The sequence below is a fragment of the Phalacrocorax aristotelis genome, chromosome 3 (assembly GCF_949628215.1).
Source record: "Phalacrocorax aristotelis chromosome 3, bGulAri2.1, whole genome shotgun sequence".
Lineage (NCBI taxonomy): Eukaryota > Metazoa > Chordata > Aves > Suliformes > Phalacrocoracidae > Phalacrocorax > Phalacrocorax aristotelis.
In genome coordinates, this window is record NC_134278.1 from 80,009,640 (window position 1) to 80,517,139 (window position 507,500).

The 507,500-nt window shown below is 38.8% G+C and overlaps 2 protein-coding genes and 2 long non-coding RNA genes across 7 annotated transcripts; 3 read left to right on the plus strand and 1 right to left on the minus strand.

The window, feature by feature from the left end:
• Positions 1 to 66,296: 66,296 nt before the first annotated feature.
• On the plus strand, positions 66,297 to 112,636 carry VRK2 (VRK serine/threonine kinase 2). Of its 2 annotated transcripts, XM_075088150.1 has the most exons (15): positions 66,297 to 66,498; positions 66,747 to 66,887; positions 77,511 to 77,566; positions 78,084 to 78,153; positions 78,985 to 79,072; positions 79,208 to 79,316; positions 80,605 to 80,697; positions 89,430 to 89,562; positions 99,559 to 99,679; positions 102,243 to 102,301; positions 104,087 to 104,268; positions 108,323 to 108,496; positions 108,796 to 109,002; positions 109,728 to 109,819; positions 111,973 to 112,636. In XM_075088150.1, exons 2-14 carry the CDS (start codon positions 66,752 to 66,754, stop codon positions 109,797 to 109,799), a joined length of 1,500 nt encoding a protein of 499 aa, XP_074944251.1. In that variant the 5' UTR covers positions 66,297 to 66,498; positions 66,747 to 66,751; the 3' UTR covers positions 109,800 to 109,819; positions 111,973 to 112,636. The 2 variants fall into 2 exon arrangements, with proteins under 2 accessions (XP_074944251.1, XP_074944250.1); XM_075088149.1 differs by lacking the exon at positions 109,728 to 109,819 and having other exon boundaries at positions 66,303 to 66,498.
• Positions 111,644 to 145,569, minus strand: FANCL (FA complementation group L). 2 transcript variants are annotated; one of them, XM_075088151.1, is made up of 14 exons: positions 145,377 to 145,569; positions 142,273 to 142,331; positions 141,247 to 141,307; positions 140,187 to 140,243; positions 138,418 to 138,515; positions 131,179 to 131,275; positions 126,275 to 126,343; positions 116,849 to 116,999; positions 114,952 to 115,035; positions 114,282 to 114,327; positions 114,109 to 114,190; positions 113,179 to 113,295; positions 112,777 to 112,848; positions 111,644 to 112,312 (listed from the first exon to the last, which is right to left on the minus strand). In XM_075088151.1, the coding sequence occupies exons 1-14, from the start codon at positions 145,467 to 145,469 to the stop codon at positions 112,277 to 112,279; spliced, it is 1,122 nt and encodes a 373-aa protein (XP_074944252.1). In that variant the 5' UTR covers positions 145,470 to 145,569; the 3' UTR covers positions 111,644 to 112,276. The 2 variants fall into 2 exon arrangements, with proteins under 2 accessions (XP_074944252.1, XP_074944253.1); XM_075088152.1 differs by lacking the exon at positions 140,187 to 140,243.
• A 56,458-nt stretch (positions 145,570 to 202,027) lies between these two features.
• LOC142054929 (uncharacterized) lies at positions 202,028 to 412,516 on the plus strand. 2 transcript variants are annotated; one of them, XR_012659731.1, is made up of 3 exons: positions 202,028 to 202,558; positions 332,822 to 332,883; positions 404,977 to 412,516. It is a non-coding gene; the product is annotated as an uncharacterized LOC142054929 (long non-coding RNA). The 2 variants fall into 2 exon arrangements; XR_012659732.1 differs by lacking the exon at positions 202,028 to 202,558 and adding an exon at positions 231,953 to 232,020.
• Positions 412,517 to 414,367: 1,851 nt separating this feature from the next.
• On the plus strand, positions 414,368 to 440,588 carry LOC142054930 (uncharacterized). The gene is made up of 3 exons (XR_012659733.1): positions 414,368 to 414,574; positions 418,109 to 418,196; positions 439,276 to 440,588. It is a non-coding gene; the product is annotated as an uncharacterized LOC142054930 (long non-coding RNA).
• Positions 440,589 to 507,500: the final 66,912 nt, after the last annotated feature.

The following is a 507,500-nucleotide window of genomic DNA, read 5'->3' on the forward strand; positions in this document are numbered from 1 at the left end:
AGATGTGCGTTTTTGGGACTCCTCAATGCATTTCACTTGGTCTGCAAAGGGCTGCTTGAGAAGCTGCTGCACAACCTCAGCGTGGTGTGGGTGCCAGAGAGGCAGCTCTACTGGCCCTTGTACAACAACCCAAAACCACGAGGGAACCCCAAATGGGTTATGAATCTTGCCCATCCTCTTCAGTGGACTTCAGAACTTCATGGTTAGCGTTGCACCTTCAATTTGAAATCTGGGGGGAGGACTCAAATGACACAGCAGCTTCTAGGAGATGGTGGAACCTACCCTGTAAATGAAAGAACTGGTCATTCATGAGATTAGCCCTGATTTGAAGCAGCAAGGCTAGGACTTGACTAGCCTCACGTGTTGATGGTGTCATTAGTGTCTCTTGGAGACACAAAGGTGCCTGGAACAGCACACAGGCAGCCACAACTGCTCTGAAAAGCTTAAGGGAGTTTTATTTTTGAAAACCTGTGTCTGATTACTCCACAGGAAAGATGATTCTCTAGAAGCAAGAGGGATAGAGAAAAAGCCCAATTTATATTAAAAAATATTGATGAAATCCAGTGTTATGACCTGTTATGACTGATTTAAGACTTCTATTTTCTTTAACGCTTTTCAATTATTTCCCCCCTCACACACACACTATTCATCAGCTTTGAAAAATCTCTCAGGCCGACATGCAGATTTTCAGGCTCAATCGCTACAGTACATGAGTTCTAGATCTGAGAGGCCAAAAACCATCTATTTGACTAAAGAGCTATAAGGCAGCCATAAAAATTATGGATCACAGAAATAAGCAATTAGTGTTATCTTCAATTGCTTTATTGGCAGTATTCACTCGTTAGAATAGAGGCAGCAGTAAAACAGATTGCAACATACTGTATAACAGCATATGGGATTTTACATTATAATGCTATTCTCTGCCAAGAAGTCATATTTTCATTTGAATGCATGGAACAGATTATCACAGGGTTTCCAGCATTAGAAGTGGATGACCCTCTCTCTCTGCCTCTCCTCCTCCCTTCCCCCCAGCCTCTTGGCTATTAGGCAGTTTTTTAGGTTGACTACATCAAAATAAGCATACCAGCAGAGCGGTAATAAGGGAGCTCTGACTACTGAATATTGACTTGTGCTCTGAGACCCCTAGCTCATGCAGACTGGGCATGTCACAGAGCTATGGAGATAATAAACTCAGCCGCGAAGGCAGTGGGTAGACGAGGAGTTGAGGGTTTGCCAGTCTTTTCACCCAGCTGGCTTCAGCTCTAGAGGAAGCTGCTTGCCCGCCCATCTAATCACAGCTGAAGTGCCACAAAGGCAGCCACTAGCAAGAGGGCTGGAAATAAAACAATAGGAATAATAAAAGGGGGAAAAACAGATTCTTTATACTGTATTTAACATCAGGGATATTTTCTGCAACTGTTTGTCTGTGTCCGTAGCTTGTCTTTACAAAGCAATGCTGGTGTTTTGGTGCAGAGAATCAATTCCCCTCCAGACTGATATGCAAGGTCTGTGGTTCACCTGCACAGTGGCAACCAATGTGCAAATATTAATATCTGGCACATTATGGAAATTAAAGTGAACATCCTATATCATATAACAACTGTTCTATTCACATAAAAACATACCCTCCTTTCACTAGCACGATACAGAAAGTAAAGGACGCTGAAAACATCAAAAAAACCAAAAAGACAACTTGTGCAGGACTTGTACTCAAAGATGATTCAAGAAATACTGGTCTCCAAATGTACTTCTTTTGAAATGTCTATATATTATTGAGGGGATGGAAGAGCGGGGAGAGAGGGGTTAAATGCTTAAACAAAATGCTCTGAGGGGAAAAAGCACTTGCCGCTCTAGGAACACAGGAACTAGAAAAGCTAGAGGCATAGGTAGTAATTTACCAGAACAAAGAAATTGGATAGAATTAGGTTTCATGTGTTCCTATTTATTCAGCTCTAATGAAAGCCAAATAATTTGATAAAGCTTCAATTCCCATCTGTATCTCTGAATTTCTGCACATATCCAAGACAGTTTCTATGGACTGCATTTTAGATTTCAGAATTTTTGTTTCAGTTTTGGAATTCAGAAGTTTAGCTTCATTACCAGAACACCACTATTAAATATTGATAAACAAATTAATATGTTGAACTACCTACAACTTTTCAATATGTGTATGCCCATTTTGAGTATAGCTTTCTTAAAGGGCAAGAGCAAAACTGCAATGTCATATATTACCCTTACACCCTTTCTTAGCAGTGATTTAAGGTGTTTAAGAACAGTCTGTCATTCTGTCAATTTCTGCATTGGAAGCTACAGTCAGAATCTTAATGTTATTTGCCACAAACAACAGCTTGAAATTTTTGCCTCAGAAAGAGCTACAGAAATACTAGCCATAAAAAACTGGGCTTTCAAGAGTTCTGAAGTTTTCTGGGTAACTTGCTGGGCAGATCAGTGTGTGCCATGCATGTATGAGGCAAAAAATTCAGGGAATTTTGTGAACTTTTGAGAGAGAAGACTCTTCCCTGTGTTCTGGTTCAGCATTCCTACCTGTGTGCCATTTTATTTAAAGACTGTGAGAGACACTGAGAAAGCAAAACTTCATTTGGGGGGTGGGGTGGAGAGGGGGGCTGGCAGGCATTTTTAAAAGCTCACAGAAGGAAGGAAACACTAGGATAGCTGCTTCCTCCTCACTTCAAAGTGTTCAGCTCAGGCATTCAGCTTTTCCTGTAGTAAACAACAGTGTAAACTACAAGGAGCCACAGAAGAGAACAGTGGGTCTGGCCTTACACCTATTGCACAGCATGTCACAAGTGGGACAATGCTGTGGTAAGAAACATCCAGTGAACAGGTATATATTGCTGTAGTGACCCTCCCTATTGCTAACATTTCATTGATGTGCCTCATGCATTCAGTTAGTTAAATCTCCTTGCTGTCACCATCCCTGACAGTAAACCTAGGGGAATTTGTTGTTCTCCTCAGTGGTAGCAGCTCCCAGCACTTGTCAAAAAAGCTGGCTGCTCCATTCAGGTGCTACAATGTGAGCGCTTCCACAAATCTGGCGTCATACAAGGCTACACTTTTATAACACAGAGAAGATTTGCTAGTTTTTCCTCCCTTCTTTGCAAAGCTGAGGGCTTCCTGCAAGAAGCTGTCCAATATCAGTGCTCACTGACCCCAGCAGGATCTGATGGCACTAAGTGTTACACAGGATTGAGTTGTTTGGGGAACTGAGAAAAAGGGAGAACAAATAATCTACTGGCTGCTCATCACTATGCAAAATTAGTGAAGGTAGCACGAGCAACAAACCCAGGATGCCTTGGAATGCCGAGCATGTTCACTTATAAAATCCATGTAAAGCATCTGCTTTTTGTACAACTAAACTCTGTATAATAGCAACCTTTTTCCCCTGTCTCTGTATTTAGCAGCTGTTGCAGCCCAGCTCTTGAAAAAGAGGAGTACACATCACAAAGCAGTGTTGGAATCAAGCTGAGCTTTCTTGTCTGTGTTAGGTTCCAGGCTCAGGGGACTGCATGTTTTGAAAATGTCACTGTGCTATTTTTTCACCGAAGGTGGGCTTACCAAGTCAGGTGACAAAAGCTACAAAAGCCAGTAGAAAAAGAAAAGATTCTTCTATCCTACTTTTCGTATCCTAACAATTAGTGCTATTTAATTAAGCATTCTTGGAGATAATGCAAAGATTACTACAATTCTCTCAAAGAATAACACGTTGCAACACAACTGTCAGGTCCCTGACATCCTCTTATGCAAAGGAAAGATGAAGGACAGCTCCCACAAAATAGCAAGTGGTCACTGTTTTCTGAAAGGAAGCACATGTTCATGTCAAATCTTGTAACCAATAATCTGATACAAAACATGCCACCTATCCTCAGCCAAATCTTTGGCAGGATATAATGGTAACAATGCAAGGGCAAGTTCAGGCAAAAATGTATTAATGTATTTTGTACAGTATCCAGTAACTGAAATGCTATTTTAGGACTGCACAGTAGCTTGCTCCAGGGACGAGGGCTGATCTCATGTTAACGTCCATATGTACTCAGATTAAGGGCATTACACTGAGAAAGGCTCATTTTTTAACCCATCCCTTCTTTGCCTCCCAAGCGCTCCTTTCCACCGAAGTCCAAAGAGTTCAACTAACCAGAGGCTGCAGCAGTAAGGGTAGGGGATGGGGGGGTGTCTTCTTTCCAGGAGGAGGGAGGAAGGAGAGAGAAAGTTGTTTTGTTTTGGCTCAGTTCTGTAATGAATTTGCGAGTTGCAGAAATTGATCTGTCATAGTGCAACAGATTGTAGCTTGATCTGCCAACAAATTGTAAGTAACAGTAGGTAATGACTAATTGCGAGTGTCAAGGGTTTTTGTCTGGGTTTTTTTGTTTGTTTGTTTTAAGAAAAGGTAATCTTTTATGAAGGAATATGGGGACTGCAATAAAATTAAAAAGGTAACAATAAAGAAACTTGCTTTTTTTTGTATAAGCGTTTCTGATAAATAGCAGCATTGGTACTGAGGTTACAGTTTATACCCTCTGGGCTGCTCTTAATAGGCTCAGCCCTTCCTTGGTTCAAGACCTTTTTAGGACTTAGGATTGCCCACTCCTACCAGTTAGACCTCCCTAAACTTTAAGCTAGCTGATACCTGTCCACAGAGACCTGTGGACTGCCACGAAGCATGTCGATGTATACCCACTGACAGACTGGCACAGTCCACACAAGGAACTTTACCTGGTTTTTAATCAACTGGATTTCTAGTTACATCTGACAGAACTACAGTCCATGGGCCAAGAGATTTGGTTTCTTCTTTGAATATGGCTAGGGTCTATGTTCCAATTTAGGGTAACAAAAAAGCAGTCGTCTCCTGATGTCAGTTCCCTCTCTGAGGATTGCTGTATGTTGTGCTGTCTCCCTTGCTTCAGTGTAACAGGCAAGAAGTTAAAGCAGTCGTTCATCTTATTTGTGATTTTTTGTTTATTTGTTGTTTCTGGTTAATCAGAAACTCAAGATTATTCTCAGCAAACACTGGATTTTAGGAAGTTCACCCACAGTGCAGTCTGGGGGAAGACCAGGGACATCTATTAGTATTGGACCAAAACAGGAAAAAAATAGGCGGGCACATAACACCAGGGAAAAATCATCAGAAATAAGGCTTTTCTGGAACACAGGAGAAAAAAATATCCAACCACCAGATCTGAAATAAAACTGACAGAAGTGAAAAAGAGCACTGTATTTTATTCATTGTCATCGCTGGAAGTTTAGACTCCTCTGCAGCTCACTGGTCTTGTAGCCTGTGGCAGGGTCACTGAAGACCCTTAGAGTTACAGTGTGTGCAGACAGGAGGAGACAGAAGCAGAGTCATCCCCAGAAAGGGCACGCGGATGAGCAGTACAGTGTCACCTAAATGCCACACTTGTGTTCTTGAAAGGCAGCACATTTCAGAGGGGAAAACATACATCCACGTCTTGATAGCTACAAGCTTGCTTAAACTGCTTACATTTATTGTAAAACTGTCTCAGCTTTTCAACTTCTGCAGTGCAGACAACTTAAAATCCAGATTTTCAGCACAAATCTCCAGCTTCACATCGTCACCTATATCTTTTACATTTAAACACTACATGACAGCAGAGCCATTTGACAACAGTAATATAGTGCAGCTAACACACACATAGCACGGTGTTGACAGGGGTATTGTGATGAGCGAACATTGGTCTAGACAAGAGCCAAACACCAGTACTGCGAACAATGGAGCATCCTTCGCAAGCCACAGGCAAGGAGGAGACAGCTTTCAGGAAAAGGAAGAATTTCACTTTGGGGTGGATTGCGTAGGTCATGTAAGGTGAAATACGTACAGGACAAACCTGCTGTATAATCGCAGGATAGGGCTAGCAAGGGTAACGGGTGATACCAAAACACTGCTAGCCCTCAGCACAATGAAGAATTTCATTCACTGTGAATATTCAGAAATACAAGCATAAAATTCAGTATTTGCAAGTATCTGTGCTAATGTGATTCGGCCTCTCATTGTTCAGGTAAAGCAAACATGACAAGGTCACTACATATTTCAGCTGCAGTTCTTCGTTTTATTTTAATATGGGAAACATTTGTAAGTATTTTTCCCATACTTTGCTCAGACCTCTTCAGCTCAAATTCACTTAGTAGGAAAGTGCTTATGATCCATTTAAGCAGAAGCTAAGTCTGTGTACTCAAATATCCTTAAAGGAAATTGTATTTTAAAAATCAGAGATATATTCCTAACAACAAAGACATTCTGCCTTTCCTCAGGGAAAAAAAAACTAGTCATAAAGCTTACAAGTAACTGTTGACACCCAGCTAAGAGGTTAAGAAAGATTTTCAGTCTGTTCACAATATTATTTTTTTTTAATTCACCTAACAAGGAATTTAAGAGAAAAGCAAGAACTGAGTTCAACTAAAAGACTCTATTTGCAGCAAAGCAGCCTGATAAATTTTTGCATTATTTACAAATGAAAAGTAAGTGGAAAACAGGGACCCCAATGACTAAACATGAAGTTGGGGAGCAATAGAGTGTATCTACTGTCCAGAGTGCCCCAGCTATCCTAAATAAAGTTTTACTGTTACTTACCTAGAATATTTTTATTTATTCAGCATCATAATTGTTCCTAACTTACCTCAAGTGAAATTGTCAGATATACAGGAAGAGATACTTAATAAAGTGCATTAATAAGTGAGGATCACTTAATGATCATGCTCGCCTTATAATGATCAGGCTGTTAAAAGCTCATGTAGTACATTGATTCTTGTTCTACAGTCACCAGGAGACTAGAGGCAACTAAGAAAGGGAAACTATTAGAAGCAGCTCTAGGCTAACTACCCCAACCCAGTTACCAAACTCTGACAAGGCCAAAGACACAAAACAAAGAGCACAAACTGGAAGTAAAACCCAGACCCCAAAGAGAAGTGGCACTTCTTTGCAGAGAGGATTCTTAGCTGATAAATTGCCAGTGGGCAATAACTTCAAAATTGTCACCGCATAATTCCTGTAATACAGCATCCTGTCTCTGATAGCAACCAATACTGAATGCAGCAAGGAAAGGCATTCACCCTCTCCTGCCTCATTCTGTGCCTAAATTGTGCCATACAGTACCATGGGGAAAAATGTATTCCTCCCACCCCAGCTGGTAAATATCCTATGCCTCCATGAGGAGTAACAACGGCTCTTATTCAAACCCTGGCTGGAAGGACTATAAGCTACAATTCAAGTTTTAAAAGTAAATTTGTGTGGTAAATTGTTTGGGCTTCATTTCATCCTGCAGCTCTGAGTTCCACAAGTTAAATGCATACGCTGCACGCTGTACTTTTTCACTCACTCTAATGAATCACTCTTTGGCCCATTGTTGTTCTATTTTGAGTTCTCTCTTTTTCTTCTGTTACAGACGAATGTAATGAGAAGCAGCAGACTGGCTTGATCTATGCCCTTCATTATTTTATATGCCTCTGCCACATTTCCTCCTGCTCTTCTTCTTTCCAAACTAAATAATAATCCTGCCCTTTTTAATGCAGCCTTATGTGAAAGGCTCTCAGATGGCTCCACTCATTTTCTTTGCCCTTCTCTGGACCATTTCTATTTCTGTTATGTCTTTGAGATAAGGTGACCAAAAGTGAACATGATTTTCAAGGTAAGAACATGCCATTGATTTATATGGCAGCAATAAAATATTTTCTTCTTTATGAATTATCCTCTTTGACCACACTACATTGTATTCTATTTCTTTCTGACTGACAACTAGCACTTTCCTACAGAGCAGCCATCTTAATTGAGATGACTCTTACGTTAGCACTAATTCTAAACATAAAAGCGTGCCTGAGAACCTGTATTTCATTGTATACCAGTTCATTATATTTGCCAAGTACACAGTCTGACCAGCACTGGAATTCCTCAAAATGTTATGAAACACCAATTAGCCAAAATTATTTAGTATGGTCAGCATGTCATGTCATCTGTAGAAAGTAAGTAGCGGGCGCTGTAGGGGAGGAGAAGAAGGCAAAGGATGCAAGGAAGGCCAATTTATTCCTATGTTTGGTTTCCTCTTTTTTTTAACAGGTGTTAAACTCAAACCAGGATCTACCCTGAAGTTATTAAGATTTCTTATGAGGTCTTTATGCAGCACCCTGAAAAAAACCTTGAAAGGCTAAATATACTGAATCCACTAATACTCTTTTCTGCCCTACTTTGCTAGCCCTTGAAAATAAATCTCTCAGTCACACTGACCATTAGCATAAATCAACAGAGTTCCTTCCGATCCTGAAAATACCATTATGCTCTACACCGCTGAAACTGTGCTTATTTACGCCTGTGACATACATATATGTGCCAGGTGTCCCAGTCCTTTTCTGACTGCTGTAAGGATGAACTCACCTAAGCATTTAAGCCCAGTGTTTAGCTTTAAGTCAATGTAACACCCGAATTCACTTAAGAATTTCTCCTAGGGTTAATGCTACGATTTAGGGAAACACTTAAGTGTGCACATTTACTTAATTAAACAGATGTGGAAAGCATGACTTCATACACTTAACCACCTTACAGGGCTAAGTCAAGAATGTCTCCAACTCCAACAAAGACAATGGATTACAGTGGGATACAAAAGGGGAGGTTTAAAATTCTATTTTAATGACAAATTTCAAATCAGTCCTTAAGCATTAGCATCTAGGTCAGCAAATCTTCATGTTCAGATCATCAAAAATATCAAGACATCACTGTCTTGCTTTTTGTTCCTTGTTGTTCCTCACAAGTAGCAACTGCAGGAGGAACTAGGATAGAGGTTAACGTTTCTGTATTTTTTTTAACTCTTTTAAAAATCTGTTGATAAATGCATCACTAAGACACTGAATCAGAGCCCAGAAACTGTGAAATTTAAGGATATGTGAAGCATGCACAGAAAGAACATATGTTTCCCCAGTGTCCTCAAATCTGCTTCAGTCCTAATCTTGGAAGGACCATCTCTAAGGGTGAGTCAAACTCCCTCTGTCAAACACAAGAGCATGAGTGCCCATAGAGGCAGGGGTTTTACTGCTACAAAAATTGGGAACTGAACCAAGAACACCAACACATTTCGCAAAGGCCACTGGAAAGCCATTAGTCTTTTGCCCACTGAATTACAACTAAAGATAGGCAAATTAATTTGAATAAACGACAGACCAAACCAAACATTTATCCAAAACCTTATCAGACGTAAACCAGACCTTTTTGAAGCTTTGAAAGTGGCCATATACTTTTTTACAATTTTTCTATTTTGCATATTCCTGGCTTTGGATAAAAGTACCTGAAACATCAAGATACCAACTGCTCTTGCAGTATTTTCAATCTGTTTTATAGATTCAAGAGGCTCAGCTATTTAAAGTGCAGTTAAGTTTGCCCAATGCATAAAAACAGTGACTTAAAAAAAAAAAAAGCCTGTTAAAAGAAGTTGTCATTTCTGCCCTTACACTGCACCAGCATCAAGGGGACAGCCACACAGAAAACTGAATTAATACAGAATGAACAACAGAGTGGAAAATATAGGATCTTCAACAGTAGCCAGTAAACTTTACTTTAATGTAAGATGGAAATAAGCATTTAACTTAGGGGCACTGTGGTAATACCAGTGACAATAGATTTTTTTTCATTTTCTCTTTTGAAATTAATGTTAACCAGTACACTGAAAATGTAAGTATTACATTATTTCCTTGACCTGTCAAGAAGAATGAGGAGGAAGAAATGTGGATTCTTAATTGCAGGATAGAAAGAAGAAAAAAACAACCAGTGCTCCAAAAAGTGAAAAGATCATTTGAATGAAACAGGTATCCACTTCAGGCTTTACTGGAGTACAGAGATCCTGACCAAGAGTGGCTGTTTCAATTCAGGTGTCTTTATTAAGCAAAGATTGACATATATGCCCAACACGAAGGAGCTTTGTGATTGGTAACAAATGTCTGCCAAGGCTATGATGACAACAAAGCAAAAGATATATGTAGCTTTCAGTAAATGTGATTTGAACATAGGTCTTTAGAGATGAATGGCTGGCAAGCTGACTTGCTTGCCAGCTTCACCTCACTCACCTAACTTACAACAATTCCTTAGAGGAAAACACATTATGTAGCACAATGTCTATAGTAAAAAGAATTATAGGTACTAAAACTTCCATGCACTGTATGGTCCCTGTCTTATTCACAGACACCAGACTAGTCTGTTGGTCACCATGGACTGAACTGCTTCTGTTAATTTTTAGGCAAAAATCTTTTTACATAGCCAGCACAAAATTATTACTACAGAGTTATCAGAGTATACAGTAATTACATTCTTACTTTCCATTTTGGTGGTTAAGGCCTTAGGTCAAAAGTCATGTAACACAGACACATAAAACTTTGGGAATTCAAACGTCAAGGAAGGTAACCTCTGGAAGAAATTATTTACACTACATTTTTTTTCGACTCCCTCGCACAGCCTTAGTTTACACTAAAGAGGAGACAGATGAACCGAATTGCCTTGACAGAAGTCCTAGTGAAGTGTGCAACTAGTACCAGGCCCAGGGAAGCTAAGCCCCAAAAGACTGAGTGTATACTGTCTGACCTGATGGTGTGTCATTGCAACAAGTCACCCTGATGCACATCTCCGTGCACTGCTGCCGAATAGTAAACCAGGTATAAACACCAGCAGGGAAATACAGAGCTCTATCAGGTCCCCTGGCCTGAACCGCCAAGGGAGCTGGCCTCCATACCTTGGGGAAGTGGGCATTGACCCCACAGCTGAGAGCCACGCAACACATCTTTCCACTGTATTTCACATTTGGTATATGCTTAAATGCCTGTTGAATGGGAGGCTGCCTGTATGGTGGCTCAAAAATTATTTAAAACCATTGCTTCAAAATTAATATTGGGGAGGGAAAAAAAGAACAAACAACCCAGCAGCAATTATCGCAGCCTAAACCAATTAGCCATGTTGTTTCTTTGTGTGGCTGGTGATGGCTTCTCATCCAAAGAACGATCCATTCCCTTCGCTCTTCTTCAAATGTTCCCTTGCAAAGTGACCAGCCCCCAAACTCATCAGAACCACCGTGACCTGCAGGTAAAGACTTGACTTTCTGCTGATTTATTAAAAAAAAAATACATTTTACTGCTCACATGTACTCTCTAGAGCATGGTCACATGACCGGTATAATGACAATCTGTCTCTCTGCTAACATTTCTCTACTTTGGTTATTTGTTTGATAAAGTGAGGAGCTTCCCTTTTGTTGCCCTTCATCAGAGCTTAATGTCTTTACTTTGGGATCAATATACTTTATGAATAATTTTATTTCCTTCTATTTTTATGGTCTTTTCTCCTCATTATCATACTGAGTTTATTAGCTGGTGCTGTCAGTATCTTTACCCTGTCATATGTTCCTGAGGTACAGTAAATATCACTTGTGTTGTAATTAATATGCACACCCTCTGCAGTAATTAAAGCACAGACCCCTTCAACCAGCTGAGCTTCCTACGCTAATTCCACCTTATCTTCATAATGAACTTATTGTAATCTGAAACTACCACTGAATATTGTTCAGTAAGGATAGAAGAATGAAATCTAACGAGATGCAATAATATTTGTGAACATGTTAATATGAAAAAATGAATTTAATTAGCCTTAAATCTAATTAAATTTCCTGTACAATCAAAATCCCCCCATTTATCCCACAAAAACACTGATGGTGCAACACTAGTGCCCCTTCAGAGATTTACACAAAGATGGAGACTAGATACTTCATCTTCTCCCCACGAAATTCTCAGTTAGCTATCTAGAGGGTTCCCTGCCCATGGATGATTACAGAAAGGGCTTAGAATCTCTGTTCAGGGATGCAATTTGGAAGTAAGATGGGAAGGTGAAGATGGAGAGGCAATTCAAGCCCCCTGATGAAAAGGGACCCAGCAACGAAACGGTTTGGCAAAGGTTTCCGACAAGGGAGGGGAAAGGAATATTGAATATATAAGCACAACAGTGTAACACAGAACGATCAGAGGGAGACTGGATACAAGAAATTCAGTTCTTATTTTCTGAAAACATTTCCATATGGGAAACTAGTGCCTAAGGTGCAGACTCACACAATAGGAAGAAAACTGGCAGGCTACGTAGACTGAAAATTGGCTGAAGGGCAAGAAACAAACAGTGGAAGTAAATGGGATTATTTCAAGGTGGAAAGAGGTTACCAGTAGGGTACAGCCCAGCTTTCTAATTATTCACAGTAATGACTTGGATGATAGTATGGAAAGGATCATTTCCAAGATTCTAGTAACTGGGAAGCACAGCGGTAATAAATACCAATGTAATCCAATAGCCATTTCATTAATAGTTAATTTGAGAACCAAAGAAGTTGCATAGGGAAGTGTTTGCATGTATCATGAGGCAGGACTGAGACACAAAACAGCACAAAAATTGAATGACCTTCCCTTGTAAATGGTCATTCTAGAAGAGGCTTAAGCAACAGCCGTTGAGCAGCTCCTTGTGCTTTATTGATTGATGTCAATCTGTCCAGTTCCAGAGTGTTAACTTCACTTTAAAATGTGCCCTTTTCTGTCATTCTTTTCCTGTAACCCCCTAAACATGCCTCATTTCCTACACCAAAAAATTACGTGGTCAGATATTGATTTGTGACTCCCTGGCTGACATTTGAATAGTGAGAAAATGAATTGACTTAAAGATATATGTGGATAAATAAGTAAAGGAAGGAAAAAACCCCACCCCTACATTTCTGCTAAACTGGTCTGACACAATCTAGTGACCACGAGGGTAGTATGATTATTCTCTTCTATCAGACTATGGAGAACTCTCTTAAAATTAGACGATTGTTCCCAGATTCCCCAGAAGAGGAGGAAGAGTTATATTCTATAAGCCACTGTGGAAAAACCCTTGGTCCCGAAAAAAAATGACAGCATCGCTATTATTTCTTCTGACTCATGAAAGAATTCAATATATAGATGATTCTACTCACCTTCCAGACCCTATAAGGTACACACAGCCAATCAAAGAAGGGAAAAAAATAACCCCCCAAAACCCTGCAGTGCTTCATCTGTTCAGAATTCACTAGGTAACCCTCACAACTCAAACACATCACCGTACCGCACAAAAACTATCTTGTTTGCCAACACTGAGAACATGAAAAAAAGTGATCTATGGTCAAGCACAGAAATTTCACACAAGTCTCCCTGCCCTGTAAATTGAGGGTTACAAATGGGCACTTAAAGCCCCACTCGCTGCCTTCTTTCTGCACTTCACTTCTGAGAGAAGCAGCAAAGACTGACTCTGCATGTTTGCTGAAGTTGGCAGACTAAGAAGTAAGTAAATCTGAGCATTTTTAATTTTCCCTCAAAGGGGTGACCTAGATTTAACCTTTCACTAATACAAAATATTTCAGCTATTACACTCAAAGTCTTCAGAATTTTAAACTTGGCAGTTCAAAAGAGTGCCAAGATTTTAAGCTACAGTGTATCACATCATGGCAGGGAAGGAGCAAGAATAAAGAATGTGCAGAACTAGGAGTGATAAGAGAGCAGAAATAAAGATGTAAGACCAGAAAATACTGTAGTTTTTTCTCCCATATCCTTTTCATGAACCCTGCAGTCCTTATTTTACTTCTGCTTTCTACATTTTTTACATGCTTTCTTTTTTTTCCTCTGGCTGCCTCTTTATTTCTAGGCATGATCACAGCATTCTTCAGTTTAGAAGAGTAGACCCTTATCCTCAAACTGTATACCTGAGGATACCTTCTAGAAGTCTGCATCCCATAGACTTGAGTGGAGGCAGGTTCATGCTTTTCAGTCTGCAACTGAAGTACTGGTACCTCCTGCTCTCACTGCTGCAGACACAGGGTATAGGTGGGCCGCTGTTCTGACTCAGTAAGGCGTTTCTTAAGAACTTATTGGTAATTACATAGCTCTGCCCCTGCAGCAGGCCACAGTAAGAGTGCTGTTACCACAGGCAAGCATTCCTAGCAGCAAAGGATTTGAGTGTCAGGGAGCAGAAAGAGTGGGCTGCTCCTGAAGAGAGATGAGGCAGGAGGTGAGGGTGACAGCAAAGCAGGCAGGGTGTGTCCTCACCATGAAAGGGCGCAGCCTCACACTACCCAAAAAAGGTCCTGTGACAGTAACCGGCATCAGCCAAGAGCTTGCTGACTGCCAGACAAGCTCATCGTGAAAAGGGCAGGTGAATCCAGAAGTCACGTCAGCGGATCAGGGGTCCAGATCAGGATCAGCAAGGTATGTGGCCAAGCACAGGTTCACCTACAGCATAGCTCAGGCTAAGAGCCAGGCAAGTGCCTGAGTTTAAATGCAGTTCCTGAGCAAAGCAGAGGAAGCCCCCAACACCACTTTTCACATAGTTCTTTTCACAGCAGTCTTGTCCAAGGTTACAAAGCTGTGCCATAGCAGAGCCAGTGCTGAGCACAGGCAAATAAATTTTGACAAGGTTCCTGACACTAGGAGGGAAAACTTTAGCTTAATCAAAAGGATTACTACAAATCTCACTTTAATATCATCCTTAAATAAATAACAGAAACATTTTGTTTCTGTCTTCCATTCAAGTATCTCTTATAACCTACAGTCCCAGACCCGTTCTGGCAGTAGCAAAGTGCAAAATGCCTGGCCGTGCGGTTCTCCTGCCCTCCAATTCCTTCACCCTCATTCTCTCTTTGTAATTCAGAAAGTGCTATTTTTTCCTGAGTTATCTTTCAAATTGCGATCAGGTTTTTGAAGCAAAGAATCTATGTTCATGTATATATTTTTGATCATGTGAGTTCATAACTCTTACTAACTTTCAATAAATTCTTTATCATAAACTTATGTTCTGCAAGCAACATTTGCAGACCATATCCCAAAGCATCAAAGTGGATAAAAAGGCAAATTATGACAAAGGATCTCTCTCAAACTTCTTGTGATATTTTGAATAGCGGGGAGATGAGGGAGCAGGGATGGTCTCTTTTGTCACATGCAGCTTTTAGACAGTTCAAGAGAGGTATCTAGGCCGATGCTACCTCCCTGGACTGGCAGCGAGGCTGGGCAGACAGCAGCTAATGAGTATCTCCTGCCACAGCAGACGACCCACTGTGGAGAACCATCATCATGAGCCACCTGAGAGTCTTCCTCTATTTCCAGGGGAAATCTGCAGGGATTTCCATTGCACTAAGGATAAGGAAGGTGTTGCTGCAGCTCCTGGGACCAAACACTGCATTCTGTCACTGAGCAAACCCCTCTTGAAATCAGCAGGAGTTTTGCTTCCTTAGAGACCTGCCAAACTTCTTCCTAGGCAGATATCTAGAAGAAAACCCACTGAATTAAGCACAGCTAAATAGCGTAAACCTTCTTAGCGAGAGAAGAGGCAGCCAGTCCATCCACTACAGGCAAATGCTCTTTCTGTTCAGTGTGCTTTTCCCGTGGATTTGGAGGCATGACAAAGTGAACAGACTGAGAAATGGAAATAAACTGAGGTAGGTGAACTCAAACTGAACTTAAAAAAAAGTTTACAGTCACCTCCCCACCTCACTTACATCTCAGATTACACAACAGGACAGCTATGCCAATATAGTCAGGAAAACATACTGTAAAAAAAATTAAGAGAATATGTTGAACTGCAGAAAACTGAGTGCTCCATGATCAAACAAAAGGGAAGGAACTGCCTCTACTTGCTTCTGTCTCTGTGAGTTTATGTAACTGCTACAACATTAGCTATTTCATTAGCTGAGGGATTTTTTTTTCCCTGCTTACTTAGTCAACAGAAAGTAGCTTTAGATAATTAAGGTAGTTATCATTTACATTCGTATTTTATGAAATCCCTAAAGGACCTGTTTCCACAGTTACAGGTTACTAGGGTCTTTCTGTAGCTTAAGTCTGAGAGGGGTCAGAGCCCGGAAGACAACGCGCTGTAAAGACGTCCTCGTTACAATCTTTCCTCTTGCCACTAGTCTATGCTGTTGTATAAAGTTCGGAACAGGCCTGGGGAAGCTCAGTGCAAACGTTGGGATGATCACTTTTGTCTCACAATCTTCTGAATTCAATTGCAGAACGGTATGCTCTATTGTTCTGTTCCGTAAAGTATATTTAGCTTGCCTAATTAACCTATATTTCAGACAAGTCATGCAGGCGTTCACCTAACTCTGTATATGACTTTGTGATTTAACTTTAATGAAAGGGAGTCCAAAGTAAATTTCTCCATGCCATGGTTCTGAAACAGACAAAATAAAATCAAAAGATAATACTTCTGTCAGACAAATTATTATTATTATGAATTTTCTCTGCAAAAGGGAAAAGAATAGGGATCAGAATGAACACAGGGTTGAGAGGAAAGGGTGTTTCTGATTATGCTTAATAAAAACTACTTCAACGGAAGACACATACAGAGATGTAGTTTGATGTGAAATCTGGATGGGGCGCAGAACACAAGCTAGTACATGGTTGTCAAGAAAGTTACATTTCTTTGTAATCTGTGTAAAAAAACACATTATTTTTCTCCAACAAATATGCAGTACTGCTATTCCTAAATGGGGGGGGAGGGGGGGGAGATAAATGCCAGGCAGACTAGCACTCATAAGCAGCCTTACAATAGTGAACCAGTATGTGTCCATGAACGAAGAAAATGGAATAAGATAATAAAACAGATTTCACTTTCAACCCTTTAGTGGATTCTTAAAAAAAAAAAAAAAAAGAGGGAAAAAATTATTTTATCTACTCTTAGGGCAAAAATGCTTTGTCCAGTGTCCTTTAAATTTTCAATTAAGGCAACTTGAGTCTCACAAAAATATACATTTTTTTGCTCCTCTCTTTCATGTTAAAAGATATTTTTAAAATATATTTATTACTAGAATGAGATGAAGGTTGGTCTGATGAAAGACTGGCATTATTACGATCTTAGTACATATTAATGAACTTTTAAAATGCAAATCATTGACCCACTAGGTGGTCTCATGGTCTCATAAATAGCAATCTTTTGCATTCCAGCATCCAAATACCTAGTTAGGAGCTTTACAGAATGCACATTATAGGTGATACAGACCATAACAACTACTTTGGCAAGGGAAAAAGAAGCCATTCCAGCCTATTGTGTCAATTAAAATGAAGGGATTTTTATGTTACGAACCATATGCTCAAAGAACATTACATGTAAAATTACATACAATCATTCTGACTATGAAGAACACAATAATCCTGGTACATTAGTGTATGGCTTCCAGTAAAATTTGATACTGATGTTTTTTCCACTTAGCTTGTGTCAAATAATAATTTGGATTGCAGCCATTCCTTACTCTGTGCTGTGATCCCACTAAAAGTCAAGAGGAAGAATATTAGGGTGATTAGATGAGAAAGCAAAGCACCAGCCAGATCTTTCAGATGTGATGGTGGTGACAGTGTCACCACTCCCTTTTAGCCAGTAAAAAACAATTACATTGGTGGTTCAGAGATGTGGTTTAACGACAGCAAAGGAACACAGCCTGTTGGCACAGACATCCAGGGCCTCTTTTCACCCCCCTCCTAAACCCTGCAATCTAAACAGACATACAACCATAGTCCTCAGGTCCTAGAGTAACGGGATTCACACCTTAGCACACAATGCCTTTACGTGGTGCTGCATTAATAGCACACACCATCTTTTACGCACCTTGAAACCAGAACAAAAAGCAGAGAGAAACAAATCCTGAGCAACAGTTCTTAAGAAGTGTAGTGGCATGCAAACTAACACAAGTAGCGTCCCAGCTGCTGTAACACACATACAGCCCGGTGTTGCTGCCTCTCTGATTGCAAAGACTTTGGGGATCCCGCCCCATCACTAAGGACCGACGCAGGTGCCTGGCTTTGCAACTAAGCAGGGGTGCTCAGACAACTCATTGGTGTAGCTGCTAGTGTAGGAGCAATCCACAGTTTTAAGGCAACATTTAAACAAAATTAATATTAAACTACAGAAAATGTTTACCAGTTTGTAAAATTATTAATTCTATTTTTTACTGATCTGTCTATTTACCAAATTAAGCCAATATATCAAAACTAATGTCTTTCCTCTCTAATTATTATTAATAAAGACTGCTTATTTCCCTTTAACAAGAATTCATTTTCTGTCTTGAAATTAATAACAGTCTGAAGTAACTCAGGCACCACAGGGCCTGATTCCAGGCTCAGTTAATCTGGAGTACTCCAGAGCTTTCATGTAGCGAGATTTACAACTGTGTATGTGGGAGCAGGATCTATCCCTCCACCTGTAGGCTCTCTCTTGAAACTTTTTCTGACCTAAACTCCAAATCAAACAGTACTGAGCAATTGAAAACCATTAGCAGCGCTATCTTAGTCATTAGAAAAATCATTCCACACACTTAAGCAGATGAAGAAATATGCAGAAAGGGCAGAAGAAATGTTGCTGAAACAAAACAAAGCCACCTTGGGAACCCTGGCTACATTTCTGTGGTTGTTAGGCTGTTTGTCCAGAAGGCTTGTACGTATGTCCTGGACCACCCTTCCCTTCCCATAGAGTGGCCAGGAAACGCCTCAGCCCTGGCTGGGAGCTTTTACAGCACACCCTCTCACGCAGGACACACCTGTGAGAGCACAGCAAGGAGAAATCACAAACCTTAAGGAAGAGGGAGTTGACATCTGCACCTCTGTCTGAAGCCGCAGGGTTTACAGGCAGGGGAGAGGGGAGACTGAAGCCTCCCTGCCTGTGCTCTTCTTTTGCTCCTGTCACCATCAGCTGGGGCACAGACACTGGGTGCATCAGGCACTGCTGGCCTGGGCCCAGAGGAGTCCTGCCTCCCACCAGTCCTTTTGCAACTTTTTGCCCAAGCTTCATGCAGTTGTTTGGCTTCTGTCCATGCCTATCAGTGGAAGAGAGCCTAAGATGAACTGCATAGGAGCGAGTGCTTGCTGGTTTTGGTTGAATTTTTTTTTTGTGGGTTTGGAGTTTTTTTCCCTCCTTTCCAAAGCCCCGGAGGTTGTTTTATAAGTGCCTTTCTGACACATATTTGTGCTTGAGGAGGTTAAGGAACTTCTGCCTCTCAAAAATTATGTCCTCAGTTTATCCACAACCTCTGTACACTGAAAGCAACTGCAATGAAATACCCTCATGTTACCCAGCATTTAGCACAGCCCTGACCTGACAGTGCCATCGTCTCTAGGGAGGAGAGGTTATTTAGACTCCCTGATAGCTTTCTTCCGTCCAACTCTTTAGTACCGAATGTTGTTTAATTATATGTGGGCTGTGCTTTGCTTTGTGCCTTTTTCCAAATTAAGCCTCCCTTTGTCATTTTAGCACAGCTTTTGTGCTCCTGCTTTAGTTTCCGAAAGCTGCATCTGTACAGCATCTTCACCCAAGCATCATAAAAAATGCTAAATGACTTATGTAGGTCTTCTCAGTTAAGGTCATTTCAATTATGGCAACATCAACAGATGTATATGTTCATTAATAAAAGTGTGGTGTGTGTTTGTGTCCCTCTGAAAGTTCAGTCAGAAAATTATAGATTATACTGAGACACTGCAGGAATTGCTACTGTGTAAGTCAAATGCTCTATTATTAAAAATGTCATCCCATATGAATTTCATAAATAGCAAAGCCAAGAACAGAGTAACCATTTTAAAAAGTCTAGAGGGGATTCCATAACAACATTTAAATGCATTACTACTCAAACAATTTGATTGGATTATAAAATATTTAAAACTGCAGCTGTACTTGTGGTGTTTAATGTTGACTATTTTGATTTCTGCAACATCTTATCTAAGAAGTACAAGTTTACAGAGCTAGTTATATAATTAGTATATAAATATATAAGAAAATCTATAACCCATGGAAATACATAGTTTCTAAGGTACTGTGTATAGCTGGCTTATTCTACATACACAAATAAAAGAAAAGTGAAAAAGAACATTAGGCATTCGAGTTCGATTAAGACTTGCCCCTAGAATAAAGCAGGACCTTATTTTGCCAAAGGTATTCTAATGACTAAAAATAAATATCACAAGAGATGCAGGACAGTGTGTACTAAATAGATATTATTGGCCAGATTCTCAGGTGGCGTAAACTGGCATTGATCCGTTGCACTTAATGGTTACACTGACGAGTTTTGGCTTTATTTTCCTTCTGTGTCCTCTAAATTTTTTTTTCCAGAATCTCTCTTACATATGTATTAGGCATGTTTGGGTTTATAATTAAATCTTCATTGACTTTTTAAGCAGAAAGGACAATTTTAAAACCTACTTTTCAGAAGAATAGCTATGTATTAATCCACAAATATATAGTGATGCCCATATGTTATAGATACCCTTTCATATGTTAACCGTACCTCTTCTGCCAAACTATCTGTCATCTCCGCTGCTTTACCTGGATGAGTGTCAAGACATAATTCATCTGACAAACTCATGTTATTGGTCACTGCATTTCCATTAAAAGCAGCCTCGTTTCAGAAGCACAGTGACTATCAGAAGTACCTTTTGTAACAGCTGACATTTTGGCTGAGTCTTCATGGATTAGACTGGGGCTGAAAGCGTAAAGCTTTGCAGCTTTAGCTACAGGATCTGCTCTGTAGGCAAGGATTATAATATATCCACATCCTTTGTGCACATGCAGAAAACAGGGTGGGTTACCTTATTTTTGCCACAGCCATCCCAGGAACGGTCTAAATTCAAAGTTGTCACTGGGACCTTGTCACTGGCGTCCGCTTGTCTCCTGCAGGCAGTCTGACCAGCTAATGAACTCAGGCAGCATATAGCTCCTGTCTGTCCTTGCAGCAGGGGACAACGGACAAGGTCTTCTCTGCTTGACCTTGCTCCTGCAAAAGCATACAGAATAGCTGGAGGTGCCAGCACGCCCTCGGTGCATTTAAGCATGTGCTATGGGGGGTTTTAAAGCTGTGGGTGCATCTCAAGGATTACCCAGCTGGGTCATCACAAAACACACTTCTACAGGTATACGGTTTAAGGAGTAGCCTATTTTTGGCTGTAACGGCACAGCTATGATATTTCACTTCAACTTGAAGAGACACAAGGACATCCTTCTGCACTTTCCATTCTTTTGGATGACTCTCATTTCTCAAGCCATTTTGGCTTACGCTATCTGATCTGCACATATGCAAATTCAAAATGCCCTTCTGAAACTTCTCTAATCCTGCCCACCATTTAGGCTTGGCTTAAAAGCATCATCTATATGTCTCAGCAAGCCAAACAACCTTGAAAACCCTGTTTTTCTAAGAGAGAGTCATCTGTATTTATTTCTGTTAAACAGAAATTACCTTGGACCTCCATACGCAACCTCATTTGGCATAGTTAATTCCAGATTCTGAAGTTATCATTAAAATAAAAAGTACATCTTACACATTGAAATCAGTGGGAATTAGACTTCAGTAACCCACACAGGACTATAACAAAGATAATCAAACAGTATAAGGATAATCCACTAATTGTTGAAATGAGGCGGAACATCTCCATAGCTTGTCTCAACAGCTAGCCCTGGGCTGAGTCATGTTTGAGTTCAGGAAGTTTTTATCATTCTAAAGCCTGTGCACAGCTGGAAGCAGAGGGAGGATTTTGCCTGCCCTGAGGTAAGCAGTTCTTGTTGAGGAAGCGAAGCAGTTGAGCAAGTGAATGCTTCTGGCTCTAGTTGAGGGCATGCATATCCATCAGGCCTTCAAAACCAGGCCATTGCCTAACTGGTATATATTCCACTTCCTCAGATGGTCTTTGAAAAATCATCTAGTCTTTAAAAGGAACACAAACCTGAAGTTTCTGTAATTTCCTGGGTTTCTGTATGACAAAGAGGCCAAAGGCTGCTGAAGCAAATTAGGATCATGCTCTCAGTATATCTTTAGAATTATTTTGTTCTCAGCCTGAAAGCAGAATTTGACATTAAGTAACCTTTGTAAGTCCAAAGAAATACTATTGACTTCACTGCAACTACTGTAAATGCACACTCAATATAAGTGAGAGTGGAGCTGTGCCACAGTTTGGTCATCACTCTATGAATTCATATGATATAGAACAAGACCAGCAATTATTTGTGGTGTTTTTATTTTACATGCCTAGCTTCTTGGTGCATGGTGATTTTCATGAGTGGTCCTTGCCCTTGATCATTTCAAATGGTGTTTGAAGCATTTGGATCTTAAAAATCTCACTGGCTTATAGGAATAGCACCTTTCCTAACACTGACTCTTAAGTTAGAGCTGTGCCATTTACGAGAGAAGTTCAGAAAAAGGTGCACTGGAACCGTGAACCTATGTACGTAGCAGAGAGGTGAAAACATCACAAAAATAATGATGTAATGCCAACAGAGCTCTTAACTTTTGGCTGCCTTTAGTCCTCTCATTCTACCTATGTGTGGTCTCCTTGAAGAAATACCTAGGTTTATGGAAAATATATGATCAAATATTTACATTTAGGAGCAGCATGAAGGAGCCTGCAATACCTTACCCCCTTACTACAACTTGTTAGAATGATTGTACTGGCAAGAAATTCACCAGCTTGTGGTTATAGGGTGAGTAGCTCATACCCTGAACAACGTCAGTGCCCTACTACATTCATATAGTATCTTGGATATAATGGGCATACATTTCATATCATTATGTACTTAAAAGCGTACTATGTTTTTGCAGATGATTCTATAGGTCCAGATAGTCCAAAGTGCCTCTGAAAAGGACCAAATGTGAATAGACACCCAGCTTCATTCTTCACCATTAAAGCAGCATTTAAGATTCAAGTTTTATAGTGGAGGGGCTCTATTTTACCTCAGTGGAGTTATTCTTGATTTACACCAGATTAGAATTAGTCCTCACAACTGAGAAATCTATTCTACCAGGATGGTGATGGAGGCATTGATCCTAAACAAATAAAATGACCTTCTCCTTCCATTACTTTGGGCTTCACTAATTAAAATAATTTTGCTAATGAAAGCTGCAAAAATATTCACACAATTCTCATGCAGTCAGTCTGACCTTCTGCTGATGTTTCTGATTATGGCAAATACTTTGCTCACCAGAAAATGTACAAGCTGTAGAGCCTCCTCTACAATGTAAGAAACCAGAAAACCTGAAAATAATATTTCGTTAGAGACTTCAGTATCAGTGGCAGGCACCGGGTTCTGTGCGTACATGCATGGTGACTTAAAGGTGCTAACACATCTTCTGATCTCATGGCTTCATTATTTCCTACCAACCTATTGACCAAATTCCTTTGTATGATTTACAAACCACACCTGCAGATCCTCTGCAAATAGAGGTATTTTTGTTGAAATAATGTTCCTAGGGACAAAATTACTAACTCAAACAAGCAGTCAAAACTTAGGCAGAGTTTCTTTTGAAATCAGACTATCGAATGAAGACTGTCAGAGCTGGGCCAAATAATGTTTAAGACATGCACTAATATAAGCATCTGTAAAGTATGGCTTAATTCTGGAAAAGGATGCCAGTTATATGCTTATTAGCTTGTATACTGATAAAATGCAGTTTTCACACATTGTTAAGAGTTATGATTGATAAGAGTTATGATTGCTAAGATTTTTTATCATCACTAGCGCAGATTGCAATGATGTTCTAAACAAAAGGATACATTTTGTTTGGGTAGATTTGGATATATAGGTGCCTTGCTAGTGAGATAGAGAAGCATACTGATCATTACTAAATTCTCATGTTGTTCATTTTAACATCTATTTTCTACAGGTATTTCATTCCAAGTCCTAGAAAAAAAAATTAAAATACTGTCATACTAAAGAAATTGTGTTAATTAACCAGCTTCTTCTGATACACGGTTCCCATCTTGACTTTTTCAGTGTTTTGACATGCTGACATATCATTTTTAATTGTGGTACAGTCTGAGGTCCACAGCTTATCCTTAGAGGTCTCCCAAGACAAATGCAACCAAATGCTGGTTTAGCCATGCACATGGTAGCTGTTCCTAGAAGGAAAAATAAGGAAGCAGACAATGGAGGAGAATGGAGGTAAGGAAGCCTTTGCCAAAACAGAAATATGTTAATCCCAATACATTGTATGTGTTGGAAACAACATTTAAAGTGCTGTAAAAATACAGACAGAGTTAAGGAAAGGACCACAGCAGGGATCAGAACTGACTCCAAAATAGTCTATCATCTCCCTACAGTTTTGTTTACATTTCACACTGATCTATAAGTTCCAAACCTTTAAGCAGATTTAGCTATGCGTTTATCAAGAATAAAAAATGTGTGTTAAATACCAGGTTTCATTTTGAAAATGTCAACCTCTTATTCTGTGCAGATTCAGCCATCACAACATAGTATTTTAAGAAACTGCTTCTAGGAAAGTTCAGACTCCGCTCAGACACAGCACCACTTACCTTGCAATCAGGAGTAAGGATCATAGCCCTAAAAAGTCCGAGGATTTATTAAAAAATGAATATAATTTTTCCTTTCCATTTCATCAAAGTGAAGAAAAACAATTGGAAAAAAATATTTATGTACAACCAGACAGACTGCGGGACTGGCGTGCTTAGTGCGTAGTAATCTGTTATAGACAAAGGTTATTACCAATTGCTGCAGGAAGACAAGCAGTCAAACATCTACCATAATGAGCATGCGTAGTTGCTCCCTAGTTCATGTTAGGTAATGTCTGGTATGTGCTCTGAAGCGGGATGGTTTATTTACCTACAAAATTTTTTTCTCCTATCTTTAAATATTTGCCATTAGAAATCTGAATAGTCTTGTTATATTTATACAAATGTCACTCCTTAGGCTTCGCTAATATCTTCTGGCAATTAATTATTTATTCTAAGAGTGCGCTGTATACTCATTTTTAATGTACAACCTTTCTATTTCATTGTAAGTTCCTTTTGCTCATATTATAAACACTGCATGGTTGAAAAATCAGAAGGGAGGAATCCCAGAAACCCAAGTCCTAATAGATGCAACATTAACTAGACATCCCTGAACAAGCATTTGATTCCATACAGCAGTGTGTGTATTTTATCCTTATTTACTATTTGTATGGCTGCAGCATGCAGAGAACCATGCAACAGTGAATTAGGGCTATGTTATTCTAGGTTGTCTGCAAAGAGACTGTCACCTCCCTGAAGGCCTTACGTATAGCAAAGGACAACATAAAACACAGAAGGTTTGCAGAGTGCCCAGGTCTACTGTCATTTTCAGTTCCCAACTTCCAATGGCCTTACACTCCCATTGCTGTGGGAATTTATGTTTTGAGTCTCCTGCTGCAGATGCGGAACTGGCTTGATTCACTGAGGCAACGTGGCAGCGGTAATTCGGCTAATTTCCCTGTAAATTGGCATACTAGGACGCCTGGAGGCAGAGCAATGCAGGATGAGCTACCGACAAGGCTTCTTTTGTCCTTCCCCCTTTCGCAGGAGCCCACGGAAAGCACAAAGGCTGCTCCACCCACTGGGCTGAAATTGCAATGGCAAAACAGCTCTATTGCCTTTTGCAGCTCGGAGGCCCGCATCCCCCATTTTCCACAGGCAAGGCTTTCGCCCATTTACAGTTAAGTGCAGGTGCTGAGGACAAGAAAGAGGGTTGTGTTTGCGATACTTTTTCATGTCTTGTATAGCAAAGCACATGAATTGCTACCTACCTCAAACTAGCTGTGCATAACTTTGCAGTTTTCTGCCTTTCTGGCATTTACAAAGGATTGTGCAAGGCTCCATCCTCCCTAAGCAAAGCCTTAATCTGTTTTCAGCCAGTTACTTTTTTTTTTTTCTGGCAGCAGATATAAGGCCACACAGTCAAATAATGAACTTGTCTTTCATTTGGATATAGTTTATTAATGACAAAAGCGCTAATCCATTAATCAATTTAAAACAAGTTGGTAAATGAAAAAAATTCTCAGTCTCCTTTAGTAACAAGATCACATGCATCTTAAAAGGGGGCCATTATCTCCATGGGTTTCTCAGCTGAAGTTAAAAATCTAAAAATGATTTTCATTCATTTCTCATTAATATGCAAAATTATTCAAATTAGATAGTAATTAACCATCTACTCAGTAGAAAACCTTTTCATGATAATTTATGATAAACTCAGTAGCAGCTTTGATTGAGATTGATTTTTGGTGTTGAGAAGCTATCATGAATACAAAAAAGCACCTGAAAAAATATTTTTAAACACCTAACTTACTGCTCAGCTAATTATATGGTAACCATGTTCACAGATTATTTCAAAGGGAGGCCTATAGGCAAGATACTAATGCTGAATGAAACAGGCAAAACATCCTTTTGAGTTTGTCCTACATTTCATCTTAAAGCTCAGCTTTCTTCACATCTCCCAGCCTAATTCATTTAGAATGTTAAATGTTTAGCGCTGTTTAATTCAGCAAACCAATACATTGGAACTAGGGCTTTGCTTGATAAGGCTTACAGGATTGCTTTCAAGATAAAATTGTTTTGAAAAACCAAAATACATTCAACATAAACTGTTGTTTTACAACGCAGCATTCCTGGGAATATCACTATGATTTGTAAACAGACTCCAGACCTATTTTTGCAGATGGCGATGGGAGCTCAAGCGGGTTATGAGGTTAATATCATGGGCATGTTGCACTATGGAGAATACTGTTTTGTTCTTAGTAGCAAAGATGAGCTTCTGGAGTGGGGGACATGGTAGCTCTAAACACTGGGGACTGCTGTTCAGAAATATTACTCTCTTGAGGTGAGAAAACCAGAGGGAAACAAGCATTGACCTTGTGCTTCTGAAGTAGTGTTAAGGGGAGAAAAAACCCTATTCGATAGCTATTGCTACCAGTGGGAATTGCTGGGAGCACCCATGCCAAAAAGGCAGGACTACGGAGGAAAGAAAAAACTAATATTCTTAATATTCTTAAAGGCTTTTCCTTTGAACCTTATCAGAGAACTAATGCAACCAACAACCGACGAATTCATAATAAATAAGGTATGTACTGCGCATTCTGGGATTTTGTGTTGTTTAAATAATTACCAACAGTAACAGGAGAAATAGGAACCTTGAAGCCAAACTTCGAACTGTTATGAGCTCTGTGACTGTCCCTAAGGTTTAGCTCCAGCCCAGATCCAGAGCTGAAAGGCCTGCTCTCCAGGGTGACATCAAGGTTATGCATAAGCTGCACTTCACCACAGGTAAATCTTTTTCAGTCCTTGAACCAACACTCAGAATCAAGTAAACCTGTATGTGTCTAATAAACACATAACTAGCAGCAAAAGGATAGAGAATGATAGCTTTGAACAAACCTCCATTCCTGTAAGTACAATAGCATCAACGTTCACATACATTAGGTCTTGGCTGAGTTTTATTTACTGCCCCACTGCAACCTGCAAAACCCTTTTGCTCATCAGCATGGTATATAAATGTCCTGGTTAGTAAATAATCCCCAACTGTACTTCTTGGCCTTGTGTTATTTTTTACATAGAAATGTATTTGCCATCTATTGACCTAGTACCTACACAAACTAAAGCCTATTGAATCTGACTGCATTGTTCCTCATTATTTACCCTGCCTCCAATTGCTTCCAGATGGTACCGCGTTACAATGACTCTATTCATTCCTCCCTAGAAAGCCCAGAGGGTGGCAATGGACAACCTTCCCCAAGAGCCTTCCCTTTTGCAGGCATAGAAGGGACCATGTCCATCCTGCCCACATACATTCAGTCACGACACAAGAATGTTTTCAAAGGGTAATAAGAAAAAACACCTCTGTCAAGAAGTTACTGATGATACCCAAGTTAGTATTATTTCTTCCAGGGACACAGTGAGAATCATCTCAGATGTGGTACAATACTTGCAGGATTGAAACTGAAATTCCTGCTCAGGCTACATGTCACACATGGGCCTCAAAAAGAAAGGCCATCTTGGGGAAGAAAACATCATCTCTCAGCTGACATGTATTTAACCACTGGATCAAAGAGAGGGGAATCACACAGGGAAAGATGATAGAGAAGGATTTCAGAGGAAACAATGCAAATTAGCTGTTTTCTGAGACAGCAGAGACTAAACGGGATGAGAAATTTGTTCTGAGCTTCCACATTCATTGTTTTTCAATGATCTATTTTTTCTAATTTTTGAGATTCAAATAAATTGAAGGTAGCCATGTCTTTGACAAAAGCAGAAATAATAACAATCCTCTAGTAGGTATAAACCTTTTCTTTTATTCCTTCCATTGGAATATCTTGGGGGAGTCGGTAAGTATGAACTTCTCAAGCAGGGAAGTAGTACTCTACTTATTTTACCGATGGGGAATTTGCAGAATAGGACAGGCTTCATTATGTGTCCAATAGGTCACACAGGAAGTTTTTGTCAGAAGTAGAAACAGTTCCGTAACATTAACCTGGAGCCCTAAGCATTAGTCACTAGATTTTCTTTGTGGTTTGGGGAGAATAGATGCCTGTGAGAAGTTTGGCTGAGCGAGTCCAGAATTAAACAAGCTCCAATAAGCGCGTGCTGTTCAGGCAGCTGGTAGGTTATGGTGAACCGCAAGAGCAAATAACATCACCCTTTCATATAGTGCACTTTTTAATCTGTCAGACAAAAGTTTAACAATATCCAATGGCTGGCAGTCGACTCCTGAAGAAGTCCAACTGGAAATCAAGTGGCATCTCTCTGACCACTTCGCACCACTTGAATGAGAACAAAGCAGCTGGAAAGCTACCTAAGCCAGCAAGTTAAAGCCATCACAGCTCTTTTGTTGCAAAAAGAATCCAGCTCAGAAAGGTTTTGCCTCCTCAGAAGTGCTGGAACAACCCTTTTCAACAAAATGCTACACAGATTCTGGTGCTAAGTTTGCAACTTCAAAGAGAATTCAAAATGAGGAGGGATAACGTATGGTCCAGCTGCAAAATTGGACAGCAGGGCGACCACAGCAGCTACACTGGGTAAAATTCCCCTGGTGTCAGCCTATTTACTCATCTTCAGTGAGGGGGAAGCTGTAGCTTTGCCCTTCTGGTTTTAGGTTTAATTTCTTTTTGCTGCTTGTGGAAATGGGAAACCGTTAACAACCTTGTTTCCATAATATATAATTCTGAGGGTGGAAAAACTGGGGACCTAAGGAACCTGGCTTTTTTCCCCTCCCTTATTATAAAGTCATTTTTCAAATCACCTTTCTGACACATTTGTCCATATTGATTAGCTGCTTTTAGAATGACATTGTCTGACCTGTCTAAATCCATCAATTGCTCTCCTGCTGATGCTTAATTCCCAGGCTACTTTAGCTTCTAATGGTATGGTATGAATATTATTCATAAAGCCTTTTTGCTGAAGAGATCAATAATCATGTACATCTTCAGTTTGCATTCTGGGTTTTGTTCAAGTAGCCCTTTAACTGGCCACAGACTCTTCTATTTTCCTTTTATCGCTGCAGACTGTAAATGTTTCATTAGTAGCATTTAGAGAGTGCATACTTGATACTATATCCCCAGGAGTTTCAAGTGAGTTATTAGGAACTTGTTCAGCATTAGGATTAATGCATATTCCCAGTAGTTTTCATTGCATTTCCATTCTGTGTGCCACAAATTCTACTGTTAAATATGTTTTGTCCACTTAGAAACTGTTTGGTTGGAAAGGCATGCCTTAATTGTTCCCAAGACATTGGGTAATGCTCTACTGATGGGCCTAAGGTTGAACTAATAGTCAAGTAAGATGCAGTTTAGCTTCAGCAGGTTTTGAAGTACTAATGAGGCACCATATACTGAAGTTAAGAACTTGTCAAGATGGACAGTTCATATAAGAAGTTGAAACAAACTTTACTTTTTTTTTCGGGGGGGGGGGGGAACAACCCACCACCAAAACAAGCAATGGATTACCCCAATGCTGAGATGATATATTCAAGTTAAATATTTTCTAGATTAACACTTACAAAACCTGAAGAATTCAAACATCACCTGCATTTAACCAAAAGTATGTTATTAAAAGAATTTTTAGGAAAGACTTTTCAAAACTAGATCCCTGACTTCAGCAAAGTGCAAAATGTATCTACCTGAACCCTAGCAGGTAAATACGCTTGTAAAATAGTTTTCAGTTTGCAGAATGGGTGGGTTGCATATCCTGTATTCCAAGCTGCTACTTATGCAACTGCTTGTCTATATACAGCAGCCTTTGCAAGCTGGGAAATTTTAGAGCCTTAAAAGTACAAATACTGACTAGTCACCATTTTGACTTTACAACATTTTCCTGGAAGCCGTAGAACAAAAATGCAAGATTCTAGGTATTTTAGTAGGAACAGAATTGATTGGAACTTCATTGGATTTTAACTACTGCATGCCAGCCTGTTGTGTTCAGTGACATAAAATATTTCATTTTCATTTTATGACATAAAAGTCTAAGTGTCCTGCTGCTGAGATATATCAATCAAATCAGAGGTTCAAATGGAATTATTATCTTGATGCTGGTAGGAGAGTGAAAATGATGCTTTAGTTCACAGTCAATCAGTACCGAATGCCTTCGCAGTCAATAACAGACTTCTGCATATACTTTTGCAGAGCCATTACTTCAGGGTTCATAAAATGGAACACAGCACTTCTGACAATGCTGTAGGATATTTTTTTTTAAGAACATAAAAATGTTGCTTACATTGAAAAGGAAAAATCAAACTCATTTTTAGAAGGATAATTTTAAGACAGGCATCTCAAACAATTAAAGCCCAAGTGTTTTGTGGATAGTGATATTTCACAGATGTTTGAAGAATGGTTCTAATCTGCCCAAATCCATTTTTCATGAAGACCACTGGAGAGCTGCAACAGTGGGTAGGGACACTGGAGGCTACACAATGGGATTTTTAAAAAATTATTTTATTTTGACCATCTCTCTGGCTGTGGAGCGCATGATTGTTATGGATAAATGGAATGAAATCTTCTCTGCACTTGAAAAGCTCAAACTGTTTTAATGCTAAGGGATGAACAAAAATGTTTAACTAGGTTAATAAGCACCCTGGCTTGTATTACACTTACACCTTAAGTGTAACAGCTAACTTAGCTCACCACACATGCTGAGCATACACACTTTGAGTTGCATGTTTTACAAATTTAACATGAGCCTGTACCAAGGGGACAGTACGTGCCCCAAGTACCACTTCCAATGGCTCAGTGGAACTGTGGGGCACAGGTCCTTTTTTTCCATGAGAGCTATTCAGCACCATATTAAATATCCTCAGTCAGGCGCTCTGTTGAAATATTCAAAAAGGAAGTTGCTGCTGTAATTATAGAAAAATAGAAGTTTGAGCTGCCTTTTTTTTTTTTTTCTTTCTTGTAGTAAAAGGATGAAAAGATGACTGAATGGCTTAAACATTAAAAAGAGGATGTATGACCCGCAGGTAGAAACCCAGTCTGAAAAGAAAGAGCCCAAAAGAAGTGCTAAGGCTCCAGGCTAGACTGCATGCTGATTTCCAAGCCTTGGCATTGGAATGAGCATATATGAAAAAGCTGGGATCAATCAGGCAACTAAAATTTTACTTTTTGCACCTTTCAGTTCCAGAATCCTTCAATTCCATGCTGTAGCCTGAGTAAATGCTCAATTTCGTAGGAATGCAGGGTCTGCTTCTGTCTGTGACTCTCCCAATACAGGAGAAAAGGACTCAGCCTCAGCAGTCTGTGTTCCTGAATAAAACCAGTCTGCTTTACTCACTGTACCAGAGCACAACAGGGGACAGGTAGCCTTTTGCACCTGGAAGTCACAGAAAGCATTTCTGCACACGCTTTTGATGCTTCTCCTGGCACACTGCCACTCTTCTCCCTCCCTGCATAGAGCTAGGCCATGTAAGAGCGGCTAAGTGTTTGTGAACTGGACACCTGAGACTGCTCTGCGGAAACGCATCAGGGGACAAAACCTAATAAGCCAACATTTGCAAAATTTTGGCAGCGTGATTGCTTCTTATTTTTCCTTAGCAAGTTGCCCTCCTCTAAAAGACACCTGAATCAGAAGCCTAAAGAGGCACAAACGATCTTCCAGGATTGGACACTGAATGTTACCCTGAGAAGATTTCTCTTTGTCTCTTACATGTACCAACACATCAAACATTTTCCTCCTACACACACATATACCTTGTCATTTTGCTTTTGCTGACCCTTCACAAGACGATCTCCTTTGCAGCTTCTCATACTCGTAAGGTAGTTTGAAAGTGCTGCTGTACTGTGCTTAACCCTGACCCAAAGGACAAAAGTCTCTACGCTGCAGCCTTTCTGGTGGTTAACACTTATTCCTTACCGCTAACCTTGTGTTTTCTGCCCACCACACCATGGAGTTTTTCTGGACTCAGTATAAAGTAGCAGGGAAGAAAGGGAGGAATCCAAATAAAGCAATTGTTCCAAAGGCTTGCTTCAATATAGTTTATGATGCTTCCTTAGCAAATGACTAAGTAAGGCTTCATTTAATATTATTGTAGAGATTTTCACAGCAATATCCTTTCTCTTCTAAGGAAGGGAGGTAATATTGACAATGCAGCCAAGTAATTACCCCAGCAAAGCAAATGTATGGCAGTGTGCCCCTACAATTACTCTTCTGGCTGCCCATCAAGCAGCTCAGCAAGCAAGGATACAGGCCACTGACAGCAGAAGAAACTGTTTTATTTATTAATTGCGAAGCTCCAGGTTGCAGAAATGCCACTCAGACTTACTATGCTTCCCATATACATAATTGATCATTTTATAGCTTAGCACAGTTACTACTAGAGCACGTAATGCATGAAGCATCATGCATTTGCTGATACTTAGTGCAGTACATAGGTAATCCACAGGAAGCCAGACAAATTTTGTTCATGCGATTCCTTCCTTTACCTACTGTTTGATAAGACCATAGGCTGAATGCAGTTGTGGGAACTGCTGGTTCAAACAAAATCCACCTATAGAGCATACTGCCTCGCCCTTTGCAGAATCATCTTGCTCCATCATTCCCAGTAGATTTCTTGGAAATCTCTGGCAGTCAGTAAGTGTTCCTTCAAATAGTACGCACCTTATGTCACCATCCTGAAAGTTAATCAGGCACTTTTATAAATCTTAGTCCTCCAGATTTTATGCAATGTCACTTGGTCAATCCAGCCCACAAATTTCCAACAAAATCCATGCTTTTCATCTTCACCAAGACATCTACGAGTCGGAGAACTTGGCAGAGACACAACTAGAGGAGACACTGCAATAATCCTATGAATGGCTCTGCTGCCATAAATATGCCTGACACAGCGTTAGCCTGATTAAGTTTAATGTAAGAATAATGTTCCTCAGCATGAGACACTCCTGGATCTCTTTTTCAAGATGTTCCATCTTAACCAGGAAGATGGCTGTCAAAGGCACCAACAATTCTCCTTGTGTACCTATGAAGTATGGATGCATGCACACAGACGCAATGAAAACGAACAAGCACATGCTGACCTGTGCATGCTAAAGAGAGCTTCAGAGACTACAAGCATCATCAGGGAAATAGCTGTCTGCCCTGACAACAGCAAACTTTACTGTAGCAGCTCCTGCAGTGGATTCCTCTCCTAATATCTCTTTAATATCCTATTGTATCATAGCACATCCAGTCCAAGAAGCAAGATGAGTTAGTTCCTAAAGGTGATGAAAAGGAGCTGATGAAAGCCAAACTTACATTTTCTCTTAAATGGATGCCTGTGATTTAGCAACTAATAGAGTAAAACTAAAAGCAAACTCTTGAAGTGAGTAAACAAAAGCCATTTCCTGCATATGCTCATGCTTTAGGGAGAGGCTTGGAAAATCCAACTTTCACAAAGTCCTTTCCAGTACATGAGCATGAAAGTCCTTTTTGTTAATGCATAAGGACTGGCTCAGGATTTTTTTGTCAGCTGTGAATCAAAGTGCTCCCAATTTCCTAACATAAATTACATGGTCATTTACTCTGGTTAAAAAAAGGTATGAATTTTTTACTATCTACACCAGTTAAAAAAAGTTATCTGCCCTGTGAATCAACTTTTTTTTCTTCTTCTACATGTGAGAATTGCCATATTGATAGCATGGAAATCTGCATCCTCTGCAAGACACACCTGTATAGTAAATGAAACAGCATGCTTCCCCACTGCTGTACTGCAGTGTTTCAAGCCTCCTTTGGAAGGACAACGACAAAGAATTAGAATATAAATCCTTGCTAATGCCCATTCCATCCTTGGTCTATCTGCTATCACCACTAAGCAGAGTGCCAATTAGCGTCAGTTGTAATGGTGGTTTCTGTACTACAAACATTCTTCAGCTGGGAATTGGACTAAAAGACCATCGTCTCATTTCACACTGGAAGCTGAAACAGTCATCATGCAGTAATAACTTTTGGTCACTGCTAACCCAGACCTCATCAAACCAGTGACCTTGAAATGAAAAGGTCTGCATCCCACTCCCTTTCCTTCCATTTCTCAAGCAGAATGGCTATGCCAAGAGTTCTTAGGATTGGAAGGAATCCAAATGTAATGGATATGTCATTGAACCCTGAGCCCTAAACTGGAAGCCAGTGAGATCTATTCACTATCACTCTTCTAAGAGAAGATTAAAAAACCCAAACAACACACACACACACCCCCCCCCACCAAAAAAAAAAAAAATCAAAACCTGCAAGGATTCCATTTTCAGCAACAGGCTATGAGCTGTGCAATACTTACAAAACCCATAATCGCTGACCCCAGGACATCTCTCACCACCAGCTGATAACCATCCAAACTTTTCCTATTGCAACCACATTTGCTATAGTCTGATTTATACACAGAACATTGCATATTTTGGACTCGGTCCGCTCTAACTGACCACTTAAAGTATTGGGGCCTTATTTATTTGAACTATTAGTTTAGATTAAGAGGTTTGTTACCATGCCAATGCTGCTCTGCTGACCCTGTACAACTTGAGCCAAGTAAAAGACTGTTCAGAATAACAGAGATTAAATTTTGGTTCACTGTCTTTTATTTCTACTTTAAGAAGTTATAAATACTGCATTAACTGGGTTATAATAAACATTGTGATCTCTAATTTCTACTCTTTTTATGGGTTGGGGGTTTTTTGTACAACAGTTGCTGTCTTTTCACTTTCAGAAAATCAAGACCCAGAATTTAAAGTGAGATTTTTGTGTGTGTGTATATATGTATACACACATACATGTATATATGTGCTACAAAATTACAGCACAAATGTCTACATATGCTGTCACTTTTAAACAAATTAATCTAAGGCTTTGAAAATATTCAATATGTGAGCATTCCACTTTTAGGTCCCTGATATTTATTACTAAGGCTGGCTCTTGCATCGCACATGAGACTTACTTTTCTTTAAAAAATAACAACTGTAAATCTGTTTTCTCATGCCTAAGTAGTCCTTTATGAGACACATAAGGAAATGCAGTGTGGATTGTCATGAACAGAGCGATAATCATAAATTAGAAACAAAAGAATCAGACAGAACAAAGCTTTTTTTTTTTTAAAAAAAAAAAGATTCTAAATCACACACAAAACATTTGTTCTGCTCCAGCTCTTTGTGAACTAATTGGCTCTCCTGGAGGGACAGGTAATTGTACTTGACTACACAAGCTGTCCTGAAGCTCCCTTGGAAAGCTCCAGTAAGCTTCCAGTGTTAGCAGCCATCAAGGATTTCACAGGTCAGGCATCGGATCGATACAGCTAAAAGCAGCAGGGACTGTAATGTCGACAGCAGGTTTCAGAAAACGCTGCAAGTGCCAGTTTGTTCCCCTTCATGCAGAAGCTCAAGACAGCTTAATTAACCCTTGGAAAATACAATTTATCCACAGGCTCCGCAGGTCTGTACTAGGCCTTATTGGTGAACTGATAGCAGAGATACTGTAGCTGGCAGCTCTGAATTCCCATTTCCCCCTTTAATGCTCTTTCAGTTAGGATGCAAACAAAACATGATTTTAGGTGGATGTGTTCGCCTTGTCCTGAAGAGCATGCTACAGGAGGCGGCAAAGGCAGCTGTTTTGTTAGAACTCGCTTGTGATTTCAGCAGGAGCCTGGCCCAGCAGGTGCACTGATCACTCACATCTTGTGTTGTGTGTGTGTGTGTGCATCTGACTGTGTGCATGTGTGTGAGAGAGAGAGGAAAAGAGAGAGGGGAAAAGAGTCATCTCCCACAGGTCTAAATGCTTCTCTGCCCTCTTGTAAAGATGTTCCCTTGTTAGTTGTCTATTTTTACTGTCTTTTAATACCACATGGCCATGAAAAGTACAGACAAGGTAATTTTCCACATCCCAAAACACTTATATTTTAGAAGACAAAGAACTTGCCAGGGGTGATGGACCAGTAAGAAGTTAGGTTGTCTAATGTGATATTCAAATTTGTGTCTCCAATGTCAGGCCAACAGGCCAAAGGGTTTTTCCTTCCACAGCTCTTTTCAAGCTAAAGAAATCTTCTAAGACAACATACATAGAGCAACTAAGAAAGAAAAAAATATCCAAGTTACTAAGGCTTAGCAATTTTAACATGTAAATCTGCCTGTGAATTCAGCTGAAGAATATTTTTTAAATTAACTGCCTACACTTCCATTAGTTATGTTTTTAATTTGTATAATTTCAACCAAATCATGTAAACATATCTTGTTCAGTTTATATTTACTTTCTTTAGTGAATGAAAACATGACACTTTTGTTCCAGAACAGTAAACTCTCACTGTTGCTGTTCCTGATGGTAAAAGACTATGTAAATGAGTAGGATGAAGCAGATAAATAACGAATTAGAAAGGTTTTTTTACGTGTGCACACATATATCATTGTATACACTCACACATATACATGAAGACTTGTAACAATAACTATGCAACTTTGAATCCACATTTTCATCTTCAATAACCATTAAAGGCATAGGAATTTGTGATGAAATACAAAAATGCTGAACAATTTCCAACCAGAAATCTAAAAAAAGCAAAAGCAGGCCAGACTATATCCATGGCTCTTGTTTTAACACATTCACAAAAACAGTGCAAAACAATCGCTTGATAGAATTATTTAATACATCTATGTCTCAGTCCCCCTATCCAAGCAACTAGATATCAATTTTTCAGGATAGCTTGTAGGAAACAGTCTGCCAGAGGTAGTGAAAGATGCTGCTTGAAGGTCTGCAAGCAAAGGGTAATGATAGCTACTTGACACATTTCAACCTGGTATATTGCTACCTACTGGGGAGCCAGAAGGTTCTGAGGTAGGCCCACACTCATTTGACATTTGTATTAATGACAGGCAAGAAAAAATAAACAGCGCTTGAATGACAAATGCAGAAGCGAGAAAGGGCTGGACTGTGCCCAACACAGGTGTGCAAATACAGAAGACACATTGCAGATGAAGAACTTGGACTTACTCATGTAAAGGCTAGTTTCACATGAGCAAAGCCACCTTAAATACAAGTACACTGCACTCTCCATGACAGGAGGGTTTTGCAGATGAATTGGCAACAAAAAGACATAAGCAGGCGACAGAAAAGAAGTTTTATAGCAGCTTACACCAAGTGTAAGTCTGTCTCCAGAATCTGAGAAAACATCCTACTGTTTTTAAGTCTTTACTTACAGTTTGGCCTACAACCAGAACATGCCTGAAAAGACCACAGAATCCAGCTGGTTATTTTAGAGTTGTGAGATCAAGGATAAAAGTAGCATTGCTAAACACGTTATCCCAGTTCTTAGGAAAGCTTGGAGCTGGACTGAAGAATGCACAAGATATTAGGTGGTACTAAGGGAAAGATTTATGATTATTGCTAGAATATTTATTAAATAAATGAACTTTTACTCCAGAGTATACATGCATGTCCATGGGAAGACAATGATATATGCAGGTTTGAAAATAAAAAAAATAGAGCTGAATTTCTACCTCTGCCACCAAACCCCTTGCTGCTTCTGCTTTTCCTGTCACTGTATCTTTTTATCCTGACCCGCACCTTTAGTTTTGATTTTACTGTTTTGGGAGGGGCAGGGTGGGGTTTGCAATATTTAACACTGTAAGGACCTAACCTCTACTGGAGCCCATTGGTGCTACCATAACACACAGCAACATCTGACGAGCTGGTGTGCGTGTGAGAACAATCACAAAATTTGTAGTTAATGTCACACTATGCTCTTGTTCTTAACAGACTGAGTATTGCAACATGTCATGCTCAAAAGCTGTGAAGAGGCATGCTAGTGTGCATGCTGGCTAGACTGCTTGCTTTCATCTGCCACTGTTTGCAACTGACTTAAAAAAAAAAAAAACCAAAACACGTTGCAAGCATTTTCTTCATGAAATACAACAAATGGTTTCTGAGGATACACAGTGAAGTGCATTTTAGCATTTTATGACAGTTCCAGAATATAGCAGGTAAAGATCTTTAAGGAGAGCTGTGCTCTGACATATTCTAAGCAGTGTTACTCATTAGAATCTGTGAGCAAAATCTAAATCTGTCATAGCTCAAAAATTCCATTTTAATAATATCAACAAAGAGTTTTTACATTCCCACAATACAGTTTAAAAACTAAATCCTTCTGTTAATTATCAGGGAGTGCAGGCTCTCCAAGGTTGAGTACCTATTTCTGTTTAAAGGTCGACACTTTAAGTGCTCTAAAATCCACATACTTGCTCAAATTGGCTTGAAATTTGGTGTGCCTCGTGGGGATCCAAGGTAAGGTTAGAGTCATAAGCTTAGGGTCACATTTGCCTGTGCTTTTCAAGATATGGCCTGACAAAACAGCTTTTCCTAAGTGATAAAATTCTGATAAACTGGTTTTTCTATTCTTGCATATCCTTAGTGGATCAAACCACAGCTTTCCACAATGTTCCAAATGTTCTTAACATTCAACTTCTGGCACCCTGAATAGCTAAGGGTCTAAATTCCTGATCCTAAGAGACAATAGAACATATCAGGATTCTGAAATCAAGAATGGCTTCCACCTTACTGACCAACATTTAAATGACCTGGGTGGTACAAGAGGATGTATGAGATTAACTTATTCTACTTTATACCTAGCGGCAGTTTGCATTTGATCCTCAAAAGGAATTTTGAAAACCAATTGAGTAGATATTATTAGTAGTGCAAAAATGTTTGGCAAACACATATTTTATTATCTGGGCTAAATACAGTAATACATTTTTTAAAAAGAAAGCAAGTTACACATATGAATTCTTATTTTGGAGGACAGGGGAACTAATGAACCATGAGGAATCCAGGGAAGGGAGAGCATTTTAAGGGCAGTGGGGAGCCAGACAGGGAGGTCACAAGACCACAAAGAACTTGAGGACACCAAGGAGGAAGGGGGTGAACAACTCTCATGGATTTTTCTCCCCTTATGTGTGTTTCAGGAATCTGAGAGGCTCCCTCACATTTGCATCAGGTCCTGGGCAAACCCTGTTTCTCTGAGAAGAAAGGATGAGTGTTTAAAAGCACATCATGTCCACAAGCAAGGAATAAAATTTAAATCTGTGAAAACCAGGACATTCAAAATAAGATATCTGCCACCTCTCTGTAGGGGTGGGATGATGGAATGGGCCAGCCCTCACAGATGACTCAGACAAAGGCACAGGGAACAAGGCTGCAGAGGCAGGCTAATAAGTCATCAGGATACAAAAAAAGGAATATTATGACCTTATTTCTAAAGGGATATTGGCTTAATGAGACAAGAGAAAGGGACTGGAAACGGTGCCTAGAGAGGCTCTATGTTTTTAGGAAAATTAGGTAAGACAGAGACTCACGAGTTTTATACTACACATTTAAAATTCCTGTAGCCATCCCATAATTTTTAAAAAAGCCCAAATGTTGGGCAATGTGTCATATTCACGATTTCTCTGTTAGTAAGCAGGAATTTCTGATTACATAAAGCATCTGCTTGCTGATGCTGTTTTAAGGAAAATATGGCATGAGTTGATGACCATACGCTTAGTTATTTCCCTGCAACAATTTGTTGAGGGGGCTGTCTCACCTCAGGGCATGTGGTGTCAGCCGTATCAGGAGAAAGCAAAGTTGAGCTTTAAAGCTGTTTAAGCTCAAAAACTCTTAAGCTCATACATATACTTATGTAATAAAGATGCATGCTTCATTCATGCTCCATGCAATCTGATCTGTTTGTTTTTACTGAGAGTTTTGATGCTGACACTTTGAAAGAGTCATATACAGTCCGGTACCACTGGCCTCTCCTTTTGCACTTTAACATGCCTATAAATTTGGGGGGGGGCAACATTACCACAAAAAAAAAAAAAAAAAGGGTTTGTACAATCTCATATATGTGAAATAGGACATTTATGTATGTGCTACTGTCATGTATGAATCAGTAAAATGTTCTGAATAGTAATTCTCTCAACAATAAATATGGCTTAAAACATCTCCCAACTTTATTGTACTCAGGCTTAATTAACATAGAAGTTCCAGGTGAAAAGAGTACTTGAACAGAAAAATGCCCCAACAGGAAATTCCCAAAAGGAAATTTGGCTAGCACCAAAAATGCGTCACTTGAGGTTGGACTTGTACAAAATTTAGTCTAAGAAACTCTTGACAGCAGTATCACTTATTGTTAAGTAAGTATGACTTTTTCTGTCATTGTTTTAGAAAACAGATTTTGAAAATCAGTATATAACCTTTTAGATTTGATCTAATTAGATTTTTAATATTTCATTCATTTCCTCTGATGTATCTCATAAAAATAATACAAAATACAAGCTTATCAAGCCATAAATTAATTAATTTTAAGTTTTATCTTTAAGTTCAGTGACTTAACTCTTCTAAACTTTCATCATTGTCATCCACATAAGGCCAAATGATTTCAGAAAGCCAAAAGGCACCAGGCAAATCTTATAAAAGCTGCTCCATGAAGGAAGCATAAACTACATCCAGAAGAGGTAGGAAGAGCCTCTTGTAAGGCTGCAATACAAGAAACTTTGTTAAATCTCCTGTAAGAATGCCACAGCAGAGCTGCTTGCTCACCTGTTGCCGAAACACATACACCTCCTGGCACCATATCTAACACTGTCAGATTCACAAAGGGGCTGGATTCGGGTTTCCTGGGGATGCCCAGCCAGGACACGCAACCTTTTCAGCCAAGATCTAAGTCTTGCAAAGTAAAAGAGGAAATGCAGTTATAGCATATCAAAGTTGCCTAAACCCCCGCCAAGCAATTGCCTCCTTTCAGAATGTGCCCAGTATACTCTGAAACATGTATTGTCCCCTTCTGATCACATTACAAGTAAGCTGGTTGCTATTTTTTTAATGAGTCCTCATTGTAGTTGGACATACATATACCTGCTACAGCATTCAGGCATTTGATTCTGCAGGTATGTACAGTTCATTATACACAACAAGAATGCTTATAGAAGCCAGGGAAACAGCACTCCAGAAGCCTGTCTTGCAAACAGGAGCACAAATCATGCCCCTGTAACAGCAAGACAGCTGAAACTGCAGATGTCCAGAGCATATTGCTGAGAGCGTGCTGGAGGTCAGAACTGCTACTCCAGGCTGGTGCAAAGGGAGTGAGAAGGGCAAGCAAATGGCGTAAAGACAGTCAATACAAACCCAAGTAAGTGACAGACAGAAGTGTACCTGACTTTCTTGGGTGAGCAGCATGCTGCCCATCATGAAGAAAGTCTTAGCTTCTTATATTTATACACAATTAATATAGAGCTAATTTACTATGTGAACCAACAGATGTATTTTCTCCAAGCCCAAACAGATCACGATAGAATTAGATTGAGCAAGATGGCCCAACAACTGGGGAAAAACTGGATCATTAGGTGTCATCAGAAAAGATCACCAGAGCCACGGAGACTGACAGCCATTGCGCTACCCCAGAATGGGGTACAGAATTAGGACAGAATCAGGACAGAATCAGGTCAGGAAGATCACCTTATCGCTCCTATTGCTGCCAGAAAGATAGAAGAGAATCTTGCTCCTTTTGAAAGGAACAACTGCCTTTTGCAGCAGTTAAGACACCTGGCCTAAACACCCCAGGAGAATAATTTGCTTTTCAAATCTAGCCAAGATATACCAATGTCCATCCGCATTCCTGAAAAGCATAGTGGTTAGTGATTTTACAGATAGAAGGGGGATAGATGGATGCAGGGACTTTAAAAACTCACACCATTTAAATGAACAGGGTCAGTATGGCGAAACAGATCTTTCCAATTATCCTAGCAACATTGCTCATAAAAGCAAGATGTAAACTGTGAGAATGCAGAAGAGGTATGCTACTGCATAGCCACACAGGTGATACTCCACGCATATCTATCAGCATTGATGTGATACATAAATGTTCCTTGAATATTACAAATACTGAAGACTATTGTATCTCTTATTTTAACATAAACAAGTTCTCATCAGGCAGCACTTCAGCGCAAGTGGGTGGCTCAAGGCAGTCTCTGTCAGAAGGGCAAAGGACGGAAGAATAACAATAATGGGGTGATCGATGGTCAACCCCTAACACCATGGCTAGAGAAGTCACAGGTACCAACACATTATTGTATAGACACAACAGCTCACAAAGCCAGAAGTCTTTGCTAACCATAGAAGTCTGTTGCTGTAGGTAACTACCTAAAGGTGAAGTTAGTCCGTTTTCTCTTTAGAGGTATTATGGCTCCATTCTCCGAGATTTTTAAGGGCCACCCATCTGAAAGCAATCCTGGGAAGCAAGCATGTATATAAAGTTTTTCGCCTTGCTAGAAGAACATAAGGACCATATGGTTAGAAAGGGACAGGCTTCAGTTTCTTTGTCAGCATGAGGACTGTGTGCACTACAGTACAGAATAAAGCTTCTGAAAACTGTGGGAGAAAATGGTTAGTGTAAGCTATTAACTCTGTAATTTTCTACATGTGCTGGGCAAGTATCCTGTGAAATAGCAGGACTCTCTCTGCGGTTACAGGGACTATAAAGCAACCCTCAACAACTGTTTAGATGGAAACCTGTTTTAAATGCGGAAAGCCTGGTATCACTTTATTTAGTCAGCAGTGGAGCAAAAGATGATTTAGAAATAGCTTCCTGGTGTGTCTGGAAATACATCTGTATTTCATCATATAATGGAACAAACATGGCATAGTTCAAATGCAGGAACTGGTTATATAGATGGTGTGTTCATTACAGGTACAAATTAGGAAGCTCCGTTGGGAAGATCAGCCTATTCTGAAGGTCACTGTTAGGTCAGATTTATTCCGAAGCCGCTACTATTTACAGAACCTGGAACTAACACACTTCTCTCATATGCTCAGCTTTCATTCAGCTGAGTTTTTATTTGTGTTTTTCTTTTTAATTTCAGAGAATCCCCAATTTTAGGCGTACTCATTGCTGTCTTTACAACATTTAAAATCTTCATGCTGCAGCATCATACCTTGTGAGAGCTGGCACTTGCCACTGCTGTCACTCCGCTTCTGCTGCCAACGTGAGGCTCCTAAGCCTGAGCTGCATGCACTGAGCTCTGTCTCCCCTGCAGCAACAGGAGACTACACTTTGCATTTCTGAGCAGAGGAAAGGCAGCATAGCTGTCCCTTACCCTTCTCACCCCAGTTGGATCTCACATCACAGTAAAGCAGCATTATGACTGTACAGAAGAACTAACACTCAGCATGAGAAGGCTCTGAAAAGTTTTTCTGTGAAGAAGTGAAAGAGGAAGGAGTGTGGAGTGATCTAGAAAGGAAGGACTGAGAGGTAAGGTGGGGCTTTTCCAAGAACAGGGGAGTGCAATGGGAAGGGAAAAGCAAGGGAAAAAGCAAAGGGATCAATAGGAAGAACAGGGTGAAAATGTTAGCAGAAAGACAGACAAGGAAGGAAAGGTCTTGCAGCTATACATTTATGTATATACATACTCATCTATTTCAGTCTTTGATACCGATTTCCTGTGGGACCTTAGAAGAGGCACAACTTTCATATGTGCATATGTAAATTGAAGATAGAGACACTTCCACTCCACAAGTAGCAGCGGTTTCAGCTACTCGGAGGGAAACACTGCTGCTTATATAGGCTACATCCACACCAGAAAAACTACTAATGTTTTTGTGTGGAAAGCAGATCGTGAAAGTAATCAATGCAAAAACTTAAATAGTGTGTTGTGGCAAGCCAGGCAGAGGAAAAATACCCCAAATCCTATCTTTTCTTCTCTGAGCAGTTAGCCAAAAACTCAAGAGTCTTAGAGTTTATTCTAGTTAGAGGGCAGAACTGACAACAGAGCTGTGTATCCCCTCCAAGCAATTGTTTGTTTGTAAAGAGCACACGAAGCACCATTTCCTTGAAGACAGTAGGACTCAACAAGAAGCACTTCTGTTGCTCAAATTCCAAGACCCCTTTCCCAGTCAGTGCCTAAGCCTGTAGCCCTCGTCCCTGGGACTTTTCTGTGACCCAAACGCTTGGCTTGTTTTTCTTCTCTCTCCTATACTCAGAAAAGCAGAATCACACATTCAGTTAATCCCAGCAGTTAATGTGGCAGATGTATCAGGCCCTGGAAATATATCTGAGCACTATTTATTTGTCCTCACTTCTGTTTACTTTTGACAGACTGAGACATGGTGTGCCAGATTTGGGTCAAAAGTAAAAAAAATTTTCCCCTTCTTAAGCCTAGATGTTAGGAAAATTCCTAGACTCACCACTGTTTGTTCACAGTACTAGCTTCTCTCTCAAAAATGAGCAAATTATGTAATATTAAAGTAGTATCACTTTTTTTTTTATTGCAATGATAATTTTTTCATTCTCTCACTGTTGTCCTCTGATATTTGAAGTATCTCATAAAGGCCTAGTTTTCTTAGGGTATTGAGGGTCAATTAGAATTGCATCTCTTAGTCAAAAAGATTGGAAACCTTGCTGTTAAAAGTAAAAGTTGGAAAACATGAAATAATATAAACCCTGGAGATAAAAAACCTGACAAACATTTACTTAATCACTTCAAGGCAATGCTAAAACTTTGCTGAGGTGGATTTATAGTTTTTGAATGCTTGAGACTGACAATTCCGCAGATATAAAACCTGAATTTTCAAGTTACATAGAATTTACATGACAGATGAGAGACAGCTACTTCCCAGCAAAAGCAAATCCATGTATGTAGAAGCTGTGTCCATGACTGTCAGAAAGCATGAATATTTTTTAAGTGTACCTAGCTGAAATGGAAATTTCACCACTTCACCATAGTCCATAATATAGATAATAAGTCTTCTGACATGGTCCTTACAGAAGATTTTCTTTAGTCTAGAAAATATAACAAGATACTTGAATATAGCAAGAAGCTGCAGATACCTTCAGCCTACACTTCTGTCAGAATTAGGATTAGAATTTAAAAATTCTAATTTTCAAACCTGCAGTTGTGTGTGACTGCCTATCATGCGAAATATTAATGAGTACTACAGGGTAAATTGCTTTCAGAAATCTAATTTTTCTTTAAAGCAAAAAAAAAAACCCCAAACCAACAACACCAAAACCCAAACAAAAATCCCCCAGAGCATAAACTTTAAAACAAAAGAAGATGTTCTAAATACTTCCAGGAATTTTGAAATTCTGTAGATTTCTGAATAGGAAGGTATTTACATTTTTATTAGATCACAAATGTGTGTTCACTTTTTAGATCAAAAAGTTAAATGCTTAAAAAAACCCTCTTACACCTTAGCACTAAGTGAAAGATTCTGCTAAGTAATTTCAGTGAAATCATCCAAATCAATGGATCACTCTGCAGACGCATGACCCTCTGCAGTTTGGGTTTTACAACACTATGCAGGGATGGATAGTGGAAAACTGGCCTGCAATCACCTCCTAAAGCCAGCTGAAAAATACAGAAATTTGGATGCTATCTTTAGCTGCTTTTAGACACAATAGATCTACCATCACCAAAGCTGTTTCCAAGAATGAAAATTCTGTAATCTTGCAGAGCCTCAAAGAAAAACAGAATCATATTGAAAATACACCTATCCCAGTGAAGATAACCCTGTTGACAAAAACATGTGTCCAAAACCCATATTTTGTGATGTTTATGTGTAACAACAAAGGCCTTGTTGACAGAATTGATTGGAAGAATCTCCTGAAAGACTGGGATAAATGTCAAATCAGCAAAAAGTAATTTGGGGGGCCATATTTATAGGAGATGACTGGAGAATAGAGCAGAGACTGGTAAGTACAAAGCAGTCCATTGGGTCTGGCAAAGCAATCTACTAGGAAAACACGCCAGAGACTAAGGAACAAGTATTCCCCATAACGTGCTATAACGCTAAAGACTGCCAAACCTACTTTAAGCAATGTGACTTCCAAGAAGACTTCTGATGTTCTATTTATTACAGGTTTTGCATAAATGCTTAGAGGACCTTTTCAAACATTCACTGTTATAGCTGAAGAACTCTAAACATTTTTTTTTAAAAAAAAAAACAAACCCCAGAGAGATATGAAACACACTGACTGGCTTCTTATCACCTTGACTCAAATAGGTTCACAAAGATTTTGGCCCAAATATCAGCATGATAGAAGAGGTATTTTTGTGAAAGGTATCCTATTCACTCTATTGATGAGTTACCACATATCTGATTTAGTCTCTTCTTCCTGTGCTGACCTCCAAACAATCCTACATGAAAGTCCAGCTGACCTATGTTTAAAATATCACCTTTGAATGCAAGTTCCATTTTGACGTGAGAGAATTACATGATAAACAGAAAGAAGTGAGAAAGCAGATGTGAAAGAAGGGAAAAGCAAGTATTCTGTTCTAAGCCTTGTTTCCACAGAACACAATGAGGAGTTTTCCATTAACTTCATTGAGCTGGGACTTCACTTCAAGTAAGTGGGGAGAAGTAGAAGGAAAAGAAAATCTAAGAGTACTTAGGCTTGTAATATAACTTGTAGTTACAAAATGTAAAAAGATTAAAAGGACCTAAGGTAGGTAATTTAGCTAGTCGATATAATTATAAGGCTTTTCAGATCTTTGAAAACCTTCTGCAAGCAGAAGCTGTGCAGAAGGCAGTTACCTTCCCTTTATTTAATAAACTAAGTTTTCATACCACTAGACCAAGCAGGACTTTTCGATGTTATACAAACCTTGACTAAATTCAAATTATTCTAGGTATTCTGTTCTATATGTTATGATTTACTCAGTGGATTAGTTCAGAATTATAGAAAAATGACAAATTGTTAATAATAACATTCCTTAAGTGACAATTTTAACAAGGGGTAAAAACCAGAAAAGAAAGCAAAATACTTGAAAGAATTTTCACGTGATTTTTTAAAAAATTCAACTGTAACTGTGAAAAGCTATTTTTGTAGTGGATTAGAATATTACATATCTATCACACAAGATACACTTTCATGAATTAAAATATAAAAATATAATATAAAATACGTTTTAAACACACTGTTTGTAATCTGGAAATCATCTGGTATGTCACTACCTTCCCTGGATTACGGAGCACTGTTGTCTACTTCAAAAACACTAAGCAAATGCACTTTAATACAGGCTTCCTAGTTTGCTGCTTTCCTTGAAAGTCAATGGTTTAATTAAAAAAAAGAAAAACACCCACCACAACAAGCAAAACAACAAAACCCCCACACAGATAGAGATGCTTTGTGAAAAGAAATCCAAGTTCTTATGAATGCTTATTATACACCTTGGACAGGCATCAGTACACGTGCAAAAGCTTCCTGCAAAGATGCAAGTTTCATGAAAATCTAAATTCTGATAAAGATGAGTGAATTTGGTTCCATTTGGTTTCTGCCAAATATCCATTAAATATGTCATCAGGCTAATAGTCTGTTGTATCTCACTGAAGTGGAGGCCTGAGATGTGTTTGGATTCCACTTAAACCGCAGGAGCTACTTTAGTGCTGTGATCACACCTGTAAAAGCATGTGCTTGTACTCTACTTTCAACTGTTTCCCCTTTCAAAGCAGTAAAAGTCCTTTAACAGTTGTTCCCCCCCGCCCACTTTTATGATAGTCCATAGTCTTAAGCTTGGTGCAGGCAAAAGACTTGCACTTTAAGTTAGTAGTTTGGTGCATAAACTACAAAGCTTTTGCTTTCTTTGCAAAACTGCAAAATCCTCAAATGACCTCATATCTGAGCATCATATGTCACCTGGGACAGTCTGTCACATAATAGCTCAGAGCACATTATAAGATAAGAGATTTTTTTCTTTTTTCAAAAAAACTTGAAAGCATGTTGCATGCCTTAACAGTAACTAGTAAACCAGAAGAATAATGGACTGAACTCTTGGACTTTTCAACACTTTGCCTGCATTTCTGTTTCATCTGCTTGTGTTTCATGACTCACTCAAATGTCAGCACGAAAATCATACTTATAAACACAGCCCTCTAAGCATTTATGGTTTTTACTGTGCATTTTGAACAAGCTTTTTAATATTTTCATTTTACAACCAATTAATGAAAAACCACTCTAAGCTATAAAGAAGAAATAATGTCAGGTTCTGACAGATGTTTTGCATGCGCGCTGCATTTATTACAATGTTTTCACTGTAAAGCTGCAATGAGAAGCTGCAAATAATATTTTGTTTATACAGTGTACCTTAAAAATAAATCTTGTGAACCCTCAGGAAAAATCAGTGTTTTCAACATCTGGAATGATTTTTCAAAATTCCTTGAAGTTAGAGAAGTCTTCAACATTTTTGCTGAAAAGAATAAAAAGCTAGGTTATTTCCTTATTCTCTTTTACTTCTCTTTTTACAGTCTCTTTAAACCTGCAATGTAAAGTATCTATTACCCATTCTCTGCTTACTGCACTTTGCCTTCTGTCCTCTGGATTTCACTGCATGGATCAGGAGCTGAATGACTCTCACTAGATCCATCCTGCAGAGGCTGAGCCTGTGTCTTTATCATCAGAGTGATTATTGTTTGCAATAGTCTCATCCCAGCTACAGAGTTCAATAGACATGTTTTTTAATGAATTCTTTGTTTAGAAAAGTCCTCTGTCTAATCCGCAAACCACCTCCTTCTCCCCTTAATTTTTTTTTTAAAGCTATATTATGCCAGCAATTTTTCTTTTTCCATCAGGAAAAAACCTCTCCTCCTATAATAACAAAAAATTTCAAAGTCAAGTTACACTTGAACTTTACCAAACGGCTTTGTACAAAACATCTCAGACTAGCTTAGACACTTGCTTAAGTTCTGCCTTTTCTAACTGAAAGTTATAATGACTTTTTCATCAGCCTGCCTCACACAGTTGCATTACAGCAACATTCAGCATCAGGAACACGGTGTCATCTAGGGCAGCGTGGCTCTGAGAAGGATAGAGCTCAACTGAAGGAGTGAATTCCTTCGAGGGCTGCAGTGTAGTCCCTCATGAAGCTCATCAGGAATCACAAGAACAGCCATATTAAGGCTCTCTGCACTAAGCAGCAGGTTGCTCATGACAGCAACTGCTCACTAAAGGAGATGCGCAAAAACAAGAGAGCAGGAGGGTTTCCACAGGGCAAGATAACTTTTCTGCCATGGACTGACACCAAGTTTTCACTCAGTGTTATGAAGACCCTCTAGAGAGGCCATTCTCAAAACAGATCAAAGGTTATCATACACTCTCATTTAATCAGGAAGCCTACCTAAGAACACTGATGAAATTAAAGCCTTGCATTAGACAAATACAATAGCATCACAGCATTGAGGAGTCAGGAAACACAGAGTAGTGCTCAGAGAGTGTGTTTGGAATCACCTTACTCTTCCTTTTGCCAAAAACTAAGCCTGTAATAGTACAGAAGAACAGGGGACAAGAAATATCTCCCAAGAACTAGAAGTGAACCTCACCTCCTTGTGCATTTAGCTATTTAAAAAAGATAGTTAAAAGTCACAGTGAAACCCCAGTATGAAGTGAAGGAACAAAGCACATGAGAGTTCGAGAATGACAAGATCACTGATAGCTTGAGGGAAACTTTGCAAACTTAGAAACAGAAAGAAAGTATTGTAAAAATTAAGCAATTCCAGTTCATCTAATTGTACGGAACAAGTACCTTCGGCAGGGCAGTAAAACACACTGAACCAATTTCTATTTGGATTACAAAATTATGTTAAACCACTGAGCACAATTCCTATGAAACCAAAAACAATGCATATATCTCATTAGCAATATGCTGCAGCTAAAATGTTCAGGGCACTGGATAATGGCATCTACTTTCAGGTTAGGAGCAACTATACAAAGGTGGGGAACCGAGCTTCCTTTTAATGAAACTGGAGTGGCAACCAGGGTTACAAATATCCAGTGGGCACACCTTTGCCTGACAGTGCATACAGTTGAAAGGTCTAGAAATTTCAGAGATGCGAAGGCTGTGACAGCCACTGTGATCATCCGTTCAAATAATCACAAGCTATAAGACTTTGCCTTGTAATTTCCACACCCAACTTAGTTAATGGGGCCAAATCTGTGGCCTGTCATAACTTGGTAAGATGGAAGAGCTGATAGAGATTTCCTCTGAAAGAAAGATTACTTTTACAGCCTGTGGGCAAGAAATTAATCTCACAAGACACCTGCAAATCTTTCCACTCTTTGGTATTTCATATATCACAGAGTCAGTACTCAAGGCAAACCAAAATGGTTTCTAGACATTTTAAAGTAGCCCCAGTTTTGGAAAGGTGAGGCATGGATTTGCTTCCTCTCTCCCAGTCCTGTGACTTGACCATTAATTTCATCTCATAACTGTTGGCCTGGAGCTTTTGGCTTTGCATCATCATGCCTCTTTAAAATAATCTGGCTATTTTCCATTGAGAAAAAGAATCTATTTGTCAATATGCATTGTGTGTACCTATACATCTGAGAACATCTATACTTAGTGACTGGCCATCTTTCCCTCTTGGAAGAGGAAGGAGAGGCTGTGGCCAGGTATGCATTATATGGTTGATGCATTGGGAAGCCATTCCCCACACCATATGCTTTAAAATCTGTGGTTCCAGAGTCTGTGAAGGAGGCTTAGCAGCACTGCAGAGGTTTTGAGGCCCATATCGGTGTTGGATTAGAGCTGAGAGCAAGGATTCCCTGGAAGCCATCACCTTTTAGTTGTGGTGTTCCTTATACGCACGTTCTTACTGTACTGTGCAGTAGGGATAGCCCTTCTGAAATGTTAGTAGAGGGTAGGCACATCTTCTGTATGGGTAACGTTTACCCTGGCTGCATTATTGCTTTTTCACATGCTTTGTGAACAAATTTACAAAGAGCTGCTTTATAGATTTTCTGCCACCTATTAGAATCTGGAATGTAACTCCCTTTTCTTTATGCATATTGTCTCTCTCATTCGGATTCAGGTGCCCTTCACTCCTTGAGGGTAGGGTCAGCTCTTTAACAGACAATAAGTGCAAGATTGTGTTTCTCAATCTGAACAGAATGTTATCTACAGGGTGATACTGCTGCTCGTTTACACATGGCTCTTATAGTGTTTATAATGGTTTCATAGGAATGAAAATACAAACCAGTGTAACTTTATAAAACTATGTTGCATACAATTTTTGTATAGCTAAAGCTACTACTTTCTCCTTACAGTGTTTCATGTCTACCTCTTCCAGAAAATTAGCCGCATGCCTACCAAAACCTCTCACCAAAATTCCTAGGATATCAGCTAGTTTCTAGCACCCTTTCCCCAGCCATTAACTCCATCAGGGGCTGAACTAAGCCACACTGACAGAAAGGATACAACAGAGAAGATTTATTGACTTACTGCATGTGTCCATGGGCAGTGGTGTAATAGGGGAGAACAGAAGGTGTGGGTTTTTTCCCCTGCTCCAGCCCCACAGAGACAGGAAGAGAACTATGTGTATGCAGGTTTCTTTTCCCAGGTAAAAAGTGATGGAACCAGAGGGAACAGCCTCAAGTTGTGCCAGGGGAGGTTTAGGTTGGATATTAGGAAAAATTTATTCACTGAAAGGGTTGTTAAGCACTGGAACAGGCTGCCCAGGAAAGTGGTTGAGTCACCATCCCTGGAGGTATTTAAGAGACATGTAGATGTGGTGCATTTGGCAGTGCTGGGTTAAGGGTTGGACTCAATGATCTTAAAGGTCTTTTCCAACCTAGACAATTCTATCATTCTATCCTGTGTGAACATGGGGATGGACTGGGATAGATTATTAGAGCTAAATGACCCCTTGATTAATTTGTTGTTAAAAGTCAGAGAAGACAGCAGAACAGAGAAGACAGCCATAAGCAAAGGTAAGGATATCTCTGGAGATTGTCTAGGGTTGGTGTGTATGTAAACAAAGTTAGTAGGTGCCTTCAATGGTTATGTTAAACAGCCTTTTCATTATTTATGCAAAAAGTAGTAGCAAATGAAGACTAGGATTCTCAGAAGGAAACCTTTTTTCTTTTCCTAAAGACAGGCCTCTGGATTCCTGCAAGTGTTATTTATATCCTTAAAGGATTTCATCAGATGCTTTCCCATGACAATCTACTTTCCATAAAGCCTCGATCTGATGAACCACTCAGCTATGGTGGGTCACTGTAGTGATATAATGATGATGTCAGGGACAAACACTTATACAAGGCAGTTTTATCTTATACAAGCAGAAAAATTGTAGTCATCTCAGCTGAATTTCTAGTTATTTCAGTTACAGTGCTTTATTTTGGAGTTGCTTTTATCCTCTTGGTGCAATTTTCCAAGTGGGGCTTGACACAGTCTGCAAACAGTACCCTCAGCAAGACAAGTCTGTGTACCGTTGGTAGTGCTGCTGGAAAGTTCCCTGCGTAACTGAAGAATTCAAGTACAGTCTGAACAACAGCTGCTTCCCACACCTGCCTGCCCCAAATTTCAGAGGCAACCTCCTTCCTACCCACAGGCCACTCCAGAACATTGGCTGCAAGGTGGACAACACAAAGCCTTGAAAATCTGCTATCTCATGCTCCCACCAAAGGGAGATTCTTGTAATTTATGTATTAGAGATGATGCTATATGAGTCTCTTGCAATTTATATATAATGCTGTAAAAACTGCAGTGAGCTCTCCTTCGCTGCCTTTCTGCCAGCTTTTTATTCACTCTCATCTAATCTTTGGGAATGTTTCTGCCACCTGGACTCTAACTGAGCAGAATCCTCTCAGAGTACCTGACCGCTCAAGTCCCCTTGGACCTCTGCAGCCTCACCCATGCAACAACTGTCCTCTGTTTCAGCACTGCAGAAGGTTGGGAGACCTCGAAAAATTGTCCAGAGCTTCCAGAATTGTGGCCAGAGAGCACAAGAATGGCCACCACACAACTCCTTACTGCAAAATGAAACTGACCCTGCAAACATGTGACAGTGTCTAAGGAAACATTCAGCTGAGCTTTGTACTACTCATCAATTCCATAACAAGGTGGCTTCAGAGTTAATAACTACTTTGCCTTTCTATGTGAGCAAAATTTATAAGCACACACACAAAAAAGACTGTCAGATGAAGAGACCCTCACGCTTGCTGCCTCTGGCATAAAATCCTAATTCATTCATTACCTACCTCCAGTCATTGTTTCTCCAACAAATTTATAACTTAGTATCATGAGCCCATCTTCCCCAATGATGCTGAAATGCAGACGTTATAGAGGTAGGTTAAACACTATCTGTAGAGGCTATATATGTCTCAATATAAAGAGCTATGGACCACTACTGAAATGTAAATAATATTCACATTAATGAAATCATAAAATACTTCAAACTGATGTATACAAGATGTATAATATATATGCGCTGCTACGTTGCCATGTATAGACTTGAATGAGTCTTTGTGCATATTTTTCTTAAAGGTAGCCAGTAAAAGCCTGTTGCTTTTGGTCGAATGAAACGCTTAATATGTTCCAGTGCAATAGGTTTGTTTGAGAACAGGAAAGTTTACTCCATGTATTCTTACTGTTCACACAGCACACAGACAAGCCTCAGACATGAACCCAGACATTGTCTACAAGGTACCATTCAAACAAACAGAAAGATGGCTTCTACTACCACAAAATATTTTTACCTTGTGATGATAAGCTATATTTCAGAGAGTAGCTACTTCTCCCTCTCTATTTCTGCCATGTTTGCTAGGGGAAAGATCCAGTCCTAACAAAGGCCCGTGGATGCCACTGTACTATACATCTGTTACTGCTGCAGATGAAAGTAATCAGAAAAAATGTAAATCGTCACACAGCTGCCAAACATCCAACAACAAATTATTACAGCTTTCAAATGACAGCAAAGCTCTGGCCCTGAGCAATTTGATTTAACTGTGAAGATTGATATAACTTCAGAATTGGTCCTGCTTTGTACACTGGCATTGGACCAGATGACCTCAAGAGGTCCTTTTTGGCCTAACTTCTATGATTTTGTGAAATTATAGTTACCAAAGTGAAATATAGTCTTGAACTTTTATGCAGTGTTAATTTATGCCTTCAAACTGTAACCTGTATGTACGGTACAATTAATTCCATGAGCAACCTAAAAGCCTTCATTAGATGTGATGCATCACAAGAACTTATGAATCATCTAAGGACTCAAATACCTGATAAAGAAATTAATACAGTACATTATGCCATAATGCATTAAAAGAAATCAGAGATACTTCATACAAAAGCTTTCTATAACCAAAGTCCTTTTATCATCATGTGCGACTTGTGGACTATCCTGTCAAAAGATGGTGATTTAATAGTAATGCTTGAAACCTGGACCTCTTCTTGCTTCACCTTTTCTTCTAAACTATGGATGCATTTCCACCAATGTTTTAGTCCAGATCAGGGTTATACTTTCAAAGAAAAGCTCCTGATTGTCTCCCCTTCTCATGTCTTGATTTTTATTACAGAACAGTTGTGGAATATGAGAACCAACTCCTTTTGGAGAGAACAAAGTTATGTGAATGTGAATTTTGGAGTGATTGTGAATATATACAGAAAGGTATTTCCTGGTGAGTTCTAGGATACTGATGCTGTTAAGCTGAGTCGCCTTTTTCAAGTCTGTACTTCAAGCGTTACTAAAACTAACCCTGTAATATACCTAAAGGGTAAATAAATATGATCTATATAATACTGATGATGGAAAGAGAAGCTGAAGGTAATGGCCTAAACAGCTAACAACACAGCATCGGCAGAGCAACTGATAGAAAGCCAGCAGTGTCCTGGCTTCCTGCTCCCCTCCCTTCTTAGGTGTCAAGATGGAATTGAAACGTCAGTAAATGATTAACTACTGCAAGCTACTGCTTAGTGGGCCAAAAGTCCTTTTAATGCCCCAGCATGAAAGGAACAGTTTATGGCTTTCATACAACCTTTGACACCCTATTTGCAACTTTGAGCGATGATTGCTGTAATTTGTCCTAATGCCCATCCCCTGGCTTGCTCATGAATTCACAGTTTCACTGCTGTGTCTATATAATAACCTAAATATTGGCAATATCCTCTCCATTCAGCAGTTGAAGCAAGTATGGAGTGTACTGTAGTAAAACAAACAGCTGTACCCTACACAGACTAGTTCAAACCTCCAAATGAAATACTGAAATGAATCTCTACAGTGCATGTAGGTTTATTGCACAGAGAGATGAGTCCATGAAGACTATATACACAGAAGCATTATTTTTTTGATGGAAGTATAGTACTTAGCTTTTAGAAAAGCAGTGCTGACTAGTTTTCCCATGCTCCACTTGTAAGTACCATGTACCCAGCTGTCCCTTTTACACAGCTTTATGTATCATTCTATGTATTATTTATACTTGGAAAAGGCAGAGCCACACAGGAGTCAGAACTCGTTTACATATCAGTTATGTATTAAGCTAGCAATGCTGTTGTGTCAAAGGTATTTTTGTTTATTCAGCAGTCTTATGATCCACAGACGACAAAAATAAATTAAAAAATTAAAAATTAAGTACCAATTGAGAGTTGTGATATTTCCCTCAAAATATATTATAGTTCTATATTGATTTAATGGCTTGTTACTTTTAAAGTGACTGCTTTTAAAACAGTTGCAGATAGTTGCCTTTATTATTACAAAAGCACTGTCAAGTGTAGAAGTATGGAACTAGTGTACTTACATTAACGAAAATTAAGTCAGAATGCCCATCATCTTAACTTTATGTTCCTTTAATAGACACTCATTCTTCATCTTTTTCCTTTCAAATGCAGGGAAGCTTGAAAGACTTAAACCAGGTTTAGTTTAATAAGAGAAAATAAGAGGACTGCCACACAGAAAATGACTAAATTATGCTCAGTTTAGGGGTTCCACTTTTCTCTTTTGCCTCAGGCGTTTGGGACATTAAGGCCACGTTATAAATCCTGGTCAGTGCTTTTTTCTAAAGAGCAGAAATGAGAGTTTATTAGCATCACAGTGGTTGCCTCAATAATGACAAAACAGTTGCTCATTACTGCTCATTAGATTCATATTAGATTCATTTGCAATAGCAATACATCTTCTATTCATATTCGATTGCAAAACAACAGATATGATTTGACACCTGCTGTAGTAGAGAATTCATTAGAAAGTAATAATACAAATAGGAACTCAATAGATGGACTTAGTCTTCTGTCTCTGATGGGTCTAAAATTTGTCATTTATTGTAGAATTTATATAGGATAAATACCACAGCAGGCAATCAGCTTCTTCAAATCACATGTGCTCCAATAAAATATCACACACAGAAGCAGAGATGCAAAGAGCAGACACACAAGCAAGGAAATTAACAGTACCATATGCAGTATATTATGCACGCAGTAATAGATGTGAACTATTTCTGCTGATATCCCTAACATATAAATGTAGTTACTGATTTTTAAAATCACAGAAAAATGCAGAAAGTTACATTTGCATAAAAATACTAAGTCAACAAGTAAAGAGGTCCAATTTTCCCTTGAAAAATTCTGGGACAAACTGAGCCCAGGATGTTACCCAAATACTACTTAAATGCTGTTGTCTTAATTTACTCAGATAGTGCATAACTGTTATTGCATCGCTACTTTGGAAGCGCCAGACTAATAATGGTGCTTAAATGGGCTGAAATCTCTCCTTTTCCTAGGAAAATCCCATGGGGAAAAAATGAAATTATCTCAAAACTCAACAGTTCTTGTCTTTCTTCCCATGCAAGGGATGAAAGTATACCCAAGTAACAGTTCTTCACATTATGAAAAAGTAAAGAAATAGAAGGATAGGTTGATTCCAAAATCAAGCCCTGCATATCCCAAAATAATTCACATTATATTACCCTCATCCTCACCATTACCTTTTGTGGTATTTCTGATGTTATTTCTCAAGGTATAAAACAAATATCCCCTTTCTGTCCTCTGCCAAGACTCTAATTCATCTATCAAGTTAATGAATTCTCTACCACTTACTGTTTGTGCAAAGAAGTTTGTGTGTTCCTACCCTTCAACATCTGAAAAAATATATAATTTTGCTTACTCTGCCTCTGGAAAAAAAATTTCTTTTCAGCTTCCTTTCAAATCTCTCTTCTACAAGGACCGGTTTCCAGCAGAAAAGGTCCTCTTCCAACTCAATTCACAGTCATGATCTAGCTCTGCTTTCCACAGCAGAAATAAGTATGATCATTGCCCTCTGCCTCCATCATTTTAGAGATAAAATTAATGATTTAACACTTAAGGAATATATAGGACAGTAAAGATTAATTCTCAGTGAAAGGCTACCAAATACGTATTCTGAATTCCATAATAAAGCTTCTTGATCTGATGCAGCCTAGAATCAGGCCTGACTTTTCTTCAGACATCTTAAGTCACATTACAAGCCAATGGTCATTCTGTGATTCTCCTCTTTCCTCCAAACCAGCAGTCTCAAAAAGTACAGCCTCAAATTTTGTATTATGAAATTCTGTTCTGCTTCTTACGCCAATACTCCAGTGCCTCACAACTTTTATATTCATCAGCCAATTGTATAAGGACATTTCTATTTTGCTGCTTATGAAATTAGTAGCACTGAATCGAACAGGTCCTGAGGTAGATCCTTAGGAAACTAGTAACCTCTGTTATTCACAACTTCCCCTTTCAGTGTATTACTTCTTGCCCATTTCTCCACTGTTTTACACGTTTTGCATTTACACACTTTCCAGCCTAATTAATAATTTCCCATGTGATTCTGTATTAAATGCCTTGCTGAAGTCAAAATGAATTGGTTCTATCACACTTCTCTTGTCTAGCAAATTAGTTACCCTAGCAAATATATATACCAAGTTAGTCTGACAGGATGCAAAGCAATACTGCATTTTATTCCATTTTTCATTTATCACCATGCTCTGTTGTTATACTTTCTTTCAAAATTAGTTCTAAAGCTACAAACTTTTGAAATCAGGCTATCAGTTTCTCAGTTGCAGAAATGACTTTTCTGTCTTAATTGTAAGCATTTCCTGTATGCTAATGTGTCATACTAGACATTTATCTTCCTTACTGTCTGTAAACTGTGGAATGGAAGCTGTCATCTTCCCTTTTGACTTATGTCACCTGACACAAAACACAAACATGTATTAAACAAAGGCCACTCACAAAACAGCATTTATAAAGGCATACAAGTATTCCTCCTAAGTGGGCACTGTTTCCTTAGGACATCTAGAAACTATATAGTATTATTTAAAGGTTATTTCAATGCATGATCTCTTTTCCCTGCTCTTTATAGAGCAGACTTTATGGAAAAGCCATATACAATTACTCTATGAGGAATGTTTAAAAACAACAGATCTGCCTTGGTTCAGCCACTCATTAGAACAGCAGTTCTAAGCCTGGATTTTCAAGAGTCACTATGAATGTAAAAAGGAAGGGAAAAAAGGTCACAGAAGCAGGGCAAGGCCTCACTTGAATAAGCTAACTGCTTTTGAAAATCAGCTGTTAAAAATACTAGCATGATTATTGGAGAAATCAGACCCCCAGATACTGAATCCCATCAAATTATCCCATCAGCATCCTTTCACAACTATGGTTTCGCTCATGGAATTGACTGCACAGCAATGGGTAGTGGAGCACTACCAGGTAAGGACAGCTCCTTGCTTTCTTGGGCATGCTGGAAAAGTGACGCATTGCTATCTTATTAGATGTATTATACAATCTATTTGTCACGTCACCACCGTTTTTAATCAAAAACCCCCCAAAAATATAGCAAAACAACAAGTTGAAAGCACTCTGAACAGTCACTAAAATAAACGGCTTCCTGATTTCTCCTGGGAAATAAGCCATCGGCACCCTGCCTCTTTCCTTCAGGATGGGATCTGAGAAATAACAATGCAAATATATTAATATTGCATGGTCAGGGCTACTTTCTATTAATATGCCATTAATGTAACGAACTTTGCACTACATTTAAAGATCATGAAGATCAATATTTATTCTGAGGTCAGGAAAAAATCAATCTTGCAGTAAAATGAGTCATATTTAATATATCCCATCATCATAATTAAGTTTATATATAAAAAGTAGCATTGATATGTGAATAATGAATGCTATGACAGATGAGTTTCCCTTTTCAAACAACTTTATGTGAATAATCTCAGAAGTGGAAAGACTTAAATGAGTATACACACTTTCTCCCTGAATGCTTTGCCAAATTCCTCGTTGTTTCTCTAAATATTTGCCATGTTCACTGCTGTACAGAAAAATAAAAAGTCACTGCTTTTTGTAGACCAAGAACACTGGTCTGCTACTGTTAAAAATCCTGTAATTCCTTCATTTGCATTCCTAGATAGCCTTTGAAAAGGCGTGGTGTCTAAGTAAAAAGCACTATGGAAGATTAGCTACCTTCCTCCTGCTTTTTGGACCAGTGTGTCTTTTATTTTTATGCCTAGGATAAAATGCCCAAGAATACCAGTGGAGGCAAAGGTACTTATTTTCTTTACAAGGTAGTGACAACTTTAACTTAATGCAAGCTCAAATAAAAAATATGCTTGAAACAATGACAGAAAGCAAAATGTCCATTCAAGCTGCTTATATGGGAAACCAGTTCTAATGCATCACATGTCCCACTATAAGGTAGGGCTAATGTTCACCATCAGATAATAGCCATGGCAATAATACATACACAGTAACTCTCACCTGAGAATCTCAGTGCCTTTAAACAAGCCATCTGGACTGCTTGAGATGGATAAAATGAAATGGATATGAAATTATTTGGATAAGGTCAGTCAGTAGCAGAGCCAGGATTAAGATTCCTGGAATTACTCCCATGAGGAAAATCATTCTTGATCCCCTTCGCTGCTCTGACCACTAGACATTCTGCTCTCCCTGCAAATACAATCCTTTCCCACAACAATACATTTACATTATGTCTTTGCACATTTCTGAAAGTAAATAAATATGGTTAAGAACACACTTTTTCTTCAATGCTAATAAATAATTGCTTTCTAAAGGTATAAGCAGTAAAACCTCTGACATGCGAGAAGAGATAAGGAACACACCCAAGGCCCAACTGCCTTTTCAGTTATAACAATAGGAACTGAGAATAACATCTCATCCCAACAACCATTAAAATGATGCAAGAGCAGGAACAGACCTGGGGAGAGGAATCCTGATCCTGACTGGACAGATAGATTCTGTAGCTCATTCAAAAACCAGACATCATTTCTTCCCTGTTCTAGGGCTTTGGGTATTTTTGTTGCCAGAAGGTTCAACCTTGTTGTATTAATTCCCTATTGTGGTTAGTTCAGGATGTAGAACTGATTACACATTTCTCTTGTATTGGTAGCAAAGCAAGTATTAAAGGGCGACTGGGTAGGCAAGTTACAGAGGCTAAAGCAGCCCCTACAGAAGGGATTTATTTTCTGGTAAAAGGACAGTGTGGGAGTCATTCATTCATTCAAGCTACATGGCATTAAAGCAAATGTCACCTATGGCCATTGTCACCTCCTGTACTTTAATAGAGCTTTTCAAATAACTTTTCTGCAGTATTATATTTAAGATGAAAGTCCTAAGATCTCCAATTTTTTGCATTTTCTTTAAAGAGAGGACTAATTTCTTCCCTGCCTTTTAAAAGTCTCAGCTGTATTCTTCTGCTCCGTTTAACACATAAAAGCCTTTAATACTTTGAACTTGTGAGATGCAAAATACAAGAACTGTCTACATAGAAAACCTTAATCAGTCAGGAAGTTGGTAAATTGCATCTCCATACCATCCATATTGAGTGTCCATTACTCCTGGACATAGCACATTAACTGACTCATTAGCTATTTCAAACCATATGGACTTAGGTTTGGGTGGGTTGCTCTGATAATATCCTGAGGTGAGCTTCCTAATTATTGTAATTATGTGATTTCAATCACAGGGCCAGTCACACAAGATAGAGTCAAGAGTCTTTAAAATGGGTGTCAATGCACCTAGACAATGACTGAGTTGAGCAACATGCCCCCTGGATGTTGGAGATCCCTTGATACTGCAAAAAGTAATTACTTCAAAAGTTCTAAGAAACTGGCAGCAAGCAAGTGACATCTGAATAAGTACATCAAGCGTGAGGGACTCTGCACAGATACACAAACAGGAATAGATTTCTCAGCAGAAATCGGGAAGCAGTCTGAAACTCGATGCCTTTTGTCAATGGTCTTCATACACAGATATTACATCTCTAGTGTAAATTTAGCTATGATATTTTAAGCAACAAGGCGATCTGGAGCAGAGGGGGGCAATTAAATAGGGAAGTGATAAAATATCAGTGTTAAATACTGCAAAAGCATCACAACGCAACAGTGAGAGAAGCTACAAGTTGCTCACCTGCTGCAACAAATTTAAGGGGCTTTCTGCATGTGATACTGCAAGATTACATATAATTGACCAGAGTTGTTTATACTCAAGCTTAGGTTTGAGCAAGGAGAGGGAAAAAAAGGATTAAAATAAATGGAAAACAGACCTAACATTTAGTGCACAGTGTTTTAAAACAAAGACAGAAAAAATATAGCCTCAGGACATAGATAAAAATAATTTGCTCTATTATTAAATACTTAAAGAAAGCACTCACTCCTTACAAATCTCACCACACTTTTTAAATGCAACCCACAATAACACAGTAGCTTTTTGTCACCCTCTAGAACTTGTTCTGGAAAGAATATTAAGAGTAGAACTCTGCTTTTGAGCCACAGATCGGTATAAGACTTCTGAAGTTTGTACCCTGCAGGCTTACTTACAACTTTCAAAGTGCTTCTTGGGCAGCTACAAATCCAAAAAGCCAGATACCATAACTAGATAGGAGATCCATACATTCAAAGGTTACTTGAGTATATAACTTTGATCCAGTATGTAAAATATTTACATTTTCATTCCAAAACTAGTCACTACATTTACCTTGCAGAAGAGCCAGCCCTAGGTATTAACAGTGATTGGAGAATGACCTAAAAATGACCACCATTTTCATTTTCAGCAACACAACAATGAACATACCTCTACCAACTTCATAGAAAAGCTCAAATTTCCTTGGCTACTGTATATTAGTAAGCATATACCAAGGAAAACAAATTAATTAAACCCTGAAAATATCAGAAGCACTAAAATAAACATCCAAACAGAACCTCTTCCACCATTTCTGATATATAATTCTGAGTAACAAGAAAATGCCCACCTGAGCTGCATGAGGGATAGATTCTTCATGAGACAGGCCTCTGGTCCTCAGCTGTTTGCAGCAATGTGCCGTTAGGAAGTAAAATAACAGTAATTTGGTAGCATTTTCAGTTGGTGCTGGCAGGATTTGAATATTTTTACTATTATTAGCATACACACCTTTCTCCTATAAGGATTCTTGAATTTGGTAATAATGGTGTCTATATTGCCTTGAAAGGAAATTACTTCTATCATACTTAGGCTTTCCTGAAAACAACAACAAACCCCAGAAACATAAACAAACAAGAACCCACTCTTGTATCTATAATTATTTTGGCCATTCATCCCCCTTACATCACATCCCCAAACTGCTAATTTGAAGCAACTGTGAAGACGTAATGGAGGCTTTAACCTGACTAAATGAAATTCGTGTTTCTTGGGAGGCTTGCAAATTGTCTGATGATAGGCAGAAGAAGGAAAAACAAAACAAAAAAACAACCCTGTCTCCAGTTCAGCCTAACAGGAAAATAGGTTTTCTTAGTCCCACCCACAAAATGTACAGATATGCTATTTACAGTGCAAAAGGCCCTATTGAGTTCTAATGTGATTAGAGTTTTTCTCAGGTAAAGTCTTTGATCTTTGTTGATTTTTAAAAAGATGTATGTGTTAATTTTTTGTTTGGCCTTTTCCAAAACAGAACTGTATGAAAATTTTTCTAGTGATATTTGCATACCTTTTTGTGGGCCTACTAGTTATGGTGATTTATTAATAAACATCTGGATTTAAGTGATAAACTCATTTTTTGGGAATAGCCTAGTATATGCAGGAAACTCTTCTTTTTAGTAATTTTTTTTTTTGTCTGAACAATGTTGTTAGTCTCTACTCCATTTCTGTGCATCTGCCTTTGAGGGTTTTTAATTCTTGTAACCAATTATACAAGTTTTAAAATCTTTAAATTTATGCCTAGTCTTCCTCTCAAAAAAAAAAAAAAGCAAAAAAAACCCAAACCCAAGCCCACAATTATTTTCTGTGACTTGTAGGGTATATACCTTAAACCTTTTTATATTACATGATAACGTTAAACTCCATGAGCTGTGGAAGAGCTGCATGATGTTAAAGATGGCCAAGACTTAAGGTACTCTTATATTTGGATGGAGCTGAAGCTGTAAACTTGCACTTTCTCTTTTTTCAGTAGTGCAAGGTAACTTTCATTTAAAAAACTGAAGACCCTAAACCTCACCTACCTATGTAGGTATCTATGTTGTATGAGTCAAAAGGATGTTACGTAGCCTGACTTCAGTTGTTGAAAACACTATACCCTTGTGTATCTATTTCCACTTTTAGTTTTGCTACTAGCTTATGACGACTCTGTTAAAAATAGCCTTTTCTGATAACTTCATTATTCCTCAGAACTGCATGACCTTGTTTTCTTTTGGTGATCTTATCCTTGCTCATGAATAAAAAGCACTAAATAAGCTCAAAACAACATACACTTCTGAATTGTGAAGTTTTGCATTGAACTCCAACCTTAAGTCAATGTATTCCACTTACTTTCTGATGTCAGTCTCAATGGTTTTGTGGGAAGAAAAGGGCAATCAACTCCAATTCTTGTGTACTTCAAAATAAAATAAAAATAGGCATATCTAATTGGTTTTGCTTATTTAGGAAGATGCATTTTTCTATTAATTTATAATCTTTTTTCATATAATTTATATAAATTTGGAGCATTTTAATTTGCTATGGGGTTTTCTCCTGATTCTTTTTTTAAAAAATAAAGGTGCCTTAAAGTATATTAAAAATGTAGGTGTCTACTAGCAAGCAAATGCTATCACTGGGATATGCTAAATGTCTAGAAGACAGATTGAAACCTCATCTGATTTGTTTCACTTTCTTATCCTAATGTTTTACTTTTGTGGGCAGGGAAAGATTGCTCAGAAGCAGCAGGCCTTCTAACACATTTTCATCTCAGTTTAATCATATGAATACATCTTTGCAGAAGTTGAACAAAAAAGCTCTCTCCTTAAAGGCTAGTTCTCTGATTCCCAGGCAACTATTGGAAGACAATTTTCCTCTGAAAACATCCTTCACCCATGGTAGAATGGTGGCTCTCATCCCAAGTGACAGATATCCCAAGAGCATCACCCAAACAGCCTCAGTAAATAAAGGAGCTAGCTCTCTACAGCGAATAGTAATGGTGTCTTTCATGCAGCACTGAGCATCTGTGGGTTTGTGTAGGTTTCTCTTTTGTTAAGAAAGCCAGAACCAACCAACCCCAGCACCACCCTCCCATAGCCTGTTTTGACAGCTGTTGCTAAAGGAAGAAACCCCATGAAATGCTTTATGGCAATCCTGAATTTGTTTGCTTTATGGCTGAGCTTTCTACTGGCAATTCTTTAGCTGGTCCTTTCAGTAATGGTAAAGCCACAAAGCCTGCAAGACTGATGGAAGCAGAAGGAGTTGTGTCATTGTTTAGCCAACAACTCTTGGCCACTGCCATTCCCTCACTCCCCCACCAGCAGGATGGAGGAGAGAATCAGAAGGGTAAAAGTGAGGAAACTCATAGGTTGAGATAAGACGAGTTTAATAATTAAAATAAAAAATAACAACAATAATAATGCAATGAAAAGTAAAATAACAAGAGCAAGGCAAAACCCAGGGTGGGGAGAAGGGGGAACACAAAACCCAAAACAAACCACACATGCCAAAACCACCTCTCCCACACACCAACTCCCCCAGTTAATATACTGGTCGTGGTGTCACATGATATGGAATATCCCATTGGCCAGTTTGGGTCAGCTGTCTTGTCTGTGGCCACGCCCCTCCTGGCCTCTTGCCCACTGGCAGAGTACGGGAAGCTGCAAAGAACCCTGACTACTGTAGGTGCTACTTAGCTGCTACTTAATAACTAAAGAATCAATATGCCATTGGCACTTTACCAGCTACAGTGAGGAGAATTAACTCTATCCCAGTCAAAACCAGCACAAGTTGTTAAGGCCTCCTCTACTGAGGGCAATATATCCTTTGCAGTTATAATCTACATTAAATTTTAATTTCAGTTGCAAATTATGTGGTTTCTGGAGATGTTCTGGATCTTGATTATTCCTGAACATTTTTTTTTTTAAAAAGTCCTCGTAGTCTTTGCTTGGACGACATAGTGGTCCTCAATGAGCTTTACTTGGGTGTAGTGTGCTGGCAGGGTGGGGGGACCCTTTTAAGAGAGCAAAGCTTGCACAAGATGGTGGTTCGTGATTAGAAGTATGCCCTGTGAGCTTGGGGAGTAAAAAAAAAACCAAAATCAAACAAACCCAAACCCCAAACCTCATTGTGTCCTTTATTACCAACTCACAAGCTGATGGTTGGGATGGGGCTGATTCACCTCAGGGTCAGCTGCATTTGTCCTCTGTACTGGCCTGGAGCAATGGTTGACAGGGCTGTGAGGTGGCCATTACCTCTTCCTGCTGAGCTGTCGGGCCACTGATGCCTCCCAGTGCTCCAGGCAGTGCAAGTCTCTATGTCGCCTCAATTGAAGCAAGCACGTTGGCTGTGGTGAAGTATCAGTCTTTCTGTGTGTAGAAATGATCCTGGAATACACCAGGGAGACAGTGATGGACCTATCACAGAAAGATGCCGAGGTAAAAATGAAGTGGCCTGGCTGAGGAGTGGCACTCTGACAGCTCTGTGGCTCCACAACAGCTCCTGAAGTCCTTGTTGCAGATGGAAACCCCTCTTTTTACCTCAGGCAGGGAACAGTCTGATCAACTACTTCTATAGGCACTAAAGCACTTGGAGAGGAAAAAACTTCTCACTTTTTGAAGGCCAGCTTAAAAAGAGTCGGGCTTAGGTGCGCCATCGGGCTTCTCCGTTTCCTTCCTAGAAAAGGGGAGCCCCAGGGAGGAGCAGCAAACCGCGCGCGCCTGACGGAGGCGCGCGACGTTTCTTCCCGCCCTGCTGAGGGAAGCCGGGCGGCTGAGAGGGAGTCCTGCGTGGCTCAGGGTGGCCGGGCTGCTGAGGGGAGTCCGGCGGCTGAGGGGAGTCCCGCCCCGCCGGCGGCGACGTAGGGCGGGCAGAGCCCGCGTCCTGGCCGGGGTTGGGCCGCCTCTTCCCCGCCCCGAGGTTTCCCGCGGAAAGACGGCTGCCCTCCACCTCCTCCGGCTGTGGGCGGGCGGTCACTGCCTGGGCCCGGCCTGCGGGAAGTTCCCGGTGGGGAAGTTTGCTGCCGGCTCCGGGGGAAGGCCGCGGAGGACCTGCGGAGGTGGGTGCGGGGGGAACGGGCCGCTTACTGACCCCGTCCCGTCGGCCGTTGCAGGGTAGGCCGCTGCCGCTGAGCCGCCGGCCCGGCCCGCCGCCCGACCGAAAAGGCCCTTTGGCCGCCTTGAGGGGGACTGCCCGGGGAGGCCGCCGGGAGCTGGGCCCCCGCTCGGTGCCTCTTAGGCAAAGGACATTGAGGGATAGCTTCTTCTGACAAAAGTCAACTTTTTCTTTTTTTTTTCCCCCCTCAAGGTGCGATGCCGCCTAAGGGTCGTGGCAGAGGCAAGCTGCCAGTTCCTCTCCCAAGAGACATGATCCTGAAAGACACTGAAGGAAAAGTCTGGAAGCTGGGCAGTCAGATCGGCCAGGGAGGATTTGGCTTGATCTATTTAGGTAAAATACCCGTGGTGATTAGAAGGGTGACTTGCATATTTCTTTGTAACTTTCTGACGTTTAAAAAGTTCTTGTTGTTTACATGCTGGTGGTCATCTGTGTTGAAGTGTGGTTTCTGACCCTTGCAGTGTCCTGTTGGGCAACCTTATTGTTCAAAGTGTTGCTGATGGTGCAGCATGTTCTCTGTCCATCCTCTGTCCAGTTCTCTATCCAGTTCTGTGTCCAGCCCAGTTTGCTGGCTTCTAGCCGACTTTTCTATGGAGCTTTGGTGGTGTAGGCAAGGTTCTACTGCTCTCAGACTACCGAAGAGCGTTGCCAAGTGATGCTCTTCAAAGTAATGGCGATGCCTTTGTGAGCTGCCACTTTGGACTTATGCCAGCTTTGTGCTCTAGAGCGCTCTGGGTTTCCAGTTACTGGAAATGTTATCTTCTGGCCAAAACTAAATCAGTTTTTATCCAAGAAATGTAACAGTAACAATAGTTAGCTGGGTGTTGCCTCTGAATTAGTCTTTCACCAGAGGTGGAAATGCTCTTTATTTGCTGTAGTCTAGATATGTTTCTGTATTTTCTTCAGAAGAAGCTGCTGCATTTCACTCAGTCTGTGTTTTTATAAGGAATGAATGGTTCTGAAAGGCAGTTTGTAAAGCATTCTGGGTTACTGGAGAGGATATAATGAATGTTACTATTGCTGGTCTCGAAGAAAAAGCAAATCCTGTTTTCAAGGCAGTATTATGAATTTGGGCTTTTTTTTGTTTGTTTGGTTGGTTGGTTGGTTGGGGTTTTTGGCACAGCAAATACACAGAGGCAAACCAGTTCACTGTGACTGTTAAGAACTAAATTGAGCTTGTATTAAGACAGCAGTGAAGAATTATCTAGAATCAGTTCAGTACATCATCTCTGGAGCCAAACATGTTCTTTTTTATGTTAGAGATATGTTAAGTCTCTGTTTGGAGTATTAATGTTTAAAACTTGATAAGCAAACCACTTCTATACATAAATTGACTTCCTCTTATGCATAAATCAGCTGTACCTTCTTTTTTTAAGCTTTTTCTTTTGCGTGTTTCTGCCATGGAAAATAGAGTTCTGATTGTTTCCCACTCTTGGATTTTTTCAGTTGATCTCTTAATGATGTTTCCTTCATATTGAGTGATTTGTTGGAAAATAATCTGTTAATACACTGTCATGCAGCATGAGCTTTCTACTTAGAGTGACTTCCAGATTTTTATAATGAGACAAATTTTCATTAGAATAGGCATCATATGTCATGCGCCTTCTCAATTCTTTTGTCTTTAGTAAGTCCTTTCAAATCTGCAGAGCTGTGCTAGATTCAGTGTGGTTTCATGGAGATGGAGGAGTTGTCCACTCTGTCAAATTGTAGCATCAGGCACCTACTGTAGTGTGTGTTTTCTATAGAAGGGTTAGCATGTTTGCTCTTTTCGTACTTGCAGATGTAAATGTAGCACTTGAGTGCCACTGGTGTCTCGGTGACAGATTTACTGTGATCTTTGTTACATCTGTCTGGCTATCTCATGGTGCTTGTCTGCTTTCAGCTGTTCAGGAACATTTTATATTGTGCTGAAGTGTTCATCCTCTCCCTCTTTTTTTTTTTTCCTCCTCATGTCCATTATGGTTAATCACAAAGAACTGAATGGCAACTGAAGACTCGTATTTTATTTCATGGTGTGATAGTCTCATATGTGGTCAGATGTTGCTCCTCTAAAGTGGTTGCCCGGTTGTACTGTTTTTCCAGCTATTACATGTGGCTGTAAACTACAGGAGGGTGGACAAGTTTTCTTGTGCATCTGGACTTAAGTTGAATCCAGACTTCAGGCTTGAGTGTAGAAACTTTCTAAGGGGAAAGAAAGGTGTAAACTGGCTTTCTGAAATAAGAGGAAAACGGACTTTGTTCCACTGAATGCCCGTGTAAATGAAGCAAAAAGATTTCAGGAACAGCCTAAATGCCACTGCTTCTGGTTTTCTGCAAAGTAAACAGTCACTGAAAAACCCGAAGAAAACTAAGACAGTGTATATGTTTGCAAGTAGTTTGGTGTAACAGCAGTGAGTGAGTAAATGGCGGCAATTGGTGGCTGTGGCCCTACATCTGCCCTGTATTTAAGTTGAGAGTTTGTTTTACTTTGGGCAAGATTTGGTTTGAGGATGTCTGAAGGAACTGTTTTGAATTCTTTTGTTGCTGTTAGTTGCAAGTGCATCTGGTAGGCTCCTGTAGTGGAGTTTCTGGTTTGGTTTCCTCTGGAATTTATAGAGTTCACGCATATCTAACGGCTCCGCAGACTGAATCAGCGGGGATGATACAGTTTTCAACTAACTGCAGTTACAGAGGAGTAAAGGCTAGTGAACATAGCATGTTTACATAGTTTTCCCTTTTGATCTATCTGATAGCTTTTTTTATGACCTCTGAAACATCGGTTGGTTGCTTTTGAGAGATGCTGTGCATAGAGCATATATGAGATGTTACCATAAGAAAAGTATTCCTCAGCATGAGCTAAGCAGTGAAGTTAAGGTGTCTCTGGATATTGCCATTCAAGGATAAAGGAAGGAAGATGGAAGCTTGCAGAAGGCTCCACAGCGAGGAGGGACTGGGGGAACTGTGGATGCAGTGCAGAAAGCAAGGTTGTAGTGGGTGCAGTTCTCCACGTGTAAGACAAAAAATACATTCCTGAATCACTCTAAATATAGCTCTGTCATTTTCTGCTGCAGTCAAATCACACTGGACCTTGTGGGTGGTGGATAGCATATGGGATTCAGTCAGCTTCATGCAGATTTGATTAGTTTTCTGCCTGATCACACAGGCTACTAAGGTGATTTCCTATATTGTGGTTTTTGTTGCAGTTTGGCTCCCACTGAACTGAGGTGAAAAGCAGTCAGTGGATTAGCTGAGAACGTGAATACAATCTGGGACCCTTGCTATTACTATTCTGTGGGGTTTTTTGTAAGTGACAGCATAGCTGAGGAAATACAGCTGCCACTTTTATAATAGTATTTGTGTTCATTTAATCTCTTCTTTCAGAAGGGATACTAAATGTTGCATGTAGCACTGAGCTGAAGGCTTAATTCCCCTTATAGCTCATCCTACAATTAAAAGAGGAAACGGGAAGATTTATCCACAAGTGTTGACACTGACTGAAGCTTTCTTGTTTAGTCCACCTCTTTATCCCTAATACGTGTTTATATTACTATGTAAAATATAGCATTCAGTATGGTTTTTTGGACTGGATCCTACAAAAGAGTTTAGCTGTCTTTGAGAGTCAAGGGTAATGAAGTAGATGACACACCTTTGGCAGTAAGATATTGATGCTTGGTGCTGAGAAGCACCTTCTTTCTCTGTGCTGTTCAGACTAGTTTTTAGTGCATACACAGCAAGATGTGAGAGGACCACTAAATTTTCAGTGAGAAGGTAACTCAGGAAGAGCTATAGAGAGGTGGGCAAGACAGGAGAGTGGAGACAGATTCAACTGCCTGCCAGGTATGAACAGCACAGCCCTTTTATAAAAGGAAAGGTTAACTTTGCTGGCTATATCTTTTAAGAAGTATTTTTACAGCAGCAGCGTAAAGATTTTGATGTGCATTGTTATAGCTTAATTTCCCATTAAGAGTACTCCATACTCCATTAATCTATAGCAATGTTCTTGAGAAATTTTACGGTATCTCTGCAAAATGTATTTACAAGGGATGCATTCCATGGAAGGTTCTGTTCACTAAATCAAAACTGCTGAAAGCCATTTACTGACCCTGAGTCCTAGGATGCAAATAGTCTCTTAAGGTGTGGGGCTTCTAAACTTCTAATTATGTCCCTGGAAGTTATCACACTCTGCATGTTCATGCTGCCTCACAAACATTTTTCCCTGGTTTTCTGATCATTCTTTCTCTTTTCTGTCTGTGCCATCTTGTCTGTTTCTTTGTTGACTTCTTCCTTCCCTTCGCTTTTTTATCTTGACCAGAGCAAATCCAGCAGTAGAAGGCTTACAAATACTGATTCCTCCTGACGTTACTGAAAAGGAGAGCTTCCTCTGCTGCCAGGAGCAATAGAAGCCATCTAGAGATGTTCTCCCTAGCATTAGTTTTGCTGTAGAAAGAGCGATATGGATGATATGCTAGAATTAACTATGCTGTTGTATGTTAAGAAGTTTTATTTAATTTTATTTTTTGTTACTGGTGCTGATTTGCTGTCAGGCACCTCAGACAGAACTGTTGTCTCTCTGATAAGGGGGGATCGTAATGAAGAGCAACCTGGGAAGAGCGTGACGTATTGGTGGTCTCATGGCTGCTTTGTAGCCCTGTGGAGAACAGTGGCAGTACATTGGAAGATTAAGCAAGAGCTGAGGAGGGTGCTACTGGGAGCCTTACATTCTCTCATTTATCTTCCTGATCACAGTCAGTAATTAACACCAGTCTTTATATAAATCATTCTCCAGTCCTGCTGCAAGCACTCTATTAATGCACAATTTGGACTGAAAATCTAAATGCAGAAAGGTCACACAATGTTTTGTAAGATTCTGCTGTCACAGTGAAATCTGCTGTACACAGCACGAGCTCCTTGCAGGCTTCTTTCTTGTGGAAACGGATGGTTCTACAAAATATTTATTTTTTAAATATATGTATTTATATACACAATCCTATGCTTTTCTGTCCCTGTGTCGTCCCGTCCCCCCCCGCCCCTTTTTCCAAGAAGAGGCAAAGAATATCTGCTTGAGCTGTGAACAGTGATTAAATGGGTGAATGTTGTCTTTTAATGTTGGTGGCAAAGGGAGCTCTGCTGCTGTTGGAGGTAGGGAAGAGGTGCAGTTCTGGCCTTTTCTGCTTTTAAGCTTGGGCCATGCCAGGACTCTGCCACTGATATTCTTAGGCCTGGTGTTCTGGGAATTAGGCTGAGGTGTGAAAGAAAGTCTGTGTCTATTTCAGAAAGAGTAATTTCCATGGATAATTTGTATAGCTGTGAGCAGGGGTGTACATGTGTCAGGGAAGAGGACCGTAGATGGAAGCACATACTGTCATTGTCATACAGTTTTCTTCCTTGGTTTGGGTTAGGAAGCTGGCTTTAGTAATTGGTTCTAGAGAAATGAAGTGCTTCAACAGTTGCTTAAGTTAACTTCATTGAAACTATTTACTATAGTGCAGACACTGAATAAAAAATGCAGTAAAAATTATGCCGAAAGGTATACATTCAACATGATCTTTATAAATGGAATGGAAAGAAAACTATTAATAGCAAACCCCTGTAATTAATAGCACTAGCAAGTAACTGTCTGGTTAGGGATGGATTTTTTCTTAACCTTCAGATGTTAAAATGCATTTCAGCAAAGGTCTCATTGTACCTGCAGGTGTGAACCTTAGTGTGAAAATAAATTCCTTGGCAGAGAAATACCACTTCAGGAAAGAGTCTTTTTATCTAGTCACTAATATCAAACCATATAAATATAGTAAGTGGATTTCACCCTTTCTATAGTGAAACTAAATCAAAGGTTAGTCTGATTTGGCTACTCGGTGATTACTTAGGGCTGACCATGTGGTACAGGATCAGCCTACTCCATCTGTTAAAAGAAGTAGTACTCCCTGCCTAGATGAGTTCTTGCTGGTGACTGCTTCCTCTTGAATCTTCGCTCTTCTTTTTTTGGTCCTCTGTAGGCTAGAAGTCTTAACTTTGAAAGCATGACTCATTTTTACACGGTAGTCTAAAAGCCTGTTACAAAATCTGCAGAGATCATTGCTATTACACTTTAGTGTTCTGCCACATAATGTGTTGGGTTTAGTTCGTTTTTTTTCCCCCATATGTATGGACCTGTGGTCTGGGAGCTGTTGGCTTGCTCTTCATTAGTCCACCCTGCAAGAGTTCTGGTCAGGGACAGAGACCCTGTCATGCCAAGTAAAACTAGAAAGTCAAGAGAGCAGGTTTGGGGTTTGTTCGGGTTTTTGTCTGTTTGGTGCAGTGGGGTTTTTTTGTTTTGTTTTGTTTTCCTTCTCCAATGGGGGCTGTATTTCTGAGCAGTGCTATATGGTAACAGGAAGAGCTTTGGATAAAAGATAGGGCACTTGTTGCCTTATGGAGGAGGGCACTTCTTTCAGCTGTCTTTGGCACCTGTACCCCACTGAAACTGGCATAGTATCTTCTGAGCAGGCACCATGTCAGACTAGCAGATGGGCTGGAGCAGAATCTTGCCAGAAAACAGTTTGTGCATCAAGTTTTAAATATTAGAGGCCTGGACTCCCATCTGAGAGTGCTGTAAGAGCAGACCATGCATAGCTTTTCTGCCTCGGGTTAAAGGATGTGTCACACCTACTCCAGCTTAGAGTAATTAACTTTGAAAGTCAGTGGCTTCCATTGCTGTAGAATACAAAACTGGCTCTAGTGAATCAAGGTTAAGGTTTCATAGATGAGTAAGATACATAGTGAAATCTGCTACCAGAACTGAATGTTCTTAACTTGGAGGCATTTGCAGTTATCTACAAAACAGTTTAGCAGTTGAGCACTGTTTTCTGCTGAAAACTGTTTAGTTAGGTATTGTGGAATATGATTTCACAAGCACGGTACAGAGGGCTATATATATGTAACTTGTACAATAAAATCTATATTCATAAAGCTACCTAGAAGAAAAACCTAGAAAAAAACCTCTTCATAAACACTGCTCAGAAAAGAGTCTGTCTAGGAAATGTTTAAAGTAATAATATGAGCAGAGAAGCAGGTCTTCCTTAGGCTAAGTTAAAAATGGACTGTAAACACCCTTCAAGCACTAAATGTTTTAGTTCTTGGGAATATAGCATATTGTGAAGGTGGGGAGGGAAGCAATGTGCTTTGTTCACCTATTCATATTTCCCTCAGTACCCTCCATATGTAGGAGATACTTGAAGTTGTGTGTTAAATAGCAGATGCTACTTTTTATTTATTTGTGTACATTTTGGTTTTAGTAACTATATTCCTGCAACTTGTATTGGTTTTTGTTGTTAGATGACCTGAGCAACATTTCCCCCTGTTTGTTAGCCACTGAATTTAACAGCGCTTGGCTTAAACGGGGTCAGAATTTTTCCAGCTATTTTATATAGGTAGCCTGTAACTTCGAAGTGTGGTATTTTTGAGGTTAGTTTTTATTTCTGGAAAAAACTAAGCTGACAATATCACTCTTCAGGATTAGTTAACCAATGAAACAAAGCAAAAATAAAATGCTAGCAACCCAAGAACTTCTGAAAATAATTTTATTCATGTTTCCCAAACAAATATATCCTCAAAATATCCAGTAGTGGCAAAGGCGCCAGCTGTGGACAGGAGCAGGGATGTTTTTTCAAACTGCCAAATCGATGTTATTTTCCACTGTGTAAACTTTGTCAACGAAACTGGTTCTGTGAAAGTCATTGAAAATATTTCACCATATTCCAAATGTGACTGCCACAAATTAACTGCTAAAACTACAACAAGCACGTTTGAACTGGCAGATAGAATTGGCATGTTTCGTTGTCAGACTGCATGTGATTGTGCTGTGTGGTTGTAGGAAATTGCAGTTCATCCAGAAACACTCTTTTGTTACCATGTCGTATTAACATTTAGAAAGCTACATTAATTAAGGTTGTGGGACTCAGCAACAAAAAGGATGAAATGCACGATTAAAGTGGATGATAAGACCGTAACTGCTGTGCCTGGGTGAAACTAGGGAATTCTGGACATGGGTTAATTTGAGGTAAGTTACTTGCTATGGTGTGTGGGCACAACAGTTGAAAATTGGGGAAAATAATGTTAACCTTACTGCACTGCTTTATTTTAGAGTGTATTTTAAATTCATATACTTTTCACTGGCATGGTAGCTGTGATTGTGGGATGAAGGGGAGGAAGGGAAAACAGAGCTGTGCCCTCTCCCCGTTGCAAATGTTTTGTGAGACTTGTCTTGGCATGAGATGGAAACAGCCACAGTGCCCCCCGACCCCCCCGGCTTCATCTTGTGCCAGTGTTCCCAGTTAACAATTATGCAGACAATGGTTTTGATTGTGTGCACACATCAAACCTGTATCCCCCCCCCACACACACAATGTAAGGCGATTGTGTGTCTCTAGTTAGTAAAAGCAACATAAACTGTGAACTGGGAACTCTTACGCTTGTTGTGCTATTTTAAGATATCCTTTGCAAACATAGTATCTCCATATAGTGCTCCTGGTACTCTATGTGTGTACTTATATGCCATCAGAGACCTCCTGCCTATCAGTGTTGCTCTCCTGCAGGGTCTCTGCTTACTGTCCTGCAGTCTAGCGTTTAACTGATTGTAATATTATAAATAGCCATGTGCTACCACACAGAATGAGGCTAGCACATGGCTAATTACGAGTATACAGTAATTAACTATGAGCTAAACTCGCAGGAGAGTATGTGGTGGTGGTCTATGAGGTATGTAATCAGACTGTTTGTTAAACCTTGGGAGCCTTTCCAGTCTGTTAAGTAACTATACATAGTAATTAGACAATTTTTAAAAAACCATTTATGTATATTTATGGACAAAAAATAGTCTGTCTAATTTCTAAGCTGTTGTTAAAATATTGCTGCCTGATATAGGAATGGTTAATTAAAAAGATGTAACAAAAGGTACATAGACAACTTCTGTTTATCTGTATGCATGTGATTATTGTGTAAGCATTATCTGCGTAAGAAGTTTAGAGTGTTATTCATTGTGAATGTTATTTCATATTGTTTCATGTAGGTGCAGTAAAAACAGTAATACCATTTCTCCTTTTGTAGATTTGAGTGTCATGTTACTTATTTTGTGGAACATCTGTTTCTGTATCTTGTTGAGCTTTGTCTGACTTTTCTCCCTTTTCACATTGTAACGATTGTCAGTTCATTTTGGTTTTATTTTTCTTCAGGACGTTCTTCAGTGTGGCTCCAGAAAGCCTCCACACCAACGCAGTGTAGGAACCACGGGGGTTAGGCCCTTTTGCTGGGCTACCTCCCGTTAATTGCTCTTCTTCATTACCCTCACAGCTGTTACTTTCTGTTCCAGATTACCAAGAATGAGGCCTCTCTTTATAAAATGTCAAGATGTCTACAGGGAAGTTAGATCAGACTCTTTCAAATACATTTAAATTTGATACTTCTCTATCCCTATCAAACCTCTGTTAAGTAACCTGGTATTAAAATACGTTTTCTAATACACAGGTTTGTTTCTGATCTGCGTCAGTGAGGGAGAACGTCTAATTCTTTTGGGGGAATGGGATGTTGTTGAATAGAATGAAAACACGTGGGATGTGTTCTTTTAAACTAATGTCTTCAGCTGTTAACACATAGTCTACATGTGGCAGAGAAAGATAAAGACTTAAGCACTTAATTCCCAGTTCAGTTCAAGAATATGGTAAGAACAAAGTTTTTACCAAAATTTCCTTCCTGATTGTGTGATTGTATCTGAGACTGAATCATTCACACCTTCCAGAGCTACTGTTCTAGGATATGTTCATTTTATCTTAATGTGTTGTTAGCACAGAAGCATTCATGTGGGAAAGTGTCAAGTAGAAAGCTGTGGGGACCCCACAGGTGTTTGGGGGGTGTATGCTGCCAGATTCACCCCAGACACTGAATAGAATTGAAAGAAGATAGCAGCTGAAGACGTCTGTTCATTGTAAAAGTATTTTTATGCCCTGACCATCAAAAAACGTAAGCTTGGATGGTTTGATCTGATCCAAGTTTACTTGATTTTTATTATGCGGATAAAAGTAGTCTATTTTTGTGTGTGCTGATAGTCAAAGTGTTTCACACCTGGACTGTTGTTGGTATTTGATCATTATAAAAAGTTTGAAAGGGACACTTATTTCCTAGGAACTGTATTCTTTTTAGTTTTTTTCAGTGATGATTCTAAAAGATGATTTAGTCTCATTAAATTTTAATCCCAGTGCAGCTCCATGTAGCTTCAGTAGTATCAGAGAGAACTGATAGTTCTCTCAGGGTCAAAAGAAAATAGGATTGCATTGTCTGCGCAGAGAGGTTCTGTCCCCTGGGCTGTAATTGGCACATATGGTCAATTATTGTTTTGAAATCTCTACTTGCACTGAGAGGCACAAGCCCTCATCCCCCCTTTAGGCAGGTGGTGGTGTGCTATCTCTGACTTAGGCCAGTGTCTAAATAATGTCAGAATAGAAATCAAGGTTCTAGGGCCAAATTAATTTGTAATAGAGGAAAGCAGACAATCCTGTCTAGAAGCATAATGTAGGTCATAACTTTTTAAGCAGTGTCTTTGTCACGACAGTGGATTGACAGCAAACAAATACAGAGGCTATCCAATTGACTGGAATGACTTAAACATAGTCAATTATAATGGAATACTTCATTGTGGTGTAAAAGTGCAGAGGGGACATCCTGCTTACTCCTTAATTAGTGCTGAGGGAGAGAGTTCTGAAAATGTGGGTTAAAATTGCTTCTGTACTTGTTGATTAAAACTTCTGTGTGTGTGTGTGTTGGTTTTGTTTTGTTTTTCTTTGAACTTGGCAAAACTCTGACCTTCAAAAGCAGAAATTCAGACAAAATGTTGGCTATCTCTGTCATGTCTCTTTTGGGTCACCTGATGCAATGTTAGCTTGGTCTTTGTTTGGAATTATATTTTGTTGCATACAGCTTGATCCCCATCTCTTTCTCATTTTACAGCTACCCCTCAAACCCATGGTCCTGTAGAAGATGATGCAGTGCATGTAATTAAAGTGGTAATGTGTAGATCTCATTTCTAAATTGTTAATTTGTATGTAGTACTTTCTCTTAATTATCCATCCTATTTCAGCATTGGGTCTGTTCTGAATGCTTGTGGCTTTGGTTTTTTCCCTATTTTTTTATATCTTGAAATATTTTTCCTGCTTGGGGATATATTCGGCATTTCCCTGACACATAGTATTTTCTTGACTTGATTCTTTCCTTTCCTTGATTACTGCCCTCAACGGTTTAGTAAGGAAAGACAGACTATGAGCTTAAACACACCTGATCTACAATATTTCTGAAAATAGTATCTTAAATAATTCCTAAAATAATCTGTTGATTATGCAAATGTGTTGCCCAACAACTTTTCTTTAGCTGCTTATTAAAATTTCATTTCAGATGGCATGGTATATGGGAGGTGGGAAAAAAAATGGGGGTTTCACCCTCTTTGAATTTCTCATACCCTTTTCTTTAGAAACTGTTGTCTTTCTAATGCACGTTATGATACTAAGTTTATTTGTTCCTCCATAGGAGTATCTTGAAAATGGTCCCTTGTTTTCTGAACTGAAATTTTACCAGAGGGCTGCAAAACAAGAGCATAGTAAGTAATACATCACTTCTGATTCAGGTAGATTTAAGGCCAAGTTTGAGTTTAACTACTTCTGATAAGAACTATTGCTTTAGAGCCTGATAACCAACTGATTTCATATATACTGAACTAATCCTAGTTGGTGCTATAATAATTTTAGATTGCTGTAGGTTTCTTTACTTGAATGTCATCCTTGTCCCTTCTGATCAGAAGGGAGAACAGAAGCATGCCAATTTTATTATGCACACACTTCAGAGTGCACAACAATGAATGGACTCCAGAGAGAGGCCAGCCTTAGGACAGAGGTACTACATGGACTAATTGGTGACCATATTTCTGCTAGTAACTATTTCCATGTACGGAGCTAAGTGTGTGTAATCATCACAGGATTTAGTAGTAATCAAGACATTGATTCTGCAGACACTTAAGCATGGATGTGATTTATTTATGCGAACTGTCCTAAAGACTTTAGGTGACTTAGATTGCTGATAGACATAAGCACTTTTGATAGCTTGAAACATTCTGTGTTGAATAAGGTAGAGCTTCTGAAGAAATTATTTCTTCAGCTATTAATAATTGCTTATCTGCCTTCTAAGGGAGCAAAGTACCACATTGCTAGAACAAAAACTTGCTTCTTGTTTTGGAGAATATAGAGAGCTTCTTGGTATAGTTATGGTTGAATCATTGGCTACACAAACTGCCCAGTAAGTCCTATTTGTTTCATTGTTTCACTCAAAGTCTTGGCTTAAGATCTAAAACACAAACAAAAAAAAAAAACCCACACCAAACCTGAAATTCTGTAGCTACCTTTAACCCAATCTTATCTTTTTATTATTATTACAGTAAGAAAATGGATGAATCTCAAAAAAATAAGATGTTTAGGAATTCCAGTGTTTTGGGGATCAGGCTTGGCTGAGTACAAGGGAAAAAGGTAATAAGATGAAGATGAAGCCTCAAATTGACTGAAGATCCGTTTTCAACCAAACGGAGGTAAGTCCTTTCAATCTGACAAAAACTTTTGCAGTCTTGTCTTAAAGGATCCCCCCCTTTTATATATTTTATGTAGCTATAGATTCATGGTCATGGAGAGACTGGGGGAAGACCTTCAGAGAATCTTTGAAGATTGTGGAAGCAGATTTAAGAAGGAGACTGTTCTGCAACTTGGGGCACGAATGGTATGTACAGAGAGAGAAAGGAAATTGCTATGTCTCGAACTTGCTGAGTTCAAGTAGAAAATGATCATTCTAATATAGTTCCTTTAGGTAGCTCTTGAGTTTAGAAATAAATGTGTAAATGCTATGTATTTTCTTATTTTTAATCTTTTTTTTTAAAATAGATTAATTATTAACTACAACGTCCAGACCATACAGTTCAAAATGTGTATCTAGACTGAGATGTGTAAGCCTATTCTCACGTGCTTTAACATGTATTGATCCCCCCCCCGTCTGAACAGTATTGTATTAGACATCCATATTTGTCAAAGTTCACAACTGCATGCCTGAAAGCAAAATTTTCAGTGTGCTTGCTGAACACACTGTACAGGCCAGGATTGTACAGGTTTAGGCTAGTCTGCAAATATTAGGGTGGTTTTGGTTTTTTTTTTTTTTTTCCAAATGTGCATAGGCTGGCACATACTAATGGAAGATTGTATACGTGCTCCTTTGTAATATCATTTGTGTTGTGAAAGACTGCTATTACTGAACAGAGTTGCACAGCGAATGGAGTAGAGGCTGTGAAACATCCATCCTTGGAGACTTCTAAAACTTAACTATTCAATCTCTTGTACAACCTAATCTAACTTACATTAGTCCTGCTTGAAGCAGGGGGTTTAGACTGGACACCTCCAAAGGTTCCTTTTAACTTAATAATTGGGAAAAAAAAAAAGGTGGAGGGCTTTTGTAGTCACATAATTTACAAACTTGTAACAGTCTTTGTACTCTCCAAAAGCCAGGATTAGATCGTCCTTTGTATGAGTTGCCAAGTGCAAACGTGTTTTTTAATGGCAGAACTATTGTACCTCAGTAAGGAGCTGAAGGACGATGATGGTGCAAGGGGATGGTGACATGAAATGCAGGTCATGACTGGCAGGATCAAATATATTATAAACCTTCAGGACTGATTGAATATGATCTTTTAAGAGCTTGGTGTTCTCAACATTTCCTCCAGTGTTCATAAAGTTCTAGTTTCATTCTTGCTTTGTGACCTTAAAAGCTGCTACTCATAGGTAGTGACACAGGGATACCTCGTGGCAAAGTACAGCTTGTTTATGGTTTGCCATCAGCTTTGTGCTGGTGGGAACAGATCCTCTGGACGGAGTGGCTAGTCCTTGTGCTCTAACGCAAAACAAATTTGTCAGCTCGGTCTGTATAGCCCTTGATTTCACTTTATAAGTGAGGAATATTTGGTGGTAGGGGCAAAATGGAGAAGATGATGATATTTTGTCTGTTCTAAATCCTTTCCTAGTTGGATACTTTGGAATATATACATGAAAATGAGTATGTTCATGGCGACATTAAAGCAGCAAATCTACTTTTGGGCTACACCAATCCACACGAGGTAAGCGTGTTCACTAATCTACACAGTAATGCGTTTATAACTGTTTAATAGTATCATGTATATTCTGCATTAATAATTCACCTATTAAAAGACATTTATGCATGAACATTCACATCCTCTCACTACAAATCTGAGTGGCTCTGTGGAGCTTGAGGTTTGAGAAGCAAGCAGGACAAAACTCTGCTTTGTTCCCTTTGTGCTCTGCTGACTGGGTAACTGGTGTGGATGGATAAACTGATCAAGAGGGTAATTTAGAGGACCTAATTGCTGTGCTAGCTTATGCCAGTTGAAGTACTTTAGTAGAGTGTAAGGATGTGGCCCATTGTATTTTCATTCCTGGGAAGGTGTAACTGTCAAATACTGTCATGAATTGTGTTTCTGTGCTGCTAACTCTTATGTCCTGCTCGTTGTAGTGGGTATCACAGGTAAGTAGGATTAAGGGTGCTGCTTTCTAACACTCTAAAGCCTAAAGCTAGCCTTGAAATTGAAGTGTTCTGGTGAAACGTTTTGAAACAAATCTTTTGATCCTGTCATACTCCATGTGCTCTTACAGTGTCTTTTTTTTCTTCAGTTAATAAAACCTAAGTATGCTTTTTTCTCGGAAAAAAGTGTCATTTAGGAAAAAGGACATCCCTAATTTACTGAAGTATAATTACCTGTAAGCAATATTTCTCCTTTTCTTCCAATTTTTGTTTTTCTGCTGCAGTGATGAAGAAATAGATCTCGCAAAACAGCTCACTGCCATTGGAGGTTGAACCATTGAACTATATCTGCTTTTTTACAAGTTTCAAATTAAATGGTTGAGTCGAATTTAACTTTTCAGCCTTCTAAAACACATCTTTTTCAAACTATCATGGCTGTTTAAAACAACCATGTTTTAGGCTGTGGTAGCAGCCAGTACATAATCTCAGTTTATGGCATTTACCAGCCTGCTGAATCCAAAGAAGGAGGCTATTTAGAGGCAAAACGATCTGCTACCCAAACCCATTAACATAACTCAAATGACTTTTTTTGTCTTGGCTATTGTGTATTTTTATGACAGCAAGATATGTTGTTGTTTTTCACATTGAAATCATTCTGGAAGTGTCCATTTACAGTAATCATAAAATTTTAAGACGCGTAGCTGACTTTGATCAGCTGCTTTTGAATTAGCCAGATTGTGGGGTGATTTTCTGACCTGTTTCTCACATTGTCTGCATGAAGATTGTCCTGTACTAGTATTTGGTTTTCATGAGTAGTAAATTCATTGACAGATAAAAAATAAGGTACTTGTGAGTTACTAGACAGAGGTTTTAGGTGGAAATATAACTTATATTTATTAAATAAAAGAAATCAATAGATATTCCAGTTTAAGTAGCTCTTAGTTCAGCATGTACAAAGTGTATGTTACTGCTGAGAGGTTTCATGTAGAATTTTGTTTCAGTAAAATTTCATTTCTGCTGAAATTATTCTATAAAACATTTTTAAAAGTTCGCATTCTAATTCAGAAGAGCTAACGAGAGAATATCTAATGCTTGCATTTGTAAGGTATGAAATAAACTTTCATTTCTGTACGCTTAAGAAAACTTAGACCTGTTCAGTTATTGTTCAGACAAACCCTCCCAGTCACAGGCTCCAGAAATTCTGCAAGTGGCCACAGGTCTGCTGATTTCACTGAAGCCATGATAACTATACCATACCAGTCTACACCCATGTAGACAGTGATGATTACTTCTAGATGTGTTTTAAGGTAATATGCACTATATTTAGCTTACTCAGTAGGGCAGATGGCTAATGGAACTGTTTCTGGTCAAATATAAAAAAAATTTTCCAGCCACAGCTTGCACAATATCTTGAAACACATATGCTCTGTGGCTTGTGGGGCATGAAAAGAAGGAATCTTCTCACCAGCACCACAGCTAAAACTTTAAAATTGTAAAATCTGCATATGCCAATAATTGAATATCCTTCCCCTGGAATTGTTGACTCTGTGTTGTCTGCCCCGTACTTCAATAAATATTCTTTACCTTGGTTAGGAGCAGTACTAGACACTTTCTTGCATAGATTCAGGTATTGGGAACTTGCACAGATGATTTTGCATTTGTCATGTCCTGGCTATTTGCATGTGCCATTAATTTGCAAGTAATTTTGCCATGAAAGTTGCGTCTTCCTATTCCCAATGTGTCCAGTTCCTATGTTCCTTCATGATGTCGCAACTTCCTTTTCTACAAAGCAAGCTGTCTTTATAACATGCTGGTGACCTGAATGTGTTACTTATTTACCAGAACAGTATTTTGGGAAGCTCTGTAGCATGTTACTGCTGACTAAATATGGCAATAATATGGAATATCCTCTCCTGTATCCTCTAAACTGTTGTAGGAGATGCTGTATTTTAATTTGGCAATTTGGACTAACCTTAGAAACTTCAGACAGAACCTCAGGCATTGGATGGCAACCAAGTGCCAGTGCAGTATTTTGTCCAAGTGTCTCTCTCGGCTGAAATGGTGGATAGCTAGATCGCCTTGGTCCTTTTTTGTTTCATTTTGTTTTTAAACAGTGGATATGGGAGGTAAATAAATAAATAGGGAGTGAGAGCATCTAGCCAGTGTCAAACTCCAGCTCAGCCTCAGGAATACAAGCTGAGAGACCTGTAGCTCCACTGTGAGTTGGCATAATAAAGCCGTCTGACCTAACAATTTCTGTAGTGAGATTTTGTTAAGAATTTTATGCTAGTGGGTTCTTGCTCTTTAGGGTCTAGGATTTTAAGAGAAAATAAATTGGAAGTGTTCTTTAATTCTATATTTTTTAAAAAAAGAAACCCATAACTACTATCTTATATTTTGAATATATATATTATTTTTCTTTCCATATTTTGCTTTGGTGAAGAGTCATAAATCTCTGTCCAAAAAAGCATGGGTACCTTTATACTCAGCTTTGCATTTTCTTGTCGTTTAGTTGCTGTTCATGTGTACTCTTATGTGTGAATTTGTCACTGTCTTCCGTAGTTCCAAAAAACAATTTTTTTTTATGTTAGACTTTCTGTTGCTACTCTCTCTCTTCTGTAGATTAACCTGGTAAATTTAGACCACAGCCAATAAATATCATAGTCCCATTTTTGAAAGAACGCATGAAATCCATACTGCTTTCCCCTGCCTTCTGTGGCAAGGCAGAGAAACAACTAAAGTAAAGGTCCTGTCACTCTGTGACCTCCAAATGATGTTTAGAAATGGTTAGAAGATCAGAATCAGCTGACCTCAAAGAGCAGCTCGCTGCAGATCTGTTCAATAGAAGGGAGCAAGGCTATTCACTGAGTTACAGGTCAAAAGATCAATTCTCTAGTCAATATGTTTCTGAACATGGACCCAGCACAATGACTGACAGAACAGGAGTGATGTACTGAGGGAAGTACACAGCCCATGAATCTCAGACAGGCCTGAAAGAAAACTTGAGGTAGTCAAACCTATAAATTACGGAACAAGTGAAGCACTCTTCCAGTATTGTGGTGAGTTAAAGATAATTCGGTGTGTAGCAGTAACTGTTTGTATGATAAAGCAGAATAAGCATTATTGATATAGAGTCTATAAAAGAGAAATTCAAATCCATTAAACTCACTTAAATTGGGATACTATTAAAAGGGACAAACAGTCACTACACGAGAGCTTAAAACCAGAGTTTTTAATAAATGAAATAAGGATTGGAAGGATGCCTCTTCAAAACAATTACTTCGTAGTATTTTCTTCCCCGCACCCCCCCCCCCCCCCGAATATATGGGCAGACATGCTGCAGTGTTGCAGGCTCAAGTCTGCACCGGAAGTTGCCTATTTATATTTTTAAGCTGTAAATTTTAATTGCCTTTGCACTTCAGTTCTGATTTTGATTTTAAGCGTTTCTTAGACAAGATAGTTACAAAATAAAACTCTGACTTGATTATCATAGATAGCACTAACTGAAAAGGAAAAATGAAAAATACAAAAATGTCATAAAAGTTAATATTTTGAAACCAGTTTTCAGTGGACTAGCAGAGAAGATACAGAACTCACACATTGATTGTATGGGAAAAACAGGCATGCAAACAATTCCAGCTTCGAGCTATTTTTCATTTGAGATGAATCATTGTGATTCCTGATCTTTAGTCCAGCACGATAGATTTGCTAAAAAGCAGATGAATTGAGAAAAATTAAAGTCTTTTCTGTTCCCCTTTATGTGTTTTTAGGAAGGGTATAGTATGCAGAGATACCATACAGAAACAGTTGAATTTTAACTCATGGATGCTGACTATGCCCCTGAGTTGAGATATAGCTTCACAATCAGATGGCCTAAATTTTCTTTCATTAGTCATACTGCTACAGTTGGATAGAACTGCTTGCACTGGTTTCATTCTTTTTGTAGTTGTGGCCCAAATACATGGGAGTTCAATCGATTCCAGCAGCGGGACTTGCCACTGACATGTCACAGAAAATTTATCCCCCTCTCTCCTTTCTTTAACCTCCTTTCTTCCTTTGGCTTCTGTTTTGTGAAAGATACTATTTCTGTCCCAAACACTATACTTAAGACTTCCTGTCCCAAGATGGACTTCAGTCCATCTTTAGCCTTTTTGTAGCATAGCGTCCAGCAGAATTTGACAGCTCTATGGCCATTAGCAACCAATCTGCCTCTTATTAGTAGGTATCTACTTAATTATTTACAGTGCATTACATAAGCCTGGTAATGGAACCATTGGAAAGAAAATGTACAAAGAAAATCATTGTATTGTTATCCTTTCAGCAATAAATCTCCTCCTATGTGTACTTCAAGATAAAGAGAATACCACGGTAATCCGAAGTGCCAGGCTTATGGCTTCCCAGATCAGTGCAGTTATATATCATAACATATACAAGTTGTAAGAATTTTATATGTTTAGCAGATATTTAACACTTAAGATATAAAGCACCGTGAGGGAGTCATGCACAGAAAGGACAAGAGGACTGCTGAATATATGGCTGGTTGCCTGTGCACATAAATAATTATTTGTGCCTGTGTGGATGTTCGCTTCAGTAAGATGGGCATATTCATGTTTGCGTGAAATTAAGTGTGAAGACTTCAGAAATCTGGCTTCTAATCTATAACAAAATCTATTAATAACAGACCGTGCTAAGCACTGCTGAGCCTAGTGCAGACTGGGATGTGTAAAAGAGAGAAACTTGAACAAAACAAGAGGAGTTAAAGTAAGTAAGTGTGGGGGACAGAGTGTACAATGTAACGCAGCTAAACCCACCTGTTCTAGGCTTATGTCACTGTTGTACCTTCATCATCCATGTTACCATTTCTTGTTACAAATGTCATTTATCTTCTTCTGCATATGTTTTTTTTCTTTTTACTCTTTTTTTTGTTGTTCCTAGAAAAAAAGCATGCACATGAAAAATATTTATGGTATTGAAACACCTACTAACACTGACTTAATTTTTCTCAATGTTCTTTAATACTAATCTTCTTCTCCCCCTCCATATACCCTTAAAAGATCCCCAACAGCCTACAAATTCGTTAACTACCTCTACCCACTGTGTGCTGAGAAAATTTGGAAGGGCACGCTGTTACAGTATCAAAAAGTGACAACTAGCTATAAAGAACTATGTATCTTTTTAATGATGAAAGGGTTATAATGAGAAGTGATGAAATGAAATTAATGGTAATTTAGGATAATGTAGTCATGCTGATAATGGTTGTGGCAAGGTTGTAACAGTGCATCGCTGGTTTGTACAAGCTGCAGGGGGTGACTTTTTGTGGTGGCCAAGAGGCTTTGCCTTGAGAGGCTACCATTGTTTACATGTTTGTGGAAAAAATCGGAGTGAAAGTAGTGGAGGTGACAAAAGGCTCATCTAGAAGTAAGCTGAACAGTGACACTTGTGACCAACTTCTGGTTGTCATGATGTGAACATTGCTGTGGTCATGACCATTGTGACATGGTACAATCATAGATGATGTGGTTGCATGCAAGTGGCCCTAAGAAGTGATTGCTTCTTGGTTTCTAGGTCTTGCCACCATCAGTCAAGGCAGGAGAACCTAAAGCTGCTTCTCCCTTTTAGAGGGGTTTTTCAGTATAAATTGAAAACTGCTCTGCTGGTACTACTGCTGAATGTATTTTAAGCAAACCTGTTGCTTAAATCACACCTATGTGCTCTTAATCCGTTTTTATCTGTAAGACAACTGGTAACTTTTTTACATGGTTTAGGTTTGACTAGCAAATATTCATGGCTACTTTCTAGATGCCCTGTTGTTAAGATAGTTTGAAAGACCACCAAGGCTGGGCTGTCATATGACAGTGTCTGTCACACAAGCTAGCGTTCCCAGCCCAGACAGAACCAAAGAGCTGGTGAAGATGCTTTTCTCGTATTGTTTTTTCTAACAGTTAAAATCTCATTTTAATATAAGGCATAGCCTGAACTTTTAAAGCTTGAAATCTGCTCTGTGTTCATCTTACTGTGTCTGGTCAACTGTACATGTCAGAAATCTATAGTCAAGCAAAATCCAAAATGTACCCCTTAGCCTGGGAAGAATACACCTTCTAGCCTGCCCTCTCCTTCCCAGCCCACAATGGATGCAGAAGGCTAGCAAAACTTGATATTAGGGTAGTTTAAATTAGTTCTCTCACACTGACTGTGGACTCAATTAGGACAGGTATCAGAGCATCAGGAATACGCTGGAGAACGGATGCAGGAGAAAATCAAATCGGTCAACCCAACAAAGTTTATGCCTTGTCCCAGATTTTCTAAATGTGCCTACGGTCTTTAATCTTGTATCACAGTTTGTATAGTCTGTCAGGTGAAAAACATAATCGGTAATCTTAAAAGCCATCACCCTGCAGGAAATGAGTGCTGCATTCCAACTTACACGCTCCAAATAAGCACAGATCCTGCAGCAGAAACAGTAAAACCAAGAGACCAGCCATCCCAGGATTGGAAGCTGCCTGGAGCACAAACAGGAATCAGTAGTTCAACAGAATGTGCTACAAAATAGTGCGTTAAGTTTTCTTGAGGGTTTTTTTTTTATGTTTTTCCTCCGCCAGGAGTGACATAATTAAATTAAAAGTGAGTGCCAGAAGAGTTTAGTTTAGACTTTTATAAACTATTTTTTTAGCTAAAGAGGAGACAAAGCTAAGGTTTGAAAAAGACAAAGGTTTTCTCTATAATATAGTATGATTTAGTAGAAATGATCTCTATATGCCTTGAGATGGTTTAGCTTTTGCCCTAGAGATCAGTTCCATTGGCAATATAATAGCAGTCTGTAGTTTTGTGGTGGTTTTTTTTTTTAAGTGAAAGAACTGTACTTAGATATTTATAAAAAAAGCAATTACCTAATGTGAGAACTGGTCACTGTAAGGGGCAAAGGCCAAGTGGGAGCATGAAGATGACAGAGTGAGAAAATAACCTATGGGATACTGTGGGGTGGACAGATTGTGATTAAATTCCAGCTGCTTTCAACAAGTTAGTGCTTGTCAGACACACTGTGGTAATTGACCATGTGCATGTATTAAGTCCACCCCTGTTGGAGGGTAGAACATGTTAATCTGAACTTCATAGAGTAGACTTGTGCCCTTAATCTAAATTATGTGAGTGGCAGGATTGACATGGATGCAGTACTGCGTGCACTATCTCTATAGAGAAATAGAGGCATAGTAGCCAGACGGCATGTTCGGGTTTGTCTTGACAGGCAGCAGAAGAACAGAAAGTAGAATTCAGCTCTCCTGAGCTGTTCTGTTTTCAGCTTCAGATACCATAAAAGTGAGCAAGACTAAGTTTAAAGTCCGTTAATACCTTCACAGTAAAGTCTCAAGAATATGCAAGTGCATCTCCCAGATCCTCAGACTGTGGGTCTTCCTCCCTCTGGTTATTTATGTAGCTATAGTGAAGCATCTGGGGGGGGGGCAGGGGTGAGGGTGGGAATCCCCTGTGCCAAGATGGGAAGGTAAATGTGGCAGAAAGCATGAGCTTGCTGCAATATATGCAGTGGGGGCCCACATATTTTTCTCTTACACTGATCTAGCTCCATGGGTTTGCTTCAGAGTAACTTAGAGGGAAGTCTGGTTCTGTGCCTTTTTAAAATTCAGCAGTATTTACTAAGAGTGTTTTCTGGGCTTGGGGGGTAGGCTAGTCTGTTTTGCTTTGATTTATCCTCTGCTTTATGTTTAAATAGTTATTGCCAATATGAAGTTACTGACAGTGACATTGAAAAAGATGAGACTATGGTTAGGCTAATGCCCAGCAGCTCTGTGGTCATGGTCCCTGTTAGTGTTGGAGCCCTAACTGCCCAGTCCAGCTGGGGGAAGCTGCTGCCTCTTGCTTCCTCTGGCTTCTAGGTTGCACTGCTGTTATGAAATTGTACAGTCTCACCTGATGGAAAACTTGGAGGCAGTGTGTATGTGCCTGTTTAAGTAAAGAGAAGAAGGGGTCCCATAAGCAATGTGAGGATACATAAAAGGCATATTGCAGTTTATGATGTCTAGATGCCCACCTGGAGAGGAGAGAGCTTAGGAACAAAATAAAAAGACTGAAATTCTGCTCGACTCTGAAATAAGAGTATAGTAGTGGAAGGATTTAAATGGGGAGGGCAGCTGTTATAGCCCCCAGTTGTACATATTTTATCCTGAGGCACCATTTGGTTTAATAAAATTTAGATCTAAGGCTGTCTTTAACCTATCAGTTTCTTAAGACTTAATTATAAAGGTTATACTTTCAAAGGACAAAAGCATTATTCATTTGTCTGTTCATGTCTTCCAGGTTTATCTTGCAGATTATGGACTTTCCTACAGATATTGTCCCAATGGGAACCACAAACAGTATCAGGAAAATCCTAGGAAGGGCCATAATGGGACAATAGAGTTTACCAGCATAGATGCCCACAAGGGAGTAGGTAGGTTTCTCTCTCTTTTTTTTTTTTTTTTTTTTTTTTTTATTTCAGAGGAGTGATTACAGAATGAGTAATCAGTCTGTGTGAGCTGATGTATACAATAGAAGTAGTCTTGGGGAATGCTCCGGGTTGATCAGACCCTTGCACGGTGACCTCTTCTTGTACCTGGGACCACTTCTCCAGGGCTGGTGGGGGAAGGGGAGCAGCACAGTTAAAATTGAAAGGCTGCTGCACGTATGGTACTGGAAGGTGGACCAAGGTCCCTGAAAAAGAGCTTGCCGTTAAACCTAATTGGCTCATGTTGGGAGCACTGGTTTGTGTTCGCTCTCTTTGGCAGAGGCAATATTTGCTAATGTTGCGTTGTCAAGGAAAAATGTTTCGAGCCTGCACTGTCCTTTAGGGAGAGCTGTGCCTGAGTGTCACCATCTGTGTTATGAGAGGATATTTCAAGATGACATTCCTCCTGCAAGGAGAAAAACCTTTTTTTGAAGCCATAAAGTGTTAACTTTTCGAAATCTTTTTCCAGTAGCCTTTCATATATCTTACTTATTTAAACTCACTTTGATGGTATTGGAAACACATTTGCAGGTAAATTACATACATAGTCCTTTTATTGGATATTGATTGTACTGCCTTGCATTCCAAGGCAGACTTAATTCAACAATTCCCTAATTAGTTAAAGTCATAACCTATGTCTTGTATTCATTTACCATTAATTAAACCTTAGCTGTTTATTACACAGCAGTCCAAATCCAATAGCAGACCCATAGAGCCATGGAAAAGGGAATGGGAGGTCAATATTGAAAATATATGGTGCAAAGTCCCACTGATGGCTGCATTGTTCACAATCAATATGGTCAATGCAACACAACTTTCTTAGTTGCTATGTCAGCAAGACAAAAAGTCAATTCTAATGTTATGCTAGTGAAAAAAATGGTGATTATTGAAAAACTTTGACTCTTGCTATGAAACAGTGTTTTTGTTAACTTTTCTTTCCCCTATTCCCCACCCCCCCTCACCCCCAAGATCTTCTAAAACAAAATGAATAGTTTTCTGCTGCCAGCTTTGTTAGGATCATAGTGTCACAAGCGATAACTGTAGAAATTTGTGCTTGTTAATAGCTGCTGAACTGTTACCTTAAACTAATACTTTCTAACGAGTTTTAGTTGGCACAAACAACTGTATATTATTGCTTTTTCTATTAAAAGGACCATTGACCATGTAATGTAGAGGGTCTTGATAATTTGCCGGCGCTGTTAAAACCTGCAATCGTTTAACTCTGGTCATTAGAAAAAATGAAATAAGACTGTCAAGTATTTGCTGCTAAGAGAATTGCACAATTTCACCTGCTAAAAAATACTTTGTGGTGAAGAGGGCATCTGTTTCAGACTCTTCTAGCTCTCCCAGGCACACAGTGCATTTTCTGGAGATCTGACTCTGGCTGGTTTTCCTGGTAGTGTGAGCAATGTGGCTGTGTACTAGTATTTGATATGGATGCTGTCTGAAGGATAGGTGGAAGCTGGAGTGTTTGGGATTTGGCAGCTGGGTAGTTAGAGCAGCCAGTTTGTCCAGTGGACAGGTGTCTGACGGGTATGTGATTTCAGGACAGTTAATTCCTTTTATTTGCAAGAGCAGGGAATTTTTACAGACTTAGATGGCAAAGGGTGTGCACGTGCAAGTGGGTTACCCCCTCAAGTAGCTAAAACCACGATGGAATTGGTGAAAAGGAGAGGACTGCAGAAAACAAAATACTCAGAAAGATAGCTTGAGGGAGCTTAACCCCATCTTACGCTTGAAAGGTTTTTGCTTGTTAATAGCAGCAAACGTAAAATCTACAAGTTTTCTGATGCTCCTGCCACAAAAGCCTGCAGAACATGATGTAATATCCGGTATGTTGCAGAGAATCCAAACTACTCACACCAAATGCTTCAGCTCTGACCTTGTCACAGTCTGAAACCATTAAGGTCAAATCACCAGTTTCCTGTCTGCAGCAGGTCTGTCAACATCCCAGGGAGAATACGCACCTGTAGCAACTTCCGTCGGACATTGCACAGGTCCAGATGGCAGAATGCAGCGTGTGTTTTCCCTCATCTCATCTCTTGTTGTGAGGTTTAGAGTTGCAGAGAGGTTTCAGGATACTAAAAGATTTGCAACAGTTGGGGCACAGGGCTGCTTTGCTCAGCAATCTCCTGTAACCCCGACTCATGACTGACTCTTAGCACAGTCTCATGTACCAAGTGAGGTGGGGTGCTCTTCTGAAAAGTGCTTAAAGACTTTCACTGTTGGCAAATTAAAGCTGCACAGGCAGCCTTTATTCTGGTGTTACCCAGTTTTTGAGGGTGGAATATTTATTTCAATACTTTTGGAATGTAGTTCCAATTTTTTAATGTTATTTTATATAAATGAGATACTTTCCAGAGGGCATTTCCTGAGCATATATAGCAACATAAATATACCTCAAACCTCAAAACCCCTGAATAGTACCAGTTGCTGTATTGAGCTAGACAAATGAGAACATTTTGACTTGCTCTGCTTTTATGCATCAAGTACCTACCCGAAGATACACAGCGATTTGAGGTACATGCTGAAACTTAGATTATGAATTTGTTGCTTTCAGAAGTGCTTCTTGGCAGTGCTTACAGCTGATAACCTCCTGGCATAAAGCCAACCGAATGCAACCACTTTCCACTAATTCTAGTCAATGCTGGTGTTTCCCTAGTTGAGTCCCTTGTGTTTCCAGCTGCATGCCTGTTTATTCCCCAAGCTCTCCATGGAGTTCATCTGATCTGGAGGTTATGCAGTCCACTGAGATCTGGAAAGTTTCCCCACCAGAGGCCACTGCATGGTAACACTTTTGGGTGGTAGAATTAGTCCATTTTCTTCTGACAGCCTGACTGGTAAGGGCTGAGTTGGATATGCCATTCTCGTGGCAGCTGACGGCGAATCGCTGCCTTCAAACAAGTTACTTTATTGTGTGCTGGTGTACACTGATGCTGCTGGTGGCTTTGACTTTGTGCTGGAACTGAAGAGGAGTTAGCTCTGAGCTGGGGAAGGTTGGGAGCAGCTGCCCTGCCTCAGGTCTTGGCTCTTCATGCTGGTTTTGTCTTTAGTTTTGCATGGCTCACCTGTGCTCCACCAAGGCTGTGTGGGCCCTGCAGGCGGGCTCGTCTGTGCTGCAGTGCTGCTTGGGGGCTTCCAGCCTCATAGGGTGTTGCAAGTATTCCCCACAAACACCTCAGTTACATCCCCTATCGATCTCTAGAGTTCACTTAGAACTGAGTCAGGGCCCCAGTTGGGCTTTGTCACAGGAACTGACCCACACCATCAGCACTCCTGTATTTGGTGGCTGGATCTCACTGCAACCAGCATATGAGGTTTTTAAATTTAAAACCTTTTCATGTTTATGCAAATTTCATACAGCACAACCACATTGTTAGTTTTAGCATAGTATTTGAGTATATTCCTTGTATTTGTTTTTAAAGACCATATTGTATAAACAGTATTACCTTTCTGTTTCTTGACTGATAATTAAAGAGAAATATATCTGCACCCAGTGTACCTTTAAAAAATTGTTACATAGTTAGTGTTAAAAAGTAATATTTGGATCCATGCCTCCTATGGATTTTTGTAGATTTTCTACTCACTGAGGCATGCAGTCAATACCTAATTTCTCTGGAGATATACTGCGCTTAACATATTGGAGGTTTTTTTTTAAATACTCCAGTCCTGTGCATTCAGTGTGTAAGACCACTTTTAATTTGCTATCACTGATGAACGTAAGAGTATGAACTGTCGAATACCCTCCAGCATGTATTTCTCTGCCATAGCTTTCAGAATAACCCTTTTAACAACGCTTCACAGTAACTATTAGCAGTTTTGCCCCCTCTCGCATTGGGTAGCGGGCCTGCCAAAATCCTTGCAGAACTTATATCTGCATCTGGAATAGTAAAAGCTGCTTAAGACGGTAGTGGTGACTTTTGACAGCCTTAAGGATAAGTAGGATGTCTGATGATGTTTGCCTCAATTAGGCACGCTGGTTGTGACTTTTGTAGCTAGTGAATCCGTTTTGTCTGAGCTGGTTTCATTGAGCAGAAGTGTGTTTGTCTATTTTCATCTCCTGCGTTGGGGAAGGCAGTTGCTGTTATGTTTGACACTATATTTTAGCCACTTCTTTGTGCCCCTTGCTTTGGGTCACTGCAACATGCGCTCCTTGAGGTCCATCAGAATGCTCGTGCGCCCTGTTTGTACAGGGCAATGCAGGTGTTGGGCTGGTTGTAGGGAAAGTGCTGCAGTTCTTGTTCTTAGTTTCCCCACTGGTCTGACAGAATGGTTGCTGTTTGATATTAAAAACGTAGCTCAATGCTGGTCCATTTTTCCTTTTCTTTTACATGTAGGGGTTGACTGGAATATATGCAGGGTTCGTTCTGTGAGGAAGGATGTGCAAGAATATAAACACCTATGCCTGCAAACATATTGTTTCTGAGCCTGCATGGCTTCCAGAGAACAGAGCTCTAAATGGCTCTGGATCAAGAGGTTTATTTGGCATCTGCCCATGTATAGTTAGGAGTCGGAGGGAGCCTGCTGGATATTTTTGTCGGTCAAATTAATTATTGATTTGCTGCAGTTTGGTATGTGTTTCCCAAAGTCTGTGTACAGGACAAACTGTAAATCCTAAAAATAAAAGGAAAATATAACCGCTCTGGTGAAAAATGGGTGGAATTTTGCAGTGTGAAATAAATAAAAAGGTGTTTTCTGAGTGTTGGATTAGAAATGTGTGCCCGGCAGAAGAGGGAGCAGGAGGTCGCTGTAAGCAAAGAAGAGTTGGACTTTAGCAAGGAGAAGATTGAATAGGTTCCTATAACCACCTCTGCAAGCTTATTCTGTCCTGCCAAGAATGTCCAGAAGCAACAAAAATAAGATGATGAGCATCACAACTTTCTAGCACAACTGGGAATTGGCTGTTTAATTTTGGCTCTCGTTCTCTACACCAGGAATTCAAAAAATTAGTGAATCTCACAGCTGCTTGTCAGCTCTTACCTTTGTGATTTTTTTTTTTTCTGCCACACAGATGTGAAAGAAGAGTAAAACTTCCTGTCCCCACTCTCCTGCCACACATTGTCCTTACTGCAAGCTTGGAACCTTTTATTTCCAATCAGGTACCTGCACCTCTTGCCACCACCATTTTATCACCCACTCAGATCTCGTGGTGAAGTTCCCTTGCATCTTCCAACCTTCCAATATGTAAACTTCTCCCCACCAAATCAGGACCCCAGCCCTCTTCCTTTTGGTGCATCCCATTTAATGAGTCCTGATGATTATTCACACTCTGTCCATGCTTAGAGGAGAATCCTGCTGCTGGCTGTACTCTTCTATTATGGATGCAGCAGAGCAAGTGTGAAAACAAGGAGGCTCTGCAGTTAGATCCTGCTGGTCAGTGGACACGTGTAAGTGCTTGTTTGGAGGTTGCTGTGCATGTGTCTGGGCATTAGGCTGTTGTGATCATCCAGGACAGCTCTGCTATTTTGAAGAGGTTTAAGGATCACAGTTTGGGAACTTCTGGCCTGCAAGACCTGCTGTTTCACAGTGTGCTCGTGAGCTTGGCTGCTGCAGGCCAGCAGCAGTAGTGCTGCTGTTTTTGTGGGTCTTGAAGCGAGTTATTTGACTACTGTGCTGAGACTGCATCCTGTGACTGACAGGACAGCGCTGATGTAGGGGCTGGTCGCCAGCTTTGATGCTGCCTTTGAGAGGACGTGAGCCCTCAGGACTGTCAGGCTGATATTGTCAGCATGGCACCTCTTGTGACTGACCCAGGCAAGGTCAGTGCTGGGGAGCACGGTTGTATCCTCCCTGCGAACGACTGCAGGAACTCCTGCCAGCTCTGCCGGAGGGTTTGTGCTGATCAGGTGTGTGACCGGTTGAGCGTATAACTGTGGGATCCACCCTTAGGAGAGAGACTGTAGCTCACACAGAGAAGTTGCTCATTGCCATATTCCAGACTGAGTTCTCTGGAAGAGTTGTAGTCCTGTTGCAGTGACACCTTGTTTGCACTGGATTTATTTTTCTCTCCAGTGTTCTGTGGTGGTGGTTATTGTCAGTGAGTGCTTGAGCAGGGTGCCAAGCTAACAGTTCAGAACAGTCCGTGAGGGGCGGAGAGGTTGTTCCCGGCCCCTGCTGGCAGTTGCCCTGCCTGAGACTGGGTGACTCTGTACAGAGTTGCCTCCAGGCATTAAAACTGATAGACCTTTTTAAATTTAAATATATTTACCCAACCTTTTCCCTGTAGCCACCCACTTTATTCAGTTAGTGGTTATCCTGCTGCAGTGAACTCCTCAGACTGAGCAGTTCCTTGGGGAAGCGATACTACATTATTAGCTTTTTTTGGTCTTTTCCTTTCTCCTGTCCCTAATATAGGCAGAGATTTTTGACAAGTCGGGTATTTGTCTGTTTTCTTAATCATCTCAACCTTAAGTGAAAAAGTTATATTACTTTTAGTTCATTTATTAAAACACAGTGATGATGCATTTTTAGCATAATTATATTTCTCCATGGTCATGTAAACACTCCTTTCCTTTTTGGGCTTTTGGATTAATGGCTATGGTATGAGTTATATTTGTTTGTGAATTAACATGAATTTGTATGCTGTAATGCCAGTGAGAATTGGAGGTTCCACTGCATGTAGATGCAATATGAGCAACTAAAATGATCCTTTTTATGAAAAGCTTCCCATTGAAAGAAACACTAATGGTGAAATTATAATGTAACAGCGCTAATTAAAAATACTAGAAGAACATTTCATCTGTCACTCGTTAGCCTCCTTGAGAAAGTTAGCTTAATAAGGGCCATAGAGGAAAACTCCCATTTTTACACAGGTTTCAGATGAGTTCTTGGGAGCAGTGTAGCTTTGAGAACATATTTTGGCTGGTGTGATATCATTTATGATCTCTTTTGAAACAGTAATCTGAATATAAATTAGGGCTCAGAGAGCTGCCAAATCCAGTATACAGAGATATATATTTTCTTCTCAGGGTGAATTGCTTCAGTTATGTTATTCTGAGTTATCATTTGAACCCTGTGCCTGCATGTTGAGTATATGTTTGTGGTGTATATAAAACTTCTTATGGCCTCACTCTGATTTCATTGACATGGTTGTTAATTCATTAACTTCAGTGGAGTTGTTCCTGATTATCTTGGCAGGAGTGAGGACAGAATCAGGCCTTAAATCTTCAAATTAAAAAATTAAACTATAAAAATATTGTGAAATAAAACGTCGCCAACATGTTCCCTTTAAATAGTATTTAATACGTGACTAGAATTCCTGGTTAATAGAAGGGCAGAAATCAAGTATCTATTAAAAAAAGAAAGGGGGAAAAAAAAAAATGTTATTCTGCAGAGAAGTAAGAAAATTTAAATAAGTACTATTTTGAATGTATACTCCTGTCACAGTGACAAGTTATCAAGCAGAATCGTTTTGTTTTTGCATGGCTATCACATTTAAAGTGAAGCCAGATTGACTTCTCTCAGCTGATGTTTATCAAGAATTCTTGTAATCCCCAATTATATTAGCAGATTTATTTTTTCATGTAAACATATAGTTTTAATCTATGTAGTGATGCTTTATTTGGGGTGAAAATCTAATTATTCCATTGTTCATAGATAGTATTAATTCATTAAAGATTAGTTGGTTGACTACTTTATTTTATAAGGCTCTAGATGATTTAAAAAGTTGAGGAAGCTAGCATCTCTAATACCGAGCTGACAAAGGAGCAGAGAGAAAAAATGACCTAGTACAGTCAAATAATCAAAGGCTGACATTTTTATGTGGTTCTATGAAAAACACATGTAAATGTCTTTATGTAGTAGCACTTGCAATGACCTGGGAGCTAAAGTGATATGTGAGTTTACCATCTCTTTGTAAAACATTTCCCCTTTTTATTTTTTAGTGATGTATGGCTTAGTTACATGTACCTTTTTTCCCCCTAGCTGACTACTGTGGCTTTGGGAAGGTATTAGTAAAGTCTTGCACACAACTCCCTGTTTGTGGTGGCTTTGCCTTAGAGTTAGTCAGGAAATGGCTGGAAGAGCTCCATGTGAGCGAGAACTGTTAACTGTGAAGTAAACTTCACTCTCTGGGGACTGTTTTGTCAGAAAACAAGGTATCTTAGGTTAGCCTCTGAAATCTAATGACTTAGCATTGTTTACAGATTCATATCAATTAAGTCCCTCAGTGAAAAGAAAAAAAAATGGGTCCACTGTAATTTTGACAATTGTTCTCAAAAGGCCACTTTCTGTAACCCGTCTTATGCAAACAGGTGCCAGAAAAGCATTGTGTGACAATTAGAGGATCTTCAGTCAGAAATGCTGGTTTATATGGGTATAATCTGGAATTGCCATAATGGAAAAAAGGACTTGTGAACACATGTGTATGAATGGAATTGTTCCACAGTTAACAGGAGATTTATGGCTGAAGAAATCACTACAGAACAGCAAGTGGTGGAGATTGTGTTTTTATTTTAATATGAGAGCCAAGTCTTGCATTAGGACGTTGCTGAATCTAGTGCAGAAAATAAACGACACCCAAGGGATAGTGCAGCATTCTGTTAGATTGAAGGGCCTTTAATAATCCCATAGTCTAATAACAGTTAAGATAGAGAATGTATAAGAACTAATCTTCTGCTTTTACAATAATATGTGTTCAGTAACAAGAAACAGCTATGATGTGTTGGCACCGCAGCTTTTAGCAGGTGACTTTTTAAATTAAAAGATAAGTTTGCCAAGTGACTTTCTGGAATTTATTTAATGAAGGCCCATAAAATACGATATCTGTTTACAGCTGGATTAACAGCGCTATGCTCAACTACTAGTCTTTATGCTAAACAAAAAGTACTGAACAAATCCAAAACCCTTTTATTCCTGGAAAGTTCAAATTCATTTTGGAAAAGCATAAATTTAACTTTTACATGTGCCTTTCTTCAATCACAATTAAGAGTTTCTGGTTTGGCAGATTCCATGTGGTCTTGACTTGTAAACCATAGGCTGCAAGTCAGATGTGTACAAAGAAATATTGCAGCAATCCTGCTTGTTCAGTTTTTTTCCAGTTTGATTTCCTCTGAGTAGCAGCAAGCAATAGCAATTCTATTAGTATTGCATTTTTTTTTTCCCTTTTTTCCCTTGGAAAAGTCAGTCGATAGATTAACTTCGGTTAGCTGTTTTTCTGCATAGATGATGTTTGGGGATGGGGTTAATTATTGATCAAACTGTATCTACTGTATTTGTGTTCTGTAGTTAGTGTATGTGTTTGGGGTGTGCAGGGTGGGAGTAAGTTGCTCCTGAAATAACTTGCTTTTTGGAAGCAGTAGTGGTAAGTTTACACAGGACATGTTAAACAACGAGTATATTTTAGCTTGTGCTATGACTCTCTAACCAAACAGTTCATGGTACTTGTAAGCGGACAACTTTGGTGTGTAAATGCACACTAGATGGCAGTTTTGTCATATCTTCCAAGTTCAAATAGCTCTGTAGGAGAACAGGAAAGGCCATCAGTGTTTAGTCTGCACTCACAGGGTCCCCGCATGACCAATGTGGACCCCATGGACTTCCTGGAACATGTGTTAGCAATTTAGCAGCAGACATTTATTTCTTTGTTTTACTGCTTGGCTCTTTGAGAAAGTGTTGGTACTCAGTTATGGGCTGTCTGGATCATGTCAGAGGCCATGGGGATCAAGTCCATGTGACAGGCCAGACTGAGGAAGGATGAAGTTGGAGGAGGTGAGGAAACTGACCCTTACTTCAACAGTAACAAGTCACTGCCTGTCTGTGGACTGTGGCCAAATGCCGGGGCGTTTTAGGTCTGATACAGCTGAATAAACAAAACACTTTGCCCATTTGGCTTCTTCGTATTTCATCAACACTAGTTCAATCAAAGTCTTTTCTATTTCCTAAGAAGAGGTTCTTATTCTTCGTCTCCCCCCACCCCCTTCCCCTTCTCTCCCCACATTTTAGCCCCATCCAGACGAGGTGACCTTGAAATCCTCGGCTACTGCATGCTGCAATGGTTATGTGGGAAGCTACCCTGGGAACAGAACCTGAAGGACCCTGTTGCTGTCCAGACTGCGAAAACAAAGTAAAAATAAACCACCACACGCATGTACCTATGCACACACCCCCACATACCACCCTGGAACCCTGCACCGTCCTCAGCGCACAGTAAAACAGGTCTGAAAAAGACAGCTTTACACCCGGTAGAATAGCACCTTATGAGAAAGCTAAAACAGTTTTCCTTAATTGAGAGATGTTAGAAGCAGTTAAAAATGTGAACTCTGTGTGCACATATTCCCTCTTCCACATGTTTATGTATGTACTGCTGTAGAGATACACTGAATTCCAATGCACAGTACACAGTCATTTTGTCTGCTGTGTATTTTTTAATAGTCTTCTTTTAAAGAAAACATTTGTGAATCAGTGCAGGCCTTATCCCATGTGCTGAAGGTTGTTGTGTGTTTCCATTGAACTTCATGGGCGCTTTGTAGAGACTATAGTACAAAGACCTCTTGGAAGTTTTTCCACGTGTGCATTTGATTTGTTTTACTTCCTATATGATACTATTTTTCAGATATTTTTATGTAGGTTTGTAATGTTATATAAACCTACTGCCGTTACAAACAATTAAATACCAAAATACTAAAGAACTTGATTAAAATCTTTCCTTTTTCCCAGCATGACTCATTTAGAGCTTACTAAAGCAGAGTGTATTAGTGTTTTTCTTCTCTGCTTTCACAGTTGGGACCTGAGAGAGTTAATTGCATGTGGTACAGCATAGCCTGTAGAAGGCTACACAGAAGAGTAGTTACCCATAAATGTAACATCACAATAGGAGAAGGCAGCAAACTTTTAAGTAGGGCAAGTCACAACAGAGGTACACAATAGGGATAGCTGATCCACAGAAATCAATCTGCAAATTCAGTGTGGCATCGGCTCTCAACAGAGAAAGAGGTTAGCCTGCAGACTGTGGATAATACAGATTGCATCTGTAAATGTTGACATCGTACGTTACATTTAATATTTCTCCTTTAGAAGTTCTGATCATTACACAATGCCCTGCAAGGTAACACTTCTCCAATTCAATGTTAAATCGATTTAATCAATCAAGCTGCTTTGCTAATTTTTCCCTTGCGGTTAACCTTTAGATTGCTAGCATTTTCAGGATGCCAAGCAAACAGATGCTTAGAGGAAATGCATGGAAAATGATAGAGATTCCATTTATCAGGAATAACCTATTAGTCTATTGAATTATCTTCTTGGTATTAGGTGGCTTGCCCAGGTCATCCCCATGTATTTATCTTAATTTCCAGTGCCTATACTGTTTTTAAAGGCCAGAAATAGACACCTGGATATATGTGCGTATCCAGTTGCTTATAAGTTAACAAGTACATTAAGCAGCACAGGTGAATCCCTCTGAGCATGCCAGTCCTTTGCTACGGAGTCTGTGTGATGGTGAGGAAGGAGGAGCTGGGCCTGGAAGGTGGGCTGCAGGTGAAAGGCAGGTGCCTGAGCAGGACCTCAAACTCATTTACCAGTTGCCTCATCCTCTCATCCTGGCAATGAGGCAACTGTGGCAAAGCTTTGGGCGTTGGTAAGGGGATATTTAAGGGCTGCTGGTATGCTTAAGGTTAGATATGCTCGTGCCGTGGAGGAAAGACTCGGTTTGAATTAGAATTTAAGGTAGGTTACAGGAAAATGTTTTTGTTTAAATGTTTTATTCCCCCAAAATTGAAACCCCTGTTTCTGACACTAAACAGATTACTGAATTGAAGGTTATTAGCTGATGTACCCCAACTTTAGGCATTTGAGAACACATCCTGTTGCTTATTGGTGGACCTTTATGGTTCCTTTAAACAAAACAAAACAAACCCAAACCCCAGAAAAGGGGTCCTTTAACAGTATTAGCAGCTAGACCGGACTACCAGATTTCACTTACTTGGGGCAAGGGGGCTTGTGCAGCTGGAAGTTCCTACAGATGCTAGGAGATCATCATGCTTCACGCCTGCACAAAGATGATTGCTGGCATTACTTCATCCATTTTTAGGTTATGATCAATTTTGAGCTCCAGTGTCTTTCGCTATTTCTGTTTCTGGATAAATAGAAACTACATCTGTGGCCCTGCCCTTAAGTTTACGAAGTGCATGGGACCCAAGGTCGTTTAACGTCCCTCTCCCCTTTTGCCCCTGCCGTGCCTGCTTGTAATTGTGACAGCCATCACCCAGCTGCCTGCGAGCTACGTGGCAGAAAGAATCTGATGCTAAATGACTAGTAGGCAGACCAGAACTGCTTCTCAAATTCCAAAATACAAATATTAACTATTAACCTGAAATCCGAACAAGCCATTTCAGCTCAAAGGATTTTTCTTTTTCTTTCTAGAAACCTTAAAACATCTGCAAAGAAAAACTTAAAGCGCAGTCTTAGCTGTAAGCCTGGTCTTGCTGAAATCAGCAGTCTCCAAAGAGTTAAAAATATAGCTGGTAAGAGGAGATCTGGTAAGAGGTGTTTTAAAAGCAGTACTGTGAATCATTAGCTATCCCAGAGGTCCACTCCCTTTGGAATTGAGACTTGCTGTCTTCCTAAAACCCAAATGAAGAATCACCTGCTCCAAAACCACATTAAATTTTTGCACTCTTATGTCGTTTCAGACTTATGGATGAGCTCCCAGATTCAGTGATGGAATGGGATTCTTCTGGAAGCAGCTGTAGTAAGTGTGCTTGTAGTATGTACCACATAGCTCTTGAGTCTGTTAGAAAAATACTTAAATGTCTTAGTCTATTTGGGGGAAGCATTATAGGAGTAAAAGTAACACAAATTTGACAAAGCCTTCAATTTAAAATCTTAAATGTAATTGCTAAGTTCAGCACCTTAAGACAGATGCCTTCACCAGGCCTGACTCCATGCAGTATTAGTAGGCTCTGGTCTTAGAGCAAACAGCAGCACGCAACCAGAAGTCATCCTTGAAATCAAGCCTGCATGAGCCACTCTTATACTACCTGTCGATGGAAGAATTCAGCCTGCAAGATCTGTACTGAGCTGATAGCACAGTAGTTATGTACTACTCATTGTTAGATTATATCTCTCACTCATTAATTCCGGGTGCAATTTAATTGAACTTATATTTCTGACTTCAGTAGAACTGGATTGGGCCCTTTTTGTACAAAGTGATTATATTTTAAACATTTTTAGCTCAGAGGCTTGTTTACTGCAAGGGGAGAAGGTAAATTTCTGGGTGCTGTCAAATGCTGGTCACCCTGCAATAAATGATTCTTGATGCTTACTGCTGCAGGATACTTAGTGCTTTTATTGCAGGAACTCTTTTTTTTCTGCTTCTTTCCTGCATGGTCCTGTCCGCGAGGCCTAAGTAGATGAAATAGATGTTGAGGGCTAAATTTTCAACCCTGGTGTGTGGAAGTACAAAAATCTTGATGGGTCTCTTCTGTGATGTATGCCATAGAGTGACGTAAGGGGTCTTAGCCGTACGTCACCCAGGGTGTTAGGAAGCAGTGACCATCTTGAAAACAGAAGTAGCTGTTAGTATGGAAATAGGAAGCAACTGTCTACAAGAGGTTTATTGCTTAGTATGCAGAGTTTGAAAAAGCAAATGAATGGACAGTTTGCCTTGTTATATGTTTCCTCCTTCCCTGAAATACAAAAGTAACCTAGATGAAAACACCAAACTTCCTGCAAAGGTCAGTATCTATTTTTGATTTATTCACTTATCTTCATGACATTTCTTTATTTGAATTCTTGGAATGCACCATATATTACATAAAATATATTCATGGTGTGTATACGTTTTTAGTAAATCTTTACTTCTGCGATTTTACCAGATGCTAATATCTGTTGTAGTACTCCAGTTTTAGGATACACTTGGGTCTTCAACTGAAAGAAAAGTTTGATCGCCCCCATATGTTTTTCCTAATAGCATTACTTCTGTCCATTCAGTGGTTTCCCTGTTTCTAGAACCACTCAATAACGACAGCAAAATAATGCTGCTTTTAGACTGCTTTAGGATGTAATCTCAAAACCAATATTTGTCCAAGCATTAGAAGTAAAAAAAACAAAGAAAAAAAGTTGCTTTCTTCCAAAGTGTAGTATCTATGCAGATTAAAAGTGTTGTTGAGAGTAGTTAATATTTAAAGGAGTGTTATGATCTATTAAATACAAAATGCTTCTATTTTAAACAGACCTATCGATCGTCGATAAAGTATTTTGATTAATTTTTATACTTAGCTTTCGGTTATACGAATTAGGGCATATACATACCAAGACATAGCACCTAAGGGTTAGCTTGTTTATCCAGGTCTACCTTTTCCTTTTCTCGTCTCGAAAGGACAAGATATCGTCAGTTCTGTGTCTCGAGTGTGACTTAGCTGAAATTGTGGTATCTCGTTTGGCAATGTAGGACCAGCATCCATTTTGGTATTAAATTCTTTCTGAAATTCTAGGTCTACATCAAGTGACATTTACATTAAAATATGCTCCACAGGTGAAATATCCCAGTTTTTGTCACGCGTTTATAGCTTAGCTTATGATGAGAAGCCGAAGTATCAAGTGCTGAAGAAAATCCTGCTGGATGGACTAGAGTCAAGTGGAACTTGCTACGATGGCCCTCTGGAATTTTCCACCACAGCATTCATGCGAAATAATTGCGCCGCTAAAGCGTCAAAAGTAAGACAGACAGTTCTGGGATTATTTCTGACATCTCCTGCTTGATTATTGCCTTTTCTTTTGTAGAAGAGGAAATAGTTTAAGATCTCAAAATGAGACTGACACAGCAGTTCTTTTGCCTTAAATACAGTGTTTGTTAATTCCTGTTTCCCCTGGCTTTGCTAAAAAGTGGGATGTCAACCCTTAAGGAGGAAGAACTGTCATGAGTCCTTTTGACCTACAGCCTTTCACTTCAAAGCGGTAGGTCTGTGGAGAATGATTTACTTTCAGGATAATGGGGAAGTCAAGGACTTTGTTCACTAACATCTTGAAGACAAGCCCCAGCACCAGGTTTTTCCTTCGTTCCAGATTAAAAGCGAAGTTACCTTTATTAGTGAAAGCATTTAATTCATTTTCTCGCTTTCAAACTGTTCTTTGTCATTTGCCTTTGCACTCCTGCAGCCGCTAATGTGGAGGAGGTATTATTCTGGTATTTAACTGTGTTATTGGTAGGCAGTGCTGTGTGATGCGCTAATGCAGGGTTTTAAAACTGACAGCTATTGCGTTATATTTTCCTTCCACGCTTTTAAGTCTGAAACTATACAGTTAATAAAACCCTGTTTTTAATAAGTGGAGATTGAGGTAATTAGCAGTCTTACTGGACTCGCAGCAAAATGTCAGTCCCGTCATAGCTCTGCCTCGAAACTCCCCATATGCAAAAGCCCTGTTTCTGTCTCTGATGCCTGCGCAATAAGGCAGGGTCAGGGTACCATTCATTTTTAATATTTCTGGTGAACTTTGGACCATCACAAGTGTACTTGAGCCAAGAATGCAGGATGCAAACTAATGTGACTGATAGGCTGCTAGATGAATGGTGATTCAAGTATCAGTGCACAGATGGTTCTGATTTGCTGAGTTTTGTAGCTGCTGCAACTGAAGACATAAAATATCCTTCTAGTCATAAATTAGCTCTTTGGAAGCAAAACCTTGGCACCAGAGCTTTACAACCTTCAATTAGTAGGGAAAGAAGTATTTGAATGACTGTGGTATTGACATCTGTAGGCCTGCATAGTAATCATTCCTAATAGAAGAGAATATCTGTTTGAGGGGGTTTTGCATGGCTAATTAACCACCAGTGAGAATATGTAATTTTTTCATGATCTCCTGATTGTCACCTTTCTCTCATGATACAATTACATTTTATTGTAGCAAGTGCCTCGCAAACCAATTGTCAGCACTATTTACGTATTATGGAAGGCAGAACAAAAGTTCATGTTTAATAAAAAGGCGCTGGGTTTTGATCTTGGTAATTACAGATACTTATTTTAGCAATTTTTATTGACTTTTCTGGTTTTATAACTTTTTTTTTTCTTTGAACAAAACCAAAAGCTATATTTCAGTGACAGTGTTTCTCTTGCTATGATGGTGACCGCTTCATCCTCACTAATTTGAGAAGCACTTTTTTCTTAAGTTTGTACTGTTTTCTGAACTTCATTGAAATATCAGGTTGCTGTTAGCTGATCTCCAGCTGATCTGGTTGGATCTCAGGTTCACAAGAGTCTTTGGTTTCTTAGAGATCAGGTATTGAATAGTAAATCTATTTTCTTCTTATTGCCTGGCCTAAGACTTGACAGTATGCTGGCATACAAGATGATCCTGAACTTCCAGGCACTAAAAGCTGCTGTAGCACTTGCTATTTGCAAGTTCACAACCCCACTGCAAAATCCATGAATGAGGAGTGTCAGTTATCACCACTCATGCGCTGTAGGACTAAGCAGAACTGGCTGCAATGGCCAAGAACAAGATCAGAGAGGGTGTGTCTGCATGTTACTATGTCTTGGCACCTATCATCACTTTTTCAGAGAAACTTTTCATGTTGAGTGTCTTGCTTCTTGGAACATCAAGAACGCAAGCACTGCTCCATGATCCCCTGGTCCTTACTTCAGCCAGTTCTGCTGCTTACATGCACACGTTTCCTGTAACATTCACTACAAAACAGCTGCAGAAAGGAAATTTCTAGGGTTGTTCAAAGGACCTAAGGAGCACTTAAATACAAGTAGAGAGAGCAGATAACAGAACTTTCTCTGAATCTATTCTTGTTCTCAGAAAATCCAATTTTTCAATCTGTGGTTATTGGCTGTGGAGGATGTTCAAGGCCTGGTGCACTTTGGTGCTACAGTCCTGACAAAGTGTTCGATGACAGGCAGGCACTTCCCACTGCATCTCTTCACGGCGCCGTCTGTAGTTATCCTAGGTCTGACTCTTTTCATCTCGGCCCTCTGCATTCCCTTTCCACCTCTCCTTTTATTCCCCAAACACTTCTCCCATTAAAGAGGCAACCTCAGAATAGTGGGAGCCACTACAAACAAGCCACTGTCTCCTCACTTCTTGCTTATGAGCAGAATCTGACTCCAGATGACCTGTCTGATTCCACCTGTACTGGCTTGGTACACAGGGAAGAGGCAATCTTGGACTAATTCCCTTCTGAAGACCAGTAAACACTGTACGTGCCCGTAAGGGGATCCTGTAACACTGGCTCCTTGAAGATGATGTGAAGAGGAAATGCTACAGAACATGAATTTTAAGATGCAGCTCCCTGTGTAGTACATGAATCTAATCTTGAGGTGACATAAAAAGCAGAACAGTGGCTACATCCTACTTCTTTGTTTCAACTGCACACCAAACATAGGTGATAAAATGATAATTGCGTTAATTCTCAAATTTTTTTTGCCACAGTTTTTGGCACTGGGTAAATATTTTCAGCTTTTTCACCTACAGCGAAAGTGCTAGCATTAGGGCATTGTGAAGTGGGGTAAGGCCAGCTGCCTACTTGCTAGCTTTTGTAGATCTCATATTAAAAAATAATTACACCAATACCAACCTGTAACTTTTATTAGTGTGGAATATGCTAATTTTTAGGCATAAAAATAGATGTTTTCACAAGTGCTCTAGGTCCTGTTTTGGAAGTGACGGAGTCACTTAAGGCATGCATATGTTGTGAAGGTACCAGATTTAGCTGTGAACAAGATTAGCAGTTCTTGCATGACACGGTACGGTGCCACGATATGGAGAAAACAGCTTGGGCCCCCACATTCAGGTAACTGTAAGCGTGGCACCGAGCCTCACCTGCGTAACTCCATTTCTCAGGGCCATTTACAGCATTTGTCCTGGGGTAGGCTGTTGGAACTAGCTTGAGTCGTTATTCTGAGTGGATACACTTTTCTGTTTCTAGACATTAATAATTTTCTTGAACAGAACAATGGATTATCTACCAAAAAGGTGGTTTGGGTTAAACAATCTATTGAGCGCCTACTGGCACTTTCAACAGTATTTAGGTTGTGCAATTTCCATCTCCTGTACTTATTTAATTTGTGGTATAAAAAAGCAGCCCATTATTTCTTTTTTAGCTGCTACATTCAGATACAGCTGCTGCACAGAGGGCCACATGCAAACATGACAGTTACTGAGTTATTAGTGTGCCAAAAGTACCAAAAGCACGTGGCACACAGCCTGTGCTTGGGCTACGTTTGTCTTCCAAGTTACAAAAGCCAACAACAGACATCATTCGATACTTAGCACATAGAGCAGCACTGGAAAAAACTTGCACTAACTCATGCAACTCTTCACCGTGTATCCCTCACTTATATTTTAGAAGACTGTAAAAGAACATAAGACTTAACTCTTAAATAAGCTTACCCGAGCCAGAAGACTTAGTGATTATCTTACTTTGAAGAGTTTTGCATTTGACTCAATCCAGTGATACAAAATGCATTTGGCTCTGCTTGTTAATGAACAAAACAGGGCCTTACTGGCATCGGTCCCAAAAAAGGTTATAGCGAATGTTTCGAAATACACAGCTCAGGTTTATTTTATAGCATCTTTCCCAAATACAGCATAGCTCCAACTTTGTACTGTTTGAAGATGATGTTTGTTGATAATTAAAATGCAGCAAAACAATTCATTTCGAGAAAGATGAAAGCTTGCTCTCATTCTGGGTTCTTGCTACTGAGGACAGAACATTTTTCTCTTTGAAATACTTTTTTTTAACTATACAAAATTGTTCACTGTACAACAGGTTTGCTTACCAAAGCCTGTACCAAAACTAGTCCAGCACAAGCAAAAAAAGATGGAAGGTGAAGAACACACCTATCAAAACAAGGGCTGTGCTGGGGCAACAGGCAAACAACTCCCAGATGAAGAAAAACCAAGTAAATTAAACAGGATGCTTCACCAGGTGGAGCCTCAGCAGGTGAGGATCTGGGCACTACAGTAATGCGTGATATTCGCCCAGGGGTTTGGCTGCTCTGTGAGCTCAATGGCCACCTTTTGGGGTGGGCAAGGGAAAAAAAGTGCTTGAAAAAAGCCAGGAACTGTGTCATAAACTGCAGAAGTTGGCATATGCTTACTGGCTTGTACTATTCCAAATGTAAAACTCAAGAGTTTCTTGGCAGCCCAGGGACTAAGTGCAAACAGGGCACTATCCTTACCCGAACAAAAGTATCGGAGCAGTACCCGTGACAATTTTGACTGTTACTGAATTCTTTTCAGCATACAGAATTACTGCCTGTACATCAACAGGCTCACTTACCAAAGCCTTCACTGAAACCAGTGCAACAGAAGCAAAACAAGGTGAAAGAGGAAGAATGTAACTGCCTAAGCAGGCCCCAGCCTCGGGTGACACGCCGGCAGTTGCAGGCTGAAGAGAAGCCAGTTAAATTTTACACTGCGATTCAGGAGCCTGACCACCCACAAAAGGTGAGGGTTTTGGTGTTACCTTAGAACAGTCACAGCACGCTGCAAAAGAAGGATCAGCATTTCTAAAAATAAGAGTTTAAACCCCCCCCCCAACCACAAACAAAGCCTGGACTAAATGTACACAAACTAGATGCTTGCCACAAACGCCAGAAGTTTGTGTGTAGTTGCTTGGTCACACTATTAGCAAACCACCACTACGGTTTTTCTATAATTGGTGGTAAAGCGGTGCACTGAGTACTGCACCAGCGTGCAGGTAAGAGTGTTGGGAACTGACTGCCTGCCATCACAGACGCTGTTGTCTTCTTGGCAGAAACTTACTGCAGTGGTTTCCTTTTCCATGTAGTGGAAAACCTCATAGTACTCTTAATTAAAAGTTCTTAAATTCTGAGTTTTTTAATCTGAGGATTGTAGTAGTTAAATAACTCACCTCAAATATTAGCAGTAATTACCACATAAAAGGGGTGAATGAATGTGTTCAGTTTTACCCTTCAACTGTACCTGAAAAAATTGACGGAAAAAATTCATCAAGGTTTTAGTAAAAATAATGCAGAACAAAGTACATCTTAGTAATCGCCCTGTGCTCCTTTTCTACAAAGAGATTCTACCCTGTGTTTTTCTTTCGAATAGAAAAATAACTTGTTAAATGAGGACAATTTCTAATAAGCACAAAAATAAAACTTTAAAGATAGCTTTATTATTAATCCAAACTTCTTTGCTTCAAGCAGTCTGCTGATCACTGCCTGGAGACTCCAGTACAAGCTGGGAGAGCCAAGCAGAAAAAGCACAGCTGTACCTGAGAGCATCAGGCAGTAAAGTGGTGAGCAGAACGATTGCTGGAGATGATAGCAATTTTGGCTGATGGCAAGGTAGACAGGTCCTGAAAAGCCTCTGGAGTCCTGACACAACAGCGACTCAAAGTAACAAATACGATTTTGTACTACAAAGATATTTCAGTGCTACTTCCTAGTCCTCAAATGTAAAATTTAATAAGTATTAGCAAAAAAAGGTGGCAAATCTCTCCCCCAAATCTCCCTTCTGTATATTTTGTATAAAAGCTACTGCAGTCCTAAGAAAGCAGTAGATACAGAAAGAGCGCCGCATTAAGTTTCCAACATGACACAGGAAGAAAAGAAAAGAGCTGGTGTAACTTCCCCTGTTCACTCCAATGTCAGTCTTAACACTGGCGAGTTACTAAGGGGTTTGGGTCTCCCTCCTTTTTGTGGGAGGAAGGAAAAGTACATTTTTACCAGCGATGGGACTAATCGCTGGTCTAGTATTTAGAGATATTTGTGCTTTCATTTAGTCTTTCTAAAGGAAAAGTCACTGTTCTGTTATGATTAATAACACTGGCTAGTTCTGTGGTATTCACTGAGTATTACACATAATAGGGGAGAGTTAAAATGGACATCAGATAACATTTGAGATATTCAAATGAGAAACTGGGAAAGAAAAAAACGGCAGGATTGTCTGAGTTGCATTTTGCAGACTTCCTCTTAATTCCTTTCACATAATTTAGGTGACTGGCAAAGGAAAGCAATATGGGAAATTTTAGAGTACTGAGACTATGAAAATTCAGGTGATTTCTTCAGGCACAAAGCGGGGAAGAGAAATGCTGGTTGACACAGGAACTCAAGTGGCGAGAGGCCGTCAAGCGTCCTCCAGAGAGCAATGCCAAACACTTGGGTTAGGCAAGTAGTTAACTGCAGGCACCTCGCCCTAACTTAGACACTTTGGTGGGATGGCTGCCCTCTTGCCATTAACAGACGATGCAGTTCTGGATACAGACCGTGGAGGGGATGTTCTCTTTCTCCCTGCTTTATCTTTTGGGGAAGTACGTTCAGAGGAACATCATGTAGTTGGGACAATGAACGGACATGGGGGTCTGCTGGAAAGCATTTCCAGTTCAGGTATAAATCAACCCGGGGAGTGCTTCTATGCTGGATGGGGAAATGGCCAACTGAGAGAAGCAGGACAAGAAGGGTAGGGCGCTTGTGAGGAACAGGACAGCTGACAGGCTGGGAGAGAGAGAATGATGACACAACATCTAGAAAATAATATGGACAGAAGAAAAAGCAGAGAAGAAAAAAAGCATACGAGCTGCCTTTATGGTGGACATAATAGTATCCTTCTATTAATGGGGGCCCATATTCCACTAAAAGAAACAGACATGTCTGTCACTAATTCCGAAGAGGAATAAAACAGGAAGACAGGAGATTCCTGCTAGAGAAATACAAATTAGGTTATGCATTTTCACCAAGAAAACTAGATTGCTAGGGTTGAAATTAAGTGGGCCGTATTGCTAAGATATAACACATTGTGAAGGGGATCATGGAAAGGAAACTAAAGGTGGAAATTCTTCTAAGGGACAGCAGAAAATACAGTCAAGTCACAGATAACGTGAGAAACAGAATGGTGGTTTCTGGGAATTCCTTTCAGAGATGGAGATCAAAAAGATAAGCCAAGGATGGCGTTGCTTCTGGAGACCTAAAAAGGCCCAAACACTCCGCTGTCCAGCTAGACCAGAACCCACGCTACTGCCATAGTTACGCCAGCTATGATAAATGAGGGGAACTTTAGCTTCACTAGGAAATGCAAAAACTTACACAAATTAAAATGGCAAATCAAACTTCAGGCTAACGTCTAGGGCTTCCAGGCTAAAACTTTATTGGCAAGAATAACGTAAAGACTTAATCTGTTAACATTTATTGGAACCACGTTGAAGATATGGAAGAATTTCAGCCGTTGATTTCAGTAATAGAGTATGTCCTTTAGAAGGTGTTTAATCATACCTAATGTTATATACTTAATATCCAGTATAACTACATCCACACATTCCAGAGTTAAGACTTTCTAGGAATTGTATTGCTTTCTGTAGGATAACTTGAATACCTAGATGGCATCTTTGTTTGTCCCATTCACATCTCACTTCTTCAATATTACATTTACTGTAACTTTTTTTTTCCCCTGCAGAAAGAGACTGCCAGACACTTGCCACCATTCAACCCACAAGTGATATTCTCAGAATCCAAAAAGAAACTTGATCACCTCTTACCTACAGATCATCCAGCACCAGTGCAAGAGCCCGGTTCTGACAGCACTAGGCCGTCTATATCTATTACGTTTATGTTTGCATTCACTGACGAGACCTACCACTACAGTATAGCTATACTTGTTCTTCTCCTACTAATACTACTTTCCTTGTATCTTCTTTGATGTCACTGTTCCGGTGTCTTCAGTGTAAGTGCAGTCCTGTTCCTGTCATGCAGTTTTTTCCTCAAAGTTTCTTCGTTGAAGATTTCAGTGTCAGGGGCTTGGAAAAGATATATTTTTTTTTTTTTAATAATTGCATCAATACGTATCTTTTAAGGGCAAGTTCACTTAAACTGTCCCAGTCTGCACTCGATAGTTACACATAACACTAAACTATTTGAACAAGGCTGGGCTGTGTTACAAGTGCTGGGATTTGGGTTTGTATTTTTTTTTAAACTGGACCTTTGCTTACAGCATCATTTATTCTGACACTGGTATGTTGATAACTGGTGCGTAGCCATCCTTATACTGTGTTTCAGAAAACCTTCACGTTTTGGAAATTTTTTATTTGGAAACTGATGGATTAAATGCATGGCAATTTAAAGCTTTACTCTCCTTATTCCATTGGGTAAAGGGAAGGCAGTAGCCACAAATTCTATTTTACAGCTGACTGGAGTTTTTGACTCTACCTACGCTACCCCACGCTCTTTAGTGCACTCACTCATTTTCATTAGATTTCCTTACCTTGTTACAATACGGACATTCACCAAAGATGACATTAAAACTCTGTCTGCTAGAAGGAAGACCTTGCAGCCACTGCAACACAAATAAGTGGATTCAAATTCACATTTGTTTCATAGCAAATTTAAGAAGGATCTGTTACCAGGGCTTTTTCGCCAACAGGGTTCACTTGATCAACACCTGGCATGGTGAGTGTCAGGTCAGGGTTGGTGTAACCACAAAGTGAGGCAGGTTCCCTCCCACAGGGAGCTTATTTTTGGATTGTGGGTTAGAAGACAAGGGGAAATGCAGTGACCATTGTAGCGTTCCTTAAAGGATTTTGCCTCCTCTGAAATTTAAGCGGGCAAGGCTTATTTTCTAGAATCTCTGAGTTCATGAGCAAGTTTGCCCCATTAATGACTTTACCTCATACAGGCAGGCCTGGTGAAAAGGTTGTCCGCAGCGGGGATCATCGCACACTTGGTCTGGAGTAGCGCCAGCAAGGCGATAGGCATAGCAGATCCCACAGTCCTTAGCAAAGTCCTTAAACCACAACATGCGTTAGCTTATGGTACAACTGGTGAGGAAGAAACTAGGCTGGGAACTCAGAAACCACGTTCATCCACTTGTTTTTGCTTTTGCAGGTTTGTAACTTAAAATTACTGAATATTTTTGCCTTCAGTATATATGTTTACGCTGTTATGGTATAAAGAGTGAGATTAGTTGCCAGCTGGATGACTTTGCTGTGTTATATTTTATCTTCTCTCTGAATTACATCTAGCTTGACAAGCACTTTCATCCTCTTGGGCCCCACTGTTTTGGTTTTTTTTTTTTTAAACACAATGATTTGTCATTACATTTGGACATTAGACACAAGACCTTGCAGTCACATATTAATTTAAAAATTTCACAAGTGAAAGCAAAGCTAGTAATCCAGCGTTAGAGCATTGTCAGAAATTAATTCCAAGTTTGTTTGAAATGCACGAGTATTTGGATGGCCTCTGGTCCCCTCTAAGCAGCTCTACCTAATTAGAACTTAAGTCATCAGCATCCATAACAGAATATTTGGATTTTCCACATCTCATTAGCTACTCTGGAACTTCCTCTTTCCCTTTTAATAGCGAAGCCTGTTATTAATCGCCTTACTGCTGTGAAGGCCACAGGAAAGTGCGCACCTCTAATCAAAGGTTAACAAGCTCTGACAATTGTTGCTTGAAGTTCAGAAGTCCTTATGACAATATATTAATCCAATTACCTCTCTTCCAAGTCTCTTATTTTTGCTGGCGGTTATAAAGTGACCATTTAAATTTTACTTATTGAGAAATAACAACTGATCATTAACACAAAGCAACTTACACTTTTTTCTAAGATGGCACGAGATGGAAAATCAATTTCTAAGAGGTCTTTCAAGTTTTGCAGTAAACTGATTTCTGGATCCCTGCAGGTGGGAGAGAGGGACAAAAGAAAGTCACCATGAGGAAGGGCAAATACCATCTCGGTTTCAAACCTCTATTATTGAAGATGCTTACCATAAGTGCATATTGCTGTTCAGCTTAATTCTCAAAGGGTTAACCACTGCAAACAACATACATAAATAATTACATCATGTGCAGGATCCCCTTGGCTCCCCCACCCAGTGTAACCTCGCACGTTTCAGCACTGAAGGGGAAGGCAGGGGTTTTAATTATTTAAGGTAAGTCAATGGCTGTTTTTAGGTTTGGGAATTACACTAATATTAAACATCTCATACTGTTGGAGATAAGGTAACTACGATCATAAAAAGTTGGCAAAAAGCTGTGGGGCACAGAGTAAAAGGCTTAAACATTTCCAAACACTATGAGGACATACGTAGTAAATTTTATTTTTTTAAAAAAATATGATTTTATTTAAAAAATATGATTTTATTAAAATTCAAACATGATTGGGTGATCATTTATAGGACGCAGGATTCCCTCTAAAGTGTGCTAGGAGAGCACTGGAAAAAAGTCACTGAGAGAACAAACCAGCATGCTATGGGTCTAGGCTGTTAAAAACCCCAGCATCTACTGTGTAAAACTCTCCTACGCACATACTCGGCTTAATTCCTGGCCCTGCTTGAGTAAAGTTTACCCTGGGGGCCTGACATAGCATAAGCTCGTATCTGCTTGCCAGAGATCAGAGCCTAGAAGAGAAACAACCAGTGAGTGGCTGCTGCCTTACCGTGATCCGCTCCCAGAAAATAACACTCGGGGAGCATGTTTGGATGCTGAGGGTCTACCTCTATATTCACCGAGACATTGTTCCCTACGACAGGAAAGCAATTCAGTTATCGGGGAAGCTTTTCTTCACAGCCAAGTATTTGAAAATGGAAACATTAACCTTTTTTTAAAAAGCAGTTTTAAACGGATTAATTCTGGCTGGTTTTCATTCCTACAGATAACAAAAAAGTTGGTAGGTATCCAAACAAATCGTACAAAATACCAGTATATATTCAATATTTAAATTTCAATGGACTGTAATTAAAAATAGCAACTGATTAAATAAAGCTGCCAGTCTTGCATTCCTTACAGACCAGTCGTAACACTTAGGCTTAATTCTGAATAATCAAACTGAAGCCACATGACACAATCCATTTGAAATCTTAGTGAAATCTTAAAGGCAGTAATTGTTATTAATTCCTCATCAGCTTTTACAGTCAAAAAGAGAAGCACAAAGACAATATTGAGCAGTACAAGTTAGTCTCCTCTGCAGCATCCGCCTGCTCTGAGCAAACAACGGTGGATTTTTGACCTAAGAAATATTTTTATTTTTGAGCCCAACATCCTCAGGATGTCTGCTATTCCTAAGGGGTAAGCGGCTCAAAAATATTCTGGATCCAGGTTAAAAACCTCACAGCAAATTCTCTTCCAAATAAAAGCAGGTGAAACCCAACCTTTTTTGTAACTAATGGGTACGGTAGGCTTACCCTCCTTGAAGAAATTGGAATGTCTGAAAAGAAGGTTTAGTCATAACTGAGGGTTGCCTGTGATGGGCACCAGTGGGCTCAAAGGCTTGTGCTGCCCTCCACTGATCAAGCGCCAGCCAGGTGCTTTTTGAGGCTTTTCTTCCCCTTTCATTGGTCTGTGCCAAAGCGCAGCAGAACCAAGATAAAGCCACCCTGACCGCATGCAAGCACGCACACACAAAAGGGCGGTGTTGGCCAACCCATGTCATTTGAGCCAGCTGCGGAACTTCTCCTGATCCCCACCATGAAGGAGGCGCCCCAGTGAAGGAGCGCCCTCAGCGCTCACTCCTTTCCCTCCGCAGGCAAGCAGCCTTTCCGCAGCTCTCGGGGACACTTCAGGCCTGCTCTGGTCCATGGTACATTCTCAGATTTCTACACTATGCTATTGATGTTTTCTCGCATTTAGCTGAAAATCAGAACTCTTCATTCAAAGGTAACATTTCCCCCCATATTTCTAACGTCTGAAAGCGGCAAGTTCCTCCTTTGCAATTACAAGACTCCTTCTCCTATATATTTATATCTATATATAAATATAGATGTATTATCTATATCCTTAAAATGCCAGACGTCAGCATAAAAATTAAGGTGCTTTTTCAGATGGTTAACACTGTTAGCTTCTAATCTCCTCTCTTACTTCTTTGTCCTTTCCACCGTCCTTTCCCTCCCCTTTGACCGCACTCTTAATATTCCTTCCACTCCTCCAGGACAGGATCAACCTAAAGCAAGAGTCTGTTAAAAAAAAATCTGGAATTTGTGAATGAGATAAGGGCTTCACCTAAGCTGGTTTTTTACAAATACTGATTTTTCTAGACTTATCATGCAAGTCCTCTGGTTTTGACAGTTACACGTTCAAAATTTACAAATAGATGGTATTTTCCTGCAGAAACTTTCATTTTATGTAACACCATAACATTATAATTAATTTCCTAAGCAGGCTCAATATTCCGTGGAAGGTTATTTTTTTTAATACATCAAGAAAGAGGGTTATGCCTTGCTGGTTTTGAGTGCTGCTGTTCATTTTCCCAAGTCCAACGAACGCCATCAGATTAGCTAAGCCAAGCAACCCCAAGTTTTACTTCTCAAACCCCTGTATTCCTTCAAATCTTTCCGTACCTATCGCAATTCTTCTTGCTGTGGCACTCCGCGTGGGTTGTTCCGGCTCAAGCACCCAGGTCTTCCCATCGATTTCATCCATGGCATCCCAGAATTCTTTCAGCGATTCTAATGCTGCCAGGAACTGATTATAAATGTCTATTAAGGAGTTCTAAGAAAAGAAGAAATTTAAACAAATTTCATTAGCTTCCACCTGCAGCCATATATATAGAATATTTAAAACCCAAACTGTAGGGTAATTTAAGAAGTGTTAACATTTAGCAGGTGCCCAGTTGTATCGCAGTAGCACAGAACGTTGAACCTCACGGTTTTTTAGTTGAAACACCACAAGTAAAGAAGAGCTGTATCCCGAGTAAAATTAAGTTCTCTAATCCTGGTAGTTCTAACGTGTTGTGACAGACGTGCCTCATACCTGGATTTGAGTGGTTTACACTCCTTTTCAGAAAACTTTCCTGAAAACTGCTAACAACTACGAATTTGCATTGTAACCTGGAATGAACTGCTGTGAAATTAAAGTAAAAATCAACATTATCTACTGTTAAACTTCTAACATCCTGATATTTTGTCTCTGGTTCGGCTGAGTAACGTGGCAGCGGTACCAAATAGAATACACAGAAATATATAACTAAAGGAGCCGATTTATTTTTTGAAGACTCTAAGAAATATAGCATAACAGTGTCATAATTATCTCAGAACTAAGCAGTATAAAAACAGGTCCTTAACATTAGCTTTCGAGCCATGTAAATACGGTAAGAGAAGGAGAAACTGGCTAATAACCAGGGGATTACACTCGAGGGATTTCAATATTTGAGAGTGGATTAGATGGAATCAGAAAAATCTTTCATTATACAGGACAATATACAGAACAGCAATGCAAAAGAAGTCTCTTGAAAATCACCAGCGAGCGCAAAAGAAGTAACCGTTTCTACAGGGAAAGACTTCTTCAAGCAGAGGAAACACTGGGCGGGCAGGCAGCCAAGTTACCACCTTGCCAAACGCAGATGCCCAGAGGGTATGAGACACTAATTCAGGGAACGGAAAGGAGGGAAAGGATGAAGGGGGAGAAAAGAGATGAGCTCTGTTTGGAGGAATACCCCATCCATAGCGGGTTTGAGCCTGGCATCAGACAGAGTCAGTGGAGGGACTGGGAAGTGCCACTAAGAGCAGGAGAGCAAGGAGCCACCAGAACGCAGCTTCCTGGGGAGAGATGAAGGGAGGCCAGGAGAGAAGCGAAGGTGTCAAGGAGCGAGGCAAAGGCAGCGGAGAGTGTCCGGGAGACAGGCTCTTCCCAGATAACTTGTTTTCTCAGGTCAGTTTGTAGTGGGAAACTCGAGAGTAGAAAAAGAGGAATCACTTGGGAGCACCAAAGGATATTTTGAAATCACCTACTCAGAACACAACCAAACAATTAAATGCATGAGTAACAAGCAGGAAGGACAGGAGAGAACTGACGAGACTTCTTCAATTCGGGTAGAGAGATGGTAAAGTACATTTTGAAAAACAAAGAAGATGTAACGAGGGCCAGATCTTGGCTATCTTTTGGCCTGGGAACAAGTTCTTGGGGTCAAAAAGAAAAAGCAAATTAACTGTTCGGTTCTTAAAGAGGTCTTTTTCGATAAATAACACCAAATATATATGGAAAGGTTTCCTTTAAAATCATTAGTAATTATGTTCTTCCTTCCTCACCTGGACAAAAAGAAGCCAATTATATGAACATTCTTAGATGAAGAAATATGATTTTTATATGTAATAAGTTTTTATATTTTGTGCACACGTATTTTAAAAGGAAATGGTGTAGTTTAGAAATAAAATGCTACATTTTGTCCTGCTGTTATTAAATTATATTAAAGTAGGAAAGCACTTAAGCAGAAAAGTGTGAATACTGCCAATCTCAAAATGTAACGCTTATTATCTTTAAAAGCATTTTGTTACTTTTATAATACCTGAAGTGATATAATAGTGTCAGTCACTTAACCACATCTTAGAGTATAATATCTTCATCTTAAGTACTATTATTTCCAGTATTTTAATAATTTTCACACAGTCCTGGAATGTGATCTTTTGTGCTCTGATGACACTTAAATTAATAGCATAATTTTCTGGTACTTGCAACAGTTGCTTTCCATTTTGATTTCTTACATTTCTCTATATCACATACAGATAAATCCTCTAATAATCATTTTTATCTTTATCTTCTGGGAATTCAAAGGGTTTCACCAGAAAAATGAAACATCAAGGGATTATAACCCACAGATAAGTTTTAAAATCCAATTAATTTTAATACTAATTGTAATTTTTCAATGATGTTCCTTAAAAAGGTAGTTAAATCTTTTTTTTTAATGCACTGTTCATTTGATCTTGTTTGCATGCTTCATTGATGTTGCCAGTTCTCTCCTGCTATATACAAAACACATCTATAGCTATTTAAACACATCACATGCTTGTCATGCAAGCCATGAAAACTATAATATTCCTTTATATTTGATTAACCAACTAATTTTTGGCCATTGCCCAATGCTTTTAGGACAGACTGCTACCATGCTTTTTTTTTGTCTACACTATACCATGAGAATCATTATTAACATCAAATGGCACAAACTGCTTGTTTCTTGGTCACCTTTGTAAAAGCACATTAGATTTTGTATGAAATATGTCAAATACTCTTTAGAAAAGACAACATTCATAATTCAGGGTATCATCACTGGCTGCCCTGACTCTAAAAACCACTACCAAAACCGAACCGGTTACTCCATCCTCTGTACCTGTTTGGCTTCCATCCTCGTCAGGCAAAACATCCGTTATGAGAACAAAGAACATTGTGGCAGTTTCCTCTTTCACAATAACTTAAAACAAAATGAAGACATTTTGAATGTAGAATATAAACCTTGCATTTTATTTCCAACTGCTGACATCAGCTGCCCACGTGTGTGGTAACAGCTAGCTAGCAGAGGAAATATGAGCACCGTAATAGTCACAAAATCTTAATGCAGATTTCTGCACAAGTGGATATCACAGTCTTTCCTAGCTTTACTACTTCCTCCTGCACCCCCAGTATCGCTGACATCCACTGCAGTGGTTGGAAAGAGATCCCTCTGCAGCCACGCTCCCTGATCCCTCGGCTGACCGGGCGTTATCAGAGTCAGCGCAGAAGGCACTAGTGCAGGCACGGTCCAAGCTGCAACACTGTGCGTGATTCTGACCAGAGCTTCTCAACTAAACCAACCATCGCTGGGACAAAGAACTCTCCAAGACAAGGAACAAAGAGTCCACCATTAGACAAGGTCAAAAAAGCTTTACTGGTTTAGACCAGCAAAGCAGTGTAAGAGGAGACGTGATAATTAACCACTCTTACCTCCACGGCAGCAGCTGTACAGAAGACCTAGAGCCAGGGCTGGCTGAAGAACCCAGCAAGTATGAATTAAAACAAAATCAGCAGCTGGAGCTTCCTCCCCATTACAGCACTGAGGTCCTGAGGAAGCCTTACAGTCCCAGGACACCTCATTACTTTAAAGTGGAAGATGGGTAAGTTTTTGACAGAGATGTGCTGCATGATTTAATGGCCCCATTCCCTTCAGCTCTCTGTAATGCCCACCACAGCAGCTGAGCAGCTCAAAAACGCTACTGAGTTTACCATCAAAAGGCATTTCCAGATTAGATGGCCTCATTCTGAGTTTTCATATGGAAAAATAAGAGACTGAGAAACCGTTTGGAATACTCAGCCTGAGATCCCTTCATCTGGCTTTAAGAGGCCTGTTTTTATTAGAGCATCACCTCCCATGACCACAGCCATAGCTTTAAACACTCAACGCTTCTCCAGACTTTTCAACTCTCAAGTTATGAGTGTAAAAGACAAATACTACAATTAGTGACAACTCATGAAAAGGCACTACAAGTGACTTGCAGCACAGACAGTTTTTCTACAACAAAAAAACTGTCTCCAAGAAAGGCTCGAGGGAGGATCCATGTAACTATAGGCCCACCAGCCTTACTTCAATCCCTGGGAAAGTTATGGAACGAATCCTCCTGGGGGCCATCACAAGTCAAATAAAGCACGTGATTGGGAAAAGCCAACAGGGCTTCACTAAAGGCAGATCGTGCTTGACAAACCTGGTGGCCTTCTATGACAAAGTGACTTGCCTGGTTGACATGGGGTCGGCAGTGGACATTGCCTACATGGACTTCCCCAAGGCCCTTGATCCGGTCCCCCCCAGTCTCCTCCTGGAGAAATTAATGCGTTATGGCCTAGACAAGTGGTCTGTGCAGTGGGTGGGGAACTGGCTGACAGGCTGCACCCAAAGGGCGGTGGTAAATAGCTCCTTTTCCAAGGGGCAACCTGTCACAAGTGGAGTCCCCCAGGGATCGATATTGGGCCCAGTGTTATTCAACATCTTTATAAGTGATCTGGATAACAGGATCAAGTGTAGCCTGATGAAGTCTGCACATGACACCAAGTTGAGGGGGGAAGTAGACACTCCAGAAGGGAGAGCTGCTCTGCAGGGAGATCTCGATAGGCTGGAAGAGTGGGCCAGCAAGAACCTTATGAAGTTCAACAAGGACAAGTGTAAGGTCATGCACCTGGGAAAACATAATCCGGGAGTGCAACACAGGCTGCGATCCACCTGGCTGGAGAGCATCTCTGTGGAAAGGGACCTGGGGGTCCTGGTGGACAGGAAGCTCAACATGAGCGAACAGTGCGCTGCTGCGGCCAAGAAGGCCAACAGGATGATGGGTTGCATCAAAAAGGGCATCGCCAGCAGAGAGAAAGAAGTCATTATCCCGCTCTACTCAGCGCTTGTCAGGCTCACCTGGAGTACTGCGTACAGTTCTGGTCCCCGCTGTACAAAAAAGGATGTGGACAGGCTGGAAGGGGTCCAGCGAAGGGCCACCAAGATGATCAAAGGACTGGGAAGCCTGCCATATGAGGACAGGCTGGGAGAATGGGTTTGTTCAGCCTTGAGAAAAGGAGGCTCGGAGGGGATCTCATCCCCATGTACCAGTACTTAAGGGGTAGCTACAAAGAAGACGGGAGACTCCCTTTTTACAAGGAGTCACATGGGGAGCACAAGGGGGAATGGACACAAGTTGCTCTTGGGGAGATTCCGATTGGACACCAGAGGGAAATTTTTCACAGTGAGGACAGTCAGCCATTGGAATAATCTCCTCAGGGAAGTGGTTGACGCGGCCACGTTGGACACCTTTAAGAGTCGTTGGGAGAGGGTGCTGGGCCATCTTGTCTAGACTGTGCTCTTCCTAGAAGGGTTGGACTAGATGATCCCTGAGGTCCCTTCTAACCTGTGATTCTGTGATTCTCTCAACAAAGCATACATTCAGCCTCAAAGTCCTTGTTATTCAAGGGTCTATGAGACAAAAATCTGATACATACTGATACAAGGCAGACCAACACAGTCCTTTGGACTGAACAGCAATTTAATGTTAATTTGAAGGGCCATCATTCCGTGCTTTTAACTCTTGAAAACAGGTGTTTTAAGAGACTGGGTTAAGTTGGTCATTTTACAGGAAAACAGACACATTAACTTTAATGATTCCCCAGCAGCTTTAGAAAACTCTGACCCAAACATTACCTCTGTGCTATCACACTATACGTATCCTCTGTTCATTCCAACAACTGGTAGGAGATGAAGCACTTTGGTCACTGAAAATCAGATGTTCTGGCCCAATCTGTTTCCAAGGGGAACATACCTTCTTTTCGACCAGGAAAGAGTCTCATGTAGTTTTGCAACATTTTTGTTTCCATTTCTATCCTCTGCACTCTCATCTCCATCTCACCACCAGTAGCTCCTCGTGCCAATTGTTTCCTTCTCTTTTTACCTTATTCCAATTCAAACGCTTTCCCAAGTTTACTCCCATTGTCTGCTCGCTGTCTCCTTCGATTGAAGGAACAGGAAGGAATGGGAAAAAAGTCACTCTGCCATGGAGGCTGGGAAGAATTAAGAGGAAGTCTTGAATCTGTGCCTGCCATAAAATCCAGGAAGCATTTCAGTAACGTTTAAGAAGTGCTTTATGCCTATATGTCTATTCTTCCAAATTTCAAACACCTGCTCCAAATCCTGGATAAACTAAACATTAATCAAATGGTAGTGAGAATATTCTTGTGAAGGCAAATGCAGCACAACTTATTAAAATTTATTTTTTAAAAAAGATTAAAATATCTTTATTCTGAGATTATTTTTTTGCCAAAATTCTTCCTAACACAAAATTTGCTTATCCAAATTTATGACAACTGCAAAGCCTCCTAATGGAAAAGGTAAAGTAGCCTAAGCTATAGGTGCTGTCATTTGTTTGCCCTTTATGAATTCATAGATAGGATACAATTTAATAAAGCGAATGGTTGTTGGCTGGAAAAGGGATCGTCTGTATCACCTCAATAATTTATGATTCTTTAGATTTGTTCAGAAACCGTTGCTTTCTCACGAACAGTAGTTTAACAATTTTCTCCTTCCTTAGCACAAATCAAACTAAGACCCAACGTTCTGAAATCTTTATAAGTGCCTTGTCAACCATCTCCATTTTTTGTATTTATAGATGCATATAAAGCTGGTATCTGCGAAGCTCCCTTGCTAAGAAAAAGCACAATTATGATGCATTTTACTGTGTTTTCATCAAAATAACTGAAAAATTATCTCATTCATACCACTATACCTTGTGAATCTTGTATTACTGTTTCAATTCTTGGCTGGCTGAATGACCTCATTAGTCATTAATTTCCACTCTCGTGACCTTCATGTAGCCAACCAGGTGGGCAGTGGACAGTATAGAAACAATACCCTGAGGTGAGGGCAGCGGAATATAGATGCACTGAAATTGCAGAACCGCGGTTACAGGGTATGCTAAAACATGGAGACAGCACATTTATTTGGTTATTTAGAAAAAGAATATAACTGAAATAAGGAGATGTTCTTGCACTTGTCATTGAGAAGCACTCTGCATTTATTTGGCACTTATAACAGTAGCAGCAGCAGCAGCATTGCCCTTGGTGCTGATTTCTTACTACTCTAAAATGTCTCCTCTGAGCCAGAATACACTGGCTGTTGCTGATCATGCTGTGAGACACCTGCACTGGCTACTAGGCTTGTCATGACGCACAAAACCCTACCATCTTCAGCTTGACATTGTGCAAGTTATAATTATTCATCCAAATGAATATGTCAGAGCAGCAGCAGCAGACCTCTCATCAGAGCAAAAGAAAAATACATCAAAACATTATCAACCCAGCAGGAAGACAGGGACCATAAGGAAAATTACCCATTTTTAATATGGATGCCATAAAGCCATGTCTATTATTATACAGAGGGGAGTGAAAAAAAAAAAAAAAAAAAGAAAGGAAAAAACCCAGCCACCCAACAACCCCTCAAGTTTAAAGTCCATGAGCAGTGAGAAGAACCTGAAACAGGCAACAGCACACACAGGGGGGTGGGGGGAATTTAAAAAAAAAAAATCTATTACCTGAAATCTATTTATATTTCCTTTCATAGGAATTTATATTCTAATAGGGCAATTGCATGATTTTAGTTAAGCCTAGTCAGTTTTTACATTAAAGATAACTAACAAATATTAAAATTTAAGACCTATCAGTATCAGAACTTCATGTTATTTTACTAGCAAATATGTATAGCGTGTTCTTTTTCCCTTTTAGGAACCAAAATTTTCAACCACTGGAGGACCTTCTAAATTTTGCTACCACTGGTGTTTCAGCATTAGCTAAGCTTAACCCTTATTTTACCACGGCATGAAGCCTGCTCACTGCAATGATTCCATGCATTTTGAAAATAAACATAATCTACACAATTACTCCACACATTTTTCCCCAGCAGTGTTAGGTTCATGTCACCCCCATAGATAAGGGCAATTTTCAGAAAAAGACTGTACAACCAAAACATTTCCATCGGCACAATGCCCAGGTTGCCGGTGTTTGGTTCCGTATTGCAGCAGGCTCTCTGCAGCTAGAATTAGTATCTCATGATTTCAAAACAGGGTCTTCAGTTACATACAAATATCTATCATTCATGTTTTCAAAAAGTCCATAGGTAATTCTAACTGTAAAAAGATTTTTCGATCTCAAGTGTTAGAATGCCATATTTTTAACATTAGATTTTTACTTGGTTGTAGTGCCATTATTAATGTATTCACTCCCATCTTGAACTTGTCAAAGAAGGCTGCTTCATATCATGTTTTTCAAGAACTCTTTATTAAAACGTAAGTCCAGCTAGTAGCTTTAAAATTACTAACAATAAACACAGAGAAGCAATGGCTATCAAGGATATTTGAAATGTTGTTAATTTGAGGCAACAAAATGCAAGGCTGTAAAATTTATAACATACTATTAAAAGTATGTTTAAAGTTCGAGGTTAGAAACAATACTTGAAATCCTGCCTGTAGTAGTTGGAATCCGGTATCATTTAAGGGAAGAACAATCCCTGTTTCAATTCTTCCAAACCATACCAGGGAATCAAAACCTAATATTACATGTGACACTAAGTATCTTTTAAATTTACAAATGGTCCATTCTTGCTTTATTTCCTCAAGCTCTCATATGAGAGAATCTGAGGTGACACAAAGAGCCTTGAGCTTTGCAGTCAAAACTTGCAGCCTGTCTTAAAATCATTCTGCTCCAACCTTTCAGCTGTGTTCCCTATGTAAATTTAGCACCATAAAGACAGGCTTTATTGATGGGGAGAAATCCTCGCGAGAGTTAGTTATGAAGTGCAACCATTTATGTAAAAATCTATTTTCCTGAATTAAATTAAATTAAACATCAACTATTTTCTAGAGATAATTCAAATTAACTTACATCTAAGTGGTCACATTTAAATCCATTTCATCAAGTACACATGCTCTATTAAGGAAAAAAGATACATGAAATAATGCAAGGGAGACTAAAAATAGACAATGGCTCTTGGTTCTTTATATTAACAATATCAGCTAAAATATGAAATCAGAATTCTATTACGTACTTTCCTGTCGTTCTTTTGATTGTAACTGAAAAAGTTTTATTACATTATGAAAACTCGATAGGATAATAAACTGGCAGACTGCCTTTTTTTAATGTTTGTCAGCTTTAGAGGGTGCTTCTTTTCTCTAAGGCAACTGTTTCTTGTGCATGTATTTTCCCAATATCATTCCTAAAGATATTTCAACCATAAGAACAGCTTAAGAAAGCACCAGCCAGTATGAGTGCAAAGTGTACAACATGCAAGGTGTATCTATATGGCAAGGAAAGTATTTAAAAGACTATCATAAGGAATAGGGGTTCAGTATTACTACATTTACATAAGCATGTATAAAAGCAAAATGCACACAGGGAAAAAAAGCTGAGGTTAAAAAATTAAGCCCAACCCCTCATTCCCACCTACATGTTGCAAATGTATCTCAGTTGTTGAAAAAAAGATGCGCAGTACAGAAGTTTACCTGTGGCATCCAAGAAACAGCAAACTGAACAGGAAAATCCACGAAGCATTCTGGTGGTTCTGCTGGATACTGAGGGATGGAAAGAAAATACAGGTTTGGTTTGGTTTGTTTCAAGGATTTAAAGTCAGACTGATACTCTGCTGCCAAACTTGATAATGAAATATAAGCATCTTGAGAACTTGGCTCTTAGAGAAAACAGTGTAAAGCATTTTCAGAAAGAATTATGAATGTTAATTATTATTTAAAGAAATCTATATGTAAACAGTAGATATATATCAGTTCTTAGTAAAGGCAGGAGAATCACAGTTTTCTGTGTTCAGTGATCGCAAAGACACATTAAAAAAGAACTTAAGGCAAAACCATCAAATGTTTTAAATAAACCTCCTCAATTACCTGTACTGGATAGGAGAGTTGAAAAAAAAAACAAAACAACCAACCACCAAACCAAAAACCAAAACCCTCCAACCCTTTCATGAGTCAAGAACTAATTTTCATTTAAACTAGAATATTTGCTCTGATTGGCAATATATTTTGTTTTGAAACTGAAAGTAATCAGAGTAAGTACATAAATATTTAGAAAGAGATGAACATACAACCAAAATCAAAACACCCCCCCGCCCCAAATGAAAACCTATCAATGAGAAAAATTTACAATAGCTCTATTAAGAAAATTGAAGCTATAAAAGGTTTGATAACTCCAAAAATCACCACTGACTATTCATAACACTAGTAAATCTATTGCTGTTCAGCATCTGATAGGAAATCTGTGGAAAAAAACCTGGTATTTTCTGAAAAATAAAGTAGCAAAGGAAATTACAAATAAACTGTGTCCTTTCTAAGAGCACCTATCATAAATGTTATTCACCTGAGAAGTTGCCTCCTTCAGACCTATGCAACCTTTCAAATTCTATCAGTGACATACACAGCAGTTTTATAGAAATTGTGTTAGTATTGCATCAACTGCCAACACAAGAAAATGTTACAGAGAATCTTACTTGGGGAGGCATATATAAAAAAGGTCCCAGCTTCCTCACAGAATTAGAGAGTTAAGACAGAGGCGAAGTGTAGCTGTGCTGCTTCCCAGAACCATTCCCCACCCAAAGTAAATGTCCAGACACAGACACTGGCCTTTTTGATCAGACATCTGGCAATCAGTTCATCAGATTTTTTTTAAAATGTGTCTTTTTTAAATGTAAAATGTAATTCTACAGTAATTAATTCCCAATTGTTCTGTATGGCAAAGAGCAAAAAAGAGACATAGCTTCCCTAGAGCATCCATTCTTCATTGCTTTGATTTTAATAATAATAGTAATCTAGTGGATTTACAGATTTCACAGAAATTTGTTTAAACTTGCTTTTTAATTTGCCTTCATTTGTGGTTTCTGTTAGGCATCCACTTTCTGAAGACAACTCCTACAACTTGAATATCTTGTGCTTTACCATTTTATCAAATCAGACAAGTTAAGTAACAGTGACAGAGCGAGAGAAGCAAAAGAGCTAATTTGGACAGGAGGCGGTTACCGCTTAGAAATGCATAGCCACAAAGCCATTACAAGTTTCTTTTATTGTGGCGCTACCGTTCTTGTAGTGTAGGCATCGCAGTGTTAGTGGTTTTGTATTGTAGGTATTATTTTTCATGAAATACTTTGATGCTTGCATAGAAATAAACTTGTTTTCGATGTATAAAAGCATGCCTAGAACAAGCTAAGTCAGAACAATTTTTCTGTAGGATTGGTTTTAGGATTACCTCGTTTAAATCCCAGCAGCACTAGCCAATTATGTGTTTACTTTCTTGGTAAGTAAATTCATTTTATGCAGTTTTTTGTAGGGTGCCTTTGAATAAGTGCTTGCAAACAGATTCTACTAACTTTATATTACTTTAAAAAAAAAAAAACGAAACACCAACCAAAAAACCTACAGCACTTTCTCCCTGCGTTTTTAGTCAAATGTTCTTTAAGAGCACAATATTGTACTGTGCACCAGATCATTGCCAAGAACTATGCAATAATGATGCTGTACCTGTGTACATGTTTTTAGAACTTGCAGAGTGAAAACCTATACAAAACAAGGTGAGTGATTCCCCAGGAGATTGTATTTAAAAATACTATACCAGAGCATATCAATGACATCATATGTTATTACAGTTACATGCAAATGTATATGTCAGAAATCATCCTATTGATCTTTAGAACAATTTAAGCAAACGTTAAACAAAATATTTATATTGTATTTTTGAACATGCAGCTAACGTTATCTAGAAAAAGCATTTGCATAACCCTTGCCGAACCGTTCATATAATTACCAAAGCATCCTGATCACTACAGGGCATGCAAATTCTTGCAGTGGCCTATTTGAATTCTCAGGATCTGACGTGGCAAGCATCCAACCCACTTCTCATGCAATACAAAATGAAATCTGATAAATAAAACCCAACGTATTTGGGTTTGTCCTTGCAAAGATGCATGCTTTATTTTCAGAAAACTTCTCTAGGCATTCATTTAAATTGTGAATGGATGATGATTTCTGGACCAGGCATTTTCAACCAAATAAATTGGTAAAGTATTTCACAAAACGTAATTTGAGCGTTAAAGAACATATCCTCTTCTGAGGCTTAAGCCTCATCACTTACAGATTGTGTCACATGTGATTTGGCTAACATACCTATGATATGACTGTTCTCAGTTATTCCAGGTTTAAGTTGATCACCCTGAATTTCCTAGACACTTTATAAGTGCTGTTTAGAGAGAACAAGTGTTTTGAAAGAACAGTTCCTAACACAAAGCACATTAAGACAAGGTTAACAGGTGGAAACATCTGACAACCCATTAAGGAAGAGTCCTCAAAATACATCCAAACATGTTAAGAATGACAGCGATATTCCTATATTTAGGGCATCATCTCAATACACATGATAACCTTACGAAAAAGAATTTCCTAAATCAGTTATTGAAGAGTTTCTTCCTGAAAACACTGACGGCAGGTTTATAAACTCATTTCACTGCATGGCATCCATGAAGACAAGGCTGAACAAGCCCATCTGCCAGAATACAGACGAGAGCCAGCAAATACACTGGGGAGGAGAGGTTTAGCTCACATACTAACCTTAATCAAAGAAACAGCTAACAAAAATAAGCATACTTTTATTAAAGCTGGTTATCAAAAGAAATGCCTTCAAAAAATTACTTCAACAAAGTCTTTTCAAATGTATTAGATATGTAGATGAAGAAAAATCAAATCCCCATGTCACCGAAACCACGTTTCACATATAAATTTTCTCTTGCGGCAAGTTTAAATGCCAGCCATGGTTTAAAAAGGACAAGCAATTGATCCTTCATCATAACAATCACTTGGGAAAAAAAAAAAAAAAAAAAAAGATTGATGATTACTTGTTACAAGAGACAAGTTGGATAATCTAGTCTCTTTATTACACCATGTCCTTAGTTGTTAGATGGTGCTTTCTTCTGCTATTAGGAGTCTTAACTTTAGATGTTTTATTACTATAAAGAAAATACACAAGTTTTTACAAGGATAGAAAATGGTAATCTTGATTCCCCATATAGTATGGCAATATGTTAAGGCTAAACAGAACCTGCCAATGCGTGTAATACAGTTTGACCACGGCAGCTGCTGGGTAAAAATGGGTATTGCACTGTATTTTTTTTTCTGCACTTTTACACTTCCAAATATTCCAAATACTTCCAAATTAAAATACTTCACTTCTGTCGCCAAAAAATCAAGAAAAAACTTAGGGGTGACAGGCTGCACTTAATTTCTAGTGTCATACTAAGTATGGGATAGCAGCACCCTTGTAAATTATGACAATACAGTCTGGTTACTCTCCTCACACGTTAAGTAGAGCATAATTGTACCTCCCGATATATTTTTCCATCAATGTACTTAATAATGGACTGACTAGCAAATTAATTATGCATTCATTACTTTGTGCATGTAGGATAGTTTTATTCTTTTTTTAAAATCCACTTCAGCAACATCAATTCCCAAATAGCCCTTTTTCCCCCTCTAAGGTAAAATTAGCTTGTCTCCTATAAAACTAAAACAATCCTGGTATTTAAAGGAACATACGATGTCTGTCGAAGTGAAATATCATCTTACAACACCGTGCCCACTCCTCATCCGTTCAAGATTATTACTGCAGATGATGAACCAAGATAGTCCCAAACAACGTTCAGACACTTTTGACCCCCCTTTTTCCCTAGATTGATTTTTCTGAAGACAACAGCTATTACCATACAATTATCACCTTACAGCCTGGACATTTATAGCTTCTGAGAGATTTCTGCCTTGAAATGAGAAATTCTATGAAGAAACATTGCAATTGGAATTCAGTTCTAAGTACCAGAAGAATCAAAATTTTTCTGCTTCTGCACATGCCAGATTTGCTTTGCAAGCACTGTCAAAATCAGCTCATTAGACTAAAAAGAAGTAATTTTTTTAACATACAGAACTCACTTCTGTAGTCAGTTTTTCATAGATATTTCTGTCTATAGCTTTAACAGTAAGACTTGCTAAAGAAGCAACCCAACATCCTCTAATTCTTGTTACATGCATAGCCTCCGGACGGAGTGATAATGAGTGAAAGTCTCCCAGATGGCTTTGTCTGTAATCCAGTAAAATAGTTTCAATACCATAAAGTGTTTTTCATGTGACACACAGTTTCATATGAAAAGATGCTTAGAGATAATCATAATGCAGTATTTATTTTAAATATAGTTAAAGTCTGAAAACTCTCTATTAAAAAAAAAAAAATCCTCAAGAAACCCCCCCATCATTGTCTTGCAGAACAGACACGCAAACAAACCAACTCTCTAAAATCCTTATGAAATAAGAAAAAATCCATTTATTTTCAAGGAAGCCTTCAAATATTTTCTCCCACATAAATTCACCTTTGCATTTAACTTCAGAGTGATGAGATGCTGTCGACCGCAAGAGTCTTCAGCTTTTAGCTTGATTGTGGTAAAACCAGTATCCACATGCGCAACTCTGAAAGAGAAAAGAAAACTCTAACCGCATGGTAAGAAGTACAGTTTGAAATGCCTGCAATACTCTTATTAGTCTGGTACAAATATTAAGCAGAGGAAGTCCTATATGGCAACCATTTCTGTTCTAGATTTACTGCTGTTAATACACCAGTCTACTGCTTAATGCAGTCATATATCTTTGGGTTATTTACAATGTGTGTCAAGGCTCATGCTGTGGTCAGTGAGCACTGTGTTTCAGTTTTCCATCACTGGAACCTTTGACACACACAGCATGTTCCTGTCAGCCTCTACTTATGTACACATTAAACTTCCTGTCAAATCTTTGATCCATTTCTGCAGTTTCTGTATGAGACTTTTACGCTCTTGATTTGCTTTTCTCTTCAATGAAGTTCTCTTTTATTATCAATACTATTATTGTGGAAAATTCAGTGGGTATTGGTTCATATTCTGAAATTGATTATCTGTAGAAAATAGCACCCAAACAAGTACAAAGTTATTTACGATGATTCGCCTTCGTTTCATGACAGTTTTACACAGTATACATGCACCCAAGCAAGCAGCAAGTACATACTAAATGTAAATAAGTTTTAAAACTTCTGACATAAGCACTGACTCTTTGCTTAAGGTGTTACTGATTTGTGCTTCCCAGAACAGCAAAGATGAATACAATTGTAAAACACAGCATTCTCTAGAAACACGTTCTGCTAAGTAGCTTCAACAACCGCAAAAAAGGTTCAAACTGCTCTGTATATTTACCAGTGAACCAGGTATATGGATATTTTGGCATTTTTACTATGTCATTCTTGTGTAAAGATAAAAAGCAGTCCAAGATTATTGTACAACTTATCACCTAGATGGATGGAAAGGCCTCTCAAAGAAAGCATCTGCTTGCTGGCCTAAGTAACATGTTTTCTTCTTTTAAACCATTACATACTAGTCCAGTCACTCAAGCCAGCACACTGGGAAAATGGTTCTCCTTCAAGTGGAACTGGCAATAGAGTTGCAGAAGCCTGTACAACAAAAAGTAGACACACACCAAAGGCTGTGCACATTCCTAGGAAGGAAGTGAAAAGAAAACAATCTACATAAATGGCATAGCCTCAATATGAGGGCATTGAAAAATACAGAGGGAAACAGCAGTAGTGGTAGTAAGTAGGGAAAAAGATATATTATTTCACATTTAATGCTGATTAACGCAATATTAGATAGTCCTATGGATTCCTCGGAGTATTTTGACACTCCTTTTCTCCACAACAGCTGAAAGAAATATAAGTCTTGATAAAAGCGTAATTCAACTGCAGTCAATTAAATTTTATTTATCTAGAAAGAAGTAGTCTTCCTGTAACTGGAAAAAAAATCATTAGTCCCGCTTTGTTCCAACTTTACCTCAAAATTATACCACAAAGTTTTATAAAGATGAGAAACTACTTATATCCCACCTCTCCATCTACTGTTGCCTGCGGTGGGGAAATCCTAAACCAGTGTACAAACAATTTTTATATTTACATTAATATTTTATATATTTTACTGCAATAAAAAATATAGCAGCGTCCAAAACAAAGCACAACTTGTGCCTGCATCAATGCACTGTGAGGTTAGAAAGCAAAAGAGAATGGAAAAATTAAAGGGATGCTGTCAAGGTGTTTGGACTTAATATTATCTGTTCTGACAGTCATCTTGTCTGGACCACTTCACTCTTGAGGTGCCAGAAAGGTACGGATTATTTTAGTTTGAAATCAAATGCTTTTTGCAGTTCCTTATTCTGTATTGTGTGGGAGGGAAAAAGATTTTTTAAATTATTTTAATTTCTTAGACAGCAATGGACATACATGTCTTAAAATTTATTTCTGAAATCCTGAAGGGTTCAGTACTTTTACAGTTATTTTAACAACCTCACAGCTTCCAAAATAAACATATATACGTGTGTCTGTTTATATATTTAAAATATAAATATAGGCACACCATTAAGATAAAAATATAGTGAAAATATTATGACGTTCAGTCGTATTTGTAAAGAACCTTCACATTCAGTTTTATTGACATTGTAAATTAGACAAACTTAAAAAAAAAAAAGTAAGCATTTTGGAAGAGGTACCACAAGCACCAATAATGGCTACCTGTTTAACGACGTATAGAGGGATATATCATAAAGTGATTTTCAAGTTCTGTCTGTTATTGAATTGTTAACATATTTTTTGGTTTAGAATTAATATTTAAAGTATCTTTTAAAAGCAGCTTAAAATGTGATTTTCACTGAGCTTGGAGGTAACAGAAAAAAAACAAAACAAAAAAAACCACAGATCATCACTACTACGAAGCACCACTACAATCCAGACCAGTCTGGAAGTTCTTACGACTTTTATTTAATTCTGACTTCAACAACTAGCCACTAGTAGAAGACAACTATTCAAGCTAAGCAACACAACACCTTTTAAGTACTATTTATTACAAACCATGTACCTAGAGGTTTATCTAGTAACACTTTCTCCTCCCTTTCAAGCTTTTTCACAAACAGGGTTGAAGAAAAGCCAAAAAGAAAATTCATTGTTAGCCTTCCTTCTTCTTAACATGAAGTAAAAAGAGTAAACTGCCTCCAGGGAATGAAGGAAGATTCAATTTTCCGTTGAAGATAGAAAAAAGGAACTTGGTAGCTTTGTGGCTACCTGTTCTATAACGCCACTCTACCATTCTTTGGATAAGAAAAGGTGAGAGGGTGTCATGGTTTTAGCTGGGATCGAGTTAATTTTCTTCACTGTAGCTGGCATAGTGCTGTGCTTTGGACTTAGTATGAAAATAATGTTGATAACACTCTGATGTTTTGGTTGTTGCTGGGTAATGCTTGTACTAGTCAAGGACTTTTTTAAGCTTCCCATGCTCTGCCAGGTGCACAAGAAGCTGGGAGGGGAGGTGGTACAGTTAAGAGAGCGGATTCAAACCGGCCAAAGGCATATTCCAGATCATGTCACATCATGCCCAGTATGTTAACTGGAAGGAGCTGGCCAGGGGAGGGGGGCAGCAATCACAGCTCGGGGACCAGCAGCATCGGTCAGCCGGGGGCGAGCAGATATATCATTTGTGGTTTTGGTTTTTTTTTCTTTTCCCTTTTTTATTATATTATCATTGTTATTATCATAATAATTATTATTTTATTTTCATTAGTAAACTGCTCTTATCTCAATCCATAAGTTTTTTTTTCTTTTGCTTTTGCTCTTCTGATTCTCTCCCCCATCCCACAGGGGTGGGGGGAGTGAGAGAGCAGCTGCATGGTGTTTAGTTGCTGACTGGGGGTGAACCACGGCAGAGGGACAGTTCTGTAGGACTGGAAGAAGTTGGACAACGCTATAAAAGTCATATAAACTTCCTCACATGGTTGTATAACCAAGTAAGGAATTGTTTACATAGGTGATATTTCAGTTATATAAACCTTTATTCCTCTTAGGCTCCATTGTTTCATCATATAGAAAAAAATGGCATGACCATAAAGATAAAAAGCCTCAGTTAAATCTCCAAAGTACTGTAATTCAGCATAACACACTAATGATTGAAAGCAGGTGACAAGGCAGGATTCCCTTGGAAACGGGAAGGCGAGAGAAGATAGTTTCTATGAAAAAACTTGGCAAGTATCAAGAAGAGCACTGAGACTCGAGAGATATGACCCACACCATGGACTTAAGAGATACTAGCAACCTTTATGAATCCACATGAGGGTGATAAGAGTCCTATAAATGTTTTATAGTCGATAATTTACCTTCCCAAGACACTGTCATTGAATCAACTAGCAAGATTATGAGATAGCATTAGAAGAGCCTTTCCTATAGCTTAATAATACTACACGTGTACTCTCTCCCACCTCAGCTGATTAGGTTTGTGCTGGTATTTTCCCATGTTCTTAAAATGAAGGAGGATCCTCCCTCTTTTGAACTCCTCAGCTGTTAGGACCACACTTAGCGTTGGAAATTTGGTACAATTCTAGAGCCTGTTGAACTGTGACTTTTGTGTACAAGTATCTGAATATGAAAGCATATCCACTCTCCCCCACACCTAAATTAGGTCAAGGAATCAAGCCTTCTGTATTACAGAGAAAGCGATTATATCTAATCACAGCAGCCTGCCCATTCGCAATCCTCATTACTGTTTGTACTTTCAGTGGTTTAGGAGGAGAGAGGTGTAAGATGATTGCAGATAATGTCTTCAATTTGTTTCTGAGAAACTTCACGTATTGTTTTAGCTAAACACCCTTAGAACACACAAAATTTGTGCCATACCTCTGAACTTCTCAGCTTACTTCATAGGCAAAGGAACCATAACCTATTGCTTTGATTCTCTTTCAAAATAGCCTTCAGTTTTTCAGTTGGATTTGGATGCACTCAGCTGCCAGCACGACCCAGAACTCACTAGGAAAAAGTAAATCTAGGGTCCACAACAAGCCAATTCTTTTCTAAGAAAAATCCTGATAAATAAAGCTGGAGGCTTCTCAAGGTGTGAGCAGTGACTGCTCCTTACTGCCAGTACTAAATGCTGGCTTAGTTTTGCGCTGAAAGACCACACCAGGATGTTTTTAACCAACATGCAAATACACATCACCTGCAACTCAAAATTAGTCTAGGTTAAGAGGCCTTCTTAGTAGTTCACTACATTGTTAAAATCACACTAAAACCATTGTGTAACTTACTGATGTAGTTCAAATGGCCTCTCTAGGTTATTCTCCTTCCAGCTCACAGTAAACCAGATATGATCCTCTATGTACAGCTTAGCCCTTTGGTTAACAACTTCCCCAACCAAAAAATCCCAGTCAAATAGAGACCAGTAACATAACTCAATCAAGAGGTGTATGTTTACTGAATTAATTGACTACACTGGACAAAAGCACAACATAAGTTGTGGGTCTACATGAAGACCATCTCTGCCTAGAAACCAGGTCAAATTCTGCCCTAGAAGCATGCTCTTCAATGAAACACTGATATGCTTTTTAATAATAAACCACTGATGTTTTCTACATACAGCATGCCAGAAGAAATATCAGTTTTGAGATGAGCTACTAAATTGTATTTTCAAAGTGTATTTTCAGTATATTTAGCTATATACTATATCGATATATCAAATTATAAATATAGTACATTTCATATATTTATGTCTTTAATGCATATCTGTTGTATGTCTGTGTCTGTTTTGCCGGCATGGGCTTTTTGAAGGTTTGGGGTTTGGTTTTGGGGTTTTTTGGTTTTTGGGGGGGATTTTTGTTCCATTTTGGGAAAGCAGGCATGATTCAGAATTTATTTCCCATGTGTTTTGGAAATTTCAACTAATATTCTCAGACCTGACTCTGAGTCTGAGAAATCTGAATAGAGTATGTCATCACTTGGCACAACTACATACTTAATAGTGGAAATCACTGAAAAAAGCTTCGGCTGATTTAACAAGGATGTTTTAAATCTTTAAATAAAAGTGGGCCTTCAAAGCAAATTCCTACTTAATGTTAATCACATTATTTATTTATATACAATTCAGGTGAGAAAACTCAAAACTGTTCTTAAACCCAAGGCTTCTTTATTTCACTTTGCAAAATAAATACTTAACTTACTGTCCAAGACTAAGGTAAAGGTAGATTTCTCTTGTTGAAAACTGCAAGTGTAGACTTTTTAAACTTTCATTTCACTGAAACTAAAAAGTAGTTTCTCATTCAAAATTTTTCAACATCCTACAAAATCTTTTGCCTTAACCCCTTGAAAGAAGGCTCTGTGAGATTAATCACATATTATTAAAGACACCCTTCAAATATATTTCCTTAATGCCTCCCTACACAGAAACATCTACCTTCTTCAATCCTGTAGAGGTCTCCTGGAGGATCTAAGGGGAAGAACAGAAATCAGACCATTCCAGGTTCTCTGCTGGAGGAGTAAAAGACTCAGTATCAGAGAACTTGCCAGTGGTGGCACACGTGATGGCAGTTAAAGCCTTTCAAGTAAAAGTCTGCAAAAGAGGAAGCTCTGCAGATTTCTGAAAACTTCCCAGGTGGACATTGTGTCCTCCAGGTTTCTATAGAGGTATGAGAAGAACCTTGTTTTCCTCTGTAGGAGGATGAAATTAAATTTGTTCTGTGAGCTCATCTGAGAGTATATGGGACAGTGAATAATATGTTTGCACTCATTCAAGACCCTAATGAGAAGGCAGCCAGAGACACCTATGCATACATTACATACATAAAAGTCAAATACCCTCTCCAATTGTGACATTCTTTCCCATGGCAGGAAACCAAGCATTAGTTCGCTTCTGGTTCTCCTTCCCCTAGAAGACCTGAACCGTCACTTGTTGTTCCACAGGTACTCAACTGTCTCCATCCTCAGGTGACACAGGTTATACTCTCTTTGTGCAGCAACCAATACTTTTCCCACTTGGAAATGCCCCCGCCCCCATCCCCCAAACATGGTCTGCTTGCACAGGTTTTGGAGACTAAGGAATGCTTTTCAAGAGCCCTCATCTCTGTTTGAGCCCATCTGGGTAGCAAAAAATTTATAAGTTTCTCTCTCTAGGTGTTGCAAAGAGCTGGCTGTTTTGAAGTTCTGGATTTACAGCTTTCCAAATTCTCCCCTCCACTCATTTTTTGTAGATGTACCGTTTTGCAGATTAACTATGTTATTCCTTTGTCTAAGGAGATCCTTGTGCTATGGGAGAGCAAGATAGAGCTGTTCTTTAAAAACAATTATCCCAGTTCAAAAAAAAAAAAAAGTATGGACTGTTTTTATGAAAGCATAAAGGTACACAATGATCAACTGCCGCATACAGGAATAGTCAAGAAAAGCTGTACAAAGTAGGGAAAAGAAGGAAAAAAAAAAAGAACTATAACAGTTGTATTAAATACGTCTTCTATGTCAATAGTTTATAGGTCAAAGAAGAATTGATTTTTTAGTAGCAGCATCTCACCTTTCAGCTCAGTTATTTGCGACTGAAAATATACCTTCAGCTGATACAGGTTTGTTGAGGCTTTTTAGATTAAAAACAAAGCAGCAGAGTTTTTAAAGAAAAAACAGTTTCTCAACAGGATAAATTAACAGAACAAGAACATTTGATATGTTCAACTCACAAATACAAAAGAAGAACAGATATTCTGAAGATAATATCTGTTAAGAAATAAACAAAACATACTTATTCCAACCCAGTATTTCTAGATCTCTGACAAGACAGGAGTAGTATTCTGGCGGCCATGGTATATGCAGGTCTCGTGTATTCTTTAAAGCAATTTCCTGTTTAAAAGGACATTAAAAACATCATTAAGAGATATTTCAATATTTTTGCATTTCTTTAGTCATGTGATTTTTGCAATTCATTCAAAAATACTAAGCCTATGTAAAATTAACTGTACACTGCATTTGTTTTGTTATAGCCTCCAGCTAAAGCAGACAAAGAAGCTGTTTGGTAAATTACTTCAGATACTGGTAATGAAAACATCTGCAATTTAAAAAAACCCACAGATGTTGACAACATAGTCTTCAGATGCAAATATCAATTGTGCCTCTTTTTCAGCTAATAAATTTGAAGTCAAGCATCTTGACTGAAAGAACATCTCAAAAGACGGTTCTATTAAGCCCACAGCTGTCTCCTGGGCTCCACAGCTACAAAAGGCGACACATATATGAAATCCCCCCCCATTATTTTTAAGTAGCTATATACAACTTTAAATAGCAATAAAAAAGAACCAAAAAAAAATCAATTTCTTGGTTTTAACATCATAGGATTCCAGAGAGTAAGTTTGGTACGGACACTAATCAAGTGTGTCATAATGCCTAAAAAAAAAAAAATAATTCTATCAAAAAGGTAATGCCACGTTACAGAGAAAAACAAAACCAAACCCTATATTCCACATTTGTGTTGTGCTACTTGTTATTTAAAAGTGTAGTTAAGTTAAAATTATACTTACAGGACAAATAAAAAATGAAATGTATAATAAAATTAATAACACAAAAATCAAAGAAATATAAATTATAAATAGAATTTATAATACACTCAGTATAACAATAATTTCTGCCCAGTTCTCCCACCATGTCTTCTGTTGCTTTTACTATCTGCACTGAGGATCACTATTTTATTATTTCGAATGAATTATACTTTCATTGCATTCCAATTTTGAGTGTTCATGTGTCCAGGCAAATAGACTGGAAAAACTATTGTGAAATATCCCAAAATAGCCACATGTAGATATTCAGTCCTATTCCAATCACCCCTGCCTGGTTTAGTCTAACCCAGTTTGGCAGGGGTTGAACAAATGCTGAGGAAAGACACTCCCAGCAGTAGTGTAATACCGGGAGAGTATTTTTGTTGTTTTGAAGAATACTTGCTGTGTTTTATTTCTAAGTTAAGTAGGTTGTACACAAGTATCCTTTGCCAAGAATGCTCACTGAATAATGTTTTACTAACACACAAGACATTGTTAGTTTCATGTTGTTAACTAAAGGCTTTGCTACTCTTCAATCCCAGATCAGAAAAACTTTTTTTTAAAAAAGAATAAACAAGTCTCTGAACTATGAAAAAAGCTTTCTGCATTTATTGGTCAAGTTGTCACACAGGTGAAAGCACCTTCAGCAATCCACTGACTGTACAGTCCTTTCTATGATTATAAGCCTTCTTTACCACGTGGACAATACCAGGAATTCCAAGAAAATCATTGTGAGGAAGATGACTCTATACTGAGATCTCCTGCTGTGATTCCATTTTTTCTCTAACACTCCTATTTCCAAGGAGTACAGTCACTTAAAATCCTAAAGGATATTTATACAAATATTACATGAACAGCATATGTACAATATAACTTCTTAAAACAAACATAAATCCATCTATCAGTGAACTGTAAAAAACTGATAGTGAAAACCAAAGCTACAAGAACATCCCTCCTCCCACATATATATTCTGCCACTTACCAAAATAGTTTTCAGCTCTACCATAAAACTGACAAGATCTGGACAGCTGTGCAACCTCTGGAGAGAACACAGTATCTGTTCATTTTCTTCAGCTCATAACTTTTAGTAGCAAACAATTTCAGTCTGTTTTTCTAGTATGGTCAAGCCAACTAACAAAAGTCCCCAGCCGCACACCACATGTTGAAATATTTCAGTTACAGAAGAAATCTCCCAGTGTACAGGGACCTTTACTGAAAATTAACTATCACCTTTGTCACATCATGACACATTACACATTTATATAGCTTATGAAGACTTTATATATTTATAAAAGACATTAATGAAGACTTTAGTCTTCACCAATGAGAACAGAAGCTTTAGAATCACTCAAACATGTTTCTTAGTTGGTCACATTTTCTTGAGGAATCCTCCAGACCCATCTGCTTTTAGATGCCGTACATGATTAAGGATCCCTGTCTATATTCAGGTGCAATACACATTTGCATTTCAGTTTCCTAGGCTCTGTATCTTTGGTTACTCCCAGCTCTCAACACTTGCTCTACAAAGGAGGGCACAGTCCATGAGATAGTGTCTCAACTAGCACATGTGGCAAGGATGCCTTCTTGGAAACAAAATATTCTCCATGACTGCAAGGCTGTTGTCTCATTGTTCCAAAGCTTCTTCTGGATAGGAAGATTTAACTTAGATTCCTTGACTGTCTACAACACAGAATGAGCTAGATCTATCAATAATTAATAATTCTCCTCTTCACATTATGAACAGTTTGTGAAAAATAAATATATAAAAAAGGAAAAAACAAATCTGTTTCTAATAAAGAGATTAAGGAAAAATTCCAGTAAAACGTCAGCAGCCATTTATTAAAAATTGTTCTATTTCAATCTTCAAAAAAATAAAGCATGAATAAAAATAAATCTTTACTAATCTCTCTTTAGATTGACCTCCAGATCCTCAAGCATTTCAACATAAGTCTTCAACACTTTTAGAAAAGGTACATAAGTATAAGCTTTTCAGAATTATTATAGGCACACATTTAACAGAAATGGTTTTAAAAGCTGTATACCTGCTTTAAAATATGCTGATATCCATGCAGTATCTTCTTTAGGTACCAGCTACACTCTATCCTGGACAAACAGTATTTTGTATAAATTTTAAATTCACAGTATGTGATTTTTAGAAGAGATCAGAAAGTCTGCTACACAACAACATAAAAGTTTTTCTTAAAAAAAAACAAAGGAAACAAACAATATTTCAAAATCTCTTTGAGCCTTCATATTCAAAGTTACTCAAAACTTTCAAATGTCACCATCACAAGGCCCATTAAAAATTAAGCATTTACCTACAAAAGCCTCTGTTTCTTTGCTGAAAACACCAACATAATTCTTGCAAGCTAATATGACTTCATAAAATATTCCAATATTTAAAAATGATAGTCTGAAACTGACAAAGGATATATAGTGTGTATCTGACCTGGAATGTAACAAAGCTATCGAATACATGTGTTCACAGACCAGAGCAAGCTGGCCTAGGCAAAAGTAGGGAATAAAGACAAATCCATGCCCATGTGCATACACGCAATACACACATGTACCCATGTGTTGCTGTGATAAACACTCACAGTAATGAAAACAGAGCTTTTAAAGAAAAGTTGGGTAATGTAAATTGATATGTATTAACAGGAAAGAGAAAATCATGTTTAGCATTTTTTTTTAATTCAAGTACATAATTGCTTTATTTTAGAACTTTGCACCGAATTTTCTGTTTCCCAAATGGTGACATATAAATAATCCAATTTAAATGAAATTTTTTTTCCAAGTACACTCATTTATACATAAATACAACCAATTAATTACAACAGCTTTCAAAGTTACTTAACAACAAAAATATTTTTTTATAGGTAATGTTTATTGCCAGCATTTATTAACACTGATGCTGCACAATTTTGTTGCAAGGTTAAATTGAAACCAGTAAGAATTAATTACCAATGCTGCTACTGGAAAAAAAAATAATTCATATGCATATCCATCATTGCTTTTATCAAAATAAACTTTTATTACATATATTTACATACTGCTTTCACAAAACTTACCTTGCATTTTGCAGTTGAAAATCCATTGGTAACAGTATCCTGATATGGAAGTCTCTACCCTTGAAAATAAACATTTAGTTAATAGGAAGGTCAGCCAAGAAGAATAGACATTTGTGGGAAGTATTCCTCATAAGATCAGCTACTAAGAAAGTAAGTTTGTCTTATCTGACTTTCAGGAAGATTTTTCAGAATTTCTTTATTTAGGAAAAAAAAAAAAAGAGAAGCATGAATGACAGGTAGAAATAATGCTGATTTTAATTCTGAAGTTGAAATACTCTTGATCTCTAACTTGCAGTATTCAGTAAAAACTCTTTGGTGCATCAGGTTTCATAAAGCAAAAATAACACCTTTTAGAAGAAAAATAAACATTATCCATATCTGGACAAAACCAAGAAATATAATTTAATCCAAGTCGTGCTGAAGTATGTAAAAGTCTGTCTTCAACTCAAGTAAAGTCAAACCGTGCTCTTATCATTAAAGTACTACACTAAAAAGGAACTTGGACATGGATCCACAACATATTTCAGCAAGGTTTTAGAAACTAAACAAAAACAGTCCCAAGTACACGAATGCAATTTTTTTTCCTGTTAGTGCAATCCATATGGGGCAGTTCCTGAACGCCACCTACTTAATTGTATTAAGTAATTGTAATAATAATTGTCCCGCTTTGTGATCCTCCCTCTAATTCCTTATGGGATGATTGAAATAAAACTGAAGGTCTGTGAGTAGCTTTAACTCCTCCCTGAAGCAGAGAGGGTAGTTAACTCATCTCAAAACTTTTATTCCAGACTCTGTTTCAGCTCAGCCTACCTTGAATTACATCCACAAATTAACTTCCTGCTGAAGAAATCTCAGAATGAAACCGGATTTCCTCCTGTGATTAGATGACTGATACAGCCAACACTTATCTCAATTTCAGAAAGGCTTTTAGTACTGTTTCCCATAACATACTCATAGACAAACTGAAGGAGGATGAACTAGACAAGCTGACAGCAAAGTGGGCTGAAAACATACAGAACTGTGGGGCTCAGAGGGTTGTGATCAGCAGGACCAAGTCCAGGCAGAGGCCCCCAGCTAATGGTGCGCACCAGGGGTCAGTCCTGGGGCCGACACCATGTAACCTTCCTTAGTGACCTGGATGATGGGACAGGATGCTCCCTCACTCTGCAAGTTGGCAGAGGATACAAAACCGGGAGGTGTGGTTGATAGAATGTGTGACTGTGCTGCTGGTCAGAGGGACCTCACCAGGCTGAGGAAACGGGCTGCCAGGAACCTCATGAACTTAAGAAAGGAAAAGTGCAAAGTCCTGCACCGGGAGAGGATTCACCCCAGACACCAGCACCTGGGGGTCCTCATGGACATGAAGTTGACCCTGAGCCAGCAATGCACCCTTGGCAACGAAGGCCCACAGCCTCGTGTGCTGGATTAGGCAGAGCACTTCCAACATGTCAAGGAGTGTGATCCTTCCCATCTGGTCAATGCTGGTGAGGCACACCTGGAGTGCCGGGTCCCCAGTTCATGAAAGGCATGGACATACTGGAGTTAGTCCAGTGAAGAGCTGTGAAGGTGATTAAGAGCTTAAAGTATCTCTTATCTGAGGAGAGACTTAGGGAGATGGGATTGGTTAGCCTGGATAAAAAGCAGCCCAGTGGGGATCTTGCCAGCACATACAAATACCTGATGGAGGAGGACTTAAGAAGATGTAGCCAGACTGAGTGACACACACTGACAGGATGAGAGACAACAGGTACAAGTTGAAATACATGAAATTTCACCTAAATACAATGAAAAAAACCTCAGTAACAGTGAGGGTGGTCAAACACCAGAACAGGCTGCCCAAGATGTTGCACAGTCTCCATGCTTGAAAGTACTCAAAACCCAACTCGACACAGTCTTGAGCAACCTGCTCCAGCTGACCCTGCTATAGAACCTCCAGAGGTTCTTTTCAACCTCAGTGTTTCCATGATGGTCGCAAGCAAAAACAAGGTATTTGTTTCAGAGCTGACTATAGCCCATTGGCACATCAGTTACTTCCAGACTCCTCCAAAGCTGGTGTTTACTGTACACTTAAATTCAGCGCATAACCTCAGACTTCGCTGTTATGGCCTTAGCCCTAATCAGAAAAATCACATCTGAGAACAGATGTTCACACTTGCATCTTAACCTTGCCATTAACTCCAGGATGCATTTCAACACACGGAGTAACACCAACACAGGCTTGTAAACATCTTGCAAAAGTTGAATACAAGAGTCACCAAAAACCTTCCTGAATTTTGACTGCAAAACTACACTTTTGAAAATACAGGAGTGATTCAGCCCATATCTTTAGACTTCTACTTATTTTATAGGCAGAAAGTCCCACCCTATTTCTAAATGAAAAGACACCTGTTCAGAGCTGTTTCTGTGGTCCATGCACACACTCCTGTGTGATATTTTAATGAGCCATGACTGTAGCGTCACTGCAGAGTACCTCTGATAGCAAAATTGGCTTAAGAGCATCCACTCTCAATCTGTTCTAGGTGCTGTTCTTCTCCCTGCACTACGGTTTACCAGATCCTCACAGAGATGATGCAAATATTTAAGCTGAAACCTCACAAACACAGTAAATGGAAGGGAAATACCCACAATTTCTCATTTGCTTCAACTTTTACCCTAGGCCATGAGTGCAGACACACTGAATCTGCACTTCTCCTTCTCCCCCCATGCCCGGCCAAAAAACCCCACGTTTGACAGCACAGCAAATCCACGCCAGCAGCAGTGCCAAAGAAGAGCAATTCCGCGTGGACAGACAGTGCAAACCCGCGGGATCGCCATGCAGACGCCTCTCCACATCACCCTTACGGCGCACGGCAGGCAACGGCCGAGAGCTAAGGGGCCCAGTACTCGCCCCCTGCGCCGGGTACTTCCTGCCTCACGAAGCCGGCGGCTCGGCCGGGAAGCTGCCGGCCGCAGCAAGGGACAAGGCGGGAAACCCTCTTGCCTCAGACAGGCGCTCCCGTCTCACACAGAAGCCCGCCCTCACATAGGCCTGACGGGGGGCGGGGAGGGGGGAAGGCTGACGCGGAGTAACGGCCGCCGGCCGAGCGGCCCGCGACTCCCGGTACCTGCGCAGTGATGAAGCCCTGATAGGCCGTCCCCTCCCGGTTCTGAGGCAGCAGCAGCGGGCACTGGTGAAGCAGGGCCCCGGAGCCCGGCATATCGCCTCACTCGCTCCTTTCCGCCCGCCCAGGCCGTTCGAATCGGTCGCGCCGACGGCTGAGGCCCCGCCACCGGCAGCAAACGGCGCACGCGCCGGAGGGGAAGGGCGGGGAGCGCGGCGCAGCCGTTACCTGAGGCGGGTTGAGTTATGAAGACTGTCTGCGGGTGAGGGGCACGGCTTCCCGGGCGCTGAGCTGCGGGCTCAGCCCCGGGGTTTCCTGCCGCTTTAGCACGTCCTGAGGGGACGAGCGTCCTGGACTAAGGAGAACCGTCGAGCGAGGCTCTTGGTAGTCAGCCGGCTGCGCCAAGCAGATTACAGTGACACCTAAGGCAAGGGGTTACTTCTGGCTCAATCCACGTGTTGCTTTTCTAGGAATCATACAGCATTCCCTGCTGCAACACGTTTAGAGTGATAAAACATCTTTTGCCCTCTCACACAGACGCTGGGATAAAAACTTTACTCACTTAGCTCAGAGTGGGCTGCAACTAGGACCTGACAGTCACTGTGTTCGGAAAACCCTGAGGAAAGAGACAAACAAAACGTTGGAACACCGGAAGTCCACGTCAGTATTAGAAAAAACTCCATTCCTGTGAGGGTGACAGAGCGGTGGAACAGGCTGCCCAGGGAGGTTGTGGAGTCTCCTTACCTGGAGACATTCAAAACCCGCCTGGATGCATTCCTGTGCCCCCTGCTGTAGGTGTCTCTGCTCAAGCAGGGGGGGTTGGACAAGGTGATCTCCAGAGGTCCCTTCCAACCCCTACCATTCTGTGATTCTGTGATTATGCATGTTTCAGGAGGCCTTAGACTTTGCATCACACAAAACACAGCAAGAGTCAGTTTCTGTCTAAATAGACACGTTTGAGAATGAAAAAACAGTTTTACAAAGGGGTAGGTGACTTACCAAAGTCACCAAAAAGGTGTGTTGCAGAACTAGCGGCTGAATCTTGAAAATCCCTGAGGCTGCCTCCCTTGGGAACAAATGCAAACGCAATCTGATTAGCCTGCAATATGTTACTGAAGTTTGTAGAAGGTCATCTATTTATAGGCCAGCTCATAAGGCCTCCACTGTTGGATATGGTATGAATTACTAAAGTGGCTAAATCTTGCCAACTTTTCCAATTATTAATCTCTTGTAAGATTAAGAGGTCTTCTTTTGTAATAGAGGAGGTTATTTCACCCAATACTTGTTGAGATGTTTATATCTGTAAACCAGTACTTCTTACAGTGGAAACGAGTACAGAAGGCTCAGCAAAATGCAGAAAGGCAGTATTAACAGGAGCTCAGCTGTTCCAGGCCAAGAAACTGGGAAGCAGCTGCAAGTGTTTTCTGTGAGTTTTTAAGGCAGAGGAGAACCACTGTATCTGATTGCTGGCAGCAGCTCGGTACCCACAGGACAAGAGGAGAGTTGAAAGAGAAGCAAAGATAACATCAAAAATGTTTTACTTTGCAGCAAGATCTTGTTCTCTTAGCTTGGGAGACCTGTACATAAGGACTGCATGGAAACAGAGGAGTTTGAAAACCTTTGCATTTTTTTATTGTTGTAGTGGCCATTAGAAATATAGCTACTATGTGAGGGAATGAAGGTGAAGTCTTGTTTGCTTATCTGAGCTAGATGTTAGTCTCTTGTGTTCTGTGTTCTTTTTGTGTGTTGCTAAAGTTCCTCTGTCCTGTATCCAAATTCTGCCAATGATTTGCACAAGCACCAGATGTACAATGCACTAAGAAGAGTCAACAGAGAGGTGAAGGAGTCCCAAGATTTGCCATTTAAAGTCATCATAGTAAGATATTCAGGAAAACCTTCTTGTAAAAATATATCCTCAGTGCTGGTTAACATGGTTTTTTTACACCTTGCAATTGTCACTGATGATTTCCGCACTTCCAGCAAATTATCAGCGTAGCTGAGAGAGCCACGTTCTAGCAGTTCAGTTCTTCGCAAGAACATTGCTCTAAAAAGTCACCTTTTTTGCTCTAGACAACTTTGGACAATCAAAGACTCAGTTATCAATTCAAGAAGCTAAATATATGCACAAACAGGTTTTAAATACCACTATGGTTGACCTGTATGGCCATAGTTTGCTCCCCTAAAGCTGTTCATGTGCATTTCAATACCCAGCATGGCTCACCTTGAGCAGTTAATCCAATACTTCATAGTAAATTGCATCCTTCATATTATCTGTTAATTCCATTTTGATCAAAACATTTCTTCTCTTGAGCTGTTTTCCCTCAATATGCATTACACTAGAAATTACCTTATTTAGTTGTGAAGTAACTGTACTTTACCAGGTACAGAGATTATATCTTAATTGCATAAAATGCGAAACTGAAGACAGGTTTTTTTCTTCTTCTTTTGGCCACGTGTATCTTAGTCTCTGATGTGAAAGAAATGTCAAGTCACTTTAGCTAAGTGCAGTTATGGAGCAACGTATCTAAATAAAAATACTGGGATATCAGAACCATAAAATATTTTAGTATCAGGGCCCCGAGAACATAAATCATTATCTTACTCCATATATACTGCACACTTTTAAACTTTATATAAAAATACAATTACATGCAACACCATGTTACTTTGATCTGGCACACAGACTTCAGCATTTTTAAAACAGGAAAATAACAAAATAACAGCAAGAAAGAGGTTTGACAGGTGTACTTTTAAGGCAAAGGAGCCCTGAACTAACCTTTCAGCCACAGGCCACCTTTACTAATTTAATTACAATCACTGTTTGCCAGAAGAATCATAATGGAGTTTGTTATTATTTGTCCATTCAAATACCACATTCAGCCAGTTAAGTAATCAAAAAAAATCATGACTTGAGGGACAATACAAACAGTATGCAGACCAAACACTTGAAAACAACAATTTTTAGACTAGATTTTTTTAAGAAAATTAACCCACAAACAGTCAGGCAGCAAGTATATTCACAGAAGACAGAAATCACATGAAACCGCTCAGTAACCTAAAAAAAAATTTCACTGAAATAATGTAGATTTCTTAAGAGCTTGATTTTTTTTTTAATATTTATTTAAGGATATTATGAAAGGCAAGAAAATAACAGTGCATTGTTCTCCAACATCAGTATCTCCAACATAAAGCAGTCAATTTCAAAACATGCAGAATTGCTAATACTGTTATTGCTGTCCTTCATAACTCAGTGTCATTTTATTAATCTCGCCCCTAAGAAATGACCTTTTCTGTGCATATCCCCACCTTTTTCCACAAATCCTCTGAGTGACAGACTCTCATCCTAATCCCATTTCCATTTAGATGTTATAGAAAAGTACTGTAGACCTTAGAGGGAATAAGTAATCATAATGGAAAGATAATAATATGTTTATGAAATCTGGATTTCATAATAGCAAATTGAAAAATTACAATAGTATTTCAAGCCACTGAAGGTCAATGTTACTACGAGTGCAAAGCCATTGATCAAGTGTTTTTAAACTTTCATAGTTTAGATTTTTTTTTAATACAGAACATCTCTTTCTGAGAGCACCTCTCTTCTGTGGCAACTCCTCATGTATCCAGTGATCACAAAATCTGGTGTTAAAAGCAGTAGTTGTTGGTAAGGACAAGCCACACTAGAAGAAGATTTAGTAATATTTTAGCTGCCTTTTAAGCAGACCTAAAAACAGAGAGCAACTTTACAGGTCTCTGTAGAATACACTGTAGACCACAGTTTAAGAATTCCAATCTTAATGAATTCTTAAAGGTAAAAGCATATGAAAGGACTCATAATTAAATATAGCAAAAGAATACTTTGAATACTATGCAGTCGTGCCTTTTTCTGCTAACGGTAAATCAGCCTGCTTATGCCTAAAAGCTACGCCAAAAGTGTACGCGCTGAAAACCAGTGAAACATAACTGAGGTCCTAGACAAAAAATAACACTTAAACCTTGTCCTCAGGTAATGAAGGAGTTTTCCTCTCTTGAGCTTCAGTTTTCCACTGTTTGAAAGCACAGCTCAGACACACTAAGAGCAATTAGGACTCAATGGAGTTTTCTATGACTAAACCAGCAGGCCACGGTTGTCATCTGATAGAGGTTTTATTGTGCTACTGCTCCCGCTGAATGGCTCACTGGTGTGAAGGACAGTCGTGCTCTTCCCTTCACCCTCTTCCTGGCCCTGCAGCCTCCTCTTCTTGCTTATGCCAACTCTGGTTCCTGGCTGGTGCCCTGGTACATGGGGCCAGCTTCTTCACTGACCAAAAACTAATTGCTTTTTTTGTGAATTAGTTTTAGGCTGGCCAGGCTTCCTGAAGCTGTGACACAAGCACTAGAGCTGACATGAGGAAAGCATGAGGAGGGCTCATCCACAGCCCCAACCACCCTTTCTGGAAACAGATGTTAGATCAGACGCTGGAAGAACATGCAGGTGAGAACTACCAGGCTTCCCCTTCTACCACAATCCTCCCTGTCCACAGCCTGTTGCTGGCACAGTTTTCATGTATACTTTGTTTTACCCAGGAAATTTTTGCTACAAAACACTTTAGTGATTTACATGGAGTTGTCTTACACTGTACTTTTATTTCTGGCTATTTTAAAACCATTTTGCATCATTAACAGTTCATAAACTGAGATGGAGACTCTGGCCACCTCTCTTATAATACCTCAGTACAAAGCAGTGCAGCCGTTGGCAAGTGTCTGAAGCAGCAAAAGTGTTCTGATGGTCTGAAATGCAGTTGTTCTTCTGTATTTAAGAACTCTAATATTAGAAAACATATGCTGGTACCAAAACCAAGAACACAGGTTGTTCTATTAACAAGATAAAGTATTAAGTAAGCATTGGATATTTTGAAATGTCTTAGGTCTAGCGGGCTCTCAAAGCTCACGTTCATCTTTGTACATATAGGCAAAATCTTGGCACTCTTTGGCAGATGACCCAGTGAAATGGCTGATGTATTCACATAAATTAACTTCTGCACATAAAAAACACAGAGGCTTTAAGCACAATTACATCTTCCTGAATTTTACAAATACTCCCTTTGCAGTCAGTGGCAACTCAAGAAGACGAGGCCAATGCATATGTTGTATTGATTCTAAAGGCACAAGAGTACACAGTTAATCCCTTTCAACCCTTGCAGAGCACAAACTCTTGGAGATCTTCCAAGCAGCCAGATGAAAGTTTGCCTTTCAGAACCAGGGAATGTATGTTGTTAGAGATTCCAAAAGATGCTGGGCCAAAATCTGGCCTTCCTTCACCAGTGTCAAATGTGAATATTTCAATGGAGATATGTATATGTATGCCAATATAAATATAAAACTGATCTTTAATTTTTAATGTAAAGTATAATGCTAGCATCCTCTTTCCTGTTAATTCCCAAGAAAACTAAAGTGAAGATAACAAATGAAGATATTGTCTTGCTCCAGCTGGAGGTGTTATAACCCCCAAAACATTTGTCACAGAATCACAGAATGGTAGGGGTTGGAAGGGACCTCTGGAGATCATCTTGTCCAAACCCCCTGCTTGAGCAGGGACACCTAGAGCAGGGGGCACAGGAATGCGTCCAGGTGGGTTTTAAATGTCTCCAGGGAAGGAGACTCCACCTCTCTGGACAGCCTGTTCCACTGCTTTGTTATACTCACAGTAAAGAAGTTTTTTCTCATGTTTAGCTGGAACTTCGTATGTTCCAACCTGTGCCCATTGCCCCTTGTCTTGTCATTGAGCACTATTGAAAAGAGCCTAGTCCCATCATCCTGACACCCACCCTTTAGATATTTATAGGTCTTGATGAAATCCCTCCTCAGTCTTCTCTTCTCCAGCTAAACAAATCCAAGTCTCTCAGCCTTTCATCATAAGGGAGATGCTCCAGCCCCCTGATCATGTTTGAAACTCTCCGCTGGACTTGCTCAAGCAGTTCCACATCCTTCTTAAACTGGGGGGCCCAAAACTGGACACAGTAGTCCAAATGTGGTCTCACTAGGGTAGAGTAGAGGGGGAGGATGACCTCTCTAGACCTGCTCGCCACAATCCTTTCAATGCACCCCAGGATACTGTTGGCCTTCTTGGCCACAAGGGCACATTGCTGGCTCATAGTCAGCTGCTTGTCCACCAGCACTCCCAGGTCCTTCTCAAAAGAGCCGCTTTCCAGTAGTTCAGCCCCCAGCCTGCACTGTTGCATGGGATTGTTTCTCCCCAGGTGCAGGACATTGCACTTGCTTTTGTTGAATTCCATGAGGTTCCCCTCGGCCCAGCTCTCCAGCCTGTCCAGGACTCGTTGGATGGCAGCACAGCCTTCTGGTGTTCAAGCCATTCCTCCCAGATTGGTATCATCAGCAAACTTGCTGAGGTTACACTCTATCCCATCATCCAGGTCAGTGATGAATATATTAAACAGGACTGGACCCAGCACAGACCCCTGGGGAGCACCACTAGTGACAGGCCTCCAACCAGACTCTGCCCCATTGATCATGACCCTCTGAGTTCTGCTGTTGAGCCAGTTCTCTGTCCACCTCACTGCCCACTCATCCAACCCACACTTCCTTAGCTTGCCTGTGAGGATATTACGGGAGACAGTGTCAAATGCTTTACTGAAGTCAAGAGAGACAACATCCACTGCTCTCCCATTCATCAACCCAGCCAGTCACATCATCATAGAAGGCTATCACATTGGTCAAGCGTGATCTTCCCTTGGTGAATCCATGTTGACTGTTTCTGACAACCTTCTTGCCTTCTACACACCTGGAGATGACCTCCAGGATGAACTGCTCCATCACCTTTCCAGGGACGGAGGTGAGACTGACTGGCCTATAGTTTCCCAGGTCTTCCTTCTTGCCCTTTTTGAAGATTGGAGTGACATTTGCTTTCCTCCAGTCCTCGGGCACCTCTCCTGTCCTCCATGACCTTTCAAAGATGATGGAGAGTGGCTCGGCAAGAACATCTGCCAGCTCCCTCAGCACTCGTGAGTGCATCCTGTCGGGGCCCATGGATTTGCAAGGGTCCAGTTTGCATAGGTGGTCTCTGACGCAGTCCTTCTCAACCGATGGTAAGTCTTCCTTTCTCCAAATTTTTTCTCTTTATTCTGGGGGATGAGATGCCTGAGGGTCAGCAATCTCATCATAGCTTTGACGGTCTTTTGTGCTGCTAATAGTTTTTACCTGGAAATAATTCAGATACCAGAGTGATGATTGCCAGTATAAGTCTTTGCAGGTAGACTGAAAACTGTTAAAAGTTGCCAATGCACCTATGGTCTGTGTTTGCCTGTGACTGGGATCTCCTGTACTTGTAGCATCCACGACAGTAGTTACAGATGTGAAACTTGAGAATTGTCTTTCTGTGAAGTTAAAGGCTTAGCACCTTTACATGTGCTCACACTGGACTTTTGTCCATCAGGCAGCCACTGAATCTGAGTATTTTTAACCTATGGTATTTCAGTGTTGGCAGTGCCTTTCTATGGCATTTTCTAAATACTGTAGGAATGCAAAACCATCTCTCAAGCATAGCTCAGAATCCACAGTCTGACTCCCAAGATCCAGTTCAGATTCCTCAGACTTCAGTGTGCAGCTGGAACACAGAAGTAACACTGAGGTTGAAATAAACTAGGTTACTAAATAAATATTGTATTTGTATAGTGTTAACGCAGATTGTTATGACTGGCTAAGTTCCAGCCTTAGTGCCCATTGTAAATCAATATTGTCTAGCAAAATAGAATGCCTGTATTATCTAAAATGAGGGAAGTCATTAACACAGAGCCATATCACTGAGCAACATTTTCCCTACATTTTCAATGTTTCCTCACCCTCAGTTTAGAAAACTTACATAACAAAAACAAAGTTTGAAGCAAAACTAAATATGTTCTTTTATAAATTTCACAGCAACATAAACACACAAAACAAAGGCTCTAAGTCTGTGTGCATTTTTAAATGATAAAATTACTCCATATTCCCAAACTGTTGGTAAATGTAAAGTATACTGACAGCAAACACTTAGTTTTTAGAACATTAAGGTCAGAAAGGTGAGTCATTGCTGCCCATTACATTAAGAACATCTTTCATTACTTTTAACTCTTGAACCATTTAAAAGAGGTGCCTCAAAACTCTCAGAAAACCAGCCATTAATCATGGATAGCAGTCTATAAATGGGGGCAAATCCATTCGTTGTCTTAGAAATGAAGAAGATGAACTCTTACTGTTTTGTCTAAATTTAAAGTTGTATGTGATCAGTGGCTTAAAAATCCATTTTATCTGCATATGCACCTGATGAGGAAAGCTAGTGTTTGTCTAGATGAGCTTTTGAGCCAATAGATGCAACTCTAGTGATTTTATGCTAAGCAAAAAGTTTGCATTATAGCACTTTATTACATTTAACTTTATAATAGTTTTAAGCAAATGTGCAAGAGGAACAGAGACTATAAAAGTAGAGAATAATGTGCAGAAATTAGAAAGAAAAAAGAAAAATACATAATGTATGATGTAAAAAGAAACAGATAACGAAAATTAAAAGGATTTTACTAGAGAAAAACAATTTCATTTTATTGTAAAGCTCTAAATGAATAAAATAAAGTCTTTGAATGTGAAGATGATTAAAAAGACAAAATCATTAGCTAAAGATATTTACAAGTTTAGGCTTTCATTTTGATTGTAATTTTAATTAGCTGGACACTGGGGGGGATGAAAATGAAAGCCTACATCATCTACTTACTCTTTAAATTGCATTCCACCTTAATTTTCTGCTCTTCAGTTCTTAATTTTCTCTATTTTTGTTCTAAGTAATCCGGTTATCAGAATAAAGTGATTTTCTCTCAGCCAGGTTTAACATTCAGTATTTGAATCTGTGAACCAAAAGTTCACCCCACTGCTTCAATTTTTATTCTTTCAATAGCAGAAACTCTCCAGGAAACTTTTCCAGTCTTTTGTCCGTACAGCAGGGTGCTTTACGTACACATGACAGTTATGTAGCTAATAACAAAGGATTCTATTTTAAAAATAATTACATTCCATTTACACAGTTTCCCACAGAATTTACTCATAAAATGCAGGATGCACTGAAAGATTAAATGCCATTTTCCTGTTCATTAAAGCCATTTTTCTAAATGTAACTGAGTTATTTGCCTTTTTGTCTTGAAGGAACCACATGCTCAAGAAGTGGTTAGAGTCAGTTTATTCTTAAACAAAAGAACTAATTACATTTAGGCTGTGTCTGCAGCGTACAGTTAACTTGCTGATTTGTGCCCCAACGTCAGGCCATGGACAGATACTCCTTTCATGAATAGCTGTACTGGTTGAAGATGCTGAAGATGCTGTTGACCTGACTGTCCCCCTTTTGTGCCTTCTGAAAAAGTGCTTCTTCAGCTGATCAGTCCAAGTGAGAGAACAGAGTAAATCCTCCTGCTTCTAGCAAAGCCATCCAGGTTGATTTAAATATTTGACCAAGGTGACTGAAGTAGATTACGTTGCCCTTTCAAGAAAAGCTCTAGAAGCAGAAATCTAGAGCTGAGATGGCTGCTGCAGGTGCATAAGCAAGCCAGTGTAGTCACCATGTGAGCATCCTCACTATCAAGCCTTATTTGTATGAAGGATTCCTCACAGTTTCTGCCTTCTCCTGAACACGACCTGCTGTCAAGTAACATGGGATTCTTCTGCAAATTGACTTGTGAGACACCTTGTTGGTCCATGACGGTGAGCTGCAGAAAGGGTGTAAAGGCACTGTCAACACATTAGGGCTTTCTTCTGCCCTGAAAGTGGCCGATGTTGAAGGAAGCAAGCCTGTATTTCAGCCCTTAACCTAGCCAGGTTAGGTGCTTTGGGCTAAAAGTGTCTACATTGCAATGGATGTTTTCTTTTAAAGGTCAGCAGAAGAGTTAATGTTATCTCAGTAAGTCCTTGTTCCTTTCCAAATAGTTTCTTTTGGGAACAATTCACTCCTAAGAGATGTTTTATATACTGTTCTTATATTACTTGATTAGTTTTAGCTGGCTAAAATCCAGCAAGCATAGCTTGATCTTGACAAGTTCATTTTATCTCAATGTTTCAAAAGCAATTGATTCACCGGCCTTCTTGCCCTGTCTTCTCACTTCAGGAAAGAACACAGATAGGATTCACTCAGGGCCTTTTTGTAAGACAGTTTCCACTGAGTGTATAAACAATCTTCAGCAAAGCCTGCAAATACCTTTCCGTACCTGGGAGTTCTCCTCTTTTTAGTGTCATTTTAGTTCAGATCAGCACTGTGCTTTTGAAGTGAATCTCTTGATTGTCCCAGTGTTCTGTGCTTTGGTTCACATCGTGATGCAGTACTGAAGCATGTGAACTGAATTCCTTTTGGATTAAACTGAAGTGGAAAATGCTGGAATGCATCTAATGCATTCCAGCTGCAAATGGGCATTCAGTCAATTGAACCCAACTACAGCTTTTTTTTTTAATTAAAAAAAAAAAGTGTGACTTGGACATAACACCCTCATCACCAGCTATTTTACTGTCAGTTAACACTCCTCCTATATACACTGCTCCTATAAACACTGCTAATGCAGATGCAAGTTTAAGGATAATCTACTTATAATTCAGCACTTCCCTATTTCTAGTTTTACATACTCTTTTTTATAGACTTAGATGTTCATCAACTCTCCCAACTAATTCATTGGAACTCTGTCAAAGTATAGTTGTCTGTTCCTTGGGCAGAACAGCCAATTGCAAGTGTTATATTTAAAACTAAAGGTCCAATTATGGGACCAATTTTATGATCTCAGTAGAGCCAATATAAATCTGATATAGTTCATTGACTTTAACCTGACTGCAGTAGTTTTATTCCAGATTTGCTCACGTATAATGAAATTGAGTTCAGACAATGGCTCCAATTATTACTTTTTAAAGAATTAACTCGTAATGTAAATTGCAATACAGAGTCCTTCCACCTTTGAAACAAGGCTTCGTAATTATCACTTGTGGGTCAAAAGCACATACTCAGTCCAGTGGTGCTTCAAGGACCGAAGTGCTTTAAAGATTTTCCTTAAGAAAGCGGGAAGTGGGTATACTGAGACATGAAGACTTTAGCAACACTGCCTGGAAATAAGGACTGGTCACCTGGTATAATGTATACAGACATAAATAGAAAAAGGCTTTTGTTTATCCAAACTAACTGATAAGGTTAACTTTATTTCTGTGTGCATGCTGTAGAAGTATTAAGAGTTTTTATGGGTTTCAGTTTACAAGGTCTGGTGGAATTCTCCAAAGGGGGAGGTACACTACGCAGAATCTGTGAAGACCATGTTTCTGTAGGCTGATTGTTTTCAGTATCTAGACTTGGAATAGGGGAGTTGGCCTAGAGCTTCAGTGCTTCTATCCTGTGCTTTAGGGGGTGTGCACATATGCGGACTTTAGCACTGTCAAACAATATCGGTATAGCAAGAACACAACCCTTCTAAAAACAATTCAAACCACTTAAAATTACACTTTACTTCTGTTTTACTCCCAGAGGAGCCTGTCTATCTGTAACAACTAATGCAGTTTAGTGAGGCAAATCTCTGCAGACAAAATTAAGATTTCCCCCCCCACCCCGGTACCTTCCCTTATTCCTACAGAAATATGGTAGTTCTCCGGGTGCGTCATTAAATATGTAGTAGAAAGTTGGGGTTTTTTTTAATCAAATACTGTCTCATTTTTGTGTGCTCTACACAATGTGGTTTGAAAAACCTAAGTAGGCACGTATGACTTCCATAGCCCATGCAGCTATTCAAAAAGCAAGCGTCAGGACTGCATAGTCACTTTTCAAACAAGAACTCAAAGTATGTTTTGAAGTTTTAGGTGAGGACTCTCCATCAGATATTTAGCCTTCTTCCCCCTTTTTTCCAAGTTATTTATCTTTCTGGAATTTCTTTAACAGCAGTGCATACCTTAAAGGTTTTTGTTTGGTTGAGGTTTTTTGTTTTGGGATTTTTGGTTTTATTTTTCTTGTTTGGGTTTTGGTGGTTTTGGGTTGTTTTTTTTGTTTGTTTGTTTGTGGTTTGTTTTGTTTTCTTTTTTTTAAACTTTACTTAGTTCAGTTATGTTAGAACTTGCCAATAATTCAATGCCAGTTCTATTTTGTCTTGCCCCTGCCCCCGCCTTATTGGTGTTTTTCTGAGAGTCCAGGGAGTAGTCTGAATTTCCCTGTTTCCCAGTACTTTAAAGACTAGCAGAAATCTGTCAAAGGAAAAATATGGCAGTAGAACTCCCTTTGGGGCTTTCACACTCAGCCTAGTCCCCTGGTTTCTGTGATAACTATTTGTGAGTTGCTAGAGAAGAAAGGCATAGATACTTTTATAGGTAATTTGCTTATGTGAAATAGTCCAGATGAAATAAGTATGACTATTCACCCCCCCATACTCAAGAAAGAAGAATCATTCAGAAAAATATTTAAGTAAACATTTAACATAAACATCTATTTCAGAGCTGTCCAGATCAGGTACGGTTTTAAGTAGGTGCTATGCTCAGGGAAGTTTTGATCCAAAATCCCCTGAAATTCATAGATATCCCACTTTACTGTATGGAGTTTTATTTTTGTCAGGTTAACAAGAAAGAAGTTCAGTAAGTGAATAAACACTTTACCCAGATAGTCTGCTGAGAAATAGCTGCATATAGTTGATTTTCAGAGTCACTGACTAAATTACACTGGAACAGAGAACTAACTGGAGACAGCAAATGCAAGACCCAATAAAGCACATACGGACTAAACACAGGGTTAACACAGAATTCAGGTGTCTAAACTGAAACTACATTGCATACCATACATTAAATATATAGTAAATGAACATGTTTTAATTAAAACTAAAAATGAAATCTTGACACTGACAAAATTCTCTTACCTGGGAATCAGCCTTGCATAACATAATCTAGCAAAGCTCTACAAACTTCCCAGTTTATGCTGGCCTTAGGTTTAAGTCTGTATTTTTGAATGCTTAGAATTAGTTTCAGGTGCAGTAATCACAGAAGGGAAACATGTGTAGAGGCACAACTTTTTAAAGAAATAACAAAACTGAAACAGGTTTAGAGAATTATCCATCAAATTACATTTTTAAGAGTGGCTGTTAACATGTTGATGAAAGAATATAAGATGATGAGTCAGGGACACTAAAAGCCTGAATGCATGGGTTCTACAAGATATTACACTAAGTACCAAGAATTTCACTTTATATCCCCGTGTGATTAAATAGCATACTGCTGAAAATGCAGATGTTATACTACTATAGTTAAAAAAAAAAAAAAGTGCCTTTTAAAGATGTTTCTAATTAAATCATGAAAGATCACAAAGAAAATAGGGAGGGGCTTTGCTATAAGTGCAGTCATATAGCAGGACTAGAATTTGAGGTTGATTGTTGAAGTTTCCTTCTTCCAACTATGTGGACTTGAAACCATTAAAAGGCAGAAAGATTTTTCTGGTGAAACTGAGTAGTGTTATGGTTATGTTGCACTACTCAGTAATATGCATGAGCTGCTTGTAAGGAAGGATTATTTTTAAGGAAAATCTGTTTTTAGTTTGACCTTGGGCTTGTATTTCTAAGGCAGCAAAAGAGAAGGCAAACATTTACAGCAGCGAAGATTCCTGCCAGCTCTGTAATGTTCACGTCTCAGTTAAGTATGTTTTAAAATGGTAGTGGTAGAAGAAAAAGTAAAATAATTCACCCATCTTTCAAAATGGGAGCGTTAGTATAAAATTAGGCTTCAGCAAGGACAGCAGGATTTATGAAAACAATCATATGCATATGGGATCTTTTATTTTTAAATAATCCTGATTTGTTAGGTATTAGACAAGAGACTGTTTCTGAACTAAAAGAAGTATGAGCATTCTGGTGCATTTTATAGGGTTAGAAGTACATGTCAGTAAACATTAAAATAGTCCCTAACACAGCTGAGATTGTGGGTCTTGCTTAATCTCAATCTATTCCAGTACTTGCAGAGTAATGTCTTCTGTATTCCAAAGGCTTTTCTTCTGCCATTCAACCTACTGTCATTATGTATTGTTTGAAAGAAGTCCTTAACCGTAAGAAGTTATGGATGAATATGTTCAAGTATGGGAACAAGCCTATGAATGTATGCCAGACTCCCTTGTTCTGGGATATTCTGTTCATACACTTAAATCCATTTTTACAGGATCCAGTCTTGTGCTTTGTCACTATTTTCTTCTACATAACCAACTTCTTCCAGGCTGAAAGTGTTCTTTCTCCTTTATAGAAATTAAACATTCTTATACGGAGCTGGTCGTCTTCACTTCCCAGCAGGTCTGTAGCAATTACTTGATACCATGCTGTCCACATCCTTCTAAATCTGAGACGAGGTACTCCTAAAAATCAGGTGCTAATGGAATAGTGAAACATACTCATTCTTGCAAACCTCTTTTGAAAAGAGTTGAAGGAACAAATTCTTCATAGGCTTAGACTTGCCAGACTTCTTGGCTGACATTCTAAACTAAAAGCTCTCTTGCATTTTGAAGTCTAGATGTGACCTCTTCACCTACTCTTCTGGGGTTGATTGCTTTATTCATGTCTTTCTTATCTGTAAAGTTCTCATAACTTTTATTTTTTTGTTGTTTTAGTGCAATGGCATACTATTAACCCAGTCAGTAGTGTTTTAATTAACTCCAAATGATTGAGTCATCTGGTGGACTTCAGTTTGTATTCTGTCTCTGAGAGTTAATTGGGTTTTATGTGGCACATCTACTTCAGAAAGCACACTGGAACCTATAGCAGTGTTATATATTATAGATTTGATGCATCCCAATCCATTAGAAACTTCATCAGATTCATTAACTCTAGTCTGTACATCCATTTCAGTAGATAAGTTTGTTTGATCATACGCATTTGCAGTTAGCTATTATATCTAAGCATGTTTCCTCTTCCACTGCTTATAACTTTAGCTAGTGGCATCTCTTTTATAGAAAGAATAGTTTGGCTTTATCTTCTGAACATTTTAATTGCTCATTAATGAATCATATTTAGTACGTTAGTATTTGAGCATTGGGTGGCTGTTAGTTTTTCTGCATATGCTTACCACTATTACATTTTACCCAACTTGCAAAACTACCGCATATTACCTTTATTTCTAGTGTCTCAAACTATTATTGAAAGGAGCTGGTTTTGAATATTTGAACAGAAACAGAATAATTAACTCAGTTTCTTCGTGACCATCTAAACTTTGCTCTCTGACTGTATACCCAGGCATGTAATTTGGTTTTTGGACATAAAACAACTTTGCAGAATGGGTGCTTCCATAGTATACCCAGTATCCAGCCAAATCTGTGAATTTGAGAGATGTGACTCTAGATACCATGACTATTTTTTAAAAGGCCTAACGATTTCAATAATAATGATAAATAATTAAGTTGATGACATTGTGGCTGTCGGCAGAGCCTTGGAAGCACAAATTCTATGTTCTCTATACTATCAGTTAAATAGAAGAAAATGTTTTTTTCCTGAAAGCAATTACTTTAATGATAATCTTATAATTTGTCAGAGGCTGATTCCTTATTTAGGATCATTTAGAGGTTGCAAGTATTATGCAGTCATTCCGCATACCTCTTCATTCTGGTGTGATTACTTTTCTTTCATTTTTTTGAATTGTTTAGCCTTGAAGTTTGTCTTTATTGAAAGAAACAGATTTTTGTACTCAGATATGTTTCAGTTATTTTTCCAAAACTTGCTATTTCATTTAGAAATATTTTTGTTATCAGTGTGAACAGTCACTGGTTTTGTAACATCCAAATTACTTGATACAATAATCCTGTAAAATGATAACTGTTTATAGCAAGATATTGACCCTCCAAACAATTACATGGAAACTGAATTTATCAGATTTTAAAAAATATTTTAGAAGAATATTTTATACTTAGCCTGTATTTATTTAAAATGTTATTGTAATACTTCTTTTTCTAGAGTTACCATTTTTCATTAAAAGAAAAATATCAATGATCATTCTTACAAGCCTTCTCTAGATTTTTTGATAAAGAGGGAATGACATTTTAATAGGAAAATAAACAAATCTGAAAAAGGTATCATCTTCCTCACAATACTTATAAGCTTCAATTTAAAAAAAAACGGAATCAAATTGTTTTAGACCAGTCTTTTGAATGTTCCCTGAGTAGGCAATTCACATCTACAGCATTCTGCACTGTCACATGCATGTTCAAAATATCACTTAGTGCTTTTTCCATACTACTAGTTTAAAAAGGAAATGTTTCTGGACCAGTAACTTTTTGGGGTAGATCAATGTTTATTTGACTTTTTTTCCCTCAATTGTTCAGCAATTTCCAGCTCTTTCTGGTTGCAAAGAAATACACAATAGCTCTTGAAACCCTCTGAGCCTATGACATGCAACAGTACATGATTTCTCTCCCTTCTGTCTCATTTTGTTACAGTTCTTCTTCCAGGAGAATTTGGGAGTGCTTCAACTGCTTCTGGGGTTGCAAAATTCCTTCCAGCATGAGGAACAGTGGTAAGTTCATTTGCTCTACTTTTGTCAAGATCCCATTTATTTCTGACACTATATAATTAGAACAAGCGGTGGCTAAAAATTCTCCCCAAAACTAATTTCCTGCTCCCATTCAAAAGCATAGATCAAGGTCATGACAGGCTATGCTCCTCTCACATCTCAGCGTGTACTGACTTGAATGGATCCTCAACAAAATTTTTGGAGCTGATACATCTAAAGAAGGAATTTCTTCCACATTATGAGTTTTCCACTTTTTAAAGGCAAACCAAAACAGAATTCCCAACTATTTAAACAGAAATTCAGTGGAAAAATTAAATGTGTTCAACATATGGCATCCTAAGACACCTGATATTTTAAATCTATGGTAAATGTCAAGAACATTTTTACTGTCCTCCCTACATTACCTCACTTGGATCATTTGTCTTTCAAAGGACTAGTAAACCTTAATTTGCTTTAGCAGCTTTGAATGGATTTTTATTGTTTCTTACCACAGCCTTTCAACTCCAGTAATTTGGAAACTAAATACGAACTGCAAAACTCAATCAATCCTGTAGTATTCTTTTAATACCAATTTTTATATAATTAGCCCCCAAACTGTGTTCAATTACTGACAATTATTCTCATGCACTTTGAGGGACAACACTAATTTCACACTTAGCAGCAGTTTAAAAGGAAGGTGATTCAAACACTGTATAAAAAAGTTCCTTTCTCAAGAGCTATACAGCATTGTTGCAGAATTTATGAAAAAAATAGGATTCCACTGAGGTACAATACCGGAATTCAGATTTTACAAAACCACACATGTATATGTGATTCTGTTTGGTGGGTAGTTTGTGTTACTCTTCTTATAATGCTAACTAGGCCTATTATAAGATTGGCTCTGTTCTTGTTAAACCAATACAATTATGGAAAAATCCACAGGAATTGATGGGCCAGATTAAGACTAATGACTAAAGTGATATAATTAGGATCTCTTACATCCAGATTCCTTTCTCTTAAGCTGTTTTACAGATATTAGAAGCATCCCTGTCAGAACTGTTACAAGGTGCCTTCCCTCAGTTTATAAAATCATGTTTCCTCATCTTTGGCCCATTCTTTCTTCCTATCCCGTAAGAATACAGGTGGAAAGGATTGGTGATATCATTATGGTACTATGGTAATGACATACTGCTTCTGTTCCAGTGAGGTCATTGGAACTATCAGTCACTTTGTAGGAACAAATTATTTTTGTTATATCTATTTGTTCGCTGGATTCTCTGATGGATCTTGTGACAACTGGAAATTCTGTTTATTTATGTGCATATTTCTAAAAGGTTGGCAGTAGAGCCCAGAACATTGACTGGGTACTCTTATTACAAAGTAGTAAAAATCCAAATAAAGAAATAAATCAAATGACACCTTCCTCAAATGAGAGTTACAAAATGGAGCTAACAGATATTGATAAGTAGCAGTCTTCAGAAGATCTTCTAAATTATCTAGTATGTGGTATGAAGTTTAAGCAGAGGAGACAAGGAAGCAGAAGAGTTATTGTCAAAACAGCATGCAGACACTTAACAAGAAAAATAACAACCTTTTGTTGGCAAATGACAGCCAACCTTAGCTCTAGTGTGTATCTCAATGATATGAAGTAAAGTTATAGGATGAATAAAACTGGATGCACTGCAATTCCCAAACACACTGAATGGCTAAGGAATAAAGACCAATAACTAAATTCCTGCAAAAGATAGATACAAGTTATTTTAGTTTAAATGTAAAAGTTGGGTAGAGTCCTACAAACACCATGAAGTGCAGTGGTTTTCCTGTTAAGATTTCATTCTTTATAGTAGGCTCTAATTTCAAGTGAAATGCTGATTTAAACCACTGTAATCCTGATTTTGAGGTGAATCAAAGCCAGCCCACAGTACTGAGTGTGATAACCAGTTGCAGGTGTTTGCACTATCTTGTATTGGGTTGGTTCATATTTTTTGCAGAAGCGGAGCTATATCTTCTTTCCTCTTTATGGCATGCCAGTGCCCTTATAAGTCACCAGGAAAAAAGTCAGAACTTAATAAAACTGTAAGAGTTAACTACCGATCGTGCCAGTGACTACTTGGGTATCATGAGTGATGAGAATGTAATAATAAAAGGAAGCCCCAAATCACATTTAGACAGCAGCACTGGCAAAAAGAAGACCGAACTTGGGGGAAAAAGGTGACCAAAATGCAATGGAGTCCCTTGAGGACTTAAGTAAATTACAACTGAAAGGCTAAGTGGGATCTGTCTTTGGGGAAAAAGAGGACCCATGCATGTATAAAGCCCATCTTTGAAAGGTATATTAAAATGTAGACTAATCCAAAGCCCACTGAAAGCAATGAATTTTTTCTTCTGCGGAATCAGGAGGCAAGTGACAGAAGCAGCTTCAGAAGCTTTTGCAGACTAAGGAGGTGATTTCTACAATGTTCCATCATTTGCATAGGTACAGTACTGAAAACAATTTCAATGCTGTTAGTAATGCTTAACAATCCACAACTTCACAACAGTAGTTATCCTCTCTAAAGTGAATAATGTCTGTGAGAATTAGGGGCAAAAAGTATTTATCGTAAACACTGTAATGGCTCTGACAAGAGCTTTCACAGTTTATCAGGTAAGTAATACACATTTTAAAATTAGGTTGCTCTAATCCAGCTAATTGCAGTGTTTTTTAGCATTGTAGATGCAAACTATTACGTGAATAATGTCTTTTAAAAGAAGTTAGCTAAACATTTTACGTATTTGTATAAGATATCTCTAAAGATATGTTTTACTGGATCACATATCCTCAACAAAGATTTTAAAGTTGAAAAACTGAAATAGCAAAAGATAAAATTCAGGGAAAATAAAAGGTCTGGTTAAAACAGTCAGGGCACAGAATCTCCTAGTAAAGACTGAGGTTGGATTGTGAGCTCACCTGCTTTTGTGTACCTATCGCAGTGTTCTTGGAATATATCAAAACAAAACAATATGTACAGCAATACCTAGGCACAACATAGCGAGTTAATAATTGAGCTTCAGTCTTAACTGTGGATTCCCTTGCATTAGTTGGTATATTGCCGATACAGATAGGGTTTTGTGGCTTAATACATAGCAGCACATAGAGTGTCAGCTGGAAATCCATTTTGTAGTTGTGGAACAATATACAGAATACAATAAACCCATTCCCACCTTCCCATTCCTGTCTTACAGTAGGAAGCCAACATTTAGAAACCCATAGCAAACAAACACCTGCTAAGCATAAATCACAAGCATGAGCACAGCACCGGACAAGTTCAGAGAGATACGATGGGAGAAAAATCCATGAAAAACCTTAATAGTCATTAGGAAAACCTCACATTTATTTCACAAGCTGACAGGTGGCCAGTGAATCGACTTCAGAACAACCATAAAGAGAGAACTGGTTATTATGCTAGTAAAACTTAAACAGCAGAGCTTTTTAATGAGCTGCACTCTGTTAGGAGTACACTGAGGGAGCCCAAGCAGGAAAAAGCAATAATCACATCTAGCAATAACAAGAGGATCAACTAATATCCATCATAATTTCTCCCTGTTTTGCTTCTCCCTATTAGTATGACATATAGTAGTAGAAGCAGCCTAACAAGATACTGAGCAAAACAGGTGCAGAAACAAAGAGCATCTTCCATTTAGAGAGTCAGCATTTTTCTTTGAAAAAAACTCATTGTACTATGCAGGTTGGAACCTAGGTTGCCCATTGTTTATACTCATTGTGTGATGTGTGCACTATTTTATCTCTTCCTGCAGAGTTTGGTTGTGACATACATAACACATGTGCCCATAAAGTTACCCAGAAATGCCGTGAAAAGGTTCAATATATGTCATGGCAAGTGTATTTCTTTGTTAATTCCATAAAGACAGTCTGGAAAAGCCAAGGCTCCTACAATTTTTGTGTCCTCAGTGGGGAAAAAACAGCACGTTGCATGCTATCATTATCACAGAATTATAGTGTACTATGTAATACTTTTACTCTTGCCAGAGAACGATAGTGGAAATGGCATTGCCCATTACTAATGCTTAATGTATGACCAATCAGAAGCTGAAAATCATATGACCAGTGGCAGCTTATGCCATCCCATCAGTTAGTAAATTGGATGCAGTTTGTCAGATGGACACAATATCCCTCCACTGTAGGTGGTCTCTGTTTCATTAGGTTTCAGATTGATGGTAGTGAACAATAATCCAAAAGTGTGCAATAGGTACATCAACCTCATTTTTCATTAACAGTACTTCCCAAATGTATTGGAAGCAGGTACAAAACATAGATTTTGTTTGGCTTACTTTGATCCATGCAGAGACTATAGGGTATCTGACTTCGCTGCTGGAGGCTTATGGTTTCTGTTAGCAGAACCTGGTACAGCAACTGGATGAGGTGTTTCTGATATAATCTAGTCATTTAGGTATGATGCAGAAATAGTGGGTGGCAAAGCTGCTAATTTTTTTGAATGAAGTAATAAGCAACCAACATTCTATTTACATAGAAGGCATTGGAGTTACTAAAGGATCTTTCTAAATTGCATGGTAGATACAAGAGTGGTAGTGATTTTTTTCTTCTGTATTTCCCAAGAGATTAACAGAAATGTTGGTGTATCTTTGCTGCTTCTAAGAGAAACAAAAAGACTGGAAGTCTTTCCTAGGGTCACTGAAATGACATACAGAACAGCTACTCTTGTATCTTACACATTTTCAGCTTATAGGGCTGTGTTTAACTTCACAGCAAAATAAATTAAGGTAGTATATTACGTTGCTCAAATACTGGCTAATTGCAAAGGTATTTTTAAAGCAGGGAACTTTGGATCCCTTCAGATAGTATAATATTTTATAAAGATGGCAGAAAACTGATATTAGACCCTGCAGCAGATGAGTAAGAACTGCTGTCATCAGAACTGATATGGTACCACATACTTTCACTACCTTTGGTACAGTTTTCTTTCTAATTTTTATATTGAAAGAAGTGTGCACACACATTATTAAGTTAAACATACTTTAAAAAATAAAATCAAAGCTCTAAGTAAAATATTATGAAGCAAATCACCACCAATTTTCTCTTATTTAAGTTAGTTTATAATGTTAGGATGATTGGATCTTATAATGTAGAAGTATATATACTGTTAATTGTGTAACATCAAGCTATAAATGTAGTCAAGGTAGGCAATATGGCTTACTCTTTAGATGCATTTCTTATCTCAATTTTACAAGAATCTTCCATCCACGATAGTTCCTTGTCTCATTCTGAGAAACATATGTCTAGGTCCTGAAGATTTAAAAGAAACCTTTCCATTTGAACAGCATGAACACAAGCACTGTTCTGTACGGGGCTGAAGGAGGGGGATGTCTGTGTGTGCGTGTATTTGGCATGAATGTATATGGAATATATTGACGCAGGGTTTCACATCATGCCATTTTTTCAACAGCACCTCTTATCATTGTTTAAGAATATCTTTCACTTTTATGTTTTTCTGTAGTTACCCAACATAACTGGGCAAGTTTTCTTCTGAAGTTCTAAAACACATGTCCATTGCCCTGGTTTTTCAGCCTTGAGCATATCTCTTTAATAGATCACTTTCAAGAAGATGATACATTGGTATTCTGCTTTAATTAGCGTCATGAAAGAGAAAAGGCCCTTCAAATGTCAATGGCTTGCAAAAGTTGTGGAGCATCTTCTTAAAGCAAAACTGAAGGACTGGCCCTCACTATTCTATTCCTTCATTTCACATGATCGTATTACAGGAGTTTTTTTGTAAACTGGTGTTATAAACGATTATTTTTAGTTAAGAGAAGCACCAGGAAAGATTAAAAAATGGATATAAAGACATTTTGGTTCTTGATCTTCTTTCTTCTCATCTCAACCTTTAGAAAGTCTTGCTGGAAGAACACAAGGAACAGCAGGAAGGTTTCTAACAGATCTTTGAGACCTCCTTGCAGTCAGATCCCAGGGGAGCTAGAACAGTATACCTCTGTGGTTCAAAAACTCTTTGGGCCAGAAAAAGGGGCCTTTATCTGCTGACATTTCAAACATATTCAATCAAATATTGATCTAGAAAATCAGCCACTTTTTCTCTAGCAAAGAAATTAAATTAGTGCTACCTACTGAAGATCTACAAATGGTTCTCCTGAAGATAATGATAGTACCCTAGGCTATTCCTAGGATCAAAAGTTTTTATGGACACCAAACTGATTTAATATTTTATGTAATGCATGGAGAAAAAAGGGTGAAAGATCTGCTTGCCAGTAGTAATGTGCTGGAGATTATCTCATGTGGCGAGTCCTTGTATCAAGGAGCCAGGTAGGTTTTTCAACTCCATCTCATCTTTGGAATAAAAGAAATGGAATGTAGCCATTTCACCTTACACAAAGATTTTCATCACCAGAAACATCTGATACCTCTTATTTAAGTTGGCTCTGGTAGCACATGCTCCTCTACTCATAAGCATTTCTTGTCTGTTGTGTTCTGTTTTCAAGATGTCTTGCATGTCACTATGGAAGAAGCAAGAAGTCTCTTCTTCATACTCTAAACACTGACATAACATAAAACATGTCTAATGTGCAATAATGGGATAAAGATTCCTTAAAAAATATTTTAAGTACCATTGTTTAAACATTTTCATAATTTTTATTATGATAAAAGGTAGTCTTTACAAAAGAGCATAAGGGTTTAATAGTTAAGTAAGAAGTACTCTATACTATGAATTTACTGAAAAAAAAAAAAAAATGAGGCATTAGTTTTATTAAAGTGTTTCTCATGTTTTCACCCATAAAATCATGTCTTGGGGATTTAACTACACTGAGACAAGGAACTGCATTATTACTGGCTGAATCAGTAAAGGGTGGATTTTTCACTTCTCTCACTTCTTCATGAGAGAGAGGTGCATAGATTGGATGATGTTTTGAAATTCTGACAGTTTATATTCATTACTGGACAGGTATAATTGGTCTAAGTTATGCACAAAGAAGAGGCACTGGGTATAAATTTTGTAAATGTATCGCAGCATCTCAGAAGTTTTGAAGGACTGACTGCAAAAGTAGTTAAGAGGTTTGGAAATTCTAAGCTTCAGTAAAGACTGAACTACTCTCATCTGTTGTTTGGTTTGGCTGGTTTTGGATTCTGTTTGGCTTGTTAACTAGTTCCTGTGTTTAGACAGTCTATTAGTAGTTATAGCTAATATTAAATAATTTTAAATAATAATAATCAAATATTCTGTATACATTTACAAAGAATTGTTGAGGTTGGAAGGGACCTCTTGGATTGTCTAGTCCAACCCTCTGGCTCAAACAAAGGCAGCTGGAGCTACTTGCCCAGGACTGTGTCCAGTCAAGTTTTGAATATCGAGTTTTGAGATGGACTCCACAGCCTCTCTAGGTACCGTGTTCTAGTGTTTGACCATCCTCACAGTAAAAACTTCTCTTGTGTTCAGACTGAATTTTACACTTTTTCATTTGTGTCCATCGTCTTTTGTCCTGTCAGTGGGCACTGCCAAGAAGAGCCTGGCACCTTAGTCTTCATTCCCTCCCATCAGGTATTTATACATGTTGATGATAATCCGCCATCAACCTTCTCTTCTCCAGGTGGCAGCCCCAGTTCTCTCAGCCTCTCTTCATATGAAGAGAGAGGATCTTAAGTCATCAGATCACAAAAAAAATTCAGCTTACATATCTTGAAACTGTTTGTACAATGCAATATAAATTGCCAAGTAATTTAGAATTAAAAAATTTGACATGTGCTGCCCTCTCACTAGAATTTTTCTAACAGTGACCTTGTATACAACAGAGAATCCAGCAAAGAGGTAGGGACTCCTTCTTGTAAAGGGGCTCCTTTATGTAAAAATATTTCTATTCTGCATATTGAACTCTCAGGTGTTCAAAAAGCTCCAAAAAATCACTAAGTCATGGGAAAAAATTCTGTAACATGGGTTACGTGCAGATTACACAATTACCAGACAAATCTGTTAATCCTGTGTATAACATACTGTAACCCATGTTCCTGGGAAAAGAACGATAATATAGATTCCTTTTTTAAATGAATTACAGAGCATCAAGATGTGGAATATAAGTTAGAGGATTACTTCCCAATTTTAGGGAAGCATCAGTGAAACTTCTATAGCTTCCAGTCACCTCCCTCTACTAAATCCGTAGCAAACTCAATAAACCTCCCCAGGATATCTCAGGGAGGTCAGCAAGTGGATTAAATAATTCCCTGTATCCTCTGTTATTAATTCCCTTTTCCACCATCCAGAATATCATTGGGCTTCAGAAAAGTCCTCGTTTCAGACAGTATAAGGCTCCGATGTTGCTATTAATTTTACCCTCATCATCAGGCAGAGGACACCAGCAGAGCAGGGTCTCATCTTTCAGGGGGAAGACAGGTAGCCCTGACATACCTGCCTGCAGTCTGGTTACCTTCATAGTAGTCGGATGGCCCATTCTTTGGCCTTCATTGAGCTGATAACTTGCTCTCAAGAGACAGAGAACCGAGGAAATCTGCTACTTAGAAATACAGAGAATTTTTATGTTTGAACTAACAACTGCAAATCCTTCGCTGCAGGAACAAGAAACTTAGCCTCTCAGTACTGGTAATGATTTTGCTTGCCAGACTATCCTAGGGAGCAATTACATGTCAGCTGGGGAAACAGGTTGCTTGTTTGCTTCTGAAAATGAAACCTTGCAGGGCTAAAAGAGGCTCTGAGTGTGCCGAGTGTCCTCTCAAACATAAATGACAAATACGGGGAGCCACACATTCTGAAGGAATTCAATTAACCCCTTCAGACAAACACTCTAAATAAAGATGCATGTTGAAATGTCCAAAGTGCTCACAACAATACAGCCTAGAATTAGTATAATATAAATGCTGCTTTTAAATGAACCTGATCTGGCACACAAAAAATGTTTTATTGTTTTCCTGTCTTTCTGTATATAACAGGGAATTCACATAGCCATTTATCTATTGGAGCTCATTAAATATGTTGTTAAAATGTGGATAAAAGTAAACTGCTTTATCATTTAAGTCTAGCCTTTCAAGCCCTCACAAAATTTAAAGAAATTAAGTAGTCACAAAGCTGGAGACAAAACAGAAATTCCATGCCCAGCAAAGTTCCCATAGCTTTCAATCAAAAAAGATTTCACTTAGTTTTTGTCATGGATCAGTCCAACTAGGAGATATAAAAAGGAGGAAGAAATGAATTCTCAGTTTTCACCATAGTAGAACTTGACATCCAAGCGCATGCTATCCTGCAGCAGGAGTGGCATAGTTTAATATATTTTTTAATGAACTGGAAAAAGGGATGAGCATTGAGGTGATAAAATTTGCAGGTGACACAAAATTATTCAGGTTAATCAAGTCCAGAGAGGGTAATAAGACTCTTCAGAAGAAAATAAACAAGTTAGGTGAATGATCAACCTGATGGCAGATTAAATTCAGTGTTGATATATGCAAATTAATGTACTTTACAAGGTTTTTTTTTTTAATCTATTTTTACACCTTAGTGAGTTCTAAATTAATTGTATCAAAGGAAAAGGACCTAGATGGCATTGTCAAGAGTGCAATAAAGTCCTCCACTTGGCATGCAGCTACAGTAGAAAGTTTTGGTTCAGGAAGGAAGAACAATATGAAAAACTCTTTAATTTCACCAAGTTGGTTGTCCTCTGCATTTCAAACACCAGTACCATCCCGGTCACCCACTGCAAATGGAAGTTTTGCAGAATTAGAAGCAGCTCAGTTCTGTCTGCCAAGAATGACAAGAGGAGAAGGGGAAAAGACTGAAACAATTCGCATTACCAGTTTCGCAGAAGGGCTACATGAAAGGTATGATAAAAAGCTATGAAATCATGTCTTGATCAGGATGGTTAGGATCTTGTCATGTATGGTAAGAACTCAGTGAAGTTTAAAGCAGAATACATACTGCTCACACAATGTGGAGCTTGTTGCTACAGGATGTTTGGCAAAAGTCAACAAGGGATTGGACATTTCTATGAATGGAAAGGACTTAAACTCTGGAGTTATATATTTCAGGTTTGTTTTTGCTTTGCAAAGACAGTTCTGCAGGAATTGCTTCTATCTATTATATATAGACTGTTCAATTATAATTTTCCTCAAAGAATTTCTTCAGGATGATAATTCCCCATTAAGAACATCTGTAGTAAGATAAATGAGAAAAAATGAGAGATAAAGTGATAAAGAGGATAAGAACTGTTGTGTAAATAGAACCTAAATGCAGGTAATGTACTTTTAGTATGGGTCAGCTGCACTTTAATTGTGAGCTAAATTTAGTTGAATTAGTAGACTGCAAACAGGCAACGCAGATTGCTAAAGAGCTGTCCTTGAGTTAATTTGGTAGCATACTAGTACTTTTCAAAAATGCTCATAGTATTTCTTTAAGGAGAGTTTTCACTAGATTATTTAAGGTTGATTGCTATTGAAATGGAATGCACAGAAGGAATTAACAGTAAGCAGCGCTTTACTGTAACCAGTGAAGAAGCCATATACTGTACAGTGTGGTGAACATGAGGTTTAATAAATAGAAATTCCAAGTGATTTTCACAGGTTTAGTAGAGTGGTGACATATGTTATCATCTCGCTCACCATAGACTGGAATATGATTTTACACTGTCACGTCACATCGGCCCATGATAACCAGAAGTCATTTATTTCCTTAGAAAATAGTAACTAGATATGACAACCTGTGTTGCCTCATGGTGAGGTTATGGTAGTATTTACTGATAATGTGAAGTATAACTTGTGTCATCTATTATATTTTTCAGTAGAAATTCAAAGCATTTCTAGGGTAAAAAGAACAGTCCAGCTTTTTTGTGTCTTTTCTTTTTGGTTGGTACTATAATAAGAACTTCCATCATTTGCACAAAGCTTACATGAAAAATTATATATAAATTCTCAAATTAAGAATTAATATATCTTCAAAGTACAATAAATAATTAGACTGCTTTGTAATTATGAAATTCCTTATTGTTTATCTCAATTTTTTTCAGAGGTAGGGAGAGGTATCTCTCTCTCTCTCTCTCTCTCTCTCTCTCTCTCTCTCTCTCTCTCTCTCTCTCTCACTCTCACTCTCTCTCTCCTGGGTCTCTTCTGCTTTTATTTTTCTAGATACAATATATTAGTTGTATCTTAATGCTGCAGAATCTAAAAAGAGACCTCTATTAAACCAAGAATGCATGGTTACCATTTTGTTTTTATTTTCCTCAGAAAACATAAATAATTAAACTTGACTTCAAATAAAAAGATGAAGTTAGCCTTCCCACTGTACTACAATCTTTTTTCCTTTATGGTTTGCCTAGCAGAATGGTAATCCTGTACTCCTGCTAAGATACGATGCTAGAAATGATCACATAAGAGTTCTCTTCATTTTAGTTCTTTTGCAAGATGGATGCAGTGGATGTATACAACACAATTTAAAAGGCTTTTCATCAGGCTTCTTTCCTGATTTCTACTGTAAATTCCACAAGCTACAGTAGTTTAATGCAGAAGCGTAGATGTCCATAAAAAGCTGGAGGGAATGGTGTATGTTATAATGCTGTTATAAAACTGTCTGTGATATTAACACACACTGTATATTAAATACACAAAACTGTTACAATAACTTGAAGGTTGAGACAAACTGATGAAAACAAATAAATTCTTTAGGGTAGTAGGCAAAAGGTTGTTCTTTGCAAAAAGATTTAAATACAGTTGTACAGCAGTCCAAATTAACCCCTCCAATATAAAAAGCATTCTCCCAGTAGCCACTTACTCTGTGCACAAAATAGATCCTCCAGGGAGATTCTTCACCTTCATGTAAGTTTAGGCACCCAATTTATATTGTGGGGAAGGCAATATCCCTAGATTCAGGGTGAAAGGACCCTCATCAGAGCAATTCAGAGCAGAAGACTAATTCGAGTGCTCTCAAACACTCTCTGGAGGAGCCTTTGTCTCTGCATGGATTACACAGGAAGCTTTTGGACACTAACCACCTCACTAGGACAAGGTTCTCAGCTTACTGTCAAATATCAGAAGGAATTACTACTTCCCTGTTGCCTGCTGCATTCATACCACTGGCCCTCCCAGTGTGGCAAATTATGTAAAAACAAAATTGTGAAAACTGCATATAAAAATGAAATAAGACACAAATTCATGCTCACACTCTGCTCATAGTTACATTACTGTAAATCCAGAGTAGCTCCAGTGATACCTGTTAAGATAATTTAGGTTAGCTTATAAAAGAATTCTCATACATTACGTGAAGTGAAAGTAGGATCTTCTGTTATCTTAAGTAAGAACTGCTCTGAGTGTAGTGGCTCAAGAAAAATAGAGTGGTTCTCGCATAAACCTGATGGGGTTTGTAACCCTTGAAAATGTTTTGGGTTTTTTAAACAGAAACAACCTTGTTATTGGGTTTTTGTTAGATACTATAAAGAACCTAAGAAGGAAAGAAATCCAGTTGTTTTTTGGTTGTTTGTTTTTTTTTCCAATTAACTTTGAAATATAAAATCCAGTTTGGTTATTTTTGTGTTTGTTTTTTTTTTTTATTAACTTTGAAATATAAATACATGTTGCTTTTAGTTGTATTAATACAATACATGGAAAACCACACCATCAACTAAATGATGTATTTGGGATCCAGCGTTAATGGGCTTCTAGCAATTTAAGATTTTTTTAAAGTTTTCATGTTTGTCTGAAATATTGGGCGAAAAGTGATGATGAAAGTGAGCACTGGAAATTCTGAAAACTAAACCCAATGAATATATTTGTCTCGCAAACATCTGCAGTGACGTACCCATTGCACACAAAGCTCCTTTTTAAGTCAACAGAGAAAAATAGTCACTGAACTATTTAGTGTCTACTTAAGGTGAAACAAACTGAGCCCTAAGCTCCTTTGACTAGATCTGAACTAACTATATCAAGAGAGTCTAGGCGATGTCAGGGCTGTTCCTAGCCAGATGAAGCCTACCCTTAAGTCTGCAAAACCAGCATCAAAAGAAGTAAGCGAACAGCTAGAAAATGTGGCCCTTCCAAACCTTCTCAATCTCCAGAAGCTACTATAGATTTACAGCAGCATAAGCAATATAAACACTTCTCTCATCTGCATTGTGGTTCTGCTCAGAGCCGTCAGGAAAAAATAAGATTATTAGCTGTGCTGTGCCAGTTAGTAATTTCACTCAGAGTAGACAGGAATGAAATATTAAAGTACGTGCAAAACCTCACTGTTTTAACAGTGATTTTTCAGACACACCATATGGGTCTTTAACGTGTAGCAGGGGACACAGCCTTAGTTCAGGATAGGACAGAGCACTCAGACTTAATTTACTAAATGATATATTTTTTTCCTCAATTTATAGCATTACCACCTGAGTGTAAGATTATTTTACATGGCAAGGTCCCTCATTTCTGGCCTAGCATAGCGCCTGACTTTTAAAATGCCTCCTAAACCCACTCAACATTCTTCTCTTTTTTTTTGTCTCTTGAAACATCAATAGAGTGAAAGTACAGATGTGCTTAGGCACAATTGCATTGAATTAAAGGTGGCTGCCATTTTAGGTAGTCCCAAGGTCATGAATAGCAAAATATGAAAATTTCAGCTCTTTACTGTTGGTCAAAACATTAATATGTTCCATGACCCTATACTAGATTCAACCTATAAAATGAGAGAAGCTTAATAAATCTCTCTGTGATTAGTATTACACATTATGACAAGGAAAACTTAGATCAAGCTTATCCTTTGAAGTTTTAATGGACACTCCAATTTCACGACAGCAACTCACCTATGCTTGTAATAAGTTCGCAAAGCCTGGAGCAGCTCCAGTCATCTTGGACTATAGCTTTGGACGACAATGAACTCAGGCAACTGCAAGCTTCAAAGGGCTTATTCAAATATTCTAGCTCTGGTCTTACCAGGCATTGCAGGCAAACTTTTAAATAAATTTCTGTATCAAAGAGTATGCCTAGCTTGAGCTGTTCGTAATAATTTTATCCTGTAATAAAACTGCAAAGCCTTCCAGTCTGAAAAGGATGAATCAGATATGCCCCTTTGCTCCACCCTTGTGCAAGCCAGAAGAGGAAAAAAAAAAAAGAGAGAGAGAGCGCAGCAGGGCAAAAAGAAAGGAAAACAGGCTCTTGGATCTGTACGTTTCTCACTGCTTTGTGTAACTACATCAGGCCCCAGCTGGGAAGTCCAGCAGACCAAAGGTAACAAGAATATAGCCATGGAGCATGACAGCAACAAATAGGCAAAGAGTTGCTGTAAGCAACACGTTCGCTTCTGTGCACTTACTGTGTCTGTTGGTGGATAATGTTTCAACTCGTTCTGCATGTTCTGTGACAAGGGAGAAAGCATTTGGCTGCCAGATGCTAGCAATGAGACAGGGCTGGCCTTTCAGACTGATGCAGGAGGGCATTAGGATGGTGTGTAGGAGGAGAATGTTCACCTGCTTTTTTTTTTTTTAGGGGGAAAGGCAAAGGGATTTAATGCATCTGCAGCTCTAATGTACACCTAATACAATTCCAAGTCATGCTGAATGAGGGAAGAGGGGTGTAAATGTTCTCAGGCAAAGACTGGATGAAATAGGTGTTTTCTTCTGTGGAGAAAATTCTTCTAATAAAAACAAAAAATTAGATGTGAGCTTCCTCACTGACTTCAGTAAGGCTTTGTATAGGAATAAGACATCTCCTCCATAAGAAGATGCATAGTTGGGACCTTAACTGTCTGCAGCCTTGGTTCAAGGTATCCGAACAGAACTCATCTAGTACCATCTCAGAGGCCCTAGCATATCCTAGGGCCAAAAACATTTATCTTACTACCTGGATTGTACAGGGGACATTATCCACAGTGTTCATGCTTAGGACAGGTTGAACTGGAAAAAATAAAGGAGGTGAGACAAGAAATAATAGTAATTAAAATAATTTGTAGTCTTAACAATTTAAAGTATAATAAATGATACTGGAAAGAGTTTCTAAAAAGCAGCTCTGTATATAAATGAACTGCCACTTTGAGATGAGGGCAAATGAGAAAATACTGCAGTGAATGTGTAGAGACTGAGCCCATTTGTTATTATGACCCAAATCTTGCAAAGCTTCATGCATATATTTAACTTCCTGCACTGCAACTCTCTTGATTTCAGTGGAACTGCCAACCACGTGTACAGACAATCATTTGTATAAATCTGTCTGATGATGAGCATCTAAAGGATCAGAACTGAATTAATTCTCTCTTTGCATAGGAAGGATGAAGCAGAAATAATGCTATGTTTGTCTAGGCATTGTGTGCTATAACCACAGCGTTATGTACCCTGTAGACATGAGTCTCTAGTGATTAAAATTGGCAGGGAAAGTCATTAAACTTCTGTACGACTAAAAGAGGGGAATGTGGCCCTGTACATTTTAAAAAATCAATTACATAATAAAGATGTAGTTTACCAGCAGAAAACATGAGACAATCATTTCTGAAAGGCTGTTCTTCCTGCGAAAATGCAGGAACCTGCCCCTGGCCAGGCACAGGTCTCCTCCTCTTATCCCGTGCGTCAAAGATAACTTTGATTTCCTCTGTGAGCCTCCTTTCTCGGTGAATGTGGCACCACATTATCTTAGCTTATATTTTTCATTCCCAGTTTAACAGTTATAAACACCTTTCAACATCAAATAAGAGCAGCAGGGTAATCCAGATAAAAGAAAATTCTTCAACCCTAACAGCGTGACTCAGATTTATACGCCTGTTTCAAATTTCTGTGCCTCGTTCCAAGACTTGCAACATTTCACAAGTACCATATAATGTGCTACTTGATTGGCCTTTCCAAGGATACAATGTGCTGCAACACAATGTTCGGGAGTTTTATAGGTATGCATCCCTACCACTTCTGGTATTCATTGAAAAAATATATCATGAGCTTCTCTTTCTGTGCTCTACAATCTTGACATTTCTTAATATAAGGTTGTCTTCCAAGATGTCAAACTGGTTTTGAATTATTTTACGGTGTTCTCAGTTAAAACAGTGTCATGTAAATCAATCACATCCTCAGTTCTCTGTCAGGGACCTGCAATTTTACAGTACAGCCTTCAAACAGAATCAGAACTGTTACTGGGTTTCGTTGTAGGAGAGAATAATCAGTCTGGGATTTACTTGTTACTGTCCCAGGTAAAACCTTTGCTAATAAATTCTTACCAAGGGTATGAACATTCAAAATGAGTTTTCGCTTGTTTAACCTTGAGCCAAACTTTGCCAGTTATCACTGTTAACCAAGCAAATATCACTTATTGTTGTCCTGATGCAGCTTTCAAATTGGAGGAGGGCCAAGTGAGATGGTCAAACCTTAAATGCAGCCTACAAGCCAAGGGGCGGAGGTCCCCTGCGAGGCTTCTTGCAGCTTTTTCTGACAACTTAGCTGTTTTCCCAGCAGTCGACGAAAGGTTACACAGCTGCACCGTATCAAAGCTGACTTTGGACATGGGGGAAAGAGGCTGTAGATACCATTGGCACACACAGGGCCTTGACATATCATACAGATAAACAAAAGAGGCAGAAGAGAAAGTAGTATTAATCTCATTTCACAGACTGGACAATGAATCCTAGAGCTGAAGGTCTTGATTTAGAAAAATAGCTCTAGCTCATCTTTTAAGCCTATGCTTAAATCTGTTGGAAGTCAGCACGTAAAACTGCTGTGAATATGGATGGTGTCACACATTTCTGACAATCACAGCGTAGGTAATTCACCTGAAGTCACAGAAGTCTCGTGACAGAGCTGAGCGTTGATCCCACGTCTTCTGGCGTATTGGGCAGTGCTTCACTAAAGAATCATTGATTTTTTTTCTTCCCTCCAGTGAACAAATTTTCATTATTTTCTTTATTTTCTTATCCACTGCAACTGCTGACCTGGAATTTCACCTAAGCATGATATTCCCAGTTAGTAACTGATCCTCAGAGATCTCATTCACAATATGTTCCTTGAGTCCTGCTTTCCCAGGCTTCAGCTCTATGCTTTACATGGGGTAAAGCAGGTGTAAATCACCATCACTGATTATTTTCTTACTGCTGCAAAGTTTCTTTAAAGATTTTAGAGAGACCCATGGTTTATAAATGATTTCATGTGTCCCAGAGTATTAATGTTTATAGCTGGTAGCTAGAACATCATTTATTAAACATCTTTTGAAACATCATCTATATGTGTTCCCACATGTTAAAGCATACCTACAATAATTTAGTTTTAAAGTAATTTCTATTAATCATGGAGCATTAGTAAAATATTTATAAATGTATCTTTATTTAAAATGTCACCATTTTATTTTCATAAGTCAATAACTGGTGACAAATTACTGGTGAAGAGCGATGTTGCATTAGAATAATGCACAATTTTGGAGACTTCAAAGCTTCAACGCATAGTTGTTTCTCCTTATATCGTCAATATATGCAATTTTTCTACTTTTCCCCCTTTCAGATTCATAATGTATTTCCTGTTGTCTCTTTCAACGCCCTCAAATCCTGAGGGGGGCAATCTTGTAATTACATGCATTAACTCTATTATATTGTGGACTTCTATGATTCTGCACCCACAGAATGAGTAGCTGCTGCGTTCTTAAATGCCAGCTACTCTTTAACTGTAAAGGCACCTACTATTTTATTGGAACTATTCTTGCTTTATTGCTGTAAACAACTTTGATCATAATGATGCCATTTGAAAGAGCTGATCAAGCTGAGAAAAATGACACTACAGTCATAAAGTCACACTAAATTTTGCTATTAACATTTTATAGTGCATATAAGGAAAGTGTTCCAAGTTGCAACTACAGACAAAAGAGAAAATTAATTTTACATAGAAGTGTAGATTTAAGCATTAGCAGTATACTGGTGCAATCATTTGCACCATATTCTTAAGCACAACAGATGACCCTCTTTGTAGATAAGCAAGCATGCTGGTTGTCCTATCTTAGATGAATCTGTGCTTGCTCTGTGGCAAACATGAGAATATATTACGGACCTTATCCATGAAACAAAGATAGAATTATTGTGTTAGGAGGAAAATATAGAAATGTCATATAAAACAATTTGAAAAGTTATCAGAAAACACAGTTCACAGTTAGAGCTCTTGATAGAAAAGAAAGCCTTAGCTGAAGGCTAAATTGCTTTTTCCAGCAAAACTAATCATCTGACCCCTAGGATAAGTTTGCTTCCTGAGATATATGCAAAGCACAGAGTTCGGTGACAACTGTGGAATTCGTATCCTCCTTTGGACAGAATTAAAAAATTGAGTAGACTGGTATCTATACTGGGAAATTTTGAAAAAAAAGTGTTTTAATATGGGCTATAAGGTAAAGCAAAGTGATTTTGGTACAATGTATGTTGTAAATTCACCAAGGAAATGCAAGTAACAGCTCCAAACAGTGAAGTAACTACTAGCTTCACTGTAAAACAGAGGAATTCCTCTGTAATACAGAGGAAACTGTAACAGGGTGAAATGAAGATAAATGGTAGTTGGTAAGAAAGATATACAACTGTTCAAATGCGAATTAAAGAAGTTAGACATGCCTTCGTTAGGGTAATTTTCCTTTCCTCTAATAGCACAAACATGTCCTCAAGCAGCAATAAGTGGGAAGTCTTTGGATGAGGGTATCCTGGTATTATTTTGTTAGAAGAAATAGCAGGGGGGAAAGCAACGTTACAGAAGCACTCGTAATTCTTTGTGGTTTCCAGCTGCAGGAACAGCCCTTTTTGATCTTATGTTGCCCAAAGTTATGCCAGTGATTGCAGTTCTCACTTCCATGCAGTGGGAGCTCTTGTCAGCCCTCCTGTCTTACCATCGCAGTCTGAAATGAAATAAGGGGGTACAAGTATCTGGCAGTGGGAAAGTGAAGTAGAGGAGATCCAATTCCAGCAACTGTTGGATCTCCCTTTTTGAAGGGCAGAGAGGGCTGGGAAAGAAGGAGGAACTCCCAGAGATCAGTAGGCAATTTCAAAGGAGTCCAGGTTCACAAAGCAGCTTGGGTGGACATCATGGTCCAGAGGCAAAAAAAAGAATGAAGCTATCTCTAAGCTGCAAACATTTTCTGTTCCTTTCCACATGGGGAAAGGAGGGCTGTTAGGAATGGTGGAGCAGAAGGGCTCTGTTAGTTCAGAGCAACGTCAAATTACTGTATCTAGCCCTCTACTGCCTAAGCAATGCCAGGTATTGGTCACAGTACTGTGACAATACTTAGTAGCTCTTCTGTTTGGTTTTGGTTTTTTTTTTGTGTATGTGGTTGTAGCAAAAGGATTGCACTTGATCTTGTTGAGCAGCATTCAACACTGCTGCCGGAGGGCCATCTTTGCAGGTTACACTGGCAGTAGAATACCTTCACAAAGAAGTGGAATAAAATTACCTCACTAGAACCTCTGACATGGGCTGCTTGCCTTACTGACTTCTGAGTACCATATACCTAGTTATAATTGTAAGCTTTCAAATGAAAGGGCAAGACTTGACTTACCCAAGCCCACGATCTAGGCGAACCTAAGTGCATTTGACAAAGCTCACAATCAGCTTTTGGAAACAATGCACATTTAAGAATATTAGAATGGTTTCACCTGAAGGAAGGTTAAAACAAAGAGCATTCAGGTTCTAATAGCATCATGCTTCTTCACAAGGCTACAGCAGAGGTGTTAGATCCTTCCTGGGAGGTATAGTCCTGTCCTCAGGAACAGCACAAAGCTGCTTTGCCTTGAGGGGTGAAAATGGGAAGCAAGTATCATTATAATGAAAAGCATTGTGCTTGCTAAGCTAATGGGAGTCACACCTTTTTAAGGAGCACAGCAGGCTTGTCTCTAAGGGCAGTGCATGAGATGCAGAGTCCTGCCTCCTTTAGGATGTAACTTCCCTCAACAGCTATTTCAACATCAGCCCTTTACAATTCTTTTTGCATGAGACCAGGAGTGACTTGTTCTAAAAGATTGAGTAGGCAGAGTGCAATGGAACTTTATATTGTGCTTCACCCATGAGATGCTGGCTATGTATTTGCTACTTCTTGCTGTTTTACACAATGTATTAGGTCATCTGGTCTTTTAAAAATTCTGGTCTTTTTTTCACTAGTCTCCCACTCATGTTTCTCTTTTTATCTTTTTCAGAGCAATAGCTTTCTTTTTGCTTTAAGCCTTACTTTTTGGATATATTTATTTTTAGATATTTTGTCTAATTTTATGGACTCTTGCATAATAACATGGGAAGTTCTGTTAAGTTCTGTTTTGATAAGACATTTTTGTTTTATTGCTAAGGCCTGGTAAAGGGAAAAGTGACATTTTAAACAAATACCTGGTAAATTAATAAGCTTCATAAATTACAAAATCTCTGAACACCAGCTGCTGAAATACAATAACTCTCTGACCTGAACCTATTAAGTGAATAAGTCTGCTGTACAGTTTACAACAGTGCCATATATTAAAAATAGCTTACGTAGAAAGAATGCAAAACGTCTTTGGTGGAAGCAGGACTTCCATCCACTAAGATCCATTCCAGCAACACTGGCTCCTCTGCTATTTTGTAACTTCCATTTTTCTTAGTATATAATTTTCTAGAATTGTGCAGTTATCAGCAATTTAGCAATTTGGTTCCTCTTGGTCATGATATAGGTGAATGGCTACTATGGTGTCTGTGATGCTGTACTTCATGCCATACATATGTATATACTGTTACACTGTATGTTCTATCTTTCTGAAGAGTTCCATTTACTTCATATAAATAACTTTGCCTATTTACTAAACCACAGATCAGCAGCTCTGTGTAGATCCCCAGTTGCTTGAATAAGTCTGTTTTCTAGCAATCACAACGTCCTTTTAAACAAATGTGCTATTGTGTTCCTATAAAACCAGAAAATTTTAATCATCAGGAAATCCAGAAACCTCTATAACTGATATCTAGTTCTGTTACCGTAAAATGGTTGTAAGTTAAAGATTGGATACCTGTATCTTTCTACTGCTAAATGCAAATGTTGGTATCTGTAGCTCTGGGATTCTCCTTTTCCTCATAGCGTAAGCTTTCTTTGTGTACTTATGCAAGCAAAATATCTGACAGACAAAACTGTGAAGAATTTACTATTTGCATGGAGGAAGAAGAATTATTTCTTTGAAGGCTGACTAGTGGCACACTGAAGAGAACATAGGTAAGAGAGAAGAGGAAGAGAAACAGCAATTTTTAAAACATCAGATATCTTACATATGGAATAAGGAAAACAAAGCACAGGGGATGAAAGGAAAGGAAAAAATTCTTTTTTTTTTTTCTTAATTGGGATCTAGGGGACCTGAAGTCTTGGAGCAGGGAGCTTTGCAGTGCCCCACTCCTCTGACATTCAAGTTGATAAATGGCAGCTTCATTATTCAACATCCCAAACGTCTCTGTTCTTCACAAAGAGTAAAGATACACATAAGTAGGTATCCTGGTGTAAGAAGCATGTGTGTTTCCAAAACAAGCCAAACCAAACAGATCCCTAAACAGTTCTCTATAAAGCTATGGTAAGAAATGCACTGATGAATGTGGAGGGACCACCTGATTTCTTACTGACACTTTTATTTCTGTAACAGGTTTTTGTTTATTCTTCAGGGCAGAATGGCTGCATTTTCTCTTGCCTTGAGCTAAATTCTCTAAAACTGCTAGGCAGGAAATAAAATATCCAATATCCTACTATTTCTCACTTCATTATACTAATATAGTTTCACATACAATGAGGCAGAAATAATGAAGAAAATATGCTGTAGCATTGAGTCTTTATGTGACTACTTTTTTAATATAGTCTTGTACAGTGCATTTTCAGGTCCCTTATATGCAATTCTCTATCTACTCTAATACATTTAATTGTACGTTTTCATTTGATACAAAAGCTGTTGGAGAAGAATCTAAAAACCACCACCAGACAATTGCTCTGATTCTCATCTGTCATAAGAGAGCTCTTGGGGCTGCATGAGTGGTGATCAGGGAGCGGAGTGTCTTTCAAGAAAAATCTTAGCCAGTGCCAATGCCAACAAAATCAGTAGCTTAGGCTGGGGCAAGTATGCATTAAAGAAGGGCCTGAACTTACATGAGGACTCACCTGAAGGATGAACTCCCAAGTGGAAGTGTTAAAAACACTGTCCTGAATCTACACTGAAATGGCATTTGCTAGTGCATCCTTACTGTAAAAGCAGTCTCAATACCAGCATCATTTGTGCGCCGCAACAGGCAGAGACCTAAGACTTTTGCAGCAGAAACCCCTTTGAGGACCATATTGGCTAATGCTTCAGCGATTTCAAGAAAGGACATTTAACAGTGGTTATGAAGCCTTTTTCAAAGAAACATAGAGGAAATGTCTACTTATTTCCTATTGGCCGTATTTCTGCAATATTTTGCTCATATGAATTCTTCAAGTCATCCAACAGTTTAGAGCTTTTAGGAGCCAGGAAACACCAGCTGTAAATGTGAAATCTACACTCAGAAAAGGTGCTGACTAGCCTCCCTAGAGGCTGATGACCTCCATTTATCTGTAAATTGATAGAGCATAGGCAGCAGCTATGTTCGCTTCTGCAGAGCCTCCAGTATGACCCAGAGGAACCCCACATGGGGCTGACAGCATTGTTCATTCTCTGTGCTGAGTCAATCCGTAGCTATCTGAGACTTGCCAAAAGGGATGCTAACCAGTATCACTCAGACTGGTAATTTCTGTGGTGTGAACACTCAGGTGACAGGAATGAGACCAAACCCAGAAAACTCACTTCATCTAGGCCACTGACAGAGTTGTTATATAGTAACTCCTTTTGGTCACTGCTAACTTGGGCTGAATTCAAACTAAAGACTTAGAAAGTTTCTAGTATTAGTTTTGTAAACTACTTGTTAACTCAGTCCAGCTGGTCTCCCTGAATATAATTTTCTAAAACTATGCTTCCAACTTGGTTGTCATTATTCATGAGGCTTTCTAGAAGTGCTGATCCTTGCATTTAACTTCATAATTCATTTTCTCCATTATATTCCATCTGAAATTGCATCTGCTACTTGTAGATTGATAAACATGATATATCTCCTAAGGGCTCCAAAACTTTCAAAATGGGATCGGTTGCTATTATTATTTAAGGAAAATGTATTATTAAAATACACACACACATACTGCAGACTAAGAAGTTGCACATGAGGAAAACAATTTTTTTTTTGTATGAAAACTTTATTCCAGATTTTCAAAACTCTAAGCAAGTTTGAAGAACTTTTAAACATTCTGTTGATTTTAAAACAGAAGAGCTATTCTGCCATTACAAGTAGTCATTGTGCCTGTTTTCCATAAATGGGATTGAAGTACGTTTACATAGTTCTTGTGTGGAAAACAGTATTATAATTGTGTGGTTTAAGGATTATTTTTATGCAGCATAATGAAACAATTACATGCTTTAAAGTTGGTTTTCCATTGACTTTAAGAATTTACTCCCTCAAATTAATCTACCTTGTTTTATTTTCTGCAATGTTGACTCCTTTCTCCACACAGAGTTTGTCTTTGAAGCACTGTTATCCTTTTGCTTTCAACATTGTCAGGTCACAGTACTGTAAGAACTAATAATGAGGTCATGTGTCCTGACAATTAAATACACTAACCGAAGGCACTTTAGGTTGCATTTGGTGATTATTTGACATTACTGGATCTTGTCAGCACTATCCATGGATAAACAGGGGTGTAGAAGAGTGTTCCAGGCACAGAGGTTGGTTACAAAGTCACAAAGGGATATTCCAGAATACTGTACCAGTTCTCCATTATGTTTATATGCATGCTCTTCCTTTTGGTTTAAAGAAGAAATTATATTTTCATCTGAAGCTCTCTGTTGCAGAATTTTGTAGTAAAATGGTATAGTAAAACTTATAAGTAAATAACAGTAATAGTAAAACTTATTAGTAAATAACAGTAATAGTAAAACTATGTAGTAATAGTAAAATAGTAGATAGTAGTAGTAGAAAAAAAAGTAAGAGTAAAAAAACCTAGATAGTAATGGTAAAATAGTAAAATTGGATAGTGATAGTACAACTTGAACAGTGAATGAATTAAAGACAGGGTAAATGGATGGCAGAGGACAAACTACAAAATGAAAATAAATGCAAAAGCATCTCAATGGCATCTAATTTTTAATATATTACACAGCAGGAAAAATTGGCAGGTTTTACTTGGCTTTCCTATGGTCAAAGCACCCCCAGAAAGTAACTTAGAACATCTCAGTGATTCTCCAGGACAGGTAAATTGACGTACCTTCATTGGAGAATCTAACCTGGATTGCTATAGGACTGGTACAACAGAAGACTGGAATACTGTTTCCTTAAGACTTTGTATAAGGATGTATTTCCCACTTGTGGAGAAAGTGGAAAAAGGAAAAAAGTCTGTCAAGTGAACTATCAAAAGGAACAAAATAAAAACCAAAATAGATTTAATAATACTTCAGTAGAATCACATGCTCTTTTGACTATCGGTGAATCTCACAAAAGGCTTTACAAAACTTTGAAAGATAAAACACTGTCACCTGTTAGCATTAGACAGCTCAGCACAAGCCATGTGTGCATTTAAAATGAAAAATCTGTCCTCTCTGAAAGATGAAACTTCATCTTGTCCTGTCTGTATCACAAATAAATACATAAATAAACATTCAGTAATTGGCATGCAGCAAGGAGGTCACAGAACAGACAGAACTATCCCTTTTGGTACAGAGGCGGCTTTCCTAGGCTGACGGCAAATGCAGATGACAACTTGGGAAATGCAAATAGATACCATGCTGGATTACATTGGTGGTCCAATGCCCTGTCTCTACAGTAAGTGGCCAGGACTAGGTGCTTCACTGGAATTCGCAAGAGAACCCATAATGGACAATTACTGAATAATTTGCTCGTAGGGGAAGTTTCTTCCTAATCCTAGAGAGCTAATGATTGGTTTATGCCCTGAAGCATGAGGGTTCATATATCTCCACCCCCAACCATTTTTATCCTATCCAAGGTATCCCTGGGTGCTCTCATTATCCAAATAAGTGTATAATCCTTTTTGAATCCTGCTAAGCTCTTGGGCATAATGATAGCTTGTTGCAGTGAGTTCAACAGGCTAATTATGCATTGTGTAAAAAAGTATTTCTTTTTATCAGTTTTAAATTTGTTTCGTTTCAATTTAATGGATGTCACTTTGTTCTTACATTATGGGGAACAGTAAATATGAGCACCCAACTGACCTTCTCAATACCATTAATTATTTTATATATATCATGTCCCCACTTATTAATTTCCTCTTTCAACTGAACAGTTCTCATCTTTTAAATCTCTCTTAATACAGAAGTTTCTCCTTGCCTCTGTTCCCGTCTGTTGCCTAACTTTGGGCTTCTTCTATTTCCACTATGTGTTTTCAGGTGGCATGATCAGAAATGAATACTGTATTCAGGGAAAGTGTGCGAACAATGTGTATAATTTCACAGTTACAATATTGTCATTGTTTTCCATTCCATTCTTTATACATGCTTACATTTTGTTTGCTTTTTTAACCTCCACTGCTCACTGATCAGATGTTTAATTGAGCTGCCCACAGTGACCCCCAGGTCTTTTTCCAAAGTTGTTACCATTAATTTAGAACCCAGCAAGGTGCACGAGCAATTCAATCTGTTCCTTCCAATATGTATTTTCAAATCTGTCAGTGCTGAATTTGGCTGTCATTGTGTGGGCTTTTTAGGTCTCATTGAACATCTTTGCAGTGTTCTGTAGTGCTGACTGACCTAAATAATTCTTTGCTATCAGGAAAGTTTACCACCCTCCTGAATGCTCTTTTCCAAATGACTGGATTTATTTGACAATACCAACCATAGGACAGTGCTTCTGGCATGCTACATGTAGTCTGTGGCTGAACATAATATACTTTTAATTAAGTATCTGACTAAGACACAAGGGTTAGAGTCACTATAATTCCCAAGAATAAACCATAAAAGTTAAACCCCAGCTGAAGTTATACATGAGATTAACCCTGGTTGCCTAATGAGTCCCCATTTGGACACACAACACAACCACAGGGAATTTCCACATAACGTGCAATATTTTGTGCAGGCGTAACCATAGGACGGGATCTTAGGAGTGTTACAAAGGGACAGAAGTTTGCTGCAGAGCTGTCTCTGTGTAAGACACTAAATAATATTCTGCATTTCAGACTGCAAAAGCCAAAGTTGTAGGTTGTCTCTTACCAGTCTGTACTTTGCACTAGTTAATACATGCTTGCTCTCTGGTGCTTGATCAAGACAGTCACAACCTGCAGGTTGGCAGGAGAAAGATTCTAGGTCTTAAATTTCTCTTGTGCAAGAGACTCAAATAATTTGTCTTTATATGCACATTTTTCAGTATTAATTAATGTGAATAAATAAGAGCATATTTGATATTTCAGAGTGACCTGAACTTATGTTAAGCACTGGACACATTTAAAACAAAAAGAAGTTTCTAGAAGTAAACCAGAAGCTTAAGTTCTCCATTACAAACTACCCAAAACATTTTCCAAAAGGCAGTTTTCTTTGACCTATCTAAGAAGGTTCTTTGGAGAGCTCAGTTTTTTGCACATGTACTGATTTTCCAGTGGAAATCAAGGTAATTGCAATAGTAAAGCTTGCATTTATTTGTGGCCTCTTGCAATCCACTCACCATCAGGTTTTTTTTTTTTGTTTTGCAGCATTTTCACACATCTCTGGCTTATTAACATTTTTAGAGAAGCCACACATGGCACAAAAATACCTCTTCAGACACGATGTTAATTTGAGTGGTCACCAGGTTGCACTGTCATTTATGTCTCATTTTCATGAGCACCACATTGACATAAAATCTTAGCATGCCTATATACTTCTAGTGGTGCTGATATGAGAGCTGAAGGAGACAGTGGGATTTATCACACAGCTTTTATCCACTTTGGGATATTCTTGCTTCCTACCATCTAATTCCCTCTGGAATTTAAAGCTCTTCTGTACCCTCTGGTATTTTTTTACCTTCTCGAAGAAACACCTTCTGCCCCATTTCCCTGAAACATCTACATGCTGGAAATGCTTTAGGTGAAGAGCACGTAAACAGCAGTCTCTTTTGAGGACGGCACTACTCCCGCTGCATGCATCAGCCTACAGAGTGCAGGGACGCAGTAGGAGCTTTCTATGACTTTCACCAGGCCATGGAACAGGTCACCACAAATCTGATCTCCCCATTCTACAGGAATACATTGTCTCTGCGGCACACCTGAACTCCACTGACCCTGGCACAGACCAGCTCTCAAATGGTGGCCTTCTGTGCAGTTGCCAAACTAATGGCCTGTGTACATATTGCTTCTGACATCCTTAACCGTGTTAGACAAAACCAGCCCAAATAACACGAAACAGAGGAAAAACCTGGAAATCCGGCTCATCCATACAGAACTTGAATCTCAGAAAATTTAAAGCAACAGACATGTAAGGCAAAGGAGAGGCTGGTTTAAAGAAAAGAAGTTCATAATTAATTTGAATTATTCTAATTAGTTAAAGGATCTTGATAATATTATGTAGGTACAATTGAAAAAAAAATCACAGCAGGCTATAAAAACATCTATGTAGAATAAGATATGTAAACTACACTCCACTACTGTTTACATTTAACAGGCCTACAAGGAAATGTATTTGCTCACCATAACAACATGTAACTTCTTGATATGCTCCCAGTTCTAAATTGCAATTTTCATATGCACTAAAAATTAGTCGACCTACTTCTTAGTAGTAAGTCATAGGGATCACTGCTGACAATTAGCAAGAAAGCAGTATATTTTAAAAGTGTCGATTACTCATTACTTCCAAATATTTTATTAAATGCATTATGTAAACTAAACATTGGACATTTCTTACAATTGCAATACACCTGTTATTTTGCAATGCATATTTAAAATTAACTTTAAGACTTAACAAATTTCTTCAGCTGATATGAAATCTTTGACATCCATATCTGCAGAGGTTTCTTGTGGGTAAATATGCAGAATAAAGAGAGACTATTTAACTGTTACAATTAACTGGCATGTGACAACAGCTCCATGCATTGCACTCTAGAGGTAAATTCTACACTAAAATTTCCTTCCAGGTTTTTATATTACGTGCATTCTCAAATCAGTGTTGGGAATCTTCTAGTAAGACAGTTGATCCTAGAAAGTAATGAGCAACACAGAAAATAGCATTCAAAGAAATCAGTCCTCACAAGACTGAATCCTAAAGCAGTTGAGCAGCACTACCAAGCAAATAAATTACTTTGCTTCTGTACTTTAGAAGTGTAAAAAAATATTTAACAGTCTTCTGTATGATCTGGTTTAAACTTCTGTGTTCAAAAATCAGTCAAAAAAACCTCTTAGGGGTCAGAATAAGCCCTCAGAAACACATCCAGAGGGATGCTTTTAATGCATATTACCTATTCATTATAGCGAAGTTAGCTTGAGAACACCGTAAGATTAAACCAAGATTGATTAGAGTCTGTAGCCTCTTTGAATGCATTAGAGTTATACTAGACTAGATTTTCTTGGCCAAGAGATTAGCAGACTACTGCAGGGAAGAACTGAAATCTTATCATAAAAATGTATTTGCTGTCTTTTTACTTTCAGCTAAAACTTCTCTTTTAAAAAATATTTACAGAAGTTATCACAGAATCACAGGTTGGAAGGGACCTCAGGGATCATCTAGTCCAACCCTTCTAGGAAGAGCACAGTCTAGAAAAGATGGCCCAGCACCCTCTCCCAACGACTCTTAAAGGTGTCCAACATGGCCATGTCAACCCCTTCCCTGGGGAGATTATTCCAATGGCTGACTGTCCTCACTGTGAAAAATTTTCCTCTCATGTCCACCCAGAATCTCCCCAAGAGCAACTTGTGTCCATTCCCCCTTGTCCTCTCCATGTGACTCCTTGTAAAAAGGGGGTCTCCGTCTTCTTTGTAGCTACCCCTTAAGTACTGGTACATGGGGATGAGATCCCCTCTGAGCCTCCTTTTCTCAAGGCTGAACAAACCCATTCTCCCAGCCTGTCCTCATATGGCAGGCTTCCCAGTCCTCTGATCATCTTGGTGGCCCTTCGCTGGACCCCTTCCAGCCTGTCCACATCCTTTTTTGTACAGCGGGGACCAGAACTGTATGCAGTACTCCAGGTGTGGCCTGACAAGCGCTGAGTAGAGCGGGATAGACTTCTTTCTCTCTGCTGGCGATGCCCTTTTTGATGCAACCCATCATCCTGTTGGCCTTCTTGTCCGCAGCAGCACACTGTTCGCTCATGTTGAGCTTCCTGTCCACCAGGACCCCCAGGTCCCTTTCCACAGAGATGCTCTCCAGCCAGGTGGATCGCAGCCTGTGTTGCACTCCCGGATTATGTTTTCCCAGGGGCATGACCTTACACTTGTCCTTGTTGAACTTCATAAGGTTCATGCTGGCCCACTCTTCCAGCCTATCCAGATCTCCCTGCAGAGCAGCTCTCCCTTCTGGAGTGTCTACTTCCCCCCTCAACTTGGTGTCATGTGCAGACTTCATCAGGCTACACTTGATCCTGTTATCCAGATCACTTATAAAGATGTTGAATAACACTGGGCCCAATATCGATCCCTGGGGGACTCCACTTGTGACAGGTTGCCCCTTGGAAAAGGAGCTATTTACCACCGCCCTTTGGGTGCAGCCTGTCAGCCAGTTCCCCACCCACTGCACAGACCACTTGTCTAGGCCATAACGCATTAATTTCTCCAGGAGGAGACTGGGGGGGACCGGATCAAGGGCCTTGGGGAAGTCCATGTAGGCAATGTCCACTGCCGACCCCATGTCAACCAGGCAAGTCACTTTGTCATAGAAGGCCACCAGGTTTGTCAAGCACGATCTGCCTTTAGTGAAGCCCTGTTGGCTTTTCCCAATCACGTGCTTTATTTGACTTGTGATGGCCCCCAGGAGGATTCGTTCCATAACTTTCCCAGGGATTGAAGTAAGGCTGGTGGGCCTATAGTTACATGGATCCTCCCTCGAGCCTTTCTTGGAGATAGGGGTAACATTTGCCTTCCTCCAGTCCTCTGGGACATCCCCGGTTCTCCACAACTTCTCGAAGATTATGGAGAGCGGCCTTGCAATGATGTCAGCCAGCTCTCTCAACACCCTCGGGTGGATGGTGGCAGGGCCCATTGATTTGTGGGGGTCAAGTTCCTGTAGTAATTCAGGTGCTAACTCCACTGATGGGTTGTTGTTTGGATCATCCGGCAATTTTGTTTCGAAAGCCTGGGACCCGACAGTGTTGGTAAAGACAGAGGTGAAGAAGGTGTTGAGGACCTCTGCCTTTTCAGCATCATTGGTGATTGGCTCTCCTTTTCCGTTTAACAGTGGGCCTATGTTTTCCTTCTTCTTCTGCTTATGGTTGACGTGTCTGAAGAAACCTTTCTTGTTATTTTTCACGTCTACAGCCTGTTTGAATTTGAGTTGGGCTTTTGCTTTTCTAACTGCATCTCTGCACGCTCTGGCAATGCCCTTGTAACTCTCAACAGATAATCCTCCACTTCTCCATCTCTGGTATGCTTCCCTTTTGGATTTGAGTAGCCTCAGGAGCTCATGGTTGAGCCAAGGGGCCTCTTGCTCTGCTTACTTCCCTTTCCTTTGTAGGGGATAAATTGGATTTGCGCTTCCAATAGAGAGTTCTTGAAGAACTCCCAGCACTCACTAGCTCCTTTGTCTTCTGTGGAAGCCTCCCATCAAATCCCTCCCCACTGCGCCCTGAGTGCACTGAAGTTTGCTCTTCTAAAATCCAGAACCCTTGTCTTAGAGTTGACCTTCAGCACACTCAGCAGGATCCCGAACTCCACAATATTGTGGTCACTGCAGCCAAGGCTATCACTAACTGAGATATTACAAAGCAGGCTTTCTCAGTTTGTGAATAGCAAGTCCAGCAGCGCCTCCTTCCTGGTTGGCACATCTAACATTTGTATCAGGAAACAGTCCCCTATACATTCCAGGAACTTGGTGGATGATGTGCGAGCTGCCGTATTGTTCTTCCAGCAGATGTCTGGGTAGTTGAAGTCACCCATCAGGACCAGGTTCTGTCGGCCAGAAGCTTGCTGTAGTGCCCCAAGTATCACTTCATTGGCATTGTCACCGTGGTTAGGACGTCAATAGCAGATGCCAACTGTGAGGTCCTGCTTGGAGACAACCCCTTTGACTTTAACCCAGAGGCATTTGATAGAGCAGTCGCAATCACTGTAGTTGACTTCAATACATTCAAGGTTTTCCTTAATGTAGAGTGTAACTCCTCCACCTCTTCTACGTTGCCTGTCCCTACGAAAGAGCCTGTAACCATCCATTGTGATCCCCCAGTCATTTGAGTTGTGCCACCATGTTTCAGTTACTCCTATGATGTCATACCCTTCTGAGTGGGCACGGAGCTCCAGTTCCTCCTGTTTGTTACCTACACTTGAGGCGATTACTCTTCTGTTTCACCTCTTGGGAGACAGCTAAGGAACCTTTATCACCACACTGCTTGGCCTGACTTACTCCCCCGCTGGACGTGCTGGTGTGAGCATTTTTGCAACAGATCCCACCCCCCAAGTCCTTCAGTTTAAAGCCTGCATTACCAAGTTAGCCAGCCTACTGCTGAAGATTCCCTTACTCCTTTTAGACAGATGGATTCTGTCCCTCCCTAGCATGTTGTTGTCATTGAAGAACACCCCATTGTCATAAAAGCCTCTCTGCAGAAATTTAAGTCATCTTTATAGTTAGATTTTGTTGCCCCAACTTATTGTTTGCTTGCTCATCTGTTCTAGAACAGTCATGTAAGTGATAGGAAAGGTATTCAGGTTACCATATTCAAGAAATTTTGAAGTTATGGCATAGCTTTCTGTCACCTTCAACAGCAACACTACTGCTATTCATAAAGCACAGATTGTTTTTACTTGCAGAAAAATAGAAAAGACCGGCATTGGTCTGGTAATTACTATCATGAAATTTATATATTAGCAGTGATGACCCTGTAGAAAGCAATGCCTTCCAGCTTGGAATGCAATACTGTCAGCTATCGCCAGGTTTGAACATAAAGCAATGATTCGCCACTCAAAACTCCTTTAGTTTGAAAGAACTATTCCTGTTAATACTAGTGTAAATAAGACCATTAAAAATGCCGATATTCTGATAAACTTCAGGTGTGATGTAAATAATCATAATATATTATGAATTCTCTGCTCAGAAAACGTGCCAGTACACTGCCTGCTGCCCAAGAGCACCCAGGTGCTTTATTACAAAAAACAGTTTAAAGATTGCAAATATACAAGGTTAATGTAATTAAAATTAGTAATGCAACCATAAATAAAACAAAATGGTATGCCAAGGCCTTACCTAAAAATGAATATAACAGTGCTGTAGAAACACAGGATTGATATTCTGTAAAATGAATTCGCTACTTATCCACAGAACAGTTACAGTGACAAAGGCCGTCTGAAATAAAAGGCCTTTTAAATACAAGGTAAGAAATAATTTGTGGGAGCATTAACTTATTGTATATCTCCCTCAACCAGCTTTTCCTCTCTTTTACCCTGGACTACCACCTACCTGGACAATTAAAACTTGTCATGACCTGCTTTTACCATACAACAGCGGTTCTCTTAAGTGGGGAAGTGGGGGAGACACCATGTTTAAAAAAAGAAATTATTTTTTTCTTCGGGAAAGGGCCTTTACATTGTCAGTTCCTAAACCTCCTTTTCTGCCAGGTAGTTTAAGTTTTAACAAATTTACATACCTAAGAAGTATAATCTCATTGGGAAAATCACTTAAACTTTAGAACCAAGAAAGATATTGCTGGGAATTAATGTAAAAAACAAACAAAAAAAATCTTCATTTTCTGCATTGCAGCCTATAGAGAGATGTGGAGTCTGTGAAAGCTGTACTGATGTCATTGGTAGAATAGGTGCCCAGAATAATATCCTGTTATTTATTTAGTTTTTACTTCTTGGATAAGTGTATTTCATAATTTGGCAAGCTAGCAAGTTATTTGTGTGTCCGTACACTTAAGAAAACTCAGTAATATACTTTCCATTCAATATTAATTATTACAAGTACAGTATCACATCATAAAGTAGCCCTTGGAACCTTGTCAGGACAGCAGATGTTCTCACAGTCCTTGGCCGTCTGCTCACACCATCACTAGAAGTAGAGAGCAGGCCCAGGGACTGGAATTTCCAGTAAATATCTTGCCTGGCTCTACCAGAATATGTTCTGGAGATTTCTCTCCTATAAACTCACTCAGCATTCTAGGAAAAGTTAGAGTGAATATTTCTGATCTCCACTACCGACCTATTTCAGTGCCCTGGACCATGGGTAATACTTCCAGTATTACTCCCTTCTGTTCTCTTCCATCTTCTGGGTCTGTATCTGTCCACCCTGAAATAAGCAGGGATAGACATGTCTCTAGCCCCTACGTGCATGGCAGATTTAGCTGGCCATGACCACAGCGCAGAGCACTTGACCCTGGGAATCCTCTGCGCTCTGTGTCATGTCCCCATGTCCATACAACAGAATTCTTCTGTGTGTCTTTGTTCGCAGTAACTGGAACACTGTGAGAGTTTGTTGTCATATCATGGAGTATGGCATCAGAGCATAGAAGATATTAGAGGTTAAAAGGCTGCTGGGATGGTGCTGGAGGACTGTGAAGAATGGTGGGAGGCAAGCTTAATACAGTCCTGTCCACACAGCCTGTGGAAGCGGCTCCTTCCATATGCTATCCCTCAAGCCATGTCCAAGCGTGGCCTCAGCACTGAGCCAGGGAGCAAGTTAAATATTGTGCAAGCAGTTTAATATTATGAAGAGTAGTCAAGCTTCACACTGAAGATGAACCTGTAACCAGTCCTGCAAAAGAGTGCCTACATGTCTCTGGCTGTTGAGTAAAGTATTGTTAAGGAATCAGGGCAAGGAAGTTCGCATGGGCAGGTGCCACAACTCAGACATGAGGAGGTGCAATTTCTGTGATAGATTTATCATGCTGCAGCTCCCACTTGTATTCATATGCATGCTTCCTTTTAGAAATGTGATACCAGATGCTGTTTCCTGGCAACAGGCCCAACACCCCCTTTCTCTTAGGTGTGAATTTTGACAACTCCAATTCACTGGAGCCCTAGTTATGTTATCTTTTCTAAATGCTTAGAGACTAAAAAGACCTCTTGCTCTTTCTGCTGTGGACTTAGGTGCCACTTGGGCCAATTTGCAGTGCTGTATTACTCCAAAAATATCTTCTCATGAGTAGCACAATTACTACCACTAAATAGGGAAGGATTGAAATGTTCTGAATTGAACTTGGATAACACAAGTCCTTTTTCGCTGTGTTGTCAGTCAGAGCTGTTGTTATGCTTGGCATATTTCACATCAATGTAAAATAAATGCCCGTGTCAGTCAAATGCATGTTATGTGTAGATTGGATGTCAATCTAATGTTTTGTATTAAAATCAGTGGCAAAATACATGCACAACTTTGTAAACATTCCCCGGGAGGTTTTCATTTTGAAGTGCTACAGCTGCTTGCAGCCGTCTTTTGCACAACATCTTAAGAGCTAAGAATTATTTGAAAAATTAAATTTCAGAAAAGAGACAGTAAAACCCCAACTTTACTCCTCTGTTGTTGTTTACATACCAGGGGATGTTATCTAAGCCACTTGCTTCTCCCAGTGGCTTGTTTGCTGTTAAGAAAAATACGGAGAAGCAGCTGCGTACCAAAGGAGGGGTCCTGGGGCTGGCACTGGCTGACATTGCAGCCCCGCGTGTGAGCTGCGCCATGACTAGGTGAGTTCTACACACGTGAATGGGAAAGGTGGGGAGAGAGGCCAGCCCCAGCTGAGATTGGGGAGCTCAAGCAGCACCTGCAATCCTGGACAGACTTGTTGCCAAGGGAGATGCTGAGAGGCTTTCAGGGCAGATGGTCAGTGGATATGGAGTTTGGGGTCATTATAAAGCTGGTCCCAACGTCAGTATGGATGTTTCCTGAGGAACTTTTTTCAGCAAGGCACAGCCTAGGTGTCACAGTTGCATGTACTTTTTGCTCACAGAGCCACTGTGGCCTGGCTAATACGACAGCAGTTGAGAGAATAAAAGCTTTTTATAGGCATTAATTAATCTTTGCAATAAGGTCATTGTTATTAACCCTACTGGATGTGTGGGTCACATTTGTGGTTGGTGCAGCCTCGTGCAGCTGTCTGACTACCCTAGGATGGTTCCAGCTTACGGCAGTAGTTGTTTTGTCTAGAGATGGTTTACCTGAAGTCACTAACAGACTGAGGACTGTTAGACAGATATTGGGAATCCTTCTGATTGGGCCCAAAATACTTTCACTGGTGAATCAGATGGTCAGAGGAAGCAATCTTGCACAGAGACAAGCCTTGAATATAAAGGCTACTTTTTGGTCATTCTGAAAACTCAATAAATTTATCATTTCATTTGCATTTGACTGGCTGGGTTCAACTGATTATTGAATAGAATGTATGTCCAATTTGACCTTTGATTTCATTGTGGCCTACTGCTTGGCAGTAAAAACTTCTTTTTCCAATGTGACATTCTGTTGGTAATCAAATGAAAGCTATTAATGTCTTCCGTTAAATTAGCTCATGGAAGCCAAAGAAACCGCTTTGCAAATGATAAAACAGCCAACCCGAAGTACTTGCGTAAGTGAGGGAAATGTTGTGTTTCACTGGCTTTTAAACAGATGAGAGGTTGGACATTTGCCTCCTGGTTTCACAAAGCAGCAGGCAAAAACAGTGACTCCAGTTCCAAACAGGATTCTCACGGTTTGGGCAATGTTTTATCTTTTCTTGATTCTGAGGCACCAGATGTTCATGAGGGAGGGAGCAGGAAATCCCACTCTACAACCCTGTTACCTAATTCAGGTTGTTACTGCTAGAGATCTTAGGGAAATCCATACATCATTGTTCTACATTAGCGAGAGATACCATGCCAGAGAAAAAGATGCTGGAAATATAAAAGCACAGGATGAAGATGTGGGGTGGAGGTGCTCACAGAGGCCTGAAGCTATCTGCTTTCCAAACAAACAAAAAACCCCAAACACAATCATCATGCAAGTGACTGGTTGGAGGCATGTAAGACAAGTTCACAGCTGAGTGCCTCTGTAGGAGACAGTAGCTTAATCCTTTAGAAGGGCAGTTGTATTGTACTCTCGGAGTATGCTGGACAGTACAGATTCACAATCTCCAACAAAAAGGGAGTTAATGGCCTCCAACACCCTCATGCCAGGGGTTGTGAATGACAGCACTCAGGCTTTTAAAAGGCAGAACATACAGTGCTAGAATCATAAAAGAATACACATATTTGGCATTAAAAGGATGTCATAAATATTTCGAAATGGCTCCTGGCTTTTGGACAGAAAACACTGTAAAACAGTCTCTTTATCTTTACAAGAAAATATATGCTCATTGAAAAACTGCTGGATTGGGAAAAAGCGATTTCCTTGCAGTGTTAGAGCCCCAAAGCCTTGGCAGCAATTTTTCATCATTTTCTTAATTTTCACTAATATGACAAGTGTGCCACTAATATGATTGTTCTGTTTAAAAACTAATACCACTATTAATATGTTACAGTGATGAATTACTAACAATAATCTATCGCGAAGGAAAAATAGTGACATAATTAATGCAGTGTTACTGTTGTGCAATAGCAATTTGTTAACTCGGTGCAAAGCACTCAAAGAAAACTTTATTTTTCATATTTTCTTCCATAATTGCTTTTACCCACACTTACAGTGGAAAGATCTGCTCGCAAAAAAGAATCTCAGCACCTGGGTCTTTTCTTTTTGGTCCAGTAGATGCATGCTCTTAGACTGACAGATTTAATCTCAACCTTATTTTTGGATCTGAATGTTATCTTTCTAGGCGACAGACTTTTACTGCTGTTTTTTAAGACCTTTTCTCTACTCTCTTGTACAACAGTGCAGCTTATTACACAGCTCTCACATTGCAACCATTTTATGACTAGGGGACACATTGTCATATTGCATTTGTTAAAATACTCCCAGTCTACACATCACTCTGCTTTTCTACACTCACATTTCAAATGCAATCTCAGAGAAGGTAAACTAAGACAGAAAACAGCTTTGCCAAAGGAACTAGTTACTTTAGCATAGTTAACCCTCACATAAGAATAATGGAGGAAAATGTGCACATTCCCTTTATTTGAGCTTCTTTCTGTAGTTTTAAAAACCTGCAGCATTCTTTCAAATTTTGTCTGTGAAATAGCCCTTTACAGTGCCCATTTCCAGAATGAGATACTAAATACATTAGATTATAAAGATACTCAAGTACCAGCTTATTATTTCAGGTCTTTGCACACTTTCTCCTATGATCTTTATGTCACACCCCCTCCCTCTACTTACATTCTCATTCAGGCCAGTAAGTACTCCCCTCCTTAAGATCTACCACCCTTTCTAAAGCATGCCCTAAGCATACTGCTGGCTGCGCAGGTAAGAGGTGCAGTCAGTATTTGCTCAGTCATGAATCTGGTGCATTTTGGACTCCTTGCTCTCCAGACGAGGACTGCCATTTATTCCATTTTTCAACAGTAGTACGGGGTCCTCTACTCTTGAGCTCGTTGCATGGTAGTGTGATACAATAGCTAATTATAAAATAAATAATTAACAGCTCTTTAAAGGGAGAGGAAATACTCTCATGCTGGTCTGGTGTAATTTTCTATAACTTTCCACAGCTGTGAATTACTGTCTGAGAAGCAAGGGTTTGGAAAATGATGGCCCATCTGACTGGTGACACACTTGCCTCTACCCAGCAGTTACTGAAAGACTATAGGATCTATCACAGGATCCACTTCATCACATACGCATAAGCTGTGATAACATATATTATCATAGTTACATTTATGTAATATTACCAGTAGCTCTGCCATGTTCTACTGTGCTAGGCTGTAGTGAAAAAATTGAATAACGAAAATCCTGAAGCAAACAAAAGTTTGACTTGGTAGAAACATTTCTCTAGCAATTACTCAGCTGGACTTATACAAATGAATTCATGTTTGACAAAGTACTGCATTTGTTTTTTAAATTGATGAATAGAGAAAGGAAATTTAAGCTACCCAATGTAATCTGCTTTACTAAAAACCTGCTTGTCATTCTGTCTTCTTTGTAGCTGTGGAGGCCAACACGGCACTGTCTAAATAGTCACAAAAATTAGTAACACAAAATACGCAAATTTGTGCAAAACTTATTTTTCAAAGCCTAACAAAGACTTTTGCCCGCGATAAGTTCACATGTAAATTGGTTTCACTGTTCAGTGAGCCATAACTAAGAACGCAATAAAAATATCCTTGTGCATTCACAATGCCTAATTTTCACAAAGTTTTATGCTGAAATAATTCATTTTTAAAGAATTCTAAAGCAACACCTTCCTAAAGTCATGTCTCAAATGCTCTGGCAAGTCCCTTTGAAAAGCTAGTGGAATGAAGACAAGATCTGAAATCAGTACAGCATGATGCTACCATTTGGAACCACAATACAATTATTTCTATCTTCACTCTCATTTAAAAAAAAAAACCCTAAGAGCTGAGTATAGATTAAATATAGTAATTCAAGTCTGGCTGAGAAACTGCGAACCTTTATGCCAAGTTCTAGCCTGAAATGAATTTAAATGGCCGCAAGTATAAGTTCCGCAAAGGGGAGATTGCAGTGAAATCCTGGCGGAGAAATAAAAATAGAATCATAAGTAAATAGCATAACCTTTCAGAGGGAAGAAGAGAAGGCAAAAACTAGAAAATATTCTCAAAAGTAGGACAGCAGGGCTATGGTCACTGTGAGGAACTATGGGGTATATGAAATTTTGAGGGATGTCAGACTGTAAGGGGCGGCCTGAGAGTGCCAAGCTCTCCAGAGCAGCTCCAAGGCCTGCATGGCAATTCGTCTGCTCTGACTGACTAATGGCCACGACCCAATCAACTTCCTGGTATCTTATTGTAAAATACTTTACAAATAACTCTGCAGTGCTCAAATGGTACCTTGTAACGCAATCCTTCTGAACAAGTCCCTGCCAGTCTAACATGCATGTGTACTCCTTTCTGGTTGTTTTCCTCTGTGCTCGTTGTATATAACGGGAGATCCTTATCCCAAGAACTAACAATGGCTTTTCAAGGGATTAGTGGGACTTAGTGGAGGTTTGGGGGTCCAAACCGCTGAGCCCTTTGCAGAACAAGGACCTCTGCCAAAGGCAGACGCAATAGTCAAGGTATAATAACGCACAAGTTGTCATTTTATTTTCAAAACAGAGGCAGCTGGCTATAGGAACGGCGATCATTATTGTACTAACAGTCGCAGGGGAAAACGTATTGGGAACTTGTTTGATGATTGGCATGCTGTCACTAAGCATTTTATCTTCACTGTGTAACAGTGTAAGTAAATCACCTTATTTTTCTATATAATGATTTTTTAAATTGTCTTTGTGGTATTGCCTACTACACACCAGCAGCAAAGATAACCCTACAAATGCTGTACATTTCATTGCGTTGAAGACCTCCTAGAAATAAATGATGGTGAAGTAAACACTCAGGAGACAGAGGGAGGCAGTGCTCTTTCTTAATGCAAGAATTAACAAAATACAGCCCAGGGAGAATTTCTAGATTCTTCCACGCAATTCCTGAGTGACGTGGTGCCTAAAACCCCTCAAATGCCCTGTGGAAGATGTGGGGCACCAGATCCTTCCTGGGTGGCTGGTGTGCTCAGCACCGCAACTCAGCCTCCTGTGTCCTCCCAGGGCGCTTCCAGGAGGGTCCTGGGACGTTGTGATCTGCTGGGATCAGGTCTGTGAAAAGGGATTTATGGGCATTGATGACATGCTTTGAAGTCTTTTGCAGGGAGCACTGCCGTAGGAAATATTCTGATATTTCCAAATGGAGAAACTTGCTGCCAAAGTGGGAATGCAAGGGCAATGTTCTTTAGCCATGCTAACACATCCACATTCCTATAACACATCCACATTTCCTATAACAAAACCGTATTTCCTGATGGGGAATTCCCACGTAATACTAATAGATAAAAACAACAAGCTTGCTTTCACGTCCAGCTTGCATTTTCGGGACATGCAGTGAAGAAACTTAAATCTGGAAGTTCCCATCCGTCTCCCCCGCGGCAGGCTGCTACCTTCCCGCTGGAAGAGGTAATGCCTTTGGAAAAACCCTGCCTTTTCCAGGCGAGCGCGGCGCGGTGGCGAGGTGGGCCGCCCTCCTGCGCTGCCCCGGCCGCGGCCTCCCGCCGCCCCGGCAACCGCAGCCTCGCCGCCCGCGGGGCGGGGGGGAACAGGGAGTCCCCGGACGGGGGGAGCGGCGTCCACTCCGCAGTGCCTCCCATCGCCCCCCCGGAGGTATAGATTGCTACCTAAAATATATATATATATGTATGTACACACACACACATATTTGTAAACCCAGTTGTTAAATGCAGCTAGTAAATAACAACCCTTTTTAAAAAAAAAAAAAACACCCCACACAAGCCATAATGATGATGATGATGACGGGAGGGGGGGAAATAAATAAATAAAAGCGAGCGAGAGTCGGCGAGGGAGAGGGAGGCAGGTTCAATTATCTAAACAAAGAAATCATGGCGGAGTGTTTACATTTGGCAGCCCAAAGACTGTTGGATTACGGAACCCCCCCCAAACCCCAGCGGCCCCCCCCGGCCCCCCGCAGTAACGGCTCGCCGGAGCCCGCCCGCCGACACCTCGCCGCGGCCCGGGTAAGTGCGGAGCTTGCTGTGGCCGGACCGGCGCCCTAGCCCTCCCCGGGCGGGCGGCGGGGCGGGGGCCGAGGCGGTTCCCCCCGCCCGGTGCCGTGCCGTGTGTGTGTGTGCGTGTCTCTGTGTGTCGCGGGGGGGGGGGGGAACGGGACGACCACCGGGGGAGGGGGACACACACACACACGCGGGGTGTTCACGCCGCCGCGCTGTCCCCGGGCGCGCCGCGCCGGGCAGAGGCGGCCGCCCCGCGTCCCCACGGCCGCCGTGCCGCCTCCCCGCCCCGGGGTCACGGCGCCCGGCGCTGACTGGCAGCTCCGCCCCCGCGGCCGGCCCCGCCGCGCCCCCCGCCCGCCCGCTGCCGCCCTGCCCCGCCGGGCCCGGCGACTGAGAGGGGGTTCTGGTGCTTGCCGCTGCCCGTTCACGATGCTTGTGTTCCGGGGCGGGGGGTTGGGGGAAGAGGCCCCGAAATGAGCGTCGGGGGGAACGGGAGGGGGAGAGGGGGGGCTGGATGCGGCTCCTGCTCCCGGTGTCCGAGAGCCGCATGGCAGAGCGAGCGCGGGGACCAGAGGAGGCAGTCGGGAGCTGGCAACAGCACCGAGACCCTGGCCCCAAAACGCTCTCGCACCCAAACGCTCTAGCCGCCAAATGCCCTTGGCCCCAGATGCCCTCTCCCCGAAATAACTTTGCCCTGCAAATGCTCTTACGCCTAAATGCTTTCGCCCCCAAGCACCCTCAGCCTCAAACACCCTCATCTTCAAGGGTCCTTGCCTTCAAAAGCCCTTGCTCCCAAACATCCTTGCCCCCAACGCTTTTGTTCCAGTCTTCCTCACTCCCAAACGCCCTTGTTTCAAAACAGCTTCACCCCCAAACAAACAGCATCACCCCCAGTCTTCCTTGCACCAAGACACCCTCACTCCTAAACTTTCTTTTTCCCCTCTCTGAACCCTCTTGCCCCCAGCCTCCCTCAACCAAGTAAGGGGATTAGCTACTCTTGGTGTTTCTCAGAACTGTCCCCCCCCACTTCACAGCGGGCCCTACAAAACAGCCAGAAAGTTGCCTGGGTCCCTCCCCCTGCCAAGAAGCAGCCCCCAGACTGCTGATCTGGCACGGGGCCCCCCATAGGCCACTGCTCTGAAATGTGGAAATGACCCTTTCAAGCAGACTGCAAGTGCTGCTCCCATGCGTCCATCAAAAAGTCCCCTGGCCCCAGACACGTCTCAGTGCTAGAAAGCTGTAAAACTAATCTGGCACCTCTGCCCTCCTGGATCTGGCTAACAGGCAGTGGCCTCCCCCCGGTTTTGTGGTACGAACACATGGGCTGTGTGTCCTGCTGCGCTGTGCTCAGCCCTGTATCAGAGTGTTGGGGAGGTGGCAACATGCGTGTGTTGGTTCCAGGGCTTTGCAGGCTGTTTTGTCAGGGTAGAGGCTGGGAGCAGAAGGACCGGCAAAATTATTACTGTGGTAGTAGGACGTCAGGGCTGGGGAAGACAGTTGGTGTGTTCCAGGCTTTTTCTGACACAGTGCTGAACGTGTATTTCTGGGGCTGTACTCCCACATGTCCTAATTCAGAGTGCATTGATCTATGCAAGAATGGGAGAGGTAGAGAAGCTGCATCTTTCTTTATTTCTCTTTGATCTGCTGGACTTAAAAAGTTTGTGGAGGTCAAATTCATGAATGAAGAGAAAAAGCTTGATATTGTAGAGTTATGAGGCACTGTAAATGAAAAAGGCGTTGGGACCCTGGGAGCTTGAGACATGCACTTTGCATGCTTTTCCATGCCCCTTCCCAAGGCAGCAGATCTTATAATTCTTTATTGTTGTGATGTTGAGAAGCCTGTGTTCATATCAACATGGTGGTGGTGGTGCATTGAGACAGTGAGGAGAACAGAAACGTGGTGATGCATATCGGTGCCGCTCCTGGGTGTGCTTGTGCAAGCACTGCGGGTTTGACTCTGCTGTGATTGTCTCTCTGCTGGGTCTGTGGGAGCACACAGTGCACTATGGCAGTGCCAGAGGGGCCTGCAAACTATAGCTGTTGCACAAGATCCATGTCTGTCTGCAAACCCTCGGTAGCTGTCTTGCATTACCAGGTGGTGCGGTGGCAAGTTGCCTGTCGAAGTTACAAAGCACAGGTTAGCGCTAAGTGTTAAAGCACACAAAATTTTGCCTCTGAAGTTATCAGTAAAGAAAATGATGTTTTAATTTCTCAGAAGGTCATTGGTCAAAACCTCGTTTCCTTTCCTCTCTTTATTCCCTTCTCTCTGCAGCTACGTTCCCCTACATCTACATTTAGGCTAGGCATTTCTGGCTTTGTACATTCTGTGGATAAAAGGCCTGTTGAGGAAATTCCCCTTACGCTTCGATTTTTTGCCACTTACTTCCTGCTTGAACTGTCAGTTCCTAGAGTCTCTGAAGGTCTGAGGCTGTTTTCTCAAGAAAAGCTCTTAATTTAAGTGGCCTGTTAACTGTTAATTGCTGTTCTGTTCTGGCTATTTACCTGAATATCATGTCAAACCTGCTGTTCTGGTCTGGAGGCTACACTGGTTATCTGCTCTGATCTCTAAACTGCTACTGCTTTCTGCTGTTTTATTGAAGACCAAGGTAATATTTCTGGTCTTAATGCAAGGTGACATTTCCTTAGATTTAAGGATTTGGTTGAGCAAGCTGTCCCACGCAAAACTGCTTATACAATAATCTCAGTTTTATGTCTGGTAAAAAAAAAAAAAAAAGGCTTCCCTGAGACTTAATATTCAAAGAGTTTTGTTGTTTCCTGTTCTTCAGTATGGATGTGTTTAGAGGAGAAAAACATTCAAAGCTGGGCAGAACAATGATGAATGGATGGGTAGGCAGTTAACAGAGTTAGGTAGGAGCTGGTGCTTATCAAACTACAAACATTGGTATGTTCGCTTGAACTTATAATGTATGCTTACCAGCTGATGGAGAGTTTGGAGAAGGTCATGTTATCTCCAGGGTTGTCTTGAGATCTGTGCAGTTAATGCAACACTGGCAGTGCCAGTGCAATTACACCCCTAGAAACAATTTGTTTCATTTACTGTATTTAGTAAAGTTAGGTTCTGTTTTTAGATAACTAACTTTATAAAACCAATGCCATATTTTGGGTGTTTGATGGGGATAGTCACACAGAAATGATAAAAAAATACTGTTAGAACAGATATAATTTTGTCTCAGACTGTAGAGGGCATTTATGGGGCTGGTTCCCTTTTGGTGAGTGTAGTTTTTTGATTAATGAGAGTTCATTCGGGTATTGAGAGAAGAAGAGACCTCTCAAATGACGTTGAATCTGGTTCCCCAGTATGTAATAGGATGAAACTCTCAGGCTGTCGCCGGACAGTAAGATATTCTGACATGAATATATATTTTGGAGCTCTGCACAAAATGATGATTTCATGCACAGGCAATACAGTGTGACAAGTCATATCCTGTGTGACCTTGTGCTTACAGTGTAAAGTTGTGTAATAATATATTCTGCTAAATTAATACACAAAATGTGTAGAACATACCTAATTTTTATGCTGGTAATGTGTTTTTTTTTTCCAATTCTAAGCACCTTTTATGCTAAGACCTCAAAGTAAATCACAGGTAGGAGTAAACCAAGCTTCAGAACACCAGTGTGAATTTTTGTATTATCATTCAGAGACTACTTTGAAGGTATCTTTATTAATTACTGTTATTTAATTTTCTGTTAATTATTGTCTGGTTTACTTGCTTTCTGATACTGTTTTCTCTCCTGACATGTTAACAGTAAAATGCAATCTTATGAAACTGAAATATTTTAATTTCAGCCACAAGAATGGACAGATCTCTCAAGGCTAAGAGGAAAAATAATACTGACTTTGATTCCTCAAAGAATTAGCAGAGATTTTGCCAGTAGGATGTGTTTTATGTGGCTGGAACATCAAGTAAATTTGGGATGTGTGGTTCATCCTGTGATGTAACTGTAGGTGAAAGGCTGATAAGACTTTACAAAGAGGTTAGGTGAGGGAACAAAAGAAACCTAAATTATTTGGTTTGATTTGAATCACAGAGGATAGGATTTCCAAAAGTACTGATTACTGGCTTAGTTCTACTGTCATTAATGTCAGTGGTAAAAATGTCATTTACTCCAGTGAGAGCACATTTAGGCTACTGATTAGTGCTTTAGCAGTCTTGTCCTTCATGTTTGTAAAGTGTGAGTTGAATCTTGCATTCCTGATACTCCAACATCTGTTTCTTATAAACTTCAGCACAGGATTTGAGTCTCTGTCAGACCCCTGAATGTGGAGATAGAGTGGCATTTCTGGGGTAAGAATCCAGCTTGTAATGTTCTTCAGTAGCTTTTTCTCCATCTATGTGAGTGAGGTTGTATGGGCAGTCAATTAGTACAGAATTTACTCTAACATATTAATGCATATTTACAACCTTAATTCCAGTTTAACAGAATGTTTTGTGGTGGAACATTTACAGAAAGAGCATGTGGAAAAATTATCACTGCATGTATTAAGCACAAAGAAAGCATCCCTATACCGCTGTGTAGGAGCAACTGACAAAACAGAACATATTACAAGAAACTATCTTTTTCATTAAGTCTGCACAGAATGAGGATTTAACGCATGGGCAGCACAGTCAGTCCCAGAGGTTTAGTGCCCATAATCCCACCTTGAAAATGGCTTCAGAATAATAATTACTGTTACAAAATGGACACTGCTTCCAATTTTGGCACGTCTACTTCACACATAACTAATTGCAGACACAGAAAGCAAGATCTTATTTTACCAGCCACCTAGTTGCAGAAATGCAGCTATGTTAACCTTCCCATAAGATTTCCAGTCTCAAACTGGCAACTTTCAGCTTTGCCTTATTTTGCCACAATAATGCAGAGTGTGTGTGGCAGCCACCCTCACTTTGGCACGCTCAAACTATCCCTGGACATTAAGATACTATGACATGAATATATATTTGTGAGCTTTGCACAAAATGAGGATTTCACGCATAAGCAACATAGTGTGACGAGTAGTATCCGGCATGACCTTGCAAATGCAGCCTGAGCTCCAGAATAAACAGCTCAAAAGAGCAAGGAGTATAGCAGATTCTCAGGTTCTGGAAGGAAATCCCATCATTCGGTTCCAAGCCTGCAGCAAGTCACATACAACTCTTCCTGCAAGTTCCTAAAACTGACCCACTTTACACAGGTGGTGAAGTATCATGGCCCAGAGAACAAATATTTCCAACTACTTTCAGAAAGGCAGGGTTATTATTACAGAAAATCCATAATCGTCAGTGGAACTCATCACAGAGAGCTGAAAATCCTCTTCACGGCTGGAGATCAAAGCTCCTGGGTTCCAGATGTGGAGGATTGTTTCGCATTTTAACAGGGCCTATGTTTGTTGCTTCTTTAGGCTGAAGGTCCTCTCTCCCCTACGTTTTCTCATCAGCTTTTTTCTCTTGCTAAAGGATCGATAGGTTTGGATGAAACAGTTTTTTCTGCCTTTCAAAAGTAAACAGTGTGACCTTTTAAAAGTTGAAAATAACATGTATGTTACTGATACATATAGGGAGGTAAGAAAGTGTCTTCTCACACCTCTCTTACAGTTTAGAACAATCTGGTCCAGTCTGGCCGCTTGTCAGAGCTGGCCTTGAGTATGGGCAGCCAGACCCCTGGGTAGGGGGCAGAAGAGGTTGCAGAGCCTGTTGGTACACTCAGAGCCCTGACAAATAATCGTCCATACTGATGTTGCATATAATAAAAGCATTATTTATGCACACCTAATGACTCATTAGTGTGAAGTTTGCTTTAAAGTTATCTTTGCACAGATAGTATTATTGTACATTCTTGTTCAGGGGAATAAAATGAAATATGGTTTTGAAATATGCATGTTATCCTTATTTAGACTGTGTCAAAGATGCGTATTATTCAGCACATTTTTGAGTTCTTCGCTGTATAAAATTTCAGGGGGTTTCATCAGCCTTTTAGGCATGAAACTGAGTTTAAAGCAGTGGGCTTGTGGTTAGTTCTGGTGCATAAAGCCCTGTAGAAACAAGACAGAAAGGGATCTCAAGAGGCCATCCTCCTTTCTCAAAGGCAGGATAGCTGTGCCATTATTGGTCAAAGTTTGTTCACTCCATTCTTAAAAACTTTCTGCAACAAAGTTTTCGTGGTCTTCCTTGGAAACCCATTGACCCAAATCTCCCTCGCCATATTGAATTCTATTATCACTTGTCCTGTCTAAATTGGACATGAAGAGGAGTCTATGCACTCTTCCCTGTCTTTTCATGTATCCGAAGAACATTACTGCGTCCCTGCCAGTCATCTCCTCTCGGTATTGAGCAATCACAATTTATTTCCCTGTTCCTCAGAGGTCAAGTTCCGGACTCCCTCCAGTTAGTCCAGACCTATCCTGAATGGTTGAGCTGACAGCTAGACTCAGTCTCACTCCAGCCAATGCCCTGCCATCTCTCCTTAGGATGGAGATTATTTTATCAGGACTCTTGTTTAAACATCCCAGTGTAGTGTTTTCTATTTAGGTTCAATTCTTAGGGCTTTATTATTACATGAGGCTTGTAGACAACGAACAAAGCATTAGTAAAAATGAATAATATATATATCTTCATATGGCAATGTACCTTATCTGTAAAATATTTTTTCTTGTATGAGTTTCATCTTTCTTCTTTCTCTTTTTCTCATTGAGGAGATAATTTTAGATAAATGACAATACCACTCCTATTTCCAATGTAAGGGTAGGATTGTTTGACGTGTAACACAGTCCCATACTCTATAACTGTCCTATATATTTACAAGAATAAGTTATTCTGTTTCTGCTTTTTGCTATGGTCTATTAGGAAGATCATGCCTAAATGTTAGAATTATTAGTATATAGATGCAGACACAGCAGATCATAGACTCAGTGCATACATTTTGGCCTAAGAACAGATTCATTTTGCTTCTAAAAACATTCTGTAGAGTATAATATATTTGATAATATTTCTTAAATTGTGAGGTCTTTGAGGTTGGGATATTAATAAATGTTTGCAGAGCACCTAGCATTCATCTCTGATTGGGGCCTATGGGTAGTTTAAAAGCATAAATATTTAATGGTACTGGTAATTACCCTTTTTTTCAGAATAATAGCATCTTTGAAGTTCCATCCTGGATAAGCAAAATCCCCTTAACAGTTTTTTTTTTCCACCACTTTGAAGAATATTCTCTTGTCATTGGAAGCATTCCTGGAATTCATGGTTTTGTACACTGCAAAAAAGCCGTACTTCATAAATTACAGAACTGTCTCCTGCTTAAGACGTACAGAAATCAGAATGCAAGTGGCATGACTGAGTGTATTCTGTGGATGTTTCTACCTTAGTGTTTTAGTTCAGATCAGGAATGATTAGAAGGGATCAGGCTTACTTCCAGCAGTTTGATTCTCATTATGGAGCGGTCTCCCAGAGCAAAAACTGGATTCCTCTTGGATTAACCATACCAGAAAGTATTATCTGCTGCTTGGGAGTATTCCTGCCATGGGACCAGACCAGAACTAGCCTGTAATAAACTGCCTGAAAAGTATGTAATATGGACATTGGCTCCTTAGCGCTGTTTTGCTTTACAGGTCATCGCTCGTTTCCGTGCCTTATCTGCTAATGTAGAGGTGATCTGAGAGGCCATTAGGGAATAAACCCCCCACTGATTGCATTGCACTAAGTTCACTGCTTTACTGAAAACCTCCAGGGAATGTTCTATCCAGCCCCTAACCACAGTGAAATATACTCTACTTCATTAAAATTGTGAAAGAAATGACAGAAGGGTTTTCTTTTGACTGCATTTATGAATTTTTGTGGAAAAGGCCAATTAATGGAACTATTTGTGGAGTCCTCTGCTTGGTTTTCGTTTGACGACCCTGTGGTAAGATACTTAGCAAGGCAAAGGCTTCGCTATATGGCAACGCAACCATGCAGAGAGGTACTTTAGGTGACCTATGAAGACTTGACAGAATATTGACCACATGGTAGCCATCTAAAAATGGCTGTCATGATATATTGACAGCAGCAGTAGCAAATAAATAATACATATTTTTAAAATTTCCGTAATTACATGTTTACCCAATAGGCCATAACAGCTCTGTCCCAAGGAGCTGTTGCAGTCTGAGTAAATAATACATGTTTTAAAGTCCATAATTACATATTTAAACGATAGACTATCAAGGAAATAATGCACATTTTAAAAAGTCCATAATTACATATTTACATGATAGTCTGTAAATTCTGTAATTACTTATTTACACAATAGACCATAGCAGCTGTTACAGTCTATTATGGTAACTCTCAGAATTATATTATGGATTTTTTAATAACTTAAAAAATAAGTATATTTAGCCAGAAAATTCTATTGTTAGTCTTAAAAAAACCCCACAAACCTCTAAGATAGGGTGATACAGCAACTGAGAAGTTCTCATCCTGTTGGTGATAAATGTCTTTTGTTAGCATGAGGAGCTTAGGATTTTTCATTAATTTCAGAATTTCTTTATTTGGGTAACTGAAATATAAATATGCAACATTATATGAATATACTTTCCTTATTGTCATGTAGACATTCAATTTGGATAGGCAGTTGGGATTGTTAAAATTCTTTAGTTCCTGTTCTGCTCTTATTAAAATCAGTGATAAAACTCCATCAACCCCGCTTTCAGAAATCATTTATTTTGAGGACAGCACTTAATCATGTACTTGAAATCAATGGCACTTAAGCATCTTTTAAAAATAAGCACATACTTAAGGACTCTTATGAATTCTGGTGGACTGAAACATATGATTAAATGCTTTCCTGATTTGGGATACTGTCTTCCATGAAGGCAGAATTGGAACCTTCCACATACGTGGCTTTATTGGTTGGCCGTAGGTTTTTTTGTTGTTCGTGACATGGCTTCTCCCTGAGGAAAAGCTTTTTTAGCATGTTTAACTACAGACTTACATGTGGAAGAATCGGCACTATGGCAAACGTGTCGCTGCTTCTTTGTTCTTTGTAGAGATTCATGGGTTGAGAATTCATCCACTGTTTTCCATAGCTCAGCTACTGAATTTATTCCTCATGTTAAAGACTGGATCAATACATCTAAATGAGACTTCTGTCCATAATTACTACTAAATAGCAAGGCTAAATCAAGCAAGTCAGAATCTGACATTTAGCTCAGCCGGACCTTATGCATTTAGTAACGAAACAGAGTATGAGAGAAACCTTTGATCCTCACTGTTAGTTTCATTAAAACATTTGAGCTGAGAGAATTTGAACTGTTGGGAGCCCCATTTATAGACATGCCTTAAATGTAGTGAAATATGCAAGTATGTTTTAAAAATGGTTTGAGGTCGAGGTGTTCAGCTGCGCTATATAGGCTGGTCACATATTTTGACTGAAAGTATCAGGTAAAGGGCTGAATGTTTTGTCTTTCCTTGGCGATGAACAGTATCGCATCAAATTTGGTAAAGGAATTGACTTGAACTGGGAAAGAAAAGCCTCACCAAGATATACTTCTGCTGTTTTTTGCCAGATGTTGTTACTGACACCAGTGCAGATGTTTGGATATTTGGGTAAGTGATCTGGAGATTCAAAGGCCAAAGGGAAAGTCAATATCAATCGTTTGTTAAAAGCACAAAGCTGGTAGAAGAAATTATTAAATAGCAGGAGCCTAATTTTTACCTCTTGCATGGTGCTTCTCACCTGTGTAAAACAGATAAACAGCATTACCTGACTGGTTAGGCTTTGAAACCAGCAAATGAAAACAAGGGATTTAAGGGATTAGAGAACCAAATGTGAGAGCAATAACTTCAGGTTCTGTAGGAAGCATATTTAAATGGTTTAAATTTAAAAGCATCTTCATTTTTGCAGTCTCCACAACAAAACCTTGCATTTGAGAAGCAAAACATAGAAGACAGCTCTCTCTTGTTGGGCAGCCCTGTGGCACTCAGCACAATGAGAATAACCGATCCTCTTCATGTAAGTGCTATCCCTGTGAAACTGTCAAGGTCAGTTTCTGTGTCATTTTTCTACTCTGTTTTCCATTTAAAAATATACACATAAACCTTTGCTGGTTTTGTAACACTTCCAAGCTTTACACTTGAGTTACCATACAGGAATTGTCATCTTGTACATGTACATCCCAGTCCTGTGAGTGGTTCAGATTCTTTGAAGGTTTTGCGGATCTTCGGCTTTTCACCAGGTGAATGTTGAGAGCCTTCACTTCTCCCACCCTTTTTATTTGTATGGCATCCATCCTTACCAGGCAGCATGTTATCTGCCAGAAGTTCTGTTACGTATTACTGTGAAATAAAGATTTTGTACTCATGTAACTGTGGCAGTTCTCTAATACTTCTAACCTGAGTCTGAATACATCCAGAAGTGCACACTCTAAATTTACACAAATAAACAAGATGTGTTGCACAATATAAGCTATATAAAGGAAAAGCTTTATTATCATATGCTTTCTGGGCACAATCCAGCTTATTTTATTGTGAAAAATCCCACTGGGGAGCCAGCACAGGGAATATTACATGAAGAAGGCAGGCAGATTCCAGGACATTATATTTGCCAATAAGCAGTACTTTGCACTTGTAATTTTGTTAATTGTCAGAAGTAATTTAAATTCATCAATTATCAATGAGTAATTCTATCAGAAGTGTTTCCAGGAAAATTTAAAATCCCAGTTGGATTGACACAACACTTTCTCCTTCAGAGATAGATAAATTTGGTAGAGGGTAATGTGTCTCACATGGTATTTTGGAATGTTCCTGAACAATTAGATTTGAGGTAAAGTGAGACTTTATTGCTGTCTTCATGTATGCAACAGGAGAGTATGTATCTTTCTGAGAGGGCAGAGCCAGACTTTTCTCAGAGGTGCACAGTGAAGGGGGAAGAGGCAACAGACACGAGTGGAAACAGGTGAAATTGTGATTCGGGATTAGGAAGAGTTTGTCGCAGGGGGGCTAGTCAAACACTGAAGCAAGTTACCCCGATTGACTGAAATCTCAAACCTTGGCAATTTTTGCACTGGGTTCCCGCCTGTCTTTTGTAGGTTGCTGTAGATGTAGGACAGCTTTTGGCTGTGGTTCCTCACCATCTTGCCCATATTCTGCAGAGAGCTTTCAGATTAAAACATGTTGTGCAACATAAAAATAAACTGTTACTATTACTGGTTTGTGTTGGTCCTCATTTGTGATAGAAGAGCAAGTGATTACACCACTTGGCAACTATGATGACAAATACCTGTTTGTCAGAAATAGTTATTTATATGCACTTGTTTGTTTTCTTTTATATTTTTTTTATTATAATGGAACTTGAGGACAGAGACAGATTTCTTCACTGCAGTGTTAACTATGGAACATCATCTATTGCTTCATATAATGATAAATATTTCTGAGACAAAACATCATGAAAACCTTTACGTATGGATTCCTCTATCCTGGCTATTAGGATGAAGAGTAAAACTACAGCTTCTTTTCCATATCGGCCAATGTTTTGCATTTGATGATGCCAGGTACAGCTGAGGAACACCACAAGAAAGGAATGACCATCCTTTAAATGCTTTTTTTTTCTCAGTCCTTTATACTCTGTGTTAAATTTAAGAATCTGTGAAGATAATAATGAAATGGCTGGGCATCTGGAAGAGGGATTCACGTTCTGCAGCACAGTTGGTCAAGAAGGCCTATCTAATAGGTGGGTAAACTGGGACTCAGAGAAACTAAAGGACCTTCCCAAGGTACCCCTGGGAGGAAGGTAATATAGCCAGCCTAGAACTGAGGAACTTTGCCTCTTTTGTCCCATGCATTAGTCAAGAAAAAATGGTGCGGATCGGTAAAGATAGTTATTTTCCTTCTGTCTTAAACCTATTCTGAGAGCTGAACTTGATGAATTTCAGTGTTCATCAAAGCAAAGGAAGTTTTACTGTAGCTCTAACTAGAGCGAGAGGCAGCGTGGAAAGGTGTTGTGCAAGCAAGCCCTCGCGGCTGTATTAATGGACTTCAAACCTGACCTGCCGCACCCCTTCAGTGAACTGTCAGGCCTCTCTAGTTCAAAGAGTATAAAGGGGAATTGGGCTATAGTTAATGGGTTCATCTGTTTTTCTGTTGCATGAAGTCTTGACTCTTTGTTTTAAAGGATGTTGGAAAAATATCAAGCAGAGGACTAATGTGAGGAGCAGGAAGAATGAGGCAAATATGAAGCAAAATGACCAGAGCTAAGAACTTTCTGTAGCAGCCGATCAGAATAGCTGTGGTTCTGCCCTGTTGAGTCCTGCAGAAATTTAAACAGTCAATTAAAAGGATATGCGTAAGAAAGACCAGAAAAAGAAAGTCAGCAAAGTTCTGGATACAACAGATTCTATTTACATATAATAAATGTCGTCCTTTCTCTTGACTCTTGTTCAGTTTTCTACTGCATTTGTTCAAAGGATGTGCATTTTAAAAATGCAGCTGAATAACTTTCTGAAAGCATAATGCTTAAATAGGCCTGGTTTTGGTCTTGCTAATTTTATGGTTATGCACCTAAAATAATAATATCAATAACAAAAACTAGATGCCTGTGGTGGTGGTGGCAGCAATGCATGTTAAGTACTAGTTGCTCATGTTGGTCAGGAGACATGTTTGAAATTCAGAAAGTCAGACTTTCAGAAATCAGGTCTTCAGGTAACCAAAACAATGATTTTCCCAAATTTTTATATCCTATCTTTTGAACACTTGATGTTTACACACACAAAGAGAAATGCTTCAGCTGTTGTTCCATACAAGCCGTGCTGAATGACTGAAAAGTAAAATAAGTCTTCTCAGCCATGAACAGTGCTTGTAAGTAATTGGTCGCTAATATAATTAAGGGCTAGTGGGTTTGGTACCTAATATATTTTTAATACATTGGGGGATTCTGAGCAAAATATGAGAAAATGAGTAACTTAGTATAAGACCTATTAACATTCACAAACCCATGTTTTCACAATCTCCAGCTCAGGGTTTTTACACAATGGACTTTTAATGAGTGTTAGTACATTTTCTGTACAGCTAAAACAGTTTTGTACGAAAGTAGCCATATATCAAAAGCGTGCAAGTGACTAGTGACTGGTTTGAGGCCGGCTGAAAATTTGGTGTGTCTACATCCTCAGCTATCATATAATTTCACAACTGCATTTATTTCAGGCAATGGTGTTAACACTGTAGCTTTTGTGATAGTTCCTGTAATATTTCTGAATGCTATTATAATAACTTCTTTATCACCTGCACCTTTTAATGATTCATAAATTCCTTGATTTCTATGAACAGCAAACTATAATAGCACTATAATCAGGACTGCATGCTAAGGTATAGCAGAAACTTCTGCTGCCTGACTACCTCCAGCTTTAGTTCATTGCCTGACTAAATTGTTCAAAATGAGGTTTCCACTACAATTTGAAGCAAGGAACTCCTGAGTTCAACACGAACACCAGTGAAGGAGACCATGCTGAAAATTAAAAAGCAAAATAGACAATATCATGTAACAGATTTCAAAAAGAGTAAATGCAAGAACATTCACTGTATAACAGGCATATTTTTAGCTGTACCATAATTTCTCTTTTTCCTCTTTCAGTCATTTGGTCCTTTTAACTAACAATTTCCCATACCCGCTGCCTACGCCCCGCATACACTGCACACATATGTTCTGCCACAATGATACTTTCCAGTAACTTTTTCGGGGATGGTTTAACAGCTTCATTTGAAAACATGATGAGATTCTGTGAATCAGGCTGCGTGATAAATGCTGGTTTTCGGGCACTGCTCTTTGTTTTCCACCTACCAGGATTAAATCAGTCCCTTACAACTGCAGTAAGTGAAACATCAAAAGCATGACAGAAATCACAGCTACTCTAATCAGAGGTCTCTGTGGGTTTTTTTACTGCGGTTTGTTTTTTCTCCCTAAGCTTTTGAGAAACTATCTCACTCTGAGAATTTGGCATCGTGTGCAAAAGCTTTTCCAGAAACTAGTGATATAGTTTCATTTTATTCCATCTTGGTACTGATTAAAAGCTTTTACTTTTGGCTGGCTGTGCCATGCCTTATGTGATCAGTCTGCTTGAAAGGTGTTCATCATAAAACTCACCATTTTTCATATTAATTTTGGTAGTTTTCTCAACTCATCATGTCTGTCCAACCAATATCTTGTTGGATAGGCACGAAGAAAAGTCTCCTATCTTCTAAAGGACAGGTATGAGATATCTTAATTTCATAAATAAACTTGTGCTGCACTAGTTCATGATGAGATGTGCTGTGGGTAGAAACAGAGCGCAGTCAATGTGCTCCTTTCACAAGCTGTTAAGTCATTAAAAAATAAACCTTCATTGATCAGAGTTTGTTCAGCATGGAGCAATTTCTCAGATGTGCTCATTGCTGGCCTAACTCTGCATCTGGTGAAGTCAGTGGGAATTCCACTATTATTGAAAGAATTAGGCCAACTGAGTGCTTTTGAACATCACACACTTAATATTTTTTTTAGTTTTTTTTTTAACTGTGCATTTGTAATTTTTGCTTTGCTAAAGGCATTTATGGCAAACCTCTTTATCTAAGCATTAGCAACCAAACAGGTATGAACTCCATTCCTCTACTGCAGAGTAATACTTCTAATGGCACTGAATGACATCCTGCCTTGAAGCCAATGGCAGCTGTGTCTGATTAGGAAGGAATGTATGAAATAGTAGAAAGAACCAAAATGGAAGTGTCATGGTTTTAGCTGGGATAGAGTTAATTTTCTTCACTGTAGCTGGCATAGTGCTGTGCTTTGGACTTAGTATGAAAATAATGTTGATGACACTCTGATGTTTTGGTTGTTGCTGGGTAGTGCTTGTACTAGTCAAGGACTTTTCTAGCTGCCCATGCTCTGCCGGGTGCACAAGAAGCCGGGAGGGGAGGTGGCACAGCTAAGAGAGCAGATTCAAACTGGCCAAAGGGATATTCCATATCATAATGTCATGCCCAGTATGTTAACTGGGAGAGCAATCGCGGCTCAGAGACCAACAGTGTCAGTCGGCAGGTGGTGAGCGGTTGCATCACTACTTGTTTGGATTTTTGTTTTTTTTCCTCCTCCCGAGGGTTCATCTCTCTCTTTCTCTCTCTCTCGTTATTTTCTTTTTAATTATATTGCTATTATTATTATTGTTATTACTGTTTTATTTTAATTATTAAACTGTTCTTATCTCAACCCACAAGTTTTCTTACTTTGGCCTTTCTGATTCTCTTCCCCCATCCCACAGGGGTGGGGGGAGTGAGCGACTGGCTGTGTGGTATTTAGTTGCTGACTGGGGCTAAACCACAACAGGAGGTAAAGGAGAAAGCACATAATCTCATTGGTATAAGAGAATTTCTATATCAAGTCTTGGAGATAGGTAATCAAATGTTTAGTTTAAGAGGTTCTTTTCTAGATTGGCAGTAACTACATCTAAATTAAACATATAAGCGTTTTTTTCACTCACACCATTTTCTTCTGAAGATGTTACATGCCAGCCTGCTCTGTAAAGGGGACTATCTCCTAAGGCTGGTGAGGTTAAGAAATCATTTCCCTTTTCTTTTGTTCATGATATGTTTCCATTTGAACTGTCAGTTTCCCATTTCTGTAGCAATCACTATACTATTCCACTGCTTGTAACTAATATGTTGAGAATAATTTTTTTAAAAAATCTATTTCCAGATTCTATATTAGTTTTAACTTCTTGTGGGGTTCTCTGTGTCATTGTGGACAGATCAATGAAAAACTCTCCGTGATAACTTGGCCACTGAATCTGATCCAGCTTCCACTCAGATCAGTGGCAATATTGCAACTGATTTCAGTGGGTAGTGATCAGTTTCTTAGTGGGATGGGATGAATAATATGACTAAAATATTATGCCAATAAGTCAATGGGCCTGGTCTATACAGAATATTCTGTTTCCGCTAAGGAGGAAGTGCTCGTGTTGGAATTGCTAGAAATACCAAAGGACTTGATAATGGGGACTAACCAAAGAAACAAAGTAGGTAATTTTAGAGGACAACCAAAGGAAAAGAACACTTAGTGTGGCTCATGAACAGTTGAAAGGTAGAGAGAAATGATTGTGTGACAGCTCTGTTCCATGCTTTTTAGCACATCACCCCAATAGTATTAGTCATACTTAATGTCTTAATTTCCTTTTAAGAGGTATGATTTTTTTCCCCTACTGAAAATTCTGTAGTTTTCTGAAGTAAGCAATAGTCTGACCTAAAGATGCACTGTCATTGGTGAAGAAAACCACCGATTTCTGTAAGGTTTGGGCCAATCCCCAAGATGCTTCAGTGTGCCAGTTTGTTTTCATTGCTTTATATTACAGTGATCGAGAAAAGTGAGGAGGCTTACTTCTGCCATCAATTGCAATTTGCACTGGGTTTTAAAAAAAAGTTTTCCCTTTCTTGATTCTTGTGATGTTCAGAGGGCTTGCTTCTCACCTCTTTCTCTTGTGGAAACCAGAAATTTTAAATTAATGGAGTACATCAATGTGAGAGACTTGAACTTTATGCCTTTCAAGGGTAGAGCCCCTTTGCTTGTTATTTGCTGCTAGTTTTGTTAGCATAAATTTTTCAACACTGAATTAATTTGTCTACACTTCTTCTCTGCCAGGTTTTTAGTCTGTCTCAGTGTACTTCAGTCATTCTGAATTTTAGCCCGTTTCTTTTCATTGACTAGCCTAGCAGTTTTTCTCTGTCAAACATATCCTGTCGTCTTACTGATTGTTCCCACACTTCCTGACCTTGTAGATTAGTCTTCCACATGTCAATCTATCAGAAGCTTTCCTGAAGAGTGTGGAAGATATGCTTGTACCTTCCATTATGATCAATAACTTGTAATTCTTCTTTAAAAAGTGCTGAGGGCATTTTTAGGCATGATATCCCTTTGGTGAGCCGTTCTAGCAGTTTCTTGTGCAGCTATACAAACTTTTAATCATATTTTTTCCTGAAGTAATAACGTTTCAAGAGTATGTCATAGGTGCGAAGTCAGGGGTGTGTATTTGTCTAGATAGCGGCTATCGTTGACCTCTCATCAGTCCAGCTCATATTTCCAAACAGGTTTTAAATATATCTGCTAATGATTCCTCTATCTCTTCTGACATATCTTTCTGAGCACTGAATTAATTCTCTCTATTCCTGGAGTTATGTCAATCTTCAGACTTTCTAATTTCTTGATGAGTTGTTTTGGCATGTTACTGATTTTCTTTGGTGTTTATTCTTCCTCCCCCAGGAAATCTGTGTCTGATCCTGTCATCAGTCCCAACTTTGTTTTGTGGACAATAAAATAGAGTTTAAGTGGTCTCTCCTTCCTGTTAGTAAACTGCCATTTGCCATTTCATAGGTGTGCTTCTGTTTCTTTGGTCACCTTATGCTCTTTACATGCTTGAAAAGAAAAAAATCTTTATTTACAATTTCCTCACCTTATGTGAACTTTTCTTTTCATTTCCCCCCTTTGCTTTCCATATCAGTATGTTATAGTCTTTTAATTCCATGCTATAATCTTTCTAGTTGTTTTCCCTGTCTATATTTTTATAACTTAAATATGCCTTTTTCTTAAATCAATTTTCATACATTTTCCTCTTCATCCACAATATATATTTTAACACACAATGTTCTGATTCTAGACAGCGCATATAACCTTCAGGCATGTAATAATTGACTTTCAGTACTTTCCATTTCCTCCTCTCTCCTTTTCCTCCAGTGCTGTTTTCCATTCAGTCTCACCCACTGTTTCAGTAATTCTCTTTTCTGAATTCAGAGTTTTGATTTTTTTTTGTGTGCATGTATTTTTGTCACATTGTCATCTTAATTAAAACTGTGACTAGATTGTAACCACTGCTGAATTGATTCCAGTTATGTCCTCTTCTGTTTAAATCCTAGGTGAAGCAGTAATTCTTGCTCTCATTCTTTTATATATTGTTTAAAGAGACAATACCATCTAGAAAACATGTTTAAACGCAGTTATAAAAGCTGGTTGATGGGCAGAATTTTAACCTGTGGTGCTGTATTTGTCCAAGGAGAGGGCGCAACACAGAGGCACAGATGCAGGCTACCCAAGGCAACACTGGCGTGCCTCACAGGGGGTGGGGGTTTTCCCCTGGGCCTTGCCCTGGCAATGCTGTGCCGCAGGGTAGGAGCTTGTGGCTTTGGGATGGTAGCTCTCTGGCGATGCAGAGCACCTCTGGTCTTCAGAGAGGACATACTCTGCAAGGAAGCAGTGACAGAGGCAAATGAATGTCAATATGTCCCTTTGACAGTGTAGGGCATCCTTACAGTACCAATAACTGCTTTTAGCCATCTTAGCTATGAAACAGTGCTTTGTAGAGTAGTTCATAGAAATCTGAAGTTGTATTTAAACAATAGGTCTCCAGCCTTGCTGACAGAAAAAGTAATTTATTTTGCAGTCTCTTCACATATAATAACACAATCACATATAGTAGATTCTGTCCTTCTGCACTTTGCTATACAGTGTTAATGACTGGCACTTAAATACTTTACAAATTGAATTGCACTTATATGAGAAACTGGACTGATAAAATAAATTACTATATTTTATAAGTTAAGGTTTTGCTTCTGCAATTGTAGCTGCTACAAATTACCTAAAACCCTTTTTATATCGCTTCTCACATGGCTATATTTTACAACTACTCTAATAAAAAATTCTATACAAAAATTGTTTGATATTAATAGTAATCATTAACAACTTGATAGATTCTTGTTAAGTATATTTGCAATACATTTAATCTTATTAAACTCAGCTCTGAGTTGTTTCTTCCAAATATTATAGGTCTTTATGAAGCTAGCAGTATAAAGAAGAGATTTCAACCATTTTCGGCCAAGAATTAGTTTAGCTTAATGGATCAATTCTTTTCTTATTAAACTGAGTCTGACCAATGCCAAGTAATACATTCAGCATTGATCTTTGTCTCACCCTGCTGTAGCTTGCGTTCTCTTTATGTACATGAAAAATAAGGTGCCAGGAACAAAAACAATGCCTGTATAATACAAATATAGAATTTTTCAGACTTCCCTTCTGCTTATCCTTTCAGTTTGTTATTAATGTCTTGTTCAATGCTTTTCTGAAATGCATTTTTTAAAATAACATTTCTTTCAATAAAGGATATTTCTCCCTTTTGTAATTAACAAAAAGCAAAATGAACGATAATAAAAGAGATCCATATACCACTGACACACGTGAAAGTCCTGATAGGGATATCTCATTCAGTTTTAGAAGGTATCTGTTCAATTTTTCTGTGTATGTGGTTTACACAGTGAAGTTTAATCTGTAAATGAAGGAAGACTTCTTAACAAGTAATCTGAACCAGTGGTCTCTTTGTCTTTATAAAAATAATTTGATTTAACCTGAACATTGAAAATTACATGAAACTGGAGACATGATAGTTCAGATAATGACAAAAATTGATATCATAGTGTTTCCGCTAAAACTCATTTTTGCACACTTTTAAGTTCAGAGATAAATACTTTGTGAAGCCTGAAGTTTCTGGTAGAGATCGGAATTCCATGAGAACTTTGCCTTTTTTTTAAGTGGCACCAAAAATTCTGATTTACTGTACTAAGATTTCATGCAGGGTCAGTACGTACTTATGAACACCCCTTGGGTTTTGCTTACATCATGGACCTTTCCCAGCATCCTAAGTGTGCCCCGTGGCCAGATTTTAAGTGAAAGTATGGGCATATTATGTAAGTAATATCACATAAAAGTAACTGTCTTGTATTTCTGTATCCAGAATTGCTGTTGCAGGTTTGTGAATGCAAATAATGGTGAAATGAAGTGATAGAACTATATGCTCAGAATGCCAGATTAGTATTTGCAAGTTTCTTCTTGTACTTGTATGTTTTAAATGCATTTCATATTTAACATTTTGAAAATGTGACACATTTCCAAAAGAGTCTAGATATGGAAAAGTGCTTATTGGACATGTCCTGTACAAGCTACTGATTATATAAAGACGGACATCTTGGGAGGTAAAGATGCTGGATGCTTTCTGCATCTGTATCTGCATCTGCAATCATATTGGTTCTTTGAAGGAATGATTCTGAATATGTTTTTATAAAGCTGATCTACGTTGTCTACTTGATTGCTTCTTTAATATTACAGAATAAGTTATCAGATAAGGAATCTATAACCTTCTGTGACAAAATTACAGGCTTCCACCTTTGGAAGTAAATATGTACTGCTTTGTGAGCTTGCTACTAGAAAGCAAAATAATCACAATGCTTTCATAAATCCAAAATTCCATCCTGTAGAGGGCAATGGTACACATAAACGTAATATAGTGTGTTATACTCAACACAACAAGCAACTGAGACCTGTAAATCCTTCCAAAGTCTATAATATGATCTAGTCCTAAATATGAACTTGTGTGTTTGCTGTTATACACTGTCCTGTGTGCTCATTTAAAAGTAAGTTTGGGTTGTTTTTTTTTTTGTTGTTGTTTTTATACCTAAGTATTTCTGGGGTTAATAAATTAATAAACAGAAAAATGTTTAAGCTATGACTGGGATCTTGAAAGGAGATTAAAGAGTATCAGTGTCCAAATTCCAGTGAAATTCAATCGATTTGTTTAAAAATCCCAGTGTTTAAATATTTGAAAAAGTATCAGGCATGTCAGTAGAGGGGGCTTAAATGGAAATGAACAGGATGGTATGTTTGAAGTTAATGACTGTTTTGTGGCTTAGAACGGCCACAGAACCCTTTGACTATGTATTTATGGAAGTCAGACATAGACCAGGTTAAAATGAGAGTTAGGGATGGATTCAGAGTTTTATTTTCCTTCCTGTCCAAACTTCACAGTAGTTCTACATCAATAAACTTTTGTGTCTTTTACTTACTATTCATTCTTAACCATACATCTCTGGTTTTAGGGATAGGTACAATACAGAGACAGCATTATTATCCATGGTAGCTGATCTCTGGATCAATACGGGTGAAGTATCCATAAAGGTTTTGTTGATTTGCTTGAGAAAGCTTGCAGGGATGGATAGGAAGGTCCTTCAGTGGGTCAGCTTCTTTCTCTCTGAGTAATAAGCATTACTCTGTCTTCCTAGGAGGGTAAAGTAAGACAGTATGGCCTTTTTTGACTAATATATAGGTGCCGCTCAGATCTGTATATTCCCATTCAACTCAAGTCTCTCTGGTTGCTCAAGCTTAGCAGATACAGGGATGTGAGTGAGAGCAAGTTAGTTAAGGTTTTATCCCAGCTATAATACAATCATCTGTTCTTGTAAACCACTCTCTCGTATATCGAAATGACAGCTTTGCCTTTCATTGCAGGTAAACATCTGCTTGATTTTTGCCAGTGGAGTTCACTTTTTCAGCTGTTCTGAATGAGCTGTTCTTGGTATAGTTGGGCTACCAAAAGATAGCTGTTCCAAGTTCTGGTGAACATTTGTTTTCCTAAGACTTTTCCGATGTCTGCAAAAGTAACTTAATTTCAGAAAGGCTGCGTGCCCTGGGATTTCCCAGTGACTTTGCATTTTTCATATATTTCAGCTCCTCTTTGTTTCAACTTTCTTCCTTTCAATTTAAACTAAGTCCCTGCCTATTGCCATTCCCAGCAATATTTATTTTCACAGAATCACAGAATCCCAGGTTAGAAGGGACCTCAGGGATCATCTAGTCCAACACTTCTAGGAAGAGCACAGTCTAGAAAAGGTGGCCCAGCACCCTCTCCCAACGACTCTTAAAGGTGTCCAACATGGCCATGTCAACCCCTTCCCTGAGGAGATTATTCCAATGGCTGACTGTCCTCACTGTGAAAAATTTTCCTCTCATGTCCACCCAGAATCTCCCCAAGAGCAACTTGTGTCCATTCCCCCTTGTCCTCTCCATGTGACTCCTTGTAAAAAGGGGGTCTCCGTCTTCTTTGTAGCTACCCCTTAAGTACTGGTACATGGGGATGAGATCCCCTCTGAGCCTCCTTTTCTCAAGGCTGAACAAACCCATTCTCCCAGCCTGTCCTCATATGGCAGGCTTCCCAGTCCTCTGATCATCTTGGTGGCCCTTCGCTGGACCCCTTCCAGCCTGTCCACATCCTTTTTTGTACAGCGGGGACCAGAACTGTATGCAGTACTCCAGGTGTGGCCTGACAAGCGCTGAGTAGAGCGGGATAATGACTTCTTTCTCTCTGCTGGCGATGCCCTTTTTGATGCAACCCATCATCCTGTTGGCCTTCTTGTCCGCAGCAGCACACTGTTCGCTCATGTTGAGCTTCCTGTCCACCAGGACCCCCAGGTCCCTTTCCACAGAGCTGCTCTCCAGCCAGGTGGATCGCAGCCTGTGTTGCACTCCCGGATTATGTTTTCCCAGGGGCATGACCTTACGCTTGTCCTTGTTGAACTTCATAAGGTTCTTGCTGGCCCACTCTTCCAGCCTATCCAGATCTCCCTGCAGAGCAGCTCTCCCTTCTGGAGTGTCTACTTCCCCCCTCAGCTTGGTGTCATGTGCAGACTTCATCAGGCTACACTTGATCCTGTTATCCAGATCACTTACAAAGATATTGAATAACATTGGGCCCATTTTGCCCAGAGACAGACACTTGCTGTCTCTCTCTGATACAGACCTTGTCACAAGGGTCCACGTTAGTGTACTCCAAAGGCAGGCTGACTGTGTCACTCCTCATTTTGTGGTCTTGTGGCGTAGTTGTAGAATATTTTGAGAAGTTAAATACACAGCAATAGGAGAAAGAGGAGAATTTCATCATGTTCACCGAGCACAATGTAAGTAAGTAAACGGTGTAAGTAAGAGGACATAAACCCTATTTAGCTACATAGGCTTGACCTGGTTTCTAGAAAATTAGCGTGGTTTTGGCTGTGAGATAGGGGCCAGGGATTTCACGTATGGGCATCGTAAATGTAATTCTACTGCTCTAGCCAGTGAGCACTCCAGGTTTTTTTTGCACGGTTTCCCTTCAACTGGCTGATCTACCTGAAGCAATTAACTCTACTGATATGATATACGATATGATATGATATGATATGAAAAGAAAAGAAGTTTCAGAACATGAAGCTTGGGAATCTTCAGATTAATAAAAGACAGGAGAGAAAGGGACAAGGTTAAATAAGCTAGTCAGGAGACCTCAGCAATGGGTGCTGAAGATCCAAACCTGGCTGCCTCTCTGTTGATTATGTATGTGCTGTCTCCATGATAGAAATTTCAAAGGTCTCCGTAAGCCAAAAGCAAACTGCAGCAACTGTGTTTTGCCGTCCCCACTGTTAGCTCTGGAGTAGACACATATGTAGCTCAAAACTAGGAACAGATGATAAACTATTGTTTTGAATAATTAAATCTTGAGGGTGTCTCTATTGCTATTCTCTTTAACCTCATTTGTTTACGTTAGAACATTTCTTAAAGATTTATGTACATGTGTGTCTGCAGAACAGCATTATTTTCTTCTGTACTATGGAAACTTGTAGGCATTGCAGTAGGAATTTGATGCAAAAATCTGGGACTGCATGGGATTTAAATGGCTTTGCTTCAAAAAAAGACTTGCTGTCTGCCTTCAAACAAATGTCTGAAGTTATATTATGATATAAAATCTACAAAGCTGTTGAAAGAAGATACGTTTCAAGTGTGTAGCTGCAGTGCCTTGAGAACAGGTAAAATCTAACCAAGATATTGCAATTCTCCTATGCATTGTTAAAAATCTTCTGTTGTCTGCAATGCAGAACTTCAATATTTTTCCATTTTGCCTTATGTAAGGCACTTCTAAATACCATCTAGTCTGTCAAGCCCATAGTACATGTGGCTTAAAACTGAAGATCATATTTAGGTACAGATTTTTATATGCAAATGAGTGAACTGCTAGAAATCAATAATGGTTTTTTGTGTAAACAGAAAGCATGCATTGCCTAGACTTTTAACCTGATAAATGGCAGACCCATAATAACCTTTTTTTTTTAACTAAATACTTCATTTCTTTAACAAGCATTTCACTTGCTGTGATAACAACATATTTCTAAAATTTTTCCTGTTTGTATACAAGTCTACTAGGACAACATAGAGGCCTAAAGCAACCAATGCCTAATCCACATGCCACCGCTGTAGGGCTGCTGGCTGCAGAGAATTTTTAGTCATAACAACGAAAGGACCCTTTTCTCCTTTTTAGTGTGCTGTTAATCCTGATGGAAATACACATGCCCCAAACACTTACACTCTACTTCCTGCATATTTTTGTAGATGTATGTACCTACATACACATGCATATGTACACACTCACCATCACAAACTCACTCACCATTCTGACCTGTAGTCATACTGTAGTTCCTGTAAGGAAATCGTGTCTCCCAGGTTGCTTATGGACTCTCAACCAACTTCAAACAAAGCAGTTTACACACTCAAAACAAGATGTAGTATGAATATCTGGGCAATATTGCAACATCTTGTGTAATGAGCTGGGGGGAAAGCCCAGTGGGTTTTGAAAACGTTGCTTTTGAGGCGGCCTCTGCAAATTAACCTGCTCATTATGGAGAGGTACACTGTACCAGCTCCTTAAAGAAAAACAAAAAAATTCGTTGGTTGCCAAATTCTTCTAACATATATATCCTATTCACACTGCAATTCAAGGTAGTTGCTTTTGAGGGAAGGATTTAGGCCAGTCGTAATTTTAAGGTTGGATTTTTTAATATAAATGTTTCAATGAAATTTCCACATTAAATATTTTAAAAGAAAATTTACAATAACTTTTTCTCAAATTTTATTTTAATTTAGAGAGTATAATGAAAAATTCTTATCCCTATATTAATATTTTGCTATTGCTGTTTTCTGGGTTTTGTCTTCCTAGAAGCTCTATCCCTGTGTAAATTCAGAAAAATAGTAGTTTTACCCAAATAGGCACAGACCAAGAAAACAAAAATGTGGTTGTTCACATGGGTCCAGTTCCAGGCAGCTGACTTTTGGACAGGGTCAGGATCATTTCTATGTATTCAGCCAGAAGCTTGCTCCATATTGGCAGTGTGCTGGGAAGGAAGGAGGGGCATGTGTTCCTGGGAGCAGCCAGCTGTTCCAAGGAGATGCCTCCCAGCACTCAGCCTTGAGGAGGAGGGGGCAGGACAGTGTTAACAGCTCTGGAGGATTATACGGGCATGGGCTTTTTCTGCCCCAATGCCTATGCACACATTTGTGAGAGAGCTGTCATAATCTGGCCCCCTATTCCAAACTGTTTCTTTACACAAAGTACGTTAGCTTTAAAAATGAGCTTAAAATCAAGTTACGCTTCAGATGATCATATTCAGTGTCATCTGATCTTGTAAGATTTAGATAAATGTATGCTAACTAAATGTTAAAAGACAATGAGCCATAGATTTTACTCAAAATTAGTCAATAATAGGAACAGCGAGAGTAATGAACATTGCGGCTTGTTGTGTCGTTCTTCTCTTTGTCTGGGTTTTACAGAGTCTGTCAACTGACTTGGAGGCTATACCTTGACCTGTCTAAAATATAATTAATTTTTAAAATATCATAGGTCTGGTTGAGCCCATCCTGAGCTCTGATTGGTAGAAAATCAATTATTAACCACAAGGGGACAGCTTCTCTTCTAACTCTGCTACTTAAGTACATAAAGCAAAAGGAGCAAAAGAAGGATAATTGTTACCTTGAATAGATAGTGTAACTGATTGTGATCAATTCTGAGGTGCTTACTGCTTATGTGAATGCCCTTTGGGGTGGTTTCATTATCCCCACACATACACTAGAATACTGCAAAAGGTTATGTCTGAAACTGGTGTAGGGATCAAGTATATACATGTGAGAAGCTCAATATGTTAAGAAATAGATGTAAATAGTTCCTGGAGATGAAGGAAGGCATAAGATACTGCAAAAATAATAATTGCAGAGCTTTAGGTAGGTGTCAAAGTAACTGTGAAGGGGAAGCTTGAGCAGTGTCCGTCACAATCAGTATGCTATGTGTAAATGTCCAGGCTTAGCCACTGCAGGCATGTGTGCAGCCTCACCCACTTTCTCCGTATATGTCAGGATATTTTTAAACAACTTTTCTTAGAAATTTGGCAGACCAGAGGCCAGCTTCCACTGGTTGCCTGGCTGAGAGCCCCGCAGCCCTTGCTGCAGCAACCAGTACTTGGAGGCTGAGAGAGAGCTTGCTCCTTTAGTCCATTCAGCCCTTCGCTTCTCCCTTGAGAGAGCCATTAAAAGTGTTGTCAGGTATGTTGGTGATGATAAATAATAATGGCAAACATACATTAGGAGTCGGACCTGGAACTACCAAATTCAGTTTGTATAGACTAACAAATGGCCATGAGACAGTCATGACCTATGTTTGATCCCACAAAACCACTTTCATTTTCAAATGCCAAGGATAATAAATAAGACTGCGGAAGGCTTCTGAAAGTCAATAAGCTTGAGCTTCATCGCATCGATAAGCCAGAAAATGTTTAGCCTTCACAAAAAATACCATGCTGTCTGTGTTAGACTGCTAGTTCAAGTGTCTCTTCTGATACCAGCTACATGAGACCACATCTAGTCTTTCAGGTACCTGGACTTCATAAATCCAGAATATCTGTCTTAAAGCCAGTCAGGTGCTGGTGCTGGTGATAAAAACTGGAGCGTACCTCACTCAAGAGGGAACACCAAGGCACTAAGGGCCACCTTTTCAAAGTAGGCTCAGTTGAGCTTCTCTTAGCGCACAGCTAAGCAGTTTAGCATGCAGATTGGCGTTTACCTGTGAATGTGAGTGGTGTGTACTACTTTTTTCTGAGACGAAAGAGAATTTGCCCAAACTCATTCACGCATTTCTGCTTAGTTTTCCCTGTCCAACAAGTTTTGTTAGTAATTTCATTTGTGTATATAAGATACAGCTTGTGAAAACTGCACCTGTAAGTGAATGTATCCTTATATCATGCTTATATCATACTTACAACCTGAAAACCACTGTACCAAATGCTGCTCAGACCACTCATATTTGGCAACACTGTGTCAGCAATTTAAAGCCTAACAGAAGTAGTCTAATGTGTCAGAAACTTTCAGAAAAGGTTAAAACTCACTTTTATGATGTACCTAATGCTGTGGTATGTTTCAGCACTGCACAGATCTAGTGATGAAGACTATGAACCCGCAGTCTGGCAGCTGATGGGGCAAATCAGGGCACAGCTGGCTCCTCTGAGCTGCTGCCTATCAGCAAGGAGCTGAGGGTCTCACCTCTCCAGGCAGTTGGTGGCTCATGGGTACCGGGGTTCCTGTGGGGACCGTATATGTGAATGGGGCCATGTAGATGACTGGGTTGGACCACTGAGCACCTGGCCCCGCTGGAGTGCAGACAGGCTCTCCTGTATCCTGGATCGTTCGCTGCTTGGACACGCTTAGGTAATTCTGAAATGGAATAATTCACAACTTTTATTGCATAGTAAGTTTGTAAATGGCTTTTTAATTTCAGTTTGGATCAAAAATTGTTTCAGCAATGGAAGGGTTGCTCTTGAATGGTATAGTTATGGAGACCTGAGGAACTGGAAATGTTTGTTTGCTGGAGTTCAATATTTGTGTTTAGGATTCCTCTTACTACCAGTTTCACTTTTGCTACAATCTCTCCGGAGCAGGAATACACTGAGTTTGGGTGGCTGAGCCCTGACAAGGGGCTTTTCTAGGCTGTGCTAAGTCTCTGTTCCAGGCTTTCAGGGTGACAGTGAAGTGACACCACCTCCTTGTGTCCTCACTCACCTGTGTACCATCTCTTACTTTGATCTTAAACTCATGTTGGCTTGATTGCCTTTTGCTATATGTGTCAGGTACCTTGTGCAGTGGAGTCTCCCTCTCACTCACTCAGGGTTCCTCGGCATTATGGAAGTGTATTATAACTGTATGAAATCTTGAGGGGTTTATGTAAGACATAGAGAAGTGTGTTCAAGGGTGTTACCACACGGAGCCATGTAATCACATGACTTTTTCCTTATTCTATTATTTAAATACAAGAAAACGTATGCAAAACAGTATAAGCAGAGAAAGTAGACAATGATTTTTTACAAGTGCAAAAACGAGGCACTATGTGCTGTTCTAGCTGTGCTAGACACATGCGACTCATTCGTGAGAGAATTATGCTGCAAACAAAATGTGAGATATTACATCTACAGGCACATGTGCATGACAGAAATCCTATCTAACACTGAGTGTCTTTAAAAGCAGAATACTGATCATGGTTATTAGACAGTGTGTCATAGTCCATGTACATGATATTGCCCATGCTTTTCTTACTTCCCCATTGTCTCATATGACATCATTAACCTTTCTGAACATATGCAAATGTGTGTGTGTATATATATACTCAGTGTCTCATATTTGAAGGAGGGCATTTGAGTGACTTCTGGTGCTGTAAGAGTATCTTCCTTGCTACATACTTTATTTTAAACCTAGCAGCAAAAGGGATATTATTTTATATTGCTAAGACTAGGCACACTGCACTTAGAATAGGCTCCGACAGCACAAACCTTTTTAACAGAGATACCATTGCACAGCTATAACCCTTCTGTGGAATGGGACTGTCATCTGCATTCCTGAGGGTCAGCAGTTCTGGTGAGAATGTTAATTAATATAACATGTACCCATATATAAATTTGTACCAGTTCAGCTAAGCTAATGCATGCTTTTGTTGTGTAGACAGGCTTTCTCATGAAGCTAAACCAAAATAAAGCTAGTTTAAGCAAAATACCTGTGTCTGCTTTGGTACCGAATTATGTTAGATTAAAATTATACGTTCAGGTAAACAAATGTGCCTTTGTATTTAGGGGAACTTCTGAAAACTCAGAAAATTGAACTACATAAAAACCTATGTCTGGAACTGGCCCCAGTGTTGCCTTTCAACACGGAAGTAGTATTGGTCTTCCAAATGGATCATTTTGAATATTTTTCTAGGTGTCTTCAGATTTTTATATTACCAGTTGTTACAGAAGAGATTTTTAATAAGAAAATAATACAATGTGCTCGAATAAAGCACTTCTTTGTCTTTTTCCTATCTACCCTTTTTAAAAACCAAAAGGTGAATGAACAATTTGTTAATCCAAAAAACTGCTTATAACATGAACATTTAAACAACTGTATAACTGCAAATATATATTAAATAATTTCAACAATTTAAAAACAATTACAAATCACTTACAATAGTCATCTAATGCGTACTTAAAGGCAAATACAGATTGTATATTTTTCAAATGGATGGAAAAACTATTCTAGCCACTTGGTGTCTGAGAAGCAAATGACTGATTGCTTTTCTGGTATTAAACTGGGGGACTGCAAACATTAAAAAAATCACTAGACCTTGAATTATATAAAAACATAATTGGAATAAAATAATTCAGAAGATAATTCAGTCTTGCTGCTAATGTCGTTTACATAGATAGCAATGCTAGTATTTTTTCTTTTGTTGTAGACTTAGCCAGCTTAACTCTGTGGGTGCCAACCTGACCCTCTGCACCATGGATGGCTTCTATTCGAAGGTCAGCTTTTTGTTTTAATCTTTTCCCCATAAAGCATACTGTATTCTTGTAAGTCTCTGCTCTGACATTCAGAAGAATAATGCTGATCTTGCAATACTCAGAAAGAGATTTTCTAAGATTCTTAGGATTTTAAAGGTCTAAATAAACACACAGTAAGAGTTCCCAAAGCACCTAAGGAACTGTAGTTGCCAAAATACATTTGAAGACCTAGTCGTTATTCATTGGAGTAATTCTGAATAATTTCTTTAAGGTTGTGGAGGTGTTTTACTGAGAAATTCTGAAGCAAATAAGGATGACAGCCTGCCAGATAAAGTATTGCTTTGGGTATACGCTTTACCTTTCGAGTACCATTTGTTTCTATATCCTGCTTTCTATATCTGTAACAGCGTTGCCATGATCAAATCTGTTTAATATCTGGCCTGATAACAGAAAAAAAATGAAGTAAGCATAGAAAGCAAAAATAACCACCATCCTTTTCAAATTTGACTAATCACTCAATCTCCCAGCTGATGCACCCTGGAAAGGCCTGAGTTTTCAGAATTTGCAAGGCTGCCCTATGAAATTTACATTCCTTCAAGGAGCTCCAAGTCAGAAACATAAAACTCAGACTCCCAAAATGCCTAGTTGCTTTTGAAAACTGTGGCTAACGTTTAAAGAATTTTCAGTCAGCAAATTTCCATGCCTGAAGTATAAACAGGCAAATGGAAGTTGTTGTAAGACTGAAATATTTACTCACTCTGGTCCTCATCTAGGTGACCCACAGATCGATGAAAGCATATTGATGTCATAGGAGGCCAAGGTTCTAAACCAACATGTATACGCTATATGCCAGCATGCGAATAGATCCATACCCTGCAAATACTATGCTATTCCTCACCAATAAAAAGAATATTGTTGGCTAGAAAAGGAAGCAGTGAATGTGACAAGATTTGTTCTTTTGTTACTGATTCAAGACGGTATTTGAGAGGCATGATATTATCCCAGTGAAACTCACAAAATAAAGAACCAGAAGGATCATAGTGGTTTCACCTTTTTTCCACTTTATGGAAAATTCCAAGAAGAGTTCCAAGGTGCAAAGCCATGCATGCAAAAGTATAGGTTACAGATAGGAACTTAGAGCTTTACACCCATACCATCAGTAGCTGAACTGGGCCAATTCATGGCTCTATGATATATAATGTTTTTCCCATTAACTACATTCTGCCACCCAGCATTCTGAGCATCAGAACTGTTGTTTTCTGAGTCTGTCTTGTGACAGCAGACTGTGTGAGACAGAGAAGGGCTTCCCTAGCTATGAGAATTCAGTAGGAAGCAGAAAGTCTTTTTTCTGTGTGGGGGACAGGTATTGTTGATATCCTGATAGATACATGCCTGTCTGCTGCAGTATTTAGTAGCTCCCATGAAGTTTGGGGGTAACGCGCCTCTTTTTTTACCCTTTTCACTTCAACCATGTGTAAAAAGAAACCTAAATTTACTTACGATTGTGGGAATCTCAGGCTCTACAATGAAATCCCCTTTCCTCATTAGAAATACTCCTGTGATGGTGGAGAAAGACTTGATAGTGTAAGCCATTAAGGGTCCCAGATCAGGAGGCAAATAAAAGAACCCAGTATTTATTTGCCATATTGTGTTAATGAGGCCACAGTGTGGAGGTGAAGCTGTAGCAATTTAAACCCTGATTTTTTAATATTTAGCTGAGGCAAAAGAACAGAGTTACTGCAAAGAAGTGAGATAGATGAGAGATTTCTGTTTCCTCTGCAATGTCCCATACAAATAATAAGGTTACACTAACTCTGCTCTGTTGAGAATAGAGGATACAGTCATGAGGTGGAAAGAGACTAAAAGGAATGTCAGCTCCAGAATCCAAGGCTCCACATTATTTAAAAGTATGTACCCAGGTTTAAACAGAACATGGTTTATTTAAAATTAGGATTAAAACCGTTTTTTTTAAATGGTGACAACCCAACTGATATCTGGAAGTAGTTTTTCTTGGCTTGTTTCAACATTGTGTCCTATCCTTGGTAGATTATTGGGTACATAGCATGCTTAAGTTGGCTAATTAATTTCAAAAGCAGTGTAGAATTGACTAGTAGGTAATTTAATATAAAAATAATTAAAACTATTGAAATTATTATATTGTTGTTTAATTAATATTAGCTAATATTGTAATTTTCAGTCTAAATTATGCTGATTAAAGATTCCTCTCATAAATACCAATAAAATTAATTACGAATTAATTAAATTTGCTAAAAGATTCTCATAATGGACTTCCAGCTATTCTCGATTTTTGCAATAAATAAACAGAAGCATTATTAAGTGGTATATCTTCCTGGGGGAGATATTTAAACACGATATGCAGATATTGCAAATGGAAGGATTTCCCATGAAAATAGACATGCTTAATAGCAAAGGCTGGATTTTTCATTCTAGTAAAAGGAAATAAATAAAAGAGCTCAAAAGCAACATTTTTATTTTATTGTTTGGCAAGACAAAATGCTTTCCATGCTGTTCCGTCTGAGATTCTAGGAAGATTTGTTGACACGTGGCAGTTGTGCTTCATTCCAGTTCTAGTGTCTTGCATGGTAAAGACTGTTTGTAGTAAACGAGGGCACTTCTCTCCAGTTTAGCAAAAGAAAGTCCACGCTGTTACCCAGATGTCATAAGATTTGCAGTGCTCATGAGAATAATTTTTCATGTTTAGGGGAGCAGTGTCCACATTCACCAAACCACACCAGCTCTCCGTCCTGCTACAACGGAAACAGTGGACCAGGTGTGAAAACCTGTAAAATTACACCCTACAAGGAAAGCAATGCTAAGCTTGGAGGTCTCTCTCTCTTCTTCCTTGGCTAGTAAGAAAAGACTAGCATTTAATTACAGAAGTGGATAGTCACAAATGGATAGTTTTTACATCTCAAGGACTTTTTAAAAGGATGTAAATATTGTTGTTTCAATGCTATAGGTAGAGAAAAAGAAACAAAAAGACACACACAAAAAAGTGCTCTGATCGCAAACCCAGAAGCCATAACAAGTTGCCTAAGATAACAGTAGGGGGATAATGAATGTAAAGTTGCACTGGTAACTTTATTCAGGTATTTCGCAGTTGTCATAAATTTACAATCCTAATCTATGTATACATTAACTCCTGGCAAATCAAGGGAAAACACTTATGATTCCTATCCAACGGAAATTCTAATTTAATCACTGCTTCTACCTCAAATTACATAAAAGCTGCCAACTATCACAATGTGTAGTAGAGTGAACACCTACAAACAAATTATATAAAAATCTTTTATTACTTAACACAGCAGTTTGTTTTATGAAATAGAAGTGTTTTGTTTGGTTTTCTACAATCAGTTCCACATACAGCTTCCTCCCTTTAGTGGTGCTACACCACAGAACAGGTAATAACAGAGGTGGTAACAGGTGATAAGACCTGTAATTCAGCCGTAATTTGCACCAGGTTTCCATCCCTTCTAAATTAGGCACGGTAATTGCAAACTACACTTCCCATGATTCCCCTACTCTCCTACAGACCTTAAACTCCCTTAGAGTGAGGATTAGGTAAAGATCTGAAGGACAGGTGGTTCAGTTGCTGAGTTCTGTGGGAGGTTTTAAAGGAAGGATTTGAGATGATACAGTTTCCAGGAGGTATGCTAGTACTGTATGTAGGTGTGTGTAGTGTAAGGTTGCATTGTTAAAAAATTATTGTGCTCTAGTTCAGTGTATCAGAATGTTTCAGTTGTTGCTAAGCTTGACTAAAAATGATAGTTTGAACATTGAAAATCCCTTGAATACATTTAATTTTGTGCCAAGTGGGTTTGCCTTTTTTTCTTTTCTTTTTTTTTTTTTTTTAAATGTCTCCAGTAAGGTGGATCCATAGTTGCTTGGCATGCAGTGTCCACTGAAATTAGTGATGGGGTTAGCCACCATATGGGCTAGCTTATGTTTTATTAGGAGGTTTTCCTTAACTGGACTTGATCTTGCAGTCTCAGTGTTCTCAGGAGCACAACTAATGAAATTTAAAATAAAGTATTGTCCACTTAATTTTGATTATATTATCTATTTTGTCTAAATTACAATTTTAATTGCACTATTTCTGGGGAGCTAAGGAGGGGAAAAACTCACTGAAAAATTGAATCACAGCTGTAGTAGCAGATAAGGCTGACATTCAGTTCTTAGAAAGAAGCAATCAATGTTGAATGTATCAGGTGAGTTCATTTCTCTTGCTCTGCTTTAATAGCTTATAAAGAAGATTGATTAAGTTCTTGTCTGATAGATCAATAATGGAATGAAACTGAGCTTTCTGTGCTTCAAGCATGGGTGTGTCATATGCTGGGGAAAGTAGAAACTGAAAAGAAGTAGCGCTAACTCGAAAACAAGATGCCAAACGTGGGGATTCTAATGAGCTCATTCTTATCAAGTTGCTTGCACGGCATATAAAACAATAGTCGTGATTCACATGGTGTCACTGTATGTCTTGGTTTCTTCTTCCGTACTGCTCAGTGATGTTTTTCATATCCATATACTTTCTGGACTGGTGCAAAGTGTGTAAGACTTCATAGACTGAGAAAACAATTTTTGTGTATGTATCCATGATGATGTGACCTTACAAGGAGCTAGCCTCTTAAGTTTCACCCAGGCATGGTAATAGATGCTTTTTCTGGTAGTTGGAAACTTCAGAAGTTATCTTATCCTTCAAAATGTGAATTTTGAGAGAATAAGTTTCAGTGTAGGTTTCTGACACCTCAACTAATTTTGGTTGGGAATGGCAAGAAAGTATCCCATATGTCATTTTCCAGCCAAACCAGTGCATTCATGTTCATGTTTGAGTGAGATTGATGTGACCTTTTTTTTTTAAATGTACCACTTCACTTCCTCTTGCAGTGCTTTCCAGTGTTCCCAAAGAAAAAAAAAATGTGTGGAATATAGAACAATGTGAGAATAAAGGAAAACAGGAGCTATAAACTGTAGCATTTGTGACAGTAGAAATGTCATGGATATGAGATATTACAGAAGTAGCGTAACATCAGTATTTGATTTGCACATATAAACATTTCAGTATCTTATATAGCAGCCCACGTTTTTTATTTACTTTTGCTGTTGTCTTTTATGGCTGTGTCACACACCTAAATGGGGTCTGCGGGTCTTGATGTGAGCTATCTTTACAAAGGGGATATTCTTCTTTAGCACAATATAAGTGTGAGAGACAATTTGAGCTTTTATCTCATTTAAATAACACGAGAGCCTACCTATTGCTTGTATCTGGAAAAAGATGGTCAACATGTGTACTGAGGAGACATCCAGGATGCTAATTATCTATAGATAGTGCTAACTACAACTAGCTACACAGTTCTCATTTTATTTTCATATATACAGACACACACATTTTTTTTTTTCTTTCAAACGTGGTTATTTTAAGAACTCAATACACAATAGAAGATCCAGAGGTGAAAGCTGGCAAAAGCATTGTGTGTTGCCTGTAAATTCCTGATGGATTGTTACTAGAGTATATCTTCAACTCTTATTGATTTGTTATTGACTTTTGTTAATAGTGAAGTTTCTTGATAAAATGTGACAGACTGCTTGTATCAGCAATTTTAATTAGACCTCTAAATAACTGATTGTCTAGACTGTCAACTTCTGTCTTTTCAAATTAACTTTCACATCTGAAGCCTTGAGTGTTGAGGTAACTTTGGCCAGGCTTTTCCCAGCCCTACAGTGACACACAAACACTGAAAGAAGAACATGTGCCAAAGGGAGCCTTTTTTTTTTCTTTTTTCCCCTCCCTTGTGCCCGTTGGCAGAGGTGAGGTGTGGTGAGAATGTCTGCTTGCACAATGCCTAGTTCATGCAGTGTCTGTACCAACACACAGCTCTACTACTCAGGCAGGAAGAAAAGGGCCAGTAGCTGGTACAACATTTACACTTTGCCTTGAGAGTCCCACAAAGGTGTCATGTGCTGTAATGCTCTCTGTTTTGAATCCTTGCTGTTTGCAATTTGTTTATGCTTTATATGCTTGGAAAATTTTATGTAATACTAAAAAAAACCTCTCAGCTACTGGTAAATTACTTTTTTCCTCTAATAGCAGAGTAATTGACGGTCTTTCTTCTGACTTGGTATCCAAAGCTTGCCTTGCAACAGCTGTTTTCCTTCATTCTTTAAAGAGATCTAAAATTTTCAAAGCTATTTGCATTTTCACCAATCAAGCTTGGTTCCAGGGGAAAAAAAAAAAATCACCCTTAAATGTGCGATTAAGTGCATTAGATGCCTACAGGGTTGCATAAAAGCATGAAGGAAAATTCTCTGTAGGGTAGTGTATGGAGTGAGATTCCTAAGGTTGTGGTGTTCTGGTTTGAAGTGAGTGAGGTGTGACAAGGATGCACTGGACCTGACTTAGTCTACTCTGGACAGGAGCTATAAATGGAAAACTATAGCTTGTCAGTTCCTATCTGTCAGATTGCAGGAACAGATGCTTTTAGGTTCCTTATCATGACAAACTAAGTTGAAACACTTCAGTATGTGTTGTGAATTGGATGAGACCTTGTTGGAAGCGCTAGGTGTATTCACGCCTGCTCTTGGCAGCAGTTGTATTTTCAGTGAGGAATAAAGACATGCCTTCCTCCCTGTTTGGCATGAAGTCATCTACATGTGGGAGGAATTGTCTAAAGTCGGTTAAAGGTACATAACTATATTGTCCTCATAAAATCCCAGTAAGGATGATGCTCAGATCTGTGCAGCTCTTGGAAGGTGTAGATGTGAAATCAACACACCTAGTTAATTTCAGGGACCCGAATTTCTAATATTGTTTTTTTGGCTGGCTTGTTTAGATTTTCCATACTGCCTTTTACTTGCAGAAATGATTTTTTTCTGCAGTTATTTCCATCATTGCTTGTCTGAGCCTCTGACTTTTTCTGAGGAACCAGAAGCTCCTTGGGTTTCTCACTGTGGGGAGTGCCCAGAGTGTCCAAGAATTCTTGCCCAAGGAAATGTGGGAGATGCCATAGTCCTGATGACTCATGATGCTGTAGTGCTACAGACTCTCAAAGAGACATAGAGTTTGAAGGGAGAGCTCCCATTTATTTTTTAATAACTGCTGATATTCCAGGCTATTTTTCAGGCACAGGAGCCCTTCTTAAGAGCTGCAGCTGAAGTAGCAACACTAGGAAACATTTTCCAGTTCCCATTGCAAAGGCCACCTTGCTTGGAAGGACACATTGGTCTGTTTGTTGCCCTTTTTTTTTTTTTTTACTAATTTGTTCAAATATTTTTCATCAAAACTGTGTATCTGTCCTGGTGCAGAGCTAACCCGGGGTGTGTGAACATGCATTTCATACAAAATAGAAGAGATGTGTATTTGATACTTTCTGTGTTAGAAAACAATTGCATTTGCTAAAAATAAGTAGAACAACCTTAAACGTAACCTGGTGGTTGAAATTTTGCCTGAATGTTTTCAGCCAGTGTATTGGCAGCGGTGTGACTGCCAATATTCTTTACAAATCGGCAGATGAGAAACAATTACTTTCCAAAAAAATATCTTGAACGCAGTGAGAGATCACATTAAGTGATGCGGTTTAACTTCAGAATAACTCAGAATTCTGTGAAGAACATGTGAACTCTTAATTTATTGTTGCTTATTTTACTATTAGTTAAAAATTGAGAAGACGGATCAAAACTGGTCCTAAAAATTTCAAGCAGTTGCTTTATTTTCAACTATTTGTTCTTTCTTGCAAAATTATTTTATTTCTAAAAACCTTAGTTCTGATTAAGTATAAAGCTTCTTTAAAATCTGTTAGGTATATTTAATTGAGAATAGTTAATTAGGGGCAAAATCTATTCCCCCTCTTTTTTTGTTTGGAGAAACATCTATGATGAAGAGGGGTTTTTGTTTGTTTGTGGGTGTTCTGTTTGTTTTTTGTTGGCTTGGTAAACACTTATAGTCATCTTACAGCTCAGTCTAAGAGAAGCATCTGGCATGCTGATAGTTCACCTGACTCTGTAGCCTGTGGTTTTCTTGCACAACTAAATTTGTAATCACCAAGATGGTATACTAGATGGAAAAGGTCACTGGGTTGCAGGCATCTGGAGAATGGGTCAGGATTTCAGCTTCCAGTAACTTTCCCAAAGTTGTTTGTACCTTGGCATTTCCTCAGGGACCTGTTACCTGTGCACAGACACCTAAACAGCCCGTAAGCCCAGGGCACAAGTGTCTGTAGAACCATGTTCCCACTGGCTGCCCACTTCATGGCTGCAGGAAGCCCCTGTTCTCTGAAGGCGGGCTGCAGGCTTGATGCAAATGCTATGCTATTAATGTCAAATGCCAAAGCATTGGCTGGGTGTGCATGTCAGCTTGGGGAACTACTGCCAGTAGACAAATTCTTGCTGCAGTGCATAACACACTGCTGGGATGCCCAGACCTGGTTCCCTTCTAGGTGCCCCAGACGTGTGGGCTGGTGCCTGTGACGTGCTCTCTGCTGTAACTCCTCCCTTCTGCTTCCAGAGCCATGCATTTTAATTTAACACCAGCCCTATGAACGTATTCAGGAAAGAATAAGAAAGCAATGTTGTAGAAGTGCAACACTGCCCTGTCTTAACTACAATGCATAATAACCATGTATTTAATTTTTGAGTCAATTATTTGTGGAGAACCTGGATTGCTATGTGGAATGTAATTGAGCAATGAGAGGCATACCTCTGGTTTCAGGCAAATAACAGTAAGATGATGATAATCACAATGTTCAGGTAAGCTTTCCAAGTCGGAGAACCCTCTGCAGTCCCAGACACTGTTTTATCTTGTTATTGGGAAGAGAACCCTGTAATAAACACTAATTGTGTACGTGGGGTGGGGTGCAGAACCCAAACAAAACAAACCTTCCTAAACCTGAACTGGAAATGAAAGACTGGTTTGGGAAGGCAAGCACTGGAAACTTGCAGCAAAGTGCTCACCACAGCTGCTTTCAGGCATCTCTGAGCTGGTCTGGGTTCCCTTTTAAAAGCATCCATAGGTTAGGCTAAGCTATACAGCATCAGACTTCAGCCACACTCAGGTTTTAGTGAAAGGACACCTCTGCCAGCTTGGAAATGCTACGAGGATGTTCAGCAATGCACAGTGTTAAGGTGTGTTTGTAGCCTGCATGAGGCTTCCTGAAATATACACACGTGTTTAACTTTATGCACTGTAAGTAATCATATTGACTTCCATGAGTGCTTATTTTTGTAAAATTCAGTTTATGGGTAAGTCTTGACATTCCTGGTGCATCAAATGCTTGCTTTTAAGAGATCCTTTGAAAGCTAATAGAGCTGTACTTCGAACTTCATGGTTATAATTCCCTTTGTTTAGCTTGTACAACCCCACGGATGCGAAAAATGATGGCCAGAGACTTACTGGCATGAAGACAAAATGCTGAGAACAAGGCAAGAAACAAGCCCTTTTTTCCTGGGAAGAGTGGGCTTTCTTTTTTTCCAGTAAATGCTAGAAGAGAAAATTGGTCTCGAATCCTCAAAGACTTGGGCCCAATTCTGCTGCCTTGTACTAGACTCCTTTTGGCTTTAATCAGAACAAGATTAGGCTTACTGTGTGACTTCTAAATGTTCATGACACTATACTGATAAATCACGTCTTTAAAAATTGAATCTTCACTTTAAAGAAGGTATGTATTCCTTTTCCTATCTCAAATGAAGTCTGATTGTGTACTCTTTCCATAAGCAAAATGCCTTCTGACACTACTTGGAGATTTGCTTGTGTGAACGCTGCAGCAGGGCTTGAGCTCTGACACACAGGATGCTTCAGATAAAGTAATAAAACTGACTTGTTACCTGGTATGTGGTCTAACAATATGTTTCTAAATATTGAAATGAAGTACTTACTAGTCCAGCACTGTACTTACCATGTGGGATGTTTCACAACTGTTCCTGAACCTGTGTCTGAAGCTACTTTATGCATTAAACACAACAAGAAAGTCAAAGGTATGCATTAAATTAAGAGAACATTCTTTCAGGGTCACTGAAGGCATCTGGCTGTGCCTTGTATCTCAGACTGCATTTGAGAGGTTTATCTTGTGGTAACGTACTTGTGTGTGGTTTGTTACCTAATCGTAAAGCGGCATTTAAAAATTGTGCTTTTCTATTAGCTGATGAGGTCATCTTGCTGTATATGCAGCTGGCTGAGGTTGAAAAATGCACGGCACCTTTGCTGGGGAAGACTCTTGTAGGGAAATCATTAGGGTACTTGGTGGGTCTGGGATGCAGGAGACGGTGCCTGTTTCCGAAGGGTCTTTCTGTGGGAAATAGTTGAAAGAAACATGTCCTGCACACAGGATTGTCAATTGGCCCAGTGACCTGGGCATTGGTCCTGACATCCCAGTATGTGCTTAGCAGCAGCAGGATAGCTGTGGAGATGCTTTGCTTACTCTCTGTCTTTGCCTGTCACTAATCTATTATTCCCCTGATCAAAGCCTAGTTATTTGGACTTATTCAGAATGTTAATTCTAGGAGAACGTCTTGTCCTGTTAAAGAAGCATTTTTCTGCTACAACCAACCTCAGTTAATAGAAGGGGAATGAATCAAGATTACAAGTGCCTGAAAGAAATGCTATCTCAGGTCCCTGTCATCTACTTCTTAACTCGTTTTTAGGGCCATGGGGAAGATACTCGGGTGAGCGTCACAGTTCTATCTTTTTAATCTACTGAAGATCTTTAGAATACAGACAGGCAAAGTATCAGTATTTTGGTAGTAGTAGTATAGCATATATGCTATATGGCATTGAAGAACATGGTCAGGGTTTGGAAACCAAAAACGACAAAGTCAGAGAGCCTTCCTTGTTTTCTGTGTCAGTTCTGTTCTAATTTGTCAAAACCTGATTTCCTTTTTCTAATACGGTATTAATAGGGGTAGCCTGTGGTCAAAGGCACAGACTTCCATCTTGCAGGTAACAGTCTTGTAAAGAGTCTCAGCCAATGTGCAAATACAGAGAATGGGCAAAGTTCAAAGTGCCTTTTCCTCTCCAGGGATGGTCTCAGCTGTCCCTGGTTGTGGGACACTGCTACGACAGTGTCACTGATAGCGCCTGGCTGTCCCTCTTCTGGCAGGTAATGGCTCTGAATATCTGGACAGCAGGGGAAGGCAACAGTGATGGATAAGAATGTCTATCTGGCAAGAGGGAAGAAAGATTGGAGAGAGGCCAGAGAACTACGTTTATATGGGGCAGTGAGATACGCCTCTGTGTGCGCTGCATGCAGAGTTCCGGAGACTCAGACCTGAACGATACATAGAGGACAAGAGGATGTGAGTGTGAGATGCTCCTTTTAAAAAGACAAGATTCAAAGTGGCCTTGTAAATTCATAGTAATCTGTCACGGAAAGGAGTGGTTTCAATGGAGAATCCTCAGTTTAGCGAAATGGGATAGTTTTTTGGAAAGCTTTAAAATAGGCAACATTAGAGTTTAGAGCCTTTTAAGATCCTCTCATCCCTGTTTTTGAGATTCATACAGTAGTCATTTTATTCCTGAAGCTTGCACATTTTAGCAACACTAGCTTTTAATTCATTATACAGCAGTATGGAGCTGTTGAGAGAGACATAGCAGCTTGATTCATTTGAAATCCTAGGACAAATAGGCTTTAAAAAGCAAATGCATTCATTCTGACACTAATTATGTGTCTTTCCCACATGTCGTAGTATCTTGTGTCACAAATTGCTCTCATTTGCTACTCAGTGCAAAATGTCTGAGACACGATGAGTGTAAGACTATATGATTTAACCAGGTGTAGGACAGGTCTAAGACCTACAGAGAGTCCAGGAGCCAAACAAAATGAGCAACTTCACACCAAAGGGATCAAAAAAATTTTTCGATGGGTATTAATTTTTGCTAGATTTTAGGTACAGTTGCAACTTGGCAGCATGCAAAATATGCTGCAACACACCCAGCAAACAGAAATGAGCCCTGAGGTCTTGTTTTGTTTGAGGTTGTTGGGGCTGTAAACTCCAAACAGTGTGGATTTCTCCAGGCAAGATAGTGGTGGCCTGATGAGCATCTTTCAGGAATATGTAGGTTTTTTTTTCCAAAGAAATTGTAGGAGCTACCCTGAATGAAAATATGCTTTCCCATGTATGTGAATGCAAAGGATTTTATGTATTTAAGTGAATTAGAGAAACCTTGTGTTACTGAGCCATTGCTTGTTGCTAGATAATGGACAAGACTGGTAGTGCTCTTCTGTAACTAATCCTGTAATAGTGTCACAGGTTATTTGGTGCCAACTGATGTTTCTGTTCTCCTCGGAAAGGAGCAGCCTTTCCAGCTCAGAGTAAAACTGTGAGAAATTAGAAGTTGACAAAAAACCAACAACAGCAAAAGGAAATCGTTAAAATTGATGATAGTTTGTTTTTCATTTTAAATAAACTGCATCCATGTTTCTTGACTTAAGCAGAGGAATCCTCATTATGTCAGTTTTAAGCAGCAAATGTCTTTTCACCTGTGCTGCAGTATTCAAACCTGGCATGCTTTACACGTAATGCAGTTTGACAGTTCATTTGAAATAAATGTGCCGATAACCCTTAAAAGTGGTAATAAAATACTCTTTGCTCTACTGTACAGATGATTAATACCACTAAAGTAATTAAATTCCATTAGGCTGGGGTTCACATACCCAAGGAATTGGTGCCAGGATTTAGCAGATCTCTAGTGAGGACAAAAGACTAATGCCTTTTAAAGCCATGTTTCACAAGTAAAATCCCAGGAAAGTCTATATTAACTTAGGACATCTGCTTGTTGTGATTGTTTGAGCTATTGATGCATTGGATCATTAGCAGGGTAGTGTGAACTACTGTTTTCCTGTTGACAAGGATCTCTCACCAGGAGCTGCTAGCTTTCTGCAAAGGGAGAAAAAGCAGAACAGGGCAGCCAAGCTGGGTCTTGTGCATAGGCTTTGACTTACAGAATTATTGCTAACTGTATAGTCTCTGATGGTAGGAAACAGCATTTTGCCCCCAGCCATTTTTCCCAAGATCAGAGCCAAAGTAACTCTGTCTCCTGCTGTTTTGTAGCTGTAGATTCTTAAAGACTGGCATTATTGTAGTCGATGAACAGTTTGCCCCCTTTCAGATGGCTGCAGTAATGACCCACAGGGGAGGCAGTGGTTAGGCAATGCTGACAATGTGACCAGGTGCTGCAACATAAGCATTTCATTAAATATTGAAGCAATGGTTTTCAGTTACAGTGGCAAAAAGGAAATTTGGTCTATGTCCAAATATGTGGCTTTTTTCTTTCAACCTCTCCTAATCACATTATTTTTTGCATGACCTTTCTCCTGCTAATTAGCTGCTGCCTTGAAAAGCATTGTGGGTAATATATCTAAGGTAATTCAACATTCCACTTTACACACTGGTAATCATTCTTAATGTATGAATGATTTATTTACTGCATATTTTTTTGTGATCTCAAAATATGCAAACCACAAAACCCCCCCTATCTCTTTCATTACTGTACTAAAAAAATCTACCAAAAAAACTTTTTGGATTTCTGGTTGAAAACAACAACAAAAAGATTTGCACAACAGCCTGTATCATTTCAATGCAAGGTTCTGTAACCATGTTGGAAGGGGTGAGTGCAGCGAGTGTCAGCAGGTGTAAAACAGGTCTAAAGGCTCATTCCTGTCTTGGATATGTGAGCGTACTGCCTGGTGGGTGTTGTATAATCCTTACTCTGTAGGATGGCAATGGATAGTATTATAAGATGTATGGTGCCTGCTGGTGCTTGTGCCTGTAGATCTGAGCGTAGGATCAAACACCACCTTTGGCTGAAGACCAAGGAAATATTCAACTCTGAAAACATAGCCACCGTTTGAAGGTAGAAGCACGTTTTGATAACATAAATTATCAAAACAGTATCAGAAAGATGTACACATTCTCCTAGGAGTTTGTGTGCACCTCCTGTTTGGTTGGTGCTATTTTAAGGGAGGAAAAGCTTCAGGAAAACTAGTTTTGAGGGGGGGGGGTTGTGCTTCTGCAATAATTTTTATAACTTCATAATGCACTTTAATCTTATGTTTTAATCTAGTTTTATGGTGTGATGCAATATACAACTGAATAGTATAGCTGTGCTATAGCATATTTTCTAAGCAAGTTGGCAGTTTTCATTATGCTACCTTTGTCATTATTAATTATTGTTTATGAAATTATATAACATTAAATCGCTCAAAAGTGCAATCATTTTTAATACAGTACACGTTCTTTTCTATTCTTCACCATGTACCAAATACTTTTCTATTCAGAACAAACTTTTTATAAAATGTGATCCTGCATGTCAAAACTTTTTTTCATAGCTTACAAATTGTTTACAAAGATGCAGGTGCACAAGCAGACAAAAATATTTTTTTTTAAAAAAAATCATATTGCTCTACCAAGACCTGTGTTTTACACACGCACTGTTAGAGAGTTAAGTAAACAGGTCCTGCTCAAAGTTACAACTGTTTGTGGTCTAATTTCAGTACCTCGTATGGTGAGATAATTTTTTCTCAGTAGAAGAGTTTAAATGATTTTTCAGAATAATTTTCTTTTTCCTTTCCTTGAAAGGAGCTTTTTTCTTCTGTTTTTCTCTTAAAGACTTTTTTTTTAAGAAAAGGAAACTACTTAAAGGGCAGGGAAAGGAGAAAGGCTGCAGAGTGTGTGTGTGTATATATATTTTAAAGGGAAATATCAAGATTGTTTTAACCCATCAGTTCTTTCTTCATTATACTTTTCAGCTAGTGTTGCGATGCTGAAATCTGGCTATGGGCAGAAGGAAAGACAGCAATTGGTTAAAGCCTCAGGATTATGAAATGCACAAGGCAGCATTTTCTATAGTATTGGGAAAAGCAGATAAAACTGGTAGTGTATTAAAATGTTTACAGTATAACAATATTATGCTTGTGAAATTGCTATGATTATGTATCTTAAAATATGCCCTTTTGAGAACTGGCCTTGTTCTTCACTTACAAGAGCAAGCTAAAATTGGTGAAGTGTCAACAGTCAAATCAACAGTTATTTCAGTAAGAGATCCTGTTTAACTACAGGGATTTGAGAATTTCAGAGAAAATGGCATTTGCAAAGGCAGATTTAAAAGATGCAATGAGTCCACAGAAGAAGTAGCCTCACAGTGAAAAACTTATGGGATGAAAAATGTAGGGTTCAGTTCTTGCAGCAAACATTGTGATACCTATAGAGGCTTTATATACCTAATGTTGAGACAAATGCAGCTCCTGCCCACCTGTTCTGCAAAGCAGGAATGACTGTTATAGAAAAACTTTCAGATAATACTTATTTTTTTAATATACTTATGTTTTATATTCTATTTAATGTATAGTATTTTAAATTGTGTATTATAATTTTCTTGGGTGATTCAAAGCAAGAGTTTAGTTTCAAAACATGGTTTGTCCCCCAGTCCCCTACATCAAAATCCATTCTGGATTCACCAAGATTAGAGTTTTCCTTGACAATTAAAACTTGACACCCACTAAACTCTGATTCACTGCATCACAGCAATGTAATTCTCTTAAACAGTTACACGACTGAAATGAGTAACACTACCTGTGATTCTTAGCCAAACTTTTAGGGTGCCTGTGATTTTCCTCTAGCTTTTATCCTTTAAACAATTTACAGAATGCAAAGATTCAATATTCTCATTTACTGTTCACTAGCCAGAGGACTTATTTTCTGTCACTCCATTGGGGAAGAAGTGTTATAGTACATATATGTGTATATATAGAAAAACATTTATATTAATATTTTTTTACCTTCCCAGGAAGGTGGCAGGAAATGGAAGATAAAAAGTTGGCTTTTATGCAAAGTAGGTGTTCTTATTAGGGTTATCTTTTGTAAAGATGTTGGCAGGTCAGTAAAGGGACTTAAAATATAGTGTGAATATTATAGAAATGCTTTTGGCTGATCCACTGAAAACTGTAGCCACTTCCTCATCAAAATAAATGATCGTATCTACCCCACAGGCACAAGGCAGGGTGATCTGCCTTACTTTTTACCAATAGCTTTTACTTTTGAGCCCTGCTAACTCAAGCATTATTGTTAGATCAGGAGGAGGATTTGAGTTGGTCTTTTCTGTTAATCTGTATAAAATTTACTAGCCATAAATGGGTGTCTGTCTTAATGGTGGAGCTTTGTTATCTCTTTGTTTTGTGGATCTTAAGTTTTTTACAAGCCATTACCAAGGTTTTTGCACAGTAATGGATCAATCACCACCCTGTCCACCTGCTTAGTATTATCTATCCTTTTAATATATTATTAATGTCTTTGATTTGCAGAGTGGAAGATTGCAGAGGATATTTGTAGCTGTCAGTGTTGTACACTGAGAAAAAAAAAGAAAAATAAATAGCTTTATAGAGAGACATTCTCCATGAACAAATATTTTTCATATTGCTGGATTTAGGAAACAAACAAATTAAATTGAGGACTTTAAGGACCAGAACTATTTGTACAATACTTCAAAAAACCAAAACAAAAAAAAAGAGGAGGGGGGCAGTGAAGACTAACAATACTATAAAATGCTGAATCCTCATCTTGGTTTTAACATCTCACCTTGTGTTCATATGCCTTTTCAGCTCTCCTGTAATAAACTTTCAACATTGGTGAGTTATGAATGCAGAGAAACCAAGGGGCTGTTTTTTGTCTCAGGGTGCACGTTTGCTGCTTTGCCTTTCTTTTACATTTTCATTCTTCATGCTGATGAGTCAGTACAGATTTATATTACCATGTTATTATGGATAGTGTAGACTGAGTCTCCTTGAAAGTAATGGCATGTGATTGCTTACCCCATTACTTTCAATGGGACTAAGTCTATGTCATCCTTAGGGACTCTATCCCATTGAAAGTAATAGTCTGAGACTGCCCACATCGTTACTGTGCTTTAAATTGGATTGAATTTATACTGGTCCGTAGAGGCCTGCCACAGAAAGTCTCATTTTTAAGACATAAAGTTGATAAAAGTTTTTTGCCAGTGGTTGGAAAGTTTAACAGTGTGTTTTAAAGTATGTTTATAATATTAAAAAGCTTGTTTTATGTTATTCCTACTCCTTACCGTTTGACCTTAACACAGTCAAAAGAACCCCTATGGTAACACATTTAATGGAGGATTTTTTTCTTCTACTCTCCTGTAATTATTTCTTGTATATTTTTATTTTTAACCTTTAGGAAGACTTCGGTTATGTTTTAATGACTTCTCTATTATCAGTTATTTTGTATTATTAGTTACCGATTGGACCATGTCAGTGCACTATTACCATCTTACATCTCTGAAATACTGCCATTGAAATGTGTATTAAATTATGGTGTATTGTTTTGAGGGAAATTACTCACTGCTACTTCTAATAATGACAATATATTGTACTTTCTTTAAGTAGGAAGTATGCTTTCCTGAAGAAGCACCCCTTTATCCTATTGGCATAGAACCTCTTTTTAGGAAAAAATGATCAGTTAATCCAAAAATAAAGGCATACTCATGGCCCTCCCTCTGATGCCAGCGTGTCTGTTAAATTTATTTAGACAAGAGCTTTACTTCTACCCTTACTAATGTTAGGTGCTAATGTTTCCTTACAAAATCGAAGTGCATTTTTTATACTCTTACATTGCCATGAAATGCAACCAGATAAAATGAAATCCATTCCAGGAAGATTAATGTTACAATGATAATGCACTGGATGAAACAGGCTAAAACCCTGTTTTTTCTTAAAGCCTTGATCAGTCCTAAGGAAAGGAAATGTTAACTGATGAAATGAGCAAATTTAGCGTAGGAATCAAAGTATGTGTGCCCTTCCCGCAGATGTGCATACAGCACAACAGAAATGACATACATAGATCTCAGCTACGTAGGCTACCCACTTCTACTAAATGCAGGCTGTAGAATAAATACATAGTACGCACCCTATTTAATCTATAATGCATTGTACAACATCATACGAGAAATGCACCTTTCTTCTTAGGTAATCACCATGACATAATTTATTTCAAAAGAGATCATGGTGCCACAGCTGTTACTAGTGATTTAGTAATTGAATCATCAGCAGCATTTTATACATACTCATATTTATTAAAACCCTTCAGAAGCATAGAACACACTTCAGTCCTATGGAATGAATGAAAAACATGTCTTTAAAGGGGCAGTGTAGACTTTGTTTTATGTTTATTGGAGACTGCACTATGGTCAGATGTCATAGCCAGTCACAACTCATTGTAACTCGAGCAAATAAAACACACATATAGCCCTCTACCCACAGCATAATATACCTTCTTTCATCACCATCATTATTGTAATAGTCCCACGTGTCACTTTAGGTAATGATCTGAGCATGTACACATGTACATGGATAATATGCAGGTTTATATTTTTAATATGCTTTCATGTTTGTATCCCTATATTGAATGCTTGTACAGTATCAAGACTGTTGTAATATTTTTTTCCTGTATTACTTCAGCAATATCTAGATTTTTAAACCAAAGTGGAGGCTGATGGTTTTATATGCGCTGGATGTGTGAAGAACCATTTTCTGCTGTGGATTCTTTATGTGGCTGGAGCATAACTGACAGCTAACTGGTTTAAGAGGAGGGTTTCAGTAAAGCATATACATTTTTACAGTAGGACTGTTGCTGTGGTTGCCCTCTGGATGTGAGAGATGGCAAGATTAGGTAATCTCATTTATCAAATGAGTTGATATAGCCAAGAAGTGAACACGTCCACTTCTTCAAACTGTATCGACTGGTTAAATAAAACATTCTTTCTGCTTAGGAACACTCCTTCACTTATATTTTTATGCACGTTGCATTTTCAAGAAATATTTCTATGTGTATGTATGCAGTAAAGGCCAGATTCCTCCCAGCTGGCTGTAAGGAATTAGGTGATTATTTATAAACATTGTGGCAGAGAAGGATCTAAAGGAGGGAGTGGAGAGAGGAGATTGTGGCCTTGCAGTCTGGGAGTTGTCATAGCTATCCAAGCTACATAGGCTGCCAGTGATGCATTAAAATGTGAGTAGATGGTTGGGGAAGAGGCAGAGTTGTGAATTTACATCAAAGAAAGGGCAAAATGCTTTAGTTTCTGGTGATGATGCCAGGGAGGCTGCTAGAGTGATTCAGAGAAAGTCTTAATGAGTTCATAATGATGGATAAGAAACATGATCTCAAATGCCATGCTTGAGATTTGTTTCAGGAGTTTGTAAGTACACTGGGATTGGGTAAGACTGGCCCAGAGACGCTGGAAACTGGTGCAGTAACCTGAGCCCTGTGGAATTGCAGAAACGGCAAATATGTTCAATAACTTCAGGTTTGGGATACCCAATTTGGGTGCTCTTGAAAGGTGCCATTTTCCTGAAAGTGCTGACACCTCCTCAAAAATCAGGAGCAGTTAAAGCATTTTTGATTGTGTGTCTAAAATTTGAGGTATGCAAAGTCAGTAGCCACTTTAAAAAGGTTTAAGCCACTATTCTATGTGTGAAAGAAGACTGAGGGCTACTGAAACTTGGGGTTTCAATCCAGAAGGAAATACTGTTGTTTATTTTAGAGTAACACTCCAGTGCATGCATATGTGTATACTTATGCACAGATGTATCACTTTAGTGTCACCAAAAATTTATTTTCTGCCCTAAATGCACTATAACTTTGCCTACTCTCATAAATGCTTGTCACAGGGACAAATGTTTCTTCCAACCAGCAGTTATGCTCTCTGTAATCTCAGTCATTTCCCCAAACACATGGGCCCCTGCAGGGCCAGATCCCACTGTTCTGGTTCTGGAAAGATAGGGTGTTACTTTGTGTGTAGTCTGTCTTGGAATGAATGCTCAAGATAAAGAAAACATTCTTTAGGGAACCTGTGTCTGCAGTCAGAACATTTATCGTACAAGCCTTTTGCTCTCTCTTTAAAACTAATTAGTAATATTCTAATAGCAGTAGAGATATTTGCTTCACTATCATGCAGATATGAGATCTCATCATGTCTTGTCTTTGGCACAAGCTGGCTAATTCCTCTGTTATTGTCTTTCTCCCTTGTGACCTGGGACCTTGGTTTAAGTCAACATTAAACAGAGAAGGCAGTCCAGTGGGTGATGGCATGCAACTGGGAGAACTGGGTTATCGAGGAATGCTTTTTCTTTATCACTTGATATAAACAGCTTTGGGGTAAATCCATCTACTAGCAGACAACCTGAATTTGTAACTGAAGTATCCAAGCAAGACCGTGTGTAATGTAAAGCACGTTACAGTGCGAAGGAATCCTCCCGCATGCTAGGTGCAGGGGTTGCCTGGGGTGGACAGCAAGACGTTTCATCCACATGGAGTAGGCAGCATCTCTGGTGAGCCTGTTCACAGCATGGTCTGCCACAGCCCCCTCCTCTCAGTGAAGGACCTTTGTATCAGGATGGCCAAGGCTTTTAATGGTTCTTACTAGTGTGTCTGGTATGGTCCCACAGAGCTCTGAGCTTTATTTGTATTACCAAAGATCAGGTGTGACATATTTAATGTTAAGAAAGGGCTGTTTCCTTTCTTGTTTTTAGCTTATGACAAAATCCGATAGCACCATATTATGCTAGTTTACTTTTGTATTCAAGTGATGGCATCATGTCATGATGCCCTTGTCTGGAGGGTATCTGGTCACAAACACTAGCTCTTTCCCAGAGCCAGGTTCTTTCCCTGTAACTGTACACAGTGCACTACAGGAGGTAACCCCTTAGAGCTGTTGAAACAGACTGAGCACAAGGCTCTTCTGCCTAATGTGCTTTTTTCCTTTCCTGGAAAGGTATTGCTATTTCCTGCAGTGTGAGAGAGATGCAATGCTTTCTGATAAGCCCCGTCCCTCTATGAGATGTGAGAGATGTACATCATGTGGGCGCGGTGGCTCTGATGCTGTAGTGTATATAGTAGTTAGCCTTATTGTGGCTATAAGGGCCTCAAGCAGACTCCTAAGCTGCAAGCTGTTCTTTTTGTTGATGGTCCCTCTTTGTAATGATGGATCCCAAGAAGAGGACTGGAAGACTGAGAGGGAGATCGGTATTACAGGGTTCCTGCTGAATGATGCCTCTTTCAGGATATTAGGACTTGTCCTTTAGGACAAATGTGTGCTGTGCCATTGACACATATTATTGTCATAAGCAGCAGGTGAAAGGATTGCCTTCTGGCCTCATGTTTCCGTGGGTGTAAGGATGCGGCCGGTTTCTGGAAGCTGCTGCCTCTGCTGAGCCTGTACACCCAGTTTTGCAGGCAGGGACCAATGAGAGCTGTGCCATGCTCCCCGGAATGTGCTGGGGGCACCTCCTTTTGTTTCCAGCCTGTGTCCTGGGTTGTTGGACCTGTGGTGTCCAGAAACACTTAGTTTCCTGACCTGACTACTTTACGTACACTGTACTCCCAGCCTTTGTCTCCTTCATAAAAGCAGCTGAAAGAACCAAGTGTAATGAGGATCAGTGCCCACAATTAACACTAAAGAGTTTCCTGAAATGCATCCAGCAGTAGCATCACATTCTAAATAATATTAAAATCACAATATCTAGATGTTGTATAGCAAACAAATAATGATGCATGGTCTTTACTGTTAGGATTTTTAACATTTAACACTCTAGTTACCATATGATACAAGCTAGAAATGTGCAACTAGCATTTGGATGATTTGTTGTGGTAAAGCATGCGACAAACATGAGGTAGACATAGTAGAATCAAACAAATTTTGAGAAGCTTTCAACTGTGATTTTTCTTTGCTGTTGTATATGTATATATTTTATATGTATTATATGTATATATATATATAAAAACCTTGGCAATTTTAAATTAAGGCAGGTGTTACCTTTAATTTATTGCTAGATAGAAAGCAGGCTTATTTTTGTACTCAGAGGATTTATTCAACTTAACTCTGTAATTGCTTGCAATATATGAGCTCATTATATCACAATTTAGTACAGTTAGCACCAGCTGTTATGGAGTTAATGGCAGAGCTGGTAGAAAATGGCATATAGCACATAATATACTTAACATGGATTTAATGACAATAACATGAAAAACATTTTTCTGAGTCATTGTCCATATTAAATTTTAAAATACATAGTAATTTTATCAGTATGATACCGAAAGGAGGACTCACTTGCTTTGACAAGGAACACTGTTGGACGTGAAAGACTCTACCTTAAATAACTGCACTCCTTGTGTGTTATACTAACTTTACAACATGTTCTAAACCAGTTTGAAAGTAGCAGTTCTTCTATAATTTTTCAAGGCTTTGTGACTAATGTGGGGGGAAAAAAATCTGTCAAAGTGGGGGTTTTGTTTGCTTTTTATTTCTCTTGGCATATGAAAATGACACTTTCTTAGTGGACTGGGAAAGTGTATCCCAACCTTCATTTACCCTGTGATGGCGTAGTAAGACAACTGGTCTGACAAAGGTTAGCTGGGAAGAGTCTTCTCTCTGTTCTACCTACTCCTGAAAGGTATCAGAAGTAAAGGCCTCTTCCCTCAGCTCTTTATTCTTATAGGAATTCACCCTCAAATGTATATGGAAAAGCCTTTGCAGATTAAACTTGTAAATGCATACATGTTATTGCTATATATCTGGTAAAGTTGAGCTCATGTTTACACTGTGTGCTGTGTTTTCTTTGGGGGGAGGATTAAATTTTTTTTAAAAAAAATCCAATTTAGAAAATCCTAAAAGGAGTACAATTGCCGAAGAAGAATTTTACCAAGCGATACTACTTGTATGAGTGTATTTGCTTTGAGAAGGGGAGACTAGATTTTCTTTTTTTTTCTGAAAATGCTTATAGAGGTCCTGTTGAAGGTCCTGTTGGTTATCAGCCGCCTGTACCAGCAGAAAGTAACTGCTGGAGAAGCTAAGGTCACAGCGCAGGAAGGTATTTAAGAATGCCCAACAGTGTGTTTATTTGGGGTGAGTATCCATGTTTAGCAATGCTTTAGGTATATGCTTAACACTTAGTGACTTTGGTGTATGTATATGCATAAGATAAGTTAAATTTAAACACTTGAAATGCTCTCTAAGGTGGGAAGATATTTGTAAGGAAATGCTGTTTAAAAAAATCAGAAAACAAATGTTTCATGTTCTAGCAATCTCTCTTCTCTCTGTGAGAAGTTGTAAGAGATTGTTTACCTACCTTTCTCTAGAATGGTTACTTAGTCACTCAGTTGAATTATTTTATTTTGTTTCTCTTTTTTTTTTTTTTTAAACCTCTTATCTCTTCTTACCCATATCCTGGAGGTATTTGAACTACTGTGCAATGAGGGGGTCTTATTGTTCTGAATGTGGGAAGATCTGTGACTTTTCTAATAAGTTGCGACAGCACATTCCGCACCTATGGCCTTTTGCCAAAAAGTCTTGGTTTCCTATGCTTTGCAGGGATCACTGTTGCTTTAAAATTTTATTATTACTCATGATAGCATTTGCATTGTTTGAAACCCAAGCACTAAAAAAATCAGAGGTAAGGCTGCAAATCACCTGTTGGTTTTTTTTTCTTTTTTAACTGAATAAATTGGTGGTGTTGGATTTTTTAGTTTGTGTGTTTGGTCTTTTTTTTTTTTTTTAACCTTCTGAAATTTCTACAGGGACATACTTAGTTTTTCTGTGTAACCAGGAGGGCTGAAAACTTTCCACTCCTTTGTTCCATTTTTTTAAGGAAAATTATAATTTCTTGATAAGATTCCAACAAGAAAATATAGGTCAATGTGATGTTTTGCAGAGGGTCACCACTGGGTCCTGCCCATGCTCGAGTTAACCATGTGCAAGTCATGTCTGAGCCAGGTGCTGTGTGCCTGTGCTTGGTGAAGTACTGAGCCAAGGCAAATAAACTGGTCAGTCTGCCCCTAGACACATCCATACCCGAGAGAAAACTGCAAATATTGTGAAGCTCACTGTTTATTCACAAGATGTGTTTCTTAGGAGAGGTCCTGTTTGGAAAAGGCAAGTATTCTTTGCTGCAGCTTCAGGCTCACACATCATGGTAGGCCTTGAAGATGAAGGCTAGGACACTGAATTTGAATCACTCTTCAGAGGAGATCTGGGATGCTACATTCATACCAGCTTGTCCTCTAAGCAGGCAGGCTGCCACATTCAATACAAGCTGGAGCTTTTTCCATATGAAGAAGTTTTCGGTGACATGAAGTCATATCAGCAGAATTAAAAAATGGTCCTTGCCAGAGACTGAGGGGTTCAGTTTGGCTTCTGCTAAGACAGATTTTTAACTATGTTTTAATTAGCTTAGTACATGTTTTCATTTATCATATTGTGCCGAGTACATCTAGTATTAGAGAACTGAAGAACATGATGTGAGATTGCACTTAGGTTAAAACAATGAAAAGCTAATTAGATGAAATAACTATAATGTATTAATATTTATGTGTTATATTACATAGGTTATGGAAGTTGGGTTAATCTAAAATGGTGCTTAATAGAATTGAAAGTGCTGTCTGACTCCTTCATACAGTCTATGGGGAATCGACAAGGGATTTTGCTGGAAATCCAGGAAATCTGCATTAAAGTATTATGTTGCCTGCTGAGAAGGATCCTGTAAAGTGTGTGTGTGTGTGTGTGTGTAAATACCGAATACTTCAGTGCCACTCCCCATTATTTACATAGGAATGCCATTCCCTGCCTGTCCTGGTTCACTTCCAAAAGCCTTTGTCAGCAATGAAGATTAACAGGCATTTTAGTTCTGTCCATGAATTTGATGCTTTTAGAATATTGGGGAGGGATTTTAGAAGATCTTTAGAGAAGGCCATATTCTGTATCACTGAAGACAGTGGGAGTTTAAGTTTTATCCACAGCGAGAGCAGGATGAACGGGGCAGTGAAAAGGGTTCCTGGCTTTGTCTGGGCATGAGCAATTGCATGAATGGCTCTTCCCATCACAGAAAACAAACTGGCAAGGCAGGGTTTTTAAATTTTATTTTAATTTTTTTAAATTTTGCCCCCCTTCCCCATAGCTTGTACAAAAATTCAAGGAATGTGGAGGAGCTAGCATTGATGTGGTTGATGTGTGCTGTGGGCCAGTTTCATCCTTTTAAACAAAAGGTATTCCCAGTCACAGATTACGTTGCTCCCTTGTTTGAATTCTTAGGGTTGTGGGGTTTTGCTTGGTGTGTGGATTGGTGTTGGTTTTTTGGTTTGTAGTCTCTCAGAATGCTAAAAGCGGCAATGGTAAACTTTTCTAAATACCCGTAGCCCGGCAGTTGTTTTATTTGTCTTCAGAAGAAATACTGGAGGCGGCCTCCAGATTTCCTTTATACCCTGTGACCATCTTATTCATGGGAATTTACATTAAAAAAGAATTTTAAAAATATTGCTTTTTCTTGTTTTGATGATGCAGTTCTGACCCTTGAAATAGGGCCATTTCTGCAACTAAATGATATGAGTCCGACTTCAGAATTTTTCACTTGCTTGTAAGAATGAAGCTTTTGATAGCTCTAGTTAGGTGGACACTGAGTATGTTTATATATAAATGGATTCATTGCTATTCATGTTTTCAGATTCTTGAACACTTTTAAAAGATGTTCTGCAATATTGCTTTGAAGAAATAGCACTCTCAATAAAAATGTTGAAGGTATAAATGGAGATAATCTTCCACAATTCCTGTTTGAAAAGCACAGAGAAAAGAACGCTGTGTAAATGCAAGTGTGTCTCAGACCTTTGCATTTCCTCACAGCTCAGAAACCTTTACCGCTGTAACACAGCAGCAGCGATTTGGAAGGGTATTTTAATTTTTGGCATGCACATCATCACACCAAGTGAAGATAAAGAAGATTTAGATCTTGGCTATTATATTCTAAGCAGGCTACCAGTATGTCTGTGTGAATCGGGTGCATTTTGAATTGCCTCCCTGCCAACATATAGTCCAAGCATGTATTATATTTCACTGACATTTGTAAAAAGTAAATATTTTTTGTGCTTTGTTCTAGAAAAATATTCCTTTCTAAATTATTTTTGCATATTTTTCCCATTGAATAAGGATGGAAGCATTGCTTTGCAAACCCATGCTTGTTATTTGGCAATTTTAAATAGCATTTTACAATATTGTTTGGAATAGGCTATAGGATAATTTTCTGCATTTCTCAGAAGATAATTAAAATATTATTATGAATCATAGTAATAGAAACAATGACTAAAAAAAGTTTCTTAAATACAGTACCTAGCCTGCATTTAAAAATGTAAACCACTGATTTAGTTAAAAATACATGTCTTGGGATTCATTTTACTATAAACTTTGGACCACTAAATGATTGTAGACTTGCACGTATACAGTGTAAGGCTTTTTGGGGCAGAGCAGACTCCTACGTAGCCATATTTCAAAAATTATTCTACCAAATTATTTGAAAACAATTAGAGAACTAAGCAAAAGTGTATGCACGTGCATATGTTTGAATAAGCATGCATGTTTGTAAACAAAAATATATGTAAGGTGCAGATATGCAGGTGGAAATTTTGTCAAATATTCAGATTATTATCTGAAATGTGCATAGTATACATGCATTATGCAAATATATGTGTATCCTATATCAGATAGATAGAAGTGTGACCACTATGAAACAGAAAGCATATGGCATCTCAGTTCTGCTTAATGTTGTCAGGCTCAGGAGTTAATTTAGGACACTTGATGTGAATGCTTTTTTTTTCTGGTTTTAACGCGTCACACTTTGGATGATGCATAACTGCATCGGCAGAAAAATGCATTTAAATGTTTTAGATATCTTTGTCAGTGGGAGTTTTGTCAGCTAATAAAGAGTGTGTGTTTTGGCCCTAACTCTGTTAAAAGTAAATTACGTGTTTTTTTTGTCTAATGTAAAATTAAAATGAATAAACATCATAACGCTGAAACCTATCCTAGTGGCTGTTTGAAAATTCCAGAGATGTGGCACTAGGGAGCGACCATCATTCCAGTGCAAAATGTGCCGAGCTATTTTCAATGGAAAATGAAGAGCAGAAATAGAAGACTGAAATAACAATAGGCTGATTGCTTTCATTTTTTTGTGTAGTTTAACATTGCATTAAAGAGAACAACTGAGTTTCTACATTTTTTCCTATTTTCTTGTCATGGATATATTAGCATTACATGATGCATACTAATTATAAAGTTGGCTGTAACAAGAGTTCCTCTTGTGAATCCATTTAAGAACTGATTGTTTACTATCTTTTTCTGTAAGTATAAAATTTTAATTACGCCACTGACAGGAACTGTGCGTGATACAGTGCTCTACATTTATCACTGGGAGAGGGCCAGTTGCAGAGCTGTTTGACTTTGGAGAAATCCTGATGCGCTTGCAATGTTGAGCAGCAGGTGCCACATTATTATGTACAGAAAAGCAATTAGGAAGCATATTGGATGAATGGGGAGTGCATTAATATTAGCAAGTACATTTGTCAGTGGTTTTGATGCGAGTCTTTTTCTTTTCTTTATGCAACATTAAGATTGTGGCTCTCATAAATTCTCCCCTTAAATTGCCATCTGTTCCCTTGTCATGCAGTAGTGAGGTAGAGAAAAGTTTTCTTGACAAAATGAAAAGAATTTCTTTTATTTAAAGTAGAAGCAAAGGAGCCTACACAAAGTGGGAGAATTGTAGGTTATGCATTTGAGCTTTGTATGTGTTAAGTAATTACTGTTGAATGTAACATTAACTATGGAACACTGAGGACATTTTTTCCCCCCTCCCCCTTCTAGATTTCAGTTTTTCAATTATTTCCTGTATTTTTTAAAACATGGTGTGAAACAGTTTTAACTAAATCGTTCAAAAAGGCTGACAGCCCAAACTGGATGTCTCTACTCCAGGGTTTTAGCGGGGATGAGGAGCACACTTTTGAAGCACATTTCCAGTCGGCCCCATATCCCACGCTTTGGTTCATGGTGCAGAGCAGTCTGGTCTGGCCATGAACCACATAACACTAAGCATGGAGGCATACTCAGCATGTGGATGTACCACTGACAGGCATTCAGTTTTGAGACCAAACAGTTCTCAAGTAAATGTACCAAAATGGGGTCCTCGGCATCAGCTGTCGCACCCTAGAGAGCTGCTTCTTGTGGACTGTGATACCTGCTAATGTAGATGTGGCTGCCATGCCTCATCTTGAAGACCTTACATAAAATTCTTCTGATGACCTCAGTGAGTATTTTATGCAAGCAGTTCACAGAGCTGAGAATATAAGTGACAACAATCCAGTGTTGCCATCTTCAAAACCAGGGAGACAGAGTGTGAACCAGTGACAGCTGGGCAAACTGCTCCAGGTCTTATGTTGTTGAACTCCCTATCAAACACTATTTATTTTAGAACAGGCTTTATTTTATGGCGATTTGAAAACTTCTGCTTACTGTTCCGGCAAGGGTATTTGTCTTGAGAGAAGATTGGCATGTGTCTCTGTGAGAAAGTCGCTACCTTAACAGAAAGGTTGGAAAACATCAAAAAAGAAAGGCAGAAAGCAATTTTTGAAAAGGCTGGCACAAAAGAAGTACAGATATCGTGCTTTTATGGAGACATGCAGGAAAGATAATGTATTTCTGGGTCTCTTTTTTTCTGAAAAATAATGTAAGGGGAAATACCACTCTCCTATGTATATTGGTTTTTTGCCCTTTGCTGTAAATATGTTTATTTTGATGATTGCAGATTGATGTAAAACTGAAATGACTCATGGCCTAGACAGGACAAAACAGTACAAAGACTTCTCTCTTGACAACTGCAATTTTCATGTTGCAGTTGTCTTTTGTGTGTGTTTGTATTTATGGTGAAAGGGTGGTTAAGCCTGTTTGGGCTACCTGCTCTATTTCTGTGCCAACCAGCACTTATGGGGAATAAGTCCCCAAAATTAAGAAACGCAATGTCAATTCTAGCAGACAACTTAAGTAAACCGGTCCGACTTCTGAACTGTATCCGGAGCAAAACTTAACATCTCTCCCTTCTTCTTTGCTCGTCTCCCTGTTGAGTAAACTCTTCAAAGCCAAAGACAATCTGTTTTAGAAATACTATGAAGTGAAGAATGAGCAGTGTGAGCTACGAGCAGCGGTGGCAGCAGCAGTTCCAATGATACTTTACAGAGTTGCATTGTGACTGCCAGCATGGCTGGCTACAGGATTAGCTCAACTGGCAGGCTGTCTGAGTAAAAAGTAATGGTTTTCTGTGGGACTGAGCCCCAGCTCTTTGACTGTTCCTTTACTATTTCTGCTCTCTAGCTGGCTAACTGTGGAAAACCCCAGATTCTTCTTTCTGTGTGGCAGATCTGTTTGATTTCTATTCCCCTCATCCAGCTGTGGGCCATTCCCAGAGAAATCCCTGTCCTGGGATGCTAGGCTGGCCCTGTGCTGTTCTCCTTAAAAAAAAAAAAAAAAAAGAGCTTGTGGCTGTTCCTGCCATTTTTTTCCAGGCCCTTTATTGTCTTTGCTCACAATTAGTCTACCTCACAGGTTGTTTTTTCTAACATGTCCTCAATCACTACTTAATCTTTACACACCATAAGGCTGTTCACTTCCCTTCTGTTCCAAATTTTTTTTCCACCAGCATCTTTCTCTCACCCTCTGGTGCATTGTTTCTCTCTCTTCTGTCAATACACAATAACAGTTCTTATTCTTTGTGTATGCATTCCTGTTGTTTTTGATAATCATTGCGAATATCTGATTTTTTGTCATCTTCTGCAGTTGCTTCTTCCCTCCTGTTTCATAGAACATACACATGCTTCTGGATCTTCCTATGCTGCCAGATTAAACCTCTCGCGCTAGTTTCTGTATTTGCCTTGTACCCAGCACACTGCAACCCCTTCAATTCAGCTATAGCTCATCATATATGAACAGATTGCATCTGTTCAAAAAAGAGCCCCAATCCACATAGTATTCATTTAAACAACATTGATAGTAGTGAATTCATTTGAGATTCATATGGATGTCATATACCATGAGTTACAGTGTAAGCATCAGTTAATGGACACTCGCAGTAAAGTGTTCCCTATCAAATAATACATCACTGAGCTACATGAAGTGGTTTATGTATTTTTGTTCTATGATTTCATCATGGCTAAAGAAGGTATCTAACAGTATGATTGCCTGGCCTTGTCGGGTATTTCTTTAGCAACCAGCATTGCTTAATGTTTTATTGATGTATTTTTAAATAATTTATCTTTAAACCTTTGTTTAATGGATGTATTTTTATTCAGAATTTGATACCAGAGAAGGTAGGTCTGACAGTTCATGTTTGCACTCGACAATATTTCTCTTCTGAACTTTTTTTAGCTCTCTTAGAGAAACAATAATTTTACATTTTTTCATCTCTGTTTTTAGTTACACAGTCGATAATTTCAAGCGGCTTCTATTGATATGTAACAAATGTATTGGGCAATGTGAACAGCAGCTTATTTTTCTTCAGATGTATTTCAATTTCCACTAAATGTGATAAATAAAAAAATATAAAACCAAACAGTAGTCGCTCAAGGCACTATCATTAAAATCCTAGGCATCTCCTATAAAAGGTATTAATGCTAATAGTGAAATAGTCTGTTGGTGATTTCCAAAAGCAGTCACTGTTTCCCAAAGCCTGTTCTCGCTGAAACAGAGCCAATGCTAGAAAGCTCTGGTAATGTTTCACACTTGAAATTTGTACATTGAAGCATATTCAAAGTTTTTTTGAGTGCTACCAATTTATTCTGAGTTATATGTGGTAAGCATTTATTCTTCAGTTGGGTGATGTCCTGCTTGCTTTCCAAAGCACCTTCGTTGGCTTTGCGTACTTTTTCCCATGGTTGGTGCAGTGATGGGGGATGAGAGGGGGGGACCGTGGGGTCCTCGTCCCTGGCCATGAGATGCAGTGGGGCTCTGCACTCCCTAGGAGCCAGGCATGGGCTCTGGTGCAGGGTGAAGAGAAGTGTGTTCGTGGTCTGTGCCCACAGGAATTAAAAAAAGCACAGTGAAACTGGTTTGGTAAATGGATACACACAAATAAGATGAAAAATGTACTGAGCATCTTCTAGAGGAAGTCTCTTCCTTAGTGAAACAGATCTGAATTCTCAGAATGCGTTTTCTACCTTGAAAAATGCACAGAGAATAAAAAAGTATTCTGTATATTTTTTTACATTTGTGGGATTCCTGTGCTTTGCTGGTGTTTCTGCTAGGTGTCTGTGTATTTAGCCTTCTGAACTTTTCAGACAATACTTTAAATACAAGTAAAAAGTATAAGGCTGAGCTGATGTTTTGGGCATAGCTTGCTATAAAAATATGAACGCGCACTTACCCTCTCTGTATTTTAAGAACTGAAACAAATTTTAAATGTGCTGTCCAGCCTGTATTTTTGCCATATTTTATTCAGTATAAAAACAGTGTAGACATTCACCACATCATCTATTGTACAACTTGGCTATGTTTGAACTAAAGCTCCACCATCTTAAGACAACACTTTGATGTGGATGTTTCTTTAAGTCTTAAAGGCACACACTGCACCATCAAAGCTACATGTGAACTTTAGGGTATTTACCTTGCTTAATGAGAAATGTTTTCCACGTTTTTTCACCATGACGTTTTTGTACTGCACAATGTTTCTGTGTGGTTTTTTTTCTATTTAAAATTTAAAGAGCTACATTTGGGAGAGGAACAATGTAGGTAAAAGAGACCCCTGGAGTGTGTCTGATGTGATAGTTCTCTTCTGTGGCACCATTTTTCCTCCTGCTGTGGGGAGAGCTAAATGATAGTGCCTTATGCCTTACTGAATAAAGCCTAACACTGTTTCCAGCTGTGAACATGTGATCAGGTTTTGTGTTTGATTTTTGCACGCAAGTACACTACTGCAAGCATACCCACACACTCCTATGCAAACACTCCGTATGGGAATTATTGTTGACTCAGTCATTAATCTACCCTCAATTAATCACATTAAATATTAAGGTGCCTTTCCGTGCAGAGAGGTATGACAGCCTTTTCTGTTTTACCTTAGTGGAGAATTGCTACACGACCAATTTACTTTCTGGCTAAAGATGTTGAAAGATGTGTTGAGATATGTTGTTATATGAAAACTGAGCAGAACACTATTGTCTGATCCTGAAACCCTCCGAGGATTACCGAATAATCCTATTGATATTGTTGGGAATAACGGTTTTAAGACCTAGCTTCTAATTGTTACATATGTACCAAAAGTAACATAACGTTTATTCTGGTCTTTTATGAGTGTTTTTTTTTTAAATGCCGTTTCTTTTCAATGCTGCTCATAAAACATAAGTGTTCGTTCTTTGGACAGAGCATGACTGGTATTTCCATGCTCTTACGGTGACTATAACTACATTTCATAAAATCATACATTTCTTAGTTAACCAAAAGATTTAACAAATTAAAATAATGCCTTTTATTTTTACCCCCAAAATGAGATCCATTGTTGTGAAAGCTGAAGACCTGCACTCATATTCTTCGAGTGTGGCATGTCGTGTTTTTTGTTATATTACGAGTTCTGGGTGTTTACTTCTCTCTGGCTCACTAAACAGCAGAAAAAAAAAATGTGTCCTGAAGGAATACATTCAGAGACAAAGAAGAAAAGTTATTTTTAGTGATCAGATGGCGTAATTGTTGGTTGGTGTTAAGTGGCTCTGAATATGAGGAGAGGGAGGATTAATTTCTGAGTAAATGAGCAACATCTGAAATCGTCAGAGGGGCCTGATCCTTTTAGCACCAGTGATGGCATGGTTGTGCCATTGATTTTTTTTTCTTCTTTTCTTTTCTTTAAGAAAAGAAAAAGCTAGTGGCTGTCATGAAAGACTTCTGCTCCTCAGAGTGAAGCAGCTTGCTCCCTGCAGGCTCACTGGATCTTGGTGAGTGCAACTACTTGTACTTTCAAGACTGTTTGCCAGGCTTTGTATTAAGCACTTGTAGGCAGACACCCCTGAGTTCAAGTAATGCTGAGAACGTGACGGATCCCTGTCAACAGAAGACGAGATCACTCACAGTAAAGGACAAATGAGGATCATGGTTCATAAATTCAGCTTGTTTTTGTGGTTCTGCCCCTTAGCATTGGTTAAGTGTGTTTTTTACTTTTTTAAATTTTTTTTTGCGTCATTTTCACTTGTTACACGATGAGGATGGATGGTTTTAAACTTTGCAGCGATTAGAGATGGCTGTAGGGTTGTATTTTCAAATTGAAGGAGTGTTTGCTTTTATGAGAAAATCCAGATTTGGAAAGCTTGTGAGAGAAGTAGAAAGTGTAAAACCACCCACATATCCACAAAGGTAGCAGTAGCAGCAAGGATGTAAAATAGCAGCCATCCATAGATGCCTATCCCAGCAGAGGTAGCAGTGCTGCAACAGGGTCCAGGTGGACTACTCCATCCCCACATCCACCTTGGAAGACTGCAGGACTAGAATCTGGTCTTGGGGAAGCTGGAGCCAGGCAAACAACACAAAATGTGGCATGAGCCCTGTGAGCCACTGACCAACAATGTGCGTCCTCCGCTAATTAAAATGATTAAATATTCCTTCTGCCACTGCTGAAAGAATGTATTATGCACTTCAGGCATGAGAGGAGATAACAAACTAAAAGCAACAAGCAGCTCTGGCAGGAGTGGAGTGACTGCTCTGGGCAGCAGGTGCATTTGGCAAGAGGGTGGAAAGAAAATGCTGTGGTTTTGGCAGCTGCTATTCAGTATATGCACAATATGTAGTCAGGGTAGAGTGTTACTGGAGCATGGAGCACAGCAGTGTACCAGCATGAGTGCGGAATGGTTCTCCGATTCACCACTGCCTTGTCCCTTTGTATTGTCATTCACACCTGTGCAAATAAGTACACAGCAGGTGCTACACCAAAATACAACAGTAGCATTTTACGCCCACGAATCTTTTATGAATATTTCTGCACAAGATGCTATGCCACACCTACATAAGGAACCTAACAGTCAGATAAGAGTGGGAGAAAGGACAATCAAGGATGCACATGGCAAAAAGGCTTTCTTAATCTTTTCTTTTTTTTCCTTTCATAGGGATTTGCAGGTGTGCTTGGTGTTTTATTGGTTAGTGAAGCCATCTTCATTCTTTTAGCCTGAGCTCAGACACTTGGCAGGTTTTGGAAGGCTTCTAGCAGAAAATTAGACCTTCCGGATCTGGATCCGGTCGCTGTTAATATCAGCATGAACACTCCTACTCACTTTATAGGAACTGAATCACACCTTTGACCTGTTTGTAGCTGTTAGCACTGTCCATGTTTGGCAGATGCAGCCTTTACAGCAGCAGATGATGAGTTCTACCAAGACTGACTCTGAAGAAAGCAGAAGCAATAGAGCCCAAGAAAACAGTGACAATCTTTGTATTTATAGTAATAAACTGGAATGTAGTGGAAGAAACAAGACAGATCTTGCAGGAGGTAGCACCAATCGTTGCGTCGTCAGAATTAAGTGTTTTCTTCCTTACGAAGTAGTAGTTGGCTGCAATTTTATTCTTTTCTCCTGTGTACTTATGAGAGACTCTATTCCAGATTCACAGACACGTAGGACTACCATGGTATTTTTAATAACATCACTAAAAAACATACTTTTTCTCTGTCCTTTGGATAAGTGATTAATTTTCATGCTGTTGTTCAGAGCAGAATTTCCTTGTGCTGAGCAGCTGGGTTAGGTTTTGCACCATGTGGCCAATTTTTGACAAATGGCACCTCATTTTTGGGTTTCCTAGACATCTCCAATTGGGCTGAATAGAGCTGCTGTCTCTTGTCAGGCTGCTTCTGTCCCAAAGCAGGTATCTCAAGGCACCAAGTGTTTAAACAAGCACTTGGTGTGCAGTTGCTTTCTTAGATGCATGTACTTAGTTGTGGTTAGCAGCATCATACGCAGATGATAACATGTTCCTTGCCCTGTTTCATGTGCCACTGTTTCACGGATTTTGTGTGCTTGCCTGGAAAGTGAGAGAGCAGTGCTACTTTGTGGATTTTGGTGGTCTCTGGACTGCAGCAGATGCACATGTGCAATCACAGCTTACTGTGTATGTAAATCCAGTTTATTGCAGAAATAGTGGTACTTAATTACTTCAGAGGCCCTCTTAAAACCCCTCCTGAAGCCTTCATTTAAAGCAAGCACAGTACAAAATAGGTGCTGATTTTCTTGAGAAACTTAACAAAAAAACCCCCATGTCTGTCAAGAACCAAGCATTAATCTATAGCTCAGAAAAATGACTGTCTGGCCTGCACATGTGGAAAAAGGCTTCACTTTGTGTGTGGTCACTACTGTTTGGCACCTGGCGACTGAACTCCTGCCTTCTCAGAGGGCGTGCTTTATATCTGCTTCGACTTAGAAGCAAAGTTGCATGCACTGGTTGACAACTGAAGCATCTCAGTTGTCTTCCATCTTCATAAATAAAGTGTAATTAACAACAATTGTTTTTTCCTAGAAGTTTCAGAACAGCCTGCAACAGCTTGCAATTGACGAAACATATTCATTAGTTCGATATGGTGGATTTTGCTTTAATTTAAATCACTAGTTTGGGAGCATTGCTTCAAAGATTTAGGAAGACTGGGCTAGGTAAAAAAATAAGGGCCAAGTTGCTGAAGATTACTAGAGAAGTGAGGTGTAAGGCTTGTGTTATCTTGGTATTGAATGATATTTCCCAGGCTGGTGACCTAATGGATCCTGATGCCTTTGTATCATTTTGTGGGTTGCCAAACAGGCTTTGAACATGCCAAAAGACCTCTAAATGATTTAATGTATGAGTTTATTTTTTGTTGAAAAATCTGTGTCTCTGACAGCCGACTGACAGCAACAAGTGAAATAAAGTAAAGTACCGGCCTTGTGTCCCGAACAAGCTGGCAGACCTTATTAGTCTGGAATCCATTCTGCTGCACTCCCGTGGAGCTGAAATGTGCAGAGTTTGTTCTGTTCATAGCCAGGGATTTGTCATCAAGTAATTATATGACTATAATAATTAAAGTAGTTCTGGTATGATTTGGTGACTGGAGAGAAAATTGAGGAATTTGTTAGCGTTACATCAATTCCAACATTTCCAAGACTTGATACTTCAGACAACAGGACTTAGAGGCAGAATCAGTAGATGTGAGGTACAATTGACATCAGTCAATACTGAAGTCAATGGAACGATGGCAGCAGCTGAGAATTTGCACTGAGATTTTTCTAAACACTGGGTTGTGGGACCAGCTCTAGCATAGTGCTGTAGTTAATGAAAATGATTACCACCTGTTTTCTCTAGGCTGAGTGAAATAATTTGAAAGAGTCATTCTGTCTTTCAGTAGGTAGATGTCTACCTCATATTGTACATAATTTCCTCCTGAAGGAAGGTCAAGACTTCATATGGAAAGAAACTGAACTCTGTTTTTTACTGGCTAGTCTGTGAATGAGAGAAATTTGCTCCTTAGCAGTATGCATTTTACATAAAAGTCCATTTTTCTCACAAAGGAGAGGATATGCCCTTACAGGGTTTAAGAACAGGGTGTAGAAGGGGCACAGAGCTCTATTTTAGCTGTATAGTACAGATGGTGATTCTGCTGACCTATGCTTATATAAAAATTGGGCAAAAGTTCATGTAACAGATCTGAATAGTTGGAGGGGTAGAATCAGATGGCTTGAAATATTCTTTAGCCTGCTATTATCTTTGTGTTAAAGTAAAGAGGATTGTGAAGGTTATGCAGAATGTAACTTGACCTGATTTTCCCCCAAGCAGCCTACGATGTTATCTTCACTTTACAGGATTTCTTTGAGAGTTTTTCACAATGTGTAGTTATGTACTGTTTGTATAATTATGAAATCAAGAGTGCAGCTATGGGCTCTCAATTGTGTGGCTGGATAAAAATGCAGAGAAATGAATACAAGAAGTAAGAAGAAAGGTGACAACAGGCATTGATGGGTTCAATAGGCAGTTGATGGTACGTTCAGAAACTTTCATCAGTTGTAGTCTTTCTGGAGGGGATGGGTTTGCTAGACAATCTAGCAGAGATTGTGAGGAGGGTTTAATTCCTTTTAAGAGGAGAATGACAAAGTAAGCTTGGAAGGTGTGGCAGCTGGCCAAGAGGAACAGAGTGAATGTGCGACTAAATTGGGAGACGGAGTGGTTTCCAGAAAGAGATGAAAAGTACCAGCTGGTGACTAGAAAAGGTAAGTAGGAGAAAGTGTAGAAAGGAGCCTCTGTATGGGAATTCTAAAAAGAGCATGAAAGAGCCTAAAATAGCAGGAAACGACTGTGCTGTGCCATCAAGATGCATAGGGAAAAATCTCATTTAAAAAGCAGGTGAAACGAGTAAATGTTAACTCTCAGACAGCAGAAACAAAGCTGAGGTGCCAGAGTCCTGTGAAATTACTCTACTGAAACCACACTGTCAGCCCTGGCCAGCTGGCCAGTGGTCTCTGCCATGCAGCGAAGGTTGGACCTAGGGATGCGGATGATCCTGCAGGGTAGGAGGAGAGCTGTCGGAGCTCCCTGTGCCAAAACAGGGTGCTCTGCTGCCCTTTGGGGGATATAGTTGGTTTGTGAAATCTACCCACTTCATGCCTAAAGTGAGAGCTTTTTCTGTAGAAGAGAAAGCTCCTCTCCTTTCAGCTTGCTGAGAGCCTCCCCAGCGTGAATTGAGCGATGCTTCTTCTGAATTTGCAAATGGTTTGAAACAATAGCCCAACAATGCACATGCATTGTCCCCTTTAATCATAATAGGCTGCTAACTATAAAACCTAATTAAGCAGTTCAACAGTTAATAACAACCCATCAGTTAGCAGGAACATCAAGATAATATGTTTGTCCTCCTGTCCCAGATTACCTTCCCAAGTTCTCTCTGGTAGGGAAAGCCCAAACACCATTTGCTGTTGGGATCTGCACTTGTCTTACAGAAGTGGTCAAAAATCAATGCAAGAACTTTCTGGCTTACTGAATATTGAAACTGTGGGGCCAGTAGAAATAAAAATCAATGTGGTTCCAAGATTAAATGTTGTCAGGTTTAGGATGTTAATGTTCGAATTTACCAAGTTAAAAAAACCCTTAAATGTCTTATTTTTAACAGGATCATCCTGGAGTTGAAAGTATTTTGTCTCAAGGAACTGTTCATTTCATAAGACACCCTCCCAACCTGAGAACTTCTGTTTTTTCCTCCGGTGCAATGCAGGCACTCTGTGTGACATGTGCTATGCATTTTCCTTTACTTGAGGCAGGTCTTAAAGTTTTCCATTCTGTTCCAGGAGTTGCAGGCATCCTGAGGTCATCCTTTCTGCACATCTTCTTGGCATCCACCTGAATAGTGGAAAGGTCTGTTTACACTCACCCCTATATGACAGCATCTTGATTTCTCTTCTGACCCTCCTCTTTGTTCTGTGCTGATTTTGTTTTTTTTAAAGGATCTGTTCCATTACCTGACAAGCTCCATAATTTATTTGACTCTAAAGCCTGAATTCACCGCTGTCTCTAGGTGTTCTTATGCATTACATCACCTCATCAGTGCCTTCACAGATGTTACCACCACTCTTAATACAAATATAATTTTGCCAGTTTGAATGTACTTGTCCCAGTGCATCCTGGACAGCTTGTTCCCTTTCCTGATACAAGACATCTTCACATTGGCGTGTATCTGTTAGTGTACATCAACACTGTTGTATTAGCAAAAGCATTATTTTTTAAAATCCCAAATTTGAAAATATTTTGGTAGTAAAAACAAAAAGGAGCTTTGTAAAGGTTAGGTGAGAGCAGCGGTACAAGTCAGTGCCATTTCAGATCCTAAGGCGCTTTTGTCCCTTTCTAATGCAAACCTGAATAACATCCAGCCATAGATCAGTTAATTTCTTCTACACCAACTGCAAAATACTTGGGATATGTCATGATCTTTTCTTCCTCTCCCTGGAAGTACTAGTTTGCTTCTGCTGCTTGAGCATTAGCCAGGTTTACGTCTTTCATAATCCTATTATATTTCAAACTGTCCAAAACAATTTTGTATTTCATATTCTTGTTTAGTTTTCAATTTGATGTAATTAATACCATGCATGCATTGATGCTGTGTTACTGTTACTGACATCAGTGTGCCTGTATGAAGGATGAACCAGGCCAACCATGTGTACATGGGCTGCATTTTGTTACGGAGTTAACTTACAAGTAATAAAGAAATAGTCTTCTTAGACATGCCAAAACATGGTGCTATGCTCTTGAGCTGGATAGGAAAGACAGAAATGCCAGTAGTGCAGTCACCTGCGTTCTTTAAAACTATTCCTCAGCAAAGGACTTTGTTCTACATCCTTAAGTACTGTTTGCTTGTGCATACTTTAAAAAGCTTTGCAAGATTTGGAATGTGAATCTATATGCATTTTCTTAGTCAACAAGAGGTAGATGTAATATGAGAAGGTTTCACTGAAGCATAGCTGTGAAAAATTGCACTCTCATTATAATGATCTAGGAAGTGGAATTCCAGTGACTGACTACAGGCAAGGTGAAGTGCACTGTGTGATAGGCTATTTTGCTGCTTTAAGGATAGAGGGCTTACCTATATCAGCCAGTGTATTCTCTATCTCATCCTGCCTGGAAGAGTTGAAGAGACAACATGTAAAAACATAACTCTAAAAGTGAGAGGAAGAATTTAGTGTGGTAAATGGCATTCTTCTAGTTAGTAACATATTAGAGGCGGTTTTATTTTAATGGTAGTCTGAAATAACTGGTGTGTAGTATAGTTTGGGTTTTTTTTGAACTTGAGAAAACCAAAAACTTTAATTCTGGATTTTGTTTCTTTCATCACAAATAAAGCCCCAAATTTATGGAATCCCTTGGGATTATCTTGGGACGTGCTGAATATACTTGAACTCCAGTGAGGGCACTGAGAGCACCAAACTGAAGTTAATGGGAGCTAAATAATTCCAAACACTGATAACTGAGTCTTTCATGTGCTTCTTGTGTCTTTGAAGCAGTGGTATCTCTGTAGCAGCCATAGTTGGATCTGCAGTCTGCTTTGCAGACCACCACTCCCTGGGCTGTTTGCCCAGGGCTAATACTGGCATGGCAGCACACTGGGTGCATAGGGTCTGTGGTGACCACAGCAGGACAAGGTCTTGATCGTACTACACAGCTTATCTAGTGTATGATAAAGTGATCTCTGTTTTCTAGGCCATTTGTTTGCTACTGAGTCATAATACTATTAAACAGCTGAAACCAGTTTTGCAGTGCCTGAATTTTGTTTTGCTGGTTATTTATTCCTAAGTCTTGGTATCTTTTTTTTGGCATAGAGAAAAGGCTGCAGCCTTTTCTCATCAGGACCATTTTTTGGTGCAAGTGCCATCTGTTTCCAGCATAAAACAATGGTGTCCTATTTCAGGTAGTACTGACATGCTGCTGGGACCAGCTGATGGAGCAGTGTAGCATTAAGTGCCCCAAAGGGAATGTTTTTTCTCTTCCAGCAGTCTCCCAAAGTCTTGGAATCAGCAGAGTGCATTTGTACTTCCTGGACTTTAAGCCAATGAGTGGTCCTATTAACTTCAATGGAGCAGTTCTTGGGTTTAGTGTTAAGCAGGTGCTTATGTGTTTTATTGTGTCAGGATCAACTTGGTAACCCTGTGAGAACTCCTGTTGTAGTGTGCTGACCCTGTTTATTCTTTGTTTGCTGGAGGAGACTTGATGAGATCACAACCAGAGGTGGTAGGGCTTCAGAATTTCCTGTGAAATTATTTATAATTTAATACAAGCAAGCGGCAGCCAATAATTGTAAAGGACAACTCTTGCTGTTCACAGAAAGCCCAGATGTCTTGGGGCAAGAACTTGATGTCTCTACTAATTTCTGAAGAATGATGATTTTTTTTCACATCAGGCAATGTCATTTGTCAGCAACCTGTGTATGTACAGATTGTGCCACTGTAGCTGAGATAATGAAGTGTGATGTTCAAGATTCTGTCCTGAAAACAACAACAAAAAGCCTTCATATTGGGTCACTGCTATCAGCTGAAATTTATTGCAGTTGAAAGAAGCTGGGCAGATGTTAAAACACTCATGCTACCCATGAGACGGGGTTCCTCTGTTTATTTCCCGGCTGCTTGGCACATTCTTGTGACACACAACAAACCCCCATTATGAAGGATTATATGATGAGGCAACAAGCATGTGAAAGATAGCAACCAAATGGTGACTCCCAATTACGTGAAAAATTACTATAATCACCCCTGCTGTAACACCCGTCTGTTGGCAAAGTGGTTGATCCCCTTGAAAAGCTTTAGAAGACCCACTGTATTAAATAAAAATCTCAGTTCTGTGTGTAATCATAAAAATTAACACTGTCACTTTAAAAAAATCAAATTGGTGTCCTAAAGGGAAACCTACTAAGCTGTGTAAAGTAGCTATTATGAAAATGTTTAGCCTTTTGAATGTATTTCAGACAGCATTTGTGTTGCCAGATTTGTCAGCCAAAAAACTCACTAAGCAGATTTGTCAGTAGCTGAGGCCATAATCTGTAAAACAGACATTGGCATAGAGATTAAAGATCAAGAGAATTATATCGTTTTTGTTACCATATGCCAAGATTATTCTTCTTTAGGAAAAAAAAAGTTTATTTTGTGCAGGCTGTATCTTAAGGGCTGCTGCTCTTTCTGTTTTGTTGTCTCAAACAGTGGAATTTCCTGTCAGAAAAGGGAAACTGTTTTTATTCACATACTTCAGGCTCCAGGTAGCTGTCACCCTTATGCATTGCTGAGTTTCATCTAGCGTTTCACAAAATCAAAATTACATATTGCAGTGCTTTTGCTTCATGTATGCAATATTTGCATTTCTTTAGGACTGTTGCCCTTTCCAGTAGAGAAGACTGCTTCCCAAGCGGTAATCACATTGTGGGTCAAACAGGAGCTTCTCTGCTCTGCAGACAGGCTGGGAAATCTGGGCTTCTTAAAAATAGGCCATGAAGAAGAATGACTAGCTCATGATGCTGCCATCCACTGATGGGTTACTGCTTTTGGGATGGAAGACTGCATGTTGGGGCACCGTGTCTTTGTGGGCAGGACTGGAATAAATTTGTGGCCCACTTGGTACTTGGACCTTCACTGCTTTGAGTTTTGTAGCTGCATCACAGGCTGGAAATCGGGTCTTTGGGGTCTTCCTGCTCTAAAATAACAGACCATGACCACTGTGGTCATTGGTATGGTACAGGTGACATGATGCCGTTTGTGTCCCTAGCATGGTGGGTCTCTCAACTTACCCACTGGAGAGAGTTTTATGAAGAAGGGCTTCCAGAACATCAAAGTAAGAATGGGCAGATGACACAAGTTTAGTAACGGTAAGCTTTATTTGAGCTCGTGAATGGATACTCCGTTGTGCATGCAGGTAAGAAGTATTGCTTGTGGGGTAGTTCCAAATTTTTCTTGGAGGAATGACTACATATTTAAGTTCGCATTGGAGAAAGATAAACATAGAGCAACACACTCTTAGAGGTACTGTCTGTAAGGAAACAATCTACTGTGTTGTTTTCTGACAATGGGTTTTGCTGTTGCTTCAAAACCAGTTTTAGTGCCACCGTACTTTCCCTCCCTAGCCTCAAAGGGGCTTATCTGGAAGGAAGTTGCTTGATTCATAAAATCTGTTGTCTGTGTGCTATATGCAGCCTTGACTGTTTTGATTTTCCCACAGACTGGAGTAGCCTTGAACCCAACACCTTTCTATCCCAACTGTTTAAAAACCACTGTTGCTGGATTCTTGCTAGGGGCATGGAAGTGGGCAGTATCCTGCCACCTGGGCTCAACATGCACCAACTGCATCTTCTTGCATGGTCAAAAGATAGGGAGCTGGCTTTATGGTGTTTGTTACCACTTTGTGAATGTTATAAAACATGCTGAGCCCTATCTGATGAAGTTCTTACCTACGTTATATTGCTGCAAAGAAATAGCAAATTAGAACCTATAAAGCATTGGTTCAGTGTTTCAAAGGAATCTAGTGGCTTTTCGTATACCACTTTAAATCAGTCAAGGTAGAAAAACTAAAGAAAAATGTACCTACAGCTTGCCTTGATAAGGCTGAGTCTGCTGGTGCCTCACATTCATGTCATCCAATATGTGGGCTATATAGGAGATGGGAGCAGAGGAATAGTTTGAATACCTGTGTTCTCTCTTTTTGGGCTGTTACAGGCTTTCCCCCATAACAGAGCTCCACTCTGGAGGAGGCCTAATATTGGTCGGTCATCACCAAGTGCAAGTTTTTATGCAGAAAAGCATGTGTGAAGTACAAACTGTTTAAATACAGTTACGTATGGCATAAAATGAAGTGTATAAGATGGGTTATGATTTTCCTTCTGGACATTCTAGAAGCCTGGAGGAGATCTTTGCTTTCTGAGAATTCCTTGGGCATCATCTTTGTGCTGTGTTACGCTGAGGTTGACTGCAGTAAACAGAGGGAAGCTGTTTGCCGTTGCTGACCTTGTTGGTACCATAGGCTTGGTCTTGCTACTACAGGGTTCCAGTTATGGTTGTGGCTGTAAAAAAAGTGTGCATGTCTTTCTGTAGCAGGTTGGCTCAGCCTTCACGAGGTGGCACAGAGTAGCAACCTGTGAGAGGGTTTCTACATAGTGCTGCTGTGGTTGCTTGCTGAGCTTTTTCATCCACTATGAAGGCTGCTATTGAGTATTGCTGTTCGTGATTGCACAGTCACAACATTCATGAATACTTCTGCACTAGTTAGTCTTGAACATACTTACATGCTCCACGTATACTATTATTCTGTGATTATATGATATTACATACTGCAATCCTGTAGGCCACTAGGAAAATCGCTGGCTTGTGCAAAAAACTCCCTTTATGTGGGGCTGTTGTGTGGATGCGAGAGTAAAACGGGTGAGCCCAGCTAGAGGGCTCATGGACTGCTCCAGCAGGTACAACTCAGCCCTCCGTACTGTATGCTGGGCACTTGCTGCAGGATTCCACTGTGGGACTGGGATCTGTGCTTCTACGCAGAGAAGGGGGACAGGCCTTGTGCTGCTGCTGTAGGATCTCTGCATCTTTTGGAAGGTTATCATGTTTTTGGAGGTGGTGGCAAGGCATTGCTTGTGCATGGTGCATTTTTTTTTCCCTAGTGCTGCAGAATGGCTTTCTGTTGTGTGTATTCCACCTGCAAAAAAGGTATTTCTAATGTAAGCACGCCCCTGTAGGCCTTTCAAAGGGCAGACACCACACTGAGCTTGGATCCTTTGAATCCCCACAGAAAAGACTAGGCAGAGTGCATCACAAGTATTAAAATAGTAAGATAGAAGACTTCAAAGTTAGTATAGTGACTTGTTCTGGAGTGTGAAGTGCTGAGTTCTCTTTTAAAAACCTTTAATCAGTATAGTGTTCACCACACAGATGTTAGCAGCAGTGCTAGAGCTCTCTAATTGTAATTTAAGTTATCCCTGCCTAAGGGCTTGCAATTAAATTATTAGACTGTTGCAGTGAGTCCATGGATCCTGGCTGTACCTTGCAAGGGGGTATTTTCTGGTATGATGGGAAACAGTGGTTTCTCCTGGGAAGCAAATGTACCGTTATGCACTTATTAGGTCCTTGATTAGATCCACCACTGATTAGCAAACAGACTTTGCAAGAGAAAATATTACAGTAGTTTCTGTTAGCTTCACAAAACCATTTTGCAAAGAAGATGAAAACAAACCAAGTCTAATAGTAGCCACTAACTTCTGTGTTCAATTTAAAACTTGCTGTTTTCAATCTGATCACATTGTTAACCCTTAACTTACAATGGGGAAAAAAATGTTGAATTCATACAGCTGTGTAGAAATTCATAAATATGTGTGTATTAAATACACATGGCATGCAAACAGTCTACATGGATGTACACGCATGCGCTCACAACCCCACACGTAAATACATATATTGATTCTAAAACCACACATAGACAGTTATTCTGAAAAAAAACCTGTATTAATTTCAGTAAACATCTTATTATATTTGTTTTCTTGAGAGTTTAATTTCTGATTATGGTCGTGGAGAGTCTTGAGGCTCTTTATCTCTCTCTTGTCACTAGGCTCAGAAATATGTAATGATGAAATACAGAACCATATTTTATCTAAATGCAGATAATTATTGAATATGTTACATTATTACTTTGCATTGGTGTGTCATCTTTTAAAGTAAGCACCTGCCTGCATAATTATTTTGTTTTCAAAAGTTTCAAAAACCCAAAGGTGAATTTAAAGACAGCCATAGATTGTTTTACCAGAGTGTAAAATGAGGGTGATTAGTTTTGCAATAAAGCTTCTGATAGGTAAACTCTTCTTGAATTTTGATTTGACTATTACAATTTGAATCAAGTTAATTTCCTGTTCATCTTGCTCTCACTAATAAGTCCAAGTATTCTTGGTACTTAGCCTTTGCTCACTGTGGAAGGTACCAAGAACGTGAGGAGAGACAGTTCATTATAAATTGCCCTGTGATACAATGGCATTCAGCTCTGACTCTGCTCCGAATTCATCCCTTTGGTTCAATTTCCTTGAAATCAGTGGAGTTAAACCAAGGTTAGCTGTTACCCTCAGACATTGGAGAGAAGAGGAACTTCATCAGGAAATGCATCCGTACAAGCTGTGTGTTCTGTGTAACACTTGAGACCCAACGCTTTGCCAAAATCAGGGTCCAATTGGTAGCCTGCCAGGAGTACAAGAACTATTCTTTAAGGACTTCAAAATGGAGCAGATTGTAGTAACTCTCTTCTGTGGCACAGGAAAAAGTCCTGCAAAGATTTCAACAATTATTACTAATTTTTCAAGCATTGACAGTGTGCTCAGTATGTTCAGAACATGTTTTGCTCCAGACTGAGCCAAGCACAAGGCCTCTAAGATCAGAAAGTAATAATTCTTTCTGATCTTAAATAGCCCTATGTCTACAATTTAGAGTGTAGAGTGTCCTGGCCCTTGAGAGCAGAATGTGAAGAATTATGTAAGCTGGGTTTGCTGACATTCAGACCCAGTCTCTTCTGTCATTGAAAGGATGCTTCTTAGCTCGATAATATCTTGTAACAGCTTGTTCAAACTTCTAAAAAGGGGCTTATCCAACTAACCAGCCATACAGTGGTATCCAACGGCTTGTTACCTTTAATTACCTGGATAACACTTTTCTGATGTAAATGGCCATACAGATGTGAATTATTGTTGTTGTCTAAGACATAATTTTTTATTTTCAAGGGAAGTGGAGAAAGCTGGGATGTCTTTATTGCTGTTAATGTTGAGTCACCAAAGGGACAGGAGACTTGTCTAATGCCTTTGGCTTGGACCCACACTTTTAAGATGTGTTGAGGTGTCTAAATCTGTTCTGGCTTAGACATTCCTCCTTAAAAGATTTCCAGTGTGCTCCCAGGAAAAGTAGATATATCATCTGTCAATGTCCTTTACAAGCACATAATTTAAGTCTATTAGAAAATTGTTCACAATTGTTACGTGAGTGGTTTTCACATTGTTATCCTAATTAAACTGGATTATTTCAATAGTTAAACCATAGATCTTTTAGCTTGTAAACTAAATGAATTTTGTTAAGGTAATAATCGTCCTGTAATCATGGCACTAAAATGAATACTTTAAGGACAGTTGAATAGATTTTTATGACTTAGTACAGTAAAGGATTTATTACAGCAGACACAACTACCTCCTGTGATAGTTAAAAGTGGGGAATATGTTTTGTCATAACTCCATTTGCTGTCACACTCACAACTTCCCTAAACATTCATCTCTTGCACTGAAGTTTTCTAAGCTCTTAAAAAAACAACCAAACCCCATAAAACCAGTACGCCTTGAACTCATTACTCCCTGCCAATTATAGCTGGAAGGAACGGTAATTCAGTCTGAAGAAGTTTATAATGCAGTTTTACTGTTGTGAATTTAATCTCAGGAAACTGAGTAAGGCTTCCCTCAATATTTACACCGGACAACACTTAAGTGTCCTGTATTTTGAAGTTGATGGCATGAGCACTCCCTTGGAAAGACAACGGCTTCTGTTTGCACAAAAATGCATGCATGCAAGCAGGTGTAAAGGTGGATGCAAAAGCTGAATCACTGTCTATGGTCTTTTGCTTACTGTGTGCCATTAGCTTCAGCATCTCACTGTGTCATCATTTGTAGCAGTCAAGCAGTATAACTTTTGGGAAGGAAAGTGGGAGAGAATTTCAATTTTTCTGTCTTCTCATTGCTCTGCCTTTGGACTAAACCTGGCTGAGTCCATCGGCAGCCCAGGCTTGCTGATGTGCAAGCACAGCTTTGCCATCCCTGGTGCTGGAGAAGGGAAGGGCAGCTTTGGTTCAGGGTTTTGCACATGATTTATTTGCTGATGTGAATGCGTTGTGTACTTGCTGCACGTTTGCTAGCAGTACTGGTGCCATGCAGTGAAACCCAGGGTTCAGGTATGTGTGCAAGAGGGATCCTGGGACTCCTTCTGATAGCTTAGGTTGGCGCAAAAGTCAGGCTGCAGTTTGTCTTACGATGTATTGCTGCAACAGAGGTTCTCTTAAAAAAAAAAAAAAAAAATCTCTGAAATGCTTTAGTAGAATTAATGTTTATAGGTTATACTAGTAAGGGCTGCTAGGACCTTGTGAGAACAGTGCCCTGAGTGTCTCAAAATGAAAATGCTTTTAGAACTACACAAGTTTTCCCATGGTGGGAGGTGAACTTGAATATTATATCATATTTCAAAGGTTCTGTCTGTACCATTACAGTCTTCTTGGGACGAAGAATGTATTCCATGTTACAAGAGAAAAAGAATTTGGAATAATGTTCATTTCAGATGTTGCCTTCCATATTTTATCAATGATATAAGTTTTCAGGAAATAGTACAAACAATTTAAATTCGTTAACTTCGGGAATGAAAACTACTTTCTGACGTCAGCCATGGACTTCGCAGAAAATAATTATGTATTTTTTGCCATATACAGTACTAGAAAATTGTACTGTTCCCTTACCCAAGAATACTTAGGTAAGGAGAGTCTGAAACAGCTTATTTAAATAGTTGCATGCTGGCTAAAGGAGAAGGTAATTAGGAAAAAAGTCTTGTGGCTTTTTTCCTCCTCTCATTTTAATACTTTAAAATGTTTAACTTTTTTGTACAATCATTTTTACTGTAAAAATCTTAACTTTGGTCCATTCTCTATTTGTATCCTTTTTAACTATGTAAATAATATCTTTTCCAGATGTATCCTCCCTGCTCCATCATCTTCAGGATAATTAATGAGTAGATTTTCTTATGTGGAGCATGTTTTTCCTGACTAAAATAGATAAGCATTGATAAAACGACTCTATCTTTTTTTCTTTTTAATCCTGACATGGCTTAAGGTATTAGTAAGCTCTTATCTGATGTCTAGAGGAATCATACTTTAAAATTAATTTTATAAAGTATGATGGACCAGAAAAAGGAGGAGGAAAACGGGTCAATGAGTTGAACTGGCTTGTTTAGGGGAATCATGTATCTGATATAGAGCGTGGCCTTGAACGCTGTTGTAACTCTGTGAGACGAGGCCAAATGCTTTCAATGGTAGGAAAATAAAATCTCTTGTTGAATGTCCTTGCAAAAGTTAGAGTTAAATTGCAGTGCCTAGCTTTCAGTGCCTGTTCCTTGCAAAAAAAACCTGCTAGCGTTCTGTCCATCATAAATTCATGTTATCCAGGGTATTGGGAAACTCCTGGAAATGTTAGGGAAATCCCCAAATTCTTAGTTACGTTACAATGGTTCTCGGCTTTAATTCTATGCCTGGGATTCTTGTTCCTTTTTAAAACCACTGCTGTGTAGTACTGTCTGTCATACCATGGTTTTGTATATGGTTATGATGAAATGCTAATAAAAGTATTATTTAAATGTGCTTTGTTCTGTTTGGCTAAATTTGAGAGGATGTCTGTATGTCTGTGGATGGTTTAGTATGTTATTGCTGAAGAGAATTGGGCCTTTTAACTCAGAGCCCAAATCATGTGGGCCAAACTGATTTCCATTACTTTGCTCAGACCATGTGATCTCTATGTCAAATTCTGATGTGTCTATGGTCTTTTGTTCAGGTTTTCACCTAAAAGGATAGCTTTTCCAAAATAGTGAAACAATTGCCTGGTCTCTAAGGATATTGTTCTTAAGATACGTTTCCCCCACCTCCTTTTTCCAATCAAGTAAAAAAAAAAAGCCACTCCACAAGCAAAGCAAAACCAATAAGCATTTCAATCAACCTATTAAGTTTGCCAACAACTTTCAGCAAGTGTTTGAAGTACCTTGCATTTTTGCTTAGACTTGCTGTTGAACTCTGAATTCTCAGTAATACTGAGAAGAGGTGATAAATTCATTTATTCTGATAACTCCAAACCCTTGAATTCAGCACTGCCTTAATCTATTGAGACTGGTATATAATGAAGCCTCTTGGGCAAAAGGGCAGGTGAGATGTCCCTTCTGCCCTTCACGTTTAGAAGTGGAAGATTTCATCTATTGTTCCTCAGTATTTGTCTATCTGAGTTAACATTTTTTTCAAAGCACAGTAGCAAAGCGTGTGCCCAGCCCCACGCTGCTCTGATTAGATAGTTTCTATTCATTTGTTAGAGCTCTACACTGCAGTCCAGCCACAGAAGTAGATGTACTGTAAATTTTACACTTCTGTTACAGTGACCCAGCACAGGTTCTTGGATATCTTTTTCTCAAACATGTAAAGAATTTTCCATATGTGCACTAGACACCTGTGACAGGCTGGAGGAGCCTACCTGGGGAAGGAAGGAGAGTGGGGACAGACAGTGCCATGAAGGGAAGGGAGCAGGACCCTTGGCTAGCAGCCTGCTAGTTTATCTCTCTTCTCCCTGTGTCCTCTGGGACTATTTGGAGCCTAGAAGGGTCAAGGACTTGGTGGAAGGGCTGAAGGAACTGATCATGCTTTAGGCTCTGAAGATCATCCAGCTAATCAGCCAGGTCCTGGTACTGTCTAAAGGCGCCTTGTGAAGTCCAAATCCTTGATGATATCCTTAGCACAAATAATGCTTTCAGGCCCCTCAAATGGGAATTAACTTCCCAACCTGGTTTGTGCTTACCAAGGATCTCAGCATGCTTCTTGTCTGTGAGGAATGATGATGTGACCACAGCCTCACTGCAGGCAACCTCCGTTTCGGGTTTTTTGCAGGGGGCATGGGGGGCGGGGGTTGTGTTTTTCTGGAAGTGTATATTTTGTGGGACCTTTTTAAATGGAATTTACACTTGCATGTGATTATTTTTAGACCAGCAAAACATCACTTTCTAAAGTTTCCTAAGGCCCCTTGTCTTCTACTGTGTGACCCAAAATGAAAAGATCTTTCCAGGAGACTGTAACTTCTATTATTCATTAAAAGCATATTTCCTGATAAAATATGGTAGAATGAGAATGTGACTTAAGATGGTGGTCTATGAAGAAAAGTAGCTCTGGAGGGAATACTGAATGTACAGAAACGGATCCATGCTTTTGCTGAGGCCACTACTTAGAAATTTGTCTGGGCAGTTTTTAGTGTAGAAACACACGGTATCAGCCACATCAGCAGTATTCCTCCCCTTGTTGATGGAACAAAGTAACTTTCTTTTTCACTCATGTACACACACTTATGCTAACAAATATTTGAATTTCTTCTGGCGTAGGCAGAAATGAAGAGTTCTGTTTGGTCATGATGGGGTAAAAAGAAGTATATCTCCACTGTTGGTCCTTCTCATCCTTCTGATTTCCAGAGTAATTTGCAGCTTCGGTTGGAGAAGAACAACTTCCCCAGGGGTATAAATTACACTTCAGCAGTATTCATTATTCATATCCTTATCTAAGCTAGTGGTATAGACTTAGTGTCCTAAGCCTATGTTTTGTTCAGTCAAATGGTTGTTTTAAACGCATGTCTATTGAACTAATCCATTGCCTCTAAAGCTTGGGCTTTGTCTCCCTTGTATTAACAGACCACAGGCTGAGCTTTGTGCTCTTCTTGCTTGATTTAGAGTTACTTGGCACTTGCTTTCTTGCTCTCCAAGTATTTTTGAGTCTCAAGCATGTGTGTGTCCAAGGGTGGACCTGTGTCCATGCTCCGTATGTTTGCAGCTTGGATTGGCAACTTGTCTTGCTGGTCAAGCTCTCCCCCATCAGTCACAGGCCTGTCTTTTTCAGCAGCTTTTTGTACCCTTAAACATGAAATGTAGTTTTGATGCATGCCTCTTGGTTGGTTGGTTTTATTTGTTTGGTTTTTTCTGCTGGGAGTGCAGTATTTCTTTAGGTTTGGTAGTGCCATTTCATAGCCTTAGCCTTTCCTATCTTGTTGAAAATGATTTTTAAAATTAGTGCTTCAGAATTTGAATTAAAAAGATGTTTTTTTTTCCTGAATGTCTCCTTTCTTTTTATTAAGAACCACTGCTTGCAGCTACAGAACTAAGATCACTGTTCAGATTTTCTTCAATAACCTTCACCATTTCTTAAGAATTTCTGCTTTTGCAACTATTCCAATCTACTGTGCCTCTGTGTGTGCACATGCACATTTTTAAGGCTTTTTTATTCCTAGTACCAGATGCTCTCCAGAATTCAGACTGAAATAAGCAAACAAAACATATGACGAAGATGCACATCCTGTAGTGGCCCGTTCTGACTGCTTCACCAGTATGTTACACAACATGAGATGCTCGGAGTTCTTAGTTTTAATTTCTTTTACTTTCTTCATACTCTAATATTTTCTGCAGATTCCACTGACCTTTAAATATACGAGTCTAATATTTTCTGTGGTCTTGTGAGTTTTGTTTTTAATACCTGATAATTTTATTCCAACTGTTAATTTTTTTATAAACTCTATTTTTCTTAATGTTGCACAACAGATTAATTTTTCTTTATAACAGCTTCGTTAAAAAGATTATGAACTCAAACAACTGCCTTGCTGCTTTTATGATATTTCCTCAACATTCTCCATGATTACAAAATGCTGAATTTTGTCCGCTGAACTTCAGGAACCACTGCAAAACACTGAAAGAGAAATTCTAACTTTTTTAATTCATTGTTTTAATTGGTGGACTCTATATAATGTGAATGTGGCATTAGCCTGAACAATGATTTATTCTCCAGTTCCATCTGCATATCTGATTTAATTATTCTCCAAAGAAGGGAAGGCAGAGGAGATATTATCTTAACAAGTGAAGTTTTTAACTTGCACAAGAAACATTTTCCCCTCACTGCCCTTTAAATAGCTCTTTCGTATCCCCTGACACATGGTGGGGGAATGGCATTTGCCATCCCGTAGCAAAATGAATCTTCACTCCTGTGTATGTAAAACTGGTTCCGTGAGTGAATTAGCTTTGAGTTGTATTGTGTTTCTTATACTAATATAATATTGTTCTAGTGCTTGCCCCTGATTAAAGAAATACATAAATAAATAATTTATAATATAATTAATAAGGTATAATATGCAAAGCACAGTAATTTCAAACAGCTTGTAATGTCTCTAATGTACTTTCAATTTTTTATTTTACATAAGGGCTATATTCATTATGTGGTTATGATAAACATACTAATGAATTTTATTACAGGAACAAATTTAAACATGTAAATGAGATCAAATAGTATTAAAATGCAAACGATGGTGAAACTTATTACAAACTAACCTTGCCAACATACATGGAGAGATGTTACAAAAAGGACTCTAGGAAGTTGCATACTTGATATAAAGTCAGTGCAGTCATTTTACAAAGTCACTGAACACAAGAATTTGTGAACTCTTTGTTTTTATTGTTGTATAAACTCTCCCGAACAAAAAAAGTTAACTAGAATCCTAGGTTTACATGTAACTTTGGGTGACAATTAAAATCCCTTTTCTTGTTCCAGTGAACAGTAATCTGTGCATAATTACATTCAAATGAGAGATTAGCATTTTTTGTGCTTACTCTTTGTTAATTGCAGAGTTCACTCACCATGGTGATGCTTTTGATAGAATCAAGCAACCTTATTGACCTGATGCTGCAAGGCATGTTTGGAAATTCTGCTGTATTCTTTTTTTAAATTTTTTTGGGCATTTTGAGGAGTCCTGCTGCTTTTATTACATTCCTGACACTTTTGTTAATAAATCATTGCAAAGTTAATGAAAATTGCATTCAGGCATATCCAAAATAATTGTGTCCTTTGTCATGCTAATAAATTGAAAGATGTTGATCCAATGGGTGAATGAATGCCCATTATGGTGAAGTTTGTGATATGTGTGCCTGTTGCGCTTGTACTTTCTGGCTTGGCATATTGTTCTGTGTAGAAATATGTGTGGGGAAAACAAAAGTCAGTATGTTTTATTTCAAAAGTTATGCAACCTGCCTCTTAATTATGTTGGAAAGTGGGGAAGGATTGAAATGTTTATATTAAGATGTACAGTTATGGTATTAGCTGCAGGAATTGGCAATGGCCTTACACCAGAATATGTTCTGTGATGAAAACAATTAACTATCTCTTTCTTCCTGCCTTCTGAACTTTCATGCTTATTAAACCCAGATGATAAAAGATAGAAAAAAGCCCGAAGCCTCACTTTAATACAAAGCTGTGGTGCACATTAAGGGAAATAATCTAACAGATGTGCAGGGCTTTTTGGAAGGGAGGGAGGTGGCAATTTTTATTTTAATTTCTATTCCAGATATAAAGCTGGAATAATAAAATGCAGGTGAGATTAAATTCTACGCTTACTTTCATTGTGTTTTCTAGTAGTGACTTCAGTGACTTAATATCAGTTAGAAATACCACACTGATAAAAATTGGTTTAGGCTTTTGGTGCAGGATGTCTCTTTTATATCTTGTAGTATAACTAAAAAAAATAGAGAGAGAATGTTAGGGAAATGTTTAGCTGGAAAAATAATATTTCATCATGCAGTGTTAGAGTAAAAAAAATGTTAATACTATAAAAATATAGGTAATTTCAGTCAAGAGTACCTAATTTATGCACTGGCCCATCATGCTGGTTTTAGGTGGGTATTTATTCTGCTACTCAATCAAAACGCGTAGTTTCCATAACAACTGCCACATCAGATGTAACATGCAGTATGCTGTTTGAATTAGTGGATGTTTAAAAGATGTGTTTTGTTGTGCTGTCTGAATGTGTATTTTTCCTCTCCTATTTAAAAGAATGGTATATTGCCCTGAGATAGGCAACTATCATTTTTTTTATATAACTAAGATTTAAAGCTCACTGAATCATAATAAGGACATTTAGTGGTTTAAAACAGTATCTGCAAAAATGCAAGATTTAAAATTTTCAACTCTTGACTTTAATTTGATGCTCTTGAAGTACAGCAAAATCCTTTACACAGAAGCCGCCCACTGACTTCAGTGGAGGTGTGCACCCCCAATGGAGGTGGAAAAATGGCTACGAAAAGGTTGTACATTTTGGAGACTTAAAAGACATCTTTGAAAATGAGCTTGGATATGAAGTCAGGGGAAAGGAGGTATGTATAGCAGTATTGGCAATGTACTTGGAGAATTAGCTCTTAATTAAAATCTATGACTTCTAAAAGTTGAAAAGAAACTTTCCTTGAGAGCCATTATTGCCCGCTGTGATTTTTTTTTTTTTTTCCCCTTCTGAAGCGTTTGCTAAGCATTTGGCCAGTGAAGAAGACTGGAGGTGGAATTAAGTGAAGTGGTAGTCTGATCCAGTTTTATAAGTGGGCTACATAGCTCTGTGTTTGTAGCAACGTCACTTACTCCATATGAGGTACACTTATCTTGGAAACGTGGAATTATTTGACAGTCAAAATAGTAAGGTGAAGCAGCATAGATTCAAAGCAGGTTGAAGGAATGTCTCATTGCTCCTTTTTATTTTTGAACATTTTCTCTGTGACAGAAATGGATGGACTCTTTCCCTTCTAAATAGACTCTGCAAAGATGTACCTTTACTAGAAATAGGTATCAAGTACTGTGTGCATGTCAGGGTATTGACCAGGTCAGATCACCTGCCAAATTTAGATGGAGGGGTTTAGATCAGTGAAGGGTGATTTACAAAGTTCAGCTTTGCCACTTGGACTCCTTGCAAGTCACTGGAGTGAAGACTGACTCAATTCAAAGAGTAGAAATATGTTCCCCTGCTTCAGTATTAGCATCTGGGCTAATTCTGGTTTGTTCTCCCAGCCACTGATGAGTTGCCTGATGTATTGCTGCCGAACTCCATCCCTGTTTTGTATGCATCGGCACAGGATGTTGAATTATTATTGCAAGATGCACCACTTTGACCTCCTCACGGCAATTCTATGTGATCCTGACCTAACTGCAGGATCCCAGTGATAGCACAAGGTAAAATGTTTTGCCAGCCCTGCCTGCATTAGCGAGATTCCTAGACAGAGCTTCACCATGGTAATACTTGCTGAAAAACAGCAAATCCCTGCCATTTATTCTCTTAAAGCAATGCTAACACTTCAGCAGATAGCGCTGCAATGTGTATCCTGAGAGCGTTCCCTGAGTCTGAATGAGTGACAGTAAAATCCTCACTGAAGTATAAAAAGGTTACTGCAATCCTGTTATAGTTGGAGTCTGGCGAGTTTTTCTGAGTTTCTTCTGTTGCTCTTTCATATTTAGGCAATTCTCACGATAAAGTTGCTAGAGGCTGTTTTATGGTGACCGAATTGTTAGCTGTATCATTTGTGTTTCACTGTAGGGGTTCCGGGGATGTGTGTGTTTGTTGCCAGTTTGTTGTTTGTTTGTTCGTGTCAGTTGCTTCACTCTTGCTTGCAACTCTGCCCACCAAGGCATTTTAAATTGGTACAGTGGGCTGTAAGACCTGAAGAGGCTGGCTGGTCGATAAGCATATTTAATTATCTGGGGGTGGAATGTGTTTCTGTGGGTCAGGTCATTCTATATACACTGCCCTTATCCCACAAAAGACTTCTTTGAAAAGGGCTTGTTTTTATAATAGTTATTTTACACAAGAAAATGTGGCTTTGTAAAAGTAAGATCATAGTCAAGCTGCCTCCAGTGTGCCCTCTTCCAGGACCTGCAAAAGTTTTTTTTTCTTTGCATGAGTGCATAATGTTTATATCATGTTTATAAAGTTTACAGTTTGTTCTACAAAGTGCTTGCATTATAGCTCCCAGTTTTCTCATGCAGAACTCGGTACAACTTTTATCCTAGAGGCTGAATTCCTGTGTTAAATGTCAAACTGCAATAGAAAAGCAAGCAATGCAGAAACCTTTCTTCTTTTGGGGGAGAGAATTAAAGAGGATGAAGAAAATTTTGATATTTTTTTTAAAATAGTGCAACATGAAAAATAGTTGAATTTGTTATTCAAAGCATAGTATGGGTGTTATTCCCATTAAATACTGTTGCAGAGTATTCCCAGTGCTCAGTTCGCGGAGAAAAAAAATTTCAGGTAATACAATTAGTATCTCTAAGTTTGAAGCAAGTTTACAAGAGGTTTACCCCTCACTCAAGCTAATTTAGAGAGTCAAAAAGCTCTGCTCAGTTTTCCTAGTAGAGAATCTTGTATTAAAGATGGAAATGTGAACAAGAACAATTCAGGAAAAAAATCTGTCCTGAGAACAGTTGCTAATGAGCCTTTTGGGGCTGATAATGACTTACTCTGAACTAGAACTGAAATCCCAGTTTCTCTAATGCATACTCCAACATGTACAGGTATCAGTTTGCTTTGAATTTAAAAACCCAAGGGTTGACTCAGCCAGCCTTGACCAAGTGAACGCCTGTCTGGGCTCAGAGCAAGCCATGTCAGTAGTCTAAAGGCAGTCCTCATGCAGTGCTAGGGGAGGGGCAGGCAAGAAGAGACTCCTTTCCGAAGCATCTGGGGGCACTCTGTGGGAAAGGCACTGAAGCTCTGTCCTCACTAGTCAAGGTTGCTGAGGCTTGTTGATAAGCACAAAGCTTGTCAGATGGCATCAGCACATCCTGCTGAGAACTTCCACAGCAGGGGTGGCTTGGGTCAAGAGGAAAGAGACCTGACAAACAAGGAACTTTTGAGCAAGAGATGGCAGCGTTGTTTTTTTTTTTCTCAATGGATAGAAGAAAACAAGAAGTCAGCATATGCTGAAAGTGGAGAGTCTGAGCCCTCAGAATGATTTTACTGGTGATATTTTCTCAAACAATAAAATTGAAATGGTTGCCACCTTATATGGGGCGAGTCATGTGCTCTCAGTTCTGACTGCAAAGAAAGTTAAAAATAAAACTTTTTTGGCAGTTGTAGAAAAAGCAAGAGACAATTCATCATAACTTATAAGAACCATAGCATACAAGGCACGTTTTTTGTTATTCCTGCCTTAATTCATCAGCTCTACAAGTTGCCCACAAACAAACTGGTTTTAAGAGGTTCCCCCCACCATTTATAAGTACAGGGCCTCCGCCCCTCATTTAAGAGTGTCTTAATTCCCTGCAAATCTTTCTGCTAAAAAAAAAAAAGCCATGTCACACTTGGAGGAAGTCCAAGACTATCATAAAAATAATCAAAATAAACGTCAGTTATTTTAAAAATAAATGGATGGCATTGATAAGTAACCCCACCAGATCTTTCTGGCACTCTATATTTAGAAGAGTAAAGTAGCTGAGTTGTAATATTCCTTCACAGGTAAAGTATTTCTTTTTCTCATGCTGGTGCACATCCTGTGTAGTCAGTGTGTACAAGGCAGTGTCTGCTTAAAATCTGGTGCTGGGGTGCCTCCATAACACCAACTTCAATTGATTTCTTTTTTTTTTTTGTGGATGTTTTGCAAATGGGTATACTCTAAAGAACTGTAACACTTCAGACTTTCTAGGGAGGTGCTTTGTTTTGTATAAGGAATTTTAAAATTTAGGAGAAAAGGAAATCTCTTTTGTCCAAAAAAAAAAATCATATTCTTATGCTATGTAAAATTAACTAGCATTTTGTATGTCTCAAAAAAAGATGTTACCTCACCCTACAAACCACCTTTTCCTAGAAGACTTAGATATGTGACGTATGCATATATTCACGCCAACGTACATCCATCTTTTCTAATCAGCTGCTGTCCTTATTCCAATGTACACACACAGCAGTTTAATATTAATTATAAACTAATTGTGTATTTTCTTGATGTCTTGGTGGAGTATCTTTTTGTGAACCTCTGGAACCTAGCTCATATGACTGTAGTAAAAGTGAATTCTTCCTAAAGACTATGACACCTTATTATCTAGTTCTTATCAGAGGAAGCATCAATGAAAGGCAGAAATAAAATGTAGAGTGGTAGTATTCATTAGAGGCAATACCTTCAAATTAATAGAGATAAGTCTCTAATACAACCTTTGTTAGGTTGGTGTGTTGAAACTGGACACTTATATTTCTACTTTGATCTTTATTTTTTGCAGCCACATGAATATGGGAGGGAAGATGTTTCTTATTATTTTCCTTCAGTCTCTTCCCCACATTCTCAGACTTCTTTGAGCATGGGCAGGGAGTTTGAAGTTTGCCCTTTTAGCCTGAAAGAGCAAAGCTGCTGCAGCCCAAATAAGCATCAGTCCTGCTGTTTACTTGGTGGTATCTGAGATTTCTCTGTGGATCTTGGTATAAATGCAGAGGTGATGGATTGCAGGTCCTGGCTGCTCCGAGTTGGGAAGCAAAGTGACAGTGGAGTGATACCTCAGGGCACTGCCAATTTTTTGTTTTATAATTAGCCACGGCACCAGTTTTTCCCAACGGAGGGCGTAGTACAGGCCTTCTGATCGGTTGCAAACTAGCAATGCTAAACTGTAATTTCTGTGTAATTTCATGCTGTTACATGATAACTTTAAACCCTGCTCGCCGTTGAAAGTTCCTTAATTGTGCAGTTGTTTCAGTGAGGTTCTAAAAATGTTACGGGTGTGCTGCCGTTTTATGGGTTGCCTACAATAATCCTGATGCTGTTCTACGTATCCTGGTACATGCAAATCACAACAGTTCAATGTTATTTTATTCTGATTGTTGCGTAGTTTGCGCTGTGTGCGATAAAGCTTTAGAAGTGCACTTAGGAAGTTACCTAAAAGAGAAAGAAGCCAAACAAACAGTAGTTTTGGTGTAGGCATATCTTCTGGTTTTCTTTCAGACTTTGTCTAAGATAAGCATATTAATATCTGTAATTAAAACATGAAAGTTCATAAACTATATTCCAAAGGTTAGTTACATAAATTTTAACATTTCCGTATATTCTCTTGATATTACTGTAGCTCATGCAGCTATATTATGCACTCTGACATCCATGTCATGTCATGTTTGCTCAACTGTTTTACTACTAGTCAAAACTAAAAATTTGTCCTCCCCCCCCAGTTCTCTCTCTGCAGGGTCAGCCCAGCTTGAAGAAAATGAAGCTGTCTGCTATCGGCTTATACATCATCACCAACAATAAACATGCCAAGTTCAGAACCTGTATTTTGTTATCTGACTATTGTTGATAGCAGAAAAAAAAGACAGCTTGATTTTCATTAGCAGGGTTGACCCTATAGGGCTAGGAGCAAGGGAAAAATGTATTTTGACTTGAAGTAAACTGAGGAAACATGACATGAAAGTCGGAGAGAGATTATATATGCATCCCTAAGGTGTCATTTTTAACAAACTGTCTTCTTTCACTTGAGGAAATTCTGAATAAAACACTGGAGAGATTCCTGTAGCTGTCCAGTTGGCAAGGACTAATACTTCTGACTCTGAATTATGCATTATCCTTTGCTTTTTTTAATCTTCCTTTGGTAACTGTTTCTCTTGCACTTATTGGGCATAGGGATGAAAATGTATAGTGTGTGTGTGTATATATATGTAACTCATTCTAAGAGTATTTTCTAGGCTTGTGTAGACTTGCCTTTTAAAAATTGTTTAGTTTTCTTCATCCAACATAAATTCAAACAAGAAGTCCTTCTTCATGCTTGGGCTTAGGCCAAGCACTAGGCTGAGAGGACTATTTCTTTCTGTCCCAGTTACACTGTGTTCTTTTTTTTTTTTCTTCTTCTATCATTACATATATTGTTATTTCTTGTCCTGACGCCTGTGTGTGCTAAAGCTTGGGGAGATATTATAGGAAGCTTTGATTCGGGCAGAGAGTTGCGATTCAGAGCTGTGGGTAGGAGAATGTATATAATGTTTCTTCCCCACCCTTCTACTCTGTGAAGCCTATTGCTAGGCGAGCCTGGAAGCTGCTGCCATGGTTCTACTTTTGGACCCTGCTGGAGTTCCTTTCTGAGACTGTTTGGGGAAATGATGACTAGTTTTATAAGAACAAAATTTGGCCTTAAATCTAAAGCACTGTAACCCTGTTTGGGAAGTTATACCAACTGTTCTATAAATCAGCCAGCAATGTGCTGTCAGTGCTGAATTTTACTTTTAAAGCACAATTCCAAAATAGAGGCAGAATTCAGAAAAGAATTCAAGGCAGCAGAAGTTTTGCCAGAGCTTTCTGGTGTGATTTAGGAGAATCGTCTGTGCTGCGTGCCACCAGAAGATGCAGCAGTCCTCCCTTCTGTGCTCTACCTTTGCCTTGTAGATATGTCTACCCATCTAATTTGGGGTGCTTTCTGCCATGAGCAGAAAAATGGGTTTTCCTGTGCTTAGAGCATGCTGAGGTGAATCTGTTTGAATTTGCTCAAGAAAAGCCAGTTCAGGCACTTCTCACAGTGGTAACAAGGCAGAGGTCTCGGAACAGCACAGTTTGGTCACAGGCTTTCCATCCCACCCCATTCCCAAGTGAGCTCTGGCAACAGGAAAGAGCTTGCCCATTATTCTGATGCTTGCTGCAGCTGGCACTTGTTTTCAGGAGCCAAACAGAGTGTTGAAATGCTGTCGTTCGTTGCAGTAGGTGGCCTCCTGGTCCTTGGCAGTCCTCAGGCACTGAGTTAGCAGACTTTCTGATCCAGGGGTTTATATCAGGTGAAGCTGAACTCGGTGGAATGCCATTCAGCAAACTTGCTATTAAAATGACACTGCCAGCTGTAATCTTCTCGGGTTTCATTTTAATTTTAGTGCCAAAAAGTTGACAAAGTCCAGATTGTAGCTTTAAAACTGCCAGGCAAGCTAATCCTGTATAATTTTGTGTAAGCATGGGAGTGCTCGGTAGTTAAGATGATACTTGACACCTCTTAGCTTTATTCTGTTTTATTAAAGACAACTCTTTAAATTTACGTGAAGGCAAACAGAGATCTTAATTGTCATGTAGAAGCATTTACATTATAAGATACTGTTAGTTACTGAAGTGATAAGAATTTTAGTGCAATTATGGTTGAGATAGCAGTAGAAAATGGCGATGTATTTCCTTGAACTTTCTTATATATTAAAAACATTGTCCTTGCAGATTTTTGTAGAAATTTTGAAACCTCAGAATCCTAGACCAGAAGTCTTCGTTTGCTGAGCTAGCAATACTATAATCTATGTATCTACACCAATGAATATTAACAAAAAAATTTAGGAAGCCAAAGTGGTGTTTTTACTTCAGTGCCAGTGTTTCTCTGAATGGTGTTGTATTGATTTTTTGAATAGCGGAGGAAAAAATATGAATACTTAATACTGCAAAAAATTATAAACACTTAATTCTCTAAGCATAAGATAGTGGCAGCCTTTTCAGGATGTTGGTGAGAATATTATTTTTTACTTTTTTCTTTCCAACAATCTAGAAACCTTGCAGAAATGCCCCTTTAATGTAATGTGAAATATTTTTGTCTTCAGTTGCTTATTCTGCTAAACTGTAACTGTTTGCTGATATAAACCCAACCAAAATCCTGGAACAGAGTAGCTGCTGCCTTTGGAAATAGTCATCTTCTTGAAATACTTCCCTGTTTTTTGGTGAGAAGAATATTCTCCATCAAAAGCATGAAGGAACCACTAATTATTTTGGGATTAAGTTTATTTTAGTAAAGACACATTTTTACTCAAATCTTATCACTTTAACTTAAGACCACATGAGCTTCTGCACAGATTAATAACAAGAGGCTATTTGTAAGGATACTTGGTAAATTAAGTAATGCCATTTATTCATACTGGCAAAAGCTGGAGACAAAGAATTTTGTTGTTGGAATGTTTCATCTTGAATTTGTGACAGATTGCGGTGGCTTTACAGGCGAAGCTGTTTGAAGGATACAATGACGATTCAGAAGACAATTACTGTGATTTTCCAGAACACATGCCGAAAACACAGTGAGTTGGCTGTGGCTGGGAGAGTAACTGGCAATTAACAGCACCCACGGGGTAGCCTAATTCCACCACTTGTGTTTTTCTTTACCCTGGGAGAAGGAGAGTTGTGCATCAGAAGATGCATAGCACCTTCCTTTTTCACATCTGCACTGTAATCGTAGCCTATGCAAGGCACACTGGAGAGGAAGGTGCATCTTTCAGTGCAGTGAAACCTGCGAACAGATTCATTGTATTCGTAGATTATATAGTGTGATGAGAGTGAGTAGGATTTAAAGCTGTGTGCCAGCTTCTTGGCTGCAGCTCCAGCTGCCATGCGTTGTTTCCACACTGCTCTCAAGGTGGAATTTGGCACTTTTTTCTGACAGAAAAAGAGACCTTGGGAAGTCTAGAGTGAAGACGCTACTCGCTATCTAACAGAAGGTGTGGAAAGATAGAAAATATGACAGAAGCAAGAAGCTGGCATGACCTGAAATGTATTTATGCAGAGAGGTCGCTACATTTCTCCTGAGCAGTGCTACCTGATAGTATTTCTTTCCCCTTAAGCATTTCATGTCTGCTAAAAAGTAAAACTATGTGGCATCTTTTATAATTCACAGGATTCATTTGCCTTGCCCCTTGTTTTTAGGGTGAGGACACACTATTACTGAACACCTGCTAAAATCAGAAACTGGTATTGGTGCCGAGAAAGATGGTCCTTCCCCCCCCCCCCCCCCCCGCCCTTGCAGTTTTAACATCTAGAACAGTTTATGCCTCTTCTAAATGCAGATATCTGAGGCTATTGGTTTCTTTCCAATCTGGTGTGACCTAAAGTATAAAGCATCTGGATATATGCTTACCAGTATCTGTAGAAATCTGGGAAAATTTTAACTTTTGCCCCATCAAACAGGTTCTGTTAGAGTTTGTCCTTTATATGTGACTTGGCTCTGCAATAGGACAAACATAATATTTTTGTTTTCCCGAAATAGCCTCTTTCACCAGCTTCAACTCTTCCCTATGTCATTTTTATAGTCATATTTGTGAAATGTGTGATTATGTATCATATATGGTGATACATGATGACAAAGTATGATGACATATGGTGAAAATATATGATGAGGTAGGTGATTGATATTTCATGTGCAGATCAAGAAGTATATCCAAACTGTTCACTGTGGTCGTGGTGGCATTGCTGTTTTCGATGTGCATACATGGGGAGCAATCACTGTCTGTTTGAGCTTGCATGTTTTCAGCCGTAGAAAATCAGCCAGCCAAATCCCTGGGTGAAGCAAGAAAATGGCAGTTAAAAAAACCAGAGAATTCATCTCAAGCAAAGAATATATGACCACTCCAAAACATGAGCCCTGCTTCAGTGAAGAAGCAAGACTTTCTAGGCATCAGCCATGGCACTGAAGGAATTATTTATTCTAGGGCAGAGTACTTAAAGGCTCCATTCTACTGTGAGACTAGCCAGTCTGTGCTCCATAGTGACAGGAGTCTAACTCTTTATCTTGAAATGTTGCATGTATCACTGGATGTTAGGGGTTGCAAATGCCTTCAAATGTTTGTGATCTTGACAGTGAAATCTGGTAATACGCATATGGTTGATGAAGCTGCCACCTGCATTCTGGCATTAGAATATATATTTTTGATTTTCATGCTACTAAATTTAGAGCAGTTAATGTTACTGTCCCACTGTGTAAAATTTTCTCAAAAATTTAAAAAATACAGTTTGGGGGTGTTTTGGGTTTTTTTTTTTTTTTTTTCTAGTGGTCTTTGGTCTTCTAAATCTTTGCTGTTTACCTGCTGTTAGCTTGCAGGGAATATCAGTGTGAGTTTGTCCACGCTGCTTCACATGACCTTGATGTTCAAAAATTAAAAAGAAATCACATACTCCTGTATTTGTTAAAATCAAATTGTTTTGACTCTAACTTGTCAATCTTGTCTTTTATTTTAATGTTTTTGCACTGTTTCCCACTAAACTCCAGCTACAAAATGGCAAAGGGCCATTGTGAATTAGTGTGATATTTCTACTGTTGGTGCTGCGTCTTGTGTAAATATGTAAATGCTGCTACTAGAGGTTTTCCGTGACCATTAATTATTTATTATGTTGTGATAACAAAGTTGCTTTTTTGAAATCTTAAAAGAAATGTGCATGTTTGGAGAGTTTGGAAATTACCAGGGAAGATTCCCGTACGATACGGCTTGTTCACACAGTCATATTTTAGGCAACTAACCAAAGTGTGTAAAGTCAGGATCTGAGCTGTTCAGAAAAGTCAACAGAGCTTCTACAGGAGTCTTTAGAGTACCCAGCTGGGACCCTACTTATTGATTACATAGGAGACCTACTCCTGCTCAGGTAGATGATGTGAATATATATCTCTGGTATTTCATCAAATTAAAGGAAAATAAAGCTCTTTGGAATTTAGCAAGGGCCACAAGGTTATTAGGGTTAAATTTGATTTCTGTGTCACTGAAGACAGCTGGCCCAAAACTTAAGGTGTGATACTCATTTGACGTATACACACACTAAGTAGCTATAGCTCTATCAAAATCAGCCTTATTCTGTGTGGTAGAAGTTGATGCAAACCAGTTATTGCAGAAGGTAAACACCATACTCATGATGTGTGACAACACAAGGTAAACTTCTTTCTTTTGTGAAGGAAAGTCTTATTTTTAATTTTGTTTTTTTCCATAGTGGTGCTACTTATGTCATATGATTAATGTACATCTGAATTAGCACTGACAAATAATGCAAGTCACTTTAGTTAATTTTTCTTGCTGAGCATATCTTCAGCATGAGCAACTCTTAATCAAAGATGAGCATAACAGAAAAGTCCAAGTTGTGAGTTCATTTCACAATGGAGTTTGAATGGTGATGTGATGACATTTTCATTGCTCAGGTTTTAAAGATACAGTCCACTCAGGAGTACATCTAGGCCATGGAAAGAGCTTAAAGGTGACAAGGTAACATTAGAGTGACTGAACTAAGATGATGGCCTCGCTGTTTTGCCTTTCAGCCAGAAATAGGTATATATAGTCCTGCTTGCTTAGTGTATATAGAGTCCCACTGCACAATCCCACTTGTTTCAGGACAACTGTATGACAGAGCCGGCATCAGACTATCATGTTGGCCTTCCTTTTAAAGATTCAATTCCCCCCCCACCCCGTAAGTATTTCTGTTGTTATTTAGAAATACTGTGGGAAGTGGGTGGAACCTGGTGGTGCGTTCCCAGAGGTCTGCTGGGAAAACTGATGTGGAGTTAATTATCGCACCAGACTAGGACCTAGTATGACATCTTCAGGACTGAGTCTGAAGAGGAGGGGAAAATGGAAGTGAGGGGAAAAGAGGAGTTCACAGTTTAATTCTCTGTAGGAGTAAAAATATTTCATTTTTATTTGTTCTTTAATGCCTATTAAACTTATAACTGTGAATACTTGGATTAAAAATTATAGGTAATGTCTATTTTAGACAATGTCCTTAGGGTGTCTTTATAACTCCTTGATTGCCTGCTCTCTCAAGAGGCACTGGTACATCTTAAAATGGAAGCCAAGGTGCCTGGATAGCAGCTTGATAAATGTTATTAAAAGCATGAATCCCTTAACTGGAGTCTTCATTACTTGATTATATTTCTGTATTAAGTATGGGATTATGGTAAAATGCCCTTTAAAAATACAGGGTAGTCAATAAGACGTAATTGATCCTAAAAAATACATTTGATCTACAGCCTAGTTTAAACATACTTGTTAATGCTCAAAGGTGAAAGACAAGGGCCCAAAGGAAAGTGAGAGTTTTGCTTGACGAGCTGTGGAGGAGGCATGGCATGCTCCCCTAAGCTGGCTTGTCCTAGAACTTGTAGGGAAACTCGTATCCACCTCCACGTTAGGACGTCTTCTGCACTCTGCTTCCCAGCACATAAGCTATAGCTTCCTGAGAAGACATACATTATTCCCACGTCATGCTGCAAAAAGGGGCAACATGGAGCCTAGAGGTAATAATTTGCTGAAAGAATTTCATCCAGCTGGGAAGAGAGTTAAGTCACTGCCTCCTGTTTTTGTCTTCAGCCCTGTTATTAATCAGACACCAAAAGAGCCTTGGAAGAAATTCAAGAGAAAAAGAAGGCAAGCTATAGTGTTGCTGTATCCTTCTTGTGACTCCCAGTAGGCTTTTCACTGCACTTTTCTCTGTCCTAAATGTTCTGTTGAATGTGACCTCCTATTTCTCATAATTTCCTCAAAGTAGGTATTTTTTTCAGAAACTAACTGCAGGCTAACATAACTTACTGCTGTATTATAAATGGTAGGTGCTTTATAAAAACCAAGAGAGTGGACATTGTTTCCTCTGTAGAGTTTAGTACTTGAAAAACAGAATAAAACCTATTTCATATGTTGTACCCTCTGTAGAATTGCTCTTACTCATAGGTTGGCAGAAACACCAGGATGATTTTTTAAAATTTTGTTACCAGTGCAGTCAGTAGGAGTTCTAGTATTGACTTTTTTTTTAAGCCAAATGTAGTCCAGTGCTTCGATTTCAGTACAGCCCTGATTCCAAGCTAAGGAACTCACTGCAATACGCTAATGCATATGTGACTTCTTCAGTTTTCTCAGGTTTTGCTACACCTACTGATAAAGCTTTGTAGCACGCTATGCATGTGAAAGGTCTGACTACAGGAATATACTTTGCTCATGGCATTTAATGTGTTCCATAGTATAACAAGTATTTAATAGTCTACTTTGTTCCCTTTTTGTAAATGATTTTTTTAACCAATATAGAATCTACTTTTAAAATATGTGTATATGCATGCAGGTATAATTCTCTAACAAGACATGCAGACCCTGTGCCTTTTCTATTATCTCTGTGGTTCTCGACATGAGTGTTTTTTCATTGGTGAACGTTGGTTCAGACAAGAGTGGTTGTAGCTGAATTTTTCAAAAAGAAACCTGAATTTAGCTTCCTTATTGATACATACAGAATTACCTGTAACTTCAGTAAGGGTGGTGTGCGTTCAACACCTTGGAAATCAGGTCACTGTTTCAGGGTTTAAATATTAATTAGGTGCCTAAGGTCAAAGATATTGGCTTTAGCGAATTGCCTCAGGTCACAGAGCAAATCAATGACAAAGTCAGCATTAGCAGCCAAGTCTTTTCACAGTCAGGCATGGTTTACTGCACTGTAGCCAGCCCATAAATATGTCTGCGTATGTCTCAATATACATAATTAATTCAGTCCATAGTGTCTTAGCGCTTACCTCTTCCATACTGTGTCATGGCTGAAGGCAACATTGCATTTTCATTAAAACCTCTGCAGCCCTGCTGCTTACTTCAGTCAGACCGCAACATTATAGCCAAGAGTCAAATTTGATCCGAAGGACGTATACAAAAAAAGTCCGCCTTTTTTTGCTGCTCTTTCCTCCATTTGTGAAGTATTCAACTTTATAAGGAAACTAAGGTATTTGTTTAAAAAAAAAAAAAGTTTTGGCAGTGGAGTAAAAGGTACGAGTGAAGTGCATTACACCGTGTGCCTCTTAAAGAACAGAAACCATAGTGTTCATTCTACAGGGGAGTGTTTGTTTAACTACTGGATGTTAGTCCAGTGGCAAGTTCTTCCTTATTTGACAATAATGAAACATAAGTTTGATGTATTTTCTTGAGTAATATTGCCATCTGGTAAATAATATGTTTTGTGAGCGTTTATAACAATCATGGTTTAAGCCAAAATTGACTTATCAAGATTGCTGCAAATAATATTGCAGTGTCCTGACCTAGCTTGATATTTTTTCGTCATTGAGTGGAGAAAATTTATTTTGAGGGCTTCCTGTATTTTTTTAAAACTATTTATGCAGTATAAATCTTGCATTTTCAAAAGCAGTGATTATAGCTGATTATTCTCTGTACTGCAGCTCTAAAGAAGGTTGTTTATATAATTGTTAAGTATTGTTATATCTATTTAGGCTTTTGCTTTTAGGCTGAGTGTAGATAATTCCCTCTGAATTTTGGACTAGAAAGGGTTTGGATTTTCTTTCTAGAACTTTTTATAACCACTTTAGTTCCAGTGAAGCAAGTAAGTTCGGTACTTTTCTGTCTTGGGAAAGAGCAGTTCCATAAGGCATGCAAGATCTGTATCATTCCAAGACTGCCCAGGAATGTCATCTTCATTTCTTAAATGTGATATAATCTGGAAGAAAAAAAAATTAAGAAATTCTGTAACTTCTTACGGTTTCTGTTTCTTTCCTTTTCTTTAACGTGGTACAAATTGAAGGTATCCGATTGACTTGAAAAAAAGACAGGAGTCCTGTCTTTTGCTAGCTCAAGAAAATGTATTTACCAGTAGTACAAACTTTCTCACACCGTCTTAATGGTTGGATTCAGTGCAGAAAATGGTGGTAAAAGATTGGCTCTTTCTGTTCATTCTTTCTTCTCAGACTGTTTTTCAACTACTGCCAACTACAGTGTTGTAAGATTTTGTACAGTTTTTATTTTTGCAATGTGGACATCTGTCCAGTGGGAACAGAAGTGAGAATTTCAGAGTTTAATGGAAACCTGATAACTCAGTTATGAAAATGCTAATTAAGGCATATTTAAATGAGGCCTTTACAAATGATAGTTTTTATGACTAAAATCCCTTCCCACTTATCATCTGCTCAAATGACTGATGTAAAAAATTAACTGTTAAATTTGAAAACATAAAGTCTATAGGACTGAGGAATTGTACACCTATTTCAGTGTCACTGTGATTCTTCTACATTTACATGTGGTGTATTCTATGATTTGAAAAAAAAAGATAAGTAAAATTGTGTTTCAAGGTTCTGTCTTATTTCTGGGTTTGCTAGTATGTGTTATCTCTCAGGCACTTAGGAGTTTCAGATATTCAGACTTCCAGCAGTTTCTTCATATGGAGTATTTATGGTACTGGGAATTGCATCCTTAAATGGTGTGGACCCATGGATCCAGAAGTGTGGGAGAGGGCTACTGTGGGGCGGGGGGGTAAGTGTTCTCTCTTAAGCAGAAGCTGTTGGATCTTTGGAGATGAATAAATACAAGTGCTTCTCTATGTCTTTTCCACAGTGTGGCTAACAACCCACTAATGCAGTGTGAGTTTTCTGAATTAGACACCATTTCACACTCCCCTTTCTGCCTGTCAAAGAGGTGTCAGCTTCCAATAGAGACTGATGCTACAGAAGTCGCTGTGGAGTTTTGAGTCGTCGAACTGGTTCTTACAGAAAGATTTAAAGCATGCTCTCCAATCTAGGGCATTCACTAATACCTTCTGCATGGAGGACACCCTGAAAATATTGAGCCCACCTGCTACATTTCATTCTGGAAAGGGTGACCTGCGTGTGCCAGTTCTACCAAAAGAGGATAAAGCCCTGTCTCTCCTCTTTCATCAAACGCTTATGAAAAAAAGCTCTCTGTTTAGCACAATGGATTTAATAAACATGTTTTCTAACAAATCATGTTTTTAAAGCCCTTAATTGCATATTTCTTACATATAAGGTAGTTCTGCAAACCAGATGGGACACAACCATGCACAGAATATAGATTGCAAGTTTTGGAGCAGCTCTGTTTTGTCTTTCATGTATAAAAAAATATGTATACTGGATATTTGTTGTGTACAGAATACACAAATATGGGGGTGAGTCCCAGGGTATGGGAATCTTTTTCTGATAAAACTTGTTCCCCTTGCAGAATTTTTTTTCTTTCTTAAACTCTTGCTGAGCCCAAGGAACCTCAATGTGTTGCAGCATTATCTGCATGTGATAACGCTTTGATACATCTCTGATGGCATTCCAATACAGAATCATTATGGTGAATTTTAGTGCTTTAATTAACATGGTGAATCCATACTGGCATGACAGATGTCATATAGAACACAAAGGTGTAATGAGAGTCAAAGGAATGGAAGCTGAAACTAGATAAACTCAAGGAAGAAATAAAGTAGTAAGTTTTAAAGAGAATTCCTAGAATGATTTGTAGTTTGAATTAAGAAGAAAGAGCTTTGTAAAATGACTGCTCTGCCTCAAATAAAGGCTAGAGGTGCAAAAGAATGAGGTTTTCTGGCTCATGACATACAGATGTCACAGACAGAAGCTGGTGCTGCTTCTGCTCTTACAAATTTCTGAATGTTCAGCAATGTGCAGTTCATGTATGTGCACAACTTTTGGTATAGAGAAATGCACCCACGAGCAAAACCAGCATGAAAGTCTCTTTAAAGAACGTTGTTGGACCTTTTCACAGAGTTCCCCTTATTGAGAAACAGAAGCGGATGTTGTGTGAATGCACATGGATAGAATAAACAACCTTCAGATTTTTTTGTTTGACACTTCAGTGCAATAGCAGTACTAAACCGTGATCATTGTTAATAATTAGTGGGATTAGATGTCTAAGCCATTGTTGTCACTGGTTTGGAAAACCAACACTTTATATTTTAATCTCTTTTTAATGTCAGAAGTAGGATTTTTGTATTACCCTAAAAGAAAATGTATGACTAGATTAACTAAGCAAAAGGCATTAGCAAACAGCAATTAGTTTCTGCACTATTGTCAATAACAGCGGGAAGGTCTGCAATGTGCACATGTGCATATTCACCCACTAACAGTCAAGGAAAACTAAGTGCATTAAAATTCTTAGACTATTACACAGAACTGTGAATGTTTTCAGACTAGAGTACCTCTTCTGTAAGGGTTTTTACAGCAGCAAGTTTGTTCTATTTTGACCCGAAGTACATCAGTTTTTCAGTCATCCCATGTATTTTTATATCTGGAGTTGAAGCAGAGCCTGGTATGAATCTATATGAAGCCCCTATCGCTGCTGTTCTAACTTGTACCAAGACCAAAAGACTAATGCTCAAAAAGGCTGAAGTTGAAAGTGTAACCACCAAGATCCAGAGAGAAGTGCTCAGAGGGTTGCAAAATTGTGGCTGGTGATCAAAAGGATTTTGATTAGAAAGCACTTTATATAACATCTTCCATATGCTGATAAATGTTCAGCAGTAAAGGCTTTCCAGGAATGAATTTCCTCTAATAATGTTTGTTTGGTTTTGCCTTATTTTAAGAACAAACCTCAGTTATACATCTGCCAAAGGAAGGGAGAGCATTTAGTCCACTTGTTAGTGGCTTTAGGATTTCATGAAGGGCTTTAAAGGGAGCTTGAAAGCTAAGTTGCTCTTGGCATTTTGGTTTTCTCTGAACTTAATACACCTGTATTTTGGAAAGGCTTGATGATGCAAGACACACTCACATCTTCCAATATCTGGCAGGCTTCTTCAGATGTTTTGAAGAACTTTTAATGTGCAACTGAAAGCTGTAGAATGCGAGTATGGTTGTTTAGAGTAGTAAATTAAAGATCGTTTCACCAGACGAAGCCTCTGAAGGCTATAGAATCTTCAGAAAACAACTCATTATCTATGTTTTGCCTTCCATCAACATGCATGAAAGCATCTCACTTCTCATCCACCTAGGTCTCCATGGAACTGGGTGTGTGAAATCACACTGGAAAAGAATGCTTCCTACACGTTCCTATTGCCAACTGGTGTAATGACACTGCTGTTGCGGGTGATAAAAGTAGAGACTTGCAGTTCTGATGGCTTGTGGGAATTTCACAGCTATCTCCCCTTATGTCACTCGTGGTTCTGTCCGGTGCTCAGAAGTAGGTCTGGTAACAGGGGCTTCCTGACTGGATTGACAACACGTTTGCACAAGTGCCCCCTTCTTTCAGCTCACCCTGAGCTTCATATTGAACTTATGATTGCAGGCTCTGTTTTTTCAGCTGGATCCTGAGGTCACACACCTGTAGCTACCCTCAAAAGTCACTTGGCAACTTAAGGTAGGGAAGACAGCATCTCATGGTGTGAGTGTCTGACCAGGTTTCTGTGCACTGGCCTGGGACTGGTCTCTGACTAGCTTCTAGAAAAGGCTAACTGTGCTGGATTTGTGTTTTAAAGACCTTTCTGGATTACGGTATGCCTACCCTGAGACAAAAGCTCTTTGCTAGCTAACACTGTTGCCATTGTGATTTATTGAGTGGTAAAATGGCCAAGCTCAAGGCAGCATTAATGAAAAGTGTAGTGGCATCTCAGGTTTTGAATTCACTTACCCATGAGGTCTAAAGTAGACCTGGTCTATCTAAAGCAGATACCTACTAGCTCTCTGGGATAAAAGCCCATTGTTCAAGGAAAGGGTGAGTTGAGGAAGATTAAGTTGTCTAGAAATCATAGGAGATGAGAATGAGTCAAGTGGTTGCTTCCACCCCCCTCCCCCCTAAGTGAGAATCTGCGATTATTTCTTTTTTTCTTGTTTGCAGTGGGTTTTTGTTCTTAATGGTAGAGCCAGGTGCCAACAGCAAATGATTTGCGTAGCTTGTTATGGCTTGATCAGCATCGCAGCTGTTACTGCAGTTCTGGATCACTCTAGCTTATGCCAAACTTGCTGGTTTGAAATGGGCACAGTGTGCAGATCAGATTAATGGTATCTCTGAGGAAGCTATCCCAACAAATCTTAGGAAATAGCTTCTTCCTTTCTTCTCCTGGTGGTGGCTGTTCTTTGCCCTACACTTGCGTTGTTTCAGGAATCTTCTGTAGTAGAGAATGGGCTGTATTCCAGGCCAAGCAGTGCTGTGAATTTGTCTTAAGTAATACGAACCTTTTCCATCAATATCTGGCTCAACAGCTTGGGTCAGGCTTTGTATAGCATATAGTCGCTACTGCAAGCTTGCTGTAGTCCAGCCTGATTAATCTAGTATAAATCAGGCGGCAAATTCGAATCTGGTGTAATTAAAATACTCAAGTTGGCTTTAGATTAGCAAATTGATCATTCTTGTATGGTCATGACCTATGTGATTTTTTTTTTTTTTGTTCCCTTAAAATGCTGCTTGGTATTTTGTGGTCACCATACACAAACTCCAGTGGGGAAAAAAGGTGCAGTAGCTACTTAGCAATTTCTTGTGTCTCTTAATAAATGTTGCCTCCTTAGTAAACTTGATTGCTTCTCATGCTTTTATATAAGGAACCAGTAAAAACTGTGTCAACACTGTCGTCTTAAAGAGAAATGTTACACTGTAACCTTTTGAATACTAGGAAATTTCATGTAAAGCAAGAACATCTTGACAGGGTATAACTGCACATTTATTCAAAATAAAATGATCATTTATTAAGAAAACAATGTCTGCTGGTGGTAACCCTGTTCTGATTTTCTAAATTAGCTCTTCTCCAAAACAGGCTCATTATCTAGGAAATGACTGCTGCTAGTAGAGTATCTACAGAAAATAAGCACAAGGAGTGGTAAGATTATTATTATTATAGCAGCTTCTCACTGGTGCTGCTACCATTAAGGTTCTGTCAGAATTTTCATGGGAAGGCTCCTCTTTTGCAATCTTTTATTTTTATTTATACATGGCTATAAAAATTGGGGCTATACAGGAAACTTGCATGTTAGGGCTGAGGTTTGTTTGCTTTGAGCAGCTCTTGAAAAATTTGATACCAAAAAAGATCTTTGATTCCTACGATTGTGTTAAGGCGTGGATGGTGAACTATCTATTTTTTTCTTTTATGAAACAGAAGGTGCTTATAATACACTAAATCTGTCCTATTTATAATTTTCATCTGGGTTTGATCTCTGCCTGTCTTTCTCATCTGCTCACAAGCTGGGATTCTTTTAGTGTGTATGTTGAAGGGCAGTGGCATAGGTGGGTTGGTAACATTGTGACCCTGCTGACATCAACTGGAGTTTACTGCTGACATCACTGGACATCAGGATTTGACTCTGCTGAGGAAGGTTAGTGTTGATTAATATGATTTTGATTGACCAAAGTTTTTAAGCTCAAACAGCTCATAAAGCAAACAAAATGCACAGCAAAAGTCTCCTTGCTTATTTATTTATGCAGTTCAGCTGGAATTAGTTAGTGTTCCTTCCTATGCTAATTAAAATATTTACTCTATTTGGTAAAAGTAGTGAAATGTTAGCTGTATTACAAACTGACAAAGACCTCTTGGGAGTCCAGAGTTGCAACACAGGGAGATCAGCAAAACATGCACCTGTGATGATGATGTGCATGCAGAGGCGCTGTTTGTGAGTAGAAAGTGTTTACTGTTTGGCTCCTCATTGGCTGATGTCAAATAATTTGGAGGCCTTGGTGCAGTACCCACTTGTTGCATGTTGGCTTTGTTGGGTGAAAAAAGTCCATGTAACTGATATTCTAAATAATTTTTTTGTAAGAGGAACCAAGGATTGGATGGATCTGAAAACTGGTCTACCCTTGCAGCTATAAAAGTGCCCCCTCCAAGGAAGAGGAGTATTGGCAGGAGAGGAATGGGGATGGGAAGCGCACAGTGCCGGCTTGGCTCGCGTCGTTTCTGCTCTGTGGACAGACAGCAAGCACACGTCTGTCAGTGTGCCTGCTAGCGTGATACCTTTATGAAATCTGAATTTGTGATGGGCTACTTTCTGAGTCTCTTGCTTTACGTGGCTGAAAATCTCTCCTTCTAACCACTAACCAAGTAGGGGAATGCATTTATTGTAAAACAGTCCTGTTCCAAGTATTTCCTGACTGAATTTTTCACAGGGGCTGAGCAGGGAGCTGCAGCACTGCCTGGCGCTGGGTGGGAGCAGTGCTTGGGAACAATGTGCCAAACCACATGCATGTTGCCTGGGCACATGCTCGAGGAGAGGTTTGATGGTGATGGTGACCCCAGGCTTGGCCGCCTTACCTAGAGACATGCCGGATTAAGCCATTCTGGAAGGGCGGCCGAGCTTGCGCACTTTCTCACGGAGAACAGGAATTTCATAGCTGTATTAGTTCAAAGCAGAGGCTCACGTTGTACAGGGCTTCGGTTGTCCGGATGGCGTTTGATTTGTTCATGTGCAATGCTATAAAGTGATGCAAAATGCAAGTTTGTATTTTGCCTAATTGTGACCTCCTTAAGTTAATTTTTATGCATCAAAGCTATTTGACATTTGTCAAAACAAATTCAAGTCCCTAGGAGAGATTTTATGACAAAACCACCATTGATCTGACAGCTTGCTCTCTAGGGAAGAAATAGTGTGGCTGGCATTAAAGACTTAATGCTTCCAAAGTTCTTCTTTACTACTAGTCCCAAAGCAGAGTGTCTGGGCCTGGGCGAAGCGGCTGCCACAGTGGCAGCTGGGAGTTTGACAGTGTTATGAAGAATTGCAACTGTTGATCGGTGGATTGTTACACCAGTGATGACAGCATTGCAAATTAATTCTGAAATTAACTGAGGGGACATGAAGAGGTCCCACTGTTCCTCTGAAAGGAAGAGGGTACTGTCGAAATTACCAGCGAAGCAGAGTAAAAATTGCTCTCTGTGTTCTGCCTGGCAGCTGGATGCGAGCGCCTAAAAGGTGGATGCCCGGCATCTGTGTTCACCTCGAGAAAGCTGAGCCTTGGAGGAGATGACTGATATGAGTTGCAGGGTGGGGGCGGGGATGTATTGGGTTCTCTATTGCTTTTGTAAATGATTTATTGCACCTACTGTATCTTAGAGATGAGAAATTAGTAGGCTGATATTTCACTTCTCTTCTGAAAATAACCTGTTATTTTGCAAAATGAAATAACTTCTCATATAGCAGCCTTCTCCTACCCTTTGTCAGATATTATTCTGCCTAGAGTACCTCCAAATACTCAATATTATTTCACCTACGTGTGCAGAATGCGGTCTGCTTCAAACCTGAGGTATCATTCACTGGTTTGTAGTAGCCATTAACATATGCTTTTCCCATGGTTTGTGTACTTATTCTAAGCATGTGCCTTTTACAATGCAGAACACAAGAGACTTGTTTTGTAAGATTAATGAAGGTCACCAAAATTCTCAAAAGTATTCTGATAATTAAGGCTTTGTTTATCAAAAACAAGTTATATTAAGAGCAAAAAGATTCATGGTAATTATTCATAATCTTAACAATTCAAGTGTAGCCACCTCATTTGTGCATTTAATTCTTCTTGTTAATGTTTTGCATAAATCTGCATAATTACTTGAGTTGCCTGTTGTAATTTTGACAGCTACTCAGTTCATGTGCACTAAAGTATATCAGAAGCTTGATGTGCTGAATATTTATAATTTTACGTATGTTCTTGGGATAATATTTTTTCAACAATATTTTTAGTTTTTGTAAAATTGACACGGTATACTTGGAAAGATTGCCAAACATAGATCTCCGTATTAGCACACGTTGGAACTAGAGCAACGCTTAAAGGTATAGTACCAGGGTTTTGAAGTAATTTACAGAAAATTGCACATGAAATGTTTTGATAATTTTTAGTAGGTGTGTGCTACTTCTTTAATGTGAACACATACTTTTTTTTAAAAAAAGTTTTGCAGGGTGTTCTCTGCATGTGTAAGTACAAGTTGCTGCCCAGATTTTATTCACAGTCACATACAAAAAAATAATAGTGAAAAATAGAACAACAACGTTAGTGTTGAATATCATTAGCATAGGAAGCTAGCCTTACTGTTGAACACGCTGTGGTGCTGCATGGCTCCCAGAGGGCTTGGAGTGCCCCGAGAACTGGCTTCCTACAATTTAGCAAAACAAAACAGCATCCACAGCAACTAAATCAAACTTTTGGCTTCCGGAGTGCTCCTGCACATTAAAATTTTGCGGGTGATGGAATGAGAATCGTGTTCTTTGGAGAAATATAAGATATACAAAAAGAATAATAGTGTGGATCAAACAAGTTGTGTCATCCTTCAACCACAGTTTTGGGAAGGAAAGGAATGTGCAGAGTGAAAAGGTGCTAATGACCTCTTCAGCACACTGAATAAATACACCATTTTGTAAGGACAGCAAATACCAAGGCTATTTATAAATACATTGTGCTTGTGAATTATAAAAGCAGGTTGCTAACTAATTATAGCAGTAAGTTTTCAGTGAATCTGATGACTGTCTGGCACAATGTGGTGTGAATCTTCAGTCAGCTGAAATCACACAAATCATTCAGTCTTTTTACAAATGTTGACAAATGCCGATTCGAAAATCTAGTTTGGATCCTTTAAAAATACTGTCTCGAGTTTATTTTTGAAAGACCGTGGTGGGCATACTGAAGTTATCAAGGAATAATATTCAAGTGTACGTGCTCTGATCTAGAAGTGTGTACTCACTATTCGGTCACATTTTGACCTTACTGAAGTAGTACTGTGTGTTGTAACAATGTATGTGTATGTTTATTAGCTCTCTCACACACAAAAAAATCATATTTTTATATGAAAACAGACAGATAAAAGGAGGGGAAGCCTACTTTAGACATCATAGCATTATTTCCTAGGAAAGAGATTTGGTATGAATGAAATGCTGTTGTCCAACAAGAGAAGAAAATGAGCGTGGTCAAGTGGTATCAAAGAGCAGAAGCAAAATTCTCCGCTGGACGCCGTTGTTCTAGCTGTACAGATTCCTCTGCTGTCACAGAGTTGACGCTACACATTAATTTTGAACACAAGACATTAGAAATACGGTTTATTCTCCAGTCGTAGATCCACTTCAGGGGTGTAACGCCGTGGGAGGAGGGAGGAAGGAAGGTTTAAACTGTTTCTGTTATGCTCAAAATATATTGGGGGTTGATTTAAGAGTAAAAGAAGGAAAAGTGCAGTTGTCATGCACTGCTATCTTTCACTTTAATGAGCACTCAAATGTAAGAGAAAAATTAAAAGGTTGTTATATTTAGAAATAGCTGGAGCCATACACTTGATGTATGTTGCACACAGTGGGGAATGAGCATAAAAAATGAGGGGGGAAAACCCATCTACTTTGCAGCTATATTCATTAATTAAAAGAAGTTTGTTAAACTAAATTTGGAAAAAAAACTGGGGAGAAAAAAAAACTTCTTTAATTGTGTTTACCCAAAAGCCTTTTCTTCCTAATTTAAATAGCATAAACATCTGGACTAAAGCAATATTAGAATCATGGCAGTAGTCAAGCAAATCTTGTGGAAAATAATGAAATTAGATCCCTGGTGTTGTGACAGAGTAAGGGCAGGATACATCAGTTCGATGTTAATAAAATTTCCATGAATGACTGAATACAATTAAGAAATTGTCAGTTGCGGCAATGAACTTTTGTAGCTCATAGATGTTTGCATCATTTGATTATGCTGGCAATTTAAAATTGTTTGTTAGTGTCTGTGTTGGGATATTAATTATGACCTTTATTACAGCCCACAATTAAACTAGTCATATAGCAACAAGCAGCCTGTGTTGTGGTAGTAAAGGATCTGAACTGTTTAGAATAGGGTCTTAGTATGTTGAGACCATTCACTGATCATCCAAATTGGAAATTATTTGAAATGATCCAGTACTTTAAAAGACAATTCAACAGGGTTGAGTAATCCTTTTAATAAAGAAATTTTGGTTTAATAGTGTTTTAACAGTTTAAATTGCTAACAACATCTGTAAAACTGTTTTAAAAATGGGAGACAGAAAGCATTTTTAACTGTGACTCCAAGATAAGCTTTCTCCAGTTTCAGGAAGAGAGAACAATTATTCATTGGTTAATTAGCTGTAAACAACTTTTTAAAGACACATCCATTATATATGTAATTATTTGAAAAAAGCTTCAATGTTATTTGTGCTAATGCATAATTATTAGTGCTTGCTAAAAGGATTAACAGTATTTAGATGACCACTATTGTTGGAAAATATCAGAGTGGAGAGATGAGATTAGCATCAGGAAGGAGTGTGTAGTGATGAATCAAGCGTGTGCCTGCACCCCTTTAGCAGTGACAATGAACAAATCACACGTTCAGAAACAAAGCATCGCAAACTGCAACCACGCACTTTTTCATCTTCAATATTTCCGTGATATGTAAAGAAAATACATCACCGCCAAAGTATTTCTATACCCGGTAGAATACATAGTTCCTGTGATTATATTTTTTTTAAACTCCCATGGCACATTAGTCTTTTTTTTTTTTCTTTTTCTTATTTAGAACCGTGTAGTCCCTTTATTATTGCGTAGCTGAGTGGCAACTTTACAATGCCCTCGGTACATCCATTTACTAACTGTTACACCTAATTTACTGAGAAGATGTAAAGTCATAGTGAAATCTATTTAGGCTTTTGTAATGTGCGGACTGGAGCACTGTTTATAGTAATTAGCATATGAATGAAAGGAATAATATTTTAAACACTTAAATATTTTTAATATCGGTCAAGGGAAACTGTAATGTTTGTCCTAATGCATTGCAAATTCCAAATAAGACATCACAGAAACATGCCTGAAATGTGTGCTGTTTTATGCCTGTGCTTATCAAAACCAGGTTTGACTGTATATACTAGAACTACACTGGAAGAGGCAATTCAGGGCCACGTCAATAAGAACTTAAGCATCTGAATGACCTAATTCTGCCCCAGCCATAGTTGTGTTGTACTTAAATTGTTACGTTGGGCGTATCTAACACAGTAATCTATGTTAAACAGAGACCTGATATTTAACGTGCCAAGTCACCACATTTCTGTGGAGTTATAATTTTTCAGAGCCATTTGTGTAAGTGGCTAGCCACAGAAGCATGATAAATGGTGTAACAGGAGTGCTACAGATTCCCCTGCAAGGTCCACGAATGTGCTTTAGCCCTGACCTGGAAGGATTGACCTGAGCAATGGGAGATTGTTCAGACTCCATGAATTGGCTGCTTTTCAGATGCTGCCAGTAATGATACTAATTGCTGACATTTGTAGCGGTCGGTTCTGTGATACAGGCACCTGTACCATGTCAGGATTTCTGATCTTTTAAACAAGAAAACAGCTCTCAATTTTCTCTTATGAAGCTGGAGGAACAGTGTCTGACAGCTCTGAAGGAATACCATGGGTGATTTTAGCATTTCAGTTCATTGGATATTTTTAATTCTCCGGAGAATGTTAAGGAGAAATTGTGCACTTTCATTTCTATGATTTCTTTAAAGCAATGATTATGTGGAAGCATTTTAGGGGATGGAATTTTTGTAACTGTTTTAGTTGACAAGGAAATTATTCCATTTTAAGGGATTTGTGTATTTAAGCATAGATGATTATTTAGGAGGTTTGGTTGCTGCAAATTGGAAGCCTTGTAGCTCAATTTACTAATTTATTTTGTGATCTGTGACTGAACCGAGTAAAAATGCAAATAGCACAAGCCCTTTACATTTTATCGCCGGATCAGTTTACTGATGGGAGGATCAGAGTCACTAAACAGTTCAACACTCTTGTGATTTCTAAGTGGTCAGATACTAAAAGCACCTATAGTGAAGCCTATAGAAAAGCTTGCACAGACAGAGGTTTTAATGGAATTCAGTATTTATTTGTTTCTGACTTGGAATGCAAGAGCAAGATGTTATTGTCCATTGTAGGGGTGATATTTTTTTCTCCCATCACATGTGGCACTGAGCCATTGTGTCGTGTTGCAGCATGCTCATGTGTTAAGAGGAAACAACTGGTGAAGCCAGAAAGAAAGACTGAAGGCTTAACTGGGTGTTGTAATTTCCTTTTGACTACACCTCTTTTCAGAGAGCATTAAAAAACCCTATCATCTCTTACTTCTGTCACTGTTATTTTTAACTGATGTTCCCCCATGTTTTTTAGGGGGTTTTGTTTGTTTAAAAGTATTACAGCTGTTTATTTGCAAGTCAGTCTTAGCAGTGTTGTCAACACCGTTTTGGAGCCAGTGCTAGGACACAGTCTTTCTCCTGGTGAAACCGGATGAAGTTGGGCTCTTGCCTCCTAAGGAAAGAGATTTGGGTCTGTTAATACCTATTTTTGCAGATCCAGCAGAGGGAGCAGAAGTCCACCGATGGGGTTGCTTTGGACGAAACATTTGGGGTGGCAGATGGGTTGGCAAAAATTGCTTGTGGAGGTGGGGAACTGCATGAATCATTCTCCCCATATTCTCAGAAAACTGCTCAGTTAAAACACTAAAGATTGCTCTGTAATAAAGTAATTTTTCATGTCCTGGAACTTCTTTTTTTTTTTTTTCTTTAAATTCTCCATGAGTTGGTCCCATATTATAGCAGTTCATTAAAACTATTTCCAGCGCTAACAGGAGTGTAGTGATCCCAATTAGCCAGCAGATAATTGTTTTAGTAGGGAATAACACCCAGTCATGTCTTTGCACATCAGCTCCCCTGCCATTTTGCTACATTTGTGAATATACATCAGAAGAATTGACTAAACTGGTTTTGAGTGTGCCATACGTAAAATGAAAACTGATGTTTGTGTCCATACTAGCTGCAATTATGCTGGTTTGTGCAACTAGGATTTGTAGTAATATCGTTAATCTTTACCAGAATGTAATTTAAGGGGGTCAAATTTAGAGCTGGACTATGAGATATGGCCCCCTTTAAAAATAAAAATTAAAAGGAAGCGAGCAAACAAAAAACCCCAAAAGATTAGCCATAGTACTTCAGTGTTATTTTAAGGTACATGCAATTGTTGCACATGTGTTATTAGTGTTGTTACTTCTGCCTGAAATGGGGTAACAGTGCATTATAGCAGAAACAGGTGATGTGGGGCTTGCTGCTAAAGATGGCAGCGGGTGGATTTTGATTTAAGTACAACAGGGCTGGGAGCCATGGCATTTTTGAAGATAGACAAGGGAGAATATTCTGCTGATTTCTGAAATCAATGAGACCAAGCAGCCCACCAGCAATGGTTTTGACTCCTTAAAAGCAGTGTTTCCTGCTGCTTCTAGAACTCTATTGGCAAGTTAAGCCCAGTCTGGTGAAGTTAAAATAAATTTATCTGTATAAGCATATATGAATGCATGGCACATGATCCTTCAGAATTTGCTGATTTTGATATGAGCCAGGCAGAATTGCACATGAATCGTATGGCTGGGCAGAATCACAGCTGCAAAAACTAATCCCAAGATAACCAGTAAAAAAGCAAAAATTATTCTCAACTGATGTGCTGCAGTGTGAGGATTCACCTAACCTCCCAAACCACCCAGAAAGTATTTGCTGGCTTGGGTCCAGTGTTTCCTCATTCTTTGTCTTGAATTTCTTTGAGGTATAGGCTCAATATTCCTCTCATGAATTGAGGTTCAGTTGCAGCTGAGATATCAAAAAAAAAAGCCACTAGTGTTTCCTGAAAAAGGTCTGTCCAAAGTTCCAAGGTGACTAGCAAGAAATACCTATGCAAATGCAATACCATGGATTGAGTTGCTTTAGGGAGCTGAGTGCGTGGACTTACACATGTCTACATTCATGGAATTGAAAATATCAAATGGGAAATCTACATGAATGGCGCTTTCTGATTTGCTTATGAAGGGCACTTTATGCGAGTACTCTTAGGATATCTTTTTTTTTTTTTTTGAGGGAAGCAGAGTGATGACTCCAAACCTCATGAACTAAAACTTATAGGAAACTCACGTGAATCTCATGGGCTAAAACTGTCATGAACACATTAAATAAAACTATATTTTGGGTTCTCATTTTCTTTCTGTTGGCAAACCTGAAGATCATGTAGAGATCACATTTCCAAATCTTTCTCTAGAGCTGTGAAGGCTAGAAACTCACTTTTTATATGAAAATATAGACCTTTTTTTTTTAAGCAAAGATTTTGAAAAACTGGGGCATTAGAAGATATCCAGATATTGTGAGACTGATAATTGTTAAGAGTTTCAACATAGCTGCCACTCAGCATACAAGATAGTCCTATGAAAGGAGAGATGTGTGCAGCCAGGGCTTCCTCTATCAGAGAGCATGGAGCAATGTTGTACAAGCTTAGAAAAAGGAGTCTGTGAGAAAATAAAGGTAGAGTAGCCAGCTCACTGGAAACCAGTTTTCTTTAAATAGTGTTTTTGCACTATAAACAGTGCTTCAGGTTTTTTAGAAATTTAGATTTGATAATTATTTTAGACTCCATCCAACCCATTTGACTTCTTAAAAAAAAATGAAATGAATGCTTGGTTTTATTATTATTTTAACTTCCTTTTTCCCCCGCTTCTCTTTTATGTTAGACAAGTGTGACAATGGAGAAAAAGAAAAGGGCAGTTTGGGGACAGGAGGTTGTAGATCCAATATATCTTAGTTGATGAAGGCAGCTTTCTTTTTTTCAGATGAATTAATTCAAAGTTATCTCCCTCTCCCAAGGAAAAATAAACAAACCCACCCAAAAACATACTCCTGCATGAAAGAAAAAGTTCAAACTTTCCCAAAAGTAACTTTTTTACTTAGAAGACAATCACCCTTCCTTGGCTACCTTGTTGACAAACAGGTGTGGGATTTTGCTTTGCTTAAGCAGTAAACCTTACAGCTGGACATAAACCTGGCTCATTACAAAAGGACATCTCCTAGAGAGATGCTATTTTATTTCCTTTCTCACAACAGGTGTGATTTTTCTGAAGATCGTTGAGTTTCCTGATTCTATGGACTAAAACCTTATGTGGGCCTGATGTGCATCTGCTTCCCCTTCTATCTCACCTCTTCCAATTATCCTAATGAGGAAATCCTGTGCATCATTAGCTCCTGCACACCACCTCCTTGCAGTGCTTCTTGCCTCCTAAACCCTCCCTTGTCTGCTGGGAGGGAGGCAGGCAGGGGTGGAGGTGCAAGGTCCACCCACAAATCTGGCAGAAACTGTGACTGTGTCTTCGGTAGGTACCAAAATCTGAACATTTGCTCTGTGCAAAGCTTGCAAGACGCCTGGGCTGTTGGTAACTCAAATGCAGTTGAGGTGCTGATGAACTGAAGTTTGGTCTGCCATGGGACTATATAGTCATTGTAGAAAGGAAGGAGAGAGGCACAAATGATTGTAGGAAGGTTAGGGAGACCGGAGGCTTTCTATGAGTCTTAATACCTTTGGAGTGGTGTTTCTTTTACTCCCCAGCTAAAGGGGGAGCTTGAGGCAGTGGCCATAGATACTGTTGGAAAGGTGAGTGGATGGCTGTTACAACAGAAGGTTTCATAACATTGTGGTCTTCTGTAACTCAGAGTTGATGGCTTTTTGCTGATTAAAGGAACAAAGGCAATCCTGTCATAACAACAATAAACTAAAATAGAACAAAAACCTCCAAGTCTACACATTAATGGAAAGAATCAGAGAATGGAAAATGAAACAAAAGCTAGGATATTCAGAATGCAATCTTACAACGTTTCTGGCATAAGATGCTGTGGCTTTTTTAACTTTATTCTCTAAGCTAAAGATGGAGTTGTCAGCCTTAACTTTGAATTTTCTTGCTTTTAGCAGTTTGCGTTAAACATTAATGTTATTGAAAATAGCTTTTTATCCCTGTGTATTAAGGGTTTGTTTGCCAAAATCTCTGCTCACAAATGCATGAATTTAGCAGCTAGCAAACATCAAAGCAAGGAGATTTCTCAGCTCAAAAAGTTATCTTTAAAATTGAAGATTAGTCTTTCACTGTATACTTTTTGTGAATAATTATTAGAATCTATAACAAACACTTAGTCTCTGTTGTTCTGTCTATTGTATTGAAAGAGATATGCCTTGATTGTATCTTTTTAATTAACTCTTGCTGTGTTTTACTGAAGTTCAAAGCATTAAGCATTGTTTATGTAAGCACCATGACATTCAGGTTGCCTGAAAGAAGTAAATAAAACTGTAGGTCAAACTGTATTAATGTGTCTTGCCAGCTATTATTATGTCCGCTTTTGAATAACATTTATTCTGTAATTGATGGTTGTCAGCCTGTAATTTCCATAGTTACATTCTGAACACTTCAAGTTTTCCCTAGTTTTTGTAGTGTTTACACCATATATAGTCAAAGATTAAAGAAAAATGGAAAAATTAGTTACCAGTTTTTATTTGACCAGCTCAATCTTTCTCTATTCAGGGGAATCACTCCAGTTATTTGCCAAGTTCATATATCTATAATATTCTTTTAGATTCAATTTTCTGTCCTTTACTTTTCTCCATTTCATATTTACTTTATTCTTTGTGGTCATCCCATCTAATCTGTCTATGTCTACCTAATTGGCCTAATATATCCATGTATCATTTCTTAAATGATTTTATTACTGAAATGACACTTAGCATTTGATACTTAAGCATACATTACAAAAGCTTAATTCTCCCATTAGTGGATCAAACTTCCATACTGCTCCCACATTCGGACTGCTTCGTGAGTTAAAGAAGCCTCGTAATGCAGATCTATTGTTTTAATCTGTACTAGTGAGTGGAAGCCACCGTACAGATGTGGGTCACTTATGCTCCAGCATTGACTAGAGGCTCTGGGTGGTGAAGATGCAAGATTTCCTTTCACTGTGCAACTTAACTTTTATCTTTAAGGCCTTGCTTCTGCAAAGGAAGCTTAAAAATTAAACTTTTCAGCCACTTTTGGCATCCATAATGGACTGCAGATGTTTTAGAAGCTTCTGTGGCTTTTTGCTACCCATTTTATGTCCAACTTTACCAAATTAACTTCTCTTTGTTTCAGCTTCCTTCAACAAAATAATTGACTTCTGAGAAGTGCATAGCTAACAAGAACATCTCTCAAATTACATCCATTCTTACCCTCTCCTTTCCTGAGCTTTTCCAGGTATTTAACGGTTCTTGACTTGGAGCTCTTCTTCCTAAATAGAGCCTCTGCTATTGTCTTCTGTCTAGACACCAGTGGTGGCAGCGTTTTCCAGAACTTGGCTGCTTCATTCCCATTTTTCCAGACTCCCTTGATTCCCTAGGATCTAGGAAAGTTTTCTACCTTTTTTTTTTCTAGAACTGCTATTAAAATTCCTGCAAGATAGCATGGATTTGCTCTATTTCTTTTCCTGTTCCTCCTATTCATCTTCATGTCACCATGTAGTCATGCATCTGACATGGTGTGACTTTTCTTTACTGTAGCGCTTGCAGTTTCTGTCGAGACAAGTCATGGTGTGATGCTATGTCTCTCTATCAGGCTACCTCAACACTTTCTCACAGGATTTCATATTTCTCTATCATACCTCTCTGTCCTTGTTCTGTGTATGTTTTCAAATTATTTGAATTTTTTTTTTTTTTTTTGCTATGAGCTCTTCGAGCCTGGGAAGTGCCTGACAAATCTGTTGTTAAAAATATTTTGGATAAAAAAAGCTATTTTTTTGTTGAATGGTTTGTATGTAGAACTTTTTTTTTAAACTCAAGCCTGTGGTTTGCTTACAAGAGGTTGTTAAAGAGAATTCCATTGTGTTTCTCTAGTGAAGCATAGCTATCCAGTTAAATATGTTGTAGGGGCACTGGATAGTATAGCACTTAAGGGATGTTGAATTTTATTTTGGATATGTTTTTGTATTTCTTTATTGTGGCAGAGACTTTATGGTGATAGGGTGGTAGGGAACTGAAGTGTCCGGTTCCATGTTATGGTTAACAGAGTGGCCTGCAGTTACGTTCCTTGGTATTAGATTCTTCTTTCTTTTTCTTTTCCTTTGTCTTTTTTTTTCTTTTATAAGCTTGATAGGTCGCAGTTGAAGTTCATTGACTTGTCTTTGTCATGGGCAGAATTCAAGTCCTAGGTCAAATTAAAAACTGACGTATTACCGTTATGTCTGTACTTTTATAGCGCATTCCTCTTCTACGGAAAGCCAAATAAATACCTATTTGCATGCTTTGGATTGCTAAAACCAAAGAAACAAAGCAAAAGAGACAATTTTTACTATATCATAAATGAACTGATGCTGAATAGTAAACCTCATCATTCCTGTACAAGTCTGTTAAACAAATGAAAATAGGTAAGCCTTCCTCTCTCTTTTGTCTCTTATTTAAGAAAATGGCGTGATCTCAGGAGAACATCTTTAAGAGAGCCTAAGTGCACAGAATGACAGTTACAAATAATTTTATACAACAGACAGGCAAATTGTGCTGATTGTCTGTATTTAAAAAAAAAAGGGGGGGGGGGGGGGAAGCCAAAAAGCCTGGCCTAAAAGACTACAGTAAATCACAAAAGTGATCTCAAGTGAACAGAGATAGATTTCTGGAATACGGTGTGCAATGAAACCACTGACCTCTTATACAAGGGTTCATGTCTTTTTCTACAGAAACAGATGGGTAATAGCATAATGCTGAAATCATGCTCTACATAATATGGACCTAGTGATTGCAGACCTGATTGCTTGCCATATGGTTGCTGAAGGGTTGAAGAGAAAATGGGATGATATGCAAACCCTTAAAAGCAACATTTTTATTGAATGGCCATTACATTAAAACCCAAACTCTGCAAATGAAGGAAAGAACTGTGGTGAATAATGATGAAATAACAAAACAATAAAAGAAGAAACACAATAGCATGCTTTTGTTTTCAATATGCAAAATAGTACTTTTTTTTGTTGTTATTTTGCATTGTGTTATGAGCATGTGGTGGAAAGTTGGTGGGACATTGCTGCCTGCAGGGCACAAATACAGTATAGTGGAGCATTGCCGTATTCACTAGGTGAGACAGAAAAAGAAAATAACCACTTGTCTCAAAGGAAAAGCTTCTGAGTTAAACACTAACTAAAGTATGTAACTTACATACATGAACCACGTTACTGAGAGGCTGGTGGGAAGCCTTCATGAGACTTGCATTTTTGGGAAACTTCTGTAGATGATTTACACTTTCCTGAAAAAAAGGTTGCTTTTCTCACAAATTTTTTTTACTTATTTTTTTTTCTTGGTACATCCTTTTTACTGGTAAATAGCCTATCTTATGATTTGGTGGGTTTGGTTTTTTTTGTTTGTTTTTTTTTGTGTGTGTGTTTGTAGTTGTTTGTTTATTTGTGGTGGTTGTGGCTTTTTTTTTTTGACACCTGTCAGTAAGTTGCTCAGTGTAGTTAGGAGAAATGTGTAAAGAGCTAGTGTGTAAGTCCTCACCAATGCATACATGTCTAGAAGAGGCTTCTTCCTAGGAAGATTATACATAGTACTCAGCAATGTGACCACAACTTCATGGCCGTTCCTACTTTCATGCTGGGAGTAAGTGTATATGAAAATGTGACGTGGTGAGAATGATGGTAAGACTTTGAAAACGATGAGACAGAAACAGGGTCTGAAATCCTGCTCCCTGGGCTTTTATTGTACAACATTTGAATAGCAGGCCCAGTCTAGTCTCTTTTGAGGGATTAATGGCTCACTCTGTTTGGCATCATGGACTGATGAAAGCTATAAATTTCACTCAGTCTACAGATTATGGAAGTTTGGAGTTAAATAACATGCCCCACTACAATCTGGCTGGACGTTGCCTCCTCTAGAGGCTCAGTTGTGCATGGACATATAGATAGCCAATTGCTTAGTGCGGAGTGCACCTTAATGGCTTTTAGGTCAAAAGATGCCAAAAAGATATTTTTGTTCATAATGTGAGGTTAAAACCTCCCATCATGATGTATCCTTGTTCTGTCGGGAGACACTCCTCATTCTGCAAGGCACATCTAGTCCCTGCTCTCTAGCACACAGACATCACAGAATCCCAGCTTGGAAGGGACCTCAGAGATCATCTAGTCCAACCCTTCTAGGAAGAGCACAGTCTAGACAAGATGGCCCAGCACCCTCTCCCAACGACTCTTAAAGGTGTCCAACGTGGCCGCGTCAACCACTTCCCTGGGGAGATTATTCCAATGGGTGACTGTCCTGACTGTGAAAAATTTCCCTCTGGTGTCCAATCGGAATCTCCCCAAGAGCAACTTGTGTCCATTCCCCCTTGTCCTCTCCATGTGACTCCTTGTAAAAATGGAGTTTGTCTTCTTTGTAGCTACCCCTTAAGTACTGGTACATGGGGATGAGATCCCCTCTGAGCCTCCTTTTCTCAAGGCTGAACAAACCCAGTTCTCCCAGCCTATCCTTGTATGGCAGCTTCCCAGTCCTCTGATCATCTTGGTGGCCCTTCTCTGGACCCCTTCCAGCCTGTCCACATCCTTTTTGTACAGTGGGGACCAGAACTGTACGCAGTACTCCAGGTGTGGCCTGACAAGCGCTGAGTAGAGCGGGATAATGACTTCTTTCTCTCTGCTGGCGATGCCCTTTTTGATGCAACCCAGCATCCTGTTGGCCTTCTTGGCTGCAGCAGCACACTGTTCGCTCATGTTGAGCTTCCTGTCCACCAGGACCCCCAGGTCCCTTTCCACAGAGCTGCTCTCCAGCCAGGTGGATCCCAGCCTGTGTTGCACTCCCGGATTATGTTTTCCCAGGTGCATGACCTTACGCTTGTCCTTGCTGAACTTCATAAGGTTCTTGCTGGCCCACTCTTCCAGCCTATCCAGATCTCCCTGCAGAGCAACTCTCCCTTCTGGAGTGTCTACTTCCCCACTCAACTTGGTGTCATGTGCAGACTTCATCAGGCTATACTTGATGCCGGTATCCAGATCACTTATGAAGATGTTGAATAACATTGGGCCCAATATCGATCCCTGGGGGACTCCACTTGTGACAGGTTGCCACTTGGAAAAGGAGCTATTTACCACCGCCCTTTGGGTGCAGCCTGTCAGCCAGTTCCCCACCCACTGCACAGACCACTTGTCTAGGCCATAACGCATTAATTTCTCCAGGAGGAGACTATGGGGGACCGTATCAAAGGCCTTGGGGAAGTCCATGTAGGCAATGTCCACTGCCAACCCCATGTCAACCAGGCAAGTCACTTTGTCATAGAAGGCCACCAGGTTTGTCAAGCACGATCTGCCTTTAGTGAAGCCCTGTTGGCTTTTCCCAATCACGTGCTTTATTTGACTTGTGATGGCCCCCAGGAGGATTCGTTCCATAACTTTCCCAGGGATTGAAGTAAGGCTGGTGGGCCTATAGTTACATGGATCCTCCCTCGAGCCTTTCTTGGAGATAGGGGTAACATTTGCCTTCCTCCAGTCCTCTGGGACATCCCCGGTTCTCCACAACTTCTCGAAGATTATGGAGAGCGGCCTTGCAATGACGTCAGCCAGCTCTCTCAACACCCTCGGGTGGATGGCGGCAGGGCCCTTTGATTTGTGGGGGTCAAGTTCCTGTAGTAATTCAGGTGCTAACTCCACTGATGGGTTCTCGGTGTTTGGATCATCCGGCAATTTTGTTTCGAAAGCCTGGGACCCAACAGTGTTGGTAAAGACAGAGGAGAAGACATGTTTAGAAAGGGATGGCTAAGCGGTTACCATTTCATTTTAGCAAGTATAATGTTCCCTCTGCCGTGCTGTGTGGATATACTGCCTCACATGTGAGTACCACAACAGGTACAGTTGCCCACTCTACACCATGCTGCTTGAGAGCTTCCAAGATGAAGACAGGGTAATATAGCTATCTCGATTAATCACTACTAAATACAGACTTCCTTAGCTTGACAGGCTTGTCTGATGCATCCCATAAATCACTATTTGTTTGACTGCAAGAATGGAAAATATTTATTTGAACAATCATTTTCAAAGAGAAATCTTCCACAGGTGTGAACCTCAGGATCATCCTTGGGATTGTTAGGCTTTTCATCAGCTGCCCACCTCACTTTTCTTTCATTTGGAGGCCTAAAGACACGTGACAAGCAGCATATTCTGGTATTTAAGAGATTTTAAGTATGGCAAAACAGATTTTCGTATGATGAGAAGAGATTTCCTTCAGCCTATAAAACTGATTCTCGTACTTCTTGACTAGTGACATGCTGGCTGTGTGGCAGCAATAAGTTTTGCATAACTTTTAAGAGCCTGTGCTGACCTACTTAACAGGCAACTACTGCTACATAATGTATTTAGGTCAAGTATTGTGTTTGAGCTTATCATCAATCTTGTAATAGCCCAGCTCACTGTGAAAGCCACAGGTACGTGATTGATGCAAACATTCTATAGGATAGAAAATATTCTTGTCATCTTCTTAAAGGAAGGCCCATCATTGTGGTGGTGGTATTTGTTATTTTTATTGGAGAGTCATCAAGGATTGCCAATCACAGTCCCATCCCCCCCCAACCTGTGCTGTTGCACCACTAGTTTGTCTCCCTATGTTACCTGGTTAAAAGGATGTCCAAAACCACCTGTAAAAAGTTATTTTTATCTTTTTTAATAGGTCCTTTGGGGTAGACAGTACACATGGCAGTTTAAAATCTTAATTTGTACCATAACAGGCTACTGACCAGTTTTTACTTTCAAAATAACAAAATTGGTGGGTTTACAATCCTGTATGCTGTATGCAAATACAGAGGGGGTCCCATGCAAATACAGAGGGGGTCCCTTGCAAATACTAAATAGTTGTGAATCATCCGTTTTTTAACTGATGCTAGTTTTTAGAGAACTGTGTGTTGCAGCAGTTACAGTGCATGCGTTTAGGGAGCGCCTGTACCTTTGGTCTGGCTGTGCAGCACTATGAAGTGGAAACCAGATCACCATATACAGGTGCATGCGCCCTGTCTCCTGTACTCCAGCTCTGGTGGGAGAGACTGATTTTTGCGTATTACTGATAAGACTGGACTAAGGAATCATTTTTCAAAAGCAACATGCTTCCTTTTGCTCCTGCCATAGTTGCAGTTGGTGTTCTAGCCCATGCTTTGGGCAGACTCTTAAAGCATGTATTTTAATAAAGCAACACCAGCATACTTAGTCGTCCATATAATATTAGGGTAGTGCATGTTGGTTTGTGCAGTAAATTGTTGCAAAGTTATATGACATCTTAATGCTCTGACAGGATGTGAAAGACAATAACACCACTGAAAAGACCAGAAAAGGCCCTTTATAGCTACTGAGTAATATATTACATTTTAACACAGTATATACAAGCAAAATGGGATAAAGTATAAAATCAACAAAATAATTATTTATACCAGATGTTATATATTTTATTGGAATCAACTGTACAACCTCACAAAGTGGTGTGAACTGGTTTTGATGTGGTATTCATTACTTCCAAGACCTGCAGACACCTGCAGTCCAAGTTCGAATCCGCCCTTGGGGCTGATGAAATGCTGTCTTTCTTGTGTGTAATTTTGTAAAAACATTACTCTGGGGGAAACTCCTCGATCTATTGTGTGAACGGACTTGCAGGGATCTTTCCTAGTGCCCAAAATGTGCCAATGTGGGGGACCCATGATGGGCTTTTAAAATGTACAGGTTGGTCCCTGCATAAAAATGCTTCTAAAATGGACATATATAGTGCTGTGGATCTGAAAATTAATACTGCACTTTTTAGCAGTATATTATAATGTATGAACTGGGAAGGAAGAGTTACATGGTAATGAAATACACATGATAGAAAGTCCGATTTATACATGGATCCTAAGTGTTTGGCAGCTTGCATCCTTCACATCCTTTTTAAATGCTGTGCAAACATTATCAGTTCATATGACAAATTAATTTGTGCTGTCTGCTTCTGTGTTTTACACAGAACTTCCACAATGTTATATGTTTCTTTAAGTACTTTTGGCGTGCGGAAAAACAAAACAAAACAAAAACCCCAATTAGTTGCAGTATAGTACCTTTTTCACACGGGAAAAGTAGTGAGCCTTCACTCTGAGCTCCCTCACTTTGAGGGTCTTAAATTACACCTTAATGTTATTTTAGTGTGGTTTAATTTATGATACAGCTGGACTTTTCCAACAGACCTTATTTCCAGAGTTTTGGCTTATCATGTTGAAAGATTACTTTAAAATGGTGGGCTTTCATTCTTGCTAAATAGTAATAATAAAAAGTTAAGCATCTTTGATAGTGGATTTTGATGATACTCAGAAATATCTGTTTTGCATTTTTCTGCAATAAATAAGATCGTCAAAACTCAGAAAGAATTTCTCCAATGTAATTTCATTTCAGTAAGGAGTTGTGAGTTGTTTGCCTTGAGTTCGCTGATACCAGAATGGGAATGAGTGGGCAGAGGTGAAATTCCTTCTGTCAAACACAAAGTCGATGGGGGGAAAATAGGGAGGTGGTTGTATGTAAAATAGACACACTTTAGTGTCTGCTTACACACTAATTTATTTATACATATGACAAGAGGAGTACTTCTTAGTCAGGATAACATAAATAACCATAGCACAAAATGTTTTAGGAAGCATACTTGAAATTACAATGTTGTCTGAGGTAAATTCAGGAATTATGCAAGATGACAGTCATTCTTTTCAGTTGTCTAAATGCAAACAATTACACTATTTATTTTAGGGACATAGTTGTATTTCCCAAGCTGTTATTGCAGCTGAACGTTGGGTACGTATATTACCTTGTCTTGCTCTTTTAAAGGTCTCTGTGTGGTTGAAAGGAAGGGAGGGAAGAGGACCGAGATGGGAGGATTTCATTCAGATATTATTCTATAAAGATTGCTGAGTTATCTTTTGAGCAGGTACGCAGAGGCTAAGCACTGTTGGAAAATTTGCAAGAGTTGCTTGTTTCCTTTGTTGTGGAAGTTAATATTTGCTAGGTGTAAGTCCACTGGGCCAGTTGATGTAAAATGAAGCATGTTCTGATGTGAACAGTCAGCCTCAGAATCTGGTCTTGAACGTTCAAATTCCTGTTGCAGATGCCTTTGATTCCAAAATTTGAGGAAAAAACTAGGGAGAACATTCTCTAATGTAGGATGGGGTGGTTCTACATTTTTATGATAGCTTTTCTCTTTAAATTTCTTAGGATGTGCCTTCTAATCTTTTAGCTGTCTTTTTCTTTTATGTTTAGTGATTCAGCAGCATATCGATTGGTCCCTTTCTCCAAACATTTTGAAACACTTGAAACCATTTCTTGCCACATTGTTATTTATAGCGTTTCACTAAATTAAAAAATGCTACTTTCCCTTTGCAGGTATATGCATCATTTATAGTCTGGCTTCATTATATTCTGTACTGTATAAACTCCTGTAGGAGAGTGGTTATGTAATGCTCTTATGTCATTACATTTACACGCATTAAATTCCTGGCAGAATCATATCCACTGTAACAAAAGGTTCATTAGCAGGATAAAAATGATTGGCTTGGGAAACTACTAGAAGTGAGACAAATTTTCAGGCTGATATTGTTGATATGCAATTATATATTGTGTACAGAGTTGATCTGGGATTAGCTAATCCCAAATGACAAGTATAAATGGGATAGAAGTAGTTCATTCAAATCTCTTTCTGTAGTCATAACTTTGAATAGAAGTTATCATCATTAAATCTACAGTGTATATAAGGGCGACTCACTGAAGTTAATAGAGCAATGCCATTTACACCACATGGGAGCTTTACATAATACTAGCACTTACTTTGCAAACTGCAAATATAGAGGAAAAAAAAAAGTTACTCAGTACACCTTATTTACATGTGCAACTAGTGCGAAACGAATTTATAGCCTCAATTCTGTTATGCATTTAAATATGTTCTTTATTCTTCTACCTCCTCTCTCCTGTCGTTGAAGTGTAATGGTGGGTGCTTTCAGAGAGAACACCTGGGCAAATTCTTTTGCAGAATGTCATGGCTCTGCCTGAACCAACTTTGGAAATTGATCATTTTAGTTTTGTTGAAATGGCAGTTAAATAGGAGGAATATATCAAGAGTTAAAACTTCATTACTGGGGAGCAATAAAAATGCATCAAGCCTGGAATATTGTCTAGAAGATCAGATTTCTTGGTTATGCTGACACTTTAAAGAAATATGTTTATTTAAGGAATAGAAATTCTATACAGTGGAATACTACAGTGATAGATTGCATTCTAGTTAGGCTTTCTCTGATGTTCTAATTTTATCACCCAACAACAGACTGTTGCTACCCATATGGAAGTCAACCGAAAAACCGAAAAAAGGGACAAAAATAATACTATGGGAAAAATCTGCCTTAACTTTTCTCTAGTACTTCAGTGGGGCTGATGCTGAACAGTGTTTGAAGCCTGAAAACACTTAATTGTATTTGTAAGCACATTTTCACTGGGTTCTAGCAAGGAATGGCCAGGTATAGATGTGCTAGAGGAAGCTCAGAGAAACTTAACTGCTTGTAGTTTGAGTGGATGAGAAGCAGGGGACACTTTGAGTTTTATGAAAAACTGGAAATAAGAACACTTACAAGTCTCCAGACTTACATGTCTGACAACTTACCTAAATTTAGATGTTATGGCTGTTTTCATAACCTGAAAATTCTTCTTGTACAAGTGTAGATTCTTAAAAAGGGCTACCTGGGAAACACTGTGATAAATATGTCTAGTTACTCCCAAGTTGCGAGGAAGGGATTTTTAACATATTTCACAACAAATTGCTACTTGTTCTCAGTTTTGCAGATGGTTTCCCAGGTTGACTTGTTAGAATGATAAGGAAGGACAAAAGCTCATTTGGCAGAACAGGAACTCTGTCATTACTCATGTTGAGAGTGTCTGTCTTGCTCTTGCTTATCTACTTCTGTGTTTGCGCACTGACTACTCTATGGATAGTTTCTTCTGGTTTCAGTTATGGGGGACATTCTTGTGGGATGATGAGGTGTCTACAGCTTGAATTGTCAGTGCTGAATAATACATACATGCTTGCTGCCATTGCAGTTGCTGCAAGAGAAAGAGAGAAGCCTTGAAGGATGAAGTGTAAAGTCACAAGTTGATTTCCAGCCTGGCCAATGTGACCACAAGTGCCTTCTATGAAGAACAAGAAAGCAGAAAGCCTGCCTTTATAGGAAAAAAAATTATTTATTTATAGAGGTATATTGTAACTCGTGTTTTGAGCCAAAGTTATCTGTCACAATAAATCAGTGTGGAATTCTACAGGAAGGAAAAATATATCTCTGTATTCAAGGCCATGCTGTGCTTTTTAACTGGTCTCAACTAGGTGAAGGCTGTCATGCATTTACTTTCACTCTCAAGCACCTTTGAGAATGCTCTGTGGAAGGAGGGTGCCGAAGTTTGATCTTCAGCTATTGATAACTCTTTGAAATATATGTATCAAGGATGCTGGAGGTTTTGAGACATCTGCTCTCAAGTGTCACTTTTGAAAACAAGGTGAGGGGAGTTAAAACAAATTACTTGGCACACCTTACTGCTTTAGTTCCGCTGAGTTGATTAAAAATGCTGTCTTTGATGTGAATCAAACGAAGCAATATTTGCAGTCTGCATAATGTAACTGAAATAGGTCTGCAAAGCTTAAGCGCCATATAGGCTAACTCTTCCTCCTGTTCTGAAATTCTCTCTTGTTCTAGTGAAACTTCAGTGTTGCTGCCTTAATGATGTATTTCTGTAGAGGAGATGGAAGCAATACAGTGTAGTTTGCAAAAATGTTTAGTTTAAGAAATATGAACCCTTAAAAAAAAAATTGGGTGAAGAGGTTCACAGTTTGGTATTCAAATTCTGCATTTCTGCTCAAGCAGATGCATTTCCATTTCCTGGTTTCAAGCACCTACTTGATTTTCTAGATTCAGTATTTGTTCACCTCACTGAGGTTCAGGCTTGAAAATTATGACTCCTGATCTTTATGACTCCCATTTTGAAGAAAACATGGCCTGTTGCATTGTGGGAAAGCAGAGAGCTCTCTTCAAAGGTATATAAATTAATTCTTTTCATTAAAGGAACAGAGGGAGAAAATGTGAAAATCAAATAAATTCAAATATGTTTAAAAAGACTGATAAAGGGCTATAGGAATTACATGAAAGGGGCAGGAGAAACTTCAGAAGTATGTAAGATACTATTAGCTTTTTACTTTTAGCTTTCAGTCTCTATACTGATGTTGCAGACTATGTTGCAGTACCTGTTCAATTTACAGGAGCCAAAAGGTCGGAAAGAGTAACTGAAGCAACTAACGGTGCTTACACATACTGCAAGACAAACCAGGAGCTTCATCTTCGGGTTTGACAACAGGCACAAAGCATTAAATCTGTGTGGCCATGGTCCGTATTGCCACCACCGTTAAAGAAACTACCCGCACATCTCAGGTGTGATTAGTGACTTGCTGCAGAGGTTGCATAGTGGCAAACGCTTCCTCATGATTCCAGCTGGGCTGTCTGCAGAGGAGTAGGAGCTCTTTTCTCTGCGTAGGGAGGCTTTCAGATCACATATAGACATCTGCTTTCACAGCATCGCTGTCTTCTAGACCGCAAGGGGAGTGTGACGGGCTGAAAGATGAGTGGAGTTGGAGATGTGGTTGTGAAGATCTGTCTGTGCCATCCTTTTTCTTGACAAGTTTATGGATCCTAAAAGATGGTGGAAGCTGTACCCATCAAGGAGGGATTTTATTTTTGCTCACAGCATGGACAGAAAAGGGCTATATTTGTAGATTTCCTCTGCAGATGTAAGGAATAAGTCCTGGGTTTAATTTCATCAATATTCAGCCTTAAACTGAGAAAAGCTTAATGTGCAAGATAGCTGAAATTCAGTATACTAAATGTCTTCAGTTGAAAAATCTCTGTAGTCAAAGTTATTGCTGAGTACTACCTTAAGTAGATTTGTTGTTTCCTTTCACACTTTCTTCTCCTATCAAGAATAGAACCAGAAATCAGGAAAAAGAGATAAAGGTGTTAATAAAAAAGGCAAGAGAAAAACAGAAAAGAGGTGTTGATTTTTAGAAACTTTGATTTACTTGATTTTGTTTTAAAAAATTAAGCTTTCTCACTAAAAGTATCCTTAAGGAAAAAGGATGTTTTTCTTTCAGAATCTTGAATGGGAAAAAATTCAGGTTTGTGTCAGGTATAGCTTTCTGATATTTTTTAGATGTAAGTTTAAAGTACTCTGCTTAAAAACAGACACCTTTTTAAAAAGAGATTTTTGGGGTTTCTTTCTTTGTACCTTGACAAGATGGTTTGTTCATGTCAATAGTCTTTTGCTCACTCAGAAGACATTGGAATCGGAAATGCCAGTACTTCCAGTCTTTTGATCCAGCTCCCTTAAGTGTTGTTACAACAGGAATATATAGGATTATTATAACTTTTCAACTTGCCAGGTTTGTAGGTCTAATCCAGAGCACTTTGGGGACTGGAGCCACTTCTGGCATGGTGCCGGGAGGACCCAGAGGTGCTCTGAAATGCTCCCTCGCTGGGTTGCCCCCAGTCTGCAAGTGCCATTCACTGACCTCCTCTTTCTGACTGGGGGCAAACTCTTTGAATAGGCTTTTTTGGGGTGGTGTGTGTGTGTGTGTTTCATCTTCCTTCAAGGGCTTACCTCAGGAAGCCCCTTCATAGCAGGCTCATGGGATGCTTCCCTGACAGAGGTCCAACCCTTGTGTCTGTGAAGGTTAACAGTGAGACACATTCATACCGCTTCTGTGGATCAGAGACCTCTGCATTTTGCGTTTGGGTTGTTAAGGTGTGTTGCGTCTTTGTAAGGCAAGTTATCACTGTCAGTTATTAACATCCACATTACTCAAGGTGAGAGGGTTTTGTACTAAACCTCCTACTTTCTCGTCATATTGAATTAGTGGGGTTTTTTAATGCATATCTGCACGTTAACAGCGTAATTTTTTTTTCACGGCAGGAGAGTAATTTCCTAATTCATTTGTACTGCTGCACATTCTCCACTCTAGTTATAAAAGAAATACAGTGAGGTTTAGGATTTTGTTTTTAAACGTCCTGTAAACCTTGAATTAGAGGAATAAGTTTTGAATATATAGGGTTGTCTTCTCCTGAATATCTCTGTAAACCCTGACCACAAAAGCTGTAGGAAATACTTTCTGTAGGGTTGAAATTTAGCAGAAAACCAAAGTAAATAATTTAAAACAAATCCTGGTAATTGTACAGAGTCTGGTTGCTTATGTATGTGTGTGTATATATATAAAGACATAGCGATGCAAAATTTGTTTAAATGGATTACTTGTTTCACATGTGTTATAATTACACTTCAGAGCAACCGCTTTCTGTATGATTTGCTTTGTATGTAACGATTACGTTACAGCTTAAGCATGTAATCAGATAGATCAGGTGTAGGACATCAAGATGGAAGATTTCTGTTTTTCCCAGTGCTTGTTTCAGGAGGAAAAGAATGTCTTAAAACTCTAGAAGTAGTAGACTAGGAAAAAGAGAGCCTCTGGAAACACCAGTTGAAATCCCCATTGAAGCTGGTGGCAGTTCTGGTACTGACTTCAGTGGATTTAGAATTTCACTGTAAGGATTTCTTAGATGTTTTTTAAAATAAAAAGGTGACCTGTTTAATACTACCCCAAAACATTCACTACATAGCTTCTGTCCTGCTCAAATTCAGATTGGTAAGTGCGTAAATCGAAAGGAGAACTGTAGGAAAGTAAAACTATGTATTTCAAGTAAGAAAGTAACTGGAGATCTTTACACATCATGCTCTTGCTAGTTATTCTCGGTAGCAGAAGTGACTGAGCGGGAGTTGTTATGATCCGTAGCACTTGGTAAGGAGGGGGGAGTCAAAGAAAGAAACAAGTGCACTTAGAAAAATGCCTTGAGAAGGTATGTGACACAAACGACAAACTCCCCAAATGAATCTGCAACACAGCATACTCATCACTGCTGGTTCTTTTTAAAGGGGAATCTTAAAAAAAATCCACTGTTGAATGTACTTAAGGCACTAATCCTTGCCCGTGTGAAAGTAAACCCAGGATTTAATCAAATTTCTATCTCAGTTGCACCTGAACAGATGACGCTGAATATCTTATTTTTATTTTGTGCTGTTTATTTCTGGAAAACAACAAAACATAAAGAAATACGTTAAGATATAGAATTGCAGAACTGGGAAATGCAATCAGTTTGTCACAGAAGATTTTTTTTTTATTGACATCTTTATTTTGTTTTGATGTCTGTAATTAAATCCCTAATTATGTGTTTCTGTTGCAGTGGTCATGCTTTTATTACATAATTGCTACAAGTTTTTCTCACCACTAACAATATTTGTTTAACCTTAGTGCATGCTAGTTACATATTTCATAGTGTAAAAGCTTAGAAATAGAGTTATTGACTGCTATGATTAACTAAATCAGAGGGGTTCAAAGTTCTTTGCCATAAATTAAATATGTTTTGTGGCAAAGGATCAAAGATAATGAAAGGATGAAGCAATTGCAGTCATTAAACAATGAATATTATTTCAACACCAACTGAAGAAAATAAAACCAAAGCAAGGCAGGAAGACTGGCTTTTTAAAGGAGGGGAAAAAAAGTTTCGCCCTAGGGTAATTAAATAATTTTACAAAATAATTTGTACTCTGATCCTTTAAGCTTGCTTTTGTGTTTTCTCAAAAAACATTTGATTAGGTGAGATGCAATTCAGTCACCTTCTCTTTTTCTTCCCTTTTGAGTTCAGGCATAATTTTTGTCAGTATATTTCAATGTATTCATTAATTTTTCTCATTTGTTTATTTTATGCAAACCATAAGAGACATTTTTTCCTCAGTGAAGATTGCCTCTTTATTTTATTTTGAAATATTTGTATATTTATTTCATTAAATGAGATAATGCTTTTTCTTATTAACATAATTTCCAGTACATTAAACATATTTCTCCACAGACAGAAGAGAGGAATCAGATTAAATGACAGTTAAATCACTTGCAGCAATTTCAACTGTTAAAAGAAATATGCGTCTCTGTTTTTTTTGTGATCATGAGATGTGCTGTAAAGGGAAATGCAATACTAAAGAAAGGAGGGAAAACATAAAGAAATAATGACTGACTTATTGCACTAATACCACTGAGAGAAGAAAAACTCACTACAAATAAAAGGAAAAATAATATAGTGAGTTCGAAAGTTACCAAAATTCATTTCTTATTGATGAGATCAGTGCAAGCCTAATACTAAGTAAACTGCAGGAGAAAAAAAAAAGCACACCAAGAACCAACCAATGCCATAAACCGTGGATGATGAAAGAAGAAATAAATACTATGCCTTTAGAGGCTATCACTCTAAATGCCTTTAATTTTTAAGTAACTCATCTTTTATCATATTTAGGGAAGTGGAGAGAGAAGCAATTATCTTTTGGTAAACTAACCATGCACCTCTGCTAATGGACTTGCTAAACTAGTTAGTGTTCTCCAAATGCCCATGCGTCCTTACTGCAGATCTGTCATGTCTTCTTGAGCAGGCATGGGACTGCACAAGCGGGAAGATTATCTTTTTATTAACTCTTAATACAAGATATTCCAGAATAACTTTAATAAGATGTATTTGTCTTAATTATATTTTTATTATTATTTTAATTTCCAGAGTCTGAACCAGCTGCTTTGAAGAGATCTTCTGAATGAATGACTAGGCTGTGAATTTCTAAGGTAATGGTCATGTTATTGATTTGACCCCAGTCAAGGTTTTCTCTGTTTGTGCTTTTAGCTGCAAACTAGTTATTTTTCACCATGGTTTTGTGTGCTAGATCTCGTTGTCCTGAGTAAGGACTAGTTCAATATTTGCCCTTTTCCTTGTCTTTCTCACTTTCTCGTTAATGTCCTCTACCGCTTGAAGCTCTTTATGCACCCTGTGCAAAATACTGTGATTTTCAGCTTTAAGATGGAGGCAGAGAAGGGGTTCTCAGGTTGGTGGACCTGTTTTTAGCTCCCTGCTCTACTCAGAGTGAAATAAAAATATCCTTTTCAAAGGATTTTAATTGCAGTCTTTTTGCTTTTAAATGCCTAATGCAAAAAAGTGATGTCACTGTGGTACAGCATTCTCCCTTATGTGAAATGGTGCAGGAAAAGTGAGGTGAAAAATGACACGGTTGTAAGGCTTTTATGGAATTGTTTTCTGGGGCTGGAGAACAGCCTCTGCCTTCCTGCTTGGTGCACTCCCTTGTCTGCTGAAGCTGAGCAGGGTATGCTACAGGGTCGTTACAGAAGGCTTTGCACACTGGGGTTGGTGTCCCTTGTGTCCTCTTTTGAAATTATATTTGTCAGGGAATGGAGGTGGAAATGGAATTTAGCAGTGGAGGAGACTCTAAGAAATTACAGTGCATGTGAAACATAATTAAAGAAATAAAACCAGAAGCATCTGTTGTCATCCTCTGCAGATGTCAACCAAGTGGGGATTGCTCCCACCAAGCAGAATCGCTTCTGTGTTACTATGAAGGTGCACCAGCTGAGCCCTTTCTCACAAGTGCTCTAAAGCTTCTGGTGGGCATAGGTTAAGGGTCATTTCAAGTTCTGCCTCAAGATCACTATGTAAGGAAGCTCTGCAAAACAGAGGGAGCTGGTAAGTGAAAATAAATGCATAGAAACATTTCTAATGATGGTCCTTATACTTACAACCTTTATTACCATATTTTCAGAGGGCATAATAATCATTAATGTGTTTATTGTGCCCTTGTGAGTTGGGGCAGTAATGTTATCCTTTTTTCACGCACACAGAATTGAAACAGACAGCCCAAGCACTTTACTCCAGCTCATGTGGGAAGGCTGCCAAAGACCTTTACCTGTTTGCTAGGTTCTCTTGCAGGATCTTGACCCGTCTCCTTGGCTTTAGGTCCTTGTTCAAGGTGCCTGAGATAGGAGACTAGTTGTGCTGGGCTTCCTCTACAGTCAGTAGAGAGAGAGGGATCTCCAGAGGAAAGTTCTGATCTCTGGGCATTTTCAGTCTTTCCCAATGGGTTTTGGAGGGTGTCTACAAAACTATGCTCCTCTCAAAGTACTCAGAGATTTTTGCATCTCTCCACTGTGGACCCTCACTAAGGACACAATGTTATTCAGTACTACCATGAAATAGAACACTTATATTTTTGCCTCTGATGAAGAAGCCCAGTGCAGCTGTGCTTAACTTTTGAAGATGCTCCATCATGCTTGCAAAATGACATGTGTGACCATAACTTAGATCAACAGGCACCTGACTGACATAGCAGAAACAAGCACATAAAAAAGCCTCTTGATGAGGTGTGAGGTTAAGTGAACAGATGTCCTCCACTGGATTTTGTTGTGATCGAGTCACCCTCTAAATAACCATGAAGTTCTCATCACTGTGAACAATTGTCTTTTTTGATCTCAGAGACATACTGGCAGGACAGTCCAAACCTTATCTGTGTCCTTTTCTCTAGGACTTGTTTAACATAGTCTGTAATGCTGCAAAATAATTGGACACACATTTAGCTTTGTGCATGCTGATTGTCCCCCTGAAATAAAAAGAACTAATATGTAACATGTAATGGCTCTAAAAGTGACAGCAGGTTTGAGACTTCAGTTTATAAAAGTGTGTGTAAAAGGCTTAGTTAACTGGTTTTAAATGAAGTAGATGATGAGAAAAACCTGTTTCAGAATTTAACATGTTTATATTTTGCGTAGTCCATGCTGAGGCCAGTTTTCTTGTGATACTGCAAGAAACTAAATCAGTCTTTGACCAAGAGGGTATGATGCTAAAGGTATTCTCAGAATAACATGATTTAGCTTTTGGAAAATAATAAAGCATGACTACATTGGACTTTTTGTTATGTAACAGCAGTTTTTCCATTCTGCACTGAATATTATTTTCAGATTTCTTATCTTGCATGTTATTGCCTATTTCATGCCTCTGACAAACTGGCTGAAACAAGCTTTTTTCCCCAAACTTGAGATATTTGTGGATAAAGGATTATTACTGGTGATATATTTTAAAGGATGAATAAATTACAGCATTGTTTAGGCAGGCTTGCAGATGCCGACAAGGTGCATGGTGTCCTGTCCAATGCTGCAGCAAAGGTCGGTGTCAGAATTCAGAAGGGACTCAAGAGCATTGGGTTCCCACCTTTTGTGCTTGGATCAGTAGGTTTAGGATCTGGAGTGGTCTGGAATACATACTAGAATATTTTCTTGTTCGGTTTTTCAGTTAGTGTTTTGGCTGCGTGACACATTCTGTCTGTCACATGGCAATATTTTAAAAAGAGTCAGCAAACTTGCTTATTGATAGAGGTACTAAAATTCACATATATCTTGATGATGTTACTAAGCTTGGATGTGGGGAGGCATGCGGTGGCAGTGTGTCATTCCACGCTCTTAGATTTTGGCTATAACGTACCTTCCTTTTCTGGAGAAGAGGGTGTGCGCTAAGTTCATGGCAATGCTTGAGTGCAGAAGGGTGGCTTTGGAACTGGTGCTTCTCTTGGCAGTATTTGAGGAAAGCAAGTGAGGGAGACTTCATTCTTGGGTTTGGTGGTTGGCTTTTTGATTTTGTTTGACACAATAGGAATGGCTAAATGACAGAGAAAAAAATAAGCTCGATTCCTGCGTTCTTCACAGAAGATCTCAAACAACGGAATCTCTCCACTCCAGTCACTCTGGTATATGTCTGACTTGATTATTCCTCTCCTGTTGAAATATGTTGCAGCTGGACAATATCTTCACTGAAATACACTGGAGAAGTATGGAAATACAAGTTAATGTTTGTGAAAGTCAGAATCTATATTCACTTTATCTATCTATATCTATATTTGTTGATTGCTGTAACTGCGATGCAATTACTTACGTCTAAAAATGATGCTATACATACATGGTGTGGGGTTGGTACTGTACCTTTCCCTGACTGAACAGCAGACCTGTTGATTCATTTCAGCCTTGAGTCATATCAAGGGTAGGTTTTTTAACTTTTGTTTGTTGGGTATTTTTGTTTTTCCTGTGACTGTCAGTTCACTGTAACTTCCCCTCATTTCTAAAATAAAATTCAAGGTGAATGTTCTAGCCTCCTCTGAAGGCATCCAGTTTACTCCTTTCCTGACTGCACTTCACACCTAGTCTAGCTTTTAAGGCCATGAGGTTCACCCTGTTGGTCTGTTCCTCTTCTCCCTAGAGTGATTTAGCATCTATAAACCTGTTTGCAAAGGAGATTGAAGTTTCAAAGTAATTATGATTTATGAGTTGTGTAATTACTGGTGTCTGGATACGGGACAGATATAAGTACCTCACCGAGGAAAAGATGGACAGGACTAATTTTGTACCTTTTCTCTCCACTGGCAGCACTGCTGCCCTGTCAATATGGGCATACCTCTGGACAAACCACAGCATTCGTTGCTGTCTTTTACATGATAAAGGTAATGAGGTGCTGTGGGAGGACAAAAAGTGATCATAGAAAACCAGACTTTGATAATTCTGTTGCTTTGTGGAACAGATTACTGTGTCTTTATATGGAAATTCAAGTGGAAAAAGTGACATAGATTGTTTGGGGCGGGGGGGAGGGGGCCCTGAAATTCTACTTAATGTTTCTCTTAATATTTCCAGTAAGTCAATGTGAACATAATAAAATGGATGCGTGTGTTTGAAAATATTTGGCTAAATTTAGCTATGTTTTTGGCTTAAAAAGGGAGGACAATGATAATAAATTTAATTTGAAAATAGAAGCGTCCTTGGTTTCCTGTTTTCAGTAGGCTTAAGATAATTCATTTGTTCTACTTGCAGTTTGCCTATTGATGCATCATCCCTTCCAAAACTGTCTGCGGGCCATCTTAGCTAGAGTTTCCTACAGTTATTTTTGCACTATTGTTAAACAGTACCATACAGCATGTTGCTTTTTCTTTTCAGTTTATTGCATGGGATCAGCACATAGTTTTTTACTGTGGCATATTTGTGTGCTTGTCACTTTTATGGTTTATATGCTAGCATACAGCCAAAAAGACAAACTTTTTCCCCTCAATTTTCTTCTTTTGTATTGTTTAGTCCGCAGTGCCTTTACACCAACAACTTGTAGAAATCAAATTCCTGGAATATAATTAGTTTGCTTAAAAAAAGAAGAAAAGTTGGAAGGATACAGTTCTTGTGGATTAGTGAGTGTTCTGTGAATGGCTGCATTTTACTACCCAGGGCTGTACCAAGGATAAAATGCAAATGACTATTTTATTTAAACTTCTTAGTTTAGGCATTTAACCTCTGATACCTTAGCGTGTCACTTGCACAGAGACTCATGCCTGCATGAAGAGCTTTTCTAAAGCAAGCAGAGCTCTTCACATAGGCAAAAATATGCCTGTGTGGATATCATTGCGTGACAAGGACCATATGTTTGCATTTGTTGTATACGTAACCCCAAACCAGGCAGTACCACATGTTGTCCAACTACTACTTTATTGCAGTTGATCTAAAATTAAAAGAGATTTTTTACAGTTGACAGTGTAGTTATTGTTTGTTCAATTTTGAGTTTGTAGAAAACAAAACATTTTTTCTTAATGTCTCTATGGTATCAGTTCTTACATGATACTCCCATAAAGAAATTCCTAGTTTTACCTGTTAACTTTTTCATGGTTGTGGCCTAGTTTGTATTGATTATTTTATCAGCTCTGTCATTCAGTAGTTAGATTATTGCTGCACATTGGAGGATGATTTGGCTGTAGTTCGAGGAAAGTTGTTGTTAGCATGGCTTCTGCAAAACAAGGAGTTAAAGCTTTGAGCATAACAATCAACTACTTGCATAATTCCACTTTCTTATTTATCTGTGTAGTTCCAATGTACCGCATGTATTTAGCTCACCCAGTATGCAGTAACCAAAGACTAGTAACCAGTTTGAAATTCTGTATTGCGATAGATGTATTGTGATAAATCCACTGCGTTGGCGGCTTCTGCGTTTGCCATTTTGTTAAAAGTTGTCACACCACGTGACCCACGACGTAAAGCCTGCTGGAAACAAAATACTAATTTTCTTTAGTTTCTTTGGTTAGTTAAGTACTTTCAGGAATACCAACTGTGATTTGAGGTAAAGAATCCCTGCAGCAATTAGGATTCATTTACTACTGGCACATTTTATTAATTACACATTTGTAACCACATGGATAGTCACCAAACCAATCGCACATGTCTGTATTTAGAGATTTGTAGACAGAAGATTTAACGTAAACATAGAAATGTTAAACTACTCATCTGTAGCCTGCAAAGAAGATAACAAGAAGGATTCTGTTCTCAGTATGATTTGTGAACAATGCTAAGTAAATATTCATCATTAATATATAATAACTGTTGCTTTTGGCAGTTCACTTTTCATTTAATTCGATAATGTGTCCAGTAAATGAAGTGGTACAGGCTGCAGTGTTTTACCATCACAATTGCATATTTTCAATCATTGTTAAATGAAGGCAGCTCAAGGCAAAGCTTTAACCCCCACTAGTTTTGTATGTGATAAAAAGAGAAGGCGCTATCAATCTTTATTGTCTGTCTCGCTTACTGTAATTGCATTCAATAGTCCACTGATTCTGTTGTCTGTGCTAATGTCAGGAACAGTGAAGAGCCAGATGCTCAGACTAGATCATACGCATCCAGTGGCCACTTTGATAAGTTGGCAGCAAGTCTCTGGGTTCGATGATAAATTGTTAACTCTATAGATTACGAGCAGCTGAACACTGGGAGTGTGTGTGGAGAAACTTCTTACCTTGTTTTAAATCTGGCATTATGACGCTAGCTAAAGGGCATACCATGTATTATTCAAATGCATCTTGCGCTGGAAACATGCCAATGAGTCATTGTAGCCCCACGAACAGTGAAACAACAACAACAAAATCCCCAGCCTGAGTGATTCAAACATGACATTAATAGTCCTAAGACTGTAAAAAGTATTTCAGAATAATCTCTAATAGTTATGGTTATCTGATTCAACACGAAAGCTTTTGAATTATGGTATTCCATCCTTGAATCCGTCTTAAAAGTTGTTTTCTCTTGGCAGCTTTTTTTCTTTAATTTCAAGTAGTAGCTGGAATGTTTTACAGAGAAACAATAATGCTTTAGTGAAGTATGAGCAGTGATATACTTTTGTGGGGGGAAAAAAGTGTAAACAGGGGGATGATGGAATAAGTTATTTGCTTTCTACATGTAACTTATACCTTTACAGTATGTCCCGTATCTAAGGTTCGTCACAGGTTAATTGTTTAAGCTGTTTAGTGAGTATTATCCCTTGGACAAGTAGCTGTTAAAGGAGATCTAAAAAGACTTGGAAGCTTCATCTTCACCCAGTTCTTATTATTTAGTCAGATGATAATCCTTTTTTTTTTCCCCAGGATAGATTTAAATGGGATGACCCCAATAGCTGATGGTAGTTATATCAGGATGAGTGTGCCTTGCTCCGTGTCACTTGTGGCTTATGTCTACAGCGCTTCTGACAGTGTGGATGTGAGGTCTAGCTTTTGTGTTGTACAGCATATGAACTCTATTGTGGTAGTTGTCTGAGTGTATTTGGGTGGATTGTTAAGGTAATAGCCATCTTGAATGTAGAAATGTCAGTGAATAAAATTCTGATCAATGAAACCTTTTTCACATGGTGATGGTTCAGAGAGCAGCCGTTGCTAGCTCTACAAATAAGAGAGGTGGGGACTTCCAAAGTGCCGACTCAGACACTGATTCTTAGAAACCACATCTTGAACAAAGGCCATCATCAAGCAGTTAACAGAAAGTGTTGAGCACAGTTATATCTGAAAGGCAGAACAAAAATGCTCGATTCATGGGCATATTTTGCATATCTGCAAGATATACCTGCCTGCTTGCTATCCTGTCCTAGAGTTCCCTTCTAATATAAGGCATCTCCATCAGCAGAGACGCCAGTCTTTTTAGAAGTGCCTATGGGGGGATTGTGTTGCACGCTTTTCGTGTACTGGCCCCATGTTCAAAGCATTCCTCCAGGCAGGATGGACAGGGTGTTTCTCATACCTACTGTAAAAGCTGGTCCAAGGGTGCTCAAGTTGAGAGCCTTCTCACCGAAGGGAATGTCTTTGTGGAAAGTTCTTGGTACTCAAGCTTTTGGGAAAAAGAAACATCACTGTCTTCTCTTAAAATTTAAACAAGTAGTTAATGCTCAACTTTCAAGAGGCTGACTGAGACACTGTGGCTAGGAATTGTGTTCTGAATAACTTCTGGTCCTGGCTGGAGGCTCTCCTGCAGCCTTGAAAGGGGTGCTCCATCTCATGGTGGGCACAGGAGTAAAGGCAATCCTTTCTTCATTGCTTGGATACTTTGGGCAGCTTATTTAACTGCTGCAAGTGTTATTTAGGTACATCAGTCTCCCCCTGTGCAGTGTAGCCATTTGATAAATAACATCTGGTAAATCTGGCCTTGACTGAGGAGAGGAAGAGAACACTGTAGAGTATATGTGCAAATATTGGTTTTCATGCATCGTTTCTATCTTAGGAAATCAAATTGCATCGTATTTGGAAATGCATAGTGGACTTTGTGCTACTTAATGCATCTGTTTGCAATCTGATGTATATGTAGAAGAGTCATTATTTGAGGGAGTTTGGAAAACTAAAATCAGTTTGTTAAATTCATGGTACCTACTGTTGCCTTTTTCCCCCATTTGCATTTTGTTCAAATTAATTACATTGCACAGATGTTCAATTAAAGCTTAAAAAAATCAATGGATACAGCTGTTTTGAAGCAACATTGTTGAGATTTAACATATTTCATAATGCTTCTCTCAGAAGAAATTCGATTAATGACTGCTAAATAATTTTGCAATGATAAGTTAAAGGAAATGTGGAGTAAACTCTAAGATGATGTAGGCTGTCTGCTCCATTTATTAATTAGAATAACAGAGTAGCCCATAAGATACCAAAATAGAAGATCTGCTTTTCACTTTGTTGGACTAAGATGTGGATGAACTCAGGTTCCTAGGCAAAACATATTGATTTAACTGGAAATTATTCATACCTCTCTTGCAATTCATGGAAAGGTAACTTGAAATAGCTGCCATGGAAAAGTCCTCTACTAACAGTAGCCATACTGGGGTTTTTAATTCCTGCGGTACTGCTTTGTAATGTGGAATGATAGCAGTATCTTGCATATGAGCCGTGGGAACTGTAATAGCGTTGGGGCCTTTAGTATAGATTTTTATATTCTAATATAAAGGAAGAGAGCTTAAGATAATATGGAAGAGATGTGATGATAACAGCTATGGCAGAGGTGCTGTTGGACCAGATATCATTTGAGTGGTGGCTGTGCTGCTTAGGGAAAAACCTCGGATGCAGAACAGTAAAGGTAAGTTATAAGTGAGGACCAAACTATATTTTCCGTTGTGTTTACAGTATACGGGTGTTCTGTGGGGTGTTCACAAGTTTCTAAGCAAAATTTATTGAACCACATTGTTATATATAGTGTGAAGAGTAAAATACAGAAGAGGAGTTTAATACTTGAATTATCACATTGCTTCTCTGGTTGGCCAGTTGGTATAGTCCTGTTGGTCTGATTGAGGCCAAGATTTCACCCCCCACAATAAAGCCAGCAGTTATCCTCTTTTTCACTTCAGAGGATTTTGCCCTTAAGTTATGTTATTATTAGTATTGTTATTACTAAGCATTAGTTAATAGCACAGAAGCGATTGAAGCATACCAAGACCCTAGTATTGTCCTCAAGGATGTCACATCCCATGCTTCAAATACCTTGATAGTGTGTTTAGTTTGTATATGCTGTGCACAAATCAAGGCATTTTATGATCAAGGCATTTTACTTCAGTAAAGTGAAATTGGACTTTGTGCCCATGTTTCCTGTGTTAGACCAGAGCTTTGGCTACTAAATTAGAGCATCTCCACTGGAACTAGTGAAGGTGGGTTCCTTCACACCTTTTTCTGTACAAGTTAAACTACTCCTGTCTCCTTGAAGTTTTTTTACTCTAAAGGTCTAGAGAATTGCTTAGTGATATTGCACAGAATGTGAATCTACATTTATCAATTTGTTTGAAGATGAAATATTCTATTTAGTACATGTAGATATGGATATGCACCAGGATACATATACTAAGGACATGGTAGTGCATGTTAAGATTTCATTGGAGCTGTTGCGTATTTGGACTGCATGCTCTGAACACTGATCACATCTGCCTTTGTTTGGAGGCAAGTGTTGGGGGATCTGAAAGTGTTCAGAGGTTTTTAGCTCAATCTCAGTGATCGCTACCCCATGCCTACCTAAATTTTATTTTATTTTATTTTATTTTATTTTATTTTATTTTATTTTATTTTATTTTATTTTATTTTATTTTATTTTATTTTATTTACTTTTGGACTGATGAAGGGGGCACCTTTGCTGAGGACAGAAGCAGTGTGACCTCAGGCCTGTACTGCTGGCTCTAATGCCGTCAGGAGGCCCAAGGAGAGGTTGGAAGCCCTTCATCCTGGAGGATTAGTAGTGGCAGCTGGGATTCTACAGTTCTCACCAGATCTTACAAAACGCTGCACTTGGCCCTAAGGGAATACCTTACTGCTTAAATACAGGTCTTTCTGACAATTAAAAGAAACAGCACACAAAAAAGGAACTACAGCAGAATACTATTTTGGGCCATTGTTTATATTCTTAATTACTTGCCATTAAATCAAAGCTAAGTAATTTTTGCAGGGTAGTTCACTCAAAAGATTTCTACCAGTTTGACATGTTGTTTTGTATTTGTGGTAGAGCTGTGATGTTTGTAGTATATTAGTGTAAGCATCCTGTTACTTGTGCATTTCAGAGTGGTTTTTTTGTTTGCTTTCAGTTCTCAGGTAATGTTAGAAGCAGTAATGGTACCTGTCTCTTTAAAGTGGCGTGGCTTCACTGAATAATTTTTGAAATAATTTTTTTGGCAGATGGTCTGCTAGACACTAATTCAGTTAGAAGATTTCTGCTGTAAGTCATGGTTTATGAAAGCTCTACCAGGACAGTAGATAAGAGACAAGAACTGATTTTTGTCTGGGGCCAAAAATGGAATTTCGTATGTGAAAAATAATGTCTGTATGTTTTTGCAGCTGCAGATAATTGGGAGTAAACGTAATGGCTAGACCTATTGCTTCATTTGTATTTGCAGATGATTGCATTCTTGTCTCACTGCTTTTAAACTGATACGTAGTTCAGCTCTCAAGTGAAGTTGCTAATTTATAGCTGAGCAGATCAGGATCTAGATGTCCATCTCACTGTAATGGTGTCTCAGCTGGGACACTCAGGAGTCTGAGAGTACAAACTGTTTTACCAAGACTACAGCCATGTTTTTGGATTATGTACAATGAACAGTATGACATTTTACTGATTGTTGAAAAGAAATTATATGGCAAGCAAAAATATGTATCCAATATCTTGTTTAGAGGGGGGTGGAAGAATCAGGTTTAGAAGTAGTCTTATGCTCTTCTGCAGTGGTACAATATTCAGAGTTACTGCACCTGGATCTGAAACTATTGACTGTAAAGAAGAAAGTTCTTCACTTTGACTCAAAAACCTTAATTTCAGAATCAAGCATTTAAAATAAAAATTTCTTTGAGGTAAATTCTGAAGTAAATTGTTCCAAATTAAGAAACCAAACCAATTTCCTTTGAAAGTGTAAAGAAAAGCCCCTTGAGTTAGAAATAGATTAGTATGTGGGATAAAATTTCATAGTTAGGACCAGTTTGAGGAAGCTGAGAAGAACTTCTGAAACATTTCAGAAGCATTACATTTGAAAATCTTCCTGAAGAAGTTTTGACATAAAACTTCTCTCAGTTTGTGATGCACCATGCAAGTTAAACTTCTCTGAATTATGGAGCAGGAGCCTGAGTCCGTAGCCTTTTGAAGTCAACAGTAGCTTTGCAGGTGCATCAGTACACCTGGGATCATATCTAATGAAGTTGTAGTATTATTAAACAAAACAAAACAAAAACCCACACAAAAACCCAAAACCCAAACACCTCCTTTTCCTTTTTAAAAGCAAAAGCTTTTAAAGCAACATAATAGCAGGGGGGATCAAGTTCTCTCATGGGAGCTCAGTCCTCTGATTTCTTGCTTAGGTAGTAATTTCTACTTGTGTTAAGTTGAACCTAGTCGGTAGACGTTATGCTTTTCTGATTAGATGAAAATCTTCACCTTTGGAAGGAGACTAATAACTGTGCAAAATGAATGTTATAGGGAGAGGGGCTTTAAACTTTTCCCTTTTTACTTGTTATATGGGTTATATTAGTAGTGATCTGGGCAGGCTTTAAAAAAAAACCTGCTGATGTTTTTTATGTATTTTTCCATGTTTGTAGAATTGGTTTGACTTATGTGTATAGAGTATGGAGTGTAAAGTGCCTTGGCTTTAGTGGATTTCTGTGTTATATTTTTAAAATATCTGCATGTTGAGAAACTGGTCAAGTTACTTGGGGAATGTACTCTTTCAATAGCAGCTTTGGGAGAAAGCTTAGCATTTTTAACACCTGTTGTAAATCCTTAATTTGAGTTGCCCCACAATTTGAAAGGAGTATTTGTGTGTTCTTGTAAGTCTTGTCAGCACGTTGTTTAGTGAAGAGATTCAGTATGTATGGAACGTCTGTAAAAAGGTATGTAAAAAGCAGCAGCAGATACTTCCATGAGCATTTGTGAGGTAAAGTCTAACATTATTGCTAGGTGTCTGCACAGATGTTAAATGGCTGTCATAAAAAAAATTAGAAACGTTCAGGTGTAGAAAATTACTCAAATTATGTAAATATTCAGATGTTTTATATAAAAATAAGAATATGCCACCTTGTGGTAAGAAAGATGTTTTGGTGTATCCAGAAATCCTTTGGGTGAATACAGTACACATCTGAAAGCTTGCAATGATTTTTAATTTTTTTTTTTTAAGCAAGAGTTTAATAAGTAAAATCAAATTTTAGTTAGAGAATTACATGACCGAACTTCCCCTTTCCTCTGTGTGTTCTTCCTCCTTATGAATGTACTCTTGAACTCAGGGTATTTACAGAACTGTTGCAGCAAAAGCTGAATATTCCCGAAGCTTCTTATTCCTGTGTATTTTTTTCCAAGCTACTTGCTGTTATCCCAGAGAACTGGGTCTGGGAGGAGGGACACACCTTTAGCCCGGGTAGCAGCCTTGTAGCTGAGACTTCTTTTTGTAGTTATTGCTTTGTGGTTAATGCTGCATATATAGGCTGAGATAGCGGAGTAAAATGTCTCTATTTTATACTCAGCACTTAGATTGACTATTACTTGATTTGTAGCCAAAACTCAATTATGGAAAAATAAAGGTTTTTAAAAGATTGATAACATCTCTAAATTTATCCAGCAGCCAGGCATATCTAATACCTGTTATATTGTGCCATTCTTCATAATAGATTATAAAAAGTTTGTGTTTGCCTTTGCACCTATTCAAACTTAATTTGCAATTATAAGGTGAATTGTGTAACCTAATGACATCCTCTTTCTCACCAGGATGCTGTTCTTTAAATGTTTGTTTAGATTAAAAAAGAAAACTACCTCCCCCAGTTTCTCTTTTTATTCTGTATTCTATTTTCTGTGATTTAAATAATCTACTGTAGCTGCAATACACTTAGTGGGACCACAGTATAACTGCTGTCACGGACATGATAACAAACTACTGTTGTTTTACTGTTTAGGTCCCTTTATTTTACACGTTGATGGTCAGGAAAAAACTACAGAAAAAATAATAAGTGGAAAATCTTACAGTCCTAAATTTTGCGTGCGCACACACACACACACACACGTTCCTTAACAGCAGGGGATGTCTACCCTGAGCAGGCACTTCTGTGCATATTGATGCTACATTTATATAATAATAAAAAAGGGGTTGGCAATTTTTCCCCAATTTGAAGAAGTATTGTGCTTGTAATTAAAACATACTTTCTCTTAGCATAATTTATTTCCTTGCATAATGTAATTTGACAGAGTGTTATAAATGTATATGTCTATGCTTCATGACCCCATTATGAGGACAATTTTTCCATAGTAATTCATTTGTGTTCTGTTTTCTTCCTGCTTTCTGATTACACAATCAGTATTGAATTGTGCAACCAACATCCTGATTAAAATGAGACAAAAACCTATACAGCTTAGCTCACTGAAAATCTCTTGTTGTTTCCCTAAAGACAATGGCAAAATTCTTATTTGCTGGAGAAGACAAAGTTATTAAAATGGCTTGCAAATGGAAGAGTAGAAGGTGGAGCTCCAGCTCCCCGTGGGACGAAGGCAGGGTAGAAAGTATCAGCTGCAAACACAGTTTGGAGAAGTATTGCAGGAAAAAAGGCGACCCACTAGAAAGTTGGGGCTGATGAGAGGGATTTGGGAGAATGTTTCTTATTTTAGTCCAGATTTTAGGATCACAGTAAGGTTTTTCATAGCAACAATTAATTTCTGTAGTTGCCAGAAAATAACAAAAAAAAAAAGTTTTTTTGATGCAGAAGTCATAATGCTACTGAATGCATAAATAATTTTAGTTTTATCTTGCCACCAGGCCTAAGAATCAGAACAGCCTTTATGGTGGGTGGCTGCTATGGACTTTGCCTACCCCAAACAGTTCACAGCTGCTGTGTTTTTCGACTAGCCCAAAATGTGCTTGACAAATAATACAAGGAAACCTATTCAGTCACTTGAGAAGGGTTCCTCTACCATTAGTCTGGAATAATTTTTGTGGCTAGAATTAAACACACATTCTGGTGAATGGGAGGATTAAATAGTCCAAATTGCGCTTACTTTTGTTTGCGTTTCAATTTCCTTTTTTTCTTTTTTTGCTAATTTTTTTATTTTCTGGTGAATAGTGTAGGATTTGTTTATTGATTGGCTACTAGTTAGAAAAGCAAAATTTTGATTCATTTCTTGAGAATATTAACAAAATGAATGCTGACTATATAAGCATGCCTGTTTAATGCTGAGTTGATCTTGGGAATGATCAGCTAAAGAATTAGATCTTGGTGCTTGAGACTTGAACATATCCAGAAGAACTGAGAACCCGAGTTGCAGCTTTGCCTTTTGCACCCTGGCACCCTTAGTTTATTGATTCATTTTGTCAATCGAGAATGTGTTTAGATGGATCATGGGCTGCTCACAAGCAACAACAGTTAATTAGTCAAGTATATTAGAAAATGGTGTGCCACAAATCTTAGCAGTGGGCCAAGTTCAGTAAAATGCTGATTTGTAACAATTATTAATTTTTTAAAAATTTCTTTAGAGCAGAAGTTTGGCCTTATGGTCCATACTCAGGTTTGGGAGCTGTGAGTTCCTAATGTTAATAACCTGGCTTTTTTACTAGCTTTTTCTCATAGCACATGTAGGTCTATCTTATCCCCTCTTACTTCCTATAGAAATAAGCCTACTTACTACAGTGGTTCTACTTGAGGTGTTATAGCTAGAACGGATTGGAAAATGGGAAACATGTCTTCTGGAACATTTCTGACCAATTCTAATTATTGCCATTAATGTATTGTTGAAAAATTTTAAACGGAATTTATTTGGAAGGTATGACCTGCTCTTTGAAAGTGGTGGAAAATACTTATTTTTAATCACCTTCATCTCAAGAGCTGTAATTGAGGTTATGAAGTTATAGTGGATTAACAGGTTAGTGATTTTTTTTTTTCAATATGGGGAAAAAATTCAGCAAGTTTCTTATAAAAACTTTACTAAGTGCTCAACCTTTGAACACAAATGCAAAATCAAATGTTTTAAGTTAGGGCCATAAGCTTCACATTAGGAATTAATCATGAGATGTTTTGGTGATAAAATCTCTCTCATTTGAAAATGTAATTTATTAACTGTTACAATATCTATTTCAGGGCTTTATTCAAGCTCCAATAAAGATTTTCATAATATTATAATAATGTGCCAATATTAAGCCTTGTGTGAAAGAAAAGTGTGCTTTTCTCTTGGCTTGCAGTTTCTCTCTTTTTTCTTTTTTCTTTTTTCTTTTTTCTTTTTTTTCCTTTGTCCCCTCTGGGATGCAAAACCAGAAAACCCAGGGACATGACCTGATGTTTGGTGGCATAACAGGGAAGTTGCAACTGATCTCAAAGTAGACAGCGTTGTTGGTGGGGCAGCGAGACTCCGGTCCCTTGTAGCTGGCTGTTTGTTGGCCACAGCCACTTCTGCCTGTGTTGTAGGTGTGCAAGAGAGGTGGGATGCTGGTGGCTGAGCAGTCATTCCCCAAAGACTTCTCTGCTCTCCCATGGATGCAACGTAGGTCTGTGCTTCATGTTAGTGACCTGCGTGGATAGTAAAGGGTCTAAGGAAAGCTTCAAGGTAAAGTGCGTCTCATCTCATGCACCTCCATCTTAATGCTGCCTCTCGTACCTCCTGTCCAGCTTAGCATTTGGTCTCGCTCACACATATGGTGGTGGAAAAGAATATACGTAGCATGTTTGATCAAAATGGACTGAAACAGATGGAAAGTCTTGGGATCATACTGTGTTTTCTCTTTCTGTGCTTGATGAAGGAATAGTCAGTAAAATGCTCACAAAGTATTAGTTCTGAGGAAAAAAAAATACTTGTGATTCCCCTTGCATTTGCATCGTTTTCTTCATGTTGTAAAAATAATTTAATATGACTTTAACAAGTTGATTCTGGGAAGCCTCATAGAAAGGCAAGAAGTACATGACAGCACTTGAACTGTGCTATTTTGCCTGTGCTGTAATTATTTTCATTTATGAAATTCTAAATTCTGTTTTAAATATTGAATATTTCTGGTGAAATGACAGCTTGTGCTAGCTTTAGGATATGCCTGCTTGGTAATTATTCATGAGAAGAACAGCTGAAAACAAACTAGTTATACACCTTGGCAAGTCACTGTGATTTTAATTCTGTGAAATTTCCCTATGGCCATGTGACTTTATTCTAAAGTACTCTAACAGTGCAGATGTCCAGAATGCTGTAGCTGTTACAAATGTTATTCCTGTATTCAAAGTTTTCAATCATCAGTGCTTCAGGAAAAGAAAGAAAGGAAAAAAAAAAAAAAAAAAGAGGAAAAAAAGACTGATGATACAGTGTGTTTTGAGTGTTTGTCACATACTTCATTATGTGCAGCTATCAAACATTACTGGAACACAGATATATCATAAGTAATATATCCCAATGCATGTTCAGGGCATATAATGGAATTTACGATGCCTGGAAGAATGCACCACTGAAATGCACTAAGTATTTTAAAATATCTTGTTTAAGCTGTGATACAATAGGCAGCATCAGCACTGACATTTTTGAAAGTTTGAAAGTAAGATAATTTCTATGTAACATTGGATGAAGAATTGAAATGCTTCAGATTTAGCTAAAAATAAAACATTTCTCTCCTTTTGCCTTTTCTTTTTCTTCTCCATATGGCTCCTGAAACATTCCTTCATTTAAATAGGTTTTAGAGCTCTTTCCTTATAGTTCCTAAAGCATTCATTGCTTTTTGAGGAAAAAAAGCATTTTAGCATGTGCTATTTTTGTTATTCTAATTAGAAAAAAACAGCTGGTCCTGCGCAGCTCTGACTGTAGCCTTTTTCAACACATTGTTCAGATTTTTTTCTCTTTTTCTGTCAAGCTACAGGCTACCACCTCTTCCCATCCCACACAAGCCAGCCCCCAAAACACCTGCATGCACAGCCCTAAGTATCACATCTGCCAGGGAACAAAAAGAAAATACTTCATTGGTCACAAGACACATACATCAAATTATTCATATTAGGAATATATATATTCACAAGTAACTGGAAGTGACACAGGGCTAATGGCCAGTAGCTTCGTTTCCCATTCAGGGGTATTTTTTAGTGTCTTTAGCATGCATTCTTTCTCGTACATATAAACCAACTTAACTGCTTTCATTTAAAAAAAAAAAAAAAAAGGTAATCAGCCTTCACTTAGGATTTTGATATCTGTAAACGTGTGTGCCTACAAATAATCATTGAAGCTGATCAAAGTCACACTCTCTGTTGCTATGGTAATGAATCCCCATTTTGTTTACGGATGGTTATGCGCCACATGACAAGAAATGATGTCAGGTGGAAAGCTGAGATAAATTAAATTTGTGGTCTGAAGTTATTAACATATGTTTTGTGTGAGTGTGTGCATGTGTATTAACTAAGAAAGGGAAGATCCAGAAAATTCTGGTATTTTAAAATGACACAGAAACACAGTGCTTACAACATAAATCACGGTGTAGTTTATTCCAGTTAGATGAAAGAGACGTAGGACGGCTGGGGCAATAACGTTTCCGTGGCATGTCCAAATCAGGGAGCTGTTCTTTGATAGTCCTACTTGTTATTTAATTTCTTTGTCCACTGTTTGCAATTCCATTTGTTGGTTAGGTCGCTTTTGCAACTGTCGCTAACTTTACCTACGTGTGTTTTGGCCGAATGGAAAGTCAGAATTTATTTCCAGCTTAAAGTAAAAGAAGTCATTACATTTATTTACAAATAATTACACAAATGTTGTTATTTTGGAAGGCAGAAGAATTCATACAATGAATATTAATTGCATTTCAAAACAAATGCTATAATACACTGATAATTTTGAAACAGGCTTTGAAGTCCTAAAAGCATGCAATTAAGATTAAAATCTGTGTATCTGTCAATTAGAGTTTACTTCTGTTTATGCAGTATTTCCCCTAATGCCGGCATTCTCTGCTGGTGGTTGCGGGAGACTGGCCTTTGTGGGTCAGAATCAAATGCAAGTAGGTGTTGAGGAAAATCAAAAGCCTGTAGTCAAAGTAGTCATTAAACGAAATTTGTTTCTGTACAAATTTTGGATATGACAGCCTTTTCTTTTTAAGTTTTATATGTATGTGTATGCATGGACGTATGCTTTTGGAGAAAGTGATTGAATGTATTTTCCTAAAAGATACTGTACTAGCTATTTCACAAAGTGTGGATGAGAAGCTGTTTTTATCAACAGTAATTTTCTCCTCTTGGTCATGTGTTTACATAAAAAGGGTAACAAATGCCTCCAGCCGGCTGAGATTTCAGTTTTGCTGACTTTCAGTTGCACTTCTCCCCATAGCACCTGTCAGGGTACCCGAATGAAATTCCACAAAGGTCACTGGAGAAACTCAACAAGTTCAGCAAGTTTGGGGTTACAGCATGGTGACCATCTAACAGAAAGCAGAAACCAGCAATTGAAATCCTGTAGTGGTTCTGATTCCTGAGGGTTCAGGGGGCTTCATACCAACTTAAATAGCTTGTGTGTCTGATAAATTTTCCTGAGGAATAAATTACATTAATCCTTTTTTAGAAGGTGCAGGCATTAGTTAGGAGAGGCAACAGAAATTAGCATTTGCAGAAAGTCTTATACTGTGGTAACGTTGGAAGGGCAGGGCTGTTACAGCAGAGATGAGGGAATACTGGCAAATTTATCCAATGCTTCGGTGTTCAGTCAGACTGAAACAATGCCAGTTTTTTCTTTTCCAAAGTTTGGCTTGTGAAGTATATACCTACGCAGAATATTAGACTAGAAACATATTAGAAACACAGAATATTAGACTAGAAACAGAGACTGCAGCAGTTGTATTGCTCCAACTATTTAAAAAAAGGCACTGAAGATGCAGTGTTATGTTCCTATATTTATGTTATTATTTAATACAGGATCAACACTGAATTTGTTACTTTGAAAGCTGCAGACCATTTTTCTGTTTCTTCAGAAATATAAAAATCTCTCTAATTCACGTGCCATGTGGTGGTGTACCACCTAGCAATAGGTGCGTAATTGAGGGCAGAATTTGACCCTTTGATTCTGTAAATCACATATGATCATTACAGAAGAGCTCAGATCTTTAGACGTTGTATGATTGCCAGCTCACCAGCCACCCTTCCTTTGTCACATTATTTTTTTAGAGTCTGACACTCTAATGAAAGCAATACAAAAGGCTGCCAGAGCCCAGCTCAGAATGCCCAATTTGCTTTGACTGCCATTTTAGAGAGCAAAAGTGTGTTCCATTATTTGTATCGATATTAGGATGAACTTAGAACGGCGGATCATCTGGACAGGGGCTTCACCTTTAGTTTCCTTTAAAGGGTTGTGCATGGTTGTGCACATTTGTGGTATCACATAAATAATAATTTGATAGTAGTAAAGTTAATGCATTGCTGAAGGTGGTCTAATAGACTTCTCTTGGCTCTGTGGAGCACTAAGATTTAAGCATTACTCGATTTGCAGCCCATACACCTAAGCAATAAGATTTCAGAAAATTTTGTGTATGTCTTTGTGTATAAAAGCTGAGCAAACCCCATTTTCTTTGGCCCAAGCTTCTAGAATAATCAGCAGCACATCCAATTGTACTCATTACCTGATGTCTGCAGCAACAGCTTTTTGGCACGCTGTTTTGAAAATCTTAAATTTCTTTTCCTCTGCCTTTCTCTGCCACAAACTTTTTCTGTTCTCATCTGAGATACTTGGGGAGAATGAGAGCATTAGAGCAAGCTTGTCAAATGTTAACCTGATAAAGAAAAGACTTGGAAATTCATTTTGTTCCCTGGAGAGAGGCTGTATTATTCAGAGGTGCCCTCTGCTATGTCAAGAACTAAAGATGCTTCATGAACCACACCTAGGCAAAGATGAGTAAGACCCTCCCTTCGAAAGGCTTAGACCTGTTGAGCATCCTTTTCATCGTTACAACATATGGTACATTGGAGCGTCTTGGATTAATAATCTCTTCCCACAAGTAGAATTTCCGTTTGTTAAGACCTTAGGGAAGATAAATTTTTCAGAATACACACTGGATGGGACTGGCAGGTTTTTTTTATTTCCTTTGGAACCGCATTCACAGAAGCAAGCCTCCATGTTTAAACTTAAAAAACAGAGGCAGCAAGGGTTTTAATTCAGAGAAAGACAGATGTATTGGTCCTGAGATTCTGTGAACATCCTGCATTCTCCTGAGTGCTGGAGAAATTTGTGAAACTCATTATCTTTCAGTCCAGCGTTTTAAAGAAATCCCTGACTACATCCTATTTAGCTTTGGCATAAATATGTTTAACTAATATTAGAACTCTAAAAATGATCTTGTTAATCATAGTTTCAAAACAATGCTTAGATTTTCTTAGAGGTTGGGTTTGGTTTTTTTTTATGGAGTCAACTGAGGCTTAATTTTCGATGTGGGTATTACATGTACAGATCTTGAGCCCCGAGGGATTTCTTCTGAGACATGACACTGAAAACATACTGCTGCATGTGAAAAATGCTTCCACCATTGTTGCTCAACACAGAGAGAATTTTCTGTTTTCAGAACATGTTAAAAAAACCAAAACAACAAAAAACTAAAAAAAAAAAAACAAGCAACAAAAAACCCCAATCTCTCCCCCAAAATCCCAAACCATTACTTTTCATTCTGAGAATTACCATGTTACAACAGAATCTGAAATTTATGTTTTGAAAATTGATTCATTTTTAGAAAACCAGGTAGATAGAGCTTATAAAAAAGTTGGATGCACAGATTAAATTCATATATGCTGAACAAAGTTAGGCTTCCGTATGACTTATTGGGTTCATTTGCTTCCCTTTTCTACTTTTATTCTGGATCTTTCTATTGTTATTCTTCCAAAAGGAATACAGTACAGCAGATTCATCAGAGGCCATTATTTACTGATTCTGTGTATTGTTTTCGTAATGGTTGAACTCAGCAATTCATGAACTGATTATTGAGTTTTAGCAAGTGGCTAATGAATCATTGATGCTGGCTCAGGGAGAAACAGATTCCTTATGCTTCTGCAATTCTGCAGGTTTCCTCCAGATTTCACAACTAGTTGCATTCATTTAATTTATTTCTTCCCTATCTTCCTCTCTTGGAATATTATGTTCAAAAAACCCAAAGCCAGTGACCACTTAAACACGTCAGATGTTTTTCACCAGTGGGTTAGTAACCATATATTGACTAAAAGTAGATTTAAGAAAGAATCAACAGGATTTGCAAATTTCATGAGGACTCAGGCAAATGAGAAACTATCAATAAACTACAAGTCATTATAAATCAGCTACAAGATGGCACTAAAATAATATGCAATTTCAAATGAATGATTTTAATAAGTTAGCAAAACAGAATTGTTTAATAGAGTATAACATATTCCTTGCTTATTATGGAATACTAATGAATTATTATTAAAATACTGTATTATAGTTGTAATGTAGCAGTGTGAAAACTTTAATAGAGGCCTTCAAAAAAGGTGCGTCTCATTCTTATTTTTCTTTCAGCTTTTTGAAATGCATGTCCCTACAGAATTGTTACAAGATAATAGAACTCAAAGATTTATTTCTGATAAAAGGTTTAAATGGCAACAGCAAAATATAATAGCCCAATAACAAGACTGAGGAGATATTAAAATAAAGAAAAAAGGAAGAAAAAGGCATAGACTTATAGCTTACCTGTCTGTTCATGAAAATGGATCCATCATGTTGCAACATGATAGTAGCTCCCTATAGCCTGGGTGTTGGAATTCAGAAGGGGGAAAGGCTCATGGCATTTATTCCCTGGTTGCGTTGCAACATGCCTGTTTGAACTCTAGTTACAGAAGATTTTCCTGAAAGTCATTTCTGTGTGGATTAAGCCTTACTTGTCACCTTCACCTTTCCCGTAGAAGAAAATTACTTTTGTCATAATCTGCCAAATTTGGTTTGTTTTCATTTCTACTACACTGTTATTGAGAATAGTAGAAGTCTTTTTTTTGTGCGATGAAGCTGAATAACACTTGCAAAACAAGAAATTCCAGAAGTATACGTTAAAGATCACTCACAAATTTTGAGGGCTTGTTTGTAGTGTAGAGAAATCAGATTTCTGTGGTCATCCGTACCATTCTCACACCAGTGGAACAATTGTTTCGCTATTGGGTTAGGGCAGCATCCTCTATTTTACCTTGTGATAGAAGTAGTCAGAAGATGAGGTTTGGATATTTCTTTTAGCAGATTGTGAGATTATTTTTTTTTTTAAAGAGAACATCTAAGTATTTCACTAAAAAATCAAAATGTTTCAGGTAATGTAAGTCAGTATACTGCCATGAGGGCTACATGGAGTTGCAGATAATGTACTGATGGTCTCATGTAGGCTCCCTTCCCTCACGTGCTGTATTGTATTTGGGGGTGTGCTCTGTCTCTTTTTTCCTTCCCTTCCCTTCCCCCCCCCCCCCCCCCCCCGCCCTGTTCTAAGTAGCGGGACGCAGTCTTATCATGGGAGGTTAAATCTTATTGGAGAACTCAGTCTGTAGAAACAATAAGGGGTGGGGAATGAACCAGAACTACTATTATATAAAACAGAGGAATTGGCAGGCTAGAATATTTCTGGTTTAAAGTACTTTTCTTCTAGTCTTGCTTATAAAACCAGCTCATCATCAAAAGCAACTTGACTGAGTTGAAAAACTCAATTTTCTATAGTTTCTGTTGAAACTTTCCAAGCAGCTTTTCATACAGTTCCTCAGTAAACATGTGGGTTTGTGGTTCTACTCGTGGTTCAACACCAGTCACCATTTTGATCTTTATGAAATGTGAAGAGTGCCAGGGGCTGATGTAAAGATATTTTCTGCCTTTTGCCACCCTCTTCTCTGAGAAGAGATCATTGGCACCATTTTGAATGCCAAATAACAAGACCCCTGATTTTCTGAAGTCTGAAATTATCCTACTTTCACAGTATAGGCAGTAGCAGGGACCCATAGGTAGGCTGAACTGTTTCCTCTCATATTTTTCTTTTTTTTTCCTCTTCATGTTTCTATTCACAGAGACTGTCTGCCATGTATGGAATTTAACTGCACTTAATAAGATCTGATTGGAATTTTCATGAGCAGTACCTTTGTCAGATTTCTTCAAAATAAATGAGAGAAGATATTTAATATATTTTATGTATTCTCTTTCAGTAGGTTAAAAATTAATGATAAATCCTTCTTTAAAAATAGGAAGTAAATAAATATTTTCCAGTGTTAAAGTCATTGTCATTTTCGGTATGATAGATCATTAAAATAAATTACATTTGTGATGCATATACATTTTCCAGGACAAAGACTGTGCAAACTTGTGGGATCTTTATTTCAAGAGCTGATGCAAATAACATACCTGCATGTTTTTTCAGGTGTATTTAATCCTGCTGAGGAGTTAAATTGAAGTGTTTGAACAATTATATTTAGGAGAAGTTTGACTTTTGTGGTTTTTTGTGTGTGTGGTTTTTTTGTTGTTTTTTTGTTTTAATTTTTAGAATAATGGGATGAAAAAAAGAAATCTGTGAAGTAGCATCCCACTTTTTTGTACTGCAGACTTGGAGAGAGTATTGTATTCCAACTTCTCGCAAACCACAGGAGCAGACCGCGTATCAAGCATAGAACAAAACAACAAAAAAGAAATCCCCCAAAGTCTGACCAGAGGCTGTTAGATTTCAGCTGACTAAAGCTAAGGCTAAGAGCCTTGGGGACAGAACCTCAGCTGGTATAAACAGATCAGCTGGGTTTGGTGTTGTAAGTAGGATTGTTTACACCAGCTGAGGATCTGCCCCCAGTGCTGATACTGGTGGAGAGAAGTTTGCTCTGAAGCAAACTTGCTGCAGTTTTAAATAAATGAAAGCCAGTCTTTTCAGGTATTTAATACTCTTCTGTTCCAAGCTCGCTTCTGTTCAAAGCTTGCTCTACGTGTATGTTGAATTTGATAAACAAGGCAGAAAATTTACAGATTCTGTGCTTGTCGACTTTCTCCCCTTTTTAAAAAGAGCTGCTTGTGTGTGAAGCTGCTTGGCTGCATGGAAGTTATGATAATGCAAATAAGCTGCACAGTCTTTCATGCCAATATTCCCTTCTTTCTACTTTTGTCCAGACTGGTCTGTGTACTGAGAGAGGTGAGCTATTAATATTGCCTTTTTACAGCTAAATTCTCTGACTTCAGAATTGTTCACAGATTCTATTAAAGACCCCTATGGAGGATTGCTTCTACAAATAGGCATTTTAATTCATCCGGGTACACTAAGGTGTTACCTTCCTTTCATTAATAAAATGGAAACTCATAAAGAAAACCAGATTATCCTGAATTTATGATCAAGTAATTTTGTTTCTCTTAGCTCTGGTAATAATTGTGGAACATTATTTCCTTGTTTCTCTTCCTTTCTCCTTCATATACCTAGACAATCTTAATTTCTCATGTTTATTTTTTTTTCCTTTTAATTTGACAGGAAAAGCTATCTAGGACCCCAGGAGGCAAACACTGAGTTAGGAATTGGTCCTTCCCATCTCCACTTTAATGAAATAAGTAATTGGTTCATATTTACCAATGCTTTAGACATTCTAGGTTATTCTTTGTGTTCTATCTTAAAAATTCTTAAAATGGTAGTTTCTGGCTTTATTTTTAATACATATTTTGTTGTTTTTTTTTCTGGCATTTTGTCATCCGCACTGTAAAGTGATTAATCTCTCTCATTGTGACTCTGAATATTCTACTCTTAACCTGCATTTTACTATTTTTTCCTCTGAAATGAAGCTATTGGCTCAAGGTGAATGTTTTTAACAGACTGACTGAATGAAATTTCAATACATTTGGGGTCCTCAATAGGGATAAATCACCACAGTTTTACTGACACCGTCCTCTCTCAGCTTCTTTACATCAATGGCAAACCTGTCTCTTTATTGACAGATGCCTTTTGGGGGGGGCAGGGGAGGGGGACCCTGAATCCAGTTCTTCAGAAGGCAGATCGTGCTATGGATCACTTCTCTGCTGCAGAGCACTTCTGAAGCACCTCTGCAGAGACCACTTCAGTTGAATGACTACTTCATGGACTTAAAAGGAAGTGTGCAGAGATAAATTATCTCTGTAGATGCTTTGGTTAAACTTCCGGTAGTGGGCTGTGCTTCTGAGCTGTGTTAAGAAGCAACTACAGAAAACATCCAGTGTGTTTTCTGACCAACCGAAGGGTTGTGATCCAGCTGGCTCCAGTACAGTAACACGACACAAGGGTAATGTCATTACTCACCAGCTAAATTTCAAAGTAACTAAGACACCAGCAAAATTTAAAGCATCTTTGTTTCTTTTGCCTTTTCATTCAGAAGTTGCTGATCTCTCTTAAAATAAAGGAAATGAGATTTCAAAATTAAACCCGCACGTTTAAAGTTAAATCAGATTTTAATCATGTGTCTACAAAAACTGGCAACAAAAGTGGGAGAAACATATCTCCATTCCTGTCACAGGAAAAAAATATTTCTCAAACCACTTTTTTTAAAAAAAAAAAAATTTCTAAACACTTTTGCTATTGTTTCCTTGCTTGCCTACAGTATCATAATTTGCCCCTTAAAACATTTTAGGTGGTTCTTGAGTAGTTGCTTGGGTGCATGATTCATCTCAAATTATGTACAGTTCTCACCATTTCCTGAGAATGGTTGCTGATGTCTACTGAGGTGGCATCCACGCTGTAGTTCAGGGAAAACTCCAAGTATTTTGCCAGCCAAATTTTGAATATCTGTTTAGTGGAGTGTTTTTCCCAAATTCATGACAGTTATACTACAGGCAGAGTGTGACCTAATGGCCATCCACTCTCAAGCAAGTGTAGGTCAATGCCTGTTTTGGTACAACAGTGTAAAAACTGTGTTACTGGTTATCATACAATTTTATATCCATGAGCTATTACTGAGTTAAAAATGAATTTCCTTTATTTCATAAATTGTTTCCTTTAATTAGTGGCACTCATTGTTTTTGATAATCTAGTAGCTGAAGTAGTTTATGAAGATGGCCTAATCTCTCTTAATGTCTGACATCGTGGACGTTTCACTTCTCTTTCTAAATGAAATCTTTCTTGCTTACACATTCTTAACCTGCTCAAGCATTGAAAGCCAATAAACTAGATTCTCTTAATTTAGAGTTGCTGAAGTTGCTGAACAGAAATATTTGCAATTTGATATTACTTTCATGATACAGGAAGCAATAGCATGAAAACCCAGACAAAGGATTCCTGGAACATGGACTGAAGATTTGATTTTTGTTTTTCTTTGTTTAATAAAAGAGTGTGGAAGAGTTAGGGGTGATACTCTAACATGCAAAATCCTGGAGCAAAAAATAAAAGTAATTGGCCTTTTGCATTTCATCTTCATTATCTCAAGAACAGGCATAGACATCCCTTATTTAAAGACCCCGTCTACCTGTGAAAGACCATAAACCTGACTCTTCCAAATGGAGTCAATGAGAAGGTTCTGACTTAATAGGGAATTAGGGTAGGTCGGTGGCACCTAAATATAATTTATCTGTCATGCATCTTCAATCCTATACGTTACAGTGTTTTGCAAAGTAGGTCAATATATTTCCTCTGTCTTATAGCTGGGATAGGTAAAGCATGCAGGTGGTAAATCAAGTGGGACAATATCCTCCATAGTAACACCTGGGATAGCATGAGCTTCTTCAGATCTTATCCATCCTTATGCATTTTCTGACTGTTTGTGCAAGAATGAAGGTGTGTCTCACCCACCCTTGGGCATGAAGTAATCCCACTGCAGATTATTTTTTTTATCAAGGTCAAGTGGGGTAAAAAGGTAACATGCTTTTCAAAAGGGAAATAAAAGTTTAAAGCTTGATGCAAGGTCGCTTACCTGAATGGGCTTGGTTTATCCTAGCTCTGTCTTCTGTTGTTAATCGTTTTGCTTTAGGCAGATGATGTACAGTGATAGCCTGCATAAGGAATTTTAAATAGAGTAAATTTGGCTTGGCATGTTTAATAAAGTATTGTTGGCAATTGAAAATCACGAGACTAGAGAAATTCAGGCAGTTTTGAGAATTTTCTGTTAAGTATTATTGCTTTCAGACTGCATTAAGTTGTGAAACTAGCCCCAAGTAAAATAATTGTACAAAATGCAAGATAAAGATTCCATTAATTTTCCTAACGTGATACAAAATAGAAAGATGCACATAAAGCAGTTGTTCTGCCTCTGTGTGAATTGCATAAAGTGCAACTTCCTGCAAAGTGACTTAACCTGCACAGAGCATAGACTTTTTGCTGCATGTACTGCGAACTTCATGGCAGAGAAGCAAAAATAATTTCCCTAATGACCGGTTCAAAATCCTGAGATCTGCAGAGCATCCACTCTTTATCTCTAGCAAAGCATACACAATCTCTGTCTGCCTATTTATGACACTGCAGTATATGACAAAGACTACTGCATCATGCAGTGTTGAAACAAAAAGCACATGTCAAAACTCAAGTAGGAATCTTTGAAAGGTCTCCTGAGGAAGAATCGCTGTTTTATAACACAGCCTTGCCCTGAAAATGTCTCTGTAAAATGTGTCCAAAGGACTTATAACACTTTGTGTAGTCTAAATGCCTTCACATTTATTCTCAAATGCGTTTAAGTGCATAGAAGCTTTTGAATTACAGGTATGATTATGTGTAGCTGCTAAAATCTTACATTTAAAAATACACTGCAACGCGGTTTGATTACCACAACTACCTCACTGTCATGTCTCCCGTTGGGCTTTCCCTGCCCTCCTTTCGCTTTTCCCTCTGCAGTTTCATTTTGCGCGGGTGAAGAGCTGCTGTGCACGCTGAGGGCTTTGTGATGCCAGAGGGGTTGCAAAGAAGACAGCTGTGTAGTTTGGGGAAAAATAATTTCTGTCCTGTGTTACAGTAGGTGAAAAGGCAGTGGTTTTTCAAGGGGGCAGGAAGAGAGGGTTAGACCCCTTTCTGCCAGCCCTGTTCAGTAACGGGGATCCAGTACAGATTACTATGATGAGTGTTACAGTAAATTGGTGGAGCCTGTTCCAGTTCCTACTGATGTCACTGTAAAGTTTCCTTTCATTTACTTGAGGTAGGAGTAGACTGTTAATGAGTAGGTCCCTGAGTGTGTTTGGAAAGCGTGCAGTAAGCAACCAGCTCTAAAGGAGCATCTATGTTTCTCTACAGTATTCTTTAATACGTATTTGTAATCGTGAGAAGACTAGTGCTTCAAAACTTTCTTGTTTCTTTGTTGTTAGAAGACCAGGTTTGAAAGGTGCATCAAGTGTTACATTTTCTCCACAAGTTATTTATACTCTCTCTCTTTTTATACCTGCATACAGATATAAACCAATAGTTGTTATTTCTAGGGAACGTACAAGACAATAAATAGCTGTGTATACTCCCACTGTACCATCATGTTAATGTGAATCACAGGCTAATTACTTCAAAGTTTAAAATCTGTTTTCCTAGAAACTATTGCTCTTTTATTTCCAGAAATACAATGTATTCATATCAGAGTCTCCTTCCCTGGAGACATTCAAAGTCCACCTGGATGCGTTCCTGTGCCCCCTGCTCTAGGTGTGCCTGCTCAAGCAGGGGGGTTGGACAAGACGATCTCTAGAGGTCCCTTCCAACCCCTGCCATTCTGAGATTCTGTGATAATTTATCAACAGCATTGTCATTGGCGATCTACGCCTTCTAATCTGGATATTGATAGCCTTAAACGTATGTCAGGTTCTGTGCACGTGGAGTCACAGATACCCACACACATAGCTTGTGTGAACGGTAAATGTGAATCAATAGGGAGTACTCTGGGTGATAAAATAGGAAGTTCAAGTTCCTATGACCAGCCAGCGCTAATGCAAATAGTTTTCATGTATTTCACATGAGACATTAGGCTGGTATTTTTGCTGTTTCTCTCTAGTCCTGTCAGCTGGAAAGCTCCAAACTGATGGACTGTTTTTGAAAGAATTTGGATAGCTCTTGTGCTGTGGCCAGTATTTCTCCTGTTCATAATACCGTAACTAATGTCTGTGCCTCTGTCTGTCTAGTGGCTGAGCACATAGCTGCCTTCCGACAAAACTTTACTGGATTATCAGTATCTAACCTCACTAGTTTACAGAACACTACGGAATACCTTGTGTGTGAAAGGAGCAGAGGAGTGCAAATTTAATTCTCTGTACTGCCTATGTACATACACACAAGTCATCAGCCCCATTTGGTACTTCTCTAAAATATTTGTAAATGTTATTTTAAATAAACATTTAGCTGGTTCATTATTAAATCTTTTTATAAATTTCATCTTCTATAAGATGTTAAAAATCTTTAGAATTCATCAGCATCTCTTAATACTTGTGCTTGGCTAATGTTTTACATTTATAGGAGTTTTAAAAGGCAGGTGCAATGTGACATATCACAAGAAGCAAATTAAACTCTTGTAAAGCACAGCTGGAATGCTAAAAATGTGTATTTGTAATTTAAATATGTGACACCATCACACTGTAAAATCAGTTCATAATTAGAAAACATCTGTTTTTTTCCAATATGATGTCTAATAGTATATTTAAATAATTTAGAATGCAGTAAGGGGAGGGGGGAGTCAAGCTACAGCAAGTGATTCAGGACATTTCTTTTCTTTAAATGTCCTCTTCCAGATCCTTAAGTAACCCATCATTTTGAAGCTAATTCTTAGTTCACATTATAATCACCATTGATGAAATACATATGCCAAACATATGTGCTGTTATGACCTTATTGTCAGTCAAGAAACAGGTTTTGTAGACACTATTGTTAAGAAGGATTTACACACTGTCATTTTGCTGGTTTTTTTTTCTTTTTTGATTATTGGGGAGCCGTGAGTCAAATAAAAGTTGATTATTTTAACAGTGAAATTTACATGAGTACATATATATATATAAAATAAACACAATGATGTCTTAAGAGTTTATTATATCTGGAAACATACTTAAACTAGATTAAATAGTGACTTAAAATGTATTGGGATCAATTCAAGTTTAACTAATAAAGTTTGAACAAAACCACAACTTCTCAAATGAAGTTAACATGGTAGATTAGCCACACATCTGTCATCAGTGTTCACATAGGATGGTATTTATATTGGTGTGATGAAAATCCTAATGGATGTTTTTATCCTGCCTGAAGTGTGCAAGCAGAGCATTCCCCTAGTTTATTGGCAGTAAACTATATAACCTTTCTCTTGGCATTGTCTAAGCATCTATTTAAGATAAATAGAGGCCATACATTCCTGAACAGGTTTTGTGTTTTTTTTTCGTGGGCCTACACGTATAAATGCTTGAAAGTCTTCACACATACTTGATAATGCCTAAAAAGCACACGAGGCACAGTAGGACTGTTCAGAGAGATTTTTCAGCTCAGAAGCTGGGCAGTGGTGTTAGTAAATACTGTCAGGTCCTTCTGTCGACTCTTCTTGAGGATGTGAATGTTCTGGAGGAAAAATGTGTTCGGTTTATGCACTTTCCATTTGAAATGAAACTAATTTTTGCCCTGGAAATGTGGAAAAAATCTAAAACTAACTTTCTGAGGGCTCGAGTACATAAAGTTAATGTGCTGCAGTTTACATGCATCTATGTCTCAATCGTCTTTTATCAACCTTTGCCGCTGCAGCCCACCACAAGCTTTTCATCAGTTTATGCATTGTGTGCCAGGGCAAATAATGACAGAATATCTAGCTAAAGAAGGGGTACTTAATCAGCAATCAAGATTCAATTTGTTTTAATTTTAGCAGGTGTTTGTGAGGTACATTGATGGGAGAGATAATATGTACTGCTTTCATTAGCTCTCTTGTTTTTGTGCTTGAACATTTAAGAGCCAGATGTTCGGAGGTGAGCTGATCAGAATATTAAGTCTCCAGAGGTTGGTTTCCATAGTGTTTTACATTCCTTTCTTTATCTCCCTCAGTTCACCCTGAGCTATGAGGTGCAAGTGCTCGCAATGACAGACTACATCTCTGCTTCCTATTCAACTAAAGCTTTAAATTAGTCTAATTCTCTGTTTAAAAAAAACCAACCAAAACAGAACAAAAAATACCAAAACCACAAAACAAACCAAAAAGCAACACAACACAAAACTTACAAAAAATAAACCCCCAGAAAACAACTTTCTTCTAATAATCTGCAATTAATTCTTGGTCCTTGGGTCAGACTCATTTCTCACTTAAAACTAGTTCAGTTGATTAGGGAAATTATTTGTTCAGTAAGTGGTATTCTGCCAGGATGTTTTACCTCAGTAAAAACAAGGAACTACCATCAGACACTAAGCTATTGATTCCATAATATTCTTAAGTTCAATACATAAGCTATCTCATTTCTCTGTTTTGGGGGAAAAAGAAGCAGCTGTAATGTCAGAATGCCTGAACACAAGTGGGGACTGCAAAATGGGCACTGAGAGTAGCTTCAGTCAGTAGGTGTTCTTTAAAAGAAAACATGCAGGCTATATTTGAATATCACAGGTTTTTTTATGACATAAGGTCATTGAAAGAATGCGTTAGAGCCAACAATAGGATCGTGAAAGAAAGGCAACCTAACCTTTTGGTTCACGTTTTTAGCCCGATAGATAACATCCGGCAGCCCTGGCTCGGTAGCTGCTGCAGTAATAAGTCAGCATTCTCCTCTATAATAAACTCTCCCAATGTTGTGATTATGATTTCTTTTAGTAGAGAAAAACAGACCCAGAAATGAAGTGTTAAATAGAACTGCCATTGGCAAATGCTATAATGTTTTCCCTCGCTATTAATTGTTCTCTGTTTACTTTGATGCTCAAAGATTGCCCTGTTTTACAAGCATATTTTCTTAATTGTGTCACCTTGTACTGTAAGAATGTCAGAGGGGAAACATTTGCAAGTGATTAGATATGGACCTTTGTGTCACCAAATGTATGAGGTACATACCCTTATAGGATATAATTGTGATCTTTTAATATGCGGCCATTGACCCGGACTTGTTATTATCTATTATAGTTTATAATAATGTATCTCTTTATGATTAAATGATGATGCCCGGCAGAACACTATGATTAGCATTTCAGTTATTTATAGATTATGTCAGAGCAGTAATAAACATAAAATGCTGTTAATGTGTGGCTAATGAAATCTGGACATGAACAAGTTTATGAATTGATATAATTCATTTGAGTGTTCTAACTGAGCTGCTGGTTCTCGTCATAATTCAAAAGCTTAGCAGGGTTCACCGATTAGGTGGTAGACTAATTTGCTACAAAAAGTCAATGGGTTTTCATCGTCTTGGGCTATCATACACAGCATGGCTGATTGCATAAGGACTATACAAAGTAATTCTCATAAATACATTTATTAAGCTTAATATGTTTTGTGAGGTTAGGATGGAATCAGCTAGTGCACAACATATGTGGAACAAAATCACAGTGTGTTAGATACTAAAAAGATATGTTCAGTAAAATCATTCAGGGCCAGATCGATGAGGGAGTTATTTGAATTTTAAAAAGTGAGCAATTCAATATCAGATATAAATGAGAGCCATAAAGAATGATACAGATGATTGACTGAGTGTGCTCAACGTTTATTTTACTTTGGCATCATAATTTCATTTCATGCTGCAAATACAGTTTTAAACTCAGGTTACTTAGTGCTGAAATAGCTGAGTATATTTGCAGAGCTAATGGCGATGCTGTTTTCCTGTGGTTAGGAAAATCTGAGTCACATCTCACGCTAGAGTGTGTGTTTCTACTTTCTTCAGTATCGTGGTCTATTGGCTGCTACCTGTCCTCTCATAGCACTGTCTTTCGCTACCAACTCTTGCTGAGTCCTGATGACCAAAAAAGATATTCCTAGCCTTCATAGGATATAATTTTGGAGCATTTTAAACAATGAACAAGTAGTGTGTTGGATGTAATTCTTCTTTGGGATCTTTATTTTGCATCAGTCTGTCAGTTCATTGGTTTCTTCCTCCCTTTCCCTGTGACAGCATCCTTTGTGCTCTCCTGTTCTTTACTTCCTTGCATCAAATCCACCATTGGTTCAATCACAGTTGAATTTGTGAGCAGAATCCTTTATGCTACCCAGAAATGCTATTCTTTGGAAGTACTAGACTAACTTATGCTCCCTGTATAATTCTGTTCTCTTCAGTATCTATATCTCCTCCAAAATGCACTGTTTTAGAACCTTTTGTTTCAACATCTATGCATAAACTGACTAGGCTGCTTTACGAAGAAAGGAAATTTCTTATGGGCTAATGTAGAACCTCAAATACATTAGAAGAGCACTTCAATAAGGTAAATAGCTGAGCCTTTTTATTTATTTTAAATACTAACATACACGGTAAAATTTAACAAAAAATATTAATAGATCTTAAAATATTGTAAGGAAGCAAACCCAAACAATGAGAAGTTATTTAGTTGTTGTGACCCTTATTTAAGAAACTAACAGGATTAGTTAGGAGATTATGACCCTGGGACAGTCTTGTTAATAACAACATTAATCAGAAAATTTTCAAGCTTTTCTTCTTCCATTTTAAAAAAAAAGCTATGTAGTTGTTAAAGGGAGAGAGGGAGGCGCTGCTTGAGAACGTGGCTATACAGCTGTATAATAATTTCTTGTTATACCAAGAGTCCAAACAGAACCCTTTTATATTCTCCTCTCACATTTGTATCTTGACCCAACACGTGATCCATGTGAGGCCCTGCACTTTAATCTTCACTATCAGGTTTTCCTCCGTTGCTTCCCAGTATCATTCACATTACATGCATTCCTTCCTTGTGTTACATAAATCTTTGTCTTGTCCCTACAAAAAAAAAAAAAAAAGACTTATGTAATCATAAACCACATACCCCAGTCGCACCTCTCCCTCTTCCCAAGTCGTTGCTGTTAGAGCTCCTTGGGAGATTTAGAAACAGATTCATACATTTTTCTGAAGATGTTTTGCAAGAAAAGATTAAAGATGCAATTTTAACACCCCCATATATGTTATCTCCTCTAGAACGTGGTGTGTGAACTAAGGTGGAATTCAAACATAGTAGCAGCACTAATGGCCCAGAGCTTGCTTTGCTTGTGTCGTCCCCGCTCTAAGCAGGTCGTGGGATGTGAACCCCAGATTCTGCTGGTGTTTGGGAACACCACATTGGTGATGCCAGAGGTGACTTGTCTCCTGCTGAGCTAGGAGGATTCCTAGCTCAATTTATGATGGAAAACAGTGTTATCTTAGGTTATTTGTAGCATTAAGACTGTAAGGACGTCTAATCTTTGAGCATCTGTGGTTGGACCTGGAGTCACATGGGGATTGTGTATGTATGTTTGTGTCTAGTTGTATTGTAGGGACATAATATTTGACTGGCTTTTCTCAGTGGCTTCCTGCAACATCCCTAAGACTTAGGTGAAAGAGAAAAAAAGCTTTGTAGAGATAGTGAGCTGAAAACCACTGGAAAAATTCCTAGGTCACAAAAGTCCTTCCCCTTAGCAAAGCATCCTTCATGTAAGATTTAAAAAGAGAACCTCCATCACATCTGTTAGCTATCTGCAATATCATATTTCCCCCCCCACTGTTTATTTTAAATTTCTTCTTAGTTAATTAAAAATGCAGTTGATATTTTTTTCCTGTGTCACAAATGAGAATGCTAACATTTCATTTATAAAGTGATATGTGGTTCAACTTCTGCTCTTGATATTTTCAAGAGGCCAGTGATTAAAAAAACCTATGTGGAATATGCTCTATTATTGCCCTCTCTAGGCATTGTCGCATAAAACCTTAAAGGTTCTGGTGCTAAATCCCCAAGGCAGCGTTTTGATACATGCCAGATGTTCACTCATGGGAGAGATAAATGTTTAATAATTTTTGCTATTGTTACTGTTTTTACAATGTGTTATACTGCCATAGCTTGCTAAAGCTAAAGCTCTGTTTTGCTGAAGGAACAAGCATATAATAAGTAAGATGTTTACATTTCCGTCATCTTGGGTTTGCTTAACAACATGGGAGATTTCAACCTGAAGCTCAAGTAGCCCAACTCTCTGAGTTGACAAAAGGGCTTAACTGTGCAATCTGAAAGCCTGTTTCAGGGAAGAAAGGCTGCTAAAACCTCCAGTTGGTTTTAAAAGTCTCAAACTTCGTTTGGCTCCAAGTAACGAGTTATAACCTATTTACACAGATTCTAGTGTAAAGTAACGTTAAGAAGAAAAAAAAAACAAAAAAGCTTGACCTGTTACGTTTCTTTATCCAAGATGAGTAGCATTAATCCCATTTGCCTGTGGTATTTCCACCTTGTATCTCCAGTGTAATAGAGCAATATTAAACTTTAAAATTGGACAAGTGCCACAATTTTTAAAAATGATACTACGTTCTTGAAGTGAAATTGATCCCTGTCAAAACACTGATAATGTCAACAAAATTACTCTGGTTTTTGGAGCTAGGGGGAGCTAACAAGAAATGGGCTGCATTTTACCCCAAAAATGGAAATTGTCTGGATACAAACCTCAAAACCTGAGGCAACAGGTTGTGGCAGGTTTGGATAAAGTCTGGATTTTCCGGTATCTTCTGTGCAACTATGAGGAGCTCCATTTGCAAATGCTGCTCCTTCTCTGTTGCTTCAAGAGCCCATGCCATACGTGATAGAGCAATGCTGCAGCATCTCTTTCTGTGAAGAAATTTGAGATCCTCCTGGGTAAATTAGTAGTTGGGGTAGCTGGAGCTTGAAGAATGCTGGTTACTAGTAAGTGACCTTCTTTCCTTCTCCACAAATACCTGCAGTTCCCAGTCAACTTTCCCCTCTCCTAGGTGTGTCCCGTGTGATGGAGGGATATCTGAAATAGTGGTGAGGGTGTTTTTCCTTGCATGTCCCATGTCAAACAGGAGGAGGGGAAGAGCAAAGGAAAATTTGCGAGTCTTAAGTGATGAGACATGAGTGTGTCCTAGTTAGATTGTATATGCTCACTTACTCATCTCAAAGAACACTGTTATTGAGAAATGACCTTTCTTTACTAGCCATGAGCATCCTCAACAACTTTTTAAAAAGAAAAAATTTACCTCCTTTGCCTCTCTGTTTGTCCTGAAGGGCAAGCAAGGTAACACAAAACGGAGGATCCATCTAATTTAAGAAGCATGTTTGCTGAGCTCTTTCTCTCATGCACATGCACTCTTTCACATATTCACCTTTCCCACTGCATTATCTTAATGAAATGAAGTAAGCCCCCCCGCCATGTCTCCAGTTCACCCTTGTCTAGAACTTGTAATTGCTTATTGCAGATTTCCTTTGGCTCTAGATCGTCACTGCTTAGGTGCTGAAGACCTAATTCTGCCGTCCTGTATAAGGACGGCAGAGCTGGATCCACATCAAAATCAGGAAAGAGTGTATGAATATAAATCCATGTTACATTTTTCTCCAGTCAAGCTGATAAAAAGTCATCTTATTCTGTGAAAGGACGTTATCCTCAAGGAATAAAAAAAAATTAGGAATACAGGCCAGACTGCCTTCAGAATTCAAATCTTGTTTTTAAAATGAAGGAAAAGGATGGTAGTCTGTACATTTTTAAGTTTCGCATCCTGTGTCATACGCAAAGTAGTCCTTGACAATACGGAGAAATATATAGGTTCGAAGATTCAATTAAACAGTGGGGCAGTTTTTTAGAAGCAGTGATGGTGCTGTGTAACTATGTCTATTTGTAAAGGTTGTATCTGAGTCCCCAGTCTCGGCTAACTAGTTAAATCTATTTTTCCATTTTGCATATGTGACAACTGAGTGTATCAACCACAAACAAACAAAAAAAAACCCCAAACAAAAACCAATTTGTGCCACTGCTTGCAAACTGGTAAAATTCATCAGAATAGAAGTAGTTTATCAGCATTCATCTGTCTTCAGAATATAAATACCTTTGCTTTGTTTGAATGGCATAAAACATCCATGGGTAAGTTTCTGAGTCATCATTCTAACTAACTTCAAATTCTTTGTATAGGTTCTGTATGAGGGGAGTATTACACTTCAGATATTTCCATTAACAGAGGTTAGCCCAATAATTTTCTGGCTGTATTGTTTCGATGTATTTTCTTATATCTTACTCCATGCTGAGTGTTAGTATTGTTCTTGGCATGATGCTTTACCTTGGAAAACATTTTTAATAGCTTCTAGGATTTGGCTAGCTGTTGTTCCCAAAATGTTCATCTCAACTGTAATGTGACAGGAAACAAAAGTCTTAGACGATGCAGAAGAATTTATAAAAACAAAATAATTTGCTTATTACTCTTAAAGTTTTCTTTCATTTATCTTTCATTTATTTTTATAAAATCCTACAGATCTAAAAAGCATTGAAGAGTGGTTTTTAAACTCTGGATAAAATGAAAACAAAACAAATTTATGAGCTAGATTCACCTTTCGATATAAGTTTCTGTAGATCTTATTAATGTCAATGAACATAAGCACATTTAGATCATCTCATAATGTCCCTACTGATGATATGTTTTATGTTGTGTTACCAGGTGAATTTGGACAAAACAATTTTTGGAGCATTTTTCTCCAAGCACAGGTCAAACCTGAAAAGAAGGTAGTGAAGGAATTCTGAAAATTTTCAGTGTACTTCCTAAATTCACAACGTGTAAGCATGGTCAGATTGCTAAATAGGCTTTCAAAATTATCTTTCTGATTATTGATGCCCGAGTGAGTTAGAAAGTAAAAGTAGTAGTAGTAGTGCTGAAAATAGCAGTAGTAACAATGATGATAAATTATGGCTCTTGTTCTCATGATAGTCAAGTCAGAAGATTTTCCTATTGCATCTGGCAAGTAATGCAAACGAATGGTAGGGACTCTTAAAGCTAGCCCCAGACCAGGCTATTGAGAGGTCTATATTATATATGCTGTGTTATTCTTTTTTAGTGGTCTATGTGCAAAAGATACATCAATATTACCTTCCTTTTCTTAACTTACAAAACTATACAGATGAAACTATAGAAAACAGTGCTTAGCCAAGTAATAATAATGACACAAGTAGAAACAGCTACAGTAAATGGTAGAACTGAGTTCTTAACTTCCAGTTTTGGCTGGAGGGAGCAGAGGAATGTCATGACCTCGACAAAATATAGTAGTGAATTTCTTAACTTTTCTGAGCTAGAAGCTGGTCTTGGGATTGCATCCAGGATCCTCCTGTCCCATCTCATGGAGGGACTTCCTAGGAGGGACTTCAGGAACAGAGGGGGTGCAAGATGACTGCCAAAGAGGAGGGAAAAAGAGGCCAACAAATGGGGAAGCTGCTTGTCTTTGGATGGTTATGTCCAGAGAGTATTTTAAATGTAACACTACCTGAACTTAGCTCTGCCATTTAATTTTATATTTCTTTGTTGGCTGAACTCTGAAGTCATTATGGATTCAAATGCAAACACTACATGGTCATTTAGAACCCCCAAATCATGAGAAATGATGGTGAGTTCAAGCATCTGGTAGCTCCATCTTCAGACTGATTATCATCTCAGAATTATAAATGTGGTACCTCTCCTTCCCATTTATTCCAGTTCTTGAAATCCTTTTTCTTCGCACTTACATAGTGGTCATGATGTTGAGTCCCTTGCAGTAGCAAAGAATGATGTAATAGACATCTTAGAGAGAGGAAGAGGGAGAGAAAGGAATGAAATGTACTGGGAATTAGATGATGGAAAGTAGTAGGAAGGTGAGGCTGGCATGGCTTGAGCTTTATGATAAAGAATACTGTTATAGCAGAAGTAATGTAAATGATTAAAATAAAAGATTAGCACAGGCAAGCCAACAATTACTTTTTAAATTCAGTTTCAGTGTTTTGCATCTAGCGAAAGCTGTAGAAATGAATTTCAAATATTTGGGTTGTAAATAAGTCTGTTACTGTCCTTAGCATTTGCACCTATCATAATGTTATCTTTTGGTTTTGTCAGCCCTAATGTACGAATCACTTTTGTTATCTGCAGTGGATTTTTTTGGGGGGGGGGGGGGGGGGGGGAATCCACTGAAGACAAGGGCCTGTTGAATCTGGTACCTTTGTTGTGCTAGTTATAACCAACAAACTACCAAATATTTAGGAGCTGATATACAACAGGAGGAGTAAATGGCAAGTGGAAATCAGTTCATATTCTTAAAGAATGGTACAGTAATTGCTTCTTCTGTAATTCCTTTCTCCTATCTCTGCTAGTGGTGGGAAGACAGGATTTTATATGTATTAAATATGTTACAGGACAATTACCTCTGTTTCAACCAAGCCTGAGTTGATAATTGTGCTGTAATGTACTGTAGCATACAGAGTCCTGAACTAGCTTTTCCTTCCTATATTGAGATCTTTATAATGATGATAATTAATAAATAATAAGTTTTGATAGAGAGAGAATAACAGCAAGGTTTCAGTTGGTAGGTACCATGGGGCTATTTCAGCTGGGAGATGCCTATATTTGGAACATTAAATTTATTTTAACATAACATTTTTTGTGTTTTTTTGTAACTTACATATTTTTTCCACTTGTATTCAAATAAGCACACAAATAATAAAAGCTCTCCATTTACACACTCATTATACACAGAAGCAGACAGAGAAAGGAGGAGAGCTACATAAATGGGTTGTGGTCTTAACATAGCTTCTCCTGATTACTGGTAAAAAACTAATTAGGTTTTGTCATTTATTCACTTGGAGTTTTGTCTCATTGAAACCTTGCTACTCTATTTAACCTACTTCTAGTCTGCAAATATCTGCTGCCATGTTATGTTATGCTTTTTTGCTTAAATTAACTCCTGAATAATACAGCATAGCACATACCGGAGAATGAAAAGTTTTCACATTTTTAATACAAGACTGATTTTATTATATTACTAGAGAAATAAGTTAGATTGCTCTTGCAGTCTCAATAAATCACACATGAAGTCTTCTTTTTTTCTAAATTAAATTTTTATTTAAATAAAAGTGTTATGTTTGTATTTGAACTGACAGCTAAATCTGATAATTAGAGTGCATGAAGTTGGCTTTGATTGGCATTGTAATTGGATTGTCATTGGGCTGAAAACCTATTATCTTTGGATCATGCCCCATGAAATCTGTTGAAGAAACTTTGCTGCCAGTCATTAAAGCCACCATCTTGGCTTACAAATTAGGTTTGAAAGGCTTTTTACCACTGGGAATGTAATTTAAACCACTGCAATTGCACTCCCATTAATTAAAATTATATTAAAATTATGGTTCATTTTCTAAATATTTTTTTCATATTTTATTAGACATACTTATTACTAAATGCTTAACAAATTACATAGCAGAGCTAGTAAAATCATATTTTAAGATAATCCATCATTTCAGCACATACTACTCAGCATTAGTGGAATTAGTCAGTGTGTTGATCATTAAAGGATACACTATTTATGTTTTTCATTACTAGTTTTCATTAAAAATAAAATATAATTATAAACCACACTTTAAAGAAAAAAAAAGAAGAATTCCACTGAAAATTGTAGTTAATGCTAGCAGAAAATTTAGGTCATATGCTTTAAAGTGAACTTAGTTTATTGGAGTGTTGTTTTCCATAAGTGTATATATATATTTATTTTCTCTATAAGTCACAGCTGAATATATTAAGCTGTATAGAGGCATGAATAGGACAATTTTTTTTTTTTCCATATAATACAAAATGACAGTTACGTTGTGATCAAAGTTGATAATAAAGAATATAGGGTTGTAATCTGTGCAGGTTTTGCCATGAGAATTCAGCAATGATTGCTTTTAAAATTGCTACAACTTTGCACTGCAATATAAACATATAAGCAGAAAAAAAATCACAGGAGGGACTTGAGCAGCCCTTCAGTGGGTTCATGTAGCCACGGTGAAGGCATCGGGTCTCTTCATGGAGATTTTGGTCTGCAGGGGGTGTCCAACATGAGTCAGTTCTTACTCCCGTTCATCCGTCCACCCTCAGCATGCACAGTACCTGAAACTGGTCATTCTAACAGCTCATACAGTATTTGTTGACTCTCTTTTATCTGGTTATAGTTTTTATATAAAGCATTTGATAGTATTTCAAACTGTATTCATTAGGCAGAAAGTTGATTCTTTCTGTAGAGCAACATTTCTAAATAGATTCCATTGAAACAGATCCAGAGGTAAAGTAAGATGAGAGTATGCATTCCTAGAGGAAAGTACTGGAATGCCAAACTAGTGCATGAGGGCTAACAACATTTTATTTTAGAATGAGCAAAACATCTGAAATCCACATTTCCAAAATTTTGTTTCCAACTCCTATGCTGACAATATTATATTACTTCTCATGTAGCAGCATTCTTTGAGTAATAAAGAAGCATACATTTATCACTACTTTTAGGACACTGCATTCTTATTTTCCATGAGGTGCTGTCAGAGAGCATGGATCTCCGATCTAGTTGCAGGCCTGCCTTGGCTTTGCAGTAATCTTGCAGCACTACTTGGAGTTCTCTATGTGAATTTTTTTGGGTTTTTTTGTTCCTATATGAGGTACTTCATCCAAAGAGGTACTGCATTGCTCAGCAAGTCAAGGCCTAGAAATTCACTTCTTTTAAGGTTATGATTCCCCACTTGATAAACCACAGTGGGATTCCATCTGAAATCCCTGGAGTGCTTTAGACTCCCCATGCTACCTCTTTAGTCTGTGAAACCACTGAACTCCTTTAAAAGTACCATTTTCAAATGAAGCGTATATATTTAGACTTGACTTCAGCTGTTCCTATGTGTGAATTTGCTTACTCTGTACTGCTTAAATATTGTTCTCTGTGTTAAGAAATTCTACGTTTTCCTTCCTAAGAGGATCTTGGTTATTTTGATTTATGTGGATCTAAAGTGAACTTGCATCTTACAAAGTAAGCATCAGAGCTGTAAGAAACTTGGAATATATCTAGTTTTAAAAGAAAGTAAATCCCAAACTGGGTTTTGGAATATCTCTGTCTGGCTTTTACATCAGTGAGGATTGGGATGATATTCTGTAAAATGAATAGTTAGTAATTTCATAGTCATTAAATAAATAGTTGTTCACATGACCACCCTGTGCTTTGACTGACCTCTGTCGTTAGGTCTTCCTACTTAACGTGGCTTTGTGTACACTGATAATGCAGCTCTGTTGAATATTCCCTTGCATTCCGCTGATATTTAGAAACCAGGAAGCTGCATTAGTTTGGGGTTTAATGTCAAAACATCAGTGTTTGGCAAGACTACAGTGTACTTTTTTTGGTGCAAATCTGAGGAAAAATGAAGGAACACACTTTCAGAGAAAGAAGAGGATAAAGCGTTAATGCCTTTTTCATCTTAAGAGGCATTGGATAAAATGTGCCTCTCTTGCTGAGGTGAGGCACTAGTCTACAGGTTGTCTTTCTCTTTCAACATCATCCTCATTGCCAGGCTAGAGAAGAAGGTTTCCTTATCGTTCTCTTACTCTGTTTCTGTGAATATTTACTCTTTTCTGAAAGGTGTCACTGCCTCGTTTTCAGTGGCCAAGGCTGCCCTGCTGCTTTGAACCTCCTCAGTTTGAGGAGGGCATTGCAGCTAGATCATTTACTACTCCTTCTTTCTTTCCCCTCACCCCACCATGTGGTAAAGGTTATTACTTAAGAGGTGAGTTACAGCCGTATTTCTGAATGCAAGAAAGGTTGAACTAGATGATCTGTTGAGGTCCCTGAGTCTATGAAGAAGTCACAGTTCTTTGCACAGAACTCATCAGTGTAGGTGAAAACCAGACAAATTCAGCCCTGTACAAGATTTGGGCTCAGGGAGACCGAGCGGGTAGTTAGTTAAAATGGACGTGTGTTGTATATGGCCAGTGAGAGAACTCTTTATAGGGAAGCAGCATTAGAGGAGGAAAGGCATGGGACATGGGGCTTGCAAACATCTGCATAAGATTCTTGTGGTTTTTATTCTTGAACATAGTCATCTAAATTGCACTAAACTCTAACATCAGATTAATTTTTTTCAAGTTCTGTAGCCTTCTTCACCTAACACATTTAATGATATATGATGTGGTCCACAAATTCTGTAATAGAATATGATATAACAACAAAAAAGCGCAAATTCCTGGGAATATTGTGCTCGCAGCACTTTGCAGGACTTACAGAGACCCATGTTTTTGTGGTCAATGCACATAAATTTCTGGTTTCAGCTGAAACAGTTAAATTTATTTATTTTTCAGAGTCATAATTTGGGGATAGAGGTCTGTTAAATACTGGTAGATTATTCCAGTAGTTAATCAATTAATAAAGGAGAGCTGGCAGGATCAAAATGATTGGCAGATATTCCTGGAATGAAGAGTATAAAATGTAAAAATGGCAGGTTTCTGAACAAAAAGGAAAAAAAAAACCTTAGAAAGTGGTTTACCAATGTGAATTTGAATGACAGTGAATCTGGCATTTCTTCTAGATTAAAAGCACCGTTTTTTGACTCTTGTTAAAGATGGGCAGAAATCATGCTGATTCTGAGTGCTGCTCAGCTAACTCCTCTGTTTCTGTAAGGTCCTGGGAATAGATCAAACCACCGAAAGCAGTTTAAGCACGTGCAAATCCATTGAAGTTACTGACATTTTCATCTGCTTATTCAGTAGCTGGGTTTGGACCACCAAATCTCAAAATGAAGTATGTTATTTCTTTACTTTTTGTTAAGTTCAGCCTTAGAACTTCTGGCGCAGGTTTCATTTTATCACATCCTGACTAATTATCCCATCCCAACTCATTTTCCAGTAAGATACTAAGTTGTTGCTTCAGTTTTTCCCACGTTATAGCTTTTCTGTTCTGTATCTTGACAAAATCTTATCTCTCTAATCCACTGCTATGAACTATTAGTCTGTAATAAGCTTCATGGTAGCCGGAAGAAACACAAAAATTCTTAACTTACAGAAGAGAAAGGTAATGGCAGTGAGCAGTACTTTGGAAACCAGTCTGGCTGGTTTATTGGTTCAACTGCTCAGTTCACCTTAAAAAAAAACCAACCCAAACCACTCCAGTCCTGCTCTTCTCCCTTCGCATCAGTCACAGAAGATAAGTGACTCTCAGTGGAGAACTGGCTGCATGCCCATTCCCCAGAAACAAACTGGAGATTTAACTTCCTCGCTTGCATACCTGAGTGACAGCTTGTATAGTTTGCAATAAGGCACTGAGGCACTGTTAGTTGTTAACATCGAAGGGAGCGCTCAAAATAGGAGCACTGAGGCTGAATGTGGCCATAAATGCCTATGTGTGTGTGGAAAAGGTACCGAGTTAGGGGGTTGGGGGTTGGTTTCCAGCTCTGCTGTAGCTATTTGTGGGGGCAAGGCGTGCTATTTGTCCGTGCCTGTGTTAAGAATGAGCAAGCGTCTGTAAAAATGACATAGTGTTAATGCTTTTATCCCGTATTTTGTCTGTTTCTCATGAGGAGGGTTGTTTAATGCCTAATACTAGCACTATGCCTGCTTGGAACTTCCGGATGCAAATGCACAATAAGAAAAAAAATTATTAATAATCAAATTAAAGCACTTAATCCAAGTTAAAGGCACATTTTATTACCTCCTCCCCTGCTACTTTCTTTCCCATTGTGTTACTTAGATTCTCTACATTAAGCTAATATTTACTCTTCTTGCCACAGAAGAGCAGCAGAGTAAATAGGATTTTGTATAAGGAAGCTGGTGGAGTTAAACAAACAGGAAAGTGGCCGGTTCTAACCTTTCCTGTGTGAGCCTCGGCATCCCCCAAAGACCCAAAGCCCATTTCTCAAGGCCACGCCAGTGAACCTGCCTGTACTTGCTTGTATGGAGCCAGGGCTGAGCCCTTTTTCTGTTGCACACAATGAGCCACATCCTCTGCTGTGTAAATTGGTCATAGTTTCACCAAGCCCATGGGAACTACAGCTATTTAAGCAAGCTGTAGATCTACCCCACGAATTGCTTCAGCATGTCTCAACTCCCCAAGCAGGGCTGTGTTAAACTCACTGTGGTGTAGAAAACCATGTGGATTTGTAATGCAGTGTACCATCTCTTTCAGGACAAAATGGTGGGTCAAACGCACTCTCTTGTTTCTGTACTGAAAATGGTAGAATTATGCAATGTGACTTTGACCTAGAAATCAATACTGGCTGCTTAACTAAAGAAACAAATCGCGGCTCTGATGGCCAATAAAAAACTGATGGTTGTTTCTTTGTTCTGTTTCTTCTTCTGTTAAACTAACTGCTAAAGGGCAAGAAAAAAATGACAGAGTTGTAAGCCATAAAGAACTTTTTGGTCTCCTTTGTAGGAGCTTGTCTTTTCATAGCCCTCTGCCAAAGCGTTGTAGGTACCTTCCGTGCTAAATACAAAGAAACTAATGCTCGAAAAAGATACACGCTTCAAGCAAGGAGAATCAAATGAACTTCTGATAAAAGTCAGACCAAAGAGGAATGATGCATTGCATCATGTGTTTATTGTCCACTTGCAACCATTTATAATGAAAGCATGGGAAATCAGTCCTCATCAGTCGCTTTTTTTTTTACCATCAGACACATTTGACGTATGAATAGAGTTATCTGTAATTAAAGATGCTCCGGCAGACCTCAAATTGACTGTTGTCACAACTATAGTTACAGTTGACACTGCTGCAGAACGGGTGAATGTTTGCAGTGTTCCCAGAGCAGGGGAAGGTCGCTTGCTGATTGCCTGAATAAGCCAGGTCCGGTTTAGGTGCTTTCTGAAGAAGCTATGGCAAATGATGTTATCAGTACTTCTGATATTGCAAAATATATCTGGTCTGGAGAATAGATTTGAGAGGTGTCTGAGCCCTGCAGAGGAATGAAAGTGTGCCTGGTCCTTGCTTGACCGCTGATCTTGCACGGGGGATTGTTATCGCTAGTAGTCATTGATACCCACGTTGCCTTGTGCTAGTTCACCGTCCCAAATCAGCTGATTATTTGGGAAACACACACAGAAACAATTTTCCAGACTCACGCAGTAGTGGTATGTACCACATGTATGCCGTGTGCTAATTTTTTTACTTGGAGGTCAGGAGGAAAACATGAGACAGAAGAAGTTTACAACCCAATTAAAACTTATTATCAAGAAGCGGCAGTAACCCTGTGCGGAACAAATGAGCCCTGGGTTCTGGCTGTACCTCGGCATCCTGATTTGTTCAGTGCTTAAAGATCAATGCGGCTTCCTGCAAGATAGCTGGAGATGTGAAAATCTGTAAGGAGGTTGCACCATAATTTTCACCTAAGGCAGGAAGGCAATAACTTTAATAAACAACAGAGCTGCAGGTCATATCTTCCTACTTTTTCCCTCCCAGCCCAATTAAAACAACAGCCTTTAATTCCCATTTAGGTTTTCCCTGTCTTTCTGTCTCTATTTATTTACTCCTACTGCCAATTATGCAGAATACTAATGAACAGGACTGGCCAAAATATTTTAATGTTTTATTTTTTTCTAGTTAAAAAGTTGTGGGGCTTTCTTTCAGTGAGTATCCAGAGGTAAAAGTCTTTTAAAATTGGCAGAAATATTTTTTCCTAACGAGGTTCACAACAGAACCCCCCCAACCCTTTGTCTGAGATTGCACATGTTAAAAAATGGAAAGAGGCGAGACAGTCCTCAGCAATCTCAAGATCTACAGAGTTAAGCACAGGACTGGGAGCCAGAAGATCTTGAATTACATCCCAGTGTCTGCCACACACAGGATTAGTAATACTTTGCACTTACATTAGCACTTTGCCACTAAATAAAGTTTGGAAGTGACATTACAAATGGGGAAGGAGCGGCTTGGAGAAATGAAGTGACAAATCCAAATTGGCACAGCTAGTTAGTGTCAGAATCAGGATTACAGTAATTCTTGACAAGCCGTTTAACCTTCATGAGGTTCAATTTTTACACCTTTAAAATGAAGTAGATGATTTCCACAAAAAGCAAAATGTGACAATGATACCCACAGGCATAATTAAGTAAATACATTGTTCAAAAATTACTACTCCTCTTCTACAAATGTGGAGATTAAGCAGGGTATCTGTACAAACTAGTGCTACTCCAGGGAAGCACATCTCTTAAGGCTTCTTAAGAAGCAATGGTGATGAACCAGCTCCTCCAGTGAGATTGCTTAGAGTTCCCAAGAAAAGGCTGCCAAGTTTCAGTCACCCCCATTGGCAAGCCATTGAAGGGGGAGGCAGGTTATAGTGGATTAGCTGGACATCAGCAAAACAGATCTGATCAGTTGGTACACCTCGGACATTGACTTATTAGACTTAAAGCTTCAAGAAATTTATCCTGATTATTAGAGCACAGGAACTGCAGGACACTTTGGTGTTGTCACTGACTTGCCAGCTTGTCAGCAAATCCGCCTGGAGTTTTGGCTAACACGTAAATATCTGGCCAACTCTAGTTGCTCACTTTTAGGAATCAGGTCCTAGAGTAGAGATACCAAGTGAAGCCTGCTATTTGCATGATCCTTTTAAATAACAAGTTCATCTTCATTAATTTGAATCCCATCTTTCCACCTTGCAACTGAACATACTTGGACTGTTAGGTACAAGAAAAGATTATGCTCAAAATAATTTTTTGTACCAAAAATGTTAATCAAAATGCTTCCTCTTACTTAGGGTGACACTCTCTTTACTAGTTTTAATCTACAGCAGTATTTTTTTCCTTATTATCAAACATGCCCTGATCTTGTTTAGGAAGTTAATAGCAAACAACAAGAAACAGGTAACTGAAAATAAATATACGCTGTTTGTATTTTTGTAAAGCTGAAGGTGACCTGCAGTCCAAAAAAACATGTAGGCATTCATTTCAACATAGACAAACTGGTATTTATCCTCGTTCATCAAAACACTTTACTATATTCTTAAAAGTGAACATAATCTTAATACCTGATGTCTTTAGAGGAAATACGTACATAAAGAAGGTCTACATATTCCTACATTTATAATCAATGAGATGTATGTTTTTGTGATCAGGAGTAGAATTTGATCAATACTAACTATCAAGTTGAAGTTAAAGCCAGAAATCTCGTTTGGAGGAAGCTGTTAGTCATATTTTCTTGGGTTTTTTTCAGCTTCCTTGACACAGCTAGGTTACAGTTTGATATGGAATGATAAAAAGGAGAATTATTAGTATTATTCAGAGAAGTAGCATTTCAATGCACGTATCCTAAAATACAGTAAATCTTACCCTAGATTACAAATTCCAAGTGTTTTTGCTAGTGGAGGGCTCTGTATTGTTACAAAATGCATCAATGTGCAGCAGGATATTTGTTATATTTTTCAGGATGGATTGCTAACTTAACAGAAGAAAAAAAAAAAAGATTGTGCCTGTCATGTTTAGGAGAATTATGTTTTTGTTTTATTAACTTGGATTACTTTGGGGGGATGTTTCTTTTCTTCTCCGTATTTTTTCCTGCGACTTTCAAATGCGTGTTTTTGTTCTTCCTGCGCTGGCTGCATAGCGTTAGTGCTGTGCACAGAACCCTGATGAGATCTCTGCAAGTGGAGTGAAATCTTTATGTTCTTTTCACACGAGAGACTCTAACTTTTAGCATTTCCCCCTTAGACTGGAGATGGGATCAGCGTAGATGTGTTACAAGAAACATCTTGAGCTCAAAGCAGAGAATTGCCCTTCTCTTTTTTTGTGGCAGTTACTCTAGGTTGAGTTAGTGCTGTACAGATGAGCCCTCTGTCTCTGATCAGAAGCTTTGTTTTCTTGGAAGGAGATTTGGAAGAAATTAGATATGCTAATTGAAGGAACAGGGTGATGGCACTGAATTGTCACTTCATGTAATATTGGCTTTGTAGAGATGATCGTCTGAAAGTGTAGTTAAAACGCTTCCAGGATAGTGTTTTGTGTGTGTAAAGCTGTTAAAATACTATGGAGATTTATCATAATGGTTAACATCAGAAACTCCATGGTATCCAAAATGCTGATAACCAATGCTTCATGCTTAATTAGATTCCCCAGTGCTAGCCTAAAAAAACGGGGGTTTTGTTATTGATGTGACCAGATAGACTTCATCTAAATTACACTGTTGCAAATGTGGAATAATCAGCATTGGTCTCTCAAAGTCAAGGACCAAGAGCAACAAATATGCACTACCCAATTTTTTGTTGTAAAGAGAGCCTCAAAGATGGCCAACAGGCTTTGCCGTCCTCCCCGCCTACATGAATGCAAACTGAAAGTGCCACCAGTGAACTCTGTATGCTTGTTCTGATACAAGGGATAGCTAGGATATGCCTCAAGGAAAATCAGCCCCGTTTCCTTTTCGGGAAGAAACCTCAGGTGGTACTAGAGAGCAAGGGCCTGAATCTGCCATTCCAGTTTTTATCAATTGAATGGCATCAACTTAAATTTGCTCGCGATTATGATTTCTAGACAGAGCTCTGGAGTCTCTACATGTTGTCAGCCTGAATTTTGGAAATTGGAAAAGATTGCTTTGAAGTTGCATACTGTAGTTACCTGGAGGTTTCCCAAACCCAATTCATGTATCTGTGGCTATATCTATACACAGTATTTCAGCTCATGCACAGCTCTAGTTATCACCTTGATTTTAGTTTGGGCACATAGCAATGAACATCCAATAACTCTATATTTTTTTTCCTTATAACGGTGCTCAGGTGCAATGCCCAGTAGTTCAGGGAGATGAAGGAAAGTATTTTGGCAGGGGATTTATGCAGAATATCATGTAGTTTTTAAAATGTGCCATATAGTTCTCTTTTGGCGACATTTAAGCCTTTAGAGGAGCATCGTGCTGCTTTAGCTATGCTTGCAGACCGGTTATGCTTTCTACTTTTTAAAAATGCCTTTTAGAAAAATCTCTGTGAGCCTGACATCCCTTTTCTCTTACAGCTGACATAGCCAGTAGTTATGGGGCACTGCACACAGCGCATGTAGCAGAGGTGAACCACACCACAACGTCTGTTCTTACTTCCCCCCTCCCCTCCTTTATGAACTGAATATCTTTTGGGTAACTCTGTTTCTAATACAGTGGGTTAAGATTGATTTACACAGGCCACTGTAACTGTAGTAGATCTTGAAATCTGAAACTACCTGAGGAGCGCTGGCACAGCATAGTTTGTTTATCAGTGCTGGATTTGGGGGGAAAAGAAATAAAAATCCAGTGTTGGAATTTAACATGGATTGCTCTAGCATAAGCAGTATTTTAAAAACTACAATAATTGCACCTACTTTTATAGCCATAGTGAGTACCTCTAGAAAACAGTTTGCAGGTCTGGTTGCAATCTGCAAACATATCCTGGTGAAAATTAGTACAGTGCCATGGAAGGAAACACTTTGACGCTTTAGTTCTCTCTGATCATATACTTTGTACCTTCTTTTTCAAACACGTTCCAACTATACTCTATGAAATTTTCCTTGTGAGTGCGATAGAGAACTGTGCTATGTATAGCTGGGGTGCACTTCAGCTCTTCTACTAGGCAGAGCTGCTCTAAATCTTTCCTCTACTAGAGGACATGGATCAATGGGATTTTAGGTCCCAAAAGTAGTGACCGTTCAATCCTACAGATGCAACCAGTCCCCTTTGGGTCCTCCTGTTGGGAATTAGCGAAATTCTTCTTCTAGGAAAAGCAGCCTTTTATGGAGATGGTACTGGGGCCACCCTGAATCTTCTGAGGGACTGCAGCCTGCTCCAAGTGCCATGGCGTGGAGAGGTGTAGTGTGGTCACTCCTACCTGCACAGGCTGTCTTGTAAGATTAACAGTCTAATACATTTGGGAGATGCTACTAATAAATTTTTGCTGGCCTAGTGTAATACAGGGCATGTACTAGATAAGCATATTTGGTCGAAAACAAAAGTTTCAACCTGAGAAAAAGCTATTAAAATAGGCTAGACAATCCATTTGCTGTGAAACACCACTGTACAAAATGGGATTTTGGAGTATATTTCACTTGTAAATTGCCATTACACTGTACTTGTGAAATAATGATGTTAGTGACAATTTCAAATCTATCTCCTGATGTACATTTTGAACATCATGGTATCCTCTTGTTTCCCATTTTTTACTGTTCAGACCCTCCATAGAATATTATTGTCACTGCAGACCTTTTATCCAAGGACTGTTGATCACAGCACAGGAACTGTCATCCTATTTGCATTCTGTGGATGCATCATTATTCACAACATTTGATGTCCATAAAACACATTAAAACTATTTCCTTGAGCAAAAATAATCAGCTCTCTGCTGTACATATCATTTGTATACTCAAATTGTAAAATGTAAATTGATATATAAGAAAATGGCCCATTAACTTTTTCATTAATGACAATAATACATTTTGTGCATCAGCAGTAGGAGGACCCTACATTCATTCTAAGGAACCTGAAGGATAAATGGAGACTTCTTTGTATTTCATAAAAATGAAGGCTGTCATCAAGCACATTTCGGGGAGGGCAGAGGGGGAAGGGAGATTATTTTCTGCGGCCTTATTTGGTTTTTAAACTATTCACATACTTGGAATCATTCTTAAAGTTAAAATACTCTAATGAACCTGATCCTTCTGCCTTTGAGGCAGAATTTGCACTGAAAGCCAACTGGCATTTTGCCTAAAAAAGGGCTAGGAGTTACCTGAGGTATATGTTAAATATTCTTTGTTAAAAGCAGTATATGTGCACTGAATATATAAATCGGGCGCAGCTCCCATCCAGCTGGTAATTAATTGCCTTGAAGCATTCATGACAGTTTTTAATCCCATCCCAATTTTCGTTTTCACAATTTCATTTTTAATTCTGGTGAATTCTATAGGTACTGTACTTTTCAGTTGCTAGATAACTTCTGAAAGAGTAGATCTGTTCATGCAAGAATAAAATAAAATAAAATACAATGTAAATGACATGTACTGCTGTTTTTTGTGAAATGTAGTAGACAGCTGGATTACTGTTTCTTTAGGATTTATGCTGACTTACCTGGAACTTATTGTGGTTTTTATGTATGTAATTTAATCATCTTGTGTCTTTTTAGATAACAGCAACTGATATTACTGTAATTCATGTGAATTAAGACATCCTAATATGTATACAAGTAGCTGTCAAATCACTGTATATTTGCTATTTGATTAAACCATAGATTAATAATTTTTCTATAACTGATACATCATGCACTAACAGATAAAGAGCATCTGATATTAAGTAAGTGAGAAATAAAATCTGCTTTCAGTAAATTGCTTAGAAAAATTACACAGTACATTTAAATTACCATTTGCTTAGCAACATGCCCTTGTAGACATTCCAGTGGGGCTATAAAATGATCGATTTACTTTAATTTTCTACTGAATCCTGAAAAAATGGCTATCAGTAACCTATCCCTTCATCATGGCATGCTGATTCACTCTGTGTATTAAATTTACTGGCAAGGAGCAAGACGTTAACAAAAAGTAACAGATAATGTGAACATTTCATGCATAATCTGTAATATGAGATATGTATTAATAGGGAAATTATGATGCATTCAATTATTCTGAAATGCCTTCCAGAGATGTTTTGATTTGGCTGCGCTCTGATAGTAGCAGCACAGCAGGGAGCATCTCAAGTGATGAATAACCTAATCTCCTAATCTCAAAATGGGCACTATTCACAGCTAGCCTAGGATAGACTGGTGGAAGAAACCACGCTTTACAGACACTGTTCCAACAAACAACAACAAAAAAAGAATCAGAAAAAATGCCTGTTCTTTTAACAAAATTAATCTTCCCAATTAATAATCTTTTGGCAGGGTGATTCTACAAGTTTAGGTGCTGATCTGGAAAAGAAACCTTTCCTCGCTGCTAAAATAAACTTGGGAGACAAAAGACTATAAAAATAATTGTGTGTGCATTTATTCCATTAGCATTAAAGGTTGCTTTGTGACATTATACAAAGGAGCTCTTTCTGACTTTTTCCCAGTTTAATATGTACCTGAATGATCTTTACTATGTATACAATTTTTCTTCCCCACTTCCCCTGCCCCCCCCCTCCGCCCCGAAACCCACCAGAACAAGAAACTCCTTATTTTTGTATCATAAACCCAACGTAGCGGAGTGCTTGCTTGTATGTAATTAAGCAGCCGTGTTTACTACTTCTCCTGGTGAACAATAGTCTGGTTTCCTGAGGAGGTCAAGCAGGATTTATTTTATTGTGTACATACTCAGAGTAGGCAAGGTGGCTGTCATTCTTCGTCCGGTCCTGGGGACTTTTATTTTACAGCTATGCGCTGACTGTTTTGCTCCTGTTTACTTACCTTTTTGCTTGGCATCTCTGCAACTAAACCAAAACAAAAAAACCCCAGGAATTAAAAACGCTGCGGTACAGCAAACAATCCTGGGAAGATATGCTATGCAAATACGCCGAATTTTTTTACACTTAATTACTTGATTGCAGTGGGCTCACTTTTTGATTAATGCAATTTGGCAAAAGGTAATATTACACCAGTGTATTACAATTTTTAGTAATTATTCAATGTTAATATGACAGTGTTCTTGAAGGAAAATGAGAAGCGAACCGCACCTCTTTTTTGTCTTCAATTCACAACCCTGCTCAGGAGGAGAGTCGTACAAATACTTGCGTAAATAGATGTGGTTTATCTTTGGGAGAAATCTTACTAAAAATTACTGATTGGTCTCCTTCTGACTTCCTGTTCTTAATGCTGTACTTTTAAAATTATTGGCATTATGAGGGTGCAGAAATGATTTTATGTTCTTTTTTTATGCTGCAGTTTATTTGATTTACAAAGTGATTTGTTATAACAAGTACCTTTGCAGTTTAATCATAATGCCACATTGTGTGTGCTATTTTACAAGAATTGCGCTTTACCTTGCCTAATGTCTTTGGCAGCCCGGCTTCTAAGCTGTCTTTCTAATAGAAAGCAGAAAAGTGTAAGACTACTTGGATTTCCTTTGCTTAAGCAATTTGATTTCCTCCGTGTTCTGTTTCATGTGAGCACCATGTTAAACTACAGCAAGACGTGGTGCTTTTTAACTAGCCTTTCCTATAGCGGTCCCATGCCTGCTATTATGTATACTTACTATAGCACGCACTTTGCGCTGCATTGTAGTCACTAATCATGGTTTAGCAAACAAGGAAGAAGTGGGCCCCATTTTATGAAACTTTCAGATGAGGGTTGTTTGGTTTATTTCAGTCTTTAGTATACGAGAATGTACAATTGCTCTGAAGATAAATAAAAGATTCAGCTGGATGCCACTGGAGAGCAGAGCAGCATGTCTTTGGCATTGCTTGAGTCTTATCTGATTTGGATTTGTATACCTCATGGGGAATGGCAAAATATTGGAACAGACGGCTTGATATTTCCGAAGAATATAGTGGGCTTTATTAGCACCAGTTTCACTCCCTGACTGACGGCTTTTTCAAATTTTTTATCTTATTAATCTGTGCTACTGTATGTAAATGTTATTCCTCTCTGCATAAGGGAGGCAACCAGCGATTTGTAATAAATGCTTATGAGTGCCTGAGGCTGCACTTAAACTTTAAAACATCTATTATTAAGTTGCAAAAAACCACTGTAATGGCCAATAGTGACCTCATAGGAATTTTAAACTGTGGTCTGCTCTTCTGCATTAAAAACAAAAAAATTGCCTGAAGTTAGAATTATGAGCAATGCTATTTTAACAGCTGCATTTTGATTATTAAAGTGTGTTTTACAACTGAATTACAATGCTTTTATGGACTCTAGGTATAAGATTTAAAAAGGTCATTAAACATAGTCGGTTTTGTCACAGTAGGTGTCATTGTATACAATGGACACTATACAATCTATTTTATGTCATAGTACTGAGGATTTAAAATAACACGGAGAAGCATTTTCCTTTGCTTAAGCATGTAGATTACTGTAGAGCTTTTCAGGTATTTTGACAGTTTGCAGTCCAGAATGACTACTTTCATTATTATTTTATTAATTTGACAAGAAGCCCTACAGATTTTCTGTGTATGAATGATCCATTTGTCTCAGACATAATTAAAAATGCCAGCCTAGAGCAACAAGACAACAGAAACACTTCTGGCAAATCAATGTTGAGAAATGCATTGCATGTACGGTAGCCAACTGTTTAGTCCTGAACCATTTTTACATTTTCTCAATCTGATAGAATATGGGCTCATTGACAGTAAGTATTGACCCGCAGCATAGGCTAGGAAAATGCAGGACCTATACATTGATTTATTGAATATGTCATGTGCTGGCTACTATAGGTAATGTTTACATCTTTTAGGGCACAGATACAGACTGAAACACTGCATTTTCTCCATCAGTTCTGAGGAACCCGGGTTGCAAATGCAAACTTAAATTTGGCTGCCCTTTGCCTCGTCTCTTAGACTTCAAAATACTTAAATCTTTAATTTCCCTTTCATTAATTTGTCATGGTGTTAGCCTTGTGAAGAGCTGAAGTACAAACAATTCGCGACTCCAGTTTCTGGGTGGCTGTATGTTAATGAGTGCAAAGGGAAAACCGATAAGTATAGAAACCTCAAAATATTTGACAAAATGTCACAAAGGATTGTATTTGCATGTAGTAGCATGGGTAGGACATAATGATTAGTGAGCAGTGCGTTTCTGGCAGTACCTACTCTAGCTTATCCTGATAACATGTCGGCTGCACAGCTTTGAATATTGTATATGTTCTTTGAACATATCTATGACTAGCGTAGCTGTCATTCTATTGAAAAACGTGGCTGCACGAACGACAATACTGCTTTAATTTTTTTTAAAGAGGACGACTTCTAAATAATTATTATCATGCTAATAACATTTGTATTCTTTTGTGTATAATTAAGATCTGCCTGTCTAAGCATGAAATAGGGTTGAAATGTTGAATAAGTATGCTATCCTTAACCTATTTAGTAAATCAATTTTAATTTAGTATTTTTTAGGTTAAATCATAACAATAGAATTGCTGTATACAGACAAATCCAAAATTTATGGCTGTAAACCTTCTCGGAAATGTTTAATAATAAACAAAGCTTCTGTGAAATCAAAAAATCTGCCATTATAAATGTAAATGCTGAATTTAAAAAATGATTCAGCAATTACTAAAGTCATGTGTTTTTTTAATTACCATTAACTCTTTATTACTTAACATGAAATTGTACATGTGATTTTATCTATGAGCCCCTGTAGGTTTGTAACGCTTTTTTGAAAGGCATTTTTCTGAGCCCTACCCATTTTTAAAAACCTAAGGAACACAATTACCATAGTAAAATGGAATTTATACTCGATAGTTATATTATCATATTTGTATTTCTCATTTAAATACATAGCGAACAAGTTGGAAGATCTTGGGGGCAGGGAAAAAGTGTCTTTTCAAGGATGGGCATAGGTTATTGGTGAATGATTAGTTGCCTCAAAAGTTAATAACACCTCTACAAATTAGGGATAGAAACCGTTTGCATAGCGCAATGGGTATAGGTGATGGGAAGTATAGTGATCCCTCCATGTAGCAATTATGACAGTGTATGAGCTGCTCGTGTGCAAATCTAGCAATATCTGTTAGGAAAAATTAAAAAAAAAACCCCAAATCATACAAAGAAATGCCTGGGTGCAGAGCAAGCCTGTTACCCCTAGAGCTTAGATGCTGTGGAGGCTCATCGTGCCACGCGCTTGCAGACGCATTCATGCTTAGGCTCCCATTCTTACTTTTGCTTTTCAGTTCTGCTAGGAAGAGGAGTCAGGTTTTTACCTTCAGAAACACCTAACAAGGGACCAAATCCTGGTCAAAGAGGGGAAAGTGGGAGAAGCAGGGCAGAAAAGTTTCCTTAGATATTATATGGAACTGTTTGATGTCTTTGTTATTCGAAGTTTGCATCCCAGGCTGTGCAGGTTCCCTAAATCCTGCTTCCCAAAATCAGTGTGGGATCTGTACTGGTTGTGCTGGGTGTGACATCTTCTGTGGCTGTAGAAGTGGTAATGGAGGATTTCCCCAGATCTGCATGTGATATTTCCAGACCTTTTTATTTGTTCAGATCAATGATACTGGGTCCTCCAACACTGTTCAAAATACAGCGATGATATACAGACTGTATGTCCCCTGCAGAGCCCTACAGCTTCCCAGGTGTCATGTTGCAGAAGCAATGTACCTGAGCACTAGATTAGGTTCTTGAGCTTTTTCCATGTAGCAGGTTTTTTATTTGATATTATTTATGTTTTTTCTACATCAATTGGCTTTTTTTAATGTTTTCTTCCTATGGCATTTCTGTGTAAAAGTTCCATAAAAACAATAGTGATAAACCAGCTCTCATTAAAGACTCATTGACCGATCCTTATCTCTTCTAAATTGGTGATCACTGCGGAGCTACAGTGATTTACAGTAGTTGAGTATTAGATTCATGATGCCTTGAGAAAACAGGGGAGGAGCACAGGTTGTAAGTGTGTTTTTATTATTATGGGGGAACATTCATTGGGGACAGTCTGTCATTGTTGCTTTCTCATTGCTGCTATTGACAGTCATTTCTGTGGTACTAAAATATACTTTACAATATTTGGTAGTCTTGGGTAGATGACCAGTTAAGCAGAAATAGGAGACGTGAGTAACGTAATTTGAACACCTCACTTCTTTATGTTCCTTTATGAACCTTAGACACAGCTATTATCTTATAATGGAACATTTTCTTTTAAAAGGCCCCTAACAAATGTACGACAATTGGTATTTTCTAACCTGCATAGTTTGCCTACCATTTGCCCCAGTGTTTTTGTCAAATTACATCCTACAAAAAGGATGTGTTAATATGGGCATCAAATGTCTTTATTGGTTATGTCAAATGGCCTGTGTGCTTTATTTGATCTCAGCCAGTGGTACTACGATCTGAAGAAATTGCAAGTGGAATGGCGTACACTTGTAACTCACTGCAAAACAAAGGCATGGCTTTAGACAGAGAACGTGCTTTGAAACAATTCTGTTCAATTTCTGAATATAGGAAGAAGTGAAATCGGGGCAAAATTTTATTTAAGGCAAAGCAGTGAATCCTTCATATGCCAAAGAGAATGTGGAACGCAGCTCGTGTTTCCGCTGGGAAGGAATTGTCCGAGAACATGGTTGTGAATTAGGGAGAGAAGGAAAAGGATGCCTTTTAAGGAAAACAGCATCTGGGAGGAAACGTTACAATCTATAATTCAACAAGCCATTCTTCACAAGACTTTCAAAAGTTAAGTCATTTCAGCAAAGATGAATTCAGCCCATGGTTCTGTAAGGCCCAAGAGGCTCTGGCCCCAGTAATTTTGTATTTTCTTCTGTCTATATTTTATCAAGTGAATGTTTCTTCTCAAAGTTTGGCAACCCTTTTAGTAAAAAAATCTAAACCATTTTTACTTCTGATCAGAGATAAAACCACAAGGAATGTATTCTAGTGAGACCAAAATTTGTGGGTCCCCATGCAATTTGCTTTGTTCATCTGTTCATATAATAATAGATAACTTTCAGGATAATGCCAAGTCTTAGTCAGTAGTCTTCACGGTGGCAGTCCCTGCCTTTGCCCGCTGTTAACATGCTGCTGTTTATTTTGATTTATTCAATATTTAAAAGAAGGCTTTCCTATTTTCTGAGCACCTTTATATAACAATGCAACAAGTAAGTATGCATCAGCAAGCACTATCAAATAAATAATACTCTTTCAAAGTAATCATGGCAATACTAACCCAGACTCTTTGGCCTTCGGCTGCCCACTTCTTGAATTGCTTAATTAAAATAGATAGTCTTTGCTGTACCCCCAGAAGGTTAATAAAATGGGTCTTTGAATCAGAAAGGATAAAATTCCAAAATTGAGGATTGTCTGTGTAGAATACAAAGCTCAAACAATTCCTGTTGTTTATATGAAAGGGATTCCAAGTCTAGCAGTTTTGCTGATCTTTGTTGATATGACAGTAGGAACAGAAGAGATTTCTGAAGCAGCCAGGTCTTAAGCCACTTATGATCTAATCATGTCCCCTGATTTACAGTCAGAAATAGCTGGTCAGATCATCTCAGAAGCATTATCCAGCCCAAGTGTTAGTGAAGAATGAAAAAAGTTTTAAATTTTGAGGCTTTTCTCTTTTTGGAGAAAAATAATTTAAAACACTCCCAGTGTTTGTTTTGGGGGAAAAACCCCAACAACCTAGATCAATTTACCTCACTTCGAAGAAAAACGTGAACACTTTTTAGATACATTAACTTTCTCTTTGGGTGACCTGAAGTTACTTTTAGGTGCAGATGAAGAATATGCGTCTGGCCCCAGCCGCTAGGCAAACACCAGAAAGTCACTGATGATTCTCTTTGATGGTACTGCTAACAGGCCAAACTGAGTTAGGTGTCAAGCTGTCTTAAGCAGGCCTGATGTCATTAAAGTCAGTGGAGCTACACTGATTTATACCCAAGGCACCATGCATCTTTGACAGAGATTCTGACTGCTTGTTCATATTGTATTTATTTATTTATTAATTTCTGGTGAGTTGTGTCCACTTTGCCATTACTGTCCTCTAAAGCTTATCTAACATGCAGGGAAATTCGTTACCAATTTACCATTTTGAGATTTGGTAAACGTAGCACAGGGCGTCTGATTTTTTTAAACCATTTGGAACTATTTCCTCAAAAATAATCTAAAACGTTAAAAAAAGAAAAATGTAGTACAGCTTGGAAAGAATCCATACAATCTATAAGATAATTCTTCTATACTAGTGAGATCGTTTCAGGTCAGTACATGGTAAGTTTTCTCATTGCTCTCTCTTGAGGAATTATTTGTTCTTTGGAAACCTTAGCTTCTATAGGGAGAAAGCAATTTCCTGTTCAACCCAACAGTTATGTATTTCTGTGCATTATAAAATGTATTTTAACTGAAGGAGCTGCTGCTGACCTCTGGGCTTTGGCAGAGGGGACTTGTGGCCTTGCTTTCACTTGTGATCTGTAGACACATCCAAGTTCGCTTCTTATCAAACTGGTTAGCAGCTGCTGACCTAAGACAGCTGAGAAACAGACACCAGCAGCGACTGTATCAATGGCAGTCAGCATTATCCAGAGAAAACCCAGAAACACAGTAGCATCTATTGTCCCTTGGCACTAGCAGCTTTACCCACCTTCTCAATCAAACAGGGAGCAAGTGGCATCCTCCAGCCAAGATATTTAAGAGTTGACTAATTGGAGGTGAAAAGACAGGACCAGTTTGTGAAAGCTGATGAGCCTCTTTCTCTTTCTGTTGGCCTCCAGCCTCAGACTTACCACGAGCTGCCTCATGCAGAAACACAGATGCTGAAGTGCCTGATGGACCTAGCCATGAGCAGAGGCAGGTGCAGACCAGTGCCAATCCTCGTGTGCTCCAGGGAGGCAGCTTAATCAGAAATGACAGAAGCTTGCTACAGCTCGTAGGGAGTCAAGGAAAAAGTTCACTATAATAGGGAAGGACAAAATGGCTCGTAGCAAGAGAGGGAGTGCTGATAACTTAAGTGTAGAAAATCTTGTCTCCGTGCCCAGGAATACTCCCCGGCACTACTAAATTTATTACCACAGATGTAGTCAAAGCATCGCAGAAGTCCTGTATACATAATAGAGCGGTCAGTATTGCTTCCCAGTGCAAAACAGCCCTTAGCATAGACAGTATTTTATGCATCGGGAGGGCTCTGCTGCCATCTTTCTAATCCTCCTGTGAAAGTTTTCCCCCAGTTTGCTATTATGGTGCTGATCTACTTAGCAATTGGGTGAGTTCACCGGCATGTGCCTTCTCAAGCGCCTGAATGTAGAATGAGCACAATGAAACAGCTGATACACAGATACCCGCACAGCCTGTCACTTTCTAGAAACCACTGGCAAGGAAACATGCACTGGAGACCTTTTCTTGTTGCTGGTAAGCATGGTCTCATCTGCTGTTGCTCTCCAGCTGGATCTTCAACATGTCAAACCAGTCAAATACAGTTCTTTAAATGAGAGAAAAATGTTTCATGCCCAGAAATGAATGCAAACACTAAATCCATTTCCCTGTGCTCCTCTTTCCCCAATTCCTAACTGCTGAATGTATTCATGAAGCTCTGAGCACATCTTGGTCTACGGAGTGACTGTATTCTGCTGTTGAAACATAGCTGTTGTAAAATATTTTAACCTGCATGTAGAGGTGTAAAGTACAGTACCTGAAATGGGTTTGGAATAAAGGAAAGGTTGGGAGATAGCTGCTGAATGACAGCTCTCTCAGAGAAATTGGTTTGTTTTTACAAAGTGCTGTGGAGGTATACGACTGAAATATGTATTCCTCTTTCCTCCGTCTTCACGGGGGAATATATGAGCTTGTGATTCTGGGGAAATAAAAAATTCTTGCTTTCACTCCTTTGTGGATTCATGTTTGGACAAGCTATTTGTAAGAATGGGTGCTGGAGATGGGATAGTAAACTCTAAACTTTTCCTGTCTCTTGTTACCTTGATACTTTATCAGCTGATGGTGCTCACCCTGTGTATTTCTACCAGCAAGCCTGAAGGGGACGCTGGAAATGCTGGTGCTTCACTGAGTGCATGCTTCTGTTATGTAGTGCGTGCATCTGATTGAGTGTAGCTTGGCTGGCAAGTACAATTTATCCCAAAGTGGTAGTCTGAGATCAGAACCAGAAGCAAGCTACCAGCTTAGCCATTAAAAGGAGGGAGTCATCCTACGTGGACAAAGATTGGGGAAAAAAAAGCTGGAGTTTCTGTTGGAATCCAATTTGTTAGAGATTAATAAAAACACAAAAGAGTAACAAAAGCATTGCTTTGAAAAGTAGAAGAGAAGCAGCTTATACTTGGCAATACTCTGGACTTAACATTTTCTTCACCAGCAGCTCAGCCCTTGCAAATCTCTTGCTAGAGAACTCCATTCTGTCTTACGCTACAAATGACGCTGCTTAGTCTTTACTTAATTTTAAAGGAGCGTGTTCATTTTTAAGTAGTCTAAGGTGGATACAGGGCAACACAGCTGTGGTTGTGATTGGTGAACTGGATAAAAAGAGAACCTGTGCGTTTTTACACAAACTGTTACCGCTGCAGCAGGACTGACAAATTCTGTTCCCCCTTCAGATTAGTTAGGGGTAATGACTAACCAACTAGATGTCCTCCTTCCAAAAGTAAGGTTTATTTAACTATGATGAAAGTTTTTGTGAGAAAAGACACATATTTAAGCAGTAAATACAGAGAACACAAATTTTGTGTGTCAGATCTGCGGTTGTCTTCTGTGTGAGAACCTTGTTAAGTCCTAATTTCTGTGGAGAGCCTATGTTTCGCCTTATCTCTCAAGACAGCTGATCTCCCCTTTTCTCCTCAGACAGCTTTTAACTATATGATCTGTAATATCTCACCCTGTGTCTTCACTGGAGACTGAATATAGGATTCTTGAAGTCAAGAGCTTCTCTGCTGTGTTTCAAGTGTGTCCTGGGACATTGTGTATGACTTTACAGCACATGCCACTATCCTCATAATAATGGGAAGATAATAGGAGTTATACTGTATGTCTGAATAACTAGGTTATATATCTGTTTTCTTTGAGTGTTGCCTGGCATCTCTCTGTCTGTAACATCTACATTTTCCCTTTGTTGTTTATGGTGATTTCTCCTTCTATAGGCTTGACTTGTACATTAACATTTCTTAGTAGAGAACCAGAGTTTTCAGCACACTTATTCTCTCATTGTCTATACCTGTTTGTTTTCAATGTAAAATTTTACACAACCTCCTGCTCTCTTTCTGTCATCCTCTTTTCAAATCAGAATGCCATGAGTGATCTAAAGGGCATGGGAAGAAAGCCTTTTGTTACTTCAAAATTTCTTTTTAACTCCCTTTCCTTCTTTTTAACTTTGATATTTGTGTAAAGGTATTTTGAGGTCTCATATCCTATTTTTGTTCTTTGAATAATATTATCTTTTGCCTTTGATAATCACTGTTATTCAGATATTCTTTAATTGTCCTGTATAGACAAAGTATCTGGAGAAAGGCAAGTGTTACGGTAGGGAACGTTCAACTTCGTGTTTTCAGGAGAGCATTTTGGCAAGGAAATAAGAGAAGTGAGAAGCTGTAAGGATGAATGTTAATAATGTCTTAATTATTTTACAGTAGAATTCTCTATTTACTGGATTTTCAAAATGTATTTGAGAGGAGCACTCTTGCTAGGAGGACTTGAAACCTAAATAAATAAGATGAGCAGAAGGAAGGCATCATCTAAGCAAAATACAAAGACTGTATGTCATGCTAACTGCTTTTAAAAGAATCCCCGAACTGTTTCCTTTCCCTATGGCCAAGAGAGCATATTGCAAACAATATGCTGTGGTATTACTTCCCATATTTGCTATGTGAAATCATATGAAGAAGAGAGAATGGAGAAGGAAGTTCTTTTGCCATTACATTGCTGTCTGCTCCATCCATCCCTCTGCCCCACTTGTGCCTGTGAAGGAGAAGCTGCAATGTCTGCAGGACAGCACCGGTGGCCAGCTCCATCTAAGTGCTTAGTGTTTGCCCAATGCCTAGCAATTAGAGATGCTGAAAGACAGCATCTCAAAATCAGGTCTAACATTTAAACTTCACAAGAGGCGCAAGTGATGAACCGCAGTATGCAGGATGGCTGTTCTGCAGAGTAAGAACATGTTTAGCCAGGGAAAGAAGGGAAAGTTTAGGTTTCTTAACCAACACACGCAGCACACCTAGTCAGGGAACTGCATTGTCTCCATAGGCAATGACAATCTCTTTGTTGTCTTAGGAAGAAAGTAAAATGCCAAGCTGCAGTATTGCTGGCCAATATATTTAAATATACTAAAAGGCATTCATATCTCTGAGGAATCTCTAAAGTGTATTTGATCTATGACTTTGCATGCACTGTGAAATAATAAATAACCCAACAGATACAATGCTGCATGATAAATTTGAAAGTATTTTCACTTAATCTCTGCCTTGATGAGACACTAATCTATCTTTTAAAACATTTTCAAAGGTTTCCTCACAGACCTATCAGAATTAATGGTGTATTCCGTTGCACTCTGGATTGTTGAAAACAGAATAGAAGATTATCACCCAGTACTATGGATACTATCACCTAGTACTATAGACACTTAGCAGGTAAATAGAGTGGGAAGCAGGCAGTGGGATAAATACATCTCTTGCCTTATGGAAATGGTCCCTCAGAAGTCAGTGGAGTAAGACGAGTGTGCTTGATTTCATAGAGCAATAGTACATCTCTTGGAGAAAGGAAAGCATAGCTATCCACTCCTGCGACTAGCTGTAAATAACACTCAATAATCTAATGTCTATATAGTGTTTTGAAAATGTAAAATTACTGTTTTTTCATGTGACCCTCTTCAAGATGGTATTTATTGCCTCAGTCATCAGCAGCTATTACACTTATGAAGAAGGGAAGATCTAAACAATGTTATAATCAAATTTTGAAGATACAAAATATAAAGATGTAGTGTAAACGGCTGCCTTAATTTTGTGGCTAATTTTTCCATACACCCATAGTCCTATTTGAATCCTCTGCACAGGACCGACAAGTGCCTCCCAAAATTAGGCTCCGAATGCCATTCTCAAAATATGCTTTGGTGCAGTTGTGGTGAAAATTGTTCATGATAACAGGTCATTTCAGAGACGTTGAGTGCTTCCCTGCTCTTGGATTAATGCCACATCAAACCCCACCTTTTATTCCCCATTTGTATCTCAGCACTTAGACCTCTAGTTTTGATTGATAATGTAAATTGGGAGATAATCAAACACAAAGAAAATATTTGTGTTGATTCTGTTTATATCAAATACCAGTTGTTCACCTAGCATGGATCTTTTCCAAATGTTTGGTTCTGGTCAGCCCCTTCAAGTGAATTTCCAAGTTTCAAGTCTCACAAATATCTTCAGTGGGGAGTTTCAGCTGACAGCGTGCTTACATAAGCAAAAGCCAAAATTTTGCAAATCATCTTTGAATGTATCGTACTTAGGCTTTACTTTTTCCATGGATTAAAAAAAAGGGAAAGTTTCTATAAATGTTCCTAGCTGACGCTACCCAAAGTGTACCTTATGTACTGTACATCAGCTCTCAACAGAAGCTGGAATTTGAATTTGAAAAGAATTTGAAAATTATGGTGACTATTTGCATTCCTCAAAAGTACTTCAGCTGTATTTCTACATTTCCATGGCTTTCTAGGGGTTCTAGAAGTAAAATTCCTTCTTCTACCTCGAATCTTTTTGCTGAATGCTCAGACATATTTAGGTATTTAGTCCTTCCAATCCAATACAATGTATTAACTGTACAGTGCCTTCTTTCATCGTTTTACCAGTAAAAGTAGCGACATAGGGCGGAGGTTAGAGCTACAACAGGAATGAGACAAAGGGGCACAAGGCATTATTCTCATCCACTAAGTAGCTCTGCAGATTCTATTACAAGGATTTAGTATATTGGTGAGCTTTAGGTTTAAGTGTAGTTCTTCTGCATAATCATTTGGGATGATTCAGAAGGCTAAATCCCTTCTCCTAAATACTAGAATGATAATTTTAACTTTTCAGCTTTTTTCCCCCCAAACCTTTTGGAACCACTACCTTAATAACAAGGAAGGACTATGCATAGAGAAAGGAACCAAGCTATTTCTTGCAGTGCATTTTTGATGGTGCTGCAAGAAATGGTGTATATAAAAGGATGGTGTGTCTTTGGAGGCAGCTCCCTCTATTCTTGTGTTATAGTGATGCAGGTGAAAGAACTTTACTTTCTCCTGCTAATTATGTGGAGACATGTTTCATCAGCGGAGTAGGAGGTAGGAAACACTGTGCTGCAGGTGGGATTGTGCCACTGCTCCCGATTGTCATGAATGTAAAGCAGGTGGCATGATTATAGCTAAGTGATAGCTACTTCCTGGCAGGTGGCATTTAGGATGAGCACAGACTGTTCTTTCTGCTTCCTTCCTTCCATCTTTCTTTTCTAGAATGATGAATTATGGAAGATCTACAACCTGTAGGGTAAGGAAAAGGTGGATCTGCATGTAGTAACACGTGGAAGGCTCTCTCCAACATCACCACCAACAAAACCACATGGTGTGAAAGGGTGATGCTGAGATTCAGCTGTGAAAAAAGTCCAGCTGATAAGAGCACCCACTATTTTCAGCCTGATTGTAGGTCCGTTCCTCCTTCAGAGGGCAATGAGAAGAATCATTGCTACATGAGTGAGGTTTTTGTTCATTTCTTGAGCTGAAGCCAACTTCCCTCAGGCTTAATTCAACATTTAGTATTGCTGGAAACACGGGGGGGGGGGGGGGCAGGGCGCGGCACTAGCTGCTTTCTGTGCCTTTAGTGTTTCAGATCCTTGTGTGTTCTGTGGAAGAAGAGGTGCTATATGCTTTCTCTAGTTTTGTTTTTCTGTTGTACTGCTGATAATAACAAGATTATATGAGTCTGAAATGATATGATGTTTTTGCTGTTGGTTCTTGCTTTTGACACTGCTTCTTCCTGTCATACTTTTCCTATTTATTTCCCGTAGATGTTAGAAGTAGGAACTAAGCCCAATTTTGGTTTTGTTTTTTAATTTTAAATGAGAATTGTAAATGCAAGGTATTTCCGCAATCCTTAGAATACATCCCCAGTTTTTTTCAGTTAGTGACAAAATGTAAGAGCAGTATCTTATAAAAGCTGGCCCCGACTTATCCTGTCTCTTCTGTTCTTTACTAAATGAGGGAAGAAAAAGACAGTTTATTTAAACAAAAGATAAGATGGATGTATAATAATAAGGAAACATGAAAAAACCCTAAAGCTGGTAATGTTCTTTGTTTTCATAGGCAGTCATTTGATTTAAAGTAATTTTAGCCAAATATTTTTATTCTTGTTCATTGTTGTTTTTGTAAGCTGTAATTCAAGTGTTATGAAATCTAATTATACAAGAAAGATTTGTCTAAATTCAAAGCAAAATCCCAAACATAATAATAAAATTGCTATACATCCCCAGCTCAGCTCCTGTGAATATTAGTTCTCTGTTCAAAGACTCTCAATAGGATTCAATTTTGACCTAGAAGAAGGTGGCAAAATGTATCATCTTGTAGTGATAAAACAATATGAGTACAAATGGACTCAATCCAGTTCTGATGTAGGTTGTAAACAATTAAAAGTACATGAGCTACAATGCCCAAAGCTGATAGCTGAGGACATTATTACACGCTTGGGGTAACTCTGGGAACCAGAAAAACAATTGTTTCACAATAGGACATAAAAGCAACAGAAAATATTTGTCTCTGCAGAGTAACGCGCAGTCTTGCAGGGCCGTGTCGTGTGGAGGATTTTTCAGCAAGCTGGCATGAGTGTGAGTGATGCATAATGGCAGCGGTGAATGGATTTCTGAATAGATTAGTAGGTGACGTCATGAAAAACGGACTATTTATCACCATAATTTAACACAAGATGCAACACAATGGCTTGATGGATGCATTTTATGGTTTTCAGCCAATCATAATAATGGATCTATTGACTAAAGTTTTAGATGCCCTTTATATACCCTTCATGGATAAAAAAAGAACAACAAAAACAGAGAATGAGGAGGCTGAGAATATGTCAGAAAATACTTGCCAGGAATGTTTTCAAAATTCAGGCTTTCTGTGCAGCAGCCTTTTGACCTAAAGCTTCCCCAATTATTTTTTTTTTAAATGCCTAGAAGGCTAATTATGCTCAACAAAAATATTTCAGTTGAATATTGGAGTAACAGTCACTCAGTCAGGAAACATATGATATTTATTTTTTGCCTTCCTTGTCAGTTTTGACTATGAGATTCTTATTGTTGTCATGTTTGGTTGGTGATTTTAGCGGTGCCAGCTGGGTGTTAAAGTCGGACATGGCTGTGTTGCATGGTGGTTTGGGCACTGAGGTAGGAGCAAGGAAGAAGAGAGATACGCTGCTCTCCACTGTTATGCCTTTAACATTAGACATTTGACAGACAAGATTAAAAAGCCCACAAAGCAGACACCCAGACCCTGGCCTTTCCTTCTCATGGGAATGCCTTCACCACTTGGTAACTGTCTTTTTGGTCTCTTTTGCTAACTTTTCTTTCAGGGGCACTTTTTTACTTTTGTGTTACCTACTTGCCGGATAGGAGGAAAGATAGCAGTTGTCCCTTCTCAGCTTGATGGTTACAGCAGTTTCCTGGGAGTTGGGAGATGAAAGTTGAAAGTCCTTTAGAATGAGGAGGGTGTAGCAGATTTTCAATGGGAGTGGGAAATCTAACTAGTAGATGATGTCTCCTCAGGGAGGTACTTTGATTCAGGAGAGAAGGAGGGAGCTAAAAGAGGACCTCCTTGGACCAAAAGCGTAATTTCTATATGCTGAAAAGCCTCCTGGACTTTACCTCTCAACATGCGCACGTTTGTATCCCTTTCAGGCAAAACACTGAATTGCAAGTTTAATTGCCGAGATCCTGTTTAAATGTTTTGCCTAACATGGATAGTGTACAAACCAAGACACATGTGGGCAGCGCTTTCAAGCAAAGATAGAAACAGCTTTTGGGATTTCATGTAAAGTAAGAATATGTTTCTGGATAACTCTGGGAATTGATTTTAAATTTAAAATGTCAGCCCATCTCTGATGTGTGCCTACAGCATGAAAATCCACCCGATTCTTCATCTCCAGATACTGTGCTTCCACAAAGGGATGATCAAAGGACCAGGCAGGCTAACAGCTCTGTAACTGCTTCCAAGTTGGATGGATGGAAGAGGTTTTCTGAATGTCATTGTTATTACTACTGGGCTTTCTGACTTAACTGTGGTTGTTTAACTGAGCTTCTTGATGCTGGCATGTTGTATCTCTTCTTCTTGCTATCTTTTTGTGTTTGGACTCCATGGAAAGATCTGAAATACCTAAAACTATGTTTCCTAAAGTCACGCTTTCTGCTTCCTTGCTTTTTCTACACTAGAAGTAAAAAGTTTTAGCTAATACATTTTTGAGATACGTATAAAAGAGCTAATAGAATAGCAAGAAGGGCCAGAGAGGTGAGTGGTTGTGAGATTGAAGGTGTAAACTTACTTAATAATGACTAGGGTCACCCTGAGTAGGTTTTGCTCTCTTCTGGAGAGCATCCATGGCCAGGAGGACTGGGGAAGAACCCAGAATTTTGTTAGTTCTCTCCATGTGGAGAACCTGGGAAGCAGACTGAGAACAAGAAATGCAGGTTTTTTCACATCAGAACACTACAAACCACTTGTTCAGCTGAACCTTAAAAATCTCTCTACTAAGCTGATGGAACACTGGAAGACTGAACTTCCTATTTAATTTTATATAAACTAGCCTAAAAAATGACTTCAAGCTGACTAGGATTTAATTTTCGGTGCTAACCTTCAATTAATTTGTAACTTTTTTGGCACCCAGTTTGCTGGAAATGGCTGTAATTATGTTGTTTTCTGAACGGTGCATTCATTCAGGCCATACTCTCTAAGACTATTTATACAGCTGGGAAAAAAATAATGGTATTTAGGGGGATGGGGGAATGCTAATAGGAAACTTATTGAAAAATTCTGGATTATCGATTTTGAAAATGTGTCTTATTAACTCTCATTTGATATTTTAAACTGAATGTTTCGTTCTTAATTTTAAGAGAATTTGGGATAATTTTGTTTTCTTTAACAAGAAATGCATGGTCAGCTTCCCTATGGTTGCCTTTTATGCATCTTCGAGGCTAGCATGATTATATACTTGCTGCAAAACCCCACATTGCTCTTCTGTGTGGGGTTTTATAATGATAGTGTTGTTTCTTAATTGATCGGCATAGCAGGGTCCAATTGCTGTTAGCGGAGAATATTCAGAAATCTGAGAGGATGAGATCATATAGAGCAAATATGTTACCTTTTTCTTCTCTTTTTAAGAAAAAAATGCAATAAAAACCTTTTAAAAGACTGTGCTGTTTTAATGCACAATAAACAATGTTTGCCTTTACTGTAAAATACGGCATGTTTTAAAACTAAACAGATTCACTCTCTTGGTTTTTCTTCTTGTTTTCTGTAAGTTTAAAAGCTACTGAGGTTTTTGAGCATTTGTTTTTGTGTGTTTGGCATTAAAGGTGTTTGTATGTGTGTGTCTCCTCTTGTCTTTAAACCCAGAGGATGCTCCCTGCTGGTATTTGTAGTCTCTTGTTTGAGTGTTTTCCTAGCTGAAGGCATACTTTATGAGGATGGCAATTTGATTGTATTTCCAACCATATATTTGACATGGGTTTAAGGGCAGTAATATTTGTATGTAGCCTTGACAACCATAGTTTAGAACCAGAACTAGTATGAAAGCTTAAAACTGTCGTTAGGTTTTGAATTTGTGACTGTTTCTAAATTTTTCAGAAAGAGCTTTTTTTTTTTTTTTTTTTAGCTTTTGGGGTGACTGCTTGGATGGATCTGCATGCCCTCGTTTCAGAAAGGCGAGGTAGTGATGACCCCAAATTCTTAGTGGAACCTCTGGACGACTCCTCACCTGGGGACTCTTCCTGGAAGAAGGTGTCCTCTACAGGTTTCTGACTCATCTTTCCATAGTTTGGCAGGAGCTCCCAAAGGAACTTTTCAGGGTACAGCTCTAATTCATTCTGATTTCATCTAGAGCGGTGTAGTGGACTGGCACAGAGTTGTCTCAGAGGCCAAGTACCTTCCACAAATTTCCAGAGCCACAGTAGTGTGTACACACGCTGCAGCTGAACAGACATGTTCAGGTTATCAGATGCAAGGCACAGTTTCTTTGGGTGAGGAGCAATAAAAACTGTATGCTATAAGACAGAGGCCAAGTCTGGGTGGGTCTCAGTGACATGTTTTCAGGATAGCCTCCTTCTGTTGAGGTGAGAAGACACCTCTGGAGTTGCTCTAGTCCAACCCTCTGCTCAGGGCTGGGTCACTTGGAGCAGACTGCTCAGGGCCCTGTCTAGTTGGGTTTTTAATGTCTCCAAGGACTCCACAACCTCTCTGGCTGACCTGGTTCAGTGCACAATCATTGTTACAGTAAAAAAGGTTTGGGTTTTTTTCTTATGTTAAAAGAGAATTTCCTGCATTTCAGTTTCTGCCCATTGCTTCTTGTTCTGTCACTGGGCACCCCTGAGTAGAGCCTGGCTCCATCTTCTTTACTCCCTCCCATCGGGTATTTATACACACTGATGAGATTCCCTCCCATAGCTTTCTTTTCTCCAAGCTATACAGTCCCAGTTCCCTCAGTCTCACCTCAGATGAGAGATGCTCTAGTTCCCTCATCATCTTTGTGGCCCTTTACTGGACTTGCTCCAGTATGTCCATACCTTTCTTGCACTGGAGAGCCCAAAACTGGGCACAGTACCCAGGTGTGTCTCACCAGTGTTGAGCCATGGGCAGAGATCACCTCCCTGAACTGCTGGTGATGCTCTGCCTAATGCAGCCTGGGATACTGTTGAGTGTTAGTCAATACTCAGATGCCAGATGATCGACAGTAATGAATTCAGGTGGATATTGGACTTGATTGTTTCTTATTTCATATTTAGTTTGCTGTAGCATCAGTCAATCAATCAGAAGTTATTAATGTGTTTGTGAGCAAGTTGATCTCCTAAAGAGCACACATTTACTTCTTTTTAATCCTTTTTAATATTTTATTTTTACTTTCTCAAGTAGCTATATAAGCGGTGGAAAGGGAAAAGAAAATGCTGCAGGGGAATGGTGAACAAATTTTCCTCTTTTGTGAGATTTCTACCTGTAGATTTATGGCAGAAGTATTACTTCCCTTGAACATAAAATTTTTTACTGGAGTTTTGTGGGTTCACATATTTGTGTGCAAGGGTAGGAGTGGAATACTTGCTTCATACTGCTGATGTTCGCGCTGCTTCTTAAAATTACTGTTTGACTTATTCATGTTATTTGTCCTCAGAAGGGAATTTCATTGTTTCTAAAACTACAGCAGTTGGAATGAAAAGGCCTAAAAGGTTATATTGGTCTGACATATACCTTTTTATGGGGGGAACATAATTACTTCTGAAAGAAACAGAAACATTTTAAGATGGCTCCTGCTACATGAGTATGAAATTGTAGAGGTGTTAAATTTATTATCTGTTTTCCCAATAGAGGAAACTTGGTTTTGAACAGAAACTGCACCACTTGAATAAATATTTGTCACACAGGAGAGTCTGTGTGTAGCTAAAAATGCTTTTTGCACTGTGGATTGTACAGATTCCTACTCTTCTTTTTCCTCTATTGCAGACAACTTGTCACATTATACTGGTGGAAGGGTGAAGTTGTGGGCCATTGAGCACTGATTTCTCTCAGTACCACAATTACAGACACCTGTGCTAAATAACATTGTGCTGTTCTACTTTGAAAATTACAGGGCTTCGTCCCACTCGAAGACACACAGATGTACATCGCCTCCCTCTGCAAGCAGCCCTCTTACCTGAGCGCACACACTCACACCTCCTCCACAAGTTGACTCATCCCATTCTAAGAGGTGCTGCAGACCTTATAGCCCAACATCCAGAAAATTCCTTGATTAGTGTCGTAAGAGTTCCTTCAAGTACTTCTGTTCTTCATGGCAAGTATATTTTTGAATGAGAAATTACCAAAAATGTGCACCTCGTCTCTTTTTTCCTGCTCAGGTCTAAGGGTTTGACCACTTTCCTTTGCAGTTTGTCTGGTTTTGCACTGCTCAGCTCTCTGCCTGTTGTTTCAGGCTGCTACTCAAATTACACATATTCTAGTTATTATTTCAATCATTTAGTATGAATTTTACAGTGTTGTTGTTTTTATGCTTCCTTACGCTGCCACATGTGTTAACTATACAGAAACTGTTCTTCTTGTGGAAGAAATTATATAACAAAACTACCCAGTAAAAAGCATGTTTTATGGCACTTATAAAATTAATGCCAGAAATCTATGGTAAAGATTGATTTTTTGACATTAAGGGCTAGTTATTTAACACGTTATGCTCTTGTAGTGGCTGGAAAACAGCACTTAGGTGTTCAGGTATGATCTCAAATTCTCACCCAAGGATTCAAAAGTTTAAGGCGTTGTTAAGTGAAGAGTAGGGGGACAAAGCACACAGGTTAATAATACCTGGAATGAATGGGAGGTGAAACAAATACCTGGACTTTGATTTTTTTTTTTTTTTTTAATGAGCCAAATCCACTATATAGTGTACTGTTTAGATGATCCTTGTGCATAGCTGGGATATGGCAGCCAGTACATTCGTTAACCACCATCCAAAAGGCTGGACAACCTGACCTTCAGGAAGAAGGCAGCTCCACAGAATTATTGCAGCACCTCACCTTCTCTCTCTCTGGCCAGGATGTAGACGTGGGATGACTGATCCTCAGCTTTGCCTTTGTTGCTTTTTGTTATGTGAATGAGCATTTGCTTTGCACTTCCCTCTCTCACTGTGGCAGTGCAACAAGACAGAGCTGACACGCTGATAATCTTGATCCATACTAGCAACTGAAATGCCTTTTGACAGGAGGGATAGTCTTACTGCAATTAGAGGCCTTATAGACATAAATAAACAGGAACCATGAAAACCAAAAATGTCCCAGTAAACACATTAAAAAACAAGTATTTTGGGAGCCTGTAAGAAAAGGTGACAAGTCAAATATGTGTAGCTTACCACTTCTTGAATTGGTAAGCTCCAAGAACACACCATCAACTTACACTATTTGTGATACGATATTTAGCACGGCTTCTGATTATGGACGTTTTAGTCAACTAAGTGTGGATATTACCGTCCCTCAGCTGTGGTGCGGGGCTCTGTGGTGCACTGTAAGAGGCTTGTTAGTGCGAAGTTTGGAAAATCACAACCTCCAGAAGAAATGCAATCATTTGTTACATACATCATGCTGAAGCAGTTAACATTTATGGGGGAATATTTCAGGCAGAAAAAATATTTTTAAAAGTGTTAGCAATATTGTTTATCATATACCTGAACCTTTAACTCCTCAGTCCATAGGAACTGAGTAGCCTCAGAGAGAGAGAGACAGAAGTTATAATGAAGGTATTAGAAAAATATCTAAGAGGCCTTGACGTAGCTTGCAGAGATATATATGAGAGTGCCTCACTTGAAATAGAGAGAAAGGGGGTTTATGGAGGTCAGAAACTCTATGTCTGGCTTTGCTGGGCGATACAGTGTTCATTTTTACATCTGGCATTTTTTCTGGACTAAATACTTATTGTCTTAAGCCTAAGATCAGCTAATAATGGTATAAAATAAGCAAGAAACTGTCTGAAGCAGGTAATTTGTGTGAAGCTGGAACAAAAGCCAACTGAACTGGATTAGAGTACAAGTACAGTCATCAAAGTAGCTTCATAAATGCAATTTAATATGGGAAACTCATCTCTACATAGTATATCTGCGTTATCTGCCCATGTGTATACAAGCAGAGGTTTTGTTCTGTAGATATAATATATCCATCATTTCAGTTCACTTAGGATCAAGGACTGTTCTCCGATTCCCAGACCAAATGGTGCAAAGTGACTTATGTCCCCACCAATCGTGGTTTTTTTCCTACAGAGTGTTCATGGACACATCGCTAACATCTGACCCTCTGTGGGTATATGGCATGGCTACAGCCAGTATTCTCAGTTTAAAAATATGAAATAATGTGTTTCAACCCACTAAAGCAGCATTTTTATAGCCTGATGCTGAGGATAGCTGTTACATGTTTTGGGGCGTAAATTGAAGCCATGTGAATTGATGCTGCAAAGCCTATTGATACAGCTTTGGGGACTGCTTAGGCTTAAAAAGGCCAAACAAATCTTGGTTCACCTAATCTGTCTAATGGCAGTGGTCCTACACTGAACTGTAACCCAAACCTGGAAGGTTTTGACTGAAGGGAGCACTCTTAAAAAAAGAACCTAGGGGTAACTGGCATGTGTACAGTGTAGACAGGTGTTGAGTCAGGGAGTTAAGGTATTTAGCACTTCAAAAGTCTTTTCAGGAAAAGAAATAATGTTATATCTCCTCTGTGCTATGGGTGGCCCTTTCCACACAGAAAGTATTTTAACCCTTCTATTTTTAGGTGATTTTTTTGGTACACACAAGGGCTTTTTCTCATTCACAGAGAATCAATGTAAGTGTCTTTTTCTTTTCTCTGTGATGTGGTATTTTCCGAGATACATGCATTTTAAACAAAAGAAAACATAAATACAGGCGAGACTGTCATCAGTTTAAAGTACTGCATAAGTGGTTAAATTTAATCACAAAGAGACAACCAGCTAATGGTTTTAGTGGAATTCATAAAATCCCATAAAACACAAAAGTTAAATTTTGTCATATAATGTGAATCAGTTATAGGAACCAGCACAGCTTCCTTTTCCCCCTGAATAAATTCTAAACAGTCCTTAGAAAATGAATTACCAGTCTGCAAATCAGAATGACATATTTTTCAGCTGTAAAACTAAAACTACTTTCAGACCACTTAGCTAAAGAAAAAAAAAAGAAAAAAAAAAGACAGCAACTTTGTTGTTACTGTGTTACTGTCAATAGTATTGGATGCTTGGTTGTGGCTTCATTTTAGCAGTTTGACCTTGTTTAGATCAACCTGAGCAAATCGACAGACCTCCCTTACAATTTCCCCACCCCATCATAGAAAGCGCGTACCCTGCATGAGTGTATCCAGCTGGAGATGTGCCAATAGAAGTAATTATGTGATGAAACTATTTAACTTTGACTAAAATACTCTCACCAGGTTCTTTCAAACCGTGTGTCTTATATCTTGTTGAAGCAATTTTATATCATGCCTTTAAAGTACAGTAATGGCCACTTGCATTGACAGAATCCTCGTAAAAGAAGAAGACCGAGACCTTGCTCATGAAGTGCTATTGATTTTCTGAGTTCCTGCTAGAGTTGCCAAAGATACAACACTGTTGTTAGGGAGAGAAGATACTTTGGCCTTCAATATCACAGGAGGGTTCCTGTGTAAGCACAGGCGTCAATGGGTTTCAGTGATAAATAATGCATTTTGGTGATAACTGCCCATATTATTTTGTCAGTTTTATATGACTCAGCATTTGCTCTTGCCAAGCATTTCTTTAATGTCACCACTGGCTGCTGAAGTTTGAGCTAACTGTAACTGCTATTTATATTTTAAAGGTCCATTTGCATTATGGCAAAAAGCTAAAGTTTCAGTTTATCTTAAGCTATGGTTGATTTTGATCAGTAGGAAAACTAAAGCCTCCCCCAACATCACTCGCTGCGGTATTTCCAAAGGTATTGCACATGAGGGTTGAATACTGTACTCTGTATATGTACATAGCAGAAGAGTCTGGTATTTTATGTACTCTATCCAGACAACAGTTCTGTGAGCTGCCCCGTTGCAGTGCACAAGGCACGAAAGGCATTTGCACACGTCTGTGTTACAGGTGGAAGTGGAAAACGCAGCATCGTCCCGAAGGGCACTGCTGCTGCTTCCCAATGCAGCCAGCCGGGTAGTGGGAAGAGTGGGTGCAGCCTTCGCTCAGCCCAGCTGAGCTGGCACTAAAAGGAAAGCTGATCTCTTGTTTAGGGTGCTTGAATAGATGTGTCTTCCCAGAGAAGGGACGTACCAGTTTGTAATTCTGGATCTGAGTCCCTTCTGCTCTTGGGACAGCTCAGTTTACTGCCCGCTACTTGGGACAAATTGCCCATGAAAAGTCTTTGGGCCCCCTTGGCTTGTGTTCCTGAAAGGTTAGTTGTTTTTCCAGCTGTCCTTGGTGGTGGAGTCTATGCCCACTAATTTTGCCTCGTTTGTGTCCTTAGGGCACTGCAGCAATATATCAGAACTACCAGTGGTGTGATCACACCAATGAGCAAGCAACCTCACCCTAAACATTTGAGGAAATGTTTACAGAGCTTGGTCCTAATGCTGCAAATCCTAATGCATACAATGCATAAACTTTTACTTGTAGGCAGTACAATTAAATCTTAATGGATTGTGCTTTTGTGACTATCACATTATTGTAGCCAATAGATAATTATTATTTATCAGTAGGGGAAAAAAAAAGGCTGGCTAGGAAAATTATAGCTATGATAATTAGTTTTTGATGACATTATCTAATTAATATAATTTTATGTTTTCCATTTTGAGATTTAGGCAAGGTTGCCTTTATTTTCATTTCTATTCCAATGTTTGACTCAGTTTAGTCTTTCTGAAAGGGTTGATATTGAGTGCCCTGGAGGGTGCCATCATCACCAGGCAACAGGGGAGACAACGTTGAAAAGAAATTGCACAACATAATTTCCCTCTGCCTTCCCCAAATATGTCCTTTTTCTGAATGACATGAATCAACTCTAAGCCCTACTGCCCCCTTCATTTCCACCCTGAGGAGCCTAGGGGGAGGGGAAAAAACCCCAATGAAAACCCTGAGAAGGGATTATACTGGAAGAAATATTGCTCACCTGTGTTCCTAACCACACAGAAGTCTCTGCTTAGTCGTTTGAATAGAGTGGAGCTTGGGCAGCAGGGAAGGGGGAAGAGCTCATCTCTCCTCATGTCATCTCCAGGTCTGCAGCACTGGGGTGGTGTTGCACTAATGTGCAGCATTTGGCTTACTCCCAATGAAGGGTTAAGATTGTGGCCACCAGATGTCCAGGCAGGCCAAATGGGTTTCATAAAACTGCATTCTTTGGGTTTGGTCATTTTCTTCCAGATCTGAAGAAAAAAAAATTGCCATACGTGACCTAAGACCATCCTGAAATGGAAACATCTTTATAGGAACAGCTTTACTGACAGTCCATCTACCTCAGTGTCCCATTTCCAACGGTCAACTAGGAGCACACGTCCAAGGAAAAAAAGTAGTGTGGAGCAAGTGGATCATGGAACTTCCCCAAAGTTACCCTCTCAGCCTCCAGAAACCCATGCTTTAGTTCTGTCTTAGAAGAGTGAACTTGGTGGCTCTATTAGTAGCCATGGATGTGTTTTTCTTCCATCAATTTCTCCAGTTGCCTTTTTTTTAACCATTTAAATATTAACATTCATAAAGTTCTGCAATGAGGAGTTCTGCAGCTTATTTACAACCTGCATGAACTGTCTCCTTTTGGGGGTTTTTGAATCAAACAGTTGCAAATTTCATTTGATGTCTCCTGGATCTTTTTTAAAGAGGAAGGAAGCAGCTGTTTACTTTGTGCTTTGATGCTGCCTTCGTGCCACTCGTAGTTTTACAAATTTCTACTACATCCCACGTCAATCAGCCTGTTGCCAGGCTGAAGGGCCACAACTGAGGAAATAGGGCATGGGGAGACCTGTAGCTTTGAAGGCTCTATTGTAGACATGTCCATGTCCCTGCAGACTGGGTCTCCTCCACTCTCTCCTTCTTTATGCCTATGACCGCTTCGCAGCAGGAAGGCCAGTGCAAAGCCAGAAAGCAGTTACACAGCACTCTCAAGAAGTTGCCTTTGGAGACAGGTTTTTGTTATTGGTGGTTGGGTTTTTTTTTCTTTTCTGTTTTAGGCCAGAGAAGGAATTGTCTGTTTATGTACGAGAAGAATCTGGATAAAAGCAGCAACTAGTTATACAGTGTTTTTTATTTCCTTTTGCAATGTAAAAGGGATAATGTTGGAAAATCAGTATGAATTAGTTTACAAAAAAGTTTCTGAAATATCTCAAAAGACAGGGACCTTCTCTGACAGAGAGTCATCGTTTAACTAACTAAAAGAGCATCATCTCTCCCAGTCTTAAACCCACAGTATGCTTTTCTGCAACAGGTCTTATTTTCTTCACTGAGAGGACATGTACTGTTAAGAACTTAACAACAATAAGGTAGTGGCAGTAGATTACACATAACAGAGGGATGGTGAGGAAAACTAGATTTGTCTTGCTAATTGTGATTTTAATATTGCTTTCCCTTGTCTCAAAAGACTTTTTGTTTCTTTTTATTTTCTGTGTTTAAACAGCATAAGACAGAAGTGAACTTTATTGGCACGTATATTTGCCATTTGCCAACCATTGCTGAAAGCATGCCTCATAAACAAAACTATAAACAGACAACAAAGAATATTTTGGCCCATTTTACTGCCTGCAGAATGCCTGGAAAGTTTTAAATTAATAGCAATGAATGCAAGAGAAAAGGAAATCAAAGAGTCACTTATTCCCTTACAAAGAGACCTGTTTCCCCTCACCTTTCTCTATTTTCTATCTGCTTTGGCTGAGAAAACATTTTAAAATGTTTATAAGTACCAAGAATTTCCTTATCCTTTTACTCTTAGATCACCAGGAGTGTATAAACTGTGGGATAGGGTAAAGGGGTGGGGATGACCTTTTAAAAGAAAACCTTTGTTCTGTGTAAATCACTTTGTACAACAGAAAAACAAAAGACTGAGTATATATTTTTTGAAATTACAAAGTGCACTGACACAATGAAAGGATAAATTCTCCACTGTTCAGAGTTAGGAGGACTGTCTTTCCGAGATACGTGTCCAGTTTGTGCCCACGGTGTGCAGATGTGTCATTTTGTTTGAGGGAGAAAAGGGTGTTCTGGCCGTGATGTTTTAATATACTGGACTGATTCTTTTTTAAGCTGTGTGATGTAATGATTCTGTGCATTTTTTTCTTTGTTGCTAAAGTCTTTTGACTGAACGCCTGCTGTACCACTTAGTGCTCTAATGCCAAATACTCAGATGTAAAAAAAAACAAACAAAAAAAAACCCCAGCCCAAACTGGTAAAATCTTTAAATCCTCGTGAAATGACTGAAAGTCCTGCGTGGCAGACCTCTCTTCTGTGCAGGAACCTCTCTAGAAACATGATGTTGCAGCACTTTCTGAATCTCTTGTGTTATTACGGTGTACACCTTAATACTATTAACTGGGCGTTCCTCTTCACTGCTCTACGTATGCTAAAACTTTGAGTTTCAATAATTAAACTTGCAGTACAATCTTGAGTCATATTATGCTATATTATCCTTTTAACTTTATTGTGATTGATTTGTGTCAACTTTAACTATACTCACTAGGAACTCAATAAATAAAGATCAATGTTTTTTTATTTCTCATGGTTCTTTATTAGAAAGAATAGATTGGTTAAATAACACAAGTAATATTGATGACATAGCTTCCTGAACGTTTTCTACTCTGAAACAGGTGAAATATTTTTCAAGATTACATTAGAACAACCATGCTTCTGTTTTCTTGTGATTTGCTGTTTCTTTATAGTTGACGCTTTAAACCCCCAAAACTTAGACACGCACAACCCAGATGTTCCCCCTGCATAAAACTTTCTACTCATTTGCACTGAGGACCTCTTGCTAGCAAGGTGAATCTCTAGTACCATGTCCATTTATGTACTACTTCACATATGGGGTATCTATTGATCTCATTGAATGGGAATTGCACTTCTGGGCAACAGGGATGTAGCCCAACAAACAGGCACACTTCCCAGCAAACAGGCATGCTTCTGAACTCCTGAGCATCTCCTAACGTCTGGATTTAGAGGTGAAAAATGCAGCTAGCTCCTTTCTCCGAAACAGAGGGTCAGTTTTCTATCAACTCACCACCTGTAAAATGACAGTATTGGTTTTGTTTGCTTATCATCTACACGCTGTCTTTCTGGTGACTGCAGAAATCTGTGATAGTTGTTGTGTTCTGTCTCAACTGTGTTCTGCCTTAGCAGGCTTGCATTATAAGGTCTTCTGCAGTAGGAAAAAATATAGAAGAAATAGCTGAAAGTAAAATCTGGAGCCATGTGGACTTGCCAGAAGTTGAGTACATTGTGGACAATTTAGAATCACAGCCCTTGTTCTATAGGCGGGTCTCACTGCTGGTACTGTACTAACGCACAGCTGTTGAGCTCACATTGACAGCAGTGTAAGATCCCTGCATCTAAGCAGAAAAGCATACTGAAGCTCAGATCCATCATGCAGTTCTAAGAGTAAAACTATCCCCGCAGTGTATGTATAGTAAAATACTAATGCAAAATTCACTAGGAAGTAGGTCGAAGTGTCAGACCAGTTATTATCAGTAACCTGTTTCTCATAAAAACATAGTGAAGAAAAAACCATCTTGTTCCTAAGATTTATAGCAACTTGACTCCATATGACAGGTGATTGAAAGCTTCCCTGCCATGCATATTACACTTTGGGTGGTGACCCCTCAGTATATATCTCCATTTAAGTCCTTCAGTACTGTGCTGAATGGAAGCGGAGTGGCCAGATGCTGTAAGCTTCTTTTTCTATGAAAAATCTTTCATCCGGACATATAGCACAAACTGCATTCATAAGATTACTTGAGTGCCCTGTCCTTGAACATGAATCCAAGCATTGAAAAGGATCAAAAATCAAGTCTCTGCTAAGAAAAGCTGGTACATTCACAAGCCACAGTATTATGTGTCCTGAGTAGGGGATGTCGATCTCTTTGCCATACTGCATTCACTCAGAATTCTACGTTCTGACATATAAACTAAGCCGCTTTCTGAAATGGCTTGTATCTATTTACCAATGGGTTTATGATCCATGTATATATAGGTTATAAATCCTTTTCAGGAATTATATAGAGGCACCTTGCTTTGCTTTTCTAAGCTATTTGTTTTTGCTGTTTCTTTACTTACTATTTTATGTGTCCAGAATGCTGCGGGACTCCACACATTTCCCCAATGTAGTTGCTGTTTAGCCACATCAGGTACGTGCACTATAAAATACAAAGGTTTGAAGTAACACAGTGGGCTTTGGAGAACACGTATCTAGCGATAACGTTGCAGTCTATAGGTCACCTGTGTCACTTTGAGAGCAGGGTCCAGTCTTTGAACTTTTTTGTTTGGAGCACAGACAACAGCCTTTCTGATCGTAATTGCTGCCACAGAGGCCCTGCTGTCAACAGCGAGTATCTCCCGTCCATGGAGGCAAGTTTGGCGGATCGCTTTTCTTGCGTCTCTGCACTGCTCACTCGGCTCCTGGGCTGCTGCGTCTGTATTTCCCCTTCACGTGTCATCCATCACTCAGGTCCCAGTACACCTTCTTCATGGTTTCTGATGCAAAGGTAACACCAGCTTAAATTATGTCTGTGATTTTCTTCATCTCCCTTATTGTGCATAATCTTTCCCTTCATTTTCCCCACTCGAAGCCTCCTAGGAGGTTTCTCCTGGGCATACTGCATCTAAAATCTTGATTCTGCACAAGGCAAACTGCTGGACTTGACGTTGGCTCAGTCGAGACTCTTGATCTGAGCATCTCTCAGTTTGAAAAAATGCTCTCCTGTGCCTGAGTGGTAGACAAGGAGCCCTCTCAAGCATATGCCAGCTCAGCTTCAGTTGCTGGTAGAGTTTGAATCCTGATCTAAACTTTGCGGGCTCATGTTTTATCTGTAAGGTTTGTAAAAAGTTTCTGAGCTTTATTAAAAAAACCTCTGAATTAATTCTGTCTTTGTATGATCAGCTGGTGAGACTAGGGCATACCTGAACTGAGCAAATTAAGGAAATTCTTAATCGAGGCATAAAAATGCAAGACCCAAATCTTAGAGCAACAAAATTACTGCTTTTAAAACCTTAATCTATTTTACTTCTATTATTGAAGCAAAACTGTAAAGACACAATATAGATTAATTCTATGATTTTTATAGCCATGTTTTTATTATAAGTTTTTATATTTTATTAGATAAGGAAGTTATTTAAATTCTGTGGGCCTCATCTTGTAGCCTTCATTCAGGTAAGTCTCCTTTTGACAGTCTCTGCTGTTCAGTAAAAACTACAGAACTGAGCTTTTTAGCTTTTGTTGAGACAAATATACATTCCTCATTTTTACTTCTGGTCTGATGTATTTTAAAAGAAAAAGTTGAGCCAAGCATCCAAGTGATTTGACAATGAAGATTACAACAAAGTTTTGGGAAATATATTATCCTAATTTCAACTTGGACAGTCTTTTCTTGGGAAGATTTGGGAGTGGAATAGTTCTGTATAATTCTCTAGCCTGCAATGTACACATTTTATCCTGTTTTCAATATATGAGGTTCCTTCATTCCTGTTGTTCTTTGGTCTAATCGTGACCAATAAGCTGATCATCAGTTCCACTTCATTACCTAGCTAGCTGAATCTGATGATATACTTGGGAGCCACGCAAGTCCTGCTTGGTAGTTTATGATTGGTTATTTTATTTTTTAAACACTTTTTGCCTGGTGCTTGGGAAAGGTGGAATAAAACAAAACATAAAAAAGCATGATTCATAAGGGGAACAAATTTCTTTTTTTTAAGCTATGTAAATTAATAAAAACTGGTAATGCATTTTAAAAGATTTCTAGTGTGAGAAGAAGACAAATAAAAGGATACGGAGGAGGCAAATTCTTCTGTTAGAGGTGAGCAGTTAATTGTTGAAGTGCTTCTGTTAATGTACGCAGTATATTTCACGTGTTCTTTATCACTTAGCATTATTAGGTGTGAATATAGCTTTGGGCAAGCATATGTACCTTTTTGCCCCAGACTGCAATCATTATTCTGGAAACTTCACTCTATTAAACATCTTTCAGCACTGTTTTTTATTTTCTGCTGTCCTGGAAGTGGCTGCAGTAACTTTTCAGTCTGTCTTATTAGCCATCCATAAAGGGAAGGAATGTAGGGACGGCTGTACTGGCTTAGCCCAGAGGTTGGTTACACTGGTACTCTGCCTCGGGCTAATACAGGTGCTTAGTTTAAGGGTTAAAAAAAAGTAGAATCATAGAATGTCCTGAGTTGGAAGGGACCCACAAGGCTCATTGAGTCCAACTCCTGTCCCTGCACAGGACAACCCCAAAATTCACACCATGTCTCTGAAGGCGTTGTCCAAGTGCTTCTTGAATAGCGTCAGGCTTGGTGCCATGACTGCCTCCCTGGGGAGCCTGTTCCAGTGCTCCCCCACCCTCTGGGTGAAAAACCTTCTCCTAATATCCAACCTAAACCTCCCCTGGCATATCTTCCTGCCATTCCCTTGTGTCCTATTGTTGGTCAACAGAGAGAAGCAGAGCATAGAGCAAGTGCAGTGTAATGTGTCCCAGGTATTTCCTCCAATTTCTAGTGATCAATGTTAAAGGTTTCCTAACATGAAGGTTGTGGATTTGTCTAATCCCTCTCTGAGCCCATTTAAACTCCTGGCCTCATCTGCATCCTGTGGGAAGGAGTTCCATGGGCTGGTTACGCACACAGGGGACGGTGCGCTCCTCCGCTCATTTTTCTCTCCTGCCTGGTTATTTCCGTGTGCACTGCTTTGTTCTATGAGGAAAAATGGTGAGCCGTCATTCCCTCATTATTCTCATCATCATCCTTTTATGTTTTCTGTTTCTTTTATATACTCCTGATGTGGGATGACTGTAGCCCACAGGTAATGTTCAAAATGTGGATGCATGGTGGGTTTCCATAGTGTCATGACATTTTACATTTTCAGTTTTGTTCTATGATGGACATTGAGCATTGTGATGGTGTTTTCCACAGGCTCTGCAGTGGGTTCAACACCATCGTTTTTCCCCTATAGATATTAATTTGTACTTAGCAGCATTACCATCTGCTATTGGGCTACCCTGTCACTTGGAACTGTGAGATCAAATGGAGAGTTGACATGAGGGGTATTCTACTTTGGTATCATATTTAGGTATTTTATTATCTGTTATAATCCAAACTCCTTCCAACCATTTTTCGTCATGTTCTGTCTGCTGGCACAAATCAACACTGCCAGGATGGATTTAGTGAATCACTGGAATATAGGATTTTTGGAGTTTAATTTTCCCCAGCCTGTCTTCAAACTCCCTTTATTTCTCTAATGGTGCCCAGAGACTTGCCAGTCCATTTCAGATCTCCTGACGTGAATTCCTTATTTCATTTGCTTGGGAAGTTATACTTTTAAGCAAATTGAAATGCACATTCAAATATATTAAATAGGTTTTAAAATCAGTCTTACTTTTTTGTTTTATTTTGTTTTCCCCTTTTGAAACAGAAGGTTGATGCTGCTCTTCATGGTTGCAGTCAAAGACTTTGGCCAAAGTCCTGATTTCTTGCCCTAAAAAAGGACCACTTTTTCTATTTATTTATAATTTGGAACCTATCATTTATTTTCATGATCCATCACAAAGGTGAGCAACAGTATGAGTTTTAAAACAGTAAAGGCATTGTTGCCTGTGGCAGATGCTTACTAATTTTAATTCTGTTATCATTTAATGAACCAGTTTGATTATAATATGGTGCTGAACAGCATGGCTATCTTAAAAAAAAAAAAAGCCTCCAAAGTTTCCTGAGCATTTTTTACTCCATGTATTTTTAGTGCTTCATTGCTGCAAAGGTGCAGGTTTCTAAGTTCTGAATTTCAAGTGTTTTGTAATGTGCTGTTGATAACAATGGAAACCATTTTTCATTCTACTGTTGCTTGTTGTTATATTTTTTGTTATGCATATAGACTGGCAAGTGAAGGGCTCTCTTTGTATCCTTTTTCCTCCCAAGTTCCACCTGTTTTCTTCTTAAGATTATTTTAATGTTTGTCGTCTTATTTTCTATTAAAAAAACTAGGTAGTGTTTCTTTCAAGGCAGGAGAGAATTACTAGATTTATATTTTTTCCCAGGCTCAATGAAAAATTTCCTGTAAGAAAAAGAGTTGTCTAGTGGAAAAAAAATCTCGCTAGGCAAAATTCTGCACCTCTCCTCTACTAGGTATGCTATATTAAACTGCACATTGAATGCTTTTGCTACTAATACTAATTTCTGTTATTTTTCATCCTATGGAAAGACTTACATCTTACAGCATTCACCCAGAGTTTATAAGAATGCTGAGTTGTCATGCAGGAGTTTTACCTCACACTAGGGAGATATTAGTTGATAACATGTACCTTGTTTAGATTTATTGCTTTAGCATATTTCATGCTACAAATATTTTTTTACCATCTGCTAAGATTAGCACTCTAGTGGTAATAAATTTACTTACCCTGTTACTGTGGTGTAGTTTGGAACCATCTTACACTTTATTTGGCCTAATTGAAAGTAGGATAAGATAAATGATGCACTTTGAATTTCTCTCTCAGATGTACCATTGTTCATTACTTCAACGAGGGATGAGCGCATCTGATTGTAATTTCAATTGTTAAGTAAAACAAAAGTTTCCATGGTGAAAATATGGTACCAACAGCTGTAATTGTCTAAGGATTGCTTGTGAAAATCTCAATATTGTTTTAGTAATAAATGCAGAATTGTTTTTCATTTGCACACTTCTTTATCCTCAAACCCTAATGGAAAAGAGGTGAAGTCAGAAAACATGCTCAGGAATTCATGCGCTGTGTGGAATATGATATCTGAGCTTAAAACGTCTATGCTTCAAGAAACATCTGCATTTTAAAATATGGAATATTTCAATTGCAATTACTATTGCAAAAATCCCCACCCAACTAAACAGTTTGTGCCACCACTTTATTAACTTTGAATGCGTTAGACAGCGTTTATAATATAGTACATTTTGGGTTGGTTCTAGACTCTCACAGGGCGTACGCGGCACTGATATCTCTGACATTTGCCCTGCAAATTCTTCAAACAATAGCATCTTTGTAAAAGTTACTTTTTCCTTAATATTCTATTAATATAAAACCTAAATAGTAAAGTACTAAAGAAAACTACATGAGTTGAAGGTGCTGACTACCTGATACCAGGCAAATGATATGGGAAGAAACAAGAGCAGGTATAAGCCATTCTATCTGTCTAGTATTGCTGCCAATTTAATTCGTGGTCTCATAATTTCATTTTTGTAAGTTTATAAAGATTTCAGTTTTGTGTTCCATGAGCAGACGGCGATACAAGTATGATTTTTTGTGTTGATGATGTCTGGTTTTAACATTATGGCAACATAAGGCCATATCCTAATTCATGCATTCATGAAATTAATTCCATTCACTTGCTTCTATAAATAAGGTCAGCAAGTTGCGATCCGTAAGTAATCCACAAATCTGGCTTTTCCTTTCAAAGTATTAGAATATCTTCAGGGTTATGCGGAAGTGGAAGTATTTCTGGGATATCCTTGTTTGGAACATGGTTACTTGCAAAGCCCTTTTCATCCTTTGAGTAAAGTCATAGCTAGTCTTTGAGAAATAGGTAGCTCTGTAGTATTTTCATCTTTTATTTCATAATAAATTATTTGACTGGTGACCAAGTTCTGACTGCACTTACCCTTACTTGGGGAAAACTCCCTTTGGCTTCGGTCAGCATTTTGCCCAAGGCAGGACAGCTGATCTGCAGCGTCTCAGCCCTTGCTTGTATTTTTGCAGCTGAGTTTTAAACCCCTGAAAACAGGGGTCTCTAATGGGAGGGCTGACACAACCTTAACGAGAGGATGGTGAATGGCTGTGCTCCAATACTGTACATTGCCATTGTTACTGTGTTGCTGTTATCCATTTCTAGTGTCTGTTACAGAAATTGGTATTGTATCTAAAACAATTGCTGTTATTAACAGGTTAAGCTGCTGGGATGTTAAAATAAAGGCTGCCCAGCTTTAGTGCATTTTGTTGTAATCATCTCCCAGATGCCTTGTCGGAAATCAATTCAAGTTCAAAACTGGCTAGAATTGGGAGGTCAAGGCTTCTGCAGACTAAATATTTTATCTTCTGCTCATGTCTGGAGCTTTTAAAGATGTGTATTGGGGGCTCTTTTCTCATATCCCATCTGGACAAAGATGATTGGCTTTGCCATTTTGCCCAGGTTAGGACAAGGTTAAAATCAATTATAATCAATTATTAAGAGTCTTCTGTGGCTGCAAAGCTTAAAAGGGGATTTTAAAAGTTGCTCAGTTCTGAAACAGGAATATCTTAGTTGCTAGTGTAGATTTCATTATTCTGGGATGTCAGATGTAAATCTTATCTGCACCAGTAATAAAACCACAGAATTCCTTCATCATCATCTTGTCCTGTGTGTTTTGGAACAAACACAAACAGCAATACCCAAAAAAAGAAGATAGAGGTGGAGGGAGGATGGTTGCATTGTGTTAAAAAATCTAGTTGTCATTTCCATGTAGCTAAATGAGAGGCAGCTATTTATAATTTGGTGAAGTCAGGTGGTTTTTTCCCCTGAAATGTATTCAGCTTAATCCAGTCGTTAGAACTCAAATGCTAATTTTCTAGTATGTTTTGGGGACTCTCTGCTTTTATCTTAAAATACAATAGTATTTATGTATTATAATTCACTCTGTTTGCCTTATGTGCTTGAATATACAAGATTGTTGCTTCTCCCTGGGAATGAATCAGTCATTTTGTTTGAAATAATTTTTGAAGTTAGGTACTATTGTCCCCATACAAATCACATTCAGTGTTATTCTCACAGCTTTTGAGTGAATGAGTGAACACGTCTCTTTGTCCCTCATCCCATTGTTTTGGTGCTTTTGAACGTAATATTTATACATCCAATTTATATTTACATTTAAGAAAATTAATAATTAAGAATTGGACCCTGAAGGCTGGAGGAAGACAAGGGCCTCTTGGAAAGTCAGGGGCAGAGGAAGGATGCTCTGCTGAAAGTAAGACCTGCACGCAGGAAATGTGGATTTACCTGTTTAATTCTTAATTAATTCATTCTTCTTAAGAAAACTGTCAGAGTGAAGCTAGCCAGCTCAGAAGCCTCAGTTGCCTATTTTTAATATTGGGATAATTTTACTCCCTTTTGTTTCAGGGAGTGAAGTGTATGACTGTGCATTTCATACAATATAATATAATGTAAGGTAATACATAAGAAAGCCTGATACTCAGTTAATCTGATGTGGGAGCCATACAGTTCTATGTGTTATGTCATGAGTGAATTTAGCCTTGCTTGTCATGCACAAGTCCGTGGAGAAAGAGAACATCAGAGCTGAATTTGGGTAGTGGAAGGCTTTGGTTCTGAGCCGGTTACTAGACCAGCAGAATTGACTGGGATTTGTAAGACAGACTGGGATCTTCAAAACATGAATCTTTAACACTTTTTTTCAGCTTCAGACAGTTCCTCTGTTACTTTGCTTTTCCTTGGTATCTGCATTTCATGCTCAGAGACGAGTGCTGGTTTGTAGGTAGACTTGTTGAAAAACTTCAGCAAAGGATGTTCTTGCATAGCTTATGTCATGAGGTCTCAGGAGGGCTCTGGTTCTTACAGAATTTCCAGATTGCTGCCAGAAGCAAAGTTGACCTGATTCTCCTCTCTGTGCGCTTTGAAAAATGTCATATATTTCAGTTGTCATTGGTGCATGTGTTCCTGAATCTGGAATATTTTAAGAGGAATCAGAATGTGGCATAAAGATCAGCTTCAGCTAAGAAACTAGTTTAGCCACTTGTAGACATGGACTAAAGACTTCAGATTTTGAAAACGTTTTTGAGATTCTTAATATGGAAAAAACCACCAAATAGCTGTATGATTGTAAAAACACTGAGACATTCCAAAATTTGTAAATATTTTCATGAATGTAGGAATTGAGAAACGTTTTCTCAAAATGGTCATTCTCATGGTGATATTATAGTTGTGCTCATTTTCCCAAGGATCTTGTAGTGAATGTGAAATTTTAAAAATGTGTGTAGGGACATTGTACTGAAAAACAGATATTTAATGAAAACCAAGAAAAGCAGAATAAATTAGCATTGATTTTCTTTCATGTAATGTATCTCCATGTGAAATCACTGAGTATTCCACATGTTTTAAATAAAAGTTTAACATTTCTGTGTATATGGCATTCAGACTATCTTGTCACCTGAGAATATCTTGTCATCCACCTCCAAACATTTATACGTTTGTCATCAAGACAGGCTAGCTGTTTCTTGAAGTATCATAAAAAGTCAAATAGTTTAAATATTTCTATGTACCCTTATGGCCAGAAAAAAAAAAAAGTGTTTAAATGTAACTGGAAGACGTTAATATCCATTAACAGAGTAATACTGGACCCTGACAATAACTCTATCCCTTCTCTGCTGCTTTTCTGTACAAGCTCCTGAATCCAAGGGTGGAGTTAAAGCATGGCTTCTGCATCTGATAATGGGAAGAAGCTTCATTCTGACACTGGAAAGCTAAGCAAAGGATAGTTTGTAGCCTTGCTGAAGGCATGTGTAACACAAAGACTTCCATAAAGGTACAAAAGGCTAAATTCAGAGGGTAAGGGAAACTTTTTCCTTCCAACATGCTCTTTTTGTCCCCTTCAACGTAGCTGAAGGATTGATTATATACCCTGTCTCGTGAAGAAGGCATTGCCACTGTGTGATGGGAGATCATTGTTCAGCTCAAAGATGTACCTGGAGTGAAAAGACTTGCATCGTGGGCCTTTGCTCCAAACACTACGCTCCTTGCGATTCCATAAGTGATGCAAAAAGCATGTTAATAAAGCATTTGAGAACAACAGAGATACTAGACTCTTCGTTCTCTTGGGGCAGCCCATATTTGTTCTTTAATGGGTACATGAAAGATGTGGAATTCAAAGTTCATATTAATACATTTACATTGTGATTCATAACGTAGCAAAAAGCATTATAATAGGCATTTACCTACTGATGATTGTTGCAAAAGCCAGTTATTAATAGATTATAAAGTATATCAGGCTCCTTTTTTTTTTATCCCAGTAATTTATTTCACATACAGGATTATCATAAGCATCAGATGGTCTGGGTTGGAAGGGGCCTTAAAGATCAGCTAGTTCCAACCCCCCTGCCATGGGCAGGCGCACTTTCCACTAGACCAGGTTGCTCAAAGCCCCGTCCAATCTGGCCTTGAACAATTCCAGGGTTGGGGCATCCACAGCTTCTCTGGGCAACCTGTTCCAGTGCCTCACCACCCACATAATGAAGAATTTCTTCCTTAGATCTAATCTAGGTCTACCCTCTTTCAGTTTAAAGCCATTACCCCTTGCCCTATCACTACATGCCCTTCTCAGTTTCATTTTCATTTGATAAAACAAGAAGTATAAAATATAATTTGCAATAAGCCTGTGCCTTGCTGTGCCACAACTATGTACTAAAATTCATCAATAGGCCCTTCCTTTTCAGGGAACACCACTAAAACTGACACATTTTGGTGGCCTTCTGGACTGGTGGTACTTAGGAAAGGAGAGGTACATAGAGAACGAATGTTCTTGGCTAGTATTTGAAAGTACGATGTTTTTATTGGAGGCAGGAATCCCATTTCCCTTTCCTTGGAAGGTTCAGGGGAACCTATCGTTTGGCTAATGAGACACATGGCACTGTATGCCTGAATAGTTCAGAGAGAGATGAAAAGTTCCTATTTATCCTGCACAGTGAAAATACAAGTCTGGAGACCGCATGTGTTTCTAATTTCAATGCACTTTTATTTCAGTTTTTTAGACGGATAGAGGCATCAGGCCAGAGTTTCCCCAACAACAACAAAGGTCTTATACTGTCCAAACAGACTGCATTCCTGAACCCACTGGTCATGCCACCTAAAAAGGTTTAAAGATTCAGCATGGTCTGTTTAAACAAAATAGCTGTGTTATTCATTTCAACCTTGCACATAGGCACCAATGTTTATATTGTTGAAGTTAAGTTTTAAAGTGAGCAGAAAATGTTGGTAGAAAGTTTAGGCCCTGCACTTACTCAGAAAAGGAAGGATGTTTACCATAGTAGGGACTGAGAAAATGAACTGAGTTCCTTATCATAGCATTTAAAAATGCCATTGGTAGGAAACACAAACATTTTCAGTTTCCCTTCTCTTTTTTCCTTTTACACTTCATTGATCACTGCTGATTTTTGTTGTTAAGTACAATGCTGTACACACTCATTAACGAGTCCAAGCCAAGCTTGACTGCTTTCACTGGGGATCCAAACCAGAGTACTAGGAGAAGTTCATGAACTCTTCAAGCAAGTAGGGAGCCCATTTCAGGAAACCTGGAGCTGAAACTCTGTGCTATGTTTTGCCATGAAACCGGGTAGTTTCTAGCAGAGGACGAATGGATGAAACTCCAGCATTTGCAATTCACACGGATTTTGCAAAATGCTCAGAAGGAACTGCTGCAAAGCCTTTATAACCACAGATGACACTCCTTGGCCCTTCGTTCTGCCACCAAGATTTCCTTTCTGCTGGATATTTGGAGGAGGACTGAAGGGTTTTAACAGGGTAGGTTTTTTTGCTAGGAAGCAATACAAGTGGACAATGGAAAACATCACAGAGTAGCTGCTTGGCTGTAAAACTTAAGAGAAAGTTTGTTGTTCTCTTTATGGGGTAATAGAGTGTTTTTCTTAGGTTTCCTTACAAAACATTCTTAGAAGCTTATACCTAAAATTTGTATGTATGAATCAGGAGTCCTCCCAATGATGGCCAGCTGGAGTACTGTTCTGGCAAGTCATTCCGAGCCAGTGTTAACAGCTTGGCACTCTGCCAACAGTGGTTTTGGAGACACAGCTTGGAAGAAGTTCTTCCAAGCACCAACTTTGGACCTGGACCCTGGTTGCTACAGGGCTTTGAGTGGGAGAACTCCACAGGAACTGAATCAGCTCATGTCCCGTGGTGACACCCTTCAGTCCCTGTCAGAGCCCTGTCAGTCCCTGTCTTTGAAAAGCAACCTGAGCCTGGACTGTGAGGATGATTTGCCCTTCCACAGATGGTAAACAGTTGCTGTGTTGACTGTAAAAGATGTAAAAGATAAACAAAGTTTCCACAAGAGTTTCTGCATTAGTGTGGAGTATTTTGGTTTGTGCACTTGCCTGCTCTCACAAACATTTTCTCATGGCCGTGTTGATGTCATGCCTGCAAGCGTTTTTTTTTTATTTGTGGGTTCAGGCTGGTGGAAATAATTAAATAGGTATAGAAAGAAAGGTGGTGGAAGGAAAAGAGAAGAAAGTCCATCAATGGTATCATGAATGAAACGGAGGAAATACTGTCACTTCTCTGTGTACCTTGTCCCAGAGAATCAAGAAGCAGCAGAGACAGAGTAGCCTTTCTAAAATGGTAACCTGTCCTCCTCTCTCCCAGGATTTACATTTGTTTGTCTCACACGTCACTCTAGTGTGTAGTCACCATCCTTTCACCTGCTGAGTTCTTACCTCTGTCTTTTCATAGGTATTAATTTCTGTGTCCTTTAACCTTCCCTTTCCCAGGCATTTTCACGGGTAGTTTTATTTTGGATTGTAGGAATGAGAAGCACAGCTCTGTTGTTCTTGCTCCTTAGTTTTATGTAGGGGCCAGCAAGGGCCTATATTAGCCCAGCACCAAGTCCCAGAGAAGCTCCGCATTGGAGCGGGTGGACATGGGGTGATATGGGCTCTCTTGCACCCAAAGAATGCTCTGACCAAATATCACTGCATGGGTGGGGATGACGCTTTGCCTGGATTTTCCTTTTCCTCCTTTCTAGTAGTTTGAAAAAGGTTGCAGGGATTTCCATTGAGGATGATGACTTTCAAGTAACAAAGGATGTGAGCAAAGATGACAGTGTTTCCATGCAGATTTCTCACAACCTAGTCCAAGCCTAGACAACAAACTACGGCTATGTCCACATCACACTACCAGCTTTCCCTGTCTGCAGTTCTCCCATTGCTACCTGTCCCCAAAAGTACTTTTGTGTCACGTAAGTGGTTAAATTCAGAGCAAGATCAAGGACTTCGTTTTAAAGGTATTTCAGTATCTGCAAATGCAGGTATTTGCATTTAGGTATTAAAAAATGAATGAGCACCTAATTACTGTTGATTTCAGAGCAAGTTAGTTATTTCTGAAAATCACAATAGGCCCCGGGAGGCTATCTTCCTCCTGAGCCCCAGTGTGTAGCATTTCCTATTGTTCCGGTATCTCTCAAGACAGAAGGCCGATCAGAAGGGAAAATAGCATAAGGACTGAGATCGAGCCTAGGCTATCTGAATCTGGCTGATTCAGATCTTGCATGTAAATCTGCTCCCAAGTGACTTTTCAAGGTTCAGTCACACTTTGATCTTTAACTCTCATCTTCTTTGTGATGTAGCTATTTCAATTTAATTAATTAGACCAATGGTAATTCCTCCTCCTGCAGTAAAATAAGTAAGCAAAAATAAACCATCAAACCTTCTGTTGGATTCACACCTGGCTGTTTAAAATACCCGCAAAATCACACAGGGTAGAAAGTAATCACATTACATTAAACTGATATCCATAGTCTTTCAACAAGCTTCTTTGTGTCCACGTATAACATTTTTTAGAAGTGTATTAAAAGACCTTTCTCTCTACACAAAGCTTTCTCCCAAATCTGTTAATTCTATGTGAACACCTCCTTCATCATATTTGTTATACACTGTATCAACAACCTTTTATGAAATTTGTTCTTTATCTGGTACTCTGAGAGACAAGCCAATTTTCAGGTTTCTGGAGTGAGTACACAATGGAAGTTTTATTGTGTTTAGTATTTCCTTATTTTATACATTTGAAGGAATGAAAGTTCTAAGCACAGAAAATGGTTTCACTTGCATTCACGGTCATGTTCTGGTTGAAGCTATAGACTGCATTTTCAACTACATCAGTGTGGATGTCTGAAACAATGTATTCTTTAATCACAGGATCATAAACTGCATTTATATTTTGTTTCTGTATATCCTTAATACAAAGCTTCACATGAATGGTTGAGTACAAATTGTCTGTCACAAGAGAAACAGAGGGATTTGGAATAATGAACTGTTGAGCAGAGAGTGAGCAACAGTGAAAGAGCCACATAACTGGTCTGGGCAGCAAAACTGAGAGTGGTACATCTCTGGTGCACGAAGACAGGGTACCAAAACAGAGGGCTGGCAGCTATGTGTGTGGTCAATGATGTTGCCCAACAGAGAATTTGTGAAAACATAGCTAATATTTCTCTAAAATCATAACCACCCATGTGTATGTGGAATGGATTTCATCATAGTGTAAATAAGAATATGAAAAGTGCAGAGTTGCTGTCCAAACTCGCTTGTTCCTGACCAAACATGTTATCTTTCATTGAGACGTGTGGTCTAGACAATGTGTCTGGCCATTGCTGCAATGGCTGCTTGGCCCATTTTCTTTTTCATATCCCAGAGATTAATAAGGCTAGTGCTAAATGACCTTGACTTGAGAGTGATGCTAGCCATGAGCGTCTGGTGGCACGTCTGATACAACGGGGCTGAGTACAGACCTGTGAACATCTATTCAGTCATGTCTTCTGCCACAATTTTCATCACCAGAGTTTGAGCAGTTTGTGAACTCTGACATATTGCAGCTTTCTTCCACCATCTGCAGTGCCTGCTATATGAGAAACACATATTTCACTCTGACCTAAATATTCTCTAACAATACCTTCAGTCAGTTTCTCCTGAGGACCCAGAAGTCAGTCCTGTAACTAGAGTCTCTGTCCATCAAAGACAAGTACTTTTTTCATCTTTTTTTCTTCACAGTCCTAATTTTCACGTGCAGGTGATTGAGTCCTCCTGGAACTGAGCTTGGTTTGATTCAACAACAGTATGACAGTGACGATGCCGTTGAGTTGTACTGTAGCATCATGTTTTTTCTAGGCACAATATTTCCTCTGTAATAATAGGTTTACCAGACAAAATGGAATAATGTAACTGTAAATAACATATTCTTGCAACTCTTCTTTAAATGAAATAATAGGATATGTGGGCGAATCTAAGGACATTGTTCTTTTTATAAAATCTAGTGCTGATATAGCTACTAAATATGGAACTTCTTATATTTATGTGTGGGCAGGTGTTATTATTAGTAAGTAATAGACATGTCAGAATTTGGTTTCCTGACAAATCCTCATAAATGTCTCTCTCTATTTCTTTTATGCTTTTCTTTTTATTGGCACATACTTAGTGGCATTTTTCCATCTCAGGGTGAGCTAGAAACGTCCAATCAGTGTTTTGAATAATTTTCAAGAATAGGACTGTGATGTTGGTAACAGGAAGATATCTTCTGTTGAATTCTTAATGATGATGAAGCCAGTAATAGCAGCCACATGCTTCAATGTCAGAGTCTTTGTCCTGACCCTTGGAAACGTCCTTAAAATCTGTGACATTTTTAGCTGCTGCTGCCTTTCCTTGCCACTTTCATTGCCACCTCTTGGCGGTTGTTTTGGTGCATCTTCATCCAGGAGGTATGTTGCTTCAATGTCACATTTAACTGCCTGACAGCACTCTCCCAGACTGCACTGGTCATATTTACGTTGATTAATATGTTGTGCTGAATAATGAAGAATCAAAAAACTTTGTATAAGTGGATTTGCTCCACAAATGGCAATGCCTTGCATAGACTTTTAGACCTAGTGCTGTTATCGATGCATCAAGCTATTCCTCCCTTTACACTCACCAGAACAGTCCTGAGTAAAGTCACTTGGTCTGAAATCAGCATCTCATGCAACACAGGCCAGATTTTGTCTTTAAATCAGTGTTTGTGTTGGAGGAAAGTTTAAGATGGGGACAGACTGCCTGAGGGAAGAGGACTAAGGTGATGTCAGATCAAATTATTGTAGAGGAGGCCCGTGTTGCTGGAGTTGTTTTCTTCTCTGTGGAAAGAATACAACTAGCATTGTCCTCTGCTGAATGTAAAGATGATGATGTCCCTGTCCCTTTTATATCAGGAGTTATCAACAGCAAATGGCCATCCTCTCGAGGACTACAGATCTTCATCCTGGTGTTCAAACTGTATATTTAGTCAGAAGGTACCTATAGAAAACAAGGACATTTTTCATATTCTAATTCTTACTCTGCATGCAGCAAAAGGGAATTGCATCCAGTTTGCTAACCTCTGTTCCTAGATGCATATTTTGATTAATAATTTTGTATGTAACCTGTAGCTAACCCCCTACAAGTAAGCATTGGGCATTTTGGCTGAAACAAGAAATATATATGAAGTTGTCACTGGGGAGACTGAATGGTCCAGTTATCTTTTCAGATGTAACTTGCATTCAGCAGCTCTGTTACTCGAATATGACCCTATATCGAGTCCTGATCACTTTAGGTGTCTATCAAAAGGCCTAAAAGGACCTGTAACCAATAGGTTATCTTTCTGCAAGATCTTCTTTCATCTAGGCTAGGTTTCTGTGTTTTTCTCTTGGGTTAGCTGGGAGTCACTGCAGGGCTGCAGCAGAGGGATGTACAGCCCTGCAGATCAGGGTGTTCCCTGGTCAGGCAGCGGGGGACACACTCCGGGCCCCAACACCATTACTAAACAGGAGCGACTGTAATCTCGCAAATGGAGCATTTGTCTGGGGTTCAGGACACTGGTCTTGCGGCTGTCCTGCTAACAGGCTGGGAGAAAGGCAAGTCCTTTCTCATCTCACTTTCCCCATATTTTAAAAGAGCTCCAAGAGTGTTCTGGGATCTGCCAGGATGAGGTATTGTTATTAAAGGTTTACAGGTGAAACTATCCATCTTGATTTTTCCCCTTATCCACTGGGGTGGACAAATCGAATCTTTTGTCTCATTTGGGGTGGGGGGGAGTCTCATTTACTAAATTTCACAACAGTAGGCTGAGGAAATTATCTTCCTCTTTCTGCTGTGCCTGGGATTCTGCTCTAGTTCATCTCAGTATGAGACAGGCAACTAGTAAGGTTTTCAGCTCTGTACTGCTGCATTGCCTTTCTTCCTGATAAAAACAAATTACTTGGAAAAAGTTGCACACTGTTCGAATTTTCATATGTTTATATGTTCTGTGTGAAGCATGCAGCAGCACCTTAGTCACATAAATTTGAAGACATTATTTAGTTTCCTTAAAAAAAAAAACATTTCCTCAAACCCAAAATGCATACCTGTGCAAAGGTTCTGGTGCTGTGGAACTACTATACCCCATTTTTTGGTTCTGCTGTGAACATCAGTCAAGGGCATTAGAAATCATGGTGGGGCATGAAATTCGTCCCTTCCTGCCAGTTGATAATATTTGTTTCTTTCAGCATCAAATTATTTAAAACCTTGCAAACTTTTCCACACAGACGTGACTACGTTTTTGACTATTTTATGTGCTGCGTGACAAAGAATTCTTGCAAGTAAAGCAAGCCCCCATTTCCAATAGATAATTACATGAGGACTGACAAAACAGCAGTTCCCTGGTAGGTCATAATACTGCTCAGTGGTAATGCCGTCCCTGTGCATTTCATCATGGACATGAAATCTGGACCAATTATCATTTTCTCATACTGTAGCTTTTAAAGTACTTTTACTTTCTTTGTTACTGTCTAGTTCATTAAACAGGGTTTTCAAGCTCACAGTAACAGGATTACTATTGACAATTTCATTAGAACTATAATTCCACTGCCCGTCTGCCTTCCAGAGAGAACCATCATGGTCTATAGCCACAGCCTGTCCACCTCCAGTATAATTGTATTTACAGCTGCCTCAGACTCATCCCCCTCAAATTCTGAAGGGCCAAAACTGGCAGCTTTTGTGAAATGGGTTTTAGCCATGTATTACATCAGCCTCAAGAGTTCTTGGAGGATTATGAAACTGTCAGCTGCCATCTGACCATATGCATGCCTGGAAAGATGCTTAATGTACAGGTGTAATAAGTTTATAATTACAATTTATATATAGCAGTGCAATGCCCAGCCTGTCAGGTAAGTACCGGCAAACTGCACAGCTTGAATGGGAGTTGTAAACAGGCAAGTAACAGGTTTGTTAGAGATCAGCAGCTGTTTAGATTGCAAGCTCCTTGGAACAGAAAATGTCTCAGCTCTTGTGTCTCAGCTATTTCTGTCCAGACACGTATTATAGTAAAGGCATGAAGTACTGTCGTTCTCTTACACCCCACATCTTTGTTTTCGTGTTCTCCTCTGCTTACTATAACTCAGCATATTCTAAATAATGAATACAAATGTAATTCAGATTAGGTATTTAGTTTCTAAGTTATTATTTATATTATTGTTGGATTCACAGGCTCTGTTTGACAGGAGGCCTTTGCTATAGTACAAGAATAACAGCAGAAAACCAGAAAAGAAAAAAATTGTTCCCTCTGGCCCCGAAGTCATCCCTGGGTGTCAACTTGTGTGTTCTTTTATAGGGATGCTCTTTCAAACTTGGAATAGGACATAGTAATAGGAGGGTTATACTTTTCTTTAAAAGAAGTTTGTCTGTTAGATTTTGAAAGGTTAGATCTGTGCAAATACATTTTCTGAGTTCTTCAGCAGCACTTTTTTGTTGGTTTTGGTGGGAAAAATGTCAAGAGTATTATGTAAAGCAGGAACAATCCAGCAAAGCAGATGAGAAATAAGGGTGAAATCCTGGCCCAATGATAGGGAAAATACGGTTTGGAATCAAATTAGCTAAAGATAGTGGCCCCTTCTGACCTAAAAGTGAATTTATTTGATGTTGTGTGATCACATCTCCAAACATCTCAATGTTCTTTTGTACTTGGTGGCAGGATAGAATTGGAATAGAAAAGAGGGTCTTTAAGAAAGTTGACAGCTCATGCAATATTTCTATTTAACATAGAGTAAATGAGATCAGAATTTATTTGCTGTTCTGCCAACTTCCACAAATGGCTTGCTAGCTAAATCGTTGTGCTTTTTATATAGGGTGGGTTTGCAGCGGAGTTAAGCAGGATGTTGGTATTCATGAGAGACAGTTCAGAAGAGAAGCACTTATTTCTAATTGTGTCAAACATTTTTAACTGAATGTGTGTTTTGTATCTCCAGTTATCACATTAAGACTGATTTTGTTCCAGGTTGAGGCTCTGGAAAGGTCTTCTTGGATACACTTTTTAAAACATCTTATATTTGACCCACCAGTAAAAAAAAGAAAAAAACAGTAGTTTAATTTTGAATGCAAGTTGACTCAGGTGCTTTCAACAGGTGGTCCTTCGTTAGAAAGAAACCAATGCCTGACTCGCTGAGCAAACAGAAACACCTGGGCATGCCTGGGGCCAAGGCTGGCCCTTTCAGCATGCAATTGCAATTTTCAGCCTTTCCAAACTGTGATTAGTTATTTAATTGTGCATCCAAATTTAGTTTATGCATTTGCACATGTAATTAATTATGATTTATTTAAAATCACTCTGTAAAGCTTTATTCCTCAATTTTCTACAAATCAAATTATGAAGGCTAGATTTGATTTTCAGATTCCCTTCAGTTGGTTTGAGCTAGTCTTGAGTGACTTCCTGTGGGCAGGGCAAGTCCTTTGTCTAGCACCAATGGAAGAATGTGTATGGAGGATACGCAGGCTTTCTTCCAACAGTAGGTTTATATTTGATATGTAAGTTTTATAAGTGTATTTGTTACAGCGTATGGTACATATTACTGGAAGATTCATACTGGTTTTGTATTTGTCTTTTCTGCTTTGTAAATTAAGTGCATGCCCATAAAAACCACTGAGTTAAATATGTATCTTTTTAATGGAAGGAAGCAAATATGAGGCAAAGCATGCTTTCGTATTGATAATACATTAAAAGATAATACTGAGGAGAAATGGAATTCTGTATTTCCATAGCCAGCTAAGGGTGGTTTTTTGGGTTTCAACCTTATGAGAAGTTGTGTGTGTGTTAGCATTCCAACTGGGAAGTGCTGGAGGGCTCGAAATATGAATTGTGAGGCATGGTGAAATGTTGAGATTCAGCTCTTTAAGGTTAAGCATATCCTTTATCACTGTAAAAGAAAGTGTGTGTATTTTTCAGCTCTTACCCTTGTCCAGCAAGCATTGCAATTGTGTGTCTGGATTGAGTCTCAGAAAAACGAACCCTTATCTAAGCTCATCTCTCTTCACTTTTGTACAAATTACCAAATGATGCTTTTTAGACGAGGTAATGCCATGTGTTATAGAGGTCCTGTAAGACTGAGGAGGGAAGTCTGGTATTCTTGCTTTAAAGATTATAGCTGATTGAATCTATGAAGGAGAGAAAATTGCCATGGTGTGAGTGTGGAGAAGGAGAGGGGGGGGCTGACTGCCTCTAGGTCTTAACTCAGTGCGACTTTTCAAACCACAAACTGTGGGCAAATCGGTGCTTTCTTTTTGACTCTTCTGAGATGAATCATGGAAGATATAGTACAGAAAGAAATCAAAATTATGGACCTTCTTAGTGAGGTATGTTGGAAGTAGAAAATCTCTTGGTCAAAAGAATTGTGTGTCTTTAACTTAGAAGGAAGTGATCAGAAGTATTTTGGGAGAGGCACTTGAATAGTCTTTAAATTACCATGTTATAACCTTTTATACTTCCTCCATATTGACCAAGTGTTGAACAAGAATAAACTGCCTTAATTATTAGCAAGGTTGATTTATTTTTTTAGTACAGATGTAAACTTTCTAACTATGGGAATAAGCTGCTGAGAGTGATTGTATAACCCTGCAATTAGAGGTGTTAAATAACAGGATGGAAAAACACCTGTTTAAAAACAGTGCAAATATACCTGATCCTCTCTCAAAGCCCAGGGATGGATTCTCTGACCTCTTGTGATCCTTTCCAGCTTTGTGTTTCTGTGGCTTCTGAAAATGGCTTCCTTTTTTGTAGTAGAGGAGAACAGAAGTTAGAACAGTGAGTGTTTTCAACAGGATTTGTTTTATTTGTTCGCATAGTCTTTAATCACTGGATTTATTGAAAGAAAATACAAGGCTAGCAGGAACTTTTAAGGAAAGATAATTACATTTGTTTGGGTTACACATTGCCAGACTTTCTGGGTTGACTGAATGCAGGGGTAGAGTGGGTTCCTGAGAGAAAAACTGTGGCTCTTAATATCACTTAATAGATAACACTTGTGAATGACTGCAGACAGAAGTAGAGAGACACAGTTCAAGATACCATTTTTTGGACCCAACTCTTGAAAATGTGAATAGAAGAGTCCAAGGCATTTAATCCTATAAACTGCTTGTACATCTCTGCTTTTTCCTCCTGTTTGAGACAGTGCTTGGCAAGTTGCTATTCTTCATGTAATGAAAATCTGGATTCCTCTGTCTGTATTTTAATATCCTACTCACAGATCTTACAATCCTAATGAGACGTTGACTTAAACTTGTCTCATACTGTCCCTTACCTTTTAACAAAGTGCCATGTTACAAAGGTATGTTGCTCAGATGAGCTACCATAAAGTGAAAAAGATGATGAAAAATGAGGAAAATCATGTGCATGTTCTAGATTGTTTTTTTCCAGGTATTCTTATCTTCTCCAAAAAAAAAAATCTTTCTACCCATATCATCAGTTGTGGAAGCTTTGTTCACCTGTTTAAAATGTAGGCACAGGATATCTCTAAAACAATGGGGTAGTAAATGCAAATGAGTGAAGTCATTGTCGAGTCCGCTCTTGGAAATCACTTTGCGGAGACTATTTGTGCCTCCTTATTTGTTGGTTTTGTTATTTTCCTTCCTGTAAAAAGTGAGTTTAGGATTCAGGCCAAATGAATTGAGAGCTTGTGTAGCATGTCTTGATGACTGTTATTTGTAAATCAATTCAGAAGGTAAATAATGATAAATCCTGGGGATGGTGAGGTTGGTAGGTTGTTTCTGCAAGCTTGTATATGTATCTAAGTATTAGAAAAGTTTCTTTAAAAAAAAAACAGGAGTGGTAAGGAATTTATCCACTGCACAAGCTTTTGCTTTTCAACACTTCCTTCCTTTGAAGTTCAGACATAATCACCTTTCCCCCTTAAAAAATACAGAACTTCGTTATATGGAAAGGGAGTTTTAGGTGTTTATTTTTCCTCCTTCAATACTTCTCTTGTAGAGAGAAAGGAACAATATGCCTTCCACAGCCAGAGCCTGGGGAACAACAAAATAGAATCGGCTTGCAGCAAGATGCTCACATTAGGTGCATGAGAAATCTGCAGTGCCGGGGTACTGAAGCACTCAAGTATCTTGCCTGTGAAATGTGGAGAGTTTGCACTACTGGAGATGGGGGAAGGGGACTTTTTTTTTTCTCCTCTTCTTTCTTTTTCTTTCTTCTTTTATTTAATGTCAATGATCCGTCAAGAATGATATAATAGCTATTCTGAATTTTGCTTTGATATAGGAAAAACAGACTTAAAGACTTAATGTGTTTTCCGGTTTTATTAGTGTTTTTTTTTTTTATTCCATGACTGAAATCTTGCTCTAAATGCAGTTTGTCAACTTCTTAATTACTGGGGAGAAAACCTACAAATCTTTTGATTGAATAAAAATAATTTGCTTCATATTTATAAAATTGAGGAACTTCACATTTTCTCAATGGCAAATTTGTCTGAGGCTTCTCTATTTCTGCAAAAATAAACTATAAGGTACAGATTTTATAACAAAACATCATTTATGCTCGGAAAAGTTTCATCCAAAGGCCTCTGACCATTACTAATGAAAAAACCACAGTCTCTGTGTTTGCTCTTGTTTGTAGAGAAATTCTGCCATGTTTTGACCTCATTCCCATCTTTCAGCCAAAACACTTGGCAAAAGGAACCTAATGCTTTTGGAACCACATTGTGAAGCAGGATCAACATCTCGATAGGCAGTTCTCCACCAGTACAATATGAATATGATTTTAAATAGTCAATTTTATGACTGTTTTTATCTGCAGCCCAACTGTGACATAATTAGGGACGATATGTGTTGCAGTAATTTAGACTTCCAATTTTACTTCATCCTTGGCTCAGCATTCTTCTTTCTTGCCTGTCACGTCATCTATGTGCTGGAAGGCTCTTCTCCTGAATGTTCCTCACAAGAGTTTTGAGAGATGCTATATAGACCCAGAAGATCAGGATAAGAGCTGTGCTGATTTAATGGTTCCCATAACAACATGTTCCTGTGGCTGGGAGTCACAGCACGTGTGTATGTGTGCTACCAGAGGGAGCTGTAGGAAGGCTTAAGTCCTGGCATTTTGTTCAGCATCTGCCATAAGCAGCACCTTTGTGGGGTGGGGGACTGAGTGTAGCCCTGCTGCTCATAGCCAGAGATTTGGAGAAGAAATGTGTCTGTAAGTGCAACCTGCGCTGTCCTGGTGTGAGAGCTGGACTGAACCACTCATAAACTACACAGGGCTCGTGCTGTAGGTTGGTCAGTCCTATAGTAAAGAATAGATGATGTCCAAGTAGTTCACAGTCAAGTAATTAATTTAATGTGCAACCCTTATACAGTTGCTTCATCTAAGTGATTTTTCTCTCCTATAGTCATAAACCGTACTTCTCCCAAGCTTTCCCTGTCCGTTAGTATGTGACGGACTGTCTGCAGGTGTTACTTGATCTTTACTAAGATCAGGTCGGATCAATGAGTCCTGTAGCATTTCTCTACATTTTAGTATTGCCATCTCGAGAATTTTTTCCCATACCTGTTTCAGCTGATCTTTTGTACAGCAAATAATTCACCCTTCACAGTTGTTGTTTCTTCCTTATACTTATGCATGTTTAGCTGTGATAGGGAGCACTATTACATCTGTACATGTTAATCTGCCTGTGCTGAGCCATGCCCCTGGGTGGCCTTGTCATATACAATGAATGTCAGCCTTCCTTGTGGTTAGTGTTTGGGTTTAAATAATCGCGTTTTACTTTTTGTAGCCCCTTCTTTTCAGCAGACCATGGAATGTCAAGTGGACGTTATCATTAGTTTGGCCCTAGTCCTGGGGCAAATTTAATGTCTGACTATTTATTGAAAAATCCCCTTCCTTTAGGTGAGGAGATAAATTAAAATTTTTACTGTCAGAAAATGTTGTGTGAGGCTTCTTCTGTATTGCATTGGTGCTCACTGAAAATATAAAGCACTTTACTAGTTCGTATTTACAATATATGAATTTAGTTTGGATATAAATTACCCAGACTTTTTGGCTTTGGAGGCAATTGAAAATCTCAGGGGATTTCTTATAGCCCCATGTTTCAGGGAGGAGGGATATAAAAGAGAACAGTTGTTCTCATAATATCTGGTTACATCCATGCTTTGTCTGTGTTGAAAGATGAAAAAGGTAGAAAGGTATAAAACATAGAATTTCCGTGAACCAGGAGTTAGGAATTTGGCTTAAGCAACAGGTGAAGGTTCAGCTGATTCTCCTTTTTTATTGATAATCGTTTACACATCTTTTCCTATTTTAAATGTTCTAGATGTGTAATTTCTGCTGTGGCTTGCAGATTTTGGAATTGCTCATAGCATTCTTCCTAGATTTGAGTAGGAGAGTCTTATTTTTTTGTAAAGCGAAAGAATTTAGAGATAAAATAAGGTTTTGTTTTTAAAACAACATTTCTGGTTTTACTTAGTTAAGTCTGTCATAGTCTTAAGAATGTTGTATAGGTGGTTGTTTGTCCTAGAAACCATCATGGTTACTAAATATATGGAATTAAAAAAAAACCATCAAGGTTGTGCTGAAATGAATGTAGTTAAAATTCAGAAAGAGAGATCCCTTAATTAACTTAATAAAATTACTAATGGAAGCATTTTAACTGCTAAATTTAATTTACTTGTCAAGATATCAGGCTACAAAGAGGAGGGAAGAGTGGGAACTCTGCTTTCCATTATGATGTGCTCTATTATAGAATAAATTTGCTTAAAATGAAATATATCACAAAAAGCCATCAATGACATCTTAATTTGGAACAGCCAGTTGAAAAGTAATTAGACTGTGAAGCAATCAGTTCTAGTAAATCAGTGTTTCCCTTTACATAAACATACGTTTTTGCTATTTATAAACAGGAAAAACTTCCAGATACTCAAGTAGCAAGGACTTTGATTGTATTTCTACTGTATGTGTTTTCTATTTTATGTTACAAAACTGTCAAAACAAAAAGAATTGGGGCTTGATTTGGATGTGATCCAGCAAAATGCTTAAGCAGAGGTTTCATTTTAACCATTCCCTTTAAGAACATGTCTCTGCGGGGCCTCTTCTTTCCGTTGAGAGAGGTTCATATATTATGGCTAAAACTAAGATCAGAAAATAGGAATCACAGATATGTTTGGTGTGGCTACTTGGTGCACTGTCTTCATCCCATTATTACATGGGAAGCCAGTCCTCTGTTGCATGCCTGAGGCAGCTTGGTAAAAATTAGGACCCCTGGGGAAAATTTCACCTTAAAGATCCAAGTATTACAAATACCTTTTTGCATTTACCGTTTTAAGACCTTGCGTTTGGGTGGCCTGACAATAGTGACTCTCACAACTTACGATCTGCACTTGAGTTGGGATGTTGAAGAGCTCAGCATTAAATGAACGTCCATGGGACCTGGGCACCTAATCTTTGTAGACCTCTGAACACTGTTGCCCTGTGATACCCGGATGTTGCCAAATCCGGATAAAAAAATTGTGGTACAGATGTTGCTATAGCATCAGTTAAAATTGCCGCATGGCTGTTAGTGTCCCTCCTTAGTTTTCTCTGCTGTGCTCATCTCCAAGCCAGGTCTGTGTACTATGCTGCTCTCTTTAGAGTTTTACTATTTAAAAATCTTCTAAGTTACTTGAAGTACTTTAAACTTTTTGTATTAACTTTTAATAATTTGTAGTATTCCATTAACTAGGCAGTTTTAGATGGAAAGACAGGTCAGCACACCTGCTGTGTTAGTAGTTTAAGAACTTGTATTGTAGGATCCAGTAAATACCAGGAACTTCATTCCCAAAAGGAGCTGTGTGAATGTAAACACAGAGCACTACCTATTATTTTTACCTTTCTGAAGACTAATGTTGTTTGTGGCAGGGGAGGAAGGAGGAGCTCTGCTTCTCCTTCAGTGTCCTAAAATGTTGGAGATAGAGTGGGAAACATATGCTGTAATGTTTACCAAGAAGTTATTCAGCTTTACATTTTTAAACCGTACCAGAACAATAGATGCATTGAGTGAAATTTAAAATTGAACAAAAGAAATTACTTCTTAAATGACGTAGGAGTCATGATAGAGATCAGATCCTTATTAGTTTGAACTATTGTGGTATTTTCCATATAGTCAAGTCTTTTTTTTTTTTCTTCACAGGCTTCACAGACGTACTGCGGCTGTGGTCAGTGTGCCAACAAGAGCTCCACACTGAGGCAGGAGAACAGCTGCTTCCATTTGGATTAGTTGTTGGGGCAGGGGTCTGTAAATGTTAGAAGTAGTTATTTCAGCCAAAACTGTGTGACGCGCTGCCAAGTGAATTATATCAGCATTAGATGATATTAGTGAATATGCTAAGAAGGAATACCCAAAGTAGTAGAGCAACGCAGGCAGCTTGCTGAAAAGTGAAACCTGTAGTGAAAACTTAATTAATCAAAGTCCTTGTAGCTATTAGTTTCTCTCTCTCTGCCAGGTAGTACGTGAACTGAGAGTTTTATTTTGTTTTTCATATGATTAGTGCAACTTACCTGAAAAATTGTTCTGTCACGTCTTTCAGAGGCAGATCTTTGGGCTTTCCCGTTCAGGCAAAATAGAGCCTATTGTCACATACAGACCTATTTGTAGTTGGAATTAAATTTTACTGAATGTGGACCAGTCTGCTGTCCCTGTCCTTCACTAAGACAGTATCTGCAGAAGAAATGCCAGTAGCATAAATTACAGCAATGCTTAGGCAGGCAGCCCAGGATTAGAAGTGTATAGGGTTTCATGTGATGTGACTGCGTAGATCTTGGGTACAACAAAATGTGGACCCTTTTTAAGCTCAAACCTACTATTCAGAGTATACAATTGTAAAGGAAAGTGTTACTGCTGGAACACAAGGCTCTTGGGAATGTGCTTTTAGTAAATATTCTGTTTATAAAGCAGTGTTTTTGCAAGCAGCAAATTTATTATTTGTAATTTCATCTCTGTTTTTAAATGAATATATTTTACTTATATTCAAGAATTTAAGATGTTCTTAGCTAAACACATTAGAAAGTTAAGATACAGCATATTCTGTTAATTGTGGTTGTAGGCATTCTTCTGAGAACTTTTATCATTTAATACACTTTGGCTTTTATGTCACTGCGAAAAAATTCTCTGATGTGCATCATTGTACATCTGATAAAGCTGGCTGCAGCTAATCCTGTAATGCTGCCCTACACCTGGTCTTTTGTCTTTCGCATATTTTGATCACACAACCATTAGTTTTGGAATCACAGGTCACAAAAATAAAGTTGTTCATTTAGTTTAAGAAAGAGAAAATTCATCTGTTTCTGTTATTAGTCGTCATCAGAGATGCATGGTGACACCTGCAGCAAGTTTTGCATATTTGGGACAAAAGTGATGGGTTGCTCCACCTCAACTAGTAGGAGGCGATTTACTAAGTGGAGAGGATGTGTAGGCAGGCAGGCACACCATACCTTACCTTATTATTGCCTCCTGCTAAAGGGCTGTAGTCTTCAGAGGATTTGTCACGAGATAAAACTCCCTCTTTAAAAATGAATACAGTGATTGTTTAATACAAAATCTGATGTTTCTGGATTGTGGTCTCTTTTGGAGTTCTCACCTCCTGTTGAACTTGGTAAACTTGCAGCGTGTGGCTATTTCCTTTGCCTTCTTGAGGCTGTTAGGAGGGCAGAAGGCCATTGAAAGTATTCTTCTTACCAGGACTGTCTTATTTTTGCTTCTCTTCTTCCCCTACTGGCTTTTGTTGTTGCACAAAGTAATACACAGAAAATAAATATAAGCAGAAGAAAACCAAGTTACATTTTGATGTGAACTCAGTGTGCATTGTGACCATGACTTGTGTATAAGGTGGCTTCGATTTCCTGTTGACTTGGTGGCATGGTATTTTAACATTCTCTTTCATAGAAGCTTGTTGTTTACAGCAATTTTGTATTTATGCTTAGCTTAATGATTACAAGAGAGTCCACCCTGGAGAGTTCAGCCTCCAGTCTTTGAAGGTCTCATTTGAACGTGTTTGCAACTGTAAGGAATGGCTTGAGGCTGTGCTATTTAACACGAAAGAGAAGAGGAGGAAAAACACCACCAACAAAAAAACTGCCCTCTCCTCATTTTTATTTGTCCTTATTCTGGTTTCTTAGCGGCTCTCAAAATATAGGTCAAAGATATGTGCATGTACAGTAAGTTAAGGCTAGGGTTTGGTGCACTTATTACTGGAGGGGGGTGAAGCATACTTTCTCATATGTATGTTTAACACAACCCTTGTCCCTTTCTACTGTTCTTGCTCCTGCTTACTCTCTGGTCTTCAGTGCATTTTTAAGCTCCTGTCAGCCTGCATGCATCAACTCTTCTTCCGCTCCAGCTTTTTATTATCCCCTTCTGAAGGAGAAATAGAAAGTGCAGCAGAAACTCCATTTGTGCCTGCCTTGGGTAGTTTCGCGCAGTAATTTACATTCTGTGATGCTCTTTGTCTTTCTGGATCCTTCAGTCCCATTACGTAGTCTGTTACTCAGAAAGAAAAATCCATATAATGGCAGGGGACTTGAATTCAACTCCAGGTGTAGAGATTTAGTTTACACGTACCTTAATGTAAATTCTTTGCGTTGGGTGGTGAATGACCTGTGCCCATTTGCGTGGTGCAATATGTAGTATTTCAAGTCAGTTGAATGTTTGCATGGCTCTTATGTCTTACTTGAAATATGCTACTGGTCTCAACCTGGTTTCACAACACAAATGTATCTGCTTCAGGTGGGTTTCGTAGTAGGTTTTCTAATACTTAATGTTACTTATTGCCCCCCTCCCTTTTTCCCAGCAATGTTAGCAGAGTCAGCAGTTGAATGAGTGACAGTGCAAACTGAACTGTACTTTTGGGACTTGGCAATCCACTTTGCTTGGGCTGATGCTCATTTTCAGACTGGTACCATGACCTGCACTGCTGGTACTTGTGTTCTACTCGGCTCTTGTTTGCTCTGGGGACAGATACCTTCCTGGCTATTGATTTGAAAGCCCTCACCATCATTACATTAAAGCAAGAATATAGACTGCTGCTTCTTCTGCATATAGTTCTCCTCTTCTGTAAACTAAATTGGAGTATTTTAAACCTGTATTAAGGAATGATACTTTGTCCTTTAGCTTATAGTGTCTAGAGTGAAAATATCCTTCACTTTATATATACGAGGGCTGTTTTCTCAAGTTTTAAGTTTATCTCTGTGATTTTTACCCTGGTATCTTATGTTATCAGTCTATCTATTTATTTATTTACACTTTTATATGTGCTTTGCAGTATCACTGGGTGTTTAACAGAGAGGATCTTATTGGAGTCCTCTGTAGTTTGCATACTGCGAGCTGCCATAACTATCACTTGTTGAGGAACTTATCTGAGAAGTCAAAAATATGAAAAGTACATTAAAAGCCTCTTATTTTTAACACATTATATCATAGATGCGTTGAGCCAGATTTTTTCAGACATATTACAACAGTTCAGAAATTTTGTCATTTAGTCTAACTTTTTTATCGTTATTTCTTCCCCCATGCCCTGTTCTTTAATTTCCTTTAGCATAAGGAAGCACAGGTTACAGACGTTATTAATTTGTATATAATGGAAGAACAGGCCAAGGGTAAGCAGCTGCAAGCCAACTTTTAAAATGTAAATTATAGCATGGTACATGATCTTCATGGTATAAATCTCATAGCACTTAATAGGTCTGGGACACTAAAATATTGTGCAGAACACAATCCATGTTGGGTAGTCTCATTTCCCATTGATCTGGATGTAAATATCTTCCTGACTGGAGTTGATTCCCCACAACCTTGGGTTAATGAGGAAAAAATTACCAGAGAATCACAGTCTTAGGTGTCGCTATTTAACTTTTTCAGAGCATACCGAGTTGGTAGGGTACAAAGTACAAACTGAGCTTTCATCTGTCCCAGGGTTGTAACTAACAGGGTTTTCTTGGAATCCCTGTCTTTCAGAAGGAAATAAACTTTCAGGGTCTCACTCCTCATGTGCAGAATCATATTCTTACCTTTTGGACATAATTTAAGACTTTTCTCTCTCTTCCTTTTTTTTTTTTTTTGTTTTCCCTAACCCATATGAATACTTAATAATAGTTTGTAATTTATCCACAGAAGGAGTTATATAAATAGATTTAAAAATATAATTAATGTTGAAATTGTATAAATAAATGTAGTTATTATCGTACGTGGTACACTTTCCAGCACGTTACTAACTAGCATATTACATCATTGGCTGATGACCTTACCTTTGCTGTCTAGAAAGGGAAAACGAAATTAAAAAGGGAAATGAGGTTCCACAGGAAGCAAAGGTAGGAAAAAATAGACTTATTAAACTGCACATATGCAACATCTCAGTTTCAGCTGGCTCCTGGTCTGGTGGGTTCCACTGCTGTTACACAATGGGTCCCATTGATGACGAGTTGGAGCAAGTACTTTGGGGATGAGATACTGCCCAGTCAGAGTGAGTGTGGCAGAAAATACAGACCCTAACAAAGAAATCTGTAAGGCAAGCAGATATTTGTCAACCTTTTTTTTTTTTCTTTAAGCACTTGGTGTTCCTAAGAAAATGAAAAGGATTTGATGCTTTTCCCATTATTCTGTGCGTTGTTCTTAACATATTAAGTAGCTCTTACAGCAGACAGCTTTATGTATCTGTGGTACCCAGGACAACACTGACGATAATGGCAATAATACTTATCACTTAAATGACATTTCACAAATTCAAAGTGTTGTGCAACAAACATTAATTAGTTCTCACAAGAGTCTTGCTGTGAAGTAGGTAAGTGTTGTTATTCTCCAATTACACATGGGGAATCTAAAGAAAAGAGGTAAATAATTCAGGGAGTCAGTCGCATTCAGGCAGGAATTGAGGCTGGGGAGTTTCTGCTTCCCAACTTGTTTCATGGAGCGGCTGCTTACATCATGGTTACCTTAAACATGTGCTCCTCTAGATTCGTAGGAAATAATTGAGCACATCAGTTCTACCATGATTGCACCTTCATGTGGAGCGAACAGGGCTGTGTGTCCAGTGATTCACAGAAAAGATACTGTCCCGGTTTCAGCTTGGGTAGAGTTAAATTTCTTCGTAGTAGCTAGTATGAGACTGTTTTGGATTTTTGCTGGAAACAGTGGTGATAATGTGGAGATGTTTTAGTTGTTGCTAAGTAGCACTTACACTGGTCAAGGACTTTTCAGCTCCCCGTGCTCTGCCGGGTGCACAAGAAGCTGGGAGGGGACACAGCCGGGACAGCTGACCCAAACTGACCAATGGGATATTCCATACCATATGACATCATGCTCAGCAGATAAAGCTGGGGGAAGAAGTAGGAAGGGGGGGACGTTGGGAATGATGGCGTTTGTTTTCCCAGTAAATCACCATTAGGCATGATGGAGCCCTGCTTTCCTGGAGATGGCTGAACACCTGCCTGCCCATGGGAAGCAGTGAATGAATTCCTTGTTTTGCTTTGCTTCTGCACGTGGCTTTTGCTTTACCTATTAAACTGTCTTTATCTACAACCGTGAGTGGCCTCACTTTTAGTTTTCAGATTCTCTACCCCGTCCCACAGAGGGGAGTGAGCGAGCAGCTGCATGGTGCGTGGTTGCTGACTGGGGCTAAACCACGACAGCTACTCATGTGCCCCAGTTACAAACCCCAAAGTTTTACTATAAACCATACTTTGGTACTTTTCTACTGTGCATGTGCCCAGAGGTATGGTAGGCAAAAGAATGCATAGAGAAAGCTGACAGGTCGGCGTGGTGAAATTATCCACAAATAGACGCACACAGGTCAGAATGGACTTTTTTTTTCTTTTGTACAGTATATGATACCAGAACTTCAGCGCAATATACTAGCAATGGCTGCAGACAGCGTTGGAAGGAAGAGCAAAATGCAGGGATCTTTCCTTCCTGTCTATCTAGATTTTCATGTAGACACTTCTAAAGACCTGTTTTGATCACTCTCTGCACTCCAATTGCTCCATGTGTAGCAAATGGATCATTGGAATGCACTACCACTCAAAAGTCCTTCGCTTTCCTGACTTCTCAGCTTTTAAGCTTCTCTGAGAAGTCCCTATGACTTTGTTTTGAAAGAGGATAGCACACCAGGACAATGGTGCTGACTGGGGCCCCTGAGTACTCTAACAGTTATTCCTGTATTCTGGTAACAGCTAGAAGCCAGAGCGAGCCTGGACTCTAGCATGCAGTAGGCTCTGTACCCATTTACACAATGAGTTCCCCACCATGGTAATTTTGCAGTCTGTAATATGATCATGTTTAATAAGGCGTTTCTAACTGGCTTTCATTGCTGTTGTATCTTAAAATAGTTTTTTATTGATCAGCAGAATGCCCTGATGTAGTATCTCTGAGTCTTCTTGGGTACAGTAAATGCCCCTTCTGCCTTTCAGGGACCCTGTAGTTCAGATATTAACAGCTCAGGTTCTGTGTTTTCTGCGGTAAAAATATATTTCTGACCAGGATATTTTGCATATCTGAAATCCAGAGCCAAAGAGAGAAATGAAGTTGTGACCATGCAGAAAAGCACCCTTTCCTAACCTGGCAGAGGCAGGGCTACTAACCTTTCTGTCCTGTGGTCAGCTGCATGAGCTGCGCAGCACTAAATTCAAATGCCTTTACAATTAATACTGAAAGATGCTGTCTCCAATTTAGGAAATGGGAGGAAAAAATCAAAGGCTTTCCCTACAGCATGAGAAGTGCTGTGTCTGGTTTGTAGCTGCACTGTGCTTCCCAAGATTGGTACCTACAAAGTACCTCTCAGGAAATGGTTTCCTCATCCTTTTACTTTTCCATGTCAAGTCTCAGCCACGCATGTTTGGACGGTTAGGTTTAGATGTGTACCTACAGTTCTACAGTGGCAGTCTCCTAGTCACCATTTATCCGAAATCAGTTTTCCAAGACACTGGCCATATCCGCATTTCAGAGATCGTGGATCAGATCAGTGGAGCTAAACCGATCTCCACCGCTTTCAGTGTCCCTCTTGCTTTCCCAGGTTCTGTGCAATTACTCCTCAGTTTTTGTGCAGTGGGTATTGTCAGCAACTTTAACTGCTATTTTCCAGTTTTCTGTCATTCACAGGTGTTTTTAGACTTTGATACCTTGAAAATGTATAGTAAATGAATTATCTTTGAATTCCATACTTTTTTCATTTTCCATCTATTCCCAGTTAACTGTTTCTGCAAAGCCAGAAGAGGAAACTCAGAACTTTAGACAGCTTTCTTGAATATAATTTGAAACAATTTTAGGGAGAAGGTAGTGGATTAAACTCTCTGTGTGTCTGTGTGTATATATATGAACAGTAGGAGTTTTCCCACTGGACTAAAATATTTTTAAGGTAAAGTGTATTTTAAGCATAAACAGCTTTGCCTTTTCATTGCATACTGTGATATAACATTTTTGGGATACTACCCATCTCACAGTCTGTATTTGGATGAGTAGCCGAAGGATCATCAGTAAACATTATTAAATTCAAAAAGCTCTGAAGAAGAGTCAGTCTTGTGTGTGCGAAGTCAATAATTGCCACATACCATATTGTTTTGCAGTTGTTGGGCTTGCAGTATTGTAACTACAAAGGTCCCTGTGTAGTCCACACTTTTATTATTTGATTAAGGAGGGACAAGGTAAGCACAAGCAAAATGTCTTGAAAAACTAGGCAGAGCCTCTGTTCTGAATCTACCTCAGTGAATCTAAATACTGCACTACACATGACAAATAAAAAGAATGTAGTGTTCAGAGACCTCTACAACCTCAAATCGTTACTCACAATTTATTTGCTTTTCTTACTGTAAATCTAATCTTTAATGTTTGAATATATTTATGGCATTTAATTTCCTTTATTTCAGTGGGGCTATAGGAAAAAAGTGAACAATTTTGGTGCTTTGCTTTCACCTTTCGCTTTGTTTTAGCGTGTGCTGTAGCACGTGCAAGTGTGTGGAGGTGTATAAAGACAATAATTTCATATAACTGGTAATCTTTCATCCACCCAACTTCCACTTTTCCTTTTTCAGTTACATTCACACATCTTCATCTTCTCCCATTGTCTCTTCCTGTCGGTGTCCCTGTTATTCTCTTTATTTAAATTTCTGCTTCTTGTTCTCTTTACTACTTTTATTTCTGCCCCCCTTCCTCTTTCACAGTCCTGTATTCCTAGAGGTGAGAGGCTGACACACTAAACCAATGTGCCATTTCATTCCTTGATTTTTATGAATCTCTTAATTTTGTGCTCTGAGTGGAGGTGCTGTTTTCTGATGAGGTGAAGAATTGGTATGGGAAAATATAGTTAGCAGTGATTAATATCCAGTGAAAAATAAAACGGGAGAGAGTTGAAAAATGCAAATAATGAGAGGGATCACAAAACCAGGGAATGAAGTAGTCCATTGATTTTTAGTCTATCACCCTTTTGTTTCAGAAATTCAGGTTTTAAATCCTAGTTCAGGTTGCAGGTAAAAGCAGATTTGATCTCATCCTATTCCCATTAGCCCCTATGTTATGGCCATGACACAGTCAGGTGTGGGCGATGATTTTTGTTCATGAGATTTAGAGGAACAGAAAAGCATGGCAGTTAGAGGCTGGGATGTATAGATGCATCTTCTGCCGCATACAGCAAAATGTTAGCTTGCTGTCTTGCCTGGGAGCTTTTACTGGATTTCTCTCATCTCTCTTATGACTATAGTTCCCAGCTTCCGTGGGTCCTACATTTCCCTCCCAAGATTTACAATATTTAAATAAAATTAGTTACATTCTGCTCTTGTATTAAGCAGAATTCTGGCAACTAAAATACATACCAGGATAGACAGCAATGAGAATTACTGAGAAGTCCATAGAATATTTATCTGTAGTAAATGTGAGACAGTCACCGTTTCACGTACTGTTAATCGTTAGTAACATTTCTTTGTACAGAATTTGAAACACAGAAGCACATCAGATCAGTCTAGCTACTGAATTTCTTTAGTAATTTCAAAATAACCAGAAATAAACCAGTAAAACAGTAAGTGGAGAAAATACAGTAATAACACACACACCCCCACACACCCCCATTACTCATCCCACCACTACCACCCTCCCCCAATATCTTTAAATAGAATTTTGGAGAGGTAGTGTAAGGCTAAAACTCATCATGAAAGAACAGCAGCATTTCAAAAACCAAAAAATCTGCAGATTAACTTGCATGGCTTGCTTTTATTGCATCGAGAAATTTCAAAAAATCCCTCTTCCTTCGCTCTACAATGTCAGACTTTAAAATATTCAGGTTGGTTTTGTTGTTTGTTACATAAAAAATTAATGATCTTGAAAGTATTACCATGTTTATTTTAAAGAAACTATTTTCTACATTTTAATTAAAAGTTATAATTCACCATCTTTTGACCAAGTTATCTTAAATCTTAATCTTATTGGTAATGGGTATTGGGCCAGATTCAGAGAGAAATACAATCCTTACTTAATGCAAACAGTAAAAATATCAGCATTTCCAGAGATATGGTTCAGTTCAATTCATGTGCTGTGCTAACTCTGCCTTTTAATTAGAAATATTCTCCTACTTATGCAAGAATACTGGGGAAAAAAGGGCATTGTCTTCCTCATTATGTATTCCGTGCGAATCACAGATGGACAAAACCAGGCATAAAATGATGACTGTTTTGTTATTAAAGCACTTTAATAAGGTTAATGCATCCATATGAATAGTTTTCAAAATAAGTTTCTGTAGTTTTGAAAGTATGCTCTGGTCTAGTATAGTAATAAAGAATTTCCCTGTGGGGAAATAGGCAACCTTTTAATTTTGGCATGCAGAGTTCTCCTTTTCTTTTCCATTTATAAAAAGCCAACCAAATGTACAGCTCAAGATGCTTTATAAAAGTAATTCTCCTTACATTCTGGTTAAAAGCTGTCTTATTGTGCTGTATCCGGGGAGAAACTGAAAAAATACTGACTATATATGCAAAACAATGAGTGAAAAGTAAAAATAAAATATAGACTGTAAAGGACAATTTATGCTTTGTTAAAACATAGACCTGAGCGATTTTTTTTCTGCTATGACTTTTCATAGAGGAGATCTGAAGCTGCACTGCAAGTAGTAAGGTATCTAGAAGAAAAGAAAGAAAATCTTACTGACTGCATGCAAAACTGCAGCAAGTAGGACCTCATCTATATGCATTACTTTGATTTCAAATTATTTTTAGCATGGCTTTTATTGTACTCATTGTTACATACATAAATCTTTAAAGTAATACGTTTTGTAAGAAATGGTCATAAAAATTTACAGCCAGTAACTTTTCCCCTGTCCCTTACAATGATATTCTACTAAAACCATTAAATGGTTCTCATTAATGCCCTTTAAATGATTGTGTAATGACCCACAATCGCTTGTAAGTGAACAACCATTAAAGAATTACCAGTTCTTAGCATGCTTTTAAGTACAGTTTAAATACATGGGAGGTAACATATAATATATTAGAAAAAGTATTAAATTTGAAATTGTAAAAACACAATTGCTGCAAAAGGAGTAGGTGGGAAGCCTCCCCTGCACTGACCATACCCCTCAGAGAACACAGACTAATAGCAGCATTTCTTGTGGCACGTAGCTGCTTTTTTTTTTTTTTCTTCCAGAAATGCATCCCTATTTGTTTTCTAGAATCACTTGGGTTTATGAGCCTGGTACTGAAATGATCTATGAGGAGGAAAAGACAACAAAAGGATGATTTCCATAGAAATATGCTGAAATCAAAATCCTAGGCATACCTGCTAATGACTGTTATTGGGAAGTGTGACCCACCTGGTACTTTCAAAGGGCAGCTTTGCTCTAAGCCCAAAGACAAAAATAGAAGTCATTTCAGTGATTTCAAAATAGGAGAAGGGGACATCCGTGTGCACAGGTGACCTTGAAAAATCTCAGGAATGTTCATAGCTGGATGTGAAGAAATGTGAGTGATTGAAAAGACATGTTTAATAAAGAGCGTTAATTTAATGGGGAGTCACAGGCAATTTGCAAGATCTTGCCTTTGCAGTTCTAGTTTGAGCCATTGCTGGGGTCCTGGCTGTGGTGCTTCACAGTACCAGGATGAGGGAGCTGCAGTGGGGGCTCGGTGGGTTGAAAGGGACATTTTGAAAATGTGCTATTCTCTAGTTACTGCATATGCCAAAACCTAAATTGCCTTTCACATTTTGTAAATGGCCGTTTAGGTTTATAGGCATGTGTAGGAAGTCTGCGGCCAATATATGTACTTGTTGCACAGTCTGGCCTTGCTGGCTGGGTGGAAAGCAATATTTGGCAATATTTTGCAGCTGTCCCATCCACCACACTTTCTTTCTGTACTCCAGTTCTTATACTGCGGAGGTAGGACATGTGGAAATATACCTAACGATACTAATAAATTTTCTCCTTGCTAATTTGATTCTATTACGCCTACAATAACGATACTCTTTGTTCAGCCTCATAACCTTAAAATTGTATCTGAGGAAAATGAATTTCTGCTTCTCCAAAGCAAGATTATTGGGAAGTGAAACTCTCATTACTGGATGTTTCAGTAGTTTTAGATCCTTTGTAAACCAGCCTTTGTCTGAAACACTCTGTACAGGTAGCTTTTGTAACCTGAGTGCTTTGCTTCTGGGCAAATGGGCGAATTTCACTTGGATTCTCAAAGCTTCAGGGTTGCAATGAAGTGAGTCATACAACACTGAATAGTAAGCAAATTTTTTCTTTTGTAAGCTGAAAGTTAAATCTTTTGACTTTGTTCTTTGTTTGCAGCCTGGGTAGCCTGTTGTTGGCTTCAGGTGCAATTGATTTAATTCCAGATCTCTTGGTCCAAAAAGGACTTGAATCTAGAGCTCCAACATCCTGGTGTCCAAACTGCCAGGATACGGGTTTTTTTTTCAAGGAGGGAGAGAGTGCTCTCTCTCTTTCAGTCCTTGAGAGAAATTCACTGAAACCAGTGTGTGAAATATTTCAGTTCCATGAAATTTCATCTAATCAAAATGTTCTAGCTGGTTATGCCCACTGCTGAGAGTATCTGACCACTAGTTTCCAAGGCAGCAGGTGGCCTAAGATCACATTAGACTTCACAGAATGCTTGGATACACACATTCCAGAAGCAGCAGCAAATGCTTTCTGTCGTGTTAAGTTTGCTAAGAACTGGATCCCTTCTTCTCCTTACCACTGTAATCTACGTATTTGTCATTTCGTCACGTGCATAAATGCACCAGATATAGTTGCCATACCAGAAAGATACAAAAATAAAAAAGGTGCCTTCTTAACATATAAGACCAACAGAGTTTCATAATGTTGGTTTTATGCACACTTTTTTTGTGGTTGTTTTGTTGTTTTTGGAGTTTTGTTTTGTTTTTTAAACTTTCTAAACTGAATTGCACTCACTGGTCCTTATCTGTACCCTCATCCTAACAGATTGTAATCCAGGTATAGTGCAGCCATATAGTTAACCCATCTGTCAGTACAGCTGACTTGGATATTTTTAGAACATCAATCACCATGGTAGCAAGGTCTAATATCTTATCTGTGCATCCTGCATTGGAGCAGCTAGTTTGTATACTACCGAATAGGGCCTGGGTAAGATACTGAGGTGAAGATATCTCAAAAAGTTTTCAGGTAAAAAATTCTGTGCAAACTTCCTGTCAGAGCTCTGGCTGGACCACAAAATAGTCTAGAATGAAGAATATGCCAGTAAATCTGTAAATTCATATGCTTGCATGGGCAAGGATATACGGGTCTAGAAAGATATCCAGGCTCTCCAACCTTGGGTAATGAGCAACTTCACCCACTATTCCTGAAGGCTCCAGGCATGGGGAGGGAATTTTTAAAATAAGTGAGAGAGGATAAAATATGCTTAAAACGTGCCACGGGAAAGAGGCGTGGTGTGAGAGACAGTCAGATGCTGTTTCTGAAACAGGAGAAAGGGGTTTTTGGTGGGGAAGGGGTGGAGAAGAATGTGTACTCCCAGGAAGCTGACAATACTGCAAAATGTCATGCCACCTCAGGCTTTCTGTCAAAATACATCACCAGGCAAGTCATGCATGCTAGGGCATGAACAGAAAATGATTAGTATACACTGAAGCCATTCTCATGGACTGGCATTTTCTGAGCACTTCACAGCAGGGGAAATGACAAAGGCATTGGGCAATGGAGATGTTCGTTTCTGAGCCAAGACAGTGAGAGGGAGTTCTCAGACTTCCGGTTTGAGGCGCTCTGTGTTTTGCCCTCCCATCCTTCCTCAAATAATGAATTAATCAGGAGTGCTACATGTAGAGCTTAATTTCTCATTGTTGTGTACACAGGGCTACAAAAATGGACAGTCAACTTTGGGCCTGTTCTACAGAGGTATTTGGATACCTAAAGGTAACCATGCTGGAGGGGTTTTCTGGAGTAATTAAATATATTAGGAATAAGTACATAAATGCATATGAAAAACTGTCATGCTAAGGTGCATGATGCTTTTATAAATCTAGCACTTTAATTATGTCTAAATAGTGTAATGCATTTCTGTGCATTCTGAACTCGTTTGGAATGAGTGAGCCTTGCTACGCAACACTTAGGCTAAGATGTGTTGAGTTGTGGTACTATGACTAGACTATACCTGGCGCTCGGGGTAGCTTTTTCAGAGCTACCTCTTAAATATCTCCACATGGCACTGCGAAGTATTATGTAGATGTACCTCTGTGGCTATTTTAAAGTAATGGCACTCAATATTTCTGATGTAACCTATTACTTATTTTGCAAAGAAGAAAAGGGAGGTTAAAAAAAAAAAAAAGCTTTGCTTTTAGTCTGGATATCTGGATTTGGTGGGGAATACTGATGCTCTAAAATAAATATATATATATATATGTATTTTATTAGACCACAGTGAATTGGTACCCCAAGGAAGAAAATTTTATTTGTTTAAGTGTGTCTGTGATGAACGCAGTTCTAGTATTTCAAAAGTCTATGTACTGCATACTGAAAATAGGCTTTTTGCCAAATGGGAATTGAAACGCATATACGTATTACACTATTTGCCTTAGAAGAAATTAATTTTCAGCCAGAAGCAGATAGGATTATTTAATATTTATCTTTAGCTGCAGGAAGATGAATCTATTATTTTATACATTTATTTTGTTATTTTATATGTGGTGTTCATCCGGATTTTCCTATAGGAGGTGCTGATGTACTCTTGTCTATACTACATCAAGATTAAAGAGTCTCCAGTTGTTAAATTTCTATAGCTAGTGCTACCTAGTGATCACCAGCAGAGACCATAATTTTCCTCATGATCAGGAGAAGTATGCCGAGGTTTATCGCAAAGTTGTGTGCGTGCACGTATCCGGGAAGTGCAGGGAGAATTGGGAAAGGAAGCGATTCTTTTTCCCCAGTTGCTTTCAAAGGTAATAATATTGGGAAGTTTAAAACATCTACAGCATTAAAATTAAGCAAAGAAAATGGAACGATGATGTATGTCAAAGTTGACTGATTTAGTGCCGGTGAAAGAATGGACTGGAGTGTATAAAGTTACAGTATCACAGACTACCATGTAGATGGAGACTGTTAAATATCAATGGAGCATTACCCTGCACTGTCAGCAAACTTTAGTATGACCAGAGTGAGAGATGCTAAAATGTCATTTCATGGACCACATTGTGGTGCTTACAGTGAATATTTCGTCCATGGTTTATTACGTTTTTGATAAATTGTAACTTTCTGGACAAAAATTTGGTTAGCTTACCTCTACTGTCATTTAAAGACCTTTAAAGAACTGATTTTGCCCCAAAATATCATTTAGCAGCAGCCTGTAGCCATGTGGTACTAATTTAAATTACTGTAGCAACAGCAAGTCTCCTTCCTGAAATTAATAAATACAATTTATAAGGAATGATAAATAACAACTAACAATTTAATGCTTTGTGAATTTAAGCCAAACTGATTAAATAATTAAAGTGAATTTGTAGAGTTGGGGAAGAAGCTTCACCAAAGGAAGGGAGCAACACTTTGGAAATTGTATACATTCATTCAGACACATAGTATAGATATATTTCTCACAAACGGTTTAGTTGGGCTAATAAGAGAATTTCAGGGTTAATTCTAAACCTGCCTTTTCCCACTAACTTAAAGGTGTTTTGAAGTAACTTAGGTTATTTAGACTGTAGTAGCAGAATAGAGAACTTCACAGAGAAGGTGATAGTACCAGAAGTGCAATATTGTCAAAATGGAGGATTTGGTAATTAAATGGCTTGGATAGCATGCTCTGGCCTGAGAATGATGTCCAGCAAATGTGCGTTCTGGAGGAACCGCCCTACTAGGAAACATAACGGGAACTTGTGAAGAATTCATGCTAGGCATGAATTGCCAAGAGGAAGACGTGTGGGAGACTCTCGAATTTAGCAGAGCGATGCTTACCTAGAGGAGAAAGGTGTAACATTTTAAACTTGGCATAACCTGGCTCTGCACAGCACGATGGGGCGGTGGTGGAGTGGGGTGAGGGAGGGACTTGTGTGCTCTCAGAGTTCATTCTCTGTTTGCAAGATCAAGTGATTTGGAAAGCAATTTTAATTTTTTTAAAACCCCAAGGGTTAACGCTATCGTCCAGCACTTGTACGTTCCTCCAGCATAAAAGCTTTTATTTTTTTCCCTGGGTTGCAGTGTGACTCCCAGTCTGCCTGCCTCGGTTCCCCACCTGGGGCTTTCTGTGCAGCATGAAGGGCAGCGTAATGAGCAGCAGTGACTGAAGATTTAGAGAATAATGTCGGATTTATTTTTTGGGGGGAGATTTTGCAGATCCTCAGTCCAGGAAGTTGCAGAAAAGTATATTCTATTATGAATATTACCTTCATTTCCTGCTGGATTCCACAGGGCCGAGTCCTGCACATCGGGGAATTCTGTTTTTCAGTTGTCTGAGCCGTAGCCTGAAAAGTTATCTCGAGTCACCACTGTTTTTCTGAGGAAAAACAGGATGCTGTTTCCTGTTAGACTGTGCCTGCTCTAAGGCAAGTTACAAAAAGGAATATGCAAGTTTGTCTTGAATATTTCTGGTGACTCAAGTGCAAAACCTGATAGTTGAGCTATGAAGCTGGCTGGTGCCTTTGCCTTTCCGTGTGTTAATTTGGGCATGTGGAGTGGAGTAAGTAGTGCCAAGCTGCCAGTGTTATGTTAGGATTAGTAACATGCATCATATTTTAATGTGCTCAGCATATATGGGTCACGCTTTCCATGCCACTTTGAGAGGTAATAAAGGAAGTGAGAAGAAAAGCAGAAAACTTGTGAGTCAGGGGCTTGTTTCACTGTTGTTTTTTTTTTACTACCAGCCCCATTTTTCAGTCCTACAAATGGAGTATAAGGAGACTCAGAAATACGAATGAAAAAACATCAAATATTTAAGGTTTCAGGATTTAATAATAGAAATCTTCAGCATGACTCACAGGAGCACATGGTGTATGCTGTTATCCATTCAGAATAAAACTAATAATCATGACTCGGTAATGCTTTGAAATACACAGCTCTTTGACAATTCACACGTTTTGCTATTACTGAGATGTTTAAAGGTTTTTAAAACCAAATTGAACTATGCATTGAATTAAGATATCTTTCCAAAAACCTTTCCAGCAATTAAATTATTTATGTGACTTTCATAGACCAATATTATGTTATCAATAAGGAGAGAGTGCATTTCATGCTACAAACTTAAAAAGCAAAAACAAAACAAAAAAAACCCCCAAGCCTTCCACTTTATGGTAAAACTGAGTGGCCAAAATATAAATAATCATCAAATATTGGATATTTATCAAAATAATCATCAAATATTGGCTATTTTCAATTTCTGTTTTAAAGAAATTTTACTGGAAGTTCATGACATTCACTAAAAAATAGAAATTCAGGTAAAATTTTTACAAAATGTCAAATTCATACATGATAATTTGTCCTAAATTAAATATTGAGAAATTAAGATGGGATTAGTACATTTTTCTGGATTTTTCTGAGATGTTTCAAGAGGTATGTGGGGTTTCTCTGACAGCCTCTGATTTTTAACTCTTTGGCATAACAGACTGAGCGAAGGAAAGAACGTCTTTTTATGGGATGCTGCTACTTATCTCTAAGCCTGGCTGATTCATATATGTGATCTCACAGCTCTTTGGCTATTTCAGACTTGAAATAATCTTCCCATCGCTGTATAACTGACACTGATCAGGGCCTTAAAAATAGTTAAGTAGAGTTGCTACTTAATGTTGTCATTCAGGTGAAACAAACCCTGAGAGAGAGAGGTGGTGTTTGAACATGCTCTTTGAGGAAGGGAGAGGTTCTTTCTAAATAGGATAATTAAAATCCTTTTAAAAAGGCAAGGAAAAAACAGAGGAAGGAAGAGAAACTGTTCTGTTTACATCCTGCTGTAAAATCAGAGTCGATGTATTTTTGCGTATGGTTATAGAAGTAATTCGTTTGACTAGCACCCTAAAATTTTTTTCTATGTGGTTGATATACAACATATTTCCTTTTTAATAGTTCAATGGAAAGACAACAAAAATACATTTTGGAACAGCTGAAATGTATTAAAATTATGGATTTAATTCCTGGTGTATTCATTTTCTTATGGCTTAACTCGAAGATATGTGGAAATAAAATTGAAATATTTCATTATAAACACAGAAAAATGAAAATATTTAGACCTCTTTCAATTAAAAGAACCAACAAACCTCCAACCAAAGGTTCAGAAAACTTGCGAATGATTGAAATAAAATTCAGAACAGTTCAAGTTGCGATAGAATTTTTGATTCTAACCTTTGATAGCCTTGCTGTAAAATCACTGCATTCAACGCGTTTGCATGTTAGTTTCCAGAGAAGCAATTAGAAATATTGTATCAATTCTTTTTGGTTTAACAATTGTATAAAATTTAAATAATTATTGGAGCTTTGGCCTTTTACAGTAGAAGGTGAGAAGGGCTCAGCTGAGCTTAATGGAGGGTGCTGGGTGTGGAAATAGGGTTTGGTATTAGATTCCAGCTGAAATGTAACAAATGTTGGGTGGGAAAAAAACCCCTATGACTGGAGTTTGGCAGGGCTCAACTTTTCTACGTTCTGTACCTTGAGATTCATCATTAATGTGTCTCCTGCAAGCTTCTGCTTACAGATGTCCTCAGTATGCAGTCCTGGCATCTTATTCTACCCGATGTGTCTATACTTTTCAGTAAGCCTCTTAAATCGGGTGAAGCAGCCCTTCGCACTGACTACGGGTGCTGACAAAATCGTGTGTGTGTTTGTACGCTGCCAAGGAAAAGCTACGGTCAAGAAGCGGCCCTGCACTTGGAAACAGTCAGTATTATGCTGCACGTGTTCGTAATGATGTATATAATATAGAAAGATAAATTGTTTTTACATGAATGCAAGAATAAAACAAATGACCTGCATGTAGTCATTGTATGTAGTAGTTCTAGCTCATTTCTCCGTTTACCAGACCACCTTTTTGGTGGTTCATCCAGCATCCCTGACAGTTACGCCTCAGCTTTTCTCCTTTGTCTACTTCCACAGAATTTCACTGATGGCTCTGAACTCAGGATAATAATCCTGCTGCAAGATCTTAGCCAATATGAACTGTATAATTCACTTATACACCTACTCCATGTCACCACAATATAAAGAATTTCATGGCTGTAACAATTAGGAAAGCATCCTGCCAAAAAGTACTTAAAATCCATGTGTTCAGTCCTTTCGCATAGAGGTTGATCTGACTGTGGCTTTTAACAGCCACAAACTGAAGTGCTCTGTATGGGGTTACCATCACTTTAGCTTAAAGCACATTCTCATAGGCAACATCTCATGTGCGTAAGTCAGTTTTTATGGTTAATAGAGATTTAAAACTGCAAAGCTGGACATCAAGCTCTGTAGCCAATAAGTAATTGTCATGGTTTAACCCCAGCAACCACAATCCACACAGTTGCTTGCTCACTCCCCCTTGGTGGGATGGGGGGAGAATCAGAAGGGTAAAAGTGAGAATACACATGGGTTGAGCTAAAGATGGTTTAATAAGTAAACCAAAAGCCACGCACACAAGCAAAGCAAGGAATTCCTTCACCCCTTCACATCAGCAGGCAGGTGTGCAGCCATCTCCAGGAAAGCAGGGCTACATCATGCCTAATGGTGACTTACTGGGAAGACAAACGCCATCACTCCCAACGTCCCCCCCTTCCTGCTTCTTCCCCCAGCTTTATCTGCTGAGCATGACACCATGTGGTGTGGGACATCCCTGGGGTCAGTTGGGGTCACTGTCTCAGCCATCTCCCCTCCCAGCTCCTTGTGCCCCTCCCCCGCCCCTCACTGGTGTGGTGGGGTGAGGATCAGAAAGGACCTTAACTCTGGGTAAGCCCTGCTCAGCAGGAGTGAAAACATCCCTGTGTTATCAACACTGTTGCCAGCACAAATCCAAAATGTAGCCACATACTAGCTACTGCGAAGAAAATTAACTTTACTCCAGCCAAAACCAGGACACTAATATTATAGACTTTTCCAAGTTTGAGCACTTCACAGCATTGATATGTGCCTTGGAAGAAATATTCTTGCAGTTGCTGCTGGATGGTGCTGAAGGAACTCCCGCATGTGTGAATGCTCCCTGCTGTCTTAAGTAGTCTGTCTTTGGTTTATGCTTAGCTCAGTGGATGCTGCTTAAATCAAATGGCATTCCCAACCAGATTGTAGCTCATTATCTTTTCCTCCCCTGATACGAAACTTTGCAATGAAGTGGTAATAAATCTGACCTTAAAAGCTCCGTGATTTTTTTTTTTTTTTGAGCCTACCACAGGATCTGTTTTTCAGGAAGCTCTGGTTTGTCATGGCACAAGCAGGTTTGGATCTAGAACTAAAAGAAGAGCTGAGCTAAATCAAATCAAGTCCTAAATTAAACATTGGTTTGAGGAATTAGCATGCCCCTCAAAATGTACTTTTCTCTGAAAACAACTTCTTCCAGTTTACATTGTACTCTGCTTAGTACTTTTTCTGCATGATGGGCCTAATTTTTCATAACTCTGTGTCCATCCTGGGATGAGTACAAGTACCTCATCTAACTGTACAATCTAATATTGAGAAGGAGTTTGTAAAAAATGTATTTCCAAGTTATTTGACTACAAGGGATAGAGGAGATTAAAGAACTTGGGGAATCCTTGGTTTTAATACCAATGAGGGTGTCTTGCTGCTAGATGGCTGACAGCTGTGTCCTGATATGGCTTTGTTTCCATATGAAATGCTATCAATGGCAAAAGTAATACACACTGATTTGATAACTATCACTAATGAGGTTTCATTGCTGTATGTATTAAAGTTTGTACTAAAATAGTGCACAGTAAGTTTCATGGTCAAGACGCCCATGGACAAAGTGTTCCACAAACAGTGGTGAGCACAGATTGGGCAGATTTACAATAATGTTAATTGGTTTTTAATTTGCGGAATCCTGAAGTCATGATTTCTTGGTGCTTTCCCCACCCTGACGCTCAGACCCTTTTCCAGGGTGATGAAATCTGCGCTTTTGCTTTTCCTTGCCATTCTTCAAGACATTTGCAATCTATTAATTCCTTTGAAAATTTTCCTGCCCCCTTTTCAGTTTGTCCAGTGTTAGAGACAAAGAGACCAGGGGAATGTGAGAGGGAAAAGCATTAAGACAATTTTAGCTGGGGAGGTGACAGGCAAAAGAATTCCTAGGGTTTCATTGAATATACTTAAACAAACAAAAAAACCCCTCACTTGCCTCAAGAAGCCTGAAGAGCTTGAAACACATCTTTGTAGAGGTAGTGAGCAGTATGACAGCATGGTCAGGCTTATGCTTATTGAGTCAAAATTATCTTTCTCGTCTGTTGTAAATTGTTTTGGTTTTTGTTTCTCCTGTGGACAAAAGTAAGAGGGTGGTTTGAGTATGTTTGGGGGACAGTAGAGACTTTGTAGTGATTCCACAATACAGCTTGACTCATTGCAATTAGCAAAGGATGTCTATAATAAAATGTAGTCGATGATATCCCTTTGATAAACTGAAACGAATTTGTGAGTGTGGAAAATGGAATGTTTCAACTTTTGCTCTTCACAGATTGTTACCCTCTCTATGTATTGGTGTTTGAGTTACGGCCTTGAAAGCAGGAAAATGCCTCTGTCTTGCCAAGTATGTGTTAAATTATTGTATGAATATGGAGACTTTATTTTGTTACTTAATTGATTCCCCTGGACTGTCAGGTGCCAGCTGAATGCTTCAAGTGTAGGTAGTGACAAGAAGGATTTTTTTTCCCAATATAATAGAATAAAAATGAAGATGTCTCAAAATCATCGGTGTTCGGTGGCTTTGTAGCATCCCACAGCCTGAATGTGCTCCTGCAGGGGACACGCAGCCTGCTCAGAGCTCCCCAGGGCTTACAGACATCCTTAAATTCTTAATTATGCAGGGCCAGACCCAAATACCTGTTTTTTGCCCTTGATATTGTAAAGCAGCACCATTTGTTTCACCTAATTTGAACTAAGGTCTGGCAAAGCGAGTTTAGCTTTCTCTAGTTTTATATTTAACTTAGAAACCTTATTCTACTTAAGTAATAGTACTTGTTTTGGTATTTTCCTCCTTAACAATACAGCTTCCTGCATGAGTGTGATATAATGAATATGTGCTGAGGTTTCTTTTGCGTGATATTTTGATGACTATGTGGACAGTTACCCAATACCTAGAAAGCTGAATCTGCATCGGAATTTTGAGGCACTTGAGCCTTGCAGCCTGGCTATGGAGAACTCAACCTGGGCTGAGGAAAAGCAAAGCCTGCATTGCAAGAAGTGCATATTATTGTATAAAATTTACTGCAAAGAGGAGTGATATGAATAGAAAATGTATACAGTAGCTTTCTGCATGCTAGCAGGTCTTTTCTGGGCTCCTAAATGTTAACTGGGTAGTAATGTAAGTTATTACACTCATTAAATTAGGCCACAAACAAGTCAACAATGATTCAGCAAAATGGTTTTGTTTGTATAGTGCAAGGAAGTCTGATAGATATCCAGTCAAACATTTATGGCTAAATGGATGAAGATTTTAACATTACAGCCTAATAAAAACCCCATACTGTGTGATTAAATAAGAGGGAAAGCAGTAAAAAAGAGAAAGCGTAATGATGGTAACATGTAGGTCAGTTACAATTTAATTGTCATTGCACTTCATTGCTAACATATCAATTCTCTGCTGCTTAGCTGAGCAGAAAACAACAACTTAACATGTACAGTGGACCCATGCCTACTCGGCAAACCCCCACTTCCATCACCTGCTTTCGACTACTTCCTTAACAGCCGCGTGAAGTCTTCCTGCTTTAATAGGATAATCTTGCTGGAAGCTCCCGCTGATTGTGTCCTCCCCGTGCTCAGTGCATCAGTGATCAGTAAATTTACTTCACGCTCTACGTAGATGCTAGAATTAGGTTGTTTGCATTACAACTTTCAATACTCCCGCAACAAGAAACACCTGCTTGCAGATTTATATTGTTTTATTTAATGGTTTAAAATAAAGATAGCTTTACAGTGGCAATACCCTGATGTACTATATTGGAAGAGCACAATGGCTGATCATTTTTCTTACTTATCCAATTTATACTCTATCTTCTTGCCATATAAGGTATAGCTTCATTAACATTAATTGCAGCTTTAGAAACTCCATGGAAGTATTTATTCCTGGCAACTTTTTTCCACCATTTTATATTTCCAGTGGTACCAGGAAAAGCTGTGGCGGGGGGGAGGGAATCTCAGTATGTTTTTGGGGCGTTTTTCTTAATGTGGATAATTCAGCAAGATCTCAAAGGGATGTTGGCTTTGACACCTTTTTAAAATGTTAGCTCTAAAGAATTATCTGTCTAGCACACTTATGCTGATCTATAGTAAAGACTTAACAGAGTACATAACCAAACTATTAATTCAGGTGCCTAAGGTGACATTTTTTATCCAGCTCTGCAGAGCCAATTTTATAGAGAGTAGAAGACAGTTCCCATTTGGAGCAGGGGGAGGGGGGAGAAAAAGTGGGGGGAGCAGCCTTGCAACACCTAGGGAACTTCAGGAGAGATGCTGGAAAAAATATCTATGAGATAATTCATTCAAAAGTATCAAATCCAAATACTGGGAATAATGTTGGCTCTTTTTCTTTCTCTCTAAGGGGAAGCTTTTGTGATAAATATGGACAGACTGATCCAGCAAAGCTAGCCAGTGCTTTTGGGGCAACATAAAAGCTAAGATAGAAATGATGGCTTTGTGTTAGAATGAGGGAATTTGGTGCATGTCGGAGGTGGCTCAAGGAAACAGACATACCTTCAAACAAGAAATGTAATTAACTTTTTGCAGTCACTAGGCTGTGTGCTCATTTAACTGTGTACCTGTTTTCTCCTTTTCCAAATTGACACTGCAAATTTGTGTTTGGTGTGGGCTGACACTTCCCCAGGGAGACGTATCAGAGCTTCTCTGACTCTCAGGGCAGTGTTACTCAACCCCTCTGACTGGTGGTGGTAGGGAGAAGCCTTGTAGCTACTGTTGAGTGAGCTCATCCCCTACAAATGTTCAAGATCTATCTGGTTATCTATGAAACAGCAGTAGAAAAACCAACATGAAAAACTGAGACCTGAAAACTATGGGCATATTAACTTGATGCCACCATAGGGAACATGTGCATTTCTGTATTGTAAGGGCTAATGAAGTTGAAAAATCATTTTCCCTTCTGCTGTTCCTTGTATTAAACATTAGCAGCTCAACACGGTTCACATAATTGTGGGTCCTGTGATGTCTGATGCCTTCCACCCAGTTTTAGACCCACCAGCCTCCCAGTCAGGAGATCACACACTTCTATTATTTATTTTTAATTTATTTATTTTGAAAAAAATCAGATGAGTCATTGCTAGACCTTGCTCTGAAGGAAATGGAAGCCCATATTTGTGGATGATGCTAGGGCCAAATGCTGAGATGAAGAATGAAAGAAGGGGGGAAACTTATTGTACTGTACGTTCCTGCTGCTTAATGAGGACCAGGGAGTGATGATCTCCTCGTATGGCTCCAGAATGAGACCAGCAGGAAGGGATTTTTCCAGACCTCTTGACACTTCTGTGCATGCTTTGCACAAGAAACAATCATAACACTGCTATGGACTCTTGGTCCCTCTCAGTTGTCCTTACTGGCAAGTTCATTGAATGGCATCTGAGCCTCTTGGTTGTGCTGTGGAATTGAACGGGACATTGAAATGGCACTTCTAGTTTTAAACGTTGACCTAAAAACTTTAACTGTCTTGGCTAGTAAAACTAAGAATGCTCATGAGAGCTGGGGCTTCGGTGTCAGTACTTGATGATTGTTGTGCCATGTAGTAAAGTTCATGAAGTAGGGAAGTCTGTGTTTCTGTAGTGTTGCCAGATTAGCTAGCTGCATTCTGATTGCAGTTTGGGCATAATCTAACTGTGAGCAGGCCCTAATTATTATAATTTAGGATTTGCTGATTATTTCGTCTTCGGAATTTATTCTGCTCTCAACAGCAGTTAGCTTCAAGTGTGAGAATGTAACGTGTCTGCCTCTGTTTGTGGTGGGTTCATGTAGTATGTGATGGTTGTATATATTTTTGGTACAACTGTAATAGTGATAGACATCCAAATTCAGTATAAAAAGTAATAAATAACCACATCTGAAGCTAAAAACACTGCCTGGTTGTTTGTGGGTTTTATTTCAGGAAAAGTACATGGAAACTTCCTCAGGAAAAGGAAAAATACATTTTTTAAAAACAAGACAAAAACCCATCAGGCTTTTCCTGAAGAAAACCTTCCATGTATCAGAGTTGCAGGAGCTAGGAGTGCTGAAACACAAACTGCCATTGCTGCAGATGTATCACTGTGGTTTAGTTTGTTGTCCAACGTATTTTATCTGCTTTAACCTATCTAGAAATGTTACCCAAATTAATATGTTAAATTTCAAAATGAAAGGAGAATAGGACTGTAGATTTGGGGCTTATTCCAAAATTAACAAGTCAGTAAGTCAAAATGGTGTTAAATCAGTTTACCAACCAGGAGGGCAAGTCTGTACAGCATCTTCAGGGCAAACATCTCACTGGGCTCTATTTTGAAATCTCTTACAAGCTGCTGGCGTGAGCAGGTACAACTGGACAATTTTTTTGTTGAAATTCTAAACTACTGATTTCTTTGGGCATCCTTTGGCAGCTGCAGATTTCTGCAGGATGGGAAGCTGCACATCAGACATACTTCACACAAGTACCTATTATTGTTGTAGTCCTTGGCCACTTGGGAGCCCTGGGACTGATTCCTCTGGACACGTAGTCTCCCCGCAAAGAGGGTTATGGTCCCTTTGCACTAGCCTTTAAGAGCAGGATCAGCTTTCATAGGTAATAGGCCTCTCCCTGTGAAATAATTTAATAGCAAGTGCACTCCTCTGTGCACCTGAGAGCTCCAGGAGGTTTTTTGCCTTCCAGCAGCAGAGTCTCTCCTATAGCTCCCCATGGTGCAATATGTCTCCACAATCCACACCCTCACTCAGCATGACCAGCACCTAATAGGTACCGTTGAGCCCCATTGCGATAGCATGTATTAGTGGCTTTAGAGTAAACTGCTTGCAAAAAATCAGCCTAGATAAAATACCCAGATGTTTATGGTCAAAAGGTGTATTGGGAGCCAGTGAGGCAGCAAAGGCCTATTTGGAGTACGCGTTTCAAGGTTTAACAAGATTAACGTCTGTATGTACAGGTCTGTAAGGGCCCAACTGAGCGGTGCTCTTTCCGTACCTTTTTTTTTTGCTAGTTATAAGGCAAGTTTTGATTTCTTCTCAGTGGTGCAAAACAAATGCAGTTTGGGCTCTATGTGTCAGATGCAACTGGAAGCATAGCAAAGGGAATAATTGTTAGAAGAAAGGTGGATTTGGTTCCCTTTCTGGAACATGACACAACCGCAACGCAACTGTTCCACGAATACAGGACTTTTAAATTTACCTAATTTTCTCTGGTTAGTTAACACTGTTACCCTAGTGATGCGGCACAAGCCCACTGCCCAGTTCATAACTTCAGTTACGGATGAAAAGAAAATTCAGCAACAGCCAAAGAACTTCCCCAATCTTTTTCCCTGAGCTTTTGATGCTACGGTGCTGCTTGGGCTATACAGGAACAGAAAGAATGAAGATGTAGTTTGGTTAAAAATCACACAGAGGTCGAGGATGATAGCCAGCTCTGCAGCAGTGTGGTGTGTTCTGCTTTCTCAGGAGCCCCCTCTCCACTCCAATCACCAAGTAGCATCCATAACAGTTTTATTCCCTTTTCAAGTCTGATGATTTCATCCTGCTTTCTCACACAGCACTAAAATGTATAGCGCAACCCTTTGGTTTTGGGAGGCAGCGAGGGGAAAATTCCGGGGAAATAAAGACCTGCTCATACTGAGCAAAAGGGCCCATACTAATATTTTGGTTTTCTTAGGTATCCAACTTCAATTCATGAATCAAAATAATTTTTTTTTCCTAAGTAGTTGGCAATATTTTCTTGCCCTTTATAATTTTATCTTCTGCTAAGTTAAGGAACGGCTGTAAACATCTTTATATCCAGCAGCACAGAACACCCGATCTGCGGCACACCATGTGCAGGTGTGTGCTCCTTGTAGTCCCTTGTGCTTTTTGGGGGTTTGAGAGATGGGTCCTGCATTTACCACCCAGTTTGCAAGTAAGACATGTGCTTCTTTAACTGCTGTGGTTGGTGCTATTCCATATCTTGTGACATAATTTTAGGTGGCTTATTAGACTTATGATTGATGACAGCTAAAAGAGGATATACAGCTAGTCACTGACATTCATGCTTGCCTTTTAAATATCATACTATATGGCTTCAGATCTCTATTTTACACTGAAGTGCTCTAAGCCCCACATTAGCGCATCTCTTCCTCCTCCAAATTAACGTATTCCTTTAAATACACTAATATTTCAGTGGTGGGTGTTTAGACAGATTCTGTATTATTTGCCCTTTTCTCTTCTTACATTGCCTACTTCTCAGTCAAACGTTAACAATCCTCTCTGCTGAAACTAAATTGTAAATATTCCCCTTGCCGTTATGTCGGACCCTGGCTATTTCTTTTTTTTTTTTTTTCTTATTATTAAATTATGTTTACCTGAATACATCAGGTTCATTTCACCTAGGCAGGATGTCCCATTAAGCATGACAAGTAGAAGGTTGTGAGATTAATGCCCTTCTTGAGCCTGAATTAGCATGTCAGCATCTTTTCAGACCTGGGACCGGAGAACATAGGAAGCATGCCATAATGGACCTTAGCCTTTAACTGAACTGCTCTAATATTATTCCTATAACAAGACTACTTTTAAAGAGGCTCATTATTGGCTTCATTAGATATGTTACTTGCATCAGTGGCTGTAGTTACTCGTATAATATGGAAGAGGTTAACATAGCATATTTTTTATGTATTATATGGCATATAGCTTGAAGTAGCCAAAAGGTTTATGGCGATGTAATTGGTAGTTAGTGTGAAATTTGTAAGACAAATAGACAATACCTAGGGTAACCCCTATAATCCTCTCCTTTCAGTTTTTTACAGCCACCAAAGGGCCTCATTAAAACAGCAGTCAGCACCTTAGTGAAAAGATACAGTGCTTATAGTGCCCAAATGTGACAGAAAATCTGCATTTTGTAAATCTGACACCTTTGATAGATTATACAGTGTGAAGCCATTGCTTCTAAGCATTATGATAACGCTTAAGGTTCTCTTCTGAATCCAACCGTGCTATATTCACTGGATATAACAATGTGAAAAAGAGCTGGTTGAATAAAATAAAGCATGTGAGATGGAGAGGAGCCTTTTTTCCTTTGATACAAAGCTCATCTCACGCAACGGGACTAACAGCTATGGTTGATACTCCTGGCTCTGCTTGTACTGAGGGATATGGGCGTATAAATATTGGCAAAATAAATGTTTAATATACAGATGCAAAAAGAAGCTCTGCCTACATTAAGCAGTTTGTATGGCTGCTGTAAGGGAAGACTGTGTAGAGCAATGAGGGTGTTAAGATTTCTTTTTTTCTGTTTTAAGAGCCTAAATTCTGCTCTCGCTTAAACTTGTATAAACCCAAGTGGATTCTGTCGCCCTGAGTGAATCTCGTAGTCACTCAGAGTCCTGTAAATCTGATGTAATGCACTGGCTTACATGAAATTAAATGGACAGGCGTAACAGAAACGGGAATCCGACCCAATGAGTTTAGTATTCTTTTAGCTTATTTGTAACAACAGTGAAACAAAATGAGCTGCAGACACAGAGCATAGGCTTTGAGTACCGTCCTGGGTGAATGAAAGCTCAGTTCTTGATAAGTGTGCTGTAAGCTGTAGTTAGATCTTTTAGTTACTTAAAAACGTATTTGGTAGAGTGAACTATTTGAGACCGAGCAAACATGAGTTGCAGTGGTTGATTAGTTGCAACTATTTGCTCTAATCACAAAAGGCAACCTCAAACAGCCAGAGGTCCAAAGGAGTAATTATTATCTTCCCCTCCATTTAAGAAATGGGTTCAAGTGTTTGGAGCTGCAAAAATTTTAAGAACTTGCCAAAAATAAAATGAAAACTATCACTTAGCTCCCATTGCTGCCTTTGTGGCAGAGGAAGCTGTTCTGTATTTTTTGCTCAGGGGGATGGAATGTAGGTTATAATGTTTACTTGGGCTCCAAGTGTGACAGCTGTTTACCTCTTCATCTGGTAATTGAAAGATTTCCTTTTAAATTAGAGCTGCCGTAGTCAAAGAATGGAGTAAAAGTTGCATTCAGTTCCCAGGCAAAAATATAGCACTGATAATTCTGAAAGAGGTATTTCCAGCTTAGTTCTTCGATCATTTCCAAAAACGTAACACTGTGTGTTGCTAAAATAGGAATGCAAACAAGAAAGGGAGGAGGGGTTGTATGTGTGAAACCGTTTTATTCCCTTTTGCATCAGTTTTGTTCCTGCCTGGGGTAAATCTCCTGTTTAAACGTGCAGAATCGGTCCCTGTGAGTAACAAGGACTAAGTAACATTACTGAAGTGCTCAGTATTCAAGGAAGTTTAATTTTTATCTCTTGAAAAACAAAAAAGTATTTGAGAAGTGAACCTGAAAAGGATTTCTGAGCAAGAATTTTCACAATTTGGTATTTAAGGTGGTTTTGGTTTGGTTTGGTTTTTTTTTTTTAAATGCAAGTCATAGGTGCGTTTGAATTAAGTAGCAAAATAGGTAATAACAGGAATTACACTGGGGATGAATTTGTGGCCATAATTATTCTATTATGGCACATGGGACACTTTAACCTTTCTTTATAGATACTAAGAATTTTTAAATCGGTGGCAATATCAGAAGTACTCAACAATTTTCTAGTGTCCCTTAAAAAAACCCACCTCTTCAACTGCATTATATTGACCCATGAGGTTGTTTTCTTCAATACCCTGATTCAGATGGAGCAACTTTCTATTTTATTGTTCTTTTCCCAGGACCATTATCACGGTTACTCACTAGTCTTTTTGTAAGCGCAGAGTTAAAAATGCAGAAAGGTGAAAGTTTTATCTTCTCTTGATGATGTGGAGGAGCTCTTTGTGTCTTCTGCTACAGTGGGTTACCTGAAGTGTCATCACCAAAGTCGTTACTCCTTTTAATTACATTCCTCATTTTGATGTTGTCCAGAAATTATTCTCTCTTTTTTTCCCTCCTCCAAATAATACCATTATTAAAATGCATGCCTAAGAAGATACCTAGAGAGCAACAAAACTGTGTCTCTCTCCTGTTCAGTATTTGGAAATCAGTAGACTAGATCTGGGCGTACGTTTTGGGTGGGGAGGAGAACAGGGCAGTGCAGGCAGAGAGGCTATGCTGATCCCGGGTGGCAGACCGGAGGGTCGCGGGGCCTCAGCCAGGGAGTTTCCCTCTATTGAATCATGGTTTAATTATAAACCTGATCATGGTATTTGTTTAAAACTTAAAATTTTTATGCAAAAAAATCCTTGTGAATTGCAGTCACTGATCTAGAGCAGGAAGCGAGTGTATGTACCTGTGTTTCTTGTGGAGGATGGGGCTGTGAAATCTAAAGGGCCTTATTTAATCTTGCATGAGAATACTCAGCAGCACGTAGCAGCAAATTGTCTCAGTCTCTGCATACCAGAAGTGATTCAGCTGTAAGCAGCAAAAGAGGGGCTTGCTTAGGTGTAGATAATATTGAAATCTGGACCAGTAAAAAGCCTTTCAAATTAACTTTTTTACCAAAGTCCAGGGTTTGATCAATGCGATTGCTTGCACTGCAAAACGAGCATTTATGAGTATCATGTCTGGGTTTTTTAATTCAGCGGATTATTCACATCTGTTAGGTGAGAATTACAGAGTGCTGAAATAATGTATTCTTGTGTTTTAGATCTATCACTGCCAAGGGCTACTGAATAGTAAGTATCAACATCTGTGTTACTTCTTCTTTGAGTTTTCCGATTAAATGTGTCTAAACATTTCAGCTCCTACTGGAAATCAAAATAAAAGTAGTTTCAAGCCAGTGTGATGTAGGATTTCAGGGAAACATACTAAGAGCAAACATTAGTTAGGGGACTGCAGGTGCAATTAGCCCTAAATAACATTAACCTAGTGTTGCAATTTGTATTATTGTAAGGACGTTAGGCTCTTGAAACTGTAAATAATGGAGTAAATATAAATAAAGGTACCTGTATTTTGACAGTGATGTTCCACCTCTCGTTCCCTGCATACACAAAAATCATTCAAATACCTTTTCTTTCTCTGACAAAAATATTCATTAAAAACATTTCACTGTGCTGCCTTTTAATATAGTGTGGGCATTCAACCTGCGCAGGAAGCTTCCTGGAACCACACAAATACTGTGTAATTATCTTGTGGCTCCCTGCTGGCTGCTGCATATTCCAAGCACAAAGTGAGCAGCACATTTCTAGAGCCTGACTTCTGTCTTCATTGTCCCTGCTTGGAATATGAAGCTCCACTTCATTATAGCAGACCTGATCAAACTTGATAGATTTAGCCATTATTCTTGACTGTGTCAACTTTCTACAGCTTTTTTTTTTTTTTTCTTTTTTCTTTCCTTGGGCTCTTTTGTTTTGCCACCCAGGGAATGCATCTTATTTCTAGGCACTCTGCCTCTCTCTGCCTTTCTCTCTCGCTCTGTCTCTCTCCTTCCCCCCCCCCCGCCCCAAACAAACCAAGGTTTCAGCAAATAATGCTTCTTGTGCATCATGTGATTCAAAGAAAATAAGGCTTGCAATTTTTTCTCAATTGTCCTTTATGGTTTTTATTGACTATTTTTTTTCAGTTTGTTTCTATAAAAAAAATTATACTGCAATATTGACATACAATACAGAAAAGCTTTGAAAATCCTTATTTTCTGTTAGTAGTACAATAAATTTAGCATTGTGAGGATTTTTTGTCTCGTTTATGACAACTTTCAAGTAGCACTTCAGAGTTCATATTTTCAAGGATGATTCAGACAAATGTATCTTATCAAATTTTATAAATCATTACTTCGTTTATTTAACCTAGAGACATATTGCCACATTTTCTTTGCAACAGGCATTAGATCATTCTTTGGGCAAATACAGATGTTAATACAACTGGTTTACCATAACAGATTGCTTTGTAGTTTTTGAGAGTTGCTATGCAACAATAGAGAAATACGGTGCAGCTCGAACTGATTTTTAAAGTACTGGGTAAAATATGGAGCATTTTCATAGGTAGCCTAACACACATCCCTTAAATTGCTGCAAAACGAGGTTAGCCCATAGGTGAGAAATTTGCTCCCGAATTTGTAAGACTTACCCAGGGTCAACCCATCTTTACTGTCATTAACGAACATCATGAATGCAGCGATGAAGCTTTTTCAAGCTTTACATTTGATCTGTAGTGTTTGTTATATTGGTATGGAAATTTCACAGGCATAATAAATGTGGAAAAGTGCTTTATAATTAATTTTGCTTATTAAATAGCAGTTACGGATTGTTACAACTTTAGAAAGAGATCAGGCTTCTCTCCTTTTGTTTCTCTCTTGGTTACAGATTAAAAGGTAAAGGATGTCTTATAATTTCCAACAAGTTTATGGAAAGATTCTTACTGAGGTATTTAAATGCTGCTAAACAATATACTGTTAGGAATTGGTATGACTTAAATTTAGTGTTATGCTTTTTAAATTAAAAAATCATTATTTTTTAGAGTGCCATTTTCAGTCTCACCAAAAGCTTCTCGGCATCTTAAAATGTAAATTGCAGAGAAGCAACACAAAGGATAAAGAGAAGATTTTGAAGGCAATCACAGTGATCACTTAATTCAGTCTCTGCATATCCACTTGGCATAAGGTAATTAGAGTGCCACATTGCTGTAAAGACAGAAAGCTTAGGGTACCATTCTGACTCACCCAGACGATAATACATGATTAGAAGTCAGTGACAGATCACAACTGCTGAATGACCCACCAAGGTCTTATCAAGGGCAAATCGCATAATTAGCATGCACTTCGCTGGCAGAGGAGTACAGTGCTATTGTTCTGGCACAATCAAATTAGCCCAGCCAATGAGGTCACTGTTCCGTGACCTTAAAGACATTTTGTGGTTTATTTTTTTTACCACATAACAAAAAAAAAAAAAAAAAAGGAAAAAAAGAAAAAAAAAAAAACCACCCTGCTTTAAACTGAGCTGAAGTTCTTGCCGACACTGAAAATATCCATTACGAAGGCATTTTTGGAACACACTCTGCCAACTCCTTAGTTCATCATGTATGGAATAAAGGAGTCGACTAATGCAGTCTGACCCTGGGGGACACATATGTAATGGAGCCACTTTGACGGAAATTCAAGCATCTAGCGAGGCCTGGAGCTCATTTGCCCTGAATGCATCTCTGGCATCATGCACAAAACAGGGGAGGGGGAGCCTTCATGCAAACACAAAATCTTTCCTTCATTATGATAATTAGCACAATTATCTTGATTTGCTCATTTTATCTGTATTTTCCCCAAGGTTTGGCCATTTTGTTTGTCTCCTCACCGCTCCTCCTGAACAGGGCTCTCAGCTGATAGCAAGAGTCGTTGGGGATGGTAGCCACCAACAATAGTTGAGGCATGCCATCCGTGGCACAGCACTGCAGTGTGGTGTCGCTAAACCAAACACACACAAGGAGCTTTTCCTTTCCTACCCTGGAAGACCTGTTCTGGCTCACTGGGTTAGTGAAGAAGTACAACCTCCCTGTTCACAACGTGATTCTCCAAAGCAGTCGGAGCCATTAATGCTTGGGTTTTAGTTAAATTTGGAATTGTTGGGATAAATGTGGGGATTTTTGCCTTTGTTCTCCAAACAGGAATGCATCTTTGAGTTGGTGTGCATGCTTGTTAATATGCATGGTATATAGGAAAGCCATTGTAACTTTTAGGAAAAGTGAGAGCGTAGCCTTTCTTTGTATTCTCTTCCATTAGCCTGCACATATTTGGGCTGCATATCCCAACCTCTCCCAGATAATTGGATCAAAAAGGCCTGTAATGAATTGTCTCTGTCATGTCTGGGCCTCTGTCACTGCTTCTTTTTCTTTTTCTTTTTCTTTTTTCTTTTTTTTTTTTTTTAAGGCTGGGTTAAGTTAACTCAAGATAGGAACTCTAAAATGTTTATATTTCATGAATTTAAAGATGAGCTTTCATGTTCAGTCAAAAGGGAAATGAAAGCACAACATTCAAATAGCTCCCTTTCTTTTCAAGGGTTTGGTCCTAGGTCTTTTTCAGATATGAGAGGTGTTACATGTGGTATTCATGCATGACAGGCTCTTTTCAGCCCTCCTCCTCATTAATACTACATCACTACCTACATTAATACTGCTTGTGACATCATGACGATTCTCACAACAAGCAGTAATGATGTTACAAACGGAGAACTATGACCTTGTAGTTTAGCACACAGGAGAAGAGGTTGCAAAGATGGGATCGACTATTTGCAATGTTTTTTTCTGTTATAATTAGTCATCATGGAGAGAAAAGCAGGTAATAAAGGCTAAACCGATGCATGCTTAAATAATATCTTTTCAGTGTCTTACTGAAAGTTCACCTTTGAGCCAATTAAATAATTCCAGTTGTAACTTGGCTTCCTACGTACTACTTCTGCTTTATGCTGCTGGTGCTGCAATGGCCATAGCCTTAATCAACAGCTTTGTGATCCTTCCCGGTTCCCAAATACATTTTTATTGATAAAAAACCCAAAGGTTCTTTTACCAACTTATGGTTTGTAGATAAAATACAAGAATTTGTTAAAGGAGGGAATTCAAATTAAAGATCAGTGAGTCAGGCTCTTCCCTAAGAATTAATTCTGACAATACCTTCCATTTATTGTAAATACCTAGGCTGAGTCTGGGAAGTGTGTGCCATTGAAACTTTTCCTTGTCTGGCAGAAAGCTTATTTCTAAAGGTCTCGTTGATTGTGCAAACACAGGAACATTTTCTTTCCTGGAGAATTAATATTGACTGTGTATAGAGCGACAGCAGTACTCCATCTATCCACAAAATCATATAAACATATATAATTACTCTGAAAATCTCATCTATTTCTGGATACTTAGTCCATGTGATAACTTCTGTTTCACTGCATAAAATGATAAATTATATACAAAGAAGCAATTATGGTTGTTCTTGAATTCAAAAGAGGTAGAAATGTACACTTTGTAAATATAGACCTACTTTTCCTAAAAGGCATTTATTTCTCCAATTTTAAAACAGCGTGTGTTTGTATATGGATGAGTGTCAGCGTGTGGATGTTTACCTGTCTGTGCAGAAATAAAATGAAAAACTGTGTCTTTGTATATACTGCGTGTGTAGATGTACGTATAAGCATATAATAATTCACAGTCCCATAAGCTCTTGGTGGACATTCCTGCCTCAGTCGCTCAGCCCCCACCATGAAAGTCCCCTAACAAACAGGATTAAAATTCACTCCTTTCAACCATCCTAGGCATTTATTCCTTCCTTTTCATTGAGCTACATTTGTCTGATTTAACAAGATAAGATTTGAGTGCTGATGCAGCCCGTTGTTAATGCAGCAGCCGCATCTACCATGCCATCGACACTATGCATCAGAGGGATGCATAAATCAGGTATTCAAAAAAAATTAGATATGCAGCACACCAGTTTTATAGTCCCAGCCTCAGAAATTGAAATGGCCCGGATTAATGTATTATATCTTACACACTGTCCGAGTGAATCAACTTTAATATATTGAACAGATTCGCAGAACAAGACTTTGTTATCTAAGGAGCACTCGGAAGAAGGAATTGACCTGAGGATTTGATTTGGTTCAGGTAGTTCATGTTGTACAGCAGCATTTGAATAGTTTCACATAAAAATAAAATTTGTATCAGAAATATTTCACATCATCCTGGGCTTGTTCATATTGAAGCTTTGCAGTGGGGCAATATTACAGAAACAACGTCCAGCGAAAAGATGATTTTAACCTTTGCTTCAGACATGTCAAAACAATATAATGTAATTTTAATGCAAACTGCCGTTTCCTAGCAGAGGCCCTTCCCCACACTGACTTTAACTAGTTTAGGTTTATACTGAAAATGAAAAGCCCATTGAATTTCATATAGGATGGAAACACGACAATTTACACCAATCTGCTCCCAGAGTGTACGTTCTGTTTGAAGCCATGCGGGGAGACGGTTTTGCCGTATTCTCTATTGACAACCCATAAAACAACTTTACCTGCATAATCAAGGACAGATGAACGTGAACATGGCAGGGTGGTGTCCCTGCTTTTATTTTGAATTACTGTTAGTATTAGGGCAGAGTTTGGATGGACATTTTCTTATTGAAAATAAGACAAAATCCTGATTGAGTAAAATGAGGTGTAAAAAGGTGTCAGAGGTAGCATGGAAGGGCTGTGAAGCATGTTTGCAGTGATGTTTGTTTTGCTTATTCCTTCCTCTGAATTATCTAGTTACTGGGTAATTTGCTAGTAGTTAACAGCAGATGTATTGTTAAGTGAGTGGTTTTTTAGCTCCTCTTAGTTGTTGCCCTCTATACAAAAACCAGAATGGGTTTTACTGGGTTGAGGCACCTTGTGCAAAGATATAAGGAGGAAATCGGCTGGGTACAGACACTCCCTTTCCACCCAGAGCTGTTCTTTGTGGGGACGTACATAAAGGGAAAGGAGGATAGCTTAGTGCTTCTTCACACTTTCAATGAGTGATTAGAAAGTGCTTACACCTGTAATTGTGCCGTGCTAATTAGCACTGACAGGAAATGCCATAATCTGAGTGTCCACTAGGTACCCTGAAGGGCACTGGGCAGATTTTCTTGGCATTTGTGCTCCTAGAGATGCAAAAGATGCCGAACAGGATTTTAAAATACATTGGCATCTAACTCTCCTTGAAATCGATAGGAGTTAGGGGCTTTTCAGACATCCGCTGCCTCTAAAATATGGTCAGGGAGGACTGGAGTCTTTTAAGCCTGCCCTTTTAGAGCATTTTATGTCAACCTATTTGTGCTGTTCACAAGATAGATGTTTACACAGATGAGGGCAGACTGTGGCTGATCTAATGTCCTTATAGAATAGCACAGACTATAGGAACCTTCTCGTTAGATTGTAAAAAGAGTGGAAGTCTGGGATAAGGAGGTGAACGTGTTGTTGACTTACCCCATAGGAAAGCAATTAACAGTGTGGGAGAAGCCAAGCCAAGCCTTGGCCCTTCTTTTAGGCTGGCCAGTGGATCGCTCTAATGCCATGGGACAGTGAACACAAGGGGAGCGGGTGGGGATGGGTGTGGTATTTTCTGAGTCCTTTGCATTTCTTTGAGGCCATTCTAGGCGCTGGACAATTTGCATGTTTTTAGCTTTGTCCAGAAGATACAAACCAGCCTGATTGAATTTCCCAGCCTTTATTTGATTTTATTTTCCATAGCAAATGTTATAATTTACAGTAATGTAATGGGAAAAGAATTCTGTTGCCTTTTTCAACTTGAAAGCAGTATAATAACAAATTAGGGGAGGTTCATTTTCTTTTTCACCATTCAACACCACCCCACCCCCATTCCTGCCCCAGCCACTTTATATGAGTTATTGGTCTTTCTTCATTAGGCCTGGTCAAACTTTGTCTATCTATACTGATATAGTGACAGATATTATTATCAAATTAACATTTATTGTGTTCTGCCAGAAAGGATGATTTTTCCAGAAAACCTCGGGGTCACGCAGCCTGGAAGAGAAATCTTCGTTTATCAACAAATTCACCATCCTGTTGTATATAAATAATCATGTGTAATTGACATTAAAGGTGCACAGGAATCCAAAGTTAAAATCTTGTAATTTTAAGATATGTTTATATTTATCCTTAATTCTGGGTGATTGGGCTGTTTTGATCAGCGCGTTCCTCTTCCCCATGCAAACTATTCATCTTCATCAAATGGTCTAAACGTAAACTCAGATTCTTTAGTGAGCAGGAAGGACCCAGCTATGTACTTCAATGCTTTGTTGACCTGACAGCTGAATCATCCTGGCTTTTGTTATGCAAATCTCTCTGTCCTACAAAGAGTAGCTCTCTTTAAAACTTTTCTTCTTTTTTGTTAATTCATTTTTTTTTTTTACACTAAGAAAATCAGAAATCATTGATTTTACAAAATCGTATTAGAAACTTGTAAATCAGTGTAATTGTGGAAATATCCAATAGAATTCATGCCACTGCTAAACCATTCAGACAATTAGGAGAACATTTTATAACCAAGTCACAGTTATTCCAATGCATTAAGTATAACTCTTTAATGTTGCAGAGTCTGTGTCTTCCATCTGTTCCATCAATTAAACCGTACATTGATCTATGAAGTTACTAGCATCAGCCAAAGTCCCAAATAGAGCTGTTTTGCCACCAAAGGAAACCCTACATTTACCATAAACAATAATGTAACTTCTATTACAGACCCCCCAAAAATAATTTTTCATATTTCTATAAACTTTTCTTTTGTTGCAAAATTATATTTGAGCATTGTGTGCTTTAGCAAAGAGACTTAGAAAAAGGTTGGGGAGTGCTTTTACCCTCTGTGCTGTTGCAAGAGTACCTGGGCTTTTGTGGATGAAAAATCACCAGAGAAACAGTTGACAGAACTGGCGTTCCCTTTATCCTGGTTAAACTGGTGAGTCTCCTTGGCTGTTTCTAGCTGTCATCACCAAGTACAACAGTGAGCTATGGAGGCTGTTCACAGCACAGGAAGTTTCAGCTAATTAAGAGAGTCTCCTCATCAACTTTAAACTCATCAACTCTAAAATGGCCCCATTGCTCATGGAAAGAGGTGACAGTGGTGTAACCACTACAGTCTTTAAACAGGTCTGAAGCTCCTTTGGTAGTAGATATTTCTGCTGGTCAGTGAGGAGCGAACCAAGTTTTTAGTGTAGCCATCCAGGGAAACCGGTGATGGTCATTCTTGTCTACTTGTTTTCTCATTTAATTACAATTTGGGAATGCTACAGCTAATAAGACTTACAAGTAAGAAAAATGTGGATGAGAAGAGGCAACAAAATGGCAAGGAAGTGTGCCTTCTGACAAAGTTAGAGATGGCAGTAGTTTGCCATTGTCCATTTTGCTCGCTAGGAGACTCTTGTCAGAGCGGACACATCTAGTGGATTTTGGAGACTGCGGATAGTTACGACAATAGACAGATCTCTGGCTGTAGGTAAGGGAGCAGTTATTGGTGCTGGCACAGTCTTAGGAATTTCCTTTTGACAATAGGCTTGATCTCTTTAATAGATTGAACTTTAACTGAATGACTTTCATCCAAATGCCTATTTCTTCCCAGGGCTGGGAAAGTGAAGGAATCGCTCTAAGCATAGGGAAAGGCATGCTGATAATAATATGGCAACTGCCCCTTTCAGGGTTGTCAAACAAGATGGGTGACAAGGTTATCTTTGTTGGATCAGAAAGCAGAAATCTCTTGACAAGAAACAGCGTTGCAGTGCTTTGAGAACTCCGCAACAGGAAGAAGCAGAAGTGTTACCAAATAGTCCTTTTCATGGTGTAGTGAATAACTTGTCCCTTTTTCTTATTAAACGCCTTTCCGAGTTGAGGGTCTCCAAGTCTTTCAGGATGAGCTTGTCCTTAGCCATGCTTTTATCTTGGCTAGGTGTTTGTGCTTGACACACACATAAAATTTCATTAAATGACTCTACGGGTCAATTTTTCAAGCCACATTGTCTGCGTCTTTCCTTACAGACGCCTTTATCAAAGTTCAAGAGTTTTGTGCAAAGTTAGCTCTTGCCCCGTCTCGATATTAGATTCCTGGAATCTCATTCTCTCTACTTACTGTTGGAGAACTCCCTTTTTCTCTTTTCTTGTTGAATTCTTCTCAAACACGATAGCTTTCCTAAGGTTTTAGTCCCAAAGCAGTCTAACTGGTCAAGAGAGGATTTGGCTGCCTATCCAATCATCCTTTTTCAGTTGTAAAACTTGCACTAGTTACTAGGCAATTTTGAGGACCCTCAGTTTCCAGTGTATTGCAGCTGTTACTAGTGCAAGTAATAAACTTGATGCCACTTTCTTGGCTTTCATTCTCTGCGATGACGTAAGGAGTCAAGAGTTCTCATTACTTGTGGATACCTTAGATTTACAGCTATGTGGCAAATATATATTACCAAAGGTAAGTGTCTTGTAAAATAACATTCTGTATGTATGACTAACTCCTCTTAGAAAGAGAACAGAAAAAAAGCCTTAATCTGTCACACTACCTATTACCTTCACATTTTGGATTTGAATCTAACCTGTGCTACCTTTCTTCCTTGCTTAGATGGAAGACTGGCAGACAGCAATGGGGACAAAAACACTGAGTGATGAGAAAGTTAGTGGCAGGCTGAAAAGTTGCATATAGATACCCAATTCCCAGTATGCTGCACAGCAGGGCACTGGTATCAAAAGCTTGTTTGTGGGGTAAACAGTTTAAGGGAAGATACTGAAACTGGCATCCCTTGAGGTAAAGGAAAGAGTGTGCAGCAGTACCATTGTTGCAGGTGCTTATTTTGAAAAACAAAAAACATAAGTAGTAATGGGTTAGAATTAAGCAACCATTTTCAAAATTGCTTTTATGAAACACATATAGCAATAAAAAGTATCTTTGTGTTATAGATTGACTATTTATCCATCCTTTGATATATCAAGTAAATTGCAGTTCAGGTGGTTCATGATCGCTCGATAGAGGTGCTTGTACAGATATATACTCTTAACATGAGCAAATGTACATCCGAACACTTCCTTAAATTTCATATTCTTTGCTCTTTAAAAAAAAAAGTTGGTGAACAAATGACCCTATTTGAGAGACAACTGGATGTTGGTGCGGTATGCTCTTTCCCCGGTTTCCCTTTTCCTTGAAGAAATAACCTTCCCTTGCAGTGCTGCCCTGTTTTCTTACTCACTTTCATTCCCAGTAGTTTACACGTCCATGGCATCCAAAACACTGCACTTGCCTTATGGTGCTCTTTCTTTTTCTCCTTCTTTTATATATTTATATTTATATTTATATTTATATTTATATTTATATTTATATCTATATTTATATTTATATTTATATTTATTCTGGGCTGGAGCAGTATTTCTGCATTTTTGCCTGCCTTGGTTCCCAGACATTGTAATTGCTACTAGTTCCTAGTAGCAACAGGATCCAAAGAATTGGAATGTTATTGTGGTTTGCCTTATGTAGTCAGATTTTATTTGGGAGTAATGCACAGTTTGAAATGTTTGTTAAAAATATATATATATCCCTGTAACACTATCCTGTAATACTTTAACACTGGCCACAAAACAGGGCAACACAGGGAGGAAAAATGTAGGTGCACATTCCATTTCAAGTTTTAGACCTCCTCCCCTCCTTTGCAGTTACATGTAAAATGAAAGTGTGGAGTGATATTCTGAATCTAAAAGCTTGTGTAATTTATTCCATGCCCACTGTGGTTTTTTTTTTTCAATATGTACTTTTAATTTCTTTATCAATCTATCTTTAAGAACACCTCTAGTAGAAAATTCTAAACCTCTTCTTTATCAAGCCTTATTTCTTAAGTTATTTACGACATTTTAATGAGGAGATAATTCAGTTAAGCCATTTTTAAAAAGTGTGCCTGGGATGTATAGAATGTCAAAACATCTCTGAGATTTTGCATTGATTTCTGCAGTGCTTTTGAAGGATATCATCTAATGATATGAATCAGTATTCTCAAAATATTCACTGCAGGTGCAAGATTAAAACTCAAATAGAAACTCATGGACAGTAAAGAGTAAATCAGAGACATTCAGCTATGAAAACGCAAAGCAGCTACTGTGTCGGAGACATTAGGCCCCTGGTAGTCAGTTGTGAACCACTGCCTCATCACAAAGCAGATTATCTAAAATAGGCCAGGTGAAAAGTGGCCTGAAAAGTACTTTTGCCCATAAAGGGAGTGCTCTAAGGTATCTAGTTTAGATGTGGGTTTGCAGGGAATGGGTGCTGCCACGAGGGAGATGAATCCTACACCCTTAGTTAGGATTCATACTGATGGGAAAAAATATGCTGTGCTGATTATATAGTTTATGAGTTCAGATGGTGGGTAGGGAGAAAGTTAAATAATATACTGTGTGGGTAAAGTGTGGTTCAGAACAGTGCGTATTCTGTGGTTCAAGGAGTTGTAAAGGTGGAGGTGCCTACGCAGCTAGATCTGGGGAGTCTCACATCATCCTCATTTCTTTTTTTTTTTTTTTTTTCTTTTTTTTGAAGTTTTCACTGAATCTGATGGTGGTGTTGTGTTTCAGGGAGTCAGTAAGATCAATTTTATAGTGATTTAAAAACTGAATAATTCGGAAGGGCGACAATCTAGGCAGATGAAGAGCCTTTTTTGCTGGAGGACATAATTTTTCAGGTTTACAGAAAAGGCAGGTTGATATGGTGACATTATTACTGCAGTGCACAAGCAGGTTAGCATATACGATTAGTGTTCCTGCACAGAATTCTCACCCAGCTGTCATTCACCCTTCAAGTGAGACGAGGACAGGACATTTTAAAGTTGCAAAGAAAGAGAGGCGAAATCCTGTTACAACTTCCAGCTGTGCCTTTGGGGAAAGCACTGTTCATTATTTCTTGATGCTTTTTAGGGTTTTATATCATGTCATTCACTGTTTTGTGGATTAATATTTAAGTATGTATCCACCATTGGTTGTGTCTTTCCAATACCAGCTTTTCTTCTGGCAACTTTGTAAGTATATCTTTATGTCTTATTTAAGAAGGGATCTTCCCCACCTGCCCCAGGTGTTTGTGAGAGCACCTGGCTTTAGGGAACCTCAGTAGTGCTTTAAGAGTATGAGCTACTTTGTTGTACCTATTTCATAACAGTGCACAAAGTAAAATCTCAGGCACAGTTCTCCAGGTTTTTAGCCTGCCTGACACTGGCGTGGGTATGGACTGTACGGTACGTATGCTTTACCGCTGTGCCTGAGCCTCCAAGTTATAAAGTAGTATGTTTGCTTCTGGTCAAAGATACAATATTATGACAAATGTAGATATGAAACTAGCTTTTCACTTGCTAAAACTGGAACTGGATCTAGAGAGAGTTGTCCTGCAGTTTAAGGTAAACAAAAAGTTTTGTTGCTGTTACTGCTGTTGTTACTAAATTGGGAACCTAAGCTGTGCTATTTCCTGTTCTTTTTTATAATTTATAATCTCCTCAAAGAATTGTCTGTAACAGGTGGGGTAAGGATGAACCCTCCATTATTTAGGTAATTTACAGACCTGTCCAGCATCACGGTGTATCAGATTGCTTCTTGCTTTCTTAGAAATTAGTGAGTTCATCAAAACAGAAAGTTTGCAACTTGTATATCTGACGTATTAATTAATGCTTATTGAAGTAGAGTGTATGTGTCGTTAATTTTCTTACAGCATTTTTCAGAATGAGGGTAGTTGTGATTCAGCATTTCATCTATTTACAATTTATTGGGTTTAGAGGCATAATTTACATCTTTAGTAGTATGTTGTTATACATGCTATTGTTCCATATACTGTAATCTCTTTGTGGCTGGAACCCAAAGGAAGTCATGGAACAGGGATGGAAATTAGATACCTACCCTTGACTTGGGGAGAAAAAAATGTTGTGACTGTTCCTCCTTCGTAATGTTGCTCCCCAGATGGCAGAGCCCCCACCCCTTCTTACAGTGGTCTGACGTTCATCATCTGCTCCCTTGCCAGGGCTGAGGCTGTCCTGTGCTCCTTTTCACCTAGTCAAAAGATGTCTTCATTTAGAAGTTACGGCTATAAGTAGGCAGGACGTGCTTGTGGCAGCGTGGGTGACAACAGCAAGGTAGTCACAGCCACGTGGTGTTCAGCACAGGCTAAATCTGAAAACATTTATCTAGCTTATTGATCTTTTTTCATACTATGTTGAATTTTGTACTGATACAGCCCCATTGTCTATGTGAGTGACAGGTATCCCTTTGAGTAGAAATGTTCCTCAAAATGTTTACAGGTGTTCAGTCATTAAGAATGTATTCAGGAACAAATTAGAACAACCTGTATGTATGGTTGTTACTAAACAAAATCCAGATTCCCTTTCCTCAAGACATACGGCAATTTGAACAAATAACATCATATTCTTAAGCAGTGTATCATTTTCCTGCTTATCAACTGTGATGAGGTATGAGTTTAAGCAAAAAAAGAAAGGGAAAGAATGGTGATATGTCCATGAAAATCATGACATTAATAACGTAGAATATGATCAAAAGAATACAAATACCATCAAATACGTACACTAGTGATGGGATTGGTGTGAGTGAAGTAAATATTTCAAGTCTTCCTATTTGCATGTCCTGTCATTTTTGTGTTCAGAGATTTTGATAGTAAATAAAGCCGCAGTAAAATTTAATATGAATGTAAATCTGGATATGGTAGCCTTGCAGTGATTGTGAAAAGCAAAGGTTTTAGTATAATGCTTTCCAAATGAATGTTTCTAACCAAGGAGATTTTGAGCACAAATTCTAAAATTTCATTAAGTAACAGCCATATACTTAATACACTTGGTCTAGCAGAAATTGGTAATAATCATCTCTAAATCCATACGTGGTAAAAATGTAAAGTTTATGGCTAGTAAGTACCAGAAGAGAGTTTTCTGTCAAGTGCTAATGATAAACCTGCTGCATGTAAAAACTACGCAAGGACAGTGCCTCTTTAACAGGGACTACTATTTGTGCTCCATGGAGCTTTGCAGTATTAGTAAAGCAGCATGAAAGAGTTGATTTTCATTTTATGTTGTGCTTGTGAGGCATTAACATGATGTTCTAACACTTGTAAATGAATACAGCTCTTGCCTAATCTGTCATTTTAATGCCTTATAGATTTTATTTCACTCTGTGTTGTACCAGATTCTCAATAATAATAATCAACTGCTTTGTTGTTCTCTTGCAGAAATTAAATTTCTGTAGTGAGTGTGCAACTAATAAAAGATGTTGCTTGAGGAAACAAAAAATAAATATGATGAATCATAAAAGTTGTATGTAGGGGGTTGCTCATATATGAAAGACAATTACTGAACCAGTGGTAAATTCATCTGATTCTCATATTGTCAACAGCTTAATAACTCTCACAAAGGGTTTAACCGTAGTAGCTTTGTCTATAGTGCTGTCTGTAATCACAAATGGGAACCCCATAGACACTGATACATATAAGAGCTAGATGTGTGGGTGCACGTGTGTGTGTATATATATAGTATTTTTAAAGGCTATTGATATTTTCATGGCACGTTCTTTTCAGAACCTGAGGAACTCTGCTCCTGTACTGACTTTGCTACTTCTCTAAGTGTAACCACTTCCTTGTCACAGTTAGCTGTGTGGTAAAGCACTTCAGAGGGATGTTCAGGAGCCAGATTAGCGGAGTAGTTCTCAGTGCGTTGGTTAAACGGTGACCCTCACATAGAGTGCAAGAATGCATTGTTTGCAACAAGTGTGTAACAGACAGCCCTACCTGGCTAACTACTCACGAGCTTATTTGTAGTCATTTCTAAACATGACTTCCAACAATATTAAATACAGGTTAGCCTTTGGCTTCACCCCTGAAAAAGCACAGCGAAAGAAAAGTAGTATAAAAAAATTTTCGTACAAATTCACGTCTCTGAGATGCTCCTCTTGGATTTTGTTGGGGTCTCCTTACTCTTTAAGAAATATAGTTCAGTACAAAATAGTGTGTGTGACTGTAGGTAGGTATATAGATCAGATGTTGGAATAAAACAGATGTAATATCAGGTCCATTTACTGCCTGATATCCACTGTTTTCTCCTTGAGGTCTTACAAACACAGGTGAAAGGTAACCATACTATCCACTTCATATTTTAAATCCCTTCTTTCTTAACATAAGTGGCTGTGTACTGAATAAGGCAACAGGGAACCAGGCTTTTAGCCAGCATAATATATGTATAAAAGCATACACTTACTTTTTGGTGTTACCTGCTTCTGGGGTAGCCTCATCTTTTGGCTTCTACTTGACAATGTGGCTGCTAATTTTACTATGAAGTAGTCAGAGTATTGTAATTTCTTCTATTTGCTGAAGTATGTGCAAAAGGATACAAACAATCTTTTATGGGAGTGCAGGGGAGTTAATAGGGGTGTTTAAGGCTCAATTCCTAAACCAGTTTTGCATCCAACAGTTCCCATTAGGCATCAGAATGAAATAATGGAAGTTCCCAAACAGCTCAGTTTCATTTTAGTAGGAACTGCAGGATACACAGCACTTTTAAAAACTTTGTTACTTTTTTTCCCCAAAAGGAACTTGAGCTCCCCTAAATAACTAGCTACTGCTGAGGAGACTGAGTACCTCTGGGGATCTGGACTATCATCAGCTTTGATCTTACCTGTGATACTGCAGCAAGGAGGGTCATTAAGCAGAGCGTTGATCATTCCAAGAGCATTTATATTGCTATTGCCAATTTCTTATCTGGACCTGAATCCGGTGCTGTTGATGAAGAATGGGGCTGCACAGGGGCAGAACTTCTTTCCGTCCTATAATACAGAGTATGGACTTATGTATCTAAGTGACGACAACAACCATGTAGCAATGTCTCTTAGCAATACTAACAGTAACCCTCAAGATTTTATTTTCAGTTTTTCCTGGTTCTTGAGCAGACTTTGCTAGCAACCAGAGCCAGAAGAAAATCTGAAGGTTGTCTTCTGTCATGGAAGAGACCATATTTGGTAATGATTTAAACTTTGGATACAAACACGGAAATTACTTTTTTTTTTTGTTCACTGTTAAATGGCATGTGATGCCATTATATTGATTTTTTCTTATGTTGGTACAGACCTAGTGCTGCACATAGGTATGCCTGCCAAAGGACAGGCAGAGCTCAAAGACCTAAAGGAAGAACCCAGATGAAAAGAGCAGAGTTGACAGTGTGAAGCAACGGAAAACTTGTAATCGTCACAGAACACATCTACTTCAGGCTGGGAAGGACCTCAGAAGTCTTTAATCCAACGTCCTGTGTCAAGCAAGATCATCTATTAGATCAGACTAGGTTGCTCAGAGTTTTGTCGTGTTGGGTCTTGAGACGCTCCAAGGATGGAGCCTGCACAACCTCTCTGGGTAAGTTGATGCGCTGCTTGACGGCATCATGATAGAAATGTCTTGAGTGTGTAATGGAAGCAACACATGCTGCATAGTACAGGGGATTTTTGGACAAGATTGGATGTAAATGGTGACTCTAAAATCAGGCATTAGTTCCTGTGAGAGGCAACAAGGTCTGGCTGAGCAGACAGAGCACAGCCTGGGAGCCAGGAATCCCCTGTGTTTTCATTTGAGTTTTGCCTATAACTTGCTGAGCATCTTCTAGGAAGTCACTTTTACCCCTCTGTCTCAATTTCTCCATTTATAAAATGGGGATAATAATACTTACCTACCCTACGGGGTGTTGTGAGGATTAATTAGTTGTTGGTACAGCGCTTTAAAAATGTAAATAGCCATATAAATGCTGGATATTATCATTATAATGAGAAGCACACAGCACTGTAAGAAAAGAAATGGTCTCAAAATAGGTTGCATGTGCCATTATGACCCCCCACAAGAATAGCTTCTGGGGTTTATTTGAAACATCAGCAAGCATCAGACTTCCAAATCCATAGTTTGATGCTCCGTTATAGCACTTAACATTTTTTTTCCTCTTCCCAGTTATTTTTTATAGTCAGTGCAAGTTAGAAAAACAAGCCCAGGTAAACATATGTAGTGGTCCTGCTTGAATAAGCACTTACTTTTATGATGTTTATGTTAAATATATAAGGATCATTAGGAGGACAAGGTGACACAGTCAGTTATTTTGATAGCCTCGAGGCACTTCACCACTGACACCTGGTTTTGAATTCCAATTGGAAATGACCCAAATAATTGTAAAAGTATGATGTTTGTGTACCTAAAACTCACATTCCAGAAAACATTCAAAAATAGAGATGACAATGCTAGTAATCTGCACTTTGAGAACACTTTCTTAATCGTGTTGTGTAATTTAGAAACCAGTCTGGGGAAAAAAAACAAACCAGGAGGGCTCATCAGGGTTACTCTGACATACCAGAGTCGTCGGTGCCAACAACCAGAGCTCTAGTAAGTGATCTTGGCAAGTCTAGTAGAGAAGCTCCGTTGTTGGGAATGTTGAAATGCCCACCCAAGAGTAAAAAATCTGTCTTTATAACTCATTGTACAAAGTAGGACTCTCACCATTGTCATCGAAGTCACTGGGTCAGATCTGATTTCTTTCTTCCCCCCTGTATGGAATGGAAAAAAAAATGCTGTTCATAGATTTCTGTTTAATAGTGTTTGCCAGACAAAGTAGAATTTTCACAGCACAAGTTCTATAGCTCAAGAGTTGTATTCACTCGGCATTTATTTTACAGGTCTTTTATCCACCTTTTCTGGCTTTAAAAAAAAGAGAAAAAAACCCAGGGAATTTACACACTTAAAGTAAGCTTTGCAGCAAAACTGTCTTCTGGGTTTTTGTTTTTGGTTTTTTGTAGTGTTAATGAAATACCAAGAAGACATTCATAATGATCTTCAGACACAGAACTCACAAAATGAATATTAACAGCTTAAAAAATGAGAAGTATTTCACTCCAGCAGAAAATATACACTTCCTTTTCAATAAATACGGGTCCTGTCAGGTAATATTTTATAAGGAAGTGTGATGTAGTGGTATAAGCATAGGTTTGAGAGCTGAAACTATGTGCGTTCTAATTCTGCATATAAAACTGAATATGTCTGTGGCTCTGGGCCACTCACTTCACCATCTGAATTCTCTATGTGCAGCATGGAGATGTTTTTGTGTACAGCACATTGTGCAGTTGCTATAAGGTGTTGAGTTAGTTATGTCTGTAAAGATTCTGAAGGAGGAGAAGTTGGATTCCTAGTGAACAATGGGTGTAGTTTTGACACAGAATGTTCAGTAAGACTTCAAATACCATTTGTATAAGTGTACAGCGCCTGAATCTCCACAACCAACCTGGAAAATTTAAGAACGCTGGTTTTTCATAACTTTATGTTTTCTGGTTTTCTTTGCTTTTGGTTTTCTGGTTTGGGGTTTGTTTGGTTTGGTTTGGTTTTGGTTTTTTTTCTTTTTCCCAATTATAGATAATCAAGGAAATTCAGAACAGGTCCAGCTTTGAAATTCCCAGTGTGGTCTAAGGACTGTCATTATAACCAAATAGTTTTATCCGAGCTAGGATAAAGTCGCGACTTAAAATATTTTGATTTCATGTTCAACTATTTAGATAAATAGATTTTAATTTGTGTATTCTCTTTGACAAGCATCACTACATTTTACAGAGTCACAAAACAAACCAGATGGTGTGCAATGTTCAGTTCACTTTGTTGGGAAACATTCATGCCATTTACAAACCGTCCTATATGCAGGCACCAGCTCAGTTTGCTGTGAAACAGTGCTGGTAGGTGGGTTCTTAACAGGCTTAGCAAGAGAAAGAAATACAGAGAGGCTTTCCTCAGAGCACCCAAAGTTGGGCCAGAGGTGGTCGTTGTCATCCTCTAGTTGTGTTTAATACCAAGTGTTTCAGGAAAAGAAAGGTTCCTGTTCCAGGCGCATAACTTCTAATACCCCTTCCATGGGATGTAAGAGCACATGCCACTCAGCGTTGCTATTGTGTGGGAGATGCAGTCCCCTTCACCTCTCTGATAAATCTGTGCCTGATAAAATGTGTTTTGTTTTAGCATTATTTGTGTATTTTCCTCTTATATATGCTTGCTAGCCACATAAATGTCTCATGTCTTTAATTTAGCTAAGTTGTTAGCAGGGATATCTTGTGGCAGGAAGTCCTGTAGTCTATTTGTTCACTGTAAAAAAATGTTATCTGTTTTGAATTTGCTACTGTCTGATTTAATTAATTACATAATTAAGATCTTGAACAAAACAGGCTGAAAAGTTTATTTTTCTGCATGCTTTTAGGTGGCTTTGCTATGACTTACCAACACATGAGAATTAATACCCAAACAGTGCTCGGCTTCATTATGCGTTTCAGTAGAACTAGATAGCACAGAGGATCATATTATCCCTCCGCTACTATTTCTGCCTGCAAACAGTTTTGGATTCCTATGAAAAAGGAATTTTAGTTTTTCAGTGTTCTGAGCTACATTCCCCTTCTATTTAAAAAAAAGAACCTTGTAAATGTGATTCTGACTGGTTATTTTTATCTATATATGTTGATAATTATAGAATAATGATGCGTACAGGGAGTTCTGATGAAGGGTATAGAGGAATATGATTGAAGGCAGTTACAGATGGAAGTCACAGATTCCTCTTGTACGATGACAGTTTCCAAGCTCTGTATGGCAGATTTTCCTCTGGCCTAATATGTAGTTTATCATGTTTCTCTCACTTTTTGTGACTGATTTATCATTGCTTTGAGTTCTTTTTCTGAGAATGCTTACAGCACCCAGCAATGAATAAATGTAAATTATTATTTATGGTTTGTGGAAAATGACTCTGTATTTTCTTTAATTTGTTATAGTGATATGAGAGTATTTCTCTAGTGTATAAATATTTTTTTTCAAAACGTTTTGTATGGTGTATAAACCATTCCATAGGCCACTGAGTCACATTTTAAAAAGCACGGGTGCCCTTTTCAGTGGGACATAGGGAACCCATGCCTTTCAGGGTCTGTATTACAACCAGGTGAATTTGGGGTCTTGCATGGTTTTATGCTGTTGTATTATTTTGTTTGTGTTTTGTTTGCATTTTTTTTTCTTTTTGGGGGGACAAGACCCAAAATCTAGAACAAAACTTGTGGCAGCTGTGCAAGCCTACAGGCATATATATTGAAACTAGAAAGAAAAATGCTTCTTCAGACCCTTGTGAAGGAATATTGCTTAATTAACCCTACTTAGGCCCTACCTTGTGTAAAGGTTAATGGGATTTTTAATGACCTTGAGTGGTCAAGGCCTCAATTTTACATTTCTTCTGAAAGAAAATGGAAAACAGAACAAGAAAGCTGCTCAAACTTCTGTGAATCTGAAAAAAAATTGGTTTACAGCAACAGTTCGGGTCATTGCCTATTTTATTTGAAACGGTTTACCCATTCCTTACCTTAGATCCACTGATGTCACCAAGGATGTTTGATGCAGCGCTGAGTTACCACTTAGAGGATCTGGGTGTAGACTGCAGTTTTGCTCACTTGCTCACAGGGCAGAGAAGGGCCCGTTGCTCTGCAGCGGCCTCATGCACAAAGCTGAACACAAAGAGCCGTGATGGAGATGCTGGTTTTGCAGCACATTGCACCCTCACCCCAACCCCTTCCCCAGTAACCTCTCCACGTTGCACAGACTGTAAAGCGTGCATATCTCTCTCCCCCTACAGATGAACACTTCATCGCTGCTCTTCCTCTTTTTGACTCCACGGGTACTAACTGCCCTTTCTTTGAAAAACAGCCAAACTGGTCCATATCCAGTTAAAATCTGCCACAATTGTTCTCAACTGGATTTCATCTCTGATGTCTGCTGCTTCTGTTTAAGACCCAAGGAACAGTCTGTACGCCCAGTTTGTCTACTTTCCCCAGCCATACTCATTGCCCTTAGAAGAGTCTTGTGTTGACCATGACCATTTTGGGTCCAGTTGCAGCCTGTTTAAGAGAGAGGGCTGGATCACTCAGTCTGATTTTACACCAGCCTCATCACACTGCAGTTGTATTTGCTTTGACATTTTGTGGGGACTTTGCTGTTTTGGGTGGCTCTGACATTGTTCTTAATTCCTCAATATAATCCTATTCAAAAAGTTATAAAGGTATTGCTATTTTTAGAGATAAGTACCCTGTTGTTAAGGTATAATATAGGTGTATCTATTTAAACATTACTACTACTAGTAATTGTATTTCCATTTCCATTGTGGTGTTTGCCCGCAGGTTTCAAAATGGTTTTCAGACCTTATTAGTGAATGAAATCCGAATAATGGCTTTGGTAAAGTAGACAAATAGCAGTAATAAATTTAACGTATATATTTTTAAGCAAAGTTTCTCTGACTATTCTAGTTTGAGCTGCATTGGAAGTGTATATGGAGACACAGAAGCCTAAGAAAAAAGAAATTAGAGTCTTTAAACTTAAATAGATAATCTTACCAATAGCTGATCATTGCTTTTTCCAAGATACAAACCCCAAGTTCTTCCTATGTGCTTGCAAGAATGCCCATAATTAATTTGCATTTTGCCACTTGTTTTCAGTAAGTCATGTCAGGTAATTTTCACACATTTACATGAAAAGGCACTTGAGCTACAGGTTGGTTGTGAGTACATATTTCTGGGTATTTTGACTACGAAAGGGCAGTGATTATGCAGCTATGTGGAATATACCAGGAATTAGGAGAGCTATAGTAGTATTTTGGCTGTTATTCTTTGTGAGCCGGCCTCCAGAGGGTGATACAGATGTTCTGCCTGGTAGAAAACATGCACAGCCATACACACATACTAATCAGTGCATTATAAGAGTTAATTAATGAGGAGATATTGCTTGTGAACAGTCAATACAGCAATGCATCCATCCACAGGGTCACGAATGTGCATTCTTTGAATTTATCTAACATAGTATATAGCAAAACACTCGGCACTGCAGATGAAGCTATTAATTGCATTAAAAAACTGTCCATAATTAGGTTTGGAATGTAACAGTAATCTCTGGGATCAATGGGTCCTGGCACCTGTCAAGTGGCAGAAGGGTGAAACCTTTTATAACCCTGATGAACACTTGTGTGTGTCACATCCTTATTACACAGAAGAGTGGACTTCAAAGGTTGGAGACTGGAAATAAGATGCTGTAAAATTTGAACTCACTGAAATGGTGTAGCCTTTTTATTCCTGTGGGCCAATTTCAACGGTGGTGTAATTGTTAGGAATTCCTCTGAAGCCTAAGAAGTTACTCCAGAGCTGAATTTTGCATTATACTTCTATGCTTGGCACTTGCAAGGGAGCAAAAGAATATAGTTTCTTTTCAAAAGTACATGCCATGAATTTTGACTCTTGCTTCTTTGTGGAGTGTGAGCATCTCTCTGAAAGGGTGCGTTCCCTGTAGCTAGTGATCATATATAAATGGAGCAGACTGTACAATTACTTCATATAATTCACGCTCATGCAAATTAAAAATGGCCACAGTCGATTGTTCTGAAACCACTCATTACATCTTCAGGTTTTGAAAATGAAACTCTTCAGAAAATCCTTTCTTTCTGCATGAAAATTCCCAGCAGAGAATCTTTCTACTACCTGAGGTATGAGATGGGTCTACATAGATCTGTGTGCATATGCATGCCCACATGCGTCATCTTCTGTACATGTTGCTCGTATGTATATACTCTCACACCCAAGAGTAGCTGTTTAAAAACACACACACTCTGCATGCAGAACGTAGCTGTGTACGCGTGGTGCTTACTGAGGGCAGAGAAGTATGTATACAATTTCTGTAAAATATGTGGATGCTGTATCTATACTGAAAGATACTGTAACCTAAGACTTTATTAAATCAAAAGGAGCATTTAAAAATTGCTTAACTTAAATCGTGTGTCACTTCAACCTAATTTGTGGGAAGCTGTTAAATAAGTCTTCCTGTCTCCCCAAAAACACCCCAAGGATCAGTTCTCTAATGTACTGTTCTGCCATCAAATCTGTATAAACAAGTATAAATGTTGAAAAAGTAAAGAATACTAATCAAGAGACGGAAGACATACGCTGCTTAATAAATCTTGCCTTCAATTTATTTGTCTAGTATTACAAAGGCAGCGGAGATATCAATTAATATAGGCAAAGAGGACCCATAATTTATAATTAACTGGCAAGTGGTTTGTAACAAACAGCAGCACTGAATCTAATAGCCGGTAGAAAAATAACTAGTGTTGATTTGTCCCTCGGCAAATTAATAGAGTGCTTATCAATGACAGGGTTACATAAAACTGCTAAATAAATAATCATCAGTGAGTTAGAGTGAAGCAGATCTTTAACAAGCTTAATCTGAACCTCTTGACATCTGTAGACTATGAAGAGATTAAATGCTAAGAAAGAGAAGATACACTATCCACGTTGTAAGCATGCTCAGTAGCTGTGCAAGATCATGTTCTTAGGTAATGAGAAATAAGGAAACTTTTATTACAAAATTACATTGAAAAATGATTTTCATTATAATTAGACTGAAAATTATAAAAGGTATATCAAAGAAATGCTGAATTGGAATTAACCAGATGAGAATGGCACTACATCTCTAAGCAATGAAAGCACACCAGTGAGTCAGTTTTGATATATTTTTGGCTCAAGGTTTTTTTCTTGGTTTTATAACTCACCTTTGCCCACTTCTGTTTTCTGTGTCACTTTTGCTGATATTCCCTGGTAGCTCACTTAAATCATTGCAACAGCTAAGCAGTGCACCTGATTTTCAGAATGTGTCTTATTTATGAGCCTGGAGATATATATATATTGGATATAATTTCTAGACATGTTTTAGTTTTATAAAGGCTTTTTGTGCAATAAGGGCATGTATGAAGGTCTCTCCAGTCCTTGCTTAATAATAGTATGAGTTGGTTTTGTCCTGGAAAGCTTACAGTTCTCAGAAGGCCCAGATACAGCCGTGCTGGTGAATTGTAGAAGGCTTTGACTCCAAGTGAAGATGTACAGAAACTTTCTTCCTGAGCAAGGGGAGAGCAGAGATGGTTTCTCATTGGGCTTGAAGTACAGGGATTGTAGGCAGAATGCAGATCCCATAGGGTTACCAGCAGCTCCTCGCGAGACTGCTGGTGATCAGTTTATGTCTGTCTCTCCTTTGCAGATTTTTTTGGCGTTAAACAGGAAAGAGCTGTCCTCTCTAAAACATTAAACTATATCGTGAATTCCCAGGGAATGAATTACTTTTAATTTCCTTGAGTCCTCTTTCCTTTTTCCAGCTCTGAGGAGAAAGATGTTCTATACAAGTGAAACTGCCGTCTTTTTGGGACAGTGAGGGAATGTGCAAGCAAAAGCAGAGCTGAGTAATTTCATCAGAAAGCTTTGTTGGAACTTCCAGGATTTTTATCTGGAGCAGAAACTGGCCTGTGGCAACAAGCTGCAGGTCCTCCTTTTTGTGTATGAAAGCAAAGCTGCTCTGACATAGGCGGGCAATGTCTGGTGAAGAGCATCCTTTTGGGAGCTTGTACCTTCCCGTCCATCTCTTTTAATCCTCCACATCCTAAAGAAGCAAAAGGACTCCTAGTGTGTTACTATTCATTCAAGGAAGTTTTTCTTCTAATCTCTTCAAAGGTGATAATGAGGCAGTCCAGATACCAGAGATAAGTATCTTGATGGGTTTGAATTACCTTAGGTGGTGTTATGAATAGGGACTAATTGGCTGTCTGTAGAGGAGATCTTCCTGGTGAGGAGACTAATTTCATCTTTTTCTAGCTTTATGGCCCAGTGGGTTGGTGGTTTTGGCGTTCGTTTTTTTTTTTTTTTTGGGGGGGTGGGGTGTGTTTGTTTGTTTGTTTGTTTTTGTTTGGCTTTTTTTTTTTGCGGGGTTGGGGTGGAGAGAGGAATGTATGTTTGTTTGTTTGGATTAGACTGTAGATTTTCTTAAACCTCTCTATCACTGCCAGCAAATAAAATTCTTAGAATGTTATCTCTATATCCAGCCTCTTTTTTGCCCCTTTTCTGGACTCTTCACCCTATGAAGGTTGGGAAAGAGGGAATTTTTAGGACCCACACAGAGCAAAGGGAAGTTTTTCCTAGTGGATGGCTGTGGAAACTGCAGTTATGAGAGAGAAACCTCATACTAATAATGCTTCACTAATTTATTTTAATACGCATTGCTTTCCCAATTTTTATTCAGAGGCTGAGTCAACACTTAAAAAGAACAGAGTGGAGCCTCAATTTTATACCCCCTGCCCCTTAAATTAAGACTCTCTATGGCAGACCGATGCTGTCGAGTACCCTGCTGCAAGGATGGATCAATATTACTCAAAAATAATAACACTGTCTATTTAAAAGGAAGGAGCTTCCTGTTGCTTTGCATTTAGAAACATCTTAACCTAAATGCAGAATAGGTCCACCCCTGCTTAGCTCTCTGCAAGCTGAGTAGTATTTCTAAGACCACCTGTTGTGTATGCTGCTTGTTTTATGTCTGTGTATCACCGTGATTTGTTACCTTTCTGCATTTTTTACAGACAGTTTCTAAATTTAGTAAAATCCTCCTCGTCCCACTCAAACTCCAAAGAGTTGCCTGATTGCACACAACTATATAAATCATATGGAGTTAAAGAAGGAAGGGAATTTCTGTTGTGTAGTATCATGGTGTTGTAATCCTATAGGGCAGAATGTGCTGTATCTGTTTATGGATCTCCAGCCATCCTACATCAGGCGGGCCTAGAGATTGGTAAAAGTTTGTTTCCTCAGAGCTGTTGTTTCATGTCACATCTCTGATGTTCAGATGGTTTCCTATATGGGGCCGTGTGTGTGTTGTTGCTATCCTCTACTGTCTGCTCTGTAGGGACCGTTTCAGTCCATGGAGCAGTTGTCTGTCCCAGAGAGCACCTTTCATGGGAGCCTGTCCTCAACCAAAGTACAAGCTTTTGCAAGGTTGGGAGGAGTGGTGTGAGAATGAGGTGTTGCTGTTCTGCAGCACCCCCAGTTGAGCTGAGACAGTTAAGGCGCTGGAAAAAAGGGGTTTTCTGTGGGCATTGGGGTAACAGATAGATGGTGATATGGAGCAGATTCTGTGGAGAAGAGGATGTTAACTATGTGAAAAAAATACTACTTGGAGTTGGGTGAATGCCTGTGGAGAAGTGAGCAAGGAGACAGGTAGGTGGTGTACTGTGTTTCTCATGGCACATGCACAACGACTGTCCCAAAATTCAAGGGTGGTTTTTGGTTTGGTTTTTTTAGGTTGTTGTTTTTTTTTTTTAATAAATACTGTGTTGTAGCTTCACACGTTGCTGTCAACACTGTGGTAGGATCGCCATGTCTACGATGCTATCAGGGAGGTTACAGGGCGTTCATGAAAATCAAGCTGATGCAAGCACAAATACTCCCAAGAATGAGACCTTTCATACTGAAAAAATGCTGAAGGCTGAAAAGGGGCTAATTTATTGAAATTATCTGTATACGTGTCAAGCCCTGTAGTTTCCAGAGAAAGCTGACAATTGTGAGTTAAAGAAAGCTTGTCTCAAATTTAACAACAAAAACCTAACAATGTTACACCAGAAGACCTGAGCAACTGAGACGATGATCATCTGTAGTGATACAGATGTACAAAAAGACAGTTTTCTGCTATTAAGCTTTTAAATGTCAGTAAATGGCAGTTTAGTGGATCACTTGCTAATAATGATTAAATTTCTCATTAAAATGTTTCCTTCATTATTCTTCAGGTAGAAACGCGTAATTCAACGATTGTTACATCAATTATCCTTAAAAAGCTCATTAAAATACTGAAATATTCTCTGCTGTAGCCACAGTACTTTAAGAGTACTGTACTAATTACAAACGGAATAAACTCTTGTAATATCACCATTTGAATTGATGCCTTATAAATTCTTAATGCAAAGCTAACTTATAAAGTGTAAATCAAATATATAGATCCAATAAAACAAAACCTTTTTAATCTTGTTTTACCTTCAAAAGGATTCTGATTATTGTAATTAAATAATGCATGATATAATAAAGATCTAGAAGGTGTGATTATTTCATTGGCAATTGAATATTGGTGCTTTTTATTTATGCAAGCGATTTATCACAGACAATATGCATCAAGCATTAAAATATTGATACAATTATACCTATCCTGCTGAACCAATAAGAAAACTGTGGCATGACTCTCTGCTGATGATACAGGGATCATTTGAAATCCTTGTTAAATTTTAATATTCTGATGTGCTGGGTTATGCTAATTCTAGTATGGAACAATATCTCCTATATCTACTGTTCTGCCTTTTATTTCTGTGAGATTACAAATCTAGCTTCACTTAGCATGGCTAACAAATACTGCTTTGCTTGCTGCTCTGTTGGTCTCTCCTAGGAAGAAATATTGAAAGGCAGCTTTGAATTTCACTTTTTAGAGTTATTATTTTGCTATGAATACAACCGTTTAATTTTGCTGCTGCTGTGTCCCGTTATTCTTTCTAAGATTTTTGCAAAAGCTTCTGGCCCAAGTCAGGGATAACTTGCCTGTAGTTACTAGAGTTAGTAAGGCAGGTTTCAAAGCAAATGCATTTCCGTTATTGTCCCACTTTCTTCAGGCTAGCATCGTGGTGTCAAGATAAAATATAAAAGGGGTGATCAGCTTCTTTTGGATGGAACAGCAACTCTACTGGGTCAGATGTAAATTGTGAAATTGGGCAAAATTTCCATATCTTTAATCTTATAAATCCGGTTTCGTTCCAATGGAACTAAAAAGCCATACTTAATAAGCTAGTAATTATTTTGCCACTTTTATGCAGGTAAGCTCAGGTGCAGAGAACTATACTGGCTCTCTAATAAGCTAGTCTCTTCTCAGTCAGCTGAAAGGAAATGTATACTTAACAGTCCACAAACCAAGCACTGAGTGCCCACCTTTATTTGCTATTTCAGCCAAGTCAACTGTCATGTAAAGAGTTGTATTTCCTTGAATAGAATAACACTGCAGAAGTTTGTACAAGATTAACCTATCCCACCATTCGTATACTCTAATTAATTTTTTGAGGGAACATCTCGAGTACGTGACACATTTTTATAGCACAAAGAAAACAAAGTGGCTTAAACAAATACTTGCAGCTGTGCTGGCTTTCAGAAATGGCCTTTGGATATCACTGTTCTTTCAAGTGAGGAAAGAAATTGCAAGTTTCTGAATAAACAGCAGTAGAAATATCAAAAAGCACCAGCAAAACATAAGGATTGTATAGGTATGGATGGAGGTAAGCCCTTTGCTGAGGGTCATCCTTGAAAATGTTCAGGATTTTCAGACACCTAATAGTCACTCTTTCACTTTATAAAATTATAAAACCAAAATTTACATGTCTCATTCACCAAATTGACGAGCACAACCTACAAAGCGTCAAAGACTCGATTCTCTTCAAGTTCAGTGAAGGAAGGAGGACATTTAGTATCTTGCAAGAGGAGAAGTTCTGTTTTTCCATAACTCACCATGAACTCAATAATGGTTTTTTACTATCTCATGAGAGAATTTTTCTTTTCTTTTTGCTAGGTATACTTGTTTTTCTCAGTAGATACTGCCTGATCATCACAAACATCTCTGCTTTGTCATACTTATGAGCTCCTGTTTAGCTTAAATTAAAATCAGGCTCTCAGAGCAATTAGTCCAATGACCAAAGCCTGATATTTCAAGGCATCTACTTAGTTCAGATGAATATAACCAAAATGGGTAAAGAGGAAAGTTTTAATACCTGCCTTTTTTTTTTCCAAAATGGAAAGCTTATATAGAATAAATAGTGGGAAAGAGAGTTAGTTAATTAAATAGTTTGCTTGCTAATTAATTTTTTAAAATGCAGTAGTCTGTGGGCATATGCTAGTGTTTGCTGTTAATTCCTATTTCCCTTGGTCCCAGCCAGGAACTATGAAGGGCCCATATAATCACAGTGCTGTCACGTGTCTGATGGAGTCTGAGGACCTAGTGTATCTACCTGCTTGCAGTTTGCCAGCGCTTCAAAGCCTTTACTACATGGGCATATGTGCTTGTACGTGTACCTCTGTAGGAGCAAAAGAGTCCCAAGGAAAAAACGTACTAATATTTATGCGTTAGTTGCTAAGAGTATTTTCATTCTTATGTTCAGATATGTACCTTGTTTGAAATTCTTTTGCTCTGTGTCTGGGTCGTGTCTTTACTGTAGTTAATTGGGTGATGGTTGAGAGGAAGAACTTGGTAACATGTAGCTTTGAATCATTTGTTTTAAAGAAATAAAATCCTTGGGGCTTATTAACACTGAAAAATATATTAATGGTTTACCTGTTAAAGTAGCAGCCTGTACTGAAAATGTGCACCTTACAGCATAGATACTTTTTCTCTGTAGAAGTAGCTGATTTAGTCAGAAAGGTGACAGTTAAGACTCGTTGCAGGAGAAATTTTTGCATCTTTGCACAGTGACTTTTTTTTTTATACTTTACCATGGTGGCTGTCCATCACAGTTGTTATGTATGCAGACTGAGTGAGCCCGCGGGGGATCCTAGTTATTTACACTCTTTTTCAAGCTTCGAAGCTGTTATAATCATTCGCTGTCAACTTTGTGCTGACACTGAATTTTACTTTGTGTTTTTTATGCTCGGTTTGGGTCTAAAATACTGGCATCCATACCCTACACTGTAATTCTATGGGTGACTGAGTTGACCAGCAATATACAGTATTACTAACAGAGCTTTAGAAACCTGCTGCATATGGAGATTTCAGGATTTGTTGATTGTGGACAGTAAACAAAGTCCCCAGGCTTTATGCTTTTATCCTAGTGGTGGCCCTCAGGAATAAACTATGTATGGTGTTTCATCTCATTGCATTTTCATCTTTAAAAAAATGTAAATATTATTTTCGTTTCCTACAAAGCTGCAAAGTTAGAGCAGGAAAACTTTTTCATTGCATGTTTTATTTTCATACTTGCTTGTTTTCTTCAGGCCTGTGTTTTAAGAAATGCATATTCTTCTGTGATCACCATATGCTTAGCATGAAGCTGCAGATAGTAGTGGAGCTGGTAATGGGTTAATACTTCAGATACAACTTCAAATAATGTGTTGTGTGAAATGTCGGGAATAAATTATCGTGAAAGAGAATGCATGGACAAATATATAGGGTGGTTGCACCCTTTTAGGTTTAAAAAGGCAAATTTACATGCCTGTGCTTAAATGTCCTTGGTCTGCAATGCAGTGAATAAGCAAACTTCTCTCACATGTGCACTAAACCTTTCCCTTATGAACAGACCCCTTACCCTTAAATGATTTCTGCATCTTTAAAGTGTGAGCTATTCATGTCCAAGTTACTGGCTCCTGTATGAAATTTCAGGTACTCTGGGGCCCAAAGGGAGTGATCACACAAAATGATACGACCCTGTTCTTAACTGGACTTGAAATAAAACTGGTCAAGGAGCTTGTGTGCTTGGTCAATGTAATAAAGTAGACAAATAATTACTGAGCAAATCAAACACACTTACACCTCAGATGATTTTGAAATATTATCTATAATCGGGCACTTCTGTGCTAGGACGAAAGGTTAATAAAGTAATTTAAAAAAGATTGTGTGGAGTATTACAGAAACAGAAGAGGACTGGTGATCATAATTGTTAATCTCCTGAAACACCAGTCCTCTACTGCACAAGGCATATATTTTAGTACAACTCCTTATTGTTCATTCAACTTATTACTATATTATACTGCTTAATTACCTTTTGAAAGAAATCTTATTTTAGCTTTCTTTTTTTCTTTAATAACAAATAATGCTGACGGAAATATTTCAGAACAAAAGCTTATTTAAAGTCCTACCTGCTAAGGATTGAGATTAAAACATTTACAGTAGATAGACAGATATGTATTTGGAGACTGAATGACTACAGAAATGCTGTTGTGAAATACCACAATAAAGTGGGGAAATACATCCTCCGCTACTCTCTTTCTAGCCCTGTTGTGTACAAATGGGGCATAGTACAGAATACAACAAGAAAGAGTGAGGTTTTGCTTTTTGGTAGTTGTGATTAGTTCCTCTGAACCACATTTCTAGTTCACAGCATTCCAGATAATGAAATAAGATTTCTTTTTTTCAAGGCAAAGAAACAGAGGTATCAGCTTAAGCAAAAGCAAGCTATGTGGGCAGAAGCACCTCATCTTAATTTTAAACTGTTGTCTACTTCCTTTCTTTATTCTGACACTGTTGTATTCCTTACATAGAGCATTACTGAATGCGGCTGAAATTCCTGCAGCCGTCATGAAGCACTTGTACTTGGGCTCACAATGGTTGGGAGGTTATAGAGCAGTTGGGTAGTTAAAATCGTCTTACCCTCATCCAGTGTCAATGAATGGGGCTGCTGTGCCATTTTCTGAAGGAGATATCACAGATCATGCTGGTAACAATTGTGTAAGCCTCTCTCTTGGAAAGATGGCGAGTTTTGAAATGGACATTTGCAATTTTTGCAGGAAAATGTTGTCCTTTACACAGCATAACAACTTCACTGCTCAGAAAAAAATGCTACTTGTCAATTCTGGTAATTCATGGCAAGAACAAAAAAGAGAAAAAGAAAAGAAAATAAATAAGATCTGTGTGTGCTTGAAATAATGATTTTTTTCAATGAGTTTGGTGGCGGAGGTTGTTCATTTCTCACTGCCTAGGTGTAGTTAGTTTGTCCCAGGTATTGGAATGCTTCTGGCAAGGTAAAACCAAAAGCCTTTCAGTAGGCCAGACACATTGCTAGCTCCTCCACCAATATCTCTGTGTTGACTTGTCGTCTTTAACACAGAATGCCACATTTACTTCATAAGTGGAGTAGAAGTAGCGTAGCAGTTTGAAATGTGGAGTCTGCCACAACTCCTAGTGTCTCTCTTGTGTCATTTGCCTCCTCGTGGATGGCTGTTTCCAGAAATACAATGAGAGCAGCTTGCAGCTCCTACAGACTACTTCCCCTGATTTATGGTAGCATGGCTGCTGGTTAGGGTAGCAGGAGAACCAAGAAGATGGATATTATGGTAAATATTTATAACAGTGAGTTTATTGCGCATATATTACTATGTTTTGAATTGAAAAAATTCTACTCCAAGCAGACGTGACTTTGTGAGAGAAACGCAGACCTGTTTTCCATCTCCAGGGGATATAATCCTGAGGACGTCTCAACAAATTATTTTCTCTAATGTATCATTTTGTCTAGTAGCGACTAACGTTGAATAAGAATATGGTTGCTCCTTGCATCCTTTTAAAAAATTCACCTGAGTAATTCAGTTCTAGTCAAAGCAGATTCTTTTTTCTCACTTGTAACACAAACATCTGTGTATGTTGTTTGGCTTTGTCACCTGCACAATTCTACGCTAAGATTGCAGTTTTCCTGTAACCTTTGGTAGGTATAAGGTACACAGGTGGGGAAGGAAACTGGATAACATCTATATGGGCTTTACGTAATTAAGGCCAGAACACAGAACAATGTGGCTTTTTTTTTGCAAATGAGGATCCAGAATTTCACACTATGAATATCTGAGATACAATACGCTGAACAGGCCAGAAAAGTAATATAGTCATAGTAATTACTTTCATCTGGCAAAATATTTCATTCAGCAATGACTAGCAATAAAGTAAAATGATCACCTTTAGTATATCTATTACAAAAAAAGATTCTCTAAAATAGGAACAGCTTAAAATATCCACTGGAATATAAAGCATCAGTTCTGGAGTCATACATTGCTTTACTGTTTTCATGGGCTGTGGTACTCTAAAAACAATTGGCTTGAAATGCAAGGCCTGATTCCAGACAAAGGGGGAAAAATTACTTCAATTAAGGATGTATAAATAAAGAGAATGCTATCCATCAGGTTGCTGTAGAAATAAAATCTAGTTTTTTGGCTTTTAGGTTTTATACAAATCACTTATATCCTCCTTAAAAGAGATCTTTTATATATATATATAAATATAGTGTATGCGAAACACCATTAATCCAGTAGTAATATCATCTGATAGTAGTTAATCCCTTCTTAGGGGTGGCTTTGCCTGGTCCTTTGGAATACAGAAATGTGCTTTTACTGTTAGGCATTTTGTTTAAGCATCAATCAGTTCTTAATGCTTAATTGTCTTCTTTTTCTACCCCCTCTATAAAAGACCACCAAGTAAAATGTACTGTCTGCAAAGGTATTTCCTTGGGAGTCTTATTAAATTCTTTAGCCAGTTATTTTGTATTCTAAGGTTATGGATCAAGGGCAGTCCCATGCCTGTGGTTTGGACTTGGCTATCTGCTGTGACAGGATGATGCAGACGTACCAGAAGATCCTAATCTGTCAGAGGAAGTCTATTAAGTTCAAGCCCCTAAGCTGTCTCAGCCAAATCAGTGATACCAAACTTACATTTGTTTTTGTGATGACCATTCATTTTGGTCAAATGAAGAAATTGCTAGTGTGGTTTTTGTGGCTTCAGGGGTGAAATCTATGAATGTCACGTATCTTTTAGCCTCTCTGCTCTCTCTGAAGTATTATTGAGAATGCTCTTGTATGGGAAAAAAAAACCCAACCATTTTTATTGCAGCTGTTTATAAGTCACCTTGATCATAAAAAGTTGGGGAGAAGAAGCATTAGCTTCTATAAAAATAATTCTTTTTGTGAATAATAGATAAGGTTGGAAGAAAGCTAGACTGTCTGCAGACAACCGTGTAGCAGAAAGAAAAAATAATTTTGAAATACATCCGGAAAGATTAATTGCATTTTGGAATGGTGGTAAGCAGTGTTACAGACTGCAGACTTTGGGCTTGTTCTGGAGACTGTGGGCTTGGCTGGTTTTGAGGTCCACTCAGTGCAGGAGAGCTAACAGAAAATGCTTATTTAAAATATTTTACTGGTCTGACAAATTTAAATAAAGATCTTCAGTTTCTGTTTAAATATCCACCATTGTACATCAAGACGTATCAGATGGCGAATGTAGAATTTCTTGTGCTGTTTCAGGCATAGAATAAAGAATATAGGATAAAGAATTGGGCCATTTTTGGTGAGATAAGAACAAGTTGCTTATTTTGTAGCCTTTTTGAGCTCTAAAACATTTTCTGTCTGAATGATGTTTGATAATACAGTTTCCTGTCTCTCTTTTGGCAAGTTGTAAGGTAAAATTCTGCCCCATTGAAGTTGTATTTTGGCCATATACTTCAGTGGGATCAATTTTACATCCTATATGTAGTCTCTTTTGGCTGGAGCTTGTCTAGCAAGCTTTCACCAAGGAAGATCTGAACTAATGAATCCAGAGTAAATCCAAGTGAACTCTTGAATCCAAAGTGTTTTCTTCGGTCACGGTGGAGTTTTAATAACTTCAGTGGGGTCATGTTCAATCAAAAACTTACAGGCCAGATCAAGCAAGAAGTGATAATGTTAGGTTAATTCCTTCAGTATGTAAAGAAAGATTGGATAGACAATCATATAGGCAGCACATAGGTTGGGAAGGTGCTGCATCCCTTTGAAACACCTGCGACACTTGGCTCATTTTTTAATTTGTGCTGTTTTCTTTCTGGAAGGGACAGTTTAGAAAACCTCAGTCAAAAGCATTGTATAAAGGGTGTGGAAAAGAAGAGGGACTCAAAATCTGGTGTTTATAAAATGTGATCTTGATTATGCCATGTTGCCCCCAGCTTTATTAGCTCTGTTCTCCTACTGTTTTGTTCAAATTCTTTCCCTGTGAGACTTTTATGTGTAAGTTTATGTGACTTTCCACTCCTCCTCTCGTTCCTTTTGACCCTGCTCCTGTTTCCTCCTCCTCCTCCCTGTTTCCCAGCTACTATACTTAGGACGACTAATTCTTCAGGAGGGCCTGTTTCCTCAGGAATGTGAAAAGGCATTCAAAGTCCTGAGCTAATTCACCAAGTTCCACAACTAGCAGTAACATCTGGATGCAAAATGTGTGAATGGAAAGCTCCTGCAACAGGGATTAGAGAATAGATATAGAATGGAAAACCCCCAAACTACTCAGTCATTTTCCATCACGTTTTTAAAATGTAGGCCGTGTTTAAACTTAGAGGCTTTGTCCTTAGGAAGTTACACTAGGAAATTAATCTAATGAATGCCATTCCTTTATAATGGTAAGATAAATATGATTTTTAAGATTTATTTTTTTGATAGCCAAATTATTTCAGAATGGGACACATACGTACAAAAAAACCCCACTTCCTTTTTACTTGCCTTTGTATAAAGAGATATAAGGTGTGTCACTTCTAGGTCTCCCACAATGGATCACTAACTGTGATGAACAGTAATTGGTATACATTTTTTGTGCAAGAAAACAAAGATTACAAAGATGTAGTTAGGTTCATTTGCTTTCAAAAAAGTAACATTGTAAGGAGAAAATAATGATTTGCTAATTATAGAAATTGCTGAGTTATTTTTAAAAAGCATTTAATTTAAAAGCTAACCTTATAAAAATTTATTTCTGTGCCTGTTCCTTTATTCTCATCAATAGCTTCATTGCAAACACTGTTTTTAAGATTAATGATGGGCAATGCCAGAACCAACTGTGTAAAGTGCCCAAACATATTGGTCTTGAACTCTGAGTTTGAAAACCAGCTTAAATTTATCCACATGCTCAGGAACCTGCAGGGCTGTTGCCTCGCAGAGCTGTTCCCTTTCTCTCATCCTCTTTGGGAGGGATATTTGCATGCATCAAGCTAAGGCGTGAATTTACAGCGCAGTAGCAACACTCGACTAAGTCTCAGCGTGACACTCTCTAGCTTGCACTGAGAGCACCTTTGCAGGGTATAATTTGGCAGAGGGAATTTTGGGGTGCATCTGCACTGCAGGTAAAGATGTGACTGAAATCTATGTGTCTGCCCTAGACTTGCTTTGAGCTCTACAGTATACTGATAACTGTGCAGGCACCTCATCACAGGGTACTGCGTCAATATTTATTCTGCTTCTAGGTTGTACTTTTGGAACCACGTACAGCTCAGCACTGCCACGGTTATGCTGCTACCAGTTTAAAGCTAGTTAGTGGAAAGGCACCTGCTGCAGTGTAACCTTATAAACACACTTTCGAGATGGATGACAGCACTGCCTGCACTCAGAATCTTTTCTGGATCCTGAACAGTTTGGACACGGGTCCCTAAGCAGGTGTGGGTTTACCATTGAGCTGCAGAGTACGTCAAGGGGGAAAGGCGAGGTTTTCACCATCCCTTAGTGTGAGCTGAAGCATGTCAGTGGTTAGGTATAACCTAGGCTGAGCTTGCCCATCTGCGTAGCCCAGACTTCACGGGACCAAAGCTGGTGGTTATGCTGACTTCAGCAAAGCATCGCTAGAGATGCTCTTGTCCTGGCTTTGAAAAGCTGGTGCTCTGTAAATTCACCTGCTGCTCCCGCATTGGTTACAGAAAGAAAAAGAGATTATGTGTTGCTCTATGTGCTGATATGTATTTGGCAGTGTTGGTAATGTCGCACCACTCAGCCCATGGTATATACAATTGTGAAACATCATGTATAATGAGGATACTGCTGTCACAGTGAGTATGGTGGTATGTGGCAGGAGGAATTAGAAAATGCAATGTTCAGCTAAGTGAAAAAAACAGGAGATCAAACCCTGAAATCAAACCTGCAGCACATTTTTGTTGCTATCTTTTGCGTTGGAAAAATTTAACTGTTCTGAAAATGGAAATGGTAAAAACCAAAACTGGTGAGAAAGCTCTAAAATGACATGTAAAGGTGTTCCAGCTAACTAATTCTAGCAAAAAAAAAAGCCAAGAAAATGGCAAAAAATTATAATTTCAGATTCCAGCAGATTGGACGGATCCCTCATAATTTGTCATTCCAGTCACTTGGATGTGGCGGTTAATCATTCATGTTTGTTCTGAAACTGAAGTTGCTGATTTTCTGCTTTGGACTCCATTTAGAGCAATCTGAGGGATGCTGTAACCCCAGTTAGCTGGCTACCCTGGAGTGAAGAAGTCTCTTGTTATTGTAGAGATGGTGTGGGTACTTTGTACACCCCTTCAAACCCCCAGGAAAGTCCTTGCACTCCATTCATGAACGAGCACACCGAAGAAGTTCATGAGACTGTTTCCTGTTAGTCAGAACACTCTGTAATATCACTTTTTTCAGATTGCTCCTGCATATTGAAAAAAATTGTTTGTTTTAAAAGACTCTATGCATGTGTACAAAACTGATTTGAATAATTTAAAGCTTGTAGCAATATACGATATTGTCGCTTATGGCAGTTGAACAACTAATCTACTTGATGCGGTGATACTAAATATGCTTCAGAGAATGTGTGTCAGTCACACGGTATGTGTGTTAGAGCTCTTCAATAAGGTTTTAGTTATTTCAAGTCAGTATTTTCTGTTAGAATCCCCCCAGCTAAAAAATAAAATGAAAAGCCAAGCATCAACCTTGCATTTCAGATATGAACTGGAAACAAACTCAATTTACAATTCACTAGATGAGAATTGTCCTCTTCTGCCATAATTCAATTCACATTTGTTTTATTCATGTATTATAACTTTTCTTGCTCACACTTCTGAATATTTTGGTTTGTTGCATCCACTAAGGCTGATGGGTTTTTTTTTCATTATTATTATTATTAGTAGTAGTAGTATTTTTTCTGGGTTTACCTTGTAAGTGGAGGCCTCCCCCTCCTGTCAAGACCTTCCACCTGAGGGCAGCACAGTCGTCGGCTCTGACTAACTTAGAGCAAATCTTGCTTGTCCCAGTCCAGTTTCGTTGCAGCTCCAGGTCAGATTTTGTTCTAACACACACCCGCTCCCCCCCCCCCCCCCGCCCTTGTTTGCAATAATGAGATATGATCACTCTAACTTTTCAAACCTTTCAGCTTCATTCTACTGGGAGCTGCATCCCTTACTTTATGTTACAGTATAGAGAATTTACCTCTGTTGTTCCCTGTGCCATGATAGCGTACAGCATCTTTCTTTGTCTTACCTTTAATGCATTAATGTTAGAAGTAGCACACACAGAATGAGGCGCTAAAGAGGGTCTGGGTTTCAATACAAACATGTACACTTTTAACTTCATGCTCTTCCACACGAAACTGAACCTTTTTTCCTACTATTCTGAGATTTCTTCTCTTAAACCGGCTGCTGACAGTGTGAGAGGTAACACCTTTCAGCAGGTAAAATATGTTGTTATGGAAGGGATGTATGGCAGGGATGCTGACAACAATTAGCACATGCTACTCATTAACAAATTGAGATTACAACTGAGCCGAAATGGCAGGCTGCCATCAGCGTGATAGTTACGGGGCAGTTTAATTTCTAACGAATGTGAGCACTGGATTAGTA

Coding starts and splice junctions, on each gene's coding strand:
- VRK2 (XM_075088149.1), top strand. CDS start 66,752: ATGCCGCCTAAGGGTCGTGGCAGAGGCAAGCTGCCAGTTCCTCTCCCA. Junction 89,563..99,558: donor AGATGCCCACAAGGGAGTAG/GTAGGTTTCTCT, acceptor CCCACATTTTAG/CCCCATCCAGACGAGGTGAC. Junction 99,680..102,242: donor GTCCAGACTGCGAAAACAAA/GTAAAAATAAAC, acceptor ATGTCGTTTCAG/ACTTATGGATGAGCTCCCAG.
- FANCL (XM_075088151.1), bottom strand. CDS start 145,469: ATGCCGGGCTCCGGGGCCCTGCTTCACCAGTGCCCGCTGCTGCTGCCT. Junction 126,344..131,178: donor CTCTGAAGTTAAATGCAAAG/GTGAATTTATGT, acceptor TCCATCCCTCAG/TATCCAGCAGAACCACCAGA. Junction 115,036..116,848: donor AGCAAGAAGAATTGCGATAG/GTACGGAAAGAT, acceptor TTCCTGTCGTAG/GGAACAATGTCTCGGTGAAT.